The sequence below is a fragment of the Rattus norvegicus genome, chromosome 17 (assembly GCF_021556685.1).
Source record: "Rattus norvegicus strain SHRSP/BbbUtx chromosome 17, alternate assembly SHRSP_T2T, whole genome shotgun sequence".
NCBI lineage: Eukaryota > Metazoa > Chordata > Mammalia > Rodentia > Muridae > Rattus > Rattus norvegicus.
In genome coordinates this window covers 19,580,001-19,985,000 of record NC_141550.1, presented here as the reverse complement: position 1 = coordinate 19,985,000, position 405,000 = coordinate 19,580,001, and the positions used below count along the sequence as shown (strand labels likewise).

The window sequence follows — 405,000 nt, the reverse complement described above, 5'->3', positions numbered from 1 at the left end:
ATAAGTACATTTTTATCTCTACATAATTTGTTTCAAAGTTGACAAGATAGAGTTCCCAATGAACTCTATGAAGAAGCTCCTAGGTAAGTCTCTTTCTCTGTCTCTGTCTCTGTCTCTGTCTCTGTCTCTCTCTCGCTCGCTCGCTCTAGGCTGAGAGTAGAACTTGGTGCCTCACATAAGCTAAGTGCTCTCCCTGTAACCTCCCAGCCTGATGCATGCCAAGTCCACATACCACTTTCTCTCACTTTCTCTTTTCTTTCTGTGCTGGGGCGCTGAGAATTAAGCTTAGGAACACAAACAAATGCACATTTGCTTTTGAATTTGCATGTGTGTGCTGTGTAGTCGTGTGGTATGTATGGCGTGTGTGTGTGTGTTCACAAATGTGAATACATGAATAGCTGAATCAGGAAAAGTGTGTCACCACGAACCCACTCACGAAGAGCAATGGAAACGGGTATGAGAGCCCACCCAAGTTTCACAATGGAAATCTATACAGCTGCAAAGGAAAAATGAAATTCACAAGTTAATGGATGGAACGAGAAAATATACTGAATGAGATAAACCAGACCCATAAAGACAAGTGCCATGTCTTCTCTCTCCTCTGTGGTTCCTGAATCCAAAGCTTTAGATTTGAGTGTGTAGTCTGCAATAACCGTAGAAGCCCATAATGTAGAAGAGGGCTGCCGGGCGGGGGGGTGGGGCTCTAGAGCAGGGCCATGCCTGGGCACCTGTGTTATGGAAAAGGAAAATGGAAAGTGGGGAAAAAGATCTAACTGGGTGGCTAATCCGGGGGTGGGGGGTGGGGGATAACACTCAAGATTGTTTGGGAAAGTCATGGGGAAACATATGATTTTATAAAATTACTTTAAAATATAATATATATAATATATATATGATAGACAAGAAGATGGATAGATAGATAGATAGATAGATAGATAGATAGATAGATAGATAGATAGATAGAGTTTTAATGCAGTTACCCAACACAGGATAATTATCCCTGACCCCCAGGAACCACACACTAACAAAGACCCCAGTGTAAGGTCAATGATATCTCTCTTCACAAAATAAGTCTGGTTTTCCAGCAGACCACATTAGAGAGGTCTGCAGCCTGTCAAAATGCACAGGATAATTAAGTGTGGGATGCCCAACCCCAAACGGGGCATTTATACTACAACTCCTACACCACAGGCTTGGGAACATCAAGGAAGAGGAGACGGAAAGATTGACTGTAAGAGCCTGGGACCCTCAACAATGTGGCAGCCTGCACAAGACCTACAAAGACTACACCAATGGACACAGCAACATGGATGGAGGAAATTTCCACAAGCCCTCACCTGTAGATGACAGTCAAGAGGGAACTAGTTCTTGTTGGTTTTTTCCCCCATTTTTCCCTACTTAAACACACACACACACACACACACACACACACACACACACACACACACACATGCACACAAGCACACCCTCCTAGTCCTAAAACATCAGCAGTCACAAACACATGCAAACCAATTGAATTCAGTGGGGGTGAGGGTGCATCACAAACAGAGATAGAGGACAAGATCGTGAATTTGAGGGGTAGGGTGGGGGACACTGGGGCGTTAGAGTGGAGAGAGGGATAAAAAATATGGAAATACAATGTGCTTCTTCTCAAATTCTCAAATACAAGAAGAACCAGGGTTCCTTTCTCCTGTCCATGTCTCCTGCCCTGTGACATGGGTCCCTGCAGAGTAATCACAAGGACATTCCAAATCCATACTCATGCCAAGTAGCTGCTAGTGACGAGATAATTAAAAGTGTAATGACCATCGAATAAGGCTCATTAAGTTCTTCGGTATTAACAAGGGGTCCTCACCCTCATAAAGAATGAGGGTCATTACTCTAGTCTGCGTTAGATGCCTAAGACTTTATTACACTTCATTTATTTGTTTGTATTTAATGTGTGTGTGTGTGTGAGAGAGAGAGAGAGACAGACAGACAGACAGACAGACAGACAGACCGACCGACCGACCGACCTGGGAATTGAACTGTGGTCATCAGGTTTGGCAGCAGGCGCCTTTACTCTCTGAGCCATCTTACAGCCTGACCCCTGAGACTTTAGTGTTTAAGTTATCTCCCATCTACGCCCATCCCACCTCAGAGGATGTGGGCCCCGAGCTCTCACTGTCAGGATGGCTTTGAACACCTACCTCCCTTTTCATTTCAAAGCTGTAGGATTTGTGCGGAATGGGCTGGAGTCTTGGCTATGCCACTGGATACTGTGTATTGACTCATCTACAATAGCTTCCTTCAAGGAAATCTTCCCAAGAGGAACATGGCAGCACAGGCTTGTAACCCCAGCTCTTAGGACGCTGAGGACAGGGGAATGCCACAAGTCTGAAGATATCCTAGGTTACTAATAAGTGCCAAAGCTACCCTTGGCTACATAATAAAACCCTAGCTCATAACAAGATGGCTCAGTGGAGAAAGGCACTTACTGTCAGAACCCACTCCTTGAGTTCAATCTTTGGACCCACTTGGTAGAAGGACAGATCAGGCTTCAACAAAGTATCCTCTGAACTCCACACTCAAGCCAGCCATGCAGATGCACACACACACACACCACACACACACACACACACACACACACATACATACACATACACACACATATCCACATACACATATATACACATATGCACACACACATATATACACACACATACACATATATAAACATACACACATACATACACATATACACACATGCATATCTACGTACACATATATACACATACACACACATACATATGCCCACACATTAATAAATGAATGCAATTTTAAATTTAAAACAATTTTTTTTTTAGGAGCTGGGGACCGAACCCAGGGCCTTTCGCTTGCTAGGCAAGCGCTCTACCACTGAGCTAAATCCCCAGCCCCCTTAAAACAATTTTTTAAATGTATACTTTTCCCTTTAAAAAATTTAATGGAGTATTAACTCTTTTAGGTTTATTTATTTTATTTGATGTGTATGGCTCTTTTGCATGTGTGTATATCATATGTGACCCTGCTGCCCATAGACAGCGGAAGAAGGCAATGGGTCCTGTGGATCTGGAGTTATAGAGCCACTGTGTAGGTGTTGGGAACCAAAGCCAGGTCCTCTGCAAGAGCAACAAGTGCTCTTAGCCGAGGAGTCATCCCCTCCAGCCCCATCTTTTAACTTTTTAAGTGGAAAACAGAAAAAGTACATGTATTCAATGTGACCACATTAGGAAGAAGGACAAAGAAATCCAGCGAAACTTCCAAATCCAGCTTCGGGGTGCTCGAGGGGAAGTATGAACAGAGAGTCCAAGGATATGCACAGCCAGAGGTCAAGGTCCAGGTGCAGCCACAGCCTCTATGGACCTGACCTTTATCTAGGTCTCAAGCTCACACTGCACTGTTTACTGACGAGCTGTTAGAAGTGACATCTCTTTCTGAAAGACATGTTCCTCCCTGGGGGAAATTCTCACTAGTGTGTGTGTGGGTGTTGAGGGTGCCATCCATTGTTTCAACAGTCTGCTAGTCAGATTGAGAGACACGAGTCTCTTTAGAATATTTTCATTTCCCCTTTAATAAAATTTACAAAATATTTTTTAAAAGAACCATCCTATTGAATGCTCTTTTATACTGCTGTTTGGTTTGGTTTGGTTTGGTTTGGTTTGGTTTGCTTTGGTTTGCTTTGGTTTGGTTTGGTTTTGCTCACTGTGTAGCCCTGGAACTCTAAGAGATCCACTCACCTTTGTCTTCTGGATGCTGGAATTAAAAGTGTGTACTGCCATTCCAAGCAGATGAAAACTCTATTTTTTAATTTTTAGTGTGAGTGTGTGTGTGTGTGTGTGAGAGAGAGAGAGAGAGAGAGAGAGAGAGAGAGAGAGCGCACACGCATGCGCACATATGTGTAGGTATTCAAAGACCTAGTATGAGGAAATAAGTTCTATCACCAGAACCAGTTAAAGGTGTAAAGAGCTGAGTCCTCGAAGGTGTTCTGTAATCCAACACACACACACACACACACACACACTTCCATGAGTTTGTTCAACACATCATATAGATACAAACAAAACAAATACACGTCTTTAAAAACGTATATCCTGGTTGAGCAGTGGTGGCACTGGCCTTTAAGCCCAGCACTTAGGGCGCAGAGGCAGGCAGATGTCTGTGAGTTCGAGGGCAGCCTGGTCTACAGAGTGAATCCATATCTCAAAAAAACAAACAAACAAAATGAATATCATGTTATTCACAGGCAATGAACAGACCGAACCAAACTTGCATTTTAATCTCAGCTCACTTCTCCAAACCTTAGTTTCCTGATCTCTAAAATGGGAATCTTATTTCCCATACAGAAACTACTTCACCTGGGTTTGAAGGGCTAGGCCGGTAGTGGCCAGAACTGCTGTCTGTTGTTTCTTTTTATCCTGTTATTAAAGACCACAGAGGAGTTCCACCAGACTAATGCAGTGGAGGGAAATGATTAAGGGTGCTTCTTGTAGAAATGCTAAGTCAGGTCAGGTCTGGACTTCTTATCTAAGCCAATTAAAGTAATCAAGACAGGACTGTGGTGAGTATTATGGTCTATGAGAAGGAAGTCATATTTTGGTCAGGATGGCTTGGGTTCAAAATTTTAGTAGACTTTTTTTTTTTTTTAAATCTAGAAAAACCCAGGTCATCTTCTTTTTTTTTTTTTTTTTTTTTTTGGTTCTTTTTTTCGGAGCTGGGGACCGAACCCAGGGCCTTGCACTTCCTAGGTAAGCGCTCTACCACTGAGCTAAATCCCCAGCCCCAACCCAGGTCATCTTAATATAGCCTCCCTCTCCCTCCCTCCCTCCCCCACCAACACACACACACAGAGCTTTCAAGCATCCTTGAAGTCAATAAAATTGTGACCCTGAGACATTCAGAAAAATGCCCTAGAGCAGCCAAGAGTACACGAGGGAGCAGTAAATTAGGATCTCCTTCCCTCTCCTTCTACCTCTCTTGTGCTTGGGCTTTGCAAAGGGGTCAGAATGCAGTCCATCTGGAGGCTGTGCCATAATCAGGGCCTGCTCCCCAACATCAGCGCATGCACACACACACACACACACACACACACACACACACACACCTCCCCAGGTGACTCTGGGCCCTTGCATCAAGGGGACACTGGGTAAACATGAGCCGAGACAGATGAAATGAGCAGATGTCTGCAGCCCCACACCTAGCCTGCAAGGGACAGACCAAGTGAGTAGGAGGCCCAGAGATGAACAGACCTCCCATTTTTCTACCCACTCCTCGGTTCCCATGAGTGGAGGAAGCGCTCCTTCTGGTCTTTGGTCCTGCTGATGAGGGGACTCTTTTGAAAGGTGGTGGGACTCTTAGGAAGTCAGACCTAAGTGGGGGGCAGTGATCCCTGGGGGCAAACCTTGAATGTTATCCCTGGTCCTCAGTCCTTCCCTGCTCACTGTTTCTTGCTCTACCATGAGGAAAAACCCTTCCCGCCATATGTTCCCACCATCATGATGCTCTACCCTAACACATGGGACCAAGTGACCATGGACTGGACCTTTGGCAAAGGCGAAGCAAAGCACCCCCCACCCCCACCGGACACACACACCATCTTAGGCTGTTTTCTCAGTTATTCAGGTCACAGGTTGCTGAGAAGTAATTAGCACAAAGACCTTCAAATCTAGACAAAATATTAGAACCAAAGCAGGCTCAAGTTTACTTGCAGCAGATAAGAAATCTGAAAAGCTGGGGTTGGGGATTTAGCTCAGTGGTAGAGCGCTTGCCTAGGAAGCGCAAGGCCCTGGGTTCGGTCCCCAGCTCCGAAAAATAGAACCAAAAAAAAAAAAAAAAAAAAAAAAAAGAAATCTGAAAAGCCTTTTTTCTTAAAAACAAAACAAAAGAAAAAAACAGAATCAAAACTTATTACACTTAGGTGTGTGAGCCATCTTGACAGGTCTAATCCTATCTCTCCTCCACCTCTCTCTCTCTCTTTCTCTCTCTCTCTCTCTCTCTCTCTCTCTCTCTGTGTGTGTGTGTGTGTTCTTTCTGTCTTTCTGTGTGTCTTTGTCTCTATGTCTCATCTCTCTGTCTCTATCTCTGTGTCTTTGTCTCTGTCTCTCTATCTCTACCTCTATTTCTCTCTTTCAGGGGTCTCTCTCTTCCTGTGTCTTTCTCTCATTAATACTAGAAAATCCAGCCTAGGATCTAACACGTGTTCAGAAAGTGTTCCATTCCCGCATTAACCAAATATGTATATTTGCAGCCAGTGTCTCAGTAAGTTTCCATTTTTTTTTTTTTTTCGGAGCTGAGGACCGAACCCAGGGCCTTGCACTTGCTAGGCAAGCGCTCTACCACTGAGCTAAATCCCCAACCCCTCTCAGTAAGTTTCTAAGCAGATCTCAACTTGTGATCCTCCTGCTTCAGCCTCCTGTGCAGATGATATCACATGTCTGTGCCACCAGACCCAGCATAAGCAAAACCTTTAAATGACCCAACCAACCTCAACTACTAGTTCACTGAAGAAGCAAAATCATTTCCAGGTCTCTGCCTTCCTAGACCGAGCTCCATCCTCTTCACTATAAGACTATTCCTCCAACTTCACCCTAAACCCCATGTGCCAGGAGTGGAGCGGACATCTGAAACTGCAATTCTTCTAGGGTAGTAATAAAATATCTGTGACCTTTCCAGAAGAAGAGAAAAGAAAAGAAAAGAAAAGAAAAGAAAAGAAAAGAAAAGAAAAGAAAAGAAAGCGACTCTGAGAGACGCCTGCTCACCGACGTCAAACACCAGCACCAGTGATGGGTCAAGTTGGGTACCAGGCACCAGAAAAGGAAGAAGATGCTCCCCAATTAAACTCTATTCCATCAAAAATGGATAAACAGGGAGGAGACTCAGACCGTAAGAGAACATGGGATAAACACTGATAACAAGGAGACGAGATTAAATATTTAGATTGTATATTGACCAGGGGTTAAGTGGATTAGCAGAGTGATGATTCGGGCAGGGTTATGGGATTTCCATGTTTGGACAGAGTGGATTAGGTGGCCCAGCATCTGAAATGGTCAAGTTGAAATGGCTGCTGTCAGCACTTCCATCCCTAGGGGTGCCTTTCTGTCAAAGAGCAGAAAGAACAGGACCTTGGGATGTCACTCGTCTTTATGACAGCCCAGTGAGTCAGATAGCCAGCCCTGTAATTCTCAGAGCTCTGATGAGGAAACAGATGCCGAGCAGGGAGGGGAAGATCAAGAACCACTAAAACCCAGTCCTGGCTTCTCTTCTGCGCCAGTCAAAGTGACTCCCTGGAGCACTTGGGCAATCCAAGCAGGCGCCAACCTGGTGATCCATTGTGCCAGAACCCTTTTGATCTCCTCTCAAAGGCAAAGCAATTGTGAGTTACCTGGTCATTATTTCCCTCAAGTACACATCCCAGATTCTCTCTAGAGCATACGTTTCCTAAGGGCAGGGACCAGCCTCAGATGGGGCTCAGCATCATAACCAGAGATGAGAGCCTGCGGAGGATGGTTGAGCTGGTAACCAGATGCGGTTTGCACCGCCCGTGGGCTTCCTGCCCTGCCTACCGACCTCCCCCAGACAGCTTCTGGAACAAGTCTTTGCAAGGACAGTGATTCATGTAGATGCTCCTGACTTCATCAGCTTGGTTGACACTATCCTTGGGAACAAAGCGGGGCATTCACCAGGACCCGTGAGAAGGCCCTGGATCTTCGCTTTTCTGAGAGGAGGATCCCACAGTCGTGGTTTTGTGGGACTCCCACAGACGATACCTTGAGGGAATAATGAGAGGCAAAAGCTTGCTTCCGGCTCCAAACTTGGCCTTGCTGTCGCTCTTCTCCCAACTACGACACTCAGTTGTCCTCCAGTACACAAGGAAGCTAAAATAAATAAGTAAATAAATTCGTTTTTTAAACCATTTTCTCAGCATGTTTCATGTTTATAGTGACACTGGGTATTTTGTCTGCCTTCTAGGCCAAGCTGTAGGTGGGAGCAGTTCTTCTTCTTCTTCTTCTTTTTTTTTTTTTCCGGAGCTGGACGCTGAACCCAGGGCCTTGCGTTTGTTAGGCAAGCGCTCTACCACTGAGCTAAACCCCCAACCCGGGTGGGAGCAGTTCTAAGAGTGACATACAGCCACTGAGGAGCGAAAGAGCTGGGCTTAGGGGTGCTGGAGAGATGGCTCAGTGGCTATGAACACTAGCCACTCTCTCATAGGACTCAGGTTCAATTCCCAGCACCCATATGGCAGCTCACAAGTGTCTGTAATCCAATTCCAGGAGATCTGACACCTTCACGCAGACATACATGCAGGCAAAACACCAGTGAACATAAAATAAAATAAAATAAAATAAAATAAAATAAAATAAAATAACTCCTGGTCCTGCTAAGGTTGAATAACTTGATTCAGTTTCTGCACTGCATATTTCTGTACCACATGGCACATAATATAAATATTAATATAAATAAAATATTGTTTTACTCATCAAGTAAACATATGTGCACCAATGCATTAAATCCATTCTATAATAATAAATCAAAAGGAATAGAATGGCCTAACAAAATATTCTTATTGTTTTGTTTTGTTTTTCTTTTCTAAAATATTTATTTTTATTTTATGTACATTGGTGTTTTGATTACACATATGTCTATGTAGGGGTGTTGGATCCCCTATAGCAACAGTTGCAAACAGTTAAGAGCAGCCAGTGCTCTGAGCACAGAGCCATTGCTCCAGCCCCTTTGTTTTGTTTTTCCTGAGATTGAAGCCTCACTCTCTAGCCAGAGCTGGCCTCAGAATCCTGGTGGTCTTTCTGTCTCAGCCTCTCCTGTGCTACGGCTGTGGTCAGGAGCTGATGAATCTGGCTTTGCTGTTGCTGTTTTCAGACAGGGTCTTGTGTAGCTTAGGCTGGTCTTGGATTCCAAACGCAGCCGAGGCTGGGTACCCTCCTTCTTTCCTCTAACTCCTCAGCACAGGAGTTACAGGCTTGTCACACCATGCCAGGCTCGAAGACAGTGCTTCTCAAGCTTACTAACACTGTGGCCCCCTAATACAGTTCCTCATGTTGTGGTGACATCCAACCACACAATTCTTTTTGTCACTGCTTCATAACTGTAACTTTGCTACTGTTATGAATTGTAATGTAAATATTTGTGTTTTCCAATGGTCTTAATCCACCCCTGGGACAGGGTCTTTTGACCACCCCACCCCCGCCCCCACCCCCACCCCCACCCTCCACACAGGTTGAGAACTGCTTCATGCCGTCATTGATTAACAGGAGGCAAACTGAGATATTAGATAATCTATCTATCAATCTAAAGGTTTGTCTCTCGGCCTTGCACAGAGAACTGTTTTAAAAGCATAGCCCTGCTAAGCATAGTCTCTCAAGTCATTCCCAGCACTTGGAAGGATGCAGGGAGAACAGAAATTCAGGGTCAGCCTCAAATACATAGCAAGTCCAAGGCTAGACTGCAATGCATGAAACCTTGCCTCGAAACCAAACTAATACCTGACCATGGATGGTGTCACCTGCCTTTAATCTAGTATTCTTGAAGGCCGAGGCAGGCAAGATCTCCATGAGTTCAAAGCCAACTCCATCTACACAGAAAGACTGTGTCCCAAAAACAAAACAAAAACTTTTAACTACATTTCAAAAAAACAAACAAGAGGTATATTCCATCTCTCTGCTTTGTTTCCTTGCCGGGTGTTTTGTGGGGCAAAGGTTTATATGAATACAAAATGAATACAAAGTGAGCACATGGTCCCCACTCGGTGGTACAGTTTTAGAATATTGGGGAAACTTTAGGGAGTGGGGCTTAGCTGGAGGACTTTGGGGGGGAGCTCTAGCTCTCAGTTTCCTGGTCTGATGAGATGTGAGGACTTGTAACCACCATGTTCGGTGGTCTTGCACCATGAATTCCAACATTCCTAGCTGTGGTGGAGTGTCATCTCCTAAACGATGCGACAATATAAATCCTCCCTTACGTTGTTTCTGTCAGTCACAGCCTCAAGGAAAGCAGCTAACACAGGGGATGGATAGGGTCTGATTTTTTTTTTTTTTTTTTTTGGTTCTTTTTTTTGGAGATGGGGACCGAACCCAGGGCCTTGTGCTTCCTAGGCAAGCGCTCTCCCACTGAGCTAAATCCCCAACCCCTAGGGTCTGATTTTATAGGCCAGGGTGGCCCCAAACTGACAATTCTCTTCTGACTCAACCTTATTAGGGTGTCCTATCACACCCGGTACAGATCCGGTGTTTTTTTTCGAGTGCAAATAAGTTGTTTCTTATCTCCTTCTGCCACAATAACTTCGTCTCCTAAGATAAAGTGAGAGACCACACCTCTCCTGGCTAAGAACACGCTGTTCGCATCTAGGCAGAAGTTTAACAGGCAAATATTGCGAATGGTTGCCAGGTGTGTGCAAATAGGCCCCTGACCTTCATCCGCACTCCTGCTGGGTGAGGTCATCAGCATCCTACTCCAGATCACATTTGATGGGGACCCCGGACCATCTGTTCCCCCACTTTCCCTGAAGTGCCTGCCTAGTCACCTGGACTTCCTCAGAGAGGCTCGCTCTCCCTGACTGATAGCACTAAGCGGTTCATCCTGGTGAAAACCTTCAGAATAAATGTGTCCATTACAGCTTCCCGCGTGTGCTCTTTGTTCTATAAATGATGACTTAACACGGGGCTCAGAAGTTCTAAGGGGAAATCTCAATGCTTGAAAGACTGGCTTATATATGGCCGTCTCCGTGAGACAACAAAAGAAACAGACTAAAATGACTTTGGCCTTCACTGACAATGTGAGGGCGATACTTAAAGGTGTAGGTGTGGGGAGGACCTGAAACAGTTAAAATGTTCCTTGAAAAATACAAACTTGCAAACTGAAGTCATTATCGTGGAGTCTCTTACTTCAAAAGCAGAAAAATATTTTTCACTCCCCGGGTTTCGTGCTTTAAACATGGTCCTGACATCTGTTCTCTAAACACAAGGGAAAGCATGCTTTCAACTCCAAACACAGATAAACTAGGAGAACACAGCTCTGTCTTCCTGGGCTGGGGATGGGCTAAGTGACAAGGATTTGCATGACTAAGCTTCTACTACGCTGACGTATGCAAAATTCAGGAGCAACCAAATCATCCTTCTTAGCTTGACAAGGTTGAAATGAGAAACAGAGCATTCACCTTGGGCCTGCAGCCTGTGGGCTCACCTGAAAACTCTGCCTTACACAAGGGTGCAGGGTTCACCTGAGACTTCATGGTGCAGTCCCATGTTACAAATTGTACACCACAGTGGGTACATACAGGAACATCATGCAAATTGATGGGTTTGTGATTGCTCCTCTTCCTCCTGTCCCTTGTCACTTGCTGGACTGGACCTTACACACGCCAGATACATGCTACACCTCAGATGTATGCTGATGTATGATGTAAAGTTCAATACTAGATCAGCCATGGAGTCTATAATCCCAGCAATCAAGGAACTAAAGCCAGAAGACAGATGGGTGCTGCAGGCCAGTTTAGGGTGCATAATGAGTTTCAGGCCAATGTGATGTGTATGAAAGAGCGTACCCCTAAACGGGGAGCCGCGTCTCTTGCTCCGATCTCGGGGTGGGGTGCCCTCAGGAATCACGAGTAGCCAGTCTTGATGTAACAGCAAGAGGTAGCTTTTATTAACGAGATCCCTATTAGCGGGATCCTGGGTCGATACGTATCTCACACAGGAGACAGAGGAATCGACCCTGAGCTTCCAAACTCGGGGGTTTATATAGGGGAGGTTAGGGGCATTCGAGTGGGTACACATGATTGGTCAATTCAAATGGTGCAGTTACTTTCGGTGCGAAATTACATCAGCAAGGAGTACGTGCTCTCTAGCAGCTCGGCAGGCAGGTAGGGTGTCTCATCTCACTCAGGGGGGTGAAGGAAGGGGAGGGGGTGGCTACGGATGGTCAGTGTCCTTGGGGCTGATAGCTGGTTTGGCAAGTCCTATCTCTGGCTCTCCCTCAGGCACGTCCGGCCCTGCACATCCGGACTCTGACAATGAGTAACCTTTTTAAAACTCTAGTTCTACATGTACATAGTGAATTCTGGTCTCAAGATGTCAAAACTAAGGCCAGCAAGATGGTTTGATCACTAAAGGCACTTGCTCACAAGCCTGATGAATCCCCAGAACTCACTTAAAAGGAGAAGAGAACCAGCTCCATGGTTGTCCTCTGACCTCCATATGTGTGCTGGGACATGTGTGTGCCCCACACATAGCATGCACATATACATACATGTACATGCTCATTATATTTATAATTTGGGAGGCGGTGTTTTGAGACTGCGTTTCTCTGTATAACAATAGCCTGGATGCCCTGGAACTCCCTTTGAGGCCTGTGCTGGTCTCGAACTCACAGAGATCAGCCTGCCTCTGCCTCAGCCAGCCAAGTGCTGGGATTAAAGGTGTGTACCACCACACTGGTCTATATTTATAATTTTTAAATTACATTTTATTTGTTTATTTGGGGGAGGGTGCTACACGGGGGAAAAGATCACTGTCATTTTGAGTCTACCCTGAGCTTCACGGACAGTTCCAGACCTTAACCAAGACCTGGAAATACAAAGGAATGGGCTTGCAAAATGGCTCAGTGAGTAGTGATACTTGTGCGCAGACAGATCTGATTCCACAATGTAGCAATGGAGAACCGGCGTCTTGAGAATTGTCCACTGATCTCCGAAGGCTCACACACTCCAATATATGCTAAGTAAATAAATAAACAAGCATTTTTGATAAAGCAAAGTAAATGATGAGATACAAGGGCACACAGTTCAAGGCATGAGTACGAGCACAGTGAGATGGTACATGTGTCTCAGAACACCTCGCCTGAACCTACTTCCCTGTGTGCCAACTAAAACCTTAATTTAAAAAACACAAAAAAGGGGTTGGGGATTTAGCTCAGTGGTAGAGCGCTTGTCTAGGAAGCGCAAGGCCCTGGGTTCGGTCCCCAGCTCCGAAAAAAAGAACCAAAAAAAAAAAAAAAACCACAAAAAAAAATCAATGATATATCATGTACCATACATCATCATATATCATATACCATATATCATTTATCATATACCATACCATATATTATATCATACCATATCATATTTCGTATCATAGTATATCATGACAAAAGCATATAGCAAAGGAAGCTTCTCATCAAGAGATAAGGGAGAGTTGCATCGCGTACAGAGAGACAGACTGAGACAGTTAAAAGTAATTAGGTTTGGGGTTGGGGATTTAGCTCAGTGGTAGAGCGCTTGCCTAGCAAGCACAAGGCCCTGGGTTCGGTCCCCAGCTCTGAAAAATAGAAAAGAAAAAAAAATAATAATAACAGCCAGATATGGTGTCGTATGCCTTTAACCACAGGTTTTGGGAGGCAGAGGTAGGTTTACCTAGCAAGTTCCTGGACCGTCAGAACTGCATAAGTTCTGTCTCCAAAATTAGTTAATTAAACTAATTAATTAGTTAAAATAAACTCAGCCAGGCAGTGATGGCACAGGGCTTTAATCCCAGCGTTAGGGAGGCAGAGGTAGACAGATTTCTGTGAGTTCAAGAGCCTGGTCTACAAAGTGAGTTCCAGGACAGCCAGGGCTTTACAGAGAAACCCTGTCTCACAAAAAGAAAAAAGAAAAAAAAAAAAAAAGGAAAGAAGTAAAAGAAGAGGAAAGAAAGTGTGACTTCTGGACAGTAAACAGATTCTCACTAGCTCACTTAGCTAAAAGCCTCAGAGACAGCATCGTCTTTCCAGTACAATCAGGACAGACAAGGGGTTCCTATCAAATTATTTTCCTCCAGCATCAGTGACCTACCCAAAACAAGTGAGATGAGGGAGTTTGGGGCTTGGGGTTTTCTCAAGCAGCCCTAATAGTAAAGCTTTGGTCGTCACTTCACAATAAATAACTGAAATATTCTAGAAATTCTTAGTTGTTTGTTCTGAGCTGAGACATATGTGCAACCAGATGTTTGTGAAATCCTGAGTTAGTGCGTCCTGACGAGGACCCATTCGCTTCCGGCTGAGGAGAGAAAGCCATGCTCAGAGCAGGAGAAAGTTCCAGCAGCCCATGTACTGCAGGATGATTTCATGGGTGAGGATACAGACAGGACCACTGAGCTACACTGCCAGCACTTGTTTGTTTGAGATAGGATCTCATTGACTTAGGCCAGGCTGGCCTTTTATATATATTATAAAAATATATAATGATATATATGTGTATATATATATACATATATATATGCATATGCATATGCCAGAGTTTCATTTAACCCAGGCTGGCCTTGAACTCTCTGTGTAGCCAAACAGAGTTAGCTGTAACCTTAAATTTCTCACCCTTCTACCTCTACCTTAACTTCTCAGGTGCTCAGATGGCGGCAGTGTACCACCATACCCGACTTTATCTGGCACTGTATTTCTAACAAACACCTGAAGATCAAACTTGAGCTAGGAAAGGCCCACCACAGGCAACTCTGTGTGTGTGTGTGTGTGTGTGTGTGTGTGTGTGTGTGTGTGTGTTATGGGGGGTGTGTGTGTTATGGGGTGTGTGTGTGTGTGTTTGTGTGTGTATGCATGTGTGTTATGGTGTGTGTGTATGTGTGAGTTATGGTATGTGTGTGTATGTGTGTCAGAGAGAGAGAGAGAGGGGTTGGGGGGAGAGCATGCCTGGCACATGATAGTCAAGTTTTCTACTACAGAGCTGTGCCTCTAGCCCAGTAACTGTTATTGGTCAAATTACCCACCCTAGGAGATGGCTTCCAAGAAGTCAAATCCAATTTGATTTAGAGAAATTAAATAAAGGAGATTCCCACATCCATGTGTTGTAGAGCAAATTCAAGCTCATTTCTTGTGACACATGCTTGCCCACTAGTAATTTAGAGCTTTAACACAGATGTTGCCCATCAAAATAAATTAGTCATCCAGAACCAGACTCTGTGTGTGGTACCCATAGAATCTCCATGACATCAGTGCATCGCACAGATAGGGCCTCCATCACCGCAACCCAAAGACCACAACAGACAGTTCTTCAGTTATTAAAGAGCTTTATGTTTTGAGTGGATGATCACATCCTAAAAATCTTCTATAACCCCTTAGTAATTTTCTTATAGGCTTTTCTTGTCAAGGCCGAAATCCTAGATAAATAATATTTCACCATAACCCCACTCTCTCCCAGTCGGTTATATGTTAGATACCGTGCTTGGCTTTTCACTTAGACAGCATTTCAGGTATCCCTCATAAAGGTTGGCTTTTCACTTAGACAGCATTTCAGGTATCCCTCATAAAGGTTGTATTTGTCTTCTTTGTTGTTGTGTTGTTGTTATTGTTGTTGTTGTTGTCATCTTGTTTTGAGACTGGATCTCATCATGTTCTCATCACGTTGCCCAGACTGGCCTCCTGGGTTCAAGTGGTCTACCCTCATGCTTCTGCCTCCTGAGAAGCTAAGATTGTAGGCCCATGCCGTTGCACCCACTTGGTCACGTTGTAGCCCAGGAAATTGCTTCTCGAAGAGCTAACTTGTCTGTTTCTACTCAGTGGTTAACCTGAAAGTTAAACTCGAGGCTGTTTGCTCTGCAGTTGACTTGTAGCTGTTTCTATATAACCCTTGGCTTCTCCCAGTCCACAACAGTCCTTAGCCATTGCTAAAAATAAAAGTATATAACAAAAAAAAAAAAAAGTACAAGAGTTGGAGAGGTGGTTCAACAATTAAGAGCACTGGCTGATCTTCAGAGGATCCGTATCCAGCCTCCAGCACACCCACATGGCAATCCACCACCATCTGTAACTCCAGTTCCCAGAGATCCTATTCCCTCTTCCGGCCTCCTCAGGTACCACGAGTGCAGGAGGCTCACAGACATACCAACAGTGAAAGCTCCATACTTGTAAAAAATAAAATAAAACTAAAAAACAGACTACCTGAACACCCCTCCATTTCTAAAATCTAAAACTAGGAAAAAGAAAAACAACAACAACAAACTATGAAAGGAAGAGTAGACCGTTCTGAAAGACCAGGGTTGTAACTCAGTTGATGAGTGCTTGCCTGGCTTGCAGGAAGACCTGGGTTCCATGCCTAGACCAGTGGCATGAAATGGGACACGATGTTGTGTACAGCTGTAGCCCCAGCACTTGGAAGCCAGAGAAGAAGCATCAGAGGTTCAAGTCCATCCTTGGCTATGGAATGATTTCCAGGCCGGACGGGCTATGCCAAAGTGCAATGGGTGAGTGCTTTTTGTTGGGTTGGTTTGGTTTGGTTTTGTCAACCGGGTAGAGCCTAGGCTCATCTAGGAAGAGGAAATCTCAAATGGGAAAATGCCCCCATCAGGTTGGCATGTAGGCAAAGCTATAGTGCGTTTAATTGATGAATGATAAATCTGGAAGGGTCCAGTCCTCTGTGGGTGGTACCACCCTGGGTTTATGGTCCTAGGTCCTAAGTTGAATGATAAAGAAGGCTGGAGTTTGAAGTGATGAGTGATTGAGAAGGCTTGCTGCTCATGAATAAGCCTCAGGTTCCAATGCTCTCTGGCCTCTTCAGGCACTCCCCATGCATGCAGTGTACATGTATATACTTTGTGTGTGTGTGTGTGTGTGTGTGTGTGTGTGTGTGTGTGTATAGACATACATATGGAGGCACGCACACACACACACACACACACAAATAACTTTTAAAAAGATTTGTGTTTGTTTGGTTTTTTTTTTTTTTTTTTTTTTTTTGGTTCTTTTTTTCAGAGCTGGGGACCGAACCCAGGGCCTTGCGCTTCCTAGGTAAGTGCTCTACCACTGAGCTAAATCCCCAGCCCCGTGTTTGTTTTTTTTAAATAAAGCAGGCTGAACACGCCACGGGGATAAACAGCATTCCTATATGGCCTTCCTACAAGGCCTTCCTATATGGCCTCTGCTTCAATTCCTGCCTCCTGTTTCCAATCTTCCTGCCCTGACATTTCCTTCATGGCAGCTAACTTCATGGCAGTAAACTGACACAAACCCTCTCCTCCCCAAGTTACTTTTGGTCATGATGTTTATCACTGCAGTAAAAAGCTAACTAGGACAGGGACCTAACTCAAAAAAATGAGAGTAAAAAATATTGCATTGAGGGGTTGGGGATTTAGCTCAGCGGTAGAGCACTTGCCTAGCAAGCGCAAGGCCCTGGGTTCAGTCCCCAGCTCCAAAAAAAAAAAAAAAAAATTGCATTGAAGACTATGTGTCCAGGCCTTAATTCATTCTTCATTTACAAAGAAAAAAAAATCTGTCGTTCTTTTTGCTTTCTTTTTCTGCCCTTTTTGCTTGTTTCCTGACGTGTTAAAAGTGGGTCTGTTGGTGTAGCTGAGGCTGACATAGATCAGGAATCCTCCTGTCTCAGTCTCAGCCTTGGGACACACCCTTCTCGGAACTCACCAATACTTTTCTTGATTCCTAAGACAGATGACATTATTGGATCCACTCAGACTGGATCATTACCCTCACCGAAAGCCATTGGTTTGGAATCCTATCTTTCGAGTGACACTGAAGTGTCCTTGGCATGAACGATCACTCAGTCAGCAGGCAGATGATAATAGAAAACCCCCAAATCCCCAGATTCAAATGAGACCGAAGTTTCCAGACTCTGACTTGCTAGGCACACTACTCTCCTCCAAGTCTCAGTGCACTGACTATAAAGTCTTGGCAGTGGCCACTGACTACAAAATTAATAAAAGATCAGGAGGGAGGGATCCCATCTGAAAAGAGCCTAGCCCCAAATTCTATTTAATAAAGGAGAGAGCGGAAAGGCCCCCTCTAAGAGGCCAAGAATCCATCTTTATTGCACCAATGTCCTATCTTTCTTGTCTGAGTGATAGGACAGGGATTTGAATCACAATGATTTTTTTTTTTCTTTTTTTCGGAGCTGGGGACCGAACCCAGGGCCTTGCTGTTGCTAGGCAAGCTGAGCTAAATAACCAAACCCACAATGATTTTTTTTTTTTAAAATCTCTCTTTCCCTCCGTTAGCAACCTCATCTCTGGCAAACCTGAAGGTTCTTCCCCTTCTACTTGGATGGAAAACCAAATAAGAACAGTACTTTTAAAATCTTATCTATCTCTCCGTGAATACTGCCAATACAGTAAGTTGGGCCAAATGTGGCTCGAACTAGTTTTGTGATTCTTCTGAAATGGCGTGGGGGGCTGGGTCTTGATCACGTTAAACCTTATCTGCACGACCTCTCCCATTGGCTGAAACACTTCTGCAAAAGTACACACAGGGACTATGGTTTACCCACAACCATGTGTGTCATCTATCCGCATGTCAGGGACACATCATCAGTCCCTATACTCAACTTCTTTTGCTACAGCTCTTCAAATCCTGTGGATAATTAAATTTTCTTTTGCTCTATCTCAGAGTTAACTAGGTTTTTAAAAGCTGCTTTCTAAATCAGAGTTCAAGTTCGGGTTAAAATGGTCCCTCTCTACCCAACTCCCCCCCCCCCCCGCCCCCTTAGCATCCCTGCATCAGCCCCCTCTGAGGCCTCTCAGCTAACAGAGCTAGGCACGGAGTTGAACAATTGAGTGAATAAAGGGCAGGAACAATTGTCCCAGCAGGTTCTGAGGCACTAAGTCAGGAGTGCTAGGACAAGGGCCATCTGCTTTGTATCTTGACACCACAGGGTGTTGGTTTTAGTCATTCCTCTTAGCTTCCCCCAACCTCCCCAACACCAGCTTATTTGCAGCATCCGGTAATGACCCCTTAGCTAGGGAATTTCAAGGCAGTTGGAATGAGTGACGATATTAATTAATAACTGTCTTAGGAAATCCTGTCTATCGATAAGAGGAAAGAATTTGCCAAGGTAAAAACAGAGCTCTCAGAAACATCCCTGCAGATACTGCTGCTGTGCCCAGCATCTCTGGAAATGGCATGGATGAGCTTCGAAGCCACCCCGTCCTATTGATTATTCAGTAACCCTTGGATGCCTTACTCTCCCCAGTGCAATCCACAAATGGTAAGAATCCACATCATCCAGCAACTTGTGAGACGTGAGGAACTTCGAACCGCTCTCGGCCGGACCACTAAGCCAGCAGTGGCCTTTATACGAAGAAAATGATGCTTGCTTGAAAACTACCCTCTGGATCACTCATCCTCACCTAGGTCACACCTGTGGCACTAGTCACAGCTCTCCAGATGAACAGAAGCAAGAGGATGTATTGTAATGGGGCGGGGCTGGAGAGAGGACTTAGCATCTAAAGGTACTTGCTGCGTGCAGGAATGGTACCCTGAGTTTAGTCCCTTTGACCCAAGTACAAATGGAAAGACAGAACTGACTGTACAAGTTGTCATCTGACCTCAACACATGCCAGCAGCACATCGCACTGTTTTAAACATTCTTTAAGAGCTGGAGAGATGAATCATTGGTTAGGAGCACTGGCTGGACTTCTAGAGGACCTAAGTTCAATTTCTAGCATTCACATGATAGCTCACAATGCAGGCACTTGCATTCAGCACCAAGAGACAAAGAACACTGACTGGTTTTGAGGGTTAGGAATATAGTTCATTGGTAGAGTACTTGCCTAGCATGCACAGGGCCCTAAAAAACAACACTCTTGCCAGGCAGTAGTGGCATGTGCCTTTAATCCCAAGACTTGGGAAGCAGAGGCAGGTGGATCTCTTCGAGTTCAAGGCCAGCCTGGTCTATGGAGTGAGTTCTGGGACAGCCAAGGGATATAGAGAAACCCTGTCTTGAAAAACAAAACCAAGGGCTGGAGAGATTGCTCAGTGGTTAAGAGCACTGACTGGGGGGTTGGGGATTTAGCTCAGTGGTAGAGCGCTTGCCTAGCAAGCGCAAGGCCCTGGGTTCGGTCCCCAGCTCAAAAAAAAAAAGGGGGGGGGGAAGCACTGACTGCTCTTCCAGAGGTCCTGAGTTCAATTCTCAGCAACCACATTGTGGCTCAAAACCATCTATAGTAGGATCTGATGCCCTTTTCTGCTGTGTCTGAAGACAGCGACAGTGTACTCATACACATACAATAAATAAAATTTAAAAGACAAAAAACAAAAAGGTACTCATTTTCAGAACCGTTGTGAGGATTAATTAAATCCATTCTGACTTTCTGAATAATCTTAGAAATTGTGGATTCAAGCCAGGTCATACATACCTATAATCCCAGGGATTGAGAGGCAGAGGCAGAAGGATCAAGAGTTCAAGGACAGCCTGGGTTATATAATGAGTTTGAGGCCATGAAGGGGTTACAGGGGACTCTTGTCTCCAAAAAAAGAGGAGGTGGAAACTAAGAAGATAGCTCAGTGGACAGAGTTTGAACATAAGGGCTTGAGTTTGAATTCCCCAAATCCACATAAAACTGGGTACGAGCGCCCAGCTTCCGTGGTAAGATGGCAGGCTGGCAGGCAAAGAGAGAAAACCCATGACATGGCTGGTGAAGCGTCACATGACAGAGAGAGCTTATGTTAAACATGGTGGAGAAGGAGGTGAGGACTGACTGTCGAGGGATACGTTTTGGGGGTTTTGATAGTATAGAATGCTACAATGGGAATATTATAAATATCAAAACATCAGAGGTTATGAGAAAGGCGGATGAATAGGTGAAGACTGGGTATTTTTAAGGCAACGGAATTCTTCTGTATGAAACTGTAGTTTGGTCCCAATGTAGAGTAATGCCAGGGCGTTGAGGTTGGAGTGGGTGGGTGGAAGTGGGAACATCCTCATAGAAGCAGGGGGAGGGGAGTATGGGAAAGGGGGGAAGGGGATAACATTTGAAATGTAAATACATAAAATATCCGAGAAAAATAAAATTTAAAAAATAAAAATAGGGGTTGGGGATTTAGCTCAGTGGTAGAGCGCTTGCCTAGCAAGCTCAAGGCCCTGGGTTCGGTCCCCAGCTCAAAAAAAAAAAAAAAAAAAAAAAGAAAGAAAGGGCTGGAGAGATGGCTCAGCGGTTAAGAGCACTGAATGCTCTTCCAGAGGTCCTGAGTTCAAATCCCAGCAACCACATGGTGGCTCACAACCATCTGTAATGAGATCCGATGCCCTTTTCTGGTGTGTCTGAGGACAGCTACAGTGTACTTAATAAATAAATAAACCTTAAAAAAAAAAAAGAAAAAGAAAAAAGAAATAATTAAAAAATAAAAAATAAAAATAAATAAACAAAGCAAAACTAACAAATAAATACACTTTAAAAGAAAAGATAAATGATATATATGGTCAGCATAGAGTTTATTAGAGAAAGATTGTGTGCTTGACAAGCCTAGGGCCCCCAGTTCGCACCTCAGTACCACCAATCAATAGGTTATCTATCTAATAACAAATTTCGAATTCCCAGGGGAACAAACAGATGGAAATTGACCTTCCAAGTCTAAGTTGTGCTGTCTGCTGCTTCCTAGCTTATGTGAGGCCCACCCCGTTCTCCTCTGCACCTTGGTCAGAGCTCTCTGTCTGATGCTGGCAGCAGATATCTCTCCGAAAGAGACTGTCTGAATAAACAGGGTTATAGATGTCACAGTGTGTCCGTCGGGGTTTCTCACCTAGGTGTCTGTGGACCCTCTTGGCCTTGATCTCAAGATTTTCATGATCCTCCAGACATCAATAAAATCTGACATGTATGTACACACATGTTTTCTTCCTGGGTAGAGAGCCCATTACTTCCATTAGATTTTCAAAGGAATCTGTGACCTAAAAAAAAAAAAAAAAAAAGTATCCCGATCCCTTTTTTCCCCCTGTAATTAATTAGAGTGTTTACAGAGCTTTCATGGCGGAATCTGTTATTAGTGGGTGCGGCTAACTTCCCCCACTCTGCTAACCTCAGCACGGTCCGCAGGGTTTACAGGGTTTGAGTTTACATGAGGTTTATATGAGGTCTCGTCTCACTCCAAAGGAAGGAGTGGGTGAGGACCATGCCACCAGGGACAGCCGCGAGCATGAGATCTTCTCTGAGGGAATCTAAATCCAAGAGCTCTCCCACAGCCCAGCAGCAGGGCAGAGGCTGAAGGACCCGTTTGGCCACTTGCTGCCTGCTTCCTGCTTGACTGATACCTAACATATGGCCTGTGCACCAACGCTTGTGAAGCTGATTCATCCCTAATCCTTAAAAAAAAAAAAAAAAAAAAAAAAAAAAAGTCAACCCTATGTGGCTTTGGCTCTCTGCCCCAAGTGCCCTTCTGTTCTCCAGCATGTCTGCGCTGTCACCTGCCGCTGCTTTGGGTGTCACTTGCTCCTTGGAATCAGGTCTCCTGCAGGCTCCTGGCTGGGTCTGCAGCACGGGCTCCTTTTCCCTCTGCTCGCTCCTCAGCTTCTCATTTGTGCTTTGCTTTCTCATGGTTTTGTTTAGAAACAAGCTTCGCGCTGTAGCCCAGGTTGACCTGAGCAGGCTGTGCAGCTTACCCCGACCCTGAACTCACAGGGATGGATCCTCTGGCCTTAGCCCCTGCGTGCTGAGATGACAGGCGTGAGCCACCACACCTGGATTCTATGCTCTCTCTTCTCGTTGCTCCCGATCCTTCCTCTTCCTTGTTCAAACGGTCCCTTAGCTTTCTCCTCATACCTCTATGGTTCGTCAGTTAAAGGTTTGCAAGCAAGAATGAGGAACTGAATTCTACCCCTGGGACCCACGTAGCAGGAGAGAACTAGCTCCTTCGGGATGTCCTCTGATCTCCACGAGATGGCTGTGAGCATGCCCTCCTGCACACACATGAGTAGGTGCAAACACACACACACACACACACACACACACACACACACACACACACACACACACGATTTTAAACTTTGAAAGAAAGTACATTGTCCTTATTGTCAGCTTGGTGATACTTAGAAGAATCATCTAGAAAACACCTCAGACATATCTAAGTGTCTTTCCAGAGATGTTTAGCTGAGGAGAGAAGACTTACCTTGAATGTGTCATTATCCCATAAGCTAGTTAGTGTTTCAGGCTGAATAAGAAAGAAGCAGGAAGTCAATAGGTGCTTGCTCTCTCTCTCTCTCTCTCTCTGTGTCTGTCTGTCTGTCTGTCTGTCTTACTCTGTCTCCCTCTATGCCTCTTTCTGTCTCTGTCTCTCTCTGTCTCTGACTCTTTTTCATTTCTATGCCTCTTTCTCTCCATCTCTCTGTCTCTGCCTATGTCTCTCTGACTCTTCCTCTCTCCTCTCTCTTTCTCTCTTCCCCCTCCCCTCTCCTTCTCCCTCTTTCCTGTGAACACAATATAACTAGCCATCTCACATCCCATTGCTGTTAGCTCTCCTTCCCTGCTGACATTTTTTTTTTTTTTTTGTTCTTTTTTTCGGAGCTGGGGACCGAACCCAGGGCCTTGCGCTTCCTAGGTAAGCGCTCTACCACTGAGCTAAATCCCCAGCCCCCTGCTGACATTTTGTGTCATGGTAGACTACATCCCCTCAGTGAGCTGAAATAAATCCTTCTTTCTGTAAGTTGCATTCCTCAGGTCTGTAGTCACAAGAAGGAAGAGGAGGAGGAAGAGGAAGAGGACGAGAGGAGGAGGGGAGAGAGGGGAGGAGGGAGGAGGAGGAAGGGGGGAGGAGGAGGAGGAATTACTAAGGACCAGGGAGCATGCCAGGAGATGTCCACCAAGTCCAATTCTGGGAAACCAGATAAAACAACCAGTGATGACAATGGTGCATGGATCCTGGCATTCAGAGACAGGAGACCATCAGAAAGCTGGCAGGCCAGTAGCCTTGAAGCCACAGCACGGGGAACAAGAGAGACCTTACCTTAACAAAATGGAAGGTAAGGTCATAACTAATTAAATAATTGTTTTTTTTTTTTTCAATCAGACTACAACTTTCAGGGGTCGGTTCTCTCCTTTCTGCCAAGTGAGTCCCAGGGATCAAACTCGGGGAGGTCATCAGGTTTGGTGGCAAATGTTTTACTTAGAGTCACCTCCTCAGCCCTGTGTTTGCTTTGACACAGGGCCTCATACATTCCAGGAAGGCCTTACACTTGCTATTTAAGAGGGAATGACTTTGAACTCTGATCTTTCTGCTTCTACCTCCAGACTGCTAAAATTACAGGCAGGGGCCACCACTCCTAGTTTTATATGGTGCTGGGGATTGAACTCAAGGCTTCGAGAATGGTAGGAAAAAACCTCTACAGGCTGAGCTATTTTGTAAGCACCTGGTTTTATTGTGGCTATTGCTTCCTAAGTGTCTCTTACATTCTTCCTCTATTTCCTTTCTGGAGGATCTGTGGCTTTTGTTAGAACAGTCAGCAACTTATTTTAGAGCTGTAAGGACTTTTCTTGTATCCTAAATCCTCAAGAGTCTGTGAATTGGGAAGGCGCTGAGAAGAAGAATAGAATAATAGAATAAACCGTATCCAGTTGAATTTAGAGAGGGAGACATAAAACAGCTCTCTCTGCTTTATGATTGTTCTCCTTAACATCTGCTGGGGGACATTTTCTGACCAAAGGGCTTGTCAGTATCAATGAGGAGAGACACCGTCTTCCTGGTTCTAGAATGTATGGTGCCTGGGGTTATTGAAATGGATATTTACCAAAGGGTGGAAAGAAGGAGCTGAAAGAAAAGCAAGACACGCAGGATTAAAGTGTGGAGTGGCCCTTGGCTCTCCTTTGAACCCTCTCTGCCTTTTTGGCGTGTGTGACCAGGATCAAACAAGCAGCTCAAGGCCTCTGGGTTCTCTGTGTAAATTTCGGAGTCGATTTTGAGGTTAGGATTATGAAGTTTATTGTTGCTTTAAAGGGGAAGGTATTGCGTTCACCTCGTCTGTTCCTCAAGGAAAGAAGAAATGCCCCGCCAGGCAGTGAAACTCCTTTCAGCCTGACCACTGCTTGAGGCAGACATTGCACACTGAGCAAACCTTTGTGAGCAGCCTGCAATGCTTCCCACCGTGACCGTGCAAGCGTGTCGACGTGCAAGCATCTGTGGCAAAGTGTGTGATTCTCAGGCAAAACGCACATGCTCAGTGTGACTGGGATATAGTTTCTTGGCCATATCCACCACGGTTGGGCAGTCAGCATTCATTACCGTCATAGCTACAAATCCATAGAATGGGAAAGCAAGCTTGGCAGACTCTCAAGGAAAAGAACATCTGACTGGGCAAAGCACGCATTGCACAGCTCCAGTGGCTGCAGCCTTCATCCCCTGAGTAAGAATCCTTTTTTAGCTGGGTGTTGTGGTACATGGCTTTAATTCCAGCACTTGGGAGGTAGAGGAAGGCAGATCTCTGAGTTCGAGGCCAACCCGGTCTACTGAGCAAGATCCAGGACAGTCAAGGATACATAGAGAAATGCTGTCCCAGAAACAAACAAACAAACAAACAAACAAAACAATAATAATTGTTCATCTTCAAGCCAAGCTGTAGTGGCACAGTCCTTTAGTTCCGGCACCAGGGAGGAGGAGGCAGGCAGATCTTCATGAGTTCTAGGCCAGCCCAGTCTACTACATAGTGAGACCCTGTTTAAAAGAAAAGGAGCGATGGATAGATAGATAGATAGATAGATAGATAGATAGATAGATAGAAGATAGATAGAGATAGAGAGATAGAGATAGAGAGATGCTCTAAAAATGTAGTATTGTAGTTCTGGAATCCAAGACTTTACTTGCTGATAAAGTATGGTTGACATCCTGGGTTCAATTTCCAACTATTAAAAACATTGTTTGGAAAGCAATACTCTGCTACTTTGATCACCAAGCGTCTCTATGGCTTTTCTTTCATTTCCTTTCTATACCTATTGAGCAAGTGACCTCCTGAGTAAATGTATTGACAGTCACTTTGATATGGCCATGGCCATTTCAGTGACCCCAACGCCCTCGCTCGTGGGAGTGGCAAAGCCTTCCACAGGCACGGCTCAGAGCAATGGCCACAGGCTTCTGGCCCAGGTGCTTCCACTTCCACTTGCCTCTTTGTTCAAACAAACAAACAAACAAACAAAACCCAGAGTCTTCCTATGTAGTCCTGGCTGTCCTGGACTATCCTAGAACTCATACTAATCCCTTAGCCTCTTTCTTTCTCCCAGGAGCTAGGATTAAAATTGTGAGCCATCATAGCTGGTTCTCCTTGTCCAGCAGCATGCTAGAAACCTTCCTTCTTCTTTATCTGCACGTAACGAGCTCGGCTGCTTGTCAGTTAGTTGTATGCCATAATCCTGACTCCATGCTCAGTTGAATATGATAAGCATGCTGAGCATCTGGGATGCTGTGACTCCGCCAGAGAACCCAGTCTACCTGCTCCTAGCTCTTCTGTGTGTCTGTACGTTTGTCCTTTCATCATTCCCTCAGTTGAAAGAGCCAGAGTTGGGGTCAATCTAAGGCCAGTGGGAAAATTCCACCACAAACCTCCGAGCACAAAGACCCCCGCCCCCTTCCAGGAGTAGAGCCAGCTTAGTTCCTGGAACAACTGCAAGCCAACTATCAGACGAAGCCACCTGTGATTCCCCATCCGACCCCCTTGGAAAGTTCTGGAAGGTCCACTGACCACAAGTCAGTCTGAAGGTCGATTCTCCCCATGAATAGTACCCTGCCTAGTCACTATTGTGTGATTCTGCCCTTACTGTTTGAAATCTGCCCTAATCAAAGGTGCATAACTCCCTGTTAGAGCCTACTGAGGGTCATCTCTGACCCCAACGCACTGAAACAATAAAACTCCTGTTGTTTTTGCATCAGTTGCCGCCTCCGTGAGTCTCATTAAAGGGATCCCAGTAGGGCTCTGACTCGAACCTCACAAGGTGCCCCAGTCAGGTCCATTCCTGGAGCCATGCAGGACATGGTACCTTCCCTCCCCAACTCCAACCCCAAACTGGTCTCAAATTTACTCTAATCCTTCCTCCTCTCCCTTCTAAGTGTTGGGATCACGGATTTGAACCACCATGCCTGACGTCCCTTTCTCTTAGGAAATATGAATCTGTGAAGTTTATAAAGGAAGTATTTGTGTGTGTGTCTGTGTGTGTGTGTGTGTGTGTGTGTGTGTTTGTGTGGTGTTCCCTCTGTGAGAGAATGCGTTGTTTGAGGGTGAGCATGCCTATGCATTTAGGGGAACAGAAGTCCACACAACACCAGATTCCTTCCTCTCTCTCATCTTTCCATAAACAACCAAAAACGTCTGGGATTAAAGGGCACGTGCCAGGTTTATTGTTATTTTTTAAGGTTTATTTAATTTTTAATTATGTGTATTTCTATGTGAGCTCAGTTGCCTGAGAATGCTAAAAGGCTGCGTGAAATCCCCTGGTGCTGAATTTACAGTTGAGAACTGCCCAGCTTGGGAGTTGAGAACTGAACTTGGTTCTTCTGCAAGAGCAGGACTTGCTCTTAACCCTTGATCCATCTCCAGGACTATCAACTACTTCTCAGTCCTGGTATTACTCCCAGGTACCCAGCTTTTTTGGGGGGAAGGGGGCAGTGTCTCACAATGTAGTCCTGGAATTCTTTCTGAAGATCATACACTCCTTAAAATCAGAGATAAGAATGCCTCTGATTTTAATCTTGAGGATTAAAATCATATACCACGACACCCGACATTTTCCTGGGTGCTGGAGATTCAAACTGGTTCTCAGGCTCTTAGGCATCCTGGAAGCCTTGGAAGAGCTGAGTGGGAACCCTCAGGGCTGGATCCAGCCCAGGGCTGAGGGGAAAAGATGGGGAAGCTCCAGCTGGTCCCACGGTGGGAGGGAGGGAGGGAGAGAGGGGGAGAGGGGGGAGAGGCTGTCCTTTGGCTTGGCGGCTGTGGCTGAATTTGGCTTGGTTTTGGTCACTGCTGGGAGGGCAGGGAGGCCTTCTTTAAGGCCTTCTCTGTGGCTCCCAAGGGCAGATCCCAATGAAAAGAGACAGTCCATGGTTTCAAGGCATTTATTATCATGGAAGAAAGTGGATGAGTAAAACCGTACCCCACTTCTCAGTGTGGGGCATGAGATTAAATACCTTTTGCAGGGAAGAGTGTCTGGGAAGGAAAGTTCATTGGCTAAACCTCTAGACCTTTAGGTACCTTGTTATAATGGAGAGTGTCTTGAGCCTACAAGACCATGTCCTCTACCTGTGGAAGGGCTTTGGGCATTGCCCGTACATGACTGATGGTCACAAATCTATGGAGGGCTACAGCTAATGACAGGGGCTGGTCACCCAGGAGTCAGGTGAAATGCCGACCGTCACTTTCAGGGTCACCGGGGCTTCAAGCCTTTCGTCAACCAGGAACCAGGGTGCCTTTCATGGTCCCACACTCAGGTCCTCAAGCTTACTCAGAAGCACTTTACCCACTGCACCATCTCCCCAGCCTCCTAGGAAAGTCATTTTTTTGCAAACAAATACTATATGCTTATAAATGCCACCTTTATTTCTTCAAGGTTGTCTATAAACAAAGAATTCTGGCAATTTCTTTTAAAAAATATTTGTTTTTATTTATTGTGCATTGGTGTTTTGCCTTCATGCGTGTCTGTGAGGGTGTCAGATCTTGGAGTTATAGACAGTTGTGAGGCGCCATGTTGGTGCTGGAGGTTGAAGTTGGGACCTCTGGAAGAGCATCAGTGCTCTTAACCGCTGAGCCATCTCCAGGCCAGCTATTTCTTTCTCTCAAAAAAAAAAAAAAGAAAAGAAAAAAGTTTTTCTCTTCTGATTATTATGGGGGGTCTCGGGGTTGGTTGATTGGTTGGGTTTTTTGTTTTCCTTCCTTCCATCCATCCTTCCTTCTTTCCTTCCTTCCTTCTTTCCTTCCTTTCTTCCTTCCTTCCTGCTTTCATTCTTTTTGACAAAGGGTCACTATGTAGCACTGGAAGTTCTGGAATTTTCCATATAGACAAGGCTTGCCTCAAATCTACAGAAACTCGACTCTGTCTCCTGAGTGTTAGAATTAAAGGCATCCACTACAACGACCAGCTTTAATTTTTTTTTTAAATATTTCTTTACCTCGTGTGTAGATGTGTTCCGGTGTGCATGTGGGCCTGCCAAGGCACACGTAGATGTCAGAGGACAACTTGAGGGAATACTTCTCTTCTTGCACAACCTTGTGGGTGGCCCCAAGTATCAAAGCACCTTTACCTGCTGAGCCATCCGCCCATGTTTCCTTCTTCCTTTCCACACCTCGCTGTGAGGAGATAAAGCATTATTATTCACACAAACATCTCTTACCAACACTTCCCCCGTACAAGAAGCTTTATAGGTTACGAAGTCTGTCGTGATTAACCTTGCTTGAATAAAACTTTAGGGATCTGCTTTGAACCCACAAAAGAAATTAAATGCACAGTTAAGGCTGATTTCCATCATCAAGATGCATCCGGGAATTGTCGTTAAAACCGTCTCCTGCTGCCTTCATTAAAGTCTTGATCTCCTGTTTCAAATTTATGTGCCTTTGTGGATTTAAGGCAGATATTGGATATCCTTTTAATCTATGTTTATTAGGCAAGCCATTGATGACTCTGATTCCGTCACAAATTCACGCGCAATGTTTCTGTTGGCCACTCTGCTGGAAGTCTTAAGAGAGTAGAATAAATGGCCATTATTCACAGGGTAAGAGGAATACTTGAAAACAAAACCACTCAAGCTAAAAACGTGCACCACCGCATCCACCTGCACTTTCAATTGCATTTTGAAGCTGGGCTTGGCGGCAAAGACCTGTAATCCCAGGACTTGAATGTGTTGTTGACAGAGAAGGTCGAGAGTGGCTTTGTGTCCCCCAAAACCCTCCCCCACAAAGTCAAGGGAAGCAGATGCCTGGTAACTGTGGCTTCTTCACAGACAGGACGGGAAGAGGGGATGAGAACAGCCTGGAGCCTGCTCTGTTCTATACCACAGAGGAGCCATCCTTTGGAATCGTCCTCCCTCAGGCCTCCCTACCAGCTATGCTCAGGCATGGAAAACACTGGGAAGAGACTTGGGGAACATGCTAGAGAAAGACAGAAGTCAGAGAATTTCTCTCTCTTCCTCTCTGGTGTCGGCAACATCTTGGGCACGTAAAGGCACGTGGCCTGCCATGGCGGTTCCCACCCGGCAGCCATTTGGCAAGGGGGGACTGGGAAAGACTGTAAGTCAGCTTCCTGTACATGACTCAGAGAAGATTTGGCGATGGGTGTGGATGGAATCTGAACACAGCCAAATGGCCGGCATGGAGGACCCAAAGGACTCGTGGGCAGAGAATGACCATTAACTCAAACCATGCATTAGGTATTTTCCCTGTTCACAAGACCCCCTGCCAAACCCCCTTATCCTGAATTGGAAGCAGATGCCTGGTAACTGTGGATTCTCCCATGAGTTACAGGAGGAGATCGCTGTCAGTGGGTACACACTGGACACGCTGGAATATGAATGCATATTGGCCAGGCCTTCATGGGGGAAGTGAGGGGACATTTAGTAGGCTTTCTTGGTGCTAGGCCTGGAACCCAGTTCTTGATGTTGTTTGGTTTTTGACACAAGGTCTCACACCAAAGCCCAAGGTGAGGAAGAATTCACTACATAGCCCAGGCTGACCCCAAGCTAGGGTTAGGCCTCCCGCAGCAGCCTGCTAAGTGCCAGGATCGTAAGCAAGACTGACCTACCTGTACTGTACTGTGGCTTACTTAGACTGTTTGGGAATGGTTGGGACAGGGCAAGTAAAACAGGGACAAAACCCAGGAGACTGCCATGAGCCATCTCTCCAGAAACCCATAGGAACACATGGAGAAGGCAGGAATACTTCCTCAAGTCAAACTACCGCCCAAACAGAGACCCAGAGAATTGGTATCTTGTAATAGAACAATGGTAACAGTACAATAATCTGGAGTTTCACTGAGACCCACACCTCAAGCCTCACACCTCAGGAACTTGCCGCCATCCTGGGGTTTGGTCATCTTGTCACCCTTCTTTGAGAAAAAGAAAGTATCTTCTGTTGTTTGTGTGTATGTTGTTTTGTTTTCTTGTTAATGGGGGGGTGGGCAGAGGGCAGAGGGCAGAGGGCAGAGGGCAGAGGGCAATTTACAGGGGTCGGCTTGCTCCTTCCAGCGTGCGCGAGCCTGTAGCAGCAAACTCAGGTTGGAGGGGATTAACAGCAAGTGCTTTCGGCCACTGAACCAGCTTCGGGGGCTCTTGTTTGTTGTTTGAGACAAGGTGTTACTATGTAGCCCCGACTAGCATCAATCTGTCAGCAATCTTCCTACCTACTAGAATTCCGTCTTGCTGAAATTTCAGGCGCGAATCCATCCATATGCAGACTGTGTCTTCAGGAGTGTTTTGCTTAGATATTTGGTTTTGTTTGTTTGGTGTTTTGTTTTGTTTTGTTTTTAAGCAAACAAAAATCTTGCTATGTGGACCAGGCTGCCTTCCAACTCCAGGCTCCTGTGCAGAGTGCCAGTCACTCAAATTAACCCTTACAGCTGCCACATCACGTGGCCAGGTCATCCAGCTAGCAGGGTTAGATGGAGGAAGAGCCAACGTTGAATGTGCCTAGTCCCAGTGAGCACCTATGAGGCAAACGTAGCTTTCTGCCTTCATAACCCTGTGACAGCTTTATTAACAACTAGCTGGGTGAAATGGCACTCCCCTGTGATAGAGACATCCAGAAAACTGAGCCGGAGGATTTCAGAGGCAAGACCACTCCATTCTAGGATCTGGGAAGCAGAGGCAGGCAGATCTATGAGTTTGAGACCAGCCTGGGGATGATCTACAGAGCAAATTCCAGGGCAGCTAAGGAAACCCTGTCTTTAAAAAAAAGGGGGGGGGGGTTGGGGATTTAGCTCAGCGGTAGAGCAAGGTCCTGGGTTCGGTCCCCAGCTCTGAAAAAAAGAAAAAAAAAAGAAAAAAGAAAAAAAAAAGGTGGAGGTAGGGGTGGGAAGTAAGACAGTATTTAACATCTGGTCAAAATGGTGGGCGTATCGAGGCACTAGCAGCCAACAGAATACAGATGTGTGTGGAGTACCCAGAATATGCAGCATATAGGTAAGAACTGAGCAGATGAGTCTGATGCTGGAACATGGAATGCTTCAGGAAGTCTATGTGTAGATTCTACTGAGACCCTTTTCTTAGACCTGGAGGCAAGACTCCATCCTGGGATGGGAAGGTAACCGGTATGAAGACGATGCTCTCTAGAAAGGATCTTGAGAGATGAGAGTTCTTGTGGATACCAGGCTGTTGTTTGGTATAATCATCTCCATACAGGCTAAACCACACTCCAAGGTCTCCTGGAGTAAACACAGTCCTCAAACCGGCACTGTCTACTAACCTACGTCAGGCTCAGGGTGCCTGTCTTCTCGTCTTAGGGGCTTGCTTGCTTCCTTCATTTGTTTGTTTCTTTCCTTCTTTGTTCCTGATAGTCAATATCACTACTGTTCTGTTTGAAAGCAGGGAAGCCATGGTGGCCTTCCCTCAGGAACTCAGGAGGCAGAGGTAGGCAGATTTTGTGAGTTCGAGACCAGCCTGGTCTGAAGAGCAAGTTTCAGGACAGCCAGGGCTACACAGAGAAACCCCATTTTGAAACCACCACTCAGACTCCCCAGAAAAGAAAACTGAACGGAAGGAAGGAAGCCAGATGGCACATGCCTATGAGCAGCAGAAGGGGCAATAATTCAAGGTCATCCTGAGTTGTGGGTGAATCAGCTACCTGAGACCCAATCTCAAAAAAAAAAAAAAAAAAAAAGGAAAGTGGGGGAGGGGGCGACCTAATGAGAGAGAATTTCTTCTAAAATTCCCAAATTGCTTTTTAAAGGAAAATTACTAATCCTTACTTTTCTTATTTCTCCATACTTCTGTGCTGGAGAGGTGAAGGGAGCTATCTCACAAGAAAAAGAAGACCTTTTCTTTGTATTTCAGAGCCGTTCAATTATAAACATTGCTGAAATCAATTCAACTGCAATCCTCCTTAAGGCTTTGAAAACAGCAACTGCTAACCTGTCTAGATGTTTAGCTTGCACGTTTCAAAACCTGTCAGTTAAGCCTTGTTTCCTGTTGCCACTTTTCTCCCAAGCTACACACCAGAAGAGAAATTATGTAGCAAATTGGAAACCTGCAACCAACATTTGATGGCAACACAAAAGGCTGGCTGACGGGTGTAAGACACCCCGGTCCTTGCTCGAGAAAATGAGCGCCGATTAGAGGGCTCATCTCCTGGCAGCTTCTAATGAGGTCTCACCTTCTAAGTTCTGAAACAAACCATCAACCGATACCCTCCAATGCACCCCTCGTCTATTCAAAAAAGAATAGAGAGAAATGAGTCAAACCTCTTCTTTGCTGAGTTTACCAGCTATTTCCCTAAAAGTTGTGACATTAGTGGCAGTGAAGAGGCATGCATGACCCATTGAAAATACCTTGGGCCAGGGAGAGAGATGTCTCGGTGGGTAAAGACATTTACTGCCAATCCTAATGACCTGAGTGTGATCCCTGGATCTCAAATGGTGGGAAGAGGCAACATAGTTCCATAAGGCACTAGCTTGTAACCTGTGGGTCTCAGCCCCTTTGGGGTTTGTATATCAGACATCCTGCATATCAGATATTTACATTACAGTTCATAACAATAACTAAATTACAGTTGTAAAGTAGCATCCAAGTGGTTTTATGGTTAGGGGTGGGGGGTCACCACAACTCAAGGGTCACAGAATTAGGAAGGTTGAGAACCACTATCATAAGGTGACCTCTGACTTCCATCTGCAAGCTGTGACAAGTGCACACACATAAATAAATAGATAAATATAATTAGAAAGTATCGATGGGAAGGCAAAGACATAGGTGAGTAGGTATGGTACTTGCGTAGTACGCATGAAGAGTTCAATCCCTAGGACTGCAAAGTAGGAAAGTTAATAAATAAATCTTAGGTATGATTGCACACGTCTTGAATGAAACGCTCCAGATGTAGAGGGAGAGGTAGGAGGATCTCCGAGAATTCCAGGCTGCTCTGGTCTGCACAGTAAGATTGTATCTCAATAAATAAGAAAAAAACCTAAACCACTGGGATCTAGGAGTGGGGCGCTTAGCTGTAATTTTAGCTCTGGGAAGGTAGAGGCGAGAGGATCAGGCATCAGAAGCATCCTTGGCTCTTCAGAGAGTTCAAGGTCAGCTTGGTCTACAGAAGATACTGTCCTAAAGCAAATATAAACAAACAAACAAATAAGTAATGAATAGTCTGAAATAAGAGTATGCAGGTTTCCACCAATAAACTGTGATCAATAGCATTGTTCCTGTTCTCCGCTGTCTCTGGGCTCTCAGCAAAAGCAGAAAGAATAATAGGAGGAAAATTGTAAAGTTTAAGAAGGAGGCTGGGAGTGTAGGTGGGTTGGTAAAGGGCTTGCCCAGCATGCACTGGGCCCTGGGTTTGATCAGCAGCACTATACAGACTGTGCCCAGCAGTGTGTGCCTGAAATCCCAGCTCCTGGAGGGTAGAACCAGGTGAATCAGAATTCAAGATCACTCTTGGCTGCATAACAAGTTTGAGGTCAGGCTGAGCCACAAGAGACGCTGTCTTAACAACAGCCAACATCAACCATCACCAAAGCTCATTGGAGGAACTTTAAGGCAAAAGGAAAGTCATTAACTAGTTCTATTGGCCTGAGACAGTTAATTCAACTCTAAAAGGGGCTAAGTTACTTTCTATTTTGTAGAAAGATGAGCCAGGCCTACAGTTTCTTTTGAGGCTGGGCTTTTGGTGTGGTTGGTTTTTGTTTTGTTCTGTTGTTTTGTTTTGTTTTAGCAGCCTTGCCCTTCATTTCTCTCTGACAATTGACAAGCCCTAGATGGGGCGAACTGGGAGATTCACCTGACACTAATGGAAATGGATTGTTCCCAGGTCTAAAGCAGACAAAAATGATGCTGAAAAAAATCTGTGCCTGTGAGGAACCCACTCAAGTACAAATCCCTGGGCTCTGTGTGTCAGGATTCTACACTCTCACAGACTCTAAGCATCTTGGTCAAATAACTGTACACTTGGCTCAGGAGCACCCGACTTATAAGCAGCCTATGAATCCTGGGACACACTACTGTGAACAGTTTGGGACGCACTCTTATAACGGCCCAAACAAAGGACAGACAGTGTTACCCTCCTGGACCACAAACTTCTTTATTGTAAAAGAAACTAGAAACTGGGCCTGGTGTCTCAGACCTGTGATCCCAGAGTTTTGGAGGTTAAGATATGAATATATTGACATGAGTTCAAGGCTAAACTGGGCTACATTATGAATTCCTGTCTCAAAACGAAGAAGGATGAGAAGGAGGAGAGGAGGAAGAGGGGAAAAACAGGAGGAGGAGGAAGAGGAGGGAGAGGAAGAGGAAGAAGAAGCAGCTGCCATTAATTCTAGCTTGGGAGGTAAACACATACATCTGTGTGGCATAGTCTAAATAGCAAGTTCTAGGCCAGATAAAAACACCTTACATTACTTCTGAAACAACATGTTACATAAACATAAAGCCCATTAATATTATTGACCCACCAACATTATCTATAAAGTCTTTGCCTTTCAAAACTATAATATCATATCCATTAAACACTAACACTCACTCCCTCTTCACACAGCCCTAGGCAATCAACAGTCTACTGTAATTTTAATATGTTTTGAGACAGGTGCTTATCACGCAGCTTTTGCTGGTCTGGAATTCATTCTGTAGACCAGGCTGGCCTTGAACTCACACAGATTAAAGGAGTGTGTCACCACACCTAGTCGGGTGTGTGTGTGTATGTGAGTGTGTGTATGTGTGTGTATGTGTGAGTGAGTGAGTGTGTGTGTGTGTGTGTGTGTGTGTGTGTGTGTGTGTGTGTGTGTGTTGAGACAAGGTTTTGCTAGGCAGGGTATAACCTAGGCAGGCCTCAAACCAAAAGTCTCCTGGTCTCAGCTTCTAGAGTACTTAGATTATAGAAACAAATCATGTCTGGTTTGGTTGTCTCCCTTTGCTCGTTGGTTTGTGTTTGCTGGCTGGCTTGCTTTTGAGATAGGATTTCTTGCCCAAACTAATTTCCAAGTTCCAACGTAACAGAGAATAATACTAAACGTCCGATCCTCCTGCCTCTACTTCCTGGGTGCCAGAATCACAGGCATGAACCACCACACAGTTTAGTGGTGATAGGGATTGAACCCAGAGCCCTGGTCATGGCAGTTCCCACTGTTCTTAAGGCTGAATCATATTCCACACATTCATGCCATATTTGCATACTGCTTTTTTAAAAAATATTTGATACAAGATCTGTTGTAGCCTGGGCTGACTTACAGCCTCTATATGTAGCCAAGGCTAACCTTGAGCCACCTGCCATCATCTCCCAAGTACTAGGAATGCAGGCATCTGCTACTGTACTTGGCTATAGGATGCATTTTTATTCTCTCTTCATTTCAAGGAATGGAAACCTTGGGCCTTAACCGTGGTAGGCAAGCACACCAGCACCCAATTAAGCCTTCAGTGCCCTGCTCATATATTTGTAGGTTGTTCTCGCCTTTTGGCTACTGTCAATAACTCTACTTTGAACACAGGTGTTCCTGCTTTGAGTTCGTAGAGTCTATATTCCAATTGATCTTAGTCAAAAGGCCCAGAGCAATCTTTGAGTAAAAACTCCATTAAGTTTAAAGAAGGAGGTCAGATTAGGGGGAAGAGGAAACCTGAACACCCTTACAAAGGCATGGAGAGTCTCGAATTGGTGCCGCGGAGAGAGGAAACAAACAGAAACAAGCCACAAAGAGACGATCTAGAAAGCAAAAGGTGTCTCATGCACCGTGAGGGAAGACAGTGAGAGAGCTACAGCGTGTGTGTGTGTGTGTGTGTGTGTGTGTGTGTGTGTATGTGTGAGTGAGTGTGTGTGTGTATGTGTGAGTGAGTGTGTGTGTGCGTGTGTGTGTGTGTATGTGTGAGTGTGTGTGTGTGAGTGTGTGTGTGTGTGAGTGTGTGTATGTGTGTGTATGTGTGAGTGAGTGTGTGTATGTGTGTGTGAGAGTGAGTGTTTGTGTGTGTGAGTGTGTATGAGTGTGTGTGAGTATGTGTGTGTGAGTGTGTGTGTATGAGTGTGTGTGAGAGAGTGTGTGAGTGTGTGTGTGAGAGAGTGTGTGTGAGTGTGTATGTGTGTATACGTGTGTGTGTGAGACTGAGTGGGAGTGTGTGTGTGTGAGAGTGAGTGTTTGTGTGTGTGAGTGTGTATGTGAGTGTGTATGTGTGAGTGTGTGTGTGAGTGTGTGTATGTGTGTGTATGTGTGAGTGAGTGTGTGTGTGTGCGTGTGCGTGTGTATGTGTGAGTGAGTGTGTGTGTGTATGTGTGTGTATGTGTGAGTGAGTGTGTGTGTGTGTATGTGTGTGTATTGTGTGTGTGCGTGTGTGTGTGTGTGTGTGTGTGTGTGTGTGTTCCTCTCTTGGGGAGAATGGTTTGGTTTTATGTTTGTGGATTTTGTCGTTTGTGAGACAGCATCTCTGGAATTCGCTATGTAGACCAGGCTGACCTCGAACTCACAGAAATCAGCCAGTCTCTGCCCTTCCAAGTGCTGGGACTAAAGGTGTGTGCACATGTGCAGCTTTGGGACCTCCCTACCCAGCTTAGCACTCACAATGTAGATTAGTGGTATACTGTGTTAAGTCAGCACGTCATTGTAATTTAAAATAGCTATTTAAAACTTTTTTTTAAATGATTTTTTAAAGATTTACCTATTTAATGTATATGACAGTGTAGCTGTCTTCAAACACACCAGAAGAGGACATCAGATCCCATTACAGATGGTTGTGAACCACCATGTGGTTGATGGGAATTGAACTCAGGTCCTCTGGAAGAGCAGTCGGTGCTCTTAACTGCTGAGCCATCTCTCCAGCCCTCAAAGCTTGTTTTAGGGGACAGCTTGCTTTTCAGCAATGGTGACTGGGCCCAGGGATTAATAAATACTAGCAAACACTGTATCACTGAGTTTATATACCCAGCCCCCTAAAAAATGTTTCGGGGCCAGGCCTCAGACCCTAGTGGAAATGAGCATGGCCCCAGATCTTGGTGGCCCCATTCTTCTGTTTTACCCACAAGAGCCCTCCTCACTCTGCAGATGTTCAAGGAATGGTAATAGAATGATCAATGGACGAATTCCTTCTGCTCAATGTATTGTAAGGCTTCATGAAATCTCTTACCCAGAGCAGTTTCTCTAATGGGTTGTTTATTTGGTTGAATTCTTCTCAGAATCCACTAAACCAGGGCACAAATCCTGTTAGGAGATTGTAGTCTCAACTCTCCAGCTGCTTTCTCTGCAACAGGGGATGAATTCCGTTTAATTGTGGGGAAAGCGGTTCCATCAAACCCCTGGGCCTGCCCAGATATCGAGGACAACACGACCAAGCTTCTAATCACTCAGTTCTCTAATTCATTTCCCTCTTAATCCTGTGGGGCGGCGGGGAGGGGGAGAAATCATTCTAGAGAAACAAATGTGTGCGTGTGTGTGAATATGTGTGTGCGTGTGTGTGTACATGCGTGTGTGTGTGTGAGTGTGAGTGTGTGCATGAGTACCCACGTGTGAGTAGTGCTTGCAACACTAGTGTATTTGGGTGTGTCTCACTATGTTGATGAATATGTTGATGAATATTATTGTACTACAAAGGGACCAATTAGTCCCATAAAAGGACCCAAGAGTAAGGTTCCTGTGTTCTTCCTGCTGTTGAACTTTTCTAGGATTCGTGTGTAACATTTGTTTATGTGACAAGTGTGCCACATGCATGAGTGTGGAGGTCAAAGGTCAGTTCTCTCTTTTCACAATATGGTTTCTAGAGATTGAACTCAGGGTGTCAGTCTAGGCAACTGCAGCTGCTGAACCATTTTACCAAGGCCCCTTGACCAAGGCCCCCTATGCCAAACTTCTCTCTTCTCTCTCTTCTCTCTCTCTCTCTCTCTCTCTCTCTCTCTCTCTCTCTCTCTCTCTCTTTCTATCTTTCTTTCAACATGGTCTCAGTATGTAGCCCTTGCTGGCCTGGAACTTTCTGTGTAGACCAGACTGGCCTCTAACTCACATAGTTCCACCTCTGTATCTACCTCCTGAATGCTGGGATTGAAGTCATGTGCCTGTCTCAGACCCTTTTTTAAAGGCAAGTTCTCATGCAACCCAAGCTGGCTTCCAACTCACTAGCTAGCAGACACTGGTCTTGAGGTCCTGATCCTTGTGCCTGAACCTTAGATGTGCTGGGGAGACGGGATTACAGGCATGTGTCACCATACCTCACATCCAATAGGGAAATCTAAATGTAGACTATGCTGTGCTCTCCCAAATTCACGTGTTGAACCTCAGTTCCAGTGTGGTGATATTAAGGAGTGGAGTCACTGGGAAGCAGCTAGGTGATGAGACCCAGGCCTTATAAATACTTATTTTATAAATGAGGCACCAGCCACACACGCTGGTGCATGCAATCCCAGCACTCAGGAGTCAGAGGCAGGTGGATTTCTGAGTAGGTCTTGTTTCCCTGCCTAGTCTATGCAGATTGTTAGATTCAATAATCATAGAATAGAGGAAAAAATATAGCCACAGAAGATGAGAGGCCTCTCCACTCACACAATGGGAAAACACAAGATGATGCCATCTGGGAACCAGCAGTGAGCCCTTTTCAGACACTGGTGCCTTCGTCTGATTTCCAAAGCAGGACTTAGACTCTACATTACATAATAAATACTAAATAAACGTTACTGTCCTGGGTACGAGGGTTGTTTTGTTTGTTTCTGTTGTTTATTGTTTGTATTTGTATCGGAATCTCACGCTGTAACCTGGGCTGACTTAAAATTTACTATAGCTTAAGATGGCTTCAAATTCAAGGCAATCCTCTTGTCTCAGCCTTCTAAATGTTAGAAGAAGCCTCATACTCAGCAGACTTGTGACAGAATAGAAGACAATAAGGCAAGGCCTTGCTTTATAGCCTAGGTTAGCCCTAAGCTCAAGCTCACAAACCTGCCTGCCTTAGCCTCACCCTAGTGCTGAGAGCACACTTGTGTGGGCTACAATCACTGGCAGACAGCCCTTCTCAGGAGACACGGAACAGTGTGTTGGTGTTAAATGACATCCACGGGAAGTCAGACCTTGACTTGTAGTTCTGTCTGAACCACAGTGCTGAAGTCTGAACAGGGAGCCACTTGCTCATTCCTCTGGGAGAAACTAGTGATGTCTTGATGAACCCATAAATTACTATTGATGGATGCTATTATTGGGATCAGCAGGGACCAGGGCATCCCAATACTCCATACACTTGATTGGATGAAAGACTTTCTATAATCCATTTGCTGACAAATTGTAATAATGCAAATGCTTTTTAAAACTCCCTTTGCACATCCTACTGGGCTCTGTCAGGGAGTACATTAGAGAAACAAATGTCCTGAAATATTCTGCTGCTTTTAAACCTTAATTGACCTCTGGAGAGAAGGCCATGGACTCTTGTGAAGTTTCCTTTGCCTCTAAGAATCACTGGTGCTGTTTCAAAGGATGGCAGGAATCCTTACCCAGTTGGAATTCTAGTCTGGGAATGTGACCTGGGGATAGAAACCCAGATCACAATATTCTAAAGCCAAGGATAAAGTAAGAAATGCCTCCCGTGTGTGTGTTTCTTTTGCCTTTTCTCTAAACATCCATCACCAACTCTACTATTTTGAAGTCACAAAATATAAGCCAAGCAAGGTGTCGTATACCTGTAGTCCCAGATTCTCAGAGAGGTGACAGGGAAGGACGCCTCGGCTCAAGAATTTAGGTATTTGGATAACATACTGATGTTCTTTCACTTGGGTGAGGAAGTGCTTATAGAATATAACTTCCCACCTGACAAGGACTGCTTCTGTGGTATTCGGATGCATTATGGGGGCCAGCCTATACCCGCTTTGAACCTTGTATTAGGGCTTTATTTCAGTAAACAGACACTATTGCCACGGCAACTCTTATAAAGGAAAACATTTCACTGGAGCTGGCTTACAGTAGAGTAGAGGTCCAGTCTGCTATTGTCATGATGAGAAGTGTGGAGCACGCAGGCAGACATGGTGTTGGAGATGGAGCTCAGAGGTCTGAAGGCAGCAGGAGAGACTCTGACACACTGACTAGACTCGGGCTTATAAAACTTCAAAGCCCACCCCCCACCCCCAGACACACTTCCTCCACCAAAGCCATACCTACTCCCACCAGGATACACCCCCTAATAGTGCTACTCCTTGTGGGCTAAGCACTCACATACGTAAGTGGGGTGGGGGTGGGGGGGGTTCCTATTCAAACTACAAACCTCACGCCAGAAAGATAGTGGTGAGCATTGATATTGTTAACTAGAACAGGGCTTTGGTGGATGGACCTGCGCCCATATAAGAAGATAGGCCACGCCTTACAAATGCTCGTAGCTCACTGATTTGACCCTGGAATTCAATATGAGGGCCTGCCAGAAACGTGTGTTAAGAGCCTACAGGAAGATGGTTATCGATGCAAAATGGGCAGTCACAAGAAGGACCGGGAAGATTGAAAGTCAAGATGATGGATTTTGATCATTTCAAAGTCATGAAAGCAAGGGAAATGAGAAACAGAAGAAGAAAGACTAAAGTGAAGAACTTCAAAGAGCAGCTACTCTGAAGGTTTCTTCCCCTGAGAGGTACTCGTTGCTCAGGCTGTCACTGTAGACACACTGGCTGCTGCTGTTGAGCTAAAATTCTAGCCAGGAGGCTGAAGACCAGAAGGCAACGTGGCTCTTCAGAGGCCGGAGAGGCCGAAGAACCCGGCCCAGAAAGTACCTGCTGTTAGGCAGCTGGAAAGAAATCGCAAGAGGCTTTAAAAAGGAACGAAGACGGGTTGGGGATTTAGCTCAGTGGTAGAGCGCTTGCCTAGGAAGCGCAAGGCCCTGGGTTCGGTCCCCAGCTCCGAAAAAAAAGAACCAAAAAAAAAAAAAAAAAGGAGCGAAGACTCTTTCGCCATGTTGGCACACACCCTATCTCCTCATAGGAGCACGGGGATATCATAAGGACAAGTTACATGTCTGACTTTTACATAGGCTCTAGGGGATCAACCCCATGTCCTCACACCCATGTGACAAAGCACTGAGCCACCTCCCCGGCTCCTCAGAGCACGGCTTCTAATGTTGAACCACTGGGGAATAAGCATGAAGAGGAGGAGCCCGGCTTCGTCTGTCTCTCTGAGATCTCATCAAAGCCTTAAACACAGGCTTTGATTTGGGTCATTGTTCGCTTTGAGGGGAGATGTTTCCTCTTTGCCTACTCACAGAGTACTTTAAGCGCGTCTGAATTATCTCAGCCTTCTGCCTTTTCTACTTGTTGGCTGTACCCTTTCATCTGGGTGGCTGGCTTGCTTTGGTTAAGGTCATGGAGACCTTTTAAATAAAGGTATGCAAAATAAGCGCACGGATGTATAAATAAACAAATAAATGCAGAACCAGCTTGAAAGGGAGGCCCAGGACACATGTTTAGCAAAGAAAAAAATTTTTCTATTAATTTATTTATTTATTCACTTTACAGCCCAGTCACAGCCCCCATCTCCTCCCAGTCTCACCGTCACGAATCTCTTCCCCATTTCCCCCTCCTCTTCTCAGAGAAGGGGAAGCCCCCTTGGGTATCAGACTACCCTGGGACCTGAATTTGCAGCAGGCCTAAGCACATCCTCTCCCACTGAGGCCCAACCAGGCAGTCCAGCTAGGGGAAGGGGATCCAATGGCAGGCAACAGAGTCAAAGATGGCCCCCGCTCCAATTGTCAGGGGACCTCCATGAAGACCAAGCTACACATTGGCTAGAAACACGTAGAGAGCCTGGGTGCAGCCCCTGCATGCTTTTTGGTTGGTGGTTCAGTCTCTGTGAGCCCCCATGGGTCTAGGTTAGTTGACTCTGTAGGTCTTCTTATCGTACCCTTGACCCCTCTGACTTGCTCAATCCTATCCCCTACCCTTCCATATGACCCCCTGAACTCTACCTGATGTCTGGCAATGGGTCTCTATATCTGTTTCTATTCGCAGTTGGATGAAGCCTCTCAGGAGACAGTTATGCTAGGCTCCTGTCTGCAAGCATTGTAGAGTATCATTAATAGTGTCAGGGGTTGGCTCTGTCTCCTTGGATGGATTTCAAGTCGAGTCAGTCATTGGTTGGCCTTTCCTTCAATTGCTGTCCCATCTTTATCTCTGATTATATTGTAGGCAGGAAAAAAATTGGGTAGAAAGTTTTGTGGGTAGATTGATAGCCCTCTCTCTCCACTGGAAGTCCCTCTTGGCTACAGGAGGTGACCACTTCAGTCTCCATATCCCCTACTACTAGGAATTTCAGTTAGGGTCCTTCCCTAACTGAGGCAGGAGCTGGAGGGGAGATGCCCCTCTAGGCAAATGTTCTAACACACTGAGCTAAATTCTCAGTTTCACTGTTATATTTTTGCAGCTACGTATCCAAAAAAACACAGCAAAAGGGATGTTAAATGGGCTCAGAGAGAGCACAAGAGTGCCAATGGAATCTGTCTGGGTGGAAATGTCTGTCACTGCACCTTTGACAAACCTTCTGGAACATGACCAACAGCCATAGGACCTTTCTTTCTATTCATGGCCACTCATGAATATGAAACCACAAGACTAGCAACACTGAGGGAGTCTACACACGCACTGTGAGCAGAACATCCAGAAAAGGAAAGCCATAAATCATTTTATAACATTACAAAGTCTAATGAGGGGATGTGATTAGTGTTTGTCCTCATTTCAGGGAGACACCCTTCAAGAATGAGGGCGGCAACTCTTAGAAGAAAAACTAAGGGCAAAACTGATCATAGAAAGCCAGATGTAGCGTCTGGGGTGTGGTTGAATATGTAAAGTGCTGGTCCAGCATGTGCTGGGCTCTGGGTTCCACCTCAGCTCAGAATAAAAAGAGGGGTAAGGACACATACCCTCAATCTCAGCCCTTGGGAAAGCAAGGCAGGAAGATCAGAGTTCAAGGCTAGCCTGGGCTAAATGAGTCTATCTCAAAAAAGCAAAACAAACCAACAAAATAGCTATCACTGTGGCTTTATTACACTGTGCTTTCTAGGTTCGAACATATTGTTTTCTCTAATTTTAGCTGCATTTAGAAATCTCTTCCCTCATTTTTAATTTCTGATTGCATCTCAATAGCAATCAGTTATTTTAAAACATGAATGAAAATTTAATTACTTGAAATTAAACTAGAACTTCAATAGCATTTTTGACATTCAGACTGTGTGCTTGTTTTATACATTTGTGCTGTCAGCTTTTGTCATAAATTGCTAAAGACTTTTTAAAGAAATGGATAGGGTTGGGGATTTAGCTCAGTGGTAGAGCACTTGCCTAGCAAGCGCAAGGCCCTGAGTTCGGTCCCCAGCTCCAAAAAAAAAGAAAAGAAAAAAAAAAAAAAAGAAATGGATAACAACAGAGGTTTCCAGGAAAGGGGGATTTTAGATGCTTTCTTGTATGTAGCTAGGGTAAGTCCATCCATTATTTTCTAGATTCTGTTAGTAATGGATATAAGGTGTGTGTGTGTGTGTGTGTGTGTGTGTGTGTGTGTGTGTGTGACTTGACTTCTGTATCAACATCTTCCTGTCCCAAACAAGGAGTTTCTAAGAAATGCTAAGAGAAATAACTTCCATATAATAATGATTACAAATAATGGAGTTCAGTCAATCACGGTGGCTATACAGTCAGAACAACCCCAAAGGTTGAAGCAAGAACATCACAAGTTCAAAGCCAGCCTAGGTAATTGAGTGAGATCCTGTTTGATGACAAACAATAATAGACCCAGAGAGGGAGTTCATCAGTTAAGAGCACGTGTGGGGCTGATGGAGAACTAAGAAGATCAGTTCACAACCACCCCTAACTTGAGCTCCATGGGATCCCAACATCCCCTCACTTGGTAGATATCGACCACTTAGACACACCACACACACCACATACCACACAACACACACACACACACACACACACACACACACACACACACACACACACACCACACACACACTTCACCCTTCTTGTTTTGTTTTGAGACAGGCTCTCTCTGTAGCCCTGGCTGTCGCAGAACTCACTATGTTGACCAAGCTGGCCTTGAACTCAAGAAGATCTGCCTGCCTCTGCCTCATGACCTCTGGAATTAAAGGCATGCACAATTATGACTGGGGGAAATTTTTTTTTTAATAAGAAAAATGACTAGGGGTTGTAGAGATGGCTCAGTGGTTCACATCACTTGAGGTTCTCACAGAGCACGCATGTCCGGTTCGTAGCACCCAATTGCTGTCTCACAACCATCCATTACTTCAACTTCATGTGGTGCACATACTTGTATCCAGGCAAAATACTCATATACATTCTATAAAATAAACACATCTACAAACAGCAAACTTTGGGGAAAGGGAGGGGCAATCTAGGACTAGTCATTGCCTGTAATCCTAGTATGCGGGAGGTAGAGACAAGAGGATTGCTGCACGTTGAAGGCTAACCTGGCCTAGACAACAAGTCCTTACATCCAGCCTAGCAGCCCTAGAATCAGAACTCTTCCTTTCCTTATAGCTATACATCATTGACAAGGAAGGACTGACCAGGTTTGTGGAAACATCTTCGTATTCCCTCATAGGCCAGTGTTTGCAGAGGACAGATACAAGTCACTAACTCCCTGAGTCACTCACTCTCAAGGAGGGGTTATACAATATGTTGCTACTTTTGTGCACTGTACAGGAAGATAATGCATAAAGAAAAAAAAAACAAATATAATAGGCTTGACATGGCATGGTGGTACCCATCGGTGGATCCCTGTGAATTTGTGGCCAGCCTCATGTACATGGCAACTACCAGGTCATATGTGTATATATAGTAAGGCCATATTAAAAAAAATGTTAAGTCAAATAAGTTCCTGAAGGGACCCTAGTTCTTACTCAAGTTTAAGAGCTATTAAGAGGCTTAGCCTGGTAGAAAGTAGATAGGTTATGGAGTTCCTGTGAAGGAACCTAAGGGCTTTCACCAGCTTTACACCCACTGCCTCAGGTCAAGATTAGGCCAGGTACCAGCTTCCCGCCTTGGGTCAAGGCTAGGCCAAGTTCCGTTCTCCACCCACAGTTCTCAGGAGGAGCAGGGCCATTCTTGAAAAACTGCAGAATGTACTGACAGTCACCTGACCCTCTGGTCCCAGATAGAGTTCAAATGCATGTCATATGCTTGCCAGCCAATAGACTCAAAGGTCAATATGCTTAGCTAATAAGTTTAAACTGTAAACTTGCTGATGTAACCTGTAACCCTAAAAAGTATAAAAACTGCTTGTTATAGCCATTCGGGTTGCCTTCCAGTGACTCGCCACGAGGGGCTGATTGAAGGTTGACCCCGACTTGGGGAGTGGGGGTGGGGGTCTCCCGGTAGTTAAGACTCACTTAGAGCCTTACATCCCCTGCTGACCAAGCCAGTTCAGTCAGTCAACTGGGTTTCAAGGGAGGAATCAAGGATTGAAAAGAAAAAGACAATTAGACAACTTCACAACTGGACTCCAGCTCGTATAGAAGCGGAAGTGGATTTATTTTTTCTCCAGTCTACTTTTATATCATTCTAAGTACTCGAGAAGAATAAAGTCAGTTCTAAGGCACAAACAAAGAAGTTAAGGAACAAACAAAGCATAGGTCCCAGGATTACTGTATTCATGGTCTTAACAAGACCCACTAAGATACAAAGAACACATTCCTCAGCTCTATTCAACCCCTGCCTACTTCCTTCTGAGTCACGGCCCCAAATCAAATTCCTGCCAGAGCCTACTTCCCTGTCCTAGCCCAATGTCAAATTCCTACCAAATTCCTAAAAAGCGGCCCCAAAAGCTCTCCACACCCTAGCCAGGGACTACACCTTTGGTTTGCCTGAAGGAAGACCTGATTGTTTTTTTGAAAACTGGAAATAATTACCTGCTAAGCGAGATAATGTACTTATACCTTCCGAGAGCCCCTCCTTTGAGGCAATTGCTTACAGATCTTCACTGTTAAGCTTGCCCACTTTTCTGAGTTCTGACTCAAAAAGCTGTACTCTTCTGTTTCTCCTTTCTCTTCCTTCCTTCCTTTCTCTTCCTTCCTTCCTCCCTTCCTCCCTCCTCATTCTTCCCCTCCTCCTCCTTCCTTTTTTGGATGTCACCCCAATTCCTGAGCATCCTTTCCCTGACACTCTGGACTGCCCAAGTCTTTCTTTGGAAGCCATTCCTCACATGCTCGCCTATCTCCATCAGTTGTTGAGCTTGCCTGCTGCCTGCTATCCGTAGTCAAAACACATAACCTTCCTCTTCTTCCTCCGTCTCCTCCTCCCCTCCTCTTCCCCTGCCTCCTCCTCCTCCTCTCCTCCTCCTCCTCCTCTCCTCCTCCTCCTCCTCCTCCTCCTCCTCCTTCTTCTTCTTCTTCTTCTTCTTCTTCTTCTTCTTCTTCTTCTTCTTCTTCTTCTCCTCCTCTTCCTCCTCCTCCTCCTCCTCCTCTTCCTCCTCCTCCTCTTCCTTTTCCTACTCCTCCTCCTCTTCCTCTTTTCCCTCTCCTCTTCTCTCCTCCTCCTCCTCCTCCTCTCCTCTTCTCTCCTCCTCCTCCTCTCCTCTTCCTCCATCCCCCTCCTTCCTGCAGTGGCTGAGATTTGCATGCTCCTACCTCGGTCACAAACTCTAACAAAACGACCCCTGTGCTTCCTTCCCAGTCCATTTGTAAATCTATCAATGCAACTAAAGACCCACAAAGAGAGAACAACCCCAGCTCCCCAGTGATACAGCTGTCACCAGGATCTTGCTGGGCCTTGCCTTGTTTTCCAGGTCTTTATATTTTCCATCAAATGAGCAGGAGAGACACAAAGCATAGTGTAGAAGATGGTTTGTCACAGAGTAAAGCAGGGCACCCTTAGACCAGCTCGGGTCAAAGGGACCACTGGGGAGAAAGCACTCTCACACTGTGAGACAAGAGTCAGAGACACCCAAGGCCCTGGGTTCGGTCCCCAGCTCTGAAAAAAAGAACCAAAAAAAAAAAAAAAGAGTCAGAGACACCACTGTGCTGACCTACCTGTTACTATTTCTTATACTTTCTGAAGCAGATTGCTCCCTTCACAGTACTTTCCTACACAGGTGATTACTGATCAGTTTATTTAGATTAACTTTTAAGAAGTTTTTTTTTTAATTTTATGTATGTGTATGAGTGCGTTATGCATGCATGGGTACCATATGCGTTATGTGTGTTCCTGGTGTCCTCAGAGGCATGGAAACAGCATGGGATCCCCATGAGTTATAGGTTGTTGGGAACCACTTGTCCTGGGTACCAAGACTCCATCTCCTCAGTCCTTTGCAAAAGCTGCAGGTGCTCTTAACCTAAGAGACACCTTTCCAGTCCCCACCCCACCCCCAAACGCAAACATTTTAAAAGGTGTATTTGTTTTATTTTCTGTGTGTGTTTGTCTGTAATGTATAGATGTGTTTACTACATGCCCATGGTTATCCAGAAAAGAATGTTAGATTAATCATTTTTATTTACTGCTTGCCTGGAGTGTAGGTGCCTGGTCCATGTGGAGAGTTTCCAGGAGTGGGATTCCCTGGAACTGAAACTACAAAGAGTTGTGAGCCACCTGATGTGAGCGCGGGAAACCAAAGCCATGTCTGCAGCAAGAGTGGATTTGAGGGGTTGGGGATTTAGCTCAGTGGTAGAGCGCTTGCCTATCGAGCGCAAGGCCCTGGGTTCGGTCCCCAGCTCCGAAAAAAAGAACCAAAAAAAAAAAAAAAAAGAGTAGATTTGAATGACTTTTCATTTGCTGTGCGGAAAACACCATGGAGCTGAGGAATGTGTGCTGTGTGAAAACACCAACTTACAGAAGGAAGGGTTTACCTGGGTTCTACAGTCCTAGAGAGATAAAGGTCCATTGCAGTGATGCAGCATGGCAGACAGCTGCAGCAGCAGCCCCTTCTCCCCCAGCCCAGAGTTCACATCTTAATCCACAGAGGGGAAGTAGAGAGAACAACCTCAAAGTCTACCCCTCCAATGACGATGACGTACTTCCTCCAGGCTGTACCTCCTAATCCTCTGCTCACAGCCACCAACTGGGGACCGAGTATTCAAATGCTGGAGAGTTTTGGGAGACATCACATCCGAAGGGTTACCTATCTCTTCAGGCCTCCACTGACTCTCAAGGGGACAACAGCACACAATTTTATAATCTTCATGGCAGTTTAGAGAGAGTCTTGTCTCCACCCAGGGCCAGAGCTACAGCTCAGATCCCATCTTTTTGACAAAAACAAATAAGTAAAACCAGGTAATAGCATATTACAAACAAGTAAGGAAATTAAGAAGCAATGAGTCTATAAAAAAATACCCATGCTTTTCCTAAGAGGAAATGGCCATCCCTTGGTTGGCCTCAGTAAACCCCTTCTACGTCCACCCATATCCCTTTCATATTGGATTTAAGTATTTTATTTTATTAAGACAGACTCACTGGGTAGCCCTGGCTGACCTGGAACTTGCTTTGTAGACCAGGTTGGCCAACTATAACTCACAGGATCCACCGGCCTCTGCCTCAAGGACTGAGAGGAAAGGCATGAGACGCCATGCTCATGGGTGTTTTAAACCTTAAGGAGGGCCAATCGCATGGCTTTCTCTCCTTTTTACAGGGCATTTCATTCCTCAAGAGAAACAACTGTGATGCTTCCTCCTTCTTAAAATTAGGATGTGTCCAGGGACGGGGATGGGAGGGGGAGCTGCTGATTAGGAAAGAGAGCTCCATCCTCGATGACCTTCAAGCCTGCTAATTGCCAGCTAGCCCCCCAATAGAATTAGGGTATGTCTGTCGGCGCCTTCACATTTTTCTATATTTTCCCAAATACTCCACAAGGGACCGTCTTAACAAGGAGGGATTAAAATTAGAAAAACTAATTAGGAAAAGAAAATACATTGCTGACGGAAGTAGAAATTCTACCAAGTCTGGGGGACATGTGTCAGTCCAAGTGAAGTATGTGAGAACAGAGGCACCGTTTCCAGCTGAGCACGTGAGTAGTGCTGAGGTAGTTACTGTACTCACTGAGACAAAGCTGTCTTGACTGGATGAATGTATTGGTAGCGAGTAATTTCAGATGGAGATGAAGTCACTCCAGAGCCCCTGAACAAAAGGTCAAACACGGGCTATGAGGACGATTCTAGGAGCGGACAGGGATCAAGGGAGGAAGCTGGTGAAGTGAGGTGGGTAGGGGTTATCTTGGCGGCTTGAAAGTTCCTCTCACATTAAAAGGCCCTGGGTTCAATGCCCAACATTGCAGTAAACCAGCATGGTGGCACTTACCTGTGACCTTAGCACTTGGGACCTGAAGGCAGGAGTCAGAGTTCAAGTTCACATAGCTATTAATACATTTGAAGTTCAAGGCCTGCCTAGAATTCATGATACCTTGTTTTTAAAATACAGGGGTGGGGTTGGGGATTTAGCTCAGTGGTAGAGCGCTTGCCTAGGAAGCACAAGGCCCTGGGTTCGGTCCCCAGCTCCGAAAAAAAGAACCAATAAAAAAAAAAAAAAGAGCTTGGTGCAACAGCCAAGGCCAAGCCTTAAAAAAAAAATAAATAAAAAATAAAATAAAATAAAATACAGGGGTATGTGAGTAGGGGGCAGGAAGAGCTATCCATGCATGCCCAGCACCATAGAAACTAAGAAAGGGAGGATGGCTGAAACTTAGGGCCAGCCTGAGCTACAGGAGACCATGTCCAAAAAGGGAAGGAAGGAAAAACGGCAGAAAGGAAGAAAAGAAGTAGATGAAAGAGATGGCGGCAGACAGAAGCCTGAGGGGTGCCGTGTCTCTAGGCCTGCACTGAAGGACTATGGGTAGAACTCTTGATCCTTCACCCCTGCTCCCTGCTGTGTGTAGCTTGGGAGGAATCCCCAGTCTGGGAGCAGTATTTCCTTTCCAAGAGTGCACAGGAGGGGGTGTGAGACCGGAGGGAACCTAGTCTGTGTAAATTGACTTGCAGCCCACCCGGGGCTGCACACCTCAGGCACTCCTGAAATCAAAAGCCAGGCTGATGGGACATGAAGTGTGAGCTACCAAGGATGAGAGTGACGCTCAAGGTGTGTGTGTGTGTGTGTGTGTGTGTGTGTGTGTGTGTGTGTAGCTGCTAGGCTGCTTTGTGGGGAATAGATTTGAGGGCTGCAAGGGTAAAGAGAGCAACAAAAAGGTGTTTCTGGTAAGGTGGTGATGTTGACAAATCTGGCTTCCCAACAAGACACAGTGTCTGTAGGTGTGATGCGCTCTATGATAGCATGACTGCCAGGCAGCCAGGAAGCCCAGGGTCGGATCCCCAATATTGCTGAAAACCAGACAGGATGCTCTGAAAATCCTAGCACTTGGGAGGTGAAGGCAGGAGGATTCTGGCCTACCTCAGAGGACAAGAGATCCTGTCTCAGGAAACAGATAACCAAGAGGACGAAATATATTTTGCTTCCTACCACAAAGCAGATTATCTAGACATAATTTGAGCAGCAGCTGAGCATAGGACACACATCTATGATCTCAGCCTTCGAGAGATGGAGGCAGAAAGGTCAGGGGTTCAAGGTCATCCTCCAGCTGCAGTGTGACCCTGTCTCAAAAAGTACGTGCGGTGGCTGGGGGTTAGGGGGTAAAAGAAAGGTGTAAAAATCAAATCAACTTCTCAGTGCTTGACAGGGGTGGTCAGCCATTTACAGGAAAGAGGAAAAGACTAAGGGGCAAGCGGGGCATTAAAGAGGTTGTTTGTTTGGTGTTACCTCATTTCACTCCTTTTATGGTCCTTTGAAGTCATCACCAGGGTGTGACAGTCCCGAGCTGATATGTCCAGGGGAGTGACTATTAGTATGCAGGTGGTGTACCGTGAAGAGGCCCCTGGCTGTCAGACAGCCATCCTAGATCCAATCAGTTTGTGCTCAGCCCTGCTAGAAAGGAATTTCCAGCCCCTAGGCATCTAAGAAGATAAGCAAGATTGAGGTCTTCTGGTCAAAGCCATCCAGCCCTTAAGATAACAGAGATTAGAGTCCCGTAGAAATTCAGCTAATTCACCTAAGTAGTAGGGTTGGGCAGCCCAAAGCCAGTGCTCCAAGGATGGGACTTTGGGGAATCAGGTTGTTCGGGTGGCTCTTCTGCCATCCTCACAGGAAGAAGGCCTCTTGCTGTCTTCATAGTATTGCTTTTTGGCCACAAGACAGGGGTTGTGTTTCCCCCACCCCGCCCACTCCCCCATCCCTGCGCCCACCGAGGGCAAGCAAGGTTTTGTTAATGAGTAAGCCGGGTGGTGTTGGAACACATCTTTAATCCCAGGCAGAGAGGCAAGAGGGATCTCTGCGTGTTCAAGACCAGCGTGGTCTTCAGAGCTACTTCCTGGACAGCCAGGGAGGGCGGCTACACAGAGAAACCCTGTCTGGAAAAACAAAAGGAAATAAACAAACAAAAGAAGCACAGTGAGGCTCGGGAGATGGCTTGTACTGCTCTTACCGAAGACCCAAGTTTGGTTCCCATCACCCAGATCAGAAGGCTCGCTGCAGCCTGCAATTTCAGCTCTAGGGGATCTGGAATCTTCTACTGGCCTTCTTGGGTACCTGAATTCACATTTCCATACGAACACAAACACACACACACACACACACACACACACACACACACACGCACACACAGAGATAGAGACACACAGAGAGAATTAAATATATCTTGAAGATATTTAAGATATATTAAGATAGTAGAATAACATCTCCCCGCACCAGAGAAGGATCCCCAATATACCCATAGTCCTGGTCCCTTTTTGGCCCTTGCTGGATCCTCCCAACCGAGTCACACTCCCAGCCTCCACTTAACACTTTTGGTTTTAATTCAGAGGAGACACAGGGAACGGCAGCCCCTGCTGATGGCCCAAAGGTCAACCTTTCTACAAGTCTGTGCTCTAATTAATGCCTTCAGTGACTGTGCCTATTCCTCGCCACAACTGAGCCCAGGAAAGGAAATATGATCAGCCAGACCCTGAGAGCCCTGAATAACACCACCGCCACCTCTCCATAGGACAAGTAGGTGTGTAAGGAAAAGAAAGAAGGAGTGGTGGGCACACAGCTATAGCAAAGACTGCCCTTACGGTCTACCTCATATCTTCCCTAAGCTGCTAAACTCTTAGCCTCTAACATGCTGAGAGGACAATGGGTTTAACCTGTCTCTACTCATTTTTGCTAATGCATGCATATGTGCCTGGGTGAGCTTATGTGTACTGCATTCATGCAGGTGCCCTTGGAGGCCCTAGGGTGACACATCCCCTGGAGCTGGAGTTAGAAGCAGATGAGAGCCACTGATAGGGAAAACTGAACCCCGGTCCTCTGGAAAAACAGCAAATGCTCTTAGCTATTATGCCATCTCTTCAAGCCCAAATCTTCTATATTTAAAATAGTAGGGTAACAGCATGGCACACACCTTTAATCCCAGCACTCTGGAGGCAGAGGCAGGTGGATCTCTGAATGCCAGGCCAGCCTGGGCTATAGAGTGAGTCCCAGTGCAGCCAGGGTTACACAGAGAAACCGTGTCTCAAAAATTCAAACAAGCAAGCAGATAAATAAAATTATCTATATGTTTGGTTGGCTTGCCTTTAATGCCAGTACCCAGAGGCTATTAGGTTCCTGTGAGTTCAAAGCTAACCTGATCTACATAGTGAGCTCCCCGCCAGCTAGGACCGAGACCATGTCTTAAAAATAAGACAGAACAAAACCACGTGAGCAGTGAGGAAGAACGTGGTGGGCAGACAGAAACATGGAAGGAAAGAATGAAGTACCCCATATGTCACCGAAGAATCTTTAGAAAGAGACGTGGGATCATCAGGGTTTAGGGTTCCCAGGCAAGTGGGATAATAGATATCTAAACGTGGGAAGAAGCAGGAGGATCAGGAGTTCAAGTACAACTTCAGCTACCTGTCAGTTTGAGGCCAGTTTGATGTTATGAGATCTAACAACAACACATCTGCAGAAGGATTCCTAAAATATGAGAGAGGCGGGAGGAGGGAAAGTCCAATATGTTTGTCACTGTGCAGCTTGTAGCAGACAGTAACAAAAGTAGTTTTTTGGTTTTTTTTGGGTTTTTTTTTTTTTTTGGTTCTTTTTTTTCAGAGCTGGGGACCGAACCCAGGGCCTTGCGCATCCTAGGCAAGTGCTCTACCACTGAGCTAAATCCCCAACCCCACAAGAGTAGTTTTTGTGACAGGGTAGACAAGACAGCCAAGTAAAGCCTGCAGTGTAGATCAGTGGCAGAGTGTTTGCCTAGCATGTGTCAAGGCCCAAGAGGGCACAGAGGGAGTAAAATATGCCAAGGAGAGGTGAAGAAATAGTGCCCAATTTTCTCTTAAATTTCAACCTAAAGGGATAGTTGGGAAATTCGAGTGAAAATTGATGGGGAAGAATGTTTTAGAATGGAACTGGGAAAAATATTTTAGAATGAATTTCCTACGTAGACCAGGCTGGTCTTGAACTCACAGAGATCCCCCTTCTTCTGCCTCTGAAGTGCTGAGGTTCCAGGTGCGAGCCACCACACCAGGCCTAGCCGTGTGATCTTAAAGCAGCTGCTTAACCTTTCCAGATCCTCACTGGCCCCTAAACACAACGGAACAATCCTACTTACTTGCAAAGCCGGCGAATGCATAGAAGCCTATAGGTGCCTGCAGGTGCCTGGTATACAGTAAATCCTTCCTAAGCAGTGACTGCTGTTCTCCTTACCAGCCAGAAATCTTACTTACTTTTTATTTGATTGGCTTTTGGTTTTTCAAGGCAGGGTCTCACTATGTAACACTGGCTGTTCTGGAACTCACTGTGTAGATCAAGTTGGCTCAGAACTCAAAGAGATTCACCTGCCTCTGCCTCCCAACTGCTGGGTCTAAAGGTGTGTGCCACCGTGCCCCCCCAGAACCAGTCTTTATATATCAAGGACCTAAATGAAATTACCACGAGACGGAATAGCAAATGCTTAATACAATTTGCAACTTCCTTCCAGCCAAATCACAGGCAGATAAGCCCACACAGCCATACTATACAGCGCAGACAAGCCAGATTTCCCGGTGATGTTTTCGGCAGAGAATCCTGTACCTGCTTGTCTCTCTTAGGCTCAAAGTATAGCCAGAGGGCTGAGCAGCCACTGAGCATCTGCCTGCTCCTTGAAACACAGGGTCAGCAGGAGGACAGACCCACAAAAGCACTCACAAGGGGAGAGAGTTCTCAGTAAGGCAGATGTGAGGCAGATAACAAGGCAGCGAATGTGTTCCCGGATGCTGATGCAGTACACATGGTGAGCCTCTCTGAGGAAGTGCTAGCTACCTTAAGCTGGTTGCTTTATACCCACGTCAGGATACTTACGGTTTAGTCAGGCTGGCTCTCTGTGAATCTGAAGTAGATGAGGGCTTTGTTTGTCACAGGGAGTGCAATGTCCACATCTTGCACAGGACTCTGTGGGCTCCCTGACAACAGTGGATACATTGTGCGCCTGAAGCTTTACCTTCCCTCCCTCCCTCCTCCCTTCCTTCCTCCCTTCCTTCCTTCCTTCCTTCCTTCCTTCCTTCCTTCCCTCCCTCCCTCCTTCCTTCCTTCCTTTCTTCCTTCCATTCTCTTTTTTTTCTTTTCTTATTCATTTTTTGGGTGAGGGGCAGGGATGTTTGCTTTCGTTGTTTGAAACAAATATTGTTTGAAATGGATTCTGACAGCATTGCCCAGGCTTGAATTTGCTGTGATCCTCCTGCCTCTGACTCTACTCTACACCTCTGGGATTATAGATGTGTGGCATCACACCTGACTTTCCCTCTCTCTCCTTTTTTTTTTTTTTTTTTTTTTGCTTAGTAAAACTGCCAACTCCTCATTAAAAGGGGGTGGGGGGTTTAAATAGCGCAGACGCACACTCTTGAGCGTAGCACACACAAGGTCAACTTCCATCCTCAGTACCAAAGAAATCACAAACCAAATTAGGAAAGCTTGCCTTCCAAATGGCAGACACAGCCCTGGAGGGATGGTTCAGCAGTTAAGAGCACTGGATGCATTTCCAGAGGTCCCTGGTTCAATTCCCAGCACCCACATGAGAACTCACAACCATCTATAAGACCAGATCAAGAGACTCAACACCCACTTCTGACATCTGCGGGCACCGGGCAAGCACACGATACAAGATATACAGGAATTCAAAACATCCAGACACACACACACACACACACACACACACACACACACACACACACACCATTTCATTTGAATCCAAGTCTTGTGGATGTTCAAAATCAGTCGTTTTAAAGGTTAGGAGTTTTTTGTTTGCTCGGCTTTTTGAGACAAGGTCTCAAGTAGTTGAGAGTGGCTTTGAACTCCTGATCGGACCTTCTTTCTTACCTCTCCCAAGGACTGGAATGGATGCAGACTTGTTCCATCATATCTCCTCTTGGCCTTTATAAAGGACTGTGTTAGCACACCGTGGTTTTGTTTTGTATACATAGATTTCTTCTGAAGTCAGAAGGAGTTGGATTTCCCTGTTGTCAGAGTTGAAGGTTATGAGCCAACCAGTATGAATTCGGAGAATCAAACCTGGATCTTGTGAAAGAGGAGACTGCCTTAACTGCTAGGCCATCTTTCCAGCTCCTTTTGATTTTATTGAGACAGGGTCTCCCATCGTAATTCTGGCTAGCCTCAAACTTTCAGTGAGCCCCCCGCCCCCATCTCTGCTTCCTGAGTGTCGGCACAATAGGTGTGTGCCACAGTATTTGGCTGAGTTGCACACTCCTTATTTGAACTCAGGGGCCTTACCTGCGTGCTCTTTCCTAAACCTATATCCAGCTCTGGTTCAGAGAGCTCAACACATGAGCCTGGGCACCAAATACTTCCTGGCTGATATAGGAATACAGCCCACGGCAATTTAAGATGTCTTCTTTGCGTATGGTGGGGAAAAAAGGGTAAAATGGATTCGAATTCATTTTGCTTAATATAATACTGTTCAGTTCATCCTTGTGTCAATAGCAAGCCCTGAAGGAATATATTCCTCACGATTCTGAAGACCTTCCCCTGTAAGAGGACAATCTGTTTCCTTGGCTTCCGGTAGACATCTTGTCCCCAGAGAAAACACTCATTTCCCCCAGGAAAATGGTCCTGGATAAGGGAAGGGTCTCACAGGCCCAAACCTGAAATCCTTCCAGTTTATATGTGCTTTGAGCATATATAGACCTTTAGTTTCTCCTTTGTGAAACGAATCATGATTAATAATCACCAGAGGGTGAGGAATTACAGTCGTGCCTTATTACTAAAGACGAGTCTTCGCCCTTGCCTTTGACGATGATGACGGTGGTGGTGGAAGCATTTCATCCATCGTTGGCCCAGAATTTCTACCCTGCATCCCCAGAGAAGGGGCAGAGCAAAGAGGTTGACAGCGCAGAGGAGGCGGGGCTGTTAGTCACTCTGTCGTGCTCTTACACCCCCATTGAACTGGTGATTCAACTCCTGGCATCAGAAAACTTTCCTTTTCTAGTTTGTTTTGCTCTTTGAGATGGGCGTGTGTGTGTGTGTGTGTGTGTGTGTGTGTGTGTGTGTGTGTGTGTGTCATCTAGCCTGTGCTGGTCTTGAACTTGTATAGTTGAGGTTGACCTATTCTTGACCCATCTGTTGTGATTTTTGTTTTGTTTTTTAAAGGAAAACACTTTGCAGTCTGGGTCCTTTATTTCCTTTTTGTTCATTAGGCCGTGTGCCCTTCTCTTTGGCTTCCTTTTCCTTCTGATCGTTCTCCTTCACCCGCTTCAGGAAGCCTTCTCTGCTCTTCGAGTGCTTGATGTGCTCAGTCCACACCCTGGTCCTCTTGGCCAGAATCTTGCCTTTAACTTGCTTGTTTACAATGATGCCCACAGCATGCTGGGTGGCATTGTAGACTCTTCCGGTTTTGCCACTTATGGGGCATTCCATTTTGAACAGTGCCCATTCCCTTGATGTCTACAATATCACCCTTCCAGTAGATTTGCATGTCTGTGGCCGAAGGAACAACTCCATGTTCCCTAAAAGGCCTAGAGAGCCTATCGAGTGCCTCTCCTCCTTCCCTTTGTGTTCGTCATTTTCCTGAGTTACTGGAAGATGACAGTGGTGGCCGAAAAAAGCCTATTGTGTTTTATAAAAAAGAGAAAGCCAGGGATATATATGTTTAGCGTGGGCGCGGCATGGTGAGGTAGAAGGGGGTGCCTCTGAGGGTCCATGTTGAGCGTCCTATCTCTCTGAGGTACTAGCCACAAGATAGACAGCCTGGAATAGAGTTTATTTACAGCATGGGGTGGGGAGTTGAGAGAGTAGTAGAGACAGAAAGGGAGAGAGAGACGGGGTGGGGGGGGAGTAGAGGCCAGCCATGACATAAACACGTGGAGAAAGGGGGGGTGGGGTCAGGGAGAGAAGAGGCTATAAGGGACGAGAGTAAGGGAGCCAAAGATTGAGGAGGGGGTCAGCAGCTCCTTTTATAGTGAGTCAGGCATACCTGGCCTGTGTTGCAGGGTAACTATGGGGCAGAGCCTAGAAGAAATGCTAACACTATCATTTCCACCTCTCATCTGACAGACGTGTACCACCATGGCTGCCTTGGCCTAAGAGGAAATCTGCTTAGCGTGTTATAGAGGTGCACAAATCAATACAAGGTAGTTGCATAGGGAAGTGGGTAGGAGGTTGATGATGATGGAAGGGAGCCACTGGGTGAGGAGTAGGATAAAACCTGGGGGTGGAGACTGGGAAGGGGCGGGGACTGGGTAGGGCGGGGGACTGGGAAGGGGGAGCAGCAACTAGGACGTAAAGGGAATAAATATATAAATAATGGGGGGGGAAAGGCCAAAGGAAGGAATGCATTGAGTTCTCCTTTGCTATCCTGGGCTAACAAAACATAGATAAGATACATTTTAAAAATTAAGAACACATACCATTAATTTCAAAGCATGGGAAGGGAAAGAAGTATTCCTTACTCAGAAAGACAGATGCAGGAAAGAAAACGTGGGGATGGGGTGGGAGGGGAGAGATTGAGTCAGCATTTTTTTTTTTTTTTTTTTTTTTTGCTTACCACTCGCTCTGCCCCCGCTACCCCCACTCTTCCTTTTGGTTGGAGAACTTGTGTTTTCGTCCGCACAAGTGCAAATGAGGCTTATTCATTGAGGGGAGTCAGGCTCAGCCTGACCCCTTTACCAACCCAGAGCGGTGGATTGTTAAATCTAATAAGCATATGCACATTTGTTCCAAGGACAAATAGCTGCGGGGAACGTTGTCTGCTGACCCACGGTGGAAATCAAATATTAAGTACTTAGCATTTTACTATAAAGAGCTGTGTAATGTCAACTCAGGTGGGATTTGACCGTCTCTCATTTGATTCCTTTTCAGCTACCTTCCATTGGCGCATTTGTTCGGCGTCTTCCTCGCCATCACTCATCCAGCTCCGGTAGAGAGAGCCCTTTGCCTTACACCCAAAAAACGGGAAGTTGTGGGAGGATCGAGAACCTGCCTTCCTCTCTTTAAACACAGCCATCCAAATGGTAAGCGCCTCTATTTGCATTTGAAGGAAAAATTCAAAGAATCGTAGTGGAATGAGGAAGTCCTTAGAGGTCCTGGATATCCTGACCTTACGAAGGCCGAAGAAGGCAAAGTCTAGGGACAGCAAACTGAAAAACAAGGCAAAAGTGAATCTGGAAAACAACAACGTACAAACAAACAAAACGACCTCAGTCTTCCTGTCTTGCCAGTTCTTCTGGGTCTTGGAGACTAGGTCTCCTGGGCTCCGGGTGGACCAACTCCTGAGCCTTCAGTCTTCACTTCCGAGGTGCTAAGATCACCCGTGTGCACCAGTTTAGCAGTCTCCTTGTTGCTGGCCAATCCTACAGCCACATGTCTGGCTTTAGAATAACAGTGCTTTTCCCCCAAGTCCAAAACATTTCCTTCCATAACTAGTGAGCACTCCCGCTGCCTGGCTCACAAATATTTTCTTGATCCCTTCTATATGCTGTTTATAGGAGAATATGCAAGACACTGGAGGAGAAACCAAATACCCGGCAAGCAAGCAGATGCGCAGGATAGTATAAAACTGCCTGGATAGTAGAAACCAGCTGGACGTGTATATCTTAGAAACTAGCTGGTGTCAGAATGAATTGGGTTTGGATGTGGTTGTGTGTGCGCTTTTAATCTCGTTACTCTGGAGCCAGAGACAGGCTGACAGCAGGGAGTTTGAGGTTGCACAGCCAGGCCAGGCCAGGCTAACACTGAGAGACCAGGGGTGGGGGTAGGGGTAAGAAACCTCAGATAGGATTAATGTGAAGGTAGAGTGTGAATGGTAGAGTAAAAGGCTAGAAGTGGGGAAGGGTCTGGGAGGAGCTGAGGGAAGGCAGTGAATAGGATCAAAAAACGTAAAGTTTGCAAAAAAAAAAATGTAAAAAACATTTTTTTTTAAAGAAGAGTGTCTGCTGGGGGTGGAAGGGGGGTGCACTTGGGAGGCGGAGCGAGTAGATTCTCTGTGAGTTCAAGGCCAGCAAGATCATGTGAGATTCGAGCTCGATCCTGTCTCAAAACACTCGAGCATGCATACACACATGCACACGCGCAGAGGCTAGCACACACAAAATTAATTCTAGAAAAAAGTTTTTTTTTTTTAATACCAAGTGAATAACCACACAAGGAAAGTACTGACTGTATCTCTGTGTAGCCAAGCAGAAACTCGGGGGGCTTTTAAAGCAGCAGCAACCAATTATCGTTCATGATTACGCAATTGGGCAGGAAGGGCTCTTCCTTCCCCGACACAGGACTGACTAGTGTCCTGAGAGGAGCGAGGGAATCTGGGATGAGGATATTCGTTAGTGTCTGGTGCCTTGGTGAGGATGACTGCAGTCTGTGGGGCGCTGGCTGGTTCTTCCCTCTCCTCACATGGCCTCTTGTTACCCGGTAAAGCCTGCCAGAACTCCCACACAGCAGCTCACTGCAGAGAGAGGGGTTAAGACGCTGATCTCTTACTGCCTGGATGGGGAGGTCCCAGAATGTCACTTCCACAGGTTCTGTGGGAAAAAGCAAGTTATAGGCCCAGGGTTAAAAGCAAGGCAAATCGACTGCACCTGTTCCCAGGAAGAGTCGCCTGCTGTGGTCACTTTGGCAGGCACACAAGCAGGCAAGAGCAGCCTTCCTTCACTGTAGAGAAGGGAAGGCAGCTGCTCGGCAGAAGCAAGGGCACAGAAAGGCAGTTGTGGAGGATACCCAATGGAACAGTCAAGAGCTGAAGGTCTAAGCTAGTGTAAAGACAGGGCGGTGTGCTAAAAGGGAGCATTGCAGAATGTTCTACCAGGAAGGTTGGCTGCCGGCATTCAGAAAAGAATGACCAAGGCACCGGATAGGGGACACATACCTGTGATTCAGCACTTTAGAGGCCAATAAAGAAAAGAGAAATAGGGGGGTTGGGGATTTAGCTCAGTGGTAGAGTGCTTGCCTAGGAAGCGCAAGGCCCTGGGTTCGGTTCCCAGCTCCGAAAAAAAGAACCAAAAAAAAAAAAAAAAGAAAAAGAAAAGAGAAATAGCAATTTTGAAGCTAGCCTGGGCTACACAGTGAGACCCTATCTCAAAGAATGAAAGGCCTGGCCTGACGAATAGTTCAGTTGGTAGAGTGTTTGCCTAGCAAGCCATGGTTCAGTTATACCCGACATAAACCTTGATAGGTACCCAACACAGTCAGTGTGTGTGTGAAGACTGCAGGATGAGGTCAAGGAAAGCTCAATGTCATCCTTGGCTATAGAGTGAGCTGGAGGCTAGCCTGGGCTATATGAGACCTTTGTTTCAAAAGCAACAACAGCACCCAAGGGCTGGGTGTTTTACTCAGAGTACGGCATTTAGCTAGCATGTGCAAAACTATGTCCAGCCCCTAGTAATGAAAAAAAAAAAATGAAAGAAAAACAAAACCAAGGTTCCTTCCTTTCTTGAGTTCCTCTAATTCTACTTCTTAGCTTATTCTCAGATGAATATATATGTTTAGCAGTACTTCAATCCTGCTAAGCTAGCTTGACCCCAACACAACAAAATTGCTTAGCGTAAAACAGGCCTAGACTAGCAGAGTCTCTAGGTCATTGTCAGAGTCATGGATGCCATGTGGCTGCCAATTCGGGAGAGTCCAAATGGCTCCACCCCAACCTGCTCTTCTGTGGCCAACCTGGCGAGTTACCAAGGTCAGGATTCATTGTCCTACAATGACCTCCACTCTTGGGACTTTCTCTAGCTGCCCTCCCCCTCTTCCCCGCTTCCCAGCAGGCATCCACCAATATAGTAGGATTTTTTTTTTTTAAAGATTCTGTTTTAGATAAGTTCCCATAGTACACCACTACATATCCTACTGAAGTGGATTTTATTTTGTTTTGTTTTTAATAACAATTATTTTAGAGAGAGAGAGAGAGAGAGAGAGAGAGAGAGAGAGAGAGAGAGAGACTATCAGTGGATCACTTCTTGTAGGAATCAGTTCTCACCTTCTGTCACCTGAATCCTGGGACCAGTTTGTCAGCAAGCACTTTTACCCTCTGAGCCATCCCACCAGCCCCTGGAGTAGGACTTTAAGACCCTGTGTCCCTGGGGTTGGGGATTTAGCTCAGTGGTAGAGCGCTTGCCTAGGAAGCGCAAGGTCCTGGGTTCGGTCCCCAGCTCCGGAAAAAAAAAAAAAAAAAAAAGACCCTGTGTCCCTGAATGCCTATGATGCTGTGAAAGTTCTACTGTTGTCCTCAGAGAGCAAGCATTTGTTCGGAAGGTGTTTTTCCAGAGGAAGCCAGGCAATGGAGGACCTGTGGTTCTAGTTGGACAGGCCTATCAAGAAGCTTTCCTGCTCGGAGTGAGCACTCTCCTTAGAAAGATAAACATGTAAGCCAGTTTTGAGAGGTTCCCCTAGTGTCCTACACCCGCAGCCGGCAAGAGTGAGAATGATAAGTTCTCTGGGTCAAAGAGCTGCCTGCCCGGGTTCCTCCTCACCTTGGCCACTGGCTCCTTTAAGATCAGCAACGATTCAGTTGTCTGTTTCCTTAGGGGGTTATACGTAGTAGCTGTGGCCAGATCTTATGCAAGATTCAGAGCTGGGTCAGTGGACTAGTCTCTCTCTATTACTTACCCTCCCTCCTTCCCTCCCTCCCCTGAAATTCCCCTTCTTTAAGGGAAGAAGGAAAAGCTAACAGAAACCAAACATGTCACCTCAAAACAGAAACAAACCTAAAGGGTGGATCCAAAACAGAAATGGTCACCTTTTCATCCTGTTTGGTTCCCCTCCCAAACCCTGTTTCTCTACTAATGTCCCTCCTTCTCACGACAGCAACAGCTGCCCTCACAGCTGCCCCAACATGGTTAACTGCGGGTTTGTTTTAAGCTGGCTCATCTCTGTCCCAGATGGCCACTGTCACCTAGTCTTTCTGGTTCTTCCACCTACACGCTTTGAGGCACGGCAGTGGCAGGTGGCACAAGCCCTATATGTATAGTTCTGCTCCTTGAGAGGTTAAGGAAAGAGATCAATCACCCTAGCCAAGGAGCTGGGGGCCATACCACAGGGAACATTCCCCAGGGACAACAAATAGCTCTCGGTACGATTTTTACTTTAACTTTTTACTTTTTTATGAAAGTGATGTTTGGTGGTCCTAGGGATTGAACCAGGGGCTTCTCCTGAGCCCCGTGTATACTGGGTAGGTGTCACTTTACCTTTCAGTCACACTCCCAGCCATAACACCTTCTAAAATTAATTGATTGATGGGTTGCTTATTTTGCTCATTGTATAGCTCTGGCTGGCCTGGAACTCATTATGTAGACCAGTCTGGCCTGACTCACAGCGACCTTTCTGTCTCTGCCTCCTGTGTGCTAGAATTATCCATGTGAGCCAACTCCAAGCCACTTTTTCTTGTCGCTGTTGTTTGGGGACTGTAGGCCCAGTTGTTCCTTAAAATCATTATGTAGCCCAGGTTGCTTGCAAATTTATAATGATCCTCCTGAGAACTGAGGGGTTTAACACCACTCCCAGCTTTTCATTAGTGCTTGCTTTATTGTTTATTTACTTAGTGTGTGTATGTGTGTATGTATGCATGCATGCATGTATATATGTATGTAGTATGTATGTATGCATGTATGTATGTGAGGCTGAGTACTATTCCTGGCACCTTTGGTCAGAGAGAGTTGGGCTTTTCTTTCTGCCACATAGTATCCAGGGACTGAACTCAGGTTGTCAGGCCTGAGTTCCTCTTAGCCATCTCACCAGCTCTCCCAGTGTTTTTCTTTTATTGAGATAGGATCTCGCCGTGTAGCCCAAGCTAGCCTAGAACTCCCTATACAAACAACCCAGATGTTTCCGAACTTCAGCTATTAGCCAGCCTAGTTAGTCTTCCCTAGTGCTGGAATTATAGATGTGAACACACACACACTTGCTTCCAGTGCTGGCTACAAGGCCTAGGCTGCTTGAAAGCAAACTTTACCACTGAACTCCATCTAGCAATTTTTTTTTTCTAGTTTTCCTGCCTACCCTCCTCTTCCTCTAGGCTTCCAACCAAGTCTTCTTTGCAGCATCGTTTTGCTGCTATAATAAAGTGCCCATGGAAGAAGAAAATTTGCCAGGGTACGGGCATTCAAGGCTCCTCTTGACTGTCCAATCTGACTGAGGCGCTAAGATTCCTTGAATTTGTACACGCCTTGCCTTAGGCCTCCTGTCTACTCTGTTTTGCCACACTTGTTTTCCCCAGTGTTCTGGGCATAAACCCCTCTTTTTTTTGAAAGTTGAGACCAAAGACACACTCCCAGTTCCTTCCAGGAAGCCTTTCAACTCACTGGACTCCTTATCTGATTTCTATGCTATATTGTAATCAAACCTTAGCCATTTATTTGTATGTGATCATATACCATATATGTTAATATTTACTTTTTTTTTTAGTTTGTTGTTGTTGTTTCACCTGCACTATAAAAATAAAAACAAGGAAAAACAAGTCTCTCTTTTTTTTTTTGAACACAGCTTCTCACTAACTGGTGGTCCTCAGTGACAGAAATCTGCCCTCCTCTGTCCATTAAAGCCATACATCGCTATGCCCAGCTTGGCCCTTATATTTTAACAAATCATGGGAAAATATAAAAAAATCCAGGGACAGCGAGAAACATACATTTTTTTTCTACACACTGAAACACTGAGAAGTACCCTGGGGATTCAAACTTATGGTAGAGCCCTGCATTGGCCCCCGTTGTTGAAGCCCTAAGGTCGCTTCCCCTGGCACCACAGCACGAGCATAGTTGTAAAGGGTTGTCTGCATAGAAACGTGAATAGGGAAATTGGGGAGTTGAATTTAAAAGGGGGACGCCTGCGTGGTGTTGCTGGCTTACGAAGGAGGAGTTAAGAGAATCAGGAGTTCAAGGTCATTAGCATGCCCCTCCCCCACGCCCCTTGTAGCTGGTTAGAGGCTGCCACGGGTTTCGAGAGACTCCAGAAAGGAAGAGAGCGGAGGGGAGGAGGGTGGAGGAAAGAAGGAGGGTGGGACTGAGGAGGGTGGGAGGGAGGAAGAGAGAAGCTAATTCCAAGAAGGCTCACACCTTTAATTAGGCAGGAAGATTACTACAAGTCCTAGACTAGCCTAACCCAAGCCAGCCTGGGCTGCAAATCAGACCCCATTGGGAAAACACTAGGAAAAAAAAAACTGAACGCGAAAAGGAGTTTCTAATTGAAGTCGCCTCAAGCTTTGCAACGTTCCTTCCCCTGGCTTGGTTAAAGTGCCTACCCATCGGCCCACCGGGTCCTAGACAGGCCTGGGTGTTCATGTTCATAGCCCAGCTACTGCAGAGACTAAGGCAGGAGGTGGCAACATAGGGAGACCCTGCCCAGATAATCATCTGGAAGGTTGAGATCCAAGTGCGAGCTTCAGGCTCTGCGGGTCAGCCTGTGTGGGGATGCCTGGACCACACTACTGTGGGTTCTTTTTGTCGGCACAGATGAAGACAAGTTGGCTACAGTCTTCTGTGGGGCAGGGTTGATTTTTATTATAGTTTTTGATTATCTTCAGAATCCTTTGCAAACGGTGTTCATGGAAAACTGGGGAAGAAAATGGATCCTTAGCAACAAAAAGAAAGGGACATACACTAGCATTGTTATGTGTCTTGGTGAACTTTTTGTCGCTCTATCCTATGAAGATTATTTTAGTCTTTAACTATGTGTATGTCCGCGTCTCAGTGTGTACCTGGTCCCCACAGAGGTCGGAGGCAATGGCTCTCCGGATCCTCTGGAGCTGGAGTTACTAGTGGTTTCCAGCCTGAGACAGATGCCGAGAACTGCACAGGTCATCTGCAAGCCCTGCACATGCATGCTCTTTCCTGTTTTGCCAACACCTCTTATTAAAATGCTATCTCTTGACCACAGAGACAGCCTGGCTTTGAACTGTCAGTGATCTTCCTGCCTGTTTCCCAAATGCTGGGCTCGCCTGCACAAGCCAGCATACCCACATAGGCCAAATTAAACAGACTAAAGAGCACCAGAATTCATACTAGTGCTTTCTTTTTTTTTTTTTTTTCTTTTTTTTCGGAGCTGGGGACTGAACCCAGGGCCTTGCGCTTCCTAGGCAAGCGCTCTACCACTGAGCTAAATCCCCAACCCTCATACTAGTGCTTTCAAGTAAGGCCATTCTCCCTAAAAATTATCTAGTGAAAGCAATTGCTTAGACTAGAGATGGGGCTCAATGCTAAAGCGAGCCTAACATTTTGCCTGGGTACCATCTCCAGTACTGCGTCGTCGTTGTCGTCCCACCAACAACAACATGAGATGTACTCATCATGACAATAACCATTATTTCTCTTCTTTCAACCACATGATTGGCAGGCACCCTGTTGGAATTATACTTGCGACAGGAGAAACAATCCGTTTGGCGGAGAACAAACTTTACTATGGGGCCCAAAGATGAGTAATTGGCCCCAATGACTTGGAAATAATTCTGAAATCACATTGGGTAGGCTGTCTAATACCTCCTGCATATAATGGCAGGCCTTATGCTGTGGGGGGGAACCTTCAAGGTGGGAGGGGCGGGAGCAAGTGGGGAAGCGAGCTTTGTTTTGCTCCGCCCCCTTGCAGCTGGTGCCTGTCGATCTTTCCCCTTCTCCCCGCGAGCTGAATGATCGTGGTTTAAAGGAACTGCTGAAGCACGGACAATGTGCAAAGAAAGTGGCATTCACAGCCTATTAACCTTGGATTCTGGAAGTTCTGCCACTCCCATGATTCTCCTCTGCAGCTGCCTTTAAAATTGCAGCTTTTTTAGGAGTTTGCCTCCTCCCTCTAGGTTGGGTGCACGCTGTGGGATGAGGATGAAGGAAGAAATTCCTGGCAGTCCTGGTGTGGTAACTGAGTTGCAGAAAGATTCCCTTAGGGACTGAGGATGATAGGAGCTACTCCTATCTGGAATTTATCTCGGGTCTTTCTCCTGAGTGCTCGGAGAAATCCGAGAACCGTGATGAGAGCAGTCACCGCCTGGTGAACATTTACAAATTCAGTCATCCCAGAAATGTCTGAGCTCTGCCCTTTATTGGGTTCTTAGTTTCTGGTACTGTGATAAAAAGACCCCGGGCAGAAGCAAGTTGGGGAGGAAAGGGTTCATTTCAGTTTACAACTGTCAGTTCACACTTTATCTCTGAAGGAAGTCGTCCAGGCAGGGCTGAGCATAGTGGTGAATGCCTTTGATTCCAGCACTCTGAGGGCAGAGGCAGGCGAATCTTTGTGAGTTCCAGGCCAGCCTGGTCTACAAAGCCAGTCCAGGACGCAGCCAGGGTTATTACACACAGAAACCCTGTCTTAAACAAACAAAAAACAAAACAAAAAGCCTTCAAGACCCTGAGTCAAGAATGGAAGGAGGGTTGGGGATTTAGCTCAGTGGTAGAGCGCTTGCCTAGCAAGCACAAGGCCCTGGGTTCAGTCCCCAGCTCCGAAAAAAAAAAAAGAATGGAAGGAGGCAGAGACCGTGGAGGAGTGCTGCTTTCTGACTTGCTCTCCCATGGTTTGCTCAGTCCACTTACTGCACACATCAATCATTAACCAAGGAAACGTCCAGGAGACTTGCCTACAGGCCAGCGTGGTAGGAACATTTTCTCCACTGAGGATCCCTCTTTTCCAATGACTCTAACTTGTGTCAAGTTGACAAGAACTAACCAGGACACACACTTAGACACACACAACAAGAACAAACTACAAAAGATAAAATTTAAGGAATTGAAAAGGCACTGACAGAGGGAAACAAGGCATCACTTCGGGTCACCTGTTAGGCCTAGGGATAGTCTTATGAGAAAGTAGCAATCGCCTCCTGGGTCATTTTATGACCCTCACCCCGCTTTGATGCAGGGGATTAAACCCAGCTTTTACCCAAACTAAGCACAGGCTCTACGAGTGGCCCATCGCACATAGTTTTCATGAATTAGGTTCAAAGGTTAGTGCGTTTAAAGGTAGATTGAGTAATTGGAAATTGATTATGAGGAGTCCATCAAAAGAGTTTATACTAGAGTCATTTTGGTTTTGGTGGTATGTGTGTGTGTGTGTGTGTGTGTGTGTAGGGGAGGTTATACCTCTAATCCCAGCATTTAGGAGACCAAGGCAGGATAACTTCTGGGAGTTCAAGGCCAGTCTGAACTACATAGGGAGGCTGTCTCAAAAAAAAAAAAAAAAAAAGAGGCTGGGCATGGATCTTAGTCAGTTGGGTACCTGCCTACCATGCATATGCATAACAGTCTGGTTTTGCTCTCCAGTATCAAATGAACCAGGTGTGGTGTCACATCCAGAACTTAGGACCTGGAAGAGAGAAAACAAACAAACAGAAAGATAAGATGTTTTAGCCAAAGAGAGACATAAAGGAAAAAAAAAAGACAACTTATTTATTGGGGTGGAGTCTGGCTCTTTAAGGAGAAAGTACATTTAAAGCAAAACAAGGCAAAACCACCACCACCACCACTGGTTATGAAATGGTTAACTTGATGGCACGACTTTTTTTGAGATGGTGTCTCACTATGTAGCCCTGTCTAGAACTTGCTATGTAGGCCAGGCTGGATTGTAGCATACCTGGCAAGATAGCACTAATTAGTGAAAGAGGTTGGGAGACCTGAGGTGGAAACCCGGGAGAAGAAGGTATTCCTTAGAGGAACATCCTTGTCCCAGCCGCAGAAGGTGAGTCCACCCTGCGTTGAGCATTGACCATGTACTGAGAAAGTTAAATGACTTTGAATCAAGTCGAGAATGGTGAAGAGGCCAAGCATGGGATGGGACTGTGGTTTGTAGAGGACGTTATGCTATGACAGACTACCTCCTTCAGCTCTCGCGTTCATGTCACGGGGGAAGTGGATGAGGGACAGATTCGCATGGCCATTTTTGGAAAAGCAACTCAAGGCTGAACCCTTTGGGCCACTTGCCAGTTTCATTTTTATAAATGAAAGCTAAATTTGCAAAGCGACTGCCTTAGTTTTGAAGGGCTGGCACCAAGGGAGTGCCACCGATTGTAGCTGGAAGCCTTAGCAGGAGGTGCGTCCTGTAGCTACCCTTCCTGCCATACAGACATTGCCCACCCACCCCCCTTCTTGTGTGGTCTTTCTTTTTAAAAATATTTATTATATATAAGCACACTGTAGCTGTCTTCAGACACACCAGAAGAGGGCATCAGATCTCATTACAGATGGTTGTGAGCCACCATGTGGTTGCTGGGATTTGAACTCAGGACCTCTGGAAGAGCAGTCAGTGCTCCTAACCACTGAGCCACCTCTCCAGCTCCTGTACCTTCTCTTAAAAGTGATGCAACGAGGCCTGTTATGGAAGAGCTTGTTCTCTGGGTTCTCTGGCTTGGACGATGAACTCTCTGGAAACCTAACATTTCAGTAGGGCCTGGACTGATCAAAGACTACCTCTAGGAAGGCTGGCTCACCCAAAACCATGTTAAAGAGATAGGTAGAATATTTTTCCCTAAGGAAATAATACAGATTTACATCCCAGCATTCGTGCCCCCAGTGCAGTCCCTATAAGACAACATGAGGTCTCTTGTGTCTGTCGCCTCTGTAAATCCTGTCTCAGAGAGGTACAATTTCTCTCTGATTTGTCTGATTGTTTTTTGGTACTTTGGGCTTTCTTCTTAGTTTTTCTCTAAAGTGCCCTCACTTCCCACCATGTGGTTGACTTCCATTGTGGCTTAATTCAAAAAGCATGGCTGCTTTCAGTCTTCTGTTCTCTGTTCTCTTCCTCTAGGCAACTGCTGAGATTGCTGCTACAGACAGCTTGCCTGCCCCTGAGTTCTCTTAGACTTGAATAAAATTGTATCTAGCTTCCATTTGAGTCCATTCTAAAATTCTTTCATTAATGAGACTAAGAACCCCAAATCCACCCCCCCAATTTCCCTTGTATCATTAAGACAGTTATATTGGAATAGGGCCTTGATCTAGTGACTTCATTATTATTATTATTATTATTATTATTATTATCATTATTATTAGTAGTAGTAGTAGTAGTTTTTTGTTCTGTTCTGTTTTGTTTTGTTTCTTGTTTTTTCTTTTTTTTCGGAGCTGGGGACCGAACCCAGGGCCTTGTGCTTGCTAGGCAAGCGCTCTACCACTGAGCTAAATCCCCAACCCCTGTTTTTTGTTTTTGAGACAGGGTCTTTCTACGTAGTTCTGGCTATCCTGGAACTAACTATAAACATCAGAGTAGCCTTAAACCCAGACCAGCTTCTGCCTCCCTTCCGAGATTAAAGCTGTGTGCCACCACAGTGGGCTAATGGCATCCATTTTATTAATTGCCTCATTAAAGCCCCCAACTCTGAACTGTTGAATTGGCTGAATTAGTAAAGGCAATTGTCACTAAGACTGATAATCTGAGTTCAACCCTCTTACCCAACAAGTTAGGAGGAGAGACCTGACTTTTGCAGTTTGTCCTTTGGCTTTTCTATTCTCAGTGTGGCCCATGTGAGCATATATACACAGACCCACAACTAAAATAAATAAATAAATAAATAAATAAATAAATAAATAAATAAATAAATAAATAAATAAGTAAATAAGCCCACCTCTCTGAGTGCAGTCGTCATGTTCTGAGATACTGAGAGGTTTTTTTTTAAAGGTTTATTTTATATATATGAGCACATTGTAGCTGTCTTTAGACACACCAGAAGAGGGCATCAGATCCCATTACAGATACCATGTGGTTGCTGGGAATTGAACTCAGGACCTCTGGGAGAGCGGTCAGTGCTCTTAACCACTGAGCCATCTCTCCAGCCCAAGATACTGAGAGTTAATTAAGACTTCAGTATGTGCCACACAGACACAATGGTACATACCAGTCATCCCAGCACTCTGAGGACAGAGACAGGATCTCTGTGAGTTCCTGTCAAGCTATATAACAAAACTGTCTCGAAAAATCCAACCCAGGGAAGGGGGATAACATTTGAAATGTAAATAAATAATAAAACAAATCAAATCAAAACTACTAAAGACATAGATGTAGGAATTTTTTTTTCTTCTTTTTCTCTTTCTTTTCAAGACAGGACTTCTCTATGTAGCCCTGGCTGCCTGGAACTCTCTTTGTAGACCAGGCTGGCCTCAAACTCACAGAGATCCACCTGCCTCTGCCTCCTAAATGCTGGGATTAAAGGCATGTTCCACCTCTATCTGACAACGTATGGATACTTAAGGATCTAAAAATGTAGTCTGTTGGCTATAGCTGTATTTCAGTGGCAGAGAGCTTGCCTTGTAACACACACACATACACACACACACAGATACACACACACACACACACATACACAGAGACATACATACATGCATACACACACAGACACACACACACACAAGGCAGAGAGAGAGAGACAGAGAGAGAGACAGAGAGAGACAGAGATGCACATAGGGCAGGGGGAGTACCCTCACAATGGTAGAAGACAAGCATCATTTGTCAGATGGATATAGGATCTTTATATACTTACTATTTCAAACTGTTTTAGTTTAGGGACGATATTCATGCACAAGGACCTTGGTTCCATCTCCTATCGTATCTTCTTTGGGCATTTGGCTTTGTGCTGGGCATGGTGGTCCACACCTTTAATGGCAATACTCACTGTGTGGAGGGGTGTGTGTGTGTGTGTGTGTGTGTGTGTGTGTGTGTGTGTGTGTGAGAGAGAGAGAGAGAGAGAGAGAGAGAGAGAGAGAGAGAGAGATTGACTTTAGCTAGAAAGCAAAATGGAGAGCTTTGAAGAGCCGTTTGTCAGTTTCACTTCTTCAATAATAGCAAGTCCCTGAAAGATCACCTCAGGTGCAGACAGAAATACTTGTGAACAAAATGACAATTGGCACAATGCCACAGTCCATTCATTCATTTATTTTTATTAAAAAATCTTAAGCATTTTGGGGAAAAGATTTATGTGTGTGTTTTGTCTGGATATATGTGTATTGTGTGCCTAATGCCCGTGGGTGTTGGAAGAGAACGTGAGATTCTCTGGAAGTGGAGTTATAAATGGCTGTGTGCTATAATATGGATACTGGGATCTATTCCCTCTGGAAGAGTATCCAGTGTTCTTAACTGCTGAGCCATTGCTCCAACAGCCTCTCATGCCTCATTTAAAAAAAAAAAAAAACCAAACCCAAACCCAGGTTCTTGTGGGTGGTACATATATGACACATATGGGTACTTGCAACTCTCTCTCTCTCTCTCTCTCTCTCTCTCTCTCTCTCTCTCTCTCTCTCTCTCTCTGTGTGTGTGTGTGTGTGTGTGTGTGTGTGTGTGTGTGTGTGTTTTAGTGCTGTTGGTTCTCTCTCACCACCTTTCAGTGAGTTCTGGGGATTGAACCAACCATTGAAGTTGTCAGGCTTGTGCGGCAAGAGCTAAGCCACCTTCCTGGCTGTTTTGTGCTTTGGAGACATGGCTTTATGTGGTATGGGTTTGTCTTACACTGTGCACTGGAGGATGAACTGGATTCCTGATTCTCCTGCCTCCAAAGGCAGAGGGATTATAAGCATGCACACTAAATTGAACTGGCCTCTCCCATTCATTTATTTAACAAATGCTTATCTGATAGTCTCTTCTGTGAGAATTGGGGGCAGGGTCTCTCCACCTAGCCATGTCTTGAGTGGTACCTACTGTGAAGTCAAAGGCTGGCTTCAAAATCATAGAGATCTGTCTTCTACCTCTCAAGGCCTGGGCCACTCTGCCTAGCCTTTCCCAGAATCTAGAAAAGGGTGGCAGAACTCATAGAACTGGAATACAGTTGTGAGCAACTATGTGGGTGCTAGGAATTGAACCCAGGACCTCTGGAAGAGCAGCATGTGCTCTTAACTACTGAGCCATCTCTCCAGCCTCCCCTCTCGCCCCTTTTTGAGACAAGGTCTCATATCATTCTGGATGGTCTGGAAATCACAGAGACCTAGCTCCTATCTTCTGCCTCCAACATGTTAAGATTAAAAATGTGTAAGACCACTACAAGTCATAGGGCCCTCTTTTGCAACCCATTGAGACAGGTGTGTCTGCTGGCCAACCTTGTGTTGAGTGCCTGGAGGTACTTTTCTATATTCCGATAGTCTCCCTATTTCTGCATTCTCCTCCACCCCCATTCTCCAACCAGAGCCCTTGGTGTGCTCTGCAAGCCCTGGACCCCTCCCCCACCAAGCCACATCCCCAGGTTATTCAACCTTCCTTTCACCAAGGCTTTGAGAAACTCCTGGTGCTTTCTATGCCTTTGAGAAAAGGGCCGCTGTGATTTTACATCCACAGTAAATATCCCACTTCTTGTTCAAGGAATGGTTGACAATGGAAACACAAAAGGCTGGAAATTAATACTTAATTAATTAATAATTAATGTGGAGTTTAGACACAATGTAACCACCAAGGTTGGAATCTTCTCCCTTATACTGTGTGTCCATCTGCATATAGGAGAAAGGGAGATGGTTTTGGAAGACAGAATGTAAACTTTGTAGATGTCGGTTTCTGCAAGTGACAGGTTTTGCTTTCCTTGAGCAGTGTATGGATTCACAGAAGCCATGGGATAAGGACATCAATTAACATTATAGTTGAGGGGCTGGATCAGGATCCAGATGGTTCAGTAGTTACAAGGCTGACTGGTCTTCCTGAAGACTGGGGATTTGATTTCCAGCATCCACCTGGGCTTCACTAGAGTCTCTAACTCCAGTAACACCTTCTTCCATTGTCTAAGGGCACCAGGAGATACAATGAAGCATATTCAGGCAAAACATTTGCTATATAAAACAAAAATAAAAATCTAAAAACAAGCAAGCAAGCAAAAGAGCAGCCTTATGTACTAAAAGAGGTGTCTCAAATGAACTGCCTTAATCTGGTGTGCCACGACTCCCAAGAGTCTGACTGCCGAAAGGTTTATGATAGGGAAGAAATAATTACTTCTGTGATAGACAGTAATTGCTGGTGCATTTTATCTAGCCAGAATACTTTTCTTCCCTTCCCTCTCCTTTAGGAAGCATTTTGTGTAGCCCAGGCTGGCCTCAACTCACTATGTAGCCAAGGATTACCTTGAAGTCTTCGTCTTCCTGCCTCTGCCTTCCCAGTGATAGGACTATGGCCTGGTCTGTGTCATCACACCCTGCTTTCTATCCCTCTGGATAACTGATTGGGTTCAGTCCATCTCCTCGATGGGAAAGGAGTTTCTTTGGGGTTATCGCCTCTGGCTGATGGGAAAGAGAAGCACTGAAGTGAAGGAGAAAAAGGAGTGGTAATTCTCCCTCTTTCTGCTTCAGTGACCACACTCACCCTTTTCCAGTAACCATTCTCATCTGCATTTTTCTTCTTGCAACGGAAGGTGAACCCACTGACACGGCTTCTTTGCCCTCTTTCCCTGGTTACTGAAAACTGTGATGTGCCTTAGTTACCTCATGATGATTCCCTGAGGACTGGCTGGAGGCTGAGAAGTTCTATGCCCAGCACAGAGGGATGTGTTATTATGGAAAGTAACATGAATGTAAGAAACTGCAGATTTTCCCTCTTGGCTGCCTCTCCAGAGTTCCTGAATAAGGACCAGCTCTTTTCAACAACACCGGACACAACCTAGTTGGAATAGTAGTGGTAGTTTAAAATAAATTTAATTCCTTTTATTTATTACTCCTTGCTTGTGGTCAAAGGACAATTAACAGAGATTGGTTCTTTCCTTCCACCATGTGGGGTCCAAGGATTGAAATCAGGCCATCAGTCTTGATGCCTTTACTCACTGAGACACTTGCTGGCCCCGATAGTTTAAAAATCTTAAGTCCAAAGATAGGGGCTTTCAGTGACTTCTGTCAGTGAGGTTTATAGAAAACAGATTTTTAAAATATCATTGGACAGGGGCTGGGGATTTAGCTCAGTAGTAGAGCGCTTACCTAGGAAGCGCAAGGCCCTGGGTTCGGTCCCCAGCTCCGGAAAAAAAAAAAGAACCAAACAAAAAAAAAATATCGGGGCTGGGGATTTAGCTCAGTGGTAGAGCACTTACCTAGGAAGCGCAAGGCCCTGGGTTCGGTCCCCAGCTCCGAAAAAAAAGAACCAAAAAAAAAAAAAAATATATATCATTGGACTGTATCTGCTTTGCGCTGTGACATCTTACTGAGGCCTGACGAGGAGACTATAAATTCAAGGGCTGACACAAAGAACTGTCTCATTGCCTTGACATCACTGACTCCATCTTTAAGATGGCTGTTTACTTCTGGGTTTGCCTCCTGGTGTGCTTTAAAATACTCTTGCAAATCTCAGTCAGCTTGAAATAGCTGCTCTACCATTTTTCAACAGAAGCTCCCACCTTCTGAGTACACTGGCTCATAGCTATTTATAAACCTGGTGTCAGTCAAAGATGACTTTTTCATATTCCTCCTCCTCATTCTCTTCCTCTACATGTGAAGAAGACAGACCTACATAGAATGAGAAACTGCATAAGATACCCAGTCACCTAGGTAAGAACTAGTGGTCAGTTGGCAATCCTTAAAGATGCATACATTCTGTAACTAAACCATAGTTCTAAGACTGTTCTGGGGAAATCAATTCCTTCTTAGGGAAAAGATTTCTTTGGGACTTTTTCTCCTTTGAGACAGGGTCTCATATACCCTGGAACTTGCTATAATAGGCCAGGATAACCTTGAATCTCTGATCTCTCTGCTACCATTTCTTGAGTACTCAGCCATACCCTACCATACCCTGTTTTTCCCTTTGAGATTTTAAAAAAAAATCCAGCTTATATTATTGTTGTTGGTTTTTTCCCCACTTTTTTCTTATGTCTTTGTTCAGTTGTTTATTTTTTATTGTTGTTTGCTTTTTTTTTAAAAGGATTTAATTAATGTATGTGAGCACACTGTAACCTGTCTTTAGACACACCAGAAGAGGACATTGGATCTCATTATAGATGGTTGTGAACCACTATATGGTTGCTGGGAACTGAACTCAGGATCTCTGGGTTGAGCCATCTCTCCAGCCCACTTTTTGTTTTTTTTCAAGGTAGGGTTGTTCTGTGTGCCCCTGGTTGTCCCTGGAACTGACTATGTAGACTAGGCTGGCTTTGAACTCACAGAGATCTACTTGCCTCTGTCTCTCAAGTGCTGGGATTGCACCATGACCACCTTATTGTTTTGAGATTAAGGCCTTAGCCCAGGGCCCCTTTTACTTGTTATGAAGTGGTGAAGGTTGACTTTGAACTCCTGATTTTCTTTTCTTCATCTCTCCTGTGCCATTTTCCCTTGAGACTGGGTCTCCTGTCAGCAACCCTATCACTTGGCTGGCCCCTACCTCCAATCCTGGGGTTATGAACACACCTTGCAATTCCTGGACTTTTATGTGGGATGGACATGGGAAACCTAGTTTTCACAGTAAGTGTTCTTGCCCACTGAGCCATCTCCCCAGGCCCTAGATTTTGGATAAAATTTAAGAATCCTTTTATTTTTTTCTTTTTGGCTAAGACCTCACTATGTGGAAGACCTGGATCACTTTGAACTCATACAGATCGCTTGCCTCTTTTGTTGGAAACGAAAGTGTTCATTACTACTGCACACTCTAAGAACACTTTTCTTTCCAGCTACACCTAGTAATATTTTATGGGATAATGTTTCTTAAATCACAGTTTGGAGAACATAAGAGTGTTGATCTACACAAAGCTGGTGGAACAGAATGCGTGACCTTTAAAAAAAATCAGATCTAGGTGGCAGTGGTGGTTACCCTCATTTATTTCCAGTACTCAGGAGGCAGAAGCAGGCAGATTTCTGTGAGTTTAAGGCCAGCCTGGTCTGCAAAGCAAGTTCCAGGATAGCCAGGGGTACACAACAAAACTGTCTCAAAACCCAACCAACTGGATAGGGCTGGAGAGACTGCTCAGCGGTTAAGAGCACTGGCTGCTCCTCCAGAGGTCCTTAGTTTAATTCCTAGCAACCATGTGGTGGCTCACAACCATCTGTAATGAGATCTGATGCCCTCTTCTGGTGTGTCTGAAGATGACAGTGGACTCAGATACAAAAAATAAAACCTTAAAAACAAAACAAAACCCAACGTAATAAAACAACATAACCCCCACCTCCACCCTGCAACACAAACAAAAACCAATCCAAAACAGAAAAACACACTTAAATGCTTCATTTTATATTGAAGCGGGGAAGTTGGTAAAGTTTACTTTCATTTATGTTGTTTATGTGTTACATTATGTTATATATTTTTTTTAAATCTGCCAGCTTTTGCCTCCTGAGAGGTGAGATTAAAGATGTTCACTACAGTGTCCTTCCTTGCTGTTGAAGTGCTTTAAAAAGTATACAAAGATATTCAAATGAAAAGTTAGGCCTTTAATCCCAGCACAAAGGCAGGTAGAACTTTGAATTCCAGGCCAGCCTACATAGCAAATTCCAGGCCAGCCAGGGCTACACATTGAGACCCAACCTGGGAGTGTCTGGGGAGGGGGGAGAGGAAGAACTCAATTGATGCGCTAGGCAACTGGTAACAGGCAAGAGGCCTGCCCTAACAATTCTTACACAGCAGTTTGCATTTAAGCCTGTTTGGGGCCAGCAAACAGCACAAGGTCGTTAGAATTAGACCAAGTGAGATCCGGAGAAGCCGTTGGTGATAACTGAATTAAGCCCTTTCATCTTATAGATGATACACACCTGACATCCAGATGGGCTGAAGGATCAGGTGTGGTAGGGCTGCCTTCTATCACAGCAACTGAGAGACAGAGGCAGGTGGATCTTTGTGAGTTGCAGGCCAGCTATGTAGAGACACCTGATTCGTGTTGATTCAACCATTTGCCTAAGGTTTGTCTCAATATGAGGAGATCATGGGTCCTTGAACTTTTTGATATAATTAAGGATAAGATACGAAAGTAACACAATCAGGACATATAGTAGAACTAAAATGTTAAGCTCAAAAGCTTTATCAAGGAGCCTCTGAGATGGTTTAGGGGATAAAAGTGCTTGCCATCAAATTTTATCCGAGTTCAGTTCTCTCTCCACAGGACTCACGTGTTGGAGGGAAGGAACGGACTTTTGAAGATTGCTCTCCAATTCATTCACATCCACACATAAATAATTAAAATGTGGTCAAAGAAAAGTAGGAACTCGATACAGTCTGGGTTACACAGAGACTCTCAAAAAAAAAGGGGGGGGGAGTGGGTGTGGAAGTGGGGAGATGCTTGGATGGCTTTAAGTGCTCTTCAAACCACCACACTTTATTTCCCGGGCTCCATGACAGGTGGTTCATAACCTTTAATGACTCCAGTTCCAGGGAATCCTATGCGTTTGGCCTCTGTGGCATCCACACATGCAACCCTGAAAACATTTAAACAGATTGTTTTTTTGTTTTTTTTAAAGAAGTAGCTGAAATATCAAGGGACATTCAGGAATGAGTAGGTTAAGCAGTCAGGCTTAACTGAGCACTGTATGATACTAAAATGGATCTTGTTAATACAAAAGTAAAAATAGCTGTGCCAAAAGTGGGACTGGGAGATGATCATAGCTGCTTAATTGTCTGTCAATAGCCTAAATGTTGGCCATTGGAGCTTGTTTGAGATATTAAAAAATGAGGGCTGGGGATTTAGCTCAGTGGTAGAGTGCTTACCTAGGAAGCGCAAGGCGCTGGGTTCGGTCCCCAGCTCCGAAAAAAAGAACCAAAAAAAAAAAAAAAAAAAAAAAGACACCTTTTCAACTCTTTCAAGTTCCTGAGGCTCAGAAGAGAATACAAAACATTATGGCTTGGTGGCACTGGCTTTTAATTCCCTCACCCGGGAGGCAGAGCCCTGCTAATTTCTGAGTTCAAGAGAAAGGAAGAAAAATAGACAGTATTACCACTGACCCTTGAAATTTTTCTTCTTTTTTTTTTCCCCGGAGCTGGGGACTGAACCCAGGGCCTTGTGCTTGCTAGGCAAGCGCTCTAGCGCTGAGCTAAATCCCCAACCCCTTCTTTTTTTTTTTTTTAAAGATCGTCTTGAAAGACCCCCGAAGGGAGCCCCCCACTCAAGTCTCGGGAAAGACGCGCACCCAGTAGGACACAGACACCGACCTGCTGTAATCACACGAGGAAGATTTATTGTGAGCGAGATGAAACGAGAGCTCAGGCCAGCATGCTGGGGTCGAGACTCATACACCACACAGGGAGTAGAGGAGTTCGACCCCGACCTGAATTTTCACAGAGCTTATAAAGGAAAAAACCACAAACCAGGGGGATCAAGAGGGAGGGAGGAGGGGAATTCCAAAACCATAAACTGCCCATACAATTTAGGACTTTGTGACATTGTGATTAGGGGTAGTGACATTTTACAGGGCCATTGGACCATTGTGGCCGGAGGCTATGGGTCATTGTGGCTGTTCCAGGAAACCTTTCATGCAAGAATGTTCCGGGAACCATTGTACAGCAAGGGAGGGGCGAAAAGTTCATGTTCTCACAGACCCTACCTCTTCTTTTTGGGTAGCTAGGCGGCTTATTATTAATTTTTAATCCTTCATTCCCCACTTCTTCTTTTTGTTAATAGTTCTAATCCTAGAACTTCATGGAGAACTCAGCTTCATCTAGCATAACAGCTTGGTATTGTAGTCTTAACATGAGGATTCTAACCTGGACACTATCCAAGCCTATCCACCAAGGTCATGACTAGCTTTTAGAACTTCTAAGCTTATACGGACTGTGATCCCTGAGGCACAGTCCCAAGAAGTGTTAAGAGTACTAACATATGCAATGTTACATCATTTGTAATGGAAATCAAGCCTATCCCACACCTATCTTGATAGAACCCAGGACAAACATGACTGAATTTCCCTCTAGGTCCCAGCTCTCAGCCCCAACAGCTAGTACACGGCTGGTGAGGGCTGAGAATTGACAGCTGTCAGGGTGGTCAGCAGCACCAGGTACGGTCCTTTCCAGCGAGGCTCGAGTGTCTGGACTCAGTGTAGCTGCAACCTGGAACTGATGGGATGTCTCAGGGGTCTCCGGGGCATAGGCTGCTGTCAGCTGTGAGCAGATTTCTTTCTGTATCACCTGTAGGTCTTTTAGCCTGGCACACAAATCATTATTACTATGGCACTATGACATGTTGGTTCAGTAACATCATCTAATACAGTCAGGGGGGCTGAGGCCCCATATAAGATCTCAAAGGGGGTAAGGCTGAATCTGGAAGGGGTATTTCTTGCTCTGAAGAGAGCAAGAGGGAAGGAGTGTCACCCAGTCTGTGCCAGTCTCCATGGTTAATTTGGTCAGGGTCTCTTTTAGAGTTCTATTTATTTACCCTACCTGTCCTGAACTTTGAGGTCTGTAAATACAATGTAATTTCCAATCGACCTCTAAATACTTGGCCACACCCTGGCTTACCTTGGCAACGAAAGTAGGGCCGTTGTCTGACCAGATTACCTTGGGCATTCCAGACCTGGGGAAGATTTCTTCCAGTATCTTCTTGATGATTGCAGAGGCCGTCTCTTGTTTGGTGAGGAAAGCTTCTATCTATTCCTGAAAAAGTATCTACAAGCACTAGGAGATACTTGTGATTATATTTTTCTGGTTTTATCTCAGTGAAGTTCACTTCGACTTTTCACCAAACTCTCTAGGTCTCTTTGCCCTGTTTGCTTGCTAAGCATTCACTTATTGACATACCTTATACTTTCTACTGTCTCTCTGGCTAAAATCTTAAAGTCTATTACATACACTTAACTACTTGGACAAACTTTTTATCTCCTAATTGAGTCCATTTCTGTATTTGGCAAAGTGAGTCTTTTCTTTGTTCTCTGGGAAGTATAGCTTTCCCCTCAATGTGCCATTGTCCTTTATCTTTTAAGCAATTTGGGCCTTTTCTAAGTGAGGCCATCCCTTAGTCCGATCCCAGTTCCCAGTGGCTGTCTCTTGCAGGCCTGCAACCAGGATGGGCTCCTGCATAACCATTTTTCGAGCCACTTTATCTGCTTCGTTATTGCCCCATGTCACTGAATCTCTTCCCTCCTGATATCCTGAGCAATGAATAGTACTCACAGTTGTTGGCTTCACCAGGGCATCCAAGAGATGGTAAAGGCATCTGCAGTGCTGATGTACTGGGGGGGTAGAGGTTCAGCCATCCCAGATGACATTGTGTTGTCCACCATGGCAGCACCCACTTGTCTCTGACCTTCATTCATGAAGAGAACTGTTCCCGTCTGTGGACAAGGTCCTCGGCTTTCAGCAGGGGTCAATCAGCCAGTCGCAAAGGTCTTTCCTCCACCCATGGGCTTCTGCCAGTACTTGACACTCGTGCTGTGGTGGCTCCAGGTCCGGATTGGGCAGCAAGGTGACCAGATTGTCCCCAACCGGTGGAGAATCTAGTCCATGGCAGCTGACCAGTGGTCCCATCTTTTGGGACACTCTATTCAAAGGCAGAACATCAGCCACTCTATCACAGTTTAAGTCCTGGATTGGGTGATAATTGTTAGTGCCCGGCTGGCAGGAGTGATGTGTTCCAGGCAGATCAGGACAAAGTCACACATCTCCCAGCATCAGGTACTGGTGCACTGAGACAGGTCTTAAGCTCCACATACACAGTCTGTAGATATGCATACACATGGCCTCACCCAGCCATTTCAGCCCACGCAAGCCATTTTGGAGAGCAATTTTCTCATGAGCAAGGGATAGGGGCAGTCAGGGATGACTATGAACTAGTGGGTTACCCAGCCCACGCCAAGGTCCACTGTTCTTCGGGCAGTCCATAAGTATTGTTTGTTGCCAGTAGGCCCCTGTACCCAAGGTCTTTGGATATTGGCCCACTGGAGGGAGGCATAGGAGCACAGAGCATTGGGTCCCTGCATCCACACTTCCCTTCTATCTCTGTACATAGCCAGCACTCTAGGACCAAGAGGCTCTCCAGTGTCCCCTCTTGTTCTTTCTGGGGCAGTCCCTGACCCAGTGTCTTTTTTTTCTTTGCATTAGGCACACTGATCTTTAGCCAGGAATTCTCTTCTGTTGCCAGGTACTGTCTTCCTAGGTTCCCTAACTACTGTGGCCAGTATATGTTCCTCTCTTGTCTTTTATCTCTCTTTAGCTCTCTAGCTTCCTCTTCTTTTAGTCTCTTTTCTTCCCTAGCTTCCTGCACTCTTTACCTCTTTCTTTCTTTCTTTCTTTCTTTCTTTCTTTCTTTCTTTCTTTCTTTCTTTCTTTCTTTCTTTCTTTCTGTCTCTCTGCATCTTCTTCTACAGCTATTAGGTGCTGTCCACTTTTCTGCACAGACCCTGAACCATGCATCAACTTACAATAACTCTCTCAGCGACTTAGCTTAACCCTTCAAGTTTCTGTAACTTTCTCTTCATATCTTTTCCTTATCTTAGCCAGATTGGTGGGGCACTTTCCAGCCCCTCAGAGACCCACCCTTGGAGCCTGGCGGCAGACCTGGCACTCCCTACCTTCAGGCGTCTGAAGAGAGCAGGCAGAAGTGAGGGCCTTCTATCCGTGTCTGGAACATTTTTTCTGGTCTCCAGTAGGATTCCGTCTTTCATCGGTGGTAAAGAAGACCTGTAACAGTTACTAACAAGCATATCAAATGGGATGGTGAGAAAACAAGAGAATCTTGAGAATAGAGTCTACCGAAGAGGGCAAACAGCATTTAGTCACACAGCTAAACCAGGAGGCCTTTCTTGGAACAAAAAGGCCATTGTCAGTGTCAGCTCCATGGCTTTGCCTCTCAAGAGAACCAGCCTCCAAATGACACTAGGCTTCTAGTAACAACTAATAACAAAAGGATGGAGAGATGGTTAGAACCTGGGTGCTAGATGCCAGGGGGCTGATAAAAGAATTGTAACCAGTTCACCTGGGGCTATCAGGACCTCAGTAGTAGCCCTTTACCAAACTGTCTCACTGGGTTTAAAGGCCCATGGAAAAGAAAACATTAATCCTGACCTTGGCTACCTCCAAGTAATTTAGTGCTGGAGACTGACTCCTCCCTTGGAATAAAGACAGCAGATAAGGCAGGCTTCCTTAAAGAACTTCTCTAAATGAGCACTCTCCTTCTGTGAGCAAATGTCAGAAATTCCTTTCCTGTTCTTGTTTTCCTTATAGCCCCACCTAGCTCTCAGCCTTTTTAGATTATTCTTCTGTAGCATTTCTAACACAGCCTGTCCCTTTTTTTTTATAGCCTATTAACAGCATTTCTGATCTTTTAGGCAGCTACGCACTAAGTGTCATACCGGCTGAAACTCCGCCTTTAAGATTCTTTGCTCCCAAGCAAAATTTAAATCCTTTTCCAGCTTATCTCAGCTGTCCACCATGAGATTCCCAGAGATCGCGAACCAAGGTGTAGTAATTCACTAAGAAATCTCTCTATAGTGTTTCTTTTTACCTTAAGCCTTTTCCTTTTAAACAGCTCCTGAAGAGCCAGAAAAATTGGGTGAGACTTGAGAAGTCCCCATGCTCGCTGCAGCAGCTCCGCAGCTAATTTCGCTCCCCTCTACTGTGTGCTGCGAGCACAAGCACAGATAAAACACTATTTTAAAAATTAACTTTGGCTATCAACCAACACACCGCCACTAGAGCGGGGTCCATAAGATTAAGTTTCTTACTAAGCATTAAGGGGACCAAGTAAAACTCTTCAACGAACAAAGCAAACAGTTTCATGATTTCAAACACAGTCGTCAGTCCAAGATTTTAAACACGGTCGTCAGTCCAAATTCAAACACGAAACAAAAGTCAAAAAAACACTGGACAATACCACAGAAAACAATCCAGACAAATAAGACCAAGACAAAGCATCCTATAACCAATTTCCACAGATGCCTGGTACCTTCAGTACCTGGCCCAAACTGCAGCTTAACCTTAGCTGCTTCCGGGATACCAAACACAGAAACAGAATACAGACAACAGACACTAACACATCTAAGCACACTTGTCCGTGCCTATACTTAAATAGGCAGCCGAACTCGACCTCCAAAGTCACAGTCAGATCTTTTTGACTGTCCGTTGCCGGGTCCTCCCGACAAAATTCGGCTCGAGGAACGTTTCTCACGCGTCCCAGAGCCAGGACCCAACAAAGGCTGACTCGTGGAACGTCTCTCACGAGTCCCAGAGCCTGCGCGATTGGGGCGTCCCCCGGTGCGCTTTCTAAAAAGGAAAAAAAGAAAGAAAAAGACTATTCGGAGTAGGAATCCTTCATCTACTCACAGGCGCCATTTCGGGGTGGGGAACCTTCTTCCACCCGTGCACAGGGCAGGAAACCTTCTTCTGCCCAGACAGTGCACTAAGACTCTCGTGCACAGGGCAGGAATCCTTCATCTGCCCAGACAGTGCACTAAGACCTTAAACCGGTACCGAAAAACACAGACTACAGGACTTAATTCACACACACTCACACACACGAGCACAAACAAAAGAGAAAAAAAAAAAAAAAACAAAACCGACGTCGACTTCGTGTCGACCAGAGGCACTGAAACTGATCGGCAGGTCGCAGACCTTGCCTAACAAACCGGTCGTCAAGGAGTAAAGTCTCCTCTGGACCTATCAGATGGGGTTCACCAGGCGTCCCTGGTCCCCCCTTGTCCTCCTGGGACGTCTCCCAGGGCGAACGGACGGTGGGTACCTGGACACGTCTATCCCTATCCACCCCGCTCTCCTTCCTGGAGCGCGGTCTCACTGAGCGTCCGCAAAACCGAAACAGCGATCGCACCAGATTCCCAGACAGAACATAGACACAGACCCAGACACAGCGCTGAGATAAAACAGAGAATCTTACCTCCAAGTGGGTCTAGGACCCCTGGGTGGTCGCGCAGATCCCGGACGAGCCCCCAAATGAAAGACCCCCGAAGGGAGCCCCCCACTCAAGTCTCGGGAAAGACGCGCACCCAGTAGGACACAGACACCGACCTGCTGTAATCACACGAGGAAGATTTATTGTGAGCGAGATGAAACGAGAGCTCAGGCCAGCATGCTGGGGTCGAGACTCATACACCACACAGGGAGTAGAGGAGTTCGACCCCGACCTGAATTTTCACAGAGCTTATAAAGGAAAAAACCACAAACCAGGGGGATCAAGAGGGAGGGAGGAGGGGAATTCCAAAACCATAAACTGCCCATACAATTTAGGACTTTGTGACATTGTGATTAGGGGTAGTGACATTTTACAGGGCCATTGGACCATTGTGGCCGGAGGCTATGGGTCATTGTGGCTGTTCCAGGAAACCTTTCATGCAAGAATGTTCCGGGAACCATTGTACAGCAAGGGAGGGGCGAAAAGTTCATGTTCTCACAGACCCTACCTCTTCTTTTTGGGTAGCTAGGCGGCTTATTTGCTCATGTGGGGTTGGGGATTTAGCTCAGTGGTAGAGCGCTTGCCTAGCAAACGCAAGGCCCTGGGTTCGGTCCCCAGCTCCGAAAAAAAGAAAAAAGAAGAAAAAAAAAAAGATTGTCTCATGTATTCTAGGCTGCCCTTTACCTCCAGATTGTCCTGTAGCCACTACCTGGGGAGAATCAGGAGTATGGGCTTGCATTTACCAGGTCCTGTGATGTGCTAATTTAGAGAGGATTCTGTATCCTCATAGAGAAGGACAGAACTTGCATGTGGTCCAGAGGAATCCACTCCTAGTTCTTTTACAAGTTAAAAATCATCACAAGAGGGGTTGGGGATTTAGCTCAGTGGTAGAGTGCTTGCCTAGGAAGCGCAAGGCGCTGGGTTCGGTCCCCAGCTCCGAAAAAAAGAACCAAAAAAAAAAAAAAAATCATCACAAGAAAAAGCAAATTAGACCTCCAAAAAAATAAAAAAAAGGGGGAAACAAACGTAATATTTGGCCTGGCCTGGGTGGTGGGGGATAGTAGTCATCAGGAGATAGTCACTCCCACAGCAGGGAAGACTTTAAACCACAAAGGACAATCCATTTTCCTTTACAAGGAAAACAACACTAGCATTATCTAAGCCCTTATGGAAATGAGCAAATTCCTCCTCTATAACCCCTTAGGCCTCCACTACACTAACAGAATGGTTTCTCCTACTGCCTGTGACTAGGAGTTGGTAAGTCTGGCAGGAGACTTCGCAGGCCCAGGACTGAGGACCCCAACTTGGCCCACAAGAAACCTACAAGAAACTCACCTTTGTTCTTTAATAATTGCCTGGGTCTGACAGACATGACATGAAATTTACGCAGAGCTGTTTAAAATCATAACGATGTGGAGAAAGCAGACACCTCTAGTGAGCAGGTTATAATGAACAGAATGGGTTTGGAAATCACCTTGTGGCAAGACGACTATAAAGTTACTTGGGTGGTCAAAACCCAACTGTAAAAGAGAATGCATTCGACCATTCCGACCAAATGGAAACAATGTACAATTTGTGCAACATTTAGGACACACGGGCAGTTAATTTTTTTCCGGATTGTAAAATGAACGTGTTTTAGAAACTTAAAAAAAAAAAGACTAATAATGAGGTATGTATATATTTTTAAGTAAGGGAGTCATGTCAACGCATAAAAGAGTCCAGTTACCTGCCTGGTTCTAAACTAGGTTTTTGTTACTTTAGAATCCTCGTAAGCTTTGGCCAGAGTCAACTTGTAGATGTGGAAACTGTGAGAAGCTTCGGAAAGCCATTGCTTACTTGTCTGAAGTGGTCACTGTGCCATTTGAACCCATAGGTGTTAACTCGCTTTTTTGGAACTTTCTAGACACCACGACTGTTGCAACTAATACGCAGTGGTCGTGACTCGAGTGCTGAACTGCCGGGAACCGGAGGAAGAATACAATGTGCATGCAGGTGGAGGGGAGAGGCTCCAGCCTTTTCGTTTTTTCCTGAGGCTAGCCAGTCAGATTTGAAAAACAGGACCTTGAAGACCATAGGTTAGAACCAGGAAATTAGCGCAGAAGCTGCCGTGAGACTTGATAAAGTTACTGCGAGTGCGAATGCCCCAGAGAGCGACAGCAGGGCCTGCGATCCATTGATCTGAGCGACTGGCGAGCCTGGGCAGGGGCTGGGGCAGGTAAGGCTGTGGGGCACAGACCGTTGGTCTTTTGGGCACTCAGTGTTCGAGACGTTTCCTTACGGTCGGCCTGTGTGTGGTTCGGTCTCCATATTCCGCGGATGTTTTCACCTCAGCGTTTGAGTCTCACTCGCGGACAGCCCTAGTCTTGAGGGTAAAGACCCCCTTAACCGTCTTCAGAGACGGCGGGGCTTCACCTCCGAGCCACCAGCGCTGGCCTAGTGTCGCGCCGGCCGGAGATACGCGGGCTGGCGACCACGAGGCCGCGTGCCTAGCCCAGAGGCTGCCCTCCCTTCCGCTCCGCGCGTGGGCTCGCGTGCGGCCGCCGGCCGGCGTTAAGCCGTGACCTCGGACCACCCCGGCCGGCCGCGCGGCGTTTGCTCGGCACACGGGCGCTGTCCTGAGGTGACACCGCCTGCAACGGCAGAAGCAGCAGACGCCGCCGATCAGCGAGTTCGCACCGAGGATTCCTCTTGGTGCGTGGCCCAGTTTTTTTTTTTTTTTTTTTGCTTAGGACCCGCTCCAAGCCCTCGCTGACACCGCCCCCCGCGCCGCCACGCTCCGAGGCCTTCCCCGGGGAAGCCTGGCGGCTTTCCCTCGCGGGCCCGCGGCGCGCTCTCGCGCGCGATTCCTCGATTCCACAGGCGGTTCGCGCCCGGGGTGGGGGCGGGGCGCGCGGGGCCGGGCCGGCGGCCCGCGGGGAGGGGACTGGGGGCGGGCCGGCGTGGGGAGTTCCTCGCTCCCGGACCACACGCTCCGCGGGCCAATCCCGAGCCACCCTCTAGCAGTGTCGCACGCGGGACACGTCCAAGCGTTTGTTGGCAGGGCTGGGGAAGGGGGAGGGGGAGACCTCAGGGAAGGGAGTTGAGTGACAGGAGGTGTGGGGCACGCTGGGAATTGTAGTTCTTAGCTTCCGTGGCCATAGCCATTTTGTAGTCAAGGGACTACAACTTCCAGAAGATCAAGGGGACTATTCTAAGGTGCCCCGGGAATAGGCGGCTCTCCCCCGGGCCGGGCGTCCTGGGGCAGTGGTACCCTGCTGCCCGGCTGCAGGTAGACGTGAGGGCAGTGGCGAAGGCTTGCATGCGGCGACTGTTGGGTGAGCGGACTGCCGGGGGGAAAGGGGCTGAGGTGGAGCGACCGAGCGTGCCATGCATTGAGCTAGGGAGCCTCTCTCAATTCCAGGACTGGGCTCGGCATGGGAGAGGCGCCTGACGGGCGGCCCGCAAAGGATTCGCTGAGGCCTCTCCGGGGTCTCGTCGACGGGGCTGCGGGAGTTCTCTGCACTGGGCCAGGGTTTGTGGGCAAAGGGTAGGCAGGCGTGCGGGGGCTCAGCTGTGGGAGTTTTCGGCTGGCGAGAGATGGCGAATTAGCCGAGGAGCCCTAACTTGTATAAAAGCAGAGTCCATTTAAAGTTGGGCTGGATAGCCTCTCTCTCATTGGTTAGGGGGCTTGGAAAAAAGAGACTCGGCGAGCCCTCCGCTGTGGTGCTGCCGCCGCCGCCGCCGCCGCTGGAGTTGACTCTTCTGCTCGCACTGCCGCTGCAGCACAAACGTGACTTCCAACGTTTTAAATTTATCTTTCCTTTTTCTTTTTCAAGATGTAACTACAGATCAGATGCTAAGGACCTTCACGTTTCGCTGATGTAGTTTTTGGAAGAAAAAGGGGGGGAGTGAAGGGCGTCGGTTTTTTTTTCTTTTTTTCTTTTTTTTTTTTTGTGTCTGTTGTATGTTTCGGGGGAAATTTTCCATTATGAGTGTTTTACTAAAGTGAATTTTTCTTGTTTGCTTCGTTCGTCTTTGGCTCTTTTTATTTTTTTTCTTTTATCCTTCTCAATTTCGGATTTATTTCAAGGCGAATCTGGCTTTGGGGGAAGAGGAAGAAAAGTCGGATTACAAGATCAACCACCACCACCAACAATAAAAACCACCAGGATATTTTTTTGCAAATTTCTGACGGCTTTAAATTCATGAAGCAATTGTCCCCTTTTGCAATCAGCATTTGGATCTCAGAATGAGCAAGGAAAGACCCAAGAGGAATATCATTCAGAAGAAATACGTAAGTGCTCCTAACAACACATCCTTTGGCTTGCAGTTTTAAGCGATGGCTGTGAATGTCAAGTTTATAGATAATTCTGCAGCTGAAAGGTTCTAAACGTAGCGTCCGATAAGGCTCTTTCTTTTTCCGAAAGGGCTTTTCAGGCAAAGTCGTGTCTGCCTAGTTTGGTTGAGAAAACAGACTGGTGTACAGATACCTCAAGTATATAAATTGACCTCGAATGACACAACGTTAATGTACTTTAGATGAAAGGCAAGGGGTTTTGGTGGAGGTTGGGGTTCTGTGTGTGTGTGTGTGTGGGGGGGGCTGCAGTGATCTAACTGCATTCTCGGGAGGATTTGGCCCCATATTGCACTTTGCATACAAATGAGCCGGTTATTAGTGTTATTTGGAAAATCGTGTAAGGTGTGTGTGTTGGAAGCTCTTTAAGTTGCAATTCAGAGTACGATTATGGCGATCTTGCACATTTAATATATGTGGCCGTTTTTGGCTTATCTAGTTTGCAACATAACCCAGTTGGGAATTATGTTACAGGGAATGCATTTATTGGTATTGACTTTTATAAAGAGGCTGGTTTTGATTCTAAAAAGAAATCATGGTTTCTAGTTTGAGGGGGAAAACATAGCTCATGTAAAAGTGTATGTGTTTGAGTGAGTGCAACTGTTAGTACGAATAATTTCGTCCTGTAAACTGGGTTTCTGAAATGGGTTGTAATGGTTACATTTGTTTTGTGCATAGTATAGCAGCGTTTTGCTTGGCATAGGGAGTGTTTTTGTTTTGTGTAGTGGCTTTTTTTTGGTAAGTTTGGGGGGAGGGAGTATAGAGGGGAATCGGGGGATTAACCAAATATGCACTCGAGTGATCCGGTGGTTAGCTGCATATGCTTTAGAGCAAAGAACACATTTTCCTTTTTCCAGAAAAAAAGGGTCCTTGAAGGTACATAAAGAAAAATGCGACCTTATAAGAAAGTTTTATTTAACTAGGGTCGATAATTTGGTCTTAATGTTTTCCCTTTTTGGTTAGTGTGGAGTGTATAATGGGAGATGACCTTTGGGGCAGTGCTTTTGTAAAATATGTATATATATGTGTGTGTATTTAATGGAAAACCTGAATACCTCTTCCGGAGAGCTGATCCTAATCTATACACGTAAACTTAACTATGAAAGAAAGGCAAGATTAAATAATGAAGCTCAACTTACAAGCTATTCCATAAGGAATTTAAGAATTAAAATACATCCGCATTGCAGAGGGCTGGGTAAAGCGCAAAGGACTAGTTTAAACTCGATGTGTAGAAACTGCATGGACACACAGAGCTTTGCCTTGGAGCGTGGACTCCTGCCCAGACCATGTCTGTTTCTGACGTAGCCACAAAGGAGATGGGGTAGAACTTGGGACAAGAACCCCCCCCCCCCCCCATCCCGGATCCCGATAAGTTGGAGAACACCATGGGTAGGCTTTTTTTGTTTTTTGCTGGAGGCCAGTAGATCCTGTCGAGTCTGGACATCCGGCCCCAAGCCGAGGTGGCCGGCGGTGGCCGTGCGAGGCAGAGCGTGAGTTGCTGCTGTGGGAACCCAGTCGGCCCAGGCGGTGTTCCGGACGCAGCCGGCCCAGAGGGTGCGCGGGGCCCGCAGCGCTCTGGGCCGTGGCCCGGGCTCGGGAAGCGGGCGCGCGGGCGGCCTGTAGGGGGCAGACTCTGGGTTGTGCTCTGGCCGGGCGGGTGGGTGGGGCTCGCGGGCGGCGCGGCGTGCTGACTCGGGGCGGGACAGGCTGGGTTAGTGAGGCTAGGGGGTAGTTGGGGGGGGCGGGGAGGAAGGGAAGGATGCCTCTGGCGCCCCCCGCAGAGCACAAGGCTGAGCTTGGCGGCTCTGGCATCTCTAAGCCGCCCTGCCCGCAGGCTCCGGCGCGGTCTCGAGAGCAACAGGTTAAGCAGGAGGTAAGTCAGCGCGCCCCCTCCCCGCCCCGCGGCCTTCTTTTGCCTTGAGCCTTTGCACCCCCCATCCGGGCCGTCACGTCCTCTCTCCGCCCCTTGCCCCCTGTGGCTTTAGTTCCTCGGTCCTCCCCTTTTGGAGCTGCCGCTCTGTTGTCATTGTGACGTCACAAAGGGACGGCCCGGTGGAACCTTCCCCTCCTCCGTGATGTCAAAAGTCGGGCGGGAGGTTCCAGGCGCGGCCTGAGTGGGAGCTCCAGGAGCTGCGGAGCGGGGCGTGGGAGGAGGAAAGGATGTGGCTGACCTGACCTTCCGCTTTGAGGTGCCCCAGGTCCCAGCAGGTGAGCGTTGGGGAGCCAAACCCTCACCGAGTGCCCTTGAACCTTCTCAAACTACTTCGGGACTGAGGAGCAGGGGCCAGGCTCCCTAGCGCAGGAATATTTTCAGTTCCAGGTCTTTGATGGTGGGACATATCACTAGTTCTCACTCAGACCCATGTTAGTGAAAGCAAAGAAAACTGCATTTAGGAAGCGCTTTCTTTACCTTGTGTGCGTATGGAGTTGAGGATTTGGTTACTTTGTCGAGTTGGGGTGCCTATGCAGGAGGTGGCATAACCTTGAAGGGGGGGTGCTGCTTTATTGCCTTATGTTTTTACTGCCTTCGTGGAAGAGCTGTCATCTGTTCTCCTGAATTTTGGGGAGAGGAAGGACTGACTGTATTCCAAAGAGCAGGACTTAGAGACCCACTGGACTTAGTTCTTAACAGAATAAATGGTTCATGGTGTGAATCTTCACTATTCGCTAAAGTGGAAAAAGTCATAACTGCTTTTGTCATTTTACTCAGTCACTGAGATTATGTGGGTGGAAGATAGATACAGTGTGCTGCTTCATATGGAAGGTGGCATTATTACTTGAGCTGGAGGAAGGCAGCATGTTTTCTCCAATTGGTCTCAAAAGCTTTCTATGCCTTCCATTTAGTTTATTGCCTTAGCAAAGAGTTTGAGTGTGATTGTAGAGGGAAGGCTTTGGGAGAAATGAGTATTATATTTCTTATTAAATGACATCCTTGAGAACCTCATAAATTGAAATATAATCCTGTCTTAATTGTGTTGGGCATGACTCCAACTACAATACCTTAAATAACTGGAAAAGGTTGCCTTTCAGAGCCTCAATTCACTTGGACAATAACCCAGTTGCTTGTTTCCCCCAGTGTGTATTTTCTGCCATGATCCTTGTAGTTGGTTACTCCTACCGGAAGTAGGGAATGATAACCTGGCCATTCGGCCTTAGCCTGATACCAGATGGGAGCAGATACTTCAGAAACAAATGATCGGGCTGCTGTTTAGGATAACTTTAGCAGACTCTGTACCACTGGGTTATAATGTTGAAAACAGCACATGCTATGACATCTTCATGTGGAAGTCACAGGACAGTGCTGACTCTGTTCTTTCTTCTTTACTTGGGCTTGAATTCAGAACTTAAGGCTTCTTTGGAAGGTGTTTACCTTTCCCTGTGAACAGAGAGTTGTATCACCAGCCCTTACCTAATCTGTTTAAGGATCTAGTTTTTCAAATGCCTCTAATTTCAGACTTGTAAAGTGGAGACAGTTCAAGGTCATCTTTAGTTACATATCCAGTCTCTCAGTTCATGCATGCCCTTGTGGGCTACATAAAAAAACTGTCTCAAACATTCTCTGCGCCCAGTGTGGCTCAGTTGGTTTGCCTAGCAAACAGGAATTCCTGATTTTCATTGGTCCCAATCTCCAGATAAACTGGGCCTGATGGTGTCCAATCTGGAGGTTTAAGCAGAAAGATCAGGAGTTCAAGGTCATTCTTTGTTACATAGCATGTAGGAGGCCAGCAGCTGGAAATATGAGACCCTCTCAAAAACATACCCAAGACTACCCCATGACCCCAGAAAGTGAGTTAAGTTCATAAAGTTCAGAAAGTTCTTTTTTTTTTTTTTTTCCGGAGCTGGGGACCGAACCCAGGGCCTTGCACTTCCTAGGTAAGCACTCTACCTCTGAGCTAAATCCCCAGCCCCTCAGAAAGTTCTTATACAATTTATAGTTACAAATATATAGCTTAGTGCTGGAATGCAAAGTCCCAGGGGTTTGATCTGTAGCACAAAAAAAGTTCAAAGAAATGATGGTGTCCTCTGGTATGGTTGGTACACACTTTTAATCCCCAGCAATGAGGAGGCAGAGGTTTGAGGCCAACCTGGTCTAAACAAGAAGTTCTAGGCCAGCCAGGGCTAGGTAGTGAGATGTCTCCAAAAGGAAAAAGAAGAAACTAGTTTGCATCTTTTTCCCTTGTTAAACAAACATTGTGGCATTTACAGTTCTGAAGGGAGAATTGAAGTTGTCAGCTGCCTCGTTTTTTTTCCTTTTCCCACGTTCATTCGTGTTGCTTTCTCTTGGGAAAGACACCCTTTCCTTTTCCAAGGAGTCTAGGGAGGCAGTGCTTTACTTTTTGTAGAGCTTAGGGTCTTGCACGTGGTAGGAAAGCTGAGGGTAGCAAACAAAACCCCAGTTGTAGGCAGCAGCAATTTTAGACACTGTAAGTGTGGCATTCAGACAGTATAAAGGAAGTCAGGTTCATGGTGTGTTAAATTTAAAATGGATAGTAATGTTCAATTGGGTTCTTATTTTCAGGGTTGATTTTGTTATTCTTATTTATAATTTATATTTCATGTGCATTGATGTTATGTCTATGAAATTGTTGGATACCCTAAAACCGGAGTGAACAGGCAGTTATTAGCTGCCTTGTGGGTGTTGGGAATTGAACCCAGGTCCTCTGGAAGAGCAGCCTTTGCTCTTAACCTCTGAACCATCTTTCTATCCCTCATTACCTTTTAATATCTCTACAGATATTTCCTCACAATCATTTATTTTACTTGTGTGTGTGTGTGTGTGTGTGTGTGTATGTGTGTGTGTGTGTGTGTGTGTGTGTGTGTGTATGCTATCTCACACGAGGATGCGAGGAAGGTTACGACTTGGAGGAACTGGTTCTGTCATGTGGATCACCTGTTGAGCCATCTCCTTTGTTAGGTTTTGAGTATTTGTATCTGTAGTCACTGGCCCAAAAAACCAGCTGGAAACATGTTGTAGCTAGGAGAGTTACTAGATACTCACTTCACAGTTGGTTAGAATTGTGCCCCACCCCCAGTACTGGGTCTATCTAGAGCACTGGGAGTGTGTTGATTATTTAAACTTCAAAAGAGGATGAGGGGAAAACTATTATATATTAAGTCAAGTGTATAAACACTTGGTAAAGGCCAAGCTGGGATGCTTTGAATCTGTTACTTGGTCATGTATTAAGTATTTGGACTTAAGCTCTGGCCATGTTAATTAAAATTTTAGTTGCATTATTGAAGCCCTACTGATGTTACTGCTCCACATCTTCCCAAACAGTGTTCTCCTAACTTACGTCTGCTTCCTAGTCTCCTGCTCGTAGGTGCGGTGCATTCTGGTTATTACCCCGAAGCTCCTGCCTAGTGGGCAGCTGTGGGGTGTGCCTCTGTCCTCGTTGGCTTCTACCCAGAAGGCTTGCCAAGTGTCCGTTGTTTGTTCCCAAATCTGGTTATTCCAGTCGGGCTTATTCATGTAATTACAATTAAATCTTATGTAAACCTTGAAATGACTGTGAAAACAGTTGGTTCAACTTTAAGTTAAAGGCTTTGGAGGAGACGTGATAAAAGTGCTAGAAAATAGATGTTAGATATAGATGGCTGGATGCTTTGACACTGCGGATTCTTCATGAACACGGCAGCCAAGACATTCCTCTCTGGTGGTGGTGGTATGTGGACTAAGTCACACCTCCAGTCTACAGGTCATTCCCTAAATGCCCAAATTCTCTCCATCAAAACATATGGCACAAGTCTGAAAGAAAATTTGTACTCAAAAGTGGATGGCGGGTTGGGGATTTAGCTCAGTGGTAGAGCGCTTGCCCAGCAAGCGCAAGGCCCTGGGTTCGGTCCCCAGCTCCGAAAAAAAGAAAAGGAAAAAAAAAAAAAAAGTGGATGGCAAGATTAACTGAGATCCCAGTATTGGGAGGCGGAAACATGAGGATTGCTATGATTTCAAAGGTAGCATGGACTATTAGAGTGGGAGACACTGTCTCAATAAAAGGAGAACTTTAATAACCAAAAGTACGTTTCATTTATCTTTAAAAAAAGATATATTTTATGTAGCTGAGTACACTGTCACTGTCTTCAGACCCACCAGAGGAGGGCATCAGATCCCATTACAGATGGTTGTGAGCCACCATTTGTTGCTGGGAGTTGAATTCAGGACCTCTGGGAGAGTAGCAGTCAGTGCTCTGAGCTATCTTTCCAGCTATTATTTATCTTTTTATTACCACTCCTATGATTTTGTAATTTTCCCCCTATATTATCTCATGTTGCCAAGCTGGAGTGCAATTTTAAAGACGGAGTGTAGTTAAAGCTGATCTTCAACTCTTCTCAAGCTTCTGGCTCCCAAAGCAGGAATTAAAGGCACCCACTATCACACTCTGAAAGGTTTTTTTTTTTTTTTTTTTGTTTTGCTTTTTTTTTTTTTTGTTTTGTTTTGTTTTGTTTAACTTTATGTTTATCTATCTGTGTGTGCACATGGGACAAGTGCTGTTTGGTGACAAATGCATTTACTCACTGGTCACAAGCTTATGTCCTGTGTGTTAGAGCAACTTTACTATCTATCCCATAAGTACTACTGAAGGTCTTTTGTATTTCAAATGTTTAATCCATGTTTTTAATTTCCTGTTGAATCAAGGTCTCATTCTGTACTCCACAAATGCCTCAAACAGCCTGCCTTGATTCTAAATCCTGGGATTACAGGGCTGGCTTTTAGGAAAGCTAAACACCTTAATAAAGATTAGTTTAGTTCTGATTCATTATAAAACTGTCGGGAGTCCCTCCTCTCGGAAGTGACTATTGTTTTGCTTTTGGCGCCTGCTCCCAGTACTTCTCTTCCCCTCTTCCCCTTTAAATGTGTGTGTGCGCGCTTGCGCCATGGCATGTGGTGGTCAGAGGACAACTTGGCAGAGGTATGTTCATCCCATTTTATGGGTCCTGAGGATTTGAATTCAGGTTGTCAGGCTTGGTGACAACACCTTAACATGCTGATCGTTCTTGCCAATTTAGAAAACACTTTTAGATAGCCAACAGCACCTACTTTTCTTAAAAGTTTTATGAGGAGAAAATCCAGTGACCACCCACATTCATGGTTTGTATAGTCAACTCACAGAGAAAAAGGGCTTTTGAGGCCATTTTACAGAAGAGAATACCGAGGCCAAAATATTGTTCGTATAGTTTGTCTTGTGTTTCCATTTGGATGAACTAGATACCAGATAGTCAGTACTGCTCTGAACGGGAGGACATGCCATAAAACGAGCTGTCTGTTAGCTTCTGAGAACAAGGCACGAGCCAGTCTGCAGTGTGTCTGTACTTGCTGTTTCTTCTGGCACCAGATGGTGGAGCTACATTATGGCCCCACTGTATGTCTGTGTCCTCATTGGAAGATTGGTCTGGTTGGTGCTCTGTAGTTTTGCTTGTCCACCCACACTCTTAAGTGTACCTGGGGGCCATCATGGGCAGCAGTTCTCTAGAAACTGCTTTGGTGTCTTGGGGCCATCACAAATCACCTTTGGTATCTTTCCTTGCACTTGTACTGTTGATCCTGACTTTGCTGCTTTGGAGACATTAGCTCTGGAAGAAACTGTCTTTTGATCCCTACCAGTGGGCCACTCAAACAAAACTGTTTATAGATGTGTTAACAGGCAGCTTGAGTAATAGGAGTCATAAGGATGTGCGACTTACTGCATTAGAGAAGAACCTTACTGTAGAGTTGAACTCCTGGTCCTACGGGCTCTGCCCAGTGCTGGGATTACAGTTGGGATTACCACCCTAAATGGTAATTAATTTTTTAAAAAAATATATCTTTTGTTTTTTAAGATTTATCTATTTAATGAATGTGAATACACTGTCACTGTCTTCATACAAAAGAGGGCACTGGATCCCATTACAGATGGTTGTGGGCCACCATGTGGTGGTTGGGAATTGAACTTAGGACCTTTGGAAGAACAGTCAGTGCTCTTAACTGTGGAGCCATCTAGCCAGCCCCTGGTAATTAAATTTCTAATTAGTAAGTCTGTCAAGCTCTACAGAGCGGGATTGAAATAGTTAAGTAGCAGTGTTGAGTTTATATGAACTCTAGAAAGTTACTTGGATGTTACTTGTACTGTTATGGTTTTGTCCACACTCCAGGTGTACTGACTGATATTTTGTGCCCACTTGACACAAATTAGAGTCATCTGAGAGGAGGGAACCTCAACTGAGAAAAATGCTCCCATAAGATCAAGGCAGTAGACAACCTTGCAAGAACATTTTCTGGTTGGTTGGGGTGGGGCAGCACACTGGGCGATGCCAACCCTAGGCTGATGGTCTTTGCTTCTACGTGAAATCAGACTGAAGCAAGCCCTGAAGAGTAAGCCAGTGTACTCTTCTTCCCCATGGCTGCTGCATCAGGCTCTTCCTCCAGGTTCCTTCCCTGCTTGCTTGAGTTCCTGCCTTGACTTCCTTCAGTGATGAAGTGTGATGTGAAAGTGTTTGATAGAGCAGTGACAATCCTAAGACACCAGGTAGGGAACTTACTTCTTCATGTACACCGTTCTTGAGTACACACAGGGATTTTTTCCCCTAGCTTTTTAGGAGCTTGGGTGTCAGATAGGGAGTAGTGAAATATGATGGGTTTTTTTAGGTATTGTCAGTTAGGAAATGACCCTCTGGCCTTCTGGCATAGCAACCTAGGTATTTCTGTATTTCTCTGATTGAATTGGCCAGAAAATAAATAAATGTAGGAAAACTTTTGATATCTGTCTTACTGCTTACAGTATGTATCAGTGGTTTTTTTTCTCTATTTTTAATCACTACTTTGGAGAGGGCACTGTCACCAGTGTTTAACCCTTTCTCTACCGACTGCCTGTTGGGGCAGCACTGGGTGCCAGGGAAAAGTGAGAAGGGATTAGTTAGAACTGAGCATGTGTTTCTTGTATATATACCTTCCGTAGGTTTGCAGAAAGAGAGGCCATTCTGTTAGGCAGAAGAGGGTTTGCTCTTTGTATAAGAGTTTGTTGCTACTAGTGTGAAGGGCCTTGAATTTGGACCGGCCTACTTTGAATATGTATAGAGCACTTAGATAATACAATGGGAAAGTTTGGGAAGAACTGAGTTCAAATTCCAGCTCTTAACCTGGTCGTCGGACCGTGGACAATGACATGGCTGAGTTCCTTTCTCATCTGGAACATTGTTGGGTGTACATCATAGGCTGTTGCTGGGAGAGTCAGGGAGATTTTTGATGTGACAGCATTTTGTAAACTGCATACTGCTGCACAAATGCTCAAGGTATTATACAGTTGGAAATCACCAACTTGGAGATATCAGGCCTGCCAACAGCCTTCCTAGCTGACTCAGAAATAAATCTAGTAAATTCATAGTGATCAATATATTTAGAGCAGGGTTTTTCTAAGTACACACCAGAAGAGGGCATCAGATCCCATTACAGGTGGTTGTGAGCTACCATGTGGTTGCTGGGAATTGAACTTAGGACCTGGAAGAGCGAGCAGTCAGTGCTCTTAAACTCTGAGCCATCTCTCCAGCCTAGAGCAAGGCTTTAAAGATTAAGAGGTGATATAACAATCCCCCTAGCCCCATTCCCACTTTTTTTTGTTGCATGTCTATTGTGTTAGGCAATATGATAGTTAGACTAGATTGAGAATTAAGAACAGAGCAACAGAAACTTGTTTAAAAGGAATGTATATTCCTTGAACTTGAAAATCTGGTCCATCCTTCTGGTGGCTGCTTGTGGCCTCCTGCATCAAATGTAAACCAACAGAATGAAAAACATTTCTTGTTTATACCATCCACTTACCTTGCTCCCATGCATTCTACATTCTCCTGGATTTAGCAAAGCCCAGCCTCTAACTTTGCAAGCTCCTGGGGAGTCCACTGTGTCCCCTGTGGCCCTTAAGGCTTCACTGCTATACTCCAGGAGACAGACCCTGGCTCTTAGTCTTTCCTTGCTGATGTGTAGCACCCCTTCTAGGTGTCTTTGTGTGCCTGTTGTGTTAGAGGCTACCTTTTGTAGATGCTTTGGACCAGCATATAGTTAGTGTGCATAGAATTCACCCCCCCCCCCTTTTCTTTCGGTTTTTCAAGATAGGGTTTCTTTCTGTAGCCCTAGAACTTACCATGCTGATCTTGAACCCAAGTACTGAGATTAAAGATGTGTACCCTACCAGCTGACACACAGAATTCTTGAATTAAAGCTTAATGGTGGAGTGTATTCAAGATCTCTGAGAGGGAATAGATGTGGAAAAGGAGTTCACTAATTAGAATCAGACCCCCGCCCCCCTTTTTTAACCCATCCCCTCCAGACCCATTATTTTAAAGCTGGGATCTAGTCTACTATTACAAGAATGTCTCAGACCTCGTACTTTTAGACAGTACTTGAGAGTGGAAGGCTTCTTCTGTTGTTGCTTTTGGACAAGTCTCGTGACACTTTCTCTCTTTCCAGGTGCATTCTTAGTCATCCATGGTAGCTGAAGTAATTGATTCATTTTCATGGGAAAATAAAAATTCATATGTAATCCCCACAGCTAATTATAAGCCAGTAGCATTTTCACCTTATGAAAAATGGCTTTTCTGCTTCATATGAAATCATTCCAATCAGACAAGTACTCAAAGATAAAAATTAACTGAAATTGCATACCGGATATTCTTCCACTTGTAGATGTATAGGCTCATTATGTGCCTTTTGCATTTCTCTCTTACAAATCTCTCAGTTATCAAAATACAATGATTTTTAATGGTCGTAGGCACACCACTGACATGGGCTTCACTTGACCTGTTGCCCCCTTGATGGATTTTCCACAGGTTTAGTATTGTTAAAATAAATGTTTTGCGTAGCCTGCTTTGTGTGTATGCTATGCACTTTAGAGTCCTCAATGTTGTAGAATTAGTGAACTGTACCATATTGTCTTCTTGGAGGGGCTCTGCCAATTTAGGGTTCTATGCAGGGTGCATGTTAGGCCATTTGGCTTTTAAAAAGCACTATGGATATTTATAAGTAAGTAGATGTCAGATGAGTTTTATTTAAGTTTCTGTTTTTTTGTCCTCGGCATTTAGGACTAAGAAATGTGAAAACACTTTGTAAAACAATTGCTCTAAGAACACAATGTGTTATTAGACAGAAGGGCTTTCGTCCTGAAGGAAAGGAGGAGAGAAATTGTCTGATTGTACATTTTAAGCCTTCCTGAGGTTCTTTCCTTGGTTCTTTTTTTTTTTTTTTTTCCGGAGCTGGGGACCGAACCAGGGCCTTGCGCTTCCTAGGTAAGCGCTCTACCACTGAGCTAAATCCCCAACCCCCTGAGGTTCTTTCCTTTGTGAATATGTTGGAGACACTTAAGCAGTAAAGTGACCTGGAATCATGTTATTCCTACGTGTGATTTCAGTCCTGTCTGTAAGGTGGCTTTATACCATTAACTTTGGTCCCTTAGGGCTGAGGCATCATCGCTTGCTCAATTAAATACAACTTTTAGTGTCTTCCTGTTTGCTCTCAGTAAGAAGTGAGAAGTTATGGTTTACTAGGGAGCAAGAATGAATGTACAACAAGAGCACTGGCTTCCGAGTCAGATTGAAGCCAAAGATCTTGGCTATGTTCAGATGGTGGTGACCTTGGTCAGATTGTTTACTGCTGAGTTCTCTGCTTTCCTGTAGAACGAGTCTTCTTGTCAGCATTAGAGGAGAATGGTGGGTTAACAAGGGCAGTATCAGTGTCTACACATGGCAGTTAATCCAAGTCCTACAGGTCTGTACGGCACAACTCGTCAAAGATTGTTTCCGGGCCATCTTCGGCTGATAGAACATGTTATGGTTGTTTGAGGAAGAGGATGGAAATTAATGAGGCATTTTAGCACTTGCCCTTTTTACCAAGGTGTGCCTTTTCTTTAAGTAATGGGAAAATTCTGTGGTTGGATTTTTCTTTCTTCTCTCATGGTTTCTGAGGTTGAGATAGTGGCTAAGGAGCAGCAGTCTTTTTCTTTGTGTGTTTGCATGTGTCTGCACTTGTGCATGTCCTGTGAAGGTCCTGAGCCCTATTGGATCCTTTTTGGATGGAATCTAATGCCCATTCGTGCTCCCTTCATCTTATACTGCCCAAAGCTGTAAAGCCCAAAGCTTCTATTCTCAGTCTTGATGTTGGAGGATGAAAGCCGATGCGGATGGAAAGCATTTAATAAGGAGTCGTGGTCTGGGCTCCTATTTAAATTAGTAGCACATGCTTTTTATCTGCCTTGAAGGAATTTGGTTATGTTGTCTGGCTGTCACTGGAGCTGTGACATCACACAGCTTGGCCCTTTACAAATGCTACATGGTCCCATCTCAGATGAGGCCTTGGCTGTCCTAGAACTTGATCTGTAGCCCAGGTTGGCCTTAAATTCCTGCCTGCCTCTACCTCCAAAGTGCTGGGATTAAAGGTGTGTGCCACCAGCGCACTTCCAGATGCACCGTGGGTTGCAAGGATCATGAAACTAGTTAATTGTGTGCAGTTAGGATTGCAGGGGTGTAGGTAAAGAAACAGACAGACCTTCTTACTAGTGATCCTCGTTTGTCCTAGTTTTGTTGAATGTTAGGTTCTGTTCACTTCCAGCTGCTTATCTTGAGTTTCTATCAAGTAAGCATTTCTTAAATTTAAGTAACTTCTGAGATTGGGTTTCTGGGTAGTTCTGTCCTGGAACTCTGTAGTCCAGGCTGGCCTTAAACGGAGGAGATTTATTTGCCTTTGTCTCCTGAGTGCTGGGATTAATTAATGGCTTTCAATACCACCGACTGCTTTTACTTACCAAGTTTTGTATTGAAGGCGTCTGCAGCCACATCTGGCTGAATTACACTTTTTTTTTTCTCTGTGTGTGGGTGTGTATGTCTGTTGTGGAGGTCAGAGGATAACTTTTGGGAGGGAATTAGTTCTCATTTTGTGTGCTTTTCCACCTGAGCATTGAACTCCGGTTGTTCCGGGTTGCTGGTATTTGCCTTACCCAGCTGTTACTCAGTAACAGACTAACAGAGCCCCCTTTCTTAATTTTTTTTTTTTTTTGAGATGTACGGTGTTACTCTGTGGTTCAAGGTTTGTCTTGAGAGCTGGGAATGTAGGCATATGCCATAATACTCATGTTTGTTTGCCTTTTTTCATATATTTTATATCAAAAATGATAGTTTTATTGTTTATATATTTCCTATATGTCATACCTTTCCCCTAGGATGTACAACAAGCTCAGTATACTGTCGTGCTAGGAACAAATTAATTAATTAATTAATTAATTAATTTATTTATTTGCCTTAATCTGACTGAAGTTCAGTTGACATGCAAATGTGACACAAGATTAAAATGTGGGCCAGGAAGAAACAGTTACCCTCAAGGTGTTTTGCACTGAAGGGCTTTGAAATTTTTCTGGTTTTAGTTAGCAAGGGACTATTTAACTCCAGCTGTTCTAGAACATAGTAAGTAGACCAGGTTGGCCTGAAACATCATCCATCTACCTGCTCCTGTATACCGTGCTGGAAGCTAAGACAGTGTGTCAGCACACCCAGCCCCCGACTTCTTTGGGATAGTCTTTACCAGCGCAGGCTGCTTTGAAACTCACTGTGTAGCTCAGGTTGCCCTCCAAACTCTCAGCCTCCAGAGAACCTGGTTTACAAGCATGAGTACTGCACTGGGCTAGCTTTGAGTTCTGACCTACAAACTTTGCTAAGTAGTATTGGTATTGACACCCTGACAGCATTTTTAATCTTCAAGAATTTTAAAGATTCATGAAAGTAATCCTTAGTGATTATCTCCTGAGGGCAGAGATCAGATTTCCATTCAAATGCTGAAGCAGTTTATCAGGCCCCCCCCCCCCCCCCATCCCTCACAAAGTGCAGAGGGCCAGGCTGAATCTGGATTTAATAATGAATTTCTGCAGTCCTGTTAGCTTGGCTGATGTTAGTAAGTACGGAATCAGAGTTTTGTGTCTCTTTAAAAATGTTTTCAATATTCAACTCTGTATTGTAATCTTAAACTACTGTTAGGATTCCAAACCACTGTGGTTTTAAACTTGGTTGGAATCTGAAAGGTGGCCGACTAGTGTTAAATAAGGGACACTTTTGGCTTGAGAATTGTCTGAGTCTGGGCACAACTTAGCTTTAGGCCAAGTCCCATGGTTGAGAAAATCAGGGAATACAGTCTCTTGGATTTACCCTCTGCTCCCCCAAGCAAAGCAAAATTAAAACTGTTAACTGCACTTTTGTGAGTTAGTTGTGCAGAACTCCTACTTAAAAACCCAAAGAGCTTGATGATGCTATATGGGACTCTGTCTAGATGAGACAATGTAATGCCACAGATTCTAAAATTGTGGGTTTTCTTTTGGCCTTGGTAAGTAAACGGGAGAGGGTCAAGAGGCTGGGGAAGATGGATGGGTCTGACTTGGAAGTTTCTATTCTAAAGCTTGTCTTTCTTTTAATTTTTTAAATTCCCTTTTATAATTCTACTGCCTGCTCTAATTAAGTGATGTCTGGCAATCCCCATGACTTTGTCTGAAGCATTCCCTCCTCATTTAGCCTTTTTGCCTCTTTCTTCCAGGACACTTGCTGAACTTGTCATGTGTCTCTTTGCAGGATTTATTGGAGCAGTAGGTAGAGCTTCCTGGGAATGTAAATAGTGATGATTATAGAGAAGTCAGTTTACCAGGGAAGGCCATTATCTTTGACTTGCAAACCTCTTGCAGCTAGTGTTTTGCTTGCAGTTGTCTAATACAAATAAGCACCACAACCTCACCTCTGTAAGGAGGTGTCTTCCTCTTTGTACATGGAGGCCCTTCCTGTGAAGAACGGAAGGTGTCAGCCTGGCCAAGCAAACAGCTTGTTTTTCTGGACAGACATATAAGAAGGCTTCTATAGGAAGGAGGGAAGGAAGGACAGACGGACGTACTTTTCAAGGAACAAGTGCCTTGTAGCCTTCTTGCCTGCTGTCACACCAGCAAATAATCCTCTGAATGTTAAAAGGTTTGTAATGCTGATAAGTAGGAATTTATAACAGTTCTTTTTCGTATCCAAATTAAAAATCCAGGGTGGTTTGAAAATTAATCTGGGGGACTTACTAGAGTAGGCACCGAGTGACAGGTAGCCTCCCCTGTTCTTTATGTTCAGCACGGATTACAACTTTAGAGTAATAGGCTAAAGTTGCTGCTTAACGTACTTTGTTAATTTAGGTCAGGGGTCAGCTTTCAGGAAGTCCATTTTGTCCTTCCATTATGTGGGTCCTGGGAGTCAAACTCAGGTCCCTTAGTTTCAGTTGAAAAAAATTTTTTCTTAACTTGGGAAGCCATTTTTTTGGCCTCAGTAAAATTGCAGTTTTTGTTGGGATTGGGGTGATAGTTAGTTTTGGTCTTTGTTTGCTTTTCTGTTGTGCTAAAATCAAATAACAAATTGACCAAAAGCAGCTTTTGGGAGAGAAAAGAACGCCTTTGTCTTATACTTAGCTTACCTACCCCGCCTCAGCCTTCCCAGTAGCTACGGATGAGGCCTGCAGCTGAGCCTGCATGTCAGTAACAGCTTTACATTGAAAGTCTCTTTCAATACTGACGTGAGATCCAGGGTCCACCCCACACTTCGAAAGGACCCTTATCATGAAATAACATTCCCACCTCCAGCTCGGTTTATCTTTTCTTTTTTTTTTTTTTTTTTCTTCCGGAGCTGGGGACCGAACCCAGGGCCTTGCGCTTCCTAGGCAAGCGCTCTACCACTGAGCTAAATCCCCAAGCCCCGGTTTATCTTTTCTTAGGCTTTCTTGTTACTGGAGGATGGACTTCTGATTATTCCACCTCCTGACTGGGAGGTGATCAGGTTCCAGACAAGTGACAAGTGTTGCTGGGGGTGGAGCCTGAGAACCCCAGGCCAACACTCCCAGTTTGCTTGCTGTATCTTCTGTAAATCGTTAACTCTTAAGTTTTTCTTTTAATTGTCTTGTACACAGTTCTGGGCAGTCTGGTCCTACCCCCATGTCTGTGGTATTTTAAACCAAGATGAGGCATCTCAGTCTTTTCCTATATAATTTTGGATGTGAGTGTAAAGTCTTTTAAAACAATTCTGTGGTTTGTTAGTTTATTCATAGTTATACAACTGTCACTGTGGTCAATTTTAGAACATTTCAGCACTCCACAAAGGAACTCCACACCAGCATTCACTTCCCACCCACTTCACTGAGTTTCCCAGCCTCTGACAACCACTAATCTTTCCTGACTCAGAGAAGGCCTCCCTCATACTTGAGATAAATGGATTAATAAAATATGTGGCTTTTGTGATGGGCTGGCTTTTCATATAATATAGATGAATCTCACACTGTTCAGTATTCTTAAAGACTTGATCACATTGATAGTGTGAATGTGTCACATGTTTATTCAGTTGTGCTGATTAGTGTTTTGTTTTTTGGTCAATTTCTCACAAACTAGGATTCACAATTCATTCACCTTGCCTCCCCCCCCCCCCTTTTATTATTACACCACTAGAAACTAGACTAGGACACTAGCCATCCTTTGTCACGTGGGTTTATGGACACCTTTTCCCTGTTGTATGCCCTTTATGTGGCAATTGATTGATAGTACTTGTTAGAAAATGCAGTAAATGGTTTGGAAAAGTGCAAATGCACATCTCCACTAAATCTATTAGTGATGGGTTGTTTCCATATTTGGCTTGTAGCCTCCCCTTTCTGATTGGCTGCCACTTTTTAAAATTTTTTTATTCATGTACATTATTAGTGTCTGAGGATGCTGGATCCTCTGGAAGTGGAGTCAGACAGATGTGAACTGCCATGTAGGTGCTGGGAATTGAACCTGAGTCTTTTGGAAGAGCAGTCTCCAGCCCTTCCTCTCCCTAAAAACAGGGTTTCTCTGTGTACCCCTGCTTGTCCTGCAATGCACTTTATAGACCAGGTTGACCTTGGCCTCGGTCCCCTTCCTCTACCTCCCAAGTTCTGGGATTGAAGGTGTGCCTCACTGTACTTGGCTGGCTGTCACTTTTGATTCAGCCATTATTACTTCCTCTGCCCATTTGTGGCTTTTAAAAAAAGATTATGTATATAGAGTTCCGTCTGAATGAACACTTGCACATTAGAAGAGAGCAGTAGATCACATTATAGATGGTTGTGAACTACCATATGATTGCTGAGAATTGAACTCAGGACTTCCGGAAAAGAAGCCAGTGAGTATGCGCTTAAGCTCTGAGCTATCTCCTGCCCGTTTAAATCTACATATTTATGTAGGAGCCCATGTGTTCCTCTTGCTTAGTGGTGGCATTTCATGGTCCATGATGTGGCTCAGATTCCCTACCCTTGCCCCGTAGTAGTAGGTTTTCAAATGAGTGGTTACTTCAGATTTCTGATGTTTCAGGTCTTCCTATATGTGGTTCTACTTTGGGTAAAGGACTGACACACCCACCCCTGAAAACACACACACACACACACACACACACACACACACACACACACACACACACTTTGCCTTATTTTTATCCTTTAATTTTTTAGAGAAGATTTTATTTATTTATTTATGTATGTGAGTACACTACCAGTGTCTTAAGACACAGCAGCAGAGGGCGTTGGATCCCATTACAGATGGTTGTCAGCCACCATGTGGTTGCTGGGAATTGAACTCGACCTCTGAAGAACAGTCAGTGCTCTTAACCACTGAGCCATCTCTCCAGCCTGCCTTATTATTTTTTTAAAGACAGAGTTTCTTTATGTAGCCCTGGGTCTCCTGGAACTTGTTCTGTAGAGCAGGCTGACCCCCAGGGAGATCCTCGTGAATACTGGGATTAAAGGTGTGTGCTATACCTGACTTAAATTTTCTTGGTCCTAGGCTAGCGTCCAGACCTGCTTAGGTGCTGGGATTACAGCACTATTTGTCAATATACTTTGGGGACTAAGAATTAACTATTAAGAAAATCTCCCTGAAAAGTGAGTGAGTGAATGAGTGAGTGAGAGTGTGTGTGTGTGTGTGTGTGTGTGTGTGTGTGTGTGTGTGTGTGTCTGCCTGCCTGCCTGTCTCTCTGTCTCTCTGTCTGTCTGTGTGTGAGTGAAACAGGCACTCTTAGTCCAAGCAGACTTCGATTCACTGTTTTTTGGTGTGGTAGCCTTAAACAGGCCGTTCTGCCTCTACCTCCCAAATGCTGAGATTGTAGGATGTTCAGCCTGGCTTTCTTGCTACTTTCCAGCCAGGTGACATATAAGTGCTTTTCATAATACATGTAACATGATAAATGTGAAAGGAACGATCTTTGAAGAGGAAGCCTGGAACATAATTCTTTAAAATTTTATCTGATGTATGTGGGTGTTTTGCCCGCATGTATGTGTGCCTGGAGACCAGAGGAGGCATGGGATTCCCTGGGACTGAAGTGACAGACATCATTGAGCTTCTATGTGGGTGCTGGGAATTGGAGCCAGGTCCTCTGGAAGAGCAGCCAGTGAGAGCTTAACTACTGAGGCATCTTGTTTTTTGTTCTTGTTTTTTCTCAAATCCTTCTGGTTTGTTAGATTTATTCTTAATGTGATGTGAAGCTGTTTAGATGACATAGTTGTTTATTGCAAGCATGGTTTTTGCCTATTTTTAAGCACTCAGAAACCAAGGCTGGAGGCAACAAAAGGAGTGGGAAATTTGCAGATGACAGGTAAGGTGACCCCCATGAGATTGGGTAGCATTCTGTAAAGGTTGGAGGGTGCTTTGTGTACATAGCGCTAAGGATGTCCACACTTTTCCTCACGATTCCTAATGGATCTGTGTTTGGAAAGTTACATGTTATACAGAGTTGAAGTTCATTGTCAAAATTTCTTTTCCTAATGATGTTGTTAATTAACTTCACTCCCCTTTGTAGTGACTTATTGAGTTCTGTCTGAAGACCATTTACTTAGCTTACATATTGGGTGCCCACTTGAACATAGAGGTTATATGCTCCCTTGGTGTCTAAGGGAGCATATGTCTATATGTCCCTTTGTGTGTCTAAGAAGTTTGTACTTAAAGGTTTGTATTAACTGGATATGTGTTCTGCTGTGCGGCTTTTGTGTGGTGTACCTGTGTATGTAGTTGTATCATCTGGAAAACAGCCTCTACATCCCTCCCACTAAAATTAAAATTGCTTATTAGAGCTAATTTTAGAATTGAGTTAGAACTGCCCTATAATGTAATGCAGAATATTTCCCAATAATGCCTAGGTTAACAATGATAGTCTTGCTGTATTGTGCAAAAAAGGCTTCTGTTCAGACCCAGCTGGGTTTCAGGCTTAATTCATTGCTCTGTGGTGGGATCACCACAGCTGCTGTGGGGCCTTTACAAATGCAAAAAAGCTGTCAGTGTTTGTTTCATCAGCTGCATAAGTGATGAGGCCAAGTTGAGGAATCCATTCCAGTGCGCAGTGTGCAGGCTGTAGCCATTATTGTTTACAGAATTAGTGTGTTGGAGCTTTAAAATAGTGGGCACATCATCTGCCCTTTAAGAGGCCTAAACTAAGGAACCTGGGACAGTTGGTTGTCCTTGTAGTGCTTTTGGGTCCTAGTATAGCTCTTGTCTTTTAAACAGGGCTCTGGTATTAACCTCTTTCGAGGCTGTTAGAGTGTTCAGTTTTTGTCTCAGACTTAAACGGCATTAATCTAGAATTTTGCAATTGACTTCTAAAGTCTTAATCACCTCACAGCTCCAAGTAGGTATGATTGTCAGTTGAAACTTAAATAGTATTCTAGATTTGGCCTTGTGAGATTGAATTTGTGAAATGAGACAGCTTTAGAAATTGCTTTCTCTTCAGCAGTCCAGAAGTTAGGACCACTGTACAGCAGATCCACTGGTTAGGACATTTCTCTTGGTTACATTGTCTTCGAGTAACTATGGGTGCATGTCTAGTTTCTTTGTTTGTTTGTTTTGCTTTTGTTTTTTTTTTTTTTTTTTTTTGGAGTCCTTAGAGACTCAGTACAAGTAGTTTCATTGGTATTTCTTTTCATAGGACAGTGTAGAATCAAATGTTTCTCCTCATCTTCCTGTGCCTCTATCACTTGATGGCCTGAGACTTGCTATGCAGTCTTGATTGGCTTTGGGTTTGAGATTCTCCAGCCTTGTGGTGTTGGATTGACCATAGGACTTCATCTATACATGCCAGACTAACTTTTCATGTACTTCCTGAGTCTTTGTAAATGTTGGAGAGAGTGGCTACTCTGCCCCAACAGTAAGAATATAGCTTTTCAAGCCTCTTAGGCCAGCTAGGATGAATAATTGTGTTTCCATATTTTTTTTTTTTTTTTGGAGCTGGGGACCGAACCCAGGGCCTTGCGCTTCCTAGGCAAGCGCTCTACCACTGAGCTAAATCCCCAGCCCCGTGTTTCCATATTTTAATCCCAGTTGGGAATACCTCAATAGTGCTCACCCATATTCAAGAAGGATGCCACAAACTTTGAGTGGCTCCAAAGGAAAGGTCAGTTATCAAATAACTATCACTCCTGCTTGTCAAATAAAAACTGGGCATGTAGCCATAGTTGTACCCAGGATCTAACCTATTCAGTGGGGTTTCCTACAGTCAAGTGACCCTAACTTCTGGATTCTTGAGCAGAGAGTATCTTAATCTTTTGATTCTAGGAAGTGTTTGAAGCCTAAAAGGACAAATAGTGCTGATGAATTCCATGTGGTGGGCAGGGTTTGGGGACCCTGTCCTTGCTTTCCCTTAAAAAGTATTTCCTTAAAAAATATGGTCTCTGACATGCATATTTTCTTCTCAATCATGGACTACTTCTAACAGAGAACAAATACAAATACTTTTCTAACACCCTCTCTCATGTGCTCACTCTGAAACAGCAGTAAAGCTGCAAACAGTGCTGGCCACATCTCTCCCAGGGGAAGGACTAATTTTACAGGGCCTCAGAAGGGAACAACAGCTTCGTGGTCATTGTTGTGCAGTCCTTGGTTGCACTTCTCTTGCTTGACCTGTTTTTCCTGCTTTGGATGTTTCGATTATATTTTTGGGGTTCAGGGTTCTTATCAAAAGCCCCTACTGCTTTTTTGAGTCATTTTGAAACAAGACATTTTCTTGTGATGGCTTGAAAAGTTGTACATCTTTGATGGGTTAAAACTTCTAGTGAGGTAAGCAAACTGTGTGTGTGTGTGTGTGTGTGTGTGTGTGTATGGTGTGTGTGTGTGTGTGTGTGTGTGTGTGTGTGTGTGTGTGTTTTCATGTTCTGGTAAGTGAGCAGTGTCCTCTTATGAGCACAGGTCTCCCTGGTGGCTTGCTTCTAGAAAATGTGCTACTGTAAATGACAACCCTAGCCCTTGCCAACTTGGCACAGTATCATCCAAGTGTCCATGAAGTTTGTCATCTTTGTCTTAAGTTTTGAAGTGAGACATACATTGCTGAGAGGTTCTCTAAAGCATTTAACTGACTTCCACCTTTAGTAGCTGTTTATTTACAGTTGCTTTGATTGGTGTGATTTACAACTTGTAGGATGGCAAACTTTAATATATATAAATACTCCTTGGCTATAGGCAGAAATGATGGCTATAGGCAGGACTCCGCATATGAACAGTAATACACAGAAGATACTCTTGTTTCCTGTAGGTTACTTCTTTGTTAGATCTCACAGATCCCAAGAAGGCACCTATGCCTTCACTTTTCCCATGTGAAAAAGTTTGAGGTTTGTGGGGAAATGAGGTTTGGGCATGCGTGCAGTCACCTGAAAGGAACCTGAATGTGAGCTTTAAACATTGCAGATGAGCTAATGCTGTTGGTCAGTTTTCTGGTTGTCACAAGATCCCCTGAAGGATCTTCAAATCAGGTGTGCTGCTGAGGTTTCACCTTGGGTGCATTAGTGAGGAGTTTATCAGTGGTCCAGCTGTGCAGCCAGCCCACTAGCTTTCTGCCTCTCCATTTACCTGCACATGTGATTAGGTGGATGTGTATTTCTAGGCTGTGTGTACTATGATAGTAGGACTTGTGCATTTTATTTACATTCTTGAGGGTGTGGATGTATTTCTTGGCTGCAAGAATAAACTGAAATTCACAAAATTCTGTGGGAGAGAGGTAAGTTGCTTCCCTGAGATAGATTGGTAGCCTTTCAGAGTGTTCATTGGCTGAGAAGTTTTAACCTACCTTCTCAGGGGGAATATACAAGTAGAGGGAATATACAATAAAATACAGATCCTCCCTACTGCAGAGAATGTCTTGATAGTTAGTGGGTGCTCATGGGGCACTTGTTTCTAAGGAGCCTTCTTACTAGAAATTAGTGGTGGTTACTTTTTTCCCTCTGGAAAAACCAGCACTTAAAATCCTCTCAGACAACATATCTTGACGTAAATTAGCTTTCTGTAAAAGAATAGAGCTAGGTTTTTTTCTGATAGCTTTCAAAACAACTGCAAAGCTCATCTCTGAACCTTCAGCTGTTGACGGTGGCAGTTATCCTGCTTCTGCTAATAGAAAATAAAAAGTTCATTTGCCACAGTGATTGTCATTTCCTTCTTAGGAGTGCAGCTTAACTCCAGGACTTCATTTAGTCAGAGGAAAATGGTTGCTACCTCCCTGCTAAGCTGCTTTCCTTTATCCAGTTGTCGCAGAAAGACTGTTGGGGAGGCCTGGGGAGATGGGGCGCACATAAAGGAAGACTAAGAAGGGCTGCTGCAGAATGTGTTCTTCTGTCTGAAAGCCTGTGTGGAGAGGGTGGTGGCTTTAGAAAAGGGGGTGAAGTAGGAGGGGGCAGCAGTCGCTGAAGCATGACAAGCTTCCAAAGGCCCCTGGGACTTGAACACAAAAAAGGGAGCTTTTTGCAGCTCTTTCACATGCACACGTCTCCTGCGAGCTCCGTCCATTCTCCCCTGCTGCTTTGTAAATCTCCCAGTTGGAAATTTCTAACATGGGAGAGCTTCTTCCCGAGCTTCACTTGGCAGAATGCTCACATGCAGCTGCAAAGAATTTGCTTTTCCTTTTCACAGCATCTCTCATTTAAAAGCATTAGTGAGACTACAAAACAAAATAAAAACTTGAGGATTTTTCAGAAGTGGAAGCCAAGTTTAATTAAAGTCAAGGAAGTTGGGGGCTATAACTCTTTTGTGAAGCCTCTTAAAGTCAGATGAGAGCGTGTGCCAGTGGAAGGCAAGGTGGGAAATACCCACGGCTGTTCTTCGTTAGGAAATTTAAAGCTGTACTTGCCTGGGGGATGCTTGGGATATCCTAGAAATTATCAAAGGGTATGCTGAGCCATCCGTTATCTGGTCTCAGAATATTTACTAGCGGGTCAGTAGTGCTTTCCCCCTTCTTGTTGGAGGAAGAATATAAAATATTAATATAAAAATATAATGGAATATATAATATAATATATATATATAATATATATTTTATATATATAAACCTGTTAGTGTTTTGGGGCTATTCGAGTTCTCTATTTTGGAAGCCAGTTTCTTCATCTAATAAGAGATGTATATAGTTCATTAAGTCAAAGTATTTTTACTGGACAGGAGGTAGATCTCAGCAGTATTTAGCATGTGTAAGTTCCAGGGTTCAGTTCCTTGAACTACCATCAGTGAAGGCGCCTTTACCAGTCATTTAGCCCTTGGGTCAGTCAGTATCTGGAAATGACTTAGTTGTGTCAGATGCTTGTTATGATCTTATGGGCAGAAGATAAATATCTTGAATATTTGTTGAAATTGCCTAGCGTTTAGTTTTGCCATGAAATTGGTTAGTGTTATTAACATTTCTTTTGTGAGTAATTGGTAGCCAGACACTTGATTTTGCAGAAGGAACTTCAATGTTATGATTATACAATAAGGGAATATTGCCTTCTTTTTGTGTGTAGATAGATCCTCATACCTGAGGAAATTGTTTAGGATTTGTTCAGGGTAATTTTTGGATTCTATATTTGATCCTGTTTGTTAGGAGAACTGATTCCTTTATTCTAGGCAAGCACTGTACCAAGGCACCCCCAGCTCTAGCTTGTGTCTTTGTTGTTAGGTCACTCATTGGGTTTCCATGTTTGCCCCACCAGAACATCTTTGTATTTGTATTTGTTGGGGTTGGCGTTCTTGTATGATCTCTCTCTCTCTCTCTCTCTCTCTCTCTCTCTCTCTCTCTCTCTCTGTAAGGGCATCAAAACCCACATTGGATTGCAAGGCCTAGGGATTGCTTTTGAAGCTTCTTTGGAAGCTTGGTGTCCTAGTTAGTTGTGTGTATTGTGTACATGTAATGTGCTTTTCCTAGCATTCTGTGTGATCTCATTGGACGTATACAATTAGCATCATAAAACTTCCCTCTCCCCGAGACAGTCTGCCAGATACTTGCTATCATGGGTTGAATGTGTGCATTGTAAATACATTACATTTTACCCCTACCTGTTCTTGGTTTAGAATTGTCGTCTCTGACTTACCTATTTCCCTCACATTATTATTAGCCTTGTGGGAACAGGGCTAGGAAAGGGGTTGGTCGCCCTGTGGTGGTTTCTTTCTTCAGTCAGGCACACCAGAAAAGGGCATTGGATCCTATTAACAGTGGTTGTGAGCCACCATGTGGTTGCTGGGAATTGAACTCAGGACCTCTGGGGCAGTTTCTTAATGTGACTGTTCGAGGATTCCTTTGGCTTGGAAACACTAGTGTTTTGGCCATCCCATCCTTACCTTACAAACAAAACTTTTGTCAAGTGCTTAGGATTATCTTTTTAAATTTTTATTTTTTATTTTTTTCACGTGTTTGAGTGTTTTGCCTATGTGAATGTCTATATCACAGGTTTGGTGCCTTAAGAGGCCAGAAAACAGGGTGTTGGATACCCTGGAAATGGAGTTATAGATGGTTCTGAGCCACCATGTAAGTACTGGGAAGGAACTGAATCCAGGTTCCAGATCTGCTATCTCTCAAGTAACTAAATTTGCTTTTATTTCCCGTGATCTTTGTACTTGGGTATATGAGTGCCATTGTGTGTGTGGGGAGATCAGAGGCCAACTTGGGATGTTGATTCCCAACACTATATGGACTCATGCATTAGGTGTGGTAGTGCAAGCACATTAACCCACTGAGCCTCAACTTTTAAAGATTTCACTTGCCTACCTATTTCACATACACAGTGGGTACCCTATATACACTGAAGAGCACAGTGGATGAAGGGTTATAAATAGATGGTTTTTGTACTTAGTTTTCTAAAATTGACCTGCCTTGACCATACAATTTTTATTGATAATGTAATAACTAATGGTTGTGAGACTCTGTGTGTGTGTGTGTGTGTGTGTGTGTGTGAGAGAGAGAGAGAGAAAGAGACACACACACGCACACACGCACACACGCACACACGCACGAGCAAACCCATGTCCAGTACTCTCAAAAGCCAGGAGAAGAGTGTTCTAGATCCTCTGGAACTGGAGTTACTGATGATTGATGAGCTGAACCTGGCAGTTGAACCTGGTCCTCTATAGGAGCAGCCAGTACTTTTAACCACTGAGCGATCTTTCCAGCCCCACAGTTTTGAATCTTTACTCTCAAACTTGCAGCATATCTGAAGATGGTTTTGAACACCTGCCCCTGCTTTCGTGAGCTGGAATTATTTATATAGCATAATGCTCATAATGGTTGTGTTTAAACTAGGCACAGAGAAGCAGCTGGATCTCACCTAGTGAGTTTGTTGGTTTGGTTTACACAGGGCAGGTAGGGACTTGCAAACCCAGCTCCCCCACCAATCCCCCTATTCCAGACAAACAAAACCCTAAACTTATCAGGATACATTTTCTGAAGGGTGATTTTTAGAGCTTGTGTAAATTAGTCAGGGCCTGGGAATTGAGTCCTTAAAGATAATGGTTATTATTTTGATAATATGCTCAAAAAGTAAGTTACTGTTACAAGCTCTTTCTTTTTCTTTTTGTGAAGCATAATCTGATTATGGGACACTGGATGGCCTGGAACTGACAGAGATCCACCTGCCTCTGCTGATGTGTGCTGGCTGGTGCTTGCAGAGGCCAGGAGAGGGCATCAGATGCTCAGGAAGTAGAGCTCCACACAGACACTGGTGACTGCTGTTTGGGTGGCTGGGAGGAGAATCCAGGTCCTCTAGGAACGTCAAGTATTCTTAAGCACAGAGGCAGGCACGTGGCTAGTTATGATTCCTGGCACTCAGGTTGCATTGGCCTAGAGAGAGGCTTCCATTCTTCTGCCTTTCCCAAAACTGCATTCTGTGATTCTATCAGTGAGACCCTTAAAAAGCTGCTGACAATTTCATGGTCTAAAGCTCCACCTGCAGTTAGAAACGTGCCCTGTCTTTCTGTGGGAATCAGGGAGACATGGATTAGCTTTTTGAAATCGTGGTGTCTGGGAGCTGGCATTAGGTTACATGAGCCTTTCAAGTTGTTGCTGGTACTGGATCGCAGGAACCTTTCTAGTGTCTTCTGTGACGGGATCAAAATTTTCTTTTTTTTCCTGGATTGCCTTGCTGGGTTAACTTTGGTTAATAGGCCAGAACACAGAATGTCTGCTTGGGTGCCTGCTCTGAGTTTGAACCACCCCAGGACTTGGGACAGTAGGGAGGCTGCCCCCTTGGGGTGACAGGTGACGAGAAGAAAACTTTACCCAGAAAGAAGTATCATTCTTGTTTGTGATCCCCTTCCACTGCATGTGTGCGTGTGTTGTGTGGGAGGGGTTGGTATACCCGTGCAAGCCAGAGACCAACAGTGGTTGAGTGTCTCTAGCCATCAGTTTTATTTTTAGAGATTATTCCCTCATTGATCTTAGAGCTCATTTAGTAAGACTGGCTTGCCCGCCAGTTGAAATACTTTGCCCCAGTTTCTCCCCAGCACCTTAGTTACAGATAGATGCCCCACAGTGTTCAGCCTACGTGGGCACTGGGGATCTGAACTCAGATCCTTCTCACACTTTCAAAGCAAGAACTTTACTGACTGAGCCCTCCCCTCCCAGTTCTGAACACACAGCTGTTTGTGGCAAATTTACCTAAACACAGCTTCTTCATTAGACACTGATACCTGTTAATTTAAAATCACTGTAATAATTGGAAGCAGCTGCTGTTTCCCTGCTGACTAGGTGTTGGAGTCAGATGCTTTTGAATTAGCTGGACTTGGACTGTTCTATTTTAATTAAAGTCCCATTTTATCACCTTCTACTGCAGTCTTTGCCTCTCCAGTGACCTGGATTCTACAGTAATAGATTGGAATTACATGGATATCTCAGTAGGAAGGTATATAATCTAAGTTCAAGGTCTTGCAGTTGATGTTCTTATTAAATAGTGAATATAATAGCATGGTGATTCTCTTCTTATTCTCTGAACCTTGATTATATAGGAGGGGAACTTCTTTCCATTTAGCAAAGTTGTCCTCTTTGGGGACAATGGTGTATTAACCTAATTGCTTGTATCACTGCTACCGGGGAAGTCACTGTGAAACAGGACAAACGATTTCCTGCTATTTTTTGTCTGATAGAATTTGCAAATTAAGTTATGAATTATGGGGTGTAGGGGTGGTGGGGATATTAAATGGAGAAAACCCCCTCTTATAGAGAAGCGGCTGTTGAGAGTTTGTGTTGAGTCACCTGTTTACCCAGCAGTTAGGACTGCTTTAATTTTGGGAGAGAAACTCAAATGGGAATTTGCTTGCGCTCTTCTCCATGACACTAGCAGGGGAAGAGATCTAATGCTTTTTCTCCCTTTTTGGTTTAAGAACCTAGCCTGGATTCAAGTTTGAGCAAATGGTTCTGGTTTTGTTTTTCCTTTGCTCTTGAGTGTTGGTTGGGTTTTGCTTTTGCAGACTTGTAGACAGTCAGGGCAGTCCAGATACATCAGGTTCTATGTGGTGTTTAGACATGAAGCATTTTCTGTGCTTTTTGAGACTTGGTTTCTGTCCCTGAGCATCAAGGGTTCTAGAGAGAGCAGGTCTGTCTCTTATGGTTTGGCACACTGCTTTATACTGAGCTGGAGACGTTCTGAGCCCTGCACAGTGCTCAGCAAAAGTTGCTCAAGGGTGAACAGATGATTGTTATGTTTAAGTAGAGGTGTGGCTTGTGCTCTGTGGAACTCTGTTTTAAATCTAAATGAGCAGTCCTCTGGGACTCAGGGGTCAGGAGGTCAGAAAGACACTACAGTAAAAGTACCCGTACAGGTCTGTCCAGTGCTCCACACAGTAGACTTTTGTAGTCCATACTCTAGCACCATAGAAAACAGCAGTAAAAACCTGGGCAAAGGGAGCGAAAAGAGAAAGCCCCATTATGACACTGCAGCGGGCCAGTGAAAGAAACAGTGTACAGACCATGGCATGAGGGAGAGAGCCTGGGGTCACGTGACTCTAGGAGCGATTGGGTGGAAGTCAGTCAAACCTTTGTGCATGTAGAGCTCTACCTTGGGACTTGAATGTAGACCTCCCTGAATGGCCTTAGATTTTCATGTGGAATTGACCATGCAGTGGGCTTGGTAGGGTGGAAAACAGTCGAAGGTGTTTAAACTGTAGTTTAGAGAGGGCCTTGAATAAAGAAAGGCACCCTAGAGTAAGGATCACAGACTTGCTTTTTTCTGGGAAGAATGCCACCCCACTGAAGTGCAGACAGGATGTTTCTAGAGTCATTCTAGGAATGTATGGCTGGAACTAGAATTCACCCTGTGGTGTCTGTTTTCTTTTATTTATTTTTAATTTTTTTTATAATCTTAGGACCACACAAATAAAGGGGGTAAAGCCATGCCAAGGAAGAAACAGCAGAAATCTTAAATCTTGGAAAGAAAGATGAAGTGTGAAGAAAAATGCTTTAATTCAACCCCCCTCCCCCCATGAACAATACAAAACTATTCTACATTCACAATGTAATCAATCTGTCTGTCTGTCCTAGCTCGTTATGTGGCTCTGGTTGTCCTGGAACTATATAGACCAGGATTACAAGAAAGTTCTGAAATTAAAGGCACGAGCTACCTATTTATTATTATGGACAGTAGCCACCTTTTCTCCCCTTCATCCATTTTGAACACTTTAGCTGTGGCCCTAAATGTTTTTATTTCCTGGCACAAATACAGGAAGTTCTCTAGTTATACAGACTTAGCATTTCAAGTTCCTGGTCCTGGGATGTGTGTATACACGTCAACATTAGCAACCACCAGAATGACTTCTGAAATTTTTGAGCACTTGAATCCTGCCAGGTAATACACATTCTTGCCAACCATGCGCGCATGGGGTGTGTGTGTGCGCGCGCGCGCGCGCGTGTGCGCACGGCTGTGTACATGTATGTGTACATGTATGTGTACATGTACACATAAATTTGTTAGAGATGGGTACTGCTTTGTAATCCTGGGTTTCCTTGAACTTGCTTCTTGAGATTACAGGAGTGCCACCTCCATCCAGTGGAGTACCTCCCATTTTCTTTCTTTTTTTTTTTTTTTAAAGATTTATTTTATTTATTATATATAAGTACACTGTAGCTGTCTCCAGATACACCAGAAGGGGGCATCAGATCTCTTTACAGATGGTTGTGAGCCACCATGTGGTTGCTGGGAATTGAACTCATGACCTCTGGAAGAGCAGTCGGGTGCTCTTAACCACTGAGCCATCTCTCCAGCCCATACCTCCCATTTTCTATGGTACTCTGGGGTGAAGTCATGAATGTTTATTTATATAGGGTTTATATTCATTGAAAATTTAAGAAAACATCACTTGCACTGATGCACTGCCTAAGACACTACTACTTGTGCAACAGTTTCCTACCCCTTTGTGTATGTCTGTGCGTCAATGTCATGCATGCAGAGGAGGAAACCAGACTTTCGGGAGCCAGGGTTAAAGTTGACTAGCTGCGGTGTGGGTGCTGGGACTTATTTATGCACACCAGCACACATCCACCTGCTTCTTGTAGACCAGACCAAACTCAGTCACACAGATCTTCCTGCTCTGCCTCCTCCCGAGTGATGCGATCAAAGGCACAAATCACCATGCTCCACTGGAGTACTCCACCCCCCCCCCCCCCCCATGTCAGTCTCAGCTGCAGCAGTGCCGAGTCCGACTGCTTAAATTCAATTCAGAGTTGAGAAACTAGATCCTCCTTTAGAAGAAGAAGAAAACCTCACATTTCCACTTCAGGAAAAAAAAGATTTAGGTTTTAGATACTCTTGTTCTACAGGGTTTTTCCTGTTTTTGTCTTGTATGTTAAATATGATCAGAAAAGATCAATCTAAGATACCAGTTAAGGGAACACGCATGCTATTCATTCACAGTCTTCCTGGTGGGGATAGTGATACTCTTTGACGTTGTGTTGAATGCAGTCTTCTCAGTCATAAAAATGGCCAATCATGGTGACACCTTAGTACTTGTGCATTACCAGGTAGAAAAATCCAAGTCCTCTCGTAGAATGGTGCTGAGGAAGTGGTGTTCTCATGTTGCTCTTGGTTAGCTGTAATGGGTTTGTCAGTGTTGCTGAACTGTCCGTGTTTAGAAAAAGGGAGGAAGAGTAGCACACAAATACGGATTTGGGAGGCTCTTTTGCTTTCTAATTTCTACTGCACAGACAGCTTGGGTGCATGGTTTATAAACCAGTAATTATTCCATTAAGTAAACTTTTTGTTTGTTTTTGTTCATTTGTTTTTTGCACACAATTTATCTGTCCTGGACCAGGCTAGCCCAAACTCACAGAGATTTTCTGTACCTGGGATTGCAGGGGTTTGCTGCCACCGCCTGACTAACTTCTCTATTTGGTTTCCTAGTAAAGGTTTCTGGTTTGGCACATACCCTAGTAAGGACTGCTGGTATGCCCCAGCCTTGGTGTTGTTTTGTGTGTGTGTGTGTGTGTGTGTGTGTGTGTGTGTGTGTGTGTGTGTGTGTGTTTCTCTCGGAGCTGGGGACCGAACCCAGGACCTTGTGCTTGCTAGGCAAGCGCTCTACCACTGAGCCAAATCCCCAACCCCTGGTGCTGTTTTAAGAAGCTTAATTCATTTGATGTGGCTTTGTATAAAAGAAAACAGTTGTTAGTTCATTATGAAATGAGTTGAGTTCAATATCAAATACTCTGTTCTCCACTCCTTCCTCGAGTAAGACCTCAGTTTGCCTAGCCTTCTCTATTCCCCAGTCGAGTGAGGAGTGTGCTCACAGGTCTTTGTTTTGGAGATATCCTCAATTTCAGATCTCTTCCTGCTCCTGTCTTCCAGGGGCGTGCTCCACTAGACCCAACAGAAGCAGCTTGTCTTTGTGGATGCACACGCACACCCATGCACACGTCTGTCTGGAATTGTAGGGCATTGGTCTGTTTTAGCTGTGTCTTGAGACCTCTTCATGTCATTTTTTCCTGCTTTTGAGTTTTTTTTTTTTTTCTCAATAGAAGAAGGTTTAGGCAGTCTACACATTCACCAACTTCTCTTAATTTTTTAAAAGGAAGGTTTGCCTTGTGTAGCTCTGAATGGTGCAGAACTCCCTATGTGTATGAGGACTTGAACTCACAGGACATTGTTGCCTGCCTTGGCCACTTGAATGTAAGGCATGACCATGGTTGGCCCAGTGTTCTTTTTCCTCCTTGTTAGCATCTACTGTTTTACAGCTTTTTCAGAAAATAGTTTCAATACCTGTGTGAGTTCACATAAGGGTATCACAGTGCATATGTATGGTCAGTTCTGCGTCAGTTCTCTTTTACCTGTCATTTTTGGGGAATCAGACTCAGGTTGTCAGGCTTGGAAGCAAGCACTCTTTCCTGCTTAGCTACCTCGATGGCCCGGTTTTGTGTTTCTGGAGACAGGGCTTTATGTAGCCAAGCCATAACCCTTTATTCTTCTGCCTGTGCCTCTGGAATGCTGGCATTGTAGATATTCAACAGTATACACATTGACAACCATCTTTATGCTGAATACAGTTTCAAATAGATTCTTACATTTTCAATAGTTTAAAAAAATTTCATTGCTTTTGTCTTTGCGCATGGCTGCTGTATATAATAAATATATAATAAAATATTCCTTAGAGAATTTGTCCTACTTTTTCCTATTTGTGTAGACCGCACCCTTCAAGGGGTCGGTCGGTCCTTCCTTCCTTCCTTCCTTCCTTCCTTCCTTCCTTCCTTCCATACAGGGTCTCACTATGTAGCCCCAACTAGTAGCTGGGTGGGCAGAACGTAGCTAGCACACTAAGACTTGGGGGTGCTTCCTCAGCAAGTACTTGGGGGTCTGGTGGAGCCTCTTGAGTATTGGCTCAGAGCTCCACTCATGTGCCATACTTGGTGAAGTCTTCTTTATGTGTTGTATGTAGCTCGCTCTGTCTGTCTGTCTGTCTGTCTATCTATCTAATCTATCTATCTATCGGCTTAATTCTGTGCTCAGCTATATGTACAAAGTATGCTTAGCATGAACAGAACCCTGGGTTTGGACCCCAGTACTGATTCCAATCCCCTAAACAAAACTCTTCCTTTACCTGTGATATTTCAGAACAATCACACTTATGGCCGCTGCTGTTAACCTAACCTTTCTTGTCTTTTTTTAAAATTTGCCATTTACTGTTAGTTTATTTTCATCATGTGATTAATTATAATACAGATTGTCATATGGTGCTGTCCTCCAAGCATAACTGCTACCATCTTCATCAGAGCAGGTCTACTGCTCGAAGAGAATTTCAGAATCTGGGTACTGATTCATAGGGGTGTGTGTGTGTGTGTGTGTGTATCACTGGATCCTCCTCACCTAGCCTCTCATACTCCTGCATTTTCTATCTTGCTGTATCTAATTTTGTCCTAATTGTTCATTCTTCAATGTCTAAGGAGGGGCTGTGCTTTGGAGTGGCTCAGAGTCCTTCGTAACCTCTCACTCATGCTCTGTAAGGGAGCCCATTAAACTCAATGGTTTTCCAAGTTGGACCCCAGTTGAGGCACGTTGGTATTGGTGCCCTAAGGGAAGGTTCCACAACATAAACGTATTACCTGGACTTAGTGTGAAGTAGAGCTAAGCATCTCTCCATAGAGGATGCTGTTACTTTCATGTGTGGACTTGGGGATTGCTTTGATCCCTCAGAAGCCCTTTTTAGTTCTCGAAGTTCTTTTCTGGTACATGATGCCATGAAGGACAAGATTCTAGGATATTTGTGATTTTTCACTGTGGCCTTCGGGGTGGAGCAGGGCTGTGTATAAAGTCTCAGTTGCTGCGCCTTCCTGCATACAGCACACACGATTTCTAGCTCTTCAAAGTACATCTTACGGCAGCAAAACAATGCCTTTTTAAAAAAAATTATTTATTATGTAACTATACTGTAGTTGTCTTCATACACACCAGAAGAGGGCATCAGATCTCATTACAGATGGTTGTGAGCCACCATGGGTTGTGGGACTTGAACTCAGGACCTCTATCTACAAGAACAGTCAGTGCTCTTAACCACTGAGCCATCTCTCAGAGGTTAAGCAAAACATTTATTTATTTATTTATTTATTTATTTATTTATGCAATTCATAAGCCTTTTAGATTGTTTGTAAAGGATTTTTTTTTTTTTTTGTTCTTTTTTTCGGAGCTGGGGACCGAACCCAGGGCCTTGCGCTTCCTAGGTAAGCGCTCTACCACTGAGCTAAATCCCCAGCCCGTAAAGGATTTTTTTAGTCATAAAATATATGTTGGACTTCAGGCATACGTTAAAACACTCTTAAATGAACAGGAAGAAGGTGGACACTATTTGACCCATTATCTCTGAGCAAGAAATTTCAGGGTCTCACATTCTAGGGTTTCATAATGTAGCCTAGATCACAGGTGACCTTCCTGCTTTAGCTTCCTTCCTGTAAGTGCTTAAGCTGAACTTAAGACCTGTGAAGGTCTGCTTAGATGGCTCAGCCAGTGAAGGAAGCTACTGTACAAGCATGAGAAATAGAATTGGAACCTCTAGTACCCGTGGACAAAAAGCTAAAAATCTGAGCCTGGTAGGGCACTCCTGTATTTTAATTGTAGAGATTCAGAAGGAGTCCACATTTGTTTGTTGGATGGTCAGTCTATAGCTCAGTCTATAAAGCAAGTTTCAGGACAGCCAAGCCCATTCTCAAACAACAACAACAACAACAACAACAACAAAATACTATTTTTGTGCACATGTATATATCATATGCACACAGGAGGCCTTATCTTTTGCTAAACAGAAGATATCTGATCCCCTGGAACCAGAGTTAAAGGTGATTATGAGTAATCATGGGGGTGTTGGGTGCTTAGACTGATCCTTCTTTCCAGTCCCAGTCTTTACCAGTTTTAGGTCACTGAGTACTTTGCCCTGGTTATATGTGTCATGGCATCTGGCTTCTTCTTATGACGGGTGAGGAGGCAAGCCTTTCCCCACATGAGGCCAGTGCTTCTGGGTCTTCTGTCTAGCCAGACTCCATGGTGTGGAGTACCAAGGTAAGTTGTCTGTTTACTGCATACCAAGATGTAATAGGCACTTGTATTTCTCACACTTACATGTGATCAGAAAGACGATGCTGAACCACTTAGGGAGATTTTTCTTGGGGGAAGTCCACTTCATTCAAGGAATGAGTAGAAGCTAGCTAAAAGGGGTCAGAATAAACACTAAAGGGAGAAGGGAGAGAAAGGAGAGGACAAGGTTCTAGAGCAAGCAGTACGTTGCCTAGGTCTCCAGCTGACCCTCCAGCATGTACAGTTGTGGTGGTGAATGAACACTGCAGGGGGACACCTTCATTGAGGACCTCAACCTGATGCTTGCTTTGGAGCGTGGTTTTGCTTGCTGCGTGTTCCTGATGGTCTGTAATAAGGATCTTGAAGTTTGTAGACGCTCTGGGCTTGGAATTGAAGCTTAAGGTAGTCTACCTTGAGAGGTGACAATTGGTTTCTGCTCAGTTAGGCCTGTATAACATGTCATTTGATCTTGGTTCCTTTCTTTAGCGTGGGGCTGAGATGGCCTTGCTGCAGTTCCCAGAGCAATTACTTAGCCAGAAACTATTGAGGCCGCTGCTGTCTACTTACTTCAAAGGAGCGAGGTTTAGGTCTGGCTATTTTGCCTCATTTTCTTGTTGTGCTTGCCTTAAGGAAAATTTTGCCTCCTTTGCTCACTGTCTCTGAAGGTGATGGGCACCCTGCTTGTCCCTCTGAGCATGGGCTTCTGAGAACCTGTTGTTTCTAACGACCTCTTCTACCCTAGCATGCTCAGCTGTCTCTAGTCTTTTTTATGACTGACCAAAATGGGGTTCTATATATGTCCTAAATACTAGTGAGACTAAATCAGACACACTGGAGTGTGTTTTTGTCCCTGCGTGTGGTTGGTGTGGTGTGGTGATCTGCAGGCTGGAAGTCTGTCAGTAGTGAGAGTTGGATGATGATTTTTCTATCCACATTTTGTTCATTTGTTCAGGGTTTTCCAGCCAGTCCTCCACTGGCAATTCTCCTGCCTCACTTCACAGATGCCAGGGTCATAGGAGTGCTGCCACGTCCACATTGTTGTTAACTCTGACCACTGCACATTTCATTTCCTTTGTAAGCATTTAAGAAACTTCCCTGTAAAGGCAAGCAAGAAATTTGTGCAGTGTGTTTGGTGAATACCTCCTTCTGCCTCATAGTTCTGCACCTGGCATTCCACTGTGATTGGATGAGTGTAGAGGAAGCTTTTTTTTTTTTTTTTGCTTGGGAAACTTCTTATTTCCATCTTTCTGGTAGCTCATTCATAAACTACACTTGTAATTCATGAGCTCTGAAGTTGTCTTCAACTCTCTGCAGCCAGGAGAGTAATGAAAGTTTAAAATTAAAACTGTTGCCAGGCTTGGTGGCACACAGCCTTGAATCCTAGTGTTCATTGTTGAGGTGGATCTTTGAGAGTCAGAGGTAAGTAGATCTTTGGGAGTGAAGGGTAGCCTAGTCTACCCACCTAGCCTTTTGCAGGCCACCTGTTGCAAGCACCAAATTTGCGCACTTTGGACTATTTCAAGATGAAATGTCTTAATTACTAGATGATAGAGCCTCTTTGAAATGCCCATGTGCATCCTTCCAAGTTAGAGCTGTTGTGCATATATTCATACATATGCAAGTGGTTGTGTACATATGCATATGTATACATGTAAGAGTGGGTAGAGTAGTAAGAGTTACTAGCCCTTTTATTCATTTATATACAGATGTTGAGATTCATTAATCATGAGGACTTTGGTTTTGCTCTTTTTTCTTTACATTTTAGGCTTTATGTTGCCTTCATTTTTTTTTCTGTTTTGTTTTTTGTTTTTTAAAACTTTTCATGAGATCATATATCATTTCTCCCTTCTCACTCCTCTCCAAAGTACTTTTAAACTTGTGTGTGTTTAGCTTGAATGCTTATATGGGTACCACACGCATGTTTGGCCCCTGCAGAGTCTAGATAATGGAGTCCGATCCCTTGTAACTGAAGTTATGGACAGTTCTGATCCATTGTGCGGGTGATGGTAACAGATCGCAAGGTCCTCTGCAGGGGAAATGTGCACTTTTAACCACTGATCCATATCTTCAGTCCCATATTATTTTTTTCCTTTTAAAAAAGATACTTGCCGGGGTTGGGGATTTAGCTCAGTGGTAGAGCGCTTGCCTAGGAAGCGCAAGGCCCTGGGTTCAATCCCCAGCTCCGAAAAAAAAAGAACCAAAAAAAAAAAAAAAAAGATACTTGCCTTCATGTATGTAAATGTACTGCAGTCATTTGCTTTCAGAGCCTGGAAGAGGGGATCTGCTCTCAAACTGGAGGACACACGTTTAGTTGTAAACTTACCATGTGGGTGGTGGGAACCGAGTTCCCCAGGTCTTCTAAAAAGATCAGTAAGTGCTCTTAACAGTTGAGTCATCTCTCTATAGACTCAAAACTTGAAGTCCTTAATTCGGCATCAGCTTTTAGAGATTGTCAGTTGTCACTAGATAGCTGTTTTACCAAGTTAGTTTTGGCAGGCAGGAAGCAAATATTGGCAAGAAGACTTAGAGAATTTGGTAAGGTTCTGTTAAATAGTCTGCATACACAGTACTCAAGCATTTAAACATTTGAAGCAGTGGATAGATGTAGCGGGCTTTGGAAACTTGTAATTACTGAAATCTCAGGCATTAAATATTCCAAAGGAACAGCCTGGGGCACGAAAGGAGGGAAAGGAACAAAATGATAGATAGGGCTTTACTCAGGTCAGCATATTGGAAGTTGAACGTCTTTCTTCTCTTAGCCTCCAACTAACTCCCTTCCATTTTTCTCAGAGTATAGTGAGAGGATCAGCACTTTCAGAAGTGGTGTGCATTAATTACAGAAATTTCTCATTCTGTCAAGAACTCTACACATTTGGCTTTGGATCAGCCAGCAGCATTGTGTTCCATAGATATTTACTGCATCTCATTTACGATACTATTTTTAAAAAACTTTCTCATTCAGATCTCATCTTAGTAACTGGAAGTGACATTTACTTATTGACAGTGTAGGGCAAATTACAGCAATGGGTACTTTTACAGCAAGCCTCTTTAATAATTTTAGATGCATATTGATGGCCATATGTTACTTCTTTATGAAATTAACTCCGCTGTTAGTAAGTCCTTATATCTCTGTGGACCGATGCAGTTCTTTCCAGTGGTTCTCCACAGGAAGAATGAAGGAACTTTGAATATCCTTTATTCCAAAATATAAAGCTTGCCTTGTGGCTGTGATGATGAACTTGCTTTTGACTTACATTTGTGAAGTAGTGAAAACAATTAAAATAATTATAAAATACTTATTTTATGTGTTAAGGTTTTGTCTGCCTAAGTGCACCACATGCCCTTATGGCACTGCTAGAAATGACACTAAGGCTTTGTTTTGTGTTTTGTGTGTTTTTTGTTTTGTTGTTGTTTTTAAAAGACAGTATTTTTCTGTGTAGCTTTGGCTGTCCTGCAACTCTGTAAACCAGGCTGGCCTTGAACTCATATTCACCTGTCTCTGCCCCCCCAAGTACTGTGGTTAAAGGTGTGTGCCACGACTGCTTGGCTTGTTTGGTTTTTAAGGCAAACACTGTTATCATATGAGTAAGCCACACTGGCTGACCAGTGTAGGGCGTCTACCTGCTGGATAGTAGCTTCACGTGAGTAGTGCATGTTCTCTTTAGCCTTGGCAGTGTTTCAGTGGCGCGTTACAGTGTGGTCACTTTTCATGGTTTTTTTCTCATTCTTTTCTTCACTTGGCAGTTTTATTTGATCTGTTTGGTGATTACTTTTAGTAAGAATTCATTATATAGTTGGCATGGTGGTATTTTTAGTTCCAGGCAGAGGCCATTGGATATCTGAGTTCTACATATTGAGTCAGAGATACAAAGTGAGTCTAGAGTGCCTGCCCCCCAATTCCTTATTTATCTGGACAGGGCTGTCCATTGTCCAGAATGGCCAGTTTTAAGGTAAAGATACCATGTAATGTATTTAATATATATTCAACTGTTAGAGTAGAATATTTAGGTCTTAAAAGTACCGAGGGGATTTCAGTTAGTTGTTTATATCAGGAGTGTAAGTAACAGATAAGTTACTTACTGATTCAGTTAGTTATTTATGTCAGGAGTATACGTAACAGATAAGTTACTGGCTCATTCTTACAGACCGTCAGGCACAGTTTGTTGCTTTAGTCTCTCAGTTCTGCTTGCCTTATGCCTACGAGGCAGGAGTGTGCTTTAAGCATAACACTTGATAGTTTATATCACTTGGGGATCTTGTGCAATTGTTCTTTCTGGTTTGGTATTTGACATAGGGCCCCACTGGTTGCCTTCTTTCAAGCGAGTTCCCAGGTGGCATTGATGAGTCCCATCTGTGTGGCAAGGCCATATGTGGAAATGCTGTGGAAGCAGTGGAAATGGTTCTCTCATCACTGGTGGTTTATTGTCTCTCAAGGCTGTTGGACACCTGGGACTTGGTACATTTCTCAGTGTCTGATAACCCACAGGGCGTGATGATTCTCTAGTCTGCCACTTCTGTTGCTTTGTCCTGTACAAATTTAGTAATATTAAATGTGTTCACATTCATTATGTAAATGAGACCTAAGAAGACTTGCCCCTCTGTTCTTTAAATAATATTAAAATTTTTTGGGCTGGAGAGATGGCTCAGTGGTTAAGAGCACTGACTGCTCTTCCAAAGGACCTGAGTTCAATTCCCAGCAACCACATGGTGGCTCACAACCATCTGTAATGAGATCCGTTGCCCTCTTCTGGTCTGACAGTGACAGTGTACTCACATACATGGAATAAATAAATAAATCTTTAAAAAAAATTTTTTTAAGGAGTTGATCTATTTGTCATTTTCTTTTATTTATATATTTATTATATATAAGTACACTTTCTTCAGATGCACAAGAAGAAGGCATCGGATCTCTTAACAGATGGTTGTGAGCCACCATGTGGTTGCTGGGAATTGAACTCAGGACCTCTGGAAGAGCAGTGCAGTGCTCTTAACCACTCAGCCATCTTTCCACAGCCCTGTATGTCATTTTCTTAAGTAGATTGAGTATAAATTAAGGAAAAGTGAGAAAACAGTGGGAGGACCTGAAATACAGCTTCTGTTTCCCTCTTTAATTTTTTATGTACACACCAGAAGTGGGCATCAGATCCCATCACAAATGTTTGTCAGCCACCATGTGGTTGCTGAGGATTGAACTCAGGACCTCTGGAAGAGCAGTCAGTGCTCTTAACCACTGAGCCATCTCTCCAGCACCTTCCCCCTTTAATTTTTTTATTCATTGTTATTGTTACTCTTGTTGGGTGTGTGAGGGCTTCCCCCCACCCCCAAACTCCCTCTATAGACCAGGCTGGCCTCGAACTCATACTCAGAGATTCTGCCTGCCACCGCTTCCCAAGTGCTGGGATTAAATATGTGTGCCACCACTGCCTGGCTTGCTTTTACTTTTTAATGCTAGAAATTTAAAGCTTCAGATTATTGACTCTACCAGTTCATTCCATTCTTCATCCTTTCCTACAGTTCCATTCAAATAATGTTAGTTCCCTTTTCTGAGTGATCAAAAAAGCATCTTATTTCACTTTACAACACAGGCAGAGAGGACTTAGCAAAAGAGTTTAGTGGTTCTTGACTTGGACTGTTCTGGTCTTGGAGAACTCTGCTAATCTCAATATGATGTGAGAAACTTCAGAGGGCTCCCTCTTCTGAGGGTGCTCGGGTATCGTTTATTTATTGTACACGTCTGCATTCTGATTTTTTTAAAAGGGAAATATTTATAGTATTTGTTGTTGTAAGATTGACTGCAACCTTTTCAGGCCTAATTGTGGGACAGGTCTGTTTCTGAAATAACAAGTTTTGACAGGCTATTCCAGTTGTTACTCTTACTCAGGATTTATAATTTCTTGAAGCTTTGCTGGCACAAAGCTGGCGCGAACTCTGTCTCACAGGTAGATTGTTTTATTCAGGGTGACAGCCATGAGGTATGTTCTGTATCTTGGACTTCTGTATGAACCCAGGATACAAGGACTCCTTTTCTAGGATTGCCGTTCCAGTCACTGGCTTGGCCTCACCGTCAGGTCATGGTTGTTGGGTTGTGCACATTTTATGAAGAGGACGCTGTTTAGAATTCTCTGGACAATATTAGGGTTGTTTCTTTAGAGGTGTCAGATAGTTTGGAACTGTAGTTACAGGCATTTGTGAGCCACTTGCTGTGAATGCTAGAAACCAGATTCAGGTCTTCTGCAAGCTCAGTGCATGCATTTACCCACCAAGCTGTCTAACTCCCAGACCTGACTGGATCCCCCCCCCCCCCCCCCCGAAAAAAAATCCTATCAGATTATGTAGCCTTGCTTGACAGACATTATTTTATGTTTTCTTAATTCTTTTTTTCGGAGCTGGGGACCGAACCCAGGGCCTTGTGCTTGCTAGGCAAGTGCTCTACCACTGAGCTAAATCCCCAACCCCCATTATTTTCTTAATATTCACCCCAACCTCCCTTTTAAATCCTCTTTGAGGCTAAAGAGATAGTCTATTGTTTAAGGACACTTCCCCTTTCACAGAAGGTCCACATTCAGTTCCTATAGCCACCTGTAATTAAAATTTCAGAAATTTATATTCTTACTGTCTTCTGGCCTTTGTAGGCACCAGGTGTGAATGTGACGCACCTATACACATGCAAATAAATACATAGACACAAAATGTAAATAGTTTTAAAAGCCCCTTGTGCTGGCATGGGATTTTAGGTGATTGCTGAAATGTATCTGCATTGTATTGTGAGATTTAAACTATTAATTTCATAAGTGACAACCTTTGTAGATTCTTTTATGTTTGTTCTCTTTGTATTTTAAAAATAACCTGTTCAGAGCACACATGTCTCCTGGTTTCTTTGTGTAGCCTTAGTTGTCCTGGAGCTAGCTCACTGTGAAGAAAACGCCACAATTGAACTTGGAGATAAATCAGGCTGCTTCTGCATGATGTTTTTAAGATGCGCTCTTAAAAACTTGCATTTGAAAATACAAATGAATTAGGAATGCCACTTTGAAAAGCAAGATGCTTTAGAGAGTTATCAATTAGCAAAGTTTTTGATAGACAAGAGAACTCCTCGAGCTAGATTATCTGTGGTTTGGACCTCTCTGGCTTGTATTTTCGTTTTAACTGTGCAATGATCATTCATGATAAAAGGATGAAATCTGTTCCTGTGTGTAAACTGTTTGGGAATGCTATATAGCTGTAGATGCCGATCACAACATCTTTGTAAGCAGCACTACATGTTTAAAGAACTAGAGAGCAAGGCCATGGCAGTTAGGGCCTTAACAAAGGTTACTGAGCCAGACAAAGTGGCTCATGCTTTAATTCTGGCACTCGGAGGAAGAGGCAGTTGAATCTCTGTGAGTTTGAGTCCAGCATAGCCTACAGAGTGAGTTCCAGGACAACCAGGGCTTGTGCAGAGAAACCCTGTCTTGAAGAGGTTGGTAGATGGGGCTGCAGACATGACTCAAGTGAAGCACTGGCTTCCCTTTGAGAGGACTCTGATTAGGTTTAGTATTTACTTACATGGTGACACACAACCATCTTTACCTCAGTTCGTAGGAGTCCAACAAATGTGTGCACACAAATACATTGAGATCAAACACATACAATTAAAGACATACGAGTCTCCCAGAGGACCATAGTACACATGCCCAAATAGACATAAGACATAAAGTAACTCATGACCAGAGGTTGATGGAAATCCAGAAAGGAAATTCTTCTTCTCTCTTCCTGAGTACATTAACAATACGGTTGATCTGATGAGTTTTTAAAACAGAGGACTGTAGGACTAAGCTGATGTTTCATTGGCATCATTTATGCTTAGGGGAAATTATTGTATTTTGGATGTAGTGGGAACATGGAGTCAGATGCTTCTTATTTTGAGAATACTGGAGTTGTATTCAGAATGGCATGTCCCAAATGACAAAACCTGGTGTTTAATTACCATTTGGTGAAATTGCGGGGTTTTTTTTTTTCTTAATATATATATCATTTTGTGAGGAATAAATGTGCTGGGTGCTTGGCTGAAAGTTTAATCAGTGCTTTCCTAAGGTTTACTTGAAGGCTGCTGTATATTGTGGAATTTTCCTCCAGGGTTGAAATAGTATTATTTGAATACAAGTAAACTTTATGGTTGACTGACTTCCTGTGAATCTGTCCTAGTTTAATTCTTGTCAACATTTCTCCCTCCTCAGCATGAATAATATTTGGAGCAACTCTAGGGTAGATCTTGGGTAGTTCTTCCGGGAAATTCCACCCTCTTGGATTTAACTCTCAGGACCTCACTACCTTTCCTCTATACAATCCATCATCCATCTAGCAGGCTCACTGTATTTTCTGTGGGTTAAAGAAACCTATCTTTCCTTTAGCCAATTTTCTTTCTGTTTGGATACTGGCCTGTATTGAGCTCTCCTGTAGCTAGAATGATCTTTCTGATCTTCCTGTTTTCACTGTGGCTATGTATTGTGTTATGCAGTGCAGAGGGTGCCCAGGACTTGTACACATTGGGCAGTGCTCCACCGCTGGAACAACATATTCAGCCACAGCTATTTCTTCTTGAAAATTTCAGCTGCATTATTATTCTCAGTCTAGGTTTCTGGCAGTATCCTTTAAACTATTGAGCCCTATCTTAGGCTTCCAGATGCATCGCAGCTGGTTTATTCTTTGAATGCTGTTCCCTAAGCCACTGTTTGTTTATGTACAGGCATGGTCTCTAGAAGTAACCGTTGCTGGTTTCTTCTATTGCCTGTGGACCGGACTAGTAGAGTCCTAGGGGATTCCTGCCACACCCAGCTCCGTGTTTAGTTATATTTGACTGCAAAGGTATATACATCAAGTGAATTTCACTGATACACAGTGTGAACAGTATGGGTAGTTAAGCTAATGGAACATATCTTCCATGCAGTGATATTCTTGCAAGATTATTGAATCTCATATTATAGAGAGAAAAGCAAGGTATGTATACTCTAATTTGTTGTGGTCCTAGTTTGATGCTCATGAAAGGACCAACATAATTTTGGGAGGCTAAGGTCGTACAAGTCCTTATAGTTATAGCATTTAAGTAGCACACACAAGGCTTGGTTTCAGTTCCTGACAGTCTCCCCACCACTTACAACTTTGTTTGGAAACACAGTGTATCTGAGAAGGATTTCCTGTGCCTTGAGTAGAACATTGGTACAAGGTGGGTTACTCCTTTAGACCACAGTTACAGAAGAGGCCATAACTTTAGTTTTTGCGTTTTGTGGGCACAGTGTGGAGGAACATGATATTGAGTAATAAACATAAACTTGCCTATGGCACAGCTACTTGGAGGGCAGGAGATGGATAAAGACGAGCTGTGCTTCACAGGCGTGCCATGATGCTCAGGAGTGAGAAGATACACAGAAGAGATTGGGTGGAGGGGTGGTGTGTAAGAGGTAAGGTGTACCCTTATTTGTTTCTAGCAAACTTGTATTACTTTGTAATTTAGAAAATAGTATTTAGCATCTTCCTTTCAAAGCAGGCAGCCAGGGAGCAGTGGGTGTGTCATTTTATCTCTGTTCCCTAGGGATTGTGGGTTTATAATGAAATTGAGTCTAGAGAGATTTTCCCAGGTTCGCATCTCAGACAAACTCTTGATAGCTCATTTAATTTCCAGAGCTGCTGCTCTGGAAATATCTTTGTTCTGCTATAGGCTGGAGCAGTGGTTCTCAACCTTCCCAGTGTTCAAGTTATGGTGACTCCCAACCATAAAATGATTTTCGTTCCTATTGCATAACTAATTTTGTTACTGTTGTGGATTATGATGTAAATATCTGATATGCAGTTGGTCTTAGGCCACCCTTGTGAAAGGCCTACAAGTTGAGAACTGATGGTTTGGAGCAACATGTGCATCTGATTTATGTAAAAACACAGGAGTGTTATTAGTAGTAGTTTTTCTAAATCAAACTGGCAGAAGAATCTATAAAATCTCCCTTCTGAAGCCATTGCAGAATAAAATTAAGAAATAGTGGTTTTGGGGTTGGGGATTTAGCTCAGTGGTAGAGCGCTTGCCTAGGAAGCACAAGGCCCTGGGTTCGGTCCCCAGCTCCGAAAAAAAGAACCAAAAAAAAAAAAAAAAAGAAAAAAAAAAGAAATAGTGGTTTTTTACAAAGGACTAGCTATATGAGAATATGTTGAATTGAGTATTGTAGTTAGCATTAACTGATTGGCTTCTCCCAACCAAAACAGAAACAAAAATTTAAAGAGGTGAATCAAGTTGTGCTCATAAGCTGGCATAGCTGCTACAGCTGCCTTTGATTCCCGTCTGTCTGCTCTCTCTCTCCTTCACTCTGAGAAGAGTGAAGGAGTGTCTTTACCCTTGTTAGTTTATACAAAGTGTAAACATGGAAAGGCTGAAGGAAGCCTATTTATTTAGTTCTTCCAGGAAATGGAATTTTCATCTTAAATGTTACCCTTGCCTTCAGGATACCTGTGCCCCAGTTCTGGAAGATGAGATTTAGTTCAAATTATTTTCTTAAAAATGAGTATTAAATGCTACCAGTTTCAGGATGGCTTTGAAATAACTAAGTACTAAGCTTCTGGATTTTTCTCACCCAAGGTATGAGTTATGGCATTGACTTCTGTTCAAATTGGGATGGCTACTTTCCAGGGAAATCAGTTCACTGAAATGGTTACAAATTTGAATTATCTTTGTATATACGGTAAGATTCAGAAAATTACACTTATTTTTACTTGGTGAGTATATGAGAGGTATGGAGTGGGAGAGAGAGTCGGCGAACAGTTGTAAGAGTTGTTTCTCTCTGTGTGAATCCCAGAGATCAAAAGTAGTACTCAGGCTTGGCATAAGCACCTTTACCCACTGAGCCATCTTGCCAGTTCACATCTCCCTCATTTAAAAAATGTTTGGGCTTAAAAAAGAAAATCATTTACTGAAGTCTTATTTATAAGTGCATTTCAAGTGTGTATACTTGACTAGACTTGGCACACCTGGGACAGACAGTACTTTCTGGCTGTGTCTCTGGGCTGTGCTGACCTGATATTTAGAGTAGTAGATGGGCTTTGTTTTCTGTAAAACGTTCTGTAAGTCATGGCTCTCAAGTGTCTTCATGGCTTTGCTAATTCTGAGGTTCATGTTTGTGTCAATAGTTCACTTTCATGGCATAGTTCTTCTGTTCTCTGTGTTTTCCTGTACATGTGCGCCACCTTCCCCATCGCTCCTAGTTATTTTGTGTGTAGATATTAAAGTTACTTTTATGAAGGAGCAAAATTAACTAGAGAAATGGCTCAGTGATGTTTAATCTGTTCTAGTAGCCTGCCCTCCTCACACTAGGGGTTGGCGAGGAAGGAAAGAAGAAAGTTTACCTACTTCCTGAGATGGATGGAGCTTTGGATTTAGGACTCTAGAGTTAAGGGTCTTTCCCATAGCCTAGGTTTCAGTGTTCCCTTACAGAGGGCCTACTACCAAGTCTGGGTATCCTGATTTGAGAGTTAAACATCGAGAACAACTGTGTTCTTTTTAACTTCCATCCCTACACCTCTTTTTAGAAATGTAATTGGCAGCTAGGGAATGTGAAGTTGCTTGCTGCCCCCAGCCCACAATTTTGTGTGTGTAGCCTTGGCTGTCTTAGAAGTACGAAGTTGTCATTTAAGATCCCCCGCCCCCACCTCCTGAGTTCCCCACATAATTTTACTTCCTTCTGTGATGGATAGACAGATATAGACTCAGATTGGCAAGGAAAATGGAGCTTTAAGGAAGCATGCAAGTATAATTTATGCCAATTCTGTTCTAACTGATGACAGAGCTATATTGCATCTGTGTGCTTGGTCTACACACATTTAATACCCCATTTTTTCATGAATACCCCATTTTTTGTATGCTGAGAACCAATGTCTTATCTGTCATAAGGCAGTTTTTTGTGTGTGTGATCTGGGATTGACAGTTCCCCAGGATGCACTTAGGATTTAGGACAGTTTTGATAGACTGCATTGGTGACTTGTGTAGAAGAGAACCAGCTTTTGTGGGACTCTTGAACTTTATCTGCACCAAAGCTCCATGAATTGCTGTTTTATTATCCAGGCATGGACACCATGGCAGAAAACACTAGACTTGTTGAATTAAGAGTGTGATGTGCAAATACAGCAATCTGTTTCCCTGTGATACTGAGTTTTTTTCTTAATTAAGAACAGGAGCTCTTGGTAGAAATGCTTTCAGGTCTACAAAAACTTGTTAAATTTTAAGAAATAATTACTTTCTATAATCTGAGTACGTGATCGTTGTGGGGAGGGACCCAATGGAAATCTACTTGGATCTCTCTCTGCCTAATGTGTTTGTCTTTGGGTCTCTGCATCTGGTGCCATCAGCTGCTGGCAAGCAGCTGGCATGGCCTCTGGTATATAGCAGGGGATTTGGCATCTTTATTTCTTCCTAAATAATTTTTAAATGTAGGCTAAATTTCGAATAAACACAGCAATTGAAAGCAGTCCCATGTTTACTGAGTGTAGAGAATGAGGAAATATCTCATTCTCAGAGGAATGTCAGCTATCCACAGAACTGGTGTGAATTGGTTGAGAAAGGTTTGGGCTCACACCTGAGCTTGAATATCACACCTTGTGTTAGTCATTTAGCCAGCACAGGAAGCATGGAAAGGTGAAAGCCTCATAGATTTTAGCTTATGGTAGCTTCAGTGTTTGAGTGACTAATGTCTGGTGTGGAATGACTTCTTGAAGATGCTCTTAAGTATTGGTTTGGCTCATACTTACTGGTTGTGTCAGTTTTAATTAATTTGGGTCATTGAGCCATCAACTTTGATTTCTTGATAGGCCCTGTAGTTACCTGAGAAAGTAGGAAGACACAACTCTGAGGACAGTTAAACTCTGTATGACACAAACTACTACCACAGCAGGTGTTACCATCCATTTAAGGTTGTAATTTGACTTCCTCTGGTCTTATGGTTCAGTGTAGGCATGTTTAAAGGTGATGTGAGATTTGCAGGAAGAGCATATGAGTTTTTGTTTGAAATCAAAAGCATTCAGCAAACATCCTGGTGAGACTTATTTCTCCATACTTCCTGGGTGTCCCCTCTCAATTTTTAGCTTTCAGCAATAAACCGTATTTTTCTTTCTTTCTCTCTCTTTCTTTCTTTCTTTCTTTCTTTCTTTCTTTCTTTCTTTCTTTTAAGATTTATTCATTTATTATATATAAGTACACTGTAGCTGTCTTCAGACACACCAGAAGAGGGCATCGGATCTCATTACAGATGGTTGTGAGCCACCATGTGGTTGCTGGGATTTGAACTCAGGTCCTCTGGAAGAGCAGTCAGTGCTCTCAACCGCTGAGCCATCTCTCCAGCCCCCCTGTATTTTTGTTGTATTTGTTTGTATTTTTGAATATAACTTTTATCTTGTAGACATAATCAGTAATACTTCCTGCAATTTACCCACGTTGCCTCTCACATAACTAAAAAGTCATTACCCCAGCTAGAAGCAAATTCCAAATATGAGTGTATTTGTATATTGTAGTTTGTTCATTTTTCTAGGTAAGAATTTCTGTTGTGAGAAGATAATCATGGCATTGATTGCACACTTTTTTAGCATAAGGTTGTGTGGATGGTCAGGCAGATGAGGATAGACCTTTGAGATTTTTCTATGCTTGGTCACAGCGTAGAAATGCTTGCTTATGTTTTCTTATTTTATTATGTGTGTTGTGTGTTCCTTGCAGATGAGGTGAGAAATCTACTGGGGAGGTAGGCAAGTCTGTTTCTTCTAGTATTGGAATTTACTGATGTTTCTAGGCTTCGAGCATGCTAAAAGAAAGCCAAAACAAAACAAACTTGACAGCTGTGAGAGAGTAGGAATGATTAAACAAACATCTTGATCTGCCTTTGTATTTAAACTTCAAAGAAAAAGCTGAGATTGAGGCCCAGCTGGAGGGGTGGCTAGGACAGCATATTAGGTTTGAAAGGTGAGTGTAGGGGCTTCCATCTGGGGCATTGTTTGGTGGACAGCGTTCTCAAAGTGTTCCCGAGATGATTACAGGAAACAGCAGGATTTTAGTTTTTGGACATGCGAACAATTTACAGATCCATTAAGAACTGCCTAGGTTGCTTCGTGCTGGGTGGTTTTCTTGGTGGTTTTGCTGCCACCTGTCTTACAGCAAGAGAAACACGCCGTGGAGATTTTCAGTCCTCATTGAGGCTGCTTAGTGGCTAGGCTAGGAAATGGAGTCTTGGGAACCAGACTCTCTATCTCTGCCACACAGCTACTGTGGTCCCTGCACTGCGTGTGCCATGCCAGTACCTCTCAGAGGAACATTTTTCTGAGCAGGGAAACTGTATTGTGACTGTAGAGGGCTGGCCTGTCCACTTTAAAAAAAAATCTGGAATAGTGAGAGTGAAAGGGGAAAAGTAACAAATGTAGAAATGCTTTGGGATAGCTGCCTTTCTCAGGATGTTATAAACAGTGAGTGCTGTCTGTGATCTTGAGTGATGGTTTGGGGTAGGCAAGAAAACGCTGTGATGCTAGTGGTTATTGAGAAGAGAGGTGGGATTAGACACCCATGATGGCTTGTCCAAAGGCTGCTGTGAATCCTAGTGCTCTGCGTTGCCTACTAATATCTGTTCTCTTTGTTGTTCGTGGCTTTAAAAATGATGTATTTTCATTTTATGTGCGTTGCCGGCATGAATGTCTGTGTGAGTGTGTCCACTTGGGACTGGATTTCAGACTGCCATATGCCACCATGTGGGTGCTGGAACTGAACTCAGGACCTCTGCAAAGAGCAGCCAGTGCTCTTAATCACTGAGCCATCTCTCTGGCCCAGGCAGGAGAAGAATCTCTAAATTTTTTTATTTTTTTTTGATTTTGATTTTTATTTTTGATTTTATTTTTTTAAAAAGAATTATTTATTTTATGTATATGAGTAGTACACTGTAGCTGTCTTCAGACACACCAGAAGAGGGCATCAGGTCTCATTATAGATGGTTGTGAGCCACCGTGTGGTTGTTGGGAATTGAACTCAGGACCTCTGGAAGAGCAGTCAGTGCTCTTAGCCACTGAGCCATCTCTCCAGCCCTGATTTTTATTTTTTAGAGAACAGGATAGTTCCTATCAGAAGAAAAGAGATAGTTACCCTATTATAGAATGGTGTAGAATTCAGACAATTCTGTATTGAACAGTGGTGTGAAAGCGCCGAGGTCTCACTGTTTCTAGACGAGGGAAAAGTTTCCTGTTGGTAGAGCGCACTAGATTCTGACTGCACTAGATATTCACTATGTAGCATGAAACATCAGTGGTTTCCAGATTAAATATAAGAAGTCTGATGTTTCTATTTCGGGAAATATCAAGAGGTGAGCCCTTACTTAGCTTCATGGGGTAAAATTCTACCTAGTCAGTGGTTGCAGGTTACTTACATTATATGAAGCTCTGTGCTTAGCTGCATTGTTTACCTTCTTATTCCTGAAAAGTTCAGGCCATTGGCTGTTTACTGTAGGTAGGAACCTAATTTGTCATACACTGATTAGAAAATGAATTAGGGGTAACTATGATTTGGTTATTTCCATCAGAGGAGACAGTTCTCTAGTAAGAATTAGCTAATTTTTAGTTCCTCTCATTGGCTTATATGATTTTCTCAAAATGTTTCAGAGATTCAAAGATGCTGCCTTTTAGGAAAAAACTGGCTTCAGCTGCTGGGTGACTACTTATCTAGTGGAAGCCTTAGTGGACAGAAAGAAATAGGCTGTGGTCCTAGAACCACATGATGGGACTGGGAAGTGGCACTGTTGCTTAATTTTCCCACATTTCCAGGACATAGTATTTAATTAAGATGTAGGTAATGTCTTGGTGCTGATCCAAGCTTCCAATGGGTCTGATTTAAAACAGAGAAGCCTTGCATTTCATTAGGCAGTTCATAGGATACATAGATGGGAGTAGAAAAACATGTTTGAAGAAACCAAGTGCAGATTATTACTTAGGGTGGCTTTCTGGCTGGGGGAAGCAAGGCATTCTATCATGTGAGTGGGCTGAAGTAAGTATAGTTTGACTGTTGTTTATCTGATGGCTACATGAATGTGATTTGGAGGTTGTTTTGAAACCTACTGTGCTTTAAGCTCATCTGGTATTCATTATGTACAATGAAGTCCTTAAACAAGATGAAACTGTATAGCTAATGACATCAAATGTTTCGTCTTATCTAATCAGGAATCTTTCTTGAGCTTCTAGATTAGATGTTATTCAGAAAGGCTAATATAGGGAATAATTACTCTATTTCATTGGTAGAATTTGCCATATGGTCTTTAAGTCATAATACATATGGAAATAAAAATCAGTCAAGAGCAGTCTTTAGTAGTTTCAGCCAAGGCACATAAGAATATGATACTTTTCTTATGTGAAATATGTATGTAGTGTGTAACAGTTTTGTGGTGTTGGTTCATTTGTCAATTTTTCATTTGGGAATTAGAAAAGTTTAGAATTTAAATTTGGGAATAGGATGTAACACAAGATTCATTTAGGCTGTGTATGTGCGACTGTACAGGTATGTTTTGTAGTGTATTTTAAGCAAAATTAATGTGCCAGAAACTCCAAAAAAAAAAAAAAAAAAAGAAATCTCTGCAAGATTTTTCAGTTTCATTTCTAAATACTTGCAGTCATAGAAAACCTGGCTCTTTATCAATTACAACATCAACACAGGCAGTCACCTGTGTGTGTGTGTGCATGCATGCTCACGTGCATGAACACGTGTTCCTATCTGTGTCCTTTGTGCATATAGACATACATTGCTATATTTTCCCACCCTGGTTGCTGGGGACGGACTCTTCTAGGTCATTGCACATGTGAATGTGTTCATCTGTGAGCTGTATTATAAAATTCTGTTGATGGCACACCTGCTAATGTAGGCCGCAGGGTGCTTGGACCGTTGCAGTGCACTTTGCATGGATCTCTGGGTCACAGTCATACAGATTTGCTTGACCAGGAAATAGTGGTCCCTACCCCTCCTAAATCATGAAACACAGTACACATGTGCTCTGATTTTTTGTTTATTTGTATTAGAGACAGGGTTTCTTTGTGTAGTTCAGGCTGGCCTTGAACTCAGAGATCCACCTGCTGCTTCTAAGGGCTCAGTTCACCTCTCTGCTCATAGTGTTAGGGTTAGTGTATTTCTCATCTCATGATTGTATTGCTGTGTGTCGCTATTGTATTGAGTTCAATGGTTGTATTAATAACAGTTAAAGATGGAGAAAGTTAATAATAGGTACGAGCTATAAGATCAGTCTACTTAGTTTTCGATAAAATAATTGCGAAGTGGATGGGAGCATCTCAAAGCTCCTGTTGGGAGGATGAAGTTCTGGTGAATGGAGCCCCGTGTAGTAGTGAAACTTTCAGGCTTGCAGCAGAGCTGCTGGACATCAGGATTTCAAGGCCAGTCCTGGCAACTCGGTGAGACTAAAGTCCTCGAAACAGCAAAAAGTTAAATATAAATAATTTTAGAAGAATCCCAGATAATGTGGAATTACATATAACAGTATCATTGTTAACTTTGATTTTTAAGAAGGAGTAGACAAAAACACAAGATGTAGGATTTTGCGTTTACTCAATAGAGTAGGACACTAATGGGTATTTTTTCTACACACACACACACACACACACACACACACACACACACAGAGAGAGAGAGAGTGTGTGAGTGTGAGAGAGTGTGTGTGTGTGTTCTGTGGACCTCTTTCCTTTGGACTTGTAGATATTAGGTAGTGGATTTACTTTGTGAACAATTATTATGCTCAGCATCTTATTGGGTATAAGAGGCTTTCATGTACCATTTTCCAATTAGGTTTTTATTTTGTGTTGTTTGTTTGGAGACAGTGGTGCTCTACATAGACCTGGCTGTCTTGGGACCCATTATTATTAGCCTAGGACCAAGCTAGCTTTGAATTTAGAAATGGACCTGCTTATATCTCCCAAGTGCTGGGATTAAAGGTGTGAGTTACCACACCCAGATAGATCATTTAGTGTTTTAATAGTAGCATGAGAAATGCTTAAAATGCTACCTGGCATACTTTGTGTTTATTGAATCTTTTAGTGATTTTGTTTCTTACCAAATACTGGGCAGTATTTTTTGGCCAAGTGTCAGGAAACATCTGCATTAATCCAGTCCAACTTCAAACAGGCAGCAAGTTAGGAAGCCCTAGCTTACTTTATTTATTTTTTATGAGCACTGTGTAAACCTTAATAGTGGTACAAGGGGTCTTAGGGATAGAGAAGCATAGCTGACTTTCTACCTCGTTCTACGTAGGTCTCTTCCCCAGCCCCCAACATCATAGTCATGGTATATACACTGCAGCATATTAACAACCCATCAGGAGCGGGAGCAAAGGCTATTGTGATCAATCCTGCTCATTGCTATTGGACTGTATGGCATTTAATAGTAAGGCCTGTGGGTTGGTGGGAATTCTGTTGGTTGATTTCCCAGCAGAATCATTGTGGTTTTTTTTCTTTTTTCCTCTACTCCAGAGCTGTAGTGAGGTCGCTTGTTCTATGTTGGTAGTGGGCTCTTCTTGCCTACCCGTCCTGCCCACACAGCCTTATTTTCCTGATGTGTCTTTTTTCTTGTTTTACTTGCCGTAACTTTCATGCCTACCTTCTTTGCTTTGCCTTTCTCTTAGCCTTGGGGTTGGGCCCTTGTGACTTACCCAGCCTAGTAAATTGAAGTTCATCAGCTTCTTCGGTGTCATCCTCTCTTTCATGGTGGCGTCACTTTACAGACTAACTCAACACACTTCCATGCTAAGGTTCTGGAAGGTTAGGATCAAGGTTATACATTTTAGGAACAAGATCCAACCAACAACTCTTTTTCTTTCGGTTTTCTTTCTCATTACTTTTTGCATCTTTATCTTTATACAGTTCAAATTTAAAGCGATCATCTAGAGAGATGGCTCAGAGATTAATTAAGATGACTCCTCTTTTAGAGGAACCAGGTTCAATTTCCAGCATTCACGTGGCAGCTCACAAGTGTAACTCCAGTCTCAAGGATCTGGAACCCTCACACAGACGAAATACTAGTGCACACAAAAATAAATGAAACTTTACAAATAATATCTCCCCTGTTTTGTTTCCTATAGGAGCTCTGTAGCCCCCTCCACCCCCACCCCCCAATAATTTGACTATGACTACTAGTGGTAGTATTTGCTGTTTATTCAATTTTTTTTGAAGGGACAGGGTCATTCTGTGTAGTGCTGGTTGTTGTGAACTCAGTGTTGTGCCTCCCAAATGCTGGTGTGCACCACCCCTGCCCAGCAGTATTCGTAATAGTGGGTTATAGGTGAGTTTTGGTTTTTGGTGTTTTTTAAGATGAATGACCCATTTCTTTTGGCTTTAAACTCCAAAGTAATTCTCATCCACGTTAATGATGGTAGACTCCCGACTCCCAGCTGTCTAAACTTTCTTGCCCAAATCTTTCAGGTTATTTATATGTGAGTACTACTAGAGTTGTTAAAATATGGGCCATACCACATTTTAAAATGTGGCTGAACTAAGGGCTTTAGCCACATCCGTAAGATCCTTAGCCTTACATTAAGCATAACATGGTTTCTCATCTCATCTTCCTGAAATTGTGTTTATAGACAGTCATTATTGTTCTGTTATGCTGGTGAAGTACTGACTATATTTGAGAGCCTGAAAATTCATGTTTTGAAAGTTTCAAGGAGATAACACTTGATTGTGATGGATCTCTGACATGGTTGTATGAGTCAGATTAATAATCCTTTTTCTCTGCCTGCATTTTATTTTTTGGGACTATGGTGCCTTAAACCAGTGCATCATTAACTGTTTTTGAGTCTCTTTGAATATCTTTCAGTTTGAATGCTGAAGATTAAGTCTAGCGCCTCTGAGCAATAAACCAAGTTGCTGAGCCACAGCCCAGACTCCACACTCCTTACTTGGTTGATATTAAGTTTTGAGGCAGGGTCTCATGGAGTGGGTTCACAAGTGTGTCAACACAGGTGTGTGCATCGTGCCCGGCAATCAGGGTTAGGATTGTGTTCTTATCTTACGTATGAGGTGTGCAAAGACTGTTTTGGTCCTTGGAGAGTCTGTTTTCCCCATGAGTGGCTAGGATCTTCACTTTGGAATTTGGTCTTACCACTTTGATACCGTGTTGAAAAGTTTTTCTCCTGCATCTTAGAACTTCTACTATACCTAAGAACTTATATCTGAGAACAATGCTTTGTAAACTTAGGCTTACATTCACACTTACTAATATATTTGTGTACACTCACAGGCAAACACGCCTACACCCACAGAACATTCAACTTAACTCAGCATTCTATTCGAAGCACACTCTGATCTCTCCAGTTTTGGGGAATTTACTTGTAGAGTGCTTATAGCTAGGCACGGGGCTATGAAAAGGAGGAAGGCTAGGAGTCTAAGAGCTATGCAAAGACCCCGGATATGCATTTGGAAGTAGCAGGAGTGGGGTCCTAGAAGGGACTACTACTTAAATTCATGTCTAGATTTGCAAATGTTGCAGGGTGCTTTATGCCTCTGTTACACATAAGTCTCTTATGATGGCTGTAGCAGAAAATGGTTTTGAGGGATGACAGTGTTTCCTTTGCCAACCGTGGGTACTTGAGTCTTGTCACTCATTTCGTTTTAGAAGAGAGTGAGGAGTCCTTAATTGCCTTAGTGTCAACAAAATTACATGATTATTTTTTTATTTTTTTATTTTATTTCTCATTCCACATCTCTGATTCTCAAAAGTGCCACTGAGGGTTCCATTTCTTGGCAGTTTTGCAGCATAGAAAGAAATGCCGTCACAAAACAATATTATTTTCCTTCTGTCTTGAATGTGCAGTGAGGCTTTTCCTTCATTGCATAATGAAATCAGAAGAGCTAGCTAAGATATTAAGATGTGCATAAATTAGCCAGCCGCAGGGCACAGACCTGTAATAGCAGCTAGTATGGTGGGTGATTTCAAGTCTTAGGCCAGCTTTGGCAATTCGTTTACAGAGACCCTGTGTTACAATAAGAGCTGTGCATATGCAGCTTTAGTCGTCCAGTACAGCCTTGCTCTGAGTATAACCCCTCAGCACTTCCTCTGCAAGAAGGTGAAAACAGTGCCATTTTGCACGCTAAAAATATTTTTTCATTTTGAGAAATGAAAAACAAAAGAAATTTTAAAATTCCGGCAGCACTCTGTTTAGTCATTACCCACCGGCAATAGGTAAATTTGTGTGAGGTTTAGTACAATGAATCACCAGTGCATGTTTATGTAAATAGTTCTGTTGGTCCTTACAGAGACCAAAGAGCCTGAGATTGGCCATTCTTCATGTCAGGTGGCTCTTTTGTGGAGGAGCCACCCCATCTGTTTTTAATTTCCCAGAATAAGGACGTATTTTATATGATCCCATGTACCTTAACCCTAGCAGCCTCGATTTGTTCCGATCTCCTTTTTAAATCAGGGTCACAGTGGAACTTAACAGTCATGCGTTCTAAGCACAAAGTTTAAAAACTATTACTTATTTTGAGTATGTGAGCATATGTGTTATACTTGTGGGTGTGCACATGTTCATATAAAGGTATGTGTGGGGCTGGGGATTTAGCTCAGTGGTAGAGTGCTTACCTAGGAAGCGCAAGGCCCTGGGTTCGGTCCCCAGCTCCGAAAAAAAGAACCCCCCCAAAAAAAAATCCGTTTAAAAAATAAAGGTATGTGCATGTGTGGCGGTCAGGACAACTTGGGAGTCAGTTTTTTCTATTGTGGGGGCTCATGGGAACAAAATTCAGGACAATGTTGTTAGTAGGAACCTTTACCAGTAGAGTCATCTCACTCCCAGCACCCTCTTCCATTTTAAAAGTCAGGCTATGGGTGTGTGGTATGTGTGTGTGTGTGTGTCTGCCTGCCTGCCTGCCTGCCTGCCTGTGTTCACATGACCCAGCCCCAGAATAATTTGTGAGAGTAGATTTTCCTCTTCCATGTAGGTCCTAGAAGTTGTCAAGATTGGGGACAAACAGCCTTACCTGCTGGGTCCCCTCGCTGTCCTTGAGAGTCTCCCCGTAGCTGTCCATGGTCTTGCCTGGAATTCAGTAATCCATCTGCTTCCCCCATAATGCTAGGCTAAGTCTGCTGTGATTAAAGAGGGACAGGTGGGCAGGCAGGTCTGGCTGGAAAGACAGAAAGACAGGGCTGGTTCTCATTGTAGCCCAGCCTGTCTGGGAACTCTGAATCCTCCATTGCTTCAGCCTCTCGAGTGTTGGTATTAGAGGAATGTGCCATCATACTAAGCTTCATTAGTTATTAATGGACATACAAGGATTCTATATAAAGAGAACACACACTGATAATGTAGTTTGTTCATACAAGCAAAGAGTCAAATTTCCTATAATAGTTTTTGTGAAGACTAAACCCTATGCATTCTCAGTGGTTGATATTTTGGTAACCTGTCTCCAGTTTGTTCTAATGAAGTCACATGTGATGTGTGTATCTCTTTTGCAAAATAGCTTTTGTGGCTGATTTTGATACATTATTGACGGGGCTTTGTTTTGGGGGAGTAGACTGTCCTCTCTCACCTTAAATTCTTGACATTTTTCTTGTTTACAAACTATCCCTTTCAGTACCCCAGTAAGTAGCCTCTATATAGTTAGTGCTCATTTCCATTTTTTAGTCCTTAGTTATCCCCCAGCCCAAATCAACTAAGATGTGAAGTAGTCACTTAATATCCAGGAGCTTCTTCATGATTCTTAACTGTGTTTGGGTGCAGCTGCTCAAGTGTGTGCATTATATATTGAGTAGTTTTAAAGGTTACATTGGAGATAAGCTTGTAGTAACTCCTGCAGGTCTTGAGGATGACTTTCAAGCTTGGTATATATTTGTTCTAGGTCTTGTTACTGAATTAGAATATCCTCACCCTAAAGTGTTTTCAGGTTAAAGTAGCTAAGAGCTCTCCTTTGACTGGTTCTCAGTAGCAAAACCCAGTAGCATTATGTGCACCTGTTACATGCAAGATATGGTATACCATAGAAACTCTGGGAAGTTAAATGATTATTATAAGAAAGTACATACTATTTGAAGATGAATTACATTCCATTGAATATATAATTTTTTTCAACAGAAATTAGTAAGTTAAGTTTCTCTGTGCCCCAGCCCTCGGTGTCCTGGAACTCACTTTGTAGATCTGCCTGCCCCACCTCCCCAGTTATTAAAGATGTACACCACCATGCCCTCAATTTTTTCATATGCTTATCAATCTTCTTCTTAGATGGGTCACACTGAGAAAGTTTCTAGCTTGTCTTTTTACATTGAATTTTGTCCACACCATGCTTCTTGGCTAAATTCTCATCTTTTCCTTGAGGCTCCATGAACTCTCTGGACCCCTTGATTAGGATACATTAGCTCATAAAAGTTGCCTGTGTGACTGAAAAGTGATTTAGGAAACCAGAGAAGTGATCTGTGTGATTTGAGTGAGGCAGAAACAAATGCTGTTTGAGCATATTCATGTGTGTGTGTGCATGCCTATGCCTACAGCTCCTTGGGGCTAGCCTGGGATTCTCTGCTTGGATGATTTATTTTTTTCCCTTCTGTCTTTTGGTTATGATTACTCCCAGTATGGGTTTGGGAGGACTGGGAATTCAGCTGCTGTGCTTGGGATTTTTGCAGAGCGCCCAGCTTCCTGGCGTGTACCTAACTTTGCTGAAATAACATTCTTATAATGTTGCCTTTTTACCCAGATCAGGTTCTGAGCAAGGCTTCAGAGTGTGTATAGGCAGTGTTCCTCAGATTGAGTGACAGCCTGCTTTGCCCTCCCTATTCCCATTGGAGGGACAAACCTTACCAGTCTCCGTCACATGTGGGTACTTCATCTGCTTAGGCGGTTGACATACTGTGCCTCGCTCGGATCTACTCTGAGTGTCCAACAGCCATTTGGGTTGTCTTCTCATATTTACAGCATCAAGGTTGTTCAGATTTGGAATTCTTTGCGTCCCTACCCCCTACTGTGCGTGCATGTGCGCGCGTGTGTGTAACAGGAACTGTGTAGGACCTGCTGGTTCTGCGACAGGCTGTATAATAGACTCATCACAGATTCACTTGCCTCTATCTCTGTATTGCTGGAGTTGAAGGTGTGGATCCAACCTGTGGAATTTTAGTTTTCTTTTCCTTAGCCCACACATGAACAGCTTTTCACTGTTAAGTGTAACAAAGTAAAAGACATTAGTGTCTGTATATTTGGTGACCTTCATTTTGTGGGAGGGGTGGGGGGCGGCGCCTGTAGAAGTCGGTGTTTATAGTTTTTCAGGATTTAAAAACAAGTTATTTCCTTTACATTGGTCTGTATTCTAAGCATTGAATTTTCCCCTTAATTTTCCCTGTGTTTCTGGCTTTGCTGTAATCAAACTTGGCATTCATATAATGGGTGAGATGGGATGCTGTCTGGTCATGACCCAGGGACAGGACATGTATGTACTCTAGGAGTGCTCAATTCTTATGAGCAGCTTTTTATTTTTCTCCCCATTGATTTTGCAATTCAGGCTGTAACTTTAAAAAGAAACTGTAGGGCCTGTTCCCCAGGTTATTCACAAAATGAGTCTTTGTCTGCCTTTTCATTCACCATCTGGTTACAAAGCTAAATTGGAATCGTACTTGTTTAATTATTTTCTACTTGTGTGGCCAGGAGGTTATTTGGTCTGGTGAGGTTACATTATAAGCCCTGTGCTCAGTGCTCAATGCTCATTAATGCCACCGAGTCCATATCCTGTGCCAGCACCAGAATGGTTAAGTGGATCCACTTGTGTGGCCAGTGCTTGATAGAACACAGTGGTCACAACTAAATTTCCAGAGGAAGTGTGGTGTCAGCGTGTGGTTTCTCTCTCTTCCCTCCCTCCCTCCCTCCCTCCCTCCCTCCCTCCCTCCCTCCCTCCGTCCCTCCCTCCCTCCCTCCCTCCCTCCGTCCGTCCGTCCCCCTTTCTTCTTCTTCTTTTTTTTTTTTTTTTGCAGTTTAATCTCCAGCAATGTTGATTGCCTAAGTGCATTTTTCTTCTAGTAAAAATATGATTATAAAAGGCTTAATCCCCAGCAAGTCTTAGAGAGGGATGATATATTTCAAAAGTTGCTTGTCTTTTTATGTTAAAACTGTATAACCCTGTACACTTAGGAATAATGGAAATGGCGTAATGAGAGGCTGTACATACAAACATTTTGTGTGAAACTGGCTTAAAGATCAAGAGACTGACATCAGAGTCTTCTAAAAAAGACAGAATAAAAAAAATTTACACACACATATATATAAAGAAAATTCCTCAGTTGCCCATTTTCCCTCTCTGGTAGGAATAGAGTCTTCAAAGAAACCATTTAGAGGTTCTTTTTGGTGTTGCGCCCAATTTAAAAATGTCTAAAGTTTTGAAAAACATTCATTATGTAGTGAAACTTAATTTTTACTCAGTCCTAATTCTTTCAGTTCCAGAATGAACAAATAGTATTTTTTTCCTCCTTTACCTATTCCCCCGTTCTTCATTCTCAAAAGGAAAACCCGTGTAGGTCAGTGTGGGACTCTTGGACTCCCTTAAGTATATCGGATTTATAATCCTCGAATTTGGGAGGCTCAGAGATTGGATGCTAGAGGTGGAGTACCCAGCCTGGGCTGTGATGAAACTGCCTCCCAAACCCAGCGATGGCTGAAGTGCCATCTCAGCCTTCCTGCTTTGCCTGACAGGCCATGCTGCTTTCACTGATACTGGTGAGCATGTTTATGGAGAAAACCCAACGTACACTTCATGTGAAAATACAGGAAGATGGTTTGTTAATTATATAGCTAGCTGGTGGCCTCTTGGTTCTATATCATTGTACACAGAGTACCCTGTGTCTGCTGTCATTAAGTGTTGCTGTCAAAAGTTTCACAGTTGTTGACTACATTTCTGCAGACAATCTTGGTTCACTCTTAAATTTTTCATACTGGTGGCAAATGATTGTGTTGTAGGAAAATAAACTAGCCAATTTCCCCAGGTACCTAATGTGCTTAAACATGCTCTATAGTAGTGTTATCAAGACTCAAAAAGTAAAAGTAAATATTATCAATAAACTGGCATTTTAAGTTTTACCATTTAAAACATTGAATATTTCTGTTTCAAAATAGCAGCATAGCTATCTCTTCACATTATTCTCATTTTTTTATGGGGACAGTCAGAATGGGAACATCAAAGAGTTGTGATGCTGAGCAACTGCTTGCTGGACCGGGGCACTAGGTAGGCATCTTGTCATTTAGACTTGAAGGGTTTACCTGCTGAAAGACAATGTGGATTTTTTCCTAAGAATCAGACTGAATTAGTTTTGTATATTATTTTGTCCACTGCCCATTTCTTAAACACTTTTCACACTGGGGGGGGGGGGGGCAGGACGTCTTTGAGACAAAACAGCCATTTTAGAATTCATTCCTTTAAAAACATCCATACATCCCTACCCTTTTGAAGGCTTGTTAGACCTTAGCCACTGATTCTTTCCCCACTGACCCATTTGCTATTCCACCCCACATTCCGTCTTCAATATAGTATCTTGTGAATCTCCCCGTGGTATTTGTCCAGTTACCATACTATTCTAGGTGTGTAGCTTGATTTAGAAATGTAGGAGTAAAAAGTGAATTAATGACAGATAATGGATATTGATTGCATTAAGCATGATCAAACTTTGACACCCAAAGTTTAGGCAGTGAAAGAGACTAAGAAAGGTGCATTTCTTGTCCCACATGTTTTGCCCCAAGCCTAACTATGGATGAATACTCACACGTGAGACATTGAATAATCAAACCTTTAAAAAAGGAGAGTTGAGTCCATAATCCCAGAGGAAAACTGATTTGCCCATCATACAAACAGGTGCCCTCAGAGCCAGTTTAAGTTGGCATGGGCCTGCAAACAGGAATTGATCTGACAGCATGGAGATAGGAATGGCTTTCCAATTAAAGCCTCTTGATGTCATTAGGCTATATTGTTTAATTATTGTAAATCATATTTTAACAGAGCAACATGTCTCTGAAGGGGCAGTACAACCTGCTGATAATGGAAAAATATCTGACCTTGTAATCATAATGGGTCCTATGGAGATGTTTTAAGTCACCACCAGGAACCTGAGGCCTAATTCATGTATCTGGGAACAGTTTCTGACATGACAGTCTTTCTCGGATGTGTATTTCATGGGTGGACACTATGTGCATTAAAGGGATACTCCTTTCATACACAGTCTCACATTTACAGTGCCAGTGTTGGCAGCCAGCAGGGCCAAACAGGAATGAGTACGCTGTTATTAAAGCATTGAAAAGTATCTCATTCCCTTTTCTTGATTCAGTATTGGAATATTAGGGCATACACCAACACACATTAGACTGTAAGAAGAAGAGAACTGTAGGGCACAGTGATACAGAGATGATGGTTCCTGGTCAGAAGGCGCTGGGCCACGTTTTGTAGTATATGACACCAAACAGGCTCATGGATGCTACTATTAACTTGTTTTTATTGATCCTTTTAAAAGAGCAATATGGCAGGGCAACAGGAAGACATTTAGGTGAAATCCTAGGAAGGCTCTAGTACTGATCGTGTAGCAGAAACAGAAACCAGATAAATGACTCATTATAATGATCACTTTCAAGAAAAGCTCTTTGGGCAAAAGGGTGTGCTGTGTGACACACTGGGACACACGACAGCTTCCACACAAGATTTGTCGTTTCATTTTTGGGTGATGTTGTAAGGGTAGAGGGCAGATATGGAGGATTGGGGTGTGTGATGTGAAAGTCACAATTTAATAAAAAGTTAAAGTAGTCTGCTTGAGCCAGTAGAGTATATTTAATTTCTTGTTGATGGAGGAGATGATGATGGTGATGATGATGATGTTGATGATGTGATTAGTTTATTGGGGCATGGGAGGGGAGTTAAGAGGGTAGTGGGAGGGGAGGAGAGAGACAGAGGAGAGGAATAGAGGCCAGCCATGAGCTGGTGGAGAGGAATGGGGAGAGAAGGGACAAAGGGGCAAGAGAGAGCAAGAGGAAACAGGAGTAAGAACATCGATGGAGATTATTAGCATGTTACAGCAATCAGGTTTGTAGAGCTGTAGTGGATTCTGCTAATTAATTTATTTGCCCATAGTTCTTATTTTAAAAATAAGATATTATTTTAAATAGATATCCTGGGCCAACTTACTCTGTGCAGTTCAAGCACTTTCTACTTTTGCTCTTTAAACCTTAATATCTTACATGTTTTAATAGAAATTGTTTTCCTAGCGTCTGTTTTTTTTTAAACATCCCTACCCCATTTTTTTTTTAATACCTGTTTCCTGTGTTGTAGGTGTAGGAGGAAGGCGTGCCTTGACCTAATGTAGATGCAAGAGTGTTTTTCTTTTTCTTTTTCTTTTTCTTTTTTTTTTCTTTTCTTTTTCCCTTTTCTTTTTTTCGGAGCTGGGGACCGAACCCAGGGCCTTGTGCTTGCTAGGCAAGCACTCTACCACTGAGCAGGAGTGTTTTCTTTCATGAGGATTTTAGGGATTGAATTTAGGTTGGAGAGCACTGTTACCCCGCACCATCTTGCTGTTCGTCTGTGGCTGTTTTGGTATAGTTTTTCTTTCTTTGTTTACCTAGTGTTCACTGCCACTATGTAGGACGCTTGGGAACCTTTTCGTCTTTCCAATCTGCTGTTACTCAGTATTATCCACTAGGATGGGCTCTGCATTGTCACATTTGTCTGAGGTGACACAATTGTGCGACAGGAGTGCATAAAGTCACAATCGTGGCAAAGAACAGTGGTAAAGAACAGTATTTGAAAAATAAAGTGATATGTCTAAAGGTTTATTTTTGGAGACAAGGAATCCTAGCTGGCCTGGATTTAGCAATGTAATTTACAGAAGGATGGATGTACTAAAACTCAGATTTACCTGCTTCTGTCCCTGAGTGCTGGGATCGTTAGGTAAAGATGATTTTTATTTCTAATTATGTGCATGCATGTATGTCAGAGAGAGGTACTTGCAGAAGCCAGAGAGGATTTGTGGATTCCCATGAAGCTGGTGTTACAGGAGGTTTCGAATTGCTGGCCATGGGGGCTGGAAATGGACCTCTGTTCCTACTAGAGCCAAATGAACTCTTAACCAGTGAGTCTGAGCAGTGTCTCCATGTCTACATTATCTGAGACAGGGACTTCCTTCACATAACAGATCTATGTGCCGCTTCCTTTTGAATGGTGGGATTTAAAGGTATGCACCACCAGTCCTAACCCCTGAGTTATCTTTTACTAGTAAGAGTATTTTAAAAACTGGTCTAGTGATACTACAGAAGTTTGGCTTGCCCTAGCTGGTAGGTGTTTGAAATGCCTGAGAACAGTGTTGGGTCATACCTAATGAGGTAATAAGTAGTCAGCTCTGAACATGAGGCAGCAGACCACGACACACCCACTGATGGTTGCTTTTTTTCCCTTTAAAGAATAAAATAAAAGAGACTGTTCTCAAAAGGAAGTCTGTTTTTTTTCTACCCACGCCTTCCTTCCTATCCCTGTGATGTTAGGAAAAAGTTCATCTGTTGGTTTGGAAAATTTTCTTGTCAGTGGAAAAGTGTAAAACATTCAGAAGTTACCCACCCCCTCTCCCCCAGCCCGTCTCTTCTCCTTTGCTAGATGGACCTGTTTTACATGAAGGTTCCTTCCCCCTATACATTCTTTCCTACGCCTGAACATTTGGCCTGGATGACTTGCAAGCTGTTCCTACGTGTACTGGAGATTTTACTTTGCAGTAGCATAGTAAGATGCTAGTAGAGATTCTCAGCTTTTGCTAATAAGGGAATGTATATAGTCCATGACCCCTTTGGCAAACCTCTATTTTAAAAATATTTTCATTATAATTTGTAAGAATATCAAAGTTTCAGTTATAAATTAGCAAGGAAGATGGTTTTATGGTTGGGGTCCCCACAACTTGAGTAGCTTTATGAAAGGGTCAGATCATTATAGAAAGGCTGAGATAACCACTGGAGTAGGTGGTCATTAGGCTGGGCTTTTTGTTCAAACATCTACCACTTGCTACACTTGCTTGGCCAGGTTTCCTTAGAAAAGGGCTTATATTCTACACAGTAGGAATTACTGAGATGCCAGTTATTTTACTTGCTTAGTCTTTATGCATTTCGTTTTCCTTCATGTGCTCGCCTACTGTAGCAGGGTTGAAGTTGTGTGTCTTTTCTCACTCTCCATCTTAAAGGTTTATTTATTTATTATATATAAGCACACTGTAGCTGTCTTCAGATACACCAGAAGAGGGCATCGGATCTCTTTACAGATGGTTGTGAGCCACCATGTGGTTGCTGGGAATTGAACTCAGGACCTCTGGAAGAGCAATCGGGTGCTCTTAACTGCTGAGCCATCTCTCCAGCCCCCCACTCTCCATCTTAAACTGGCTTCATGGATGCTTTAGTCTTCTTAAACTTTCCCATCCCCCACGCTCCCTTATGCACCTACCATTCCACAGGCTTTTACTTTGGGTTCTGGAGCTCTAAACTGAGGTCTTCATTCTTTCTCAGAAAAGCGCTTTTTGCTCTGAGCCCTCTCCCCTTAGTTCACAAACTTTTATTCTTTAGTAAATGGAAGGGAATAAATAGTAGAGGAAAGGGGTCGGTCTGTGCGAGCAGGATCTGGCAGTGCCTGCACTAATGGTTAAATATTACCTGTAGTTGAGTGTGGCTGATACTGCAGAAGGAGTAGGAGAATCATTTTGCATACCTTGAGGCCTTATTTTGTGCTTGAAGTTTCATTACAAAATCACTAAAAGTGGTTGAGGGCCTTGCAGGTAAAAGTTCTTGCTGCCAAGCCTGACTTTGAGCCCTGGGATCCACATGGTAGGTGAGAAATGACCCACAAGAATCTTTCTGAACTCTCCACCCACTCCCTGGTGTAGACTGCTTGCCTATACTGCATGAGCACCTGGGCGTTCCGTACAGCATGGTTCAAGGTCATCTCGGGTACATAGGCCTGCTCGAATTGAGACCTTTACAGATCACAGCGAGAAACAACACAAGACAAAGTGGTCCTCACCTATATTATTCTGTAATGCAGCTAAATTAAAAACATTCCCATGACGAGCATTTTTTAGAATATCTTGTGTATGAGGCCATGTTCCTGTACTCTGGGTGTGCCTATTTAAATTACAGAATTTGTGTAGGTGTCAACTTTGTACTGTGTTTGTAATATGTCTGACATATTACAATATTCATGACACAATAGTACCTAGTGTTGGGGTCTCTTAAGGTTGTCCTAAGCATTTGTTACAGAGTAATTAGAGTACCACTCCCATTATTTAGTTTATCTTTTCTTTCTTTCTAATTTGTGGATATGTCAAATCTTTTAGTTGCTAAAAATTATGTAGGAGGGCTGAAGAGATGGTACAGTGGTTAAGAGCTCTTGCTACTCTTGAAGAGGACCTGGCCTAGTTATGCCGCACTGATATGATAGGGAGGCACATAACTACCCAATCTTGAGACTAGGGGATCTGTGCTTTATTTATTTTTTATTTTTTTAAATGTCTGTGTGCGCTGCACATGCACAGGCAAAACACTGATTAAAATCTAAAAATCAGTAGAATTTTAATTTTACAATTTCTTGTGCACAGTGTTACCTAATCAATGAGAATACAACAGATGCCCTGTCATCCACGTTCTTACTATGCTCCTTGGTACTTGCTATTTAGACAGGCTGGGCTTGAACTCCCAGATCTCTGCTTTCCAATCACTAGGATTTAGGGCACGTTCCATGATACCTAGTATGACTGGATGCTTTGTTTCTGCATTTATAGTTTAGGAGTTTTAAAAGGCATGGTAGATATGCCTTTCAAGTTTGGTTCTGTATTTTCTAGGATTTTTTCCCCCTCACTAATCACCTACCCAAGATACTAACTACCCTAGAAGAAGAAGAAGAAGGGTATTAAGTCCCCTTTATGCAACCAAATGAGTCCCTCAATTTTTTGGTGGACATTTTATTATTATTGGTTTAACTAAGTGTTGATGAATGTCAGGTACAACCTCCCCCTAAACTGGATCATAGCAAAAACTTAGGACATTGTATATCAAAGAGCCTTATGCTACAGTGGAGGAAGGATAGTCCCATACCCTGCCATTGTGCTTTTAGCAGATGTTCTATGAGTTAATATTGCTCTTCAGTTATCTTTGACAGAGGAATCACATTGATCTTGGTATCACAAGGCTGTGAGCCAGCTAGACAAGGAAAGGCTGGTAGTGAATTGTTAGATTAAAAACAAAGGCAGTTAATAATAGAATAGCTTCCATCCCTTAGATTTAGTTCAGAATTTTTCTGTATGCTAATTCAGTTGCTTTGGGGGAGGACCTATATAAACTCTATAAGAAGTGGTTTCAGCCTGGGAAGCTCCTAGGTGGTGTCCTGCCCTACCCTGTGGATCAGGCGTGATGAGATCTCACAGCGCCTACAGCAGTTTGCTGGAGTATCACAAGGAGTCACAGGATTTGAGTTTGTAACTTTGTAAATTTCCAGTGGTACTTGTGTGAGTTAAGGCTAATCCTTAAGGTAGTTTGGAAAGAAAGACGTTGTGATTTATTCAACTAACTTTTTTCCTTGAGCTTTTGCATAATTTTTAGTATCTTGTTACTATTAACAAAGGCTTTTGTACAGGAGTTTTGTTGACATGGCACGGGGTATTGGAAGTTAGACTCAAACTCAGCTAAGAAAGAGAAATTACCACAGGGAAAGAGAATCACCATGGAAGAACAAGTGTCCTAAAATCTGATTGGTTTAAAACAAATGGTTTATCGGGTTCAGGCCAGACTGTTCTGCAAGCAAAGTATGGCTTTGCAAGTCTACTTATCTTTGTTTGACTCCTGGAACCCGAGTACATGGACTGAAAGGACCTAGTCCACAAAAGACAGAGGGACTTGTTCATGCTGTGCTCCATTCCGTAAGGACTGATTTCAGTCCTCTTAGGTTATTAGTTTGTGTAATGATCGTCACTGTTACGCCATGAGATGTTCATGAGTTATGTGGATATATACTAATCTTGTGATTGACAGCTGGGTAGTACCTCAGCCTTTTTTGCTACCCACGTATAGATTTCTATGGAAACTTAGAACCCTGGATTGACAGCTTTTTCCTGCAGTTTTTTTTTCTTTTGTGTAATATCATTATTTCTCAATTCTTACTGTGCTGTGCATGGATATATCTTATTAATGGGATGATCTGCATAAAGAAGTACAGCATAAGTGAGGCATTGGGTCAGAACTACTTGTTTGGGTTATTGGGTTTTTTTTTCCTGCTTTTTGATGAATACTTGAAAATAGAATTTATCTTTTTGCCAAAACTTTAATGAGAGAGGCAAAGTCACTGTAGTTGTAAAATAATCATATAATTCATTCTAAATGTGAGTTTTCTGATTTTGGGGGTTGTGGTTGTGGGGTGAACTATGTCTGTTAATATCACTCAGTAGCTTTTCTACCGCTTTCTTGGGTGATACTCTGAAGTTTCTAGTTACTTCCTCCTCTGAGTCTTATTATTCATGCCTGTGTACAAGTTTATCTCCAAAACCACAGGATTATGGTTTATGTAATTCATGCAAGGAAAGTTTACCTGGATGTCTTTGGAAATTGACACTCTGAGCTTAGCTCCTCGTGGTAGGATCAATGTGTATTGCCGGATTTAGTCCTCGTTAACTTGTCTGGGAACTAAAAGTCCCCTAAGTGTGAATAAGTGTGAAGGTCTGCACAGTTGTTGTGCCTGCTTTGGGTACGGTTGGGAAGGAGCTTCCCACCCAAATGACTGTGGGAAAGTTGCTCCTCCTCTCCTCCTCCTCCTTCCATTTGCTTTTTTCTTTCTTTTTTTGTTCTGTTTTGGGTTTTAAGTCTCACCTTTAATAGACATGTGGCATTCATGCAGTGCCCGTGGAGGCCAGAAGAGGGAATAGAGCTGCAGTTTCCGACTGTTGGGGGCTGCCTTGGAGCCACAAGTACTCTTAACATCTAAGGGCCTTCTCGGTGGTGGGCGGGCTGAGCGCTGCTTGGTTGCTGACTGCAGTGAGAAGAGCTCGCTGCTTCTTTCTTGCTGGCCGGCTTCATAGTTCTGGCTTTAAGAGAACCCTCAGCTTCCTTTATTTCTTTATTTCATAGATGGCTGCAGTGTATCTTGATCATATCCACGGTCTACCTGGATTACCCACTTAGCATATCATAAATTACAGAACCCCTCCTACCTTCATGTCTTCTTTTTTGGCCATTGGTTACCCACTGAGAATAGTTAGTGCTGCCTCCTGGAGTTTCCTGGGCTAACCTTGACTATAACTTGTCTACTGGTAATCATAATTGTTACAAGGACCATACACCATGTCCTCAAGGCAACCTTTCCACATCCTCCCAATAGGATCTTAACTTCTACCTCCTGAACCCAGGGATTTGGTATAGATGTTCTATTTAGAAAAAAGTATTCAGCAGTTCCTTATTTTCCATATTCTGAGCAATGATGAGGCTCTCCACTAGGCTGCCTACTGCAGAAGCTCCTTTGTGAGAGCAGCTACTCTCTCCAGGGGTGAGAGTAACACTTATCTGTCAGGATTAGTATTTAGAAGACAATTTGATTTAGCGAATCACTAGTAGGCTCTCCTTCAGTGTCTGTAACATGAAGCCATAGGCCTTTGACTAAGCTTTCACAGTAAACTATATCCAGTTGGAACATGTTTCCCACTTTGCATGCCATTATTGGACAGTGGACATTGAATGGCACTGGATTTTAGCATTCAGAGTTCAGCACTGGGTAACATTCTCCCAGTGATTTGCATAGTTTGTAGTACGGAAGGCAGCCTTTCAGGGAGGAAGCTTTTACATCAATTTTGGCTCAATTTTTCTCTGTCTTGCATCCAAATTGTGTTCTGTGTCTTTAACACGTCATTGTTGTTGTTGTTGTTGTTGTTGTTGTTGTGTTGTTGTTTTGTTAAGACACACTGGCCTGAAACTTCTACTTGTTCCCTGCCTCTGTAGGGCTCTGTTTAAAGGCATGCAACTCCAAATCCAGCCTTTTCTTAAGTAAGGGCTTTCTTCATACATCTTTTCATCTTTATTTAGTTCTGGTTACTCCATACTGTGTTGAATTAGTTGACCTTTTACCTAGTATTACATTGTTAGGAATAAAATTAAGAGCATTTTATGTGAATGTTATAACTTTTCTATGTTTTATAAGTTTATTTTGTCTTGAAATTCTGTCTCTGTGCTGGACATGCTCTGAAGAGGAATTCCTTTCCTTCTCTTTTGTTAGCAGTGCATGGTAACATTTGTGTTTAATCTAGCATTTGGGTTTTTATGACTCGTTTGGGCTCCCTTACTTAACCTTGTGGAGACTGGTTGATCTCTGCTCTCTGTGTGTCTTAAGTATGTTACCTGTGCAACTTAGTTTTTCCTGGGTGTGTCTTAGTTCACGTGGCAGTGGTACATGAAGAATTACAAAGTGGGTGCCCACTGTTTTAAAGCTATTGCCTGATCCGTTAAAGTGAATCCTGTCTGCTGAAAATCTCTTGTATTGTCAGCTGGAGGTGGAAGCTTTGAAAAGGCGCTGACTCTTTAACCCTGGCAAATGCACACCAGAGCAGCTACTTGGCATCCCTGGCACCTTACAGGCCTTCTCCAAGGGATCTGGCTGCTGTTCCTGAATTCATTTGTATACTAGGAGAGCGCACCATTCCTTTGTTATTACACAGTAGCTATGGCAGGTGCTAGAAACTCTTGTTGTTAACACTGTTGGCAGTCAGCATTTAACTTTCTTACTTTACTGTCTGCTGTCTTGTGGTTTTCCACTATTTATTCTTAATTGTCACGTATAGTAGAAGTAATTAAATCCATACAGCTCCTCCTCTTATGAATGTTTGCACCTCTTTTAAGTTTTCTTGGCTTTCCCACATTCTGGTTTCAATTATGCTGATGTGTCTCTGGTCTGTAGGGCAGATTAGTGGCTTTGGTGTGGCCTTCCCCTTATTTCCCTTGGCTCGTCAGCAGTTTGTTGATGGCCCAAGTGTACGTGTCTGCTGGTCCATTCAAGATACCTAAGGCTCCTTGCTATTGCTTTACCCCAGGTACACCCTAACATAAGCAGCAGAGTGTAAAGTGGAGAGTGGATAGTGAGCTCCCTTTTCTTAATTAAAGCAGTAAAACTGCTTTAGACTGCTCTCTTAAAGCTGTATTATACTCTTTATACACCTAAACTTTAAAGTAAAATCAGCATTTAGAAATTTAGTAATAAGTGATAAAATGAGTGGTGGAGATGACCCTCGAGAAAAGGGTATTTTCACTGAGCGTGCAGGAGGCGCACAGCAAGCCTCAGGGATTCCCGTCTTTAATTCCCTAGCACTAAGATTAGAGTCTGATGACCAGGTTTTTACGTGAGGGTTCGAGGGTCCTGACTCAGGTCCTCTTGCTTGGTTGACAAGCCATTTCTTCAGCAACAAGTAAGTGTACTTAGTAGTATACTCTGAGGCAGACCAGTAAATTAAGACCACAAGAACAGCCCTTTGTATAGAAGCAGAATTTTAAGTTAATAGTGTGTGCCTTAGAGGGATGGAAAACCGTTCCAGTGAGACTACTTAACTAACCTACAGCTTAACTGATGTTCGTGACCTTTGACCCTAAGTTTATTTTGATTTCTTAGGTATGCTTTCCTAATAGAGGATGTAGGATGTAATTCCTGTCTTAGGTCTTATTTTCCATTCAAAGATGGGACTTCCTTTTTTGGTGGTGGTAGCTGCTAAAGAAGAAAGTTCCGCTTGAAAGTGGAACTGCGGGCAGGTACATTGTTAGTGTTTCCACTTACTATCACCGTAACATTCCGTGTTCCAGTTTATGCCTGTGTGAGAGGAGCTGGCCTAATTGGGTTAGTTCGAAACAGCAGTTTCAGTAAAAAGCTATTTCCATGTTGGAAAATTCCCATTTCTATTTAAAGGCTTGTTCAGTCTGGACGTAGAGGACAAATTAAAGAGTACTGTTTTAGAAGTGTGGCTGGAATTTGGCATTGGCAGCTTGATAATTACAGTTTTTACCCAAGAGCTTTGAATTCTGGCTCTTTTGCCTGGAAGATCTTCTGAGGGAAAGCTGAAGCACAAAGGACCCTGGGTACCAGCAAAGGGAGGATTAGGCTGCAGAACCACTAAGCCCTTCTCAGAGTAGTGCTTTGTTGAACCAATGGGATAGCTCTGCTGGGGATCGATCCCCACCACCAGGCAAGAGAACGGGCAGTGTCTGACTTTGTCCATTTGTATTCAGGGAGACACTATCGTCTTGCCTAAGTAAAAATGTCAGTATTTTCTTTTCTTAATATGAAGAAAATAGTGTTCTTCAGGAAGTTTATGGTGAACAATAATGTCTGAAAAATGTTTCTTAGCCAAAACCAGCCTTTCTCAAAGGTGAATGAATTAATATATTGGGTTTCTCCAGGTTTTTTTTTTTGGTTCGTTTTTTCTTTTTAAAAATACTAATCAACTCTGACATCTTTCACATGTTCATAGTAAGTAGCACTTTTTTGCTCAGTAACTTGTATAAGGACAGTGTTTCCCATATAAACTGTAGTCTTTGCACACTTAAATATATCCTTCCCATCTCTTGAAGTGTTGTTTCTTGAACTCAGATTTATGTATTAACACATACGTCAACATTTCCTAAATGTTGATTTCTAAAGGAGACTAGGAGTAAAGCCTCTGGGGTCATTAACATAGTGGTAGCTGTTTATAGACCTACATCATTGTGACATTGTCTTTCCTGTTTCCTCACAATATCCAAGTTGTCATGGAGACACATCAAATGCTGCTGTCTGCACCCATGAAGCAGAGAAAGTTAGCCCATACCATATTTTCCAGGGTGTGAAAGGCAGTTTCAGTTGTCTTACAATTAGAGATTTTGTATTGATGGAAAAACAAAAAGAAAAGCATTCTGGAAATCTAGGATTTATTGTATCAGTACCCTGCCATGAGTACAAGTGGGTTCTAGGTCTTGGTTGTTTTGCGTATGCAGTGTGAACATATGTCTACAATGGAGAGCTGTTTTGCGTGTCTTCTGCATTGGGTTTTATTCTCGGCTTCTTGGTTGTTTGGTATCTTGACTACTGGAGTAATAGCCAAGCTGCTTTTCAAACCAGAGCGCAGGCTCTCATCGCAACACAGTGCAGCTTCCTGTTTTCCACAGCCTTGCCAAATGAATATGGTTGTTTGAAGATAGCAACCTATGTGGAGTGGCATCTCTTTGTGATTATGTGTTGAGTTTCTACACTGACCAGTGCTATTTAATTCCTATAGAAGCTTTGTACCCGTCTGAGGAAGCTCTCATTCATCCATGCTCCTCTTATTTGAACTTGGTCTGAGGAAAGCACTTTAGAGACTGAAATGTGCAGGATAAAATTTATTCAAAAATAGAATACCTGGCAGTACTATTTATTTGATGGAAGTATATTAACAAGGCAGAGAAAAATGATTATCCTTCCATCCTCTTCACTGAGAGCTGAGAACAGCCAGGTAACCCTCGAGCCAAATCTCTATCCACATCACTTCTGATTGCAGGACAGAAACTTCTTTCCAGTACTCAGTCAAGTAGTGTTCTGTTTCTAGGGAGATTGGTTTGTTACACAGAGATCCTTACAGAATGGTGGGGTTGTGGGCAGGAGAGAAGAGGGACTCAGGAACTCCTGTGTACTTGAAGATGAAGTCTCTATAAAACAGGGTACAGATGGCAACCACTGGAAGCTGAAGAGTGTGCTACAAGTTTGGTTTTCACCCTTGACAGATATTTTGGATTTCTGAAAGAGAATGTTTTATAATGTGTCTTTGATACAGTTCTAGAGTTCTTTGATTGTAACTAAAAACCATGAAGGCTATATATAGATTATCTTTACACCCAGGAACAGAGGTGATAAGATCACTTAACACTGTTTTGGCTTCTGTAATACACTAGTTTTTTTTGTTTGCAGAGATACTTTGACAAAACCCGTGTTCTTGAGCAGCAGGAGTACCTACTAAAGACTAAAGACAGCATACACAGGCATTTTGTCGAGGTTAACAAGTGGCCATCGTAATGAGTGCCTTCATAATGTCACAACCAGTTACAGGACAGGTCCAAATGTGAACTGATAAGCACTTGAATTAGTTTTGGGGGGCTACTTTGAATAGCTTTGAGGTTCCTCTAAAACCTCTCCCTCTTTTAGGATGAGAAATAATAACCCCATAGTAGATTTTACAAGTCATGTATGTTTTAAAGAAAGTTAAACCAGTTCTTTAAGCTTGGTTATAGAATGCCCAGAGAATATTTTGGAAAAGAAGTATTTGAATAAGAACAGGTGACAAGATCAGCTGAAGTAAAGTGTACACAGGGAAAGAGGTGTCTTTAGAAGAGAGGTGGTGTCTTCACCACAGCGAGAGAAATACTGAAGTTCCCAAGAGCATTGTATTAGTGAGCATGGACTCCTCCTTCCTTTCTATAGATCTGCTCACCTAGTGAGTGAGTCTTACAACCCTCTCCATCCTGTGATGATAAATAGCAGTGCTGAGCCTCAGGCTGTCCACGAGTGTAAGTGTCGGGGAGCTGTGTACATACAGCTTTGCATTCCAAATGGACTCGCTCTTGTTTACAGTTGCTGTCTAACGATTACTGTGCATTGAGAAGTCTTTGCAAAGTCTTGGTTGGCGGAAAGTAATTGGTTTTGCTTTGCATGCAATGAAATGGTATTACGAGTGATATTAAGATGATATTATAATGGTATTAAAGATATTAAGAGTTTGTCAGCTAATATATTTCCATAACTTTTACATTTCAAAGTAATATACTAATATACTAAGTCTACATTACTTAATTTGACTTTAATAAAACATGGGTTTGTATCAATGGAATCACTTCATACCCTCACGACCTCTTGTACTCCACTTAGTATGAAGATATACAGCTGGTGATAATTGCCTGGATGCAAGATTCTGTCAAGATTTATTTTGTGGCTGAATTGTCTTTTGTATTCATGTACCATATTGTGGTTGTCAGTTGATGGGCATCTGGGCTGTGTGTTGGTTAACTTATTTATTACGTTATGCAGTCCAGTCTGGCTTCAGAGCTTCTGTTTTCCTGCAGTTGCTAATTCTTTCTTTGTGGGTGGTGGTGTATGTTTTGTCTGGGTACACAATAAGTATGTAGAAATAAGGGGTTGGCTTATGGTATGATATTTAAAATTCTTACTTGCACCTACATAGGAGGTTGCAACATACCTTCAATCACAGCAGGAGGATCTCTGAGTGCCACTGTATTGAAGTGATGCTTGTAAAGGACAGACAGGGCTCTAGTAAGTAGTGTCAGCTGAGCATGGAATACTGCAGCAAAACCTGAACTCCAAGCTGCATTCGTGATTTTACTCCTGTGTGCTCAAACCCTGCAAGGTTATCCCGGGAGAAAGGCTGGCCTTACATTGTGAGTGTTGTACAATTCTTCATCAGGGGATCCTCATGGCTATGCAGAACAAAGCTCAGGAAGTACAGCTATAGGCATTTAATAGCACAAGATTTTGCAGTTAGGTTCACAGTGTAGCTGCAGATAGATAGCTAAGAGCCGATTAGTCTTAGATGCCTGTGGCCTAGCAAGCACTCTAGCAGCATAGTTGAAAGCATGAGTTGAAGACTAGCCTGGATTATATAGTGTGACCTCTCCCACTCCCTCCTAAAACACTAGGGAGGAGGAGCCAAGAGGCGAGATGTATAGATTTTAAAAATACTTTTCAGTCAATACTAGCTTTAAATCACAGATTCAAATTGTTTTTATATTTTGAAGAACCAATTCAGTACAGTCAATAGAAAAAAACTGTCAGTGGATTTAAGCTGTACTTTTTTTTTTTTTTCTTTTTCTTTTTTCTTTTTTTCGGAGCTGGGGACCGAACCCAGGGCCTTCCGCTTGCTAGGCAAGCGCTCTACCACTGAGCTAAATCCCCAACCCCTAAGCTGTACTTTCTAATAGATGAATTTCCAGGTAGTCCTTTATCTATTTTTGGATATATGGAGGCTTTTTAGTGCTTCAGAAGAGTAAGTAATTTTATTCAGATTTTTAACTGGAGATTTAAAAACATTTAAAAGATGTTTTGTGGGCCTGTGAGACTGCCTGGTAGGTCGAAATACTCCCTGTTAACCAATCCTTCCTGTTTGGAATAAATTAATACTCCTCCCCCCAACACCTGTTGAGATGGGTTAAAGGGGCCTAGGAAGTGCACATACAAATAAAGTTAAAAAGAAATCATAAAAAGAAGCTTTAGAGAGATTCTTCTCTAGTTATTTTAAGTGTGGATTGGTTGGTGTAGATTGCTCTTCCAAAAGCAGAAAATGGTTTGCATTGGATTTCAGTGTTTCCTTTATGGCCATGAGGGGCATTTCCCCTTTCCTATCTGCATCTCACTTGGGCAACACACACACACACACACACACACACACACACACACACACACACACACACACACACACACACACACACCGTCCATATAATGATGTTAATTTCACAGGTGTTTTTCTTGTTCTGTAGTGTCACTCAGAAAGTTGGCTCCCCTTTCTGTTTATGGTAATTACTAGAGAGCATTTACTCTAGGGGAGTACCCGCTGGGTTTCTTTGTGAGAAATTCTGTCAAATTTTGAAAATGGTTTCTTTGAGGTCAGGAATTTGATTGGACTCTATCAGACATTTAATTTTTTTCTTATTGAATGCAGTTTTATGACCAGTTAATGTAAATGTAAAGAAAACCATTTCTTCTAACCCATCGATTTGCATTTAATTACTATTTTTGTTCTGTCTGGGCTGGTGTTAAGGCTCAGAGGATAAATGCATTTGTGACCAGAGTTTGATCCCTGGGACACTCACAGGCCAGAGAACCAAAGCCTATAAGATGCCCTCTGATCTGTGTAATCATACATATTTGAAGCAATAGATACATAAATAAAACGATCACCAGCCCTTTTCTCACTTCTTCCTCTGATAGTATTAGGGAACAGTCAGTCCTTTGTACTGACCCATGCTGCATCCATAGTGCTTGGAGAACAGGACCTGCTTGTCTTTCACTCACCGGCCTACAGGGTGAACAATATTTTCTCATTCAGTTGGAACTGTGGAGCAGTATAGTTCAGTTCCTGGAAGGTGGCAGGTGCTAGTTCTATGTTTTTGTGAATAAAAACTTAAATGTCATCTAGAGCCTTTGTGTGCCCCACTCCCCTTCCTCCACCACTTAGGAGAACATTGATTTCTCATTTTCAGACAATTACTTTCAGGAAAATAAAATATTCCCATAATCTATGATTTTGTTTTATTGGCCGTTATCTAGATTTGTGAGTTTGTCATTTTCCAAAAACTTCATCCCTTCAATATCATCTGATCCCAAATGCTTGCCAATCAGACTTAATTTAGAGAATGTCCGCAGTTAATGGTGTTTTGTGGTTTACTTACAACCACCCATTTCCTGTCTGCATCTCACTTGGGCAATACACACACACACACACACACACACACACACACACACACACACACACACACACACACCTGTCCATATAATGATGTTAATTTCACAGGTGTACTGTTAGAATGTCGGTTGTTAGTTCATTTTTTCACGGCACAGGCTACATCTAAAGAGAGTGAGGGCATGAGTTCTTACCACTGGGTGCCAGTGGCCTGGGTGTGTAACCTCAGTGCTAGTGGAGTTCACTGGTGTTTCCTGGCCAGCTAATGAAGCTCCAAATGTGAGCTCCAGGTTCAGCGGAGTGGGAAACTGGCAGATCTGTAGAATAGTAATGTAAACTAAAGCTCATCTTTAGGTCAGGAATAAGTAATTCGCCCTAAGTAGATTCTTACTGCAGTGCACCTCTTGTGGTAAGCATTTGGCCTTTTGGAATTGTTTGCTTTATGTAAAACCACAAGCTATTGGCAGGAAATTGGGATAGACATGGCTGGTAATGAAACCTATTTGCTTCCTGTTTATTCTGGCTATGAAAAAAGGTTCGAGACTGACTGTTGTATTAGTTTCTTGAGAAAGTCCACTGTTGATTTACAGTTGAATCACAGGACGAATTTGGAACATGAATACTCATTGCCTGTCATCCATCTGCTTTGATTGAGGGCAGCAAAGATACTGAGATCTTGACACCTTCTCTATAAAGGGAATCAAGTAATAAAGCGGTGTTAGGTAGATAGGATCTAAGAACTGATATCCCGGATTTTCAGGTGCTTTGAGTCAGGCAGAGTGATGGATCTATTTGTTCACTGTAGAGGGGTTGTTTTAGAGACAGTGTGAGGAGAGATGCTGTTTGGGACAGGGATTGGCTGGTAGCGTTTGGTGGTTGAGAACCTGGTTGATATTGAAGTCTGTGTCTCATAAATTGAATGGCAGAGAATATTTGGTTCCATAAATGTATCCTGCATGTCTGTAGTGTATACCTGAAATCCTGTTAGTGTCACCAGGGTTTCTTGCTCACACTTAGACCTCATAGTAAGTTCCAGGTCAGCCTCTCATTTATATTCAACATGAAAAAAACCTTAAAAGTGAATATAAAACCAGAAAAAAGCCGCAAATTTATAACCCATAAATAACCATTGATCGTATTCACTGTTGGTGAAATGAACCAATTTATGTTGAATTAAAGTATAATTTATTGGGTTTATTGGGGGGGGAGTTGTTCAGTGTAGCCATGGGGGTGTGTGTGTGTGTGTGTGTGTGTATGTTTGTGTGTGTATGTTTGTGTGTGTGTGTTTGGGTGGGTGTGGGAAGAACCCAAATGTATATTGAGGAATTCTTTGAGAGGAATCTCAGCCTTGGGGCTGAAAAGTTTAGGGAAGAGTGAAATGTATGCCAGCCATGCCATGAATAGACCCTCAGGTAGTGACTAAGGGATGCTGGGGAGAATCTGTAGTTCAGGAGACCCTATCAGAGTCCAAATACCCATCACTGAGGTAAAAGGAATCTCATATGTTTTGGTTTGGTTTGAGCGTTTTTTTTGGGCTTTTTTCTGTGTAGCTCAGGCTGTTCAGGAACTGGTTCTGTAGACAAGGCTAGCTTTGAACTTGAAGATCCACCTGACTCTACCTCTGAAGTGCTGGGATTAAAGGGTTTTAACCACCACAACCAGTGGAAGGAAAATGTCAAAGATTTCCAGAGGTCTTGTGTGTCAATGTGGAGGGCATAATTAAAGTGGTGGTAGGTGTCAAATACGGTAATGAAATTTTAGTGTGGCAGGTAAAAAAAGAGTTGTGTTAAATGAATTTATTAAGGATAACCTTGCCCTGCAGGGGGTAGGGGGGATTCATGGCATTTAGGGTGGTTGGCACAGATTTTGTGAAAAGTCAGTGGGGGCTAAAGTTGTATATATTATTTATTACTTCTTTCTGCACCAGTAGTATCAGTAATCAGACAAATCTCCAGGACATGTGCCTTACCAAGCCCTATAGGCATTTGCCTTTGTCGTGCATACATTCCTTCTACTGGGAGTTTTATGTGCTTCACTGTTCTCTACAAATTTCATTCGTGTTTGACTCATGTGTTTGACTTTTCTGTTTTGCTATTTCTGGTGCTCCCTATAGGCATTATAAAGATTTAAAAAAGCAAGATATGATCTGTACTATTTACAATTTTTGCATCTCAGTTTTGTTATATAAATGAAAGTCTGCGTGATGATGTTTCATAGGCTCACTGTAAAAGGTAAAAGATAAGCAAGATAAGCTAAGTGGTCCACAGCGGAACTCCAGTGTGACACTGGGGAGAGGAAGAGGTACTAGGAATAGAATGGATGAGGCCGACACTCAAGGCTGTGTCTGTAGACTAAGGTAGATTGTTGATAAGCGAAAGACTTGAGTCACAATTAGCTGTTTCTGTAATAGTTACAGTAGTGTAATGTTCAAGGTCAGACCTTGTTGTAGTCTTTAATACCAGTAAGAACCTAATGATTGGTATAATTTGTCTAGATGAACAGTAATGTGTGTATGTGCCTATTTTCTTTTGGAGGTTTGCTGCTGAACCAGTAAGCCAGCCAGCTACTGATTGAGTTGTGAAGAGACTCCAGTAACATCCTAGATTAGATTCTGTGGGAAGGAGTGTATTTTTAACTCCTTGCTATAGCTCATAAGCTAGGGTTTTTGACTGAAGTAGAGGCAGAAGAGAATCACACACACAGAGGCTTTGAGTGAGTGGCCTCTGTCTTCAATGACTTGGTTTGTAATGTGTTTTTGGAAAGTACTTTAAAACTATATAGAAGTATTGTATATACATAAGGCACTATACACCGCTTTGTCTTGTACAGTTGGCCCTGACATTGCGTTGGTTTGCCTTTATGGTATGTGAAAGCAATACATGCTAGTAGAAACCACGCTGTGAAATATGCCTTTAGATCTCTTTGCCAGAAGGATTTCAGTGTACCTTCTACTTCACAGTGTTAATTAATATGGCTTTAACAGTGGCACAATCCTGTGGTAGGTTTAGGAGCATTTGCACATTATTTTCAGAGTGCTCTGTGTTCTACCTTCCCTGAATGGTGGCAAGGCCTGGTGTAGCAGGCAGGGTTGCAGTGACTTGCAGGATGGTTATGTTGAAGGGCACATAGTATGCTGTAACAAAATGTTTATCAAATAGGTCACATGGTCAATTGAAATCTTAACCAGTGTCATACACAGTGCTGTCTAGTACAACTCCTTATGATGGACCTTCATATAGCAGTCTTGTTATTTAATTTTGTGTGAGTGCTTGAGTTTGTCGCATTCTAAACTGTGAAATCAGATTTCTGCTCGATTCTTGGAAAAAAAAAAAGAGCTGTAGATCTGGTATCTTTAAATACAGCAGGAGGAGAAATGTGGGAGGGATTAGCTGACTACTCCTTTCTCAATGTACCCTGTCAGGGCAAACTGTGTAGATATCTTCCTACCATGCCACTATCTTCTTGACAACGGATGTCTGACATGTTCAGACGCAAAAGAGCTGACTTGGCAGCTACCCAGCAGATTTTTATAAAAGCACAGCTGGTGGCCTGAGGTTCAGGCTGTCAGAGTTGTGTTATGAAATAAATCGTTTTTCAGCAGAAGTTCCTAATCCAATTTCAACTGTAACTTTAAAAAGGGTAGTGATCAAAGTTAAGCTCACGTTTATTTAAAGGAGTAAAACTCCTTGCGTTAGTGTTTTCAGGATCATTTCTTTATCCCAAGAAGGGGTTCTGAGAAAACTTTGTCATGTTTATATTCAGAGTGTACATTCCCTCTCTTGGGCTGTTTCCTGGCTGCTTAATTCTTTTTCTGGGTGTGAATTCTTTGACCAGCCTTTTTTTTTTTTTTTTTTTTTTTTTTTTAAAGTGTTTTAAAGCATGGATTAGCATTGTGTTGACCTGAGAGGGTTTTGCAGAAGGAAAGTTTCCCCACTGTCAAAGTAACGAAAGTGACTGTGCCCCAAGTTGAAGTTGTACCTTTTCAACTTTTCCCTTGGCAGTCTTCATAGTCACTGTCATTTACTGCCAAGAATCACCATGGAGTTCCATTTTGTTTTTAATTTTAATATTTAATAGTATTTATGTATTTGGGTGTTTGATTGCTGTATGAACCACTAGTGTATATGGTGCCAGCAAATCCAAAGGGGCCAATAGAAGGCTTCAAATCCTCAGAACTGGAACGAACCACCATACTGTCTCTTGGAACTAAATCCAGGTCCTCCAGAAGTGGAGCCCCTGATTTTTACTCTTTGGTACTGTGTAATGTTGTCTTAAACTGTTGTTGGAATAGGCCAGGATTGTGTTGATTGAGTAGAATGATTTCACTGCAGCTGTCAGAAATCCTAGTTGAAAGACCTCAGTGAAGGGGTTACTGTTCATTTACCCAAGGAGGAGGAAATGGCCACCACTGCCAGTGAGATCAAATCTTATTAGGGTCACTGGCAGCTGAGAAAAGAAGTCACAATTACTACATGCAGGTAGATATTGAGGGCCGCTGGTTATTGTTGAATGACCTTGTCATCAATTCAAACAGTGGCATTTTCATAGTCTTTTCTTGAGTCTCCTTGGAGGGCATCCATATTTGCAAGATGAAGTCACATGTTGCCACCCCACCCCCAAGCCCCTTCCTTGAATGATGGCTGTCATTGGAGAGCAGCAGCTGGAACAGCAATCCAAACACAGTAAAATGATTTTTTAAAAACCATGGTTGGAATACAACTTGTTAACATTGTATAATGTTTGCTGTTAGAAAATTATGGTTTTTTTTGTGAATGTTTGAAAGATGTTTGTTTTTTGTTGTAATTGTGTGGAGAAGGTTGTCAAGAGATGAGTGTGAAACTTGTTGGACCTGTACTTTTTGTCATCTTGTGATACAATAAAGCTCACCTTGTCTACCTCCTTCCACGGAAGATTACTGCAGTAGATATCTTTAACAGTATGTACTGCAGAATATGGTCTGATTTCAGGAGTTTTGGAAAGGGATGTAACTTTCATGCTTCTATTGGTCCTGCCCTGGTATGAGTAGAAATCTGAGGTTTTTATTGCATCCTGGGCATCGGGTGTTATAGGCAATGCATGGCATGTTCAGCATCCAGTAGGAGGTGGAAGAGAGACAGAGAATGACTAATAGGATTTGGGATAATTTTGTCCCCTGCCTCTACCACTGCTTGTTTGTGCCTGGGATCACTGTGTAGTCATAGGGAAGACTTCTTCGGTATAGTAATAATGGACTTTCATCTTAGACTTGATCCTTATTGTTTTCTTAGCACCCCTTTAAAAATAATAATTTTAGGATTGCTTCATAGGTCGTCAAATAAGTAGCTAAAAAGAAAGCCTGCTCGGAGGCTCGGTATGTGAGGTTTTTCCACCATTGACCTTCTGTCTGCAGACAAGGAAGGAGGGGGAAGGGTTGGGGATTTAGCTCAGTGGTAGAGCTCAAGGCCCTGGGTTCGGTCCCCAGCTTGGGGGGGGGGTGTAGGAAGGAGGGGGAAGCCTTACCTCTCCCATGGATATTTCTGAACACCAAGATAGAGAAGCTAGATTTAAAAACGGATTTGGGAGTGGTTTTCAGGTTCTTGTCATAAAGGGTTTAGGGCTAGAAACTCTTGGAAGAGATAGGAAAGTAGAACCTATACAGAGTTGGCAAGAGTTGCTATGGGTGAGCAGCAAATGTGCAGTGGTATTTAGGCAGCTCATGCTAGACACTAAGTCACGTTCAGGCCACTTTCAGATTGAGATCTTGTCTTGCCTGCGTCCAGGTGTTTAGATGGATGGGGTATAGTGTTGGAGGCAGTACGTGGGCTGCTGAGGAGAGCTGTAGTCACGCCTCATATTCAGTCACTGTGGGAAAATAGAAAGGTAGCCATGATTTAAATCATCAATACGCTTGTAATTCCAGGCACTTCACACAGGCTGTTGTCTAAGGTTGAAGAGTAGGAAGGCAAGTATAGGAAAAATGGGGTGGATTGTGGGAGGAGAGAAAATAAGGATGGAGCCGTGCAGTTCCCCCTCAGGTTTATATCCTGACCTTTTAGGTCTGTAGACCATTCTACAGCACCTCTGAATGAGAAGATAGCCACAGCAGCAAGATTGTCTGGCTGACTACCACTTCCCAATACCCAGATTTCTGGGTACTCAGGCTTGCTTAGCTTTTGCTCTGTGTACCTTGCATTGCTAGGGAGCGGTGGGGTGACCCACTAGAACTCTGTCGGGTTTATCACCTAACCCGCACAGTCAGTTTATTAAGGGCAGCAGGTATTGACCAGCCATGTAGATTATGAAAGAACAGTTGGGCCTTTGTGTGAAACGTCAGTTGTAGCCTGCTTCTCCTTCATTTTAAGTATTCATAGGTGTAATAAAGTTGCTGGTGTCGGTAGCTCAACCTGGATGTGGTTTTCTTTGTAGGCATTTTGTCTTCCATGGCTTATCTTTTAAACATACGGGGGAGGGCGGTTATAATTTCTTTATCGAGAGCCTGAGTCAAGGCAAAGACCCTGCAGTTTCATGGGCAGAGCTACTCTGGGATGTTATGGTTCATATATTGCTGATGAAGGACCCGTCAGTTCATAACCTTACATCATTGTTGTGGAGACACAGGAAGGAGTGGGACAGGATAGGAGAGAAGGGAGTTCCGTCTGACAGCTCTAATGAGTAGCCCTGGCTATTTACAAGGTGGATTTTAGCCCACTAAGCCCGTCTCCCAACCTTGCTTAGCACTGTCATTTGGTTGCAGGTAATCTCAAAGGAAAACTAATTCAGCCCCATTTTGCTCTTCATATTTTAAATATCCACGTCATCTGCCTATTGATTAATTACTTGAATTCTACAAATGGGGTATTAATTAAAAGTCTCATGATTCTGGGTCTAATGATTTTTGAAGGTCTGGTGAAGGTTTAGCGGTTAACTTGTAATTTTCAGGTTACGGTGGCACAGTTTCTTGGCTTCTCTTGGTCCTCTAAAGGTACTGCCGTGCAATCAAAGTACCATCTTGGCAGGCCTACCAGGAGTGTAGGAGTTCTGTTCAGAGCAAGGTGGAAATGGTACCTTATTTCCTTCCTTTTGCTTTTCCTTTACTCTAGTACAGTGTAGAACTGACCTTCTACAGAGGTTGCCTAAGACCATGGAAAAAACAGATATATGCATTACATTTATACTATGATCCGTAACAGTAGCAAAATTACAGTTGTGAAGTAGCCGTGAAAATGTTATGGTTGGGGTCACCACAAGCTGAGGAACTGTATTACAGGGGCACAACATTAGGAAGGCTGGGAACCATTGATCTAGGGAATTCTTGTTTGGGGATATTGAGGACACATGGGGAAGTTAGGATATATCCTTCATTGGAGGATTTGCTTGGGATTTATGCAGAAGGAATGTAATGCCATTTCACACTCTGAATCATATAATTGATCTTTCCATTGTAGATCAGGACATCCTCAGATTTACCTACCTGCTTTTACCAAGTGTTTATAAAGATGTATCCACCATAACCAGTTAGAATTTAACAGTGGCTGAATATTTTTTTTCCCCACATGAAAGGTTTAATTTGAGAACAGCAGCAGAAGAGGGGAGGAATAGAGGCTAGTCATGAGCACATGGAGGGAAGGGGGCGAGGGACATGGGAGAGAAGGGACAAAGGGGAAGAGAGCAAGAGGGTAGAGAAGAGCAAAGAGGTGTCTGACTATTTGAGTACCTGACTTTCAAAAATTCTCTTTCCACAGGACGACAGTGATGGGATCCCGTGGTCAGAAGAGAGAGTCGTTCGGAAAGTCCTTTATTTGTCTCTAAAGGAATTCAAGAATGCACAGAAAAGGCAGCATGGGGAAGGCATTGCTGGGAGCCTGAAAACAGTGAATGGTGAGTTGAAAATGGAGCTGGATTTAGTCTCTCTGTAGTACCTTGTTCTGACTTGGGCATAAGCAATCTCGTGTGCACCCTGCTGACTTCCTTGTTGACCAGTTGCTACAAGGCGTGGCTGTACAATAATTGGAATGCTCAGGGTCTTCCTGTGATTATCAGTCAGGTCTGGTAAAGTGGAAGGAACTGCCTCTCAAATTTCTTACTTTCTCTGTCTCTGCCATTTATTAGCATTTTTTAAAAAAGATTTGTTTTGTTTTATGAGTACAGTGTAGCTGTCTTCATGCACACCAGAAGAGGGCATCGGATTCTATTACAGATGGTTGTGAGCCATGATGTGTTTGCTGGGAATTGAACTTAGGACCTCTGGAAGAGCAGTCAGTGCTTTTTTAACCACTGAGCCATCTCTCCAGCTAAATGAATGCTAAAATAATTTGGTTATGTGGCTCCAGGTGTGATATATTTCATAGTCTGTTGCATGTGCCTTAATTGCATATAGATTATGGAATGACCTGTGGTTATATTCTACTTTTACTTGGCCAACAAGAAAGCCACAGGAAAGAGACCTTACCTTGTTCTTGTCTTACAAGTTTGGTTTAGAAACAGGAATCAGCACATACAGTATAGTAGTTTCCACGTTATAGCTCACATATGGCTTCCAGTTTTCATTCCTCCTCTGCCTACCTACAACCTCCAGTTTCTTGTGCATATATTGGTTATGGAAATCAGAGCATTATTTTTGATTTTGGTTTCTACCTTCTCCCTTGTCTGAGATGGGTTTGATTGCTACTGTGTTCCGGTTTTCTTTTGCTTGCCTTAATTGTAAACTGAGTACTCCATGCTTTCTCCTTGTTACTGAGTAAATCTGTTTGTTGACTCATTTTTATAGGGTCATGGCAGGGTTAGAAGTCCATTATTTTCCCAACTTGTTTTAACTGTCTTAAGGTGGGATAACTTGAAGGAAGACATAAACCCCACATGGTGGGTTTTCTTAATGTAAAAGTCTCTTTTTATTCTGCAAATTGTATGAGTGTTTTGTCTATGCATTATGTGTGCACCGTGTGCAAGCCTAGGTAGGGTCTGAGGAGGCCAGAAGGAACTGGAGCTAGAGTGGGTTGCCATGTGGACTCTGGGAATTGGACCCTGGTGCTCCAGAAAAACAGTAAGTGCTCTTAACCCTTGAGCCATGCCTTCAGTCTTATCCTGCCCTTTTTGTTTTACTTAGTATCGCTTGATTTAATTAGTGAAACACATATTTGAAAGGGTCATTTGGAGAATTATGTAAATTCTAGATGGCATTTAATATTCCTTGGTTGCAGTTCATATAGAGTATTTGCTGTGATGGTTTATCATAGAGTATTTTACCTGGTAAAACTCGTGAAGGTTTGGGCACAGTGATGAGAAATAATTGGATTTTTTATCTCAGAGAAAGAATAGAGGAATAGTAATTACTGATTTAAGGTTGTTTTGTTTGTGAATAGTCAATGCCTTAGTACTATTCTTTATTGTCAGAAATTAAATATACCCTAACTGGTAAATGTTAGGTGTTATGGAAAAAGTTAGACAGTTGTGCAAGACTTAGTAATAGTATTATTTATATTTATGAACAGAAGTAAAGATAGTCCTTGTAGCACCAAGTGCTGCTAACTATCCTGCTACATTTATCTTCGACTTTGTGATAGTGTGAAAATAATTGAGCGAGACATTGAAAAGAAAATTACAAAAGGTAATTCTAGTTTGATTAAAATCTTTGCACCATGTGTGTAGTGAAACTTGGCTTTTTCATTTTTTTTTTTTGGTTCTTTTTTTCTGAGCTGGGGACCGAACCCAGGGCCTTGCGCTTCCTAGGCAAGCGCTCTACCACTGAGCTAAATCCCCAGCCCCTATTTTTTTTTTTAAACCTTCCATTGAGTCCAGATCCTCCTCCCTCAGCCTGACAAATGCTGGGATTACAGAGAGGTGCTACAATGGCAGGTCTGTCCACGTCCTCTCCTCCCCCAGGTCTGTCTAGTCTGATCTGTCTTTCTGTCTCTGACCTTCAAGTTCACGAAGGTAATCGCCCTCTGCCTTGTTAAGGCATAGTTTCTCCTGTTTAGATTGCTGCTGGTTCACAGACTTTAGGCTAGATATTCTGGCCAATTCTCTGATTCTTTCTTCCCTCTTAGTTACAGGATTGTTGGAACTATACATGACTGCTACGTCGTCCTCTGGGCTCTTGGCATCAAACTCTGGTTCAGGCACCAGCAGCTAGGATTGTTATGTGTACAGCTTCTACCTGACCAATTGGCTCCTCTCTAATGATATTGTTACAAGGCTTTCAGTTGTGCAATGCTGTCAATATGCCCGTTACTGATTCTTCTTGTTGCTGTTATTCAGGCTGATTTCTCAGACCATGTTTGTCACCCTGCACATCAGGTTTCATCAGGGCCTTCTGAGTTCCTTGTTACTAATTTTTAAAAACATTTAACCAGGCATAGTGGTAAATCTGTTGAGAGGCAGAGCTACATGAGGTCTGTACGCTCTGAGGCCACCTGATCTACACAGAGAAGCCCACCTTAGCACAGTCACTCCTACAGCAGAATCTTGAAAGTAGCTACTGTGCTACTGTGTTTGGCAGTTTTAGTGGGAAGAACCATAAAGCAGAATTACCAAAAGGAGATTAACTCCTTTTGTGTGGGTGTACTTTTCTCCACGTATGAGGAATGCTGCTATAGTGTGCTCACCTCCCTTTCCCTCCCCACCTCCCCTTCTTGACACCCCCTCCCTGGGGGTGGGGGGAAGAATAGGGGGAAAGAACGGGGAGGGTTCAAGACCTTGGAGCTGGTGAAGGTCTTGAAAATCGAGTGACTTGTAGTTATGTGTGTGTGTGTGTGCGTGTGTGCCTGTATGTGTGTGTGTATGCGTGTGTGTATGTGTGTGTATCTGTGTGTGCGTGTGTGTGCGTGTGTGTATGTGTATATGTGTGTGTATATGTGTGTGTATGTGTATATGTGTGTATATGTGTGTGTGTATATGTGTGTGTATGTATGTGTGTGTATATGCGTGTGTGTATATGTGTGTATGTGTGTGCGCGTGTGTGTATGTGTGTGTATGTGCGTGTGTGTATGTGTGTGCGCGTGTGTGTATGTGTGTGTATGTGCGTGTGTGTATGTGTGTGTATGTGTGTGTGTCTGTGTGTGTATGTGTGTGTATGTGTGTGTGTGTGTCTGTGTGTGTATGTGTGTGTATGTGCGTGTGTGTATGCGTGTGTGTATGTGTGTGTGCTTGTGTGTGTATATGTGTGTGTGTGCTTGTGTGTGTATGTGTGTGTGTATGTGTGTGTGTATGTGTGTGTGTGTGCGTGTGTGTGTGTGAAAGAAGGGTTTATTTTGGCTCACAGTTCAGGAAATGCAGCCCAGTCTGAAAGGGAAAGCATGGCAGAGTGAGTGTTAGAGCTGGTTATATTGCATCTGTAGTAGAGAAGCAGGGAATATACAGGGTTTGTGACTAGGCTATGGAAATCTCCCTCCAATACAGTACCTCTGGGTGAGGATCAAGTGTTCAGAAAGCCCGTGGGTGGCTTGCCTACCACATACACCGGGACACTTGTAAATCAGAGGCTGCTGCTCACAGCCTCTCCCATAGAAGAAACACTGTTCTATAGGTCATATGTAGCCAGGACATAGGTTAGTGGGGTTGTGGTACTGAAGGAAGGAATATATTGATTCAAATGGCAGTGGACAGCTCCCATGTTAGTGTATCTCACAGTTGCCTGTCACTCCAGCTCCAAGGGATCCAACACCCTCTTCCGGCTTGCATACATGTGCGTATATACAGTTTCTAAAGAAAATTTGGCTTAATTCTCAGTCACCAGATGAAATGGTTCTACTTTTTCAGTTACTACGGAAATGCATATGGTAGCAATAAACATTTAAGATTGTTCATTAAAGAAGGTTTCTTAGAATGGGAGGTGTCTAGTGATAGAGTGGTGCTTACCCAGCCTTTTTTTTAAAATTCGAAATATTTTTTCAATTGCCAGATCCTCTCCACCTGTCTACCCATCCAACTTTGGTGTTTTACTCTCCCCCTTTTTTAAACAATCCCCCCACCACACACACACACACACAAAGTTAATGGGCCATGAGTAAAAGGCATATAATGACAATAGACGTCCAAGCTTAAAATATGTGGATGGATACTCATTCCTAAAATTAGGCGTTTACGTCAGACCTTTCCCCTCAAGTCTCAGGTAGCTATCAGGGAAAGGGAGGCAGAGAGTTGGTTTTTTGTTGTTGCTTATTTTTATTAAAGTCTATCCCCCTCTCCCCAACAAACACCTGTAGTTTTTTGTATTGATTAATTGCTTCTGGGATCGGGGCCTACCTTGAAGTATGGTAGTCTGGGTGATACTTCATTGATACTTCAGGGGAGGAAGCTTTTTTGTCCTTACTACCCTGTCAGTTGCAGTTAACTTCTTGGCTAGGGTATGGATCATTTCCACTTTTCCCTCCAGTTCCAGGACACCTTCCGGTTTGGAAAGGGTGTTCTTCTGGATGTTTTAGGGTTTCTATTGCTGTGAGGAGACAGCATGACTACAGCAAGCAACTCTACTAAAGGGAACATTTCATTGAAGCTGCCTTACAGTATCGTAGGTATAGTCCATTATCAGCATGGCAGGAAACATCACATGCAGGCACATATGCCACAGGGAGAATCATCTTTTGAAGGTGTATGTGTAGAAGTTTTGTAGAGTCACAGGCATTATACAGACATTTATTTTGCTGTAGCAGAATTGGAATTATAGTTCAAATTATAGAACTTGGATTTCATTTGATAATTTGCAATCCAGAGCACATGAAGGAATACTAAATCCTTGAAATTGTTATGTTGAGCACAGCATGTTTTATTTCTATTTGCCATTTTTATTATTTTTAATGCTTTTCTCCTTTAATTTTTTTTTAAAAAACTTACATATATTGGTATTCTACATGCATGTATGTCTGTGTCAGGTGTCAGATCCCCTAGAACTGGAACCACAGACAGTTGTGACTTGCCATCTGGATGCTGGGAACTGAGCCTAGATCCTTTGATAGAATCTCCAGTGCTCATAACTGCAGAGCCATTGCCCCTGCCCTTTAACAAGAAAGATGTTTCCAGCCTATTGCTTCTTCTACAGGAATTTCTTAGAGAAATTCTATTTAAAACCCCAAAAAATAGTGCTAGTTTTACATTAAAAGTGATATGTGAATGACATAATTTTCTAAATCAGTGGCATGTAGACATGATTAGAGAACGGCTTTTGCCCTCAATCATTTGTGTGAAGGGGTTGGGTGAATGTCTGCTGTTAATACAGAGAACTAACATAGGAGCCTGTGTTTGAGTGGCTGGACTCAGCCTTCCACTTCCATAGGTCCTGGAATAACCTAAATGGGCACAAGATATTAGAGACCTCATTTTTATGTCATAAAATTATGTGCACCATCCACCTTACTTTGGTGTTCCAGAAGTGACAAGGGCTGAAAGCTTTTGCCTTCTGAAAGGAAGCACATGAACCCTTTGAACAGTGTCATGGATTGACTGTTGGACTTTACATCATCTTTCCAGTTCCTTGCTGTAGCCGGGTGGATGGGTGGGACAGTATAAAGATCTGCTGGTGGCAAGTCTTCTGTTCCTCCTGCTTGTAGATGATGCTACTTTTCTGGATGTAATGAAATGAGAAAGCTTGTGGAGGATGGGAATCTTGGCCAATCTTTCAAGGCCCTTGGGCCTGCTGGGGCTAAAATTAGGGACATTTAAATAATAACATGCTACACAAATAACGAGTACACATAATTACACAGTAAGAGAGGGGAGCTATTAGCTGTATTTGAATTTCATTTGCTTCCTATAAATGTCATCTGAGATCAGCAAGCCCTTTTGGCCAGCAAAACGATTTTGAGTAGATGTAAGGAAGTTGGATCTGTCTTTAGACGTACAGTGGGGCAGGACTGTTAAGCTGTTCTTCAAACTTCACAGTCAGTATTGGAAGGCTCTAGCTGTGGTTTGTTCACTGAAACCATCAGAATCGATCAGAGTAACAAGGATGGGAATAACCCTAGGAATGGAGTAGCCTGGTAATGCCAGGACTCAAACTTAGCCTTTCTGGATTAAATTCCTATTTCATTAATTTACCACTAGAAATTAAAATTAAATTTTCATTTAACCACAAATTATCAGATAACCCTGCCCTCATCTCCTCTTGTCCCCTCTACTAGTTTCTTTTTCCATATCTATCCCATATGTCATTTGCTCATCCCACATTGCCTGCTGTTACCTTCTGTTTTTTTTTTTTGTTTTTTTTGTTTTTTTTTTTTAACCAGGCTTTGAATGATGTAGGTGGAATTGTTAATTAGTAGAAAGAAGTAGGTACCTCAGGAATGGAGTGGTAAGCAATTACTAAGGTGTTCATGTTTCTGGGTTTTGATATTTGTAATTCAGTTGATAGAAGTAGTAAACCTGTTTTTTTTGGAGGAGGTGTTCTTTATCCTCTGTTTAGTCCCAAATCTACTCACTCACCTGGAGGTGGCAGGTGTGTGTATGTGGGTGCTTGTAGCTTTCAGGTCAGTCTGGACATGGTTTAAATGGACAGTCTTCTGCCTTACCTTCTTGGGTGCTAGGGTCACAGGTATGCATCACCACTTCCATTGGCTCAGGTGCACTTGTTTTTATGATTGTCACTATTATATGCATGTCTAACCGTGATGCCCAAGGTGAAGTGCCTTGGAATTTCTCTCACTGTCATGGAACACTAACTGATAAAATGAGTGAAGCAAAAGCATAAGAGATTCCTGCAGGATAATTAGGTCAGAAATCAACATAGGGGCCTTTGTGTTTGGAGGAAATAGGCTAGCAGGGAGGCAGCTCATGTCAAGGGCCTATTTTTGAGCAACCAGGAGAAGTGTGCATTGAAGACCTTGCAGAGAGAGGGTCCTTAAGAGATGAGTGAGGCCTTCTAATCAAAGAGTAGTTGGATGAAAGTGAAGCTCTAGTGACAGAGGCTGGGGCTTGACATTGAGCTCTACTAGAGAGTTGGAATTAGATTCAAGTAGCTGCCATGACAGATATCCATGACTGGCATATGTGTTTGGAACGTGGATGAGGGAGATTAATGATTGATAGCAGAGGAGGGAAAGGTCTTTTTCTAGGTATGTAGGTTTGTCTCAAAAATTTTAAACAGGAGTCTTGAGCCTTGATGAGGAGCTTAATTGGAAAGAATGGATCAAACTGAAGACATACGCTGTACCTAAAAACCCAATTTAAATGACAGTGAGGTGCCAAGTGTCCCTGTTGTCCTGGGTGCTCAGAAGTGTTTCTTGGAGCAATTCCAAGTGGAATGCCTATGGAGGTTAATGTGTTTCTGTTTTGGGTCACATCCTGCCTCAGACCCATTCATTGTCCAGTGCTCTCAGACCACCTTGTGCTTGAAGTTTGAAGGGTGGTTTTTCTTGCTGCTGCTGTCCTCACTTTCATGATACAATGGTGTGTTCCGGCAGGGATACTCGGGAGAAGAAGGAAGTCTAGGTGCTTTACTCTTTCACATAGTGAGTTTCAGGCCACAATCAAGACTCTACTTTCAACACAGATTCTGCCCTTGTGTACTAATTTGTTTATGTAAAGACCTACAATCTAGTTCCTGGCCTTGATGATTGGGTATGGTGGTAGTGAGGAGGAACTGTTGACCATTTCTCTTGTGGCTTTGGTGAGTGTCTGTTTTATCCAGCATGGTGTGCCCTAACAAGATGCTGTAGCAGATGGGTGCAAAGCAAGTTGCTGTAGCTAGAATAGTGATTAATTTTGGAGGCCTTGAATCTGCACTGGCAACTCTGTTCTTGTTGATTGACATCTTTATATTGGGAGGAAAGCAGTTTCCTGCCTCACCTTAGGACTAAATGTGCTTACAGCACAGGTTAAGTGCAGTATTGTTAACCTCAGAGAATTGCAGCTTCAAAACAAGAAATACAAACTATCTTCCTATTAAAGTCTGGTAGGACACATGGGCTGTTACAGTAGGAATTCATTGTCTACACTGTGTTTTCGTTTTTGCTTATGTGACATTTTCCTGATAAGGTAGAAAGATGTTTGTACTTTTCAAAGTTCTTATTTGGATGAAATCTTTCTACGTAAGTGGAAGAAAGATTCTGTAGTTTTGAGATCAGGAGAATTCTGTGATGGACCTTTAACATGAGGAAGCCCTTCTGCATCCATATAGTAATAATAATCAGTTTAGTAGACATTTTATTTAGTAGGGCTCCCTTTCTTGTTTCCCCCATGTATAAAGGCAAAAGCCCCTTAGGATCACTAGACCGTTGTTTATTTTCATACACAGGAGCAGGCATTTGGGTAATCTGCTTATTAATGTCCATTGCTGTAAAAGTGATAATCTCTGTAGGAGGCCACATGCTTTTCCAGCATCCAGCCTTTCATGCTTTACTCTCTTTGATAAAATCCTGTTGAACCCGAAGAACTTCTGAGTGCTGCTGTCTTTGTCCCCCCACCCCTCCAACCTCCCTCAAGATGAAAATACCTTGTTATTTATTTATTAAGCCACATTTTTTTTATTTATTAACTTGAGTATTTCTTTTTTTTTTTTCCTTTTTCTTTATTTTCAGAGCTGGGGACTGAACCCAGGGCCTTGAGTTTGCTAGGCAAGCGCTTGAGTATTTCTTATATACATTTCAAGTGTTTTTCCCTTTTCCAGGCAAACATCCCCCTCCCCCCTCCCCTTCCTTATGGGTGTTCCCCTCCCAACCCTCCCTTATTAAGCCACATTTAATGTTAGAAGTCCTATATGGAGTAGCTTTAAAGCTAGCAGAGTGATTACTAGATAACATATTTGGGAAATAACCTTGTTTCTATAAATCCCTTAATTTACAATTCATTTCATAATTTTTGCTGCTGCCAAATCTCCCCTATCTATCCTCTTGGCATACTCTGTAGACTTTGGATGCTCTTACACCCTCAGGTTTACCTTCATACCTTTTCCCCCCATAGTTCACAAAGATAGGAGCTGGGAGGATGATAGGAATGTGAGCAGTTTATCCTTTCTCTTTTAAGAGAATGGTCATCTGTGTCCGATCAGCCTTGCGGACAGTCAAAGGCTATCTTTCCAGTCTTTACAAACACACTAGATAGAGAGCCTTGTCCAAAAGTGGTCACAGGCTTTATTATTATTATTATTATTTTTTATAAAGCCTTAGGCCAATTTTAACAGACAATTCCACCTTTGGATTCCCGGAAGTGTTCGGGTTCTAGTGGAAGTATGCTGCCAACTTATCTTTTGTTACCATCCATGACTTGAGCCTTAAGTTCTGAGAATGTGATGTGAAGCCACTGTGATGCCTTATGTTTTCCTGAACTGTTTGAGGGACATTGGATTATTTCCACCCCTCTCTGTAGCGGTAGGGTTGAACTCTAGGGGGAGGTTACCATCACCTGTTTGCCTGTTTTCTTTCCTCCTCATCATGTGACTTAAGTGAGGATAGCCATTCCAGCCCTTTCTATTCTGTGTACCCTACAAATACTGCTCCCCTCCTACAGTGTCCTTGAGTGGGAGACTTCCAGGGATAGGTTAAGATTGCCATCAAGTGGTTGCGGTTGGTACTGGACCCTAGCATGCTGGTAAGTCTAGTTTGTTAGCCTCTGTACAAATCAACATTTAGGAATAGTGTTTGAGGAGTAGTCTGCCCTTATTTATTTGAGCTGATGTAGGGTAAGAAGTGGTCTGCCCAATCCCAAACTGTGCCTTGTGTCAAAGACAGGTACAGCTGAATCTGGCTAGGTTCAGTCTGGGTACTGACCATTTAGAATTAGTTTACTTACTGTCAGCTCAGGTCAGTAGACCAGATTCAGGACACATAAATTATACCTCAAGATCTGGCTTCAAACCCTGTGTCATACCTTTCAAGATCCTGGTCAAAAGTGTTTGTCATCCTACCTCATGATCTGAATGAAAACCCTGTGTCTTCAGCCTCTAGATCTGGGCCACAGGTGTGGCCTCCAGTTTTGTCTGACTTGTATAGTTCATTTCAGATATAGTCAAATTGACAACCTAGAGTAGCTATCCACTCCTTCCTTGTCATCCAGCACTTGAAGACACAGCTATATCTCCTTATGTCATAGTTTGTTTTCAATAAATTCAATTCCCAGACAGTAATCAGGTCATAATAGCACCTAATGCAACAGTCCTCGTAAAACCACAGATCCTTATTTTAAATTTACAATATGTGGCATCGTTCTTTGGGGGAAGTATCCTTTTAGTATTTCAAACTTCAATATGACAATCATTGACATTTTCTTCATTGATGTTAATGAGCTTGAAAGAAAACACATACAAATGTATTAACAAAATACAATGAAAGCACTTCTGTTAGTTATAATCTTCATTTCTGTAACTGGTCACATGGTTCCTAGATGGTATTTGTAACTGCCTTCCTCTCCTACCCTTTCTGTATTGTCTCCATCTTCTGTAAGCACCTCAGCAGGTTCTTTTCCTGGAGGAGTGACCCTTACCTTCATTCCTTATGGGTCTGTGTCCTTTGTCATTCTGCCTGGGTAGGCTGTTGTAGTTTCTCATTAGCTTTAATCACAGGGCATGGTAGCACCACGAGATGCCCTGAAGGATCTCCTTCACTCCAGACAGAATCTTTCTGAGGCCAAAAGCCCTATATGTTTGCCTCCTGTTGTTTTTCTATTTCTAAAAGTGAGGTGGTAATTTTTTTCTCAGGAGTGACATTCTCAGAATTGACGAGGATTCATTTAAAGTCTTTACTACCTAGCAGAAATTAAACATTAAAGAAGGTAACTAAAATTGAAGTTCTTCCCATAAAGCAGTAGCTGTACCATGCAGCAGACCTCTCGGAATGTACATTAGACTAGGTGTGCAACATTCCAAGGCTCTGGATGTCAGTACCTTGAAATCAGGATCCATTCTAATTCCAAGAGCTATACCTTTGACCCAGCTACCTTCACTTTCCCCCCTACCAGGCTATCCTACATGACATGGGTAAGGAAGGACCTTCCCATGGGAGTAATTGGTGTGAATTAGCAGGTGCTCCCACCCTTGTACACAATTGCTTGCCCTTGAGATCTGTGAGCTGCCTGGGGTGGTAGTGGTCTTAACACCGACTGCCTTTGAACTGGCCTATACTTCATGAGAAAGGTGTCTGCCTGCTCATTTGGAAAGGGAAACATTATTTGGAGGGACAAAGAAACAAACAATAGAGAAATATCCAAATGGTGTAAATATGAAACAGTGGAAGAAAAAACCTTTGGACCTATTTTGAACAGTTACTTCAAACTGAAAGAGGGTATACTTGGTAGTCATTCACATTACAATCTGTCAAGTCATATTAAGCCAGAATTCCTGGATTCTAGCCACCTCAAACAATATTGAACACATCAAAAATAGGAATGTGTTGGAATGAACATTGACATTGGATTTAATTTTCATTTTATTAGTAGCAGAAATAATCAGATTACCAGGAGCAGTACGTTTAAAGATTTTGGAAATTTGTTTTTAGATTCTTTTTTGGTTCTTTTTTTCGGAGCTGGGGACCGAACCCAGGGTTTTTTTAGATTTTAATGGCTAAACATCACTAATTAGGAAATCTGAAATCCAGAGCACCTCAAAAGCTGAGGTTTTTTTTTTTTTTTTTTTTTTTTTTTTCTTTTTTTGATCTTCATAAGTGCTTTGAGTTTTGTGGGTCTGGAGACACAGTTCAATGGTTAAGAACTCTTGTCGTTTTTCATGGCTGGTTTGGCTCTCCTGAATCTAGCTCTGAAGACCTGACTGGCCCTGAACCTGCCCTCTGCCTCCAGAAGAGCATTTTTCTTATAGATAAAGGTCCTAGGTTTGGTTCCCAACAACCACCTACATGGCAGCTCAAAACTGTCTGCAGCTGCACTTACATGGGTTCTGATGATTTCTTCTGACCTCCAAATGCATTAAGCTCACATGGTACACTTACACACAACATAGGCAAACACCCCCCATCCCCACCCCCACCCCCGTTTAGCAGAGAATGACTTTTTGGTATTTATGGCATATTATTGTAAATCTGGAACCAAGGCTGTATGGTGTGTTCATCTCCCTAGTCCTGTGTTCTGCAGAAAGGTGAGTGCTGATTTACACCAATTCAAGTGGCACTTGGTCCAGGAGTGGTTGGTGACTTGAGTCTGGGGTGTTACCAAGTCAATAACCTCTCAAGAGTGATTTTCATCACGAATGGGTTTAGAAGATGTGACCTGGAAGTAAAAGAAATCACAATGGGGACCCATAGAAGAGATAATAGGCAGTGTGCAGTAAACACCAGAAATAGTTATAATCTGTGTTGAAACTCTTGCAATTAAATTGTTGCTTTCTGATTTTACTTCTAAATACATTACTAAACTCCGTTCCTGATTTCCATTTTTACTCTAGAAGCACAGTCTAACATTAAGTAGTGTACGTGCTTGATTTGAAAATAGGCAAGAATGCAGTCAGGTGTAGAGGTCAGAGAAGAGCTTTCTCTATTTTCTCTGCATCACAAGTGTCTTCATCCTCTGAGCTATCTTGCCAACTGGTTTTCTTAAAAATGTCTTATTAGTTTAGAATGATGCTAGCTGTGTGTGAGAGAATCAGGTTACATGAAGGCGATGATGCTGTTCAGTACCAACCCTTTCTTCAACTGTGTTTCAGTGTAAATTTCCTGTTTCATTACTCCTTAAGTTCAAAGTTTATGCTTTTCTTTCTTTTATATCCCCCCCCCTCCCCCAGCTTCCCTCTCAATGTATTTGTGAGTGAATTTTGCTTGTGTTGTATGGTGGCATTTAAAGTATTTTCAGAAGATTGACCATTACCACCCTTAACTTTCTATGGTTTCTTCTTTACTCTTTAAAATCAGTTGAGTGCTTTTCAGATATTTTTAATATAGTAATATATCAATCTTACCCCTCCTCCATCAAAATGTGTTTATTGGATGTGTCCCAGCTCAGTCTTGATCAGGCAGGATGCCTTCAGTGGTGCTTTGTCTTGAAGGAACAGCCTTCCGTCATTCGTGTTTTTCTGCCTCTGGCCTGACAGAGGATGGTGGAGCAGCCAACATATAGACTACTGTTTGTGATGGCTTAATTTAAGACTGTGGTGATTTTATAGTATCCTTGCTTTTTCATATTCAAGACGGACTACTTGGGGTTCTACGCCATATACCTACCCATCGTGTATTTCTTCTATTCTGGAGGATGAGAATCATCTTTTGGGAGGGTCATCTTCTCTATAGGGAGGCTGTCACCACGGAAAAAGGCTCCTGGTGGCCCTCCCTACCCACGTCGATATATAGCTTTAGTTGTTTTGGAACTCCGCTACATAGGTAGGCTTGTATTTGCCTGCCTGTGTCTCCTGAATGCTGGGATCAAAGTTGTGTCACCATTCTCCACCTGTTCTGTCGTTTCAGTCACAGTTAGGGTCTACCTTTTCCATGTTGTTCACAGCTGGCAATGGCTTTGGGTCTTTGGGATCTTGGAAGCGAATTCATAAAATATAAGATCACAGACACCTTTATATCTATCTGCCCCGTTCTGCCTAGTAGGCAGAGTGTTCCTATGGTTTGTTCCAGGACTACTCAGCCAGCAAGGACAATAGGACCAGAACACACCATTTTGTCTTCCACTGTCTACTCTTTCATAGAGAAATAACCTCTACCAGACTAAATTTTCTTTTTTTAAAATTATTTTTAATATGTTAATACTGCATAGATATATCTTTAATTCTCAAATTATCCCATTTTCAAAGAGCACTGGCGTGTTTGAATTTGACCTTATGCTGTATTTGAGACTACATTATTGTGAGGCCTGCTTCAGTGTACTTCCTCCTATGATCCAGTTGGAAAGGGAAGCCGAGGGTTAGGGCTAAGGTTTGAGATTGAGTATCTTTTCCTCCCCCCCCCCCACACCCCTGCGTGACTGTGAATGCTTTAATTGATTAGTGGTATTTTAGTAGCATGAACAACCAAGTCTGTTGTTGAAATGTGTCCCTCAACATGGATCCCTCTTCCGAGTTAGTACAGCTATTGATATTATTTTGTAATTGCATCTCATGACCCTTATGCCACATTGGGTATCAGGACAACTTCATGTATTACCCAGTATGTGCGGGGGGGGGGCATTTTAGGAATTATCAGGGTCAATTGGAAGGCTTTCAGACTTCCAATATACATAATTCTGTTTGGTATAGAGCCAGTGTACTAAATTTTAGTTAAATAAAAATCTAGAGAAGTAATACTTAATATGTAATTGTTAGCATGCCTGATTTTAATAATGACAGTGGTTTTAGTATATTTAGTTATTATATTAATTATATATTAAGTAAAATATTAGCACAGTGTGTCCTTTTTTCCCCCTACCTTTCTTTGTCTTGTTTTAATAAGTCACACCTAGGTTATAGGATCATATATTGGTCATATTGCCAAAAGGGACCATTAAGGTATAGGCATCCCTTGACAGACTGTTGTGGGATTCCTCCAGATGCCAAAGCACATGGAAGGCTCATATTATTTGTAAAACTGTAGAGCGAGAAATGGTGTCTTGTGTCTGTAGTGTCCACTACTTAGGATGCAAGAGAGGAGAATTGTCAATTTGGTTCCAGTCTGGGTAACATGGTGAGTTCCTACCTGAAAACCGGCCTGTGCAGGTCCTTCTCTACTTAGATCTGCTCTCAGTTATTTGTATCACTAGCATAAAGTAAACTCTCTGTGGATATCTGTGTCACTTTATTGTTTAGGAAATAAATACTCTTAGAGATGTAGCTTATTTTAAATTTATTATTTTAAATTTTGTGTATGTGTAGTGCCAAAGGAGGTCAGAAGAGGATGGTGGATCCCAATTGTGAGTTGACATTTAGATACCAATAATGAGCCCAGGTGTCAACTTTTGCCGCCTCCTCCTCCTCCTCTTCCTCTTCCTCCTCCTCCTCCTTTTCCTCTTCCTCTTCTTCTTCCTCTTATAATAATGATAATATTATTAATTCGTGGAGTCTGTCATCTGTTAGTTAAGTCACCTGGCAGCCTATATGGTCTTCTGCCTTTCCTATGGATGTTTTTGGGTTGCGGGGATTAATCGCGTAGAATGTTCACATACCAGGGTTTTTGCAGCTTGCGTGTACCAGGAGCTAGAAACAGAAGAGGTGTACCACCATAAGACCGTGGGCCGAGAAAGACTTCTCTCTGTGCTATAACCCCAAGGCCTGCCTCTTGTCTCTTGGTAGTTGGCTTTCAATATGGGCTAGATTTGTTGTTGTTGTTCTCGTTTGTTTGTTTGTTTGTTTAAGCTCAGTTTTTAAGTTATGGGTCCTAGGTAGCCCAGACTTGTCTTGTGGTGGCCCCCCTGTCTGTATTCCCAACTGCTAGAATAACAATTGTAAGCCACAGAATATAGCTTAGCTTACTTCTCAGGGTGGTTATTTGAATGAAATATAAGGTCTTAGCATTCTGAAGGAACAGGTTTGTTAATGCAGTTTGCCTCTTGGAAAGCTGAGTCAGATAAACAGTGTCCTTCCTCTCATAGACAAGACATATAAGTTGGAATTAGCTCTGGTAATTTATCTCTTCAGAAGCTAAATGCATATCAAGAGTTTTTTGGAGTTTGCCCAACTTAGTGATAATGGTGGGAGTTGATTATGGAAGAGGCAAACTAGACCCTCACGTACCCTGAGGTTGGTTGATTATTAGGTAGGCCAAGCATGTATTTGGCTGACTGCATAGAAAGGCTTTGGTGTGAGGGCCTTTCTGATAGTCCAGTCTCTCCCTAAGTAAGATTTTTAAGTACAGTCCTTGTGTTTTCTGATTTCCGAGTAACACAATGTCTTCATGGAGACATTTAGAGATTTACGGATAACGTCTGACACCTGCTTGTGCAAGTGCTTTATCTGAGTGCTGCTGCTATGCTTTCAGCTTATCAGTTTGAACATTTTAGAGTGAGGATGTCTACTAATTATGTTCCTAGACATACATACATACATCAAAGAAAAATACTGTAGTGCTTCCTTCTTGGAGAGCACAAAGTAGTTGGAGTATATCGAAACAGTGGAAATTAGTGTCTCTGAACAAAGAAATCAGGATAACAGAGGGATAGCTGAAAGTTATCTACTGTCCAGGATCAGAATTCATTTTATAAAGGAGAGAGGAAGAGAAGCTAGCTGTACTTGGTTTGACTTACCTCTAATACTAGAATGTCAAAGTCAAGGCAATGGTGGCATTATGAAATTGGATATCTTTTTATATTATTAAGTTGAAAAGGCTGTGTTTCAACTCATCAGCTGACCCCCCCCCCCAATATAAAAAACAAAAAGAAGGGATGCTGTTTGTTCCATCTCCTACTTACAGTGATCCCTCCAATAGGGTACTGGGTCAATACCTTAGCCAATCGGCTGCTGCAAACATAGTGTTGTCAATAAATAAATTGTTTTCAGCTTTTTGTGCCACAGAGCCACATAGTCATTAACTTGAACCAGAAGTCAAATGTAAACACCTGTTTTAGTTTCTTTCAAGAGGATACCAGCAGCAATGACTGGAGAAGAGCTTCTTAGAGCTGGGGCATTGTAAAGGGAAGCTAGAATCTGTATATGATTCTCACACTTCATTTCTCTCCAACCGTATATGTGTAACAGGTTCCCTCTTTCTCATCTCATTTCCCCAGAAGTGGTGTTCACCAAAATTTCTGGCTTTCTTCTTTACAGTTTCCTGCTGTGGGTGCTTTCATTAGAGCCAACTGAAACTGAGTCTGCAATAATGGAGTGGTGGAGAGATTCTTCTTGTATGGCCTCCTTCCTGTCTAAGGAAGGAACCCAGACTAGCCTGAGCCACCGCTTTATCATTTATACAATGCAGTGGCACCAGTCTGTATGTGGGTATCACAGGCTTCAGAGAAGATGTCACTTCCCTCTTCAGAAAATGCTGTGCTTTTAGTATGTTTTCCACGGTGACCTAAGAAGTGGCCATGGTAACTGTCAGGTATCACACCTCAGGAAAAGCTAGCATCTGCCTTTACCATTTGCAAGGTTTAACTTAATTAGTGCCTGTATTTTAAAAGCCCCAAAAGGTAAAATAACACAGTCAACTCATTAGGATGGGGTGTCCCATTGCCTTGAGTATGAACTTTGTTTCAGTGCCCTGCTCGGTTTTCAGCCACCATCTTTGCTTGTCTTGGAAAGACATAAAGAGAAGCATGTGGGTAGTGCAAAGCATGTGTTTTGCACATCATTGTCAGATGAAGTTCAAAAGCTTCAAAGAAAATGACTTTGAAAATTAAAAAACAAAAAAGAGACCTGTGCCCCAGTTGGGGAGGCCAGTTGGAGGCCTGCCTTTTTCACCCCTCTCAGCAGCTGCTAGGCTACAGAGCCTGTTTTGTGAAAGATCCTCCAGAAACAATGAGGGAAAACAGCTTCAGCTTGATTAGATTAGATCAATTTATGTGCCGTGGGGAGGGGCCTAGGCAGGGCTGGGGGAGGGGTGTGCTGTGCTGGCAGTGGCCCATGCCTGCCCATCCGGTCACTTCCCAAGTAATGAAGCTCCCGTGGTGGCTGGAATTGCAGGAGGGGGGAGGGAGGAATTGGAGGAGGAGCATGTGAAGAGAGATTTCTGCAGTCTGTCTGGAGAGCTGCCCAGGTTTCCCAGCCAAAAAAACAAATAAAAATAAATAAAAGCCAAGTGCTGAATGACACAGATTATGATATTAAAAAGGGATACCGTTGAAACATTGCCCTGTTCCCTGCTGTTGTTGGAGATGGGTGTGTGCAGCAGGGAGGGGCAGTTAGTGCACTGTATAACAGGCCATTCCTTGGACATAAAAGTCCGTACAATTAAATTGTGAGTGTCCCTTGCCAATAGGGTCCCCTCCCCCCTCGTGGCAGAAATTCTGTAATTTTGATTTGTCTGCATTGCAGGTTGTGGAAATAGCAGGATGGAAAGCTAGTTCCCTTCGCCTTTTCTCATTTTAATTCATCAAAATGGCAAAAACCAGGGAGGGGGAAAGTCAGCCAGATGCCCCCTCCTTTCAGTGTTCAATTCTCTTGCAGGCACATAAATAATCTTCTCTCCGACTGTCTCCCCTCCCCCTCAGCCCCCGCTGGTGTTCGGCTGTCCTATTGCCTCGCGGAGTCTGCACTGCCGCTTGCTTATTACGTACTGGGGAGGATTGTTGACAAGTGCTCCGGAGCCTGCCTCACTGCGTTCTCCCTCCCTCCCTCCCCTCCTCTGTCCTTCTTCCTCTGTCTCTGCAATGATCCGGCTCTGAGGATGGCTGCTCCACGGGTCTGTCAGGTGCAGTTTTTGGTGGCTTATCTTGAGGAACCTGGGATAGAAGGTCTGTTCCTATAAATAAAAGAAGAAACAAATAGCTTGTGATTCATTTCAGTCTGATTTGGCTTTTGTTGAAGAAATAGGCCTTTGTGGGTTTTCCTCCTAGGGGTCCTGATTATATATCCATTATGGTTGGCAAGGGGGAGACAGACAGACAGACAGACACACACACAGCATTTAAAGTGTTTGGATTTAATATTATTTTAGATTTTTCATATTTTCCCTAAGGGGAATGGTGGCTCCTACTAAGATACTATGGAAATTTACAAGAGAGAATTAATGTCGTTCTTAGCGCATTAAGCTCTGTTGACCATTTTGGCCAAATCTGCAGTTTAAATCAGGCTTGTATGAATTTAGACATTTCTCTCGGGATTGTTCAGTCATTCAGAAATAGCTGATTTCTGTATTAATATTAATTTGCCAATGTATTTGTTTATTTGCCATCGTTTAAAAGTAGATGCCTCATGAAAGTTAAGTCACTTCATTCTTACCCTGCCTCTAGTTGCTTTTATAATCGAATGTTTGGTTTCATTTCCCTTATTATTTCATCCTTTTCAGGTTATTCTTTCCTTAAAAGATGGAGGAAACTGAGGCATGTGTGTAGAAGCCATATCATCATGTGATTGTGGTTACTCCAGAATGCTTTACACTCAGGCTTGCTCTGTTTTTATTTTCGGTTCATCGTTCCTTGTTTTCATCAGTGTATAGAGGCAGGTGCGCCACTGGTCCAGTTGTGGGTCAGATCTGGCCACATTCCTACAGTCTGCCTCGCACAGCTTTGCATTGTGTTTCCGTGTTGGGAGGACTGTCCAGCCGGGAAGCTGTGGGCCTTGGTAACTGCTGTGCTGTTAGTGGATTTGCTTCTGCTTGCACTCAGTCTTGTCATTTTAAATGTGGGTGGGCAGTTGATTTGTTTATATGCAGTTGAGATAATTAGCTACTTGGAGGAAATCACAACCCCCCAAACAAAAGAAAATATAACTTGGAACCTTTATTTTTTGTGTAGCCACAAGCTATTGTTGAGGATATAGCTGATAAACACATCCATAAATAGGTGTGGGGGTCATGTCCAGCTTTGGCAATTATAAGAAAAGATTAGTACACAGACTCGTTTAGTTTATGGAGTTCAGTTATGGCCTGTAAGTCAGATATTTGGGAACTGGTTTCATTCTGGTATGTACAGTTAAATAAATTTACTGAAATGAAGCTTTGAAGATGCATACATTTCAATTTCTTGTAGAAATCTTTCTCTGTGTGGAGCACCAAGGTTCGTCTTATCTGCCTATCTGTCTTGTAAACAGGAGTCTCACTGATGTGTTTTTTTCTTTAAAGCTCTTGTGCTTGCTGTCCTCATAGCTCTCAGTTCCATTGTTCTGCAGCTCATTTTCCCCAGTAGCCTAATAATCCCAGTAGTGCCTGTCATGTGCTGTTTCCTTAGTAGAGAATGTAGCTTTTGACCTCAGATGGTTAGTACTGTGCCTTAAATGCTGGGAAACCATTTTCAGTCGTTTGGAATCCAAGCCGTTGGTTGCTTGTAAGTAGATTGCATGGCAGGCATGCACTTGATGTGTTTGTCGGTCGGTGTGAAATGTAAACAGATACGGGGATGGTAGGTGGGTCTAGAAGTTAGAGCCTGAGACAGTGGAGTCAATTCCATATAAAGGTGAACTTGACATCGTAGTACACAGAAGGTGTTTGAGGGCAGTCTTGAACTCTACTTAATTCTAATTTAAGTCATTAGCATGAATGAGTGAAAGGGAGAATTAATTAATATAGGGCAAGGATAATTAATATAATCTGTGGTTGATCTTTGACCCAAAGAAATGAGGGTTTATGCCAAAATAAGTGCACTGATAGCCTCTGGGCTGTTTCAGATTTTTTTGTGAAGACCAGAGATTGAAAGAAAATGTGTATAAAAAGTTCATCTGTAAGACTTGTTTTGCTTGTTCTTTCTCCTTGGGATTGTGGGTTAAGGTGCATGGAGAGGGGCATCTTTTGTCTTTGGGTGATGTGCTTCTCCTTCATCCAGGACTCTCACGTCATTCCCGACTGGGGCCCGTTAGTAAAGCTGCTACCTTATATTGAAATTGCCACAGGGCTTTTTGAGTAATGTGGTTCAAGATGAGGAAATGTTTTGCTGGCTCTGGGGCATGTGGTACTTTGCTTGTATAGAAATAGCTTTTCTAGTGTCCCCAAATTTTCCTGTCATCAGGGTTATTGCTTCTTTTATCAAAATGTTGGTCTTGGGAAAGAGACTTTAAATTTCGGAAGAATAATGTCTGTAAGGACTGACATTGGCAGTGGGTAAAGGTCTCTTGTAGACTTTTGGTATATAAATCAGCATATATGTCTGTGTTGTTGAGATATGACAGAAGAGCAAAACTCACTCTTACCGTTCCATAGTTTGATCTGTTTTGAGGTTTTACAGAGGCTGGGCTTTTGATTACATTTTCTTGACTAAAATGGGAAATCTCTGATGCTGATTTGAGAGTAGACAAAGGGGAGTCTCAGTTGGCTGAGGGGGCTCTCTCATGAGAGAGGAGGATAATTATTTTCTGTAATCCAGGGTAGAAGCCATTTTCATTTGCGCCTCGTTGACCACAAGTGTCACTTACATCCTGCCTTATGACTATCATTTGTTCTCAGCCACATCAGAGTGGATTTGTTCTGGGCTTCCCAAGATATGCCCTGCTCACCCCTGTCCTCCTGTCGTGTTGGATGTTCACTGCTGACCTGCATATGTACAGTTGAGGGTTAATATCCACATTCTTGTGAGAAGCAGGCCCAGCATCAGAATGCCTGTACTGTGTGTAAAGCAGACAATCCAAGGTTTCTTTCAAAGTCTGAGGGGGGAACCAAGACTAGTAATGGCGGTAACCAAGCATTCTGATTACTTAAAAGAGGTTCCCCTGCCTTAACCAAAAAGTCTGCTATTACAATTTTCCTCCCAACCAAAAGTGAACACATGTGCAGGCACATACAGAATGATAAATTGCTATTGAAAAACGGAAGCTCTTTGGGTGCTTGGCTTTTTAATATGTAATGTGATACCTTGTGTCACAGTGACAGGGTGGCAGACGGTATTGGCTCTGTAACAGAATCACCTTTTGTGCATACTTCTTACAGCAAAGCTAAAACCGTTGGCTCTCCCTAATATGCTAATAAGTTTTGTGTGCTCCAGATGTTTGGGAAACACTGGAACAGCATCAAAGCCCGCCTTGTTTTCATTTCTTTTTAACCCTTCTTTTGGCATTGCCTTTGTAGAATAGGGTTTCCCTCTGGTTTGTATTCTGCCATGTCTTCTTTGTGTCTAAAACATAAAACCATACGTACTCTATTTCTTTGTAGATGTTCAAAATCAATTATTTTGTGCTTATACATTATTATCATACAAATGATAATCTAGATTTATTATTTATTGCTTAAAGATCCTTTAGTGGAAGGAGGCGTTGGATAAACAAACAGTTTCAGTTTTCCAACACACCATGTAAGGGCAACAGGGAAACAGGACCACCATGTACACAGCATTTCCAACATGAATTTAATTTGCTCCTGACTGCTACTGTTCTAGCCTCTTATGTGGTGCTGGAAGGATTTTCAATTGTTGCTGATTTAGGGGATGAGATGAATAGCCACTGAGCTTGCAGAGACCCTGGAAGCAGCATGCTGTTGTATTTAATTTCTTGGAGGGGTTTTCTGGATAATATGGTAGACTGTAGTGTCCAGGCTATATCCTGTTGTTGATGGTGGCAGGCACAGTTTCCAAGCTGTCTTTATGCCAATGATTCTGACTTTGCAGCTCATATTTATTGCTTTTGGAAAAGACAATAGACTGGTTTAATTTAAGTTTAACCTACTGAATATTAATGGAGGAGAACAAATGTACAGATGCTGGATCTTTGGGCCATTTGGTTTCCTCTCTGTTTAACCTCTGCTCTCCAACAAACATTTGTTTTAGCATGAGCGGAGGTGGGGAATGGGGGTAGGGAAGAGGTGAGGGGCTAGAAAATTTAAAATATGGGCACTTTGTATGGGAAGGGAATGCTGTTGCATTATTTCTCCTCAACTAAAAATAATAATTTACAATATTGATGGCAGGGCTGTGTTAAGCAAGAGAAAGAAAAGGCACAAAACACACATTAGCCCCTTCTCATATTGCCATGATAGCTATTCCGCCCTCTGGCATCATATTCCATTCTGTTGATCCAGGTCAGGCAGGCTCTATTATTTAGCTAAAACATTAGAAATTAAATTTCATAGTTGGGGATGTGAAAAAGAGCAAGGGAATAAATTGGTGGGGGAGTTGCTTTAAACATATTGATGAGGAAACTGAACTATAATTTGCTGAATAATTTTTATACAGTATGCAAGTATTGAAATTGAAAATATTGATCATGAACAGAATAAAATCAGCTCTGATTCAGACATTAGCTCTGTGTTGTTCTCTCTGGTTCAGGTCACCCTCATTGTGTGACTTGGAAAGTGAAAAGCTGGGAGTGCCCCGAAGGTACTAGTGTGATGATGCCAGTGGATAGTGGAGCCCCCACTTCTGTTCCATTAATGACTCAGACTTCCCCTAGGACCAGAACAGCTTTATTCTCCCTTCACAACGAGTGCATAATTTCTGCTACATTTCTGAGAGAGATCTTATACCATTTCCTCAGGCATTCTCCTAATACTCGTGCTTAATATTTATTTTGGGGAGGGATCGTTTTAAAGCTCTGTTATACCTTAGATGTATACTTTCTTCTCCTACTCTGGTTTGGGTTTTTGGTTTTGTTTGGTTTCTATGTATCCTTGTACCTGATTCTGGGAAGTCTCTTGAGAGAACTATTGAGAAAAGGCAGATAGAATTTGTTGGTTATGAAGGCCTCTCTGAACTGTCACCTATAATTACAGTTGGCTGCCAGGGTTCTGGTTCAAGTTTACTCCCACTTAGAGGTAGCTCGGGAACAATAGGTCTGACATTAGAGATGGATTCCACCTAGCATTACATCACCTGGGGACAGTAGTGTTGTAGAATAGGGCCCATGTGAATCTGGGACAAGTTCAAATTAGGCTGTTAATCTTCCTGTGTGGGAAAACAGGAATAAAGCTGCCAGTCTACTAGCTTAAAGTTCTCACATAAGTATCCTCCTCACTCAGCAGTGTCAATAGTCAAGGGCAGAAGACAGACCATTTCTTACTCATCCTCACCTAGTTGTGTCCCATTGTTCCTTAGTTTCTTTCCATTATCCATTTAGGGCTTTATAGTAGTTTCCCTTTAGATTTTTATTGATGTGGTGGTGATTTTATTCTTTTGTTCTGGTTGTCTGACTGCACTGATTTCCATTTACTCTATTTTTCCTATCACTTGTTCCTTGCTCGATGTGTAAAAATCTTTATTTACGTGAGTATTGCTAAATAATATGGATGTATGTGTTGGGTTTCTTTGTTTGCATATCCTCAAGACAGGGTTGTCAATATAGAAGATATTTGGAAAATTTCACCTGTTTTTCTGATACATTAATTCTGCTGTATATACACATGTACTATTTAATAATCAAATACAGTTAGATATACTGCAATTTAGGGGGTATCATAATTTTTATCTCAGAGTTGTCCCCCTTTCTTGCTAAGAAATTGAACTTGACTTCACCACTGAACTCTACCCTGGCCCCAGTCACATTTCTAGTGGCTTTGGAAAACATTTGTATAATTCCAGTGATTGGCCTCCTACCTATTTTTGTAACAATGTAACAATAAAAAGGGCATTAATTTGGCTATATATACAATTTATTCTTTTAGATTTGCAGTCAAAGGACACTGAAATAAATAGGTGAAATTAGGAGACCCTCAACATCATCTAATTCATTCTGCTGACATTTAGTGATCACTGCTTCTAGCAGCCCTTAGACCTTCCCATATTTGTGTCCGCAGGAGAACACCCATCGTACTGTGTATGGATCAGTACTACAGATTCACAGAAGGTTTGAGACAGGATGGGTACAAGCTATTAATGACTCTATTTGGATCTACACTCAGGATGTTTCTCTGTGTAGCTGGTATTTGTTGATTTCGGTATATTAGTAAATATTTACTAGTTAGTAGTTATGTAAAACAACCAGTTGGATTTTATGATTATTGTCACATCTTTCATATTTTCTACCCTCAAGGCACAAAAGATGTTTAAAATAAAATGTACTTTAGTCAGGTAACTTTAATCCTTAGTATTTTAGATGCTGAAATAGGATCACTCATTCAGGCCAGACTGGGCTACATATTGAGATCCTGTCTCTGTTCCAAAACCCCAAACCATCTTCACTCTGTATCTCCTCCCCTACGCCAACATGCACGCGCGCGCGCGCACACACACACACACACACACACACACACACACACACACACACACACACACAAAATAACATCTTGCATATCCTTCTGTTTATTGTTTCTTTGTTAGGTTTTTTACTCTTATGGAATGAGACTTAATTTTTCTTTACTCCCTCAAAAGGATTGTATGTGCAAGTTTTCTGTCCTTGTCAGCTGTTGCACAGGGTTGAAGGAAAAGTGCTGTTCTGATGTAATGTTTTTAAGTGTTTGTCCCTTTTTTCACCTGTAGGGCTCCTTGGTAATGACCAGTCTAAGGCATTAGGACCAGCTTCAGAGCAGTCAGAGAATGAGAAGGATGATGCCTCCCAAGTGTCCTCTACTAGCAACGATGTTAGTTCTTCAGATTTTGAAGAAGGGCCGTCGAGGAAAAGGTTAGTACCCAAGACTGAAATATTAGTGAATTCATCATGAAACAGGGACTGTAAATTCTGGTTTCCACAGGAGTCAGATCTAAGGCTTTCTAAGTATTTCCTAGTAGTAATCATCAAAAACAGAGATAAAAGGCGTTATGGCCTGGGTAAAATTTGTTCGTGCCTATGACACTTGCGCTTAGTCAAGTTTGTTCGTTCTTGTTCTCTCTCTCTTTCTCTCTCTCTCTCTCTCTCTCTCTCTCTCTCTCTCTCTCATAGATTTTGTCCGTCCGTCTGTCTGTCTGTTCTATGTCTACTCTATTTGCATGTACACCTGTGGACCCAAAGAGGTCATCAGATCTTATTATAGATGGCTGTGAGCTCAGGACCCTCTGGGAGAGCAGCCAATCATCTGAACTATCTCACCAGCCATCACATTCATTCTTCTTAATTAGCAGAAGTTCTGAAATATATATTAAATGAGTTTTTTCATTTCCGAAGAGATTATTTTCCCCAAAATGTTATCATTAGAAGATATTTTTGTCATGAAAGTAGGAATTACTGTCTATAATGTTAATATGTCTGATTTTACCCAACTATAGAATCAGTTGGATAGAACACTTTTCTTTCATAGGATTTTTCTACATAATTTAAGATAGTTCGGTAAGGTGGTGGGTCTTAAAATTGCAGCAGTGACAGAGTTCTAATTGGGTCTTAAAAATTCCTTTGCCAGCATCCAACCTACCTTTTGTCTTATTGTCCACCCCTTTAAAAATTCTCAATTTGCATTTGATACTTTAATATATTATCTTTATGACTATAATTTTATAATGTGGATACCCAGAATTTAACTCAGGACCTCTGTAATCAGTTCTCTTAATCACTAAGCCATTTCTCTATCCCCTATGACTATAATTTTAAAAGGAAAAATTCCCTTGGTTTGAATTTCTTGGTTGATTCATCTTTACTATAATGACCCTTTGGAAACAATTTATGTGTCCATCTCTAATGAAGTAAACAGAAAAATCAAGGAGAAGGAAGTTAGACATGATTTGTGCTTAATAAATAGGTCCTAAGCCTTCAAGTTGAGATGCATAGCTCAAATTCTTGTATTGCCCTCTTCTCCTTGGTGCTAATATCTTGTGGTCTGTGTTTAGATTGATAACTTCTGTACTCATTTTCTCGCACTTCTCTCCAGTGTCTTGTGTTGCTGTTTGGTTTTTTAGTATAATGAACTTTTCTTTGATGATCCTTTTACTGTGTATTCCATAAAGAGCCACTTGTAAAAGGATCTATCACTAGAACCGAAGGCTCAGAAAACCCAGTCTGGTCAATAAATGCACAGTAAATGCAATAGACTGTGTGGTAGTTAGTATCTGTGCTTTTAGCATGTGTGATGTCCAGGGCCCTGGCATCAGCTTTCACCTCCATTTCGAGAGTGCATTTTTTGAGTCTTTGGTTATAGAAGCAAATATTCACAACTATGTGACTAACCGTGCACTCCGCCCCCATGTCTGATTCTCTTGGATGACAGTGATGCTTTTTATATGTTATATTGTTGGTGGAGTGGAGTGCAAAGAAAGTAGTCTGTATTTATTTACAGGTCAATAGAAGTAGGAAATAAGTTTATTTTATTGTAAATCTTTTCCCATTGCATTGAATAGTTTTCCTACTAAATTTAAGAGTTTAATGCAGTGTGCTAGATGTGGCTCCGTAGGAAAGAAAGAGTTCTTGTTCCTCTTGCAGGGCCTGGGCTTGACTCCCAGCACCCATATAGTAGCTCATAACCACCGCAGCTCCACTTTCAAGGATTCTGATTTATGCTTGTGGCAGTTTACTCACTCACATGAAGGAGAAACATCGTGCACATTAAAGCAGAACATTTCCTTGTAGTAAAGAAAGCTGTCGGGCTGGAGAGATGGCTCAGGGGCTAAGAGCACCCGACTACTCTTCCAGAGGTCCTGAGTTCAATTCCCAGCAACCACATGGTGGCTCACAACCATCTGTAAAGAGATCTGATGCCCTCTTCTGGTGTGTCTGAAGACAGCTGCAGTGTACTTATATAGAATAAATGGATAAATCTTTAAAAAAAAAAGCTGTCTGAGCTGACAGTTAAAGTAATCATTAGTAAAACCTACGGTATGTGTGTGCTTAGATAGTGGCTTTTCATCACTTAAAAAGGGTTTTATTTTTAACTGCATGTGTGCGTGTGTCTGGGTTGTGTACACGGGCTGTGCAGGCTGGGTGTTGGGTTCCTCTGGGTGTGTACACGGGCTGTAGAGGCCATGTTACAGACCTGTAGTCTTGTTAGGGCATAGACAGTTCATGGGGTTTGATGTAAGTGGTATAGTTCACAATATGGTTCTGTTCTATATTTAGTGGGTTTTCTTTGAACTTTTTTTTTTTTTTTTAATTAGAATAGATGACTTGGGATTTCCGCAGATACTTTGTACTAGGAGATACTTAGTGTTTCTGGGAAAAAACACTGAATCCTAAAAGTTGAGGGACTTGATTCACATATTGCTTTGCAGTTAACCTCACTTCTTGTCTGATTGGCAGTGGTGATTGCTAGCTACCCTTTTACCATTTGGTTGCTCCTACTGTGGATGGTCTTAGTTACCTGTTCCACTTTTGTCTGTTAGGGAAGGAGAGTGAGGACATGCTGTCGGTGTCCACATTCATTGTAGAGTCCATATGCAGTGAATGGTCTCATTCTGACCTTATCTGGGCTGACTTTTTACCCATGGAGAGCACTATTTGTAATGATAATTGCTACATGCTTTTAACTTTTGATGACCTTGTGCTCTCACAGTTCTCTTCTAGAAATCATGTTAGGCTGTATGTACTCAATATACTTGTGCCATAGTTGTTCTGATATATTTAGAGGGCATAATTATAGTAGAACCTATAGCTCTTTATGAGTCTGTATTTTTCTCATTTCAAAAGCCCAAAATGTTTGTTTTTCCTGTCCATTAAACATATCAGGGAAGCCAGAAGAAGCAGCTGACCTGGAGTTTCCCCTTGTTTGGGCAATGTCTTCATACGAAGATGGGAAGTAGATGAGGCACTCGCCATACACCTGAGGGCTCATGTGCGGGGTTCTCATTCATTTATTAATTGAGGCGGTTCAGGCTGTGTGATCCTGCCCTAAGTTTCCCCAATGCTGTAATTAGTTATGTGCTCTTATTCCCGACCTTCCATTCTTCTAATAATATTTATATACCTATAAATACACATCGTGGATTTCTGTTCATGTATTTATTTATATTGATAATGATTAGACCATTTCATTAAGCTGTCTGTCTCTTTTAATTCAGGTAGCTTTGTGGAGGAAACATTTAAAATATTTCAGTGCCTGTAGAAACAAGAGTGAGCAGAGCTCATTCCTGTGCAGAGTAGTGGTTAGAACGACATTTTAGAGGAGTAGTCGTGAGGATAGACTATCCAGAGTAATCAGATGAGCCAGCTGAGTTTTGAAGAACATACAGATGAGTGGTAATCACTATCAGCCATCAGTGATGGTTGTGACAGGCTTACTTAGGATTACTAGAGTTTGTTTGCACACTGTGATAGGTCTCTTCACCATTCACCAGCACAACACTCTGTTGGCAGAGGAAATACAAGAAAGAAAGAGCCTTTCTTCTCCCTCTTTTGAAGTGAACTCGAAGGATCCTTAGAGTGAACAGTAGTTTGTTTTTTTGTTTGTTTTTTTTTTTCCTGTACTGAGCTTAATGCATGCCTTCAGACATCAGGAGTCGCACAAATTAAAGTTTATATAAGAACAGGTGTTGACCAGATTCCATAGAGACTATTGATACTTTAGTCATCTTTGTAGCTTTAGTAGAGGCCCTTATTCATAACACCCACATACCTGACAGGAAGATAGTCTTCCAGTAAATCATGCCTTTGGTATAGCATGCTTTTCAAAAAAAAATGTTTCTGTGTAACTAGATAAAATACTATCAGGTTAGGACGTAAAAGAAACAAAATCCTGTTTTCGATTATTCCATTTAAACTGACTTTTCACATAAAGATTTCTGGGTTTGGGTGAAATCATGACTGAATCCAGTTTAACTTTTGGATATGAATACTTGGTGAGCATTCATTAGTAGATTGGGTCTACAGTTTACTAGTTTGTAATACTTTTTTTTTTTTTTTTTAATGGCAGTATCTCTAGGTTTGTAAGGGAGAGAAAACACCAAAGGTTGTTCCACAGGACGCACTGCTTAAATTCAGTGACACTTTAGGAACCATAAATTCTGTTCTGTATTAACCCTTTTTTAGAATCTTACTGCCAAACCTTATTACTTTTTGTATTGATTAAGGTTAAATGTACTAACTTATTGGAACCCCTAAAACAAATAGACAACCACCCCCCAAAATTTTTTTTTGATTTAGTTTTTACACTTCAGTTAACCAGGATATTCCAAATTGTATATAGACTTTGAACTGTATATAGAGGTAAATATTGATGTATTTCAGCTATTTATTCCCCTTTGTATTTTGAGATAGGTTTTCTCCTATGTATCTCCTGAAACTCACTCCACAGACCAGGCTGTCTTAGAACTCACCATTCTGTTTTTGACCAGTTCAGGGATTTAAGGGTCTACCCTTAAATTTAGCACTTTTAATATATCTTTCTGGTTGATAGAACTTATGCTTTATTTTCTTTGCTTTAGATCTAAATGCTCTGGTAACATTTTCTTTTTACTGGAAACATTTTAGTATTTCTATCCTGGTGGATGCCTCTGTCCTTGGTTTTATCCTCATATATCTCGTTCCGGGAAGGTTGTACATATGTGGTAAATAGCACCACCTCCTTATTTGACAGTAATTTTTACCCATTGTGGAACTCCATGTTAAAATTGTTTCTACAGCAGCATATCGGTGACACGCTTCTGTTTGGTGGGTTTGCATAGTTCTTAGTTTTTTTGAGAGACTGTATCTCTCTCTATTTTATTCTCCAGACTAGGATCCCACTGTTTATACAACTCCTGATTCTTATCAGCTAGTGCTGGTTCAACTTTGAGATTTCATTTGCGTTTTTTGTTTCTTGTCGTTGCTGTTTGCTGGTTGTATTATATTACTATGTTGTTACTATTTAGTCTTAAGATTTTACTGCTTTTAGAACACTGTGATTGATTTATTGATTGTATCCTCCTTTGCCGCCCCCCCTTCCCCCATCAGGTGGGTATGGAGAAGAGTTTTACTGTGTCTTTCTGGATGGTACAGACCTTAAATTCATTCTCAACTTGGAGATTTCTCTAGGCCCTGAGTTTTTCAAAACTCTCATGTTGAGTCCTGAATAAGTTTACACCGGATAGATAGTTCTGTAGATAATACACCTGAGGACCTGAGTTCAAATCCCCAGGATACATATAAAAGCTGAGTGTGTTTGCGAGCACCTGTAATCCTATTGCTGGTACAGAGGCAGAGACATTTATAAAGATGTGAAGCTTGGGTACAAGTTAGCTTGGCTTATGCCACCTGGGATTGTGCTCTGACCACCACATTGGCATGCACGTACCACCACCACCACCAAGCTGGGTGAATTGTGGTCTTTCATTTGCTACAGGCAGGTAGAAGGTTCATCCTTCCTCTGCACTCTCTTCCTGCACAGGCCTTCCCTCTCTGTGAGAGAGTCACCCAATGAGGGGATAAAAGTAGTTCATTATCCCCAACCATCAGCTTTTCATCTAGTTTAATGAAAGTTAACATTTCAACATTATTGTTTTCGACTTGTAAGTATTGACTCTCACCCCACAGTAAAGCAAATGAGTACTAGAAATGCTTCTATCTTTGAAGTTCTAAAACCTGTCTCTGAACAGAGCTTTACATTGATAAGATGATAGGGCGCTAATTAATAAAGCCACCTTTGAAATTATCTCTTAAGATTTTTATTACTCAGTCTTATAGCTTCATTAAAAGATGTGACCAGAGGATTTAGACCGCATCATGTTACTTTCCAAATCATGTGTCAGATATAGGCTTTATTCTTGAATACTCTTCCCCTGCCCAAAACATGGAAACAGGGTCTCATTTGGGATAGCCATTGTCTTGTGAACTGAGCCATGGGCATATCACACCCATGTTCACCGACTTGGTTAGTTCTGACTCTCTATGGTTCCCACAATTCATGTGCATCAGTGCATAACTCTCTGCCAATTGTTGTATTTCTCTTATGCAATGAATGATATTTTTATCTCTCGTAAACTAACAGTATACAGAAAGTGACAACTTTCAGCTTTCTTCATGCAAAATACATACTTCTGATGCCTGGTATCCTCTGCTGTTAGGGCTTTTTATTCTTGATGTTCTGTCCTAAGTTTCGAGAACCAAGAGAATGATTCTTCCCACTATTCTTGGTGGGTCTTGAGCTGGGTCTGTGTCAATTTTGTGACTTCAGCAGTTTTTTCCTTCCTGTGGGCTAATAAATGTCTGCATTCTTTATCAGTAGTAGGAACATGTTTGTGTTTGTGATCCGAAGGCAAGAGTAAAGGTGCCTCCATCCTGCTTCAGGAGATGAGTATGGTGGCAGTGTGTATTCCTTAACCTCAGGCTTACGTCTTCTTAGTGTACATGCTCACAATTAGTGTCAGGTGCGGAAACACAGAGGGGGTGAACTCGTGGTTTCTGCCCTGTAGTATGTATGCTCTGCTACCTGGAAGGGTGCCCCTGTTGTTTACTTAGATCTGTGGCTAGGTTTCCCTGGGGAATCTTCGTTCAAAGGTGAGTCCTGTGTCGTCTGATTTTCCCCATCTTTCAGTAGAGCCTAGCATATCAGTCTGTGCAACTTGAGACTATTCAAACAAAGGCCTCATGGGTGAAATGAATCTGTTTCTCTCCCTTTCCTCTTAGTATGTTTAACTGCTTGGGGGAGAGTGGTGATAGTTTTGTTATGGTGTGTGTTTGTTTGGGGTTATGGGTTCGGTCATGGGAATCTTTATCATTGTTCCTACCCATTGAAGCAGATGTTGATTCCTCTGTGTCTGTGTCTTTCTCACAAGTCAGGACCACTCTGTTGTTCTGTATAGGCAGCCTGCATCAAGTCTTAAGGTGCAGTGCATCTCAGCCTTACGTGGAGTGAAGGATGCGGAGATCAAAATGTTTTTCCATGGGGATCATGGGACACAATGGTGGTTGTTTATTGGGAACTGAATTCAGGAAGGAAGAGTTTGGAACTGTAGTGTGATCTCCCCATAGGGTCATATTTGAATGCCTGCTCACCAAGGAGTGACACTGTTTGATAGAATTACTAGGTATGGCCATATTGGACTTAGGTTGGGCTTTGAGATTTAAAAGTGTGCCCAGCTTGAGCTTGCTCTTGTGCTCACTTGCGCTCACTCTTGTGCGCTTGCGCGCTCTCTCTCTCTCCATCCTCTTCTCCCTCTCCCTCCCTCCCTCCTCCCCCCTTTTTCTCTCCTTCCCTCTTCTTCCCTCCCTGTGGATCCGGATTCAGTTCAAGGGCTTCTAGGTATCATGTCTGCTATGCTCCCTACCATGATAATGGACTAAGACTTTGAAACTAGTTTTATAAGAATTGTCCTTGACATTCTCTTAAGAGCAAATCGAACAGTGGTTAAGATGTGTATGGTGAATGCGATCATTGAAATACTATGCGGGGCTGGAGAGATGGCTCAGTGGTTAGGAGCACTGACTGCCCTACCAGAGGTCCTGAGTTTAAATCCCAGCAACCACATGGTGGCTCATAACCATCTGTAATGAGATCTGACGCCCTCTTCTGGTGTCTCTGAAGACAGCTACAGTGTACTTACAGATAGTAAGTAAATAAGTAAACAAATAAATAGATAAATCTTAAAAAAAAAAAGAAATATTATGCGATTAAGTATGCCTGAGTGACTAACCAAAGGCAGCCAGGTATTTATTTGGATGGAGTTCTGTCTATAAAGATACATACCGTATAACACTTGGCACGTACTCCCTCTCCTCTTTATATCCTATGCTTCCCGCCACAGTAAAGTGTTCCTCCCCAGATATAAATGATGATAATGGGACCTGCATCTATGCAGCTTTGGCTGAATGCCTGCATCTTTCCTGGATACAACAGTCTGAAATGTGGGACTTGTGGACCTGAGTCATTTATGTCCTTAGCCTCACTCCTTTCCTTGGTTGGGAGCTTATGGGGTGGCTTTTGTCCCATTGCAGGTTCTCTGATCTCTGGTGAGTTTTAGTTATCCTCTCAGGGTTCTCTGTTTTGGGGAGGATTTCTTTTACTCCACCTTAAGGTATAGGGGTCCTCTTTCCCCATACTTGGCTTATATATGTAATTGAAAATAGTATACAGAACTCCAAGATTGCTATGTATGTTCATGGCCCCAAGCAATTCTCATCCCAAGAACCATTTTATATGCAAGAACACATAGGCATGAGCAAAAGAGCCTGTCTTCCTGTCTGTCTTCCTCAAGTATGTAGGAAACCCTACCTCACAGCTTTCCCAGAATGGGTCAGTAAGGAGAGAACACAGTGAAGGAATATAGAGTTGTGTGTGAGTGGCCTGATGGTCCTGAATGTGACTTTTCAAGGAGGCGCAGCTGCTGTTACAGGTGGAACCATGATGGATCCTATTATAATCGCTCTGTACTCGAGTTGACAGCAGTGAAGCTACGACATTCAGATTTATGTGTGGTGTGTTGGAAACCTAATCTTTAGTGTGGATAATTCACAAGTGGAGTTTTAAGAGCAGCGATATGGTATTGAGCACCCGTGGAGGCATGAGAGGTCATCCCCCTTGGAGTGTTAATTGGTATGTATGTTCGTGTGGTAGTGTGGTTCTTTTGTTTTCCTTTTGTAGCATTTAATATATCCTGCCTATGATTATTAGTCAGAGCACCCTCAACTCATGAGTGCTGTGTACCTACATTTGGAATGATTTGCTCGTATTAGGTATTATTTAAGGGGAAGTCTGTCCTGTGAAGAAAAATTTGATAGAAATTGAGAATCTGCAGAGAGCCTGTGAGAAAGAATGAAGGACCTCACTACTGTCAGTCTGTCCTGGGCTGCCAGTCTGTCCTGGGCTGCCAGTCTGTCCTGGGCTAGTCAGTCTGTCCTGGGCTGCCAGTCTGTCCTGGGCTAGTCAGTTTTCTGGTGTTCCACAGTGTTTTGTTTTGTTTTTCTCCCAGCTTGCATAAGTACCAATCAGATCCAGTAGCCATCTCTAAAGGTCAGCAGCAAAGCAGTGTTAACAATGGCAGGGGTTTCTGTGCATTGAGGGGGTTCTCTCCCCGTCCCCCTTTAGAGTTAGAAGTTTGGAGTGGCCTTATTGTGACCCTTGTAATCCTTGGGTAGGCTTAGGCTGATATCTACAGTGTGTTTCTTTGTGCTTCTTTGACAGCCTGGTTTGTAGGCATCCTTTTATTACTAGATGAGGGGTCATAACCTGTGCCTCAAGCAGGTCCTTCTATCCTGAATAAGCCAAATAAAAGAGCTAAATTAATAGTGGGAAATAGAAAAAGATTTATTCAATGCTACAACACTGGGAAGAGGGACAAAGAGATCCCTGTCCCCACCACCACCACCATCCCACCCCACTGAATATTGTGACTCTGATATATAGTTCCTCCAATCAATTTTTTTTTGTTGCTACTTAATAAACTGTAATTTTGCGGCTGTTCTGAATTATAATGCAAGTATCTGATACAAACCCCCCAAAGAGGTTGGGAAGTGCTGATCTAAGGGATTCTACTTTAAAGTGAGATGTAAGTTTAAATAGAGGGGATCAGATAGACAGTCCTGCTCAGGCTATGTTCCTGCCTACCATTAACCCCTCATTAACTGGGCCTAGGCTCATCCTTTAAGGTTTGAGAGTTAAAATTCTGTGACTGCCTTCCACAGGGAATAGGAAAAGTAGATAGGGTGCTGTGCTCGCTTCAGCCACCTGCTAAGCTCCTGAGGCAGAGGGGTTTGTGGGAGATGAATCAGGTGGTGGTAGGACATTCCTCGCTCTTGGGAGCCTCAGGAATTACACAGTCAGTATACCGTTTAGAACATTAGCAAGATGCTCTTCATATTCCTGGTATCCTTTCTAGGAAACATGGAGGACAAGTTAGGGGCCTGGTACAAGCTGGGCAGCACAGTCTTCAACCTCAGCAGCCTAGCTAGCTTTTTGTATTAAAATAGCTTGTTTCCATATCAGACAAGGGAGTACTGGAATACTGTTAATAGTCTTTGTTTCCACCCAGGCCAAGGTGTTCTTAAAAGTAATGCAGTGGTATTTTAATAGCTTTCTTAATATGCAAGAGAGAGAGGGATCAAAAAGAGTTCTTTCTTGTCTCTATCTTAGAAATTGATTTATTTATTCAGTTATGTTTTTGATATTCGGTTTTGAAAATACTTAACAATGTCAGGGGCACATGCGAGTGTCTGTGGTTTCACTTTTCCATGGGGACCAGGGAACCAGCCCAGGTTGTTAGACCCGTGGAACAAGTTGACACTTACTTTTTCCAGCTCTGCATCTAGTTTTTTCTTTTTTTTTAATTATTTGTATATGTGTGAATAAGCAAGAGAGGATAGTTCTCTTCTTCCTCTAGAGATTGGACTTGGGCATTATTCAATGGTAAGTCTCAGAGGCTAAATAAGATTGTACAGATACTAGAAGGACTAGGCTTAGGTTAGCAGACTAGCTTCGGAGACAGTTACTATAGTCAAATAAATTACTTTTACACACACCTGAAATGTGGCATAGTTGGGTATACAAGGTTTTTATTTAGTTATTGCCAATGACAAATTTCTAGGCACTTATGAGAATGCTGGGATGCTAAGGAGCAGAGTACAGGTACTAAGACCCTGGTCTGTCTGTCTGTCACACAAGTTTTCTAAGCAAACATTCTAATTTTTTTTGTTGTGAATTGCCTTTGAACGCCCTGATCCTAGTCCCTAGAGACATTGTGCCTTTCTTGTACTTTTGTTATGTAGTTAGTTTTCATTGGTTGCTTTTTTGCTGGCAAGAATACAGCATACATCAGATTCATTCCTGTCCAAGAATTTTCCATCCCTTGCTTTTCCCACTGAGAGAGAGGTGGGGGAGGGGAGGGGAGGAGGAAGATAGAATGGATTGAGAATATTCTGTATCAGGGTGCTTAAGCTTTGGTCACATGTTGCTTTAATATTTATCCCTTGGAGAATTCTACCCATGAAACATATACCTCCATACACCTGTCTCTTTTTGTTGTATTTATAGTAGTTTCGGCTTTTAAAAAAAAAATGTCTTGTAGATGTCAGGGGAATGATAATAAATAACACTAAACCTGTACCTTAACACACACAATTTATACTTCTAGACCTGTGTGCTGTGACATGGAGTCCTGTGTAGGTGTCATCATTTTCACAGTGACTTTGTCTTTAGTCTGTGGTGCTGTAAAGGTTGGGCTATCCTTACATTGATGATTGGGCAAAGACATGCAGGAGCAGCTCAGCTCCCTCGAGCACTTGCTGAGAAAGAAGTACCTTCCCCTGAGAGCAGGCCAGGTCAGCTTTGACATGTCTTTAATTCTGACAGTTAGGAGGCTTTGTTACCTTGTCAAGGCAACAGAGAGAGGCTCCCCCTTATCTGGGCACAGCTGTAAATGAACCTAACTCATGTGTATGGATGTTAGAATTATATGATCCCTTGAGTTGGTAATTTACTTATTTTGATTTTGTGTGTGTGTGTGTGTGTGTGTGTGTGTGTGTCTGCCTGCCTGCCTGTCTGTCTGTCTGTCTGTCTTCTTTTCCAATAGTATTCTGTTGCAGCTTAGTGCTGTCCTAATAAGTTAGTAGGAATTTTTTCCCAGCTTCTATTTCTTGATCTCTCAGGAGTCTACAAGTAGACTAAGAAACAAAAGTGTATTTCTCAACTCTCTGCAACACTTGTTTACCCCCCTCCCCCAACTTTGTTGTACCTTGTAGTGCCCCTGTCTCTAAAATTAGGTATCTATCCAATTAATTAATCCATCTAAAATTAATCTATCTAACCAATACGATTATTTGAGAAGAGGTATTTGCTGGGTTACCAGTGCTGTCTTAGGTCTCTTGGGTTCAACCCCCTGGCCGGCCTGCCTACATTTTTTATTTCTACATGTTCTTCTTGTTCATAGCAGTTTAATGTACAGATAACCTGTTTCATTGTCCTTTTCCTTTACCTTGTTTTGTGCATGTGTGTGTGTAGGTTGCAGGTAAAACTTCATTGTTCCTTGCCTTCTTGCTCTTGCTGCTGTAGTTGCCCTGGGGTCACGGCTGTGTACAGGGTTCTGAACTAAGGTCCTCAGACTGCCACACAGTGCTTAACCATTGAATCATTAGTGACTACCTATCCCCCATCCTGGCTTTTGCTTGGTTTTGCTCACCCTGCTTAATTTTATTATTACTTTTGGTAGATGTGTGTGTGTGGGTGTGGGTGTGGGTGTGTGTGTAAGAAAAATGCTTTGAAGCAAATATTAATCCCAACCCATGGTATTGTCAGATATTAATCTACAGTTCAAGGTTTTCATATTATTAATTTAGATTATTATGCTTTCTCAGAAATGGTGTGCATTATTTAAGGATATTAGATTAGCATACTAAACATGGTTTTTGCATTTTTGCATTTAGGCATTGTTTGAGGAACTTTGCATGTTTAAATAAATATAGATAACTGAGGATAATTTATTGGGGCTCCATTCTCCTCATTGTGGCTTCTAGAAATTAGAGGTAGGAAACACTGTTCTGTTGAGCTAGCACCCCATGTTTATTTTTAGTTGTTTGCAATTCTAGGGGAATCACAATTAGGTTCGCTTGGGTTGAAAGTGCAAAAATAGCTTGATTCTCTCCCCCCCACCCCCCACCCCAATAGCTCTAGATTGTAGCTTTCTCTTGGGTTTCCTCAGTAATGGTTCCTTCATTTTGTTGCCTTTCATCAATAATTTGCATGTCTTACTCTGTTGTCTTCCTGGATGCGTCACGTTTAGCCACAGATTCCTGCTTTCTATATCCACCACTCCACTGTGATAGCTAGTGGAGAAGTGCGGTGTTGGTAGGATCATTCATTGCAGATCTCTTCAGGTTCCAGTGTTAAAAGCCGGGATGGGGCTATATCTTGGGTAATGTGAGAATGGGATGTCAGGGACTCTCTCATTTAGATGCTATGATTTTTGAGCTAGTGTGTAGGATTTCCTTTTCTTTCTTACAAAGAGGAGTTTTGGGATTTTGGGAGTTATTTTCCCATTGTTTTGACAAGATTCCAGGAGGAAACATGGAAGAAGGTTTTGTTTCTGCTGATGGTTCCAGCCCACCCTAGTGGGAGGTTGAAGTTCACACAATGGAAATACATGGCTAGCAGTTGGACTGGGCAAAAGCTGCTGGGCCTGCTCCTAGTAGCTTAGAGTGGGCAGACAGCACAGAGAGACGTTGTCTGGAACACCACATCATCAAACTGTAACTGCATTCTAACTAGAATGCAAAATCCAGCACAAGAGGTCCTGAAGACCCCACATGTACATCAACCTCCCTGTCTACCTGTGCAGTAGATTTATTGTTTCAGTAAGCAGTGTAGACCTCACTAAAAGCAGGATAGGAATAGCAGGTTCAGTTTACTCCTGGATAGGCTCCTGGTAGCCACTGGGTTCCTGCTTTGATTCTCTTCTAAGGTAGAGCTAGCAAGACAGTAGCAGCTGACTTGCAAAACCTTGATTATTTTATGTGGTCACGATGTGATTGAATTAGGCGTCATTCCCTAAAATTGAAGGCTCCACGCTCAGGTCTAGAAAGCAGAGTAAGTGTCGTCTTTTTTCCCTCTTCCTACCTCAATCATACATGTGGATCTTGGCCTAAATTACTATCATTGTAAAGTATCCCTCACCTCCGCTTGCCTTCCCTTCCTTCCTACTAGGCTTTGTCTCGGGGCATAGCTCAGTACTAGAACACTTGTATAGTAAAGTTCTGCATTTTGTCCCAAATACTGCAAATAAAATAATAAGAGAAGTTCCTGGGTTTCACCTATTTGATGAAGAAGGTGACAATCAGAAATGAGTACATTATCTTGATGAGTTTGATCTCGCTACCCAGTTGTCTGCTTACCTTTCACTACCTTGGCCCTCAGCAGCTCAGATTTCTTGGTGATTCTGTATTCTGAAGCTGATACATCATGGAAATGTTGGAAAACAATCATTGAATCTATGGCATTCAAGTGCAACACTGAGTACACGCTGAGTCCAGGTTTGTTTTCAATCATGTGATGCAGCCCAGACTTAATCCTAACATCCAGGAGTCACAGACAAGAGGATTGGTAAATGTTGTAGAGCAGTCGAGTGTTGTAGAGCCACTCTGTGGATATAAAAGGACAGCTTATGAGGGAACAACAGGGGACCGGTTACGGTACAGGCATCTGCTGCCAAGCCTGTAAACCTCAGCCTAACCTCTGGAGAACATGCTTGGTGAAAGGAGAGAGAGAGCCAGATCCTGTGTGTCGTTCTGTCATTTCTTTTACCCTCACACACAGTTTTAAAAAAAAGAAAATTAAAATCTTCTTAGAAAAGGTTGTTATCTGTCTCTGCATGCTCATTGATTCTTTTTTTTTTTTAAAAGAGGGATATGTAGTCCCTTCAGGGGGAGCCTTATAAGGATCACAAGGCAGATTAGGAAGAGAAAACATGAATAGGTTGCAGTTTTCAATCTTGATTGGGAGGTGGAGAGCGCAAGAGTTGCAGTTACCGGAGACCAGATGACTTCTTAGAAAGAGGAAATGGACGGATCTTCAAGACAGCGGGGATTTTTTTTTTTTAAATTTATTTTTAATGTATATTAGTCACTGTTGTTGTCTTCAGACACACCAGAAGAGGGCATCAGGTCCCATTACAGATGGTTGTGAGCCACCATGTGGTTGCTGGGATTTAAACTCAGGACCTCTGGAAGAGCAGTCAATGCTCTTATCCACTGAGCCATCTCTCCAGTCCCGACAGCAGGGATTTTTTTAATAATAGCTTTGTGACTTAGCTGCTCCCAGGTAGGTAACTTCCAAGTGTTCTTGTGTTTATGAAGCCCTTGTCATAGCTAAGAAATTTGAGGAGCCCCAATGTATTCAATGCAAAGTTTTTTTTTTTTGTTTTTTTTTTTAAATCTTTGCTCAGGAGACCCTGTTTGAGCAGTCCTTCCTTTTGCCTGGGTTTTCAAAGTGAACCGTCATTTCTGTCTTTGTTTACAATTTACTGTGATGCCAGTCAGAGTTACACTCATGTATGACATGCCTATACTCCTAGCCCATGTAAAAGGATACAGTTAGCGGACAGCCTTTGCCAGCTAGGTAGACTCTGCCTGAAAGTACAACCGCAGGCAGAAGGGACAGCTGCCCTATGCCTCTTCAGGACTATGCTCTGAAAGAGTGGGGAAAGCCCTTTTACAGACCTGCAGGAATGGTGTGTTGGTGTCTTAGCTGCTCTCTGGGGACTTTTAAATGGCCAGCTGGAAATGACTTCACTAGGCTTACTCAGAAATTGCTGAAGGTGGGACCACAGCCATCCTTCCAGGACTGAAGCATGGCTAAGAGTGTGACTTGGCAGTCTGTTGACACACTAAAGATGGATGCCTCTTGGATCAAAGAGATGTTTAGGCTAGTGGAATTGAGGAGAGTCATTATAAATGAGCACCGAAGTTCCCTCTAAAATCCACCTCCCTCCATCTCTGTAAGCAAGATTGTATGTACTATGGTACATTTTGCCAGCAGAACAATTTTGTCAAGTCCAGCCTTAAGGAGAATGTGCTGTCAATCAGGGACTTTGCAGAGCAGAGACACTTCATTTTCACAGTCAATTGTTCAGCATTTTTTTATTTTGGTTTTCTTTCCACCTGTTTTATCTTTGAATCCAAAATCTATTGGATTGAGGAGGATCACTTGTATGTGTGAGTTGGGAAAGATTTAATTGCAATTTCACTTTTCTTCATGAGACAATTGTCACAGGGTCCAGACTCCTTTTACAAGAGATAGCATGTGAATGGTTAGTACTCTTTAGATATGGAAACAGCACAATAGAAAATAAGTTCTTTGGATTATTCATGAAAGCAAGATTTATTGGTACTCTGTAGCATATCTTTTCTAGACTGTAGCCTCTCATTTTTATGTATATCATAGACCAATCCTATGCATTTTAGCTGTAGGCTATGTTTTTGATATCTAGACGGGCCCTAGTGCCAGGATAGGATCAACAGTTAAGAGCACTAAATGCCTTTCCAGGGTACCTAGCACCCACAGGGCAGCCGACAACTGCCACTTTAGTTCTGGGGATCTAATGAGACTTTTTGGCTTCTGTGGGCACCGCATCCATGCGTGCACAGGCACACATGCTTGCAGATTAAGAAAAAAAAGTTATTGTGATATTCTCTACATCTTAAATACTTGTTGATGCCTTGAATTGTAATGAAATTGGGATAAGAAAGAAGGAATTTCTGTCTTCACAGTCATGCTTTTTGCAGTTTTTAGGTTATTTTCTGTTACCTGGTGTTAATGAATGTTCTGAAAGCCAGCGGTAGAGCATGATTGTTATAATTCAGAATTCCTTTTTAGAGAATTTGGTTGTCATCTCATCTGTTGGTGCTTTGTGGTCACCACACTATGTTTTCAGTAGGTAATGAAAATGTCTGGGGTGTGTTTTCATTCATATATATATGAATGATTTCTTTTAAAGTAAAGTGAGAGGAAGATGATGAAGTGTTGTCCTGCCAGGCTCACTGGGGCCACATTTGTGAGTAGCATCTCCTTAGTACTTTTCTCTGGAGTCATTAAGTGAAATTCTGCTACAGCTTGAATTTTTTTTAAACCATTGATTTCATCCCAGCCCTGTAGCAGACTTAGAATCTCACCTGATACACCGTTGCATCTTGAGTATTTCTGTATGATTAACTTTTCATTCAGGCTTTTATAGCTCTATTGACAAAGAAGAGTGAATGAACTGAATCACGTGGTAGATTATAGATTCTTCACTTGTGTTTCTTTTTTTTCCCCCCTGGAAACATTTCTTGCCTCACAAGGTCATTCATTCCCTCCTTCCCCACCATTCTCTTTGCCAGGAGACGGCTGCCAGGGGATTTTTGGCAGCATGCAGTTGGGTTCTCAGTAACCTAAAATTGAAAAACTAGCTAGGATTTTAAGACTCCACTGGCAGTCACACGTCAAGTGTGAGAGGAAAGACAAATGAGCATTTTAACTGGCACAGCTAAGTTTTTAAAACGGTGTACCTACCATACACAGTAGGAATTTCTTTAGCCACATCCTGGCTACAGTGGACTCTTCCATTTGCTGTTCTTGACTCTTAATCCTTATTTACTCCATTTCCTTTAGGATTTTGTTCTCTTGGGACTTTGACTCTTTGGCCTCTAAGTGTGATCCCAATGAGGAGGTGGAACTTAACAGCCTTGCCTGGGCACCTAGGACATGTAGCATTTGTGCCTGACAAAAGGGCTTTATTGGCCACTCCAACTGTCCGCTAATCATAGTTCTTTCCCCTTCGGACCTGAGTGCTTTGTAGAACACAAAGAAATTCAATGTCAAATGCTTTTCTTGATCGTAATTTGTGATGTCAGGAAGACTTGGGTTTTTTGTTTGTTTTTGTTTTTGAAATTTCTTGATATAAGATTTATTACTTTCCACATCACACCACCGCCTGAGAGTTTGTATGCCAGTAAATGTTCCTATCTTTTATGTATTCAGTTTCTATCTGTGGACATTCTTTTCTCATAGTTTCTTTCTACGAACAATTAAAGACTCTTCTGTTGTCCTGTGTGTTTATAAAAATGGTTAGAGTTGTGCTTTTGAGGAGGCAGCGCATTCATATATGTAATTACTAATTTTTCATGTGAAGAATTCATTACAAACCAGAGTTGATATTATCGCCATTATTTAAAAAGTCCAAGGAAATTGGATTGCTTTCTGACTTCTTAGTTTTGTAGATTGTTATGCTGTATTAAAAACGAAGAGTGGCCCTGTTTTTTTTTTTGTTTTGTGTTTTTGGTTTGTTTGTTTGTTTTTTTAAACCTGTCCTCTGGCACAGTTAGTAAACATACCTCAGCTTGTGCCAGTGACTTCCCACTGGGCACTGGCACAAGACAAGTCTTTCTCAGCTAGAGTGTGTTAGGTGAGGAGTCGCTGTAGGAATTACCCTTTCAGAGGATCAGCTTTACTGCAGTGGCCTTGCTTAGCTATGGGTAGGCTGTGTCCCATTCTTCAGACAGTGTCTTTGACCTGCTCCAGCTCCTGATTTATTATTTCTATTACTTTGAGAAAACCAAGGCCCACATTGATAAAAGTTAGTTGAGCCAAAGCCCAAGTTGTGGCTTTTCCTGGTGCCTACTGGACCAAGCCAAACCTTTTAAGGAGTCCTTGGGAAGGAATTTTCCAGAAGGTTCCCCAAGGCAAATCTGGCTTTAACAAACTTTCACTCTAAATAGCTCTTATGTAATTTAATTAAGAGCTGCAAATATTTAATATCCTGTTTTTCATAAACTAATCTGTTCATATGTAAAGCAAACCCACTGGAAAATGTCTGTAATTAGTAGCTAGATGTCAAGACAGCAAAAGACTTCTGTGTAGCCAAACCTTGTGAGCCAAGTGACCATCTCTTTGTCATTGTGTTATAGTCTCATGCAGACCTAGCTATGGAAGCAGGAGATGGGATTGTGCTTACAGGAATACCATCTGAGACTAGCATTCTTGACCCAGTGCGGGTGAGCTGGTATTTGCTGGCTTCACTTGAGGATGTGTTTATATTCTCTCCACCATGCAGGGCATTTATAGCCATCCTGTGTGTTTTGCCTGCCACTGAACTTGCATTTGAATCTGGTGGGCAGCCTGCCCTGGTGGATGGTATCTTCCGCCCACAGACCTAGTAGTGCGCACACACATGCACACACTCTTGTTTCTTTGAGTGAGAGTGTGTGTGTGTGTGTGTGTGTGTGTGTGTGTGTGTGTAGGGATAGAATAGAGTGGGTAATTATTTTGGGGATGGAAACACAGAATTTTTTTTCCTTTTTGAATAGACCTTTCAGGGAGTTGGCAAAGTGTCAGGTCCAGCTCCTACACTGCCACAAAGAGTGGAGCTGCTCATCTGCATCTGCCAGAAGCAGTTTCTTATTTTTAATTGTCCAGACCCTCCCTTCTATCTTCCTTACCCCTTTGATTAGAATTGTGCTGTCAGCTAAATTATTGGATTTACCAGCTAACAAGTTTAATATTGGAGAATTGAGTTAATAAAATGTTTTGATATGCACATTTATGAAGGTACCAGATATGCATGGTTTCCCTTCCCTTGTGTGTACACACGGTTTTTGGTTTGGGGACTATTAGGAAGTTTTGTTAGCAGTGGAATTCAGACAACCCAGGATTTGCTATTATGCATGCTATAGTAAGGATTGTCGTAGAAATGAATGCCACACATAGGAGGAAAGTGGTCATTGTGTACTGTAGATGGCTGAGGAAACCTAGAAATGGGGTTCTCATTCTCATACTGGGCTCTTTATGGAAAACTGCCCAGGAAGCTTTCATCCCCATCTGTGTGATAGGGAAGGACAGGAGGAGGTAAGGAGTCTGTATAGACCCTTTGGGCTCACCCAAGGACTTTATGCATGAGACTTTTCTCCATTAGTTAGCTTTCAAAACAATTGGTTGTACATTGCTGTGCTTGAGATCTGAACACTAGGGTCAGGTAGCATTGAGAGCTGCCCTAACTCAATACCAATGTTAGCATGTTTTACATGTTGGTTTCTGTAAAAGTATTTTTTCTCTTTCCATACTCTCAGTGATTTTTTTAAAAGAGAATTTGTGGTGTGTGTGTGTGTGTGTGTGCGCGCGCGCGCACACTCGCGCTCATTTGGATATGTGAACCTGTGTTTATATATATGGAGTCCAAAAGTCAAATGTAGGTGCCGCTCTTATATTTTTGGTTGTGAACCTAGCCTTAACGGCTGAGCCATCTATCTCTCCAGCCCCTTAGGTGCCATCCTTTGCTTTCCTATTTGAGACAGAGTCCCTCATAGACTTCGGATATCTTTACTTTAGTTAGGCTGGCTGACAGTCAGCCCCTAGGATTCCTATGCCTCTGCCTCCTGGCGTGCTGGGATTACAGGTCAGAGTCCTAGTTCTCAGTCCAACATGTTTACATGGCTATGTTGGCTCAGACGCAGGAAAGACGTCATGCTTGTTTGTGCAGCAACATTGACTGAACCATCTCCCTAACTCGCTCTCTACATTGTTCTGACTGATCTTGCCTACCCCAGTCTTCTTCCTGCTAGGATTTTGGGTTATTATTCTTGCCCACCTACAAGTGCTTTGCTTAACTGTCTGCCTTCTAAATAAATAAGTGAAGTACTGTGGCAGCTGTGTGGTTTTCTCCTGCCTCTTGAAGACATGTCTAATTCTGGTTTGTCTTTCAGTAAGCCTTAAAGGTGAGGCTGCAATTAAGTGCTAAGTAGGACAGTAGAACTGCTGCTTGTAGGGTGGTTGAATCTCTTTTGAAATACAAACCCAGCAATTTCTATTAGAACTTAGCATGCTTCTGACTTCTTCATAAAATAAAAAAATTAAACAGAAAACTGGCTTTGCTCTTTTTTTCTTCTCTATTTTTCTATACCACCTGAGTTGTATACCCGAGTTGCTAACATTGAGCATTTATCCCAATTCCAGATAGAAATACTAGCCTAGATCTTTCCTTTGGGAGCTGTATCCATACACACCTTTATATACCAGTGAGGATGCTACTTGTTTCCTTTAATGCTATATCCTGCTGGGGAGTGGCCCTTTGGCCTTACCCTTGCTAGGCAAGCTATATCATCAGCCCAGTGTTTGGTATCTGTGGGCTACTCCTGTTGATTCTCCTCAAATTCAGAAGCTCCACTGCAGTATGACTTTTAACCACTCTTACGCCCAAACTATTTTGCTGTAAAGCATTTTTGCATTGATAATGAAGTGTGAGGTGCTAGGTACCTGTTGGAGAGGTTGATTGAAGTGGAGTCCTACCTCCATACGTGCATGCTGGGCTGTGTCCTCTAGGAGGATACACCCATCTGTCATCCTACCAGTCCTGGGTTTTTGGATTTTCCTCCGCCTCCCCTTTGTTAGAAGACAACATTCTGGGCTTCCTCACCTGTCTTTGTGTCACCCACTCACTGTGACTGTCTTTACCTCAAGGCTCTGGCCAGTGTATAATGAGACTGCTCGCTGGAGATGTGTTCCTGCTCTACGACTTATCTCTGTAGCATGCATCTAGTAGATGTAGACTGCGACGTTAGAGAAAGTAGAACTTACGCTAAGCTTGTTCTCATTCTGACGGTTTATAATATACCTGGTTTTTGTTTTTGTTTTGTTTTGCTCTTTAATTGCAGGATTTAATTTTTTTTAAACAAATAATGTAGTGTAGATCAGATGACAGTTTTATGAGTCCTGGGGATTAGATTTGGCAATAAGCAAAATAAGTTTTCCAACTGTGCCATCTCTGTGTTTCCTACTTCTCCGTAAACTCTGCAAATGATCTACACTCCCCAGTCTATGACTGAATTCAAGATGTTAGAAGTATGTCACTAGTTTGTAGAGGTAGAGGACAGATAAAGGGGAACCAGGCATCAGCACAGGATAAGGGAAGGAAATTGTGAAGTAAGTGGATGCTGTTTCTTGAGACATTGTGGACTCCAGGCTAGCATTGAAATGATCTTACCCCTTTCCCACTGATTGTTCCTTTTCTACACACATTCATGCTACACATATACTTTATATCTCCATAAAATACAGTCCCCTTAGGTGGCTTTAACGCACTGCTATACAGGCTGTGGTTTATGGGAGACATATAGAGCCTTAATTAGTAAGAGTTTGCTTGAAAGATTGTCAGCTTGTTCCTCCTGTGTCATGGTTTTATTGCTGCATGTGGTCCTGTATCCTCCCGTCTCTGCTTAATTTAGCTTTAATTTTCTTTTGTTGTTGCAGGCCCAGGCTGCAAGCACAAAGGAAGTTTGCTCAGTCTCAGCCGAACAGTCCCAGCACAACTCCAGTGAAGACAGTGGAGCCTTTGCTGCCCCCGCCAGCTACTCACATTTCTGACCTCTCTAAAAGGAAGCCTAAGACAGAGGACTTTCTTACCTTTCTCTGCCTTCGAGGTAAGCTTCGTACAGATGGCACTAACACTGTCCTCTCAGATCAGTTTGCTGTTCGGTCTGAGGGCAGGTTTTTATGTTTGCTTGTTTTTTAAAGAAAGAGCATCACTGTGTAGGGCACACTAGACTTTGTGTATATGAAGATGGATTCAGATTCATAGAGATCTGCCTGCTTCCACCTTCTGAGTGCGCTAGCTAAAGGCAGGCAGGCGCCTCTGTTGCTTCTGCAGTGTTTTTACTTACTTAAGAAATACTTCAAACAATTTCATGTGTACGCCATCTAGACTTTATTTTATTTTGGTGTTTGAGTGTTTTACTTGTGCAAAACCTGTGCACCACATGTGTGCAGACAGAAGGATGTTGTATCCTCAGAGATTAGAGTTACAGATGGTTGCTTGTAAGCCACTATGCTGGGTGCTAGGACTTGAACCCATTTTGTTTACAAGAGTAGCTAGGGTTCCTAAATTTGGAGAGATTTTTGTAGCCCACTTTCTTGTTTATTTGTTTGATTTTTCAAGACAGGTTTTCTCAATGTAGCCCTGGTTGTCCTCTAGCTTAGAGGCCTGCCTTTGTCTCTAGAGTGTTAAAGGCATGTACCACCACCACCTGGCTACTTTTTGTATTTTTGAAAGAAAGTCTTAGTGATGTAGTTCTGGATGACCTGGAACAACAACTGATGTTCTCTAGACCTGTCTCAAAGTCTGAGAAATCCAACTCCCCCCCCCAACCCTCCCCCATCCTCCCCTCAGGTTCTGGTATTATATGTGTAAAGAACTAGCTAGGAAAGTTATTTTGGTGTTTGGAAAACAGAAATTTGTTTTGAGGTCGTGGGGATTAGTTATGTGAACATTAACAAGAATGTTGAAATTTTTTAAAGGGATTTTCTGAACGACAACAAGCGTAGCAGAACCTGTGTGTTTGTGTACTTGCAGTGTTTTAAAAATCCTCTTTCCTCTGTTCTCCATGGTTGGTCAGGGTTACACAGTAAAGTTAACCTGGATAAAATTACCAAGCACACATTAAAGACTTAAGAGACCCAACTTATACCCAGACACCTTTGCTGTAGAGCTTCAAATGAAATTTGGTGTACCCTGTGGATTTTTACTAGACTCCTTTCCTACTTCGCCTACAGATTTTAGATCTGAGCTATCTGAGTCACCTTAGTTTTCAAAGTCTTAGTTTAGACCCTGTATAAAGAGTGTACACTCTGGAAGATGAACGCTGTACCTTGCCTGTTTTGGATCCTGGGTGGAGGGAAGCATTATTAGAAAAAGAAATGGAAAATTGAATTTTGATGAATGTATGGGTTGTGTAGATTATTTTTATAATGTGTTCCTTTACTAAATTGTATTTGAATTTTAAGTTACAAAAACTGTTAAACTTTTTAATGCATCACGAAAGTGTCTTTTTACTTTTTTTTTTTTTTTGTAATGATTTTGGAAAATAGTTCTTTCCATTTCTCACTGTTGATTGTATCCTGTGAATTTTTCACTAAGCAAACCTGTGTACCTATAGACTTAAAATTTCTTAAGGTAGTAATGTATTGAATCTTGTGGAAGTCATGGAATTTGTCTAATTATAATTCACATTGTGAGTTTGGCTGTTACGAACAGCTGTACGTAAGATCTGTAACACTTTTTGGCAGTCTTAACAGTTTTAGTTTGGAAACCTTTTATTGTTTTTAGTCCTGCTTTCTTGTCTACCTGCCTGCCTGCCTCCCGTGTTCTGTTTCTCATTTCCCCCTTGGACAGTAGGAGAGAACCTGCTCTTTTCTCCTTTACTGTGCATGTTCACCCGCAGCCACTCTCAGAATAAATAGAGAGGTTATTTTGTTCTCTGAAAATGGAGACGCAGGTAGCGTGAGCTGCCTGCTTATGGTGCTGGGAGGAGCAAGAAGGAAGTATGGAGCGCCCAACTTTGTGAATAGTAAAGTCTGTGATAAATAAAAGACATGGAAGGCATATTTTTGGCCAAAGTCTTGTTGTTTATGTAGGCTTTCAGGTATTTTTTTTTAAGTAGTTTGGAATATTAAAGAGACTTACCTGTGCCATGGGAAAGGCAACGATTAGATTCTTCAAACCTTGTTTATTACCTATCAATGATGAAACAAGAGCCAAAGATGATGAGCTCTCTTCTTGAACACACACACTTATTGCTCGGATCCTATCAATTCAGTTTAGGTATTCTGTAGTTAGTATAAATACCATGTAGTCATTTTAGTTGAAAAGCTTTAGAAAGTTAAAACCTGCCAGTCTCAAGACATTGAGGGACTGTCAGCCCAACTAGAAAGACTCGTTTCCCTCCTGTACTTAATGCCATTCCCTAGAACTTGCTTCTTAAGGAAGTGGGGTGTAATAATGAGCAAGTGGCGCAGGACCTGAAATGGTGGCCTGCTGTGCATATATCTTTAAATAGCTGCTTCGAAGGGCTTGGCATGTTTTTTGCCAGAGGCATAATTAGTCTCTTTCAAGGGTACACGTGGGGACGAGAGCCTGCATGTGTACTGTGAGTAGCAACCCAGCATCGTTGCTGCATTTCCTGTCGCCAGTCTCGTTATTCTTAATGAGTTCTGTCTTCCTCTCTTTGTTCTGACTCTAATTATTAAGAGATTTAAATGAGCCTAATTCAGTAGAGCAATAGTGGTTTAAGTGATTCTCTTATTTACATTGTCTGTTTTGGGGGCCCTGCAAAGCATGGGGGATCCCCAGAGGAGACTGAGGAACCATACACAGCACTCAGCTCATTCTTATGACCATGGCTGTCACAGTGCACCCTCCCAGCTCTGCCCAGTGAAAGATATCTTGGGGGTCTGAAGGGGGAGTTCCCAGTACACATTCTAATTTAGCCATTGTGAAGCCAAGTTGTTTTCTCTGGGGCCTGACTGCCTTATTTCCCCTGTATGTCTTTTGGAATCTTCCACTCTCTGCTGTCACTCCCCTGATGGCTAATTCCTCCAGTCTTTATTGAACTTACGTTCTACAGCAGACATGCAGAAAGCAGCTTGGGCACTTAGGTAAAACAGACTGGATGGTAAAGGTTTTGTGGACATGGCAGGGAAGGGCTGCACCTTCCGTCATAGGGATTACATAGGGAAGGAGGCATATTTAAGTGGGCTTTTGTCAGATATCAGAAACCTTTCCTGGAAGGTTCTGGGACTGGGGAGGAATTCTTCAGAAATCTCTGCAAGGGATTTGTGTGTGGTGGGTGGATCAGGGCTGCTTATTCAGAAGGCCAAAGGGTAAAGCGAATTAAGTTAGGATTTGGACAGGTCTCTAGGTTTTGAGTGAATTAGGAAGATGGTCCTGGCAGTGAGTGCTTCAGAAACATGATTGAGGCCACAGGGAACTAGGTTAGTTTGGGCCTCAGGAATAAAGATGTCTGTGGATTGCTGTTGACATAAACTCCTCTCAGCTTGTTTCTTCATGTCTAAAGTGGGCATTCTGGTTTCTGTAGTCAGAGTTGGTAGAAGTTAAACTAGAGGTAATGACTGTAAAACAGACCCAGTGACTGCCTGAGAGGCAGGCATCTAAGCATATTTATCCGCTGTTTTTACCTTGAGTTTACAGAGAAGACAGGGTTAGATTGGAGATCAGTCTGGGCAATCTCAAGAGCATTCTCAGATGCACTGTCTAGGTAACGGGAGGAAGCCAACCAGTAGCATTTTATCTGCAGACAATGCCTGCCCCTCCCTGGAAGGCATCCATTTACTACATCTTTGTTCTATCACTGGCCTTGAATGTTGAGAAGGAGGGTTGTAAGCAGGGCAAGTCTGTCATGATTTAGCAGTCACCATAATAATAGGAAATTATCTGCAAGAAAGTAATTAATCTCCCAATTGCAAGAACATTGAGGTTGCTACTCGTGAACTATCCTTTTTTTTCCTTTTTTCTTTCTTTCTTTCTTTCTTTCTTTCTTTCTTTCTTTCTTTCTTTCTTTCTTTCTTTCTTTCTTTCTTTTTTTTTTCTTTTTTTTTTCTTTTTTTCGGAGCTGGGGACCGAACTCAGGGCCTTGCGCTTGCTAGGCAAGCGCTATACCACTGAGCTAAATCCCCAACCCCACTAGTGAACTATCTTAAGCAAAGTGGGAATAGTTTTTGGGAAGAAGACAAGCTGTCTTAGAGTGATCCTGAGTTTGGGGTCATTTCTATGACATATTCTACCTTAGTTTCTGAGCATAGAAACTCTATCAATGGATTTCAACCTTCTTTGCTGGCTTCTTCTATTCCGTTTGCCCTCACGCTGGTCTGACATTCTGTGCTTACCTAATGTCTTAGTTCTGCTGATGCAGTAATTTGTTTGCTAGGATAGTTTCTTTGCTAATAATGAAGGAATCTGGAATCTTGAATTTCTTGATCTTTGAAGGATGACTCCTTTTATAATTGCCATGTGACCTTGACTCTTGATGTTCAGTGTGGCTTTGGGCCAGCTGGCCTCTGTCTGACCATGTATGCTTTGCAAGAAGTTAAAACCCATTCTCCTTGCCAGGCGGCTGGCCTTGTTTCAGTGGTATATGTCTCTGATGCCTCAGTGGCTGGAGAAGCTTGTAGTGTTTGTCGTGCTTCTGGAACTCATTGGGAGAAGGTCTATGAGGGCAGGGGACAGTACGTACAGTGGAAATCTCTCAGTGCTAGCATTGCTGTTGTGTTGGCCAGAATCCTTGCTGCTACAGTAGATTTTAGCCTCTGTGCTGTTCTGAAGCCGCTTGTGCCTGTGCCCTGTAGGAAACTGTTTATTGTCTGTGGGAGTCTGAAAAGGCTTTGCATAAATCATGTTCAGACTTGATGGTATATAGTAATTGGAAGTTGGAAAATCTAACTTATTTCTACTTCTCAGTCTTGTGTGTAGAGCTATTCTGGCTGAACACCATCATAGCTATTGTGTGGTGTTGGTTGTCCATTCAGTTAGCATTAAAAACCCAAAGACTTATAGGAACGGTCGGTCTGTCTGTCTGTCTGTCTGTCTCTGTTCTCTCTCTCTCTCTCTCTCTGTGTGTGTGTGTGTGTGTGTGTGTGTACACATGCTTGTGTATATACACATTCTCACTCAGTTGATGGCATTGATGGTTGAACTTTTTGAGCCAAATGGGAATAGTTTTTGGAGACGAGACAAGGCTTTTAAGGTTCCTTTTGTGAGGCATGTTCTAGAGTGATTTCTGCCTGTGTGTGGAGCTACTGTACACAGGCCATTAGGGAAAAGTGCTACCACCTCAGCCTGTCTGCCATGAGGGAGGAAATGGTGCTCATTGCTCTTAGTGCTGAACCCCTTGTCTTTCAGGACCTGGAGATAGAACCCAGGCCTCATGCAAGGAATTTGCAATATGACAGTTAGATGGACAGCACCCAGTGAAGATGTATTTAGGGCACTGCCTAAGAGGTACCTTAAGTTCAGGAAGTCCATGCTGTTTTCCTCAAAAGTCTTAAACAGGTTTATGAGTTCTGTAGCAATCTATTACTTTTTTTTTAAAAAAAGATTTATTTAACCCTAACCCCTAACCCCTAACCCCTAACCCCTAACCCCTAACCCTAACCCTAACCCTATCCCTATCCAGGGCTTCTTGCTTAAGCTCTGGATGCCATGGAGACCATCTTCATGGCTGGCATGGCATGAGTGACAGGCAGTTCCTTTATCATTAAGGGTGTGTTTTCTTTTGGATAAGCTAACCCCCTACCCCACATATCTGGTGGTGTCTCATTCGTACTTGAACAATTTTTCAATTTAAATCACTGCTGTAAAATGGAGAAAAATCATCTAGAATATGATCATAAATCACTTTAAAGAAAACCAATAGCATGTAGAAGATGTGTGACTTGGTGGAGAATTGCCCCCCGGGGATTGTAAAAATTGAACTGGAAATTGCCCCATCTTCTTTTAAAGGACCTTCTGCATCGTAGGTTTCAATGTTGGAGTAAACGTAGAAGCGTGTGGAGCAGAGTGCAGAGTGCATGCACATCATTGGGTAATCTCTGTAGTTATTGTCGTTTCTTAGAGCTTCTGGTTTTATGGAGCCATGATGAATGGCAGGTCATTGGGCACGCCCTGTTAATGTTAACTAGGTCACCTAAACGACTATACAAAGGAAGCCTTTTTGTAAAATGGGGGAAAAAACAAAGGGTCTTCTAAGAGCAGCAAGCTATGTTTGCTTGCTAGCGTTAAGAATTGTTGGGGGAGGGGATGATGATAGCTAAGGAGGGCTTGACCGTTGAGGATTCATAAGAGGGGAAAAAAAAAATCCCACTTTACAGAAACCAAAGCCCAAATTAGAAAAAGTTAGCTTTTGGATTAAAATAATCTTTGCTGTGGTTGTGACATACCACAGTTTGATTTTTGTCCACATGAAAACATTTGATTTGTACTTCAGTAAATACTGTGGAGACATTGCCAGCTAATTTTAAAAAGTAATGAAATACAACTTTGGCAAAGCACAGAAGCATTCTGTAGTCTCCAATCCCTCTATCTGATCCAAAGCTTTAAAGAACAAATATGATAATGCACTTGAATAATCAGGAGAGAAATACGTGGCTGGTGTAATTTTAGCAGGCTGCTATTTATAATCATTGAATATGAATCACTTCCTTGCTCCACAGAAAAGTAACTACTCTCCTCCCTACACACCTAAGCCTCCAAAACATTCTCCTTCACGGTTATCTCAAATGCATGGCTGTGAGGGAGAGCAGAGATAATTTTGAGTGTTAAATTAGCACCTCTCACTAACTAGTTAATGTACTAAAAAGGGCGTTGTTTGTGTCATCACAAGATGCCACTCTGAGAATTGCTTGTCTTATTATGCCTGTCTTGTTCCCAGTGTCATTGCTGTACCTTTGCAGTGGGTGAGTCCTGCCCTGGGAGGAATTCGCTCACCACCACCATCGTCATCACCAGAATGTTTTTGTTAGGAATTGCCTTTCTCCCAGATTTGCCTCCCTGTTCTCGGTTCCCTCCCCTATGTGCCTCGATCCACAGGTTTATAAAAGGTTTATAATGAAACAAAGTTCTTGCTCAGGAAGGGACGGGCCTTTTTGTACTGAAGAATGAATGATTTTCCTTAGCACCAGTGGTATGGATTCATACCTGCATTGAACATTTGAAATTTGTTTTCTGAGATTACTCCTCTAAACATTTTGCGCGTAAAAGAGAGACCCAGACGTCCTAGGTCAGTAAGTAGGAAAGGAGGGTACTTTTCTGAACTGCGTATCTTCATGCCTTGACTGTTTAGCTCTTTATGGATATTTTCGGTCATTCTGGAGTGGAGTTTTTGGTCTGGTTACCAGGTTGTTAACTTGCAGATGAGCAGGGCAGCAAGATTCAGGACGAGATTCCTAGTTTCGGAGGGGAGAATGCATCACAAGACTAGTGTTTCTTATGTCAGTCTGACAGAGAGGTTAATGACACGCACAGATTCAAGGGCCAGCCCATAATGAAGAAGTCTGTGTCTGTTTTCTATATGAGATGCTTGGTGTTCCTGAGTGCCTTCTCCTAAATAAGGAAGTATTAGTACTGTCCTGAAATGCAGGCTATATCCAACTTAAGGGGGCTCTCTTGTGGTAATTGAAAGGGTGGTTGATAGAGGGGAGGCTGATGTCTGGATCCCTTGATGACTTGTCACTGCTAGTGGCTGAAATCTGCAGCTGGAGGCCAAGTTTCTAAGAAGCCCCTGGTGTAGAGCTGTGTAGGACTAGCAGCACAGGAAATGTGGCTATTTTCTATTCTTATTTTTTATCTCACTTTCTTTACTCTTATTTGAGAAGTGGCTCTTCAAAGCCAGTGTCAGATTTCAGAATCTTCCTCCAGTCAAGAATCTGATTCTAAGTGATATTGAGAAAAGGTCAATCAAAACAAAACAAAACAAACAAAAACCAAAGCAAAGCCAGGAATAACTTTTGTCCGGCCACATGCAGCTTCACTGGGGTCTTTTGGTAGCCTGCATCCCTCTGGCATTAGGTTGCAAAAGTAAATGTCAGATAATTTAATTGGAGTGCAGTGGTTCATCATCCCACCCACTCCCCTAACCTCCAACTCCTCTATCCTCTTCCCCCAGATTTCATGTAGCCTATGATGGCTTTGAATCAGCTCATGATGGCCCTCCTGCCTCCAGCACTTGGGAATTTGACTATTGGTGTTAATTAGGAATGTTTTTAAGCAAAGAAAAGAGGAAAGCGATTTGCCTAGTTATTCCTTTTGCGGTTTTCAAGTTAGAAAAGGAAGCCTTGTTTATTTGTGGCATATGTCTGGGCATCATTTGAGTGCCTACTGCTCCTGGAGTCCATGAGAGGCAACCACATCCTTAAAGAAATGTTGCCAGCCTCAGTATATGTATGCTGCAAATAGAACTTGGGTTGTGTAAGAGTAGCAGATGCTTTTGGCCATTGAGCTGAGATTTCCTTTTGTGATATTCATGGGGAAGTTATCCAAATGTTATCTGCTGGTACTTGGTGCTGGGTAATGGGGAAAGAACCCAAGGTTGTTATCTTTGCATTTTTTTTAATAGCTTCTGGTTCCAGAAAGTATACCAATTTTTACATTGTATTTCCCTCAGGATGATTATAAGGGAAAAGTATTGGACGTGACCTTCCTTTTTATTTTTACTATGAAGAAGGCAATACCTGAGAAAAGAGGCCAGAATGTAAAAGGAGGAGTGTGGTTGGTTCTCTGCATAGTTTGCTTAACTACTGAGCCATGTCTCTAGCCCAAGGAACTTATTTTAATATTATATATATTCATTCTACTATATAACTTCAGAGTAGTTTGTAAATATTTAAGGTGTTGTGGAGGGAGGGCAAAGTCTACACCTGACCATTATATTAAGTTAATAGAGTGATCTTAAAAAGGCAGTTCAGTTCCCTCTTCCTCCCTCATCAATAATTGATTTCTCTCTTATTTCCATGTTTTAATATAAATGCACGGTGCATTTAACATCATGGGTGGTGTTTTCCTTTTACTCACATTGAGTCATTCATTCCTTGCTGATGTTTGTGGTCTGTTTTCTGTGGGAATAAGATAAGATTCTTATGTTTTTATGTCCTTCTGGGGAATTTTTGTTTGAAAGTGGTAAAGGATATAAATTGGGTTAGGTTATTCTTCATGCGGGAAAATAAATGTAAGAAGTGGTAGCACCTAGCAGTGGTGAATGGTTTTGTTTTATGCGATCAGCATGCAATTAGGGTCCTATCCCCTTTGCATTACTCCTTCTGGAAGGGGTGGATGTCAAGATTGGTTTTGATGAACTACGTATGTTAACCCATCAGGTTCTCCTGCGCTGCCCAACAGTATGGTATATTTTGGAAGCTCTCAGGATGAGGAGGATGTCGAGGAGGAAGATGATGAGACAGAAGATGTCAAAACAGCCACCAACAATGCTTCATCTTCGTGCCAGTCAACCCCCAGGAAAGGAAAATCCCATAAGCATGTACACAACGGGCATGGTAGGTTCACTGTTGAGGCTTATAAGGGGCATTGTGAGCCAGGCTTTGGGTGAAAGCTGAGAAAAAATTTGAAGGGTTTCAGACAGATTTTTTTTTTTTTATTTAAAGGGTAATTCAGGTACTAGACTCTTAATGAATAATGACCTTAGTACTTCAGCCCAAAAGTATTCTAGATGAAAATGAAGATATTCTATGTGATTGTGTAATCTATTATTATTATTATATCACACATGAATGTAGGTCAGAGCAAAACTGTGGAATCAGAGTTCCATACCTTTCTCTGTGTCCTGTTGAGTGAACTCGGCCAGTCAGCTTGTATTGTGGGATAAGTGTCTTTACCCACAGATCCATTGTCTAGGCTCCGTCATGGAAACAATGACTGAGATAGCTGCTTTCAGTAGCCATTCAGGTTCCAGTGCGTGGGTGAATTGTAAGGGGTGAGAGGGCTGTGGGATTCTACCCAAGAGTGCACTGATAAGAGCCTGGGATTTCAAACATGCAGTCGTGTGCCTCCTTGCAAGGACCTGATGGGCTGTGACAGTGCAAGAATCAGGGAAGTCTAAGGGATTATTACCTGCTTAGTCAGACAGATGCATTGGGTATTGACAGCAGAAATACTGAGGGCAGCCCTGGTCCCCTCATGGATGAAGTGAAAAAGGAAAGCTAGTGTAAGGCTTCACATGCTCACTTAGAATTTTTTCTAGCAGGAAGATGCTGGGTAAGATTCTTGTCACTGTGTACCAGATGATCCCTCAGATTTGTTGACTCTTGTAAGAGACAAATTGGGGCAAGCATGCTGCTTTTCACACGTTTCTATTGGTTTTCTTGTCAGCTCTCTTTGTATGCTCTAGTGTTGAGACATTTGTGATCTGTGTGGATGGATAAACTCACTGGGATGCAGAGATAAAGGCAGGGAACACAGTTTAGTGCAGAAGAATTTTATCTTTACTTTTATTTTTAAAAAATCTGGTACGTGAACAGACAGTCCCTTTTCCTGATTGACTATGTCTGGGAAGTGGAGTTCTGGAGTGACTGTTGGACACAAGTCTCTTGTGTACTGGCTAGAGAGAACAGCCAGGTGTCTTTGCACCTCTTCTTAGGGATGAGCGGGTCAGCAATCTTAGATTAAGAATCTGGGCCCTAACATCCTACAGGATTCAGCTGGCTTTATTATGAAAACATTGCACAAGTGCGCAGCTCACAAGTACTTCATAAGCTATAGTATATCCTAATTGAAAGGGACTTACTGGGTAAAATACACAGTTTGGAATGACTTGTACAGACAGCATCACCTGATTCTTTGGTTGCAACTTAAGGGTTATCATAACAAATAGTGACTCCAGGGATTTTCATTTTGATAGCTTATCTGTTTCTAAAGTAATATTTCATATATAGACTCTCAGATGATGTGAACAGTGGAAATATATAATAAAATCAAATTACTAAGTATGTCTTTATTATAAAAGTTAAAATTTAGAATTTTTTAGGGTTTGGAAAGTATTCCTAATTGTTTTATTCTTTTCCTGTTTTAACACGTAGTGTTAAGTGGAGTAGATGAGGAATTGATGAGTTTGTGATGAATTTGGCTTTTCCTCAATATTGTTGCCTTGGCAAACCCTTTGTGACCTTCTACAGAATAACTTGGCAGGAGTTCATTAGTTAAATTAGTCAAATGTCTTCTTTCTTCCTTTAAAGAAACCGGGAAGGATTATTCTGTTCTCTGTACATCATTCTCTGCAAGTGGCTATTTCTCAGGAGGAATGAATTAATTGCTTTCAGCTTATACCAAGTGCATATATGTCGACTAAAAGGCAATCGTTTGGACCAGCGTCCTGTATTCATGTATTGTCATCCCTCCTCTATCTGGAGTGGTGGTCCTTTTTGAGAAGCAGGGCCAGGGTCTTTGCCTGGCCGAATGCTGGTCCAACAGCAGGTGGCCATGAGACAACCTCTGCATCTCTCTTCAGCATGTGGCAGTTACGCATTGCCTGGTAAGGCAAACGATTATAGGTGAAGGAGGAGCAGTTCTTCCTAACACCCCACCACATTTGAGACATTGTTTGTTAACAGACCACTTGTAACTAAAATATGCTTTAGAAGCCAAGCCACTTCTAAAATTGTCTCCTTAGATGGTTCTTTGAAAGATGCCACCTGTCCTGTCCTTAGGTTTTGTTTGTTTAGATATACCACATTTGCCTCTGTCCCATAATTGGGTCAAAAATCTGGACTTCCTAGATTGGATAAGAGATTTCTAAGTTTATGTGCCTCAATGCCTTGGCATGTACTGAGAATTATCTGAGGATTAGCAGGCACTGCTGAGTCCTGACATTGTCTACCGTACCTCAACTGCTTTGTGAGGTATAAAATGTAGGTCTCCTGGAGTTGCTGCCAGCTTAACCCTCTGATCCCAGGTTCTTCTCATGCTCCCAAGCGCACACTCAGTCAGTGTGGGGATCCCAGATTGATTGGTGGTGGTGTTGTTTTGACAGCTCCTAAGGGAGTACCCAGGGACGGGGAGAGCCTCTTCTTGCTCTGGTACTTTCTTGTAGCCACATGACACTGCCAGGTATTGATTTATTGAGGCCACAATTTTTCTGTTCCAAAACACTTGATTCAAAGAAGAGGTACAGTTGTGGAAAGAAGTTTCAGGTTATGGGGCTCCTCCTGGGGTGGAGGAGAGCTCTGTGAGTGAGTTATAAGATGTGTAACTTAAAACTACAACCAATAGAACCATCTGAGACTAAATAATGTGCCTGGCTCTTGGTATGATTTTAAACAAGTTGAAGGCAGCTCTTATTTTGTGTTCTTATGCCTTAGGATTGTCCTAAGTCCCTAACCAAAATACCCTGACAGGTAGAAGAAGCACATTGTATTTTACTGTATACCGTCTTTCAGTGTGTTTTTAATATGAATATTATACACTAAACTGCTCGAAACTGCGTAATTGCAGCTTTTTTTGGACCTGCCTTAAGGACAATCTTCAGTTATTCAAGTCTTGCTATTCCCAAAGGCATAAAAAGTTTTTTTTGAAAATCACTTGTCAACCTGGATAAACATTGATGGATTCTCGGTGTTTATTTGAACAGCCTTGAAGTTTAGTCCATTAAAGCCAGTTCTTCCTGTCTCAGATACACCTCTGTTATTGCATATTCCCTTAAAGACAGAATTGGGAGGCTGCATCACATGCTGTTTAACACGCGTCAGACCCAGTAACTACCAGGCAGTGACTGTCACATTGTTCTTAGTGGGGACCACCATGAAGACAAACTGTACCTGACCCATGGTTTGCCTTTGTTTCTCTACCAGCTTCTCTATTTCATCCAGGCAAGTTTCTAGGCAAAACCAAAGTACTTTAACGTACACTGGGTCCAGAAATTGGCCTTGCATCATGGATGGCATTGGGGGTCCAGGAGGCTGATGTTGCTCTTGTCCATATGAGCCTGGAACATGGAATCTGTTTGCCATTGTTATTGCTGATAACACTCTCCCTCAGCCTTGGTGGCTGTCCTGCTCTACCTCAGCCCCAAGAAGTACCAGTGTGCAGTTGACAGGTGCATGTCCTGCCTGTGCATGTAGCCCAGGGCTTTGAGGGTACCTTATTTGTAGGCTGCCTTGAACTCTGAGTCTTCTGCCTTTATCTGCCAACAGCTTGGGATAATAGGCAGATGCCATCACATCTCCTGCCCAAGAATTACTTACTTCTGCCTGTTTTGTTTTAGCCAGACTGTGGATTGAACTCTGCCTTGTTCTAGGCAAGCATTCTACCACTGAACTCTCCATGTGTGTATGTGGATTTTATTGAGTCTTCTGCATTTTGAAAGCCATTTTTTTCTAGGTTTGTATTTTTATTCTGAAAATGTTATTTATCCTTTGTCTTACATTATAGATGGCCACATTTCAGTGTCTTTCTCCACATTTCAGTGTTGTGATTATTTATTTAAGTTCAAGGTGAGCCAGAATTCTTATCATTACCTCAGTTGTGTCTGCCCTTTTAGAACACATTATCTCTTGAATGTGAAGTTTTATAAAATCCCGAACTGTAGAATCACTATTAATCTGTTCTTTACAAGTTAATGCTCCATCCCTTTTGTGAATAATGCATGAGTCTTACCTGTTTTCTTGAGTGAAATGCAGAAGTCTTTCTGCACAGCAGGTCCTCCCCATGGTCGTTTTGGTATTTTGATGAAGGCTAATACTTTGAAATGGCTGTCCAGGCCAGGGCTCATCAGGACCAGGAAACAGGGACAAACCGTTCAATTTGGTTTATGGTGTTTCTGTGGTCCTGACTATACAAAATTATATTAAGAACCATTAAAACTTGATATCATGAGTTACTTGTAACATTGGTAACAAATATATTCAAATGACTAATATATCCTGCTCTATAGTTATCTTACATCATTGCCCATAATATATTCCCATTTTTAGATCTTTGGACAGTGGAAAGCAAATGGTGATGTTAAAAGTTTTCCATACATTAATTCTTGTATATAGACTCTTGAGCACACAAGAGCACTTGAGAGACATTGTAAGTTCCAGGCCAGTTAGAGCTGTAGAACACGGCCTTGTGTGTTGTGGGCAGAAGGATAATTAATACAAACCAAACCACACACATTTCTCCCCTCTTAGAATAACTATCTTTTGAGTGAGATGCCATCCCAGTCTGGTGTTGCAGATACAGTAACCGTTATAACTTGATCAGGGTGAATCATTTTGGCTTGGTGATGGCTCTAATAATGATGAGCAAAGGAACTGTCCTTACTAGTCTGCCTGCTTTTAGTTAGCCTGGGTTAACTACTGAGTTGTTTCTGGCCAAGGCAAACCAAGTTAGAGTACCCACAGGCTGGCCGACTGTCCCGTTGTTTCTGACAGTGGAAGCTCAACATTGAATTGCGTCCAGGGGAGCACAGCATCTGTACAGTAACAAGTCAGCCAATTGCTGGGGCCAGTGCCTTACTCAGGTCAGGACACCTTGCAATAACACGAAGAAGCTAACATTAAATGCCTGGCTTTGTATCACACGCTTATCGTGGGTCTCTTTACTTCCTGTAGTACACTCAATGTTTTCCTCTACAGCGACTCTTCCTCACACCTTATTTAAAGGAGTGGTATTTGTCAGGGATATTGTTCTTGTTAACTTGACCTGTATCTGTTCGGTCCTAAAGGCTTCTGTGTCTATTCTTTCCAGCTCACCTGCTGTTCTTCTGCAGGCAGGCCCAGGTTTCAGGGTAGCCGTTCTGGACTTCTTCTTTTTTTAAAGATTTTTTAAAGATTTATCCATTTATTCTATATAAGTACACTGTAGCTGTCTTCAGACACACCAGAAGAGGGCATCGGATCTCTTTACAGATGGTTGTGAGCCACCATGTGGTTGCTGGGAGTTGAACTCAGGACCTCTGGAAGAGCAGTCGGGTGCTCTTAACCACTGAGCCATCTCTCCAGCCCTGTTCTGGACTTCTTAATCATTCGCATCAGCTTGCATGTGAGACAGGGAGTAGTCTCAAAAGGTGGAGTAACAAATATCAGACACGCTCTTTTACTACACACCTAATAACGACTTGCCTCCTGCCATTTGTCCTGCTCATTAGGAGTAATTACTAAGATAGGATGTGAGACCAGGTTGTTGACTTTGTCAGCACTCTTTAAAAGAAATTAATTTTTTTTTTTTTGTCAAATGTGCATCTTTGCTAGGGTAGCAAGAACGTTAAAAAAGATCACCCTTGTGATATGTGCATAGAACATAAGACTTTCTATATACTTGATGCAAAATACTTCAGCAGATGAGGGAGGCAGCTGGTTTATATCCTTGAGGGAATTGGGCATAGATGTGTTGGTAAATCAGGGAACTGGAAATCCAAATCTGAGACCTTTCCTTGTATGTGCCGGTTTTATTTACATAACCCTTTTAGAGGTTACCTTAAACCTGCTGAGAGCTCCAGGTTTGAACAGAGCTCATGGACAGCACCGTTCATGTTGGACCCCAGGGAGCTATAAATGCGAATTTCCTCGTGGAAATGAAGCTTTCCACCTCAAAGCTTATCCTTGCACGCAAAGACATAGCTAAAGAAACTTCTTTTTACTCCTCATTTGATGGAAATCTTTCCCTTTTGAGAATGAAGTGACCTTCAATCAAATATCAACCTGAGGGTTTAAAGACTTTGTTATGGTGTGAAAACACTTGTCTATAGAGCATTTAACGTTCAGAGTAAGTGTATACAAATCAATATATCATTCTCTGTTCATTAACGGAAAGCTGTTTGTATCCCAGGACAATACAGTTTCCTAATATGGCTCGCTATGATGGGTGCCTAAAGATACTAGGCCAATTATTTCTTTTAATTGGGGACAGTGTATAAAGAACTTCTTTACACCGATGCCTTTCTGTCTCATGCTCACAGAAAGTGGAGTTTTCTTTTTTTAACCTCTCTTTCCCTTCTCTTCCTTTCTTGAAAATCTTACAAATTAAGACAAAAGATAATTACTTGGAGGAATAAAACTGGCAGGTTCCCACGACACTTAAAATTAATGAGCTGTTGAGTACAAAATATACCTTGTCCTTGGCTTTGTCGTCTTTTCCCAATCACTCCTTTCTTCTCATTTAACACATGGTATGACTTTTTGGTTATGTTTGGTGTTGGTGTATATTGGTGCTATAAAATAGCATGAGGGTTACAGCAAGCTCATTTGAAAAGTGTCTTTTGTTTGCAAATCAGAGTTTCATTCCTCTTTCCTAGGACATCTTATTAAAATACTTGTTAGCAGGCATAAGTGTGTTAATGGCACTGACCTGCCCCCAACCCTGCACACCTTCAGCTCTGGCTCCAGGGTTTTGCTTTCCAGCCTTTGGCATTAGTAATTGAAAGACCTCAAAGTCTATTCTATTGAAATCATAGGATTGTGCCTCTCCCCTTTAATTTCAGGCAGGGGAGGACCTTCCTTTTCTAGGTCAGGAAGACACTGCTGTCTATCCACATCTTAGACCTGGTTTTTGACCACGCACGGTTCACTCATTTACAAAGTAGTGTGATATTCGTAGTTTAGACTTTAGGCCATGCACAACTAACCCAATTCCCAAACTTTTTTTTTCCCCACCTTGAATTGTCACTGTAGTAAGAGATAAGTATATCTTTTCTTCCCCAACACACACACACACACACACACACACACACACACACACACACACACACACACACACACACACACACGCTTGGACAGGTAACAGACAAGTTCACCATAGTCTGTGGTAGTATCAAATCGGGTAGAATCTGGGGGTAAATTGTAGGTGTGTTGAGGTTTATGCAGAGTGGTAAATGTGGCAGAGTTAATGAACTCCTATGGTGGAGCTTGCTCGGGCCATTGCCCTTTCAACATGGTGATGACTTTTCCTGAAGACCTGTCTACAGGAACATGTTATCCCCTCCAAATGAGAAATCCAAGAATTAGATCACATGCCTAGTAAGAAATACCTGAGCCAGGAATTGGACTTTAAATACTACTGCTCTGAAGAGGATAAACCCAGAGAATCTCTCGGAAAGTAGTAACTATAAAAGTATTGCTTAAAGAAGTATATACTGGGAACGGTTAGTCTGAGGGGAAGTACGTAAGGCAGCAGAGTTCGGGATGTTGGGAGTTGAGGACAGCTGCTGTGAGTAAAGGAGCCATGTTCTTTGCTATAGGACATTAGTGAGCATCTTGACGATTGGTCACCTTGATGTGGACTCCTCACAGACAATATTTTCATTTGTCTCAGGCAGCTGTAAGCTGCAGATGGCTTCTGACAGTGGCTACTTACTTACACCGAGAGTAAATGCAGCCATTATAGCTGCTCCATTTCCCTTCATCTAGTAGCATCTTGTCCAATAGAGGAGCAGTAAGACACCTTTGTTTCTGCATCCAAATTCTGTCTGAATATATACAATTCTGGTCCTCGAAAGACCTTTGAGGTTGCTGCGCACAGTTAATCCAGATGTGAGAAATGTGGATCCTGTGCTGTGCAGAAGTATTAAATTATGAGGAAAGGCTTAGAATCAAAGTTAGATTGGTGTAATTTTGGAAACATTGTGAGCTATGGAGAGCTGTTTGTCAACATGACTTGAGTTCACAGTGCTGAATCTGTACACATAGAAAGCAGATCCAAAATGGATGTTCTCACAAAATCAGTAAAAATGTTGAGGATATTGAGCATAAATCATAAATCTGTGTATCATAATGTATCATAACTGGTAGGTTATTTGTCTGCCAGAGAAATGAGCCATTTCAAGCCAAATGCAGTTTTATTGGGAAGGTGATCTCAGAGGCAGGCGAGTTCACTGGCCCCAGGGAAGGTCTCCATGGAAAGGGAGGGAAGAGAAAGGGGTGGAAAAGACCAAAATGTCTGTCCGCATTATATAAAAAAGAAGAGTTGGGGGTAGGGTTTGCTAGGCAGAGACTCGGGGATGCTGGGAGAACTTGGAGGTGAGCTGTTTTTGATACTTAAATTAGGCACCTGTCTCTTGCCTGAGCGTCTGGAAGCAAACAAGAACCATAAACATAATTTTCAAAGATGTGAGGAGGGAAAAAGAAAATATGTTAGCAATCTCCAGCATGGGGGTGAGAGCTTCTTAAACATGAAGTCAAAGAGACTTGACATTTTAAAAGCAAGCATGGCACCAGAATAATACAGAATTAGTATGATGATGCCGTACATGGTGACGCTGAGCAACGTGTCATGCTTTAAGCCTGTATCTGAGTTTGAGGGCAACCTAGTCTACATCTCCAGTTCCAGGGACAAATGACAGAAATGCTTGCAGCTCAGAAGGTATGTGTCAGTTGAAGGGCTTCTCTTTGTGAAGGTTAGAACAAGCGTTGATGGTTTGCCATTCTACTACCTATATGAAGAGAGGAGTTCTGGGGTGGGGTGGGTAGTGTAGAGAGGTTTCGGCTGTGTGAAGGGTTTGAAAAGAAAGTGTGGCTTCATCTTCATCTTCTTGTTATATATAGGTGACCCTCTGCTGGCAGCTGGGTACAGTGACCTTCATAGTTACAAAACGAAAGACAGCCCTGCTTGGGTGGGGACTTATACCTTTTAATTCCAGTGTTCTGAAGCAGAGGCAGGCAGGCACGCCTTTGTGAGTTCAAGGTCACATCTCTACAGTGAGACCCTGCCATAAAAGAATCAAGAAATAGTCCTACCAACATGTTGGTGAGGAGTTGAGATAGGCAGGTTCCAACAACACAAGAAAACCTCACGATTTCAGAGGCTCGCTGAGAACACTTAGCTTTTGGGTTTTAGGAAACAGATTAATGATTCTAAAGATTTCACCTGATAGTTGAAAGGATATTAGGTTACACATTTATGATTGATAAATGATTACTAATATAAGTGTAACTTATCTAGGGAACCGATTGCTGGTTCTGAGTTTAGTACTGGACAGATAGGCATGGATTAGCCCCACCTCCTTAAGAGCAACCACATGCCTCACTGACTGACCATCTGCAGCGTAGCTCTGCAGGCCTCACATGTGTGCCTTCAGACGGCCTTAAGGCCTTCTAGTGATATCCAGGTGGGTTTGGTCTTAGACTGTGACCACATTCAGATGGTCCTAGACATGAAGCTGGGCTAGCGATGTAATATCCAGTCTGGTCTGGTGCTGCTAGGAATGAGCGAATTCAGCAATCTGCCCGTGCTCCCATACTGAGAGATGATTGAGGCTAAGCTCTGCATGTCTCTAGTTCATTTTCTTCCTGATGTTACATACTCTGCTCACACAAGCTTTTCCATGACCCAGTCCCCTTGTAAGCTGAGGAAATACAAGGTCACCTTCAGGTTTAGTACTGTTGATAATCTCTGAAGAAAATTTTCTATAGTTTTCAAATTTTAAGACAAATTTTTGAGACAATTTCAATATGTCCTAGAACTTTGTGTGTAGCTCAAACCGGTTTTGATTTTAGGGTTGTCTTGCTTCCTGGGTTTTAGGTACGAGCCACTATGACTTACTGCCTACAGTAGGGAGTTTATGGATGGATTAAACAAGATATAGGAAATAAATAGTTCTTAGGATATATTAAGTGTTTTCAATCAGCTTTCTCTCATTGCATGTTCTTAAACATTTGAGTGCTACCCATTTCCCTGAGAATGGTTGAATAGTTACATGGCTTGGCTCCTCTGCTCAAGGTAGTAACGTCCTATCCCCTTCTCCTCCTCTTCTAGTTTTCAATGGCTCCAACAGGTCAGCACGGGAGAAGGAACCTGCTCAGAAACACAGAGGCAGAGAGGCCACGCCCGGGAAGGAGAAGCACAGTGAGCACAGGGCTGATGGCCGGAGGGAGCAGGCTTCAGTGGCTCAGCCCACAGCCAACCCGCCTGCGGGCTCCTCGACCAAGGGGCTCGCCGCCAGCCACCAGCCTCCCCCTTCACATCGCTCGGCTCAGGATTCACGGAAACAGGTAGGTAACTGTCAGTGAAGGGAGGGCTCGCTGGTATTATTGCACGCGGTGCCCAGCTCATTGCTCAAGGTGAAGATAGCGCGGGGGTCATCATGCCTTTACATTGAGGAGCCCCTTTCACCCTGGGAGGATCCAGCTCTGGCCTCTTTCTTCCCTGGACAGTTTGAGCTTACACAGTTTCCACACCCCAAATGCTGCCCCGCCCTTGCCTTCTCCTCTGAGAGGGACCCCCACCCCCAAGGCATCACCCCATCCCAGCACATCTAGCTCTGGCCTATTAGGTACTTTCTCTCCCGTTGAGGGCAGACAAGGCAGCCATGGAGACCAAGCTGAATACTGCTTAGTTTGGGGCACAAGATGAGATAGATACTGACCCTAGACAGACAGACCAGTTATGCTTTCTAGTGACGCAGGCATGTAAAATACTGTTTCCCAGTCTGATTGTAAAGTCCTATACTAATACAAAGCACAGGTCATCTTTTCATAATTTTTTTAAAGAATTATGTGAATTTGTGTTTTGCCTGCATGTGTATCTGTGTTAAGATGTCGAATACCCTGGAAGTGGAGTTACAGACAGTTGTGAACTACTTTGTGGATCCTGGGAATTGAACCTGGGTCCTCTTGAAGAGTGTCAGTGCTCTTACTTAACCACTGAGCTGACTCTTCGGCTCCTAATTAACAAGTCACCTTAAGACTAGAAATTAGTTTGTATCTCCAGATTATTTACTTCTTGCCCCAGAGATTCATGAGAGTGGCTCGTGGTTTATTTTAAATTTCCCTAGGACCATTGCTGCTCCGTTCCATTAATCATGGGTCTACTTCAGCACGCCATATCTCAGCAGTAATTCATGTCAGCGTGAGGTGTAGCTTGGAGGTGTACATCCTGTACCTTTGGCCTGGGTTGTTTTTGCCCCTGTTCCATGGTGGGTACATACTGCCTAATCTTGAAGTGGACTATTGCTGTGACTAGGTTTTATGACCAAGGTCACTCTTAAAGTAAAAGTATCTAATTTGGGGCTTCCAGCTTCAGAGGGTTAACCCTCATCACCGTTGCAGGGATCATGGTGGTGCACAGCCACATGCTGCTGAGGATGCAACTGAGAGCCTTAGCTTGTTCCTCAGTAGGCAGAGAGTGGCACTGCGTATGTCCTTGGCCTTTGATATTCAAAGCCTTTTCCCATTCAAACTCCTACTCCAACAAAGTCACCCCTCTTAAACCTTCCCAACATCCACCAACTAGGGATCAAATCTTCAAATAGATGAGCCTACTATAGGCCCCTTTCATTCAGCCCAACACAGAACCCATCATGGAGTGCGCTGACGCTCCTGTGTGCTGCCAGTCGTGGCTTCTGTTCTTGGTTTGGATACGGCAGATATCTAGAGTCTTTCCCAGGTCTATTAGAGGTAATAACTTAGATCTTCAAGTCTGAATTTTGCTATGACCCTGATCTCCAGGAGCCTTGGGGATGGGATCTTCACCTCCTGACTTTATTGTCGAATTTGAGGTTATCATACCAACCCTCTCTCTCCATAGGGACCTTGTGAGAAATGAAAGAATAAATGCGTGACCATCAGATAGTGCTCTCAAGATAAAATCAGTTAACCAGACCATAGATCCCTTTATAATCTCTTGCTATAAATGATTGGATTCAAGTGTCTGCAGGAAACTCCGACCTTTACCTTCAAAGTAGATTGTAGGAGATGCCGTGTGGTGGCTGTGATTTGAAAGGGGTGTTGCTGAGCAGTGCAAAGTCTATCCTGCTCTGGGGTAGGCACCGTTCTGACAGGAAAAGCACTAGGGAATAGTAGCAGATGGTGGTAGTTACTGCTCTTCTTCAAGGTCCTGGGTCCCGAGACTGAGAATGTGTGACCGCACACTTCTGTGTTTCTCTTTGTATGCAGGGTTTGTGGTCAGCACTCCATCCAATATCATCACAAGCCTTTGGAACAGAGTGTGTGGTAGATGTTTGATATCTGTTCCTATTCTGCAATATGGCCTTCATTAAATACAACAGATGCTAGCTGATGTGGTATTGTCAAATGTTTGGGGTTATCAGGAGAGAGAGAGAGAGAGAGAAGGTCTCACTGTATAGCTCAAAATAGCCTGGAACATGTGACAGTCCTCCTACCTCAGCCTACTGATTGCTAGCATTACCTGACCCCTCAGAAAGCGTTTGAAATACTAGTTTGCCAGGAGAGTCAATGAAATTCATAGTTGTATGTGATTAGTAGTCAGGGATATTTGGTCACACCAACTATGTCTTACTGTTTTTGGCGAGGTTAAGCTGTAACACTGAGGAGGAAGTTGCTGTCTTCATGACCAGTCTCCTGGTGCTCTTGGGAAGATAGCTGACGTGCAGGGTCACAGGATGCTTTCTGTGGAAGTGTACAGAACCTAAATGGCCCGGTCCCTCAGGGGCCAAAGGATTCAGAATGTCAATTCTGGAAAATAAAATTAGGAAAAAAGCTTTACAAAAGGTAGGTTTTCTATTTCTGTTACTAGACACCATGATCACTGCAGCTCTTATAAAGAAAAGCATTTAATTAGGGCTGGCTTACAGTTTAGAGGTTTAGTCCATTATTTTCACTGTGGGAAGCAACATGCAGGCAGATATGGTGCTTGATTGGTAGCTGAGAATTGTACATCTAGATTGGCAGGCTGAGTAAGTCAGCCTCATGGGTGAGCCTAGATTGAGCTTCTGAAACCTCAAAGCACAATCCAGGTTGTATACTTACTTCCTCCAGCAAAGCCACACCTCCAGAATGCTGTTCCGGCTGTATGGGGCTCATTTCATCCAACCATTGGACTGTGTGCTGTCCCTGCAGGGTGTATTATGAAGAGGTCTTGCCCTACCTCTACAGAGGCTGTATGCACCATTTATAGCTTGCATTTGCCAGGTTGCCTGTGTTGTGGGTACATCACGGTCTTATAAGAACCCAGGTGTTCCTTCTCTTTGACCCTGCTTTCTGTCTGGAGTCTCCTTTTTAATGACGCCCACTCACATCTGTGCTCCTTGTCAAGCTCACTCTCTCCCTCTAGTGGGTGAGCTGAGGACTTAATCTTGTCCAAGCATCCATTTTCTGTTAAGTAGCGTAAATCCTTCCTGTTCACCAACATTAATTAAGCACTAAAAATTGGGTTTTCTGTCATTAAAAAACTAGTCAAGGAAGAATACTTGGAGTCCTTGGGTTTCATTTCCTTTTTCTCTCTTTCAGTCTTAAAGAATTTGTCTCTGTGTCCCTAGAATCCTCACCAGAGCAGAGACATAGAAAGCTGTCCGCTGAAGATTTTGTTCTTAATGTGGTACATGAGACGCTGGTCCCTGTACAACGTCCTGTGCTTCCCTACAGTGTGCAGCTTAGATGACTGAGGCAGTCTGTCCTCAGAGCCGAGAGCCATAGTGACCGGAGGCTGATAGAACGTCATTAATGCTTAAAGGTCTTCCTTCCCATGAGCTTTGTTGGTTAAATGTTGGCTTCCAAGAGACATGTATATTCTGGGAAGGAGGTGTCATTGTGTGTAGGTGACTGGCTCCACATTTCATCAGAAGAAGGGAATCATTTGAAGTTGTCAGATTTTCTGTAAAAGCTTGTGCAGTGGCTGGCTTGCTGGCTGTACCGCGCACATACACGGCAAAGCACTTACCAGCTGAGCCATCTTTCAGCTTTGCACATTTATATCTAATTCATTGCTGTCACATTGCTCCCTCTCTTCTGGTCAGTTACCCACTTTATTGCAGATCCCCTGTCATATCAGTCATACTTACTGGCATGGTGGCTGGTTGGCTCAGTCTCAGCAGTCATGAGGCAGAGGCAGGTGGGTCTCAGAACTTGGGGCTAGCCTGGTCTACATAGTGATTTCTAAGCTAGCCATAGCTATGCAGTAAGGGCCAAATCCCACAGTTTAGTACTGATACCTCCCACAATTGCACCTCCCAAGAGGGTATGCATTGTCTCCAAAAGTTGGGGGAACTCCAAGACCAAGTATGGGTGTTGACTCTTAATCTATTTCATACCAAGGATTTATGTTTTTTACTGGATTATAGATAATTTTGGGCCTTTATAGAACACAGATCTGACAGTCTCCTGTGCAGTTCTCCCCCTGCCCCATGTGTTGGTGTGGAGAGAGAGGTGTGTGAAAGTTCACTGAGACCTTGTTCAGCAGTTTTTCAAGATGTGGTCCATAGACAGCAACAACGTATCCCAGAAGACCTGATGGGAATTCTGAGACCAACAGCCTCATTACATCTGGAGGGGCGTTATAGACCTGAGGTGTGGGGCAGTGATCTATTTAGACAAGCTACGGACCTTTAATTTCCACTGCTGGTTTGGATGCCTGCCAGTTTGAATTATTTCCTTCATCCTACCAAAAACTAACAATACTTGTTTCCCAGGTAGCCTGGGCTTATCACCCAGGTCTCTGTCTGTTGTCACAAGGTCAGACTGATCATCATGATTCAGCCTCAGCAAAACAAGCCAGGCTCCCTGACTCAGCAGACTTTGGGGAAGAGGTCTTTGGTTTCTGTAACTGTGTGCATTTTATAGGCTCTTTTGGAGATGGTTGGTGTTAGCTGCTCTAAAACCCTGTTTCTTGATTTTTAATTCATGTTGTAGAAGATGCCCATGAGACTAAATGTAACACAGCTCACAGCTATGCTGATTGGTGTAAAATCTCCCACCCTGGGACGGATGAGTCTAGCACCTCATTGTTCTCATTTGGCAGTCAGTAAGCCTCTGGGGGTTCGGGTACCAGAACCACACTGTCCAGTCTTCGTGAATGAGCCAACCTTTTGTTCCACAGAATTCTCGGTGTTCCAGACTGGCAAATGGACAGCCAATCCAGGACAGCTGCCTCTGTTTACCCAGTTAACAGAAACCCATGCGGGGGCTCGCAAGGGGCAAGAAAATAGAGCACCCATTTGGCTTCACAAAAGAAATGGAAGGGTCCAGCCTGCGTCTAGTGAGGCTGTCAGTGCAGGGAAGTCTCGGACGGAGAGACTGAGATGCCTGTTAACAGTTTGTAGACAGGCCTGTCCGCCTGGCCTGTGAGTCAGCCACACAGTTAATATGGAGTACACAAAGGAAACAGTTGCTTTTGGAACAGGGAAATGTATTTCAAAAGTTATTGCATACTTGTCTCAAATGACCAGCAGCATCTTGCTGTTGTAAGTTCGTAGATAACCGATGGGTCCATAGCGAGGGTCTTTATTATGAAGCCCCAGGCTTCCTGAAAGAGCCCTGCAAAGAGATGTCAGTATGCAGACACATGAGGCTGAGCCCTAGGCGGGCCTGCACAGCCTGGTGCAGAGTGCTGTGTGTGCTGTGAAGGTTGTCCTTCTGCCCTCACAGACTAATGGGTTTTCTGCTTTGTCTAGTTGATATCCTCACAGCTCTTCTGAGCCAGGTCTCTCACCAACAACTGTAGTGGTTCCCCCCCACCCCCACCCCCCCCCTTGGGTACTAATTCTCTCTCCCCTGCTTCTGCTGCCTCCATAGGTGTCTAAGGTAAATGGAGTCACTCGAATGTCATCTCTGGGTGCAGGTACAAACAGTGCCAAAAAGATCCGAGAAGTCAGACCGTCACCATCCAAAACTGTGAAGTACACTGCCACAGTGACCAAGGGGACTGTCACATACACCAAAGCCAAGAGAGAACTGGTCAAGGAAACCAAACCCAGCCACCACAAACCCAGTTCAGCCGTCAACCACACAATCTCAGGGAAAAGTGAAAGTAGCAATGCAAAAACCCGCAAACAGGTGCTATCCCTCGGGGGGGCGTCCACGTCCACCGCGCCGGCTGCCAGCGGCCTCAAGGCCAGCAGCAGGTTGAACCCAAAGTCATGCACTAAGGAGGTGGGGGGGCGGCAGCTGAGGGAGGGGCTGCGGAATTCCAAAAGGAGACTGGAAGAGGCACAGCAGGTGGATAAGCAGCAGTCACCCCCCAAGAAGATGAAGGGGACAGCAGGCATTGCTGAAGCCCCTGGCAGAAAGGCCTCGGCGGCTTCAGGAGAGAAGTCTCTGCTGAACGGACACGTGAAGAAGGAAGTGCCCGAGCGGAGTTTGGAAAGGAATCGGCCAAAACGGGCCGCAGCTGGCAAGAATATGCTGGGCAAACAAGCACATGGCAAGTCAGAGGGCACCCCCTGTGAAAATCGTTCTACCTCGCAACCCGAGTCCTCGCACAAGCCGCACGACCCGCAGGGCAAGCCAGAGAAGGGGAGCGGCAAGTCTGGGTGGGCAGCGATGGACGAGATCCCTGTCCTCAGGCCCTCCGCCAAGGAGTTCCACGACCCGCTCATCTACATCGAGTCAGTCCGTGCTCAGGTGGAGAAGTACGGGATGTGTCGCGTGATCCCCCCTCCAGACTGGCGGCCAGAGTGCAAGCTCAACGACGAGATGCGCTTTGTCACGCAGATCCAGCACATCCACAAGCTGGGCCGGCGCTGGGGCCCCAATGTACAGCGGCTTGCCTGTATAAAGAAGCACCTCAGATCTCAGGGCATCACCATGGATGAACTCCCCCTCATAGGTAAGGTCTGCTATTGAGTGGCTGCGGTTTTAGCTTTGCTATGATCTCTGTCAGTGAGTGGACTTCTCAATTCAGTTCCCTGCTCTAGTGGACCCCCTCTCTCCCTGGTCCTAGATGTTTGTGGTAATAAATTTGGAGCTGAAGCATCTGTCTAGACCATGGGGGTTTGCTCTTGGTGCTAGAGCCCCTGGGCCCCTGTGCACTGTTGTTCTATTGCTCTAGGGTTACTGTGATGGATCAGTGTCCAGGGAAGGGCTGAGGAGTTCATGCGGCTACAACAAAGAAGGGCCATGGCCTCAAAACCACAGATGAAGTGTTGTCTAGTTCTGCCTGGTGGCAGGATTGGTTTCTGCTAAACAATGTCTCTGTGGCTTGCAGTAGGCCACCTGCACCTTTGGTCCTCACAGAGCCGTTCCTCTGTAGCTCTGTCTAGATAGCTCCTTCCTTATGAGGCCATCGGGCCAGGCTGTGGTAAGGCCTGCTTGGGTGGCCACTTTACAGACCTCTTCTTCATAATACCATTACATCCTGGGTGTGAAGGCATTGTCAATGTTAGCGTAGGTGAATTTACATTTCACATTACAAGGCTTATACCTTTTGGCCTGTTCTTTGTTGTTGTCTTTGGTATCCCTCCATTTCTCTGTGTTGGTTTTTTTGTTTTTTTGTTTGTTTTTGTTTTTTGTTTTGTTTCCCCCAGTTTCTTTGGTGAGCAAAAATGACCTTCTGGACATAAAGAGACAATATTCCATTTCTTTCGAGGGCTGCTTGAGCTCACCCGAAGGATGTAGTTGTGGGTGCATTCCTGGCATAGCTCAGTGCCTTTCCCGCCTGGGTATGGAGTAGGCATGGCTCTTTCTGCCTATTGCTATTATCAGCCACTGTTACTCTTCCTTCTCTACTGTCTGAGCATTCCAGGACAGACTTTTCTAGTGAAGACCAAGTGGCTTTTGCAGAGAGGCTGGTCCTTCAAGGTGGCCAGCAGCTACCCTCCCTGTAGGCTTCAGCTCTGATGAAGCGGTACCATGCCGTGGTTGGGATGTGTGAAGTAGTCAGCCCAGGGACCTGAGTGAATATTAGCAGGCAGAGACTTTACAACTCCTCTCCCTGGGAGGCTGCCATTGAGCATGCCTGATGGGGGTCTCTTGAGTCCTTTTTGCTTTGGCATTCTGCCAGTGTTGGCACGGGAGGAACGGGCTTTGGATAGAAGCCCATAGGCATGACGAGGAATCTATACCCCCTTAGCACCACTGCCAGCCCTCTGGTAACCCAGAGGCAAGTGAGTGAGTCCTGCCTTAGTGAGTTCTGTGGCTTGGTAGGTGCCACTCTTAACTCCTTCCACTGCATGCTGCTTTTGTGTTGGAACAGGTGAGGTGGCAGGTAAAATTGCCATGGTAACCCAGAGACTCGTTGCGTAATTTTTTGTTTATCCCTATAACCTTCCTTGCTTAACTCTTACCATAAGCCATGAGTCACGTCATCATCATTTATGTTAGTGTCCTTTGCCATTACCTCCCCATAGGATAAATAAAGGTAATATGAGCTATGCAGGGACACTGACTTGGCCCATGACTCATTCAGGCGTCAGACCTAGGGCTTCCACTGGGTAGGATCAGGTAACTTTTATGTGCCCTTTTATGACTCTGACTCCTCTGTCACTGGTAACTTTACAGCCATGGAATGAGGGCGGATTTTTTTTTTTTTTCTAATAAGAGTTCTAAGGAACTTTGCAAGCACGCCATGCCATTTAGGACTGCATGCATAATTAATACTTTGATTTTGGAAGCACTAAGAAAGAAACACTAAGTCCTTATAGCTTGTGTGTGCTGGGCCATGTTGGCATGTCTGGAACACTTTATTTCATTGAGGAAGTCTTCAAAGTTAACAATACAGAAATCTACCTTTATTTGCCACTTCTGACTGCACGTGCTAGGTCTGAGGGCAGTGTGCCTGGTTACCTCCCTTCTCCTCCTCCTCCCCTCCTCCCATTCCTACCTTTGCTCCCCACCAAATCAGTTGTGGCATTCGCTAGAGCAGTAATGCTATCTAGGCTGCTGTCCCTGTCTTCCTGACAGGACAGTCCTGGGACTCAATCTGTAGCCAGCTGGACAGGACAGGTGGTGGGTCATACAGTGCCCAGCCTGCTCCTGTACTTTGTCATCTGCTGCCATATTTCTTTTAATTTTGATGTCAATTCAGCACTACTTTTGAAGAGTGAAGAATTTCTCGTTTTGTTGTTGTTGATTTTTGGTTTTCCTGTGCTGTTGGTAGTATTCCTCTTTCACGGATGTGGCTTCAACAGTTTTCATCCAAGTCTGATAAAGAGATGTGGTCTCTGTATTTAAATACATCTGAGATAGATTTGTTTCTTTGTTGGTTTTATTGTTGGTTTGTTTGTCTGCACAGGTTAGGCAAGTGTTGGACCACTGACCCATACAGCCCAGCCCGTGTTTGAGTTTTGATAAACATTTAAACTCATCTTTTCTGAGATAAGTACCATCTGTCTCAGAAATTTTGTGCCTTGGAGCAAGTGTGGTTTTTGTCTTGGATGAGACAGAAAAGCCCTTATGAGTGACAGAGCTAAGCTACTGGGCAGAGGCATGGCTGTGATCACATGTGTAGCGGCCCTCCACAGTGGATGATGCAGTGAGCTATGGAGGAGCCCAGGCCACGCCTCCAAGCACCTAGTCACCTGGACCCTCCCTGTATAGTGCCCTAGCCTATGGTGAGCCTATAATTTTGGTACCATTTCAGTGATCCTCTCCTGTGCATGGCTACCTCTTCCCTTCCTTCTCATCAGTTTCTCTGATACTCTTTCTGGCCACCTTCCTAAGATGATGGCGCCTCAGTTTGTTTTGTCTCCTAGTACTTAGCCATGACACCAGTGAATGGTCAGAAATGTTTGCAGATGCAAGCCAGCTGCTTGCCGCTTCAGAGCAGCAGTTTTGTGGTCGGCTTTCAGGACTAGTAGGACAGAGGAAAACCCAATTGTCTTTTTATCCTTCTTCCCCATCACTGCCCAGGAGGCTGTGAGCTCGACCTGGCCTGCTTTTTCCGGCTGATTAATGAGATGGGCGGCATGCAGCAAGTGACTGACCTCAAAAAATGGAACAAACTAGCAGACATGCTGCGCATCCCCAAAACTGCCCAGGACCGGCTGGCCAAGCTGCAGGAGGCCTACTGCCAGTACCTGCTTTCCTATGACTCCTTGTCCCCCGAGGAGCACCGACGACTGGAGAAGGAGGTGCTGATGGAGAAGGAGATCCTAGAAAAGCGCAAAGGGCCATTAGAGGGGCACACAGAGAACGACCACCACAAGTTCCACTCCCTGCCCCGCTTTGAGCCCAAGAATGGGCTCATCCATGGTGTTACACCCAGGAATGGCTTCCGTAGCAAGCTCAAGGAGGTGGGCCGGGCACCACTCAAGACAGGCCGGCGGCGACTGTTCGCTCAGGAAAAAGAAGTGGTCAAAGAGGAAGAAGAAGACAAAGGTGTCCTCGATGACTTCTACAAGTGCATCTACAAGGTAAGTGGCTGTGCATGTTGGGTGCAAAGGAGTTGTGCGCCCTGCCCTGGTGAGGCCAAAGGAGGTTGGTTGACTTGTTCTGCTGGAGTGAACACTAGGACACCATCTTAGTTCTGTTTTACGCTGCTGTGATTGAATATCAGAGGAGACATTAATGGATAGAAAGATTTTTTTGTTGTTGTTGGTTCTAGTGGTTGGGCTATTTTTCTTTAAGGTGCCAGCATTGTGTGAGTGTTTCAACCTGGTAGAAACACACAGACCTTTCATGTTCCTGTGGCTGGTACTATCACAGTGGTGATTTTACTGAGTACTTTAGAGGGCCATGCACAACCGTCATAGGCAGCTGGTCCTGCCTAGGGAGGCTGAATGGTTATCAAGAGCTCAGGTTTGAGGATATGGGTGAGTGGTGTCCTCCTTGGGCCTTTCTGTGCATTGCTTGTACTTGTGTTGTCTGCGTCTTCCCAGGAACGTGGTGGTTGTGCTTTATCCTATTCCTCTGGTTTTGACCTTGCCTCTGTGAGCACTGCTTCTCCCAGAGCTGCCCGCATTGGGGATGTGAGCTCTGAGAATGATGATCTCTCTTATTTCGTGTTCCAAAAGGCCTGCTGCTGACTTCCAATTTCAGTGCTGTTAGGTCTTAATGTAGAGAGCTGGCTCTAGTAAATGTAGAGTACAAATCTCCCCACTAACAGCAGCCCTGAGAGGAGGAAGTGGAAATGCGTATGATCCAGTGCGAATGCCCTGAGCTACCCTGCTCCTGGCAGAAGAGCAGACTTGGGCTTCCTTCCAGGGACAGTTTGTAGAAGCTAAGTGTGAACTATCCTAAGTGAAGCCTCGGACAGACTTGCCCCGTGGTCCCTGTGTGTACTCCCTGGAGGGAAGTATTCTAGATCTGGTGTGGTCTTCTGTTGCATGGAGGCCTGCTCAGTAGTTAGATAGGTTTCTGCTGCGTGCCTTAGGGCAGCCATCACTTTTCCTAGTTAGTGTCTGCTAGGCTCCTATGGCCCTCTCATTTCATGCTCAGTCCCTCTGCAGTGATTGTCACCATAGACTATAGACCCTCATACAGGACTCTGCCCGCCCCTGTCCTAATGCATACCCTTTGAGGACTGTTCTGACACGCAGACCTCAGCTGCTGTGCTGGCTTCCAGCTTAGAGCTTACTTCTGGGGTGTGTAGGCATTACCTTTCTGTACACACGTAAGTACTCACACTTTCTACTGGTTTGTCTATTATTAGACGTGGAAAGGGCTTGGTCTTCATCTGGTTTCTTTTTTGTGGTTTGTTGAGACAGGCTTTCTCTGTGTAGCCCTTGCTGTCTTAGAACTTGCTCTGTAGACCAGACTGGCTTTGAACTCAGAGATCTGCCTGCTTCTGCCTCAGCTGGGATTAAAGGCTTGTGGTTACCACTGTACCCAGGTACCAGGGTGATTCCACCACCTCCTGAAATGATGTGTTTTTCTCCATGTCTGCTGGTAGTTATTTAAAGCAGATACTATGATAGTGTATTAAACCCAAGGAAATATTTCTAGTTGTTTTTATAAACTTGCTTTGTTAAAGATATTTTTAGATTTAGTTAGAAAAGGCTGATGCCATTGGCCAAGATGCCAAGCTCGTCTGTGCCCTGGGGCAGGCACTGAGGGTGGCTGGTATGGGTGGGTGGAGGAGCATGTCTATCACTCCTGCAGGAGTCACTTGTCAACCTCTTCCACAGCCTTGCCTTGTTGGAGAGCAAACCCAATTCCCATCTTCATGCTCACTTCTTGGTGGTGCTCTCCAAAGCAAAGTGTACTGGTGTCATAAACTTAGGTGAATGTTGTTATCTACTGAGCACACAGTGTGTCTTTGTTATCAAGGGGACACAAATTTATGTCCTGACATAAACTAGGTCTTAAGTCATACTCTTCTGCGGTTTTATTTCAGGGAAGATCTGTTTCTCTAACAACTTTTTATCGAACAGCAAGAAACATCATGAACATGTGCTTCAGCAAGGAGCCCGCACCAGCAGAGATCGAGGTAAGTCGGGCAACTCCCTACAACCCACTGTGGCACTAGGCAGGGCCCTGAGGCTTGGTGCAGCCTGGAAGGACACAGGGGCAGAGGTTGTCCTGTGTGTCTGTGCTGGGGCAGCCAGGCATTTTCTCATGGAATTCCCTAGTTTGCTGGAAGGGTCTGAGGGGCATGTGTGTGTTCCCATTAATGGCCCAGCTGGCAGTTTTCACCCTCAGTGAACTGCCTCTCTGCCATCCTCTCTGTGTGTTCTGAAGGAGAATGTTTGGAATCCCCTGAAGTCACGGTGTGCTTTTCTCCTCCCCTGTTCCTCATGTAATGGGATTGGCAGGCGGCCATTTTTGTAGCACTGCCAGCTCTCTTCTTGGAGTAAGTGGTGTGTTGGAAAGACAGTGCTCTCTTGTGTGCCCAGACCAATTAGCAACTGTCCGTGTGAGGTGCTGCACAATGGAGCTGGTCCTCTGTGTGTGTATTCCCTAGCCTGGACCCTGTAGCTGCTGATGTAGGAATCTAGCAGTGGTCGGTTTGTGAAGGGAGAGAAGCCAGCACAGTGGGAGCTAGGAAGAGGAGAGCCTTGGGGAGGTGTAGTTTCTCCTGATGTGTGACAGGTTCCCAGCCAGCTTTTTAATTGGCTCTGGTTTTAGGACTTTGGATAATTCCGTTGCTGATCTTACTCTTACCATTACCTCCATAAACAGTCTACCTAGCTCTTCACATCGACTACCAACCCCAGGTTTAGCTCTGTCTGGATTGACGTTACATTAGACAGGTCTGACACCCATGTGGCCATCACAGTTGCTTCTTGAGGCCTCATGACACTATGCCAGCTTGAGAGGGCTCAGCCTTTGAAGCTAGAAAGAGCCTTTGTTGTTCCTCCTGTGTTCTTGCCTCCCCAGAATGAGCTCATGATCAGTATTGTCTATAGCTCATTTTACAGGCTTCTATTCATAATTTTTCCCCTCAAACTAGATTTTGCTGTAACCATAACCTGAATATTTACGAGCAATAGTGAGGTTTGCTGACATTCACATTTCAGTTGTGCCCGCTGCTGTGGAACAAGTCCTTGTGTCTCCTGTAGACATTAGTGCCTGCAGGTTTTAGCTCTCTGAACAGGGAGTTCTTTCTGGGTAAAGGGTCCACTGAGGAATGGCACAGCAGCATTCCTTTATGGTTTGTGGCCATTTGGTCCTCCAGAAGGGCCTCTCATGTGGCCTGGGGATTGGGTTGCAGGTGATTCTGGATACTCATTGGCTGAGCTTCCTGCTCAGGTTTGGCAGGAGAATGGATTGAAGGTGCAGTGATGGGGTGGGGTGGGGGCTATTCTGAAGGGAAAGGAGGGGAGGGCATTGCTTCACTCTTGATTCAGTGCCTTCTCAAAGTGCCCTGTCCTAGTAGAATCAGCTCAGATTGTAGCCTTCTCAGTCTCTGGTCCTCTCCTCTCCTCTCCCCTCTCCTCTCTGTCTCACTCACTCTGTCACTCACTCTGTGTGTGTGTGTGTGTGTGTGTGTGTGTGTGTAGTACATTTTGAGGTCAGAGGTCAATTTTGGAGTAAGTTCGTTCCTTCTACCTTATGTGTTTTCCAAGGATTAAAGTGAGCTCAGCAGGCTCATTGGCCCCCACACCATATTTCCAGTTAGTTCCCAGAGGATGCTGACTTGGAATAGAGTGCTGATTGGTTTGGAGAGGTTTGCAAGGAGCAAATGTGCTGCTGTGTGCGCTGTGTGTGCTGTTTGCATGTAGTCAACAAGTGGGAGAATGAAACTCTCCTTACTCTCTGCTGTTCATTTGATTCCTAACATGACATTTTTTATTTACCATTTTAACGGTTAATGTTTGTGCATGCTTGTGTGGGGGCTATGCTTGCCCACAGCACATGTGAGTCAAAGAGGACAGCCTTGGGTTTTACCTTCTTGTTTGTTTTAGGCAAGGTCTTGCTGCCTGTGTAAGGTTAGGTGACTTCTGAGCATCTGGGGACTCTCCCATGCCGTCTTGCTGTATCGCCCTAGACGTGCTGGGATCACACACATCCAATTTAGTTAGGTTTTGGAAATCCAAATTCAGATCTAAACCCTTTTGTAGCGATGTTTAGGTGTCCATTTCTGTGAGATCAAGTCTGCTCACATTACTGTATAATCCCAATCTCAATTCAGTTCTCTGTGCCGCTTTGAGACTTGTGAACTCCGCCTCTTTCTGCATGGCAGTCTCTGGCCTGCCTTCCGACTCAGGCATCTCCTGTCCACATTGTCTTTGGTGACTGCTTCTGCCTAGTGTAGTGTAGTGCTCTAGCCACAGGGTGTCAGGATTTCTGTCCTTTAAAGGCTGGGGTGCATAAACCACATTGTTACTCTACCCACCCTCACAGCATATGTGGGTAGTTTCCCTTACCGTGTTTGACAGAGCGGTCATCCCAGGCATCACAGTGTACCCAGAGACCCTACATATAGCCCTGTGCTGAGTTGAGGATGTGTCTTCAGAGATGACAAACAGTTGTACTGTTGCCTGAGGTTCTAAGGGATTTGCTCATGGGAGTTTCTTGATAGACACCTTGTACTGGGTATAGTGTTTCAACTGTGTCTCAGGGTTCAAGTAATACACAGACACTGACTGGTTTTTCCTCTTCTCAACAGCAAGAGTACTGGAGGTTAGTGGAAGAGAAGGACTGTCATGTGGCCGTTCACTGTGGAAAGGTGGACACTAATACCCATGGCAGCGGGTTCCCGGTGGGGAAATCAGAACCCTTTTCAAGGTAATTGTCCATTCTCTTGGCCACGTTTGGGACTAGATGATACTCTTCTCACCAGCTCTGACGGCCCCCATCTTTCCCTCCGCAGGCATGGATGGAACCTCACTGTTCTCCCCAATAACACAGGGTCCATCCTGCGTCACCTTGGTGCTGTGCCTGGTAAGCATGACCTTATTAAACCTCACACTTGTCTTCCAGCTTTCATGAGGACAAAGCCGGGCTGGCCCACTACAGAGAGGCCTGGGGCCTTGGGCACCGAGTACAAGCATTGACCTTTTGACTTTTGGAGGATGCCCACGTGGCTGAGGAGTCTCGTTCAGTGTATGGACACAGCTTTCCAGTCTGAATTCTGACTCCTAAAGGCTGGTTTTGCTAGCAGCCACCATAGGTGTTCTGAGAAGTGAAAGCTGCTTCTGATTTAGGCAAAGCCACCCCATGGGGGTTCTGCTTGTTATGAATTCATTGGGCCTGGAAAGGGAAGCCTGAGAGACACACCCCCCCCTCCCCTGTCTAGGAACCATAGATCCCACCTTGCTCACTGTGGGCAGCAGCCCTTAAGCCAGGCCTCTCTTCCCCTGGAACTTTGCACACTCATTCTCCACTTAAGTGTCCACAAATACTCAGCCCGAATATAAGACCATCTGTTGCAAGTGGGGAAGAGCAGGCAGCTTTCTCTTACTGCGTTATATCTGGGAGAGGCAGAATCCCTCATAATTGCTGTCACTCTGAAGGACTGTTGCTCTAAATGACCTCTCTTTATGTTGTAGGAGTGACTATTCCCTGGCTAAATATTGGCATGGTCTTTTCTACCTCATGCTGGTCTCGAGACCAAAATCACCTTCCATATATCGACTACTTACACACTGGTGCTGACTGCATTTGGTGAGTACGCCCAGCAGCAGGTACAGCAGCCTCAGGGAGCTGTGAGGGGCAATGCTCCTGTAGGGAGAAGAGATGTGTTTTATCCCTAGCCAGTGACTGGGCTTTCACTAGTGCTTCTCATGTTAGAGGCTGCTGTCTGGTGAATTGCCTGCTTACTCTGCATTCTCACCCCTCCCCCCACCCATTATATTTTATGGAGTTCTTACAGTGATTTCATAACAGCACTCATAAACAGCGCCATGGGGGAGACTGGTCTGGGTGGCTTTACCTGAGTGGGCCTTTGTTTGCAAGACCTCCAGAGCTAGTGTACCCATGTGATGCTGGTCAGAAACTGTCCTCATGAGGTGTGTGACACAGTATCTTCTCTTTGTTGGACCTCTACTCATGGCTGAGCTCTCTGGTTTCTGTGTTGACAGCTGCAGATGGGGGTTGACTGCATATCATAGGATGTCCTATCATCTCATAGTCTCGCAGCCTGCCGATCTCATGGTCCTCTACCTTAACTCTGCTTATTGGCCCAGAGGGATGATGAAATATTCTTTCTTAAATAGAATCTTCAAATGACATTTCCCCAGGAGCCCATGTGGCAGCAGCCTGCTACTGTGGTGTAGTCTGCTCATGACCTGATGGAGTGCTGTGTGCTGAGTGTGAGCTCAGGAGATACAGTGGGAGGGACCTGCTGGGCTGAGGCTGTGGTGTAGGCTGCCATGTGGAACCAGATCACAGTGGTCGTGAGGCAAAGGCAGATGGCAGCTGTGGAATGTGCCACACATGTTCTTGTGACATGGTCAAGTTCCTGCCTCGTGCAGATGCTCTGGTGGTTGGCACTGACCTGTGGCCAGGCATGTGAAGATGTGAGCGTTATAAGCAGGGTTTCCATTGCTGTGAGGATTCCCCTACAGTTCCAAAAGCAAGCCGAGGAGGAAAGAAAGGAGTTATTTTATTTGTCTGATGCTTCTATATCACTGTCCGTCAGCAAAGGAAGTCAGGACAGGACCTCAAACGAAAACTGGAACCCAGAGGCTGGAGCTGATGTAGAGGCTGTGGAGAGGTATTGCTTACTGGCTTGGTCATTCTTCTTTCTTCTTATAGGGGTAGCCTGACCTACAATGGGTTGGGCCCTCCCCCATTAATCAGTAATTATTAAAATTTCTTGTAGACTTGCCTACAGCTGGATCTTATAGGGGCATTTTCTTGAGGTTCCCTTTTCTCCGATGACTTAGCTTGTGTCAGAATGACATAAAATTGTCCAGTGAGTGTGAATGCAGGTTTGTTTTTGTAGCTTGAATGTGTCGTTGGAGGAGTTGAAACTTGAGAGTGTGTGGATGAGTCCTATCCCTGGGGTCATAATGACATAAAAGAAAGCAGAGCCAGAGATATGATTGGTTTTTACTTGCTATTTCAGTCACGAGTCAGTAGTGGTACATATTGGCTTTGATATAAATATTTGGGTAAAATGTGCCTGGTACCTTCTGAAACCAAGATTTGCCACAGAGATAAATTGCATGATACATGGCTGAATATTGGAGCTGTTGTTTGCCAAGCTTATATAAGGTGCTGTGTAGGTATGGAACTGAGTAAGGGGGCCTGGCAGCTTTGTCTTTGTTCCCGTGATCACAGTATTGATAAGGGGCTCTGGCTTCAGCAGCCTCAGGTCCTTTTAAGACCCCAGTGTATGTGACAACCATTTGCCCATTTAGACTGCTGGCCCTGCCCGGTGCCTGGCTCTCTGTCAGTCACAAGTAGGCTGTCCTTCACCAGACTGTTGCTCTAACCATGTAAAGTAACCCAGATAGTCATGTGCTGTAGTTGATACTTTTTTGGTGGCAGGCTACCTGAGGTATCGAGAGAATGTCATGAGTGAGTGAGGTCTATCTAGATTGTCCCCTTGACTAAATCACCACATTTCCAGCTTTTTCTCCCACTCTAGCCTCCTTCCTGTCTTCATAAGGTGCTGTCTGTCTGTCTGTCTGTCACAGACCCACAGCTCTCCCATGTAGGCTTCTACCCTCTGTCTCTTGAGTGTCGTTCTAACAGAGGCTGGGTTCTGACATCAGTAGAGACAGCAAAAGTCCCCAAGTCTTTGAGGACATCCCCACTTTTCTAACAGTTGCGGCTTTGGCTGGTTATGTGGTTGGTGTGTCCCCCTGACCAGTAAGTAGGTTCGTAGTAGTAGGACCTCTAGGTACTATGTTTTCCCATCATGAACAGCATCAAATCTTGTTCCTATACTTGAGAACTAGGCCATTCTTGGCAGCATCAGAACTCACCCAGGATGAGGGAGCGTGCAGTTGTGTCTGTTTCTGATTTATAGAGGACTTCACTATCTGGTTTTGGTTTGGACTTTTGGCTCACTCTGTGGGGCAGATGGAAAGTGAGTAGTGTGTAGAAGGCTGTGCCTGTGGCTTGGCTGTGTGCTGGGCAGAAGCAGCCAACAGCAGCAGGGCAGGGCACTGGGCCAGCCAGCTCTCCAGCCCAGCTGCTCCACAGAGGACTCACCAAGGGGCTCTCGTGTTTCCAACACCCCAGGTATTGCATTCCTGCTGAGGAGGAGAACAAGCTGGAAGATGTGGTCCACACCCTGTTGCAGGGCAATGGTACCCCAGGGCTGCAGATGCTGGAGAGCAATGTAATGGTAGGTCTGTTACTTGCCTACTCAATGGTTTAGGGACTGAAAGGGATTCTGTTGTCAGCTCCTGACAATGCTGGATTGGGCCTGGATGTGCTCCAAAAGGCTTTATTTACGGGCCTAAGGAGGAAGCTGTGTGCTCACCATGGCCTCTGCCTTGCTAGAGAATTGATGTCAGCATTAGGCTATCATGATTGTCTTGATATTTTCTGAAGGATTATAATAATCTGGTTGGTTAAGCAGTCCCCCCATCAACTGAACTTTCACATAACCTTGGCTGGTGTCCTGTGCCATACAGCAGAGGGGCTGCCTCGCAGGGCCATAGTGGGCATGCATCCATCTCAGTTGGCACTGTCTCCCCAGATCTCCCCAGAGGTGCTGTGCAAGGAGGGGATCAAGGTCCACAGGACTGTACAGCAGAGCGGGCAGTTCGTTGTCTGCTTTCCTGGATCCTTTGTGTCTAAAGTGTGCTGTGGTTACAACGTCTCTGAGACTGTGCACTTTGCTACTACCCAGTGGACGAGCATGGGCTTCGAGACTGCCAAGGTAGGCAGAGTGAGCAGGCATCCCGTGGGCACTGATTGATGTACAAACTGACACACAACCACAGCCTCTGAGGTTGTCAGGGGTGGGGTTGCAGATCCTTGGAGCCTGGAACTTGAGAGGAAGAAAAGTTTTTTGAGGTTTATATTAAAATGAAGCTTTTGACTTCCAATACTGGCCATCCCGTAGTTGTGGGAACCACTCAGAAATGTAGAAGATAATCCCTGGATCTGAGTATATTGAACTTCTCTGCTCCTTCTGAGTTGTGGTTCTGCCTCATGCTGGCAGAGAGGTGCCAGCACTTTTCTTAGAATCTTGGTACTATTCTCTAGGTAAGCAAAATGGTTGTACAACTAATCACATTAATGTAGGTCCAACGGCCACTTTAGGAATTCACACAATTCATCTGCCACTGCAGTCGTGGAAATAGATCCTTGTAAAGGGGGTTCTTCTTTCAGGAGATGAAGCGCCGCCATATAGCTAAGCCATTCTCCATGGAGAAGTTGCTCTACCAGATTGCACAAGCAGAAGCGAAAAAGGAAAATGGCCCCACCCTCAGTACCATCTCAGCCCTTCTGGACGAGCTCAGGTAATGTAGACCCAGGTCTCAGGACCTCAGGTGAAGGAAACCACAGAACTAGCTGCCTGGTTGAACAAGCAGATGGCGGACGGGTCCTTGAAGTGCAGGCCTCTGAGGTCCATAAGGACTGGAGCTTTTCCCCTTTGGTCCTCTGCTGTCCTCCTGTATGATACTGGGAAGCTCTTGGTGAGCTGATGATGTTGAAGAGTGTGGTCCCAGCTGTCATTCCTGTGCTCAGTGCTGAACTTGCCCTCTCTAAGCTTTAGGGTTCACAGTATAGAGAAGGCTTCTCTCCCTGTGGCTGTTGTCCCTTTAGCATGGATCAGGTGTTTGTTCATCCTCCTCATTCATGGCGCCTGCCCCTTATGCACAGGGACACAGAGCTGCGGCAGCGCAGGCAGCTGTTTGAGGCCGGCCTTCATTCTTCCGCACGCTATGGCAGCCATGACGGCAGCAGCGCAGTGGCGGATGGGAAGAAAAAGCCTCGAAAGTGGCTGCAGCTGGAGACTTCAGAGAGGAGGTGCCAGATCTGCCAGCACTTGTGCTACCTGTCGATGGTGAGTGGATGTGCGTGGGAGCCCAGTGTGGCCAGCCCATCTTGGCCACAGCACCAGGCCTGCTTCAGGGCTTCAGGCAGATCCTGGCCTCCTCACAGTATGGTATATTGTGTTTTATTCCACCCAGTGGCCCACCCCATTGGTTGTAGCACCCACATTCCCTTTGGGAAACACCTCATTCGTTCCCAGCCAAACTCTCTGTGACTTTAAATTCTAAGGCTGGCAGTAAAGATTAACGCTGGTTTTATTAATGGGTAACAAATGTGAATTGCTCATAACCACTGAGTTTGTGGTTAGTCCTTGGAGCCTTCCAAACCTGTTGTTTTTAAATTTTTGTTTGCATGGAGGCTTCTAAGAAAAAGCCCCCAGATTTAAAGGCCCGCCAAATATTTGCATCCAAGTGTTGAGACCATTGTTCCTGTTTCTTTCATACAGGTGGTAGGACTTAAGGACTAATGAAAGATAAAGTACACAGGCCCTCCCCTTCGTGTTAGGCCCTCTAGGGTCAGTGGCTTTCCATGTTGTCTCAGGTAGCAGAGTACACTTTAATCGCCTTTTGGTGGCAGCAGCACAAGTGCCTTACTACCAGCCCCAGTGTACTGGATTCTTGAAAGATCCCCCCCCCCCCCCCACACACACACATACCCACACCCTCACACCATTCACACACTCCCTTATGTTTAATGTTCTTTCATCAGCTCTGTTGCTGGGCCACGCCTAACCCTCCGTGTTGCTAACGCCGCCTGAGTTATTACTAAACCTATACTCCATCTTTGCTACCCTAGACCCACTGAGGGGCAGGCGGGCCACTCTTCCCCAGTCTTACATGGTTGGTGTGCAGCTCTCGAGCCTGGATCCTTTTCCTACATGGCCATCTCCATCTCCTTGCCCAGGAATTCTCAAGTTCCTGCCCAGCTGGCAACTTTATTCCCCAGTCCGAACCAAGTTGGGGCAGGGACCCTCAACATCTTACATGTGGGATTCTTGTTCAACTTAGGGAGCCCAGATCACATAATGCAAGCTCTAGGCCAAATCCACCACTTCATGGCCCTCTGTTGTATTGGAGGGGCATGTCTTTTTCAAAGGGGTCATGGCATGTCTTCTGGAAGGGGGGACAGGGCTGCAGTACCCTGCAGGTCCTCTGGGGTGCTAATTATCAGGAGCCCCGCCAATGTATTTTGGTCAGAAACTCCCCAAGTCCTGACCTCTCGGCCAGTGCCAGTACATTCTGTCCCATCTCTGGAGGAGAGCTAAGGCAGAGGCGTTTCTCTCTCACCTCCTTCCCCTCCCACTGCCCTAGTTGAAGATCGTTGCAGGGTTTCTTATCAGGTTGTAATGTTGTGAGTCCCTGAGCCAGGTTTGGGCAGATGTGTGGGCAGACGGCCTTGAACTCAGCTTGAACACGTTCTCTGCAGGTGGTACAGGAGAATGAGAACGTCGTGTTCTGCCTGGAGTGTGCACTGCGCCATGTGGAAAAACAGAAGTCTTGCCGTGGGCTGAAGCTGATGTACCGCTACGATGAGGTGTGTTCTGAGACGACTTAGCTTAGTGCCTAGCCACTCTAAGTGGAGAACTGTAGCTTGAGTGAGTTCTCAGTGTGTCTGTCTTCACCCCCTCAGCACTCAATCTACACATTCTTTCTTGCCTTTCCAACCCTCTTTCCATGTTCTCACTGACTGCCAGATTTCAAGCTTACTCCATTCAGCAAGTTTATTTCTTACACAGGAAGTTCCTGATTCCAGAGGTTGCTCTCTAGAAGCTGCTCACTTACCTTGACATTGCATTGCAAAGCAAATTTTTGCTGTCAGGACTACAGCGCATTTTCTTCTGGCTCCAGAGCCCATTCCGTGTGGGTCAGAGAAAGCTGCCATGAAGGTCACTTTCTGGCACCACTCTGGTTGCTCAGTGGCTATACTGTCAGCCATGGAAATCTCCTGTGGTGGTTCTGCATGCTAGCTTTCCTTGCCAGACAGATTCTACAGCGTGCTCTCATGAGGCCTTGCTTCTCCTGACCTTGTATAGCTTCTCCTGGCTGCCAGATAGCCACTGGCGGTGCTGTCTATCTAATACAACAGGACTTAGTGGATAAAGTACTGGTTCCCAGGATCTGCCTTGTCCCAGTCACTAAGGAAATGGAGGACTGTGATTGGCAGTCTCATGAGATGCAGGAATGTGAATTTCAGCACCCCTTGGCCCTTGTCTGCATAGCCAGGAAGCATGCAGAAGGACCTGCTGCAGGACTTTGTTGGTTGTGGACTGTGTGTCAGTGGGGCAGGGAAGGGGGATCGGTTGAGCCCAGGACTTACAGGCTGTGATAGTTGATCCTGTTTTTGCATCTCTGAACAGCACTTAGCATCTCAGTTGGTCTTCTAGCATCTGGAGTTATGTAACATAAACACTTCCTTGCTCCCCGCACCCTGTCTGAAGTACTGAGATATTTATGCTGTCTTAAGCCTGCACTGCAGATAGATGCTTTTGGACTCCATAGTCCTTCTAACTCCTCTTGGGGTGGAGGAACATCTCAAACGCCATCCCTGGGCTCTCGCAGGCCAGAGTCCCTATGCTGGGCCGTGCTAACCCTGCTCTGTCTGACCAGTGCTGCACGCCTGGCTACCTGGTGCCCTTCAGGTTTCATCTTTGGACAGTGCCCACCATCGCTGTGTTTCCCAGCTCTGCAGCAGCACATCATCCATGTGGTCCCAAGCTCTGCCTTTTAGATTCTCAGGCAACAGAGTCTTCCATGCTTCCCCCACATCCCTCCTTGGCTGTGCTCCCTGAAACTTGACCACGTAGACAAAGGTGCCTTCAAGACCTTTACATACTCGTCCCATGCTTGCTGAGGCTGGTTTCCGAGGTTAGAAAGCAGAAGGAGGAGGTCTATTTGCATCCGTTTTGTTCAGTGGCAGTAAAGTAACTTAGTTCTGTGGTCCCTACTTGGTCACATGAACAGTAAATGACACAATGTGCTTAAAATTCTCAGCAATGAGTGGGAATTACTGTCTGGCTTCCTGTATGTACCACGGGCGTCTTCCAGCTAGCTAGGACACAGAGTTGGCAGCAGTGGGCCGGGCCAGGGAATGTACATCGGTGCACATGATCTGCACAAACAGCATGGAAACACTTGCGAAAATGCATCCTACAAACTGAGCAGTGGGTGGGCAGCCACCTGGTCTTGTAGGTCAACATTTCACTGTGACCAGAGTCCTGAAAGAACACTCTTGTGGTCTGATGGCTAGTCAGGAAAAGTCATCTAAGCATAAGATGCTACCCTCTGCCGGAGGCTTACTGTAGTAAAAGAGTCAGCACTAGTCCTCACTTGAGTTCAACTGGTTGGATCGAGAAATGTAATTTATAGGATCAATACAACTCTTAGTTCAAGCCCTGTGCAGCCCACTGACAGCTGCACTAAAGATTGCAGACCTGTTCCTCCCACACCCTCATACTCTTGCTTTTTGCCTCCTATGCACTGTGAAGCTCCAAGGAAGAGCAGGGCTTTCAGGATCCCAGGCCACTTGTTAGAACCTTAGACTGCCTGCCCAAAAGACAGCCAGGCAGTGTTTGTACTGCCTCTAAGGCTTTCACAAAGGAGGAGTGAGTTCTGAGGAGGTCACTTTTCCTGTCCTGCAGCTGCTTTGCAGAGGCAGAACGTTGAGACAGTTCTCAACTACGTTGACCTCAAGAGTCTTTGGTGCAGGCACCTCCACACCTCACTCATGGTGCCAGGTATCCAGGTTTCCTGCCTATGCTCTCTTGTTTCTGAGATGCCCTTCCATCGTCCCAAATGTTTTCTTCTGCTGCTTCAACCTCTGGAGAGCTCTGATTTCAAGTTTAGGCTCAGCTATGGATACATATGGATGCATGGTTCTCTTGGATGAGTAAACGGCTATATAGTTGTCTCTCTTTCCCTCTCTAACGCAGAGGTCACCTGATAATGTCACATACTGGAGAACTTTCACAGTGTCACGCTGTAATAATGCCTCATATTTGGATGCTGTTCTTAATTTCTAGATTTGTCTTGTCATGTTGGCCCTCAGAGATAACTGCAGCCTCAGTTTCTATATGAAGCAGTTTCAGGAGATGGTCTGCTTCCCAGTGTAGAGGCGGCTGTTTCTCCTTTGCAGGACAGGCATTTGAGGTCTTTGTGGAGAGTTATATACACGTGAATGCAAGGAATATACATGTGAATGCAAGTAAACCAGGGGCAGAGGTGTCAGATCTCCCAGAGATGGTGTTAGCACAGTGGTGGGCAATGCTGGGTGCTGGGAGCCCAAAGAGGAAGGCGGCATGTGACACGCGACACTTGTCAGCAGTCCCATCAGCCCCAGGAGTTTCTGTCCTGTTCACAAGTTTTCTGCATCTCTGAATCCTAAAGCCATTTAGAAGCCTGACAACACACTGGTAAGTCATAGGACTCGGTGCCTGGGAGTCCTCTGCTGCACTAACTCCATGCTGTCTGTCTGTCCTCCTGCCAGGAGCAGATCATCAGTTTGGTCAACCAGATATGTGGCAAAGTGTCTGGCAAACACGGTGGCATTGAGAACTGTCTCAACAAACCCACACCAAAAAGAGGTCCCCGCAAGAGAGCGACTGTGGATGTGCCGCCATCTCGGCTCCCGTCCTCATGAAGATGCTGAACCCACGGTCACTCACTTCTATATTTTTTGTAATTACTATATTCTAGTTTGGAGTACTTGCTGTAGGATACAAGCTGTCTTTGCACTAGCTCTAAAGAAGAATTTCTTCTGGTTTTAGAGAACTGATTTTGTTTTAGCATTAAACTGTTGAAGTTTTGTACGTAGACACCTAGGTCCTGCAGTCAGGTTGGAAGCTGCGTGCACTCACTGTCTAAACCCTTGAGGGCTGGATTGATTTGTGTCGCCCCACGGCTGAGAAAAGCCTTTTTTGTTTGTTTTTGTTTTGTTTTGGTAACTGTTAAAGAATAAAGGCTTTTTAACCCATTTTTGAAGAGGGTGAAGTTTGGAGAACAAGTTTTAAAACCATCAGTCAGATGAGATTTTTTCTAGTTTGGAAAAGGGATAGAGGACTCTCACACACACACACACACACACACACGAAAACTTGAAATGGCTTTACTTTGGCTGTCTTTTCTTCTGACATTGCGAGGGGAGTTTGTAACTTTGAGCCCCGTTTGTTTGGCTGGGCGGCTATGGCAGCTGAAGCGAAATGTGAGGTTTGAGTGACGAGGTTCTCACACCAGCACATCACTATGCATCCGCTCGAGGAAGAGAGAGGACAAAGACTGCCTGCCTTGGAGGGTCACTGAGGGAGACCTGTGCCTGATTTCATTAGGAAATCCATTCTGTTATTTTTTTTTTTTTTGGTGCTGTTGGCTACTTTATCAAAAACAAAAAACCCTTCGATAGCATCCTTGAGGAAAGAGGAAAACAGCAGTTGACTGTAAGTGCTTCCCTGTCATCCACGTGCAATCTCCTGACATCCCACCTCCATCTCTGCTCGTGTCCCTCACACATCAGCATTAATCTCTGTTTCCCACACTTGGCCACTAAGTCTGCAGTTGTTTTGAATGTGAAGACACATCTGTGCTCATCCTGTCTGTTTTTTCTCTTCATGTTTTAACAAAAAAGAAAAAAAAACAAAAAAAAAAATCCCATCCCTTTTGTACATACTCCTGTAAATTGTTTTAAATACTTGAGCCTTTTCTCGGTGGGGGGAGGGAAGGGGTGAGAAGATGAAGAAAAAGCCTTACATTTCAGTTTCTTCATCGCTGGATTGGATGCTTACAGGGTTTTTCTTGTAACATTTATAAGTGCTGCTTACATCACTCAACAACAACAAAACATGGTAATGGAGTAGCTGTTGCCCTTCTCCGGTTGTGTGTACAGTATGTGTGGAATAAAAAAGGGAAACTGTTTTCACAAGCTGTTCTTTGTTTCATAATTGGATCAGTCCGTGGCTGCCCATATTGCACTGAGCTTGCCAGTGGGGACTGCCAGGGACGTCCTCGGTCGGATCCACGTGGGTGGTGGTTGTTGCAGAAGACTGAACTGTTGGAATATTTAACGATCACCTAACAGTCGAGTGTTTCCCAATGTGGTTGTCCAGTTCCTATGGCCTTGCTGTGTACTTTTCCTCTTTGACAGTAAACTCTCGCCTATGGCTTACAGTTTGACATTTAATTTATTAGCGCTGCTCTGCACCCTCCCGCAGGGAGGTTCTGTGTGGTTGATTGCCCGTTCTTTGTTTACTTTTCAGGTTTGTACTACAAGGTTTAATAATAAAAACAAGTTTTTTGGACATTTCGTCTGTCTTGTGGACCGTGAGGGAAGGGAAAGGGCTTTGGTCAGTGGGGCCGGGGCTACAAGTCCTCTCTCTGTGCAGAGTCGAACTACAGGGTCTCCCGGGCTGTGGCTCATGCCCTGGGCACCTTGAGAGAACAAGCCAAGTTCTGCCTCAAGTTAATTTCTGCTGAGGTGCAGGTTTTAAGTTATTGGTAGCAGGTTTTCTCCTGGTGGTGATAGGTACAAAGCTATTATGCCTTTCAGATCCCAATTTGACCACTGGTGGTTATGCTAACCAGACTCCACTCCCCATTATGGTAAGACACGGAGCCCATGTAGCCTGGCCTAGTTCCTATTTCCTTCAAGCCCCTCCCTCTCCAGTGGACCTCCATACCTGTGTTCCTCTAGGAATTCTTGGTCATATCTGCTGTTAAAGCTCTCATACTCACCGGCTGCACAGTGTTTAGTCCATAGCTTTATTGTGACCACTTCTCTAACAGTTCTCACATCTCATTAGCAATTGTGTAAAACCAAAAAACCCAAGCACCTGGCTTTGTAGGAAGATTCTGCCTACAGCTGAGAAGTCACTTAAATGTCCTGAGTTGAGTCACACTGGTCACTGTCATCACTGACACCTGGGGTGGACTTTCTGTCAGTGTTTAATGTGACCAAGGCCGTGTCCACTTGTACCTCCTCTTCATCAGCCTGGATGAGGGGAGCATCAGCAGTGTCCAGGTCAGTGCAGGCAGAGGGTGAGGCAGGTGGCTGGGACGCTGATTCTGAGGGATTTGGAATCTGAAGATTCATTTCATTCTGACTGGGGTTGGATTCCATCTCTGTTGAAGAAAGTAGAAAAGGCCTCCCATTGAAGCCAACTGTCTGAGATCTGACCACAGCCTACTATCAGGACCACAGGTTAACAGGCTGGCTGACCACATATTTTATACTGTGACACAGTAAGACCAAGAACTCTTTAAAACCATGCAAGGTCGGGTTTTAAACACTGTGTTTAAAGGCTAAGGGGGTAAAAGTCTTGCAGCAACCCTTGATAACTTAGGGGATTCTTAGTTTCTTAATTCCTATTCACTGGTGCTAAGATGCAGTCAGAATTACTTGGCCCTTTAGCAGTTCTCCAGTTTTACAAGGATTTTCAAGGAATCAAGATTTTTACACATAGCCAGTCAGTAACTAAATCATTCCTGGCTCTGCATAGGACTGAGGAGGATGAGTTCAGAGGAATCGGACCCTCAGTACTGTGTGCCTGTAGCTGAGGCCTGAGGGGTGGTAAGAAACGAAAGGACTGCATTAGGAAAGCTGTTCAAGGTTAGTCCTGGACTAAGGAAGCAACTGCTCAGTGAACATGAAATCACAACGTCAGAAGTGGAGTTCCACCACACAGTAGAGCTACCATCGCCCCAGTCCAGTGGCATTGCTGGGACCTGAGACTGCCTCACTGGAGGTAATGGGATTGGGTACACAAGTTAGGACAGCCTACATTCATGTGCCTCACTACATATGGGAAAAGGCATTCGTGAAGAGGCTGGGCTCGAGATGTGACCCTAGTGTGGTCATTACTCTTACCCAAACCAGGGGATATCACAGTATTGTCCTCTCCGCCAGAGTTCAAGAAGACATCGAGCGCCTCCTGGTCAGAGAGGTCCATCAGGTCCATCTGCTCCAGCACGTCCACATTCACTTCCATGGAGGACATGCTGCCCATGGGCTCTGAGAGTACAAGACATTGCTTAGGCCAATGACACGGTGTCTACCAGTTTGTGCCACCAGTAAAAATGACTTTCCGGTCTTAAGCTGCCCTAACTTACCTTTCATGCAGGTCGTATTTGGATGCAGGGGTGGGTAGGAGCTGTTCTCATGGGTTAGAAGGGAGTCAAGAAATTCCATCCTATGTCATCGTAACCAAAAGTGCAGTTTTTATGGCGGTAGCATGAGCATAGCAGCTCATGAGCAGGAGTCGTCAAGGTCACAGCCCAACTACCAGCCAAGAGTAATGCTAGGAGTGAGTCGGGGCCTGGGTTTCACAGACAGGAGATAGCTACAGGGTGGGTGAGGAGCAGCACAAACCTCAGCCTGGAAGGAAGAGTGTTGAACTTGCAGGAGAGGCCCAGCTAATCACGTGGAAATGAACTAGGCCTGCCTAGCCTAGTGACTCACATCTTCATTCCCAGCACGGGAGGCTGAGACTACAGCATGAATTCATGCCAGCTCTGGCTATGTATCACACTTTCCCCAATTTTGTGATTCTCCTGCCTCAGCCCTTAGAGTTCTAGAACTGTAAGTGAATGTTCACAATTTATTCAGAACTGTTATTACTCTGGTTTTAAAAAAACTGTCCCAATTGAAGTAGAAAAACTTTCACCTAATTTGTCTCAAGTAAGTATTGAAAATATTTATGAGTATTGAATATCAAACTGTCAAATACAGCAAAAGTAGAATCCCAACAGGCTTTGGATGCTTTATTACAGAATAAAGAAAATTGAGCCATTATTTCCGATAGAAAAAAATGGTGCTTGGTGCTGTTAATCTTAGCACTCTCACAAGCAGACCTCTCAGTTTGAGGTTGGCCTGGTTCCAGTGAGTTCCACAATATCCAGGGTTATGTAGGGTCTTAGCTCAGAAGAAAGACACCCCCAGAAGTCTGATTCTGCCCTGCTTCAAGTGCTGGAAGCACAGGCGAGCACTGCCATGCCTGGCTACAAAACTGATTTTTGCCAATGCAAAGACTGAGCAGTGGCATGCTGATTAATGTTCCCTGGAAACCAGAAACAAAACACTAGCCGGTGGTCCATTCAGTGTCTAGAGCATGCTCATCTACTCAGGAGAAACAGATGTGTTCCAACACAGAATTGCGAAACTTGGTCAGTTGTGAGTCTTACAAACACTGCAATTACAATCAAACGTCAGACTAAGTTTATTGAAGAACTTGAAACAAGAACAAACAAGGGAATGGAGTGGGGTGGGGTCTATTGTCCACCAAGACTCATTGTCTGCATCAGAAGCCGGATGCTGTCCTGTGTAATGTACAGAGTTCAGTGCTCTCAGCCACTGCCTGTGAGATCCGGTGTGGCACCTTTAATCCACTCAAAAGCAAAGTCTCACCATGTCCTCAAGCATTGCCAAATGTCCCTCATAGTCAAGCCATTACTTAAAGAAGTCACAAAAATCACACTGTAATATCCTAATCTGTAGCTTTAAAACACACGGATGTAAGGAGAGACACTGCTTTATCAGAGAACTGAAAGTCAACATCTAGACTTAATGAAAGAAAGATAAACAACTTACTCACAAAGGCTAATGACCTCCACAGCCTGATGGTAAGGCCCCACTCCGGGAGAGACCACTAATGTCACTGTGCATTGGAAATCAAGCTGGTGCCCATCTTCAACTGTACTGACTAGCACGGCAGTAATGGTGCTGGAAGGTACTTTGCACTTAAGAGTGGTTTGAATGAGAATGGCCCCCCCATTAGCTTATATATTTAAATACTTGCTTTCCAGTTGGTGAAACTGGAGGATTAGGTGGTGTGGCATTGTTGGAGGTGTCACTAGGGTGGACTCTGTGGTTTCAAAATTTCACACCATTCCCAGTTGTGTGTGTGTGTATGCACTACTTAGGGATCAAGATGCTCCAGTCCCGGGGCTGGGGATTTAGCTCAGTGGTAGAGCGCTTACCTAGGAAGCGCAAGGCCCTGGGTTCGGTCCCCAGCTCCGGAAAAAAAAAAAAAAAAAAAAAAAAGAGAACCAAGAAAAAAAAAAAAAAAAAAAGATGCTCCAGTCCCATGTCTGCGTGAATGATTCCAGGCTCTCAGTCATGACAGTCATGGAATCTAACCTGAAACTGTAAGCCTCTATCACAGCACCAGAAAAATATGTAAGACAACATGCTACAAGAGGAGAAAATAGTCATCAGTGTCACCCAGCAACAATCCCAGTGAGCTGCCTGCAAGATGTGCTGGTGAGAGAGTGGCACGGATGTTATGGGAGTAACGGGAGTAACTGACCACTTCTGAAAACTTAGCTTTGAGGCTCAAATAGCTAATCTCGAGATTGCTACAGTAGCGCCAAATCTGAGACTAGATAGGTCCCAACCTAGAGGGAAAACTATTATGATCATGCCACAGGGACACAGCAATAAACTACTAATGACTACATTGTTACACGCATAGATCACTGCTCCACTCAACTCTACATGAGAAGCTTAGATGGGTGTTGGACAACATGCAGAGAGTATTCAGTCCTCAGTGGGGTGTCCTCTTCACATCCCTCAAGACTTAGACATTGACCCGGAAGAAGAGTTAGGGGTGGTGCTCGACTCCAGGGACAGCACCTTCCAGTCACAACTGGACTAAGACACATGAACTCACAGATAGTGGCAGAAATGCACAAGACCTGCTCAAGTTCAAGTCAGACAAAAACCAGCACAGAGAAGAGGAAGTGGGTACAAAGTTCTGCCTCTAACCCAGAAGCTATTTGTGGCTGCTACCTGCTGGGAAAGGGGGAAAATCAGTTTTCTGGAGTGTGGTTGGTTATACACTCTAGGACAGACACGCCTGTGCCCAGGAGTGGTTGGCCAACGCAGACTCCATGTTGTATGGGTGTGTTTGTTTTGCTTTGTTTTCCTTTTCTTTTTTTCAGAGCTGGGGACCGAACCCAGGGCCTTGTGCTTGCTAGGCAAGTGCTCTACCACTGAGCTAAATCCCCAACCCCTTGTATGGGTGTTTTATTAAGAATTTGTACTTTTTTTTTTTTTTAAATCAGAGAAATAGAGGGAAGGAAGGAGGGAGAAGAGAGACACATGAAGTTTTGGGGATGGAGTGGGTGAATAAGATTGGGCCCTAGAGGATCATATATTTCTATGTTCAGTGCCCAGTTGGTAAGCTGCTTTAAGGATTAGGAAGTACGGTAGAGTCTTTGTTGGAAGAGGTATGTTACTGTGGGTGGGCTTTAAAGTTTCAAAAGTCAGTCTTACTCTGCCTGTGGGTCAGACTTACTTAATTCTGTTGAGCACCTATTTGCATGTAGCTATGCTTCCCCTGTGACAACGGACTAATCTCTGAAACTGAAGCAAGCCCTCAACCAAATGCTTTCTTCTCTAAGAGGTGTCATGGTGTCTCCTCACAGCAACAGAACTGAAGGGGACAGAAGTTGGTACCAAGGAGTGATGTACTGTTGTGACAGGCTTAACCATGCTACTTGTTAGTGGAATGTAGACTAGGAAAACAGTTGAACGCTTTAAGCAGGTCGTATTGGGCTATCCTAGTAATAGCATAGAGCATGTGCCATGGGAGATGTGAACCATGGGGGAATCAAGAGGTTTTGAAAAGGAAAAATACTATCAGCTGACCTAGAAACCATTCTTGTGATATTTTGGCATAAAATATGTCTGCACCTTGCCCTTGTCCTAAAATTTTGTCAGAGTCTAAATTAAAGAGTTTTGAATTAGGGCTGGAGAGATGGCTCAGTGGTTAAGAGCACTGACTGCTCTTCCAGAGGTCCTGAGTTCAAATCCCAACAACCACATGGTGGCTCACAACCGTCTGTAATGGGATCTGATGCCCTCTTCTGCTGTGTCTGAAGAGAGTGACAGTGTACTTATATAATAAATAAATAAGTCTTAGAAAAAAAAAGAGTTTTGAATTAGTGGCATTAGCAGAGGGTGTGGTTGTTAGTAATTAGTTTTAAGCATATCTTCAATGAAAAGAGCAAACACAGCAAAACCAAATATAAAATGCACAATTTGAGGAGTGTCTTAGGGTTGCTATTGCTGTGAAGAGACTGAGGTAGCTCTTAGGAAGGGCAGAGCTCTACGTAATGATCCCTAGGCAGCAGAAGGTAGTTACAGGCACACTGGGTTGGTGTAACCTGAGCATAGAAGACTTCAAAGCCTACCTCAAAGTGACACACTTCTCTAACAAGGCCACTCCTACTCCAAAAGATTTAACCATTCAAATATATGGCCATATGGTGGCCATTCCTATTCAAACCACCACAAAGAGAAAAGGACCACCAGGAAATATAATGTCTAGTATTCAAGGAGATAACAACTGTAAAGAAAAGCCTGAAGCTAAATAAAATAAAGCCAGTGGTGACCTAAAGGCAAACTTTGCAGCAAGCTAAGCTTCTGACTTGTGGAAAAAAGAATTTAAGGAAAGCTTAAGCAGTAAAGGAAGCCATCAACAAAAGCTTATGCAAATGTGAGTCAAGGAGGGCCCAGGTTCTAGCCCAGCAGCAGGAGAACTTGGCAACTTCAGGTATATCGTTCTCACTTTAGGATCAGTAAGGATACAGGAAAGGGTTGTGAAATCTTCCACAAGAAAGAAAAGCTGCTGAAGTCTTCTGTGTGCAGAGGAGTCTCTGCAAGGTCACTGCATGAAGCTGTGAAGGGGAAATCTGATTAAAACCCCAAGATGATGTAGATAGCAGAGTCATGGGATGCCTGCTGTGACGGTTTGTGTATGCTTGGCCCGGGGAGTACAACTCTTAGGAGGTGTAGCCTTGTTTGACTCAATCTCTGAACTTCACAGTAAGCCAGCCCCAATTAAGAGTTGCCTTGGTAATGGTGTCTCTTCACAGTAGAAAAACACTAAGACACCTGCCGAGGAGAGCCTGCTAACAGGCTATGGGCAGCCTAAGAAAGAGAAGTATGTTGTAGTCAACAAAGACAAAAGGGGCTGGGGCTGCAAAGAGCATTTGGACACTGGGATGGTTTGTATTATGTTTAGCCAAGGGAGTGGCACTATTAGGAGGTGTGGCCTTGTTGGAGTGGGCGTGTCACTGTGGGTGTGGCTTTGTTACCCTAGTCCTAGCTGCCTGGAAGTGAGTATTCAGCTCCTCCAGCACCGTGCCTGCCTGGACGCTGTCATGCTCTCACCTTGACAATAATGGACTGATCCTCTGAAACTTCTAAACATGACTGAGGCTTCTAAAGCTGGACTAAACGAGTTTTGCGTTATGATATGGTCATGTCTATGTGCTGAGGGCGTTGAATGTGGCAGGAGGGAAGTAGGTGGATCTGGAAGGGGAAAGAGTATTAATAAAATACAGTGTAATATTTTTTAATTGAAAAAAATGAGCAACCTAAGAAATTAAAACCTGAATATATCACTTCATATTAGTTAGGGTGAAGGAGACTGCAACACTATGATATGTCCCCAGGGATCCCACCAAGAGCCGTGCAGCTAGGGAGCTTGTTGGCTGGTATAGATAGATATGCTGAGAAGTAGCTGACAAACACAAAATACTGCCCCAAAAGCAGCAGTTCTCAATGCGGTCCTCAACTGCAACCTAGAGCTGTAGGAGTTAGTGTCCATGGGAATCTGCTCATGACGCAGCACGTGCAGTGTCATCCCACATCTTCACGGTCAGATAGCAGGACCCAGCTCTGTAAGGTGGACACAGACACTTGAGGGTCTCTGAAAGCTAATCTGTGATGATCGGTTAAAATGAACTCACGAACACACCGCAGGCCTCGTCTGTAAGTTGTGTCTAGGGAAGATGAACCAAGGTGGGAAGACCTGTCCTACAGTGGGGTAGTCCCATCTTGTGCACAGGGGGTCTGACAGTGAATGGAAGACAAACTGGCTTGCTCATCTGGCTACTCCCACCCCCACTCCTACCCCACCACCTACCTAACGTGTCTTCTCCTCCAGGATGGCCTCTTGACCTATAAATGGAAGCCCATCCCTCCTGTGGATTTTTGTCAGTGTGAGGAGAAAAAGGACTAATGCAATCCCCATGCCAGTACTGTTTTTAGTAACAAACTGGGAACAAGGATTCATATTCATACGAAATGAGGGTTATATGTATTCCGTGTAAATAAATTTAACTATAGAAATTGAACTCAGTGGGGTGTACTCATTATTCAAGGGTCTCCCAAAGCAAGCTATAAGCTAACACCTTACTTCTATAAAAGTATGTTTTATTGTTTTGTTTATTGTGGTGCTAGAGTTTGAACCTATGGCCTCATACATTGAAAACAGCCCATCTGTGTATCACACACATGCAATGTAAAGGCTGTCACATCTGGAGGAGAGGGAGGTGGACATGATCAGTGTCTTAGGTTTCACTGCTGTGCCGAGACAGCACGTCATGGCAACTCTTACAAAGGACATTTAACTGGGACTGGCTTAGGGTTCAGAGGTTTAGTCCATTACTGTCACTGTGGGCACCATGGTGGTGGACAGGAAGACATGGTGCTAGAAACACAACTGAGAGCTCTACATCTGGATCCAAAGGCAGCAAGAAAAGTGAGCCGTACTAGGCCGGGCTTGAACATCTGTGACCTCAAAGTCTACCTCCAGTGACACACTTCCTCCAACATGGCTGCACCTCCCAATAGTGCTGCTGCTCCCTGGTGACCAAACCTTCAGACACATGAGCCTATGGTGGCCAATTCTATTCAAATCTCCACGGTCAAGAAGGAGCCGCAGTTCTGACTGGGCTGGTGAAATTTTATTCTACCATAGATACTAAGGAATCCATGAGTACTAAAATTATTTATGCCTTTGAATCCTTCCTGAAATATTCTGTCATATTTTCTTTAAAGATCTAAAGCAAATATTAAAACATGAAGTCTGGAAATGTCTTTTTTAAAAATACCCCAAGTACTTCTTTAATTAAAGTGAAAACCAATAGTGATCACAATAATGCAGAGTCCCGTAAGGAGCTCTGAGAGTTAGTAGCTTTGTCTCAGAGGCTTCTGTATTGCAGAGCAGGTCTGGGACACCGAGCTCAATCATGGAGTGGTTCACCTGTTTCTTCTACCTTTCCTCAGCTGGATGTCAACATCTGCACAGCACAAACACCTCAATCTTTCCTGGTACCCTCAGTGCACACGAACATCAGAAATGCTAGTCTAGGGGTAGAGGCAGCCCTAGCTCCAGGGGCCTTAATCTGTCAGCACGGATCCCCATAAAGTTGAAACCTGGGGGCTGGAGAGATGGCTCAGTGGTTAAGAGCACTGACTGCTCTTCCAGGGGTCCTGAGTTCAAATCCCAGCAACCACATGGTGGCTCACAACCATCTGTAACGGGATCCAGTGCCGCCTTCTGGTGTGAATGAAGACAGTGACAGTGTACTCATATAAATTAAATAAATAAATCTTTTCAAAACAAAACAAAACAAAACACTCGAAACCTAACTTGGAGCAAGGAACTAGGCTGCATGCAGAGCAGGGCATCTCCCAGAGATCTGTCCATCCAAACTTAGAGGTAAGGTCGGTCATCTAAATCAAAAATCACAAAATCGGGCTGGAGAGATGGCTCAGCGGTTAAGAGCACCGGACTACTCTTCCAGAGGTCCTGAGTTCAATTCCCAGCAACCACATGATGGCTCACAACCATCTGTAAAGAGATCCGATGCCCTCTTCTGGTGTGTCTGAAGACAGCTGCAGTGTACTTATATATAATAAATGAATAAATCTTTAAAAAAAAATCACAAAATCAAAGCAGATGTTCCCTGAGAGGTGATGTTGGGTGCAGGGGACTAGGACTGAAGCCAGGACTTTGCACAGCCCATTGGGCCTATTGCACTGTGAGCTGCAGGCCCGTGGTGGCCTGCCCTAGGGCCTGCTTCTGCTCCCTGAAGCAGGGGCTTCCAAGCTCACCATGGCTCTGGAGCTCACAGCTGAATCTGCACCCTCTCCTGACACATTTCTGGATAGAAAGTTTTGTGGCTTTAATTAAAACTTGAAGACAAGTTCCCATTGCTATTTCTGATCTTATGGACTTGCCTACCCACAAGAGACTGATGTTATATTGACTGATGTTCTAAATTAAGGACCACTTAGCTCCCCCAGAGCTGGAGAGGAAGACCCTTCCTGAAGTAGTGCTGGCCTGGGTAGGAGGCCTGGGCAGCTCGTCACAGGTAAGACGCCTGATTCCTGTTAACAGGAATGTTTCCATTCTAGCTAAGGCAAATGTGTTCTACAGTGCTTGCCTGAAAGATGCATGTAATGGAAACAACTGCCTGGATTCTTTTTTTAATTTAATTATGAATCATATCCAAATATGTTCTGGCAGCTTGAAGAGAATTATTCTTGAAATGTTCAAAACCATAGTGATTAACCCACTGAATAATGCTTCATACAACAAGGACCTATTGTGTGCCTTCTCCTTGCCAAGCGCTAGCCTCAGACTGCAGCAGTACCTGGTCCTAGCTGGCCTCTGCCACGCGCGTGGCAGGCAGCCAGAGAAGAGCGCCTCTGGAGCCATCAGCACGTACTCATCATCATCCCACAAGGTCACCCGTGGGTCATGTCCTCCTGAGACAGAGGAACATCTCAGGGAACTTTCTCTTCATCTATGCCTCCTCTGGCCTTATGACAGACATCCAGGATATTCTGGGCCAAAGTGAACAGGGTAGAGTTAAATTTCTCAGCAACAAAGAGTTCTTACGATGTTGCCACAGTCCTCCAGCACACTAGGCAGCTTTGCTAGGGTGGGTATTATCTGTATAGATGGAATGGCTAAAGTTAGTCCCAAAATTAATTTGTTGAAATGCTAATCTCCAATACGAGTACTTTAAGATTGGATTTTCAGGTAATTAAGGTTAGAGGAACTCACGAGTACTGGGACCCAAGATAAGATCAGTGCCCTGTAAGATACACAAGAATTAGAGGTGTGGCCCTCAGCCTCTGCCTAGCATGTTCTAACACCAAAGATCAAATAAAATCAATTAATTAATTAAAAATAAATAGATACCCGATTGTGTTGGCTTGAATAGGTATGGCCCCAGTAAACTCCTGTATCTGAATGCTTGGCCTGTAGGAAAGGGGGCTGTGAGGAGGTCTGGCCTTGCTGGAGCGAGGGTGTCACTGTCACTGTAGGAGAGGGCTCTGAGGTCTCCTATGCGCATGCTACACCCAGTGTGGTACACAGTCCCCTTTTGCTGCCTGGGGATCAAGATGTAGAGCTGTCGGCTCCTTCTCTAGCACCCTGTCTGCCGCCATGATGAGAGTGAACTAAACCTCTGAGCCTGTACTTTAATGCAGTTTCATTACAGCTCCAGTTAGACGGCTTCCTTTCTAAGAGTTGCCGTGGCCGTCATGTCTCTCGACAGCAACAAAACCCCAGCTAAGACAGACGCTAAGTAGCAGGGACTAGGGTATCGCTCTGATAGTCCTAATCATGTTTTTGTTTGGTTTATTTTGGACTTTGGGACTCTGTGTTAGGAAAGTGATGTGAATGCTTTAGGGATGCTAAATGGGCCATACTAGTAAGAGAATGGAAGATGGCAGTGCTGAGGGTGATTCGAACTGTAGGCCTGACTCAAGAGGCCTCAGAGGAGAAGAGGTTTAGTAACCTAGTGATTATTCCTGGGATATTTTGGTGAACAATATGACTCCTTTGTGCCTGTGTTCAAAAAATCAGACTGAAGCTAAATTGAAGAGTTTTGAATTAATTGTATTTGCAGACAAGATTTCAAATGAGCCTAGTTTGGACTGTGTCCTGTGGTTATTAATGCCATGCTTGCAAAGATCTATAATGAAAGGGGGCACGAGGAAGAAAGGAACTAAAGCCTGTGCCCAAGGACATCAAAAGATTCAAGAAAAGCGAGAGGATAAATGGATTAAAGGCAGCAGTGCCCTCAGAGCACTGAAAAGAAATTAAAGAGCAGCTTAGATCCAGGTATGGTAGTACATACCTTTAATCCCAGCACTTAGGAGACAGAGGCATGCAGATCTCTGAGTTCAAGGACAGCCTGATCTAGAGAGCAAGTTCCAGGACGGCCAAGCTCAGGCAGTGAAGGAAACCATAGAAAATAGAAAGCTGGTAAAGTTGTAATTGAATGAGGGGACCATGTTCCAGCCCCCGCCTCAGCCACATGGTTCTGGCTTTAGAACCAAGGATGGATTTTCCCTCCATGTCTGAGGAAGACCACTGTGGCTAGGAATGTACCAGGGGTGTCCCTGCATGGCATCCCAGAGAGGCTACTGCATGAAGGGGTCATGGGATTTCCAGCCATGTCTAAGGGAAGCTGGTGAGGCTAGGCATGTGGCAAGTGTGTTTCTGCAAGGCCACGTGAGAAGATGTGACGATGAAGCCTGAGTTCCCTTGGAGACCCAAGATGTTGGAGATGCCAGAGCCCTGGGATACTTGCCCAGGAGAGCTGCTAATAGGGAGTAGAACCAGCCCAGGAGAAAGAAATATGCTGTAGTCAAAAAAGCTGAAAAAGGATTTGACGTTAAGACGTGAAAAGGCAGTAGTTTAGGGTTTGGCTAGCTGGTCTCTGTCTTGCTTTGATCCAGTATTTCCTTACATGCTCCATTTCCTCCATTTTGGGGAAACACACACACACACACACACACACACACACACACACACACACACACACACACACACACCCTATGCCATTAGATGTTGGAAGGATGTGATCTGCTTTTTGATTTTAATTTTATAGGGGATCACAGCTAAGAGAGTACATGAATCTCAGAAGTCTTTAAACTTTGGACTTTTAAACATTGTTGAGCCTGTGATAGACCATGGGGACTTTTGAAGTTGGACTAAATGCATTTTACATTATGTTATGGTTTACAAGTCTATGGGAACCGGGGAGTAGAATGTGGTGGTTTGAATAGGAATGGCCTCCATGACTCATGTGTTTGAATGCTTGGCCCATAGGAAGTGGCATTGATTGGAGGAAGTCTATCATTGTGGGGGCAGGTCTTGAGGTCTCAAATGTTCAAGCCAAGCCTAGTGGTACATCTTCTCCTTCTGCTGTCTGCAGAACAAGATGTAGCACTCTCATCTTCCAGCACAGTGCCTGCCTGCACGCTCCCCGCCATGATGACAATGGACCAAACCTCTGAACTGTAAGCCAGCCTCAATTAAATGTTCTCCTTTCTAAGAGTTGTGTGGTCATGGTGTCTCCTCACAGCAGTAGAACCCTAAGACCCTGATATTGGCCACATGAAAAAACACAAGGGCTCTCTACGGGCCAAGGAGAAAGCCATCTCCTGACACGAAGCCTCCTGCGTGTCAGAGTCAGGGCTGGGACGGACGCCTGCCTCGAGTCCCTCTGTATCAAATTCTCAGTCCTTTCGGGGGTCGCATGCCAGAAATCCTGCATACTAGGTATCTGCAATGCGATTCTAACAGTAGTAAAATTATAACTATAAAGTAGCAATGAATACAATGTTATGGCTGGGGGTCACCACGACATAAAGAACTGTATTAAAGGGGCATGGCATTAGCAAGTTTGCTCTATCTGGTACTTGGCAAATTGCTGGTACAAGGCTTCTACTTTGTCCCACAGGAGCTGAAGCAGGCCCTGTAAACACAGTGTTCTTAGTAAAAACCCATGGCTTCTCTCTATTAGTGGGTTAAACTGGCAAGAAGCAGACTCTTGAGAAAGAAAGGGTAGACCTCCAACCTGCGCTACCTACCAGGAGTTAAAAAGCTAACTTTGGAGATCCTGAGCACATCCTGGGGCAGCTGTTTCTCTGCAGAACTGTCCTTCCTCATGTTCTCATAGCCTTTCCGGGTGGGGACATCCACTGAGGACAAGGAACAGAGTGACAGGTGAGAAGAAGTAAGGCTGGGAAAGCAGGAGACGCAGAAAGAGAGAGCCAAGAGATGGAGGCGAGGCAGGCCACAGGAGGCAGTGGCACCAAGGATGGGACACTCAACCTGATGACCTGGTGCTCTGCAAACTGCACTGTCCCTGCCAGAGGGAAACACCAGCTGCCCTTCCCCCGCCCTCCAGGCTTGCACTCAGGAGGGAGACAGTTCCTCAGATAAACCAAAAGATGGAGCCCTCCAGTGTCTTCACCCCCGAGGTGTTCACTTATAAATCTGGATGCTATTCCTCACAATACCAGCTCAGCCAGAGAAGTTATTGGGATACGGGTGGTCCTCCGTATCCATGCCCTCCATGCCTGAAGGTGGAGAACAGGTTGGTCTGTGACAGCTCCATCTGTACCAAACATGTTCTCAAAGTGTTTCTCCCAGCGTTTCTAAACAATCCATGCTAACTATGAACGTGCACTCACGCTGTGGGAAACCTAAGTAACATGAAGATTCCTGACAGTGCTTGGGGGATAGATAGCAAAGGTTATATACAGCATGCACCTAGGAATTTTGGTCTCTATAGAGAAAAGTTCCTGGAACTAAATGCGAAAGGCTAACTTTCTGTTATGGTCCCTTATGTCTGATAAAGACAATCACCCTTTAAAATGCCTTTTCTATTTTTTTCAACCTCTTTGGTTTATCTGAGGAGCCTCAGGCATGCAAACCACTCATTCCACCAATGACTCCAGCTCCAGTCCCTCAGAGACTTAACACTGGGGAGAAAACTGATGGCATCTGAGAAGTCAGCCACAGCGATGTTGACTGTGGTCGCAGTGACATATACTCTCCACAGATAGAAAAGGACCACATTATTAAGTCATTTCTTTTTTAACCCACAACATTTTTTTTTCTGACTTAGTCAAGTAGTTGCCTAGCATGTTTAAGACCCTGGGTAGGGGCTGGAGAGACGGCTCAGTGGTTAAGAGCACTGACTGCTCTTCCAGAGGTCCTGAGTTCAAATCCCAGCAACCACATGGTGGCTCACAACCATCTGTAATGAGATCTGATGCCCTCTTCTGGTGTGTCTGAAAATGGCTCCTGTGTACTTACATATACCAAATAAATAAATGAATAAATAAATAAATCTTTAAAAAAAAAAGACCCTGGGTAGATCCTGAACACCATAAAATAACAAAATACTTTTCAAAATTCTGTATAACTTCATTTTTAATTGTATTAAATTACTTTTTAGTTTTTTAACTAGAACTCAGAATTAAAGGAAGAGGCAAAATAATGTCCCCTCAGGCATGATCATGGCAGTCACATTCACTTTAGGTCTAACCCTCTGGACTGTTTGTTCCCCAGACCCCTTTGTCGGCAGCCTAGAACTCCCCAGCTCACCTCGCCTCTCTGCAATCTGCAGGTGACCTGTGGACAGGTATTGCTCCATGTCCTGCTGGAAAGCCTCCTCGAAGAACTTCTGCCGCTCCTTCAGCTTCAGCTGCTGGGTGTGCTCCATTTCCAGGATCTTCTGTGCGTGTTCTGTATCGAGTTCAGCTGAAGAAGCAGAGTAGTGGTGGTGAGAGCCCCAGCGGGGACTGGACGGAAGGTGACACAGATTCTGCCATAGAAGATGGCAGCACCCCCCCCCCCCCCCGCCATGCTGAGTGCTTGCCCCTGGTACCGTCTCTGCTGGGACCTCCCACCATTCAACAGCAAGGAGTGACTTATCAGTCACTGACAACTTCTTGGTGACATCCACCTTGTTCCACCCCGATTGTTTCTACCAAACTGTCATTAAAAAAACAACAATTATCTCTATGTCTGTGTGTCTGTGCATAGCCACACAGACAAGAGGGTGACAACTGGAGTTAGTCACATAGGCAGTTTCGAGCCACTGGTGTAGGTGCTGGGAACTGAAATCCCATTCTCTGACGGAGCAGCCAGTGGTCTCAGCTACGGAGCCGTCTCTGCAGTGTGTGCTATCTTTTCAGGCTGATTTATGAATATGATAAAACAGGTGAAGACTTGAGTTCCTCCAGGAACGTTCCTGTATTTCATTCTTTTTAATATCTTGTCAACTACTTCTGTTCTGGGAAGATAGGAAACCCTCAACAAATGCAGTAAGAACACATATATGTCATTTGGCCTGAAAAGGGAAGGAAATTTGGACACGTGCTCCACCATGATTATATATTATTATATATTATATAAGAACATTATATTAAGTAAATAGCAAGTCCCAGGAGGACTTACTTGTGACTAAACTAAAATACGGTACCTGAGGTAGACAACATCGCACACAGGTAGAATGAAGGATGGTGGGGAAGGGAAGGGAAGGAGTCCTACTAATGGGCACAAAGTTCCAAATTTTAAAAATAAGGTTATCAAGGTGGGGGAGGCAGCTCAGTGGGCCGAGTGCTTTACAGAAGCATGAAGACCTGAGGCTTGATCTCAGCCCGTGTAAGAGGCTGGGCATGGAGGTAGAGCATTGGCTCTGGCACCACCAAGGATGGAGAGTTAGGTCCCTGGACTCAGCCACTGCCCGCCTAGCTAAAGCACCAAGCTTAAATCTCAGAAGGAGAGTCAGGGGACGACGGTGCCACTCCATGACTTTTAAATGCACTTTATACAGTAAGGAACTTGGGAGAAGAAGCATGCAGCCAGCCTTGAGAAGTGGCTCAGCAATTACGGGCATATGGTCTTCTAGAGGACCAGAATTCAATCCCTGGTACCCACAAAGAGCACCCTATAGCTCTCTGTAACTCCAGCTCAGGGGATCTGACCCCTTTGCCCTCTGTGGACACTGGTACTTGCATGCACAGAGACAATGTACACATAAGTCAAAGTTATGTAATTAAACAATTTTAACAGAACAAACAGCACATGGTACAAAGGCTCTTAGGCCTGTCTTTGCTCTCAGCGCTCCTCCATCCCCTTCACCATTAGCTCCTGAGCATACTGTCCTCTATGAATGGCAGGTCTAACACTCAGGCACGGAGGGAGGGTGGTGGTTTGGTTTGGTTTTGTATCTCATACCAAATATATAATGTCTAGTGCCTAGAATAGTCCGGGCTTTCTTGTACTATAATCTAAATACCGGCTTGGAGTACAAACCAATGTTAGCTACAACAACAGAGACAGACAGTAACCATCTCTGGACAGATGACTCTAGGGTCCTCTCCACGGTGAGGTAACAGCACGCATCTCTAAGGGGGTGGTTAGGAGTCGGGAGTGGCAGGCATACATGAACCGTCCGTCAGCAGTACAACGCTGAACATTAACTCACAGCCTACACTAACGGGAATACACAGTCAACACAGAATGGGCATGTCTGGAATCCTAGCTCTTGAAAGGTGGAGGCAGAGGGATGGGGACTCCCAGGCTATAGGAGTCATTCATTCATTCATTCATTCATTCATTCATTCATTGATCCTTCTCTCCCCTCCCCCTTCACAAACAAAGAGAGACAGACATTAGCAAGAAACAGAATCAAGTACAGCACTAAATCGTTCTCTTGGCCTCCTCAGCCTTCTGAACTCAGCCCCCTCCAGTGCTCTCAATAGACCTGCAGAGTTGTGCACTCAGGAAAGCCTGCAGGAAGAGGACACTTACTGATTTGTTTTGCTTTGACAGTCCATGAATCTGTTGAATGCCTTACAACTGCCAAGCACATTAGTGTAATTCAACTCTAAAACACATTAGCATGCTTCAAACACTTCATAGCTCAGGTACACTGGTTTAAAAGAAGCAATTCCAAAATTACCCATTCAAAACAAAAGATCAATTTAGAAATTATCAAAAGGGATTTTTTTTTTAAGAGAGAATGTCATATTGTAACAGACTCAAGACCATCTGTAAAGGAATGAAGGTGTTTCATTTTCTCAGGACTCCTATAATGACCCCAAGTGTCTGAATTACTAGCAGTATGGATTTTCATCTGAATTCCTTATGTTAAGGAAATCTAACCATGTCTCAAATCCTCCAGAGGTGGGGTGAGGAGAGTTTGGGTTATGGAACTAAAAATGACAATTAAAATAAAACACGACTGCTGAGCTGTCAGGGAGACAAGAGCCACCCTGTCACCATCCACAGAGCTGTGCCAAGAAGCAACATGCATGACGGATGGACCTGAAAGAAAAACCAACTAAAGAGCATCTCACCCTGCTTTTCTCAACAGCAGGGTCTTGGTCAGAGCCCTCCCTTGAGAAAAAGTGACTCTGGCTGGCTGTTGTTTGGGGGAAGAAGACAGGTCAGCCCAGAGACTTAAACCTGCAGCTGTCCAACCTTTAGACATGAGACATGATATTGTCACCTATAAAATTCAAGCCTGACAACCATGTCATCGGATTGCCCCTTCGCCCCAAACCCTCCCCAAACTTACAAAGTTCTAAGTAAGTTTTGTGTTAGGTTGCATTTATAGCTACCTGGGGCACATGTGGCCTACCTTGGGCAGATTCGCCACACTCAACAGGGTTTAGAAAATGGTCCTAAGATCAAAAAGAACAACTTCAGAAAAAGACAGAGTGGTTTTTCCACAAGTCTGAAGTGGCCCCCTAGCTGCATTAGCAAGCCACACCCACATCTTCCCTTGGGGCCTTAGCACCATCACTCATCCATCTCAGAAGGACAGTCACTCATAACACACAGACTCGCTTATCACCTCAGGGGCTACAACCAACCATACTCGGCACAAATGAGACAGATGGATGTGAAATTTACAAAAACTAACCCAGCACGCTCACTTCAGGAGCAGCCTTACCCCATTCTGCAATCCAGCACCTTTGATAGCCTCTGGGACAAAGACAGGGAGGTGCTGGTAACAGAAGGTCCCAAAGCTGCTACAGGGCAGGGAATGAAACACTTCATCTAGACCGTAAAAGAAAACTCATACACACCGGATTAAACGTGTGCTAAGAAAAACGTCAGGAGTGTCTCACCTGAGATAAGTAAGACCGAGGGTTACTTTTTTTGGACAGGGCTTCTCTGTGTAGCCCTGGCTATTCTGGAACTCACTCTGGCCTTGAATTAAGAGATCAGCCTGCCTCTGCCTCTTGAGTGGTGCAATCAAGACAAGCGGCTACCATCCAGCTTAGGAATTACTTTTTAAAAATGTCTACTAACTACAATCTAATGTTATGATCCTTTGTCGGGTGTTACACAGTTCAGAAAACTAATTATGTATCAGGGTCATGGAGAACGGAGAAACCTTTGAATTCTTACACACAAATTCTTCCAAAACTGTTTTTTGGATTAAAAAAGTCAACAACCAAATAGCTTTCAGATTACAGGACTGTTAAAAGGTGAGGACAGCTAATGTCCTCATGTTCTCTGCATTTCCTTAATGGTTTCTAGCTGTATCAGCGGTGTTCGTGTAAAGTGGACTTTTTTTAACAACAAAAGGCATAAATAGGGGGCTGGAGAGACGGCTCAGTGGTTAAGAGCACTGACTGCTCTTCCAGAGGTCCTGAGTTCAAATCCCAGCAACCACATGGTGGCTCACAACCATCTGTAATGGGATCCGATGCCCTCTTCTGGTGTGTCTGAAGACAGCTACAGTGTACTTATTATATATAATAATAAATCTTTTTTTTAAAAAGGCATAAATAATAAGAAATGGTGATATAGTTCCATGAAAGAACACCCACTCACTATGGTGAGTCCCAGGTCTGACTTCTATGCAGTGGGAGGAGCCCAAGTTACAAGGCGAAGTCCCCTAGACACTGATTTTGCTCTTGGGGATATACTGGCTTTCCCTCCTTCTATTCATAAAATTGTGACATTCAGCTTTTAATGGCTTTCACTTTGAAATAATTTTAGATTCATAGCATGCTGGCAAAAAATATACAGACTGAGTGATATGGACTCTGGCAGAGTAACACTGAGCATGCTCGTGGACTAGATTAAGGGTACAATGCCACAGACAGACAGACAGACAGACAGACAGACAGACACAGACCTTGGGCTGTTTCCTAATGCTCAAATGCCACACAATTATGACATGATATCAAAGCCAAGAACCTGACAGCACAACATACAGAGCTTGTTCAGATCCCCACTGTGCACTGGACTCTGTGTGTGTGTGCGTGTGTGCGCGCGTATGCGTGCATGCACACCCTACGATTCCATGAGCTGCTCTCCAGAATCAGTCCCCCTGCCTAAGTGCTGAACTGTTGGGTCTCTTGTCTTACCACTGCTACAGCGACAGTCCCACAAGGCTTCTCTCACTCAGCCTACCATACGGGGCTCATCTTCCATGAGCTGAAAACATGCTCCTTCTATTTCTGGGGGAATTAATTCATGGTAATTGGTGTCCCAAGGATGGATGGGTGGGCTATTATGAATAAAGCTACTACAAACATTCGTACAAGTTCCTACGTGAAAACAAGTGATTTCTAAGACAAACGTCCAAAAGTACATCTTCTGGTTGAACGGCATGGAACAGCCAACCGTCCTGCAGAGAGACGGCCACACCGTTGTACGCAGACGGTGAGGGGTGACGGGAATGGATGAGAGAAGCTGCTTCCCTCACAGCTGCTCACTGGGGTCAGAGTCCTCTCCTTTCCTTCTCCTCGGTTTCTGTCTGTACCAAGTCCCAGCCTCATTGTAAGTGTCTTCAGCAGCTGTTGCTTTTGATGTTTCTAATTTATAAAGGTCCTTGACTGTACCATGGCCCTAATTACCTCTTGTCATATCTGGGCTTATTAAACATATTTACTGTACTAAAACTCTGTCCAGACACTGAAGACTTCTAAGGTAAGAAGACAGACAAGCTGTCACTCGAGTCGGAACCATCTCCTCCATGGTTTACTATCTAACTACAGCTGCACTTCCTTCCACAGTCAGGTGCTCACTCATTCCTAGTTTCTCCTGCTTCCCTGCCCCTAACACAAGACACAAATACAAATTACTCTATAAAAGACATTAAGACAAACAAACAAACAAACAAACAAACAAAACCAACTTCCCGGCATTAAGATATTACATGCACTTTAAAAAACATCAAGTTCCAAACCTTGCATATCAATAGCATTTAAAAGTTTTATTTGGTATCTGAGAAAGAACAATCTAGAATGCTGAAATTAATGCCTTTATTTTATTTATTGATCTTTTATGATGCTGGGAAGAACCACAGGCACTAACACATACCAACCAGGCAAGCTCTATCAATAAGCTACACCCCAGCGCACATGAACACACTCTCAAAAAGAAAGTTACATGACTTCTTACGAAGTCTTGCCCTACTTGGAAAACACACATAAAGGGATAGCCTTGTACACACAGGTGCATACGCGCGCGCGCGCGCGCGCACACACACACACACACACACACACACACACACAACTTCTAGTACCAAGTTTTGTGCATGCAGCTGTGAAAGGAAGATCCTTACCTACCACGCATTAGTCAAGAATGAGGCCAGTTCTAGAAGTCAGAGTAAGTAATGTTTCTAACACCACAAAGAACGCACAGCAGTTCCACAGTTATTCACCAAATGTAGTGACTATGAGCGACTCCTGGAAGTGCAGTTTCCCAAACTCAGGCCACAGGAATACTATTCTGGTGTCTGCACTTGTGGAACACTTATTACATGTCTATAAATTAATTATTCTGAATGAAATGGCTATTGTCTTGGTTTTTACAAAAGTACACACCACAGGAACACAGTGCAGAGGCAAGGTCTACTGGATGGTTGGAAAGCCTCGTTCCTGAAGCTTGCTCTGTCCTGGGCATGTGGCCACACAGAGCGGGGAGCTCCTGGTCTGCACACCGCACTCCCTCTTCAAATCCCATCACCAGGAGGGCACTGGCTGAGTGGCCATCAAACCCAGTACTACTGACAGTCTTTACTTACTTTTGATTGGGAAGAAAAAAACTAATCCCAAATTCTGTGTGGTTTTTAGTAAAATCCTATGAATAGTACTTCACCATGAAAGGATTTGGGATCTTTGAAATTAGAGCATGGCACTTAAAATTAGGTGTTTTTACATTCATTGTCCTGGCTGTTTTAGTTTAAATAACTAACATGAACAGAGAGCAGCTCAGGAGTACACGTAAGCACCATCCTTCCCCTCACTCCCCACAAAGGATCCAAAAGATCCTTAGGAAGATCTACTCTGAAGAGTAGGTGAGAGAGGCACTCGCTCAGTGTGGAGACCTCATGTGTTATTAACCTGGCTCAACACGATACCAGGAGGTTAACAGAAGGGCTTGGTGGTTTGCAATGAGGTCGGTGGCATCACGATGCTGGACTTGCTGCAGGAGAATGTTTAGCAGTAAAATGTTAAAAAGGAAAAGCCTGCAGTGGCCACCAGCAGCACCCATGTTCACTCTCGCTGAGAAAGGGGCACTCTCCACCCTTCAGGGTGCATAACCACGCACTATGCCACAGGTGGTGGCACCATACATATGAACTGGGTTCTCATCCTCCCCATTCTCAGAAACAATGGAAATGTTCCAAACCATTTCAACTTAGAAATTCATGTCATAAAATTAAGACCAGTAGGCAAAACTGTAATAAAGGTAAGTTTTCAAAAGGAAAAGTACACATACACGCACCCCGAGAGATGTGCCAACAGATGGCACGCAGACATAAGCGTGTTGCTCTCACAGCACTAACAGTGTGCAATCCCGCAGCGAGGCGAGAGGCTCAGTCATGGTCACAAGAAGTTAAGTGATCAAAGCACCATCAGCTGAAACCAACCCATGGGCCATGTTTTCTTCCACACTGTGCTGGCTAGTTTTTCATCAACTTGACACAAACTAGTGTCATTTGGGAATAGGAAACCTTAAGTGAGAGGATGCCTTCATTAGATTGGCCAACAGGCAAGTCTGTGGGTCATTTTTTTTGATTGATGTGGGAGAGACTAGCCTGTGGGAGGTGCCATTCCTGGGCAAGTGACTCTGGGTTGTGTAAGAAAGGCAGAGTACACCATGAGAACAACTCCATAAGCAGCCTGTCTCCACAGCCTCTGCTTCAGCTCTTACCTCCAGGTTCCAGCCTTGAGTTCCTAACCGGACTTGCCTATAAGATAAGTCTTTTCCTCCCCAAGCTGCTTTTGGTCATGGTATTTACCACAGACACAGACAAACACACAGAGACAGACAGAGACACACACATACACATCACGATGGACAGCACCCTGTGAAAATAAACCTTTCCTCCCAATCTTGTTTAAGTGTTTTGGTTATAACAACACACGAGTAACATAATATATTATGTAAGTTCCTTATAATATATGATATTCCAGTATGTCTTCCCATGCAGTGACTTATCTGCAGCACATATGGACCTCTGCTTGTTCTGGCGTGCTTTCTCTTGGTCTCACTAGGCAGCCCTGGCTAAGCCTGGAATCTGGAATGTAAGCCATGTTGGCCTCAACTTGTCCCAGTCCTGACTCAGGTCAGGAGTCTAAGGTTACAGGGGCCACCACAGCATCAGCTTCACACAGCCTTGTTTTATGGATTTCCTTATTGATTTTGTAAGTAAGTATGGTCTAACCTTCTGCAATGTTATTAAATAGCTTTAAAATGAAAGAACCAAGTAGGCATAGACTCCATGAGTAATTCCAGGCAGCCTTATGGAAGAGATATCATCAAATCAACTAACATCTGCTGGTCTGTTGTTGTTCTTGTTCTTGCTGTTGCTCTGGTGTGTATGTGTTATGAGCTCATGAGACTCAGGTCATAAAGATGCCTTACTGAAGCAGACATGTGAAAGTCTATAAATGTGAGCACAGAGGGTGGACGAGGCTCTCCTTGCTCCGCTTTGCTCGTCTTCACTGACCGTGCTCGTGTACTGGTTCTCCTTACGCCGCATCGCTCATCCTTGCTCGCTGACTTTATAGCAGTCACTTGCCAGAGAACTTCCTGTGATATCCAGCAGCTTCTCGCCGCTTCCACAGACTCACACCAATCTGCTGGAGTCCTGGGATCTATTCCGGATGGAGTTGTCACTGCTGATTCATATTTGGTGGTTTGCTATGGAACTGAACTGCCACTGTCCTGACAACGAAGACTGAAATCACCCCCAAAGAACTACCTCTAACCGGTCCACTCCCCTGTGTCCTAATAACTTTTCTTTTCATACTCTGATGTGTGGTGGGCTAGAAGGGAGGTTGAAGCATTTAAGAACCCATATTAAAATAGGTTTTAAGAAATCTAAGCCTACAGACAACTGACAGAAGCCATCTGTGAAGGCCATGCCAGCGGTGAGCTCCTGGGCAGATGTCTACTGTCCTGCATGGCTGCAGGGTGCACTCTGGAGCGGCACAGCCACGGCTTCCTGATGCCGACAGCCTTTCCTGCACCATCACATATCCCAATGACTCCAGGACTATTGGTCAAGTTTCCTGCAGCCAACATGAGGATGAACTTTCATGAATTAATGCTGTTTAGAAGAATTAATGACTTTATAAAATTCCTGATTTGATTCAAATAATTTTAGGAAAAAAAGTTTAAGAAGATGGTTTTAGTAAGATGTAATAAAGTTAGAATCAATAATGAGGACTTAGGTGTGCAACATGATACAGCAAGGCTATATAAAACTGTTGCTTTGAACTTATAATGAGCTTATAAAGTGAAATACTCCTTTGAGCTTACAATTGACATCCTTCAGTAGTTCCCCTTTTGTGTAAAAATGTATCTGTGAAATAATTTTATAAAGATCTTTTATCTAAGAAGGTATAAAAAGGCTGAGAGAAAAAAATAAAGTGTGGCTGTTGGAGCTCTGCTCCATCTACCAAATGTACATATGTCTGTCTGTCTATATGTCTGTATGTATGTCTGTATGTATGTCTATATGTATGTATGTCCATACATACATATGTAGGGGTGTGTGTGTGTGTGTGTGTGTGTGTGTGTGTGTGTGTGTGCTTGTGAATTTGATGAAACAGGTAGTCAGGCCAATGTGTAGGGGTGGGCAGAGAGAGACAGACAGAGACAGAGACTTTCTTCCTTTCTTTCTTTTCTCTTCTCTCTGGCTCATGAAGAGTTAATGAATGCCAAGCCTCTTGCCTGGCCAGAAGCCCGGAGCTTTTGGCCCCAGAAGAAGAATAGCAAGAATGAGTTAAACTGGCTGGTTCTGGTCCCTGTCACCAATGTTTGCTGCACCTCTAGTCACTTATTTCTAGGTGACACCTGGGCTTTATGTCAATCAGTTTGCCATGCTAAGGGAGGCACAGTGCAGCTTTGGAGGGGACTGGGGCAGGAAGGGAGACCACACTGTGAACAAGGTGAGTATGAAATGTCAGAGATCACTGCTCATTTCAGTGTTGTTCTGAGACAACCTCTCCCTGTACATTCCTGCTTCCACCTGGTTCCTCCATTACAGAATGGACAGTGAGGACTTCTAGGAGGACACTTTAGAAATGAACTACCAGTCAGGAACTATCACCAAAACACGGCTTCCCCAGCAGTAAACGTACTGCATGCTGCCAACTGCCCATGGCTCTCTAAGCACGTGATATCCAGGGCTGGAACCTCGGTCAGCACTCAGCTCACCCTCTGTGATAGGCTCACCACCCACTGGAGTCACAGAACCACTCACTACCTGCTTGCCTTTCCTTCATTCCAACCAACGCACCATTCTTCTTTCAGGGCAGAGGCTCTTTCAGTGTGGTCTCACTGGTGCCTGTTGGAGTTGGAGCTTAGCAAACATCTAAGGTATATATATGTTTGTGACAATCACAAAATGGGAGCTGCATACTAATGGCCTCTGTCAGGAGCAAGGGCACACTAGTCACGCAGGTGAGTGGTTGGAGGCCTTCAAGTAGTCGGCCTGTCAGCAAGGTTGCCAGAGACGGTCACTGCAGGTCGGATGTTCAGGAACAATGATGCACAAGTGCAACTGCAGCTTAAGAACCAGCAGGGCAGCTGGCAAGAAGCACCAGAGTGCACTCTAAGGGCTGAGAACAAAAAGCAAACCATCAAGGCTAAACTAGGAGTAGGAAGTGGCTACTGGCTTTCCAGAAAATGGACAATGGTATCAGTGACCCATGAGATCAGTGAGGTATCCAGAACAGGCAACGGCCAGTGGTATCACAGTGACCCATGTGAGTTCAGTGCACACCTCAAAAGCCTGCCCATTACTCTGAGCAATGTTAGCCAAGAGACCTGCACCATAATACAAGTATCACACAAAAATATTAAGTCTAAACAGAGCGTGGTGGCTCAAATATGTAATCTCTGCACTGCCTTGAGTCTGGGGCTTTCTGAGGCTATGTAGTCAGTGAGTGCCAGGTCAACCTGGGATACACTTTTTTTTTTAAAAGATTTATTTATTCATTTATTATATATAAGTACACTGTAGCTGTCTTCAGATACCCCAGAAGAGGGCATCGGATCTCTTTACAGATGGTTGTGAGCCACCATGTGGTTGCTGGGAATTGAACTCAGGACCTCTGGAAGACCACTCAGGTGCTCTTAACCGCTGAGCCATCTCTCCAGCCCTGGGATACACTTTTAAACTGTGTCAAACAACAAAAACAAAAACAAAAACAGCTACCAAACAACAAAAAAGTGACTACCAACTGACAAAATACAGCCTCTGAACTACTCAAAATTCATATTTCTGAAACAATGTTTTGAACATTGACTTAAGGTTGGCAATCCCAACTAGACAGAGACTAACGGAGTACTACAGCATGTTTAGAATGGCATGGCGTCTGGAGATGCAGTTGGTGGATTAAAGGGGCACATTGGCAGGAAGTTTTACATTGTAAACCAATGACAGCAATCCACATAGAAGAAACACAGTATTTGGGGGCTTGGGGGTTCTGGCTGGCCTCCAACTTGCTATGTAGCTGAGGCTAACCTTGAACTCTTGATCTTCCTGCATTTTTTCTTTTCAAGTACCCAGATTATAATCAGTACCGCTACACCTGAACTATTTGTTTTAAGTGTAACTCAAAAGCTGAGTGTGTAGCCGCCTTCCTGGTTACCATGACAAATATCTGACAGGAGCACCTGGAGGAAGGAAAGGTGGGTGGCTTACAGTTTGAGAACACAGCCCATCAAGGTGGGGTCTGGTTTATTAGGTCAGGTCCTTTACCTGTCCTAGGCATAAAGCAGAAATTAAATTCTAGGGTAGCTGATAACCTACTTATTCAGGGATTAGGGGCCTGGAGACACCTGTTTGAGAAAATGCTTAGTCTAGGCCTAAATGAAACAGTAAATTTCACTTAGTGTTTTTGTACATGACCACAAGCAGGAGACAGAGACCCTAAAAACAAGAAAGCCCTCTTACTAACTGTTAACAGCCTTCCTGTACAACAATTAACAGGGGCAGGGGCCCGGGACTATAGCCACTCACATCTCCCAGACATGCTGGCCTGAGGATTTTGCAAGTGGAATTTATGACTTGCAGAGCATGGATCTCAAGATTCAGCACACAAACTATGCCCCCCATCCACCGGCACACGTGTAAGACATGACAGGAGGAAGTGGGCTGTGATGGGGTATGAGGGTCACACATAATATCTGTGTCTCTTTCCCTCTCCCCTTTCATTCTATCAAGTTCTGTTTGTTTAGAGAATCCTGGTGTCCCAGGGTGGGAGAACCCCAAGAGAAACCATAGTCCATGGAAAACCTGTGCCAGGCTCTACGGGTGTCCTGGTCCTAGTAGGCAGCATAGCATAGGATGCAGAAGGCTCTCAGATTTACATAGAGAACTTGCACTTCTGCTGAGTGCTGGGATTCTGTCTGCTTTGTTCTCCTAACATCAAGTATGCACTCAGTAAATATTTAACTACTGCTGTTGGGGAAAATACTCTGGGAGGAGACAGAAAGAAGGAAAGTGTTTCCAGGTCAGCGTCTAGCCCTTCTCAAAGCTGAAACTGGTCCATCCTTAAACACTGTACAGATTCAGACACACAGACTCATCAATTAGTCGCTGAGTGCTCAGGACCTATGATGTGCTAAGCATATGTCTTATGTAGAGGAGTCCAACAAACTCGGTATTACAGAGTTCTGTAAATGTGTGTGCACGCACACACATGCACATGCAGTTGCTTCTAGTACTACCTGCACTGTTTTTATTCTGTTCCCACTTGTCTGCCCTGTCTGAGGGGAAAGATACATGGTTTTAATACTTTAAAACTTCAACTTCACAGTGTGAAAGACTGTATTACACAGACAGCGTTGTACTCTGAATTCAGATATGATCTTGCAGAGGACTAGAGTTCAAATCCTCACACACCTGTTGAGGGCTTACAACTGTCAGTAACTTTAGCTCCAGGAGATCCAATGCATTCTCATTCTCATTCATATTCATTCATTCATTCTCCCCCCCCACCCCACACACTATGTATACTGGTTGCCTTATATTTAAAAAATCAAAAACAAAAAACTACAGACTAGTCAAACAGCTCAGTAAAAGTGTTTATGCAAGAGGAGGACCAGATTTTGATCCCCAGCACCCATATATAAAGCCAAGCACAGTGGTGTGCCCTTGTAATCCCACACAGGGGAGACTGAGATGGCTTCTTAGGAACACCTGAAGCTGGCATGTGGTCCACCTACACACACAGATGAGGCATGGTAGTGCACAGCTTATCTCTAGCACTTTAAGTGGGGGCAGAAGGCTCAGTCCAAGGTCATCCTTACATAGAGAACTGGAGACCAACCTTGGCTACAGAAGACTTTATTTTACTCTTGCTCTTCCTCTCTTCCCTCTCTGTCCCTTCTCTCTCCAGTCCCCTCCTCCCTGCCCTCTCCCTCTCTGCCTCTCTCTGCCTCTACTCCCTCAACTCTTCTCCCCATGCCCTAAATAAACTCTATTCTATACTTAAATAAAAGAAGACCTTATTTTAAAACAAAATCAACAACAAATAATCTATAAAATGATATATGGATTAATAAACTACTTGCTTCCAATTCCTACACCCCAAAAATATTCTGGAGAGAGAAGAGAGCGAGCACTGGCGAGGTTTAGAATGACCTGCTATGTAGAGGTATGGGAACTAGCTCCTTCTTTCCTAGTGGACAGAGTGGAAGCCTATCCACTTACCAGCTTGAGAGATGTCAAACAAGCAGGTTCTCAAATGTCTCTAGTACTCTAATCCCTGCAGGTCAAAGCTGACTGTATTTCTTGTACCTGGTCAACAGCCTCCTGACTAGCAATGGTCATTTCCCAAACTACCAACGCTTTTTTTGTTGTTAATGTTCAGGCTGTACATGGCTAATGCCAATTTCATGGCAATACCCCTGCCTCAGTCTTCTAAGTGCTTGGATTACAGGTATAAGCCACCAGAGCTGGCTTTTAATCCACGTTCTCTGGGCAGGCAGAGACACTATCCTAAAAGCCACTCTGGTCATTCTCTCCATAAAGTACGTTCCCCGGCAGCACTGTGCTCCAGCCTAAAGACACAGACAGCCAAACTGGGTGTGTGCACCCACATACTGTACTCTCTCAGCTAAAAGACTCAGCGTTCCATGACCTCCCATCCAAGCGGACCCTGACAATTAGAAAACTTCTAAACACAACAGCAAAGCCTCAGTTAAGTGAGACAGAACTCTGGGATATGGAAAGAAAGCATAATTCTTTTTTTTTTTTTTAATGAAAAGAAACCATTTAGGGGCAGCCATCTTCCAGTAACTCGCCAAAATGACAAACACAAAAGGAAAGAGGAGAGGCACTCGGTATATGTTCTCTAGACCTTTTAGGAAACATGGAGTCATTCCTTTGGCCACATATATGGGAATCTACAAGAAGGGTGATATTGTAGACAGCAAGGGAATGGGCACTGTTCAAAAAGGAATGGCCCATGAGTGTTACCAGGGCAAAACCGGAAGAGTCTACAATGTCACCCAGCATGCCGTGGGCATCATTGTAAACAAGCAAGTTAAGGAAGGGCAAGATGCTGGCCAAGAGGATCAATGTGCGGATTGAGCACATCAAGCACTCCAAGAGCAGAGACGGCTTCTGAAGCGGGTGAAGGAGAACAATCAGAAGCCAAAGGAAGCCAAAGAGAAGGGCACCTGGGTTCAGCTGAAGCGCCAGCCTGCGCCACCCAGAGAAGCGCACTTTGTGAGGACTGACAGAAAAGAGCTGAGCTGCTGGAGCCCAGTCCATACGGATTCACAGCCTAACGGATAAAAAGGCAATAAAGGACTGGACTGCAAAGTCAAAAAAAAAAAAAACCATTTAAATGAAAACATTTTGAAGCTAATCATTGTGGTGTATGTCAATAATTCCAGACTCAGGAGGCAGAGAGACAGAGAGTTATAACAAATTTGAAGCCAACATACTTTACATAAAGTTTCACACCAACCAAGCCTACCTAAAGAGATCTTACCTCAAAACCAAACAATCAAAACCCACAACAAAAGATCTTATTTATACTCAAAATATACTGAAAATCCCTACACAAGGAAAATATTAGCAAACTAAAGAACTAGTGTGCCTCCGTCTAAGACTTGAAAGCCATCTCTCGTAATAGAGACGAACCAGGTTCATCCCTGTTTATGGTTCCACCTGTCTCTCAAGGACTGGGCTGTGCCCCAGCAGTGACCTTAGCTACAAGTGGTTCTCAACTGTCTGTTCCAGGGATGGCAGCCATGTCACTGTCTCAAAGGGTTAACAGCCAGGCTGTAGCCTGACCTTTGTTTCAAAAGGGTTGCTAAGGCTACCATGTCATGACTGCCTGCTGTCATGACCATCTTGCAATCATGTCTTTGTCTCAGGGGTTGTCATGACTGACTTGTTATGTTTAGGTTCTGCTTCTGTAGCCCTGTCTATTTTGCCTGCCAAATCCCCCATTTGGAAACCCCTTACCCCTGAGGCATAAAAGCCTTGTCCTTCCTCGTATCCAAGGATGGCTTCTAGAACCCTGCCTCAGGAGGATGCTGCCCTGTATATGTTTTTTAAAAAGCTTGCTTTTATTAACTGCCTGCTTTAAGTAATTTGGGCACAAAGATTTGGGTTGGTGGTCTTTCTCCTCTCATCTTCGGGATTAACAAAAATCACACACACACACACACACACACACACACACACACACACACACACACACATCCACATCATTCAGCTAGGGAACTGGTATAATAAATTAATAATTACTTTTGCACTGCTATAACGAAACACTCAAAAGGAACCAGTTCGGGCAGAAGCGTTTGTCTGCTCACATTCTCAGAGCAAAGTGGCCATCTCAATTGAGAAGCTACGGCCCTGCAGAAGCTCAGTGCATGACAGGGGAGCACGCAGCAGTGACTTCTTCACAGAATGGACCATGAAGTAGAAACTGTGGGAAGAATCAGTCTAGGAGGCAGAGCCTGGCTGACTCATGGAACAAGTGTTATCATCATGGTTTGGATGTAAAATGTGCCCCACAGACAGGCTCACAGGTTTGAGCACTAATTCCCAGCTGGTGGCTGTTTTGAGAGTTTGGGAAGTCTTTTGAAATGGGGCCTAGTTATCACATGCATACAGTGCACTTCAGAGCCCAGAAGAGAGCATGCAATGACTTAGAAGTGGAGTTAGCTGCCATGTGGGTGAGGGAAATTGAACCTGGGTCCTCAGGCAAGGCAGTAAATGCTCTTAACAAGGACACCGTATCTCCAGCCCTCAGGAATGGGTCTTAACGGCAGTAACTATTCTAGTCCTGCCCCTAAACTTGCTGGTCCCTGTTTGTCACCACATTGTGTCCAGATGTCACAAGCTCATGCTACCGGAGTCAGCTGATCTTGATGGGATGTCTTCCCTGGTAAATGATCTATTTTTTTTTTTTGAACAATGAACCAAAATAAATCTTTCCTGAAGTTGCTTCTCTCAGAGACACTGGCACACTGATGAAAAAGTAATTAACATGGAGTATGAGCCTTGAAGATTTATCACAAGTGACCTGGTTTTGCCAGCCTTCACACTGCTAGCATTTTAAATGCTCAATATCAGTAGTGATTAGCCAGGCCCAAATCAAAGTCACAAGAAATGCTGCACGCTCACTTTAATGGCTATAATTTTAAAAGGCAGATGAAGGCTTAGGGCGAGCACTTCTCTAGCATTGCTATCACTGGCTCAAACCTCAGCAGTACAAAACCGTAACAAACCTAACAGACATACACAAGCACAGACAAGGAGGAGCAGACACTGAACTGCACCACACCGCTACTAGGCCTGTAAAATGCCAGTGCCATCCTGGAGAAGTTCAGGGCTTCTCTAAGGAATGGTAAGCAGAACTTACACACAACTCAGCACGTCTATCCTAAGAATCTACCCCAGACAAATGAAGAAAGATTCAGATATTTATGTTTATGGCAATGTCTCCTCACAAGAGGAAATGAAGTACCAGATACCTATGGTGACATACCTCTCTCTCAATACATATATAAAGGAAAGAAGCCAAGTGAAAATGTATAGCAATATCATTCACATAAAATGTTTAGAAAAGTCTGCAGGCAGAAAACTGATTATGTTTGTCTGAAGTTGCAATTAGGAGCAGAGAGGCACCTTCACAGACATTGTTCTAGAACAATAACAAGGTTTAAACGCATTAAATGTTCACATATACTTTGAAAGGTAACGGCATAATCTAAATGCTATACTCAATGAGACGATTAAGGATCCAAAGTCTCACAGGACTCTGCAGCTGCTCCGATGGTGAAGCGCCCAGCATATTAGGCACTCACAGGAGAAATACGGGACACTCTGCTTCCTTCCTTTCTACAAGGAACCGTGGTGCAGAAAGAGCCTAGGCTCTGGAGTCAAGACCATAATGCTTGGCCATCTGCCTCAACACAGACTGGAAGGTGTCATATTAACTTGTGTACAGCATGGTGAATGTCTGCTGACAGGGTGCAGGGGTGTTATAAGGACAGGACATGTAAGACGGTCACTCTCAATCTTATCATCTTTGAGCTGGGTCACAGATCTCCAGAGCTCTATCAAGAGACCCTACCTATCCCATCTTCCCCTACCCACAGAAAGGACACTGTGCCATAAATCTGCTTAACACTGGTCTGAGGAAACAAAACTTCTGTGCTTTACAATACAAAACCCTCTGAAGGTAATTAGTAGGGCTCAATCAAAGCCAGATATCTGGAAAAGGAGCAACTGTCAGAGAAACTAAGAAGTGGAGAGAAAGCAGCTCGCCATACCTTATCTCCCAGATCAAGTGTCATCAGACACAGACTTCAGAGCTTCCTTAACGCTGCGCTAACTTTCCAGTTATAACAAGTATCTTGGCATTGCATCTCCCAAATGCACAAACAACAGAACCAGCAAAGCAGCAATAAAAACATCCTGCTAGGAGCTGGGAAGATGGTTCAATGGATAAAGCTCTTGCCCACACACGCCTGATGACCAGAGCACAGAGCCCATCTAAAGTCGAGTGGGTGTGTGTTGTAATTCCAGCACTCTGGAGGCAGAGGCAGGTCCCGGGGGCAAGTTGGCTGGCTGGGTCAGTGAGCTCCAAGTTCTGCAGGAGACCCTGCCTCAGTACAGAAACTAGATAGGTCCAGGAAGACACTTGATACCAATTCCAGTTCTCCACCTGTATGTATGTGCAAGTATACACACACACACACACACACACACACACACAGAGAGAGAGAGAGAGAGAGAGAGAGAGAGAGAGAGAGAGAGAGAGAGAGAGAGTGTTAGTTTACTCAGTATACCAACACAAGTGGAAGAATTTTCACAAGGCCCCAATCTGCCTTCTCTTGGGATGAGTTACCACTGGTTACATGAACCACAGCAGTTAGCCCCAAACTCATGGACATAAGGGCAACAATAAACAGGGCTCAGTAGGTTATATGTGTGTACATGTATGTGTGTGTACATGTATGTGTGTATACATGTGTGGGTAACATCAATTACAGGAAAAAAGGTCATTCACTTGAGAGGGAGTAGAGGTGATGCAAATACAATACTCACATCTGAGATTTAAATGTTTAAAAAGGTGTCTGCTCAGGAAGGAAAGAGATGGTACTGTATCAAGATTACATAACCTGGAGGTCCCAACAGCCATTTGCCATATACACTCTCTCTGAACTTTAATTTAGGTCAATGACAAAAACAGTTTTCACAAACAAAACAAAAACCTATTTGGTTCAAGATGACCCAGTAAATCACATACACTGTAGCTTTTGGTGTAGCCACTCTCTGCGTGGCTGTGCCTCTTCCCCTGCTTTGGGAAGAGCACTGTACAGTGAGATCAAAAGCCAACAGTGTTATGGGGCCGGGCAGGGGAAAGGGCAGGAAGGCAGCCAGGGCTGCGGGTTCTGCAGTGAGCCAATGGCAGGACAAGGCGGAACGCAGGAGAGTTGTGTTTCTAGCTACAGTCAGTGGCTCAAATGTAGGCAGCAAGAAGCAGCCACAGGATGAGGGAAGTCCAAGGGGCTGCTGTCGAGAATACTGTGACCACCCGAGTCAATAATGCAGCGAGTCATTCCATCTACACAGAAGCTGTAACATCAGATCACTGTCAAGGTTACTGCTCACTTGAGCTCCAAGAGTTAAAAGGAAGAACTGTTACAGGTACTGGATAGCTACCGAAAAAAGGTGAATTGGTTTTCTCCACACCCAGAATGAGGTGTGGTGGCACAACACCTGTAATCCTGCTACTTGGGAGGTGGGGACAAATATATCAGGAGTTCATCTAGGCTACAAGAGACCTTATCACAAAACAAACAAATAACTCTGTCATGTGATGATATGGGAACAGATTATGGCAGAGTGCTAGTCACACAATGGACTGCCACATTCCCTCTCAAAAGCCAATGGTCAGGGTTCTATGTTCCCAGCACCCACATCAAGCAGCTCCCAACTGTTAACTCCAGCTTCTGCGGATCTGACGCCCTCCTCTGCTATCCGAGGGCACTGCACTCACACACACAAACCCCTGCACATCAAAACGCTAATGACCAGCACACAAGAGCCGCACCAAGAAGACTACAGCTCTGAGACTCTTGGCATGGTGCACTTGTGATCGACGTAAGGCCAAGCTGGCTGCCACACTAATCCCCAATGGCATAAAAGCAATTTTTACAGTGTCAATAATGTGGGGTGATGCTTCCTAGTTAACAACCTAGCTGGGTGTGATGGCAGAGGACAAGAGTCCTGACTGAGTTGGCTGATTCCTGAGGATGGCCATGAGTTCCCACACGGGCTGGATTCAAGTGAGTGAGATCCTGTTTCAACAGCAGCAACAACATGCTATTGAGCAGGGGGAAAAAGCTTCAAAACTCTGGCAGTAACACAATTTTTAAAGATGGACTCAGATGGGATTCTGGAAAAAGTAGAGTGGGTGCAGACAAGACACAAAGCCTCTCCAGTTAGACATTAACCAGGGAAAATTAACTCAGCCCTCAGGAGGGTTCGCCGAGAGCTGTAGTTTGAAAGTGCTGCTGAAGTATTTAAATAAACTCAAAAGTTGTGTTCTAAAGGGCACATTGATGGGCTAACCTCTCCTGCATACTGTGAAGGAGTGTCTCTGTATTTTCAATCGTTAATCCTGCACTGACACAGAACAGAAAGCCAGGATCTGTCAGCGCGCTCCAGTGCTTGTAGTCATCGCTCCCACTGCAGGGCGACCACTGACTCCTCAGATGGAAACCAGCCACATTTCCTGTGCCTGCATGTACGCAAGGGCACTGCGAGCAAGGACGGGCACAGAAGACCCACCGAGGGTTTCCCTTGGTCTGGAAATCTACCACGTAAGTCCGTAGTCTTCTGAGTTAGTGAACTCCTTGGCTGCCTTCAAAAGTGCAAGCAGAAGGTACACAGGAGCCCACCTCGAAAAACGCTCAGACAATCGTGAGGCACCCCATGTATTCAACAGGTAAGTCCTCTTTTCAAGCCCGACAGGCAACATTTCCACACGATTCTTTTTCATGGTACTCACATTTGGTTTTATGAAAGGTACACTTTTTGCTGTCAAGTCTATACTGTGCTCCACCGAAAGGATAATGAAACTGAATAGTTGATTTGTTCATGACGTCAAATCTGTAACGCAGCAACAGCTTGTAGTAACTAGTTCCTAAACGACCTACTGCTCAGATTACTGATCACGCAACAGTGCTCCATAATCTCCATAAGGACTTGGAAGACAGCATTTAAGGGTCACAGCTCTCGGGGGCTGGGGATTTAGCTCAGTGATAGAGCGCTTACCTAGGAAGCGCAAGGCCCTGGGTTCGGTCCCCAGCTCCGAAAAAAAAAAAAAAAAAACAACCAAAAAAAAAAAAAAGGGTCACAGCTCTCATCTCAAGCTCTGTCTTTGTGTAGCTTAATAGGTAGACAAGCCGTCAGAGTGTCAGCTCCTCTTTAGGATAAGACATCATCCTTGAGAGCTGCAGGTCAGGCCATACTATATAGGATCTGACAAAGTACCAGAATAAAGACTCAGCGAGGTTTGAAAAGTAAACCGCTCAGCTTGGCAGCGCTGCACACCTTTAATCCCAGCGCTTGGAAACAGAGGTGGGTGAGTTCAGGGCCAGCCTGGTCTACAGAATGAGTTCCAGGATAGCCAGAGCCACACAGAGAAACCCTGTCTTAAAAAACAAGAGAGGGGGAAGGAGGGAGCACAGGAGAGGGAGGGAAGAGAACGAAAAGACAGGGTGTAAATTTCCATGCCATCTTCAAACATCTTTACCCCAATTATAAACAAATTTCTTAAAAACAAATACATATATATGGACATACTTTGAAGAGATCAAGAGCAGACACTTAATATTCTTGGCAGAACCATCAACAAATTAAAATTGTAATTTCCTAGGTTAATAATTTAAAACAATGTCCACACTAACACCATTCCTCTTGCCAATGCTAAGTATGCCTGAGAGAAACAAGCCATTGTGCAGTCTGTCTCCACTCTTACGTGCTTTTTCCTCATCACCTCACAAGTAAAATAATCAAGAATGTAGTGTACTCCTAACTAGAGTTCAATTTCATAAATTCGTCACTTTTGTAAAGAATTCACTTATGTTTAAGCACGGGCCTTCTACCTACAGGCCCTCAGTTCAATTTCTAAAGGACAACAGCGACAATGACAGCAAAGTTAAAGTGGACAGACATGAGACAGGAAGGAAAATTCCTCAATTGACTTGATGCTAAGTTACAATCTCAAAAGCCACAACGCCACAACAGAGTAAGAGACTGGGGCCATACACACACTCTTCTCAGGCTTCTACCCACAGGGCATGATACATACATGAAACATGTTACAGCACATGTCATCTTAAAGGCGTACTGGGGAGGTTTTAAAATGCAGTATCACATTACTCAACAAAAACACTAAGAACTAATTCTTGGTTTGTTTTCTCAGTATATATGCGTCTAGATGCACACACGAGACACCACATCACAGATCATCTCCTCAGCTAACAGGTGATGAGAAGCATACCCAGGTTCTATACGTTTTAAGTCTATATGGAGCATGAAAGCATCTGCAAAACCGTCTTAGAATCAGCCATCTTAGATGAACCCAGAAGAGCAGGGGGTGAACTTCAACTTTCCTCTGTCTCCAGATGTGGTCACTTAACTCTGCTGCCTCCTGTTTGGGGAATGAGCACCCTAGCAGCGAGGGTTCTGCATTAACTCTAATTTCTAATCATAAGAAATGGACTGGCACTACTCGTCTAGCATGTTAGCTTTTATAATAAATGCTGCTTCTGAAAAACATCTGTCTGGGAAATTCCACCTAATAGATGAGAAGACATGTATTACACATGCAAATGTCCCGGATTTCCATGCAACATTTATCTGTTCTTGGAATTAATAAAGCTCTCACTAAAATATAGTATTTATAGGTTCAAATCAAGTAGCTCTCACTAAAATATAGTATTTACAGGTTCAAACCAGGTTAAATTTAATTTCATCTTTTAAATAATATTTCATCTGTATACCATACAAATCTAACAATTTTAAATAAAAGCAGCTAAGGAAAAACATGAAATAAATGTCTACCTACAGGGATTCCTCTGACTACTTTCCTTGAGTCCTGGAGATGACATGATTGAGAACTGAGCAAACAGGCAGAAGCAGAGCTGGTCAAGAGGAAGCTCCAGTTACCAGGCAGCTCCCCTCACGTGCATCTTCTGAGGTGGAGAACAAAGGACATGAGGCTGCAGCCAGAATCTGGTTTGGTTTTCCTCCAAAGTAAATGTGTTGAGCCTTTCAGTTCCCGATGTTTCTGATGGCTTAGGCAGACATACATGGGAACCTACTGCCTCCATAAAGCAAAACGCAAGCTCTCAGGGGCTCTGGCACACAAAGATGCACACCGATCTGGGACCATACCAAATGATGCTCAAAATGGGGGTGGACTAGACCGGAAATATGCTAAATCCTTCTGAATTTGTCATCTAGGTGCAAAGATGCATTAGAAACATCTAAAAGCAAAAAAACCCATTAATGTCTAAAGGTGGACAAATTAAAATAAAGGATATGTTTGCTTTATAATACATAGGCATTTTAAATTTCCCCCATTGCATTTAAATGTAGCTTTGGTGAAGGTTCCCTGAAATTCTGTAACACTAACCAGTGGCTTGGAATGTACAATAAGTCCTTAAATGTAACTGGCAGCTGTACCCTGCTTCAGAACTGCATATCCGAAAACACTCTCTGCTGCTCTCCTTCAACCAACCTTTCTACAGTCTCCTTTCCCCTTTAGGCGAATAACACTTAAAAAGGAATTCTTCCTTTAACCCAACATTCTCCTACTTTCTTTTTTCCTTTAGCCTTAGTTTTGTTGTTTTGTTCATTTGAGACAGGTTCTTGCTATGTTGCGCAGTGAACTCATGGACTCAATCCTCTTACCTCAGTATCCAAGGAGATGAGATCAGACACTGTAGTTCACCTAAGCTCTTAGATCTTGGACCTGCTCTTCTCCACTCTACCCTCCTATGAGATGCCAGAAATATAAGGTAGATCTGACCTGTGAGTTCTAACTGGAACTCCTTGGGTCTACCAACTCTCTCTCTAAGCTGCCTCTCTCAGACGAACCTCTACGCTCCCTTGAGCATGCAACCTCATAAGGAACATAAGCCTTTCAAATGTGATAATGTACTTGTCATATAAGTCAATTTCTATATATAATTTTATTACAAATACGGACATTGGTGCTGAGAATGTAACTCAGTTTGTAGAGTACTTGCCTCAGAATGCACAAAACCCTGAGTGTGATCCCCAGCATCACACAGACGGTGGTTAACACTTGCAATCCCAGCCCTCAGAGAGTGAGACAGGAGGTTCATCTACAGCTATATAGCTCAAAGCCAGCCTGAATTACACAAAAAACTGCTTCAAAAACAAACAGCATACAAAATTAACATTTAAAAAGATCACAGGGGCTGGAGAGCTGGCTCAGTGGTTAAGAGCACTGACTGCTCTTCCAGAGGTCCTGAGTTCAATTCCCAGCAACCACATGGTGGCTCACAACCATCTGTGATGAGATCTGATGCCTTCTTCTGACCTGCAGCTATATATGCAGAACACTCTGTATAAAATAAATAGATCTTTAAAAAAAAAAGATCACAGAAAGAAAGACAGATGAGACAAGTTCTAGAAGTTGGGATCAAAGCTAATCCAGTAAAGATGCTAGCCAACAGCTTGAGGACCGGAGTTTAATACTCACAGGGTGCAAGGAAAAGAGTCCACAGGTTGTCCTCTGGCTATTTGAGCAAGTGCGCGCGCACGCGCGCTCGCGCACACACACACACACACACGCACACACACACACACACACACACACACACATTCGAGCACACCCTCATGCACACAAACATACTTTCCTCCCCATTCCCCATGTTTTTCGCTCACATCCCTTTGAGATCACTGATCTAACTACAAAGCCCTCATGTGACATGGAAGGCTTTCGTGTGCCACTTGCTCCCCATGTCAACTCTGTCCCTCCCTTCTTCCCACATATCATATGTTTCAGTGATGACAAATTACTTGTAGTTCTTTCAATGAACAGGAAATTCAAACTTTAGCTTCGATTCTTGAAATAAACATCCCTGTATTCTTGCCAGTGTTCTCTCCCTTCCTCAACTGTATTATCCTTCCTCCCTGCAGGGATGAACCGTTCAGACTGAGTGACACCACCTGTCTCCAGTTGATTACCCCGTTTTAAGTGTGTTTATTCCCCTCTTCCTAGAAATGCTCAAACCACATTTGCCTTTCTATCCTGTAAGCTCTAGCACAGTCTGTCAGATCCACGAGGACAGAAGGCTGTTCTGTCTTTATCACTTAATATTACCAAGCAGCGGCTAAACTAGTTTTGCCTCACATGTTGGAACAACTCCTGAACTGAACCAGCTGACACACAAGCTCAACACGTACCACCATTAGTTTGATTTGAAGCACACTAAATGTTGCTATGTCACTGTATGCACAAGGTATATTTCAGAGTAACCCAGCAAGTGAGAATCCTAACATCTCTGAGGTCTCCAGTCAGGTGATATGCTGGTTTGAATGAAAATGGCTGGCCCCCCAGGCTCACAGATTTGAATACTTGGTCATGAGGAGTGGAAGGACTAGGAAGTTGGAGGAAGTGGGTCACTGGGGTTGGGTTTTGAGAATTCACAAAAGCCCATTCCACGTCCAGCGCGTCTCTCTTCTTGCTGTGGACCCTGACGTAGAACTCTCAGCTACTTCTCCAGCACCATCTCTGCTTGTGTGCCACCAAGTTTCCCGCCTCAGGACAATGGACTTCTGAACCAGCAAGCCAGGCCAGTTAAATGCCTTCCTTTCTAAGAGCTGCTGTGTCATGGTGTCTCTGCACAGCAACAGAAACTCACTGAGACGATCTTTTTAACCCGATCACCACTTTGACTCACACTCAGCTGAGATTTGCTCCGTCTCCAGAATCTCAAATTGAGATGCCATCCTAGACTATAAGACCAGTTCTGCCCACAACCGTTTCCCCTTTATGGCATCCCCCCCAACATTTTCCTGCATGCTTATTTTGTTGGTCTGGTCAGGCCTCTCCTATTGGCCCTAGAGTCTGACACTGTCACCCAAGAGAACAAGGCCCTGCAGGTAAAAGAATTACCTGTGCTGTATAATTCCATCCTAACTTTCTGCTAGCCAATCACAGTTATGTTTTATTCTAAGCCTAGGCCAGAAAATTCAGATTATTTTTCTTTGTGTGGATTTCTCCTAATTTACTTTACCTCTCTCTGCCCCCTCACACAGCTATCCTTTCTTCTGTGACCTAAGAGGAGATGCCCCTTGACCCTTCCCAAAGATGACTTACCCAGACTTCGTTCTTGCCTCCTTCTTCATTACCCTAATCAATTCCTGTAATAACTTCCATCTCACCTCCTCCCTTGGCTTCCCCAATCCTACCTCAACCTGCTTTTCATTTCTTTCCATTTATGAAGCATTACTTCTCAACTCCACTCTGCTCTGCAGCCTGCAGGCTCCTCCACAGGCAGCTCCCCCGTTCCCTCTTCCCTGTCAGAGGTACGGAGACCGTCCATCCACTCCACTGTTACCCACAGTTACTCTCAGCAATGCAGCGCTACTTCCTTCAACCTCCCCTTCTGAGGCTCTTTAAGTTGCTAGACCCCTGTCCCCCCATTTTCCTTACTGCTCTAGCATAGTCAGTCCCAGTATTTTCTAAAGCCAAGCCTCAAATGTCATTAGGTGGGCTGGCCCTCGTTGACTTCTTCTACACAACTCCTGATGATCATCAGTTACCGGAACAGCGACAACTTCTAAATCCTGACACGTTTTCAACTTACTGACCATATTTCTGACACAGACAGATTTTATTTTAAGTAGAAGATTATAATGGATACCTTATTGGATCCATTTTGGGCATTTAATGTTCTAAGAGGAAGCTGATAGAAATCTATTAAAATACAATGCAAACATTTTAATTTAAAGCATACCCATAGTATTATGTACCCATTAAGCATGGTCTACTGACTGAAGATTCTTATATAAACTACCCACACTGCACTAGATGAAAACAGAACAGAAATACAGATGGTACAGTTCATGTACAAAACCACCTTTCCCCCTAACTTCTGACTATATATTTATGGCAAAATTCCAAAGCTAACTATATCAAGTTTTCCAAAGAGTTGCAATCCTAATTTATATATAAAATTGCCCTGAACTATGAGGTTCCATTTTTACCCAGTATTTAATCTGAGCATGAAGTACAGTACAGCAGTACATTGCAGAGGTAGTGGTGTGAGCGGACCCTTTCCCTGGCTAAGGATGCTGCTCTAGATACGGAGACAGGTATCTGAGAGAGTGGCCAATGCCTGCTCTAAGTATTCAGCAAGTTCAGGTACCGGGTGGTATGCAGAGAAAAGGGTCTGGTGGTTGCTTTGCCAAAGGTAAGAGGGCAAACATAATATATTAAAACCATGTTAAGTCAAGTATCATACAATTAGACAGGAATATCTAACCATAAATCTTAGTTCCTTTGCAGTGACAAGCTTTTAGACTTTAACTCTTATGAACAATCTTTAGGATTTACACATGGACTAAACTAGGGGTGAGGTGGTGGCTCAGCGAGCCCGTGTCCTTGCTGCTGCTAGAGGATCGTGTTTATCAGCTACACGGCAGCTCACTACCTTCTGTAACTCCAGTTCCAGAGGACCCCAACAGCCTCTCCTGACCTCTGTGGGCCCTGCACACACATGATGTATATACAGTCATGCTAAAATACTATTTCATGTAAAATAAAATTAACCTAAATTCCTGAGAAGTTTGATCCCTGAGGCCCATGTAAAGGTAGAAAGAATGAACAGACTCCACAGAGCTGTGTTCTGGCCTCCACGCTCCCAGCCTTCACACACCGCATGCACACCACACACACACACACACACACACACACACACACACACACACACACACACACACACACACACACACACACACACACAAATAACAGGTGTGCTGTCAAGTGCCTTTAATCCCATCACTGAGGAGGCAGAGGCAGACAGATCTCTGTGAATTCATGGCCAGCCTGATCTACTCAGCATAGTAAGACAGTCTCTTCAAAAAATTAAATGAAATTCTATTCTTGCAGATATGGCAGCATACACCTATCATTCTAGCTACTGAGATAGAAGGAGCATGCATTTCAAGGCAAGTCTAGCTAATTTAGTGTGACTGTCTTAAATTACATAATAACAAAGGGATGGGGCAGAGCTCAGAAGGAGAATACTTCTCTAGCATGTGTAAAGGCCTTCTGTCCAGTCCTTAGTAACAAACTCTAGCTCTGAAAAAAAAAAAAAATCCCATCCTTTCTCTACTGTTTAATACTTAAAACCCCTCACCAAGCTTAAAGGAATGCAGCATTTGGAGAATCAAAAATTCTCACTATCAACATTCAAACAAGTGTATTTTACACTACAGCAGACGTCTGCCTCGTGCAACAGAAGTGCAGGGTAAATGGAGATCCTTGACCTCAGCAAGCACACAGGGAGAAGCCAGACCCTTGGGACGACACTAACCCTGTTACTAACTTTAGTGGTTTCTAACCTTGTGGTTTGTTCCCTCCAAATTGCTTATTTCCCCAATTTGAAAAGGCTTTTAAGTATGACTACTAAACTGAGTAAAACAACTGGAGAAAGTAAAACCTCTTGCTTCCCTGCAGTCTCAAGAGGGAGAACAAAGGCAATATTTAAAAAACTAGGATTATAACATGTTTGAATGAATTTTTAAAACTTTTCCCATTAATATTTTGGGAGACTACTTAATTTTCTTGTTATAGTCTCGATGTACTTCTAAAGTGCTGGAGAAACACTCAAATGCAAACTTCTTTCTTTCCTTCCCTACCCCTTCTCTCAAGACAGGCTCTTCTCATCTTGGATCAGGTTGGTGACGCTATGCTCCTGGGGTTCAGGGACTCGCTCTCCTACCCCAGCCTCCTAAACACATGGGAGTATAACTGCATGCCACTGCCCCCAACACAAAGGTGATTCTTCAAAACCTACATATGGTGCAAATTTTAGGTTTGGTCACATTCAAGAGCATAAATTGTTCTCTAGGTGAACCTGGTATAGATGTTGCGCAAAATTAGAGATGTGTGTATAAGGAAGATATTTCATCCTAAATTGAATTATTCTATCAGGCAATACAGAATACTAGCTAGCCTTTTGCAAACAGTTGGTTTCTGAGGACACTGCACTACAACAAAGTGCTTCGGCCAGGAGATGCAAGTAAAGCCGACACTTTATGTAACATGTGAGCCTGCTTGTCTTTTACTGTTAGCCTCACTGGGCTCTTTCCATCTCTTAGTCATTATATAAGAAATGCCAAACCGGTCAATCAAAACAAGAAGCAAAGAGGCATTGGATGAGGAGTTCAAATATTATTTCATGTAAACAACTGCCATGAAGAGATCACAGTTACATAAAAGCCATCAGAGTGTGCTTTCACACTCTCATGCTATCACGTGGTCATGGGACATTATCTTCAACAACTGGCCACGAGCTTAATCACCACGAGTGGGTAAAATAGAGATGTAGATAAAACAGGATCTGTTCAATACAGCCATGGTAGGAATAAGCCTTTAGGACCTTTGTCTTAAAGAGTAGCCATTTTTCTGAAACATCCTAAGAAATCAAGTGCACAGGTAACAGGAACCATAAACATCATTATCATCATCATCATCAGGAGAACCTTTACTCTTTCAGTAGGGCAGTGCGGGGTATAACAAGCATGGTGTAGACCATGAGAGAGTCAACAGTAATTTACTCCTTCTATTTCTTGTAAAGCGTCTCTGAGAATCATAGTTTCTGTGGGATTAGTATAGAAGTCCTGAAAGGGGCATGCTGGAAGGCCCCATGACCAGAGTGGTGGTTTGAAGGAGAAATGTCCCCATAGCCAGGCAGCTGAACACTTGGTTCCCAGCTGGTGGCGATGCTTGTCAAGGTCTGAGAAGATACAGCACTGCTGCGAGGAATTTATCACTAAGGGCAGGCCCCCACAGTTCCCATCAACCACCCATGGTCAGTCCACTTTCTGCTTCACGCCTGTGGCTAACGATGTGACCCTCTCGGCTTCTTGTTCCAAATTCCAACAGCCAGACCCCCACCCCCCGCCCCCCGCAGTTATGTACTCTCCCTCTGGAACCAAATGAACCCTTCCTCTATAAAGTGCCTCAGCACTTTACCACAGCAACAAAGAAGATGACCAAGTCCAGGGCAACATGGCCAAGATGTTCGCTATGTCCCCCTAAAAAGCTCCTGTAAGATAAAGTAGCCGGTTTGCTTTTCAGACTCAGAGTGCATTTCATCAAAACCTCTAATTTTACAGATGGAGAAACCAAGCCAAAGGTCAAAAGACTCATCTAAGTCACAACAGTCTAGGAACAGAACCCAGCTCTGATAAAGTAAACCTCTTGGAAGTTCATGAGGCTAGAGGCATATTCTGAGCTCCCTCCCCATCTCCCTTCCTGTGACCCGATGGACTATGCACAGCACAAACCATTTCTGAAACCTAAGGCTCAACGCCCGTGAGTTAGCACTCCGCCAGCCTGGTATTTCCTCAGAGGTTATTAGTGCAGACTTTCCACAGCACCTGTGCTACAGTTAAACCAGAGCTTCAGACTTACTGCGGTCAACTAAAGCCTATGCAGACAGTACTACGCCGACTTCTGCTTTTTACTATAAACTACCCTGCTTACAGGACAGGGAAGGAGTTCACTTCCTTATCACCAAGCTACAGCATCTGGCATCAATCAATCCTCAGCTATTTGGAAGTGAAGAATCAAACATAGAATTACCTTTGAAGGCTTCAAGCTCCTTCCTATAAGAAAAGAGAAAAGCAAATTTTAAAATAATTCTTCCCACTAGAAATTGCTCTTGCACAGTTTATGTGCTTAAAATACCGAGAATGGCTTTGGATGTTCACGTACCAACTATGCATCACAAAATGGTATGAAGATATTAACACAAACAGACTGAAGTAGTGGCTTTCATTTCTGTTCTTATCCCCTAGTGGCTCAAAATGCTACTAAAATTTAAGTTACAAAAACAAAATGTAAGAATACAGAGAACATTTCAATGCTATATGTGGTCCATCTCATACAGAAAAAATTCAGAAAAGCACTTATTATAATTTTGATAACTATTAAATAGATTTTTAAGGTCTTCAAGTAAAATTTACCATCATAGCAGTAGTTATTTCTCCACTTAGTAGGAAAGAAGAAAAGTGAGGAAACATGAGAGACTGACACTCACAGCTCAACCTGCCCCTGAAGAGCCACCTACCTCTAGGCATGTCCTGGTTTGCTGAATGTCAATGTCAATTAAGGATGCTAACACACACCCTTCATTCCTCGGGCAATACCCAGTGAGGAAACAGATAATGCTTGGTAAGGTCAACACTCTGTGACAAAGAGGTCACAGCAAGTTATATTCCAATTTTCTCTTATGATTTTGTAACTATATGGGTTTCCCTGTATCAGTATTAACAAGGACATTTGAGGAGGTAAGTTTCTTTAGTAAAGACTAGCTATCCTGGAATATAAGACTGTCTGCCATTTACACTCTAGGTCTTACTGAATCTGTAGTCACATTCTGAACTCTGTTCAACACCCCAAGCTAACTGCAATGCTGCTCACTGGCCCTTCTGGACAAAGAGGATGCAGCTAGCCCCAAAAGCACACCAGGGTTGTGCCAACAAACGCAGTCCAGCTGACAGGCTAAGAAGCTTGTTACAGAAGGGCTGCTTGGCACAAGGTCACAATCAAACTCAAGAAAATATCTGTGCAGCAAGCTACACGAAGAAACACTGCATGAGCAGCTGTGTGGTATCACACTTAGGTTTTTATCTGTTCTTTGTGAGAAGCAAAATACAGTGTAAAATGGACTCCAACATTTATAAAGGTTTCTTCTCCACTTTCTAGTAAGCACATCTGCCCTTTTCAGAGTTAAGACTGTCTGGAAATGACAGATGTTGACACACAAGTGACCCAGTCTTTATAACAAGTGATGTAGAGAATTTCAGGGACTTGTATGCAGAACATTCCAGATGCACATTAGCCCCAAATACTTTAGTATGCTAGGGAAAACCTGTACAGCTCACCTACAAACAGGTCTGGTCCTAGAATGGAAGTTATTTTACCTGGCATTTGGAAGCCTCAGAAACCACATTCTAAACTGGCTTTTTAAAAGATTCACTGTTAAAAGCTAAAATCCAAGGTGTCTCTCATACCCCGGATGATAAAACTGGTGTGGCATCTCCTATAGTCAACTTCCTCCCATACTGCACTGTGTGAACATTCACAATCCAGTAACTGTTTGGTTTGCCTTTCTTCTTTGGAAGGACAAGGGAGACAGATAAACAGTTTTCTTACAAGGAAAAGCAACCTGAAAATTTAGGAAATGGGTCCAAGTAGTTTGCATTCCCTTGACAGAAACAAAACCTAAAGTAATATTAAAAGGATTCCTACACTGGGCTGTCAGGGTGGCTTGCTGCCATGCCTGATGGCCTGAGTTTAATTTCTGGAACATACATGATGGAAGGAAAGAACAGACTTGTCACAAGGTTTCTCCTCTGACCTCCATTCCTTCTAAGAAAGAGATTTCTACAGAATTCTGGGTCTAGCTGGCTATGGTGGTACACACCTGTAATCCTAGCACTCAGGAGGACCAAAAGTTTGAGTCTAGCCTAGGCCACAGAGCAAGCACCTTTAAAAACAAACAAATAAATAAATAATGATCCAGGGTCTTAGTAAGGACACCTGACTTCTATCAACTAAAACACTGGGAAGTCCTGAGCAAACCCCAGGATGTTGGTGAGGCTGACCTGCTCTCCTCCTGTGAACAATGTCAGTGACAACAACCTGGCCCACTGGAGGGAAAAGCCCAGAATATCACAATCAACCTTTGAACCACTATCCCAGAAGAGTGTCAACCAATAGTGACTTGTCTGTTACCCAGACCTTAAGGCAAAAGAAATCTATGTTGGTCACTGTTTTTATATTTCACTGTGAAACCCCTTTTCTAGGATCATTTTGGAATCCACAAAGGATTCAGTGAGAAAAATGACAGTATGACAGCCATTAGCTGCACTTTTTGTTCAGAGACTTTCTCCCAAGACTAGCAGGCTCACCAAAAAACAAAAGTCAAAGATAACTGAGCTCACACCTATACTCCCAGCACCTAAGGAGTCTGAATCAGGAAGAGTGTTGTGAACTCAAGGTTGGTCTGGCCTACACAGTTTGAGGCCTTTAAAAGAAAACAAAGGAGAGGACGGAAAAGCTAGAAACACAAATGAGAAGGCTGGCTACAGGCTGGATGAACTAGTCGTCCAGCAGAGCATTCCAGAGGACCTGGAACACGATTTTTAAAAAAGGCTTCCAAATTATTGGCCTTGCGATTATAGCAGCTCCATGTCAGTCAGCAACCAGGGTCGTCTTCAGTCCAGGTGAGCAGGGCACTTCTCCAGTAAGTAACACCCAAATAGCAGCCTAACCTAGCTGTGGAGGTTTGAATGAGAGTGGCCCCCACAGGCTCATAGATTTGAATGCTTGGTCACCAGGGAGTGGAACTGTTTGAAAGGATCACAAGGATCAGGAGGTGTGGCCTTATGGCAGAGGCGTGTCACTGGGGTGGGGTTTGAGGTTTCAAAAGCCCATGCTAGGCCTAGTTCTTTCTTCTTCCCTACCTACAGCTCAGGGTGCAAGCTCTCAGCTACTGTTCCAGCACCTGCCTGCATGCCACCATGGTCACCACTATGAGATGGTAATGGACCAAACCTCTGAAACTGTAAGCCAGCCCCAATTAAATACTTTCTTACAGAGTTGCCTTGGTCATGGTGCCTCTTCACAGCAACCGAAATGTGGTAAGACACTACCCAACTTGCAGAGCCCAGTGTAATTAAAAGCACTGGCCTCTGCCCTCATCTTACTGCATGTTCTCAGGCCCTACACTCTTTTCAGTTAGCCCCATAAAAGTTGAGGTAAAACCACTGCCTTATAATAGCCTGAGCCTATACCAACATCCTGCCCCCACGCCACCCTGCTCAATTTACAGATTCCTTCTTTATAATCCCTGGACATCTGCTGTGGGTTTATGCTTCAACAGGAGACTGCTCTTGTCCTTCACAGTCATTGCTGTCGGCAGCATTCAAGCCTGACTGCAACAGGTTAGAAGAATATATCCCCCCCCCACCCCCCCGCAGTGAATAAAGTTGCTTTTATTTCTGACTTTGGTGGTCCTTTCCTCATTATTTGCACACCCCATGACCCCAACACAAGTGATTCTAAGCTCTCCTCCCAAACAATATTCCTTTTTTTGTGTCCCACAACCAGAGTCAACCCTCGGGACAAGGACAACTCACTGCTCAAGCTAAGGTGTCAAATGCAATTTGCTTCTGATGGAGATTAATTTGACTTTCCTGACCCACCTGAGCCAGATTTTCTTTGTAGTTTGTATTTTGTCTTGGACTCAGAAAGGGGGAGCCCTCAAAGTGTCCCTTACTTATCTGAAGGACTCAAAGGCTGTGAGTCACATATAATACTGGCCCTGGAGGAAGAACATACAGAGCCCATTACAATAGATCCTACTTAGTCCCTTTCCAGAACTGGGACAATAACCACTAAAGCCTATGAGCCAACAAGGTTTAGTGATGATAGAGACTGACTTGGTAAGCTTAGACTGTGGTTTGAGTTAAGGTTATCTGAGGATATAATGAATCTTTGAATGGGGGACAGAACATCTGATGCGGATACTTCTCAAGAAGGGAATTTGCAGTGAAAACAAACGTAAGAAGGAACACAGGAATGTGTGTGACCTTCCTCAATTTCTAGAGAATAGTTAAGAGTATGTGACGTCCTTGTACTTTAGGCATTTTTCTAAAGAAAAATAGCATTATCATGTGTGACATTACCTTGAGCATGCTGCCTATGAAGCGGGCTTCTCTGGTGAACTCTGTTAAGTTATGAAAGGAGCTGTGACAATGAGAACAAGAAATAAGCTTTCCTGGGCTGCCCTGAGTTCCCTGAGTCCAGGTTTCTTGCTGCAGTTCTTTCAGAACTCATCAGGAGACCTGTTGAGTTGGTCAACCTGTCACAGATTAATTCTTCAGCACTGAACCTTTAGTGACGCCCTCAACACTGCTCATATGGACAAAAGGTTCAGATACCTAAAATAATAGACCCCAAGGAAATGGCAATTTCTCCACAGGCCTTGAGCCAGGGAAAGGAAAAGGCATAGGTCTTTCTCACTCCTGGTTAAAGGGAGAAAACACATCTCTCCATAAAAATATTTCACACGGGCTGGAGAGATGGCTCAGTGGTTAAGAGCACTGGCTGCTCTTCCAGAGGTCCTGAGTTCAATTCCCAGCAACCACATGGTGGCTCACAACCATCTGTAATGGGATCTGATGCCCTCTTCTGGTGTGTCTGAAGACAGCTACAGTGTACTCATATACATTAAATAAAGAAAGAAAGAATTTGTTGCAGGCTGACAAAAGGGGGCACAGTCCTCTTTATAAAAAAAAAAATATTTCACACAATCTATCTTGTGTAAACTCAGCATAAAGTAGTAAGATGATATGACCCTAGAGTCAAAGTCATCTAAGGCTGACAAGATTCTGAGAGAGATGGTAGCAAAGGTAATGTGGAATTTTTAAAAAGTGCTCCAAAAAAGTCAGTGAAGGACTAGGGAATGGGCTTGGGAGTGCCTGCAATAAACTATACATGCAGTACATTCCAGTAAAGGCCTAAGAAAGATCACTTCCAGATCTATTTTATATGAAAAACTGTTTCATGTGAAAAACTATACTTTGGAGACTAAAGTATATTTTTATATCATCATTACTATAATCTAATTTTTATCTTTAAAGATGAGAAATCTTAGTTATACTTACGTTTTAGAAAAATAAATTATTTTTAAAATAAAAAAATAAATAAATTATCATAACAGTAATCTAAGCAGACTGAGGAAACATTATTGACAGGAAAACTCAGAATTTACCACTAATCGGGAGTTCAAGGCTAGGCTGGGCTATATAAGACCATGTCACAAACAAACAAACAAACAAACAAACCAGCCAACCAGAGCTGGTGTGAAATGTAAGCTCCAAACTATCTGCAGATTTAATAAACTGGTTCAGAGATACCGAAAGTTATTATGGATTGTAAATCAAAGTGTAAGCACACACAACTGAACTATCTTTAGAAAAGGATGCAATTCTGCTATTGGACCTGAGCTAATTATATTTCTCTGATTTTCAGTAAGCCCCTATATGATAGAGAGATATCATATGCTTTCTATGTGCCTGGTAATACAACCTAGAGCTCAGATACACCAGGAGAATTCCCATCTACTGAGCTACCTCTGGCTCAGTCAATATAATTTTCTCAAGATTGGTATATCTTCAATTGTGACTAGATTTCAGAGATTTTTATGTCATCTAAATGGCTCTGTAAAAGTAAAACATTTTTATTTGTTTTTGTTTTCGAGACTTGATTTCTTAGTGTAGCCCTAGATGCCTTATGGAACTAGCTCTGTAAACCAGACTGGACTTGAATTCAGAGATCTGCCTGCCTCTGCCTACAGAGTGCTGGAATGAAAGGTATGGCCATGACTGCCTGGCAAAAAAACAGTTTTCAAACCCAATCTACAGAATGGCACTTAGACAACACAGAGGAAAAAGTTTGGGAAAAGATATTGAGGAATTTACTATCTTTAATGAACTGTCAGGACATGACATTTTAATACTGAGAACAAGAGATACTAACTTTTCAAAAAATGTATATACTGTCAGTCCATGGATTTAAGTATCTGTTCTGACTATATCTGTTCTTGTGACTATAAAAACTGTTAAGACGCTTTTAAAACAAACCAACTTATAGACTCAAGTTTGATTTTGGAAGACAACGTAAATTATGGTGATATGTTTATTAAATCAACAGAATTACCAAGAATTCCAAGAGGTTGCTGGACCTAGCAAGTGTGACTACAAACTTTTATTAAATGTAGTAAACTGGAAGTTCCCAGGTACTTTTAATTAACCACCCAGAATTAATTTAATGAATTGTCATAAAGTGGCACAGAGGGAATTATTAAAGGAGAAAATGGAGAAGAGATTTACATTTGGGTATTTGCAAATATTTTCCTTATTTCTACTTTTTGAGCTTTCATTTTATTTATGTTTATATTTTATTTATGTTTACATGGGGTGGAATATGTGCACAAGTGCAGTGCCCATCAGGACCAAAAGAGGACATCAGATTTCCCAGAGCTGGAGTTATGGGTGGCTGTAAGCTTTTCTAAGTGGGTACTAAGATCCAAACCTGGGTCCTCTACAAAGTAGCAAATTATGTGAACCGTGGAGTCCTTTCTCACCTCTTCTTTGAACTTGCAGAATATTGTTACAGTAGCTATTTATACTGCTCTTGTGTTCTAATTCTAACATCAGTGTCAGTTCTGAATGGTTCAATATGGCTGTTTAGTAATCTCTGATTACAGGCCAGACACTGTGATTTATCTTGAGCCCTAGATACTTTTGTACTCCTATAAATACTCATGAGCTTTATTTGAGACACTGTTAATTGAGTTGGAAACAGTTGGCCCTTTGGATGCTTGCCTGTGATTTGTCACAGAGGTCTAGAGCAATGCTCAGTCAGGAGGGAGTCACACTCTGCAGACTCCAGTGCTTCCTTGAGCACCAGGAGTTTGAGATTTCATCTAGCTGCTGAGAACAGGAACGGCATCAACAACTGTTCGGTCCTTCTGGACATTTCCCTCCTGCTGTCATAGATACTTGGATGGATGCTCATGGCAAACCCTCTGCACACTTCTGGATTCTCTCCCTGAGCTTCTCTGTCCTTTTTACTGCGGGGTCCCATCAACTCTAGCTGTGTCGTCCTCTGCAGGCTCTCAGCTGTGTGTGCTCAACTCAGTGAGCCAGGCTCTTCCTGGGACCTCTCTCCACTGAATCCCTGGCTCCCACTGCTCACACCTGTCAAACACTATCATTTTCTTTTGTCCAAACTCCAGTGATTTAAGAAGCACTACCTCACTTCTGTTGTCTGCTTTTGTTTGTTTGTTTTAACCATCACATGGAGACTAAATCTGGTTTCTATTATTCCACTTTGGGTGGATGCAAAAAGTCACTGCCTTTTCATGAGGGATGCCTTAGGAGATCATCTGACCCACTTTTTTCTTTTCTTTTCTCTCTTCTTATGCAATTCAAGCAAACCTTGAACTCACTATGAAGCCGAGGATAGCGCTTCTGTCCCTGCTGCCTCCGTCTCACCAGTGGCATGGTGTCAAGGCTGTGTGTGTATGGCACCCTGTCCACCTTCCAGAGAGCACCCAAGTTCACAGTAGAGCCACAGGGACCCTCTCCTGTCTTTTCCTTTGGGAAGGAGCTCTGAGCCTCCTGTTTGGTTCACAACCATCTTTATCCTGGAGCCTGACACCAATTTCCTTTGTTTTCTTCTCAGCAAAGGTGGGCTGTACGTCACACTCTTACCAGGCCTACCAACCAAAGCACTCAAGGTGCACATGAAGTTAGACTTCTGACCATAGCACTCTGCAGGTTGGTGAACAGTCATTTGAGGAGCTTGGCAGGTTGGGCTGAGCACACACTGGTCAATGCCCACATGATGTGTATGTAACCTCTCACTTGCACCACTTATACTTTGTTCTAGAGATTTCGAAAGTCAGACCACATGTTGACATGAAAGAAACCATAATGCTTTCCATGAGCTACAAATGTATAAACCTATGAATGTAAGGGGAAAGGACTGAATAATTCTCTTAAAACATACAAACACCAACTCTAACCAACAGGACAGAGGATATAAGAAATAACCAAATTTCAGAGTCCACATATATCAGTGCCTGGGCTCCCAGAAACAGCATGCCCCTAAGCCAACAAAAGGCTGTGAAAACTATGAGATATTTATAATCGACTTTGAGGGTATACTAATGGTATGCTGTGTACTAACAGGGAAAATCTAAGCAACCTAGAAGTTTGGAAATAAGAAATATCTTAAATTATATCTTATACGTGATGTGTGTGTGTGTGTGTGTGTGTGTGTGTGTGTGTGTGTGTGTGAGATCTCTGAGGCATGTGTCACCAAGCTTAGCTAGATGTGTATGATATTAAGTATCACACAGGACTAGTGGGATGGCCCTGTGTATAAAGGCATTTGTCATCAAGCCCAGACATTTACCATGTTAAATGTCATACAGAGCACAAGCCCGTGAAGACCGGATGATAACTTCCCATTCTGTTCCTCAGATACCTTTCTCCTTTTTTTCAAGGTCTCTCACTGGCCTGGAGCTCATGACGCAGGCTTGGCTGGCAGGCCAACAAGCTTCAAGATCCTCTGTCAGCTGTCTCTCCCATGCTCCAAGCATGAGCTACAAGCCTGACTTTCTGTGTGGGTTGTAGCTCGAGCCCAGCTGAGCCTGCTTTTAGACAAGTACATTGCCGCGCCCACGAGGCACTTCCCGCAGCCCCAACTTCCCACAGCCCCCACTCCCCCCCAGCCCCCACTTCCCCCAGCCCCAAGCTTACTTATTGCTATCAATATTTCAAATGTTTGATGTTAGACAGAATACTAAGGTGCCTGTTTTAATATGTATTATATGCAAATTGGTTCTATAAGGGAGAAAGTTGTGAAGCACTGAGTCAAACAAATGCCTTTCCTCCAGGAATTCTCAGAGCCACTGACATGTAAGGCAAGTAAGTGTGTCTGTAATGTATTTGATCATGGGATGTCTGATGAGAAAGCACTCATGTAAAGCACTTCTGGGAATGCTGCAGCTAGTAAGAAAATTTTAAGTTTGATTTGGGTATTTATGGTACATTATACTCCACTCCTTAAGTCAAAGAGCACTTGGGAGGGTTTATTTACAACACAAATTGGTCCCCAGTTGCAGCTCACTCGGTCTTTCTGTCCAGCCTTTCTCAAGCAACCACATTCAATTCTGTTATTTCTATCACTGACATATTTATAAATATTATGCCAAAAATACAATTTTTTCCTACTTTAAGTATTACTGACTTCCTGTTGTACAACATGAAAATCCATTGAGTCCTCCTCCTCCCTTAGACATAAACATGCTCTCTTGTGACCAGCTCCCAAAAAAGCTGCATCATTAATTCTGCACTTAAAGATCACAATATTCTGCAGATGTTATTTGTAACTGGGACATGCTATAAAACTGCTCAATACGGTTAGGCTTACCAACCTGCTTGTTGCATTTTCACTTGGAAACGCTGCTCTTAGCAACTGCTGAGCTCAGCTGGTAATGTCCCGCACAGCTGCGGTCACCATCACCCTGGATGCTTTCCCCTTCGCCTCCCTCCTGAATAGGGTGGAACTTGCTCCTGCGTGGTTACTGGCTCTCGTGTGTGTAGATCATATTCTCCAGGACTTCTTAGCAAAGCGTATATGTGAGCTAACCCAGAGTTCTTCTATACCTGGGAACAATTTTATTTCCTTACCTCTGATAAGTATTTTGCTAAATATCCACATTCTAAGAACAATCACTTTTCTTTTCTCCTCTTCCTTCCTCTTACTTTGAAAGTTATTTATATATTAATTCACTTATTTGCTATGTTATAGCATAAGCGTTGTAAGGAACAGAGAAGCACACTTCCCCACAGTCTTCAGTGCAGTAGAGCCCGGCTTCTGCGCTCTTGCACAGCCCTCAGTGGAGACACTTTGGGCTCTGTCCCTTAGCACATTCTCCAGGGCTCTGTTACTCAGAGCACTCATGAAGCACAGTCTTCTCTTAGGCAAATAAATGTAGTGGACCAAGAGCGTGGGCAGCATCTCTGAACACTCACTGATTAGAATGGGCAGGCCAGGGTGCACTCCCTCAATTTCACACAGCACCACTTAATGAAAAAGCCCTCTCACCCTGGCTGCCTGCAGCGTGCTGGCATAAGTGAATGTGAATTCACACAGTCCCAATTTTGCACCTACCAACATAGAGGCTGCCATCTTTGTAAGCCCAGAAATAATTATTTAGTTCCAATGTGTTGGGAGCCATTTTGCTGTTTCTCTGAAGCAGAGGGGGGAAAAAAGAGAGAAGAAAGTGCCTGCCAGGCAGTCAAGGCAGGCTGGGGCCTGATGGCAGATTTCCCGGCCTGCTGAGACCTGTACCTGGGGCTCAAGGCTAAGGGCTGAAGACTCTATTGACCTTGGTGAAAAGAACAGAGGCTTTTGGAATGGGAAGGAATGGCTTGTGTACATTTTAGCAATTGTTCCTGTTAGCTTGTGGCTTTGTCACCCACGGTGCTGGGAAGCATACAAAGCCTAAGAGAGTTAAACTTGAGCCAGCCGCCACAGCACTGACTGGGCAGCCCTCCCCACACAGTGCTGCTAAGCAACCTGTCTTTCAGATTCATGATCCTTAATCTAAAACCTCTCTAAGGTGTTTTACCATCCTCACCTCTGATGGAGTGAACAGTGGACCTTTCCCCACTCACTATGCTGAGTCCGGGCCCCTGCACACTCAAGCCAGGATCAAACCTCTCCACATACATCTGTCCTCTCACCCAGAGTTCCTGCTCTCCGTTTGCTTCCTCTCCTGAGCCTTCCAGAGTTCGCCAGCTTCATGTCTGAGTTCTCCTTAAGCACTCAGCCTCACCCGAGTCACTCACCACTGTGCTTCTGCCCCTTCTGGAACACAGACGCTACCTCTGCCATAGCTGTTCCCTCTTCCCCCTCTTGTTCTTCTGAGTTACAAAACTTTACCTCCTTATAACTTTAGTGTGTTTTCCAAGATAAAAATAGCCTTGATTTGTCTGAGTAAAACTGTTCAACTCTGTCTTTGCTATGCCAAATTATTTATACGGTAACACATTACTAATCAGTCATATAATTAATCAGCTGGTTGGCTTCTTTTTTTTTTTTTTTTTTTTTTTTTTTGGTTCTTTTTTTCCGGAGCTGGGGACCGAACCCAGGGCCTTGCGCTTCCTAGGCAAACGCTCTACCACTGAGCTAAATCCCCAACCCCAGCTGGTTGGCTTCTTAAAAGTTTCTTTAGGGGGCTGGAGAGATGGCTCAGCGGTTAAGAGCACTCAGGACTGCTCTTCCAGAGGTCCTGAGTTCAATTCCCAGCAACCACATGGTAGCTCACAACCATCTGTAAAGAGATCCGATGCCCTCTTCTGGTGTATCTGAAGACAGCTACAGTGTACTTATATATATAATAAATGAATAAATCTTAAAAAAAAAAAAAAGAAGTTTCTTTAAAGAGATTTTCACCTGCAAGCTTCAGAAAGGCTGCCAGCTTTAAGTAGATTACTTAGCCCTTTTTGAAACCCAAATGGAAACTGTTTTCTTTCTTTCATTCCCTGCCAGAGATTCTCATCACCTCTTTCTCACAGCTAAGAGCACTGATGATAAACTGTTTGCAAAAAGCCAGGAAGAGAGGAGAAAAAAATTAGGATCAGTATCTAAGGACATTCCCAGTTACTCCGATTGTATTTTATTCACCTGTGCCCAGGTTGGCCCTGAGTTCCCAATCTTATTACCTCTGCTTCCTAAGTTCTACTATACCATGCACCTAGCCCAACTGCACTGGTGTTATAACTCTGAATTAAATCAGTAGTCGCCACTTCACAATAAAAATATGACCTCAATTTAAATAATAATATCAAGTGTCTTACTAGACTGGTATAAAATTCTTTGACATTTCTCAATATTGTACACAGATGTTTTAAGCATTAACAAATATCTATTTTTTTTTCAGCATGGTTAATTTAAATTTCTCACCCTTTAAATGCCTCGCCCAAATTCTTAGTCTTAGAACTGCTGTGACACTCTACACGTTGTCACAATGTTGTTAAATTTAGCCTATCAGAGCCTATGAAATATCAACTGTAGATCATAAACTGTGTCCTCAGTCATCACACACGCCATCTCTCTTCCCTTCTCCTCCCATCCCCAACTCCCCTCTTTTTGAGACAGTTTCTCTGTGTAGCCCTGGCTGTCCAGGAACTCACTCTGTAGACCAGGCCAGCCTCGAACTCACAGAGATCCTCCTGCCTCAGCTTCCCGAATTACAGAATTAAAAGTGTGTGTCCTCCTGTCAGGTATACACAATCTTATACATTATAGAATAATTGGTATTATTAAAAACCTATCTAAATTCAATAGCAAGGCTATTTTTAGAAATCCTTATACCAGTCAAGAACATTCTAGACCAAGCAAAGCTTTATAAGAGATCAAAGTCTAAAGTAAATGGCTGATGCCCAAGGTCACAGTTAGGAATCAACTAATTCAGGAGGGAGTTGAAGGTTTGTGACTAAGTTCTATCTCTAAAAAGGGACATGCCCTGACATTTCAATGACACCAGGAATCACTTAGTACACTTATTTTCCACACCTTCACCTCATGGCATAAATCATGAAGTAGAAGTTATCCAGGGCACTAGTAAAGGGCAATTTTACAGCTCCAGGTGGCAGGCTTCCTTTTCTGTCTAATCACTTGTTAAAGACTAGAAGGAGCACATCATTTTTCTTTCTTAACAGTCAAATTTCACACTGTACTGATAGAAAAAAAAATCACAATACTCATATAATTCTTGTATCCAAGCAGCTTTAAAAAAAAAAGCAGTGATAATGAAAACATGGCGCACTCCCCTATTTATAGTAGCACTCCCCTATCTTTAGTAGCACTCCCCTATCTATAGTAGCACTCCCCTATCTATAGTAGCACTCCCCTTATCTATAGTAGCACTCACCTATCTATAGTAGCACTCCCCTATCTATAGTAGCACTCCCCTATCTATAGTAGCACTCCCCTATCTATAGTAGCACTCCCCTATCTATAGTAGCACTCCCCTATCTATAGTAGCACTCCCCTATCTATAGTAGCACTCACCTATCTATAGTAGCACTCCCCTTATCTATAGTAGCACTCACCTATCTATAGTAGCACTCACCTATCTATAGTAGCACGCCTTATTCTGTGTCTTAGGGTTTCTATTGCTGGGATAAAACACAATGACCAAAAGCAACTTGGGAAGGAAAGACTTTATCTTGGCTTGCAGTCCATCATAAAGGGAAGTCAGGGTGGGAATTGAAGCAGAGGCTATGAAAGAACACTGCTTACTGGCTTGTCCCCTTGTGCCTTGCTCATTCTGATTTCTTATACATCCTGCCCAGGGGTGGCACCAACCATCACTCCTCTCAACAAGGAATCACATGCACCCAACCCTTTGTGAACAGCATGGTTCATGGCTCTCAGGAGCAGCTTTTCATGTACAGCCTGCACACCCTACTCAGCGGTCCCTCAAACATGCACATCCACACAACTGGGAGGGAGGCTGACTAACACACCGCTGGGACAAACTTCCTGAATCTCTCTCTCTCCCCATGTGATTCTGAAGGCTGACCAACACTTGAGACGCATCCATACAGACACATGGGGAACTTAAACCACCCTCAACATTCAAGAAAACTAACAACAAGGTGATAACCCATGACTTCTCCATGCAAGGTGCTTTTCTTAATGTCCAATCTTACACTTCTGAAGATTGGTGTATTATTATTCCCACTAGAAACCAGCGGCATTGAAGTTAATTCAGAGATTAATTGTCAGCACTGTATCTAGTGTGTGACAGGTTCAGGCTCCCTTCACTCTGACAGGGATACTTAAGGGGTAAGAGAAAAAAGAACAAGCTGCTCAGTCAGCTGCCACTGGAGCAAAGCGGGCCAGGACTAATCTATGGGAGCTTTGTCTTCTGGCCCCTTCTCTCTTCTGACAAGAACATTCATGCTTTATTTATTCTGTGCTGAGTCTTGCATAACCATGAGCAAGGGATGGTGTGTCACACTCCCCATCCCTGGAGCAGGGTGTGGACCATCTTGGCATAAGGTTTATTTGTATATTTTACTTTATATTCCTCCCTGCCAAGATTAATGACTCCATGATAATCAGGGACAGCACAAATTCAGGAAGTGAGGGTGTGCCTAATGTCCTTAGCAGAAAGGCAAATGCTATGACCTTAAAGGCTGTGGGAAAGAACTCTGAAACACCAGTTCAAGAATGTGTAATTTCGGGGTTGGGGATTTAGCTCAGTGGTAGAGCGCTTGCCTAGGAAGCGCAAGGCCCTGGGTTCGGTCCCCAGCTCCGAAAAAAAGAACCAAAAAAAAAAAAAAATGTGTAATTTCTCAACTATGTGAAATACAAAGATGCATTATGAATTATATGAGGGGGCTCTATGGACCTAAGAGAACAGAGGCAGCTGCACTATGAGCCAGCTTGTCAGAAAGACATTAAAGAAGGAGATAAACATTTAGGGAGTGGCGATTGCAGGGCAAGATCCCACCCAGATAAGTTTACTGTTGGTGCTTACAAAGGCAGGCACATTCCTGCCTGAGTTCAAGGTTGGCCTGGGACTGTTTAGGCCCAGGTATGGGCGCAATGGTGATCTCAGAGCCAATCCCACCCAGCTAGCTTATTGTCTGTGCTTACAAAGGCAGGCAGATCTCTGAGTTCATTTGCCATGTTTAAAAAGAAAAAAAAAATAGTACTTGCTGAGGTCATACAATGCTGATTAATGGGATAATCAAAAGGGAACCTGGAGTAAATGATTGGATGTACATAAAAGACTAGGCTTTGACCTATGAGCTAGCTGCCCAGGGAAAGCCCCTTGGGAAGCAAACACAACAGGATTTCAGAAAAATCCAAGAAATTTTTTCTAGAAGTTTTTCTGACTCTGATCAGAAAATTCATGAGCTATCCAGAGAACATTTAGAATTTTTTCTAACCTGAGAGATGTCTCAAGCAAAGAGCTGTCTTGAGTGGAGAGCTGTCTTGAGCAAAAAACTATATCAAGCAGACTATAGAGTCAAGAGCTATCTATAGAGAGCTATCAAGGAAGCCCTCCCATGCAGACGAAAAGGCTGTCAATCTGTACCCTATGATAGACTTCGAGTCATTCCTTTTGCCACTCCAAACACACCTTTTTCAGAACTCCTCTCCAAGCAGAAGCTGGTCCTTGGCACTAAACGGCAACACTGTAACTGAACAATACAGGCTGGGACCTTTATCTTTAGCAATCCAAATACATGAATAATAGCACAGGAAGGAAAAGGGCTCAGTGGGTAAAAGCATTTGCGTGATAACCTGAGGACCTATATGATAGGATAGGAGAGAAACATCTCTCATAAGTTGTCCTAGGATTTACACACACACACACACACACACCCCAAACAAATACATGTAATATTTTTTTAATAAAGAATAGCATGTAATCAATGTGGAACACTTTGAGATTACGATGTTGTAGCCCAAGTTTTAAACTCACCTCTTACTTTTCTTGTAATCCTCCAGGTGTCGGGCATGGGCCTGTTTATGTCTTTCTAACTCACACTGCCCACACAAGTCCTCCAGATGCAACAGGTGGTTTTCTACCTCTTCAAAACTCGTCTCTAAATGAGCTGAAAGTAAACAACATAAAAACAAGAAGTAACTGTCAAGTCCAAACCACTGGCCAAGACGACAAAAGTTTTTAAACTGTTGTTAGAGACATGCCTCTGTTGACAAGAGAGCATGCAGTTCTTCCAGGAGACGCAGAATCCACATTGCAGAATCCACATTAAGTAGCTTGCAACTGTAACTCCAACTTCCTCTTCTGTCCCCCAGAGGAACACCTACACTAACAAGTAAACAAACCACTACACAAACATGATTAAAAATAAAATAAATATCCCCTTTTTTGTAAAGTTTAAACTATTATGATTGCTTTGTATTTTCTTGTTATTTCTTATTTAACTTTATTTAGGCAAAATTAAAAACACACTGATCAACATTAAGGCACACTCTAATTAAGAAATATATTTCAAACATTTTCAAGACATCCATGTTCAAAATACCTTAAATACTTTATTATTAGCAAGATGAATGGAATATCCTGATTAATCTGATGTTAATTCCAAATTACCACAAACAAACCAGTCTTTTTGTTTGTTTGTTTGCTTGTTTGTTTGAGATAGGGTCTTACTGTATTGCTCTGGCTATCCTAGAAGTTACTATGTAGACCAGGCCTGCCCCTGCCTCTGACTAGTAGTACTAAAGGTGTGTGCTATTATACCCAGCGAACGAACAAGTTTTTATATTATATAATGATAAGACATAACTAGCACACATCATGCCACTGTAATTTAGTATTTGTAACTCCCAAGTCATTTTAACATCTGTTTGCCCTCTGATACATCAGATATACACCTCTGTATGAAAATCCTATAAATACTTAATGAACGGTTGTTGAGTCAGTCAATGGTGTGACGGGTGTGGGTGTGGGGCATGTGTATACAAACAACACACTCAGGTCTTACCAACTAACTAGCCTTTTACTAGTCTGTCTCGAGATCACAAAACTCTGTATGTTACTGCAACATGGAGAGCGTCTAGTTCCATCCTTCACTCAAAACATTGACGACCAGAGACTAGAAAGACGGCCCGGGAGACTTTAGACACTAAGACCAGAGGCTAGAAAGACGGCCCGGGAGACTTTAGACACTAAGACCAGAGGCTAGAAAGACGGCCCGGGAGACTTTAGACACTAAGACCAGAGGCTAGAAAGACGGCCCGGGAGACTTTAGACACTAAGACCAGAGGCTAGAAAGACGGCCCGGGAGACTTTAGACACTAAGACCAGAGGCTAGAAAGACGGCCCGGGAGACTTTAGACACTAAGACCAGAGGCTAGAAAGACAGCCCGGGAGACTTTAGACACTAAGACCAGAGGCTAGAAAGACGGCTCGGGAGACTTTAGACACTAAGACCAGAGGCTAGAAAGACGGCTCGGGAGACTTAAGACACTGGTTGCTATTCCAGAGGTCCCTGGGTTCGACCCCCAGTGCCCACACGGCAGCTCACAGTCACAGCAACAGTTCCAAGGGATCCAACACCCTCTTCCGACCGCCTTCAGTTTTTGATCCATATGGCACAGACACCCATGCAGGAAAACTGCACAGATATGTGTGTGTATATGTATAAGTATACATGTATGTATAAACAGATAGTACATGCATATATAAGTAAATATAAAAATATTAATATCCCTTTAATAAAACTATTCAAGACCAAAGTTGTGAGATGCCGATTTGAAGTCCTGCCCAAAGCAGAAACTGGGGCTGTGGTCCCAGACTCAGTCACTGGCACTTTACAGTTGGTCGGCTGACAGAGGGCCAAGGAACTCACCTCACTGCTGTAGGCAAGAAGAATACTTAGAACTCAAACAACACCATAACGTTTATTGAAATTCACTAGCATATACAAGTCACAAGGACACAGGCCTTGTGCTGGAGGAGAGCCTAGCAGCAGCAGGAGGAGGCAGTGTCCTGAGAGGCAGAGAGGCATGGGGGGATCAAGGGAGCAGCACCTTACATAGGTGAGGGTGAGTAGAGGGCACATTCTGATGGTGAGATGAATGATCCCATATTCAGGACTTACTAAGTCTAAGAACACAGCCTCAAGTATAAACCTATAGAACTGTGAGTTTGTGAGGGAAAATGAAATTATTATTGACACTGATTAATTAGATCAACTGATCTCATTTATATTCTGATTATTACAGGTCAACAAAATTATTCATTTTAAGTGACTTTTAGTGGCTTTTTTCAATGCTGTGTGTCACACTAATCCTGGGAAGACTTGAGCAAATGTCTACTCACCCTAGACAGGAAACTAATGACAGACTAAGGCTAGGATACTACCAAAGTCCAACAGGGTAAACCAGCAAGTCTTATCAGGGCTACCTACAGGAGTATGGGTGAGCAGTTACCGTCTCAAAGGCAGCTACACCATCCAAGCTCCCTTAGCATGGGTCATACATAGTTCATGGTTCAAGTCTGATCCTGAAGGCACAACAGGTTTCAAAGCATCTTCTGGGGGCAGCTTGCCAAGGAGTGTCACTCCTTGGGCCTTACTGTTTGCCTTAGTCAGGGTTTCTATAGCTGCAGAAACATCAGGACCAAGTGCATGGCGTGCACGTGCACACACGCACGCACACACACACACACACACACACACACACGCACACACACACGCACACACGCGCGCGCACACACCCACACTCGCGCACACACCCACACCCACACGCGCGCACACACACGCACACACGCTCACTCACAGCGGGGTACAGTGGCATATGCCTTTAATCCCAGCACTTGTGATGCAGAGGCAGCAGATCTCTGTGAGTTCGAGTCCAGCCAGGTCCACATGGTGAATTCCAGGATAGCCAGAGCTACAATAGTGAGGCCCTGTCTTGAAAACAAAAGCAAACACAACAACAAAATACCAAAAACCTGCCAGGCACATGCCTGTAATCTCAGCACTTGGAAAGTGGAGGAGGAGGAAAAAAAGGAGGAGGAGGAGGAGGCTTGAGGATTCTAGAACAGCCTAGGCTAAAGGAAAATGTCTCAATATCTAACCAAAGAGAATTCTGTTGACCAGTAATGGTCATGATGCAAATAAGAGCTCTGGATAAGAATGTTATAGATAAATTAATCAAAATATCAGTAGCATTTCCTTTTTCTCTAGTACACTCACATACCTATAAATTATACCTCAGGCTGTTTTTAGACTTAGGATCCTATACAATGAGAGGAAATAAATTTTAAATTATTAAAAAAAGGTAAAAGTTACTCTATATTAGAAAATGTACATTTGTTTTCAATTTTATCTGCTACAGATGGCAATCTCCTTTTAGATTAGAGTGCTGTTAGTTGACTCTAGGCTACATAGTCCAGACGTTTAATGAGCTGATCCTAAGGCAAGCCAATTAACTTATGTGGTTAGAATTCTGTTCTAGGTTCAAACTGTACTTGTATTCTTTAGTTAATGACATGGACCGGGTAAAAACAACTCCTTATAAGAAAGAACATCTAGACAAGAGATGTTCTTTTCTAGGTCTTTCTGTTCTTTCTACCAAGTTTGGTTCCTAGCACCCAATGGTGGCCCTCAACCATCAGTAACTCAATTTCTGGGGATCTGACACCTTCTTCTGGCCTCCATGGGCACTAGGCACACATGTGGTGCATGACATATACAACAGGCAAAGATGCCCACTTATGTAAAAATCAAAAGAATAACTTCCTGTAGACCAACAAGCTACAAAACAAAAAATGTAAAATAAAACTGTCTGGGGCGGTCAGTGGTCACTCTATTACCACCACCAAATCCTTATTCATGTTTCCCTCTTCAAAAGGCTTCAGGATCCCCAGAGCCTCTCACAATGGACCTAAGCTTCTTAACTCGGCTTACAGGGCAACACCCTTTGGCCACCACCATACTTCTTACATTCTGCTTTACGACCAAAATGACCATTCCAACAAGAACCCTGTGTGCCCTGCCTCCTTTCTCCTCCCTCCCCCCCCTCCCTCCATACCCCAAACCGTCACACCAGCTCCATGCTAGCCCTGGCCCAGACGTCAGCTGTATTTATATTTGTGCCTCTAGACTCCTGCCTTCATGAAGACTCTCATCTCACTGCCACTCTATGGCTACTTGTTTCCTCGCATCTCTCCCAGGAACCCGCTAACATCTGTGGGTGATACTGTATCCTTGTGTCTTTGTACTGCCTAATACTTCATCTGGGCAGTCTGGGGAATTCAACAAAATTCTGGTGATTCTATTATTCTACCAAGTAAAATCATCAGGAAAAAGCCCTTATGATTCATAGTCATCTAAATTAAGAACTTATGCCAAATCTTGTAAAAGAGTAAGTTAAACATGAACTTAGGAAACATTAAACAACATGATGCAACTCATCACAACAAACCTCCCCACAGGACCCTAAACTGGAGCGGAAAAGGCTCTTGGTTTTATTAGGAGACAGGTCTCAGGCTGCCCAGGCTGGTCTGTATTCACCATGAAGTCAAGGATGATCTTCCTCCCCTCTCACGGCCCAGACATATGAACAGGTGCCACCACACCAGCTCTGCATTCAACTCAAAGTCTGAGTAAAATATAGGAACAATGCGTAAGTTCCCACCTCTTTTACTTAAATTACCACAAGTAGACACATGACTCGTACTCCACACATTTATTTTAAATTGGCAGAAATGTAACTGCCCTAATATAACTTCTCATCTGTTACAATACCAGTTACACAAACAAGCGAATTTATAACTAACTCAGGATACAGGTGCACTAGCAAGCCTCCACGGAGCCAAATACATCCTTGCAAGGAAGTCAAGCCTCACCATTTGCTCACCATGACAGCATGTCTCTAAGTGTCTGGTGGAGACGACAGGGAAGTTCACTGTGAAGGCCACTTGGGAGTGCCTGGCAGCTGTGCAAGACAGAGCTCCACAAACCTGGTGAGGAGATCATCCCAGAGGGAGAACAATTCAGCTTGGAATTTCCCTTTGTGCTATTAGTTTCAAGTAGATGTAATCCGTAGTACAGCCTGCTATGTGAAGACTGAAGTGCATACTAAGATTATTTCACATTTAATGGGCTTCTTTCTAATCAAAATCATTAGCCTCACAAAACAGAGCCATCTTCTCTGTCTACATACCCATAGGTCATAGGGGCCAGGAAGTAAAAGAGGGAAAACTCTTCAAATGCTTGTGCCCCACTTTTCTGTACTGTGGCAATCCAGTCACGATGATATGCTAATAAGGAAACTTTAAAAGGGGCATTGACTTGCAAAAGCCATTAGAGAACAAATGAGATTCTCAGAGTAGACTAAAAAGGTGTCAAGAGAGTTAGTGTTCCTTGTGATGGGACTAATCCTGGAAAGTAACTTAGACGAGCTGATCTGGTTTTATGAAACAGAGCTATGAAAAGTCCCTACTAGATGACCTCACACTCTACAGAGAGAAAGCAACATGGTGACATAGGAACCATCAAAAGCCACACAGCAACTATATGGCTGCTACTTCTCTTAGAATCAGTGGAATGTTCTATTCTAGACAAAGGAACAATCTTTAAGCAGATCACATAAAAAACAGGAAGACCTTGACAGTTTAAATTTGATAAAGGAACATGATTAGACTGCCCTCTAGTGGAAATCTGAGAGAACTTAATAAAAGAAGGTTTCGGGGTTTTTTCCCCCCTTCTTCACTAGATCACACTGAACTGTAGCTCAAATTTGCCCTTTGCCCCAGCTGCTTGCAACTCAAGGCACTCCTTCGACCTTAGCTTCCTAAATACTGGAATTATAGGCACGAAACGCCATGCCTGGCAATAGTAATACAGTACTCCCAGACTCATTATGTCCTAGTCTTGATTAGAGAGCGCAGAGTGACTACTTCACCTAAGAGGAACTGTTTTATCCTTATAAGCATTTCTCAGTGCACAGATTACTACACTGTATATCCTGTCACATTTAGGTGGATCTTTTAAAAGAAGAATCTCATGTAACATAGGCTAGCTTGAATATGCTGTGTAGCAGAGACTGGCTGTGAACTTCAGATCTCCCTGCCTCTCCCTCCCCAGGGCTAGGATTATACTGTGCATCCACTGCTGATTCATGGAGTGCTTCACACCCAGGGCTTCCTGCACACTGGGTAAGCTCCACCACCGACCCTTCTGACACCTAATTTGTCTCCCAATCTAAACTACACAGTATCCATCTTTTGCTACGAGAGAGAGAGAGAGAGAGAGAGAGAGAGAGAGAGAGATTGATTGAGAGAGATATTTTTTGTAAATTTGCCAAGTTAGAAAACTTCTAGTAGACTGTCAGTACCCTCACAACACGCACTCAGAACTGCTGTAGAGCACAGAAGCAATGCCTGCCGCAGTACACGGAGGTGCATGCTAGGCACTGTGCTAAGTGATTTGACACTGTGCCCTCAGTTAATCTCCCAACTGCCCTCACAAGAAGGCCACTCCTCACAGTCATCCGTCGGTGTCCCTGGGGGACTGGTTCTCACAGCCCCACGGCTGTCAAGTCCCTTATATAAAATGGCACGGTATTCGCACACCACTGCTCCCCTACACCTCTCCATTATTTAAAACACCTGATACAAGGTAGGAGCTGTGATGTGAGCACCTGTAGTGCATTATTTAGGAGATGACTGAAAAAAACCTGTGTATGTATTCAATATAAAAATTTAAGTTTGCTGAATCCATGGATGCAGAACCTACAGACATAAAGGGCCAGTTTGTCCTGATCCTCATTTGTAGCAAACACTCAAGCAGGGAGCACTTAAAGCCCTACGGGGAAAACGGCTCAGAGATAGATCAGCGTTCACATCCAGTTCTCACTTCCCAGCATACCTGTATCTTTATTTCCTAAGTTACAGTCTTACCAGTAACTATCAATTAAACAGGCATTTGTAAGCTAGATGGACCACATCCAATAAAAAAAAAAATCAATATGAATGGATTAGCCTTTGCTACTTAACAATTCCCAAGGGGCTAGGTTTCCAAGACTCCTATTTATTAAGCCACAGAATAGTACAGCTAAAAGCATGGTCACATAATACAGATCCCTTACTCTCATAAGGCAGATCATCCAGAAAACAATGCCAAGACCAAAAGGTGCAGGGCACCTGGAAAATGAGAATGAGTGGATAATGTATTATATCCTACAGAGCCAGGAAAACAAAAGTCAAGGTTGGGCTGAGAGCTTGTCATTGGCTAGAGCTCTCTGCATTTGGAACCTAGGTTCTGATCTCCAGAAGCCATTTTCAAAGCCAAACGCTGCAGTACCCATCTCTAACCCCAACACTGGCACAGGGAAATGAGCAGTAGAGACTAGTCAATCACCCAAGGCTCACAAGCCAGCTTCTGACACGCACAGCATCGAGTGAGAGCCTCCTCAAACAAGAAGGAAAGCGGAAGTGACACTCAAGGCTGTCCTCTGACCTCCACATGCACACCCACTCAAACTCATGAATGTAGATATGGGAGGGCAGATGGGTCTCTCAGTCGGTCGGTCGGTCTGTCTGTCTGTCTGTCTCTCTTTCTTCTCTCTCTCAAAAATCAAAGTTAAGGTCACTTACTATTTTCTTCTAAGTTGCATTTACTTTTGTTGTTGTTTAACTAGTTAAGCCTCGTGAGACGATGTCCAAGTACTTAGGTTATGACAGGGCATATAATATTTTGAAGCTATCAGAAACGAAACTCAGTAATGTATGAATTATCATTTGAAACACTAAGCACCTCCAGAACCCAAGAATGATGCCCAGCTCACTAAATATTAGTTTCTAAAGTCCATCAACGACAAAGACATTTTTTTATTTAAAAAGCCTCTCCACAAAACCAGGATTCATAAAGCTTCCATTATGGTATCAGTACTGATTCTATGAAATTAAGTTGTTTAGATCAAAGTGTCACAATTTCAAAACATCGTTCTTTGAGTATATTCTGTGTTGACAAGATGCTATCTCACCCGGTCATTCACTAGTTCTTGGTATGGCTTTGTATTGTTACGACATGGTCTTATTCTGTAGCCAAGGCTTGCCTGGAATTGACTCTGAAGCCAGGCTGGCCCCTAACTAGTGGTGCTTCTTCCTCAGCCTCTCGGTCATTCAACATCTCTAGCCTTAAACGGTGTATTTTAAGAAAGACTTAGGCTGCATTTCCCAAATAAAAATAACTATGAAAATGATTGTAACAAAATGTATACAATTAGTAAAGTGGTATTAAACAAAGGAAGAACTACAAAGAGAAAACATTCTCCTTTCCCCAAGGGAGAAGCCACTATAAAATAAACAAAATCAAGTGACCAGGAAAGATCCAAACAGGTAAGCCAAAAGGAAGTGTCTAAGAACGGCAATGTCTACTAGTTAGAAGGCTCATTAACTACAGGGAGAAAAACAACAGAAACCCAACAATGCCGAGGAATGCTGGAGAGCACAGAAACTCTACATTTCTCCTCAGACACATGGTTCCCTTTCTATGTCATGCTTTCAGAAATGACTCTCAGGCCCAGAAGCCCTCTGTAAGAGCCCAGGACAGGAAGACCGCAGTTCCCCAAGGCTGCCTTCCTATTGCTTCTTCACCCAGAACACTGCTATGTGTTAATATCTTTCTCGCCGTGAGGCCCTAAGCCAGTCCCAGGCTTTGTGTCTGCACACAGAGAGAAGGAATGGAAAGGCTTCTCTCACAAGAACTAGAGCAGTCTCTGTGAAGTGCCTAGCGCGCTCCCCATTGGGCAATAGTCAGGGCAAGGGCACTCCGAGTGGGTTCTGTCTATTGCGACACAAACCCTGCACTATGCTTTCCACACTGGTGACTGCTGCAGAAGAGGGGATGGTGAAAGGTGAGAAGGAACAGCACCCAGGTCTCCACACCAGATGAAGAGCTCAGGTAGTTACCTTTAGTGCCTGCACTTCCCGCTCCCATACAAGCCTAACTAAGCTAAGGTGGAAAGCAGTGCTGAACAAAAACGAAAGGGAGCGTTTCCACAGGTTCCATACATCAGTCCAAAATAAACAGACTCCGGAGCTGACATCCCACAGCGCCAAAATGAAATCGAGGCGTCGGCCTGGCCCTCTGCGTGACAACACCCTCGGCCTTACGGTTACCCCCACCCAACAGTCCTTCCACCTACACGTCACATACGCAGATGCCCCATGTGCAAGGAAAAACGCTACGCTTTCCTGTCCCTCCCCCGGATAAGGAAGGAAGGACAGAACGAAGGTAGCGAGGATAGATACAAGGACAGTATTAGATAAGTATATGGAAATAACATAATGACACCCATTGCTCTGTATGCTAACCCAGGAAGGCAATTCAAGGGCCTGCCTCCCTGCCCTGCCCTGCCCTACAAAGTAATTTTGAAATGACCAATCCACTTGTTTGTATTTCCTTACATTCTTTTCTATCTGTAAAAGCATGAGTAAACAGTGTTCTACTTTAGAATTAAAATAAATTACAATTTAGAATTTAAAAAGTAAAGCCAATTGTGGTCTTTACATTGTTCTGATTTTGTCCTTTGAGAGCAGTGACCCACAATATTACCTTCAAATGTATGTGTATCAAACACAACAAATAATTCTCTGAATATAAACCATTCAAATGAAAAATGAAAAAAAAAAACCTTCCCAAAGTTCAAATGCATGGGGGTTGGGGATTTAGCTCAGCGGTAGAGCGCTTGCCTAGCAAACGCAAGGCCCTGGGTTCGATCCCCAGCTCCGAAAAAAAAAGAAAAAAGAAAAAAAAAAGTTCAAATGCATGAACTCATGTAACCTCATGTCTATCATCTGAAGGGTAAAAGCAGACTGCAGCACACGAGCTTCTGAAAGCCTAAATCCTAAAAGCAATGTTCGGAGCACATCCTCTGGTCAGGACGCAGTTTCTATAACCCCACTTCTTTCCTTACACTTTTAAACAAAAGACCTAATGACAGTCTTGAATTACTTAAAAAACATCAACCAAGGCTGGCAAGATGATTCAGCCAGCGAAAGAACTGCTTGTAGCTTAAGCAAGAAGAGGAGGCCTGAGTTGGATCCCCAGTACATGCATAAAATGCCAAGCGTGATAGCTTGCTTCTAATCACACCACTAAGGAGCCAGAAACAGACAGATCCCTGGGGTCCACTGGCTGGCCTCACCAGTGAGTACATCACAGTGAGACACACCATCTCAAAATCAAACTGTAACATGCCAAGAGCTCCCAAGGAACAACACCTCCCACCCCCAGCTGACTCCTCCTCTCTGTGCACAAGCACCTGCATACATACAAACATTTGGGCACACTCAGGCAAAAAGGTAACACACACACACACACACACACACACATCAATGAAACTACAATTGTTTCCTTAGCTTACTATAGGCAGAAAGCATTAGTGGTAAATTTTAGAAATGAATTTCTATACATTTTCCAATAATCAAACTATAACAATAAGAAGACACTATTATTTTTAAAATGATAGCTAAGAACTGGATGAAGTCTTGGAGAGTTTTGGAGCGACAATGCTTTCGCACACAGGCCACTCACCCAGGCTTGCCATCAAGGACTCCACGTCCTGGAGGAGAGCTGGCAGCTGCTGCAGCTGCTCCTGCAGCTCGGCCAGGCTGGTCCTCTTCTTCTCCCAGTGGGCAGACAGCATGACCACCTCGCTGTCCACCAGCTGCAAAACAGACCAGCGGAGCTTAGGGAAGTCACATCTCAAGTACATAGTCAGTCATCGAGCCGAGGCCCGGCCAGTTTGTCTTTGCAACCCTCCATGGTCTACAGATGGCAATGGCACGGAAGACAGCGTCATTTCTGTTGCTGGTTTTCCTTAAAAGAAGGAGGATCTCAGTGCCCTATACAGCAAACCTGAAACTGCTCTTGTGTCAGGCATCACCCAAAGAAGCCAAGTTCAAAACTGAGCTCAGTGCTTCCATACATTCTCTACTTTAAGGAAACTGCTCTTTGGAAGATTCACACTAGGAAAAATGAGACAAACAACAACAACAACAAAACAATAACAGAAAGAAAATATACAAAAACGATAAAGTGAGTTACTGGTAATTACTTGCTAACTTGAGAGGAAGTTAAATTTTTTGCCTGGTACACAGCGTAATTTTTTTTAAGGCATCTTACCACGATGCCTTAGATAACTTGAAAAGTCTAAAATAACTAAAGTTTAGGTAATAACTACTTCTTACCAAAAATCCAAATACAATATATTTAAATATTATATGTAGGAAGAATATAGAACACACTAAAGTATTTTTTTTCTCCGGAGCTGGGGACCGAACCCAGGGCCTTGCGCTTCCTAGGCAAGCGCTCTACCACTGAGCTAAATCCCCAACCCACACTAAAGTATTTTAATCTAAGAGAATGTGAGGTTGAACGATTGTCAGAAATCATCAGAGACAATGACACAACACATTTTGAGCAACTGCTACAGGCCAGACTCTGTGTTAAGTAATTTAGATATATTATCTTACCTAAATTACATCTAGGGAGTAGGAGAGATGGCTCAGTGGTTAAGAGCACTGACTGCTCTTCCAGAGGTCCTGAGTTCAAATCCCATATGGTGGCTCACCATCTGTAATAGGATCTGATGCCCTCTTCTGGTGTGTCTGAAGATAGCTACAGTGTACTTATATATAATAAATAAATAAATTTTTAAAAAATTACATCTTATATGTCCCCCAAAGGCTTGCACGCTAACATGTATGTGGAGTATTTTGGAGACAGTGGAACATTTAGTAGGCGGGGCTAAGCATGAGAAAGCTAAATCACCATGAGCAAGTCTCTGAAAGGATTTGGGATTCCAGTCTCCCCTTCTGGGTGATATACTCCTGGGTTACAATGAGATAAACATAGTTCCTCCACCATATGCTCCCAACAGGCCTAACAGCAAAGGGCCAAACAATCATAAAGCAAAATATGAGCCAAAAACCCCCTTTCTCCTTACTAAGCTTGATAATTTTGTCAGAGCAATGAAACTAATTAACACAGCACGAAACTCTACAGTTTACTCAGTCTGTCTGAACAAGCTTCTTAAGCTTAAGGTAAGTGGTGTCTGACACCATTTTATGGATAAAGAAAAGACAGAGACCAGGTTGTTGTGTAAGACCAAAACAGATTAGTGCCCAAGATGAAAAACAGAAACTGAACCTCCACCCCAGCCACAGGAAATGCACCCTGAGCAGAGAAGTGAAGTCTCACTCAGCTTAACAAATCAAACTGCTAAAGAGTAAAACCATGATTCTTAAAGAGTTCAATCTGAAGACAAGAAACTATTTCAGGATAACAGGAATTATCGGAAAACTACCATGGACATCAAACCTTTAAGTAACTTTCAACAATTCATTAGATTATGGATGGGGCGGGAAGACCACAACTGCTTAGACAATCAAATTACCCCTGGCGATAGCTGTGGTTTTGCAAGATGCTCTGAGACCTACATGCATATGATAGGTAAGAGTATGTCCTGGAGCGGGAGAGACGGTTAAGAGCACCGGCTGTTATTTATTCTAGTGGAGCTGGGGTCGATTCCCAGCATGGCATGGTGGCTCACAAATGAACTCCACTTTCAGGGACACCAATGCCCTCTTCTGGCCTCCACGGCACTAGACACACATGGAGTGCACACACACCCTCATATATGAAGGGAAGTAATAATGTAAATACGCTCCAGAAGTAAGTATATAATAATTCCCTCACAAGACTGAACAGCCTGGGGGTTGGGGATTTAGCTCAGTGGTAGAGCGCTTGCCTAGGAAGCACAAGGCCCTGGGTTCGGTCCCCAGTTCTGAAAAAAAAAAAAAAAAAAAAAACTGAACAGCCTGTCTGCTCACCCTGAGCTGGAAGCTGCCAAGAAAAGGCTGCTGTTTTATCAGGAACAGACCTGACAGGAGCACGAGTCTCGGCAATCCTGAAGGGCATTCATTCACACATCTCTAAGTCTCAAAGACACATTACCAACAGGGCTTTTGCTTGGTTGGCTTACTCTTTGTTTCTTTTTATGTTTCTGAGACAGTCTTATTTTGTATAGACCAGGAAAGCCTGGAACTCTCTTTGCAGCCAACACTGAACCCTAGATGAAAGCAATCCTCCTGCTTCAGCCTGTCAAATGCTGGGATTGCAAGTGTTATCATCACACTGGCTTAAATTTTCATCCTTGAAGTTTATATTTCAAGACCGCCTCAGAGGTCAGCTTTGCTTCTGGTGACTTGAGCTCTGAATAGATTGGAATGTTTTTTGTTTGTTTTTGGTTTTTGTTTTTGTTTTGTTTTTTGAGGAGGAGGACAATAGTCTAATTAATCTGTGAAAATCTGAGGGACCTAGGAGTAAACTCTGATTCACGGGGGATTTCTTGGGTGCCAAAAGACACAACTGACGTTTATTTCTTAATTTAGGGATATAACTTAGAATCCTACACGATGTGAAGACAAAACATAGTAACGAATCCAGGAAGCGAACTAGTTTTACCAGCTGTTTTGAGGACTATCCCGTTCCCCTGTTCCTACCCCACTTTCACCATTCATCAGGCAATACAGCCACTTCAAAGTTCAAAGGGCACATGTAAGCATCTCAGAATCAGTGTACCATGGACAAAGTCTCCAGCCTATGGCTCTGGCTTCCTGCTTTGTTAATAACCATGGTGACTTCATTTTCTCATCCCCATTCCCTTAATTCTTATAGGCTTAGTGCACTGCAAAGACTCATAATACACATGTGTATATATATGGGTTTTATAACTGCAAACTCATTCACTGCCCTCCTGTCAGCCTCTGCACATCCACGTTTACACTGCATCATGGGTAATGAGTCTTCAGTTGTACACAGGACCCAGAGCTCAGTTCAGCCTCTTCTTTCAATATTGCAAACCAAAGAAACCAGACAACCCTTTGACTCTGGTTGGACCTGGCATTTAGGACTGAAAAGGGGAACTCTGCCAAGGTAAGGTCAGCAAACTCACCTCGCCAGCGTCTGCACATTCCTTGGCTCTTCTGTGAAGTGCAGCCCACGTATCCTCATACCTAAAAATGCAAATAATAATTTAAAATGTAAACTGACATCAAAAGGAAACACATTTTATAATATACTGTGGCTACAGAAATGAGACAAAAAATGATGCCACATGTCACAAGAGCACAGACGGCAAATAAAAGAATAAAATACCAGAGATCCTAATCATACACAATTGAATTTGTTTTAAATGGAAAAGAGAAAAGTCTCAATATGTAAAACTATCTGGCACAGTGCTTGTTATATAGACTAAGCTGGCCTCAAATGTACAGAAACTCTAACTGCCACTGCCTCTGCCTCTGCCTCTGCCCCTGCCCTCTGCCCTCTGGCCTCTGGCCTCTGGCCTCTGCCTCCCAACTGCTGAAGAAGGTTACAGCTGTGGAAACCACCACTCCTAGCTTATAGAAACTTGAAAAAGACTCTCTTACCTGTGAGTCCTTTGCCTGCACATGTGTCTGGGCACCACATATGTACCTGGTGCCCAAGGAGGCCAGAGGAGGGCATTGGCCCCTCTGGGACTGGAGTTATAAACAGCTGTGAACTGCCATGTAAGGCTAAAACTTGGCCCTAGGTTCTCTGAAAGAAGAAGGGCTCTTAAGCATTGAGCCATCTCTCTAACTCAGAAAAACTTTCTTTACAGCAGAAATAAAATTAGTGACTTTAGAAGAAATCAAAATAGATAGTCTAGTTACTGAATAAATACAACACAAGTAACTGTCAAGAACAACGCCTAATTGGTATGAAACTGAAACTGAAAAGAGTCTCAAAATCTCTCTACAGAATGTGCACTAATCTGGAGGCAAAAGAAATCATGCGTGTGCTTTAACAGTGACTGAGATCAATACCAACTGCACTAGGACATCCACACTACTGGCCTCCTACTGATGTATCGGGACACAAAGGTACTTTGGTGAAGGCACCAGGAAAGAGGAGATGGGCGGTGTGCAATCATCAAGGTCATAAAACTCATTGCCCATTACAGGTTAAAGAAAAAAGAGGCAGCACACTGACTAAATATGCTTGGTCCTAGATACAGAATAAAGGTACTGTTAAGTGACAAAGTCTGAATGACTCTGTTTGCAGCAACAGTTACCCACGTTATTTTCCTGGTCTGATCATCATGCTCTGGCTACACAAAATGCAAACACTGGGTGGAATTTCTTGCTCTAATTTTGCCATGTTTTTATAAAGCTGAAATAATCTCAAAATAATTTCAATTTTAGTTGTTACTATTGCTGTTACTGTGTGTGAGCATGCGTGATGGGTGAACACGCTGTGGCACACGTGTGGCGGTCAGAGGGCAACTCTGATAGAGAACTGGTTTTCTTTCCACCTTTACACAGGCTCTGGAAGCCAGACTCAGGTCTCCAGGCTTATCCTGCAAGTACCTGCTCACCATCTAGCCCTAAAAATGAAAAGTTCAAAGCAGGATTTCTGCACACAATATTATCCATATGGCTGCTGATAGAGAACTTGACTTTCCATCCTATCTAAAATTCTATCAAAATTACTATCTGCCCTTGACAGCTGCAGCACTTGGGAGAGCTGGCCCAGGGAGGAGAGCTCAATCAGGAGAGCTGGCCCCACCATTTGTGAGGTACTATGGGTTGGAAGGGGTGATGCCTCTCTCCTCTCCCCTCCTGCCTGTGGTAGGTAGTCAGGAGAGCCAGCCTTGCCCCCTTACTGGCTGTAGCACTAGAGGCTGCACTCACCTGGGCAACACAGTGGAGCTGGCCCAGATGGTGGAGGTACAAGTGAGCCAGCCCTGAGGGTGTGAGGGCAGAAGAGCTGACTGATGGGATAGGGTGGCCTGGCCAGAGCAGTGCTGGAGAGCTCCCCCTGGTGGTGTGGATAAAGGAGAGTTATCCCGATGACCAGCTCAGCCACTACCCAGGCCCAGATCCAGGGCTCTGAGTTGGCCCACTCTAAAATCTGTATCATCTGTGAATGGCTGGGACACAAAAGGGACAGTCCTGCTGATCCAAAGCTGCAGGATCTCCATGACACAGGACAACAACAGGACAACTAGGAGGAGTCCCGGTGAGGATCCAATATTGACAGTGTCACCTCTACCCAGACCAAGGACTCATTGTAATAAACATTAGCAACTGAAGACATATGGACAGACAGACATACTGTGGGACATACTGTGACACATTACAGCTTCCACAATGCAGTGTTTTTCTATGCTTTGTCTTTTTGTTTGGTTTTGTTTGGTTTTTATTTGGGGAAAGGGGTGCAAGGGTGAAGGGCAGATACGAGGAGACTGGATGGGGAGATGAACGAGACAAACAGTAAAATTAGCAGACGTTATCTGAACATACATACATATTTTGTGAATTCATGGTAGCTCTCTTTTTTTTTTTTTTTTTTTTTTTTGGTTCTTTTTTTCGGAGCTGGGGATCGAACCCAGGGCCTTGCGCTTCCTAGGCAAGAGCTCTACCACTGAGCTAAATCCCCAACCCCTCATGGTAGCTCTCTTCAAAGTCACAGAGACCCTGTCCAATCTGATAACCCCAACAACTGTGACCAGTATCCACAAATAATGAGAAGCGGTGTCCAACATTACATAACTGATATAGCCCTACTGCCATTGCCAACTAACAAAAAGCCTGACTTTTTCCTCTGGTGCATCTAACTGTAGGTATCAATTAGAATCAGCAAGTGTTCATTGAATGCCGGGCACTGTTAGGTACCAGCGTTGCCGAGATGAATTATACTCCCCACCTTGGCTGTTTCAGTAATCAGCACAGAGAACTAAATGGCTGCCAAGTAAGAGGAGCACACTAATTTCAAATCCCCAACTTGGTGGCAGACTGACCATCACTTTCTCCACCAACAGAAAGAGCAAATTAACCACTGCTTACCATTTAAACTCCAGATCCCTCTTTCCCGACACTGCGTTTCCTCTCACACTAAGTCTGTCACTTTTCTGCTGATTTGTCATTCCCTAAGTAATGACACAGATTAACCGAATGTCTTAGTTCCTCTTCTTGCTGCTATGATAAAACATCTGACAACAGCAACTTTCAGGGCAAAAGGTTTATTCAGTTCATAATTTCAGGTTACAAGGCACTGTTTTGGGGAAATGGAGACTGTAGGAGTTTGAAGCAGCTAGTACATTGCAGCCACAGTCAAGAGCCAATAGCAGACATTACACAGTAGGTACTCAGTTCTCCACTCTCACAGGGGAACCGTGTCACCACAGTGAGTGTGTCATCCCACACAATTTACATAATCCAGACAACGTCCCCACAGACATGCCCACAGGCATGCCTAAATTAGACAATCCATCATCGAGACTTCTTTCCCAGGTGACTCTGGACCACCAGACCGAATTTCATTTTCTCCACTATGAGGTTATTATGTTATGGACAAGGCTGGGAGAAAGTAGACGTCTATTACAGACTACAAAGACGTACTACTTAGTCTTTCCTGGGTCTTAACTGTCAGTCACAATTTTCAAAACATCGTTCCTAAGAGGACCCATGGCCAGGGAATGGTGCCACTCTCAATGGGCAGGTCTTCTGCCCCCAATTAGTACAATCAAGACAATGCCCTCGCAGATACGACCACAGGATGATCCCTCAAAGCAAATGTTGCTATATGCCACATGCAGCCTTGAAATGCATCGCCGTGCACTCACTTTTAGTGCATGGATAACTTTACAGCATTTACTAAAGGAAAGGCCCTGGCTATACATTCAATCACAGTTTTGGCTTTCACATTTCTTCTTTAAGTCAATGATGGAAAAGCAAAAAAAAAACAAAAACAAAAAAAACAAAAACACACACATTCTTATAATGTAGTAATTCGTTCAAACAATGACTTCGCGTAGTCTATGTGCGATGGCAAACCTAGTGGAAGAGTCCATAGCAAACTGACATGTTAAAATTAACTTCTCTGCTGGACAAGGAGACGGCTTTGCAACCCGGTAGAGCTCTAGGGATTTGAAAGGCTGATCCTTAAAAACCAATGATAAACTGGGGGGAGAGGTTAGTCACACTGGTGGCCACTTGTTATCTCTGCATTGTGCGGGTGGAATGAGGCAGATCCCTGAGGTTCAGCAGCCAATCTAGCCTACTTGGCAGGTTCCAGGCCAGGGACACCCGTCTCAAAAGACAAAACAAACAAAACAAAAGGGTGGGCACCTGAGGGATAACAAACAGAACTCTGACCTTCAAGTGCACACACACAAAGCTATAACTGAGAGGACGAAGAAGACAGGTGAGAGAGTAGGAAGCACTTGGAGTCTACCTCCCGACCTACACCCACTCACACTGACAGAAGAAACCCACTTCAATTAGTATTCATTAGTATAGCAGCCACCCATGCCCAGGGGCCCCCAGGTCCCACCACTGTGGCCATGTACTTGTTTCTTGAAGCAGCTTATGCAGAGTGAGCACAGGTATTAAGAAACCTGCCTTGTCGTTATTAGAGATCTGTGCTCTGGTTACTACTTACTGTGTCTGATCTGGAAGGTAGCGACATGGAGGAAGCCACAATGCACAGATCCCTCAGTCATGTCAGAGACATTACATCTAAAAGGCCAGCACCTGATTTCAGTCTCCCATCGTTTCTTTTCCTTTTTTTTTTTCCAGTGTTTCGATTCCTTTTTTTTTTTTTTTAATTGTCAGACATTTAAAGAGTAGAGTAAAATATTCAAGAGCAACCACATATATGGTGACTCTGCTGTGGCTGAAACAGGCTGGGTATCTTAATTAGGGTTTTACAGACACCATGACCCAGGCAAATCTTATGAAGGACAATAGATATTTGGAGCCAGCTTACAGGTTCAGAGGTTCAGTGCATCATCATCAAGGTGGGAGCGTGGCAGCACCCAGGCAGGCATGGTGCAGAGCTGAGAGTTCTACATCCTCATCTGAAGGCTGCTAGCACAGTACTCACTGCCAGGGAGCCAGAGTGAGGGTCTTACGCCCACACCCACAGTGACACACCTACTCCAACAGGGCCACACCCCTAACAGTGCCACTCCCTGGGCTAAACATATTCAAGCCAGCACACTGGTGAAAACGGGCTGAGCACACAGCTCAGTGTTCACTCATGGGGCGCCCCACAAGAACCTAGATGCAGTCTGAGGCCAGCCTATTCTACATGGTTCAGAGCTACACACAAGGACCTTTGTCTGGGGGAAAAGAGATGGTCCTTCACACAGGCCCTTGCCATGCTGGTACAGTACACCTCTCTAGATGGAGACGCTAGCGCCCGTGAAGTGGTATGTGACACTGGTTTTAGCTGTTCTACTTTAACAAGGTAATGACACCGAGCACTTGATGTCCTTGTCAGCCATGAGTATCTTCACTCAGAGATGTCTAGTCCACTGTGTTTCTTTGTTCTTTGTTTTTTTGTTTTGTTTTTTTTTTTTCCGGAGCTGGGACCGAACCCAGGGCCTTGCACTTGCTAGGCAAGTGCTCTACCGCTAAGCTAAATCCCCAATCCCACCACTTGTGTTTCTTCACGGAGCCACGCTTTTATTGCTGAGTTAAACATGCTCTTTACATACAATACATGTTAGTCCTTCATCAATCAACAATATACAAATATTTTCTTTTCCTGTGGCTTTTTGTTTAGTTTTCTTGACAGTGTTCTTTGTGACCAATAATAACAAAAAATGCTTAATTTTGATTATGTTTACCAGTGTTTTTTTCTCTTGTTGCTTAAGCTTTTGTTTCCTGTCTAAGAAAAGCCATTACCTTATTATTATCATGTCAATAGAAATCAACTGAGAAATAAGTGGTATAACATTAAGATCCATAGAGTAGGTTCTGAACAAGTCCACCAAGCCTTTGGCTTGATTTCCAGTACCATATAAACCAGACTTGGTGGTTCATGTCTGTAATCCCAATACTCAGGAAGTGGAGGCAGGAGGATCAGGAAGTTCAAAGTGGTCATCTGCTGTACAGAACACAACCCTAGCCTGGGCTGCATAAGACCCTGTCTTTAAAACAAACAAACAAAACCCAAACTGAGTTCTCTAATTTGGACTCATCCACAAGTAAAACCAATAGTGATTATCTATCCTAAACATGAACCAATAGTGATTATCTATCCTAAACATGAACCAATAGTGATTATCTATCCTAAACATGAACCAATAGTGATTATCTGTCCTAAACATGAACCAATAGTGATTATCTGTCCTAAACATGAACCAATAGTGATTATCTATCCTAAACATGATCCAATAGTGATTATCTATCCTAAACATGAACGGCCTTTTACTGAGCAGGGGAAGCAGAAGCCTTCAAGAAGCATCAAATTTAGGTGTTTTAACTGTACAGCTGTAAAGTATTTTAAAAACAAACATTGACAGCACAACTCTTTGAAGGGAAATACTGTACCTGCTAAGTAAGTCCAGTCCAGCAGAGTACTTTGGTAAGTAGGGAGCAGTCCTGCCAAGAGAAACACTTATTAAACTGCTGCATATCCACACAACTTTAAAGAACTGTTACCCACAAGAATTCTGGCATTGCTGATCATTACGTAAATAATTTTAAAGCCACTAATGAGGAGCTGGAGCAGTGGTTCAACAGTTAAGAGAACTGACTACTCTTCCAGAGGACCTGGGTTCAATTTCCAGCATCCACATGGCTGCTCACAACCATTTGTAAGTCCAGTCCTAGAGGACTCTCTGCTAGCCTCTATGGTAGACAGTCATGTGAGCAAAACACCTATATACATAATCTTTAAAAAAAAAGATTAAAAATCACTACTGAAGAGGCCTGAGAGTGGCTCAAGCTGTTCTTGCAGAGAACTCAGTTCCCAGTACCACATCATGCAGCTTACCAGTGCTGTTATGAGGGGCTTGGCAGACTTCTGGCCTCTGTAGGCCCCTACGTGCAGGTCCTGCACATAAAATTATGCAGGCAGACATACAAATACTGACAGTTGTGAGGAATTTTAGCAGAAGCATAGTATCTGGCATGAATCTAAGGAGATGGCACCTAGACTCTGAAGTAGCCTTTGGTCAGGGATTGTTAGCTGAGGTTTTATGGGGTTGGTCCTCTGAAGGATTCTTAGAGCCTTTGACATGCCTAGTAAGTCTGGATGTCTCCTATGACTGAGAATTGTTTTAGGTGATGGCTCTTCAGGACAACCTCTAGATCCGACAAGAGGTTTCAGTTTGCTAAAAGTGCATTCTATGCAACGGTCAAAGGCACGTCCAGGAAGCTGGTGTTCAGTCTTTGAGAGGACTGAGCATCTGCTGCTTAGGAAGCCTAAGCTCAGGCCACAGCACCTCTCTTTCCCAAGTAACCAGGAACACCAACACACAATTTACTTAAAGTTTTGGAAAGTGTATTACTTCAGAAGTGACATACTGCAACATAACAATAGGACCTTGGCAGGCAGATTGTTTCTTGCATATTATATGATACACATCTTCACGTGTTAGATAAAGAACATAGATATGCTGGCTCAAAGTTCACTGCTTACAGTGAAACTGAACCAGGTCACAGACTTTCCACAACTCTAGTGTTGGCCTGTAAAACAGTAACGCATCCACGGGGCCTCACTACCAAGCTGCTTCACTACTCGTAAGCTGTACAGTAGTCCAGAACGCGAACTCACACTAGTTCTGAGCAACAACCCCACTGACTGACCTTGTGAAACGACTACAACTTTCCATCGTCTCACAAGTTTACTACATAATTTCCAGGTCACAATATTTAGAAAGAATCAATACTTTCTTGTGGCCAGATGCACTCTGTTTTACAGACCCAAAGTCTATAGAATGATTTCCTTACAGTCTTAACCAAAAGCTCTATGCAATTCAAGTCACGCAACTAAAGCTTTTGGCACGCACTTACCTGGGTCTGCTTTTTACTTTTGCTTCTTTTGACTTGTCGCTTAACGTCTTTAGCCTATAAAGGAACAAATATAAATGATACTTTTAACAAGTCAAGACTTTCAACTCCATAGGGCCTTAGCCCACATCCCACCCCACAATTACAATGTTCAAAAGAAACAGCAATTTCTTTCCTACAAAAATAATTTGTACACCTCTCTAGCTGAGTTTAATTACATAAAGCCCTAGCTGTCCTGGAAGCAATAAACTTCTCCACAGGTGAGAGCCAAGGGGCTACTTTTAAAGCCATGTTCTACCACGCTCACTCCAATCTCAGAAAACATGAAGTTGTGACAATTTAGAGTTCTCCTAAGATTGGCATACACAGCAGTGTACCCACTCAAGTAGGACCACATGTGCAGGTGAGTATGGAAGACAGTCTGCACAGCGTCTCTATGCTGGTATTTCAAGTACAGAGTTCTAGGGTTTTAATTTCTTAAATATATTGAGTTTTCTGTCTTCTCCATAAAATAACACCCCCCCTTTAAAAAATCAACTGATTTGGGATAAGGTAAAGAGAGATTATTACAGAGAAGGAAGATAAAACACTGTAAGGTTCAGTGACAGCATCCCCATGCGGCTCCTTAACGACCATCTGTTTCAGAAATTGGTCTTTAACCAAATGTAATGTGTGGAACTTATGTGATCTGGATTTGGGTAAATCAGCTGTAAAAAGGCATTTCTAAAAAGCAAGGGAATCTGCTGAGGGGCTGAGCTAGCTGATGACATCAGTGAATCTGTGTACCTTGGTTAGTCCTGACTGTGGCAGTACATTTATGTAATGTTCTTGTTAGTGAATGTCCCCTGAGAGGTACAGCAGATCTGTAGGAACAACTGTGACAGGAAAAAAATGCCAACTCCTGAAGACTGCTGACTGAGAAGTGGATATATGGGGCTCCATCACTATTCTAGTTTTATGTATGTGTCAAGCTTTCATGAAAAAGAAAATGTGTCCTTAAGCTAGATATGGAAGTATATGACCATATTCTTAGCAATAGGGGAAGCTGAGGTAGGATGATTAAGTGTTCAAGGCAAGTTTGAGATCTTGTCTCAAAAAATATTTTTCTAACAATAGAAAAGTCTTTAATCTTTTCTCATCATACGTTCTCAAAAACAACAACAACAAAAAAAAACAAACAAACAAAAAAACCCAAAACCTATCAATGCATCAAAATTTAGAATAAAATCCGAGGCAACGAGAAAAAGTTTAGCAAAGAAAAGGATGAGGGGTTTCAGCTGTTAGCATTCCTTCTAAGCTCCGCCCAACAGATGCCTGGTTTGATATAAAAGGGGCTGTTTGGCCCCTCCTCGCTCTCTTACTCTCTCTGCCTTTTTCTCTGACCCTTATCCTTTTCTCCCCTCCACCTCCACTGCTCTTGGCTGGCCCCTCATCCTCTTCTTCCTCCTCTTCTTCCTGGCTTCTTCCTCCTCCTCTTCTTTCTCCCCCACTTCCCCTTTCCTCCCTTCCCAACTCCCCTTCCCATGTCCTAATTAAACTCTATTTTACACTATACCCACTGTGTGGCTGGTACTTCAGGGGAAGGGCTACCTCAACATGGGCCTGCCAAAGACACTCCTCACACCTCACTACACTGGCTCTACAAAACATATCCTGACTCTTCTTTTTATAAAACACAACGACCACTATTATTTCCTTCCTTTCCATTCTTTTTTATTCATCTGTTTTTTAAAGACATGGTCTCACTATGTATGTCTCCCTGGCTCTCCTGGAACTCACTATGTACACCAGACTGACCTCAAACCTACAAAGATCCACATACCGCTGCTGCCTGAGTGCTAGGATTAAAGGCACGCACCACCATCCCTGTCTCTAATATTCTTATTTTCAGGTAAAAAATATAAAATTAACACACACACACACACACACACACTTTTTTCTCTTAGGAAGAAAGACAAGTGGTTCCTTTTTGAACACACAGACTAGGAAAAGCACTGGAAGTAGTCTAGCATCTCCACCAGGAGCAACATACATTCCTATACAAATTCTGAGCTGTAAACTTAACAGAGTCTATTTCGTGGACACTGGGAAGAAAATACTTATCCAGGTGAATACCCAAGTTTCTTCAAATATGAAATACTAATATTTTATCCAACCATATAGATTTGCCAGCAATTAAGTAAAAATTCTAACATGATCTAGGAGCAAATTCTAACATGATCTAGGAGCAATCTGAAAAATTCAGATCTACCTCAAATAAAAAAATGTGGCTATTACTTGATAAAAACAAAAGTTTATCAAGAAACTATCAAGAAAGTTGAAAAGTAGGGCTGAGACGGTTTACTTTGCAAAATTCCATCAAGACAACCCTGAGGACCTGAGTTCAGATCCCCAGAATCCATGTAAAAGCCAGGGCAGCATCTGTAATGCTTGCAGTCAGAAGCAGGGACAAGCCACTCTCTGGAGCTCACAGGCTAGTCAGCCTAGTGGAACTGATGAGCCCTATCTCAAAAAAACAAAGAAAGGTGGAAAGTGATTTAGAAAACAAACAAAACCCCCAGCATGGCCTCTGGTCTCCACAAGCATTCATCCATATTCACACAAACATGGACACACAAAGCACACACAATGAAAAGCTATGCATATTTCTGAGCCAGGGTGAAATGCCGTAGAGCTTCCCAGTGTGCCGGGTCCTGTGAATGTGTGTCCCACCCTAGTCTCAGTCTTCTTTCCAAACCACACACTCTCAGGCCCCTGCAAGCGCTGTAAGAACACGAACACATGGACTTCCCTACTAGACAAACCAAAGCAAACCTTCCAATCCGGAGCACCAAACCTCAAATCTGTTCTAACTGCCCAGTGATTTTATTTTTAAAGGTTCCAGACATGTTATTTTGACACTAGCACATTCATGTCTTCAAGTTTTGAAGACACTAAAATGCAGGGTTCTAACTGTGAAATGGAAGTAATTTCGAAAAGAGGAAGAGACGCGTGTGGAGCACTGCAGAGGAAGAGACGCGTGTGGAGCACTGCAGAGGAAGAGACGCGTGTGGAGCACTGCAGAGGAAGAGACACATGTGGAGCACTGCAGTAACTCCAGTGACAAACAGAGCTGCTCGATGGCTCGGCTGCACGGGACCACACACAGCACTTCACCTGTGTCCCCATCAACTCCTACCTTGTCCACATCATCAGCTAGGAGCAAAGGGGGTGATGGCTGCTTTGGAAGCTACAAAATAAGACGCAATTATTTAACCACATTCACCTGTCATCTCACAAATCAAATCTGTCACATTTTTACATAGCTCTCTTATTCTATGTGTGGCACAGAGAGATGGGGGGGGGGGCAGAGGAGCAAATCTCAAAAGAAAAACCACTCTATATAAAAGTGTACACAAGCTCTGCAGTCTGAGGAATCCACACCAAAGTGGCGCATACTCAGAAAAGGAAAAATACTTTCAAACCACTTTGGCCCTAACATATCCCAAACACAGTGTTTAAGTTCTGACCCAGCTCCAAGGGTACCTTCAGTTTCCAACAGCTTCATGTAGGATCATGAGATCACTGTCAACTGTCCCTTCCCCTCAAGTATGTTGGTATATGCCATCCTGCATGCAGACACAAAGCTGACCTTCACAATGTCTACATCCTTTCATCTCTCACTGCTGACGGCTCGACCACCGCCTGTCATGCTCTTTCCTCTTCTAAGTCTGCCAGACTCACCATCTCCACTGGCTCACGCTTATCACGGGTAACTTCTGTTCCCCATCCCTAACCCCAAACACAGAAATACATGCAGCCCTATCCCTCAATCTGTTAGTCACGACAGCTGAGATGTTCTAGACATTCTATATACTGCCACTAGGATGAAAACAATGTCCTTACTTCCTAGGTTGTCTGTGCCATAGCCCCAGGGTCTAACACAAAGCAAGAACGGGACAAATATTTGATAGATTAAGCAAAGCATGAAAAGTTCTCTAGTCCCAGGTCCTGGACTTCCCCCCAGCTATGCCTCCTGTAAGAGCTTCCATTTCTCCAGTACCTTTACTGAGACCTATGACTGTGCTCCATCCTTGTTCTCCAAGGCCCAGAGGACTTGCTCCCTGAGCTCACACAGCAGCAGCAGCACGTCACCAGTGTATACCTAAATCCAGGACTTGCTCCCTGAGCTCACATCACCAGTGGCTTTAACATTCAGCTCGTTAGGCTCTGCTTCTCATTACCGCCAGGGCAGAAACTGCTTCTGGGACTTGGGTAGCTAAGATTCAACTGCATTTCTTCATATACATTTCTCCCTATATACTATGCAAACCTGAGCAAATGGTCTCTCCTACCTTTGGAAAGCACCTACGACATAAAGAGGGCATGTGGCAGGTACACACATGCAGGTAAACATTCATTCACACATACAACAGAATACATGAATCTAAGAAATGAAAATTAAACTGGAATGCATAAGAGGAAGGCACTTGGCACTAACTACTATGTCCACATATATGGGCACCTGCACCCACACACAGACACAAACATACTACTTATATAGGAGGGAGGGTTGATCAGCTGAGAGAGCAGCGTAGTGACGACCGCCTGCTACCACAGGTCCTGAGTTCCATTCCCAGAACCTAAAAAATAAGGAGTTGAAATCCTAGAAAAGTCAACATGGCAAGCAAAGCTTTGCCTACAGACCACACTGAATTAAATTCTTAGATATTCTTCTTTGGGCAATCTAAACCTATGGAAGAGAAGAGAACGAAGATAGTGAACAAGAAGAGAATGAGGCAGTGGTGCCTTTGGAAGCATGACAAACAGGAAACACGAGCATGTAACATAAGCCACAACCCTTCAGGAAATCTGTGTCCCAGTTCCCCTAAGACTTTACATCCTCATACCTATGCGTTTGTTCATAACTGCTCAAAAGTTAAAAAGAAAAGCAAACAAAAACCATCCACGTATGTACTTTCATTAGATTCCCAGAGAGCCAATCTAGTCTCACAAGAAAAGAACAGAGTGCTGGAGAGATGGCTCAGTGGTTAGAGCACTGACTGCTCTCCCAGGGGTCTGGAGTTCAATTCCCAGCAAACACATGGTGGCTCACAACCATCTGTAATGAGATCTGGTGCCCTCTTCTGGTGTGCCTGAAGACAGCTATAGTGTACTCATATACATAAAAATAAATAATAAGTCTTAAGAAAGAAAGAAAGAAAGAAAGAAAGAAAGAAGCAAACAAGCAAACAAACAAGGCATGGCCAACACTTTTAAAAAACAGGGCCTGTTCTACAGGAATTCCCTAACATGGCTCCTTAGAATCAAGTCAAGTGAAAACAGAACTCAGGACAAAGAACTCTGCCTGAGACCCAGAGGCAGTGTCCTCCAGCTCCAAGGCTTTTGGGCTGCCTGCTTAGGGAAAAGAACATGATAAAACCACACCACCAGGTTTGTGCTGGTGCTGGCACCACAGAGAAAAGTTTCCGAGGAAAGGCCACAAGAGCTGGAGGATGGTGCTCAGCAGCGCCTAGCGTGTGTGAGGCACTGAAAAAGAAGAGGCTAGAGAGGCTAGAACCCTAAGGACAACCTAGATTCCTCCGGACTATCTGTAATCTCTATAACCCTCCTATAACAACCATGACTGTACATTGCATCTCCCATGAAGTCAGAATGGAATGGAGATATTGTACCCTCTTGTAGCTAAAGTCCCTTCCCTTGAGAGACCTTTTCCTGCCCCTACGATAGCTACAAAGTTCACTCTGGGAGCCGATGAGTTTACTGAGCTTCCCTATAGAGCACAGGTGAGGTGCGTGCATCTCAACAGGCCGCACCTGGAAAGCCTCTACGCTGGAGAGATGAGGACTCCCCTGTAGCGACAGGGATGGCGCTCTAGTCATCCCCACCAATCCCCTCTGGAGGCCAAGCACAATTACTTCAGCACTGAACTCAACAAGTGTCAGCAGGGAGCAGCTGGATACTCAGGTGAGGAGGGGTCATCAGCCGGACCAGCTGGGCTCCTTCTGCACCTGGGAAGCAGCTGAATCCCACAAGAGAAGAGTCATGGAGGACATCAGATGGACGAGATTCAGTCAGTAAGGGGTCATTCTCTTAGGAGAACAATAAAACAGTCCTATTTGGGGGAAGGGAGCAGAGAAATGTCTCAGCAGTTGAGAAGACTTGTCCTTCCAAAGGATTCAAGTTTGGTTCCCAGCAATCACATGGCAGCTCACAACTGTCTGTCACCCCATTGCCTGGGGATCCCATGCCCTCGTCTCTCCTCTGCAGGCAGCTGCTCATACATAATATACATACACAGAGACATACGTTCACACGGACTAAAAAAAATTAAAGAGAATTTGTCATAAATTTTCAGACACAGAAACAAGCATAAAAATCTAGAGTCATGACTCCTGTTAGCTCTTAGGAGCAACGCTATACACATCAAACTCAGAGCAACTTGAACACAGGACACTTAAAAAACGTCCTAGAAGGCAGCTATTCTGTCTGCAGAACACTCGCTCTACCTACCCAGGGTCCTGCGGGGACATCAGGTTCACTCTGATAGCCTTGGGAGGTGACTGATGAGACTCAACCGAACCCCTCAGCGTCCGTTACGGTAGAAACGTGTACTTGATTTCTGTTTAATTTCGTAGCCAAGGCCAAATATAAAGCAAACAGTAAGCTCCCAGGCAGGAAGATGGAAGAATTAGGAATGGGGCTCTGTTATGGTGCTTCTGTTGTTGGTCCCTCAGTAAAGAATGTGGAAGAAATCGAGGCCCTCAGCAGTGAGAGCGGCCTTTCACTGGCAGACACACATAATTTGAAGAGTGTTAGCTCCCTCCCTGCCAGGTAACAGGACAATGGTGCCGTCTGCTGACCAGTCAGTTCAGTAACCTGTGCAGAAAGGAAGTTGTTCAACTGAGCTGGCCCCAGGCTATGACATCGACTTCCAAGGGGCCCTAACCACATCTCCTCATCTTCTGTCCTTAACTAAACTCTAAACCTTTTTTAAGCCATCGAGATCTCTGAAGGTGGTGTGGGGCTGTGCAGTCCAGAGTCCACATTCCTAAGCAAGCATCAAGCCCAGGAAAGAGTTCAGAGACAAACATGTGATGTATACTCCTAGCCAACTACCAAAAGGGGCTGCGGAGCCATCAAAGAATTCCTTGAAGTAATAACAGAAGGGTATTCAAATGGGGTTTAGTCATGGCCACTCTCATGCTACAAGCAGGCTCTGACAGCGATACACCAAAGTTTTTAAAGTTTACATTTAAAAAAAAGGAAGTTACTTTTCCTAAATTTTTACTTTAAAAAAATGCAAGCATGAAGTAACACTTAACACTGAATAACTCCTTAGGCATCCATAATTAACACTGGCAAGAACACAAAAGAAAACTATCAGTAATGCTTTATACACACTGGAAGCGGTCAAGTATCTGCCAGTTTGTTACTATTCAACAGGCAAACAGTATAAGCATTTTTTTTTTTTTTTGTTCTACGAGATGGGAAATCGGCTGTCATTTTCCCCATTAAAGTAGCATTATGTCAAAGGTGCCTTCACAGTAGGAACAATCTCCAAACACATGACAGACCAGCAGGGGGCGGGATGCCTGAAACCGCAGCGTTGGGGAGGCTGAAGCAGGAGTATTCCCACCAGTTCAAGACCTATCTGGGCTACAGGGTGAGGCAGTGTCTCAAAACAAAAGAAAACAAAAACAAACAACAACAACAACAAAAACCGAACAAACCAAAGGGATGGCAGGTTCTTTACAATGTGACACTTTTTGTAAAGCAAGAAAAGGAATTAAATACAAAAAAAAAACCATGCAAACAGTCCTTACTGCCTACTTAACACAGCCACTAACAGCCCCACTAACTCTGCGAGATACCATCACTACTATCTTACAGTAGCGTAAGCAGAGACAAGAGACTGGGCTACTTGCAGTCAGGTTAGGTGGTAAAATCCTACAGCAGTGCTCTAGCCAGCCTGGCGCCCACTAAAGTTCCCAGACTTTGTAGCACATCGGAGGCCGTGACATTCTGCCTTAACCCAAGCTCAGAGTGGCGAGAGCCAAGAAATTGCGAAAGGTTCCCGGGGTTGTCCAAAGTTTAGGCAACTCCGGTGTGAACAGCAGCTTCGTTCCAGTTCTGTCCCTCTGGCCCAGCTCCTCCATCAGAGCGGTAAACCGGGATAAAGGCAGAGAAGGCCGGAGAAGGGGTGGTCAAAGATCCGGCCGAACCGTCCCGGCTGAAACAGGAGGGTGAGGCGGGGACCCGGTGAGTCCTGCCCCGGGTAGGCCCGTGGGCGCCCAGTGCGGAGGACACAGCCTCTCACGTGACCATCCTGGCCCGTCAAGCTGCACTGCCCCGCGAAAGGGCATCCCGCCCGCTAGGACCAAAGTGACTCGGTGCCGCCGCCGGGACGCTGGGAAGTTCGTTGTCTCCTTGGCGCGAGAGCGCGCCGACCGGACGGGAACTCCTTGCCCCCGCGTGGGGCCCTTTCAGCCGCCCACCGCGAACTCACCCGGAGGTGAAATCCTGCTGCACGCTCAGCAGCCGCTCGCGCAGGGTCTCCAGCATCGCGTCCCCTCCCTCAGGCCTCGTTCCGCCGCGCCCTCGGACGCCGTCGGGCGCCCCCGCCCCGCACGCCCGTTCTCGCTTCACGCCGCAGCCGCCGAGCCTTCCGCGTCCCCGCCCCCTCCGCGCGCCCGGCCCGCGCAGCCGCAGTGCCGCGCTCAGGGAAGCCTCGGGCTGCGCCGAGGGGCGGGGCTTTCGCGAGCGCGCTCGCCCTCTCTGCAGGTCGCTCCCGCTTCTAGCCGGAACCCAGCCTTCTCCAAGGTTATAACTGAAACCGTAAATGCTTCTTGGAAGGATGATTTCAGTCCCTGCGCTCTTTAGTGAGGGGTTGGTTCTCAAGAGACGGAAGAGCGCTGTGGGAATCTTGTGTAGCTGCGCCTCCCTACAACAACACTGAATCAAGGATTTGGGGTTTGTCAGTGATGATCACCTGTCTCCATACTCTTACTTTTCACACTCTAGATCTTTGACCGACCCCATCAAATAAATGTGCCCTTCCTATCTCCATGTTGCCAAAGCCATGTTACTCTTCCTCCGCCCCCTTGTGGGGGCGGAACTCAGTATCTTGCATACTAAGGCTCTACCTTTGTGCTACCACTGTGTGCCAATCTTTTCTCAACCTTTCAATTATCCTCAGGGCAGTTGCTCATCTTTTTCTTTCTTTCATCCCTTCTGTGCCAAGGCTGCGTTCACAGACTCCTCCTCTCTTTGCTCTCTCCCTGGGCTATCCATCATCTATTGTAGGATACACCTCTGTTTTCAGCCTTGCTCCCTTTCCCTTCAGTTGTTTCACCGCGTGTTCACGTGGACATCTCAAGCATCCACTATGGCATAGTAGGCAAGCACTCTACCACTGAGTGACATCCCCAGTCCTTCCATATGGGTCAAAACTCTCTGAGCCTTTTCTATCCAGGAGAGAAGCCTACTGAGCTAGAAAGTTGGATGTTTAGTCATGCTTTTCTTTTCTCTTCTTTTCTTTCTTGAGTGCAGACTTCCAAAACGCAAATTCATTTTGTTTTAAGACTGGCTACCTGGGTAACATCTTTTTCAGGACTAGATGATCAAGGTTATAAGAGGTTCAGTATCGGGAGCTCTGCTTCCATATAAGTATTAGTCATGTGCTTCATTAGCTGTATCAAAACAAAATCGAGGAGTTAGTTTCCTGCTGGGGCTTGCATATGAATTGTTCTCTATGGGTTTATATGCTTGAACACTCGTGTGAGAGACATGGACCCTCACTTCATAATAAGAGCCCTGTAGACTCGGAGTAATGAAAGTATGCCCATTCGTTTTTTGCCGCTTGCCAAAACCAGGCACACTGAGCATGGAGAACAGCTTTGTAACCCCAATGCAGGTCCCTCTTACCCTTTAGTCTCTGGCTGAATAATCCAGAGGACCCAATCTTGTACTTCACCTGCGTCTTTCTCCATCCACGCTTAAGGTCTATTTTCAACGAAGACCGGGTATGGTTCATCTCTGCATGCCACATTCTGTTTAAAGTTGATCAGCCATGCAACCTTAGCATGTCTCGTAGGTCTTTAGGCAAGCTGGCCTATTAGTAAATTTCTACTCTAACCTTTCAGTTTGAATTGAGAGGGTAACCAGACTAGCAGGCATCAGCAGGCATCTAGTGTTTTCTATTCACTTGAAGCTGAGCCTCAAGGCACTTTTCAAAATGCCATTATTTTCTTCTTACTATGTTTTCTTACAGGTGCCAGCTCTTGGAGAGCTGATTTGGGAAGTTGTAGACTCTCTAGGAGATGCTCCCTAGCTGGATTAGGCCATTGTGGGGAGAGGCTTTGGCCTTACAGCCCTGGCCCATGTCCTGCCTCTCCCTGCTTCCTGGTGGCGTGAGGTGTTTCCGTTGCACACTCCTGCCATGGACTCTTCTCTCTCATGACGAATTGTACCCTTTTTTAAAAAAAAAAAGACTTATTTGTTTATGTATATGAGTACATTGTTGCTGTCTTCAGACATACCAGAAGAGGGCGCCAGATCCCATTACAGCTGGCTGTGAGCCACCATGTGGTTTCTGGGAATTGAACTCAGGACCTCTGGAAGAGCAGTCAGAGCTCTTAACCACTGAGCCATCTCTCCAGCCCGGATTGTACCCTTTTAAACCATGAGCCAAAATAAATCTTCCCTTATGTTGCTTCTGCTCAAGTATCTAGTCCCAGCGATAAGAAAGAAATGACTAGCACATCACCTAGTCCTCTTTTTTTTTTTTTTTTTTTAAATCTCATTTCTGAATTGGTTCAGGTAATCGTGGGAGAAGCTGCCTGTTTGAGTGCTTTTCTATTCAGAATAGTCCCTGCTGCCAAGTGAATGACCACAGGTAACATAGTACCCAACAAGATGCTGGGAGCCATTAAATCTATTTTTATTTAATTCAATTGGATGAACCTCTCTACAATAAGCTTTGAATTTACTAAGAATTCTTAACTAAGGAATTTCAGCGTAACACCAAAACATACAAACTGGCTTCACAAGTTCAGATCAATTATTTCTATCTTGACTGACACCATTTATTCACATGCTCACACTGTATTTCAAGGTGTTTAATGAGTACCCTTAATCAGCGGGTCTAGTGCATGGGGAAACAATGAAAGTGATAATTATATTTTAAAAAGAAATAAAGTTTAAAAAAATGAAATTAGATGGTTTGGCAAGATGGTTCAATGGAGTGGGTAGAGGCACTTTTTGCCAAGCCTGATTCTCCAGGATTCACATGGCAGCAAGAGAGAATTGACTCCCGAATGCTGTCCTCTAACACACACACACACACACACACACACACACACACACACACGCACACACGCACGCATATACTCTCAATAAATGCATGCATGCATGCATACATACATACACATTTTAAAATGCAATTAGAGAGAAATTGACCACTGTTGCACACAAAGGTTTGATGTGGATGAGCAAAGGCATGAACAGAAGCATGTGACATGATATGTTGAAATGTAGACTGGCAAAGGAGAAAGCTTTAAGTACAGTTGGGGAGGCAGCATGAATACTGGAGGCTCCTACCTAGTGTTAATTCGGGAATTGTTTGGGAGTTGATGTGAGAGTTCATTACCTCAGTGCAGGGAGAGCATTGGTGATGAGGCTTTGTATTATGAATCAGAGCTGCCGAGAAGTCCCCTATAGCAGCATTTCCCGAAACCAACATCAGCATCCCTTGGGAATTTATTAGAGAGGTAGCCTCTTAGGGTCCCACCCACACCTACTGAGTCAGAAAATGAGTAATAAGAAATGCCCACATGATTTCTATCTGTGCCCCCTGAGAGAAGCACTTTTTGACATTCACAGAGGGGGAAAAAAAATCCTGTGGCAACAAATTTTCACCGTAGGCAAAGTGATTCATGAGGATTTAGTGGAATTTGGGCTCCACTAAAGAGCAAAGCTGTACAAACCCAGAAGATTCCACACCACATCATCGTCAGAGGTCTCTTAATGAGAGGCAGCACGATCGTTTAAATGCCGGGACCTAACTTAGATTTGTAAACGTGTAAATATTTGGGCATTGTTGAGTTTGAAGATGCCAGAAACATCCACCCAAAAGACGTCCAAGTTTCTAAGAAGCAATGAGTCGCTCCGATCTCTACCGAAGATAAGCTAGACAAAGCTGACAAGGCGACTTTGAAAAAGAAAGCAGAGGAAGGGCATACGCTAGGGAGGTAGAAAAGGAAAGTCTGCCACACAGGGCAAAGGGCAGGCTGCAGCTGAAGAACGTGAGAGAAAGGAGTTGGAAAGGGGCAGCAAGGTCTCAAATGGCAGTCAGCAGACCCAGAAGGCCCTGTCTGGGGTGGCTTCCCGCACTGCAAAGTCAGAAGTGCCTACCGTGGTGAACTAACAGGAAAGAATAGCAGAAGAGATCCCACTTCCTCCTATGTGCTCATCAGACTTCGTCCCCGGATAATAGACGCTAATTAGACACGTGGCCTTGTCGTTTTGCTCAGATGAAAAGGAAAGGATGTTGTATCCTGTGTTAAGGGAAGAAACCATTATTTCTGTTAATGCATGTTTGAATTTACATTGCCCATAAAATATTCATAAATAATCAACCAGCTCCATTCATGGAGACCACTTCCTCTGATCTTACAAACAAACCATCTTCCCTTCGAAGAAGTAGACCACAGAAATGACATCTTCTGACCTGCTGTACGTAGCCATGTCTTCACATGGGCGAACGTAATAATATGCCAGAAACATAAGGTTCAGGCCAGGACCTGGAGAAAGAGCTCAGTGGCTTAGAGCTCTTGCTACTTTTGCAGAAGACTCACGTTCACTCCCAGGACTGACGTAACAGCTTACAAACTCCTGCATCTCTAGTTCCAAGAGAACGCCAGTTCCGGTGCCCTCTTCTGGCCTCTGCAGGCACTAAGCACGCATGCAGTGCCCATACAAACATTCAGGTAAAATAATCATGCGCATAAAATAAAAAGTAAATCTTAAAAGTAATTGTAGCGACACCCGTTTTATTTTATTTTATTTTTTTATTTTTTAAATAGAATTAGTAACAAAAAGTCTTTACAGTCATTACAGATAGTGAAGTTACAGCTTTATACAGGACAGGAGGAAAAGCCTTAGTAATTGATAATTATTAATAAAAATAACTGACAATTATGATTTCAGTTGGCAGTTTTCAGGGCTAGCTGTACCTCCAAATAATATGGGAGACATTGTTAAATTCCCATCCTCCGACTCAAGCCTGAGAGCATTTGATTTAACTGCAACATCTCCATATTGTGTGAGAGATTCTCTGTGATTTTTGAGATCTAGTTAGGGCTGGGAACCGCTGGGCCAACCCAGGGCACTTCCCTTCTGCAAGGGAGGAAATTAGTTCTTCATGCGACAGCAGCCTTAATCTTAGATTCCGTGGTCCGTTTTTCTGATTTCTGACTTCTGTTTATACCCAGGCATGGAAGTCTAGACATCATAAATGTCTTAATACACCAGTTTTACACAGGAGTAAAAAGCTCTGTGGAGTGGAATGGCTGATTCTTTCCCCCAACCCCCGATAGTGGGTCTAACTACTGTGCACCTGATACCCTAATGAACTACCAGTCTGGAAGGGCGATTAGCTTGTCAGTGAAGGCCCTTCGATTAATCTCAGCGTTGTAAAATGTGGAGATGACGAAGGGGGAAGAGCACCCACATAACAGTTTACAACCTTACGGATTTCTAGTTCTAAGAGATCCAGTATCTTCTTCTGGGCTCTGTGTGCAGGCACTACGCATGCGTACAGTGCACATACATGCACTCAGGCAGAATACTCACACACATAGAACAAAGATAAAGCTTAAAAACAAACATAGTGGGGTTGGGGATTTAGCTCAGTGGTAGAGTGCTTGCCTAGCAAGCGCAAGGCCCTGGGTTCGGTCCCCAGCTCCGAAAAATAGAAAAAAGTAAAAACAAACATAGTGAGACCTGTTTCTTTCTTTCTTTTTTTTTTTTTTTTCTTTTCTTTTTTTTTTTTTGGGAGCTGGGGACCGAACCCAGGGCCTTGCGATAGCTAGGCAAGCGCTCTACGACTCCTTCACTGCCTCCTCTCCCCATCTGGAGGGTGCCGGAGGAGTAGGGGGAGGAAACATGGCGGAAAAAGGTGGAGACCGAAGCATACTGCCCCCTAAACATCCAGCAAGGAATGGATCCTCAGAGCTTTCTGTAGCGTCAAGTATACATCCCGTGCAGGCTCCACCTACGCTAGGAATAGAGCACAATGTAAATTCTATTAGGAAAGAGCCACTTAGAGCCTAAATGGAGACCCTAGGAACGAGGGTGAGAAATGTATGTGTACATAAAGAAATGTCCAAGTCACCAAATATGACCTCATTGGGAGCACGAGGCAATCATAGCATGAAGTTACCAATTTTAGCACAAAACAGCCAACGACTGTGACAGCTTTAACTAGCCACAGGTGGCTGAGTCAGCTCTGACTGCAGCCAAGAGACGATCAGACAACCTCAGACTTAAAAAAAAAAAATACGTATTAAGGAAGAAGAATCCCTTAGGAGGAAAGAAAATCACTGGTGATGATGAGCAGGAGAATGACTTGAGTAACGATTTTATACCACGTCCCCAGGCTGGTGAAGAAGGATTTACAGGCATCTTGTATTTTTCCCATGAGGCATAGGAAAGTCGGAACCGTCACACTGTTCCCATTTCCCTTTGCCCAGGAAGTTCAGATTACAGTGACTCTTTCTTCTTAGAAATGCCTTGCCAGTGGGTTTGGTACACACCTTTAATTCCAGTGCCCAGGAGGCAGAGGAAATTGATCTTCTGTGATGTGAGTTCAAGGCCAGCCTGCTCTACCTAGGACACTGCAGGGCAGGACAGGCAGAGAGGGCTGCACAGCGCCTCTGTGGAAGGAAGGAAGGAAGGAAGGAAGGAAGGAAGGAAGGAAGGAAGGAAGGAAGGAAGAAAGGAAGGAAGGCAGGCAGGCAGACAGAGAAAGGAAATAAGCTATAAGTTTTGTCTTCCTGAAAAAAAAACTATCTTGTTCTTTTAATATGGAACATTCATATGAAATTTTTATAATACCTTGTGAAGTTTCACTATTGTGACTCTAAATGAGGCCTAAGAGTTTGGTCCATGGGCCTAATGCTCTGCTGTCCTGCCTCTCTCTTTCCTGTGCTTTTTTTTTTTTTCTCTGACACTGTAGATGGCAGACAAGTGCATTTTGCCTAAACATCATGATGCATTTTGAGTGGGAAGAGAATTTATACTCTTTCGAATTCATAATTAAAGGTAGCCTCTGATGGGAAAGCTCAAATAATTTGCCCTGGAAATTGCTAAGGGCTGAATGGCAGTGGAGGTAAAGATTAGTGTCGACTGTGGTTTCGTGTATCAGAAAGCCAGATGCCAGAGAATTCCCTTTGCTTGGCCTAGCTTTGCCCTCTCTCCTACCCTGCAGGGTCTGCATCAGTCAGAGTGAGGCTTTCTCTAATCAACACTAACCCATGTTAATATACATGAGGCAGGGAAACCTCGGTGGAGAATTAATTATCCTTAACAATATTTTTCTTTCAAAATTGGCTGATTTTCTTTGGGAAATATGACATGATATGATTTTGTGGGGAGTTATCATTTTTGGAAACAAAACCAAATACTAATTATAGGCTTACTGCCAGCACGCCCAATGCAACCTGCTGCATCTACTTCTTGTGGAAATGTTTCAATGATTCGGGCTAAATATATCCCGGGAAACGAAACCTTAAGTTCCCATGATTAAAATAGCTCTCAGATCCTTCTCTCTCTCTTGCAAAATTGAAACACACATGCATATTATTTAAGGTAACGAAGACGTGCATTGCAATAAAACGCCCTGCCAAGACATTCAGTAGAGATTATAATTTAGACTTAGTTAAGGTAAGCAGTATGGGTTTTACAAGATCTTAACAAGGACGGGAGAGACTGCTGGACAGTTAAGAGCACTTGCTTCTCCTCCAGAGGACCAGAGCTCTACTCTCAACACACATACAACTGCTTGCAATCACCTGCAACTCCAGGAGCTACTATGTCTTCTTCTGACCCCCACAGGTGCCCCTACACAAGTGCTGTACACACACACACACAGTGATACACTTCTTCCAACACGCACACACACACAGTGACACACTTCCTCCAACACACACACACACAGTGACACACTTCCTCCAACACACACACACACACATACACACAGACAGTGACAAACTTCCTCCAACACACACACACAGTGACACACTTCCTCCAAAACACACACACACACAGTGATACACTTCCTCCAACACGCACACACACAGTGACACACTTCCTCCAACACGCACACACACAGTGACACACTTCCTCCAACACACACACACATACACACACACAGTGACACACTTCCTCCAACACACATACACAGTGACACACTTCCTCCAACACACACACACATACACACACAGTGACACACTTCCTCCAACACACACACAGTGACACACTTCCTCCAACACACACACACAGTGACACACTTCCTCCAACACACACACATACACACACACAGTGACACACTTCCTCCAACCAGACCAGACCTCCTAATAGTGCCACTTGCTGGGCCAAGCACATACAAACCACCATACAGCCCGTGATGCTCCCTCAAGAGGCGTAAGGTGTTCTTTTCAGAGACCACAGGTTAATGCCAGATCCTCTGCTGTAGAAATGAACTTTAGGACAAGCCAGTATGAGGCAGATTTGACATTTATTAAAAAGTGAGTTTCAATATAGATTTAAGCAAAGGCGTTAGTAGAGAGGTGTTTGGGGAAGACAAGAGAATGAGTTGAAGTCTCTCAAGGGAAAGCCACACTTCTAGCCGTAAGAAGGATTTGGGTGGGTTTGGAAGGATTTGTTAAGGAATGTAAGGAGATGATAGTGTGGTTCCTGAAGACTATTGATTTGTGGTAGGTAACACCTTAGAGAGGAAGATAAACCTGAAAGATGAGTCAGAATATTTTAACCATTCCAAAAAAGTAACAGTCTTTGTGAGGCTCTCAGAAACTATCTGGAAAAAACAACTAAGTCATCTACGCTCGGGACTTCTTCATGGTTCGGTGCTGACTAACATTCCCATTTGAATATCTCTGTATAAGAGAGATATTGTCTCTGTGTCTGCAATCTTTACAGGCAATGTTGGTAATTGTGCAGGAATTCTTGACTCTCAGCTGGGAGAGCCGTCAGCTAGACCCCAGAATGAGGGGCTTCTCTTCTTTCTCCTGCTGCTCCATGTCTTTTAGCCTCCTGTCTTTCCTCCTGCCTCAATTTGAGTAGAATAAATGACTCTGGGGAATTCTACTGTTAGTCTCCAGCTAGACATTAAACCACATACATCATTAGCTAAGTCACCCTAATAGCAGATGGGGGTCCCAAGGTACATTTGCCTTGGAGGTTAACATGGGAGTGGACATACTTCTAAGCAGCGTTAAGCTGCACACAGAGCTCAGGGGTAAGACACCATGTGGGAATGAACAGGTGTATGACCCTCTTACTTTATAAATGAGAACATTCTGGCTGTTTGCCGGGTGCATAGACACCAGAGGCCAGGATGAACTCTACTGTCAAAATCCCCAGGGTTTGCAATTAAGGTGCTGAAAGTCCAGCATCCCAAACCAGACGTTCCTAGAGTCTCTGTCTGCAAAGCTGCTGTAATTTGGGGTTTAATTCTGGAAGCCATTTCACGCTTCTGATGATTCTTAACTTTAATGACCGCCCACATAGATGATTTAAGATCAAAATAATACCCCTAGCTATAGCCTCAGTGGTGATAGCTTTGATAAGTTCATGGGAAGGAAAAATAGAACAGTAAGATAGCCGAAAGGGGGGTTGGGGCTGGGGATTTAGCTCAGTGGTAGAGCACTTACCTAGGAAGCGCAAGGCCCTGGGTTCGGTCCCCAGCTCCAAAAAAAAAGAACCAAAAAAAAAAAAAAAAAGATAGCCGAAAGGGGCAAGCAGTTTCTTTTAATTGTTTAGTTTCTGAGACAGGAGCTCATGCGGCCTAGCCTGGCCTAGAACATACGGTGTACCTGCAGCTATGACCGTGACCTTCTGATTCTCAGGCATCTGCCTCTCAGACTCTGGGACTGTGGGAGCAAACCAGGCATATTTGACTCAGATGCAATTTTTTTTCCATGTTATAATTTTGTCAAGGGCATGGTTTGAAACTAGTAAGTGTTTTCAGGTGTATGTATGTGTGTGTGTGTGTGTGTATGTATGTGTGTATGTATTGTATGTATGTATGCATGCATGCATGTATGTATACAGAACCTATTCCACCTTAGAGACCTATCTTGGTTTCTTCCCCTTTCTAGGTTTGGGCCTAGCACAGCCTCAGTGTGGACTTTCCATGGAGAGAAAGATGAGGCAGGACTAGCCTTAGCTTTGATGTTTGCTCTTCTTTCCTATCTGGGGTAGCCTCTCTGGGTCTGACAGGGAAAGAAGATGGACTGAGGTAAAGGGAAAGATGTGTTTCTTAACTGGTCCTGTGATAGAATCCTCTGCCCAGAGCCTCAAGGTTACCCCACCACCCTGCCCCCCCCCCCCCAAGCAGTTTCCTGACCTCCCTCTCATCTCTCAGCCTCTAGGTGGAAGTGGCCTGGTCAGCAGACAGCCATCTGATAGTACTGTCTCGGAGATGCTACCCAAGGCTAAAAGTGTCCCCACGAGAGTTTAAGATACCCTTGAGTGAAAAACTCTAGGCATTGACATCAAGCAGTTGCAAATCCATCAGACTAAATAAAGGCACAGAAGCAGACACAATAAAAGCCACGGGGCATCATTAAGGGCTTAACTGAGTGTTATGCACAGGAGAAGGAATTTGGCTTGATGATGCATGTCCCCAAGCCAGGTTACTCAGTTTAAAGCCAACCAAGGCAGCGATGCACAACTGACAAAGCGTGCACTGGGGTCTCACTCAGAAAGAAAACGGACCGTGGAGGTTTCTGTCAATATTTGGAAACCAAAGCTGTACACCCCCAAAACATACCTTTACTTACTTTATTTGGAAAAAGTGTGCATGTGTGCATAGATGTGCACATACCCCATGTGTGCAGGTACCCCTTGGAAGCCAAAAGGAGGAACTGGATCCTCTGGAGGTGATTGTAAGCCACCCAACGTGAGTGCTGGGAACTGGATCCAAGAGTCTTCTGGGAGAGCAGTAAGTACTCTCAGCTGCAGGGACACTCTCCAGGCTCTAAATATGCCTGTGTAGCTTCTAAAGCAGGTGAAGAGGGTGGTAGAGCATGAGCTTTGTGCTTGGGAGTAGAGAACCTTCTCTGTGGAGAGGATGCAGAAAAAAAGTGTTCTTCCCGCTTTCTGGGACCCAAGACCAGCTTTACTTGGCGTCTTATACTTTAAGGACTTTGATGCTTCAATTGCCCTTTGGTGTGTGTGTGCCCTGCCTTTCCCAGGGTTCACAAATCCCCTGTCCTTCACTGAGATTCAAAACACAGCCCAGAATGAGTTAGCTGGATTTTCTCTCTCTCTCTCTCTCTCTCTCTCTCTCTCTCTCTCTCTCTCTCTCTCTCTCTCTCTCTCTCTTAAGAAAGGGTCTCACTATACAGCTCCAGTTGACACTGAACTCTTGATCCTCCTGCCTCACCTCCTGGAGTGCAAGGTTGCAGGCATTTGCTTCCATAGGTAACTCTTAGATTTCTCCTATTTGAGGCCAACCTTCCCACCGATCCTCAAAAGGACCATATACTTCCTAAAGAATTCCCTTCTGCTCAGTTTAGCCAGAGTTCTTTAGTTGTTTGATATAAAGAACTCGGCGTGTGTTACGACTTCCTGCTGAGCCATCTTGCCAGCCCTTAAACAGATTTTTTTTTAAAAAGAGTGACAAAAAGTTAATGTCAGATAATGTAACTTCTTAAAAATCTGTTGCATGTTCTTTATCAGATTCAATTCTGTCGTGATCTAGAATATTTTAAAAGTCTAATTTGTTGGAATCCGCACTGGAGAGGAGGAGGTGGAAGGTGGTTCTCTTTTTTTTTTTTTTTTTTGTTCTTTTTTTTGGAGCTGGGGACCGAACCCAGGGCCTTGCGCTTCCTAGGCAAGCGCTCTACCACTGAGCTAAATCCCCAACCCCGAAGGTGGTTCTCTTGAGGCCATCTCCGAGAGATTATCTTGTTTAACAAAGCTGCTGCTTCCTCTGATGCCAGCGGTTGCCTGCTAACCTTTCCCTGTCAGCTCCCGCTCAGTCTCTGTTGAAATAGGCACAGCACTGCTTATCTCCCGGAGCATTTGTGACTGCACAGGGATGCTCTAGGGAAAGCAATGAGAACCTTTAGTCTGTCATGGTGGTAAAAATGTTCACACTGAATTTCCATCGCGCAAAACAAAAAACAAAAAACAAAAAACAAAAACAAACAAAAAAAAAAACAACTCGACTTATTGCTGATGGTATACATTTCCTATTTAAAATGTATAATTTTGAGCCAGGTATGGTAGTGCACACCTTAATGTCAGCACTTGGAAAGTGGAGGCAGGAGGATGGGAAGTTCATGGTCATTCTCCAATTCATAGCACATTTGATTCAGTTCTGAGCTACATAAGATCGTGTCTCAAAATGTTAGCAGTCAGGGCCTGGAGAGATGGCTCAGCATTTGTGGTTCTTACAGAGGATCCTGGTTCAGTGCCCAGCACCCACATCACAATCATCTGTGGCTCCAGTTGTAAGGGTTCCAGTGCACTCCTCCGGCCTTTGTGAGCACTGCACACACACACATTGTATGTAGATGCGTGCCAGAAAAACACTCATACACATACAATTAAAAATTACTTTTGAAAGATTTTTAAGAAGCAAGCAGCCGACAACCACCGGAAACAAACCAACCAACAGACCGGAAGTGTGTCCCCAGCCTGGGATTTTCAGTATCATCCCAAGCAAGGGCTAAGGGGGGGTGGGTAAGGAAAAAGCCAACGGAACAATAGCATTCTCTCCTTTCTGCTTCTGCTTCTTCCAGAACGCACCCAAGCAACACCAAGTTCCGTCTATAGCCACGCCTCCCTCACCACAGGGCCTATAGCCACGCCCCCCTCACCACGGGGGTCGGGGAGGGAGGGGAGTAAGACAGTTGGTGGGAGGGAGCTTGGAGAAAAGCCAATTTGAATTTCCAACCATTTGATATATTGATCACCAATGAGCTTATGACATCCCAGGTGAATCACTAAGGCACTCTGACCTTGTTTCCTCAATTACAAAACACGCGGAAATTTCGGGAGATAAACTTTTTTTTTTTTTTTTTTACCTACACAAAGATAAACTCATTGGCCTGTAATAAACTCTCCAAGTGTTTAGGACTGTGTAGACCTTACTCTTAAAATTAGTCACGGATTTTTTAAACAACCAAAGATAAATTATGCGAATGCTAAGCCGCCCCCAGAACGGTTGCTTGGTTTGCATTCAGGATTAGCTAGGAGCATCTTTTAAGACAGAAGCACAGCACGGCAAATAAAACACTCATGCGCCCTAAGAATCTCCCAAGCTTCTCTTTGCTGATTTCTGGTATAAACTGGGTAGCAAAGCACGCTTTTGTTTTGTGTGTTTCTTTGTCTTTGAACTTTATTTATGTTCAGTGAATAAATACACCCATAACATTGTCTGCACCATCGATAATTAAAGCTACCGGGAGAAGGAACAATAAAGTGTAACGACAACTCTACTTATCAGAGAAACACAAGTAGGAGCTGACGTAATGACGCTTCCACAGCAACTCAGGAGACTCACCACCGACCCATGGTGTGCTTAAACCATTACTTAGTTTGAAGCTAACAGACAAGGAACCAAAAAGGCTATAGCATAGTTATTTTGCCCTTTTGCTAAATCAAAATTGGAGAAATTATCTAGGGCGTTCAGCTAGTCTCTGGAGGATGTAACCATTTCTTAATTACCCAACTAGAAAATGTACGTGCCCCTGGAGAGTTCTCAGGAAACATTAGGGAGAGTTTATGTGAACTGCTGCCCCACAGTGATTTCTCTCGCCAGAACTCAGCTTTAGATTTAAATAGCTCCATTTCTCCTCCCAAAGCCTTTGAGCTGCTGGGCCTTTCTTCGACCAGTGAGTGCAGCAGACATCTGCTGTTGCTGTGCAAGTTCAGAACATGGAGGTGGGTTGAACTGGTAAAAAAAGAAAAAGTTACTGAGTACCATGGTTAGGTGTATTTGTTAATATTTAATTTGCATTTAATAAGGATCTATGATGTAGCAGGGACACTGGAGGCACACAAAGAAGGGAATGTTACATTTTCCAGGAGCTGGCAAAAAAAAAAAAATATATATATATATATATGTGTGTGTGTGTGTGTGTGTGTGTGTGTGTGTGTGTGTGTGTGTCCCCCTCATCATGAGAAGTTGAATGGGGGACAAATTGCAGGAGAAAAGGCCAAAGAGGATGGGGTTCCTGTGGCCTGCTGGGATGGTGGTTGCACTGGGTGACTGAGTCTACCTTGTTAAGGCTGCCAGCACCCAGGCTTTCAATAGAAACTCTGGTAACTTAAGTCTGCAGGTAGCTCAGAATGCACTCTCTCCCCCTTACCCTGGTTTGTCTTACAGGGTCAGACCGGAGGTCACTTCCTCTGAGAGGCATGGTAATCCAGACTTGGTTAGTCTGTCTCATTATTCACTCTCACAAAACCCCTTCTGATTCAAACAATGACAAAGCGTTGTCTCTATTCCCCTCACCCCCACCTACAGACTTTAAGGGTGGTGAAAGCAGACTCTTGTCCGATTAGTCCACAAAACGTCCCCAGAACAAAGTCCAGCGGCAGATAAATATGCATACCTTGAAATACTCTTGAATAACTAAGGACTGGGTGTGACCCTATTGCCTTTAGGCATTCAGTAAAACCTTCTGGGATTCAGAATGTATTCTCCAGTTCCACCCGGGTTATTCCTAGCTCTGCCTTAATGGCAAACAACTTGAAGGGACTCCCTTACTCACGCTACTATGCATGTACTCAGACATACACAGACATTTTTACACAGACCATCCACACTCCCAGGCTCACAGAGGCTCACCCTTCATAGACAGTTCAGAGACTTATGCTTGTCTTCCTCAATGCTTTTACTCCTGGTGTTTGTTTGGTTTTATCTTATTTATTATTATTATTACTATCACTATTATTATTATTATTAATTTATTTATTTTTGGTTTTTCAGGGCAGGGTTTCTCTGTGTAGCCCAGGCTTTCCTGGAACTTGCTCTATAGAGCAGGCTGGCCTCGAATGCCTGACTGTTGGGATTAAAGGTGTTTGCCATCACTGCCTTACCGTTTAGTTTATTTTTAAGACAGGGTCTCTCTCTGTAGACCAGGTTGGGCTTGAACTTGAGATCTTCCTGACTCATCTTCCTGAGTGCTTGGATCGCAGGCATGTGACCATCACATCCGATTGTCCTTTTGACTGTTTAAAATTTTAAAAGACCAAGCTCGCTTCGGCAGCACATACACTAAAATTGGAACGATACAGAAAAGATTAGCATGGCCCCCTGCACAAGGATGACACGCAAATTCACGAAGTGTTCCATATTTTTAAAAAAAATTAAAAGACTTTATTTTATTTTAATGAATGTCATCTTGCCTACGTGTATATTAAGTGTGTGCCTGGTACACGTAGAAGCCAAAACAGGGCAATGGATCCTCTGGAACTGGAGCCACTGATGGTTAGGAGCTGCTACGGGGGTGCTGGGAACTGCGTCCAGGTCCTCGGAAAGAGCAGAGGTTTACACGGCTGGGCCATCTCCCCAGCCCACCTTCTATTGACTTTTACACTTGCATCCAGAAACTAATCCTTATGGAATATTGATGGAATGTTGACTTGATTGGGAAATTCCATACCAGTGGAATCTTAAGTAGTCCCCATAAAGATTCGGCCATTCAAGAGTCGACATTATACCTGGGTATGCACGTTCAGGACAGAAATCGTTACAAGTTTCTATTCACAGGCTGGGCGCTGGTAGCCTTAACAAGCTAGACTCAGCCACCTGTCCTCAGTGCAACACCTAAAGACACAAATAAATAAACTGGCATGTCCATATATATCTTTAATACCAGGATCTGGGAGGCAGAGGCTAGAGGATCTCTGTGAGATCAAAGTCAAAGTCGGCCTGGGTTACATAATGAGATCCCAATCTGAGAAGTGACAGAGATAGAGAGACACACAGAGGGGCAGACAGACACACACGGAGAGATAGAAACACCAGAGACAGACAGACAGACACACACACACACACACAGAGGTAGAAACACACAAAGACACACACAGAGAGACACACATACATAGAAACATACAAAGACAGACACACACACAGAGATAGAAACACACAGAGACAGACACACACACAGAGATAGAGACACACACAGATAGAAACACACAAAGACAGACACACACAGATAGAAACACACAAAGACAGACACACACACACACAGAGATAGAAATACACAGAGACAGACACAAACAGAGATAGAAACACACAGAGAGGCAGACAGACAACAGACACATGGGGCAGAGAGATAGAGAAAAAGAGAGAGCGATAGGGAGATGTTCATACAGCCTGACTACACTGGACAAAGGAACACATAGAAAGGTGTAATAACTCCACCCCAGCCCATCTTGACATGAGAGTAAGGTTTCAAAAGAAGGCAGGAGGGACGCATAGCTAAGAGGTCCTGGTCAAGGTGTCCTCCCAACATTGACCCATCATTGTCTGAGCTCCAGGCTGTCCCTCGAGATGGTCTGGTCAGCTGTCAGAACCTTGTGAGGTCATTTTCTGAGAGGCAAACACCTTCTCCTGCAGGTGCCAGGCTTTCGCCTTTCCCTTCCCTCACCCAGTACGGGATTCCTGGGGAATTCCTAATCCCTTGGATCCATTGTTTCCATATTCAGCCAAAGGAAGGGGCACAAGTGTGTTTTTCTAGGAGCTCTTTGACCCTGAAGGACACTTACATATTGGTTCCAACAGAAAAAGTAATTCAGTGTACACAAAGTCTCTGAAAATGTTAAATGTAATGAGTAACAATGTGGATCAAGTCTCCTGCCCCCTCCTTCAGTTCTAGTGTCACTCATGCGCTGGTCTCAGTTTCCGTGTCTCAGAAGCAGACCCTGAAGTGTGCCTTTGTATGCACACGGTTTATTGACATGTGCTCCTCAGACACTGGGAACACAGAGCAGGGCGGGCAGGCAGCCAAGGGCAGGGGTGGATTCCTCACTCGGGCCCACAGGAGAACTAAAAGCCTGGTATTTCTTGCTTTCATTTTGTGTCTGTCTTTGCTTTGGCTCAGACTCCCACGTGACTCTGCACAGGCCTGTTAATCACTCCAAGAGCCTTTGACTCCGTCACAGTCTTACTGAAGGGGGACCTTCAAGGCTGGAAGCACAGAGATAAGTCAGCCACTCTGGATTCCAAGACGAGGAAATCCTTCCAGATCAGACCACTACCACAGGGAGATCGATTATCTGTGATGGAGAGGTCACACCGTGGAGCGGATCGTCTTTGAGAAACCAGATTGGTCTCCTTGGGTGATGTCAGTGACAAACGGATTAACCATTACTAGGTTACCTTGCAAGACTTAAGCTCACACAACAGTGGGCAGGGCCTTGTATAAAGCTGTTTAATTACACAGACTTCTTGCCCTGGCCTCAGTTCCTCTGTTTAAATCCAGAGCTCATAACAGTAACCCCAAGATATACTTAGGGTTACTAGTACTTTTCCTGATGTGTTGATTAAAACTCTCTGTCTGGTTTTCACCATGACTCATCCCTTTAGTTAATGTAATTTAAGTGATTTCTTGATAAGGCTTCCTTACGTCTTCAACTGGGTATCATCTGTGATCTCTCGCTGTATCCCGGGTCCTACTTCCTCCTGTCCATCAACAAACCCCGGTCTAGGATCTTCCCAGTGTATTCAGATACTCTCCCCACAGGACTGTCATTAGGATATCCTCACTTCTCTCATGTTCTTGATGGCTGCCTGGACGGAGGTATTGACTTCTGGGATATTGAAGCACAAAAAATATGGCTTGGATGTTTGTGTTTCTCGAAAATTCACATTAGGTCTTAAAGACGAGAGTTTTTAGAGAGGGTTGGCCATGAGGGCCTCCCCTTTATGAATGGAATTATTGTTCTTGTAAAGAGGCTGGAACTAATCCAGCACTAGGAAGGCCAACCTGGGCTGCACAACAAACTCCCAACACAGAACAACAAAGGAAACACGCTTGTTAGAACACTGCCCGCTTAGGACAGCGATCCCTCCTAAGGGGCCAGATCCCCGCAGCCTGGAGGGCATCAGGCCACACCCACTGCAGCGCTCTCTCTAGGATTGAGTTAAGAATCTTCCAGTTTACAGCCCTTAACAGTCCCCGGCTCTCCCGTGCTTTCTGCCTTGTATTCTGTGTTGAGCAAAATCACATGATGTAAAACTTCCTGCCCCCTCAAAGGTTATAGAAGTTAGGTATTTTCTTTGGTCTAGGGATTTCTCTGAAGGTGCTTTCTCTCCTCTCCCCACCCCCATTTCTTATGATTGCCCAAGATGAAGTTCAACTCCAAGGCTTTAAGAGAATGTCTCTCTTTCTCTCTTTTCTTTTTAAGCCCAATTACAGCTTCAAGGTCATTTCTCCTAAGATACCTTATTCCTGGGGGTAATTATGTGTCAGCGACCTTTCATACACACACACACACACACACACTCACACACACACATACATGCACACAAACGCACACACACATGCACAGACACACACAGGAGCGAATGTATATAAGCATACACGCTCACACATGCGCACACACATTTGCACAGATGCATATACATATATACACACATACACACACACTCACACATGGACACACGCATGGGCAGACAGACACACACACTCACAGATACATGGCACGCTAACTTAGGCAGGGAGAGGCCTAGTGAAACCGGTTAGTTTTTAAATTTTAATATCTCTGAAGTCAAACTCCCTTTAACCGTCATGAGGTTAGACAGCTTCTACGATGTGGCAGTCATTGCTTTCACATGGTACATCAAAAAGTATTACACTGGGGTAGAAAAATGGTCAGTGGTTAAGAGCACAGGCTTTCAAAGGACCTGGGTTCGATTCCCAGCAGCTATATGGTACCTACAACTGTCTGTGACTCCAGTTCCAGGACATTTGATGCCTTCTTCCCTCGGCAGGCACCAAAAATGCGTGTAGTGCAAAGACAAGCATAGACGATACAAATACATGTACAATAGCAAAATAGTTTTTAAAAAGGCACATGCCTAAGGAATATATTCCAGAGACAAGAGTGCAAAGTTCTTTTAATTTTATGTGTATGGGTGTTCTGCCTGCATGGATGTCTGTGTGCTATGTGCATGCAGGGCCCTCAGAGGCCACAGAGGGTGTTGGGATTCCCTGAGACTGATGTTACGATGGTTGTGAGCCCCACATGGGTGCTGGGAATTGAACCATGGTCCTGTGGAGAAGCATAAAACGTTCTTAGCTGCTGAGCCATTTTTCCAGCTCCTGGAACATTTTATTTTACATCAAGTTTTTGTTGTTGTTTTTTTTTTTTTTAAATAAGAAATAGGCAAAGCCAGCTTTCTTTTCAGAAAGATATAGAACGCCTCATGAATTTGCATGTCCTCCTTGTACAGGGACCATGCTGATTTTTCTGTAGTTCCAATTTTAGTATATGTGTTGCCTAAGGAAGTTCTGGAACATTCTTTTAGAAACTATCTTGATTCAATTTCTTTTTAAAACGGGGGCCTGGTGTATCCTAGGCTGCCCTTGAACTTGTGATATACCCAAGAATGATCTTGAATTCTTGATTTTCTTGCCCCCATTTCCTGGGTGCTGGAATTATAAGAGTGTTCCACACTCCTGACGTTGTGCAGTGGTGGGAGTCAGACCCAGGGCTTCATCCATACCAGGCAACCACTCACCCGAGTAGTTTTGCACTGTTTCTCACTTCAGTTTTGAGATAGGGTCTCACTGTATAGCCTGAAACTTGCTATAGCCCAATCTGACCTTGAATTCACCCAAACCTACCTGTCTCTCTGTCGAGTGCTGATTAAAGGTGTGTTAACACGCCCAAGTACCATTTCTTACTGAAGTGTAAGCCCAGTACAACTTAGTATCTTTAATAAATGTTTACTAAAAACTTAACAAAAACCAAAAGAAGGTGCTGGCATATATAAGTCCTTTCCCTAAAAGAACTTAGAAGATCCCACCTCATGATGTTTCTGGACTGCTGTGTCACAATCCCTCAACTGCTTTGTCGAGCAATGCATCAGAGTCTCTATTTCTTCTCCACCTTGGTGGACTGTGTCCCCATGAGCCAGGGACCCAAACCAGCCCTTTCTCTTCTACTTCATTGGTGACAGCAAAAGAGTCAACCGATGTGTATTTGCAGCTTAGAATCTATGAGATAAGGGATTAGAAATGAAACACCCATCTTCAGGGCATCCTTCTCTCTTTCTATTCTTCCTCCTTCCCTCCCTCCCTCCCTCCCTCCCTCCCTTCCTTTCTTTTTTTTTTTTTTTTTGGACAGTATCTCACTGAACCTGGTGCTCACCAATTGGCTAGGCTGTGGAGTCAGTGGACCCCTGAGATCCTCCCATCCTATCTCAGCCTTCCTGCACTGGAGTGCCCCCCTTGCTTCTCTGTGTGTGCACACATGCTCATATTTCCATAACACTGCACACAGTACACTCATGTGTTATGTGCATGAAATAACTTGTTGGTTCTCGACTTCCACCATGTCGGCATTGGGGTTCAGGCATAACGGCACGTACCTCTACCTTTTATGTGGTCCTGGGGACCTAATCATGAGTCTTTCTGTGTGTGAGCCTCGCTTTATCCATGGAACCATCCTAAGAGAGCTTTTCCTGCTTGGATGGGGCATAGGAAGCCAGCCTGGCTCACAGTGAGACTATTTTTTTTTTAAAAAGCCTTTCATTAAAACTTGATTACTTTCACAACTGTAATTATCAGCCATGTGAATCCATTGCAGGAATATTCATAGCATTAAAGATTGGACACAATTTAAATCCTGCCAGCTCAGGGAAAACAAACCTTTCCATTTTGGAGATTACAGTCCAACGGTGCTGGGTCAAAGTCATTCAGACTGCAGTGGTCTTCTCTTGATCTCTTCAGCTAGGAAGTACTTTCTACAGTTACTGGCCATTAAAAAGATTTTTAAAGCCATTTTAAACTTTGATTTCTTTTCATTGTGGGGTAACGTTTGCATTAAAAAGTGTAAAATCCAGGGGCTGGGGAGATGGCTCAGTGGTTAAGAGCACTGACTGCTCTTCCAGAGGTCGTGAGTTCAAATGTCAGCAACCACATGGTGGCTCACAACCATCCGTAATGGGATCTGATGCCCTCTTCTGGTGTGTCTGAAGACAGCAACAGTGTATTCACATATAGAAAATAAATAAATATATATATATTTTAAAAAGTGTAAGATCCAGTGGTATTTAAGGTAACTAGAGAGCTGTAGAACTGTTTCGACTATCTAGTCCCCAAAACTTTACTGTCCCCAAAAGACAACTGTGCCCTGCTCCCAGGTCTTCAGCGAGATATATTTTGAAAAGTTTTCCCAGAACTCGGAAACCGCTCAGGATAGGCTAAGCGATCAGGCTGCTTGAATGTCATTTTTACCCTCAACTTGGAATCACAGAGCTGTTAATGTAGAGCAGTGTGTCTTGGTCAGGGTTTGTATTCCTGTACAACATCGTGACCAAGAAGCAAGTTGGGGAGGAAAGGGTTTATTCAGCTTACACTTCCACATTGCTGTTCACCAAGGGAAGTCAGGGCTAGAACTCAAGTAGGTCAGGAAGCAGAAGCTGATGCAGAGGCCATGGAGGGATGCTGCTTACTGGCTTGCTTTCCCTGGTTTGCTCAGCTTGCTTTCTTGTAGAACCCAGAACTACCAGCCCAGGGATGGCACCACCCACAATGAGCTGGGTCCTTCCCCCCTTGATCACTAATTGAGAAAATGTCTTACAGCTGGGTCTCATGGAGGCATTTCCTCAAGGGAGGCTCTTTTCTCTGTGATAACTCCAGTGTGTGTCAGGTTGACACACAAAACCAGCCAGTACACCGTGTTTCCCTGTCTGCACTGAGAATAACACTGAACCCCTCTTTATCTTGCAGTCACACCTGTTTAATCTTACATCTGGCTTCTACGATCCATTTCTCTCCCTCCACCACGCAATTCCGATCTTGTGAAAATTCCCATTTGCTCTCATCATTTCATAAATCTCAAATTTGGACCATAATTTTCATAATAAGAGACGAGGCATGAACGTAAATGCGTTTGTGCGCAATGTTTTCATCTTTGTGACATCTAGGGGTCCATGAGTTTAGAATGTAGAAATCCAAAGAAGTAGAGACTTGGTCTCCCACTCACGTGTAAAAGGCGCCACATCTGAACGGGTTTCCATGTCAGTGGTTAAGTTTCACCGAGAAAGGCAAAAGGTTTAAAACGTGTAGTTAGTCTCCATCGTCGCCAGAGGGCAGACCTCAGCAGCTTGAGAGCTGGTACCCAGGATGTTGTCTTGACACTTCGTTGCGCCTCTGAGGACCTGCAGGGGGCGCTGCAGCTCACACCAGCTGCTGGCGTCCGGAGGTTGCTGCGGTTTGGTTCCTCACACCAAGCTTGTAGGAAAGGTTCCTCATTTGAGAGGCTGAGGAAGGGAGGGGCACGCTGCTGTCTTCCTTAAGACACTGGCCTGCTGCAGACACCCGGGAATTTACATTTTTGGAATTAAATTCGGTAATCTGAATTTATCATGGCTACAAAGAATATAATGTCAAAGAAAAAAAATGCATGTTAAAGTTTTCCAGCGGCAGTGTACTTCTCTGAAACTGAAACGCGAAACTGAAAAGGACAAACAGCGGCTGGCTGGGGACAAGGTTGAGTGACCCCGTCAGGACCAGGAAAGTTCTTGCTGTGAGTCCATTTCTGCAGGGATGGCAAGAGATGGGAAGTCTATTTGACAGACCTGATACCCACTTTGGAGTTTTGAAATAGAACTCTGACACATTTGAGCTAAATGCCTTTTCCTAGGGAGCGAGATTCCCAGCTCTGCATTTCACACACTTTTCCTGGTTCTGCAGTTCAGAGGCAGAAACTGGGGAAGATTAGTTACTTGGATTTTTAGGGTTTCTTGAGGTTCAATTGCATCTATAACATATGTGTGAATTGTGTTATTTGTTGGCCTATGAGGCCTATATGCAAGCTATTCTGTTTAATAAGTGAGGCTATTTATTTTTATTTTTATTTTTATTTTTTTTATTCTTTTGGAGACATAGGCAAGCTGGTTTGACACTCTGTAACCCAAGCTGGCCTCAATTTTTTGGTACACTTCCCCCTCAGTCTCCCCAGTACCAGGCATACACTACATTCTCTAAAGGACTTAACACTTTTGAGGAAGTCTTTCTGTTACTTGTTTTAAAAATAAGAAAGCCACAGTTGGGGAAGTTCAAAGTCACTTAGTGAACCCCTGACAGAGGAGAAAATGCCACAAAATGGCTAATCTCCCTTCAGGACTGTTGACAGTGTTCTGGTATCAAACAATGTAGTAACATTCTTCGGAAGAGGGCCAGCAGATGAAAGTCAGGATGCCTACTCACATTTAGATTTCTGGCAAAGAGTAGATACCCTTTAATCACACCCAAAATATCGTGCAGGACATGCATGTTTCCACACCCCCGTAGATAGCTGTAGAGGACGAGATTACTTTCCTCTCCCATCACTAGATTCAGAGTGGGGACTTACAACAGATCAACAAGAGAACCGCATAACAAATTCATTCTTTGTGACATGGGAGACCACAAAGGTCCAAAGAGAGAAACTGTATTTATCTGTGCGCGTGCGTGTGTGTGTGCATGTGTGTGTATATGTGTGTTCGTGCATGTGTGTGTGCATGTGTGTACATGCATGTGTGCATGTGTGTGTATATGTGTGTGCGTGCATGTGTGTGTGTGTGTGTGTGTGTGTGTGTTTCAGTATGAAGGCAACTCTGAGTATCTTCCTCTATCCTGCTCCATTTTTACTCTTTTGAGACAGAATCTCTTCATCAACCTGGAACTTGCTGTTGACTAGCTAGCCAGCGAGCCCCTGATTTCCTCTTGTCTGTCTCTGGGTGAGACGCAGATACAAGAGATTGAACCTCAGGCCCCCAGGCTTGCGCGCTAATTACTTTATCCACGAAGTCCCCTCAGGCACTGGAATACTGTAATCTTGTGAGCACTTGTGCAGAGGTATGAGTGCTCAAAAGGATGAGATCTGAGGTTGATAGGCCGGGAGAGCTCAGACACTTCTCAGTGGCCCTGGGACTTTAGAGAGAAGGATGCTTCTCTTCTCCAGCGTTGGAAGAACACCTATCAAATGAGGGGCTTGAGACTGGCTTCGGGGTGGAAGGGGTCTGGGGGAGAAAGATCTTCCTGCTTATGTTAGTTACTTTATCATTGCAGTGGCCAATTACCTTCTGGGCACAAAGGAGGAGGATTTATTTTGGCTCATGGTTTCATAGGGTCCAGTCCGTATTTACTTGTCTCCATCCTAGCACCAAACACTGGAGCAGAACATCATGTACCAGGAGTAGAGGACAGCTGTTTCCATCACAGAGGCGGCTAGTAAGAACATACACGGATTGTGCGTGGTGGCTTATAATCTTAGTCCAGCACTTGGAAGGCAGAGGCAAGATGCCTGTGAGTTCCAATCCAGCATGATCAACATAGCAAGTTCAGGGTTACACGGTGAGCACCCCCACTAAGACACAGATACACACAGGCACACACAGACACACAGACGCACATAGATACACAGACACACACACACAGAGACAGACAGACAGACAGACAGACAGACACACACACACACACACACACACACACACACAGATCTATACCCTCGGTGACCTAATTTTCTAGCTAGTTCCCACCCCTTAAGTTTCCACCTTACAAAAAAGCTCCACCATTTAGGGGCTGAGCATTCAAATCGCTAATCTATATGGGACGGTTCTCAATCAAACTATTTTTGGTTGCTTTCTTAATGCTAAGATGCTATATTCCGTTGCTATGTCCTGAGCCCCGTCACAATCCTACCTTACACTACGAACCTGGGGGTGAACCCACACTGCTCTAAATTCTACAGTGAGGTCTATGATTAATTTATGTCAGAGAGAGATTTCTGAGAAAGGCAAAGGTTTCCAAAACATACAAAGCCGTGTCACAACTAAAACCATAACACACATAAAGCAAAATCACAAAAGAGAACAGTCGAGTTGGTAACGTGGAATTCTGGGGAGTGGCTATGCGGTGTGTGTTCACTAGTCAGGAGTCACACATATGGGGGCTTCGAAGGCATGGGCAACGGGATAATGAATCAAGTGGGGCTTGTTCTGTTTTGGATGTTGAAGAGTTCTCTAACAGGCTCAAGTGTGGCAAACATGGTGCCCTAGGTTTTGCTCTTTCCCCTGCCCTCTCCCTTGTTTAACTTTTAGACGACATTCCTAAAGCTCGCCCCCAGCCCCCACAGTCTGGTCCCCTCATTTGACCACTGACTCATTTCTGAGACAAAGAAACATAGCCTGGCAATCAAGATTTATTATTTTGCTGTCCTGGCTAATCTGTCAGGACTTAACCAACGAACCTTAGCACAGACTTCCTTTCTTCTTCTTCTTTTTTTTATTTTAAGATTTATTTATTTTATTTATATGTTAGTACACTGTAGTTCTCTTCAGACACTTCAGAAGAGAGCATCCCATTACAGATGGTTGTGAGCCACCATGTGGTTGCTGGGAATTGAACTCAGGACCTCTGGAAGAGCAGTCAGTGCTCTTAACCGCTGAGCCATCTCTCCAGCCCTTCTTTTCTTCTTTAGCCCCCCCTTCCCACTCCTGCAAAACCAAACCAAACCAAACCAAACACCTCCCCATCCCCTCTCCCACCCCACCCCCACTCTCGTTTGTCCCTCTGATATAATAAATCTCCTTTATGCTGAAAATTTGGTGTCTGGGTGTGTTCTCTACTGATTCTGAGGGGTACCCTTACAGATGTGATATATTTCCATGCACTCTTTGTGTATATATTTTGTTGAAAACAAAATGTCTAACAGAGCTGGCTCAGTAGGTGAGGGTGCTTGCCACTAAAGATCTAGGTTTGATCCCTGGAACCCACATGGGAGTAGAAGAAAAGTGACTTTCAATGGTCATCCTCCATGCACATGGTCCCCTGTCAACACCACACACATTAAAATAAATAAAGATACAGAAAGCGTGCCCAGATGCTGGCACAAGACAGACATAGGGAATCCCAGCTCCAGCCTCTTGAATCTCTGGTATCTTCATCTATAGGATGGGAATGTCGACATGTAATTGGTAGCAATCATGTGTGCTTCAAAAAGAAGTTGTGTTGATAACGGTTTTGGGGGTACCAGAGTCTGTAGGAGATGTTATTGATCTCGTCTCTGTGGGGTGAAGTATAGATTGCTTCTGGACTCCCGCATTCTATTAAATAAAACGAGGCCAGGCAGTTTTGCTTCCGTTGGCTGTGTTTTCTCGGCCACATCTGTTTTTTACTAGTGTGTGTTGAAAAACTCAAAGAAGTCACCCGAAACTTTGCACACTTTGAATGTTAGAAGTAAATGGCTGCCCTTCGGGGAAGCAAGTCTGAGCAAGTGGGTGATGCTCGAAAAGAAGTGTGTCAGAACAGAAAGACGGGCTGCTGTTAATGTCACAGCTAGCTTCACAGAGGGGGCAACGCACAGAAAAATCGATGAAGAAAAGGCTCCTGATTGGAACAGGAGACAGTTTGCCATTGACATGCAAAAATGCAGATTCTTCCCCCCTAGTTATACGGTCTCTAGAACTCCACCAAAGAAACAGTATTTTAGCAAAAATTTGAACATCGGTTTTATTATTTATTTATTTGCATCTTCCCGCTTACACTTTAGAAGATAATTATTTATCTGTGTGTGTGTTCCTGTGTGGTCAGAAAACCAATTTTGGGAGTCGTTCCCCCCACCCCCAACTTCTTGTGAGATTTCCAAGGATTGAGTCAAGTTTTCAGGCTTGGTGGTAAGCACCTTAGCTAACTGGTGCGTTTGGCTGACCCTGGTGTGTATTCTACGTTCCCTAAGCTCCTGAGTGTTGTGGGCCACTCCTGAAAACCCAGCACTAGGGAGGTGGAGGACGGCAAGACCCTGCCTGGAAAAGAGAAGGAAACCAGGGATGGCAATCACACAGGTATCTAAACCACTATTGAGGCTGGAGAGGCGGCTCCTGCATTACAGGTTCTTGTTGCTCTAAGTCAGGTTCAATTCCCAGCACCCACATAGCAGCCCATGACTTCCTGTAACTCCAGATCCAGGAGACCCAACACCTTCTGACCCCCACAGGCACCAGACACACAGGTGGTGCACATGCATGCAGCCAGGACACTCTACACAGGAAAAAAAGTCAAGAAACTCAACGCCCACCATGACAAAAGATCAATTGTCATTGACTCGAGAATTGAAATCATGATGGGATATTAAAAATAAACTCTACGTCAGTTACAATGTCGATTCAGAGGAGAGTAAACATTTTTGCAGAAAAAAATTACATTGTATACATCTCACACCAAGAGGTATCATGCCTGGGGAGTATGTTTAAACTCACGAGTAATCTAATAACATAAATCAAAATAATACAGACACATAATTTTACCCTAAAATATACATACTCAGTGTTTCCCATAGCATAGTGAAGAGGGCACCTTAGTTGTAACTGGAATGGCCTTCTGGGAAGTCATTTGTTAGTATGTGCTGTGTTCTTTTTTTTTTAAGATTTATTTATTTATTACCTATAAGTATACTGAAGCTGTCATCAGACATATAAGAGGGCATCAGATCCCAGTACAGATGGTTGTGAGCCACCGTGTGGTTACTGGGATTTGAACTCAGGGCCTCTGGAAAAGCATTCACTCTTTGATTGAACCATCTCTCCAGCCCCTGTGCTAAAAGTTCTAAGCACACGTGTGTTATTCAGCCTTGTAGCTCTATAGATGAGTTTAGATGGTGTTTTAGGTCTCAGTTAACAGGAAACTGTTCTCCATGTCACTTTGCAGGCCTGGACCCACGTTCACAGGGTAGTGTGGATGAATAGCCAGCTTCTATTTGGTTCCATTCCTTTTTCCATTGTCATGTGTGTAGGTGCACATGTGTGCGGATGCACATATGAGTGTATGAAGGCATGTGAAGGCGTGTGAAGGCATGTGAAGGCCGGAGATTAATGTCAGTATCATTTCAGATCTCTCTTCTGCCTTACTCATTGAAGCAGGGGCTCTGAATCAAACCCAGAGCTCACTGATTAAGCTCGTTTTGCTAACCAGCTTGCTCTGGGGATCCCTGTTCCTAACTTCCAAGGAGGCTGGAGTTACAGGCAGGGTGCCACAGCGTTTACTTGGGTTCTGGGAGATTCACACTCTGGTCCTTAAGCTGCCATTGCAGGCTTTTTAGCCACTGACTAATTTCCCAGCCTTCTTGTTTTGCTATTTTTGCAGCACTGGGAGTTGGACACAGAACGAGACCATGCTAGGCAGGAGCTCTACCTCGGGTCTACATCCCCAATCTTCCTTTTCTTTAGTTTGAGACAGGATCTCACTGAGTTGTCCAGACTGGCCTTGGATTTATGATCCTCCTCCCTCTACCTCCATAGCAGCCGGGGTTCCAGGCCTACACCGAGCTGCAGGTAGATGACTGTGAATGTCTGTAATGTATGTCATGTAAATGTCTGTCAATAAGGAAGGTGGGGCAACTGATGTGAATTGGTACAGTAGAAGACACCCTCGTTAAAATTATGTTTACGAAGATTTGAATAAAAACAGAAAGCGCTCACAATGCACAGGCTTTACATTCGTGAAAAAAAAAAAAAGCTGTCTATGAAGTTATCCCAACTCTGAGAAATGTGCTTATAAGAACAATGGGATAAAATGCAGCAAATTATTAACAACTGTGGGCCAGAGAAATAACTCCGTGGGCAAAGGCCCCCATCATCAAGCCTGAAGACTGAAGTTCCAACTCTGAGCCCCACAGGGTGGGAGGAGAGGACTGTCTCCTTCAGGTTGTTCTCTGGAATCCATTCCATGCTGTGGAAGGTGCAGACGTGTGTAAGCATGTTCTCTCTCAACACACACACACACACACACACACACACACACACACACACACACACACCCCGAATAAATGTAGTATAAAATAAACATTAACAAGTGGAGTTCTTTTAGATTGTGGGATTGTAAGTGATTTTTGTTTGTTTTTTTCCTTTACTTTCTTTCTTTGTGTGCCTATTTTCCCTGATGAACACAATCTCTGTCATAATAATTAACAGGGCAGGCTACTGCCTGGGAATTCCTCAGTGTATTTCTGTGTTGGTTATCCATGGACTAACCCGTGTGCAAAGACGAAAAGAGTGCAATGACATCCTGGCGACAAACCATTCATCTCCTCAAAGCCCATAAAGTGCAGCTCACATTGTCTGAAATTGCAGACTTTCACTGTATTTAGAGAGCTCCAGTGGCCTGGGTTAAACAAACAAAATCATGTTTTGCACATTGGTGTGTGAAATGTGTGGAATTTTACGCCCTTGGGAGAGCATGCAATTCGCAGTGTCTATTATTTTTACGTTATCAAACCCATCTTTGTTAATAAGATCTATAATTATTAGGCAGAAAGCATAATGAAGTTGGCTGGGTACAATGGAGGCCAAAGCCAAGTTTTTCCAAGTGTCTGATGATTCCTGGTAACAGCCGATGATTAGAGTCTTGTTATTTTAAAGTAATTTTTATGAAAAAGGAATGCTTGAAGAGCACTATAGATGAATTTATATTGCTTAAAAGTTTTATAGTTCTTCATTCCTTTAGGTCTCTCTCTCTCTCTCTCTCTCTCTCTCTCTCTCTCTCTCTCTCTCTCTCTGAGACAGGTTCTTATTCTGTAGTTCTGTCTCGTCTGAAACTTGCTATGTAGACCAGGCCAACCTCAAATTTATGAAAATCTGCTTGCTTTGGCCCCCTGAGTGATGGGATTAAAAGTATTTGCTTAGCTTGTTTCTTTTCTTGAATGTGTGCGTGTGCGTGTGCGTGTGTGTGTGTGTGTGTGTGTGAAAGAAAGTGTGTGTGCCTGTGTATGTAAGTGTGTATGAGAATGTGTGTTAATGTGTGCATGTGTGAGTGTGTATGAGAGTGTATATATGTGAGTGTATGTGTGTGTGTATGAGTGTGTATTTATGTGAATGTGTGTGTATGTGAGTGTGAGTGTGTGTGTTTGTGTATTTATGTGAATGTGTGTGTATATGAGTGTGAGTGTATGTGTGTGTATGAGTGTGTATTTATGTGAATGTGTGTGTATGTGAGTGTGAGTATATGTGTGTGTTTGTGTGTGTGAATGTGTGTGTATGTGAGTGTATATGTGTATGTAAGTGTGTGTATTTATGTGAACGTGTGTGTGAGTGTATGTGAGCGTGTGTGAGTATGTGAGTATGTGTGTGTAGTCAACCCTGAATATCTTACCCCATCCTGCTCCACGTTACTTTTCTTTTCTTTTTTTTTTTAAATATTCTCAGAATTTTGTGTTTTGTTTTTTTTTTCTTTCTTTTTTCTGTTTTTCGGAGCTGGGGACCGAACTCAGGGCCTTGTGCTCGCTAGGCAAGCGCTCTACCGCTGAGCTAAATCCCCAACCCCTCCACAGTACTTTTCTGAGGCAGGGTCTGAAGGTCAGAGGACAGGATCTGTGGAGGCCGGAGGACCCCTGTGTGGAGCCAGTGCTTTCCCGACCCCTTTCCTGAGCTCCAGGGAGAGAGCTCCAGCTCTCAGGCTTGTGTGGTACGCACCCTCCCTTGCTGAGCTTGCTCACTGGCTCACTTTTCTTGATTCCTTACGAAGTATCTTAAAAGCTCAACTTAAGGAAGGAACCGTTCATTTGACTCCTGGTTTAACAGTCCGTCATGTCAGGGACAATGTCATGACAAGACTGTGAGGTGACTGGTCACACTGTGTCCACAGTCTGGAAGTAGAAAACAGGCAGGAAGTAGGGTCGGGCTATAAAACCTCAGCTCACCCCACTGTGAGATCCCCCTCCTAAAGATGCTACAACTTTCCAAAACAGCGCCACCATCTGGGGACCAAGCATTCAAGCACACAGCCTGTGCGGAACATTTTCCATTTTAATCACAGTGGGGTGGGATCGTAGGTGGGGTTCTAAGTTTCCGTGGGCGGATCTTGGCATAGGCTATAGGTTACATGTAAGACCATTTACAATAATAGATTCAGGTTAAGAAAGGCCAATGGTCAGGCTGGGCAGCCATATATGAGGGAAATATCACAGCTAATTTCCCAAGGTGTTTTTTTTCAGCATATGACGTTTACTTTTCCAAACAGTTTACTATTAATTGAAATGTTCATAAGGCTAACACACACACGCACACACACACACACACACACACACACACACACACACACACACACACACACACCTCACATATCTTCCTCTGTCTTACCAGCACCAGTGCAGGGGACTGAGTGCTGGGATTAAAGGCTTGTGACCAGCTTATCAACTGTAGGAAGATTTTTGTTGTGGTGGTTGCTTTGTCTGTGTAGCCCTGGCTGTCCTCGAACTCACACATCTGCCTGCCTCTACCTCCTGAGTGCAGAAGGCTGAGTGCTGGGATCAGAGGTTTGCCACCATCATGCCTGGCTTTGATAGAGTTTTAAGCAGAATTAAAAAAAAGAGAAAAATTTCAGATTACAGAAACCCCTCCCACCAGAACAAATTTGAGAATTTTTTTTTGTTTACTTTTTATTAGGGTGAAGGTCATTTGTATCTAATTCTTATTATATTACTGGTCAACTGAGTTTACTTAAGTAACATATTTCCTATAACATCATACAGAATATCAAAAATACCATTAATTTGGTGTGCCATCATCATGAAACTGTCAACGAGACACTTTGTACCCTCTGTTTTAATACTGACTCTGGAATCTGTCACTCACGGTGTGGTAGTCTGAATAGAAATGTCCCCCATAGACTCAGGTATTTGAAGAACTCATTTAATGACACTGTTTGGGAAAGTGGTGCTTTCAGCCTTACTACAGGTGTATGTCTCTAAGAATTCATACCGCCAACTCACTTCCTGTTTGCTCTTTTGGATTCCTGTGTGACAAAGTGTCATCAGCCAGCTTCCTGCTCTGGCTGTCTATGGCCACACAACCCTGCCATTACAAGACTCTCCTTCTGGAGCCATAAGACGAGAGGTCATTCTTCCATCAGTCCAGTCGGTCACGGTTTACCACAGCAGCGGATAGTAACTGAAGCATCTCTCAGTTTAGACTAGTCAGATTTGGTGCACACCAGACATGCATGGCCAGAGGCTGGGATAATATAGCAGTGTGGTTCTGTAAGCAATCTCTGTGGTCTGGCTGCTTGCTTTGCAGGTCGTAGTGGTATTGAAGTGTGTCTGTGCTGTGGCCAGTGTTGGGATTGCCTTACCGTGGCTGCCGAGTGGTCTTCTCTCGTCTGATGGACAGATTTCTCTATTCTTTGCCTGTTTACGGACATCTGTTGTTTTTTTTTCCCCTGCAAGGTTTTGGCTATCATAAATGAATCTGTTATGAATATTCATGCGTGAGCCGCATGCATTCGTGCAGATGTATGTTTTCACTCCTCAGAGGGGAATGCTCAAGAATGGAATGGCTGGGTCACCTCGTGCATGTTCAACTTTCTACAACAGTGTCGAGCTTTTCCAAAGCAGCTGCGCCGTCTAACAGTCCCATGAAGCGACAGAAGGGAGCGCTTCATGTCCCCTTTGATACTTGGTGTTGCGAGCCTTTTAAATCTTAATTACACTCATTTGTGGTGCTCGCACATAAGAGTGTGTGCGAGCACAAGTAGCTTAGGGGACAAGTTTGCCAGAGCCACGTCTCTCTTTTCCCCAGGTGGGTCCTGGGACTCGATCTCAGGTCTTTAGGCAGCAATCGCCACCCAGCCCTTATGCCAGGACACTTCTGACTTTTTAGCCGTTTGAGCAGATGTGTAATAAGATAGTGATTTTAATTTTTCTCCCTAGTGACGAATGATCCAAACACCTTCACAAACTCTGTGGCTTTTGTGAGTCACTTCAGTGTGTCCACACCAATCATTTGCCACTTCATTAAGGTGCTTACCATCTTGTCCTAAGAGTGGTTTTTCCATGCTAGATATCAGTCTTGTCGAATATTTTCTGCCAGTCGGTGGCTTGCTTTTATATCTGAGAGAAAAGTTTTAAATTTTGACGGACATACTGACTTTTTCATTTATAGTTTTAATTTTTTATGTGTTAAGACACATAAAAATATTTAGGTAACATTTTTAATATTATAAGGCCAATCTAGGTAAAATATATCCCAGGCCAACCTTGGACCCATAATCCTCCTGGGTAAGCATCTCACCTGAGATTACAGCTATATAAATTTGTTCTATGAATTCCTTTGGAAATCAGGAATTCCCCTTTCTCTTTAAATTTTTATTTTTTGTGTGCATTTGTGTGACTCTGGGCATGTGGGGGGTCATGACATGTGTGTGGAGGTCAGAGGTTGGTTCTTGTTTTTCACCTCGTCGAGACAGGATCTTTCTTGTTTCTGATGCCATGAGCAAGGGAGCTTGCTGTCACTCTTTAAATGATCTGGATTCAATTCTAGAGACCTGCCTTGTGGAATTCTACATATATGACATAGCATGTTATCATACATGTATGACATAGCATGTTATCATACATGTATGACATAGCATGTTATCACACATGTATGACATAGCATGTTGTCTTAGTTAAAGTTTCTATCGCTGTGATGAAGCACCATAATCAAAAGCAACTTGGGGGAGGAAAGGGTTTAGTTTGCTTACACTTACATTATGGGAGGAAGTCAGGACAGGAACCCAAACAGGACAGGAACCTGGAGGCAGGAGCTGATGCAGAGGCCACAGAGGGAGCTGCTTACTGGCTTACTCCTCATGTCTTGCTCAGTCTGCCTTCTTATAGAAGCCAGGACCCCAGTCCAGAGATGACCCAGGCGACAATGGCGGTCATTAATCACTAATTAAGAAAATGTCCCAAGGACTTGCCTACAGTCCAATTTTAGGGGGTCATTTTCTCAACTGAGGTTCCCTCCTCTCAGATGACTCTAGCTTGTGTCAAGTTGACATAAAATCCAGCTGGCTCACATGTGTACACACGCAGCCCCCCACAATCAATCAATAAACAAACAAATACATAAAATGTATTAGATTTTTTTCAAAGGATGAATTAAGCATGGTGGCACATATCTTTGATCTCAGTACTCAGATAGTAGTACTCAGAGGCAGGTAGATGTCTGAGAGTTCAAGGTCAGCCTGGTTTTACCTGGTGAGTTCCAAGCCAGCTAGGGCTACATAGTGAAACCCTGCCTCAAAAAAAAAATTGCAGAGAGATCAAGAAGCAAGATCCAACCATATGTTGTTTACAAGAAACACACAAACTGTCTTGTTAGGGTTTTACTGCTGTGAACAGAGACCGTGACCAAGGCAACTCTCATAAGGACAAAGTTTAATTAGGACTAGCTTAGTGGTTCAGAGGTTCAGTCCATTATCATCAAGGCAGGGGCATGGCAGCATCCAGGCAGGCATGGTGCAGGAGGAACTGAGAGTTCTACATCTTCATCTGAAGGCCACTAGGAGAAGACTGGCTTCCAGGCAGCTGGGATGAGGGTCTTAAAGTCCACAGCCACAGTGACCCACTTCCTCTAAAAAAGCCACACCTACTCCAACAGGGCCACACCTCCTAATAGTGCCACTTCCTGGCCCAGGCATATGCAAACCATGACACTAACAGATAAAAACAAATGGATAGAGGGAAAACTACACTGCACTGACACTACCTGTTAGAAAGTAGCCATAGCTTTACAAACTTTGAAATCAGACTTCAGACCATCGAGAGTTATTAGGGATTTCAACAAAGGAGACTGTCATTCTAAATAGTTTTTCTCATCCTCATAGGTAAGTGTAGCTCCCACCTTTTCTCAACGAAGCTTCTTTGTGCGGGATGTGGCGAGCATTACAGAAGACCACGGCTGATCAAAACACAGCGAACAACTGTGCATGGGGTGCTTGTCCCCCTGAACGCATTTAGGACATGACCCCTACCCTTAAGGTCAGGGAACAGTGAGGAAGAGGGGGCAGAAAAACAGCCAGAGCCAGAGCCAGGGGACCAGGAAGTCGGCTGCAGTTAGAGGACATGACAGCACGGGGTAGGGAGGACCCGGGAGGGGTCTCAGGGAGGACTAGGGAGTAAATACAATCAGAATACATTATATGGAATTCTCAAATTAATGGGAATATTATATGTAACTTTTTTTCAAAAGGGGACATTATCAAAGGATAAAGGTATTGGTTCTCCAAGAAGACATAACAATCCTTAATGTGTATGGCCCATTATAGTAACAGGAGCAAAACAGGGAAGAAAAAAAAAAGCCAATAGAACTACAAGGAGAAACAGTCAATCCACTAATTAAAACCAGAGATTTTAATATATTTCTATTAGTAATTAATAAATACAGCCAGCAGAGGATAAAATAAAAAAATGGTGTTCTCTAGAATCAAGAGAGACGTCAGACAATTGTTATAGTGTAGTAGGTGGCAGAAGGTTTATTATGCGTTTCTCACTGCATCCCAGAGGGTATTAAAAAGTTATGTATTCAAAGATTGAAATCTAATAAAGTGACTTTTATTGCACTGTCGAGAGCATTGTTAGGTGTAACTTTCTCCTGTTTCATTTTCTCCTGGCAAAAGTGTGGTTGTGAGGAACACGGTAACTGCCCGAGTGGTTGGATGGACCTGCCTTGATTTGCATTAAGATGGTTTCTTTTCCACTCACTTGTGCCAACTCGGTGTAAAAGGCGAATAGTGTCTCAGTACTAATATGAATATTCTTACCGTAGGAGCCCTGTAAGAGTTTCAGGAGTAGCTTCTTATCCCAACCTCAGGGGTCTGCGGTCCATACTTTAAGGACAGTGACCTGCATTCCTTGAAGGACTCACTGAGAGTAAGAGAAGGGGAGGCTTAGTTGGGGCTTAGTGGACATGTGTGGGGTCTGGTTGTGTAAACTTAGGTAAACATTCAAATGTGCAAAACAGGGTTCCCTCCTCAATTTTGCTTAAGTAAAAGGTGCCATAGGGGATGGCATTTAGATGGCAAGACCTGCAGAGGGCGCTGTGTGCATGGAAGGAGCTTGAGAAGTTGATTAAGAAGGCGTATAGCATGTAATAATACGATTATTATTGCCTATTAGCTCCAACACTCCAAGAACACTATGCCGGGTGGATTTTGGAGGCTTACACAGAATAGAGAGCTGCTAATTAGACAACCTCACCTTTCAAGGTAAGAGATGATTTAATAGAGCAGATGGTCAACTAATTACAGACTCGGGTCACCATCCATTCATTCAGTGAGAATGGTCAATCTGGTGCTATGTTGGCTCAGGGGACACAACTTTATGTTACCTTTAATTATGGATGCATATGAGTACAAAAAAGAAAGAAAGAAAGAAAGAAAGAAAGAAAGAAAGAAAGAAAGAAAGCAAGCAGACAGTCTTGAAGAGCATCAGACTTGTGTTGGTATTGTCTGTGTTCAAACACAACTTCCTATGCCCTCTGATCTGGTTAATTAGTTCCTAGCAGTTAGGGTTTGGAGAGCAGAGAACAGGGTGGTGGTGGTGAGGTAAACATGGGATTGAAAGATGTGCTTAAATGTTTACTGAATGCGTCTGTCTGTGTGCATGTGTGTATACACATGTATGTGTTCCTATGTAGTCTTATTTTGTACATGTAAACATTGACCCTCGCTGCTATTTCCTATTCTAAATCTCCATCAACTGTTGCTTGGTTTTGGGCAAAGGCTCTTTTATTTCCCCTCTAATACATTACATCCTGACCCCAGTTCCCCTCCCTCCACTCCTTCTAGTCCCTTCTCCAACCTTTCCTCTCCCCCAGATCCCTTCCTCTTCTCCCTCCGAAAAACAAATAAAAAAAACCCAAAATAACAATAAGAAACCCAAACCAACTAGGCTTCTAATGGATATCCACCAAAAGTGGCATACGGTAAGAAGCAATAGGACTAGACACAAACCCTCACATCAAAGCAACCCAGGAGGAGGAAAAGAGTCCCAAGCACAGACAAAAGTGTCAGACACCCCCACTCTCACTGTGGGGAGTCCAACATGAACACCAAGCTATACAATCAAAAGGTATGTGAAGAAATATAGCTCAGACCTGTAGAGGGTCTGTGTTTATCGCTTCAGTCTCTGTGAGCCCCTGTGAGCCCTGCTGAGTTGATTCTGTGGGCCATAATCTCATAGTGTCCTCTTGTCCTCTACTCCTCTGGCTCCTACAAACCCTCCCCCTCTCTTCTGTGGGGTCGCCCTGGCTCTGCATAGTGTTTGGCTGTGGGTCTCTGCATCGGCACCCATCACTTCCCTAGATGACAATTGGACTCAGCATCCATCTATGAGTATTCCAGAATATCGTTAGGAATTGTTTCATGGACTCCCCCTGCCTCCACACCCAATTTTCTTATCATCTACACATTTTACATCCAGTGACCACAGTGACTTTTGAAAGTATAAATCAGATACATGCCTGTTTCCTGCTTTCCAATGACTGAGCATTCTAGATAGAAAAGCCCTTGCAAATCCTTACACTGTGTCACACAGCCCCAGTAGTTGTCTCTTTGACCTCTGCTAACTCTCCTTACTTGATAGCTACAGTCAAGTCACTCTGGCCTTGTGTTCCTATCCCGGGGCCTTTGTGCTCTCTGTTGTTCCTGGAAGGAACACTAGTTACCCAATATTCAGTTTGTTTTTTAGGTTCTAGCAAGTTAGGAGACACTCCTGGGATAGCCTCTCTACGAGCTGCTGTCATTTTGCTTTTTTTGTCTTTTGGTTTTTTTGTCTTTGTTTTTGTTTATGTTTCTTTCACCATAGTCTTTAACGGAAATATGGCTGAACACATAACACAACCCCATCAAACAGTTGTAGATTAATAAATTGGTAGGTGAATTCTGGTTACCTTCCTGTTGCCATGATAAATTCTAACAGAGGAAACTTCAGGGAGGGAAGAATTTTTTTTTTTTTGCCTCACAGTTTTAGGCCATCATAGCAAAGAAATTGAGGCAGGGTTCATGACATTGGAGCACATGGTGAAGGTTCCTTGGTGGGTTAGGATGCAGAGAGCTCAGACCAGAAGCGTAGCTGAAGCAACCCTCTCAGCCTGCTCCTGTATAATGTTCTACCTTTGTCGGCCAGGATCCATCATTCCAAAAACAGTGCCACCAGTTGTGGGAGGGAGACATTAAAACACATGCACCCATGGGATACTTCAAATCCATGTCATGACAGCTCATCCTGAAACTTAATTGGCTCTTGGTCATCTCCTCTTGAAAAAATGGCATCTGGCCTAACTTCAAGAGTCTCTGTAGTCTTTTTTTTTTTTCCCCCCCGGAGCTGGGGACCGAAACCAGGGCCTTGCGCTCACTAGGCAAGCGCTCTACCGCTGAGCTAAATCCCCAACCCCCAGTCTCTGTAGTCTTAAGAGTGCCGACATTACCCAAGTATCTGAAGTCCCAGAGTTCTCCCTGAGACTCAAGGTCTTCTCTTAGTTGTGATCCTTATAAAATGAGAAAGCAAGTTACATACCTCCAATGTACAGTTTCACAGAACAAACATCCTCATGCCAAAGAGGGGCTAACAAAAATAGAGCAAACCAAAACAAAATGGAAACCCGTTAGGGCAAACATTGCATCCTGTAGTTCCATGTCTAGCATCTGGGACTTGTGGCCTTGTGTGTGCTTGTGTAGGCGCCTAGATCCCTGCTCCTTGTAATACATGTGGCCACTTTTGGGCCAGCTCCACTTGTGCCTCCTGTTTTGTCAGTGATATCCCATGTACCTGGCATTTCCAATATCTTGCCATTTCTACTACGACCTTGGTCACCCTTACAGCTTCAGGCACAGCTCTCCCCAGAGATAAACCCAGAGAATCTGTCCTGGCTGCACATTGCCTGGCCTCTGAGATTTTCCTGGAATCTTAGTGCAAGGCCCAGTGACCGGAGGACTCTCGCATTCTGCATGTCTATGCAAACAGCACCACACAGACAACGCTAAGCTTTGCTAGTATCCTGTGATATAGCCTGGCCCCCTTTCTCTTCACAGTGGTCTCTGAATTCCAGCATGGCAGAAACTGAGGCGACACTTGTTTACTGATCAGTGAGCCTCAGGGATCTGCCTGTCTCTGTCTCCTCAGCTCCTAGATTACACGCGCACAGTCTTTGATGTGTGGCTGTTTCTTTTTACGTAGATTCTGAGTATTGAATTCAGGCCCTCAAGCAGTACAGCTGCTGCTTTGCTGGTGAGCTATCTTCCCAACCCCTCTCCCCATCACTCACGAAGTTGTAATAATAGTGATGTTACACCTAGAATTAGATTATCACACACATATCTATCTTACGTCCCATGGGTTGCATGCATCCAACGATATCTATGAATTTGGTCTGACATATTTGTTGATGAGTCACACTGCAATGTCAAAAGTGTAGACACTCCTGATTTGGAGTCCTTATTTTGGGTCAATTCTCCTTCCCTTTCTCCACCTATCCTTTCTCTTTTTTTTTTCTCCCGGAGCTGGGGACCGAACCCAGGGCCCTGTGCTTGCTAGGTAAGCGCTCTACCACTGAGCTAAATCCCCAACCCCCACCTATCCTTTCTCATCCTTCTCTCCCTTCTTCCTCCTCTCCCTCTTCCTTTTCCTCTTTCTTCCTCTCACCATCTTTGTCTCTCTGCCTTATTGTTGGTTAGAGATTTACTCCTTCTGAGAATGTATAGTGAAGATTTAAAATTATATAAAGTACATGGCTTTTTCTTAGAGAGTCGAATGGTATTCTGTGGCCTCAAACTCATAGGTTAAAGTCCTAATACATTAGAATGTGACTTGATAATTAAGAATAATAGTTTTGTTTTGTGCATAGAATTGAGAAAAGTCATACAGAAGATGGGTGACCCCCTAATCCACTGCGACTGTATCTTTATTAAATGTGGACATTTGGATACCGGCACACAGATTGAGAGGGTGCCACATAGAGATGAACACTGGGCTCATAATCTCAGCACTCTTGATTCAAATGCAGGTGGATCTCTGAGTTCAAGGCCAGCTTGTCTACATAGTGAGTTTCAGGCCAGCCAGGGGCACATTATGAAACCTTGCCAGAAGGAAGAGGAGGAAGAAGAGGAGGAGAAGGAGGAGGAAAAGAAGGAGGAAAAGAAAATGGGGATGGAGAAGAGGAGGAAAAAGATTGGGTGCTGCTTCTTTGCATCTTTAACTCAAGGAATGAGAAAGATTCCAGGAAATTGCCAGACACATGATAAAGACATGAAGCGAATTCTTCCCCATGATCCTCAGAAGAAATCACTTCTGACATCCCAACTTTGGACTTTTGGACTTCAGGATGGTAAGGCAATAACTTTCTCTTACACTGTTTAAACCATCTAGTTTGCCGTGACTCTACCAGGTCCTGGTAGAGCATTTAGCATGCACGAGGTTGTGGCTCGATCCTCACACCACATAAGGCCAGGCATGGGGGCACATGAACAATGAGTTGGAGAATCATTCTTGGCTGTAGAACAAGAGCATTTGTGGAGGAATGTCAGGATTCACCTCTTAAAGAAAGAGGGAAAGAATAAAACAGACATCTTATGATCTCCAGGACACAAATATCCCAAGAATTATCACAAAATGTAACCAAAGCTATAATCAAGGTAGGACATCTTTAGGGGGACACAGTGGCAGGAGCCATGCCCATAGACTTCTGGGAAAGCACCAGTGAATGGATGACAATTGCCATCTGACTTGTGAGCAATTTCTAGTTAAGAGAAGAAAGAAAAAGGCAAGTTAGGTACACGGACTAGATTTCGCAATTTCACCTCACATGTAAAGAAAGTATACTCTGATGAAAGGGCATGTGGGAATCACTATCCTCACTTACCCCAAGATTAAGGATTTGAGTTCTGAGAGCCTCTCAGTATATTTCTTAACCCACTGTCAAACTGGGAAAGTGGTGAGAGCATTTTCCCTATAAACTAAATCACAGGTAGAAATGTGATAATCGATAAAAGTACAAGCCCCTGTGGGAAGTGTGGCACAGGGGTCTTCTCTGGGGGAACCTTGATCTCCTTTTCATTATCATGTGGGTATATGGGACATTTTAGGACTCAGAGCTATAAAAAAATATTGGTACAGGGTATACATACCTCATCTGGGAGATGTTTAGTTAGTATGTATGAAGTTATGGCTTTGATTCTCAGCATCACGTGTAGCACATGCCTACAATGTACACTTGGGAGGTAGAAGCAGGAGGTCAAGGTTATCTTTTGCTACATAGCAAGTTGGAGGCCAGCCTGTCTCAAAACAGCAGCAGCAACAACAATGGCAACAACAACAGCAACAAAAACACACCCCAAAAGTCATTGCCTCTTAATCCGTAAGCAGTTGAGATGGCCACTACTTGTCCCCAGCTGTCCTTCCCCACAGCAGGGAACAGGTGACAGACTGGAATCCCCACAGTTCTGAGTCCCTGTCCCCCCATTGGCTCCCATGGCTGATGACAGAGTGTCCCAGGCTGCTCCTGCAGACCTGCTCTCACAAGTTAGCAGATTTTCTGGTGAATGACTGGCTCAAAGATTTTGCTCCAACCTGACTGAGGTCACCTTGGTACTGGGCTGCTGAGGTGGGATCTGGCTTCTTAGCTGCTCTAGCCTTCTTCCCAGCTCTTCTTACCGCCTTGGGCTCCCCCAGTCTCTATCCCCCTCACTGGCATCTCCTTCCGAGAATCCTGACTAATCCTGTTTTGGCATTGGGGGAGAGAGAATACGAGCTAATGAGGAGCTCATGGACTTGAAACAAGACATCTCCATTATTCACATGATTGTTTATTTCCAGATTAACACAAGCCTTCTAAAGTGCACCGATACTGGCCCCGTTTCAATAAAACCCAAGGGAAGAGGACAGGATTCAGCAAGGGAACCCAGAGGCTCTGTTAGATGCTTTTAGTCTGCAAATTGATCAATGGAAAAGTAACAAAAATCGAAGTATGGCAGACGGGGATACTTCAATAGATTTTAAACAGCCAAGGAAGAATTGGAGAAGAGTCCATGGAGACTGTTTTTACACCCACACAACCTGGCAGATCATTGCTTATACCATCTTGGTTGCAAAAAATACTACAAAAATATGGTTCTTTGAAAACATCTTCTGTCCCTCTATAAATGACATAAGATCCAGAGGCACTTCTGCAAATAATATGTTTTCCGATGCCAGTACATAAATAGCTTGGAGAACTGAGATAATAAGAAAGTTGCCAAGAGTCTTGCTACACTGACAAGAGAAGCAGCCGAGTTGGAACCTGCTCCAGCTTTTGTGGCTGGTCTTGAAATCTAATAGACGGAACACAATGCTGGTTTCACCCACCAGACATGGAGGAGGAGGCTGTTAGCTTTGACGACTGAAGCAAAGGCCAGCTCAGGGTTTTCTCAACTTCCTGGCTCTTTGTCTGAGTTCTTCTTAGGAGACATGTACTTAGGGGACAAGTGATCGATTGATTTGTTCATTTATCGTGTTGGGGATTGATTCCAAGTATTGCACAGGACAGACACTCTACACTCTACAAAAATGTCTGTCCAGTTTGGAAATGATGACCAGATCCAATTCTCACCAGCTTTGAATGATAAACTCATTCATTGCCCAGTGGTCCTCTTGGATTTGACTGTTCTCTCTTGACCTCAGGGTTATTTTTTTGTTTTGTTTTGTTTTGTTCTTTCTGCAAAGACTTGTGAGAAGACCCAAAAACCTTCTCATCATTAAACATCCAAATCCCCAACTTTCTGACTGGATCTTTCTAGTAATTTTGGACTTCCCACTTACCATTTGCAGGTGGGGATGACCTGTTAAGTGCATGTGTTGGTGAGGCCCGCAAGATGACTCAGTGGGTAAAGACACCTAACTGTCCAGCCTGAGGACCCGAGTTCCATCCTTAGCACTCACATGGTGGAAGGAGAGAACCCACTTCTGCAAGTTGTCCTTTGACCTACACACACACACACACACACACACACACACACACACACACACACAGACATACACACACACCACATAGACACACCACATAGACACACTACACAGACACACCACATAGACACACCACATAGACACACCACATAGACACACTACACAGACACACCACACAGACACACCACACAGACACACCACACAGACACACAGAGACACACAAAAACACACACACATACCACAGACACTCACACACACACATACACACACACACACCACACATACACACACCACACACACACCAACACACACCAACACACACACACACACACCAACACACACCAACACACACCAACTCACACACACACCACACATACACACACCACAGACACATACAGACATACACACACACCACACAGACAAACATACACACACATACACATACACACACATACACACACACATACACACATACACACATACACACACATACACACGCACATACACATGCACATACACACATACACACACATACACACACATACACACACACACTACACATACACACACCACAGACACATAGACACACACACACAGACACACTACACAGACACACAGAGACACACAAAAACACACACACAACATACACATACACACATACCACAGACACACACAACACACAGACACACCACACACACACCACACAGACACACCACACAGATACACCATACAGACACACTACACAGACACACAGAGACACACAAAAACACACACACAACATACACATACACACATACCACAGACACACACACACACACACACACACACACACACACACACACACTAACATATCTCTATGTGCAGGGTTAGTTTTGTCCATTGGGTCTTATACACTTCTTAGGCTGCTTCTTGGCATCTGATATTTTTGGTGACATCGCACATAGAAAACTACAAAACTTTTTTATTTTATATATTTGGATGTATATATTTGTATCACACAAACATGTTAAACACCAGTTCTTACAATTCTCCTATGAGTTCTTATGCCCCTCAATTAAACTGCCCATCTGTGACAGTTTCATGTGTGTTTGGTACACTCTGCTTACTGTCACTGTGACCCCCTCTTACCTCCCTGCTTGCTACCTCTGTCATAACCCCTCCTCTCCACCGGTTTTCTTCTCTTATACCTTCTTGTTTTGTGACTCACTGATTTTAACCAGGATATCAGTGTGGCCACACGCTTGGGCCCCACTGAAGCCTTGAGGGCACACATCTGGAACACAACTGATGGCAACCACTGTCCCTCCCCTAGACACCATCAGTTTCCAGTAGTTCAGTGAGGAGGATTAGGGCCCTGTGAGCGCCTTGCTGACACATGGTTGCCTGTTGAGACCTTGTCTTGCTCAGGTCTTGTGCAGGCAACTGCTTTGAGATCATGTTTGCAACATCTGCGCCATTCTCTGAAGATAGTATTTCACAACCCTTCTAGGTCTCTCTGCCTCGTTTAACCTTGATGGCACCTCTTCTACAATGGCCCCTTAGCTTTATAAGGGTTTATAGAAATGTCCTGTTTAGGGATAGCACTCAACTGCTATTTATTCTAAGCATCTTGAGCTGTCATGAACCTCTGTGTTCACTGCCATTGACTGCAAAGAGAAGCTTCCCTGGTCAACCTGAGAGTAACATTTGTTGATGATCATAAACACGTATGTTTAGATTCTACAGCTCAGTGTCATGTTAACTCAACTGAAGAACAGTAGGGCCTTTGGAATAAACATACGACTTTATTATCTGAAAACAATGACAATCTTTGCTTTTTTGAAACCTCTTTAAACTTAAAAAAATTACTGTTCTGGTTTAATGGTCCTGGCTTAATGTTAATATTTAGTGACATCACTAAAACTGCCTTGTTTTTTCCTTCCCCCTTTGTCTTAATTAGGGTTTACTGTTGTGAGCAGACGCCATGACCAAAGCAACTCATAAACATGAGGCTGGCTTACAGGTTCAGAGGGTCAGTCCATTATCATCAAGGTGGGAGCAGGGCAGATCCAGGCAGGCATGGTGCAGGCAGAGCTGAGAATTCTACATCTTCATCTGAAGGCTGCTAGCAGAATGATGGATTCCAGGCAGCTAGGATGACAGTCTTAGAGCTCACACCCACAGTGACACCTACTCCAACAGGGCCACACCTTCTAATAGTGCCACTCCCTGGGCTAAGCATATAAAAACCATCATGTCCTTAATGGAAATACTTTAAGATTTTTATTGTTAATGTGAACTTTCCCCTGAAAATACTGAAAACAGGAAAATATGTGCATGTGTCTGTGTCTGTGTGCACATGCGTGACTGTCTGCCTGTCTGCTTGCCTGCCTGTATGTCTCTCTCTTAGTCTTTCTCCCTCCCATACCCCCCCTCTCTCTCTGTGTGTGTGTGTGTGTGTGATATTTAAGTAAAATGGATGTAGCCAGATTGCTTTCCCTAAAGATGAAACAATTCTCCTTCCTGTCTGTTTTTGCCAGTATTAAGCTTTATACACATAAAAAAATTCCAAACCTCTATTTGCTATATAGGAGGGTATAAAATGAAATCTAGTTATTATTTTAATTTGCATTTTCTGTACTGCTCATAATTTTATCATCCTGTTGGTGATTTGAATTTGCCTTTTTTTTAAAAAAAAAAACTTTTGACTTTTTTCTCATTTTTTTCCAACTTGGAAGAGATTGCTGTTTTGAACAAACCCCATATGTTTTTATTTCTATATTCCTCATTTCTTAAGAATTTTCCCGGGCTGGAGAGATGGCTCAGCCGTTAAAGGCTAGGCTCACAACCAAATATATAAGAATTTTCCCGAGGCTGCACAGTTCCTATCTTCATTGTGAAATTATTGTCCTTAATCTGGCAGTCTGACTTCATTTCCTCACTGAATTCAGCACTTCCTTTGGGAACATGGCATTTTAGATTCTCTAACTCAGTGTTTCTGTTGGCCGTTTCTCATTTCCTACTCTTATTCTAATTGCTCAAGTTTGCAACATTAAATAATAATGTCAATCCCAACCTACATGTCTAGTTCTTGACTTTAATAAAAAATGGTTACAGCATTTTATTATGTAGGATAGTATCTGGTTTTAGAATTTTGGTAATTAGTCTTTATTAAACGCATTTTCTTTTTTGATTGTTTTCAAAGGTTACCAGATACGTTTTACCAATTAAGGTTCTCCATGTATTGGCATAGTCTTTGGTTTTTCCTCTGAATTTGCTCCTACAATAGATTGTGCCAGTAGATTGTGAGTAAACTGGCAGAGCCAATCGTAAAACAGCTGACAAAAGGAAATCAGCTAACAGACCCAGAACCCTAAGTGATGAATCAGAGACCTCACACTCTGACAGGAGGAGGTGATTTCTAGCATAATCTTGTCCTGTCAAAAAGAATTTCCACCTTTTCCAAAGGTGGAGAGGTTTTGGAGGTGTGAAAAGACAGGGGAGTCACAGCTGTCTTACACGATAACCCTGACAGCATGCTTTTATCTTATCAACTCCTTCACAGTGGCGTTAACACAGCCTGTCCTCCAGTCATTATAATGTTATAGCCGCCCATGCATGTTCATATGCTGTACACTATATTCTCCACAGCACCCACAAGGTTGCTATTCCTACTTCACTATTGTCCGACAATGAGGAAAGCCAAGGTTAGGGGAGGCCATTCAGCTAACTGCAGTCATTCAGCATGCAAGCTATGCACGGCAAAGCCTATATGGTGTGCATGCATGGGTGCCTGTGGTGTGAATGTATGTATGAGTTTGTGTGTGTGTATGTGTATGTGTGTGTGTGTATGTGTATGTGTGTGTGGTGTGAATGTGTGTGTGTGTATTATGTGTGTGTGGTGTGAATGTGTATATATGTGTGTGATGTGAATATGTGTGTATGTGTGAGTTTGTGCTAATGTATGTGTGTGATTTTGTGTGTATGTGCGTGTGGTGTGAATTTGTATGTATATGTGAGTTTGTGTGTGTTTGAATGTGTGTATGTGTGTGGTGTGAATGTGGGTGTATGTGTA

The 405,000-nt window shown here is 43.8% G+C and overlaps 2 protein-coding genes, 1 long non-coding RNA gene and 2 other non-coding genes across 28 annotated transcripts; 2 read left to right on the top strand and 3 right to left on the bottom strand.

Annotated features, from left to right (window-relative positions):
• Positions 1–79,253: 79,253 nt before the first annotated feature.
• LOC148000053 (uncharacterized) lies at positions 79,254–82,720 on the bottom strand. Its single transcript, XR_015641530.1, has 2 exons — positions 82,600–82,720; positions 79,254–80,237 (listed from the first exon to the last, which is right to left on the bottom strand). It is a non-coding gene; the product is annotated as an uncharacterized LOC148000053 (long non-coding RNA).
• A 4,357-nt stretch (positions 82,721–87,077) lies between these two features.
• Positions 87,078–267,110, top strand: Jarid2 (jumonji and AT-rich interaction domain containing 2). 13 transcript variants are annotated; one of them, XM_087591523.1, is made up of 19 exons: positions 87,078–87,147; positions 89,002–89,205; positions 173,693–173,828; positions 198,777–198,918; positions 220,829–220,998; positions 230,237–230,413; positions 240,603–240,838; positions 246,335–247,367; positions 250,388–250,890; positions 252,813–252,905; positions 255,528–255,646; positions 255,732–255,802; positions 256,411–256,525; positions 259,055–259,160; positions 259,518–259,700; positions 260,156–260,286; positions 260,651–260,834; positions 262,250–262,357; positions 265,307–267,110. In XM_087591523.1, exons 2-19 carry the CDS (start codon positions 89,161–89,163, stop codon positions 265,457–265,459), a joined length of 3,705 nt encoding a protein of 1,234 aa, XP_087447649.1. In that variant the 5' UTR covers positions 87,078–87,147; positions 89,002–89,160; the 3' UTR covers positions 265,460–267,110.
• Positions 267,111–267,556: 446 nt separating this feature from the next.
• On the bottom strand, positions 267,557–358,405 carry Dtnbp1 (dystrobrevin binding protein 1). Of its 12 annotated transcripts, none has more exons than XM_087591441.1 (11): positions 358,228–358,405; positions 349,722–349,775; positions 348,255–348,305; positions 343,605–343,731; positions 341,843–341,903; positions 338,419–338,551; positions 327,822–327,954; positions 312,308–312,330; positions 282,021–282,176; positions 268,676–268,819; positions 267,557–267,930 (listed from the first exon to the last, which is right to left on the bottom strand). In XM_087591441.1, exons 6-11 carry the CDS (start codon positions 338,528–338,530, stop codon positions 267,683–267,685), a joined length of 816 nt encoding a protein of 271 aa, XP_087447567.1. In that variant the 5' UTR covers positions 338,531–338,551; positions 341,843–341,903; positions 343,605–343,731; positions 348,255–348,305; positions 349,722–349,775; positions 358,228–358,405; the 3' UTR covers positions 267,557–267,682.
• A 14,825-nt stretch (positions 358,406–373,230) lies between these two features.
• LOC120098043 (U6 spliceosomal RNA) lies at positions 373,231–373,338 on the top strand. The gene has a single exon (XR_015642080.1). It is a non-coding gene; the product is annotated as a U6 spliceosomal RNA (small nuclear RNA).
• Positions 373,339–377,394: 4,056 nt separating this feature from the next.
• LOC120098051 (U6 spliceosomal RNA) lies at positions 377,395–377,498 on the bottom strand. Its single transcript, XR_015642090.1, has one exon. It is a non-coding gene; the product is annotated as a U6 spliceosomal RNA (small nuclear RNA).
• Between the last annotated feature and the right edge of the window lie 27,502 nt (positions 377,499–405,000).

What these genes read in the sequence shown, in the direction of transcription:
- Jarid2 (XM_087591521.1), top strand. Translation starts at nt 91,025, where the DNA reads ATGCCTCTGGCGCCCCCCGCAGAGCACAAGGCTGAGCTTGGCGGCTCT. An exon ending in TCTACAAGTGCATCTACAAG is followed by an intron (nt 250,891 to 252,812) that starts GTAAGTGGCTGT and finishes GTTTTATTTCAG; the next exon opens with GGAAGATCTGTTTCTCTAAC. An exon ending in TGCTGGAGAGCAATGTAATG is followed by an intron (nt 259,161 to 259,517) that starts GTAGGTCTGTTA and finishes CTGTCTCCCCAG; the next exon opens with ATCTCCCCAGAGGTGCTGTG.
- Dtnbp1 (XM_087591440.1), bottom strand. Translation starts at nt 356,251, where the DNA reads ATGTCCCCGCAGGACCCTGG. An exon ending in ATGTCCCCGCAGGACCCTGG is followed by an intron (nt 349,776 to 356,231) that starts GTAGGTAGAGCG and finishes GTTCCTTTATAG; the next exon opens with GCTAAAGACGTTAAGCGACA. An exon ending in GGACTGGACTTACTTAGCAG is followed by an intron (nt 341,904 to 348,254) that starts GTACAGTATTTC and finishes TTGCATTTTTAG; the next exon opens with GTATGAGGATACGTGGGCTG.